This window comes from Podarcis filfolensis, assembly GCF_964270895.1.
Source record: "Podarcis filfolensis genome assembly, chromosome: 10".
In the NCBI taxonomy this organism is placed as follows: domain Eukaryota; kingdom Metazoa; phylum Chordata; class Lepidosauria; order Squamata; family Lacertidae; genus Podarcis; species Podarcis filfolensis.
In genome coordinates, this window is record NC_139612.1 from 1,419,756 (window position 1) to 1,996,471 (window position 576,716).

General features: G+C 43.7%; 8 protein-coding genes and 2 long non-coding RNA genes across 22 annotated transcripts; 5 read left to right on the forward strand and 5 right to left on the reverse strand.

The window, feature by feature from the left end:
* The first annotated feature begins 1,684 nt into the window (after positions 1-1,684).
* On the forward strand, positions 1,685-255,690 carry CAMK1D (calcium/calmodulin dependent protein kinase ID). 2 transcript variants are annotated; one of them, XM_083575315.1, is made up of 12 exons: positions 1,778-2,122; positions 123,811-123,942; positions 169,843-169,917; positions 217,336-217,474; positions 221,281-221,407; positions 230,853-230,928; positions 234,760-234,872; positions 235,648-235,726; positions 241,929-242,016; positions 243,199-243,337; positions 245,874-250,985; positions 252,118-255,690. In XM_083575315.1, exons 1-11 carry the CDS (start codon positions 2,031-2,033, stop codon positions 245,990-245,992), a joined length of 1,179 nt encoding a protein of 392 aa, XP_083431441.1. In that variant the 5' UTR covers positions 1,778-2,030; the 3' UTR covers positions 245,993-250,985; positions 252,118-255,690. The 2 variants fall into 2 exon arrangements, with proteins under 2 accessions (XP_083431442.1, XP_083431441.1); XM_083575316.1 differs by lacking the exon at positions 252,118-255,690 and having other exon boundaries at positions 1,685-2,122; positions 245,874-250,931.
* On the forward strand, positions 51,441-61,006 carry LOC310744294. Its single transcript, XR_014539504.1, has 2 exons — positions 51,441-53,867; positions 60,496-61,006. It is a non-coding gene; the product is annotated as an uncharacterized lncRNA (long non-coding RNA).
* Positions 255,691-291,940: 36,250 nt separating the features above from the next.
* CCDC3 (coiled-coil domain containing 3) lies at positions 291,941-374,363 on the reverse strand. Its single transcript, XM_083575358.1, has 4 exons — positions 374,266-374,363; positions 371,664-372,087; positions 363,519-363,693; positions 291,941-293,552 (listed from the first exon to the last, which is right to left on the reverse strand). The coding sequence occupies exons 1-4, from the start codon at positions 374,324-374,326 to the stop codon at positions 293,277-293,279; spliced, it is 936 nt and encodes a 311-aa protein (XP_083431484.1). The 5' UTR covers positions 374,327-374,363; the 3' UTR covers positions 291,941-293,276.
* Positions 374,364-392,831: 18,468 nt separating this feature from the next.
* Positions 392,832-415,038, forward strand: OPTN (optineurin). Of its 2 annotated transcripts, none has more exons than XM_083575216.1 (14): positions 392,832-393,287; positions 394,049-394,225; positions 400,477-400,679; positions 401,653-401,817; positions 402,064-402,140; positions 402,290-402,424; positions 403,037-403,118; positions 403,778-403,893; positions 404,041-404,193; positions 406,676-406,769; positions 407,497-407,655; positions 408,897-409,027; positions 409,239-409,312; positions 413,826-415,038. In XM_083575216.1, the coding sequence occupies exons 2-14, from the start codon at positions 394,060-394,062 to the stop codon at positions 413,948-413,950; spliced, it is 1,680 nt and encodes a 559-aa protein (XP_083431342.1). In that variant the 5' UTR covers positions 392,832-393,287; positions 394,049-394,059; the 3' UTR covers positions 413,951-415,038. The 2 variants fall into 2 exon arrangements, with proteins under 2 accessions (XP_083431342.1, XP_083431343.1); XM_083575217.1 differs by having other exon boundaries at positions 393,204-393,287; positions 394,058-394,225.
* A 205-nt stretch (positions 415,039-415,243) lies between these two features.
* MCM10 (minichromosome maintenance 10 replication initiation factor) lies at positions 415,244-451,980 on the forward strand. Of its 6 annotated transcripts, none has more exons than XM_083575044.1 (20): positions 415,244-415,588; positions 416,462-416,508; positions 416,942-417,259; positions 418,018-418,122; positions 418,960-419,088; positions 425,150-425,321; positions 425,979-426,144; positions 426,696-426,863; positions 428,753-428,869; positions 429,825-430,024; positions 431,709-431,809; positions 434,221-434,331; positions 434,417-434,534; positions 437,742-437,970; positions 439,134-439,272; positions 440,610-440,728; positions 444,975-445,088; positions 448,884-449,029; positions 449,741-449,783; positions 450,554-451,980. In XM_083575044.1, the coding sequence occupies exons 2-20, from the start codon at positions 416,502-416,504 to the stop codon at positions 450,635-450,637; spliced, it is 2,586 nt and encodes an 861-aa protein (XP_083431170.1). In that variant the 5' UTR covers positions 415,244-415,588; positions 416,462-416,501; the 3' UTR covers positions 450,638-451,980. The 6 variants fall into 6 exon arrangements, with proteins under 6 accessions (XP_083431170.1, XP_083431169.1, XP_083431172.1 ...); XM_083575043.1 differs by having other exon boundaries at positions 415,509-415,580; XM_083575046.1 differs by having other exon boundaries at positions 415,509-415,580; positions 418,960-419,055.
* A 3,232-nt stretch (positions 451,981-455,212) lies between these two features.
* UCMA (upper zone of growth plate and cartilage matrix associated) lies at positions 455,213-468,101 on the reverse strand. The gene is made up of 5 exons (XM_083573672.1): positions 466,987-468,101; positions 466,549-466,617; positions 466,298-466,393; positions 459,948-460,046; positions 455,213-456,315 (listed from the first exon to the last, which is right to left on the reverse strand). Exons 1-5 carry the CDS (start codon positions 467,042-467,044, stop codon positions 456,218-456,220), a joined length of 420 nt encoding a protein of 139 aa, XP_083429798.1. The 5' UTR covers positions 467,045-468,101; the 3' UTR covers positions 455,213-456,217.
* A 3,701-nt stretch (positions 468,102-471,802) lies between these two features.
* LOC310744219 (phytanoyl-CoA dioxygenase, peroxisomal-like) lies at positions 471,803-503,266 on the reverse strand. Of its 3 annotated transcripts, XM_083575356.1 has the most exons (11): positions 502,242-503,266; positions 500,915-501,049; positions 498,882-498,937; positions 498,264-498,374; positions 497,468-497,636; positions 495,416-495,497; positions 479,796-479,977; positions 478,284-478,433; positions 477,906-478,040; positions 473,451-473,676; positions 471,803-472,861 (listed from the first exon to the last, which is right to left on the reverse strand). In XM_083575356.1, the coding sequence occupies exons 2-10, from the start codon at positions 500,993-500,995 to the stop codon at positions 473,623-473,625; spliced, it is 1,020 nt and encodes a 339-aa protein (XP_083431482.1). In that variant the 5' UTR covers positions 500,996-501,049; positions 502,242-503,266; the 3' UTR covers positions 471,803-472,861; positions 473,451-473,622. The 3 variants fall into 3 exon arrangements, with proteins under 3 accessions (XP_083431482.1, XP_083431481.1, XP_083431483.1); XM_083575355.1 differs by lacking the exon at positions 502,242-503,266 and having other exon boundaries at positions 500,915-501,160; XM_083575357.1 differs by lacking the exons at positions 498,882-498,937; positions 500,915-501,049.
* Positions 503,267-513,920: 10,654 nt separating this feature from the next.
* LOC310744218 (phytanoyl-CoA dioxygenase, peroxisomal-like) lies at positions 513,921-536,292 on the reverse strand. Its single transcript, XM_083575354.1, has 9 exons — positions 535,983-536,292; positions 525,270-525,325; positions 524,165-524,275; positions 523,037-523,205; positions 522,395-522,476; positions 518,674-518,855; positions 516,452-516,601; positions 516,084-516,218; positions 513,921-515,105 (listed from the first exon to the last, which is right to left on the reverse strand). Exons 1-9 carry the CDS (start codon positions 536,091-536,093, stop codon positions 515,052-515,054), a joined length of 1,050 nt encoding a protein of 349 aa, XP_083431480.1. The 5' UTR covers positions 536,094-536,292; the 3' UTR covers positions 513,921-515,051.
* Positions 536,293-537,039: 747 nt separating this feature from the next.
* Positions 537,040-542,066, forward strand: LOC310744283. The gene is made up of 2 exons (XR_014539492.1): positions 537,040-537,308; positions 540,521-542,066. It is a non-coding gene; the product is annotated as an uncharacterized lncRNA (long non-coding RNA).
* Positions 538,976-565,490, reverse strand: SEPHS1 (selenophosphate synthetase 1). Of its 4 annotated transcripts, none has more exons than XM_083575313.1 (9): positions 565,312-565,490; positions 562,280-562,548; positions 555,782-555,885; positions 554,429-554,536; positions 553,058-553,212; positions 551,519-551,609; positions 549,774-549,873; positions 545,221-545,433; positions 538,976-540,257 (listed from the first exon to the last, which is right to left on the reverse strand). In XM_083575313.1, the coding sequence occupies exons 2-9, from the start codon at positions 562,470-562,472 to the stop codon at positions 540,043-540,045; spliced, it is 1,179 nt and encodes a 392-aa protein (XP_083431439.1). In that variant the 5' UTR covers positions 562,473-562,548; positions 565,312-565,490; the 3' UTR covers positions 538,976-540,042. The 4 variants fall into 4 exon arrangements, with proteins under 4 accessions (XP_083431439.1, XP_083431437.1, XP_083431438.1 ...); XM_083575311.1 differs by having other exon boundaries at positions 565,206-565,414; XM_083575312.1 differs by lacking the exon at positions 565,312-565,490 and adding an exon at positions 564,034-564,987.
* Between the last annotated feature and the right edge of the window lie 11,226 nt (positions 565,491-576,716).

The following is a 576,716-nucleotide window of genomic DNA, read 5'->3' on the forward strand; positions in this document are numbered from 1 at the left end:
CTGATTGAGAGCTAAGCACTGGTTGACCAACCTTGCTTGAAACTCCTCCATTTTTAGCAAAGTAGCAGGTTCCGAAATGTTGGCCAGGGAGGGGCTTGGGATGCTGGTGAAAGAGGCCGGAGCAGACCCTGGAGGGTCAGGGAGGGAGCCACGTTAGACTTGGGGGGTCATGTGTGGAAGCCGGCAGCCAAACGTGCGAGGTCTCTGCTGGGATTTAGGCTTCAATCCTATATTTACCCGGGAGAAAGTCCTGCTGAACTCTATAGGGCTTACTACTCATGAAAAAGGACGGCTTTCTTGCAGGCATCTCAGCTCCCCATATGACTTACCTGCCAGAAAGGCAGAGGGCACATTCCCAGCACACCCCCCCATCTTTTCATGGGTCCTACACGTTTCCACCCCTTTTGTGTATGTTGGTGTACACACCAGGGAGGTGTTGACCACAATGATGTTTTTTCACACCTTTGTTAGAGACAAACAGCTTAGGGATACAGATTGATGTGAAGCTGGTGTGAGAAGCAACTCATCCAACAGTAATATCTTATAACAAGGTGTGTATGTATTTTGGATAACGGTCATGTGAACACAAAAACTCAACAGTGTACATTAACATTACAGTGTACATTAACCAGGAATGTGAACACAGCCATATAGGAGCTGGACAAAATGAATAATTTGTTCTTAGGGTATTATAGCATCCTAAATGAAAACAACAACATTAATAGCCTATAGAAATTATTAATCCGAATAATAAATTCTTAGCTAGGATGGGGATAATGATACTTGGAAGTCAGGGTGAGAATTGTGCTGAAGAAAAAAGACAAGCGCAGGGAGTTCTATTCAGAGTAGGCTCATTTAAGTTAATGCGGCACAACGGGTCGCTGTGTCTGGCTGTTAAGCAGGCTGGTGGTTGGAGCCCAGCCAGGGATGGCTTTGGGCAGAATTCCTGCATTGCGCGGGGTTGGGCTAGATGACCCTCGAGGTCCCTCCATTCTGCGATGAACAGGCTTCTTCCTTCCGTGGGTCCTTAGTTGCAGACCACCCGCATTCATCTGTACCGGGTCAATACTGCATTTCAGGAAATGGTGAGCTCTTTCAAGTTTTCTAACTGCCTCGATTCTGCAATGGCAATGGAACGCCTCCTTGCTCTCTCTCTCGTTCCGGACGGAGAAAAAGGCTGCAGCTGAAAGCGAAAAGGCGGCGTCCCTGTTTGCACGGCTGACGCTGCTCGGCGAAGCCCCGGCTCGGCTCCGAATCTGCCCCGCGGAGAGAGGCCGGAGCCGGGGGTCGCTGAGCGGCGCCGGCGCCCAGGTTTCGAGGCCGCTCGGCGAGGCCCCTTTCCGGCGCCGGGCGCCCCGCGGCTCCGGCTGGGGCTGGCCATGCAGGGCTCCGCGTCGGACGCGGGGAGAAAGGGGAGCCGAGAAAGGGGCGCGCGGGTCACCGGCGGGCCGCCGTGTCTACACACACACACACACACACACACATATATATAGAATCCTTTTGCTGCAATGCGAATTTGTCTCGAGTCCTTCCGAAGGCGGCGGCGGCGGGAAGGGAAGCCTGGGGGAGGCGCGCGGGGGGCGGCGGCTTGGCTGGCTGGCTGGCTTCCCGCCCGGCCATTTCCATAACAACCAAGCGCAGCCCAATGTGCCGCCCAAACGCCGCGCCTGAGGCGAGCCGAGTCCGCGCTGCGCTGCGTCCCTCGGGCTGCAAAGTTCCTTCTGGGCTGCGAAAGAGCCGCCAAGCGGGGGGGGGGGGCCGAGGCGAAGGCGGACCTGGGGAGGCGGGAGCTGGCCTGTCGCTGCTCGGCCCGCTTTCTGGTCGGGCGGGGAGGCTGCCGAAAAGGGGCCGGCAGGGAGAGCGGAAAGGCGGCGCGGAGGAGGAGAAGCCGCGGCGGCAGCAGCAGCAGCAGCAGCAGCAGCAGGAAGTGGGCGCGCGAGGCATCGGCGGCGGCGGCGGCGAGCCGAGCGGAGGAGCCGCCGAAGAGAAAGCAAAAGCCGCCCGGGCTGCTGCTCCTCCTGCGCCCAGCCATGGCCCGCGAGAACGGCGAGGACGGCTGCTCGTGGAAGAAGCAAGCCGACGACATCAGCAAGATCTTCGAGTTCAAGGAGACCCTGGGCACGTAAGTGGCCGCGCCAGGCAGCGTCCGGGCTGGGCACCGGCGGGGCGGGCGAGGGGGCTCCGGCCCGGCAGCGGCGAAAGGGGGGGCGGGAGTCGGACAGATGCGCAGCTCCCTGCCTTGGGACCAGGAGAGCGCTCCCTTCTCCTCCCTCGGGGCAGAGTCCCCCCTCGCTCCCGTCTATGTGGAGCGGGAATGCCAGGTTTGCCTGGGACCCCCCCCCCCGTCCCCGTCCAGGAGCCCCGGGGCCCCTTCGGGCCGGCCCGGCAGGCAGAGCTCGCTCCCGCCCGCCAGGTGCCGGGGCTCAGCGCCGAAGTCCGGGCTGAGCGCGAGAGAGCAAGGAGACGGGGTGCTGCCGGGCATGGGGTGGGCATGCGGACAGGGCACATGTGCTGCGGCATTTGGGGGCCGTGCTGGCATGCGCGTGTTTCAGTTTTCAGAGGCGCCGTGGACATAATTTGACACTTGGGCAGATCCCGTGTTTGCATGTCCGTGCATCCTTGGAGGCTGCTGCATTATAGCCGTGCGAGAGGGAACTTGGGCTGGGCAGCTCTCCCTGGGGAACATAGTTCAGCCAGAGGGTATGAAGCAAAGCAGTGCAGTATTTTAATGTTCACATTTGCAAATGCCAGTATATGAGAAGGCAGGTGTGCTGGTGAAAGTGTGCGCGCATGTGTCGTCTGCTATTGAGATTTTTAAGGTCTTATGAATCCTTGAAAAGGCGCTGTTCAAATACGCCGTGCTTGTTGCATTGCGTAGATCACAAGCTACTTTGAAACAGTGGCAATGATAACTGCCCTTTTCTTTTGGGGGCAAAATGCATGCTGTCATATAGGAATCAGGAGAGTCAGCTGTACATATTAATAGCAATGGAATTTAAAAGGACAGCGTAAATATGGTTTGACTTTTATGCTTTCTTCTAAAGCTGACTGCAGAGTCTATTCATAGAAAGAAGAGCAGAATAATCAGAGTGGATTGGCTGTGGGGTTTTCCCAGTTCATTGGTGTAGCTTAACTGTTGTTGCTAGAGTATGCCCTCCCCCCTCTTTATTTATAGTGCTTGGATACACAGATTAGCAAAACAGATTTAAAAAAAATTTTTTTTTTGTCTGAATCAACATACTCAAATAGTTTAAAGGAACAAGGTGTGATAGGAAAATAGTTTTCAGTTTAGCAGTTGTTTTTTAAATAAGATGTTCTAGGTGCAGATGGCTGTGTATTGTAGGAAAGGTCAATAGACGGACTGCTATGTAGTTGTTGATTTTAGGTTTGTATACACATCTGGCTCTGCTGTAAGTGCAGCTGCATTTTTAATGCTATGCCTCTTTAGGATAGCTTAGGTGATAATTATTATGGCAGTATTAACTTGTACTACACTTGCTGCACCCTGCCCGTACAATAAAAATCTCACGCTAGCATTGTCGTCATATTTCTGTTTCGCTGTATTTCATGGGGGAAGTTTGTTGAAAATGTTACTATCCTGATATTCTGAACGTGAGTGCAGCAATCAGACATTTAACATGGAGGTGGTTTATGCAGGTTGGTATTGATTAGGCATTCATAATAGGTAGCAAAACATATATTTCACTTTATGTGTGTGCTGCTCTATGGATATTAGCACTATTTTTTTGTCCCTGGGTGTTTGCTAATAACTTGTACTATCAAGACTTTGTATAATAGAAACAAGCCTTTTCTTGTCATGTAATAATTAATATTAGCTAAACTGTGTGGAAGAGCACAGAGTCATCATAAGAGACTCATTTAAGAAGCAGTATAGCAATTATAAAATTTTACCTCTATGCCTATTTAGAAATGCACTCTGCACGAGTTTGGATGCTTGAGATGGTGTAAAAGGTATTTGACTTTGGGGACAATTCCAGCGCTGCCACTGACTAGAATGCCTATCAGTAAATACTGCATAGTGGCGTCATCTTGCCCTGAAGGTGATGCATTGATTCAAATGGTTTCCTGTAGCTTGTGCCAAAGAAAATAATTACGTTTACTACTAGATCACTTGTGCCATTGACTTTTAATTGGTTAGTGTTGTAATTTATGATCTATGACCACAAAGCTATATTTAACTATATAGTTGTCAACTTGGAGGTTTTGTGGTTTTCTTTATTATAAAACACCTGGACTTAATTTTATGCATGAAAGTTAGGACCAGGAAAAGTTTGGTTAAGAATACAACAGGGTTGCCAACATTTTCGCCAATTTCTATTTTAAGCCATTTCATTATGCCCTGGGTTGTGTGCGCTCGTAAAAAACCCCAAAACCAAATTCTGCTCAACACAGTCTAACTGCTGTATCAAGGAAAACTGGATTCTGTGACTTGTATAACTTACGCAATTTAAACTTAATTTATTTTACAAGGAATAATGGATTCTGCAATTCCTCCTATTTTGCCTGTTGCACTCTGACTTGGTTTGCCACAGGAAGGAATAAGGAGGTCTTCAGGGAACTGGAATCCTTCCCTGCCATTGGAAGACTTATTCATCCATCCATCTGGCTTATGAGATTTCACCACACTTTTCCTACATGCTTTCAAATATATGCTCACTACTATGAGGGTTAGAGCCTGGTTTTTAAAATGAGAACTGTGACTCTCAGGTTAGATTCTGCACCTAACAAACCCTGTACCTTGGCTGTGCTCCTTGGAATTGTGACACATACACAGGACACCACATTACAATTAAGGCTGCAATCCTTCTCTTACCTAGAAGTTGTTGTTGTTTAGTCATTTAGTCGTGTCCGACTCTTCGTGATCCCATGGACCAGAGCACGCCAGGCACTCCTGTCTTCCACTGCCTCCCGCAGTTTGGTCAAACTCATATTAGTAGCTTCGAGAACACTGTCCAACCATCTCGCCCTCTGTCGTCCGCTTCTCCTTGTGCCCTCCATCTTTCCCAACATCAGGGTCTTTTCCAGGGAGTCAAGTCTTCTCATGAGGTGGCCAAAGTATTGGAGCCTCAGCTTCAGGATCTGTCCTTCCAGTGAGCACTCAGGGTTGATTTCCTTCAGAATGGATAGGTTTGATCTTCTTGCAGCCGATGGGACTCTCAAGAGTCTCCTCCAGCACCAGAATTCAAAAGATTCAATTCTTCGGCGATCAGCCTTCCTTATGGTCCAGCTCTCACTTCCATACATCACCACTGGGAAAACCATAGCTTTAACTATACGGACCTTTGTTGGCAAGCTGATGTCTCTGCTTTTTAAGATGCTGCCTAGGTTTGTCATTGCTTTTCTCCCAAGAAGCAGGCGTCTTTTAATTTCGTGGCTGCTGTCACCATCTGCAGTGATCATGGAGCCCAAGAAAGTAAAATCTCTCATTGCCTCCATTTCTTCCCCTTCTATTTGCCAGGAGGTGATGGGACCAGTGGCCATGATCTTCGTTTTTTTGATGTTGAGCTTCAAACCATATTTTGCGCTCTCCTCTTTCACCCTCTTTAAAAGGTTCTTTAATTCCTCCTCACTTTCTGCCATCAAGGTTGTGTCATCTGCATATCTGAGGTTGTTGATATTTCTTCCGGCAATCTTAATTCCGGCTTGGAATTCATCCAGCCCAGCCCTGCACAGCATAGTTCATAGCTTCTCTGAGTTATTCAAGCCCCTTCGCCACGGCAAGGCAGTGATCCATGAAGGGGCTTACCTAGAAGTAAGCCCCATTTAATTCTGTGGGATTTACTTCTGAGTAGACATGGTTGGGATTGCACTGTAAGATAGCAATCCCATGCATATTCAGCCCGGATGTGCTTCTGAATAAATATGCATAGCTGTAAAAGCCTGGCTTAGCATTATGGTCCAAACCAGAGGTTGTGGTTTGTTTCACGCCAGACAAACCATGATGATAAGTCAAGGTTTGTTCTTGGCTTGTTAGTAACAGTTTGTTTGAACAAAGCAAACCATGATCCCTTGGTTGGATGTAATACTAACCTAGGATTTTGGCTAATTTCCTTTGCATGCTAGCAGAGAGCAGCCAAACTGCCCAGACAGGTAGGTGCACGGGAAATCATTAATGATAGCATACCATGGCATGAGAAGCGAGCCATTGTCTACCTTTCCCATCTTTATTAATTTTCCAAAATGCTTATGGAATGGGTCAAGTCTGTGTTATTTTTTTCATGTAGTCCTGAGTCATAAGCAGTGTAAAGCTGGATTGATTTACAGTCAGCTGAAATGGTGACTTCATTCTTATGCAGTCATATAAGCTACATGGAAAAAAATTGAATTCCTTGGAGCAGCGGCGGAGGAAGCCACTCGGGCATCTAGGATGGCACGCCATAGGGATGGGGCGAGCCTCCCATACGCAGAGCCTCTGGAGTCTGCCTGCCTCCTCCCACTCAGCCGCCCTACAGCTGTGGGGAGGCAGTGGGCAGACAGTTTGGGCAGCGCAGAGCCACCCAAGCCACCGTGTCTCCCAGGAAAGACATTGCAGGCCCCGTAGTGAGTGCCGCCTGGCATCACCACAGTGGTGACACCCGGGGCGGACCACCCCCACCGCCCCCCTTCCTCCACCCCTGCCTTGGAGACCTGAACACTTACGTTCTGCTTCCAATTCTCCTGGCTCATATAGAGGAGATAGATAGGCTTTTAAGTGAAAAATAACATGTGTAAGGCCTAGGAGAATGGTTTGATTGAATGCTTTTCAACTGGTGGTACTCGTAAAACCTGACATACTTTGAAGTACTACTGGTTGAAAAGCACTGGTCACGGGAGCTGCTGTAGACATTGTGAGGAAAATGAGCCATGAATGAGTGAGTGAGGCTGAAATTTCATTGGCTTTTGCTGTTCTAAAAGGGCCCTTAGGTTACCAAGACATGCATTTGTGCACAGTGTGTAGCTTGGGCCTGAATGAGAGTATGTGTGTGCCAGAAGCAGCAAAGGTTCCCTGATGTTTCTCCCCACACAACCACTTGAAGCTGGATCTTTTACATCAGGGATGGGGAACCTGTTGCTAAAATACAGCTACAATAATCCCTGACCATTGGCCATGCTGGCTGGAGTCAAACAACATCTGGAGGGCTACAAGTCTTTCAGTTCTATGTCTATTTTTGCTTAGAAAAGTAAGTGCTATTTAATTCAGAGGTTTAGTCCCAAGTAAATATCCAGAGGATTGCAGCCTTGTTGCATACACTTACTTAGGAGTAAGTTCTAGTGAACTTTCAGCCTAATCTTATGCAGAGCTGCACATGCCTAAGCCCACTGATGTAAAAATTCACAAAACAAGTTCCACTACCAAAAGACCTCTATTTGTCATATATTCTGTCATCGTAGCCAATACCAGTACTGATTTCTGACTGCTTATAGCTTCTGATAGCAGAATGCCAAACTGAAATAATTATATATTCTAATCTTGTTTCTGCTGCACCTTTTAAAAGGCTTTGAGCATGTATGTTTTATAGTAGCTACTTTTATAGAATTTACTCAAGGGAGTGCAGGGCTGGCCTCTTTCCCCACCAAATGTTAGAAGTGTGGCATTCACTATAACAACTTCATGGTGAGTACCAGAACTTTTTGGCTGAGGAGGGGAAAGCACCAGAGGAGTGCTGGAAATAGTGTGTGCGCATGCGCACGGGTGCTCCTCCGACCCGGGAGAACGCGTGCGTGCACACACTCTGGCCCATCCTCCGATGGACGGAGAGTCAACCGGCCCATCCTCCGATTAAGGTTGCCGACCTCTGAGTTAGACAAACTGTTGCATCCTCTTGAAAATCTTCAAGGCCTTCTTCAATTTCAAACTGACACAAACATATTTTGGCAGTGGTTTTTATTTTTTATTTTGTACTAAGCTTACATATTGTAAGGGAGCTTAAGCAAGATGCTCACCAGATAGACATTGAAAAGTAGAGTCTATCATTTCTCTCTCTCTCTCTCTCTCTCTCTCTCTCTCTCTCTCTCTCTCTGTTCTTGCATTCCATTGTATCTATTATCTTCTCATAATTAAAAATGTAATCCCTATTTTATAACTTACATAGAATGTATTTATTTTAAACATTTCAAGGCCATGCTCACTTACATTAACAATCATAAACTGCAATAGCACAGCTCAATAAAACCCTCTCATTTAAAACAGTTGTCTAAAACAATTCACAGGCCAGCAGCACATCATAATAAGCTAGAACTTTAAAAAATGATTGACATAATAACCAAAGAAAATTAAAGGAATTACAGGCCCCTGCAGAGTATATGCTTTCTCAGTTAGGATGTATGAACATCATGGTAGTATATTTTAAAACAGATTTTGATTACAGTTATATTACTCAGAAACAGAAAAAAGATATATGTTTGCTAATTATTATTACTGTTGTAATGTTGTTAAAAGGTAAAGGTAAAGGTATCCCAGTCGTGACCGACTCTGGGGTTGCGTGCTCATCTCGCTTAAGAGGCCGGGAGCCAGCGCTGTCCGAAGACACTTCTGGGTCACGTGGCCAGCGTGACGAAGCTGCTCTGGCGAGCCAGCACCAGCACAGCGCACGGAAACTTCGTTTACCTTCCCGCTATAAAGCGGTACCTATTTATCTACTTGCACTTGGGGGTGCTTTCGAACTGCTAGGTGGGCAGGAGCTGGGACCGAGCGACGGGAGCTCACCCCGCCGCGGGGATTCGAACTGCCGACCATGCGATCGGCAAGTCCTAGGCGCTGAGGTTTTACCCACAGCGCCACCCGCGTCCCTTTGTAATGTTGTTAATTGTTGCTTTTACTGTATCACTGATGCACAAATCAGTCTGCAAAGCGATAAACATGACAGATGCAGCTCAGGAGATTCTTTTCAAGTCTCCCTTGCTTCATTAAGCTGTTGCGAATAATAACTTTTCAGTTCATGCTTGTTTTCATACTCTTGAAAATGAGTGTAAAATTAGGTCCTATTAAGTAGGTCCTCTTAAGTATTGACTATGACTCTTGGATATGTGAACACCATTACTGGTGGTAAGTTGAGAACCATATTATCTAAGTTTGTAACAACCAGGCAAGCCCAAATGAAACAATTATGATCTCTTGCTTATACATCATTTTCAAGGACAGTGGTAGCAATGTAAACATGCCCCAGATCCACAGCTCTGTGGTGTGTTCTGTGTCATACAAATAAATGCCCAAAGCCAGTGATTTTTTCTAGGAAAAATGGTGTAGGTACTGCGGACTGTTGAGTACCGCCAGAAAAAAAGCACTGATCCCAAGGTTTGGGACACCAACTGTGCAAATGATGGTGCCTCTTTTCAAAAGGAGAGTCCAGGGAGCATGTCAGTTGCTGGGTCAAGGTCACAGCTGATGCCTAGCCTTGTATCGTAGGGTCTGCTGTGGCTTATAATCTTGGAACCTGTAGCCTGCTGTATGCTGGAACACTATATTGATTTTTGGAATAAACCATTTAAACCTAATAACTGTGACAATAGCTCAAGCCCTGAGTCTGAAAGTGGGAGCTGGAACAATATGTGCTTTTTGCCTTGTTCGAAAGGATGGTTTTATTCTTACGCATTTCTGTGCAAATTTAATCAGTCAGTTGAATGATAATTGACAATGCAATCATTCATGTGCTTACTCAGAAGTAATTTCTACTGTGTTCAGTGGGGCTTTCTCTGGAAAAGTGTGCATAGATTTGCAGTCTGAGACTCGTACAAGTTTTGTTCTCGTTCCCTTCTCACACGCCACTCGCCCTCGTGGGACAGGGAGCACTGCAGTGTGGCCCTGTCCTGCCATCCAGGTGCATACATGATTATTCAGGCAGGGCGGATCACGTGGCTCTTTTCAACAGACTTCTCACTCCCCTCTCTGGTCAGGGAGTTCCAAGATTGCTACCATAGAAACACAATACTTTCATTTGGCCAGTAATGTAAAGGGAAGATGTAACAGCTGAATAGAGATTCTGACTAGCTTGTTCTCACTATCATTTCTGTCCATCCTCCTAGGAGTGGAAAAACCTTGATTATATTAGGAAATGTGTGTGCATTTGAAAACCAAGGAAAATGTCATTATATTTGAAGTGGAAAATTTATTTAGAATGCAGTGCTGTGCTGGTGGGGGGAGTTAAATGTTTCTGAGGGTGCAGTGGCTTGGATCTAAAAGCTACTTTCAGCTGTGCTGTGGGTCATTTGTCCTTTTCCACTTCTCTATGTGCAGCCCCCCCCCCCGAAGAGCTGCTTTGGAGGATCCCTTAACCCCCCGCCCCTGGAGCCAGTGTTGGCCGGGGAAGCAGAGATGGGAAAGGTATCCCTCCTCTGCTGCAAGAGGGGCACCTGCCTTTGGATCCAAACCTTTATATTCCCAGTGAAGTTATGAGCTACAAAATGTGTTCTTCCCTTCTACTTTAGTCAAAATAGTTTTTGAGTAGAAAAGTAAAAGAACTCTAAGTAGCCTCTATCTCTGAGAGGCTTAAAGCAGTTTTCACACATCTTTAACATCCTCTTTACTGTTTGTGGCTTTCCTGATCAACTGACTTGAACATATGCCAACATCTACTGCTGCGTTTGCTTGGTGCTGCTGTTGTGGTTTCTTTTTAATTATAGCCCAGGGAAAGTGATGCTCCTTTGATGGATTTAGTGAGGTGGTGAATATGATATGAAGCACTCTTGTTCATGTATTTACATCTGTGAGCTTTTCTCCAGGGTAGGGAAGAACCAGACACTTGCCTTTTTGTTGCACAGGTGTGGTGCAAGCCAGGTAAGGTGGTTGCTGGCCTAATAGTGGTTTCTCGTAATTAGCACCTTTCTGAAGAGCAGAGCCATTGGCCTGGACACCTGCTATGGTTGCCCAGGGCAACCCCAAGATTCCCTTGGGGAGCTGGCAGTTCAACCCACATTTACCCCTGCAATTGATTTGGCTCAGTGCCTCCAGCACCTGCAGTGACAGGACTGCGGCAGAAGTGAAGAAAAAACACACAATTAAAGTACATCTACTATCATTACTATGAAGAAGGCAAAACTCTGCATAGCAAAGACCGGTTGCAAATGCAGGTCACTGCTGCAACAAGGACATGAATCGGGGTGATGGCAATGGGCAAGCTCCACTAGCAGACTAGAGGAGAAAGGTTCCCTCTCAGGTCCACCCCAAAGCCAGTTGCTTCAGCCTGATGGTTCCAGGGATCTGCCTCTCCTCCTGCCATGCAGCGTGGCTGAATGGCAACCAAAAGAGCCAGTCGGCCAGCCCCAGAAAACAAGAGGGGGGGGGGAAGACTCCAGATGCGTCTTAGGCTGCTCCCCCAACCAATGGGTTCAAAGGAGGATCTCAGTAAGTGGGAAACCGGGGGATTTTGCTAAACTGTACCTTACTTGAGACTTCACTATATCAGATGGCTGCAGTGCATTTTTAAGCTTCACCCTCCTGTGGTAATAATTGTTCCATTGCTGAGACAATCATTCTTGGTAGGACTCCTGGGGTTCTTTGCTTTGTCTTGTGAATAATGTCTTCATTATGCATACAAACCAGAAAGCAAAGCAAGTTAAGATATCAAGCTTTTATGTAAACAGACCAAATTATGTTAAGATGAAGTAAATACAGTAACAGAGGAGAGAGAAGGGCTGCATGAATTTTCCATTACATGATCAGTTCATTCTTGCCATTAAAATGCCGCTTCTGAAGGTTTCTTTTTCTGTTTCTTTTTGAGTAAGACTACTGTTGCTCAGTATAGCCAATAAGACAAAGAAGAAAAGCCACTGAAATATCTCAAATTTGTACATAAATAATTCAACATTTCCGTAGTTGAGACAAAATCAACACCATCACTCAAAAGCTTTACAAAACTAGTTCAAAGTATGAGGTGAACCAAAATGTTAATGTTCTTTCCATAAAATACTTTCAAATCCATGTTGGTTTGCTCTATTTCCCACCACCATCAGAGTCCAGCTGGCTAGGACATGATTCAGGGCCTTCTCATTTGTGGCACCTGGAGTATGGCATTCCCTACCATGGGAGGCCTGATTTCTTCCCTTCTCCCCCTTTAAAGGATTTTCAAAGAATTGTGAAGACTTTTTTGATTCATCAATATTTATTCTAATTTTGTTCCCTTCCTGCTGGAAGAGCAACACTAAAACGAATGAGTAGGAAGCTTACAAGCAATGCCACCCTCTAGACAGAGGCAGGTGGTGGATGGTATGGCAGCGACCCATTTGCTGCAAAGGGGAGGCTCCAGTGCTGGAGAGGCACCAAAGGGAGCCCTGGTCGCAGTAAATTCTACCCTCTCAGTCTGGTACATCAGCTGCAGGAATGGCAGGACATCGCTTTGGTCACTCATGCTCTGGCCATCTCCATACTTGACTATTGCAATGCACTTCATGTGGGGCTGGCACTGAAGATGGTTTGGAAATACCAATAGTGCAAAATGCAGCAGCCAGGATGCCAGCTGGGGTCAGATGCTACTTTTGTGCCAGCTGCATCTGCTACTGCACCTGTGTATGTTCCAGTTTGTAATCTAAGATCTGCATCTGAGGCCCTACTTGTGTGCCTGCCAGTGAAATTGGTTAGGTTGGTGAGCACATGAAAGAGGACCTCCTTGGTGGTGGTCCTGCAATTGTGGAACTCTCTGTTCATTCAGTTCTGGCATTCAAGAAGCCCTTTAAAATCCTATTTTTGCTATTGCCTTAGGATAATTTTGGTTAGGTTCAGTTTCTATCTGTGTATTGTTTTATGAGGTCTTGGTGCTAAGACGTGAGTATTCTAAAACTCAAATAAGTAAACTGACTTGTTGATGTTATGTACTTATTTACACTCCACCTTTTTCCCTGACAGGGATTCAAGGGGGCTTACAGATAAAAATAAAAACAGCTAAAAATGTAGGGGGGGAATCATTAAAACCAATGAAACACTGATAGAATTAAAACTATATGCGTATACTCACAATAAAAACAGCACAATGTCAATCCCCCCATTATAAGCAGTCGGTTGGCAGGAATAAGAAGTGGGTGGCATAAAAGCTCAGCAACATGGATTTGGTGCAACTAAGGTTTGGGTGTGGAACTGGACAAAATGTGTAAAGCCCTACACATACACTTAGTATTTATATAATGCTTTAAAAATCCAAGGCACTTTGCATGAATAGTTTGTAACCTACACAGCAGGCCCGTAAGTTAGGCCAGTGGCGGAGCTTCATGCTCTGGCACCAGGGGCAGAGAGCAGGCGGGGGTGGGGCTGGCGCATGTTCTGGGGGCGTGACATGCTGCCTGCAGGGGCGGGGTGCGCATTCTGGGGGTGGGGCGGCAGCCGCGACGGAACCCCACTGGGATTGTGCTGCCGGGGGCTGGGTGCTCCCCCGCCCCCCTCTTCCTCGCCAGTGAGTTAGGCCTTATCCCTTGATTGCAGGTGGGGAGGAAAGCTAAGACTGAGCGAGAAGAGTGCCCAAGGTCGCGCAGTGAGTTTGTGGCAGCAGCAGGAGGTGAACCAAGGACTTCCTCATTGAGAGCTTTGTCCGGCCCTCTTCAAGCACCCTCACTTCCCATTCCTTTCATGAGTTTGAGGTAATATCTGAAGAAGGCTGCTTCTCTTAGCCACCATGGTATACCAGGGAGCTCTCAGATATAGAGAGGTTCACACAGATGGCTGAACTTGCTATTCACATCTATTTATTTATTTTAAGAATTTTCATACCACTTAATAATGCCATTTCTGAGCAGAGTATAATAGGGATACAGGAAGACTACCAAAGAGATATAGCACAACATCAGTTAAACTAAGACATTAAATAAGAAAAACATGTTCTGGGATTTTTAAATGAAGTCTTCATCAAGTGCCAGAAGTTTAACAGGGAGGGGACCTGTCTCCTCTTAGCAAAGGTTTGAACACACTTGGATACCAGCTGTGTGTCTGGCCACTAACAGGTCTGAAAACCTCAATAATTGAGCAGGGATATAAAGCATCAAGTAGTCCTTAAGATATATTGGACCCAAGTTGTTAAGGGCCTTGTAAATTAATATAAGAGCCTTGAACCTGGCATGCAGCACATGAGCACCAGTTCAAGCATTTAAGCACTGTGTTATGTGCTGGCATTAGCTTCTCCCAACCTACAGTCTAACTGCAGCATTTTGCACCAGCTGAAGCTTCTGGACCATGTGCAATGGGAGCCCCACAAATTGCAGTAGTAGACTTGAGGTTACCACAGCCTGAATCACCATGGCCAGGCTGCCCCTGTCCAAGAATGGGCATTGTTGGTGTACCAGACATAGCTGTTCAAAGACACTCCTAGTCACTGAGGCTATTTGAGCCTGTAGTGACAAAGATGGATCTAGGAGCACCCCCAAACTTTCCACCCGTTCCTTCAGAGGGAGTACAACCCCATCCAGAACAAGCAACTGGCCAGTCTTCCAGACATGGGAAACAACTACCACCAGTGCCTCCATCTTCCCAAGGTTCCAGCACAGTTTATTGGCCCTCATCCAGTCTACCACTGTGCCCAGGCAATATTCCAGAACTTGCACAGCTTCTCCTGACCCAGATGTTATGGAGAAACAGAGCTGTGTGTCATCAGCATGACACTTTGCTCCAAATCTCATCATAACAGCTCCCAACAGCTCAATAGAGATTTAATTTTAATTTTTTTAAAATAATATTTATTAAGTTTTCCAGTTTAACAATCCAGTAAAGGCCACATTAAAGACATTTCAAATTATAAAATAATCAAACAGTCCAAATATTAAGCCAAATCATAAAACTTTGTTTGACTTCCCATGCTCTGAGGTCGGAGGATTGCCATCATCTCTCATTTGGACTGCTTTCTTAATTAGTCCAGGTGGTTCCCATAAATCAATTCATTCATTTTCACAGCCTCTGAGCCTCTGAGTTCGTCCAGCAAGTGAGTTATATCAAAACAGTATATTTCTGTGTGGGTGTTTATTTTCTTCCGTGTCTTTCACTTTCACTTCTTCCTGCCAGTAGTTATCCAATACAACATGTCCCAAAATGGAGGAAATCTGGCTTTCTGCCAGATTTTCCAGCAGATGTCCAAACCTCTTCGTTTCATCTCATACCAGAACAGATAAGCCTGAACTTTGGCTGGAAGCCTCAATTCCCATCTTCCGATCTTAACAGTCCATCAGAATTAATTGCAAATTTGTAAATCTTTCCCACACAGTTAATAATTAGATCAAAATTATGTCAATATTACAGTATAGTACAGTCTCGCTTGCGTATATAATCAATCGGTATTCAGACTTCCCAGGTGGATTTGCCAAGTAAAGTGGCAAACACGCAGTATATAAAAAAGAAACAAAGGAGGCTCCCCCCCTTCCGTTCTGACATGCCAGTTCCATAGTCTCTCTTCCACTCGAATCCTTTAGCTCCTCAATGGCTGAATCAGTTCGCAGAGTAGTTTATCTCCCCTTACTCAGAACATGTCTGTTAATTAAGTCCGAATTACCATATTAAAAAACAGGAGTTTGTTGGCTCATGGCTGCAACTTTGGAGAGTTGCCAAAGAGATGCACAGTGTTTTCTACCCAGCGCCCCCTGGCCCTTCATTCCTACCAGCCCGGGGGGGGGGGGGTTGATTACTCCCATCTCATCCTCAAAATATCCCATGTGAATGTAATCAACAGCCTCCGCCATGTCAAGCTAAACCGGAAGTGCTCGATATAGATTTTAAACAGCATTCAAGACAAGTTCATGCGCTGCAACACACCATAATGCAAGGACCATGTGACTGAAACACAATTTCCCAGGACTGTTCTCTGGATACAACCTGCTGGTAGTAATGAAGAGCTGGTCCAGAAGGGTTCCATGCTCAATCATAGTAAAAGATGTGATTGTAGGACTTTTTCTTTTTCCTTATTATGTCATCAAAACCTCAAATCTCTGCAAGTTATTATTCTCATCCTATACTGTGTGCTGTAAGGAGGAGATTGCTTTTTAATGGAGTTGTGTAAAGATACGCCAAGGCTCTTCAAGATGAAAAAATACCATGTCGTGCAACTGTAATTTTGAAGCGCTGGCCATTAATTTTAATTAACTAGCCCCCATATTTATGTCATCATAAACTGTACTGAACAGCAGTTCTCTTGCTGAAAGCTATACAAAGGCTCCATCATATAAACACAAATGATAGGAACTTGGAAGAGAGCAGGAATAGTAGATAGACTGTTTAGAAGGACAAAGTGGATCTTACATACCATCACCATGTATCTAATGCTCTCTGTTTAATGACCCAGAGTATAACACGAAGTTTTATGCACTTCGCATAATCCCATTTGCTGCTATCGTGGCTATCAGCACAATCCCATATATTTTTTTGCTCAGTTCTGTGTTCAGTTGAGCTTACTCTCTCGTAGATAAGTTTAAGATTGCCATCTTAATGAATTTTGAGTACTATTCTCTCCCCCCCCCCAATTCAGTTCATTCTGTGGAATCAGTGGAGCTCTTTGCTGGATTTCTACATGTCGTTAACATAAAATCAGAAATACTTCTGATTTTCACCAGCTGCAATATAGACTAGCACTGGAATAGCCAGCATGATGCTGTTCAGATGTTGTGAACTGCAGCTGCTCACCAGCATAGCCAATGGTCAGGGATGATGGGAGTTATAGTCCACAACATCTGGAGAGCGCCACATTGCCTACCTAACTTGGCAGTTCCTTTTGTCTCACGACTCAGACGTAGGGACATAGGAAGCTGCCCTTTAATGAGTTGGATCCACTGGTTTATCAAGCTCAGTGTTGTCCACAATGTTGTCTCCTGTACTGAAACAGTCCAGGTTTCCCTGAATGGCCATGAAGAGATGCTTGGTAAATAGTTATATCCTGCTGGATAACTAAAGTAGTGGGACAGTTTCCCTAATTGTCAGTGAAGCTGACCATGTCTGTGTTTATCATAAAAGAGCTGGAGATTATAAATCTTCCAGTTTCAAGCTTGCATCAGCATGGCTTTCCTGCTTGTTTTTGGTTCTTCCAAGGATTGCCTCTCTGAAGGATCTGCCTGCAGTACTGCTTTCCTATATTCCGCCAAAATGACAGAATTCTGCTAACGCTTTGTGAGAGAAGTCTGGATGAAGAGGGAGGAGGGTCAAAGCAATTCCAGTGCAATTCCACTAGTGTGCACTTCATTTACTACTCACATATTATGCTTGAACATTTCTCCTTTATGCTGTCACCTCCTGTGCTTTTATAACACTAACAAGTTCACTTAGTAATCAAGTGTGACACTAAGTTTTATTTCCAAAATAAAGTTTGCTTATATCTAAAACAGAATTCCCATAAAAATAAAATGTGAAAGACAGTCATCTTCTCCTTTGGTATTTCTATGGTCTGATCTACAAATGCACATTGTTTCCTTGATGTCTGTAGCATTAAATGATAAGTAGCATGTATGACTTGCTCATTACAGATATAATACCACATATATAATATTAATTTAAAAGGGAGTCCTCCCAAATAATATGGCTCAGTTCAGATGTCATGAACCTAAGTCTCTAAAATGTAGTTAGAAGGTTTTGGAATGTTCCATATGTACTTCCTCCCCATTTATCCTCTCCTTTTGTGTACAGCTTTCCTCTTTCTGTGTTTAGTTAATTTATCTATCTGTGTACCATTTTTATAGACTATTTAATGTGCAAATAAACAATGTATCATAAAGACACTGCAGTCTCCACTGTGCCTCATTCCCAAAAGGAAACATGGACCCTTGGCTGAGCCCTGGAACACCTGGCATCTCCGCACCACTTGGAGATTGGGGAGGCAGGCAGCGATATTTTCATCATCGACAAAGTCAGTTTAAACTTTCAGCTGCCAGGCATCAGGTGTGGAGAAAACAACCAATGAACTTGCATGTTTTTAGGGAGCCAATTGTCCATATTTTGGGATCTTACAGATGGTTGACAAACATCTGCTTTAATTATTGCAATTCCCAGTTTGGGTGCAAAGGCAGGACATTTATTGAGCCCTTGGGCCCCCACATGCATAGCTGAGAACAAAGAAGTGCATGGCAACTGTTAAATCTGACACATCTCTATCATTGTGTCTTAAGCAATTACTCAACTCATTCTCTCATTTGACAAGGGAACCGTGACAAAATCAAAAACTAATTTGCAGAGCAGATAATATAAATACTCTATTTCATTTCCACTGAGTGTCACTTTAATAAAAACCTGACACTTTTAATCACTGGCAATCACAGTTGAATCATTTACTTTCAGTAATATTGCTCATATAAGTCTTATAACAGAGAATAATGCTCTCATTACTAACCCTTTTGTCATTTATCTGTCCCTAGCCAAACGATAATGCAGTTTGGTCCTGAATGATTTATTTGTTCAATACCCATGGTTTCCATTTCACCCCCTGATGTATTGGTTTTCGGCCTTTTCTATAAAATATTTTCCTCCCTTTATATTCCGCAAAGTTCTGGGGAGTGTTCTAGGCAGCACATATCCTGCAGGAATGACTGAGTGTGCCCTAGAACACACCCAGAACCCTCCTCTATAGTTGTATGGGAAGATTATAATTGTTGGCATTTGTGTAGCACTTTAGAGTGTTTCACAGACATTATCCTGTAATGGTGAAAAGACAAAAATCCTATAAGGCAGGTGAATGTTATTTTCCCTGTATGACAGATGGGGTGGGTGCTGAGGTTGAGAGACAGAGAGAGACTAGGTTGCCTAAGGCCTTCTAGTCACCCCTTCACAATAGAGGTGACAAAGGTCTGTATAGCTAAAGCTATGGTTTTCCCAGTAGTGATGTATGGAAGTGAGAGCTGGACCATAAAGAAGGCTGATTGCCGAAGAATAGATGCTTTTGAATTCTGGTGCTGGAGGAGACTCTTGAGAGTCCCATGGACTGCAAGAAGATCAAACCTCTCCATTCTGAAGGAAATCAACCCTGAGTGCTCACTGGAAGGACAGATCGTGAAGCTGAGGCTCTAGTACTTTGGCCACCTCATGAGAAGAGAAGACTCCCTGGAAAAGACCCTGATGCTGGGAAAGATGGAGGGCACAAGGAGAAGGGGATGGCAGAGGACGAGATGGTTGGGTAGTGTTCTCGAAGCTAGCAGTATGAGTTTGACCAAACTGCGGGAGGCAGTGGAAGACAGGAGTGCGTGGTGTGCTCTGGTCCAGGGGGTCACGAAGAGTCGGACACGACTAAACAACAACAACAGAGGTGACATTTGAACCTGAGGCACTTTATACTGTATGTGTTATAAAATTGTGACACGAGATGGCGTTGTGGAGTCCCGTTTTTCACCAACGGGATTTCCCTGTATGAAGTTTACAGTGTGTTTAACTGAATCACTTATTTGATGGGTCTAGATCCAGACCAGATATCGTAGCTAATTCTCAACACAATCTTACTTAGGAGGCATGCAAGATAGCAGATGGGTAAGCTGAGCTTGTGGGCAAGTTTGCCCATCATTACAGAGCTTCTGACTGAGGAGACCATGAAAGGCTTTGGGGGAACCCCAAGTTTCCCTGGGACACAACTGGAATTTTTTTGCTCTGGTGTGTTATTTATCGTTCTCTAGGTGAGCATGAACCTTTCGTTCATGAAACCTAAGAACTAATTTTGGAAGAACAACTATGCCAGCCTGTTGTAACTAATAAAGACAGAGCATCAAGCAAAACCTTAAAGGCTATCTAATGTATTGCTGTTTGAGCTTTCAAAGGGAGAGCCTATTCCAATATGGCATAATGTTACCAGTTTTTTTCCCCAAGAATTAGGGGACACTTTTTTTTTGAAAAAAAAATTAAGAAGTAGTATCTTCTCTTTTGTGGTCTCTGTCAAGCGGCCTTCATCTGGGCCCTGGCCGACTCTCTTGGAGCGCTAGCCGCCATGGAGTAGGCTCGGGTTGGACCTGGGCTCGGCCACGTGTCCTTGCCCTCCCGGTGCTCTCCTACCTCTCCTCCTCAGTGGCAGCAGCAGCAGCGACGCGGCAAGGTCGGGGCTCCCCTCTTTTTTCTCCTTCCTCTTTCTCTCTCTTCCTTCTCCTCTTCTTCTCCCTGCATCGGCTCTGGGGTTTTCCTGGCCCCGGAAACGCCGCTGGGCAGTCAGCCAGGTAGCTGGGTGCTCTCACTCCCGGCTTGATTTGGGTCACAGGGGGAGGATGTCAGCAGTTCCCCCAGTTGATGCACCGGGCGTCCCCAATTCCCCCTCGGCAGTGGCAGTGGCAGCGGCAGTCTCAGCAGTCCGGAGCCAGCTTGGTAGCGCAGTTGGCTCTGGCTGGCTTCAGGAGCTGCTTGCTGCTGTTGCGCCCGCCATTTTGCTTCACCGGAAGTCCCCAGATGATGTGTTTTGTGCCGTTGAACCAATCACACAATATTCATTCCCTACTAATAAATCTACAACACTTAAGATATAAATCCGGGGACATTAAATGAAATCCGGGGACATTCCAGGGACGGACTTTGTCCAGGGACAGATTTGTAAATCCGTCCCCAGGAAACAGGGACATCTGGTAACCATAAATATGGGTACATGGGCCTCCAATCCACTCCACAGGAAGAATGAACTTGCCTGCAAAAAATTCATGCTGCGATGCATTAATTAGTCTTTAAAAGTACCTCAGTACTCTTTCCAAGAAAATGTAAAGAGCTGCACAGAATTAGACCAATAGTACAGTCTCACAATGGTGTGTCGTACAGCAGATGCTTCTGAAGCTTCCCACGTGGGACACAGCATCACTCCTTTTCTTCAAAGTGCTGATCACGGCCATGGAAAGCTGGTAAGAGGCCCAGGCCAGATGGAAATGTATGCCCCATTTCAGTAATCTTTACCAAAGGGTCCATCTTTGCCTCTACGTACTGGGAGACTTGGAGTAAGCAACCTCAAAATCGCATGCCCATGCCCATGCCCACCTGCTCCCCACTCTCTTCTGGCCTGGGGCTGGTTCACATATTCATGTTCACTAGTTGATTTGTGACTGGACTCATAGCTAACTGCAGTCCAATGAGAAGTTTTAATATCAGGTGATATGAAACTTTCGTCTTGAGATGGCACATTCACACCTGAAAGTGTTCTCTTGATGCTACAATTAACAAGTGAGGAACGTGCAAAGCATTCTCAAGTTCAGTGGTTTTCAAACTTTTTTCTCTGGGCCATATTTCCAGAATAAAAAATTACTGATAAAAAATAGATTGGGGATTTTTTTTTGAGAGATGTATGGTGAAGTTGACATATTTAATTAGATAAAAATAATTGTTGATTGGAAACTCCTTGGGTATTTTTGCATGAAAAAGAGCCAATGTTTTGAATTATTTTTATGTATAGCTGACAGATGAATAATCGGAAGCCCTACCTCCTTTTCTCCCCTTTTTCTTTCTTCTTCCTTTGTTTTTGTTTTTATTTAGATTCGTTTTTTCATATTTTTGTATTAAAGGAAATATACTTTGTAGTTGATCTTTGCATTTCTTTTAAGCTTTAATTTATTTATTTTTAAAAAGGAAAACAAGAAGAAACAACCCCAGCAGTGCTTGATTTATAACATAGAACACAACTATTTTGTCATATGATCATGGGGCATCCAGAAAGTATAAAGCAATGCAGCTACATGAGAAAATGAATAATTCCCAAAATATAATATTGATTGTCTGTGAATCTTCCCACCACACCTGCCACCCCTCCTGTCACACCAGTGCCACACCTTTTGAGAGCCACTGCCTCCGTGAAAAGGAAGTAAGTGGAGAAAACACAGGGAAATTAAGGTTGCTCCCTCTCGCTGCTTCTCAGGCCCCCTTTCCCCTTTGCCCCTTGTCCTTCTCACCTCTCTCAGTCCTGGAAGGGCCTCCTTGAAGTGCTATATTGAAATACTGTCCCTTTTGTTAAGTGGCTCAGAACTGTGTTAAGTTTGAACAGTTTCACAGGTGGAGGTTTATGCTGTTTACTGGAAAGTGGTTGGAATCTAGTAGGTGAGACACTTTGCTCCAGAATTGTGGGCGGTGATCAGTTTGGAAACAAGGAAACATTAGGGGAAGCAAAGTGGATCAAGCGGCAGTGTTTCAATCCCTTTTGGCTACTGGAAGTAATTTTGTAATGTGAAAGAGAAAAACTCATTCTGTGAAAAGGTCTTCAGTTTTTCAAGCTGTCAGTCATTTTGAATAGTGCTGGCAAAGAACTTTTAGGGTGAGGAAAAAAGCAGTGTGAATTCGGTGAGGTAAGTATTGTGTGCTGCTAGGAAATCATTCTGCCATGGCAACCAGTTTGCTTCAGGTCAGATCAGCTGCAAATGTGTAGGTGTTGGTTGTCTTTACTTGTTCTTTTCTGTAACAGACTCCAGAATCCACACCCCATATGCTTTTGGCTGCAGCAGTGTTTAAAATACTCCTATCAACAAGTAACCTATCAAACAACTTTTCATCTCTCTCAGATACTTTATCTGTTCTCTACTAGTCTCTACAGGTATCCAACTGCTCCTCCTATCATCCAGCACTAAAAACAGCTCTCAAGACATACGTTTTGGCAGCTCAGGTGTTTGTGTTACTCAGTTATCAGTGCAAGCGCAAAGCATTATTTAATGTATGCTCCAAAGCTTCTGTTTTATTTCAGTAGGGAATTTTTAATTCTTGCTTTACCGCTTTGGTTTTATTACATTTATATCCCATATTTCTTCTAGGGGGCTCAATGTGGAATACCCATTTCATCTTCACTACAACCCTGAGTGGTTGGTGAGACTGAGATGCTCACCCAGCAAAGTGAGCGTCATTGTTGAGTTTAGATTTGAACTCGGGTCTCCCAAGCTGAGTTGCATTTTAAACTCAGGCCCAACACCCTAAGCACCACTGACTTACTAGTTGGGTAGGGACTCTACATTTCCTTGGATTCCCCCTCCCCCTGCAAAACCCCCAAACTTCCTCAGAATTGGAAACCTCACGGTTGAGGCAAAGCTGCTCTGTGAGAGATCTGACCACAGGCCCAAATCTTTGTTTATCCCAATGTTTTCCTTGCCATAGGGTAGAGCAGGAACACTGCCCCTCTTCTTCCCTGTTTCTATAATGTAGCATATTACATAATGACTTAAAGGCGCAGTGTATGTGACTGTTCCTTCTCAGGAAACAGCTGAGGGTTGGGAGATTGCATGAATTCAGCTGAATACCCTTCTTGGGTATGTGGCACAGGGGTATACGTCTGGCGAAGTAGAGGAGTCCACCAAAGGAAGAGTGTGTAAGAAAGTGAACCAGCCCCTTGTTTAGTTGCCCATAGACTTGTGGCGATGCCTAGTGCCCAGCCATTGTTTCTGGGGCGCAGTGAGGCTCAGCTGTCTTGCCTCTACAGAGGCAAAGGAAGTGTTGTTGTTGTTGTAACCTGTGCCTGGTGGGGCTTTTGCTTTTTCACCAAGGAGCAGCAGCGGGTGCAGGGCATGTGTGCACGTGTGTTTGTAGCCACCCCTCCCACGCAGCCCATGACTGTGATGCTGCACAGCCTGCAGGCACAAGAGGCAATCAGTCACAAGTCTCTTGAAGAGTGTCTCTGGTGGCTACTGGTGTTAAATGTACACCTGTCAATGGTGATTGCATTTGTGAGCTCCTGGATCTGTGACTGAGCTCCAGGTTCCATTTTCCTCAGACGTAAGTAGTTTGCTCAGTTTGCTTTCCTCTGTCTTTATTTACCTACTTAATTTATCTCATAGCAGAAATGCTCTGGGAAGCCAGCGTGGTGTAGTGATTAGCATGTCAGACTAGGACCTGGGAGATCAGGGTTCAAATCCCCATTCAGTCATGAAGCTTACTGGGTGACCTTGGGCCAGTTGCAGCCTCTCTAGCTACCTCTTTACCTAATGTAGTGTTGGAAGGGGCACCAAGGGTCATCTAGTCCAACCCCCTGTAATGCCTAATCCCTTTCCTGATACAGCTCAGGCACATGCATCCTCTGCTGGCTGAAAAACCAGCCAAGAGGCTCATGTTTGTACTTAAACAGAGGTAGCTGCCAGCAGGCCTGATTGTTCTCTGCCTTTGAGTCAGGCCCACTGCTAAGATATGGGGATTTAACCCTGTTATTCTGATGCACCTTCTCTTGAAAGAATATTAATGCAGCTGACCATATAGGCAAGTGTAGGGGGCAGAATCTGTGTTACAATGTGCTAGGAATTTTCAGCAGCTTTATGTTTATTAAGGTATGTTTAGAAAGTGGTAAGATAAAGAGAGATGGAGAATGAGAGTTGCTTTTAAAAGAAAGAAAGAAAAGGCACAAAATGACTGGTTAGTGCTTACTTAACGCAAGTCCTAAAGGAACTGTTTCAGTGTATGTAGCAGAGTATTCTCTCAGGCAATGCCTGGGCCCCATTGCGGGAAGAGGAAAAATGCAAGTATTTCAGGCTAGTAAAGATGGAGACAACCTGTTTCTCAAATTCAGCTATTTTTATGTTGTTTGCAAGGAAGGTTTGGCAGAGATTAGCAGGATTCAGCCAGTCAGGGGGAGGTAAATCCTGTGACCCATCACTTACACAGGGGATCATCAGTTTTAACCCAGTGTGTTGTGAGATGAGATAATAGGTGTTAATTTTAGTACCCTTTTCAGGGTTTCTTCCAAGAAAGAAGAAAATACCTGCATATTTGGAAGAGAAAAACACACATACACAGTGGCTATGTGTCAGCCACTATGTGTCAGTGGATTATGACTGAGGAGGTTGTCTTTGAGCAGAAAAGGTGCATTCTGAAGAACGACAGGGAGTTTCAGTTTCATTTGCACTAGTTATTATTATGACTAGTAGGTTAACCAAAGTGTGTTTGTCATCTAAGTTCTCTCTTTCTCTGGTTCTTAGGTAGTCAAACACGTGTTTCCTTCATGCTCGGCAGCCTAATGCCTCAGTATAATTCTTATCTTCCTGTATTGCAAAAGACACATGGATTTGAGATAGTGGAAACTGGGTTGAAGCTGAATGCAGATAATCTGTCTTGCTGCATGAAACATGAGTACTGCAGTTCTGTGAGGACTGCTATAAGATAAAATAATGATATGTGTGTAAGATTTTCAAGTCCCTTAGAGAACAAATACTTTGAAAAGTTGCACTAAAGCTCTATTGGAAGCAAAAATAGCAGGTGACATCTTCAGTCCAATATTCTGTCTGGAAGATCTGCATTTTAACTTCCAAAACATAGACCTACCTCAAGAAGGGATTCCACAGTTGAAAAAATGGTTTTCTTGGGAAGCAAATGTCTGCCTTCTCATTTTTTTTGCATGACCGTGTCTTTGAAGGGGAGAGAGGAATGATTAACCTCCAGTACTTGCCAGTTGTTCCCACTCAAGAGGAACAGTTTCATCTGTTGTTGCTTGTCATAGCTAGCTGATAATGCATGATTTAGAAATGCCCATAATTAGTGCAGCATGTAAAAATCTAATATCAGGGGCTTTAATGATTCAATAATTTAATTTAAATTTTAGAAATTCTACCCTGCCTTGCTTTCAAGGAACTCAAGGTGGCCTGGCAGGGGGACACCAAAGGGGGTGGCCCTTTAGGGGTGAGACAAGGGCGAGGGCCAGCCCCCCCCCGTGGTAATGTTATTAAGTAATTATTTAAATGCTTTTAGGTGTTTTAAATAGTTTTTAATCAGTGGTGTTTTGAATTTTGGCTTTTTTCTCTTTCTTTTTCTTTTTCTTTTCTTGGGGGTGGGATGGACGTTTAGTTGGGGCTGGGGATCGGTTTAATTTTAGTATGATTGTAAATTATTATTATTCGGGGGGGTTGTTTCCACTTTTTTTTGGTTTGTTGTATGATTTGTGTTCTGTTCTAAAGGGGAGAGGGTCAGGGCTGCCTGGGAGTGGGCCCCACCCAACAGAATGACTGGGGCAGGTTCCATGGGGGGGGGGTGTTCACTGGGACACCTGATTTCAGTGATCATGGATAGGAGGAGGAGTTACGCTAAAACCAGACCATTTCATTACCGAGGAGGCAGGTTTAGTCATTATTTGAGGACTATCCCTACCTCTGGGTCTGGTCTTGACCAGACGGATACTGGAATCAGCAAGGGAGACCCACATGACCTGAAGGTGCTGCTGTGCAATGCCAGGTCAATGATTCACAAGACCACTGCCATCCATGACTTGATCATGGATGGAGGACTTGACCTGGCATGTGTAACAGAGACTTTGTTGGATGAAGCAGATGGGCCTGTTCTTACCGCTGCTTGTCTACCAGGTTTCTCTTATGCACAGCAACCCAGGCCGTGTGGGTGGGTGGGGGGTTTGGTGTACCGACCTCCCTGCTGCACCAAGGATTCCCTGCCCAAGCTGCTTCAGGTCATGGCAGATGTTCTCCTGGAGACACCTAGTTTGGTTGTCCTAAGGGATTATAACATCCATGCCAACACAACCTTACAAGGGGCTGCTCAGGACTTCGTGGAAAGGATGGCCTCCATGGGGCTGTCCTTGAATAGGTTTAGCCCAACTCATAGCCGTGGACATGCCTTAGACCTGGTGTTCACCTCTATGGATGTGGGTGGTCTGACACTAAGTAAAGGTGAAACAAAATAAGTGCCATGATTGGAGCACTTCCTGGTGCAACTAGACTTCACCGTGACCCTTCTCCTCTGCAGGGAATTGGGGCTGATTCGGATGGCCGCCCCCCCCTTAATGGATCAAATGGTTTCCGCTGGAATGCAGAGTTAACCAGGGCTATTGACTGTCTGGCTCTGAAGTGCCCTCTCCGATTGCATGCAGCCCGGACAGCCCCATGGTTTTCTCCAGGGCTGAGGGTGATGAAACAATTGCTGAGATGGCTAGAGTGCCGGTGGTGGAAAACTCATTTTGAATCGAACTGGACACTGGTTAGAGCTCAGTGTCGAGCCTACCAAGTAGTAATAGCCTTCCCAGACCCACTGGCTGTTATTAAACTGCTTCTTTAAAAAAACTTCTTTGGACCTGGCCAATATGGCCAACTATTGCTCAGCCTCAAATCTTCCATTCTTGGGCAAGGTGATTGAGCAGGTCGTTGCTGGACAACTCCAGACATGCCAGGAGGATGCAAATCATTTGGATTCCTTCTAGTCAGTATTCAGGCCTCATCATGGGACTAAAACTACCTTGGTCACGCTGGTCGATGATCTCCAGCAGGCTAGGTGAAAGCTAGGGTGCAAGCTGTTTCCTAGTTCTGCTGGATCTCTCAGTGGCCTTTGATACCATCAACCATGACATCCTTCTGGACTGCCTAGAGGAGCTGGGAGTTGGGGGCACTGTTATACAGTGGTTCCACTCCTTTCTCCTGGGCCGTGTTCAGAAAGTGGTGGTGGGGGATGAGTGTTCAGACCCCTGGGCTCTCACTTGTGGGGTGCCTCAGGGTCCTGTCCTCTCGTCCATGCTTTTCAACATCTATATGAAGTCACTGGGAGAGATCATCAGGTGATTTGGGTTGGGTGTTCATCAGTATGCGAATGATACCCAGCTCTACCTCTCTGTCAAATTAGAACCAGTGAAGGCAGTGAATTGTCCTGTGTGAGTGTCTGGAGGTGGTTGGAGGATGGATGGTGGCTAACAGATTGAGGTTGAATCCTGACAAGACAGAAGTACTGTTTTGGGGGGACAGGGGGCAGGCAGGTATGGAGGACTCCCTGGTCCTGAATGGAGTAACTGTGCCCCTGAAGGACCAAGTGCACAGCCAGAGAGTCATTTTGGACTCACAGCTATCCATGGAGGCGCAGGTCAATTCTGTGTCCAGGGCAGCTATCTACCAGCTCCATCTGGTATGCAGGCTGAGACCCTCCCTGCCTGCGGGCTGTCTTGCTAGAGTGCTCCATGCTCTAGTTATCTCCCGCCTGGACTACTGCAATGCACTCTATGTGGGGCTACATTTGAAGGAGAACCGGAAACTACAACTAATCCAGAATGCGGCAGCTAGACTGGTAACTGGGAGTGGCCACCGAGACCACATAGCACCGGTCCTGAAAACCTACATTGGCTCCCAGTACGTTTCCGAGCACAATTCAAAGTGTTGGTGCTGACCTTTAAAGCCCTAAATGGCCTTGGCCCAATAGACCTGAAGGCGTGTCTCCACCCCCATCGTTCAGCCCGGACATTGAGATCCAGCTCTGAGGGTCTTCTGGCAGTTCCCTCCGTGCGAGAAGTGAGGTTATAGGGCCTTCTCGGTGGTGGCACCCACCCTTCGGATGTCAAGGAAATAAACAACTACAGTGGTACCTCGGGTTACAGACGCTTCAGGTTACAGACTCCGCTAACCCAGAAATAGTACCTCGGGTTAAGAACTTTGCTTCAGGATGAGAACAGAAATCACGCAGTGGCGACGCGACGGCAGCAGGAGGCCCCATTAGCTAAAGTGATGCTTCAGGTTAAGAATGGACCTCCAGAACAAATTAAGTTCTCAACCCGAGGTACCATTGTATCTGACTTTTAGAAGACATCTGAAGGCAGCCCTGTTTAGGAAAGTTTTTAATGTTTGATGTTTTATCGCTTTATTATTATTATTATTATTATTATTATTATTATTACTTATATTCTGTTTGGAGCCACCCAGAGTGGCTGGAGAAACCCAGTCAGATGAGCAGGGTATAAATAAATTATTATTATTATTATTATTATTATTATTATTATTATTATTATTATTATTATTATTTGATTGATTATAATGGCACATAACAAGACAGATAATATTCTAGACTAATTCCAGTACAATAAAACAGAAATTCAGCAGTCATTAAAACACAATCTAACCTAGCACAGACATTTTTAAATCAGCCAAAAGCCTTATTAAAAATTCCTTCACCAGACATCTTGTGCATATGACTTTAAAGTCTTTTCCTGGGAGATCTCTATTTTTTTTTTTTATAATATTTTTATTCAAGAATTTTTTCCATATAAACATAACATACATGAACATACAAAGACATAAACAAAACAAAAAACATGTACCCTTTCATATCCTAATTTCTTATACCTTTCTTCCCTGACTTCCTCATGCCTCCCTTTTCTGTATTCCAAATTCTTATCGATTACTCAGCAAATCTTCCCTTATTTTAATTTAGATTTAAACTAATCTTCCTTATTCTCCTTGTCTTAACCATTGCTAATAGTAACCATTTACTTTCCAGTCCAACATCATTCTAACTTTCATTAACTTTGTGATATTTCTTTAAATAGTCCTTGAATTTTTTCCATTCTTCTTGCGCTGCTTCTCTTCCCTGGTTTCGGATTCTGCTCGTCATTTCTGCCAAGCCCATGTAGTCTATCACCTTCATCTGCCATTCTTCCAGTGTGGGTAGCTCTTGCGTCTTCCAGTACTTCGCAATGAGTATTCTAGCTGCTGTTGTAGCATACATAAAGAAAGTTATATCCGTCTTTAACACCCCTTGGCCGACAATACCCAAGAGAAAGGCCTCTGGTTTCTTGGGGAAAGTATATTTAAATACCTTTTTAAGTTCATTATAGATCGTTTCCCAGAATGCCTTAATCTTCGGGCAAGTCCACCAAAGATGAAAAAATGTACCTTCAGTTTCTTTACATTTCCAACATTTATTATCAGGCAAATGGTAAATCTTTGCAAGCTTGACTTTCCTGGGAGATCTCTAAATGAGGCTCTTGGATGATCATAGAATTGTAGAGTTGGAGGGGACCATGAGGGTCATCTAGTCCAACCCCCTGTAATGCAGGAATTTTTTTGCCCAACTTGGGGCTCAAGCACACAACCTTGAGATTAAGAGTCTCATGAGCTATCCTGGAGGCTGAAGGAATACAGTTAAGGGCCCCGGCAGACTTAATTTGCAGAGCATTGCATAAGGTGAATGCCACAACAAGGAGCTTTAGAAGTAGGGGCAAAACAGGAATTACTTTAGTGCTTTGATTATTTTTCTTTGGAAGATCATGCTAACCAGAGGGTATGTTCAGAGCATAGCAGTTCCCTTTAAAAAGGCTTCTGAATGATTTATCCCAAATAATGCTATAGTGCTTCTCTTGTAATATACATGTGACATCACTTTCCTGCCCTTCCCTTTGTTAAGCTCAAAGTAGCTTTCATGACGATCCTAACAGTTCCATGCCCTGGGTTCAAAACGCTGTCAAACCATTCTTTAATAGACATAGGATGCCATCCTGTGCACATTTGGTTGGATAGAAGTTCTAATGAAATCAGAAGCGGATCCTTCTGAGCATGCATTCACTGGATCAGAATATTTAAGAATGCCTGGCCAACATGCAGTCAGCTGTGTGGCTGCTGAAGTATTATCATTTGAAAACAAGCAGTTAAACTTCCAGAATGAGACTGAACAGGATTCCCCAGGTTTTCAAATGTGAATTCCACATAGTCCAGCTTGCCTTTTCCCAGTCTCAAGACCCAAATCACCCTTGTGGTATAAAATGAGTTTGAAGGTTAATATTAATGTAGCAGCATCAATGTGTGAAGTGGTTTACAGAGTAACTGAAGCACTCCTTTGCCTTAAAAAAGTCAGGTCCCTGCCCCAAAGAGCTTACAATCAAAATCTTAACAGTAGTGGGAGACAACAGAAAGATGGGAGGGTCTGTTTGGGAGCTGTTATTATAAACCAAGGATTTCCAGATGTGGCCACCTGAAAAGTAAAGCATACAAGGCATTTTGAGCTTTTTTATTTTTAAGAAACCAAACAAGTGTTCTATATTTATTGGAAAACGCACTCCTGCTCTTGCTTGTCAAGTCAGAGAGTACCTGTCTATTTTTATTCCTCATCTCATTTTGTGCCTGTCTCTCAGCTTGTCAGATTGCAGCAGTTCTTTCCCAGCTTGGAGGTGAAGAAGCTGCTTTAGAACTTGGATGGCTGAGGGAAGGCCGTTGCACATCGAATTTGTAATGTGGAACTTTGTTCAAGGGATGCTGGCGATGAATGATTCTGGACCTGTCTTTTTCTCCTTTTATGATTCATGGGATTCTCCTCATCAGAATAACCTTTTGGAGATTTTAATCCAAAGCTTCTTCAGTGGCAAAACAGTCTTTCATCATGCAAAAAGAGGATGAAATATCCCAGAACACTCAGCAAAGAAAATGTATGCAGAATGTTTCATAAAGCCCTGAATAAAGCTGCCTTCTTCTTCGTCGTCTTCTTCTTCTTTTGTTAGTGCTGCAGGCAGATGGCTGCAGAGAAAAGATACTGTCATGTCAAGTTGAGCTTTATGTCCTCAGTTCACCCCTTCTGTTAGCCAGCCTCTCTAGCGCCCAGTCAGCATTTTCTTCTGGTTTCATGGCAGTTTTCATGTCTATGCCTGGCTTGTGAAAATAAATGGAGAGTGTAGTTTCCCATCATTATCAGTCACAAGTGCAAATATATGTGTTGCTGTGGTTTAAAGTGTGAGTTCAGAAACACTCAGCACTGGTCTAGTTTGGAAGTCAATGCAATTTGTGGTGTTGGCTTTAGCAGATAGGAATGGTGTGTAATACTTCATATCACAATAGCAATGGAGGTGGCATTATTTTTCTTAACTTGCATAAACATACCTCCTGACTACATTGGCAAAATTATAGTCTTTATTTGCTAGGAAAGCTTTGTGGCTTCTCTGGCATTAGAATGAGAGGTTTTGAGCAGTGCAGGTGCTGTCAGCGGAAGTGACGGAGGAGGAAGGGAAAAGAATTTCTTCAAGGAAGGAAGTTACAGAAAGTAAGTGCAAGAATTTACAAGATGCTGGATGCTTGTGGTGAGTAAGAGTTTCCCTTTAAGGGATCCAGCAAGGAAGCATTTATAAATTGGAAAATAGTTCAGTTTTTCTTTGAAGCTTCCCCCATATGCTACATAGCTTCATTGAAATAAATGAAATGAAATTCATGGGAAATTTATGGGAGCATTGACATGCAGGTGACGGACTCTCCCTCCTTGGAGGTTTTTAAGCAGAGGTTGGATAGCCATCTGTCATGTATGATCTAGCTGAGGGTTCCCTTCCATCTACAGTTCTATGATTCTACAAAGCGGAAATAGTAAAGCACACCCTTTTCCTCTGGCTGCTCCTCAGCTCTAAACTTTCTGAAGCTGCTTCAGTCTCTTAAAAATGGCTCTGGGGCCATGCATAAGGCTCCAGGACATGGCCTGAAGCCACAGGATGCAGCATGTTTGCTGAGTCTAAACCAGGCTTCCTCAACCTCAGCCCTCCAGATGTCTGGAGGCTACAATTCCCATCATCCCTGACCACTGGTCCTGCTAGCTAGGGATCATGGGAGTTGTAGGCCAAAAACAACTTGAGGAAGCCTGGTCTAGACAGATCTGGGTTTTGTTAATCCCTGGTTGAGAGGCCAATTTGGAACCCTGTGTACCTTGTCTTTATTTCCATGATGGAAGAGGGGCAGGATATAAATATAATAGTGTAAATGACCACGTAACATATAATTAGCCCTTCAGTTTGCCATTATCTAAATATCTGTAAGTTACATAGATAAAAGAATATGCAGATCATGAGATAATAATGATTGCACCATGGGAAGTCCATGAGTTGCAGAATTAATGGGATTGCACTCCCTCATATATCTCCAGGAGTCATATTATTTCTAGACTTCAGACTCTGCTGTAGAGAGAAAGTATTATTTTTAATGTGTATTACTATGGGAGGAAGTCAACATTTTCAATTGGAATTGCAGAGTTAATTCTTTTCCCCCTTTGGCATTAAAGCTCTGCGATTAATATCTGCCTCTGAGCTTGCCACATTAGAGCATTCAGCATCCATCAAGAAAAAATCTCCAAGTCTAAACAGTTTCATTATGCATACTTATCTGCTTGGAAGGTAAAAGTGGTTTATCTCTTTCCTCTTTGAAGCACGGTGCTGGGCTGACAGATTGTCCTTTGATTTCTTATGAACTGGCAAGAAAAAGAGAATGACTTTGAGCCTTCTCTGGCAATGCACAATAACTACTCAAAACGCTTTTGTATTCTGCAGGATCAGGTAATCAAGGTTGGATAAGCCATGACGCTGAGCATCCACGCACACATTCAGTAAGGACTCCTGGAACAATCCTTCTGTGGCCACTATGCCACTTCAGAATACCAATGCATTCCATTGTTTTTATAAAGATTTCTGTACCCTGCCCTGAGATCTATATGATGCAAGGTGGGCTATGGATATGTTTAAATATAAGTAGGGTAATTGCATGACTAAATGCTTTTAACGCCAAAACTTCCCTGCCTATGGAAAGCTAGTATGCCAGAGGTATGTCCTGATGTCCTAGATTTATAGGTGCTACATGTTTTTTTATATGGAGAGATTCACTCACATTGTTTTTACAGTTGCCCAAGAAAAGCTGTACCACATGCTTTTACTGAACATGTACATTGGCTTTGAGTACTCTACAGGGTAGGACCACAGCCAACTGAGTCCCCAACTTTGATGCAATTATCTGTTTCTTTTCTTTCTTTTTTGGTTTCCATTTTTATTGTAAATTTCTGTGCTACATAGAGACATGGTAGGTCAAGCCCTAAATGCAGCAAACAACAAAAATGCATGTTTCAAACGGAAATGAGAGGCGGAAGGAAAAGCCTGTCACATAAGACAGGCAAATCTTACAACAAAGTACAGGATTACATATACATTTTGGATTACCTCAGTCATGTCAACACAGTTTAACAACTCAGCACTGGAAGGTAGAAAAGCTTCCTATCCAGGAATGTATAGAGGTGTGTTTTAGGGTGCACATTAACACCCACATGAGCTGAATGGAAGTCTTAGCAGGTGCAGGGATTTCATGAAAGACAGGTTGATATGGGAAGAGTTCCATAACAGTAGGAAGTTTTAAAAAAACTGCTGTAGGGTGATGCTCCCTTGACTACTAACACAAAGATAAAGCACCACGCTATCTACAGGGTGGCAGGGATGTAGAGGCGCCCCTGGGTTATGAAACTCATCTGTGCAAAAATAATTCTTAGCGTTTTGTTCTGAGTCAGTGTTTTGCACACTCTGGACATTTTCTGTCCATTGATAAAGTGAAGACTGGCATTTAAGTAAAGGTCTTTTGCCAAAAGGCACTTGAGAATACAAGAAAACTCCACAGGAAATAGGGGGAAATATGCATTACTTAACACTGCAAATCCTACAGTAATAACGTTTAGTCGACTGAAGGACCTGCAGGGTTTATGCCCTTTGAGAATGAACCCACTGTTATCCTCAGATTACATAAGAAAAACTCAAGCAGGAAACTTGTGATCAGATTCACCCAGCCATAACCTCATTATAGCAACTGCATGCTGTAGGGAAAAGCCAATGAAACTTGGTTACTCACATATTTTAATAAAGGTGTATTTTGGGACCTAGACAGCATCTTAAAAAGCAGAGACATCACCTTCTCGACAAAAGTCCGTATAGTTAAAGCTATGGTTTTCCCAGGAGTGATGTATGGAAGTGAGAGCTGGACCATAAAGAAGGCTGATCGCCGAAGAATTGATGCTTTTGAATTCTGGTGCTGGAGGAGACTCTTGAGAGTCCCATGGACTGCAAGAAGATCAAACGTATCCATTCTTAAGGAAATCAGCCCTGAGTGCTCACTGGAAGGACAGATCGTGAAGCTGAGGCTCTAGTACTTTGGCCACCTCATGAGAAGAGAAGACTCCCTGGAAAAGACCCTGATGCTGGGAAAGATGGAGGGCACAAGGAGAAGGGGACGACAGAGGACGAGATGGTTGGATAGTGTTCTCGAAGCTAGCAGCATGAGTTTGACCAAACTGCGGGAGGCAGTGGAAGACAGGAGTGCCTGGCGTGCTCTGGTCCATTGGGTCACGAGGAGTTGGACACAACTAAATGACTAAACAACAACAACATCATTTTGGGATAGGGTCTGGGGGAGAGAGAGGATCCGTAATCCTAATAAAGTTGCAGTGTTGTGCACTTACTTAGAAGTACGTATTGCTGAATTCAGTGGATCTGACTTTGAGGGTCACCGGAGTCTATAGTTGTAATTGCTAATTGTCTTGGAAGTGGGATTACCAATTTTAGCAACTTAATTTGCCTGCTTGAATTCAGTCTAGGGACATCGTCCATGGTGTGTTAGAATTACATTTCCTTTGGTGATTTCCTTTCAGCTAGCTAGTTGCTATTAGGGTAGTAGACCAGAGCTGCAAATTCTCTCTTTTTTTAATATAATTTTTATTAAAATTTTTCATTATATCAATTCCAACATCAAACAAATTTTCACAAATTTCCGTTTTTGGACTTCCATCAGCTTCTCTGTCAAACATCCATATTTTCCCATTTTTACACATTTTCTAAGTTTAATATTGCATTTTAATTTTACTTTTTAAATCCTCTTTCTGTTTAACAAATATTCCTCTACCTTTCACAAAGCCTCTTTAAATCCCACTAGTGTTGTTTGTTCATCACATGTACTTTTCAGATATTCAGTAAATTTTCCCCAGTCCTCGATGAACTTGTGTTCTCGTTGATATCTAATCTTCCCAGTTAGTTTGTCCAGTTCGGCATAGTCCATAAGTTTCATTCTCCATTCTTCAAGTGTCGGTATTTCTTCCTGTTTCCATTTTTGGGCCATTAATATTCTTGCTGCTGTTACTGCGTATTGAAAGAGTTTATTGTCCCTTCTATATATTTCACTTCCTATTATTCCTAACAGATATGCTTCTGGTTTTTTTTACAAATGTATATTTCAACATTTTCTTCAATTCATTATATATCATTTCCCAGAAACATTTCACTTTCTTACACTCCCACCACATATGAAAAAGGTTCCTTCTTTTTCTTTACATTTCCAACACTTATTACATGTCTTATACATTTTTGCTAGTTTAACCGGTGTGATATACCATCTATATACCATTTTCATAATGTTCTCTTTTAACGCAGTACATGCTGTAAATTTTATATTTACATTCCATACTTTTCCCCACTCATTCAATTGTATATTGTATCCAAAATCTTTGGCCCAATGTATCATCACCGTCTTTACTTCTTCATCCATCGTTTGCCATTCTAACAACATTTTATACATTTTTGACAATATCTTATAATCACTGTTAATTATCTCTGTTTGAAATTTCGATTCTTTTTCTGCATATCCGCTCTCTTTACAATCCTTTTTAAACATTTCATTTACCTGAAAATAATGCAACCAATCAAACACAAATTCTTTTACTTGTTCGTATGGCTTCATTTTCTACTTTCCTCCTTCTTTAATTATTAATTCTCCATATGTAATCCAATTCCCTCTCATATTGATTTTCTTTACGCTCATAACCTCTAATGGGGACAACCAGTGTGGAACTTTAGGTTCTAATATATTTTTATACCTATCCCATATCTCCGGAAAATATGATTCTCAAAACCCTTGTGGCTTTTCTTCTTCTCCAACCATAGATAAGCGTGCCATCCAAATCTGTTATCAAATCCTTCTAAATCTAAAAGTTTGTTATTTTTTAATTTTATCCATGCTTTTAACCAACAGAGACAGGACGCTTCGTAATATAATTTCAAGTCTGGCAGGGCAAAGCCTCCTCTTTCTTTCGCATCTGTTAATAACTTAAATTGTATTCTTGGCTTTTTACCCTGCCAAATATATCTTGAAATTACTCTTTGCCACTCTTTAAAAATCACAGTCCCTTTGATTATAGGAATCATTTGAAATAAAAATAACATCTTTGGAAGCACACTCATTTTAATCGTTGAGATTCTACCCCAAAAAGAGAGTTTCATCCTTTGCCATACCTCCAAGTTTTTTTAATTCCTTTCCACACTGGTACGTAATTATTTTGAAATAAATCAATATTTTTGGAAGTTAACCATATTCCCAAGTATTTCACCTTCTTCGCCACTTCAATCCCCCCCTTTTTTTTGCATTATTTTTGTTACATTATGGTCCACATTTTTTATAATTACTTTCGTTTTTTTCTTATTTAGTATAAACCCGGCTACCTTACCAAATTGGTCAATCTCCTCCAGTACCTCATTTAGACTTTTTAATGGATCTTCTATCGTTATTACCAAATCATCGGCAAAGGCTTTAACTTTATATTTGTTCTGACCTACTGTCACCCCTTTTATTAGTTCATTTTGTCTAATCGAATTCAAAAGAACTTCCAGGACCATTATAAATAACAATGGCGAAAGAGGACATCCCTGTCTTGTACCCTTTGATATCTTCACTTCTTCCGTAATCACATTGTTAACAATCAGTTTTGCTTTCTGTTCTGTATAAATCGCCCTTATTCCATTATAAAAATCTTTTCCAACCTCCATATACTCCAAATTTTTTAACATAAATTCCCATGATATATTATCAAAGGCCTTTTCTGCATCTACAAACATTAGTATAGCTTGTTTCTCATTCCTGGCAGTCAGATATTCCAAAATATTGATTATATTTCTAACATTGTCTGCCTGGAAGAAAACCAGCTTGATCTTCATGGATGAGTTCTTGCAGAACCTTTTTTAATCTTTTTGCTAATATTCCAGAAAAAAAATTGTAATCTGTATTCAACAAAGAGATTGGCCTATAATTCTTAACTTGTAATAAATCAGAGTCTTGCTTGGGAATAAGTGTAATGAAGGCTTCTTTCCAAGATTCCAGGATATCTTTTTCCTTCAAAATGTTATTCATAACTTCTTTCAGTGGTACCATCAGGATATGTCTCAGTTCTTTATAATAACAAGATGTAAAACCATCTGGTCCTGGAGCTTTCCCTCTTTTTAATTCTTTTATGATCTCTATTATTTCCTCATTCACAATTGGGGCGTTCAGTCTGTCTTTTCTGTCGGGATCTTCTGCACCTTTTTATCTTTTAAGTATCTTTCTATTTTCTTCATATTATTCTTTTCTCTGTTTCTGTACAAATGACTATAAAAATCCAAGAATCCTTTCCTGATACCTTTCGGATTTTCTATTTCTTCTCCATCCACAACAATTTTATTAATTGTGTTTTGTTCCTTTCTTTTCTTAATTTGCCACGCGAGCCATTTGCCCGACTTGTTAGCAAACTCAAAGTTCTTTTGTCTTAACTTTTTGATGTTCCATTCCACCTCTTTATTTATTATCATAGCAAATTGCGTTTGCAGAACTTTAATGTTTTGTTTTATCTTTGAATTATTGGGTTTCTTGATTAATTTTTGTTCATTCTCCATTATTTGTTTTAAAATTTCCTTCTTTCCTCTCTATATTTATTTTTAATTGCATTTTGCTGAATGAAGAATCCTCTCATTACTGCCTTACTTGCATCCCAAACTGTGCTCATCTTTGTGCCTTTATTACAGTTGTCCGTGAAATAATCCATCAACTTCTTTTGTGCCTCTTGTATGATATTTTGATCTTCTAAGAGATAATCGTTGATTCTCCATCTGAATGATCTTTCTTCATAACCTTTTATCTCCAATTTTATTGGGCTGTGATCCGAAATTACTCTAGGTTGAATTTCAATTTGAAGAATTCTTGGAGTTAATTCATTTGAGACCCAAATTTGAACTATTCTTGACATTGACTGATTTGGATCTGAGTAGAATGTAAACTGTTTTTCTAATGGATGTCTAAGTCTCCAAATGTCAATTAGGTTACAATTCTTCGTCATCGAAAAAAAAAAGTCTTAGGTAGTTTCCCCTCTTTGCTAACATCTTTGTCTCTTAATCTGTCCATTTCCATTGAAACTACTCCATTCATATCTCCCACGACTATAATTTTTTGGTCCATATATTCAAACAGTCTTTCTTCCAAATTTTTATAAAAATCAGGCTTATTTCCATTAGGTGCATAGATCCCGACAATTATTAATTTTTCGCCTTGCCATTTGATCTGGATAGCAATAATTCTTCCTTCTTCATCCTTAAAAATTTGTTCAGCTTCAATTTTTTTCTTTACCTATAGTACAATCCCTCTTTTTTCCCCTTTGTCAGAAGATATGAATTCGTTTCCTAATCTGTTGTTAATCAAAATATTTCTATGTTTCCTTGCCACATGTGTCTCTTGTAGACAAATAATGTCCAAATTTTTCTTTTTTAAATAATATTCAATTTTATTTCGGTTTTTTATCATTCATTCCATTGATATTCCAACTCCACAATTTCAGTGCCATGATGACTTCCTGATTAAAATTAAATTAAATAATCCTTATGATAAGTCTATATCTTGTTCTTCTTCCTCTTCCTGTTCCTTGTCCGAATTCTCTCCGTTCTCTCCCCTTCTCTCTTTCAAATGCTTCCCTCCCATAGGATCTACTCCTCCAGCTGCTCCCTTCTCCTCCTCCTCTTCTGCTGCCAATTCCTTGTATCTTCTCTGGAATTTGCCCGTTTCCTCTGGGTTGGTAAGTCTGTGCTTCTTACTTTTATAAACAAAGGAAATCCCCTCCGGAAATTCCCACTTAAATTCAATCTTATTCTTCTTTAAGATTTGAACCAGTGGTTTATATGGGTCTCTTCGTTTCAACAATCTAATTGGTATGTCTTTAAAAATAATTATATAACTTCCATCGATATTTAATCTTTTTTCTCTATTTCTTTGAAGTATCAAAGTACTTTCCAATATTATGATCTATATGTTCCTAATTTAGCCTTTTATATATTCCTTCAAGTCCCACTTTCACTGTCTTGGTATCTTCAGCCCAGTTGGATCTTTAAGCTTAAAATACTGTGAGAAAAGGAAACACAGATTCAATGTCCAAATTCTTCTTGCCACCGATTAGGCTAATCCTTTTAAGATATACAAAAACCCAATTGTAATCCAATTTATAATCCAATTTGTGATCCAATTTCGTTCATGTTATATCACCAAAAAAAATTTACTTTCCCTCAAAAAATAATCCAAAGTTCGAAATCTTCTGCCACCAATTAGGCTAATCCTTTCCAAACCTTTATAAACCAATTATGATTTAAATTGTAATCCAATTTTGATAATTGTGCCAAAATAAGTGTTCCGATTAAAAATTGGTATAGCCCTAAAATTAAACCCAGTAAAAAAACATCCAAGTAGATACTTCACAAAAACTCATTATTGAGGAAAAAGGAAAAAACCAGAGATATCCAACCCCTATTATCAGCAAAAAAGGAAGAGAAAGCAAAAAAAAACAGCAAAACAAAATAACGCCAGGGAGAACAAAGAAAATCCAGCAAAAAAACCCAAGTTGTAATTCCTTTTCTGTCCACCGGGGGCCTGAGTTCCCAAAACAAAAGTTTTTGAGGGAAGTCTAAAAGTCCAGCTTTATTTAAAGATTCCCTTATTTAAAAAATCAAAATTCAAATACAAATGGTAATAGTGGCCAGTAAAAGTAAATAAAATCACTTCAAAATTAATCCTCAAGCGAATCGAAATGCCCAAGATCCAATGAATTTATGTCCTTTCCGCGATTGCAAAAGACAGACAAAGAACAATGGAGTCGGAAGCTCCTCTTCCGTTGCGCAGTTTTTTTAAAGAAGTGAAACTGGGAATGTTCTTATGTCTTTTTTCTCCCACAGTTACACCGAGGACCTTCAGATTCTAAAATTAATCCCTCCGTCCCCCCTTTTAACTTAGTTTCGCCTTAAATTACTCTGTTTCTTTTCAAAGAGATATTTCTCAAGTAGTCAAAAGGGGGAAAGAAACAGTAGCCGCGAGTGGTAACTCACTTCCCTTTTCTCCGGCTTGCTTGTAGAATGCGTTAAAACTGATTGCAGATGACAGCTGATCTCCGTGTTTATCAATTTTGAATCCGGATCCTTCCTGATGTTAAATCCGCATCCTTATAATCAATTTAGGACCGAATTTCTTAGAATCGAGAATTAAGCGCTTCCCCTGCAAGCTTGGGGCTTCGTTTTCTGGAGGTAGCTATGGCTTCCCTTCAGCCCGCTTCTCCCCCCCCCCCCCGCTGCACTCTTCGCTCCTGTCGGGAGTTACCTGGCGGCCGGACGGTCTGCGTTTCGGCTGTCGTGGGAACCTGAGTATCTGGACACCCTCCAGGTACTACTACTTCTGGGGGCCACTGCGCCCTGTGGCACCCCTAAATCCTCCGAAAAACCTGGGATTCTCCACTGGGAAGAAATCCCCGCTTACGACGGGATCACGCTAAACCGGAAGTGCAGAGCTGCAAATTCTCAGTAGCATATTTTTCTTTCCAGTAGCACCTTAAAGACCAACTAAGTTAGTTCTTGGTATGAGCTTTCGTGTGCATGCACACTTCTTCAGATACAGGATCTGGCAACTTCTGTTTCAGTGTATCTGAAGAAGTGTGCATGCACACGAAAGCTCATACCAAGAACTAACTTAGTTGGTCTTTAAGGTGCTACTGGAAAGAAAAAAATTTTTTTTTTGTTTTGACTATGGCAGACCAACACGGCTACCTATCTGTAATCAGTAGCATATGTAAGTGGAGCAAAACCTAGAATAAGTTTTAAAACATTCTCTTGCTTGGGGCTCATTTTGTTCTCCTTATTCTTTCTCTTTCTCTTGCCAGATTTTCAAATATTGCTGGGAATTTAAAATGACCTCTCAATTTCCAGTGAATGTAGTAGCAAGTGCTATATTTCTCTGTGTGTATTTCAGCTTGCATAAGCAGTGCATTCTTCTAAGGGTGATCACTTTCAAATATTTTTTAAAGCTTCAGACACTGCACACATCAGTTAGAGCAGATTCCATGAAGAAATATTTATTCTGAGGATTTTTAAAAATAACACCATTACAATCAACCCTACATATTTTTATGTAGAAGTGAGTCCCACTATATTCAGTGGAAAAGTGTGTTTAGGATTCCAGCCTGTTTCTCAATGGAAAAGTTAGTTTGACCTAAGACCTCAGCATAAAGAAACGTTCAAGAATTTGCATCTTACTTGCCTTCCAAGGGCTATAAAAGCAGAAAGCTTGCTACAGACTAAGCAAAGTTGTTGTTGTTGTTGTTTAGTCATTTAGTCGTGTCCGACTCTTCGTGACCCCCTGGACCAGGGCACGCCAGGCACTCCTGTCTTCCACTGCCTCCCGCAGTTTGGTCAAACTCATGCTGCTAGCTTCAAGAACACTATCCAACCATCTCGTCCTCTGTCGTCCCCTTCTCCTTGTGCCCTCCATCTTTGACAGCATCAGGGTCTTTTCCAGGGAGTCTTCTCTTCTCATGAGGTGGCCAAAGTATTGGAGCCTCAGCAAAATAAACCTTTCATAATACTCATCATTAAATTTGTGGGGCAAAAGAAGTCTGGCCTGCATGTTAAAACATTTATTCAGTGGGACTTTGGCAGGAGTGGGAAAGCAGCAGCAGCTCGTTAGGACCCCAAGGATTTCTATTGCCTGGTGTCCAAAGCACTTATTGGTCAATCACATCTCCGACTTCACTCATTGGGTAAAAGCACGGCCAGATAGGAGCTGCCAGGCTATCTCATCTCATAGGAATCACTTGGAATATAGTGCCTGCACATTTTGCTTTATAACTTCTTTCTATGAGGGCTAGAGACTTCCTTAAAAAGAACAGAACAGAAAACTCATCGTCTGGGGTCCCTGCTGGCTGTGGGCCTGGTACATTAATACCCCTTGTACCCACTTCTCAGTGTGCCTGCAGACAGCTGCTGTACTTGTTCAGCTCAGAAGTCTTCATATATTCTTTAAAAAGAAACAAACACCAACAAATAAGGCTCCACCTTTTTATGCTCATTTTGGTTTTTAGAAAATAATTAAATAAGATTAATCAGTTATTGGATGGCTTTGCATACCTCTTTTGCCATAGTGATGAAAATGGCAATTGCCCTCTTGACAGGGGCGGAGGAAGGGATGTGTGGTAGGTGTGGGCCGCCCCAGGTGTCTCCACTGGGGTGTGTGTGACAAAATGCCGGGCGGCACTCACTACGGGGCCTGCAGTGTGCCTGAGCCACGCCTCTCTCCTGGGAGAGACACAGTGGCTTGGGGGCGCGCAGGCTCCACGCTGCCCAAACGGTCTGCTTGCTGCCTCCCCCCCAGCTGTAGGGCGGCTGAGTGGGAGGAGGCAGGCAGACTCCTCGGAGGCTCTGCGGTGCGCCCCACCCCTATGGGCGGCTCACCCCAGGCGCCCGAGCGGCTTCCTCCACCGCTGCCTCTCAAATAAATGATATGTTTCTCCCATCACAGGAAGACAATCTCTCTTTTGCCATTACTAGGAATAAATATCCTCATTTTATTTTTGCCCATAAAACGTCCTTCTATGAAACAAGAAAGAAACGTCATCAGCTACATGTGCGTCACAGGCTTCTTCTTCTTCTTCAGCCTTGTATTATATTTGGCTTTCAGGAAGCAGCTGTTTCGCAAACCAGGCAACCATTCTAGCCATGGCAAATTGGGCTATTTAGCAGCGCAAGATTACTTAATTTTTGGATTCTGCTATTGGAAATCCAGGTACAAAATGGTCTCATCTTGTCTGGTTTAAAACATGCCAGTAAAATAAAATAAAATAAGCTTCTCCACTGTTCTAATTTCTAAACTGATTGGCTAGTAGGTTTAGTCATTGGATTATATAGTCCAAGCTTTTTTTCTGCACAGGCTCAGGGTTTTCCATCTGTTGTCATGCCCATATCGCACAGCCAGATCTCATTCATTGATATTGATGCTTTAAATAACTCAATTATATACTTTTAATTAAGAAGAAAAGATGCTGAACTTGATTGTGTCCCCCCCCAAAAAAAATTAGTCACCCCTTCTCTCTTATCCCTAGGTATTAGAGAGACTTCTGAATTCGACTTTTGCTTACTCTCTTTGCAACACTCATTTGAATATTTCACAAAGGCTCTGCAGGTTGATAAGTAAATTTAATTGGGATCTTTTCCATGTACAAACAACACACACACATACCTTTGTTTCAAATACAAAGAAACATTTGTTCTAAGTAACAAGAAGGGTCATTTCAGCTGTTTCTTGACGCTATAAAAGCAGCAGCAGAAACCAAAAGTACAAATGAAAACAAAACAGAGAAGGGAAGGGAGAAAGAGAAGGTAAATGGATTCTGCCACTCGCTCCACAGCCTAAAGGAATTAATCTTGCACCTGAAGCCCTGAGTTCCTTGACTAAGCACTTCTCCAGCGTAGCAAAAATTGCATACAGAAGAGAAATTTTGCAGCCCCTCCATCTGGGTGCATGCCTGATGATACATGGGGCACGGGCGGGGGGGGGGGGGGGCAGATCCCTGGATTCTAGCCAGTGTGCTCATGAGGCCCTCAATACTTCTTCCATCACAAACACTGCAGATCTATTATTTTGCAAGGGAAATGTTAGAGGTTGCAGTCAGTTGGTGCCACATTAGTCTAGGCATTTTGAAAAGCTATCTTCTACATTGTAATATAGGGACGCGGGTGGCGCTGTGGGTAATACCTCAGCGCGTAGGACTTGCCGATCGTCAGGTCGGCGGTTCGAATCCCCGCGGCGGGGTGCGCTCCCGTTGCTCGGTCCCAGCGCCTGCCAACCCAGCAGTTCGAAAGCACCCCCGGGTGCAAGTAGATAAATAGGGACCGCTTACTAGCGGGAAGGTAAACGGCGTTTCCGTGTGCTGCGCTGGTTCGCCAGATGCAGCTTGTCACGCTGGCCATGTGACCCGGAAGTGTCTTCGGACAGCGCTGGCCCCCGGCCTCTTAAGTGAGATGGGCACACAACCCTAGAGTCGGACACGACTGGCCCGTACGGGCAGGGGTACCTTTACCTTTACCTTACATTGTAATATGTATAGCATCAACCCAAAAACAAGTAGAATGTATTTCTGTTCAGGTCCCCCTTATCTAGTAAGGCAAAAGTTAGCATTCCTATGTTAGAGTTGCATGAGCAACTTCTGAAAATTATTATTTATAGAATAAAAAATAAATGCAAAGTACTGTTGAATTCTAAACCATATCTTTTTTCAAAAGAATTGTGGATGCTGTGTTTTCAGTAATGCAATTTAGACACAGACAATCTAACAGGATTACAAAAATGTTGCAAAGGCATTTGGGTTACAATGTTGACCTAATAAAATGGGGAAGAATATGGAACAAGTTGCCTATTAAACCAACTTCAGCAAGGATTCAAGAATCCACTCGTAGGCTAATGTTTAAAATCACCACTGTGCACTGGTGATTTTTATCATACATTAGCCCCAGTTACTCCTCAAAATGCTGCTGCTGTGAAAGACAGAGAGCCACACATCCCCATTTCTGGTGGGAGTGTTCCCAGTGGCAGCTTTTGTGGAGATGGTGTTTGTATAAATTAATTTAATCACAAAACAAAAATTGATACTATTCCCTTAATTAGCATTTTTAAGGATATGGGATGGGCTGAATGAAGATGGTTTGGATAAATAATTGATTCTATATTTATTGTCCGCTGCTAGGATGCATATTATAAGAAAATGGAAATGGAGGATTAAATAAGTATTTATGGTTTAGTCAAATCTGGTCCATAGCCATTGCTGAAAAATTGAAAAATTCTAGGGAATAAACAAAGCAAGATTCAGTTTCAGCTGTGAGACAAACATTTATTTTGTATATAAATGATGATAACAATGTTCAAATGCCTCCTGCAAAATATGATACTATTTGGAATTATTTGTAACTTTTCAGCTTCAAATTACATTATCATAAGACTTCAAGGACAATATCCTGCTTTTTTTTTTTAAAAAAGAATATGTTACTACCTTCCAGCATCAAGAATAATAGTTATTTTTGCTGGGGATTGTGAATCAAATTACCCAAATTTTTATATATTTTGTGATGTGTGCATGTTTAATTTTAATTTTAGTTCAGTTGTATGTTTTCTTTATTTTTGTATGTTATTGAATTGTATATTCTTGATTAAACAAATAAAAACATTAAGAAAGCAATGAAATTTATAGTGCTGCATTATTATTCAGCGAATATGCTTCCCAGTAAAAAACCTTAAGCTAAGCTTCAGCAATTAAAATGAGATATTTAGCAGCTTTATTTTAGTATTTGTTTAAACATCCTATTATGAAAGATAAATTCATGGTCTGCACCTAACATTGACCTGAAAACGTCATCTAGTCCAGCCGCCTGCAATGCAGGAATCTCTGACCTGGGGGTCGAACGAATGTCCCTGTGATCAAGAGTCTGATGCTGTCCTGCCTGAGCTGCCCACAAGATTGCTTGGTATTGACACCTGAGTTCATTGTTCCTACATGCCATTTACCGTATTTTTCGCCCTATAGGATGCACTTTTTCCCCTCCAAAAATGAAGGGGAAATGTGTGTGCGTCTTACGGGGCGAATACAGGCTTTTGCTGAAGCCTGGTGAGCGATAGGGGTCGGTGCGCACTGACCCCTCTCCCTCTCCAGGCTTCAGAAAGCTCTGTGCAGCCCTAGGGAGCCCGGCGTGAAGCTGTGCCGGGCTCCCGAAGGTTGCGCAGAGCTGCCTGTGCTCCCGGGCTCAGGGCAACTCTGTGCAACCCCCTGGAGCCCGGCGCGAAGCCGCGCCGAGCTCCCGAAAGTTGCGCAAGCTCCCAGAGCGATGCCGAAGCTGCGCACAGCTTCGGCATTGCTCTGGGACCCGTTCTGGGGGCTGGGGTCGGGGGAAGCTCGGGCTTCCCCCGCCCCCAGCCGCGCAAGCTCCCAAAGCGATGCCGAAGCTGCGCTCAGCTTCGGCATCGCTCTGGGACCCGTTCTGGGGCCTGGGGTTGGGGGAAGCTCGGGCTTCCCCCGCCCCAGCCCCGCGCCTGGGTGTGTGTGGGGGAAATAAATTTTTCCCCTTTATCCCCCCCCCCCAATCTACGTACGTCCTATGGGCCGATGCGTCCTATAGGGCGAAAAATACAGTAATTTAAAAAAGAAAGGTTTTATTTTTCTCTCTCTGAGTGTGCAAAAGTAAGCTTTGCAGGATCAAGTTACTTACTTGTGTGCGCAGAAGGGAGGATTCTTAGGGCAACTGGTTCCTTCCAATTGACTAGATAGGCATGCTACACAGATGTGCCTTTCTTCAATTCCAGTAAATCCTCAAGAGGGTAATGAGTGAAAACATATGAATGACAATTGTAACAATACATAGTAAATATAGGCAGTTCTTTATTCTTACTGATAAGATGGCACGGCTTTTATTTGTGAGCTTCCTCACCTTTGCCAGAATTTAAATATACATGCTTCTGGGATGAGTCGTCTGGACACAAACACTGTGGTTCGAGGTTTATTGAGTGGATTGGTTAAGGCAGGGGAGGCTAACCAGATATTGGACTCCAACTTCCCTCAGCCCCGTTTAGCAAGGACTGTAGTTAGCAAAAGTCCACTAGGGAAACTTTGGTGGGAACTTCCAAAGCCATCGGTAGGCAAACTAAGGCTCGGGCGCCGGATGTGGCCCAATCGCCTTCTAAATCCGGTCCGCGGACGGTGCGGGAATCGGCATGTTTTTACATGAGTAGAATGTGTGCTTTTATTTAAAATGCACCTCTGGGTTATTTGTGGGGAATAGGAATTTCTTCATCCCCCCCCCAGTATAGTCCGGCCCCCCAGAAGGTCTGAGGGACAATGGTGAAAAAGTTTGCTGACCCCCTGCTGAAAACGTTTGCTGACCCCTGAGCCAACAACATGGCCAACCTTGTGCTCAGTGGCAGAATCTCCCCCCTTTCCATGAGAAACCAGATGGCAGTTCAGCCTGAGATCCAGCTTCCCCACTTCCTGTCACCTCTTGCAGGACAGCTATTTGCCATCTGCCCAACAGCACAGCTCAAGAAAGAATCTCGGGTTTCACATCTGAAGAGGTTTGTTACAAATGTCAAGAATGCTCAGAAGTTTGCATGTTTTGTTACATTTCACATAAGATGGACTGCACTGGCATGCGTGAAATCATCCCCTGTTGTGGGATCCTTGCCATAAGTCCATGGACCTAGAAGGAAACAAGTATTTGTGTTGAAAGCTATTCTGCATTGTTACATTGTACTGACGTAAAAAGCCTGACACTAGGAATCATCAGCTTGGTCAGAGACAATGATGTTACCTGAGAGATGGAGCTAGCATTTCAAATCTAGTTTACAACAGTCAATTATGTATCACAGCTGCTGTAACTTCATGATTTAACACCCATACAAACTCGCCCATGTTTACTTGAAATTAAAGTGAATTCAGTGCGATTTATTCCAACCTGGTGCCTGTAGGACTGTAGCCTTTTTAGTTAAGTGGAAGCTGCATAAGATGATTTTGATGACAAGGGAATTGTGAGAGACCTGTGTCTTGCTGTCAGATAAACTTAATGTGATTTAACTTAGAAACTATGCTGTGGTTGGTTTGCCCCCCCCCTTTTTACTATATTGATTATGTTGTGACTTTCATCAGGGAAAGATTGGAAATGGGCCATGACTTCACGTACTCCTCCTCCCACTCCTCTCACAGAGGGGAGGGAATTCATGACTGAATGGCCCTTGAGCTGCAGTTGTCTGAATGCAGATGGCTACTTCCCTGATGGGGAGAAATCAGCTCTTTAAATTGGGCATGGTTGGGGCTGAATCAGTATTCCAATAACCACTGAGTCTCCCATTTCGTTTTTCATTTCTCTGTCAGGGGAGAGAAGGAAGGCGTGTGTCAGCTTGCAGTCCAGGCCCAGTCTCTCCCCAGGGTCAATTCTGGAATGAAAGCATTGTCCAAACAATTCCTCAGTATCTCAAGGGATTAATTTTGCTTTGCCTCTGAAATATAATTCCTAGTAAACCTTCATGAAGCTCTTCTTCAGGCTTGAAACTCAAATCAAAAGACTTGATGAACACACATTCTTGCTTGGCGTATAATGCCCTCTAGCATGTGTTTACTGATTTGGCCAGAAAACTGAAAGGTATGTATGTATGTATGTATGTATGTATGTACCATATTCCCCCAGGTTCCAAACTGCCCACAAACCCTTCAGTTTCTGCTTCTTCCCCTGCCGAAGGGTTTGATCCTTTTGAAACAGTCAAAATGATAAACATAACCCCTAAAGATGCAGGTTTCCTTCCCCTGATAGCATGTTGTAGATGGGTTAAGTTGGCTGCCATCTTGAATTCTACCTGTACTGACTGGCAGCTAAGATCAGTATGTGTGTGATAATGTTATATAGTACAAGGGAGGCTGAGGAGAATAGATCTGAAAACATTATACAAGAGCTTGTGGCATGACATCAGTTTCTTTTCTTTTTTTATATACATGGTTTTGGAATAAGATAGGAGTCCATGTTTATCTGAAAATCTGACTTGTGATCTACGTAACTGAGCTCTATTCCTGGTATAGGGTATATTTTGAGACTAAATGTTATAGATACAACACATCCACAGAAGGCAGAGTAACACTTCTCTGGTGTGAATACATATACAGAGAGAAAGACAACACAACAATATTTGCAGAATCTTCCAGATCAGAATTCCAAATCCAGCTAGGAAAATCCTCCTGGTTGCCTTTTTGATGTTGGAAGTTTCAACTACTTGGATTCCAATGGCATGTGAGCTGGCAAGTTTTTGTGGAACGCTAATCTTGTATTAGAAGGTACTGAAAGGCTAAACTATATTTGTCTCATGATTCTCCAGTGGCAAGCATTGCAGACCTCCTATTGGCTGTAGTGGCCATTTGTAAGCTTGAAGTGTGACTAAGATTGAAATGTTCACCAGGAAGTAGCCCATAAAAAACCCTCAGCCATGAATTCATTAGGTGCTCTTAGATAAGCCAATGCCTCTCAGAATCACTCAAATATTCAAAACTCAAATATGCAAAACTGACCTACCATACTTAGTTGTTGTAAGGATTAGAAAGGTAATAAATATTAAGCACATGGATTATTAAAAAAGAATTGTACAAATGCTAAATATTATTGTAACACAATGAGCCAGTTCACAAACATGAGCTTGCAGGCCTGTGCTGTTGTGAACAAAGCTATGGTTTGACTAAGTGTTTCACCATGGGACAAAGATACCACTGCTCTAGTAGCTTCTTTTGTAGCTTCCCAACGAACCATCCCTTCGGGAAATAGACTGGGCATAGCAGAACATCTAAGTGCACACGACCACAGTGCAACCCTATAACCCTTGACAGCTTCACCTTGTCCTTTTAATTATCCCAGTGATTTGAAACATTTTATATTGTGATGCCAATAAAGGTATTTGATTTGATTTTAAGTGTTTCACCAAGCTGATGGTTTGTATCACTTCAGACAACCACAAGCCAAGGTTTGTTCTATGTCTGGAGGAGACACACCATGAACTTGGGTTCAGATGACAACACTAAGTCAACTGTGGGTTAGTTTGCAGCAGCACAGCAGAACCAAAGGGGGTACAAAGCTGCCACAATCTCCTCTGCAGGAGTCCAGACACTCTAAGCCCATGGTATGGCTTAGAGCTACTTGCTGACTGAGCCAGCCAGTCTTGCATGATTAACATTAATACCAAAATAAGGAGCATAGAGAAAGTGCTGCATCCACTTTAATGGTGCCATGGAGCTGTAGTGTTCAGAAGAAAATGGGTTTCTGTGATGGCCTAGTTCTCACTGAAATAGTAAACCTGTATCTGTACTGCACCACTTCAAACTATTGTGGAGACTCATATAATGTTCCTCCATACATACAAACAAATCACTCCACATTGGTAGTTGACAAATTTTGGCAGGGCTTGATGGTTAACCAAACTTTGTTGTCACTTGGATCTCATCAAGGGGCAGGGTCCTGACCCCAATCTCATGTGCATGACTCAAACACAATGCACAGGCCTCGCTCATTCCTTTAGAATACGAGATGAGCGAGAGGGATTCTGCAGAGTGCAAAAACAAGTCTCTGGCCACTTCAGGTCCTTCTCACCTTCTAGTTCTTGCTCACCAGAGCTTGGGTGACTCCTTACCATGGGTTACTTGTGAGGAGAGCAAGTAAGATCATTGATCCGAGCTCCCCACAGAACATTAGGATGTTGGGGGAAAGCGTTCTGACCCTAATCCTGACATTCTACATTTCTGGTTGTAGGAATACATCTCCGCCCACCTCCACAGGGGGAGAATATTCCATAAACTCCAAGGTGCAGAAGTTCAACCACAACACTAGTTATTACCTAAGTGAGATTGAGGTCCATATAGTATGGCACCATGAATTATACTGAATTAAAATGGGGCATTTGTCAATTTTTTAAGACAAGCAACTTAGATGATTCAAAGACCTAGAGCAGCCCTTTGCAAACTCACTAATAACAGCAGATAAGTTTCCCTGAAAAACAGTTTGGCTGTCATTACTGACCTTGCCCTGTCAGGGTCATCAGCAGATACAGTGGTACCTCGGGTTACAGACACTTCAGGTTACAGACGCTTCAGGTTACACACTCCGCTAACCCTGAAATAGGTTAAGAACTTTGCTTCAGGCTGAGAACAGAAATCGTGCTCCGGCGGCAGTGGGAGGCCCCATTAGCCAAAGTGGTACCTCAGGTTAAGAACAGTTTCAGGTCAAGAACGGACCTCCAGAACGAATTAAGTTCTTAACCCGAGGTACCACTGTATAATTATTGTGTCACACTCTCAATACTGGTGTGTTCTGGGACACATGGACACTCCTCACCCCCACAGGACACTGGTGAGACCATATAGGTCTGGATAGCACACATCTTCCAATGAAGTCAGTGTAGGTTTTTAGCTCCCACAAGTCCCCCCATATACCTGGGCAACTTTCTTACAGTTTATGAAAGCTTCATTTCTGGAAGGGATTCTTACTTGCTCCAGACTGCCTGATGCACAAGCGCACCAGTACAAGCGCCAGTGAACCTCTGGTGCACCTCTAGAATGCATATTAGAATCCTTGACAGTGGAAATAGGTTTCTTGGTAGATGTGCAGAGGGCAGGGGCCATTGACTGATTAGAAAGCTTGGGAAGTTTCAAAACCACTGTGTTAGAATATCATAAACTAGGCACTGTCCCTTTCAGTAGCAATTTTAAGGCGCCATTTGCTTTGAAAACTCCATAAGCTTCACATCTGGACTCGGGGCTCAGTTTAGCTTCTTGACCTTAATATTCCCTTCCTCCTTCTCCTTCGATTGTAACTGATTGTACAGTTAAAATTTCTTGTAACTGAGAGAGGCATTTGGCTCCTAGCCATTCATTAGTTAGGACATTGTGTTGACAAACATGACAAGTACAGGAAGATCAAGTGGCAAGATCGACCAAGCCTAATTGGACTTTGGTTTCATAAGACCTTTCTGCAAAGCCAGCACCACACAACTGGATTTGGTTCAAGTACTATTCTAATGGACCACTCTGACAGCTTCAACCTCAGCATGTCTTACAGACTTACCTCCTAATTATGGTTAGAATTGCAGCTGTTATCAGATGCACTTGACTCTGTTCAGATGGAACGCCATCTCTGAATGGAAAGTACAGTACTTGCCCTGTGAGAGTCACCTTTTTCCACAGTGTGTTGTGATGCTATGTAATGCCACACATTTTGAGCTGACAGGATATATGGTACTGTCAGGTGCTAAATGATAAGACACACACAGATACTCCATTCAACATGATAATGGCTGAAGCAAAAGAAACAGTTGTCATCTGTGTGCAGATATATAAGCTGTGACTGTCTCCATCTCATTCTTTTTTTCAAATGCTAGAAGCACTTTCTGCTTAACTGGAAACAACAAGTCTAAGGAAATATAATATTCATTCCTAATGTCATATTTTCCTGTACTTGCCAAACCAAGAGAGGTTCAAAGAGAAAGTCCTGAATATGCAAGGAAGGGAACCTGGAGTATGTGTACATTGTGAAATCCAGAGCTTCAGCAATTTGCTCTGGAGGCAGGGACCCGAACCCAGGGCTTCAAGTTACAAGTGAGGAGAATAACTTTCTGTCTGTAAGGGCTGTTCAACAGAGGTCTCCCTCGGGAGGCTGTGGACTCTCCTTCCTTGGAGGTTTTCAAGCAGAAGTTGGAGGGCAATCTGTCAGGTATGACTGCATCGCAAGAGGTCAGACTAGACGACCCTCAGAGTGCCTTCCAACTTTCCAATTCTATGAGACTCTGATTCTGTGATCTGGCATTCACCCTTATAACCCTACATGGATTAGGGCCAGGTTAGCAGGAGAGTCATCTCCTCAGTCCTGCCTGGAGCTTTTCCAGGTCCTCGCACTTAAAGAGGTGAGATGAGTGGGAACTAAGGAGAGGACTTGGTGCAGTACTGCCACCATTGTTAGTGTTGCACCAATTATGGAATGCCCTCCTCATTAAGACTCACTTGACAATTGCATTAAGATCTTTTCTGCATCATGTGAAGTCCTTTGTCTTCTTCCACACCTTTTGGAACTATGTTTTTTATCCTGGAACTGATTCTTTTTCCTGGGTTTTAAATGTTTTAACACAAAATTATGGTGCTATGCTGGTTTTTATGTGGGAAATAGAATTGATATTAATGTTTTCCTTTTTGATGGTATATTTTATTGTATAAACTCTGAATTCCCCAGAGGGGAATTGATTAAGTGGTCAATAATGTCCTAAATTAAATAAACAACAATCCTTAAAGAGTGCTGCAAGATAGGTCAGCTATTATCAGCATGTTTTAGATTTAGGTGGGTGGGGAGGCTGAGAAAGTTAGAGTGGCTTGTCTCCTGCCACCTTGTGTGTTCATGGCCGAGATGAAGCAGGGGCTGCGTAGGGTAAGCCCAGAGATAATGCAGATTTGCCCAAGTTCACCCAGCTTGCTTCCTAGCCAAGCAGAGACTTGGGTCACTCTGAGCATCACACCCCACTGGCCACTATCTCAATGGAAGAGCAGCAGACTAGCTTTTCAGAAACTTTGGTGGAGCATTTTGTAAGAAATATAAATGACTTGAGTGATAATATCTATAGTGAGGGAACCCTATAGCAAATAAGATGGTAAAATATTTAGGGGTAAGGATAACTAAAAATGTGAAGAAAATATTTGAATATAATTATTAAAAAACTTGGAGCAGTATTCAGTCAAAGTTGAAAATATGGGAGAAAAGGAAGGAATCAATCAGTACAAGAATTGCATTAGCTAAAATGTTTTTGTTACCCAGATTAATGTATCTTTTTTATGTATTACCCTGGCACATATCGGAACGGATATTGAAAGGGTGGCAAGGGAAAATTGATAGGTTTTTTTTTTAATAAAATATTTATTGAGATTTTCCAAAAAGACAAAGGTTTACAGAGTAAAAAGAAAACATATAAAAAGAAAGAAATAAAAAAACATACAAAAATACATAAAATAGAAGAAATAAAAAATAAAAATACAAAATACAAAAAAACCGAATAAATAAGAAAAAATTAAAAACAAATCCATTTTTTTTGTATCTTTAAACTCATTAGCTTGTTTCCTTGACCTCCTCACACCTCCCCTTTTTGTATTCCCATTTAAATAATTAAATCAACAAATCCTTACCCTCTTTCATTTATCTTAACTCTATATCTTAACATATTATAACTCTATATTTTCATCCATTATCAATCCATTTTTGCATATTCTTATTAACTTTGTTGCTAATGCCACTTATTTTCAATCCAACATCATTTTAACATTCATTAATTTTACAGTGTTTCTGCAAATAGTCTTTAAATTTCTTCCAATTTTCTTCCACCAACTCTTCTCCCAGGTCGCGGATTCTGCCAGTCATTTCCGCCAATTCCATATAATCCATCACCTTCATCTGCCACTCTTCCAGGGTGGGTAAATCTTGTGTCTTCCAATACTTTGCAATAAGTATTCTTGCTGCTGTTGTTGCATAAATGAAGAAAGTTCTATCCTTCTTTGGCACCAATTGGCCGACTATGCCCAAGAGAAAGGCCTCTTGTTTCTTCAGAAAGGTATATTTAAATACCCTTTTCATTTCATTATAGATCATCTCCCAGAAAGCCTTAATCCTTGGGCACGTCCACCAAAGGTGAAAGAATGTACCTTCATTTTCTTTACATTTCCAACATTTGTTATCGGGCAAATGATATATTTTTGCAAGCTTGACTGGTGTCACGTACCACCTGTATATCATTTTCATAATATTCTCTCTTAAGGCATTACATGCTGTAAATTTCATACCTGTGGTCCACAACTGTTCCCAGTCAGCAAACATAATGTTATGTCCAACATCTTGTGCCCATTTAATCATAGCAGATTTAACCGTTTCATCCTGCGTATTCCATTTTAACAGCAAGTTATACATTCTTGAAAGTATCTTAGTTTTGGGATCTAACAGTTCTGTTTCCAATTTTGATTTTTCCACCTGGAAGCCAATTTTTTTGTCCAAATTATAGGCCTCTCTTATTTGATAATAATGAAGCCAGTCTCGCACTTTATCTTTTAATTTCTCAAAACTCTGCAATTTCAATTTGTCTCCTTCTTGTTCCAAAATTTCCCAATATTTTGGCTATTTGGCCTCCATATTGAGCTTTTTCTGAGCCTTTGCTTCCATTGCTGACAACCACCTTGGGACAGATAGGTAGCCGTGTTGGTCTGCCATAGTCAAAACAAAAAAAAAATTTTTTTTTCCTGCCAGTAGCACCTTAAAGACCAACTAAGTTAGTTCTTGGTATGAGCTTTCGTGTGCATGCACACTTCTTCAGATCTCATTATACATGACAAAGCCATTTTTCACCTTCTCACCCCTTGCTTTTTCCTGTAAGACCTATTGCAGTCGTTAAGAGTCGTCAACAGGCTCATCTCAGCTATCTGCCAACCACCCATTCCCACCACCCTTCTGAGTAATACCCCTCCCCACCTTCTCACTATATAGAAGGATCTGGCAACTTCTGTTTCAGTGTATCTGAAGAAGTGTGCATGCACACGAAAGCTCATACCAAGAACTAACTTAGTTGGTCTTTAAGGTGCTACTGGCAGGAAAAATTTTTTTTTGTTTGTTTTAACCACCTTGAGGTTTTATTTTCAAGTAAGTTTTTATATCTTATCCAGACATTAAACAATGCTTTCCTGACAATATGGTTTTTAAATGCTTTATGTGCTTTAACCTTGTCGTACCACAAATATGCATGCCACCCAAAAACATTATTAAAGCCTTCTAAGTCCAAAATGTCTGTGTTCTCAAGAAGCAGCCAATCTTTCAACCAGCAGAATGCTGCTGATTCATAATAAAGTTTAAGGTCTGGCAGGGCAAATTCGCCTCTTTCCTTTGCGTCAGTTAACATTTTAAATTTTATTCTGGGCTTCTTGCCCTGCCAGACAAATCTGGAAATGTCTCTCTGCCACTTCTTGAAACAATCCATCTTGTCCAAAATTTGCAATGATTGAAACAAAAATAACATTTTTGGCAATACATTCATCTTTATAGCTGCAATTCGACCCAACAAGGAAAGCTTCAAATTTGACCATATTTCTAAGTCTTTTTTCACTTCTGTCCAACATTTCTCACAGTTATCTTTAAATAAGTTTAAGTTCTTAGCAGTCATATTAACCCCCAGATATTTTACTTTCTTAACTAATGTTAAACCTGTCTCCTTCTGAAACCTCTCTTTCTCAATCGGTGTTAAGTTTTTCTCAAGAACTTTAGTTTTTGACTTGTTCAGCTTAAATCCTGCCACATGACCAAATTCTTGAATCAGTTCTAATACTCTTTTCGCACTAGATTCTGGCTCCTGTAACGTCAAAACTAGGTCATCTGCAAAAGCTTTCAATTTGTATTGTTTGGCTCCGACCTGAATACCTTTAATCAGACGGTCCCTTCTAATCATATTTAACAAAACCTCCAGGACCGAAATAAAAAGCAATGGGGAAATTGGGCAGCCTTGTCGTGTCCCTTTCTCTATCTTAAATTCCTCTGTCATCACATTATTAACTATTAGCTTAGCCTTTTGTTCTGAGTAAATTGCACTTATACCATTTTCAAACCCTTGACCCACCCCCATCCCTTGAAGATTTTTCTTCATAAAATTCCAAGAAATATTGTCAAAGGCCTTCGCCGCACCTATGAAAATTAAAACTGCTTTGGTATTAATGTTCACTTGCAACTTCTCCAGAATGTTAATTATATTCCTCGTGTTGTCAGACAAGTGTCTACCTGGGAGAAAGCCAGCTTGGTCCTTATGTATCTCTTCCACTAATACTTTTTTTAATCTATTAGCCAAAATATCAGCAAATATTTTGTAATCCACATTGAGCAGGGATATGGGGTGGTAGTTCTTAAGTTGTGTCTTTTCAGACTCAGTTTTCGGTATAAGCGTAATATAAGCTTCCTTCCACGACTCTGGCACTTCCCCCCCCTCCAAAATTTCATTACAGACTTCCTTTAGTGGTTGAATTAACCAATCTTTCAAAGATCTATAGTACTTTGAGGTTAAGCCATCCGGCCCTGGAGATTTACTCAACTGCATATTCTGAATGGCACCTTCTACCTCCTGTTCTGTAATTTTGTGGTTCAGCATTATCTTGTTTTCTTGAGAGATTTTTTGTAATCCATTTGTTTTTAAAAATTGGTCTATATCAAACTCTTTCTGTGGCCCTTGTGTATATAACTGTTTAAAATACCTCTGGAAGCATTTTCTAATTTCCACTGGATTCTGAATGTTCTTTCCTTCCACTTCCAAATTAGTAATAGTATTGAGCTTTTGTCTTTTTTTCATTTGCCAAGCTAACAATTTTCCACATTTGTTAGCCGATTCAAATGTCTTTTGTCTCATCTGCTTAATTTTCCATTCAATTTCCTGATTCATCATCTTCATATATTGCACTTGATATAACTTTATGTCTCTCAGAATCTCTTGTGACTTTGGTTTCGCTCTTAGTTTCTTCTCGCCCTCTTTTATTTTTTCCAAAATTTTATCTTTTTTCTCATTTTGGGCTCTCTTCTTTATTGTATTCTGTTGGATCAGAAACCCCCTCATAACTGCTTTACTTGCGTCCCAGATTATTCTTTTTTCAGTAATAGTATTCAAGTTTATCTCAAAATAGTCTCTCAATGTTTTTTGGGCCTTCTTGATAACCTCTTGATCTCTAAACAAGGTGTCATTCATCCTCCATCTGAAGGAACCGATTGATGTTAGTTTCATCTCCATTTTCACAGCATTATGGTCGGAGCAAGTTTTTGGGCAAATTTCCACTTTTCGAATCTTAGGTGCCAGTCCTCTAGTTATCCATATTTGGTCAATTCTTGTCCATGTCGTTTTGGCTTCAGAGAAGAATGTTCCCTCTCTTCCTAAGGGGTTCTTAATTCTCCAAATGTCAATCAAGTCCATATTGTCAGTCAGTTCAAAAAAGGTTTTTGGTAGTCTGCCATCTTTAGTTACAACCTGTCTCTGCGACTTGTTCATATTTGTAGATACCACTCCATTCATATCTCCCATCATAATAATGTTGTAATCCATATAGTCTAACAATGTCTCATGCAATTTCTTAAAAAAATCAGATTTCCCCTCATTTGGTGCATAAACTCCTACTATTAAAAATTTTTCTCCTTGTGATTGAATTTCGATTGCCACAAATCTTCCTTGGTCATCTTTAAAAACGAATTTCGGTGATAGGCTCTCTTTGGCATAAATAACAACTCCTTTCTTTTTAACCTTATCCGATGAAATAAACTCTTGACCCAATCTTTTATTAATCAATACTTTCCTGTGCAGCCTTATCACATGTGTTTCCTGTAAGCAAATTAAGTCCAATTGTTCCTTTTTCAATAAATGAAAAACTTTCCTCCTCTTCTCCGGGGAGTTAAATCCATGAATGTTCCAACTTAATAATTGCAGAGACATAGTGTATTTATTCTACTTTCCTCCAACTGCTCCCAATAATTCCTCTTGTTCTGACGGTGGTATCACTTTTTCTAACTTGTCCAATCCTAAAGGTGGTGGTACTATATCTAGTACTTCTGGTTTTAAAGCTCTTAGCTCTTCTACAACTTCTTTTTGCAGGTCTTCTTTGTGTTCTCTCAAGAATTTTTCTTTATCTTCCACTGATCTTATTTTAAACTTTTTCCCTTTAAAGGTAAAGGATAGGCCTTGGGGGAATTCCCACCTAAAAATGGTTCTATTTCCTCTCAACAGGGCCACCAAATCTCCGTAGTTAGACCTAAGGTCCAAAAGATATTTCGGAATGTCCTTGAATATCTCCACTCTTGAATCGTTTATTTCCAAGGTCTTCTGGAAGTGCAGACTCAGTATTTTGTCTCTCTCCTCTTTTGATCGGAGGGTAATCAAACAGTCTCTCGACCTGTTCTTTCTCCCTCCTCTTCCAAGTCTAAAAGCACTTACTATCTTAAAGTCTTGCTTGTCATCCAAGTTCCAAAAGCCTGCAAATTCCTGTGTAAGAAAATCACTTAGGCTGTCTTTTTCAAGTTCAGGGACTGCCCTGATCCTCAGATTAGTCTGTTTCTCCCTCAGTTCAATCATGGACAAAAGCGACTGATGGTCCCCCAGCTGTTTGCATATCGGTGTTATTTTTTCCTCTACAGCCGCTGCTTTTTCCCTTGCTTCCTCTGCTGTCTTTCGATTAGAAGTAGATTCTTGCAGCAGTTTTTCAATAGATTCTGTATTGGAGTTCACCTTCTGCCCCAAATTGTTAATGCTAGAAGTGTTCTGGTCAATTTTAGTTGTCACTTCAGTAACCTGTTTACTTAATTTTTCCAATGTTTCATAAATTTTGTTTAATACTGAAGTAAATCCCTCTTCAGAGGCCATTCCTTTTGATCCAGCTTGTACAGAATCTTCCCCCTGTGGTGCAGGAGGGCCGGAAGCAGATGCTCTACGCTGCTGGGGTACTGCACTGGTCTGCTGTAATCTGACCTTACCCGATCTTGTTGTTTTTTCATCCATCACACTTTGTCTGAGAATCAAGGACAGTCCCACGGCCAAAGCTTGTTTTGCAGTGGAAATTCCCAAGCTAGTTGAGAGTGGAAAATTCCCCAAGTAGTTGCAACAATTTCAGTGTTCCTCTAGGGGGACACAGTAACAGTCAATAATATTGCAATAGAATATCTTTTCCAAGTTTTCCAAAGTCCCCCTTCAGCAAAATAGGCAACAGTTTCAAGTCCAAAGAAGCCCTTTAACAAGGGCTCCCTTGCAGAGCTAGCTGTCAAAAAGTTACATTGTCCATAAATAGTGCGACTCTCAATACAACAGTTCTAACGATCCTGGCAATCCGTTCCCATGGATTAAGTGGTGGTCTTTATTCCCTTTTCTCTCCTTCTTGTCTTTTTTTTTTTGCAGGCAAATAAATTACTTTCCCCTCTTCCCTCCCCTCTCCTGCAATTCAGGGAGGGAATTCTTTTGCTTTGACGTTAGGATTTGAGACTTTTAAACGCAACTCTCCAGGTCTTAGCTTAAACAGTCTTTGCTTTGATCTGTATACAGAAAGCGGAAGGCAGACTTCCTGTTTACACCTTCCCGCTTCAGTGCCAAATTAGTCCCTTTTTTTCTTTGATCCCAATCTTTGAAACTTCACCTACTCACGGGTAGTTGTTTAGTAGCCGAATTGTCACAGGAAAAAGGTCAGCGCTCTCCGGCAACAGCTGCGCGGCTTCACTCCACAGAAAGAGCAATTGACTCTCAGCACCGCGCCGATCTCCCCGCTACGCTCCGGACCCCCTTGCAGGGTTCCCTCGCGATTTGGGGGGGCGCTAAAGGTGCCCGCCGAGTCCCACGGTCACAGGCTTCACCCGCCTGTGATTTCCGAAAGGGTCCCCGCTTCGCCGTAGCGGCAAAACCCGATTTCCGTGGAGCTTCTCCCTCCGGACTAGAGGGAATCCGCCATTGCCAATGGCGCCGCCTCCGGAAGTCCATTGATAGGTTTGTTTTTGCATCCAAGAAACCAAGGACGGCAGGATGATATCGGTATCATAGGATCCAAGATGGAGGGTGGGGGATTCCCAACTTGGTTTTATATTACGAAGCCTACCAACTGAGACATCTTCTGATTTGGTTGGAGGGAGAACAGGGGGATGATTTGGGGTGTATTGAGTGGGAGAATTTGGAAGTAGTAGGAGGGAAAATAAGAATATTTGATAGGAGGAAAAGGGAAGTAGATAAACTATCAACATTTACGGGGTCCATCTGGGTATGGGAGAAGTGGAGAAGGGAGCTTTTTCCTGACTTCTCTCCCCTTACCAAAATGTGGTATTATGATAAAATGGCCCCGTTAAGGAAGCTCATCCCAAAGGAGGTAGGGGATAAATTAAAGGAGATCTCAATTGAGGAGATGGAGAATAGTTGGGGAATAGAAGGTACAATGGAACAGGAAAGTGGTATTTGGAATAAAATTAATTGGTTACTGAAAAGACAAATTTCCTCTCTGCTAAAGGAAGAAGAAGTTTAAAAATGTAGTAAAAGAATTATTACACCCTTTGAAGAATTAGTGAAAGGAGATAGGACAGATAGGGCCAAAATAGTTTCAAAATTGTATAAGGTGATCTTAAACAAGGGGAAATCACCAAAGGAAAGTTTGAAAGAATACTGGAGGTTAGATACTCAGGAACAGATTTTAGATGAAGATTGGGAAATAATCTTTCGACAACCACCCTTTGTTGCGACCTCTAGGATAATCCAGGAACAGGGGTTGAAGCTGGTACAAAAATGGTATTATACACCAGTAAGGTTATATCATATTACAAAATCTGGAAGTAAGAATTGCTGGAGGAAATGGGGAGTGATGGGAACGTACAGTCATATGTGGTGGGATTGTCCGTTAGTTAATGAATTTTGGAAACAGATTGGTATAGAAATATCGGGAATTGTGGGAAGGAATGTGGAAATAACTAAATTAATGGTTTTTATTACCCTGAGTTAAAAACAAACGAGGACTGCAAATGGGTAAAATTGATGGTAATTGCAGCCAGACAGGTTATAGCAAGTAATTGGAAAAATGCAGAAGAGCTAGGGGTGGACCAATGGAGGAAAAAACTGAATAATATTATAATTTTAGAATACCTAACTGTGAAGATACATAGAATGAAAGGGTTTAAGGTCAGTGAGAAAGAGGAGGATTGGTTTGAGAAGATACTGAATTATTTTGAGTAGGTTTGAACAATTTGGGGCAATTAAAATGTTAAAAGTTAAATAAACCTTGTGGAAGGAATAGTGTTAAGGTATATAGAAGTGTACATATGGTTGATTTGAATATGTTATTATTTAATATCATTGAATATATATATTACTGAATAGTGTATTCCCAATGTATCAGCCGCCTGGAGGGCTTCACTGTTCGTGTTTTGGTGGTTGGTAAAAAATAAAACTTAATAAATAAATAAATACTCTATAGTGAGGGAATATTTTATTTAAATTGTAGTTTTCTCTTGCCTTTGTTTTATGCGGATATTATTTTATAGATTTGGAAGACAGAATTATAGTCATCTGATCTTCTTTTCGATTTTGAGCAGAGGATAATATAGAATATCTCCAAAATTCTTATAACTCAGAACCAGATAGCATAAAATGGGGAACAGTACACATAAGGCCGAGAATTTTATGATCCTTTAATTTTTATTCTGAAGCATAAGATGCTGATCCAGCACATACGTGCTGCCAAAGACAATGTTTAAGGATGTGCATTTTTCTAGGCATGGAAAATGCATGCATTTGTGTGTGTGTGTGTGTGTGTGTGTGTAATGTGAACGGAGGTTGACCGTGAGCCCTGCACATCTAAATGTGGCTCCCATTCCACATACACATTTGGATTTACACAGCTACAGCACACAGTTCCCAATCCGGGGAAACAGTTTCCACATGTGATTCTCTCTGGGAAAAGACTTTCATTAGTTGCAAGTAAAGTAAATACAGTGGTACCTCGATTCTCAAACTTAATCCGTTCCAGAAGTCTGTTCCAAAACCAAAGCGTTCCAAAACCAAAGCACACTTTCCCATAGAAAGTAATGCAAAACGGATTAACCCATTCCAGACTTTTAAAAGCAACCCCTAAAACAGCAATTTAACATGAATTTTACTATCTAACGAGGCCATTAAAATGAAAGCAATAATCAGTGTACTGTACTATAAAATAAATAAAACAGTATTGTAGATCATAAAAATTAAATTTTCTTCTTACCTGCACTGATGATAGTCATTGTTTGGATGGGGGGCTTTTATCCATTTCCACAGTCACACAATCAGTCAATCCATCAGTAGCTGAACTGGGTTCCGGTCACCCAAAAAATTAACTGAAAAAGCTTCGAAAACAAAAATGCAAAATAAATAGCAAAAACAAAAGTGCAAAATTTAATCTGTTTTGGAAGTCCATTTGACTTCTCAAATGTTCGAAAACCAACGTGCAGTTTCTGCTTGGTGCAGGTGCCCCGGAAACAATAGCTGATAGCTGCATCGGACGTTTGGCTTCTGAAAAACATTCGAAAAACGGAACACTTACTTACGGGTTTTTATCGTTTGAGGATCAAGGCATTTTGAGTACCAAGGCGTTTAAGAACCAAGGTACCACTGTACCAGATTTCATAGAGTCATAGAATCATAGAGTTGGAAGAGACCACAAGGGCCATCGAGTCCAACCCCCTGCCAAGCAGGAAACACCATCAGAACACTCCTGACATATGGTTGTCAAGCCTCTGCTTAAAGACCTCCAAAGAAGGAGACTCCACCACACTCCTTGGCAGCAAATTCCACTGTCAAACAGCTCTTACTGTCAGGAAGTTCTTCCTAATGTTTAGGTGGAATCTTCTTTCTTGTAGTTTGGATCCATTGCTCCGTGTCCGCTTCTCTGGAGCAGCAGAAAACAACCTTTCTCCCTCCTCTATGTGACATCCTTTTATATATTTGAACATGGCTATCATATCACCCCTTAACCTCCTCTTCTCCAGGCTAAACATGCCCAGTTCCCTTAGCCGTTCCTCATAAGGCATCGTTTCCAGGCCTTTGACCATTTTGGTTGCCCTCCTCTGGACACGTTCCAGTTTGTCAGTGTCCTTCTTGAACTGTGGTGCCCAGAACTGGACACAGTACTCCAGGTGAGGTCTGACCAGAGCAGAATACAGTGGCACTATTACTTCCCTTGATCTAGATGCTATACTCCTATTGATGCAGCCCAGAATTGCATTGGCTTTTTTAGCTGCTGCGTCACACTGTTGGCTCATGTCAAGTTTGTGGTCAACCAAGACTCCTAGATCCTTTTCATTTGATAATACAAAAATACTGTGGTACACAACATCTGGAAAAAGCAAGATGTTAGAAGTTGGTGGTCATTCATATAAGTTGCAAGACATTAGCATGGTTTTGCGGGGTTGCCAGGACACAGCATGTGGTCTGATACCAGTCAGCCAGAGAAATGGCTCCTTCTCACTAGAGTCAAGTACATTTTATCCCCCTTGGGCTGCAATGTCATGGCTGAATTGAAATGAGAATCCATTTTCAGGAAGTAGCAGATAAGTAAAAATAAAAAGACACCCAAATGAATCCCCCCTCGCTCCCCAATACTGTGATTTGAGCCTATTTAATAAAATTTGAGGAACCTAATGAAATGGTTGTTATCAGTATGTGTGAGCAAGGCTGAAATTCACAGAGAATGGGGGGGCCACCAGGTGGCGCATCGGAAGATGGCTGACAATAACATCTCTCCGACCCACACGAGGTAATTTGGAGGCTATGATGGGGGTAATTAGCCTCCTTAACCCCCCCCCCCCGGATTGTGGGGGGGGACGGCCCTTGCCTGCTGTGCCCTATACCACCCCCGAATTTGTGGGGGTGGGGGCACTAGGCACAAAGCCCTCCTGTGGGATTCCAGCACTCCTGGACGCCGTCCCTGATTCGCGCCGCTAGTTGCAAGCATCTTCAAAAGAAACAATTTGGACGAGATAAATTGCACTTCAAGGAAAAAGGGGAGTAAAGACTGCTGACAGAAGAGATCTCTGATAACAAGACAAGAATAAAATATGAGAAGATACGTCAAGATACGGTACGACAAATGACTGAGGGGGGGAAAAACCTGCCTTCCTTTTTCTTATGTGATTTAACAAGAATCCCCTCCCCTAATGAGTCAGAAATTAAGGACTTAAGCTGTGGATTTAAGGCTGTGTGGAGATAAACTTTCAAACCAAAGCAATGTTTCAAGATGAAGCTGGAAAGCTAAGAGTTTTGGAATGACGCAGTTAAAAATGCCGTCGCCATTTTGGGAGGCATTGTTGGAGCTCTTGGGTCTGGGAGGAGAAAGAGAGAACTAGAGTTGTTTACATATCGTGGATCAACTCCTCGGTGGGACTTAAGAGCGACAAATGCAAAATTCATGATGGAAAGAGCGATGCTATCTACGAAGGAGATATATGGAAACCATCTGGACTTGGTGGACGAAAGGGAAATCCACACAGGATTATTATTTTGCTTATCGGCTTAAGGAGACTAACAGAAGAGATCGTAAAGGAAAAATAGAAATTATATGAACAAGATATGATGTGGAAACACCAAGATAAGACTGGATAGAATTATGAACTCTGTCTGGACTGATTGGGACTGATTTGGACATTAACACAGTAATAAGAAGATGATTTGAATCCCCCTTTGGATCTTGAAGTATGGGTTCCCCCAACAAAATTTAAAAATTTGGCTTTGTAATTTGGAATTATGTGATGTGATTTAATTTGATGTGATTGGCCAGTTAATAAAAATTATTAAAAAAAAAAAGAAATTCACAGAGAATGCATTGTTACTGTCCAAAGCTTGGCCCCCACATGCCAATCGGACTGCAGAGTACTTAAGTATACAAATTAGTTCCATTCGTCTGGCTATATGCTTCAACCTTGGCTGACAATATGGAACAATTTTTTGGCCCTTAGAAAAGAGGAACATTTTGGAAGGGATATAAATTCCATTTATTTAGATTTAAAGCATCTTTCAGTTGTCAGGGCAGATCCTTAAGAGAAATATGTGCCCCTGGGGAGGTCTGACACTCGTGGGCTCCTCATGACTACTCTCTCCCCCAAACCGGAACATGCAGGCAGGATAGTATGACTACATACCTCTTTCCTCTAGGAAAAACAGCTGCATGTGTTTGTTTTCCAGTTCTTAAAAGGCCAAAAGAGAGAATCACACACACTGAAGCCACAAAAACGGCCCTCAAAGGTTCTGAGCTAGAAGCACTAGGAAGAGGCATGGTTGGAAAAGTACGGAAGCAAATCTCATAGCAGAAGTGGAATTTGTGTTGAACAGAAATATGGCAGTTTTCATGAGCTGGAAGCTGCATAATTTCAAAAGAGCTATATCTATGAAGCATGGCTACATAGAAAATGGAATATAAGGCATAAAGAGTTAACTAAATTAATTAGACCTGTTAATTTCTTCCTTTGAAAGCAATCAACAGTGCAGATCAACATCAAAGTGAATCAATTTAAAGCAGCCCTTGTATGGTGTAATTAAATAATTGTAGAACAACCCAATGCTTTCCTTTTGCAAAAAAGGTGTATTTGTGCCGGGCTGCATAGCTCCAAGGACCACTTTTACATCTGTATAAATTACAACTGCTGCCCTCTCATTTAAAGAAACTTTGCAGTAGACTCCTAACCAAGCCTACTCAGAAATAAGTTCTATTGAATTTAATAGGGTTCCCAGGTAAATTAGTTTAGGATTGCCACCTTAATTGGATATTGCAGGTGTTTCTGGATGAGACTGATTACCTAGACAAAATTACTTAAAATGTGTTGCCTGATTAATCTGGTACAACTTTTAAACTATTCAAAGGGTTTAAAATCCATAAATCTAAGCAATTAATAAATTTAGACACCAATCCATTTACATGGATACAAGCCTCACTGAAATAAATGACTTTACTTCTGTGTAAACATGTATAGGGTTACACTGTAAATTTTGCAGACTGAAGTAACTCATTGGCTACACTGTTTTAACAACAACAACAACAACAGCAACAATTCTATAACTGCCCTTCATCTGAAGATCACAGGGTGGTTTACAATATAAAAACACATACGGTGGTACCTTGGTTCTCAAACTTAATCCATTCCGAGAGTCCTTTTGACTCCCAAAACAGTTCGAAAACCAAGGCACGGCTTCCAGTTGGCTGCAGGAGCTTCCTGCACTCAAACGGAAGCCGTGCTGGACGCTTCCGAAAAACATTCGCAAACCGGAACACTCACTTCTGGGTTTGCGGCATTTGGGAGCCGATTTGTTCAGTCTGCAAGCATTGCCCTCTGGAAACCACCGTCCAAAGGTGGTTTGCTGCCTACCCCAGAAGGATACCATGGCTGATTGTATTGACAGTCGCTGAGACAAATACACATTTCCCTTGTCTCTCTTCCAAGAGGAGTCATCATACAGGGCGACCAAATAAGTTTCTATGCCAAAACCAGGCTTAAAGTCTGATTGAAATAGATCTAGAAAATCAGTTTTCTCTAAGAGCTCCTGGATCTGGTCGGCACTCACCTGCTCAAGAACTTTGGCCAAGAAGGGGAGATCAGCAACTGGCTGATAATTACTTATTTTTACTGAATCCAGAAGGGCTTTCTTGAGGATTGGTTTTACCGCTGCTTCCTTCAAGCCAGCAGGGACCACCCCGTCTCACAGGGAGGCACTAACCACCTCCCTGGGCCAGCCAGGGGCCCTCAGCCTGCTAGTTTTCGTCAGCCAAGAGGGGCAACGGTCCAGAGTGCAAGAGGTTGCCCTGACCGTCCACATCCCCGAGCCTGATATTAACTGGAAAGCCATTTTGTTACCACTGTAATTGTTTTCATTTAAACCCATTATGTTTTTGCAAGCTGCATTCCCTAGCATATTCTCTCTTTTGTTGTGCAGAACTACAGGGTTTCTGAATTCTTTCTTTGCTATGCTCCTTTTCGTTTCTGTGACACAGTAAGAGGCATTCTTTTTCTTTTCTTTCTCTCTTGGTGCACCACTGTGGTGGATCTGTACCCTCATCTTCATTCACCCATTTTTCTCTTTTACTATCCCACAAATATTTCTGTAGCCTGAACTCTCAGGCCCCCTCCAGTTCTCTTCTCTTTGCTCCTTGCCCTCCTCTCTGCAGGGGTTGAGGCAGTATTACTTGAGGCTTTTGCTCTCTCAGCTTTTCCTCTCCACTGATGGAGCCTTTGATGCAGGTGGGCAGTGCAATGTCTGCTTCCACCAGAAACCTCTGGCTGCAGAACAGGCAGGGCGTTGCAGAAATACTGCCACAGGCGTTCTTTTCTCTTTGGGGTTGCCAGCTTTTGAATCAGCGCTTGTAGCTCTCCCTTTAACAGTAGGTTGTTCAGCAGCAATTGGAAAGTGAAAAATGTCCAGCTCCATACAATTAAAAGCTTCATCTGTTGACATTTTCACATTGTGCCTCCCTTGGAAGGCAACAAGAAGCAGGCCAGTCAACTTTTTTCCTTGCCAGTTTGCAACTTTAATTTCTGCCACCACTTTTGATGGACTTGGGAAAGCCTTTACAATAAGAAGTGGGGAAGAGCTGTGATAGTGGGTGTGCAAGTACAGGGGGGTTGCAATGAGTCCCCAGGCCTTATGCTGCGGGGAACTTTTGTAAACACAGAGAGAGCAGAAAACTCTATGGTAGTTCCTTCAAATTATGCATGTACCCCAAGCACTTAATTTTTATTTGTTGTTCAGAGCAGAATTGAATGGATCTTTTATTCTTCTGTGCAGTTTTTTTTTTAAAAAATGCCTTGTTTATATGCTTCCTGAGGATTAGGCAGTGAATTAAAAATGAGCAGTTTACAGACGCACAAATTCCCTTCTACTGTGGGAAAAATTGAAAGAAGCAAATGAACACATTCCCCTTTTATTGGTGGTAGATATACATTCCCCTTCTTCACTCCCACCCCAATGTTAAATTATAAACATTTCTTAGCACAGTTCACAAACGGGAGCCTTTCACAATTGGTACTCTGATACAAGATCAGCTGTGTTGATTTACTTACTTAGCACACTTTAGTTACCCAGTCATCAGGGTCACAGTTTTATCTTCAGCTGCGTAAAAGGTTTAGAGCAAGACATGTTTTCTGTGGCTCTTTCACTATTTTTAGCTAATCTCTGTGGCCACCCTACAGATTTGTTCAGCCTAACACAGCTTAGGCTAATAGGGGGAGACAGTTGATGGGGACTCTGTGGACTTGCCTGTAGAGTAATGCCACTCACTGGCTACGTCCGCTGTCAGGATTTTTCTCCTCCCCTCTACAATTACTGTATCCTTTTTCTTGGGATCTCTGCAGAGAATCTTGTTTAAGTTACATGTGTACTCTATGAAATGGTATATTTGCCACAGTCTTTTGTTGTTCCTGTCTTCCGTCTTGCAAGTGCTTTGCATAGGCACTTGTTCATAGGAGCTGGGAAAAGTGATTTGTTGTGGCTTCTGTGAACCTCAGAGAAGCCTTGGGTCAGCAGGCACATATCCCATACTTGGGTCTAACCATTCATTTTTGGACTGCTTAAATAGATGCTGAGCTGGACAAGCATATTGACAAGGCAGCTACGGCAATGGCTCACCACTCTAAAAGGTTATGGGAGAATGTGATGCTAATGTCCAATACTCAGATGAAGATCTATCAGGCTTGCGTGTTGAGCACGCTGCTTTATGGAAGTGAGTCTTAGGCAACTTACAACTGCCAGGAGTGATGCTTCCAACGTGCACTGTGTCAGGAAGATTTGGGGCGTCACAAGGCAGGACAGAGTCTCAGAGAAAGATGTGCTCTCCCAAGTCCACATTCCCAGCATGTTGGCACTCCAGTCATGTCCGCAGAATGGAAGATGGCAGGATCCCCAAGGACATGATCTACAGGAAACTGGCTTCAGGCACCAGGCCCATCGGCAGATCAGTTCTGCGTTAGAAAGAGACATGAAGGCTGCGTTGCAGGTGAGACATGAAGGCTGGCTACATTAACCCTGTTATATGGGAATCCCTTGCAGATGAGCACAGTGCCTGGAGACAGACAGGTGGTGCATCTATAACTGTGACCAGAGGAGGAATGGCCGCTGAGAGGAGCACAGAGAAGAAACGCCATGGTGCACCTGCAGCAGCACAACCGGACACCTTCATCTGCCACACCTGCAACAAAACATGTCTCTCCCATATTGACCTCTACAGCCATAGCAGGCTCTGCAAACTTCCAGCAGTTTGACTTCACCCCCAAAGGCGCGTTCCTCCATTGTCTCCTGAGACAGACAGATGCAAAAATTTAAAATGTTAGCTAGGGAAATCTAATATGGTAATTATTTTAGCACACCAAGGGAACTAAAATTGAAATCCTGTCCAACTGACCTGACAGTAATTCCATCCAACTCAGCATTTCTGAGTAGACATGTTTGGGATTTTATAGTAAGCCACTCTGTTTCTCAGTTCCATATGTTAACCTCCACACGGAAGCATATCCAGAAAGGAAGGGATCATTCCCAACAGTCTGGAGAACTGTGCCCTTCAAGACAAAATATTTTCACTCAAGTCTCAGTATGGAACTATGTTTGCCAGTTAATATTGGTTGGATCCAGACCTACTCATACTTGGAGCAGAGACACTAAAATTAATGGGTCTTTATTTTGCTCAAAGTCTGGATCCAGCCCTGTGAAAGCAGGAGGCAGGGTTGGGTATTTCTGCAGGGAGAATTAGTGGAGAGAAGAGAGGGTTGTCCTTTGCTGGCTGATTCTCCCCTAAAACAGACACTGGGCTCCCCACCCCATGCTTCTTCTGGCCTCTGGCCAACTGAGCCCAGTTGGAGGAAAGCAATAAAAGCACTCTGGAGGGGGGGATTTGTAAGGGAGAGTTGGCAGGCATGGGAAGGATTAAGCACCACTCTCAATGGCTGATACTCCTCTGCAAATCTCTGTACAGTATCTCATACTGTGTGATCGTGCCTTTGTCAGGACTTCTGAAATAGAATGATTTGCTCCAATATGAGTGATGCATTTATGCTACTATTTCTCTCAGATTTTAGTCAACAATTTAAGAGAGAAAATGCTGCAAGTTTTGGAAAGCTTACACATGACCTGTTTCAAACATATGCTGAAAGCATTCCAAATTTTGGGTGTTCTCACAAAATGATGCTTAAATTGGTTTTTGCATAATTTTAAAGTGAAACATGCATGGTTTTATATTTGATTTTTTAAAAAGGACTTTTTCTCCTGGGTTACCAACATTCACAAATGTGTAAAATAGTACAAGAGATGTTCGAAGGCACTTTTAGCAACAAGTGTGAAAAAGAGGGCTGATGCCAAATGCCTCTAAAAGCAGAAATTGGCTCAGAATTTGAGGTTCTGTAGAGTTGAATCCAGTGTCTTGCACAGGAGATTCAAGGCATGTTTTAGTTTTGGTAACCCACACCATGCCTAGAGGATTCTGTGCAGACAGCACACTAAACAACAAAGAGCAGACATTCTCCAGGGCTGTCACCACGTTTGACTTCTTGGCAGTGGAAAACAGATCCCAACACACAATACACCGTCTGCAGCTTGCACAGAGACTTCCAGGCACAGGCACAGATGCATGTTGTTTCATACCTTCAAGCCATTTGAACCATTAGTTCACAGGTGTTCAGCTTTAAAAGTTGTATGACAGACAAAATATTACCCCCATCCCATCACCTCATTGTCAGCAAAACCTGTATCATGTCCTGCATGGAGACCTTAAGTCCACATTTGTTGCAGTCCTGATCAAAGTGTCTGATGCCTTATCCTGTGATTATATTGTGGGATCGCCTTCAGCTTAAGCAGCCTGATGATGCTGATAAGGTGCTTGCAGATTTACATCCAAGCCTGGCCCTCTTGACCCTGACCCTTCTTGGCTTATTGAATTTAGCAGAGAGGGTTTGATTGGTTGGGTCTGGAGTGTGGCTGGCGCTTCAATATGTGAGGGGGTGGTCCATACGGCCTTGAAAGAGGCAATGGTGGGCCATTTCTAAAGAAGCCAGCTCCAGACCAGTTGGCTTGGATGAAGAAGCACATCCTTTTTAGGGAACAAACACCCCCCCCCCCTTTTAGGGAAGTGGGCTACTGCAGGCATTCTTGGATGATATGAATTATCTAGACCCATTTCAGTCTGGGTTCAGTCCTGGTCATGGGACTGAATCGGCCTTAGTCCCGTTATAGAGGACCTTTATCAAAAGCAGGACAAGGGGAGTTCCACTTTGCTCCTTCCTCTCACTGTTTTTGTTTGGAGCAGCTCTGTAGGATGGATATTGGGGGCAGTGTTCTTACAGGACTTCAGTTCCTCTGGCAGAGTCCAGAGAACAGTGCTGGGAGAGTGCTTGATGGTTGTGCTGTGGCTATGGGGGGCTGCAGGGCCTGAGTCTATCTACATGAAGCCATTGGGAATAGTCCTTAGGGGATTTGGGGTAAGTGCTCAATATGCTGATGACACTCATTTCTATTCTCTGTGATATCTGTATCAGGAGCAGAGCTGTAGCATGGGTGGGGCAAGGGGAGCCGTTGCCCCGGACACATTTGCAGGGCGCATTTTGCTCCTCACGCCGCCCCGCCAGCCCTGTGCTGCTTTGTGAGTCTGATCCCACATCCCAGGCTCACAAAGCAGCACAGGGCTAGCAAGGCATCAGGAAGACACAACAGGCAGGCACCCTTCAAACCAATCCAACCCAGACTGATTGGAAGGGCAAGTGCCTGCCCTACTGTGTCTTCCTCATGTCGCCCCCACGGCACAAAGGCACGCTCTGCCACTGATCAGGAGGAGCCCCGCAGGCCCTCAGCCTGTGTCTGGAAGCAGCAGTGGGCTGTGGGGTTTGTTGCTCTGGGCTTGTTTGGGAGGAAGGGGAGGATATTAACTAACTAACTAACTAACTAACTAACTAACTAACTAACTAACTAACTAACTGAATAATGTATCCCTTGTGGCTTAAATGCCTGTCTGAAAAATGGTGACTATAGTTGAGTGTGATAGTATTTGCTGCTGCAACTTCTTTTCCAGATATGAAATGAACATGAAGTTATTCTGAGTTTGTGGCTCTCAGTGTTTCAAGGAGGCAATTGATGTTAATTGTTTGAGCTTGGGAGAGCGTTTTCTACATTCATGACTTCCTATGTAGGATTTAAAATCCTCTTGGGGCTAATACCTTTCCAGATTTTAGGTTTTTTGTTATAGTTCCCATATTAAACATTCTTTCTCCAATATGGTGGGCATTTGTGACAACGTCTGAAAATGTATTAGTAACTAAGACACAATGCAACGCTTTAGAAGATTTTCTTTGCCAGCTGTATCCTGTCCTTCCTCCAAGGAGCTCATGATGGCTATCCAGGTTTTTTTTTATGGGTTACACTGAGAGAAGCCAGGAAGCTTTATGATTCTGAGGATTTAAATCCAGTTCTATCTTGTCAAAGGCTGTGGCTGTTCGTGCCCTGCTCATCTCCTGGCTGGCTTGCATTGTGGTGTTTTAGATTTAGGATTGCCTGTGGAAATGGGTTGAAAGTACTCTTACTTTCTACTCTGCCTCACTTATTTAAATATATAGAGACAGTTGTAGAGCTGGTAGTAGTCTAGTTCTGAGGCACGTCTTCTGGAAGAGATGCATTATTCTGTCATGTACACTTCCTGTACTTCCTATCTTGCAGCTTGCACCAACTTTGCCTTTTCATTCCATGCAAACTGTAGGGAAGGAAGTGCTATTTCAATATGCTACAAGACACTCCCATATTTATTAAATAAATATTGGGAAAAGTGTCACCACTGAAAATGGGTAATGTATTTTTGTTATGCTCAGTTTAAGTCTCCCATTAAGGCAGAAATCGTTTCCTGATAACTCCCTTGCTCTGGTTTTCATGAGCATTTTTACTGGTCAGGGGACCAGCAGTCAGGAGAGTTTCCTATAGAGTTGGAAGGGACTTGGGAGGCCATCTGATCCTACACGTTGCTCAGAGCAGGATCTTCAGTGTAGGATACATCTCTGCCAGATGACTGTCCAGCCTCTGCTTTAATACCTCTAGCAAAGGAGAGCCTACCAACTCTTGACAGTCTGTTCCACCAGACTGTGGACTTTTCCTAATGTTTATCTGAAGTCTAGCACCCTGCACTTTCCACCCAGTTGTTCTAGTCCTGCTTTTCGGAGCAACAGAGAACAAGCCTTCTCCGCATCTTCTGAATGTTTGTGTCCCTATTCCATTCAGCCAATCACCAAGAGGGCAATTTCTTATTCTTAATACATCCTCTACTTTTCAGTCAGCTGTGCTTGTCATCTTAAATTAAGGATTTCTAGGACTTTACACCTATCTTTTCACCCTTTCCCCAGCTTTCTAGATCGCCATCAGGTCATTCCAGCCACACTGAAAATGTGTTGTCTAACTTCTCACTAATAAGCATTTTTATTAGACTCACATTAGTTTTGGCTGAGTAGCTGAGTAGACAAATGTTGCATTCTCCTTCCAGCCTGGACTGAGAGACCCCTGGGCATGCGAAACTCTTAAATAAATAAATGCTTAGAAGTCAGTTCTTAGAAATCTGGTTGTTTCCACTGTTTTAATAACAGTATACGAGGGGACAAGCAGGCATGTCATCTTGACATCCTCTATAAGCTGTGTGAAGCTGGCAGGAATTACACAGTTGATCTTTGACTGAGCCCCCGACCACCACTACTTGCTAACCTGTCAGAGAAGGTTATTCTTTTAAGAACAGACTCATTGTGAGGCAAGTTGTCATTTTAAATCTGCACATATTGAAATAAATTAACTTTTGCAAATTGAACAATAGCCAGCACTCCTGCAGCTGCAATTCTGGGTGCTCAATGACACATCTCCTCAATGACACATAGATTTTGTATGAAATCTAGTACTTTGGCTAATGAGACATGCAAATGGAGTGCCCTGCCAGGTCTAGGTGAGTTGATTACAGAAGCAAACTTCATTTCCATGTCTTCCAAGGTGACTTGGTGTTAGGAGGCTTTCAGATTAAATCCATCTGTCTCTGTCCCAGCTAGTATTCTGTTATATCTAAACTTCCGAGCCGAAAACAGGCTGGATGCCAACAATGCAGGTCACTGAGCAAGTCTGCAAATCTCTAGTTCACTGGTTGACTGTGGCAAGAAAGAATTGCTTCCAATTGACCAGCCAAATAAGCTTTTGTAAACCAGAAAGCCATCAACGTGCGCCAGTAGAGTAATGTTACCATATTTTTTTCAAAGAATCCAGGGACATTTTTTTTAAAAGAGAGAGAGAGAGAAAGTTATTTTTAAAAGTTGTTGTTTTTTTTTAAATTGAGAAGTAGTATCTTCTCTTTTGTGGTCTCCTCTGTCAAGCGGCCTTCATCTGGGCCCTGGCCTGCTCTCTTGGAGCGCTAGCCACCATGGAGTAGGCTTAGGTCGGACCTGGGCTCGGCCACGTGTCCTTGCCCTCCTGGTGCTCTCCTACCTCTCCTCCTCAGTGGCAGCAGCAGCAGCAGCGACGCGGCAAGGTCGGGGCTCCCCTCTTTTTTCTCCTTCCTCTTTCTCTCTCTTCCTTCTCCTTCTCCTCTCCTTCTCCCTGCATCGGCTCTGGGGTTTTCCTGGCCCCGGAGCGCCACTGGGCAGTTGGTCGAGTGGCCAGGTGCTCTCGCTCCCAGCTTGATTTGGGTCGCAGGGGGAGGGTGTCAGCAGTTTCCCCCTCTGACGCGCTGGGCGTCCCCAGTTCCCCTTTGACAGTGGTGGCAGCAGTAGCAGTCTCAGCAGCCCGGAGCCAGCCTGGTAGCGCAGTTGGCTCTGGCTGCCTTCAGGAGCTGCTCGCTGCTGTGGCACCCACCATTTTGCTTCGCCTGAAGTCCCCATATGATGTGTTGTGTGTCATTGAACCAATGACACAGCATTCATTCCCTACTAATAAATCTACAACACTTAAAATATAAATCTAGGGACATTAAATGAAATGCAGGAACATTCCAAGGATGGATTTTGTCCAGGGAGAGATTTGTAAATCCGGGACTGTCCCTGGGAAATGGGGACATCTGGTAACCATACAGTAGAGGTATGTGTTGAATGGTGGGCTGCATAAGACCAAGGCTTCTCTAGTTCAGTATCCTGCTTCCAATAATGACCAACTAGGTGATTCAAAGAATGCCACATTCAAGATCTCACAGCATCTTAGACTGTGTATAGAGGCTGTTTTTGCACAGTGCCCTTTTATATACAGCAGTTTTCAGTAGTGCACACCTTCATGTGATGATGCCTTCTAGAGCAACAGCCCCTATCTGTGCTGTCTGTGTTTATGTAGTTTTATGTAGTTTTGTGGTAGTTTTATGTAGTTTTTCAATATTATTGTTCCGCAAGGGACAATGACAATAAAGATATCATAATCGTAATCGTAATCGTTATTGTCTGTACACACAGGTGGGTATGTCTTCAAATTCTGTGCGATGATGTTATCTACTTCCCACTGCTCAATTGCTGTTTCCAAACGCTTCTCTTTAAATAAAAAAATCACAGTCTTTCAAAAGAGGGACTAGAAACTGATGTGTTGATATGCTGAGCTATAGAGGATATATATATATATATATATATATATATATATATATATATATATGGAAGACAATCTTACTTGGACACGAGTGATCGCCAAAGAAATTTTATATATTTCATGTCTTCCATGAAAACGGTCTGAACAGTGAGTTTGTAAGTCTATGTAGAGGCTATTAAGTTACTGTGCTTCTTCTTCTTCTTCCTCTTTTGCTTATTTTATTCATTGACAAGCCCTGCAACATCAACAGGCCTGTCCAAGTAGGAGAAAACACTCTCTTCTTCGGCAACAAGTGCCTAAGAAGTGCATTCTTGGCACAAAATGGATTGGAATGTGTTTTAGATAGATAGTGTGGGGACCGGACGACATGGGGGTGACGTTGTATTTACAGCAGCCCCCAAATGCGCCTGCATCCAGCACCAAATGCATATTGTCATGCAATGTGTACACATTCATAGATGCCTCCATTCTTTGCTACCCCCCTCCCCCATTCAGAGACATGCCTGCCCTGAACATGAAAGGTTGTTTAGCTATTGTGGCTACTAGTTTGGTTTTTGGTAGACCTGTCCCTTTTAAAAGGCACCTCATCATTTTGTGTATGCCAGATCAATGGGTGAAAATTCAGCACTCACAAGTAACCTGCGTGATTAACCTGCATATGTTCTGTGCATATTAGACAATGTATAGGCTGTGCAGACTACGATGTTCCCCTATGTCATGACTTGGCATATATGGGTCAATCTCTGCGTCACAGGTAAATGACACTCTTTGGGGAAATGCTCCTTTTCCTGTGACAGAAATAGCACAAGGACCCAGCGTGAAAGAACTCATTGCCAACTGTGGTATTTTGGGACACGGTGATACAAAACTGGTTTTATTTATGTTCAGCAGTGATTGGCTACTCTCTTGCTCTTGCTCTCTCTTGCTCAGAGGATTAAGACCTTGTGAAGAACAGCTCCAGATTCAGTCAAAAGGTGGGTGGTGGGTGGAGAATGAAACTTGCTATGTTCTATCAATGTCCTCTCCTAAAGCCCAGCCAGATAAATGACTCAGCCCTGCTGCTGCTGCTGCTGCTGCTGCTTTAGAATCCCAGGGACATGTTTCAGGAGCACTCCCTAATTCCACGATGCCTATACAGGACATCAGGAAAATATCACACATATTCTTAATCTATTTTTAATGATGGATTTGGGGTTGCTCTTTTAAAGATTTTGTCGCCTTGCTGTTATTTATATGTATTTTTTGTTTATTTGTTTTCTATACCGCCTTTCATCAAAGGATCAAAGGGAGGTTTACAATATAAAAACACAAAAATACATACCATAGTAACGAACAAAAACAATACCCCCCCCAGTTTAAAAGCCAAATTGAATTTGCCAAATTGAATAAGCCAAAGGCCTGAGAGGAGAGGAATGTTGTTGCCTGGTATGTAATGTTATGTAATGAAGGTGTCAGGCAAGCCTCCCGGGGGAGAGCACTCCACAAGTGGGGAGCCACCGCAGATAAGGCCTGTTCACAAAGGAGGCACACAAAGAAGGACCTCAGGTGCTGAGTGCAGAGTGTGGGTTGGTTCATATATGGAGAGGCAGTTAGATGGTTTTCAATGATAATTGGTTGTTGTTGTTTTTGCCTTGAAATTCTAGGAGATGCAGGAAAAAACTCATTTTTGGGAGAAGTAAACAGGAATTATTTATGGATCCTTTTCATGTTCTCTCATCTTTATGTAGCTAGTTTTCATATGTCACTCAAATGCAGTTACTTCAGAAGTAAATGAAGGCTTCTGTTTAAAATTGTGAGCCAATTAACAGAAGAGATGTTGACATTCCCAGGAAAAAACATAAATCATAAGTTAGCAGAATGCATATGTAGGGTGGCTGGGTGCAAATGAGGAAGGGCTCCTTTATATTAATTTATATTAATAACTGTGCAGCAGAGGAAACTTTCTAAATTAGTTACTCACCAGAACTAAACACATACTCCAAGTTTCTTAGCACAGTGACTGAGATGGATCTGAATTATGTGATTCACCTATATGAGTACATCAGAAAGGTGGGATTAGCTGCCAACCAATTTAACTCAACTCAAGCTTCTTTTGGAATCCTGTGAGAAAATAAACATGTGCATGCTCTACACTTAGAAGACTATTTCAGGAATGTCTTGGGAGACCAGAGGAGTTGCTTGAAGAAACAATTATTTAAGTGCTGACTGCAAGCCCCCCCCTCCCCGCAAGTTGCTGCTTTTCTCTCTAAGATAAAACAGAAGCAGTCCTTTCACCAGCCCAAAGTCTGGACCAGCTGCAGTTTCTCCAGCCCTGCTGATACGGCAAAGCCTTTGCCGGACTGAATCCCTGCAGTAAAGTGAGTGTTTTCTTTACGGGTCTTCACATGACCCCACCATATGTTCCGTGAGCCAGGGGGGTGGGAATGAGTGGATTTGTGCCTGCTAGCCATGCCTCCCAATACCTCCACACCTCCTGGCCATACACTCTTGCATGGCCGGCATTTAGTTGGAAAACACCTGCGCATGCATACAGCAACAAGGATTACTGTCTGATCTTTGCCACGTGTTTCTGAAGGCTTGACCATTTGCTTTCTGTATGCCTTATTCACATAGTCTATAATTACATGTCTTGCTAGTTTTAAGATAGAGAGGTGACTTATTCTGGGTAAAGATACACTAGAAGAAACATAAATGCCCTACAGTGGCTAACAGCAGTTCAAAACATACCTCACCAGCTGCACTATGTAATCTGGCAAGCAATGCATGGCATAATGTTTTAGGGTTTGTGCATATGCATGGATGCTAAAGATTATGTGCCCACTTTTCCCACCCTGTTTTTTAACTTCTACAGACCCTGCTGAATAATGGCAACTCTTTCAACTTTCGTTAAAAGTTGTCGCCCAAATAGGAACAAACTTGGGACTGTGCTTTACTCAGGGACGGGTATATGAAAAAGAGAATCTGCCTCTGTGAAATAGTTGGAGCATGGAACGGAATCATTTAGCAGAACTTTGATATAATCATTTTGCTTCTGCTAAAAACCCATTTGGTGGTCTTCAACACTGAGCTATTGCAAACGCTTGGCAGGTCATGCCCCCCATATTGTTTGGGGTTTCTTATGATCCCCTGAGCCACACTGGGGAGTACATGGGTGGAGGGGTGGAACCCCATGGTGCAAGTGGAAGCCCCTGTGCAGATACTTTCTCCATGCATGATTTTGTCTTTGTTTGTTACTGTAAAATGGAATGGGCTGCGTTTCAAATCTGGAGTTTGTTTGATCTGTCTCATTTGCTTGTTCAGTTTTGAAATTATAGGGAAAGATTAGTCAAGCAGACCTCAGAGGCTCTTCTTGTCCCTTGATATCTTTGTATCCCATTTTAACATAATAAGAGTCGCTTGTTTTAACAGTGGGGGGTTAGTTAATGAGCTGTAGTACATAATCCAGTTAGGCGTCTGCTCTCAATTACTTTTAAAAACTTCATGTTCTAATGACTTCAATATACAATGTGCCAATAAATAGTTGAGGCGGCGGTAGTGTGTTTGCAGCTGCCACCTTTGGCCTATTGACTATGTTGGTGGTCAAAATGAGTAGGATATCAAGGTATCTATTGCAACCACACTGGTATCGTTTGTGTCATGCAGTACAGTCCTATGCACATTTGCTCTGAAGAAGCCAGCAATGAATTCAGTGGAGCCTACTCTGAAGAATATGTACAGAGGATAGAAGCTTGTGTCACATATGGTGGTATACAACTTATGTTTTACTCAGAGTAAATCCACTGAAATGAATGAACATGACTAAGGGTTCATCCAGAGCATGGGCCCAAGAGGTTTTCTCCTTGCCACATGGTTTTCTAGGCACTGGTCTGAGCAGTTTTTCGCTTGTCCTGATGCTTCTCCCCAGGAAAACATGCTGTATACCAGTACTGAACTGGAGCAGCTGTCAGTCTGCAGAAAAACCAGTTGACATTTGGTCCAGTTTAGTGGTAAGCTGCAAGTTTCCCAGGGGGAAAGCAGCGGGGCAAGTGGAGTTGTGGATGCATCTTAAGTTAGGTTCATTAAGTTCAATAGATGTACTCTGAGGTAAATGTAGCTGAATGGTACCCACGGTGTCAGGTGTTTTAAATGCTAAATTCAGGGATGAAAAACAGGTTACTGAAAACTAACTGCTATTATAGTCCCTTACTTATCATGGTGCTAAGGCATGTCCACAGTGAGGAATTAACCCTTGATTGTTGAACGTACACTTACAAGTTACAAAAAGGCATATCCTTTAGTCCTAGACTCTCAGGCAGTAGCTGTCATAGAGAGGCCCTGCCCCTACCTCAATCAACATGATACATAATTTGCAACTCACAAATTACTTGTTTTTTGGGAGAAATTATTCACAACAATATTTATTTCATTTCATAAAATTGATATACTGCTCAATTTTTTTTTACAAAACAAAACAAAAAACTCAAAAAAATAAAACACAGGCAGATGCAGCCCATAATAACTTTTCTATTTAATAGGGTGCCATGGTATTGAAAACATGGTCAGTAGTGCAATGCTTTTAAAAAATCTTAAGAGGCGCTATGAACTGCTTGCAAACCAGGCAAAAGGTCACAGTGCCAGCTGTGTATAATCTGTAGGTTGCCCCCCAAAACAATCTCCCTCTGTGATGTATGGGACCCTCACTAAATCAGCTTGTGTTTGTGCAGGACCTTTGCTGTGAGCACACAGTGCATGTTTAAATCATTGCATGAGGAATTCCTCAGGCAGCCACTGCACGTTTGGCCAAGGTAAATAGCTAACCCACGGCATGGATATTTGGGCCCCTTCACACACAATAGATTTTCTAGACAGGTATGACTTCTGCTTTTAAAAAACAAATGAAAATCTTGTGGATAGTCCTGTGCCTATTCTTTAATTTATGGCACACATGCACACACATATCTCTGGTTTGGCCATTGTGTGATCTGAAATCTCACTTGGCGGTAGGTTCCTGCATGGTGGAAGTGAGCATGGAGCACTCAGTACGCGGGATTCTTGTTGTTTGCTGCGCAGAAGTGATACCCATGCGTGTAATTAACATGTTAAATTAAGCTTACCGTCATTTAAGCTCATGTACTGTTTGGGGGCAGCTACTCACAGCACTAAAATCTTGGAAATCATAAATGGGAAAATCCTTGCTATGTCATTTTTTCCTTCTCTGTCCCAGGTTGTTCCTCTGAAGTGCTGTACAGTGGTACCTCAGGTTACATACGCTTCTGTCAGGGACTCAGGAGCAGGAGCACTGGGGAGAGAGGAAATGGAGAGCGAAGGGGAAGAATCCGAGGGCAGCGTAGGGGAGTATGACAGTGGCCCGAGAGATTCCATGAGCTTCTCCAGCGAATCAGAAGATTCCCAGAAGGGGGTGCCGATGGTCAGGGCAAGGGGGGGTCCCAGGGGGGACGCACCAGAAACAAGGAGCCAGAGGGGAACCCCAAAGCAGCAGTGGGGGATCGGGACCAGTTTCCCCACCAGAGCGTAGTGGGGGGGGGAAGAGTCACATGTGTCAGGGCCAGCGTCTCCTCCAGCGGGGAGAGAGAGTGAGTCAGGGCTGACCACGCCTCCAACGGAGGGGAGGTCAGTTGCAGCTAGCCCCCCCAGAGGGGGAAGCAGTGACAGCAGCAGCAGTGAAACGGTCAGGAGAAAAGTTACCGGCTGGGCGCGCGCGCCAAGTTCAAATGTACAGGCGCGGGGAACAGCAGGAGACCCGGATGGGGAACCAGCTCCTAAAGCCCGCCGGAGGGAGGGGGAAGGCTCAGGGGACTCAGCGTCAGAAGAGTCTAGAAAGGGCGAGACCCCAACGGCCAGGCGGAACCAGAGGCGGAAGGAACAGAGGAAGAGGTGGAGTAAGGCTAGAATCTTAAATTGGTGTCAGGGGGGAGGAGACACAGACGGAGCATCAGTGGTCTGACAGTTGAGACGTAGAGCTGCGCGCTGCGGCTCTGGAAGTGAAACTGAACTTCAATAAAGACTTTTGTACTTAACAACGAAGCAGCGTTGGTCCTTTGTGAGCTGGGACCTTGGGCAGCTCTGACAGCTTCAAACTCCGCTAACCCAGAAATAGTACCTCAGGTTAAGAACTTTGCTTCAGGATGAGAACAGAAATCGTGTGGCGGCAGCAGGAGGCCCCATTAGCTAAAGTGGTACCTCTAGTTAAGAACAGTTTCAGGTTAAGAACGGACCTCCAGAACAAATTAAGTTCTTAACCTGAGGTATTCTTCACAGCTTTGTCTTAATTGAACGCTAAGATTTTTCACTGTATTCAGTGGGATTGCTATAAATCTTGCAAGTTTATTTCATAGAATCATAGAATCATAGAATCATAGAGTTGGAAGAGACCACAAGGGCCATCGAGTCCAACCCCCTGCCAAGCAGGAAACACCATCAGAGCACTCCTGACATATGGTTGTCAAGCCTCTGCTTAAAGACCTCCAAAGAAGGAGACTCCACCACACTCCTTGGCAGCAAATTCCACTGTCGAACAGCTCTTACTGTCAGGAAGTTCTTCCTAATGTTTAGGTGGAATCTTCTTTCTTGTAGTTTGGATCCATTGCTCCGTGTCCGCTTCTCTGGAGCAGCAGAAAACAACCTTTCTCCCTCCTCTATGTGACATCCTTTTATATATTTGAACATGGCTATCATATCACCCCTTAACCTCCTCTTCTCCAGGCTAAACATGCCCAGCTCCCTTAGCCGTTCCTCATAAGGCATCGTTTCCAGGCCTTTGACCATTTTGGTTGCCCTCCTCTGGACACGTTCCAGTTTGTCAGTGTCCTTCTTGAACTGTGGTGCCCAGAACTGGACACAGTACTCCAGGTGAGGTCTGACCAGAGCAGAATACAGTGGCACTATTACTTCCCTTGATCTAGATGCTATACTCCTATTGATGCAGCCCAGAATTGCATTGGCTTTTTTAGCTGCCGCGTCACACTGTTGGCTCATGTCAAGTTTGTGGTCAACCAAGACTCCTAGATCCTTTTCACATGTACTGCTCTCAAGCCAGGTGTCACCCATCTTGTATTTGTGCCTCTCATTTTTTTTGCCCAGGTGCAATACTTTACATTTCTCCCTGTTAAAATTCATCTTGTTTGTTTTGGCCCAGTTCTCTAATCTGTCAAGGTCGTTTTGAAGTGTGATCCTGTCCTCTGGGGTGTTAGCCACCCCTCCCAGTTTGGTGTCATCTGCAAATTTGATCAGGATGCCCTTGAGTCCATCATCCAAGTCGTTGATAAAGATGTTGAATAAGACCGGGCCCAAGACAGAACCCTGTGGCACCCCACTAGTCACTCTTCTCCAGGATGAAGAGGAACCATTGATGAGCACCCTTTGGGTTCGGTCAGTCAGCCAGTTACAAATCCACTGAGTGGTAGCATAGTCAAGACCGCATTTTACCAGCTTCTTTACAAGAATATCATGGGGCACCTTGTCAAATGCCTTGCTGAAATCAAGGTAGGCTACATCCACTGCGTTCCCTTCATCTACCAGGCTTGTAATTCTGTCAAAAAACGAGATCAGGTTCGTCTGACATGACTTATTTTTCAGAAATCCATGCTGACTATTGGTGATCACAGCATTCCTTTCTAGGTGCTCACAGACTGTTTGCTTAATGATCTGCTCCAGAATCTTCCCTGGTATTGATGTCAGACTGACTGGGCGGTAATTATTTGGGTCCTCTCTTTTCCCCTTTTTGAAAATAGGGACAACATTTGCCCTCCTCCAGTCTGCCGTGACTTTGCCTGTTCTCCAGGAATTCTCAAAGATGACTGCCAGTGGTTCTGAAATCACATCTGCCAGTTCTTTTAATACTCTTGGATGCAGTTCATCTGGCCCTGGAGACTTGAATACATCTAAACTAGCCAAGTATTCTTGTACTATCTCCTTAGTTATTCTGGGCTGTGTTTCCTCTGCTGAATCATTTGCTCCAAATTCTTCAGGTCGGGCATTGTTTTCTTTATCGGAGAAGACTGAGGCAAAGAAGGCATTGAGGAGTTCAGCCCTTTCTGTGTCCCCTGTTTGCATTTCACCATCTTCTCCTCTGAGTGACCCCACTGTTTCTTTGTTCTTCCTTTTGCTACGAACATACCCATAAAAGCCTTTTTTGTTGCTTTTAACCTCTCTAGCAAGCCTGAGTTCATTCTGTGCTTTAGCTTTTCTGACTTTGTGTCTACACGTGCTGGCTATTTGTTTGAATTCCTCTTTGGTGGTTTCCCCCCTTTTCCATTTTTTGTACACATCCTTTTTTAATCTTAACTCAGTTAAAAGTTCTTTAGATAGCCACCCTGGCTTCTTTAGGCACCTTCCATGTTTCCGTCTCATTGGTATTGCCTGAAGTTGTGCTTTTACTATCTCCCTCTTAACAAACTCCCAGCCATCATGAACTCCCTTTCCTTTTAGTATTACTGTCCATGGGATCTCACCCAGCACTTCCCTAAGTTTTATGAAGTCGGCTTTCTTAAAGTCGAGAAATTGTGTCCTAGTATGCTTGGCTGCTCCTTTCCGCTGTATAGTAAACTTCAGAAGAGCATGATCACTCGCGCCTAATGATCCTTCCACTTCTACCCCACTAACCAGGTCATCAACATTGGTTAGGACCAGATCTAAAATGGCTGTTCCTCTTGTTGCTTCTCCCACTTTCTGGACAATGAAGTTGTCTGCAAGGCCAGTGAGGAATCTGTTTGACCTTATGCTCTTGGCTGAGTTTGACATCCAACAAATATCCGGGTAATTGAAGTCCCCCATTACTACTATCTCCCTTCCTTTTGCATACTTGGCCATCTGTTCCAGGAAGGCATCATCTATGTCCTCCGTTTGGCTTGGGGATCTATAGTAAACTCCCACAATGAGGTCTCTGTTATTCTTCTCTCCCTTAATTTTGACCCAAATGCTCTCACTTTGGCTTTGAGGTTCTAAATCTTGGATCTCTTCACAGGTATACACATCCCTGATATACACATTTAATTTTCCTCCGCTCCCTCCCCCCTGAAAGATTACGTTGACTCAGTGTACAGCCCTGGTTATTACTGTAATTGCTACAACATTAGAGTTTTTGCAGAAATATCCCCAGTGGCCTTTATTTGATATAAAGCAAACTGCAAGCAGAATTGAATGGAAAGTATTTCAAAATTATCTCTTGCTCTCAGGCCAAGATCCTAAATGCCAAGTTTCAGCCTGAAGCCCAAGCTGTACATCTGTTATATCGCCCCATGATTCTAGGATTGTGAATGGAAACCCTGAGACGCTTAATTCTGATGGCGCCAGGCTAGTTCAGCCAGTTCTGAACTATGGCTAGTTCAGCCAGTTCTGTCTACTAGGAGGAAATTGCTCATACGGTTTTATACACCGCAGAGGAACTCCCTGCAGTGCAGGAGGGGCAACTCATGATGAATAGGCTCAGCAGGGAGTGTCTCGTCTCATCAAGGTCATTTCTACATCTTGCAATTTTAGGTGTACTCCCAAACTTGTTTTGTGCTCCTGAGATGTAAAAGTGTGTAGGCAACAAGCCTCTGTCACTGAGGTGGCCCCAGTGGCTAGAGGGCCTTTTACCAGCCACAGCTGGTGCAATAGTTACTGCTGGGCCTGGACTGGGAGAGCTTGACCACTGTAGCTCAGGCACTGGTGACTTGGATTACTGCAATTGGATTACTGCACTCTATGGGGGATTCCATTGTACTTGAGCCGGAAGCTGCGGTTAGTGCGGAACATTGCAGCACAGCTGCTGACAGGAGTGAGTTCCTGTCTGGGGTGGCAAAGGAAGGCTCTCCAGCACCCGGTGCGGGGTGTCGAGGGGCAGGGCAAACTGCCCACAGGGGCGAGGCAAACCACCCGGTGGCGCATGTGCGGCGCGAATACAGACGGCGCTCAAGCGACACCCATACTGATGGCGCCTGCGCTCCCTCGGCCACCCTACAAATGAGTGTAGCGCTCAGCCGGCCGCCATTTTGTCACCCCCCCCTCAGAGTGACACCCCACCCCCCTTCCTGCGCCCTTGCCTGTCTGTATACAGCACCTCTACTGTACATACAGCAGACCAACACTGGTTGACCATTTGCTGCTAAACCAAGGTGTTTGTATATAAAGCCCTTCACAGTTTGGGACCCGTGTACTTGCAGGATCACTTTAAGCCATATGTGTCTACTCAACTTCACTTCAATTTGCAGAACTTGCACGGTTTCACATGCACATAACGCCCGCTTCACATTTGTAAAAAAATCAGTTGTTTAGCATGGCTGTACCTCCACTTTGGAGCTCCTTGCCTATTATGCATCAGGCAGGCACCTTCGCTTTATCATTTTGGGCACTTGTGGAAAACATTTTTGTTCAGGCAAGCCTCTCCAGATAGGTAGAAGCTACATGTGTTTAATCTCTTTTTAACTATTGTTGATTTTAATCATATTTTGAATTTGTAAATATCTATTTGTCAGCATTTTAATGTTTTAGTTTATTTTTTTATAAGCTGCTTAGAGGTGTTTTTTTATAATCAAGCAGTATATACATTTTGTTAAGTAAAGGTAATACATATAATGTATATCCTATTTAAAACAAAAAAACCCAGCAATGCCATAGTGGATTCAGCATTCAGCATTAAAAATGTATTGTAACTATCAGTGGGTTAAACTGTAACCTTATTTGTATAACCAATTTTTTGGATTCAGATATTTTATAATATCTGCTTTTTAGATTGTGGCTTTAGAACACATATAAATTGTCATCTGTTGATGTTCCCAACCTCTTGTGTCTTTTCATTTGAGGGCAACTGCCATGCTTGTGGCCTTCCATCGTTAGTTCTGCAGGTGTAGTAAGCTTTTGTCATTTTGAGTTTCAGGTGCATCTTTCTTTACACCTTTGCTGCACAATTACTTAGGTATGGCTGTGGACCCATGATAATTTTATCAGGCAAATAAAGAGAAGTGTGATAGCTGAGCACTAAAAAAGGTGCCTGTTTATATGATATCAAAATGGCAGACCACTTTGTTCATTTGGATGGACAGTTTTTTACTGAGGAATGACAAGTGCAATGAGAAATACACACCAAAGTAATGGCAGAGGCAACAGTACAAACATGCTGGGCTGTAATTTAAAAGTTGCAGGTTGACATGGAGCATTGCTCAGACATTCTTGAACTATAACCTTATGACAGAATTCATAAGGAATTCAAGAATTAGTGAGCTTCCAGAAGTATATCAAGAACATGTAAGGTGCAAAGATCAAATCCATGTTAGGGCTGCTATACATCCGGGATTTCAAAGGCGGAATTGAAAGGCTCAACAACTTTCAGGGTGTCCTGGTTTTTACTTTTACCAATTCATTTAATTGAAGAAAGTGGAAAGGCAAAATTCTGTAGCTCTATTACAGTTTTGTTTTATGTGTTTGTAGTATTCATAGCCTTCCTTTCGCCATTTAAGTGGCTACGAGACAGGTCACAAACCCACCATTAAAATGAATGACAACCATAAAATCAGAAGTATCCATAAAAATGAATTAAAAAAGCAGAACCACTCAGGCTCATTTTCAGACTCTCCAAAGGCCTGCTGAAGTTAAAAAACATTTTTGCACGTCTGCCAAGAACTGCTAAACAATTGAACAAAGCATCTTCCTAAGGCAGAAAGATTGTGCCAATTCTGAGGAGACCTTGAACCTTGCTTCCAGGGGTGGTGGTTCATGAAGTCACACCTGGTGTTTTCTTATGTATGCAGTTCTGGAATCCAGTTAAGTCAAAACCAGCACCTTTAACTGAATCCAGAAGCAAGAACCAACTAACCAGCCATTTAAACTCTTTTAACAGTAGGGTGATACGTAGAATACTAAACCATGGACAGGCTGATCATTACCTGCCTGGGGGCTTCTCTGCTCTGACCATGCTGTGATATTCATTCAGCCTGATGTTTAAGGAAGTGGAAACCTGTGAATAGGATTATTTTGGTGGCATTGATATGTTGTCAGTGTAGTGACGGAATTTGTCACTAGTTGTCAGATTTTCCTTTGGGTAGAAAAATCTGGTGCTGTGACATGCTAATTCTGACCTTGCTGCCAGATTTTGAAATTCCCACCACTTGCCCAGTGACTGCACATAATTCAGTAGTTGCAGAATCTGGCAGAAGACAGGCATTCTATTGAAATTTGTTACCTACATGCTCCAGGGATGTAAAAACCTCTCACCTATCCTGGTTGCGTTGCCAAAAGCATCCTGTAGATATGGTGAGCACCGTCTGTTGCAAGAAGACTCGACTGCAGGAGCCTTTGGAAGGGGGGGCGGTGTCCCTGGCCTACCACTGTCCACTTCAGTTTCAGAGTTGACCTTTATCAAAAACAAGCGGCTGTTGTGCATTGCAAATTTTAAAATAGGATATCCTGCTGAAAGCGGTACAAATGGCTAACTGTCACAGATGCTTTAGTTGAGATTCCTGCATTGCAGGGGGTTGGACTAGATGATCCTTGGGATCCCTTCCAACTCTATGATTCTATGGAATTTTCAATTCTGTCAGCAAAGTTTCTTGGTTTTGTTATCATTCAGTTATTATTCAGAGATGCTTTAACACAGGTCTGATTATGGAGAACGTCCTGAGGTGTGCCCAAGAGCTTCAGCACGCCCCATGGCAATATCAGCTTCTTTTGGTTAAGTAGTGGCTCCAATGACAATGTCTCATAACCTGTGCTGGAAGTTTGGGTGAAACTCTGCGTGCAGAAGAGGGGATTTGCACGGGTTAAGACAGAGTTAGGGCCCTCCAGGTTTCCAGATGATCAACTTCTCTCTGTTTTAATTAGACTGATATGCATAGGTTGCATCCTGCTTACAGCTTCCCCCTCCTTCTCACTCTTCTCTCTCGGACCTCAAGAGGAGAGGTCATCTTCAACTATCCTCTGAGACAACAAAGGAGCAAGCATGGCTGCTTTGTTCTTCTCTAAACTACTTAGTTAGACAGGAACCAGAAACTTTTTCTGTTCAAATTATGCATTTCCTACAATAGTAAACAGGTAATGACCTTCCAGTGTGACTAGCTTTGGGGTCTAGTCATTCCCTGATACCTTCCTCACGTATTGTTTTCATTTAATATCAAAACCTCCTAGTAGTATGACTTGACCCCCCCTTTTGAGTCATTAGCACAGCCTTATCTCTACTATTACATCATTGTGAAATGTGTTTTTGTCATGTTTGCTCATTTTAATCCACTCCTGGTGTCTTGCTTGTGAAGTGCCTCACCCCCCTTCATTTTAATTGCATTCTAAATTGTTGCAATGACAGTCTAACTGACCCTATACTATTTTAATTAAATCAAATAAAAACAAAAAAGACACACATGCAGCAGGGGGGAGGGGGCTCAAACACTCCTTTCTTGTAGAAGATTACATGGAATATGAATTGGCACGGATGGGGAGAGATATACAGATTTTTTTTATAACCCCCAAATGCTGTGTGGCTAAAAAGGTTGAATGATTGGTGCAAGAAGCAGGAGCTGAAAGAGAGAAAAAACACACACACATACATATTTTGCCACTGGAACTGTATTAGAACAGTTGGCAGTAGGAGAGCTTTTATCTGCCCCCCCCCAAGTTCCTTCCTAAATCTAAGGCTAATTTTATTGTGAGTGTCTGAGTCACCATCTTATCACACAGCAACGGACACTTCATAAAGCTTGAATTAAATGAATCAATATCTAAATAAAAAATTTGATAACAAGATCACCTTTGTGATACCAAATCTTAACAAAAAATGTTCAGAAAAAAGCAAACAACTGTTTTGCATGACCTCGATAAACACAATTTTAATTGCAACCTTGATGGAAACCTCCAGAAGCAGGAAATACAGCAGAAGGAAATTGCGAATACAGCCCCAGGGAAGACACTTAGGCACCACACAACAACCCCCCCTCCCATATTGCTGCTTCTTCCCTCCGTGATGTTGTCCAGAGTCCAACATTTCTGCTTGTGGTGATGCTCATAGAAGCCATTGTGGTTTGCTACATAAGCTGAACATTAGGCACATTACAACCCACAAGTTCTGTATTGCTCCTGGGTAGCTAGGACAGATGGATTCACAAGAACTATTTCCCCCCCTGAAAAGATTAGGAAATTTCCCTACCTTTAACTGAGATGGGTTTTAAACAACAATTGTAAGTGAATTCATTGCAGCAAAGAAAGTTGAAAACAATGTTAAAATGCATCTTTGGGCTATTTGTGGGGCATAGGAATTTGTTCATATTTTCCCCCCAAAATATAGTCTGGCCCACCACATGGTCTGAGGGACGGTGGACTGGCCCACGGCTGAAAAAGGTTGCTGACTCCTGCTTTAAAGGAAGCACTGGGATCTTATTCAACATTTGTGTAATCTGATTCCGGCTGAACTGGTACCTGCAAAACTGCTGTCTGGCTGTCTGGAGCTGGTTCTGCTTGTGCAGCAAACAGGCCACCAAGGTCCTCTTGCCAAAGCCCACCACAAAAGTGTAGAGAGCAAGGGGTCTGGGTCTTCCTGTAAGGCTCTTGCTGCCTTGTTGTTGTTTAGTCATTTAGTCGTGCCCGACTCTTCGTGACCCCATGGACCAGAGCACGCCAGGCACTCCTGTCTTCCACTGTCTTCTGCAGTTTGGTCAGACTCATGTTTGTAGCTTTGAGAACACTGTCCAACCATCTCATCCTCTGTCGTCCCCTTCTCCTTGTGCCCTCCATCTTTCCCAACATCAGGGTCTTTTCCAGGGAGTCTTCTCTTCTCATCAGGTGGCCAAAGTATTGGCGCCTCAGCTTCACGATCTGTCCTTCCAGTGAGCACTCAGGGCTGATTTCCTTAAGAATGGATACGTTTGATCTTCTTGCAGTCCATGGGACTCTCAAGAGTCTCCTCCAGCACCATAATTCAAAAGCATCAATTCTTCGGCGATCAGCCTTCTTTATGGTCCAGCTCTCACTTCCATACATCACTACTGGGAAAACCATGGCTTTAACTATATGGACCTTTGTTGGCAAGGTGATGTCTCTGCTTTTTAAGATGCTGTCTAGGTTTGCCATCGCCTTTCTCCCAAGGAGCAGGCGTCTTTTAATTTCGTGACTTGCTGCCTTACAAATCTCTTAATTGTGGAAATACAATTTTGTGCCCACAAAAGTATTACTCCCCCCCCCACAAAAGTATTACTTGCATGCAGTGCTATTTTTTCTAGAAAAAGAGGTGCTGGAACTCACCATGAACACCTGCCTTATTCTCTGAGAATGGCAATAGTGCCCACCCGAGAGGTGCCAGAACTGAGTTCCAGTGAGTTCCTGCTGAAAAAAGCCCTGCTTGCACATATGATTTACTAGCAAAACGTTAGGTGAATTTAGTTTGGCTTATGGTTTCCAGGGGTTGGCTGTGTGCACTTCACTAATGAGTAAAATTTTTAGAAGGCAATGTAGAACACGAATAATAAATAAACACAAGTAGTTTTTGAAACATTTATGCTGCACCATAGTTGCTTTGTAAGTTAGATCACTGGACAGAAATATAGTTGGTTAAATCTGTTATGTACTGAAGTTCTCACCCTGGGCCAGCAGGGGTGTAGATAGTTTTTACTCAGGTCCACATATGCAAATAAGGGATTGAAAGTGACGTTCAGTGATTGGATAGTTTTAGAAAGTTGCTACAGTTACGTTGTACTGGAGCTCTATATAAGCAGGCTGGCTGAACCCTTCAGTTCAGTTCTGTTCTGACCTGTGAATAAACAAGAGCTGTTTGGAGAATTGCTGTGCCGTCTGATATGTTCACCCACAACTTAACAAAATCAATAACAGTTCACTCCTTCATGCATAGATGCATAGATGGTTTTTTGTTACTGTTCATACACCATAATTCATAGTGTTGTGTCAGTAAATTCTGTTCCTTTCCAGCAGGCCTCTTCAGTGACAGATGAATGTGATGTGAGGAAGTACAGAGAAAATTATAAGTTGGTTTTTAATTTCTCTCTCTCTTTGAGGAAGCAAAATTTATCCAGGCTAATTGGCTAATTGAACTTTCAATTATGCAGCATTCTACCTTCTTAACTGTTCTTAACCTGAAGTACCACTTTAGCTAATGGGGCCACGCAATTTCTGTTCTCATCCTGAAGCAAAGTTCTTAACCCGAGGTACTGTTCCTGGGTTAGCGGAGTTTGTAATCTGAAGCATCAATAACCTCTGAAGTGTCTGTAACCCAAGGTACCACTGTAGTGAGACTTTTTGCAGTTTGGGGAACAACTTTAATTGATTCTGCTACTGCATCAGGTCTTTTCTTGGACCGGCATCTTGTCTACTTATAATATTTCCAGTGATCAATTAATGGCTTGTTAATGCTTTTCTTTAACATCTTCAATCTTGCAAAGACCTGTCACTTTTATTCTGTTAAAAACGTCATTTCATTTTAGCAACAGAAAGTGGGAGCTAGTGAGGTGAGGAGTAAGACATATTTTTCTTCTATGAATATTGTTCTCCATAAATTAGTAAAAAGAAAAAAAATATATAATGGAGTGTTATTATAATTAAAGATAAAATCCTCATTTGTTTAGGAATTAACTACATGTTGAGTTACATTTACCAGCAGCTCATTGTTGTTGAATATTATATTGATGCCCCACTCGTATTTCACAAAGCTCTTCCTGGGCTTTACAATATTACATGGGGCTCCCAGGGATCTTTGGTCCAGGAGCTGATGAGATCCATCCTTTTTTAGCTTCAAGCTGTGCTACAGAATTGGTGCTACCTGGTCAATAAGAGGCTTGGAGAACATACAGGGCAATAAGCTGCTGCTGCTGCTGCTGCTGCTGCAAGTTTCTTGCCTCTTTCTCTGCCAGGCAACATTAGAAAGTTAATTTCAAAAGGGCCTTTTCTCTTAAAAATAGAAAAAACTTATTTTGATATTTAACCGTCCCAACCTTGAAAGCATTTGGCCCCAGTGCCAAATGTAAATGCTTTTGTGGCTTGCCTAGGTTCAATACCACTGCTTTGCTGATTTCAGTGAAGTAAAACCTGATGTTTAATATGTTGGTTTAAAGAGGATGGATCTTCTTATTTCACATTTGTTGATGATGTAGAATCGTAGAAAATAAAATGTACTCTACACTTCCAGGCTAGCATATTGGATTCCCATAAGGTGATGTGCTGGGAGAAGCATCATGTGACACTATCCGTTAATCATAGATAGTTCTCGTATTTGTTCATATTATAAAATGCTACTTAATATGACTGGTTTTCATGCTCCAGAGTCAAACCTTGCATCTTACTCACTTTGCTAGTCACTTTTAGTGTTGCATCTCCCTCCTCTAATAATGGCAAAAATGGAGATAGAGTTAAAGTATGACTTGGAACCTCCTTCTGAAGGAAGTCTATGCTAGTGTTTCAGAGGAGCAAAAGGGGATATTATCCAAACTACAATAACCAGAATTCCTGGGAAAGTTAGTGGTGCAAAACCCATGTATGTTTTAGGGTAGATTTGTCATTGTCTTTCAAAAATGTAAAGTTCTAACTAAACAAACATTGTAATGCTGTTGAATATGATTCTGTGTCTTTCCTGTTGAGCAACTGGATTTTCAAAAACAGCATAATTTCTTGAGTACAGTGGAGGATCAAGAATCCAGAAGTATATGCAGTATGTACATAGAAACCAGGACGTCAGTACAAAATGGCAGCAGTGTTAGATTTAGCATGCAGCCATGCTTTTCTTGTTAAGGAGTTAACAGTTCTAGAATAACCTAACTAAGCTGAAGCTACCAGACCCTTAAAACCTATTGAACAACCAATTTTAAATTCTACACACAAATTAAAAAATTATTCTCAAATATAAGTAAGATTATCTGTGATGTGGTGACAGGGAATCTAATCTCATTAAAATCCTTATGGGAATCCAATCTACTCTGTGAAATTGAAATTGCAGTCTGGCAAAAAGCTTTTTTTAGGTATGTGGGGCGAAGCCTTTTAAGTTAGTGTCAGCTAAAACATTTCACAGATGGGGCCACACACCTGTGGAATGCCGCAGGTGAAGCTCTCACGCAAGTCTTTTGCTTTGGAAAGGATGTCAGTAATTAGGTTCCTATATCCATTTGTGGTGAGAATGAAAACCTGTACAATTATTTGGAAATTAGTCTTTGAGGAGTTTTTTCTATTACAGGGCGGGAGATCCAACCTGATCCAAGGCAAGCTTTATTAAATCTGTTTATAGATGACAATAAGAATTTATTATTTAAAGGCCTAGTAAACTTTTTCATGTCTGCAGATAGAAATATAATTACAGAATATTGAAAAGCAGCTACTATCTTAACTCTGGAGGCATGGTGGGATAGAATATGGAATACGGAACCCAGCCCTTTTGAAGAAACACAAAGCTCAGGAATTCAAAGACCAAAATCAATTTTGAAGCTGTATGGTGCATGTTTATTCAGTACAGTGGAAAGTATAATGTTGTCCCCCTCACTAGCATCTCCCCATGGCAAACTCTGGGACAATCTGTGAAGATGGAAAGAAGATGATACTTAAGTACTATAATCAGTGTTAAACTATTGTACAAATCTGCGTAATGTTTGACTATAACAGTTTCTCTAAATATACACGCTTGCGTCCAGTTTTCCCTAAAATACTTATTTTTGCAAAGCAGTTTCCTCTAAAATGCCGTTTTGTATGCCATTTCCACCAATATATACATTTCTGTATACATTTTATTCCAATATGTGCATTTTTGTGCACATTGCATGGTTGAAGAAAGGCATTGCAAAATTCAGAGACATGAATTTCAAAGCATGGCTGTATTTTGGTTCACATAGTGCTGTGAAAAGAGTGAATTGTGTAGGTTCCCCTTTGAAGGTGAACGGAATTGAAAAAAATATTTCATTTATTGCATTTAATTCATATCTTGCTTTTCCTCCCAAAGGAGAACCCAACATATTAGGTTTTGATAGGCCAGTTAATTAATATTCTGTGGGCTCATAAAGACAGGCCAATGGGCTGGCAGATATTACGGTGGTAGAAGGTAACTGATTTTAGGGCCCTGATGACGTGAGTATAAAAGGGCAACCCCAACAAGGTCAGTGGAAACAGTTTTCCCAGTATGGCCAGTTTGGACAGGGAAGAGCCTGAGGATTGTCAACAGAGCCCAAGCAAGAGATTGAAGAAGATGAATGACTGGAATCACTGCCAGCAGAAGCTGCTGAGTAAATCTTCATATGCACCTTTTCAGGTTTCTCCTTCCTCTTGTTCTTTGTCTTTGTTCCTCCTTTTTCCATCTTGCTGTGAGCGAGTGCATGTGGTGGTTCTGTGGGTGGAATATCCCCCAGATTCTGCTGCAGAATTAAGGTATTTTCTTTCCCCAGTGTGCAGTGGTTTCTTGGCATACAAATTAGTATAAGATTGCTCCTCTGAAGAGAGGAACTTTGAAAACTGCTGCATTGGAAAATGACAAAGGGATGATAGAGATGGAAGAGAGAGGCTGTGCCTTTCTGCCTTGTTATCAACAAGCTTGTCTCTGCTGCAGGATTATTTACTCTAGAAGCTTACTGGGGCTCTCTCTCCTGTGCCAGAGCTTTCAGCACTCAGTTAGAACTGGTCGTGTGTGAAGTCTTTTGGAACAGATGAATTTCTAGGTCTAAATACCTGACCTGAACCTCTGCTCAAAACACATGCTTGGGCTATTTGATTGTGTGGTATCGTGTTTGATAGCATCTGAGATGGTATCATCTAAACTGGAAGTGTAAGTAAATGTTTCATTGTTGCAAAATTAACTGCAGTGAGATAAGTGTCTTGCAACATAAGCTTTGAGCCTCAAGCTGTCATCGTGTTCCTTACAATCATCTAACACGCCTGTTGCTTTCTGGTATCTCTTGGGGAAGTCTTGCTCAGCAAAGTGAACTCCACGGCTCTTCTTGTTTGGTCACTGTGTTGTGATCCCCTGTTTCAAAGCATTTAGATAATTTTGACTTACGTAATAAGGTACAGACCCTCTGTTGCCCGGAGCAAGAAGGTGTAGAGTAAAACCGGGGCTGCCAACTCAGCGGGCACCATGGCACCTGCGAAGGCTTCCACTGGTGTCCCAGACGCTGAACTTCCTTTTTTAAGAAGCCTCCAGCCCCCCTAGAAAGATAGTTATGGGGCAACATGTGCAGGAACCTTCTAAGTGAGTGCTGTGAAATGAGAGTGAGTGTGGCATGACCACCTTGTAGACTTTTTCCTGGTTCTATTCTCTGCTGCTGATAGGTAGCAAGTGTGTGTGAAGTCAATATTGTGTGATGTCCACAATCAAGGCCATCGGGACACAGCTAGCTTCCCATTGCAAGCATAAGGTTTTCAGGGGTGGCTGTCTCGCTGATTTTGTGTTATGCCATGCCTCTCCATGGCAGCTATTTTGTGGCAGGGACCTCCAGCAGTCTCCCAAAATGTGAGTGTTGAATAGGACAAGGGAAACCCAGGTTACAATCTCTATATTGTTATCATTTTGCTCATGCCAGCCAATAAGTAGTCCAAATAACATTCAAAGGTCCTTCCTGGGTGTTTTAATAGGGTGGTAAAAATAACTTCTCTCATCATTGTGGAAGTTACTTACACAAGAAAGCACAGATTCATTTGTTATACAGAGTGCCCCCAAACTGGCTGGCATTTACAAAAAAAAGAGGAACAGTTAAATGTAGCCCTATACAAGATCAGCTGATATATGGGAACAGTCAGGTTATAAGAATACTTGGCATGACCCTCAGAAAAGTCAAAATAAATTTAGCAAAGATAAATTGGAGGGCAGGTTTTATGAGCAACTGGTATGGAATACTGTGCATCAGTGTCCTTAATCCTAAAATTAATAATATATTTTGCTTGTCTTGAGTAGTCTCATGCTTTTGCTTCATGTCCAAACTTAAATGCCTGAGATATTACTATAGGAAAGTAACCTTTGCATTTGCCTCTGTGGCCTCATGCAACTGTCAAGCGTTCTGCTGAAAGCCTGCAATCCTGATAATCCTGCTTGGTGGAATTGCTGCAGATTCCCTTTCCACTGCCCTGTCTGATTCCCCAGGATGATAGAGAGGAACTTGTAATAACTGGAGATTAGCTTAAACTACAGATGTTTGTAGGCTTCTTTTCTGTGACTGATAGTTTCTCTGCCTCCAGCTGCTTGATAATCAGGTGAAGACAGCAGGTGGTATTTATAGTGAGTGAACACTTCTGCCTTATCAGGTGTGGCAAAAAATTGTATCTCCAGAGAAGGCAGCTTTTTAGGGGGTTTCCCCCAAATCACTTAAAAAAATCTATTTGCCTTTACAGAACTTCAGTATTCTTTCCTATAACATTATGCTGAATCCAACTGAGCCTGTTACTAATGGATGCTTCACTGCCCAATGAGAAGTTAAGGACTTCAGGTAGCAGATCATTTGAGACATTTTTCTGGGGTGTTAAAACTGAGTCGAGTAACAGTAATGACAAGCTCACTTGTGGTTTCAACTGCAGTGGTCCCTCTACTCTGCCCTCTCTTGGTTTGGCTCCCCCTCCTCTTCCTGTGCTCCAGGGATCATGTACTGTTGCTGCTCTGCTGTGGCTCCCATCTCATCTCTGTCAAAGGGACTTGGAGGAGGTGAGCAGCAGCAGAGCAAATTCACTGGCCAGTGAGAATGAAAGAGACACCGTGTGTCCTAGGACTGCCTTGCCCATCCACATGATGGGTCAGTTGTTTGTCCCATATGGTGGGGTGCGCCTCCACAGCGGCAATGTAAGAAGGAGCAGCAGCAGGAGGAGGCTTAGCCAGGTTTGCAATGGGGGTGAAGAGGAGGTGTGTGTGTGTGTGTGTGTGTGTGCGCGCGCGCAGTGCAGTGCTCTGCAAGTCTTCTCAGAAGTAAATCTCATGGAGTTTATGGAACTTGCTTCCAAGTAAATGTGCATTAGGATTACAGCCTTGGAAAGAAACATGATGATAAATGACAACAGCTTTTTATTAAGCTGTTTGCCCTAGAACTGGGGGGAGGGGAGCATTTGCGCTCTGCTTCAGGCAACAAAATGTCTTGGACTTGCTGCTGTTGCTTGGTTTAGAGCTGAGGTGGTTGGCCTAAAAACAGAGATGGAAAGTGCAGTTAAACACACACACAGATGGATTTCTAGAATATAGAGAATAGTGGCTTTTGATGTTGGGACCACTGACAGAGAGGTTTCTTAAATTCAAACTTTCCTGGCTTGAAATACAAAATTACTTGTCTTGTAATTCCATAAAACTGTAATTGATTAATTGATTTGATGGATTGTTTATATTGCATGTCTATATTTTTGATTTTTCAGGAAGATTATCAGACTTTGGGTTTATCCAACTCATGACCAGAGCATTTGCTGTAGGAATTACTGACATTCACCAGGCAATTCAGATGGATAGAGCGATATTCTGAACTCTGAGGGTGTATTCTAAAGTCTGTGAAAGACTGTGTACCATATTCAGAGTACATCAAGCTCCAAGGCCTTCTCTTCTTTTGTCAGTTTAGGATTTTTATTTTTTGGCTCCAGATCCAATTAGATATGTAGTGAGTTTTCTTGAAAAACAGAACAAGACCAGCTGTCAGTACCATTCATCTGTTAGCATTTTGCAGAACTGCAGGACCAAATTTTGAAGCTCTGGAGTGGAGCCATACCTTTGCGCTGACAAGTGAGTGGTAGCCATTCTGTGTGGTGCTGAGATACTTTTGAATGCTTCCCACTTGTTGAAAAAACTGTAAACCAGTGCACAGGGGAGAGGGGTCTATCAAAGCCACCCCCCTGATGTGTTTATTCACTACATGGAGGAAGATTTTTCCAGAAGTAAGGATTGAAAAATATGACCCCTCCTACCTCAAGTGTCTTCCAGTAATTCTACCACCCCCATTTTACATAATGTGCAAATCAGTTCTGCTGGAAGAACCAAGTTTCCCAGGAGAGGCGCACTGGGGCTCAGCTCCACCCCTAGCAACACCCCTGGGCATTTCTCCTCCTCCTGAGGAATTCATACACATGGAGTCTCTTCCTTCCTTTGCTGTATTTTGTACCCCTCTGCCCTCTCATTTTCTCATCTGATCATTTCTAATGAGCCTGTCTCCATGGCTGCTGGGGGCCACGTACAAGGTGAAGGGAGTTCATAAGTTACCGACGAGACAGCACCCCTCTCTCGTTTCCCTGTTTGGCTCAGATTTGCTGTTCTACAAATGAGCAGTGGCAATGCTTGCATATGGCAGTAAGCTTTTTTGGAGTGAGGTATTTCAAACATTGCAAACATGTTGCCTAAGTTACATCAGCTCTTATTTCTTAGGAACAGAACAAGAAACCACCATTTTCATTAGTAAATGGGCAGGTGTGACATCCAGGTCATTTTATGGCTGCTGAGAAGTGATGAATTCTGCTGTTGAATACAAATAAATAAATAAAAATTAATTAGTGACTGGTAAGGAGATGATGAGGTATATAACCCTTTAGCCTTCTCCACTTTGTAGCAACAGATTCATTTTATTCCAGGGTGACACTAAGTGATAAACTGATTAAAAATATACAACTTAAACTGATAATACCCTACCTCCCACATTTCCAGTTTTAACTGAGAAATAAGAATAAGAGTAATTCTGAAATAGTTTGGAAATTGCAGCTCTCAAAAGGTCTGAACGACACATGGAGGTTGTGTAGCCATAATATTTGGTGAACGTTGCCCTTGGAGTGCAAACGGCCAACTTCTCTCCCTGCACAATTTTACAATAAAATGAGCATTTCAGACACATTGCATTCTGTGGAGTGGAGAAGAATGGTGATATTTCTTCTGTCATGGTTAAAAATGGAGAATTGCATGGCAGGTTATGAAAAGTGAATGTTTAAATTATGAAACAGCTGTCCATGGAAGAAAAATAAGATTTCATGTCAGGGTCCCTTCCAACTCCACAATTCTATTATTCTTTGAAAATAGTTTTACACAGAATGAGTGGGTTGGCACATATAATAAAAGTTGCCGACACATGTAAAGTGCATTAAAGTAACGTAGAGAAATGGTTCACATCCATGAAGACCATTGAATTACTTAGCACTGTATAACTCAGAATGTGTGAATGCTCTGAACTGAAAAGCTTTGTGACTGAGGTGATTTGAACTTCTCTCTGTGGTGTTTGACCCATATCACCATCATCATCATCATCATCATCATCATTACTTCAGCTCACTCATACATGCAAGTGACAGGCATTTTGATTTTCATTTAAGTTTGTGTGGAAACTATCCCCAGAGTGAAAATAATGTTCTTTTTTTGCTCAGATTCTTTTTCTTATTAGTACAGCGGATGTGCAACTTACACACATTTAACTTGTGCGCATTCAAATTTATGTGCTTGGCCAAAAAATAGAAATGGGGCAGAAAGGCGGGGCAGGGTCCGGGGGGGGGGGAAACCTTGGCGCCTGGCATTGAACCCAATGTGTTTTGACCATTTGCAGGTTTGACTTTAGGTGCGATCCCTGGAATCTGACCCCCGCGTAAGTTCTGGGTCTCTTGTATTTGTTTAGATTTATAGCACACCTGTCACTATCCTGAACATACTTTATTGTTTCCTATTTGTATTTCATTGTTAAATTTATAGACTACTTTTAGCTACAAGTGCTCCCAGGCCAGATCTAAACTCATTATAGAGTTGATTAGCAAATTACCATTAGTTTTCTGTACTTGATGAACACAGAAATTGAAGTGCTTGCATATGCCTTTGTAGAAACACAATGTATTGGGAAAGCTTAGAGAAAGCTTTCATAGTATTACTGGGCTGACTGAAAATATACAATTTTTTTTTAAATTGTCCAGTAGCACCTTAGAGACCACCTAAGTTTGTTCTGGGTATAAGCTTTCGTGTGCATATCTGAAGAAGTGTACATGCACACAAAAGCTTATACCCAGAACAAACTCAGGTGGTCTCTAAGGTGCTACTGGAAATTTTTTTTTGTGTATTTCGACTGTGTCAGACCAACATGGCTACCTACCTGAATCTGAAAATATACAGTCCAGAAAGCAGAGATCATAAGGTTATGAAAAAACTATATTCAAAGAAACATGTTAGTTCTGGGTTCTAGAGATGCATGGCTAAGCCAGCAGGGAGAAAAGTCTTGCACAGCTAGCATTCCTTTGTGATCTAGGTGTGCAAAAAAGTGATAGAACTGAATATCTTCTCTGTTCAGTTGTTGGGTAAGCACTCTATACTGTGTCACAGCTTGACTTAACATGGTTTGTCATGGTGACACTACAGTCATAAAGATATTTGGTGGAAATTAGGTTTTGGGTTTGAGATGACAATCTAGACAAAGCCTAAATCTTAAATTATATGTGATCACTCCAATCCAATAATACATTGTTTGTGTTGTCATGTACATATGCAAGGCCTTTGTCTTATCACAAGTGAAGCTCCATTAATTTCAGTGGAGGAAGAAGAACTTTTAACACATTAGCTTTTCACATGTGATATCAGGATATCTAGCAGAATTCATGGTAGTTCTGTACAGCTGCATAAAGCTGACTCCTTATGAAAGCCCGAGGGGGCTAGATATGCTGCATCACATTGTATCTGCTAATATAAGGGTGGCCACATTTTTCTTTGCAAGGACCTGGAGTTCTCCATCAGGCAGGAGGGTGGAATTGGCAGGGATTCTGGCTAAACGAAACTCCTCTGACTGATTGCTGTCAGATAGTGGGACAGACTGCCTCTGGAGGTGATGGTCTCTCCTTCACTGGAGGTATTTTAAGCAGAGGCTGGATGACTATCTGTTACGGATGCTGTCATTGATCCAGGGATATCGCACTGATCCTGAAAGTGGCTGAGACCTGGGTATATGTTATGGTTGCTGCTTTATGTCCTCCTAAGTGGACTTCTCTGCCCTTGAGTTGAACTTCGACTTGGACCAAGTCCTGACAATTCCTGTCCTCCCAACAATATTTAATTAGTTTCTGATAAATTGGTCCAGTGAGTGCTGCCAGGTATCCAGATCACATTTTATACTCAGTTAAAAAGCTAATACTTTGATTGTGCCTTTATCTATGTGACACGGAAAAGCATCATCATCTATCTGAGCAAAGTGGATTTGGGAGACATAGATACGAAAATGAACAAAAATGTTTAGAATTAAACAGACAAAGCAGTGCACATGAGTAGTTTTAATGGCAAAGAGCAATACTGGTTGTATGAGGTTTGAAAAAGTTAGTTTGATGCTGCACTATATTAGAAATGGCTAACAGTGCAGTTCTGTACACACTTACGTAGGGCTAAGTTTTAAGGGACTTCTATCCGTGCTGTGAATACTGACTGCTTTTTACAATATGTTTTGTACTCAGTTATTCCTGTGTACAATTCCTGACTACAAAATATACGTGGATCACATCAGTTGTGAACTGGCAAAACTGTGTGGATTATGGCTTTTAAAATATAGATGTAAGTGGCAACTAGGAGAGGTTTGGCCTCTACCCTTCCTGTATTTTGGTGGAAATATAGATGGACGCACACTTCATAATGGATGTGATGCACTATGTGCTGCATTTAGGTATTCATAAGAATATGCTTTTAGAGTTTTATATCAGCCTTTATTTGACAAAGAACACAAAACCGTGATCTTTTCAAAGAGAAGAGAAATTTGTGGGGATAAATTCAAAGTCCTAAATGGATGGCTGCATGCATGTCAGAAATCCCTTGAGATGTTTTATTAATATACTGCCTTTTACACAAAACATTTCCCGTAACAGCATTTTATAGAGGAAAACAAATGATCCTATTTTCCTTTCCTGGTTCTGTTTGCCATATCCTGTCATGAGCTTCAATGTTTCAGATCAGTTAGAGGCAAAGCACAGAAGAGATTGCCAAGATAGAAGAACTGAGATTACTTTTTTATTTTACTTTATGCGTAGTCTCTTGGCATTTCATAGCAAAGTACCTGTAAATAAATATATGGTACCTTCATATCATAGCCTAGAAGTTCAATTCCTAACATACCTGGGGAATAAGCAATCACAGTTGTTGCAAAAAATGTGGTTTTTGAAAGCCTGACTTAATTAGTGATGTAGTGCCAAACATAAGACAATAAAATATTTCCCTGGAATAATTAAGGTTGTTTCCTCCAGGGGGAAAAGAATCTTGCTGGACACCATAGCTCAAAAATGTTGTTCCTGCATAAAGGAGATCTCTGGCTGCAGTTCAACAGCCAGATGGGTGCAAAAAAGACAAGCAAGAGGAGACAAGAGGCGCATAAAATGATGCCTGGTGTTTAGAAATTGGATAGAGAAAAGTCGTTCTCCTTCCCTCATAACATTAGAACTTGGGGACATCTAACAAAACTGAATGTTGGAAGAATCAAGACAGACAAAGGGAAGTACTTCTTCACGTGGTTATGGAATTTGCTCCCATAAGAAGTAGTGATGTCCACCAAACTGGATGGCTTTAAAATGGATAAGACTGCAAGGGCTATTATGGTCTGTCCTCTGTTGGAGGCAGTAAGCCCTGAATACCAAGGGGGAATCACAAGGGGGAATAGTGCTTTTGTGCTTCTTGTGAACTTCCTATGGACATCTAGTTGGCCACTGTAAGAACGGGATGCTGAACTAGATGAGTCATGAGACTGATCCACCAGCTCTTATGCTCTTACAGACAAAGAACCTGGCCAATGTGACAGATCTGGCCTGGTACAGGTCCCAATTTGGCCCAAAATGCAGGTTTCCCCAAACCATCATATGCAACATCAGGTGTAGGGCAGTCAGAGGGCAGGGTGGATTGTCTGCACAACCCCTTTGGCCATGGGGAATTTGGTCATTCATCCAATTCCCGCAGAAAACAGGGTTGAAGTTGCCGCACATCAGCTGATTGGCTGCAATAGCATAGCATAACAGGTAAGTCTCTAAGATGGAAGACCAGGCAGTGCCAAACTTACATATGGGCTGCAGGGGCTCATAATCTAGAGGGGCCTCGGCCTCTTGCAAAAAATAAAATAAAAAACAGATTTTACTATCTAGGTCCAGTTGCTTAGTAACGTTAAACACCGGACGTAGGAGTCTATGACTGTATAACACTTACACAAGTGTGTACTTATTGTTTAGTAAAGTCCATGGAGGCCTTAAAGCTACTCAGAATCAAATGAAAAATAAGCAGTGTTCTACTTTCATTGAACAGATAAAGAAGAGAATGAGGTTTTGCTTCTCATGATCAGATGCTACTAAGTTTGGGCCTCCCAAGGTCTCCCAGCCCATGGCTTTCAGTTGCTTTAATCGGGGCCTGGGACCAGGGCTGTGTAAAACAGATACAGAGGGTTGTTGTTGTTGTTTAGTCATTTAGTCATGTCCGCCTCTTGTGACCTTCTGGACCAGAGCACGCCAGGCACTTCTATCTTCCACTGCCTCCCGCAGTTTTGTCAAACTCATATTAGTAGCTTCGAGAACACTGTCCCACCATCTCGTCCTCTGTCGTCTCCTTCTCCTTGTGCCCTCCATCTTTCCCAACATCAGGGTCTTTTCCAGGGAGTCTTCTCTTCTCATGAGGTGGCCAAAGTACTAGAGCCTCAGCTTCACGATCTGTCCTTCCAGTGAGCACTCAGGGCTGATTACCTTAAGAATGGAGAGGTTTGATCTTCTTGCAGTCCATGGGACTCTCAAGAGTCTCCTCCAGCACCAGAATTCAAAAGCATCAATTCTTTGGCGATCAGCCTTCTTTATGGTCCAGCTCTCACTTCCATACATCACTACTGGGAAAACCATAGCTTTAACTTTACAGACCTTTGTTGGCAAGGTGATGTCTCTGCTTTTTAAGATGCTGTCTAGGTTTGTCATACAGAGGGTATGTCTCCTCATTTGTTGGGGGGAGGGGTCTGACAGCTGTGCTGCTACTAAAGGCAATGGAAAGACACACCTTCACATTTGACATGGAAGCAAAGCTTCTCTCATCCCAGAAAGTGGAGATTTGGCCACTTCCCTTCTGACAGCCCCAGCAGCCTAGCATGGCGAGGGTCTCCCTTCCTCACCTGTCCCTGACTGAACCCATCATAATGAGAAATATTTAGCTTGCATTAAAGAGAATCTCTTCCCTTACAGTATTTTTTTTAAAAAAATATTTTGTATCATATCTTGATGATAATAATAATAATAATAATAATAATAATAATAATAATAATAATTTATTATTTATACCCCGCCCATCTGGCTGGGCCTCCCCAGCCACTCTGGGCGGCTTCCATAAAAACCAAAAATACAGTAAAATATCACACGTTAAAAACTTCCCTGAACAGGGCTGCCTTAAGATGTCTTCTGAATGTCAGGTAGTTGTTTATCGCTTTGACATCTGCTGGAAGGGCGTTCCACAGGGCGGGCGCCACTACCGAGAAGGCCCTCTGCCTGGTTCCCTGTAGCTTTGCTTCTCGCAATGAGGGAACTGCCAGAAGGCCCTCGGCGCTGGACCTCAGCGTCCGGGCAGAATGATGGGGGTGGAGACGCTCCTTCAGGTATACTGGACCGAGGCCGTTTAGGGCTTTAAAGGTCAGCACCAACACTTTGAGTTGTGCTCGGAAACGTACTGGGAGCCAATGTAGGTCTTTCAAGACCGGTGTTATGTGGTCTCAGCGGCCGCTCCCAGTCACCAGTCTAGCTGCCGCGTTCTGGATTAGTTGTAGTTTCCGGGTCACCTTCAAAGGTAGCCCCATGTAGAGCGCATGGCAGGAGTCCAAGCGGGAGATAACCAGAGCATGCACCACTCTGGCGAGACAGTCTGCAGGCAGATAGGGTCTCAGCCTACGTACCAGATGGAGCTGGTAAACAGCTGCCCTGGACACAGATTTGACCTGTGCCTCCATGGACAGCTGTGAGTCCAAAATGACTCCCAGGCTGCGCACCTGGTCCTTCAGGGCCACAGTTACCCCATTCAGGACCAGGGAATCCTCCACACCTGCCCGCCTCCTGTCCCCCCAAAACAGTACTTCTGTCTTGTCAGGATTCAACCTCAATCTGTTAGCTGCCATCCATCCTCCATCCGCCTCCAGACACTCACACAGGACCTTCACCGCCTTCACTGGTTCTGCTTTAAAAGAGAGGTAGAGCTGGGTATCATCCGCATACTGATGAACACCCAGCCCAAACCTCCTGATGATCTCTCCCAGTGGCTGCATGTAAATGTTGAAAAGCATGGGGGAGAGGACAGAACCCTGAGGCACCCCACAAGTGGGAGCCCAGGGGTCTGAACACTCATCCCCCACCACCACTTTCTGAACACGGCCCAGGAGAAAGGAGCGGAACCACTGTATGACAGTGCCTCCAGCTCCCAGCCCCTCAAGACGGTCCAGAAGGATGTTATGGTCGATGTTCAGATTGAACAAGTAGTGTAAGAAAAACTCTATCATATTAATCAGATATGGATGAATCACACTCAGTGGGTGATAGCCAACATATTATTTTCATTTTTCGGCTTGGTTCCCATGAAAGTGCCCCGTGTTACAAGTGACAATCCATGTTGGCAACATGTGTTAACGTCACTAATAGTTTCACATGTAAACTGATAATTGCAACTCTTGTGCGAGTTGTATAATATGTGAGCTCTCTCTTGCTTGTGCTGGTAGCATTCAATTAAACATAGAAGGAGCTTCTAGGAATCCAGGCCTCACTCAGGTAGAGAAACAGAGACCTCAACCCTTTCGACCCTCACAATGACAAATACAGATAAAAATTGTGATGTTAACTGTCATTCTATGTTAATTTGCTAGAATGTGATAGACTGAATATGGCAGAACAGCTACTAGAATGGTCATCTTGTAACCATATCCAGAGGGATGGTTTATGTTGGTCAAACAATCTTATGGCACCTTAACAATGAACACATTTGTTATGGCATAAGCTTTTGTGGAGGATTGTTCTCTTCATTGGATTCATAAAGTGTTATCTTTGGTTGCGAGTAGATACATGCCTGGGGTGGGAGATTGTAAGCAGTGAGGTCAGAGGGGAAATTACGTACAAAGAGTACAGACAGTTAAAAATCAGGCCACTTTTCAGGCTGAGGGAGCCAGTGTTTGTCCACAGACAGCTATCCGGGTCATGTGGCCAGCATGACTAAACCACTTCTGGCACAGCGGGACACCGTGATGGAAACCAGAGCGCACAGAAACACTGTTTACCTTCCCGCCACAATGGTACCTATTTATCTCCTTGTGCTGCTGTGCTTTTGAACTGCTAGGTAGGCAGGAGCTGGGACAGAGCAATGGGAGCTCACCCCATGGCGGGGATTCGAACTGCCGACCTTCCCATCAGCACTTGACCAGTAGAAGAGAGTGATATGAGCAGATACTCATTTCCTGGGTCTGTGTGACTGGGGAAATTGTGCCTTGTATTAAAAGTGTAAAGGTAGCCAACATGGTGCTGTCCAGATGTGGTTGACCTCCAACTCCCACCAGCACCTGCCAGCATGGCCAGTTGTCAGGGGTGATGGGAGTTGTAGTCCAGCAATATCTGGAAGGCACCCAATACAAGTAGTGTCATGTTTACAAAATTGCACAGGGGACTCTGATGGTGCCATTTACTTGGTTGTCACATTTGATCCCACCCTTCCTGAAAGGAACTTGTGTACATATATTTTATATTCACAACAGCTCTAGGGTCAAGTAGTGACTGATAGGCCATTCAGTAGGCTTTGTGGCTAAGCAGGGATTTTAAATGCTGATCTTCCAGCAAATCTTGTGACCTACCCGCTACAGTCTATTGACAATGATCAGATTAATAAGCATGCTCCATGCCTCAAATTTCAAAGAAGACAGCAAACAATGGAATTTAAGAGAAATTATTTTCCTGTGTGTATTGCTAAGGCTAGGCATTTATCAGATTTAAAAGAGCAGTGTGTATTTGTGTGACTTACGGGAATATGCAAAATCTTTGTAGTTGCCAGAAAGTGTACTAGTATAAAGTTTTAAATATTAAATAAACCCATAGTAGACTTAACTCCCAGAAGGAATGGCACAGGAAGGAGTAGTTCTACTCCTTCATTCTAAGCATGTGGTCACAAGCTATAGTCGTGCAATATTGAGGAAATGCCTTCTGTACATGCTCAGAGGTACTTTTCTTTTCTTTTCTTTTCTTTTCTTATCCCATATTACTTAACCTAGTGGCATGGCCACAACATTTGCAGAAGTTACACTAAATGCGCCTGGCTAAAGGAGGTGGAATGGAATGATAAGACCAACTATCCCCCCCCCCCCAACTATCTAAGTAACCCTATTGCTTTTTCTGCAGGGTTGTTTCATTTTGGTCTAGTCTGCTTTCGTACATCCTTATGTAGCTTTTTATCACTAGTGAGAATCAAACTGGAATATCAGAAGCTCTTTCAACTCTGTTTAACTATGTAACTCAGAAACAATCTAAACAAAACCATTTGGTCTTTCATCTTCTTATACCGCAGTGATCTCATTTTCATCTTAGAAAAAGAACCCCCTGCCCCTCAATGCATCTAATGTGAACCATATTGAATCCAATTTTAAGCCCTTGAGGATAGAAAGAGATGCTGCTGATACTGGCTTCTCTCGCCTTCCTTCCCTGCTTCTCAGATGAGCGTAGAACTTGTTGAAAATAAAAACTGGAATGCTAATGATGGCCGTTTAAGCCTCCTTATTTGTCCAGAAAATAAGTACATTCCGGGTGGTATGGAAAGTGCTAACATTTTCTCTCTGGCTTTTTACTATGTCTAAGCAGTGACTTAGTTGGTGAGATATTGTTGTACATACACTGTTAGTTGTACCAAGTGAACTGAGACCCTGGCTTGCTTAGCTTGCTATTTGATGATGACAACAGGCATTTCCATAATTGTCCATTACTAAAGTCTTTATTTAAACAGCCTATGGTGGAAGGCATAGGCATATCAACTTGCAGCAGATGATGTTGGATTCCCAACTCCCACCAGCCCCAGCCAGCTTGGCCAGTGGTCAGGGATGATGGAAGTTGTCGTTCAACAACGTCTGGGTGGCACCGTGTTCGCCACCTCTACCGTACAGGGTGGGAGCGGAAAAAAGCAACGTATTGTTATCACTTTGGGGGCTCAGATGGGTAGGCTGTAATTCCTATGCCTCCTTCTAACTCCTGGATCCAGCATGCATTCAGTTCCTGGAACAGCCAGGCTAGCTTTCTGGTAAAGTAAGGAAGGTAACAAAGGAAGTGGGTCTGTGCCAGACAGCAAATGGGTGGGCCTCCCTCCCTTTATTCACTGGCTGTTTTTCATTTTTATTTAGTAATTTTTATACCACCCTTTATCTGTAGATCTGAAGGCAGTTCCCAGCATAAAAATGCAAGGTAAAAACACAAAATACATAATAAAAACAAGAACAGAAACAACAGAGTTAGGAGGAGAAAGGGCAGAGTTGGGAGTTGAGTTAAGTGAACTAGAAGGTAGAAGCAAGCCTGCAGGCTGGGAAGCCAGGAGTCAGAGCCATGCCTGGATTTGCTGGAATCCCAGGCTGTGGCTCTGGGAGAACCAAGACCCTCTTGGGGTGTGAATACTGGGAACCCCTCCGTTCTAGGCTCAGGTTGTATATATGCATAAATAAACCTAAAGCCTAAAGATTCAGCAGTCTCCACTGTTCCTCATTCTGAGGAAACGTGAACCCTGGGCAAGTGCCTGGGATCCCTGGAATGTCGCACCGCTTGGAGAATGGGGTGGCGTTCAACAGTATGTAGTTCTGCCAGAAATGAAAGCAGTTCTGGGTTAGGGAGCTGGTGACCTAGGACATCTCCCCCCCCCCCCCCCCGGTTGGGCCTTCGTAGTTTTACAGTGTAATCCTATGCATATCTGCTTAGAAGAAATATCCATTGAGTTAAATGGGCCTTACTCCCAGATAATGGGGTATCAGATTACAGCCTCAGCCACATGAACACAAAATTGTATTCTATTTCAGAATGCTGCTCACAATCTAATTGGAAACAAGGAGAAGCGTGACAGGCGTTGCTATTACTGTTCTGCATTTGCAGTATGCATAAAACAAGCAAATGAGAAGCATTCATAGAAGGCTTCCTTTCTTGAAATAGTTTGTGTATGTCACATGGATCTCCTAGGAGACCCATATTCCTGTTTTGGGAACACTGAAATTGCACATGAGATAAAATTAAACCGTAGTTACTATCAAAGTTTCTACCAGTGCTGCTTTCTTTCCTCAGTGGAAACATTTCCTAAAGTGTCATAGCTAATAGGTTTCCTGAAAGGCCTGGTGAACCTACTTCGGCTAAGCAAAAGGATGCAGTCCAGACCTGCACTCCAGGCTCAGGTCTGCAGGGCTTCAGCCTCGAATGCCATCCCAAGCCTTCATTTAGCCATAGCGTGACCAGGGCAGATGGCAAACAGTTGTCTGCTGAAAGGGGGAAGCTTGATAGGGTCCCGAATATAGGACCCCTGGGCTCCATGACACCCTCAGCCAGCCAAAAAAAATTACTTTAAAAATTGAAGGATTTAAGCCTCATCATCATCAATCTTTATTACGGTCCAGAGACCCAACAAATCGTTACAAAGCAATACACAATTCATACAGCCTACCTCCAGGTTAAACAAGCATTTTGTTCAGAATATAGGGATCATTGGTTCTTGCAACCACCGATAAAAACTTTGCCACTGCTAGTGTTCTAGCGTTTGTCCGGTCTTCCAATAGGAATCTGACATAGTGAGCCTCTGATTTTCCTGGGAAAGGTACCAGCAAGGGTAGTATCAGTTCAGCCCTGGCTTGCTCATATTCAAAATATGTTTTATGGAATCGATGTCTTGAGCACACGAGCAAAGTCTGTCTTGGTAGGGAACTCCTCTCAACCTGCCATCCAACACTGCAGAAGGATGAGTGACAGACCAATAGAGGTGGCTTTTTTAGCCATGGTTTTCTGCCATTTGCTGACGAATTCCTCATTGGTCAGGTGCTGGTACAAACCCTTCCCTAGATCAAACACTGAAATCCTGAGCCAATGTTTTAGGGCAGCCCACCATGCTTTAGTTGAAATTGGGCATTCACCAGCTTCTAACAGAAGTACGGAGTTGGGGGCACAGTTGGGTACCTGCAGCAGAGATCGTAGAAATTTTGCCTGAAAGCCATCTAGCTTTGGCAGGTCCCCATTATGCCAGATTTAAGCTTTTATTCCTGTGGAGCAGCCTGGTTATATAATGTCACATGGTTGCTACCTCTTTGGGAGTGGAGATTGGTTCTGGGGTGGAGCCTTTGGATAGCTAGGAAGAGACAGAGCAATGCACACCCAGGAAAATGGGAAAATAATAATAATAAATTGTTATTGTTATTGCTATTATCATCAAAAGCCTGAAAGGCAGGGCCTTTAAATTAGGGGATATGGAGGACATTGTGTTCTGTGGTGGTTAATTTTTTCTTCGTTTGGTAATTTTTGTTTTAACAAGAAGTTGTGATTATGAGTGGGTGGGGGATACAAAAAATAAATGAACATTTTGAGTACAAATATTTAAGACAAATAATTGCACCCAGTTGGATAGGTCTTAAACGGAATGTGAACAAGCCAATTAGCATTCTCTGACCATGCGAAGAAGACGAGTGTTTCAAAAATAAAATAAAAATTGTACCTCTCAAGTAGTTAATGAGACACAGCAGTTCTGTATATTTTCCTTGGGTTATGCAGTCATACAGCCTTTAATTAGGAGAATTTGCCTGACTACTGGGGTTACTATTTGAAGGTGTGTGTGTGTGTGTGTGTGTGTGTGAGAGAGAGAGAGAGAGAGAGAGAGAGAGAGAGAGAACAGGATCCTAGCCTCTCAAACATGCAGCACGATTAAGTATTCAGAACTTCTTCTTTAGACAAAGAGAAACTTTGGGTTGGGAGAAGGTTTATTTATTAAATTTATGGCTCGCCTATCAGTTGGGGGCAAAACTGGATGCAATGTGTGGCTTGGATGACCCATTTTAACATATTTGCTTAATTTACTGCAACAGCCCGATACACACACCTACTAGGAGTGACAGGATTTTTCTTCGGAGGAAACTTGCATAGCATTGCTGTGTGTACACACTTAATAAAGGTAAAGGGACCCCTGACCATTAGGTCCAGTCAAAGACGACTCTGGGGTTGCGGCGCTCATCTCGCTTTATTGGCCGAGGGAGCCGGCGTACAGCTTCCGGGTCATGTGGCCAGCATGACTAAACCGCTTATGGTGAACCAGAGCAGCGCACGGAAGCGCCGTTTACCTGCCTGCCGGAACAGTACCTATTTATCTACTTGCACTTTCATGAGCTTTAGAACTGCTAGGTTGGCAGGAGCAGGGTCCGAACAACAGGAGCTCACCCCGTCGCAGGGATTCAAACTGCCGACCTTCTGATCAGCAAGCCCAAGAGGCTCAGTGGTTTAGACCACAGCACCACCTATGTCCCACGTACACACTTATTAAGCAACAATAATTTAATATTATGTGCCATGGGAATGCGTACTCTGAGTAAATATACATTGGTCTGTTAATTTCCTTCTAAAATTGCTCGCTTTCCTTTGGTGTCTTACCAGATTGCTGACCTTTCTTTCACTTGCCTGAATCAGAGGTCAAAAAAAGCAGAATATTTTAAAGTATATAATCTGCTTTGCATGATTGCACAGAATTGCCAGAAAGCAGGTGTGCTCTAGTTGATGTACTTACTTGGAAGGGAGCTCTGGGAAAGAGTAAAGCTGCTGGCCAGTTGACACCTCTTACAAGTATCAGGCTTGGCATTCCCTTTCCCTTAAGCATTCATTTCAAATGAATCAGAAGATATTTTAAAAGCTCCATAGGTTCAGGGCTGACCCAAAACATTGTCGCCATCTTGTGATTGCATCCCAACCACCAGGGAAGTGCAATATTGCAAGAAATAATGGAACACACTGCTTCATTGTGGCATCTCTTGTGGGCAGTCCAGCAGGCAGTTTTAAGAGAGTTTGTTAAGAGCAAGAGGAAAAGTAAAAAGGCAGAATAATGCATGAAAGGAGAAAAAGAACTACTTTTAGAAGACACCTGAAGGGAGCCCTTCGGGTAGTGTTTAATGCCTGACTACTATGTTTTTATATGTACTGGAAGCCATCCAGAGTGGCCGGGGAAACGCAGCCTGATGGGTAGGGTATAAATAATAAAATTATTAGCCGAGATGTATTGCGGTCTGTCAAGTGCATGACAACCTTCCTCTCATTGCAGCCACAGGGAAGCAGCAAAATCACTTCTTGTGTCTTGGCTCCCACTTGTACTGAGACTTTCAGCTCAATTATTATTAAAGGCTTTATTGCAAAAATCACTACAGCAGCCCAACATAGATCAGGTTAAACCATTTTGAGCTCTAGAATACATGGCTAGGCGGAAGCTATGACATTGTCCCAATGTCTAGGTTGAAGGGCACCAGGTGCCCTTACACTAATGCGCAAAGCATGGGAAATAAACAAGATGAGCTTGAGCTCTTGGTACAGCAAACTAAATATGACATAATAGGATCACTGAAACCTGATGGGATAAGTCCCACGATTGGAATGTAATAATGGAGGGATACAATCTATTTCAGAGAAACAGACCAGACAAGAAAGGAGGAAGAGTGGCGTTATATGTCAGGGATGTGTATACCTGTGAAGAGATCCAAGATTTAGAACCTCAAAGCCAAAGTGAGAGCATTTGGGTCAAAATTAAGGGAGAGAAGAATAACAGTGACCTCATTGTGGGAGTTTACTATAGATCCCCAAGCCAAACGGAGGTCATAGATGATGCCTTCCTGGAACAGATGGCCAAGCATGCAAAAGGAAGGGAGATAGTAGTAATGGGGGACTTCAATTACCCGGATATTTGTTGGATGTCAAACTCAGCCAAGAGCATAAGGTCAAACAGATTCCTCACTGGCCTTGCAGACAACTTCATTGTCCAGAAAGTGGGAGAAGCAACAAGAGGAACAGCCATTTTAGATCTGGTCCTAACCAATGTTGATGACCTGGTTAGTGGGGTAGAAGTGGAAGGATCATTAGGCGCGAGTGATCATGCTCTTCTGAAGTTTACTATACAGCGGAAAGGAGCAGCCAAGCATACTAGGACTCAATTTCTTGACTTTAAGAAAGCCGGCTTCATAAAACTTAGGGAAGTGCTGGGTGAGATCCCATGGACAGTAATACTAAAAGGAAAGGGAGTTCATGATGGCTGGGAGTTTGTTAAGAGGGAGATAGTAAAAGCACAACTTCAGGCAATACCAATGAGACAGAAACATGGAAGGTGCCTAAAGAAGCCAGGGTGGCTATCTAAAGAACTTTTAACTGAGTTAAGATTAAAAAAGGATGTGTACAAAAAATGGAAAAGGAAGCAAAAGGAAAAGGAAGCAAAATGGAAAAGGAAGCAAAAGGAAGAAGAAAGAAACAGTGGGGTCACTCAGAGGAGAAGATGGTGAAATGCAAACAGGGGACACAGAAAGGGCTGAACTCCTCAATGCCTTCTTTGCCTCAGTCTTCTCCGATAAAGAAAACAATGCCCGACCTGAAGAATTTGGAGCAAATGATTCAGCAGAGGAAACACAGCCCAGAATAACTAAGGAGATAGTACAAGAATACTTGGCTAGTTTAGATGTATTCAAGTCACCAGGGCCAGATGTACTGCATCCAAGAGTATTAAAAGAACTGGCAGATGTGATTTCAGAACCACTGGCAGTCATCTTTGAGAATTCCTGGAGAACAGGCGAAGTCCCGGCAGGCTGGAGGAGGGCAAATGTTGTCCCTATTTTCAAAAAGGGGAAAAGAGAGGACCGAAATAATTACCGCCCAGTCAGTCTGACATCAATACCAGGGAAGATTCTGGAGCAGATCATTAAGCAAACAGTCTGTGAACACCTAGAAAGGAATGCTGTGATCACCAATAGTCAGCATGGATTTCTGAAAAATAAGTCATGTCAGACGAACCTGATCTCGTTTTTTGACAGAATTACAAGCCTGGTAGATGAAGGGAATGCAGTGGATGTAGCCTACCTTGATTTCAGCAAGGCATTTGACAAGGTGCCCCATGATATTCTTGTAAAGAAGCTGGTAAAATGCGGTCTTGACTATGCTACCACTCAGTGGATTTGTAACTGGCTGACTGACCGAACCCAAAGGGTGCTCATCAATGGTTTCTCTTCATCCTGGAGAAGAGTGACTAGTGGGGTGCCACAGGGTTCTGTCTTGGGCCCGGTCTTATTCAACATCTTTATCAATGACTTGGATGATGGACTCAAGGGCATCCTGATCAAATTTGCAGATGACACCAAACTGGGAGGGGTGGCTAACACCCCAGAGGACAGGATCACACTTCAAAACGACCTTGACAGATTAGAGAACTGGGCCAAAACAAACAAGATGAATTTTAACAGGGAGAAATGTAAAGTATTGCACTTGGGCAAAAAAAAAATGAGAGGCACAAATACAAGATGGGTGACACCTGGCTTGAGAGCAGTACATGTGAAAAGGATCTAGGAGTCTTGGTTGACCACAAACTTGACATGAGCCAACAGTGTGACGCGGCAGCTAAAAAAGCCAATGCAATTCTGGGCTGCATCAATAGGAGTATAGCATCTAGATCAAGGGAAGTAATAGTGCCACTGTATTCTGCTCTGGTCAGACCTCACCTGGAGTACTGTGTCCAGTTCTGGGCACCACAGTTCAAGAAGGACACTGACAAACTGGAACGTGTCCAGAGGAGGGCAACCAAAATGGTCAAAGGCCTGGAAACGATGCCTTATGAGGAACGGCTAAGGGAGCTGGGCATGTTTAGCCTGGAGAAGAGGAGGTTAAGGGGTGATATGATAGCCATGTTCAAATATATAAAAGGATGTCACATAGAGGAGGGAGAAAGGTTGTTTTCTGCTGCTCCAGAGAAGCGGACACGGAGCAATGGATCCAAACTACAAGAAAGAAGATTCCACCTAAACATTAGGAAGAACTTCCTGACAGTAAGAGCTGTTTGACAGTGGAATTTGCTGCCAAGGAGTATGGTGGAGTCTCCTTCTTTGGAGGTCTTTAAGCAGAGGCTTGACAACCATATGTCAGGAGTGCTCTGATGGTGTTTCCTGCTTGGCAGGGGGTTGGACTCGATGGCCCTTGTGGTCTCTTCCAACTCTATAATTCTATGATTCTAGGTGGTCCTCAGTTGCCAATACAGAGGCGAGAGAGGAAGTGGCGATTGTTGAAACAGGTCTTGCTTAAAATCTGTGTATGTGAAAGGCTGTTTTGTGGGGAAGAAAACCCAGCATTGCTTCCCCAGTGATGTACTTGCATTGCCAAACTGATGGTTGGCACTGTCATGTGCAGATGCATGGATTGCACTTTGGGGTCAAGTGAGATGGTTCCAGGCAGCTTTCCATTTTCTCTTCCCTGATCATAAGAACAAGAGATATACCAGGAATTTATCCTGTGTCTGTAAATGGGTGCAGAAATCAGCAGTTGACGGTTTTTCCTGATGGGAATGTTTCACCTGCTTCACCTTTCAGGAGGTACATATTAATCCTGCTAAAATGAGAGGTTTTATCAGTGCTGACTCAGCATCAGTGATGCATATGATTTCTGGATGATGCCCAGAAGGAGCAGTGGCAGACAGTGAGGGGGCGACTTTGACAGCTGGAGGTTGAGGTGTGAATGCTGTCGATGGCTCTCCTCAAGTGCAGGGTTGCTTAGTGGGATAACACTTGTCTGATGTCACACCCGTGCAGCTCTACTTCTACTTTGTGGCACTGAAAGGGTGAGAACTCATTTCCCTCGATTGCACACAACACTTGCACCAGTTTTGCCCAGCAAGCTATCTCAGTACGGTGGTGCCTCGCAAGACGAAATTAATTCGTTCCGCAAGTTTTTTCTTCTTGTGAGTTTTTCGTCTTGCGAAGCACGGTTTCCCATAGGAATGCATTGAAAATCAATTAATGCGTTCCTATGGAGACCGCTTGCCAGGCTGGCGGTGCGGAGAAGGGCTTTTCTCCCCACCGCAAGCCTTCAGGACAGGTACGGGAACAGAGGGGAAGGCGCGCAGCGCTTCTCCTCTGTTCCTGGGGCTTGCGGTGGGAGGAGGGTTTTTCCTCCCCACCGCCAACATTCAGAACAGCATTCTGAATGTTGGCGGTGGGAAGGAAAACCCTCCTCCCACCGCAAGTCTTCAGGACAGCCATCCGAAGGCTGGCGCAGGGAGAAGGTCTCTCCGCCCCACCGCCAGCCTTCGGAGCAGCCTTCCGAAGGCTGGCGGCGGGAGGAGGTGTCTCCGCCCCACCGCCAGCCTTCGGAGCAGCCTTCTGAAGGCTGGCGGCGGGAGGAGGTCTCTCCGCCCCACCGCCAGCCTTCGGAGGAGGTCCGAGGACAGTGGGGAAGACGCGCTGCGCTTCCCCGCTGTCCTGGAGATTTCCCTATGGGCTTTCGTCTTGCCAAGGAAGCCCATAGGGAAATTCGTCTTGCGAAGCGCATCGAAAAACGGAAAACCCTTTCGTCTAGCGGGTTTTTCGTCTTGCGAGGCGTTCGTCTTGCGGGGCACCACTGTACTGTACTGCCCTTAAGAGCACAATTGAGAGAAAGGCTCTCCGTGAAGCGCTTGTCTTCATTTGATTTCAGTGGAACTAAGGCAGGCCTCCCATGTAGGATTGTGTCCACAGACATCTATTTTTAACACAAACTCCAGCTTTAATTAGTGTTCTGGAACATATTTTCAAATCACAGGAGACAAGGTAAAGTCACAAACTAATTTAGGGCCTGAAATTTCTGACTGCCTGTGACAAAAACAAGCACAACACTAATATGATACTGTAACTGGTAAGACAGCTACAAAAGGAGTTAGTTGTACATTTAAAAATAAATTACTACTAAATATATGTAAACAGCCTCTGGTTTGGTACTCTTACATGTTATTGCTGTCAAGAGAATGTATTGCAGAGGGGATTAAAAATCAAAATCAGGGAATCTTAACAATGGGTTTGGAAGTTAGTGGGAAGGCGCATGCTGTCTGTGTGTTCCTAGCGCTTCCAGTTCGAAAAGATCTTGGTTGCAGGGCTGCCAGAGACTTGGACAGCTGCAGCCATGAGGAGTGGGCTATACAGTGGTATCTCATCGAGCATCCGGGATCCATTTCAGAGCCTGGGACGCTCGACAAAAAAGACGCTCGATAGAGTGTCACTCTGCGTGTGCGCGTGGAGCGGTTTTGCGCTTCTGCCCATGCGTGAGGCGGCAAACCCAGAAGTAACCCGTTCTGGTACTTCCGGGTATGCTGTGGACGTCCGTCGAAATGGACAATCGAGGAGGCGGACATTCACGGAGGTATGACTGTCCGGCTAGAGGCACTTGTGGTTTGACTCATCACAAAGCAGCTTTGTGTGGTTTCTGATGACACTGTGGCTTCTGAAATATTCACAACCTCATTCTCTGAATACTGATCTTTATGTAGCCTAATAAGCATTATCCAAGCACATGAGGAGGGAGCTGTGTGTGTCTATGCTCAAGCCACTGGTTCCCAAAAGCCGCCCCCTCTTTTGCACCCTCCCCTCCATGCCCACCACAGCTACAAGGCTCTGTGTGAGTGTGCAGCATTGGTGCGCTCAGTCTTTCAATATGTAGGCAGTGATGACATTCTGAGAGAGCAAGGGTGCACTGGAATTCCCTCATTGATTCTGGACAACAGCTGACAGGCAGGTGTGAGGGAATCCCAGAACCATCGCAGCTTCCTAGAATGGAGGGCAACTGCGAGGCTGCCTGAACTTGCAAAAAGAATGCCTGTCCAGTGTTTTAAGGGTTGATATGCAAAGGTGAGGTGTAAGTATCAGTATCACCTGTAAGTTTTTCATTTTTTCTTCCATCAACGCCAGTGGCCTGCATGACTCACCTGCATTGCACCACCCAACTTCAGCTGTCCATGATTCATCCACACACTGAATAATAGCATACACAACTAGCAAGACTTCTCTGAACTGCAATCTGAGAAAACATTTTAAAATGTATAATATTTTTAATATTTCTGAAATGAGTAATTTTTTTAAATAATTTAAGCCTAATTTGATGTACTCATATTTGTATATAATACTCAATTTTTAATTTTTTTGAATATTTTTTTTGCTAGGTCTTTTTTCCTTACATGTCAGCATTTAATGTTCTACTGAATGTAAATTCTTTTTTTTATTATGCTCAATAGCCAATTTTCATAACTTCAAATTCAAATATCCCAAAATTAAAACAAGTCTGCACTTTTGGAAAAACCTCTATAATAACCAATATTATTTTAATTTTTAAGATGAACAACTTTGTTTCATTAATTTTTTCTATTACACCTAAGGATTGTAGGAAAGTTGTACAAAATGGCTACCCTGTAGCCATTTCTCCCCCATGATGTTCAAAACACATAAAATTTTCGTTACAAGAAATAAAAACCCATAAATTTCATTCTTTGTTGAGAAAGAGCATGTCTTTGCAATAATTTTCAACATCAAAAATTTTTGGTTACATCATGCCCACATGCTGTAAATTCAGGTTTTCTAAACCTAGTTTTTCCTCCCAAAAAACTAGGCTACAAGTGCATTTATTAAAAAAATTAGGCATTTATAAAATATTTTGAGTGCTGGTGTATTTTTTTCTGAAATCCTCATCATTTTATTGAGCTCTGTGTAAAATTTGTAAGAGATCTGATCATTGGTAGTGGAGAAAATAAATAACATGTACACAAGGGTATCTTGTCCCGAGGGTCTCAAGAGGGACAGACAATGGAGTTTTAACGGAATTTTGAAGTCTATAAAATTAAAACCGTTTGAGATAGAGGGGGGAAATTTAAGGGGATTTCTTTCAACCGTAAGGGAAGGGTGTGCACCAAATTTCATCAACATTCGAGATGGAGTGTGGCATGACCTCGTTGAAATGACGTGGAATAACCCTGTCGCATTCTGGATTAGTTGTAGTTTCCGGGTCACCTTCAAAGGTAGCCCCACATAGAGAGCATTGCAGTAGTCCAAGCAGGAGATAACTAGAGCATGCACCCCTCTGGCCAGACAGTGAGTGGGCAGCGAGGGTCTCTTATTTGTGGAGTGCCAAATAATAAGGTTCCATTTCCAGGATTTTGTATACCTGGCATTTCAAGACGTTGGCTGTTGACTACTAGCTAATGAACATATCCAAGTTGCTTGGGCAGTGAGTGGGTGGAAACAGTTGGAATATATCTAGAAAAGATGAACAAATCCTGACTGAGGAAGCTTCCTGGGAAATCTGAAGGGATTATATGATGGAGGAATAAATTAAGTCTGCTTTATAGTCTATCACAATCTATCGGTGTGCTTGCCAATGCCCCCATGTTTAACTTAGCTGATTAGCTGCTCTCCCCATGCAAAGGTCAGAGGGGGCAGGGTTTCTGTTGAGGCAGGTGATTAGCTGTGGGAGGAGCTTATCACAGCTTGCAGGGCACAGGTGAGGACCCTTCAGGCTCAGGCCCCAGCCCTGGCTCAGCTGGTCCTGGAGGCAGGGACTCCTGTGCAGGCTGGGATTCCTCAGGTTCAGCCTCTGAATCTGATTCCCAGGCCATCACACCTATGCACACTTAATCAGAAATCTCACTGAACTCAGTAGGACTTTTTGCTAAGTCAAACTGTGTATAGGTTGCAGTCCTAAGCCCCCTTGCTAGAGACTTTGTCCCACTGAACTTAGCTTACTTCTGAAGAAACATCCTTGACTGACAGAAAAGGTGGAAAATGTTGCTGGCTATTTAATTGTACAATCTTACTGATATGCAGTTATAATGTATGTGATGTGTTGTGACGTATTCCTGATACTAGAAACAAATAATCTGAACTACAGTTCCTGCTGGTGTGAAGGGAAGAGTTATTTACTTAATCACCACTCTTCTTATTTTCTTCTTTGATTCAGTCAGGCACTCGCTCACTGGGTGATTCATTCAAGCCAACACTTCCAAGGAAGCAATTGTGAAAGTGCAACCTTTGATTGTGTCACTAACTCTGCTAACTCAGAAGGGGGAAGCTCTGTCAAGAAAGGAAAATCCCTTAGAAACTGTCACACACACAAATAGGTTTTAAGAAAAGGGTGTAAAAAAGTTGTTTGCTAAATAACGAGATAGAGAAAAAACATTAAGTTGGTGTGGGGTTTTTTTAGTTAAAAAAAGGCTTCAGTGCAATATATCACTTTCACACAAATAACTACCATATTTTTTGCTCTATAAGACACACTTTTCCCCTCCTAAAAAGTAAGGGGAAATCTGTGTGCGTCTTATGGAGCAAATGCAGGCGGGAGGCTCTGCTCAGCGCTCCCTTTAAAGAGCCGTGTGGAACATGTGTGTGGTTCTTGGGGGCTTTTCCCCGAGGAGGGAGAAGGGCTGCCCTAGCTGCACGCAGCCTCTCCTTAGCCGTGCGCGCACGGGGGAGGGGGAGCCTTAGCTGCGCGCAGCCTCTCCCGGGCAGGGGGATGAAGGCTCCCCCTGCCCGGGACAGGCTGCGTGCGGCTATGCCATAAGCCAGGACAGCAAACGGGATCGCTGAGCTGTGATCCCTCTTGCTGTCCTGGCTTCTGGGATTCAGAATATTTTTTTTTCTTGTTTTCCTCTTCCCAAAATTAGGTGCATCTTATGGTCTGGTGCGTCTTATAGAGCAAAAAATACGGCAATTAATGGCAATTAATGGTAATAATAATGTATTAATGGCAATGATTTTAATCAGTTTGTGCAACTGCAGGTTGAATTGTGCACCTGAGAGTCATGGACTCTGATAGGAGTCATGTAAGAGTAAGAGAAACTGTTGTTAAGTGAAAAGACAGACATTTCTTTACTTCGTATGTGGTTCAAATCACTGATGCTGGTATATAAGGCTGGGCCTGAGCCAGGACAACAGGCTTAGTCCAGGAGTGCCAAAAAGTCCCAGACAGTGATATGCCTTATATAAGGTGGTTTGGCAGTGTTCACTAGCATTGTAAATGTGCTGTAGTGCTGAACAAGACTTGAATAAATTCCCATGTAAAGGTGTGCTAACTGTCTCTCTCACGCTCTGCTTCTGCACCTAAGTGTTAATCAGAAGAAAATGGGAATATGTGAGGTTCTAGAATACACTTCTGAATGACATACTGCACCAAATGTAATATACTGTAAATTTGCTGCAGAATGTCATGTTTGGGTTCTGCTTCATGGCTGCAATTTAGGAACACTTATTTGTGAGTAAGGCCCACTGAATTTCCAAGTAAAAATGGAACAGGGGTAAAACTGCACATGCAGCAAAGTGTTGGGAGAGGATAATTTCAAGTGGAACAGCAGGACCAGTGTGGTGGGGGCTGAAGCCTTCCTTCCCCACTGCTTTCCACTCTCCAATCCATATTGGGAAACCCAGCCAGATGGGTGGGGTATGAATGAATGAATGAATGAAATTTTATCTAGACCATGTGGGCTTATTTCTGGTTTTGAGTCCAATGGGGAGAAAAGGGGCCTGGGGGGGGGGATGGTTGCAGCAGATGCATAAAGTGTTTGCCATCTCCCCCCTCCCTCCACCTTCCATGCATCAACCACTATGTTATGTAGTTTCATCCTGGCTCACATTGAGTTCATTTGGACTTCTGTATACACTGTTAAGGCTCCCTGATAGATATATTTATTTTACCCTCGCTCTGTAGCTCGAAAATGCTCCTAGAGCAGCTTTCAAATAATCAGACTGTTATAGATGTATGATACATAAGGGATTGAGAGAGAGGAAGGGATAGACTACAAGGCTTTCCATGCTGCTGGTCACTTTGATTAATATTCCCTCTGAATATCAGTTGTTGGCTCTCATGAGCAGAAGACTGTTACTGCTCTCATGCTCTGCATGTTGGCTTCCTGTGGATATTGCCTGGTCGCTGTGGGAACAGAACGCTCCTTGGTCTGATCCACACAGCCTCTTCTTGATAGACTCCTGTAATAACCAGCTGGAATGGAAAGAGTTCAAGGAGAGGAGGAGCCAAAGCTTCCTGGCCTGTCACCTGCAGTCAAGGCTCTGCACTCCCACCTTGCCCTCTGCTATAGCCTGGTAGAATGGCTGCCTCTACTGTAGGTGAGGCAGGAACCTGGTGAATGGAGCTAAAATGTGCTTAACCTTTTTTGATTTTGTTCTTCATAAACGAAAACTTAAGCATCACTTCTGAGGGAAGTGAAAACTACAGTTAGAAGCTAAGGCTATTGTACTCGAATTGGTAGTGGTCTAAGTTTGTCCGTATTCTTTTCCTGAGTGGTGTCCTGTGGTCTCCTTTGGGCAGGGGGTCTCCTGATCTTGAGGTTTTGCAGTATTGCATGAAGGGCCCTTGATCCTGTAGGCAGAGTTGCACAGCCACATTCGTCCCCAGCCATATTCCATTTGCAGTCACAACAGATTCATACAATGCCTTGTATGGGAGACCAGTGAAACATCTCAGGTGTGTACTGCACTGGTGCAACATGAAAACTCATATTGCTGCACTGCTTTGAGAGCCTTTGTACAGTGGTACCTCAGGTTACAGACGCTTCAGGTTACAGACTCCGCTAACCCAGAAATATTACCTCGGGTTAAGAACTTTGCTTCAGGATGAGTAGTGTGGTGGCGGTGGCGTGACAGCAGCGGGAAGCCCCATTATCTAAAGCGGTGTCTCAGGTTAAGAGCAGTTTCAGGTTAAGAACGGATCTCCGGAACAAATTAAGTACATAACCAGAGGTACCACTGTATTTGGTCCCATCCATTTAAAGAAAAGGAAAAAGGCATAAAGAAAAAAGGGTATGAAAGTTGTTGTTTTTTAAATAGTAATTGCCATTTATTTCCATTGCAATATAGTACCTCCCAAGAGAAAACAAATCTGAAATGCATATTTTATTTTATTTTTCAGTGGTGCATTCTCTGAAGTAGTTTTGGCTGAAAACAGGACTACTGGAAAACTATTTGCAGTCAAGTGCATCCCAAAGAAAGCCCTGAAAGGGAAGGAAAGCAGCATTGAGAATGAAATTGCAGTTCTGAGAAAGTAAGTATGAAACGTGTTCTTCCATTATGGTTGCCAGAACAGACATCTGGGATTGTCCTCTGGGCCACTTTATTGGATCAAGATGGGGCAGCATGCCAGGATTCAGTTCAGATTTGCAATTGATTCAGAATAAACTGAGCTGTTTTCCAACTTATTTATTTTTTTGGAAAATAGCTTGTTTTGCTGAGCCCAGTTTCAGGTCAAAGTGGGTCACCATGGCTTGTCCACCACTAGTTCAGATCATGTAATTTGCAGTTTTCCAACAATGCCTAAATAAAACCCAGCCAGATGGGCAGGGTATAAATAATAAAATTATTATGGTTGTTGTTTTTATTATGTGAAGCCATGGCATAAAGGTAAAGGGACCCCTGACCATTAGGTGCAGTTGTGACTGACTTTGGGGTTGCAGTGCTCATCTTGCTTTATTGGCCGAGGGAGCCAGCGTACAGCTTCCGGGTCATGTGGCCAGCATGACTAAGCTGCTTATGGCGAACAGGAGCAGCGCACGGAAATGCCGTTTACCTTCCCGCCGGAGTGGTACCTATTTATCTACTTGCACTTTGACGTGCTTTCGAACTGCTAGGTTGGCAGGAGCTGGGACCGAGCAATGGGAGCTCACCCCGTCGTGGGAATTCGAACCGCCGACCTTCTGATTCACAAGCCCTAGGCTCTGTGGTTTAAGCCACAGCGCCACCCGCGTCCCGTGACACATGTGTGTGTGTAAAAGCCACCATTGTGAATTACCAAATGTATTTAGTTACTTTTTTGCACTCACAGCAAGATTATGTCTTAGCCTGCTTGAACAATAAATATACATTTTGGAATATAATATAAAGGATCATATGTGCCTAATAATGAATAATGCCAACACCTGTGCAAAGTGCCACAATGGTGAAGCTCCACTGAAATGTAGGGTTTTTTTGTCATGTTCTTAAGGGCCCTTTGGCCAATGGCTGTAAAGATCTTCAGATTTATAACAATTTCTTGAACTTCTTTTCCCAAAGTGTGACTCGGTAGAGGAGTACATAGAGATATGATAGAGGAGCAGGCCACCGTCCTCCATCACCTCTTCAGACTAGCCCTCTCCTAAAATTAGTTGTTGAGTGCACCAGCATTTATTGCTGCCCTATTATTTCCTTTTCCCCCACACGCCTTCTGCAATGTTTTCCTACAGCTAAGAGCTAGACATACAGGTGCCAGGCCTGTCTGCCTAGCAGAAGCACTTTTCAACATGTGTTGCTAAATTTGTACACATAGGTATGTAGGTATCTTCCTGTTTTCGTAGGATTGCACATTGCCTACAATGTTCAGCTACACTGGCAGGCTGAGCATTGCACTAAATGCCTCATTTCTAAATAAAAACTCTTTAACTCCTGCCTGGGCAATGTGAATGATTAGATTTTTATTATTCTAGAAGTATGTGACTGCATACAGTGCTGAATGCTGGCAGGCATTTGTAACATACATTTCGCTGAGCCTCAAGTCTCTAATTTCAGATCAGAATCTGTGCTATTGTAATTTAAGTAGGTCGGTTACTTAAATGGAAAATATGAGATGCTATGCCCTACAATGGAGATGGGGAGAAAAACTTTGAAGCAGCCGATCTGTATCTAGGGCTGCATGCATGCATGCTCTAGTTGCATGCTCATCTGTGAGCAAGAGCGCTACATAATTTGCAGTGTAGCTTGAGTCAGTGGTAAGATGTTGAGTGTGCCGCCGCTCCATGTGTTCTGTGCTACAGATATGTGCTGGTGCAGTCAGAGCATCAGTCGATAAGGGGGATTTCCCAGGATGGCATTCTCTAAGGGCTTGTCCACACCTACCTTTTGCAGTCTGCTTTCCAGGAACAGGTCTGTGCTTTAAAGCGCTCTTTTTTCCGCCTTGGAGGTTTCCTCGTGAAAACCTGCTCTTTAAAGCTGAAGTACAACAGATGGCAATTGGGGTTTCCATTTGCTCTGATTCTGGGAATGTGATGGTAGATCTAGGCTATTGTCTTCTTGTATTGTTTTCCAGTTGTTTTCTTTGGTGTTTTTAATTTGCATGCATTGATTTGTTGTAAGATGCCTTGGCTCAATATATTGGATCCACAAGGTATTTCTGTTATTAATTTTAAGTCTTTGTGCATTTTTAATTCTTAATAGAGTTGGACAGCCCCCACCCTGTATCACTTTTCTGAATCTTATTACACCATAAATAATCCAGTTTCACCTGTTTCCACAGAGAAACTGAAGTGAGTCTGTTGAAATTAAAAGGGACATTCATCAGATAAAGTAATAGAAAGCCGCTTCAGGCTCTTTTAGTCCAATATGAAACTAGACAGGAGTAATAAATAAACCATGTTTAAGACAACAGAGATATACATGATACTTAATATTGTGGAGACCTGAGAAGTGTGTATGCAAATACTAAACGCTCAAATAGGAAGGAAGCAGCTGGAGCCCACTATGCCTGTCAGTCACAAGGCTTTGTGCAACACCTTGCTATACTGATCTTTTCTCCTATTAACTTAACAATGAATTTACTTCCCAATGAATTTACTTCCCAACATTTACTTCCCAACTTAATGTGGGTTACTGAAAATATAAATAAATTATTGTAATGTGTATGTGTTTGTTTAAATATTATCACAAGCAAGATCCAAGGGTTCAAATCCATACTTCAATTTATTTTGGGAGAGGGATTGTGTGTACCTGATAATATCAGGCTGATATCCAAACCCTGATATTTCAAATAATAATAATAATAATAATTTAATATTTTTTTATTTATACCCCACCCATCTGGCTGGGTTTCCCCAGCTGCTCTGGGCGGCTTTCAACAGAACATTAAAATCAAATCAAATAAGAATCCCCATGCATAATAACTGTGCACGGGTAGGGCTTCTTCGTGTGATTGGGAGCCCTACATTTTCAGTGGTCCTTATCACAGTGAACCCTGTGTGCCTGGGATGGAGAATCTGTGGCCTCCTGTTCCCTCAGCCCCAGCCCACTAGAGCCAATGGTCAGGGATGATCTGGAGGGCCACAGGTTCCCTTCCCCTATTATATGTTTGCCTCCCTTGCCAAGAATGCACAAGCAATCCCAGCAGACTCTGCCCACTCATAGGTGTGCCCACTTGCTTGTCCAGTCCTGTGGCTTAGGAAGGTAAAAGGTAAAGGTAAAGGACCCCTGGACGGTTAAGTCCACTCAAAGGCGACTATGGGGTTGTGGCGCTCATCTCGCTTTCAGGCCGAGGGAGCCGGCATTTGTCCACAGACAGCTTTCCAGGTCATGTGGCCAGCATGACTAAACTGCTTCTGGCGCACAGAGGTCCGTGACAATTGCCAGAGCACACAGAAATGCTGTTTACCTTCCTGCCACAGCAGTATCTATTTATCTACTTGCACTGGCATGCTTTCAAACTGGTTGGCAGGAGCTGGGACAGAGCAGTGGGAGCTCACCCCATCGCAGGGATTCGAACTGCCAACCTTCTGATCAGCAAGCCCAAGAGGCTCAGTGGTTTAGACCACAGCGCCATCCGCTTAGGAAGACCATCATACAAATGACTGTGCCTGCCCTGCTCTTTGAAAAGGAAGCTTGGGGACATGTCAAGTATTGGGACGATGGTTTAGCTTCTGCCTAGCCATGTATTCTAGAGCTCTGCTGTGATTTCTGAATGGTGTAACCTGATCTGTGTTGGGGTGCTGTAGTGATTTTTGCAATAAAGCCTTTAATAATAATTGAGCTGAAAGTTTCAGTACAAGTGGGAGCCAAGACACAAGAAGTGATTGACAAAAACTTCTGGTTTTGCTGCTTCCCTGTGGCTGCAATGAGAGGAAGGCACTTGATGGACCACAATACATCTTGGCTGGTCACAAATCGTTTTGTTTGGGTCAGCTGTGGACAAAGGAATCCTGAAGCTGTTTACAGTCTATAATTATGCCATTTACAAGCACACTGAGGATAAAACTCCTTGTCAAGAAACTCTGAGACTGTTGTATTGACTAATGGTTTACCTGGAAGCTTGCTAAAACTTGGCTGGATTGCAGAGCCTGCTCAGTCAATTGCATTCCAGGGATAGTTTTTGGCTTTCTATGAGTCTCGGATGCATGTGTAGACTCCTTCCTCTTAGTGGAGAGAAAGAATTGGAATGTACTGTGTATTTGAAACAAATAGAATCTTTCATTAGCTCTAGTTGCCTGAACGACTTATATGGGTGTTTTGTGTATGGGTGGTAAGGTAAAGGTAAAGGACCCCTGACAGTTAAGTCCAGTCACGAACCACTCTGGGGTTGCGGCGCTCATCTTGCTTTACTGGCTGAGGGAGCCGACATTTGTCTGCAGACAGTTTTCCCGGGTCATGTGGCCAGCATGACTAAGTCGCTTCTGATGAAACCAGAGCAGCATACGGAAATGCCGTTTACCTTCCTGCTGGAGTGATACCTATTTCATAGAATCATAGAATCATAGAGTTGGAAGAGACCACAAGGGCCATCGAGCCCAACCCCCTGCCAAGCAGGAAACACCATCAGAGCACTCCTGACATATGGTTGTCAAGCCTCTGCTTAAAGACCTCCAAAGAAGGAGACTCCACCACACTCCTTGGCAGCAAATTCCACTGTTGAACAGCTCTTACTGTCAGGAAGTTCTTCCTAATGTTTAGGTGGAATCTTCTTTCTTGTAGTTTGGATCCATTGCTCCGTGTCCGCTTCTCTGGAGCAGCAGAAAACAACCTTTCTCCCTCCTCTATGTGACATCCTTTTATATATTTGAACATGGCTATCATATCACCCCTTAACCTCCTCTTCTCCAGGCTAAACATGCCCAGCTCCCTTAGCCGTTCCTCATAAGGCATCGTTTCCAGGCCTTTGACCATTTTGGTTGCCCTCCTCTGGACACGTTCCAGTTTGTCAGTGTCCTTCTTGAACTGTGGTGCCCAGAACTGGACACAGTACTCCAGGTGAGGTCTGACCAGAGCAGAATACAGTGGCACTATTACTTCCCTTGATCTAGATGCTATACTCCTATTGATGCAGCCCAGAATTGCATTGGCTTTTTTAGCTGCCGCGTCACACTGTTGGCTCATGTCAAGTTTGTGGTCAACCAAGACTCCTGGATCCTTTTCACATGTACTGCTCTCAAGCCAGGTGTCACCCATCTTGTATTTGTGCCTCTCATTTTTTTTGCCCAAGTGCAATACTTTACATTTCTCCCTGTTAAAATTCATCTTGTTTGTTTTGGCCCAGTTCTCTAATCTGTCAAGGTCGTTTTGAAGTGTGATCCTGTCCTCTGGGGTGTTAGCCACCCCTCCCAGTTTAGTGTCATCTGCAAATTTGATCAGGATGCCCTTGAGTCCATCATCCAAGTCGTTGATAAAGATGTTGAATAAGACTGGGCCCAATCTGCATGCACTTTCGAACTACTGCATGCACTTATCTGCATGCACTTTCGAACTACTAGGTTGGCAGGAACTGAGACCGAGCAACGGGAGCTCACCCCTTCGCGGGGATTCGAACCACCGACCTTCCAATTGGCAAGCCCTAGGCTCAGTGGTTTAGACCACAGCACCACCTGCGTCCCTGTATGGGTGGTAGTGCACTGCATATCTATTTTCTTTGCATTGTGGAATGAAGTTCCCATATGCTTTATACAGTACACAGGATCATTAAATAGAAACAGGAAGCTGACCAAATCCCCTAGAATGCAAGGCTTTCCATTTCTTTTGTAATTTTTCCATAGTGTAAGATGAAAAGCAAGATGGGTACCAGACCCCATAGTTGAATTTGACTGGACTTAATCTTCCAGGGGTCATTTACCTTTTCCTTTACATTAGCTAGGTAGTTTACTGACCAAGATTTGTGCATTCTATGAGTTTTGCATACCTTTTGAATTCTCTGACTAAATGTTATGTAGCATTCCAGATGTGTATGAACATCTCACAAGCTGTATGTTTCCATGACAACATCTACTGTATTCACCGAACAGAGGTTCCTATCTATGCTTTTGTGAAGGGAAGGAGAGTCCCATTCATTTTATAAATAACTGGCAACTACTTTGTCAAACAATAAGGATCACCATCTCTCCCCCCCTCTCTCTCTCCCTCTCTCTCTCTCCCTCTCTCTCCCTCCCTCCCTCTCTCTCCCTCTCTCCCTCCCTCTCTCCCTCTCTCTGGCGAAAAAGGGTTTACCCTGTTTCTTTGCCAGGCTGGTGTGGGAGTGTTTTTCCCCTAAGGGAAATGAGCAAAACAACTTCCATGGAATTTGTTTCTCAGAATGATGGTGAGTGAGGAAACATTGGTTGAATGTTTGACGTTGCCAAGTAACTTACTAGTGTTAGGGTGCAGCTGTCAGATTGAGTTTAGAGTTCCAAGTTATAAGAAGCTGACGTTGTGTCGTCGTTGCCTCCAGCTTCACTGTTGAACAAACTGCTTAAGTACTGATCTGTAATTGGATTGTTACAACGGTTGCAAATTTCACCTGGACAACAATGACTACAATTCAAGGACAGGAAAATTGGCTTCCAGGTGGAGAGGTCAAAATTAGAAACAGAGCTTTTGGAACCCAATACTAAGAATCTGTCAAGAATGTATAACTTGCTGTTGAAATGGAATACACAGGATGAGACGGTCAAATCAGCTATGATTAAATGGGCACAAGACATTGGTCATAACATTATGTTTGCTGACTGGGAACAGTTATGGACCACCGGCATAAAGTTTACGGCATGTAATGCCTTAAGAGAGAACATTATGAAAATGATCTGCATGTGGTACATGACCCCAGTCAAGCTTGCAAAAATCTACCATATGCCCAATAATAAATGTTGGAAATGTAAGGAAACGGAAGGTACTTTCTACCACCTTTGGTGGACGTGCCCAAGGATCAAGGTCTTCTGGGAAATGATTTATAATGAAATGAAAAAGGTGCTTAAATGCACTTTCGTGAAGAAACCAGAGGCCTTTCTCCTGGGCATGGTAGGCCAATTGGTGTCAAGGAAAGATAGGACGTTTTTTATGTATGCGACAACAGCAGCAAGAGTTCTTTTAGCAAAGTATTGGAAGACTCAAGAGCTACCCACGCTGGAAGAATGGCAGACAAAGGTGATTGACTATATGGGACTGGCTGAGATGACTGGCAGAATCCGTGACCAAGGGAAAGAGACGGTGGAAGAAGATTGGAAGAAATTTAAAGTGTACCTTAAGAATTGTTGTAAAATTAATGAGTGCTAAAATGTCATGGGTAAGGTAAAACAGAATTGCAGTGACAAATAATTGGGTAAGAGAAAAAGGATTAAATAATTGGGTAAGAGAAAAAGGATTAAAGAAAGTGAATTATAAGTAAGTAAAGTGATAAGTAATTGGATAAGAGGAAAAAGATCAGAAATTGTATTATAAGTATTCAAATTAGGGGTTGCTGGGAAAATTTAAAACAGGGATGCAGAAAAGGGAGGTATGGGGAAGTCGTTGAAACAAGGTTTAATAAAAAGAGGTTAAGAAATTATACATGTTTATATGTTTGTTTGTTTATGTATTGTCTTGTATTGTTTTTTTAATATATGTTGGAAAATCAATAAAAAATTTATATAAAAAAAACAATGACTACAATTCAGCTGGAAGTTAAGCACTCTTAACCTTTTATTTCACTCTCATTTGAATTATGGTTGATGCCTATACAACTAATAATATTCAGAGCCCAAAGGGGTGGGGTAGAGCTGCTGTGTCTCCTAGACAAAAATATATGAACCCCCAACTCACTTTGAGGACTCCTGCTTGGAAGAAACATTTGAGAAATGTTGGAAGGATCTAAATCGTAAGTATAGTGACATTTCTCAAGTGGGACCCTTCACATCCCCTTCCTGGTACCCAGAGAAAATAGTAAAGCAGCCTGTTGGAGATGTTGTGGGCGTCAGCTGCACATTTGGTCGTGGCATTTCACCTTTCCAGAATGGGCAGGATACCAACATTTATATGACATATACATGGAAGGTGCTTCTTTTCCTTCCAAATGAAAGTATGAGCAGTATGAGTTTACTTAAACCCTGATTAGCATTTGGCAGGACTAGTGGGAGCCACATAAAGTTGCTCAGACACCGGAGCCGTCTTGCACCCCCCCCCCTCACCTGGCTCTTCAGATGCCACTCTGCAGCTGACAGCAGCCGTCAATGGGAAGCAAAGGCAGACGGCTTCCTGATGGCGAGTGTCCCTTCTGCTTCCCAAGAGGGAGAGCGGGAAGGTGTGGGGAGTTCAGCGTGGTGCGGAGTGGGGGCAGGAGCATCAGACTGGCTCCCCCACTGCACCTGCACCACATTCAGCTGCCCTTGCCTTGGCCCTCCCTCTCTGGGTAAGAGGCAGGAAGCCAGGTGTGCAACACAGCACAGCCTTCACCCCACCCACCCCAGACCACTGCCAGGGAATGGCACATTACAAATGTCAGAAAGAAGCCATTTTCTGTCTTAGCCCATTTGACAACATTCCCAACAACAGCCCCTGGTGCACTTCTTAGGATGTATCACTTAAGACATTTAAGCCCTGGAGTCTAAATTAAAAACGTTCTAGGGAACTGACCATAGAGATGAACCGTTCTAACATTTTAAGATTTAATGGTAGATGGAAACATTGTTCCAACATGTTGCCTAAGTCTGATCTATACAGCTCCCAGTCAGCATAAAGTGAAAGTTAAAAGTACCATTAAGCATCAGTATGGAATTGTGTCAACCCTCAGCAGGTAAGTGGATGGCCATGCCAGGCTCCAGATTTCTGAATTAAAAAAGGAATGAGTTACAAAGATTGAACAGTATGTAGGCAGCGAGCACAGTGTTGTGCGTGTTTTTATTTACCGTATTTTTTGCTCTGTAGGACTCACTTTTTCTCTCCTAAAAAGTAAGGGGGAATGTGTGTGCGTCTTATGGAGCGAATGCAGGCTGCGCAGCTATCCCAGAAGCCAGAACAGCAAGAGGGATTGCTGCTTTCACTGCGCAGCGATCCCTCTTGCTGTTCTGGCTTCTGAGATTCAGAATATTTTTTTTCTTGTTTTCCTCCTCCAAAAATTAGGTGCGTCTTGTGGACTGGTGTGTCTTATAGAGCGACAAATACGGTATTTAGCAAGACAAGCTCAGCATTTAACTATTTGGTTTAATTGATATTATTATTGATCAGGAAATTATATATAATGAAGGTGAAACTTACTGGGGGTGGGAGAAGAGTCAAGAGATGGTTTTCAAACTAAAATGGAGATGAACTGAGCCTGGTATCAACACAAGAAATTACCTTTTCTTCTTTACATTTTTGAAGGCCTGTATGTAGCTATGAATTCATGTGTTTAGGCAAACTATGCTTATAGCATTCCTATAGCATTCACTTAGGAGGGCATGCCTTCATCTGTACCTTTCAAACACCTTTTTGAGACCAGACACATGTGAAGTTGTTTCCTCCACCAAGACTCACCGTCCTTTTCTGAATGCTTCGTGTGTGTTACCATCTAGTGTCGAAAAGGCACAATTGTTGTTCAGCAAGTAAGACTGAGCACGTTCTTTCAACTGGGCCTTCACCAAGATGGATGGCAGCCCAATGTGAGCTGAAGTTCAAAACAAAAACCTTATTTCTAATCCAGCCTCCATACTTTACTTTATTGTAGCCTTGTCTTGCTTTACTGTATCAAATTTACTATTTATAATACTTTGCTCTGCCTTGTGCATTGCAGGAATTCATACTTTCTGTTGTGTGAAGAGCTTCGCAGGAAGGCACACTTCTGACATATTTTTCTAAAGACAGAGATGCAAACATGTTTGGAAATGTGAATCTTATCTAAATCTTCTAGAAACCAGTTTACAGAGTTTTGTTGCCAACTTGATCAATTGCATGGTTTTCAGTTTTGTTCTTTTATTGGTGATCCAAGTGCCTCTTTTTACAGATGTTGCTTTATAGTGGCTTATTGCTACTTGTAAGACACTTAAATTATTGCTGCTAGAAAGCAGGTTAGATTTTTGTAACTTTTAATTCTTGCTGAATGTTATGGCTCATTTTTTTGTTTTTTTGTTGCTGCTCTATTTAGTTTGCTTTTTATTTGCAATTATGTTGCTTTAATCTTGTGCATTGTCATCCGGTAAGAAAGGGAAGAGAATAGGAAGGAAGGAAGGAAGGAAGGAAGGAAGGAAGGAAGGAAGGATCTTCAACATAAATAAACTAATAAAAGCAAAAAATTTGGTAGGGTGGAACAGAGAGTTGATCTTTTGTTTTTGTATTATGCAACTCAAAGTAGAACCTGGTAGTTTTGGGTTATTCTAGTGATGAAGACCAGTATGAAAACTGCCTATTTACTTACGGTATGCAGCTTCAACTACAAGAACAACAAAATTCCACTTTGGAAGGAGAATACAAGGAGCCACATTGTCTCAGACCGAATGATGATCTAGTCCAGCATTCTGTTACCACAGCTGGTGACCAGTTGCCCACAAGCAGGACTCGAGTGCAACACCACTTGCTCCCATTTGTTCCCAAGCCACTGCTGTACCAAGGTATCCTTCCTCTGATACTGGAGGTAGTGCATAGCCATCAGGTCCGCTAGCCTTACCTTCCATGGATTTGTCTAATCCTCTGCCTACGTTTCCAACCATCGTTACATCTTGTGATAGCAAATTCCATTGTTTAGCAACCTGTTGTGTGAAGAAATACTTTCAGCTTCATTTGATGATTCTGGATTCTAGTATTTAGAGAGGGAGAAAGACTTCTTTCTGTCCACTGACTTGGCACAATGCACAATTTATAGACCTCTGTCTTGTCTTCACTTATTCACTTTTTTCTAAGCTAAAAAGAGCCACAACGTTGTAGCCTTTCATCACCTGAGACTTGCTTCACTCCCCCAATCATTTTTGTTGTCCTTTCTTAATCTTTTCAGTGCTGCAGACTTCCGGGGTGGCGCCACCGGCAATGGCGGACTCCCTCTGAACTGGAGGGGAAAGCTCCACGGGAAACGGGTCTTATCCGCTACGGCGAAGCGGGGACCCTTTCAAAAATCACAGGCGGATGAAGCCTGTGAACATGGGACTCGGCGGGCACCTTTAGCGCCCCCCCAACTCGCTAAGGAACCCGCTAACGGGCTCCGAAGTGAAGAGGGGGAAGTGGCGCAGTGCTGAGAGTCAACGGCTATTTCCGTGGAGCGAAGCCGCATAGCCGTTGCCGGAGAGCGCTGCCTCTTTCCTGGGACAATTTGGACTTTAAAATAAGCACCCGTGAGTACTTAGATTTTGAACAATTGGACATCAAATAAGGACTAGCAAGCAGAAAAGAATTGGATCTTAAAATACCTATTTTAATTTGGTACGGAATGGGAAGGTCTAAACAGGAAGTCAGCCTTCCGTTCTTTTGTAAACAGAATAAAGCAAAGACAACATAAACTAGAGCTAAGAAAATCGTCTCTAAAGGACTGGATTCCATCATTTATAATTGTGGAACCCCCTTTTGACAGCAGGAGAAGGGGGAGGATCATTTTTAGACTGTTTAAAGTGAGTTTAAAGTAAAGTAACTTTCCTCCGTCCTGATACTGGAGCGGGGGTGTCAGGACCGACGTTTGAAGTTCACTGACCAGAAATAAGTGATTTTGACAGATAGTGAAAAGAAGAGAAACATAGTGATTCCACTGTTCCTTTTCGCATTTGAAAGGAATAAATATTGACAAAGTATCTTAAAAGGGGAAACTCTGTTGCAAGAACAAATAGAAGTTTTCCCCCTAGAGGGAGACTGTGAAACTGTAACCAGCTCCAGGGAGTCGGCAGCTGTTATAGATTACAATCGTGGGAACAGACATTTGACCTTGCAGGACAATGTACTCAGAAACCTTGTTGTGTGTCTTTTATAAAACAAATGCCCTACTGGAACAATTACACGAAAAGGTGAATTGGATGGCGACCTCGGCTAGAAATTTGGAACAGGCAGTGGGAAACTTTGAACAGGCAGTGGGGAAATATGTGGAGCCCACTCAGGAATTAAATCAGGAGTGTGTCTTGACAGAACAGGCCCAACAGGAATATGAGTTTTTGGATTTGACAAATGAACTTGGAAAAAGCCACATCTGGAAAGAAAAAGTTTGGTTTGGCTTGGAAATGGGAGGCTGGATTGACCCCCCTATGTTGAGATGCATGGACTTTTCAAATATGGCAATGGGCCGTGAGATGTTTGGGATTGTGGGGGCTCCTAATCTTGGAGGGTTTTTGAAACATGCTGTTAAATACCATATGGAATTTAGTGTTGAATATGGAAAAGGGGCTGATCTGTCGAGAAGGGCTAAAAATATTGTCAAGCTGGAGCTATTACGAGCAGGAGACAAAGGAAAATACAGTTACAAATATGAAGAAGAGCTGCGGAAGGGACATGGAAGAGACTTGAGGGCCTCGGATATAAGGTTGCCAGGTTAATGAGCTAGATTGACGTGATAATAAGGACTGACAAAACCCGGAACCAGGAGGAAGGGACGATGAAGATTGGACTTGTTTGTATTTCTTTTTTCTACCATTAGAACTGTTTTATAAAATTGATGAACATTAGAAAAATGTTGGAATGAAATTACTTGGCTTTAGCAAAATTGTTTAAAGAATTATGAAAGAATGTTATGGTTATGAGAAGCTGGTAAGGAGAAGATTTAAGTTCTAAGCTTTAAGATTTATCTTATTATAGAAAGATAAGACTAAAACAGTTTAGGGTAATGTAATGACAGAATATTATGAAATATGGAAAGGATTTGCTGGGATAATTAATAACTAGGATACAAAGAAAGGGAGGAGGAGGAGGTCTAAGAAAGAAGGTAATGACAGTTGAGGATTTGGAAATAATGAATTTGTTTTTTAAATGTTTTTAATTGTTTGCGATGTATTGTTGTATTTTTTTTCTCTTTTTTTCTTTTTTGTTTGAATCTGTATTTTTTTTATTTGTCTTTATTTTGTAACATTTTGAAAATTCCAATAAATATCATTTAAAAAAAAAATCTTTTCAGTGCTGCAGTATTCTTTTTGTGGCATAGCAACCAGAACCATACACAATATTCTGAGTGTGGTTGCACCATAGATTTGAGAAGCAGGGCTTACCTCCTGTATTTCTTACAATTGGTGTGAAAGGGTGCCCTTTCCCCAAAATCCAGGTGGTTAGAAACAAAAAGGAGAGAGATTCAGGTATGCCAGCCAGTGATGTGTGTTTTCTGGGAATTTTAAACTGGGCGAAAAAATCCAATTAGGGTAATTTGAGTGGATTTCTCCCCCTGATGCTCAAGAGTTACCTAATTTAGCAAATTAATTTTACTCTTTTTATTTCACTTGTATTTAGTTCACAATATTGAACCCGCCTCACTTTCCTACTACTGTATTTGCAGTTGGCACCTGTTCATTGTTACTAATTAACTTATGAAAAGGGAAGATGTCTGAAAAAATAAAGCACTGGGAAATTTTTCACCTCACATCACTAATGCCACTAATAAAGCAATACTTTTCTATTCTAGTTGCCCTCCATCAGTGCCTTTCCTAGCAACTTGAAACTTCGCAAGCGAGCTTTTCCTGAAGCAGAGATAAAGTAATGGTAAAAGCATCACCTTACAAATCCCTGCTTTTAGATGAAATTTTCAAAAGTTGTTCCCACTGGTGCATTCCTTTGTATCCACCATCTCCCTCTCCTTTTTTCCAAGTAGCCCCTAATTTCTTAAATGAAAGACCTGGGACTGAGACCAATAAAACCACCAAGAAACCATAGCTTGTGTCTGGCAACTTCTGAGTCACTTAGTTTCCAGACTGGAAGCTCTTGGAGACTATTTCCACAAGTGACCTTGGGGCAACCATCAGTTCTCTCTGCCTCATCTACTTCACAGTGTTGATGCAAGGATAAAACGCAATAACTCCATGTGCCTTAGAGGTAGGACAGAAAGTGATTCTTAATACTTGTTCCTTGGTGGAAGAAATGAACTCTGCATTGACAACCATATGTCAGGAGTGCTCTGATGGTGTTTCCTGCTTGGCAGGGGGTTGGACTCGATGGCCCTTGTGGTGTCTTCCAACTCTATGATTCTATGATTATATGATTTGCTCACAGCTATAGTTTCCGTGTGCTGCACTGGTGCTGACTCGCCAGAGCAGCTTCGTCATGCTGGCCACGTGACCCGGAAGTGTCTCCGGACAGCGCTGGCCCCCGGCCTCTTAAGCGAGATGGGCGCTGTCAGGGAATCAGGAGCAGGAGCACTGGGGAGAGAGGATTGGGAGAGCGAAGGGGAAGAATCCGAGGGCAGCGTAGGGGAGTATGACAGTGGCCCGAGAGATTCCATGAGCTTCTCCAGCGAATCAGAAGATTCCCAGAAGGGGGCGCCGATGGTCAGGGCAAGGGGGGTCCCAGGGGGGACGCACCAGAAACAAGGAGCCAGAGGGGAACCCCAAAGCAGCAGTGGAGGATCAGGACCAGTTTCCCCACCAGAGCGTAGTGGGGGGGAGGAGTCACATGTGTCAGGAGCAGTGTCTCCTCCAGAGAGGGAGTCAGGGCTGACCACGCCTCCAACGGAGGGGAGGTCAGTTGCAGCTAGCCCCCCCGATGGGGGAAGCAGTGACAGCAGCAGTGGAACGGTCAGGAGGAAAGTTGCTGGCTGGGCGCGCGCGCCAAGTTCAAATGTGCAGGCGCGCGGAACAGCAGGAGACCCGGATGGGGAACCAGCTCCTAAAGCCCGCCGGAGGGAGGGAGAAGGCTCAGGGGAATCAGCGGGAGAAGAGGCTAGAAAGGGCGGAACCCCGGCGGGCAGGCGGACCCAGAGGAGGAAGGAGCAGCGGAGAAGGTGGAGCAAGGCTAGACTCTTAAATTGGTGTCAAGGGGGAGGAGACTCAGACGGAGCATCAGTGGTCTGACACTTTAGACGTGGGGCTGCGCGCTGCGGCTCTGGAAGTGAAACTGAACTTCAATAAAGGCTTTTATACTTAACAACGAAGCAGCGTTGGTCCTTTGTGAGCTGGGACCTAGGGTAGCCCTGACAGTATGCTCCGTCTCTCATAAAAACCTCGCAGCGTGAGTTGGTGCAGCGAGGGGCAAGACTTGGTGTTTTGCGAGCTCACGAAGATAGGCAAAGATGACTACAGAGAGCCAGGTGAAAGAACTGCAAGAAGCAGTCACGACGCTTTACGCGGAAGTAGCAGCATCCAGGAAAAGAGAAGAAGAAGCAGTAGCGCTCTGCCGGGATCTGCAAGCCAGGTGGGACCGTTGGGGGAAAGAGGGGCTGCCAGGACCCAAACCGGAGGGAGTTGGCCTCGGGAAGAGGGGGGGCAGCCTGGTGGCGCACTTTGATGGGAACCTGCAGCAATACCCTAACTTCAGAGCTGACGTGGTTTACGCGCTCAATTTGCTTCGGAAAGACTTTAGAGATGAGGAAGAGAAGGTGGGCTTCATAATCACTCATTTGCATGGGGAAGCAAAAGCGTGGCTGCGGAATTTGTGGCGCGAAAAAGACCCTGCCCTCAGAGATTCCGATGCATTTATCAAAGCTATGGACGCTTGCTTTAAATCTACGGTAGATGTAGATATTGCTCGGAGGGAAATGCATGGACTACAGCAAGGGAAAGCGACGGTGAGGCAGTATCACTCGCGCTTTTTTGCCTTACTGAACGTGCTGGGCTGGGAGAAGGACTCCATTGCTGTCAGAGACCTGTTCTGGGAGGGGCTAAGTGGAGAGGTGAAAGATGAACTGGCAAGAGGAGAAAGACCCCAAAATACCCAAGAAGTTGCCCAAAGAGCGTTGGCAATTGGTGTGCGCCTGGAAGGACGTAAGGGAAGCACCCCAGCCAGGACAACCCCTTTCTTTCCCAGAGAGGCGGGGCGGGCGCTGTCCATGCCTCCTTTGGGAAGGGGAGAAGAGCCGATGGAGATTGGTGGTGCAAGGGCTCAGACTGCCAGCAGAGCCCAAACACCGGGAGCAGTCAAGGGGAAGGCTCCTAGAGGGACCAGGAAGTGTTACATCTGCGACAGTGCACAGCACATGGCCAAAGAGTGTCCCCAGAGGCTCCAGAAGCACACTGCAGCCTCAGCAACAGTAAAGGGAACAGGTGAGCAGCTGAAACAGCTGCAGGGGGAAGAAGAAGCCTGGTTGGAAACAGAGCCACTGGGGCCCAACCAGGCAAGTCAGTGAAGCAGTCCCCAGAGATTTTACAGCCCACAGACCCCCTCCCACCCAAACCAGTGGTGCAACTCACCGCATCGCTCCAGTTGCCCAATGGGCACACCATGCAAGTACCAATAACCATTGACTCTGGGAGCAACGCAGACTTTATTGGAGTGGACTTTATCAAGCAACATCGCATAGCACTCATGCCAGCCACGATGCCCCTAAACGTCGTCACGGTCGATGGCAGGAAGCTACTGGGAGGAGAGGTGGTACAGCAAACACCACCGATGGTGATGCAAATTGGAAACCACCGCGAAGTCATCAGCTTCAACGTCACCCACCTGTCGGACACGCCCATAGTGTTGGGTATGAGTTGGCTGGATAGGCACAGCCCGGCATTGGCATGGTACCAGCGGCAGTTGACCTTCTGTTCCTCCTACTGCGCAGAACACTGCATCCAGACCCGCCAGGAGGAGGAGGGGCAAGAGGATGAACCGCAGCTACACCTAGGCATGGTGCAAGCGGTACCCAACAAGTACAAGGAGTTTTTGGAGGTCTTCTGCGAGAGGGAAGCGGATAAGCTGCCTCCCCACAGGCCTTACGACTGCAAGATTGACCTCCTGCCGGGAGCGACGCTGCCGACTGGGAAACTGTATTCCATGTCTGAAGATGAACTGCAAGAACTCAGGGAGTTCATAGATCACAACTTGAAGCGGGGGTTCATCCAAGAATCTAAAGCAGTGGGGGGCAGTCCCGTGTTTTTCGTGAAGAAGAAGGACACGCCCCAACGGAGACTCATAGTTGATTTTAGGACCATAAATTCCAAAACAAAGCCCGCAGCATTCCCCATGCCCAAGATCGACGACCTGCTCGCGACGGTGAGGAAGGGACGGATCTTCACCAAGTTGGATCTACGAGGGGCGTACAACCTTATACGCATGCGGGAGGGCGATGAGTGGAAGACAGCCATGTTTACACCTTTAGGCACCTATGAATATCGCGTAATGCCTTTTGGTCTGCAAAATGGCTCCCATACCTTCCAAGCTTTCATGCATCACGTGTTAGCGGGACTCCTCTACAAGAAGTGCGTCTGCTTCCTGGACGATATCCTGATCTTCTCGGAATCGCAGGAGGCTCACGAGAGGGACGTCAAGGAGGTCCTGCAGAGGCTACGGGAGCACAGACTTTACGCCAAATTAGAGAAGTGCCAGTTCGACATGACGGAGGTGGATTTTCTGGGCTACAAGCTGTCCGACAAGGGACTCGCCATGGACAGCGCCAAGGTCCGCGCGGTGTTGGACTGGAAGAGCCCGCGCAATCGGAAGGAGGTCCAGAGGTTCGTCGGCTTCGCCAACTTTTATCGCAAGTTCATCAAAGGGTTCGCGAAGGAGACGGCGGCCATCACGGACACCCTCAGCTCCAAGAAGAAGAAGTTCACCTGGACGGACCAGGCGGAGCAGTCCTTTCGGAGACTCAAGCGTCTCTTCGCGTCCGAAGAACAGCTGCTACATGTAAACCCCAGCAGACCAATGAGGGTTGAGACGGACGCCTCAGACAGAGCAGTGGGGGCCGTCCTGTTGCAGCAAGATCCGCAAGGGGAATGGAGGCCGTGCGCATTCTACTCCAGGAAACTCAGCAAGGCGGAACAGAACTACACCATCTGGGACAGGGAGTTGCTGGCCATTCATGCAGCTTTCAGGGCGTGGCGGCACTTCCTCGTTGGAGCCAGACACACAGTGCAAGTCCGCACGGACCATAAGAACCTGGAGTACTGGCGCACGGCGCGGTTCCTGAACCAGAGACACATCCGCTGGGCGGAGTTCTTTGCGGATTTCGATTTCCGGATAGAATACATCCCGGGAGACAACAACGTCATGGCGGATGCACTATCCAGGAAGCCGCAGTATCTCGAGGAAGCGGCGCCGGTGGCGGCCAAGCACATTTTCGCACCGAAAGCGTGGGCGTGCGCTTCAGCTGCCGTGGACCTGGACGCGGTGCGTCGAGCGCTGCAGACGGATTCGTTCGCACAATCCAAGATGGAGGAGGTGCGAAGAGGCACAGCGAAGGACGACGAGTTCCAGATACGAGACGGACTGCTCATCCGCAAAGGGGCTCTCTACGTGCCCGGAGACGACCTCCGCGCGAAAGTCTTGCAGCAGCTACACGACGCGCCCAGCGCTGGGCACTTCGGCAAGGACAAAACGGCGGAATTAGTAACCAGAGACTTTTGGTGGCCCAAGGTGAGGGGAGAAGTCGCGGATTACGTCTCCAGGTGTGACACCTGCCAAAGGGCCAAGCCAGTACACAGGAAGCCAGCGGGTCTACTAGAACCCCTACAGACGCCGCTCGAACCGTGGGAGAGAGTGGCCCTGGACTTTGTCACAGATCTGCCCAGCTCGCGAGGCAAAACAGCGGTGCTCGTGGTCGTAGACATGTTCACCAAGATGGCACACTTTATTCCGTGCGCGAAGGTGGCCACAGCGGAACAGACCGCCAAGCTGTTCATAGACCACGTGTTCAAAGCTCACGGCTTGCCGCGGTCCATCCTGTCCGACCGGGGTCGCCAATTCGTCTCGAGCTTCTGGCAGAAGCTGCTGGGCATCCTGAACGTCAAGATCAACTTAGCGTCGGCACGACACCCGCAGACCAACGGACAAGCGGAGAGGGTCAACGCCATCATGCAGCAGTACCTGCGATGCTACGCCAATCAACAACCCTCGACCTGGGTGGACTACCTACCGCTGGCCGAGTTTGCCTACAACAACACGAAGCACGGGTCTACGGGAGTGACACCGTTCTTCGCCAATAATGGGCGGCATCCCAGAACTTTCCCAGGGTTAGAGACGAAGGGGGAGGGGGAGCCAAGGGGAGCAGAGCACTTAGCAGCAGAGTTACAGGAGGTCCACGAGCAACTCCGCAGGCAATTGGAACTGGCGAAACACGCCTACAAAATGCAGGCAGACAAGCACAGGAGGGTCGGGGAGGACATCCAGGTGGGGGACTGGGTCTGGTTAGCAGCCCAGGCAGTGCCGGCCAGGACGCTAGCTAAGAGGAAGCTCAAGCACAAGCAGCTGGGACCTTACCAGGTCGCGGCGCAAATCAATCCAGTGGCCTTCCGGTTGACACTCCCGGAGGGCTCCAGAATGCACCCAGTCTTTCATAGGTCAGTGCTCACACCCTACAGGGAACCCCACAGGTTTCAGGCGACAGGGAACGCGCCAGACACACTTAGTGAATCTCCGAAGAGGGAGGGGTCACGGAGGGCGACGCCACTCAACGAGGTCACGGAGATTTTGGACTCGAGGTGGGGGGAAGAGGGGGTGGAATACCTCCTCGCCAGGGAAGGTACCCCAGCCAGTGCCAACAGGTGGGTACCGTGCTATGCCGTGGAGGAGCACTATCTTAAAGACGAGTTCCATGCACTCTTCCCACACAGACCTATGCCGGCAGAGTATTTCGACGACTGGCTCTTCACGCCCACACTGTCAGCCAGTACGTTCCAGGGTTTTTCATCAGCTGAAGAGACGACGCCAGACACTAGCTCCTCGGAGGGGTCTCTCTCGGGGTTTGCCACAGACCGCTCCTATTGGTGGGACACTCAACCGGAGGTGGGGTGGCGCAGGGAGCTGCTGCGGGGACCTTTGCAAGCTGTCTCACCAGAGGTACCCGGGGGAGGGGAGGACATGGACGTGTTGGGGGAGGATCCTGGATTCGAGCACATCAGCAGAGAGATGGAAGCAGAGGAAATCGACGTCGACGAGCCCGTTGCGGTTGGGCCGGATCCAGTGGACCGGCTACACACCAGGGGGGAAGAATGGTATCCCGCACTCACACCCACTGGACTGGAGCACCCGGAACCCACACCCGAAGAGGGGGAGGGGGGAAGGGGGGGCTTCGAGGGGGGGATGGATGTCAGGGAATCAGGAGCAGGAGCACTGGGGAGAGAGGATTGGGAGAGCGAAGGGGAAGAATCCGAGGGCAGCGTAGGGGAGTATGACAGTGGCCCGAGAGATTCCATGAGCTTCTCCAGCGAATCAGAAGATTCCCAGAAGGGGGCGCCGATGGTCAGGGCAAGGGGGGTCCCAGGGGGGACGCACCAGAAACAAGGAGCCAGAGGGGAACCCCAAAGCAGCAGTGGAGGATCAGGACCAGTTTCCCCACCAGAGCGTAGTGGGGGGGAGGAGTCACATGTGTCAGGAGCAGTGTCTCCTCCAGAGAGGGAGTCAGGGCTGACCACGCCTCCAACGGAGGGGAGGTCAGTTGCAGCTAGCCCCCCCGATGGGGGAAGCAGTGACAGCAGCAGTGGAACGGTCAGGAGGAAAGTTGCTGGCTGGGCGCGCGCGCCAAGTTCAAATGTGCAGGCGCGCGGAACAGCAGGAGACCCGGATGGGGAACCAGCTCCTAAAGCCCGCCGGAGGGAGGGAGAAGGCTCAGGGGAATCAGCGGGAGAAGAGGCTAGAAAGGGCGGAACCCCGGCGGGCAGGCGGACCCAGAGGAGGAAGGAGCAGCGGAGAAGGTGGAGCAAGGCTAGACTCTTAAATTGGTGTCAAGGGGGAGGAGACTCAGACGGAGCATCAGTGGTCTGACACTTTAGACGTGGGGCTGCGCGCTGCGGCTCTGGAAGTGAAACTGAACTTCAATAAAGGCTTTTATACTTAACAACGAAGCAGCGTTGGTCCTTTGTGAGCTGGGACCTAGGGTAGCCCTGACAGGCGCGCAACCCTAGAGTTGGACACGACTGGCCCGAACGGGCAGGGGTACCTTTACCTTTATAGTTATTGTAGACTGTCACCTTGACATTTAAAACTGGCAGGCCCTGACTCCGATTAAGCCCTGTATGCTGAGAAGGCTATTGAAGAGAGTTCCAAGAAGGAGGAAATGGACTCTGAGAAAAAACCAAAGCTGCAGCATGAGAAAATGTAGGAGCGCACACTTCGAGCCCAGCTGGGCAGTTGAAGAGCATCCTCAGAAAGTGGAAAGGAAGCTTAAGAGAGAATTTAATGAAAATGATTTACAGGTGGTACATGACACCAGTCAAGCTTGCAAAAATTTATAAATTACCTGACAATAAATGTTGGAAATGTAACTAGACTGAAGGTACATTCTTTCACCTTTGGTGGACGTGCCCAAGGATTAAGACATTCTGGGAGATGATCTATAACGAAATGAAAAAGGTATTTAAATATACCTTCCTGAAGAAACCAGAGGCCTTTCTCCTGGGCATGGTCGGCCAATTGGTGACAAAGAAGGATAGAACTTTCTTTATGTATGCTACAACAGCAGCAAGAATACTCATCGCAAAGTATTGGAAGACACAAGATTTACCCACCCGGGAAGAATGGCAGATGAAGTTGATGGATTATATGGAACTGGCGGAAATGACTGGCAGAATCCGAGACCAGGGAGAAGAGTCGGTGGAAGAAGATTGGAAAAAATTTAAAGACTATTTACAGAAACACTGTAAAATTAATGAATCTTAGAAGGATGTTGGAATGAAGTTATATGGCTTTAGCAGAAATTTTATAAAGAATTAAGTAAAAATAGATTGTTAATGGGCCAAAGGGGGAAAAATAAGGTTAGATTGGGTTAAGATAAATTATAGGACAAAAACTGAGAAAGATGGAAAGGATTTGCTGAAATAGCTAACTGAACTGGAATACAAAAAAGGGAGGTGTGAGGAGGTCGTTGAAACAAGTAAATGAAAGACAAGTTATGGAAATCTTGGATGTGTTTTCAATTGTTTCTGTTTTTGTTTTTGCTTTTGTTTTGTTAAGATAAGCAGTGTTTTGTTTTTCTTGCATTGTATTGTATTGTTTTGCTTTGTTTAACTCTTTTTCTTCTTTTTGTAATCTTTAAACTCTTAATAAATATTACTTTAGCAGAACCACCTGCTACATCGGGGCCCAGTATGGGCCACATGATCTCCTGCAATGATTTTGCAAAGTTTTTTACAGATAAAGTCGCTCAGATTCGGGAAGAGGTAGACACCACCGTGGGAGCAGGGCCGAGGCGAGAGAGTGCCAGAGTCCTGTCTAGTCAAATTGCGTGGGATCAGTTCCAATCTGTTACCTCCGAGGATGTGGACAGGCTGCTTGGACGTCTCCTTGATCCTTGCCCATCCTGGCTCATAAAAGCTAGCCGGGAAGGGCTGGGCGATGGGCTTCGTGGAGTGGTGAATGCTTCCCTCTGTGAGGGAGCCTTCCCAGACCCGCTGAAAGAAGCGGTTATGAAACCGCTTCTTAAAAAACCATCTTTAGATGCGGCCACGATGGCCAACTATCGCCCAGTCTCAAATCTTCCATTCTTGGGCAAGGTGATTGAGCGAGTGGTTGCTGAACAACTCCAGGCACGCCTGGAAGAAGCGGACCATTTGGATCCCTTCCAGTCGAGATTCAGGCCTCATCATGGGACTGAAACTGCCTTGGTCGCACTGGTTGATGATCTCCGGCGGGCTAGGGACAAAGGTGAGAGCTGTTTCCTAGTTCTGCTGGATCTCTCAGCGGCATTTGATACCATCGACCATAACATTCTTCTGGACCGTCTTGAGGGGCTGGGAGCTGGAGGCACTGTCATACAGTGGTTCCGCTCCTTTCTCCTGGGCCGTGTTCAGAAAGTGGTGGTGGGGGATGAGTGTTCAGACCCCTGGGCTCTCACTTGCGGGGTGCCTCAGGGTTTTGTCCTCTCCCCCATGCTTTTCAACATCTATATGCAGCCGCTGGGAGAGATCATCAGGGGGTTTGGGCTGCGTGTTCATCAGTATGCGGATGATACCCAGCTCTACCTCTCTTTCAAATCAGAACCAGTGAAGGCGGTGAAGGTCCTGTGTGAGTGCCTGGAGGCGGTTGGAGGTTGGATGGCGGCTAACAGATTGAGGTTGAATCCTGACAAGACAGAAGTACTGTTCTTGGGGGACAGGAGGTGGGCAGGTGTGGAGGATTCCCTGGTCCTGAATGGGTTAACTGTGCCCCTGAAGGACCAGGTGCGCAGCCTGGGAGTCATTGTGGACTCGCAGCTGTCCATGGAGGCACAGGTTAAATCTGTGTCCAGGGCAGCTGTTTACCAGCTCCATCTGGTACGTAGGCTGAGACCCTATCTGCCTGCGGACTGTCTTGCCAGAGTGGTGCATGCTCTGGTTATCTCCCGCTTGGACTCCTGCCATGCGCTCTACGTGGGGCTACCTTTGAAGGTGACCCGGAAACTACAACTAATCCAGAACGCGGCAGCTAGACTGGTGACTGGGAGCGGCCGCTGAGACCACATAACACCGGTCTTAAAAGACCTACATTGGCTCCCAGTACGTTTCCGAGCACAATTCAAAGTGTTGGTGCTGACCTTTAAAGCCCTAAATGACCTAAGCCCAGTATACCTAAAGGAGCGTCTCCACCCCCATCGTTCTGCCCGGACACTGAGATCCAGCGCCGAGGGCCTTCTGGCAGTTCCCTCATTGCGAGAAGCCAAGTTACAGGGAACCAGGCAGAGGGCCTTCTCGGTAGTGGCGCCCTCCCTGTGGAACGCCCTCCCACCAGATGTCAAAGAGAACAACAACTATCAGACTTTTAGAAGACATCTGAAGGCAGCCCTATTTAGGGAAGCTTTTAATGTTTGATGTATTAGAGGATTTTAATATTTTTTTGGAAGCCGCCCAGAGTGGCTGGGGAAGCCCAGCCAGATGGGCGGGGTACAAATAAATTATTATTATTATTATTATTATTATTATTATTATTATTATTATTATTACTTTAAAAAAAAAGAAGGTGGAAAGGAAGCTCTCAGGCAATTGCCAGGCTTTCTCACACGTCAGCTGAGATGGGTGGAGCTGCACTAAAGACATTGCAGATGGAATTTGTGTCATAACTTGGATTTTGTGACTGGGTGGGAACAGAAATTAATTGACCAGGGAAGGGGAGAGTTAGCTGGGGAAAATTTCCTTGGCTTGCATAAGGAGCTGGAAGCTGCCCAGAGTGGCTGGGGCAACCCAATCAGATGGGTAGCATATTATTACTAATAACTATTATTTTTATTATTATTTTTTATTAGACACTTCAGGGTGCCGGTACTCTCTCCTCACAAAGAAACTGACCTTTAAAGCTTACCCTGAAACTTACAGAGGGTGTGTGTGTGTGTGTGATGCTGCAAACACTCTCAGGCTTTCCCTTCCCTCCATCATCGTTTGGTGGGGACAGAATGATTCATTCCGAGTGCCACACACAGTGGGCATTCTCCACCAGAGATCCTTGTTGTCATGAGAAAAGCTGAAACAGGATTTTGGATGTGAAAGTCCACTTAAAAGCAGGGCTCTTTTCTTCCTCCTCTCATGCTGATCAAGCTGTTCTCAGGCTCCACAGGTATCTCATTGACCTTCACAGTGTTTTGGAGGTACTTCCACATGTCTGAACAAATTATATTGTGCAAGATATTTACAGTGTAAGAAAATCTCTCCCTCTCTCTCTCTGTATTTATCTTAGGTCTTCTTTTCCCATTCTGAGGACTAGGGATGGTTTGCAAGATGGGGCAACTCTCTTATTCAGATGGTGGTCTGGAAGTACATTTTACCACACTCCTGTTGTGGGTGATCAGTTTCTATCATGTTCCCAACTTACAGCAGTAAATTAATAACACATACCTTAAAACCAGCATAAAACAAAACAGTGAAAAAACCTAAAACACCTGCATATTTTTAAAAGGCAGGATTTAAACATCCGCCCACTGAAGGAGGCCACAGATAAGCAGAAGCAAAAAGCCTGGCAGAAGAGGAATGTTTTTCCTGGCTGCCTGGGGAGAGCATTCCACAAGTGGGGAGCCACCACTGGAAAGGCCTGTTCTCCTGTTGCCACCCTCCAGAGAAGGGCCTCAGATGACAATCACAGGGTCTGGGTCAGTTCATTTGGGAAGAGGTGGTCCTTGAAGAAAGGGGATCCCAAAAATTCTGTAAACGAATAATATAAATACTCTTCAGTAACATGTATAGAGATGCTGCGTCTGGTTGTGGCCAAGTTGTGGTGACATACTGTGCTGTGGAAACACAATTCATTGCAATGAGTGTCCCCTGTTCTGCACATCATCTCTGCTTGTGGGGCAGCCTCTCCACTTCACTTCATCCAGTTAGGTTTCTAATAGGGATTGGGAAATGGAACTAGTTCCTCCTAAACTCATAAAACACCATGTTCATTCTGTGCCCAGTTTGGGCCCAGTTTGAGCCCATTCTGACCCCACTGTCATTAGGAGGGCAACAGGGGCTGATGTTTCATGCTTATTCTTCAGCTTTCAGTCTGCTCTGTGTGACCTGAAAAATAATCTATATTCAGTTTATGACACTGTGTACTTCTTTTATTCCATACCGCTTTCTTCACAACACAATTATTCTTCCCAGTTCAATTCAGTCAGTTTTAGTTTTGTGTTACAGGTAACCTGCAGTTTAGGCAAGGTTTGGTTCCAGGGGTCTGCGTGCAAAATCACGCAGGAACCTCCCAAACTGCAAGGTGGAGGACTGCTTTCTGGGCTTCCATGCTGCCCCACCCCAACATTCCCAGACGCTTGAGGAAACATCTTCCTCACCAGCCTCTGGGACACTCCCAGAGCCCCTCACATCCTTCCCAAAACCTGGTAAGCGAGGGGCGGAGTGGTAAGCTTTGTGGCTTGCCATATTATTGTTTCAAAGTTTCAGTTATATATTTCCTAAGATAATTAACACAGATCATTCTCAAATGCTTATATGGTTGCAACCTTTGAAACTGCAACATCATGGCATTATAAGAGGTGGTGATTCAGAAATCCAAAGGTTCGGAAGGTGCATGTAGGAAATGCAAATTAAGCAGCTCTCTGTGCCCTCACTATGTTGAGCAGCAGGCAATAAAATTCTCACTGTTGCCCAATGTGCTTACTTCCAGCTAAGTGTGATTAGAATACCAGCCTTTATTTTACTCTTCTAAGGGGAAATGTGAATTAAAATATTATTGAGACAGATCAAAAGAACTTTTCATAAATTTTGAAGATTTTCTGTTTTGCTGTTCTCACTTGCACAACAAACTGTATTAAAATATATTTATCTTTGAACTATTTTGAACTTTAATCATGATGAAGGCTGCTTGGCTAAAAAGCCCATGAGTACTGCTGAGCCGTGGATTCTTTGATTTTGGTAACTTTGCTTCTGTTGTTTCTAATTAATGAAAGTCTGGAGCTGTTCAATATTGACATTGCACGGTAGGAATGCTAACATTGACATCTGTTGCCTAAAGACCACAAGACCAGATCTTACCTTTGATTTTCTCTGTGCATTTCCATCTCTTTCAGAGAAGGCTGACTTATCAATATACTCTGTTAAACATGCCTCCATTATTTACCTAGAAAACTCACCAGAATGCCCTCCAGAGAAGGGCCTCAGATGACAATCACAGGGCCTGGGTCAGTTCATTTGGGAAGAGGTGGTTCTTGAAGAATTGGGATCCCAAAAATTCTGTAAACAAATAATATAAATACTCTTCAGTAACATGTATAGAGATGCTGCGTCTGGTTGTGGCCAAGTTGTGGTGACATACTGTGCTGTGGAAACACAGTTCATTGCAGTGAGTGTCCCCTGTTCTGCACATCATCTCTGCTTGTGGGGCAGCCTCTCCACCTCAGTTTGAAGCAAAAGCCTTTTGCATATGCAGACTCATTCTTGTCCATGTACTTATTTGAAGATTTTACCTTTCAGCTTCACACATGCCTCCTATCAATATGAGTTCATGGTGAAGGTCTGCACATTGGTTTTCTACTGGTTAAACTACAACATAGTTTGGGGACTCAGTGATCAAACATTTCATTTATGAACTTATTCACACATACATTTGGTTATTTGATTTATTTATTTTTTAAAATGTTTTACTATAAACATACCAAAAAATATGAGCAGATATATACAAAGCATTAAAAAAATGCACTGGAATACATTAAAACCTTTCAAAATACAGAATTCAAGAGTACCTTTCTCCCTAAAAGTAAATAATTGTTATTTATTATAAAAAGATTTACTCAATTCGTAATTTGACAATTATTTGTTCTTTAAGTTCAATAGCTTCATTTCCATTAAGTTAATATAATGACTATGAGCAGCCACAAGAGGAATAGAAATTGTCACTGGAGTCCATATTTCACAAATGTTTTGATCGTTGTTTTCTCTCTCTCTTAGATTTTTATTATTATTATTATTATTATTATTATTATTATTATTAAAGATTTCTTAGTTTACAAAAATATGTGCATTGTCCCTTTTTCAAGTTGTGTTTTCTACAGATCAGTTTCATTTGTTGTGAGACGTTAGTGTTGCATACAGTGTTAGGTTAGGAAGAAAAGAGGGGGATTTAGACCACATTTTAGTCCATTGGGTGGGGTTTATTTCATAGCCTATGGCGTCCTCCCATTGTTTTTTGATTACGTCAAGGGGGTTTGTGGGATTTGGGAGCAGTATTTTGTATATTGTGGATGCCACCCACTTGCTGTGTCCCTCTGTGGTGAGGAGGAGGTTTCCGAAGGTTGTCAAGGGCATGGTTGCTGCTGGTTTTACTAGTGGATTGTTTAAGAAGGCATGTAACTGGCAGTGTGTTAGCCAGGGCATTTGGGTGTCCCTTGTTTGTCTTGTATTTCTTGTGTCAATGTGGGTTTGCTATTTTTGTAGAAGTCTGCTAGGTGGGATAAGCCTTTAGCTTGTCAGGTTTTTACCTGGATGTTTTGTGCTGTGTGGTGGCATAGTGGGTGGTGAGCCAGGGGGTTTAGTGGGGATGGGGTTGGGGACAGTTTGGCTGCTTCTTCCTTCCACGCTTTAAGCATGGTCTGTGTGAACCTGTTTGTGAGGATTTTCCTTAGTTTGTTTGGGAGGAATGGGTATCCTGTGGTGGGGGTATTTTCAATTGTGTCTCTCTCCAGGTGTACCCATTGTTTTGTCTCATCTTCTAGAATGTATGAATGGGATTATATGGTGCACTTTGTTGGCGATGGAGTATAGTTCTATATTGGGGATTCTGAGGAGGGGAGGCGTAGGTATTTGGGGCTTATTCTTGGCTTTTTGCGTGAGAAGATGTTGTCAGCATTTTGATAAATAGTTAATTAATGTTTTAAAACTCCACATTTTCCTTAGTGCAATTTCTTGGGTCTGTTGGAAGAGTTCCAAAACTAAATGCAGCATTTGTATACAGTTTTTATATACAGTGAATGAAATATACTCAGAGTCGCAAAGTGATTTCATGCTCTTTATTCAGCTCATAGTGGTAAGGAGGAATGAATGAAAGTCCCCTCAAAGTATCTGCTTTATATACATTACTTACACAGTGGGCTGCACATGATTGGCTAATTCCGGAATTCTACTGTAAGCCAATCAGGTTGTGGATTCACTTCTATCTGGAGCATGATTGGGTAGTTCCTGCCAACCAATCATACTGCTGCATTGTTCTAGGACCAATCAGACTGCTGCATTCTGAATCCTATTGTTCTAGGACCAATCAGACTGCTGCCTTTTGGATCCTATTGTTCTAGGACCAATCAGACTGCTGCAGTTTGGATCCTATTCAACTCAGTATATAACAGTGAATTACAAGGTTGTTTGGAAGATAAACAAGTTATACATGTGAGTTCTCCTCCGGTGTTACTCTACTGAATGTGTGAGCTATTTCCATGGAGGGGGGAAAATACTGTGATAGATTTGTTATCAGGGAAATCCTTTCTGTGGTGGTGAATATCTGTGGGCTCATTTTTACATACCACTTTTTCATTAGAAATAAGCTCCAAATATATGACTGTACAATATTAAACTCAGAGCCCTGTATCAAAAAAGCATCCGTAAGTCTCAGGAGCGGAAGAGCTTCCTCAGTGTGTGAAACAAGACACCTTCCCCACTTGCCTTTCAGGAGAGACATGGCCAGAATGGCTTCCAGAATGGCTTTTTCTATTTTATTGATATTGATGCTGCATTTTATGGTTAACTCTGCAAAGGAGATACTTGTTGAAGGTCTTCCCTGGACTTGAAACTGTTGCTTGTTTTTTTTTAGGGGACTTAAGAAAGTTGGAAAAGATTCTTTATTGTAACTTTAATGACTGCTACAGTGTCCCCCTAGAGGAACATTGAAGCTGTACACCCAGCTGGGGGATTTTTCCACTCTGGACTTTGGGGATTTTCCACGGCAAGATTTGACCGTGGGACCGACCTTGATTCATAGACAAAAGTGTGATGACGGATAGGACAACAAGATCGGGCAAGGCCAGAGTGCAGCAGCCCAGTATAGTTTCCCAGCAATGCAGATCATCTGTTCCCGGCCCTCCTGTGACACGAGGGGAAGATTTTGCACAAGCTGAGTCAAAAGGAATGGCTTCAGAAGGGGATTTTACTTCTGTGTTAAATAAAATTTATGAAAAATTGGAAGGCCTAAGCAAACAAGTTACGGAACAATCAACCAAAATAGATAATCTGGGACAGAAGGTGAACTCCAATACAGAATCTATTGGAAAATTGCTGGAAGAATCTGCGTCTAATCGAAAAATAGCTGAGGAAGCAAAAGAAAAAGCAGTGGCTGTAGAGGAAGAAATAAAACCTATGTGCAAACAGATTAGGGATCATCAGTCACTTCTGTCTATGATTGAACTGAGGGAGAAACAGACCAATCTGAGGATCAGGGCAGTACCGGAACTTGAAAAAGATAACCTAATTGACTTTCTTACGCAGGAATTTGGAAAATTTTGGAATTTGGAGCTGGAGAAAGACTTCAAGATAGTAAGTGCATTCAGACTTGGAAGAGGAGGGAGAAAAAACAGGGTGAGAGACTGTTTGGTTACCCTCCGAACGAAAGAAGAGAGAGATAAAATACTGAGTGCGCACTTCCAGAAGACTTTGGAGATCAACGACTCGAGAGTGGAAATTTTTAAGGATATACTGAAACATCTATTGGATCTTAGAACCAACTACGGAGATCTGGTGGCCCTACTGAGAAGAAACAGAATTGTTTTTAGGTGGGAATTCCCCCAGGCACTATCTTTTACCTTTAAAGGGAAAAAGTTCAAAATAAGATCAGTGGAAGATAAGGAAAAAATTTTGAGAGACCACGAGGAAGACCTGCAAAAAGAAGTACTAGAAGAGCTAAGAGCTGTAAGATCAGGAGTACTAGACATAGCACCACCACCTTTGGGACTGGACAAACAAAAAAAAGTGATACCACCGTCAGAACAAGAAGAACTTTTGGGAGCAGTTGGAGGAAAATAGAATAACCACATCATGTCTCTGCAATTATTAAGTTGGAATATTCATGGATTTAATTCCCCGGAGAAGAGGAAGAAAGTCTTTCATTTATTGAAAAAGGAACAATCGGACTTAATTTGTTTACAGGAAACTCATGTGATAAGGCTGCACAGGAAAGTACTGATTAATAAAAGATTGGGTCAAGAGTTTATTTCATCGGACAAGGTTAAAAAGAGAGGAGTTGCTATTTATGCCAAAGAGAGCCTATCACCGAAATTTGTTTTTAAAGATGAACAAGGAAGATTTGTGGCAATTGAGATTCAATCACAAGGAGAAAAATTTTTGATTGTAGGAGTTTATGCACCAAATGAGGGGAAATCTGAATTCTTCAGGAAATTGCATGAGACATTGCTTGACTACATGGACTATAACATTATTTTGATGGGAGATATGAATGGAGTGGTATCTACAAATATGGATAAGTTGCAGAGACAGGTTGTAACTAAAGATGGCAGACTACCAAAAACCTTTTTTGAACTGACTGACAATATGGACTTGATTGACATTTGGAGAACCAAGAACCCCCTTGGAAGAGAGGGAACATTCTTCTCTGAAGCCAACATGACATGGACAAGAATTGACCAAATATGGATAACTAGAGGACTGGCACCTAAAGATTCGAAAAGTGGAAATTTGCCCAAAAACTTGCTCCGACCATAATGCGGTGAAGATGGAGATGAAACTAACACCAATCGGTTCCTTCAGATGGAGGATGAATGACACCTTATTTAGAGATCAAGAGGTTACCAAGAAGGCCCAAAAAATCTTGAGAGATTACTTTGAGATAAATTTGAATACCACGGTTGAAAAAAGAGTAATCTGGGACACAAGCAAAGCGGTCATGAGAGGGTTTCTGATTCAACAGAACGCAATAAAGAAGAGAATTCAAAATGAGAAAAAAGATAAAATCTTGGAAAAAATAAAAGAAGGAGAGAAGAAATTAAGAGCGAAACCAAAGTCGCAAGAGATTCTGAGAGAAATAAAGCTATATCAAGTACAATATATGAAAATGATAAATCAGGAAGTAGAATGGAAAATTAAGCAGATGAGACAAAAGACATTTGAATCGGCTAATAAATGCGGGAAACTGCTAGCCTGGCAGATGAAAAAAAGACAAAAATTAAACACCATTACAAATTTGGATGTGGAAGGAAAGAACATACAGAATACATTGGAGATTAGAAAGTGCTTCCAGAGATACTTTAAACAACTATACACACAAGGGCCACAGAAAGAGACTGATTTAGACCAATTTTTAAGAACAAATGGATTAACAAAAAATCTCTCAAGAAAATAAGATAATGTTGAATCACAAAATTACAGAACAGGAGGTTGAAGGTGCTATCCAGAACATGCAGTTGGGTAAATCTCCAGGGCCGGATGGTCTTACCTCCAAATACTATAGATCTCTGAAAGACTGGTTAATTCGGCCACTAAAGGAGGTCTGTAATGAAATTTTGGAGGGGAAAAAGGCGCCAGAGTCGTGGAAGGAAGCTTACATTACACTTATACCGAAAACTGAGTCTGAAAAGACACAACTCAAGAACTACCGCCCCATATCCCTGCTTAATGTGGATTACAAAATTTTTGCTGATATCTTGGCTAATAGATTAAAAACGGTATTAGTTGAAGAGATACATAAAGATCAAGCCGGCTTTCTCCCAGGTAGACGTATGTCTGACAATACGAGGAATATAATTAACATTCTGGAGAAGCTGCAAGTGAACATCAATACCAAAGCAGTTTTAATTTTTATAGATGCGGAAAAAGCTTTTGATAATATTTCTTGGAATTTTATGAAGAAAAATCTTCAGGGAATGGGGGTGGGCCAAGGGTTTGAAAATGGTATAAGTGCAATTTACTCAGAACAAAAGGCTAAGTTAATAGTCAATAATGTGATGACAGAGGAATTTAAGATAGAGAAAGGGACACGACAAGGCTGCTCAATTTCCCCATTGCTTTTTATTTCGGTTCTGGAGGTTTTGCTGAATATGATTAGAAGGGACCGTCTAATTCAAGGTATTCAGGTCGGAGCCAAACAATATAAATTGAAAGCTTTTGCAGATGACCTAGTTTTGACGTTACAGGAGCCAGAATCTAGTACGAAAAGAGTATTAGAATTGATTCAAGAATTTGGTCATGTGGCAGGATTTAAGCTGAAGAAGTCAAAAACTAAAGTTCTTGAGAAAAACTTAACACCGATTGAGAAAGAGAGGTTTCAGAAGGAGACAGGTTTAACATTAGTTAAGAAAGTAAAATATTTGGGGGTTAATATGACTGCTAAGAAGTTAAATTTATTTAAAGATAACTATGAGAAATGTTGGATAGAAGTGAAAAAAGATTTGGAAATAGGGTCAAATTTGAAGCTTTCCCTGTTGGGTCGAATTGCAGCTATAAAGATGAATGTATTGCCAGAAATGTTATTTCTGTTTCAATCATTGCAAATTTTGGACAAGATGGACTGTTTCAAGAAGTGGCAGAGAGACATTTCCAGATTTGTCTGGCAGGGCAAGAAGCCTAGAATAAAATTTAAAATATTAACTGACGTAAAGGAAAGAGGTGGATTTGCCCTGCCAGACCTTAAACTTTACTATGAATCAGCAGCATTCTGCTGGTTGAAAGACTGGCTGCTTCTTGAGAACACAGACATTTTGGACCTAGAAGGTTTTAACAACGTTTTTGGATGGCATGCATATTTGTGGTACGACAAGGTTAAAGCACATAAAGCATTTAAAAACCATATTGTCAGGAAAGCATTGTTCAATGTCTGGATAAGATACAAAGATTTACTGGAAAATAAAACCCCAAGGTGGTTGTCACCAATGGAAGCGAAGGCTCAGAAAACGCTCAATATGGAGGCCAAATGGCCGAAATATTGGGAAATATTGGAACAAGAAGGAGACAAATTGAAATTGCAGAGTTTTGAGAAATTAAAAGATAAAGTGCGAGACTGGCTTCATTATTATCAAATAAGAGAGGCCTATAATTTGGATAAAAAAATTGGCTTCCAGGTGGAAAAATCAAAATTGGAAACAGAACTGTTAGATCCCAAAACTAAGATACTTTCAAGAATGTATAACTTGCTGTTAAAATGGAATACGCAGGATGAAACGGTTAAATCTGCTATGATCAAATGGGCACAAGATATTGGTCACAACATTATGTTTGCTGACTGGGAATAGTTGTGGACCACCGGTATGAAATTTACAGCATGTAATGCCTTAAGAGAGAATATTATGAAAATGATTTACAGGTGGTACATGACACCAGTCAAGCTTGCAAAAATATATCATTTGCCCGATAATAAATGTTGGAAATGTAAAGAAACTGAAGGTACATTCTTTCACCTTTGGTGGACGTGCCCAAAGATTAAGGCTTTCTGGGAGATGATCTATAATGAAATGAAAAAGGTATTTAAATATACCTTCCTGAAGAAACCAGAGGCCTTTCTCCTGGGCATAGTCGGCCAATTGGTGCCAAAGAAGGACAGAACTTTCTTTATGTATGCAACAACAGCAGCAAGAATACTTATTGCAAAGTATTGGAAGACACAAGAGTTACCCACCCTGGAAGAGTGGCAGATGAAGGTGATGGATTATATGGAATTGGCGGAAATGACTGGCAGAATCCGAGACCTGGGAGAAGAGTTGGTGGAAGAAGACTGGAAGAAATTTAAAGACTATCTGCAGAAACACTGTAAAATTAATGAATGTTAAAATGATGTTTGATTGAAAATAAGTGGCATTAGCAACAAAGTTAATAAGAATATGGAAAAATAAATTGATAATGGATGAAAATATAGAGTTATAATATGTTAAGATATAGAGTTAAGATAAATGAAAGAGGGTAAGGATTTGCTGATTTGATTATTTAAATGGGAATACAAAAAGGGGAGGTGTGAGGAGGCCAAGGAAACAAGCTAATGAGTTTAAAGTTACAAAAAACGGATTTGTTTTTAATTCTTTTTTATCTATTTGTTTTTTGTATTTCGTATTTTTATTCTTCTTTTTTCTTTTTTATGTATGCTCTCGTTTTTGTATCTTTTTCTTTCTATATGACTTTTTTCTATTTTGTAAACCTATGTTTTTGTAAAACCTCAATAAATATCTTTTTTTTAAAAAAAAAAGATATTGATGCTGCATTTTATGTTCTACTTTATGCTGTTTTATGCTGTTTTTAAGTCACATTTTAATCAATGTTTTATATTTGCTGTTAGCTGCCCTGAGCCTGGTTTTTAAACCGGGAAGGGTGGGGTATAAATAATTTCTTAAAAACTTATTATTATTATTCCTAGGACATGGTGCCAGTTAGGCATCAGACAGCAGATGCAGAACTTCATGAACAACCTTCCTCAATCAATCTTAACCACAGAGATTCATGGAGGAAGTGTTATGTCAAAAGAGACAGAACACTTCTTTTAAGTGGACTTTCACTCCAAAATCCTGTTTCAGCTTTTCTCATGACAACAAGGACCCCAACCTGGTGCCCTCCAGATGTTCTGGACTCCCATCACCCCACGACCATTGGCCCTGCTGACTGGGGCTGATGGGAGTTGGAGTCCAACATCAGCTGGAGGGAGGGCACCTGGTTGGACAAGGCTGGGCTAGGGGATCAGTAGTTTAAGGCTACAAGGCAGCTTCAGATACTCAGCCAATGCAAAAATTTTTCATTGTGGAAAGTACAAAATAGAGACAGTCCTCTAGTTGGGATGCCCTGTCTAATTTTACCTCTCTATAGCCACAGACTATAGAATATGTTGAATATTTGTTATCTTGTTTATTTGCCTTTGAAAAGTCAGGTATAGCTTTGTGCTGGTTTAACAGAAACAGGTAGCCTAGGAACAAGGTTGTGTTCTGCTTTGCATACTCAAAAACAAACACACCTCTAATTATTTCTTGATTGATTTATTTCACATGTAGGGATGCAGAAGCAAATAATTGCATTGGGTGCCACACCCAAACCAGAAGATGACAGAAGAAAAATGTTTCCTAGTGTATCATCTAATAACCTGGCTGTTGTACCTAGCCACCTTTGATAGCATGGGATTATTTTTCTTAGCACTCTTTTTATTTATCCAGAATCATTACTCATGTGCCACCTAAGCAAGTTTTCTCCCTCTTTGATTTCATAGTTCTTTTCTTCTGTTTTCATTTTATTTTCTTGCAGGGCTGTGGGTTGGCATCTTAAAGATGTCTGTAGAAATGGATGTATATATTTCACAAATAGATACTCTGCGCCATCCAGGCCACGTTGCACTTTTAAGGCTTCAATGCTGCCTTCAGTTGAGCTTTGCCCATTCCATCACGGAGTCATCTAGGGCCCAGTTTACAAAAATGGTGATTTCAAGAAGAATACTGTGGCCTAGGTCTCATCCTTCCAGGGATTATATATCAGTGGTAGGCATGGCCAGAGGTAAAAATGGACTGGTCAACAGATGTGATTCTTGGGCTATATTCAAGCCATGCAGAATTCAGATATTGCTACAGACACATCTCTCCATCCTGGCAAGTAAGAGGCATTATCACAGGTCAAGGACATATTCCAGCCAGGTAGAAGCACTCAAGGAACAGGTGTACCAGGGCCAATGAGGAACATGGCATGAGATGGGCCTGGGAAGAGCTCGAGGGCTAGGCTGAGAGACCTGAGTGTCTGATAGAGAGGTCTGAGGGGTTGAGGTTCCCCACTCCTCTTGTAAAGGCATGCGCTAAAGCCTCAGGATCCAAATGTTTATCTCTTTATTCCTCATGTGCATCTCCCAAAGATATATCCAGTGTTTTAATAACAATATTTGTGACTGAAATTACAATCTCATAATCTTATACTCTCATCTGAAATGCCAGTGTGCATAAAGGTATGAGAGAATAAATATCACCCCGTAGACATAATAGCCAACAAATAAACACTGAAAAAAAATCTTTGAAATTCCTCTTGGGAATCTTGTCCCAGGGGATGTAATTATTAGTTTATACCTCATTTTGAGGGTGATTCAAGTCATTTTGAATTACTGCTGCTGCTGCTGCTTTTTCTTTTATAGTTCCGGTGAAACGGATTGCCCAAACCATAATATCTCCTGAAATTGAATCAATCAAAATCATGTCATGTGATTTAGTATGGATTTTTTTTTAAAAAACCCAGCACCGCTTCACACATTCCTCTCTCATCCTGCCATGTTTTAATTACAGTCATTGGTTCCAGGAGATTCGCCATAGCCATTGAGCCAATTCAAATGTGCAGGAATAGCACAAGGTGCAGCAATTCTACATTGACTGCATCACTTCCAAAATATGGTAGAACGATTATTGCATGCTTGAATGCTTCCCCATTGAAATAACTAGGAAAGCTAGGAGGCCGGGGAGAAAGCTAAGCTCCAGCATACTATGTTTCCATGTGCAGAGTGTGTTTCTTAAAATGGGGAAACATTCAATGCACATTTCCACCATCTGTGCTGTGAAAAGGTCGACTTCAGAAGGGGATTTGTCCGTTGCTCTTTTTCACTTGTTCCTTAGTATTGTTTATGGAGATTTGCACTCTTCTGGGGCGGATCTAGACAGACACATGATGTCCTACTTTTTACGTTCATAATGTGTTATTACCTTGTCTTTTATATCAGTTACTTTTTAATCGTTTTATGTTGCTGTATCAGTGGAACACTGCTCATATGTCCCTATGTAGCATTTTACCTTTTTTGTTACGGCATTCAAACTCCACACACACACACACACACACACACACACACACACACACCGTGGTATTTGAGGGGAGGTGAAAGACTGACATGCACAGATGACAAAGGGCAAGGAGGGAAGAAGAATTAAAATGTGAAACCCGAGGGCGGAGCAGAGCAACCAGTGACCCGCAGGGAAAGAAACAGCATTTTGGAAAATGGTGTGACTAGGTATGACTTACATTTGATGGGGAAAAAACAAGGTAAAATGTTTTAATTAACAATTATGCCCTGTGATGTTTTAGAATAGCATTTCTAATAGGGGAAATAACATTAAACAGGTCAGTGTAGATCCAGCCCTGGTCATCATGCCAAATGTGTTTCTTCCTTTTGGGCAGTTCGCCTTTGTTCTGATCTCCAGGCCCCTTAGCCTGCTTGTTTGAAAGTTTTGTATACTGTGTCAGATTTGTACTACAAAAATGAGAGAGAGAAAGAGAGAGAGAGAAAGGGATGGGGGAAACATTTTACATTCATAATAAGTTTTTACTCTGTGCAATAGAAAGGCTTGCGGAGGAATGATCTCTGACCTATCAGTTAAAAATGTTTTAAAATTTCCTCAGGCTGGACTGTTATTTTATGTTTTTAATGTGTTCAAAGGCAGTAATAGTTTCCAGTGGATGTACTACATCTCTTGCAGTTGCCTTTGGTGCCTTTGTTTCTACAACAACATGAAACCCGAAGAATTCAAGTTCTTGGAGAAACCTTTTCATTAAACCTCTCACTGTGCTACCAACTTCTTTCAGTTTCCCTCAAAATTCCTTGATGTTTTGCTTGAGGAGGAACCTCCAAATTGGCTTCAGATCCCACTTTAGGCAGTATTTCACGGGCAGCTTTACTCAGGCTCAAGGAAACCCCAAGGTGTAGAGAAGTCAAACAAATACCCTACTACCCTCAGTGCCGGTTATTGAGGGATGACAAACTGGAACAGTGAACAGAGGCACTCCACACTGCAACCTTGGGTTGCAGCAGAACAGTAGGTTTAAAAGCATTGGCTGGTTCTGGCTAAAGGCATTTCTGCACTTTTTATAATATGAATCCTAGTTGTCAGTGTGCAAAAAATGAGTTAAGAAGCAGAATCAAAAGGAGACGGTGCCTGGAGACAGTGATTTGGTAAGCCTCTAGTTGTCTTAATCACACATTTCAGCCAATTTGTCATCTCAGCAAGAGCAGTTTTCTTTTTCCATTTAGCCCGTGTGCCTAATATTTCAGGGTCCACTGCACAGACCCCTCTAACTCCCCTGAGCAAGTGCTCGCAAATGGAAATTTAAAGGCATTTCTTGACAAGCCACAATTACAGAGAGCTGGAACAAAATAAGAATTTTGGAGATTAGCAGCCTTCATGACAGGGGATTGTGTCAGGTGGCAAGAAATAGTATTCCGTATAAAAGTGGTGGAGAATATTTAATAAAAGCCAACTCACAAAGGGAGAGAAATCCACAGCCAAAGCTGGATAAACAAAACCCCCTCCCAAATGTAGCAGATGAAATAAAATGTGCTGAGTCACAATTAGATGGGTGAAGGATTTGCTTAATTTAAGAGTATTTTAACAGCTTGTGCCAAAATATGCAATGTTGCCAAATCTAAAATCTCTTTCATTATTATCTTAGAAGTGTGTTTTTATGTCAAAATAATGAATGCTTCCCTCAAATTCTGTACTGAATATGTAAATCATAGTTCTGCACCTTCATTTTTCACCAGAGCAATAAAGCGGATCACATTTATATTGGTCACATGCCTGACTGGTCTAGTGCTAATTGTGTTTCTTTCTTCACGCCCTCAAACCCTCTCTCTGGTGGAGAGGAATGGGTCTTTTGCTTTTTTGTTTTTGCTTTTGCTATGAATATATTTTACCTATGCTGAAATAAAAGATTCCACAAATTTGAAAACTTGGCAAACTGATTTTATTCAACCCCCCTCCGCTCTGTGGTTTGCCGGAGGTGGCACTCGAGCGCCATATGGACGGCGGTGGGATCTCTCTGCCGCCGGGGGGGTGTTGCCCCGCCCCCAGCACCCCGCCCCGGGTGCTGGTTAGCCTTCCTTCGCCCCTGCTTCTGTGCCCCCTAAATCTGCTCTGGATTTCTGAATCTTCCCACATTCAGCTTCACTGGGTGTCCACAAATTCTTGTGTTCTGAGAGAGGGAGGGGGACGTGCATGCAGCCAGTCTACAAGAGGGTAGCTGAAGTTTCCCATTACCGCAACATTTCTTATTTGGATGCAGCCTTGCTTCCATTCCTCATCTCCCTGAGCATTTTGATGAGGGAGACAAGAGCAAGTACTAAATGGCTCTTGAGGACTGGTATCACCACTGACAATGATTCTGTGGAGGACATTGTGGGATGGGTGCTCCTCATGCACACAAATGTTGTATCAAAATGCCAGCCTGTACCTCTTCCCATCATTTAATCCAGATTTATCCTTTCTGGGGGAAGTCTGCTAATTATTATTTTTTAAACCAAAAACCTGTTGTCAGTGACCCTGAAATATTTGCCACCTTTTAACTCCATCCTTAACCTTGCCATGCAGCCCTTGCAGGGTATTGTTAACATGTCTTTGTCTTTGTAGTCGGTTGATGATGAACATCTTGCATGTCCAACGATCCATCAGCCTGTCTTATTTCATTAAGAGAGAGATAGAAATTACATAGTTTATTAATACAACATCCATTCTTAGTTATAGCATGATTTCTTGGCTCACCAAAGGGGGAGATGATTTTATCAAAGGACCCTCTGCGCACCAGTTCCAGTGCAGAGTGCAGCACTTGCTTATTTTGGGCTTCCTTTAATAACTACCTTTCATTCTCAATACCTTAAACTAATGAGATGCAATGGTTAGGAAAAAATGAGTCACTATGCGTGAATTACAAGTGTGACTTAGATGCATAAAATATAGCAAAGCTCCAGAACCGTGTTCTGCATTTTTGACCAATAGCTGAAAAAGTCACTGATAGGATGGGAAATTCATTCTTTGCTAGGTAAACCACTGAGCGTCTTGGGCTTGCTGATCAGAAGGCTGATGGTTCAATTTCTTTACTTTCTTCACTGCCACTCCTTCCTACTTCTCATGAACAGAATCTAGATCTCAAAGGTTCAAGTAAGGCCACCATTCTCCTTTCTTTAAAATATACTTCTGCTTCATTGCCGTCAAATAACACCTGCTTCCACCAAAGTGAGCCTAATTGCCAAAAGAGTTAATACTGTCCTGCTGGTTATAACGCTGATTATTTCACATGATAAATGCTTTGTTGTTTTACATAATGTCTTGTTCATTATTAAATAAATAAATAAGGCAAATGCCTCCATAAAACAGCTTAAAATATAGCCAAACTAATATCAATGCATTGTAAACAAACATCATAAAAGCAATGTAAAAATATATACCACATTGGAATAATGTAGCATAACAGCTGCATTTGAAAGAAGAGATGGATAAACATCGTTTTAGTATTGTGAGAGGCTGAGAAGAAGGGAGAAAGGGCAGAATCATCTGAGGGAGCAGGACACCTGCTTTGTCTTACGTAATGGATCATCATAAAAATCAAGTGCAGTGGTACCTCAGGTTAAGTACTTAATTCGTTCCGGAGGTCCGTTCTTAACCTGAAACTGTTCTTAACCTGAAGCACCACTTTAGCTAATGGGGCCTCCCGCTGCCGCTGCGCCGCCAGAGCACGATTTCTGTTCTCATCCTGAAGCAAAGTTCTTAACCTGAAGCACTATTTCTGCGTTAGCGGAGTCTGTAACCTGAAGCGTATGTAACCTGAAGTGTATGTAACCTGAGTTACCACTGTAAACTCAGAGTAAATAATGAATGCAATCAAAGTATTGCAGAGCTGGAAACCTCTATGCTTGCACAGCCCATGAGAAGTTGGGGCATCCATATTTTTTTTACCAGGAGCTAATTGTGGCTTGCTTTCGCACAGTATTATTTCTTGGGGCCTTAAAGAATGCTGTGAGCATATTATACACTTCTGTTACTGTGCTTACCTGAAATTAAAATAGCTTATTTCTAGATTTTCTGATTGCAACGTTCTGAATAAGTTCAACAAATCTGACTTGGCAAAGCCTGCCTGCTTCTGTATACAGTGGTAGCTCGGGTTACATACGCTTCAGGTTACATACGCTTCAGGTTACAGACTCCACTAACGCAGAAATAGTGCTTCAGGTTAAGAACTTTGCTTCAGGATGAGAACAGAAATCATCCAGAGGCAACGCAGCAGCAGCAGCAGGAGGCCCCATTAGCTAAAGTGGTCCTTCAGGTTAAGAACAGTTTCAGGTTAAGAACGGACCTCTGGAACGAATTAAGTACTTAGCCTGAGGTACCACTGTACAGAAAGGGAAGTGAATCATGTCTGTCCTGACACATTGTTGTTCTCTGGGGTTTGTTTATTATTCTTTTCAGCTGAGATGAACAGCATTTTGTGGAGCAGTTAGTGATTATCAATGTTAGGAAAATACATAGTGTGATGCCTGCATTTGGAAATACAGTTCTATTCCATCTTTTAGTATTGTGTCGTGAAGATCAATGTGGCTGGATTTCATTTTCACAGTTTCATTAAAAATTTTGCGCATATATAACAGTGGAACTGCCATAGTTCTCCACAGCGATTCATGTTCAAGTCAAGAAGGTATGAGTCAACTAGCTTTGGGGAATCTTGTGAATGCTGGGCGTCAGATAAGTCTACTGTATATTGTTTAGAAAAGAAAATCTACTTGATATGTTTATGAAACACTTCACTTCTCCTCTTCCTATTAGCTTCAAGTGAATCAGTTATAGTGTAGTAAGTAGGTATGTGAAATTTGTCTCTAAGATGCTGTGCTGTTTCCCCTGCACTGTCATCATTTGCTTGTTTCCCCCCAATTCACTTGCAGTCTTTATAGTCAGCATCAGGCAAGATATATTTTGATATGTCTTCAAATCTTTTGAAATAATTCCTCAGAGGTGTAAGTCATTGGTTGTCCACCAATGTGCCGTGGCACCCTAGGGTGACTTGAACATCCAGGGGAGCCGGCAGCAGGCCATTATCTTCCGGCATCTCTCTCTCCTGCCCACCCCTCAGCGGCCACCCTTCTTCCTCCTCCTCCTTCCGCATCTCTCTCCCCCCTCCCCACCACTCTCCATTTCTTACGTAGAGGCTCCTTCAGGTAAGCGAGCAATTTCTGATGTCATTTTATTTTTGATACTTTCTTTTTGGAGTGGTTAATTGCTTCCATTTTTCAAAAGGCCACAAAAGACACCTGAAATAAAACAGCAAAAAAAAAAAAGGTAGGAAAACACTTTTGCAAGACTGTTTATCTTCTTAAAATCTTTGCCCCCCACACAAACAAAAATCCTTCCCAGCCTCAATAACTAACAGTTCCTTAGTTTTACATGGAGGGATTGAGAAATGGAAGAAAATAGCAAAGCAGCTTGATGGGGGATGTAAAAATAACCCTGAAAGTGGGGAGTGTCTTCTGTGTTTCCCTCCCCCCACTTCTGCTCTACTCCCCCCCCCCCAGGCAACCCCCTCAACACTCACCTGGCTTTATGGAGTCAGGGAGAATGTTGCAGAAAGGACCGTGTCTGCATGTGTCTCCTGTGCTGTGTGTTTCTTGCTTTCCTTCCCCACAGTAACAAAATATTTCTGCTTCTGATCTTAATCTTGTTTTGCCCTCTCCACCCCCATGTGCTGCCATGAGGAATGTGCCAGCTTGGTCCTGCAGAGCTGTGGCGTTGCTTGAGTTCCCGTTAGCATGTGCGGTCCCACTTACTGTTGTTATCAGGCCCAGACCGGGGGGGGGGGGCATTTGGGCCACTTGGCCCGGGCCTCCGATTCTAAAGGGGGCCTCAGTCAGCATATTCACAGCATTTTAAAATGTAAATACTTAAAATAATCCCTTTCCCTATGTATTTTTAAAAAGCACTATTGTATATCTATATTTTCCATTTTCTCTTTATATGCAGATACGGTTAACTTATACTTAACTTATTTATAAGACTTCAGTTATCCCCAGGGTAAAAAAAGGGGGGGAGCACATTATCTACCTGGGCTGGGCCTCTGTCTGGCTCTGCAAGGCCCTGGTTGTTGTTGTTTAGTCGTTTAGTCGTGTCCGACTCTTCGTGACTCCATGGACCAGAGCACGCCAGGCACTCCTGTCTTCCACTGCCTCCCGCAGTTTGGTCAAACTCATGATGGTAGCTTCCAGAACACTGTCCCACCATCTCGTCCTCTGTCATCCCCTTCTCCTTGTGCCCTCCATCTTTCCCAACATCAGGGTCTTTTCCAGGGAGACGTGCACGTGTTTTCAAATCCAGTTCTTTTTTTCCTTTCCTTTTTTTTTGAGAGGGAGAGTGAGAGCTTGAGTTTTGCAGAGAAGGTGTTGTAAAATTTCATTCTATTTTCTACAGCTACACTTTCTAATGCATCCACAATCTTTGAGTAGGACTCCAGAATTGCACTTGTTTCCTCTGCACATGCTTCCCAGAAAGTATTATAAAGATATTTCAATATATGGTCATTGCTAAAATATGGTTTTCCCTATGATGACTAATGCTTTTTTTTAAAAAAACCAGTTGTCAGATTCAAAAATTCAAAGCTGCCTGTTGGGTAATCCAGCAGTGTGCTGACCCCAAGCATGAAATTAAAGCAGTTTTCAGGTTATCCTTAGTTAGTGTTCAGCTCACTAGTTACAGAAGGCCAACCAAACTTTAGGAATTCCCTATTATTTGATTTTGTCTATTATTTACAGTGGAATTGGCATGTTTTAACTTTTTTACACTTAATTGTTCAGTATCTCTCTCTTAAGGGACGCGGGTGGCGCTGTGGGTTAAAGCCTCAGCGCCTAGGACTTGCCGATCGAAAGGTCGGCGGTTCGAATCCCCGCGGCGGGGTGCGCTCCCGTCGCTCGGTCCCAGCGCCTGCCAACCTAGCAGTTCGAAAGCACCCTTGGGTGCAAGTAGATAAATAGGGACCGCTTACTAGCGGGAAGGTAAACAGCGTTCCGTGTGCTGCGCTGGCTCGCCAGATGCAGCTTGTCACGCTGGCCACGTGACCCGGAAATGTCTCCGGACAGCGCTGGCTCCCGGCCTATAGAGTGAGATGAGCGCACAACCCTAGAGTCTGTCAAGACTGGCCCGTACGGGCAGGGGTACCTTTACTTTATCTCTCTCTTACTCAGTTTCTCCAGTTTGTCTTAATTAACATTCTGTTGTTTACAGCTAAATGGTTTCTCGCTTTGGGGTTAATGCAAATTAATTGTGCACACTGGAAATTGTTTGGAATTGCTTAAGCAGTAATCCCAGAGAGGATTTGCATTTGAGGAGCTAATTAGATGGCGGTTTGTGGTTTCTCTCTTTTAAAAAGTCATCACCTAAACAGCAAGGACTCTTGAACCATGTGGATCTGTTCTAGTGGTTACCTATATGCTTGTTCAAGCTGTTAAAATGTTTTAAAATGTGGCTTCTTTATTAAGATAATGAGACCATTTACAAGTTCATTTAAATGACATTTTAAAAGAAGTGTTTAATTTCCTCCACACATTTGTATGCTGCAAAGAATGGTTACTTCATGTTTACAAAGTGACATATGCAAACTGCTGTGTTATATAATATTCTATTCTGTACAATCCTATATGTTATTTCTGACACTGGCCAATACCAGCCAGCAGAAGCACAAGATCCTAATTCTGTTGCCTGCCATATTTTCCATCCACTGACCAATTAGATGTTGTCATTCATAGCTTCTATGAATGTTTTTAGCTTGTTTCTAAACTTATTTCATTTCATGTATTTATTTTTATTGCATGTATACTCCAGCTTTTTCTCCAATGAGCTCAAGGTGGCATACGTGCTTTCCTCCTCTCTGATGTAGCTCAGGCTGAATGGCAGCGACTAGCCCAAGGTCACCCAGTAAGCTCCATGGCTGAATGGGGCTTTGAAACCTGGGTTCCTAGATCCTCGTCTGACATAACAACTACACCACACTGGCTTGCCCCCTTGGTTATAATACTGTTTCCCATTAATTCTGATTGAATATATTTCCACAGCACAGACATATGCACTATAAAAATAGGCATAGGTATAGATATATCCAGCTAAAGCGAAATATTTTTAAGATTTCTGCAAGAGCTGGTTAACAATAACTTTCCCGCTGATAAAAATGCTTGATTTTGGCTTGATCATACTTTTTTTATTTTTGCCTTGCTTGAAAAAACAGCCCTTGTTACTCATGAATAAGCTAAAGCTTGGAACCCTGCGCATAGAAAATGAGCAAAGAGATAGGATCACAGCAATATGATGCTCAGGATAATTAAAGTGACAATCTTGCAGCAAAGGCTGGATCACACCCAGCTCTGTTGTAGCTTCATCCACGATGATGGAGCAGTGGTTTGTGAGGGGAGGTTGAAGGGGGGGGAGGAAAGGAGAGGACCTGGGGGTGGCAGAGACTGCCCCAGCCCTGTGCCACTCTGTGAAGTGCTATTGCAACAAGGAGGATGCAGTGGGTCCCCCCCCCCCAAGCCATTGCTGCCATCATGCATCATGTAATTGTGCTGTTGAATTTGTCTGGAGTTTGGTGTGGATGTGCACACTTGCAACAAAGGGGAAATGCATTTTATCCCAGTATAAATATACTGCCCTTATCCAAAGGGCTGTTCACAACATTTAACTCCTTCAAATGTGCATCTGTCATCACTGGAAGAGGCTCTAGTCTACACAGACTTCATTTTAATTGAATTATCCTGAGACCATAAAGACTCTTGATGGTTTATGGCAATCTGGGCATTATTCTCATTATGTGACAGATTTCTCTTGGGTGCTTAACTTACCTTGTGGTGTTGCTTTTTATGTAACCTTCAGGATCAAGCATGAAAATATTGTTGCCCTGGAAGACATCTATGAGAGTCCAAACCACTTGTACCTGGTCATGCAACTGTAAGTACTACTTATACTGCTTTTGTTTCTGTTAACCAAACAGAAATAGAAGGAGGACATCGAATTCCAGGAAATTGGGTCAAGTGTGCAAATTGTGCTAGTATTAGGAGCATGTTGAAATCTTATGGTGTCTCTTGCAATGTTGTAAATATGTTTTTATTGCTGTATCACTTCTTGTTTGCTGCCCTGGGCTCCTTTAGGAGGAAGAGTGGGATATACATTTAATTAATAAACAAATAACATTTTAGAAATCACTACACCTCCACTATAATTTCCTTGACCTGGGGAATAAAGTTAAATTCATTAAACAATTACATACTCATCCAAGTTTAACTTCCTTAAATGAACCTTCCTTAGCTTTTGGAGCAGTAGAAGAATTCTTGCTTCTTGTGCCTTCTCTGGTGCTACCTGGAGTGGATATCTGCACTGATATCCCCAAAGCGTTGGAGCTCCCTGCACAGTTGTTGCCAGTGAATTGAAAATTATATTTCACCTAGCTGTTAGTTTCCTTGTGTTGTGAATTATATTTTTAAATAATCTTCCCCCAATGGCCTGTGTGGTGTGCTTGTGTTAGGCCACAATACCACAATGACAAGTGCGGTAATCCCTTGCAAGAGACAGAAAGTGGGCTCTCTGAAGCTAATCCTTCCCTTTCTCCAGCATCAGTTTGAATAGGCAACCAGCCCCCCCACCACCACACAAACAGAGCTTCATGGCCTGATGGGAATGATAGGGCCTTGGGGCTGGGAAGATCTTTTTACAGGGTGTGGTCTGGTTGGCCTTTGATTAGGCAATAGTTGTTTATTTATCTGTTGATTTCCTTGGGCTCTGGCTGTCAATTTGCATCCTTTTTGTCACAACTTGGCAGGTGGCCAGTGGGCAAGGAGCAGCCATACAGATAAGACAGGTTGTTTGGGAGGTAGCCCCTGAATTCAGAGGCAGCTGGAGAGGTTAGGGCAGTCACTAGGCTGTTGGGGACTTGGGGATGGGCTGGGCTCCTGCTATGGTATCAGTTTCTGGGCAGCTTCCGCACCTGACTGGCACTGAGCTCACTTGAAGAGAGATGGGCAAGCTGGTCCTGCTCAGGACAGCTGAGTGCTGAGCTCACCCCTGAGACAGCCAGGCCAGGCCTTGGGCCTTAAGGGAATCATCTCAGTCATTGGCTGAAGTGGTTCTTAAAGTTCAGTATCACAACATCAAATAAAGTTGGTGCCTGTTTTATTCCACATCACTTCTTTCGACTCTACAGTAGTACCTCGGATTAAGAACTTAATTTGTTCTGGAGGTCCGTTCTTAACCTGAAACTGTTCTAAACCTGAAGCACCACTTTAGCTAACGGGGCCTCCTGCTGCCGCCGTGTGATTTCTGTTCTCATCCTGAAGCAAAGTTCTTAACCCGAGGTACCACTGTATTGCCATATACAATAACTACCTCTTTCACATACCCAGAGCTAAGAAATTCCTGGGACTGAAGTATAGTCTGTATTCTGAAACCTCCTCAAAAGTTCTCATTTAGGAAATGCTGCTGTCAGCCTAATAACTATAATCAATTAAACATGCACCATTTCCTCAATTCAATCTAGGACAAAGTGTTCATGTGTAATTTCTTGTTTCCTTGGAAACCATGACCTGTTGACACAAAAGTCATATGATGCTAGAGCTGGATACCTACTTTATTGCCTCACTGCCCAATTTGCCATTACGGTTCCTTTGCTTTGTTGTAGCTCATGAATTTTATTTGCCATTTCCATGCTGCACAAAGCAAACATGGAATTTTTCACTTATATTTAAGATACCACTTGTTTTTAGGTAGGTGCCTGCAAATTTGATTCAAAATGCAGGGCATATAATACAAAGCTATTGTCTAAGGTTTATTTGCTGGGGGTGGGTTTGAATGAAGATCTTAATACCTTTATACTTAGGCTTGTTTCACATAGTTTCCCCTGCACATGGTCTCTGCTTGCAGTGCTTACTCCAGTATTTTGGAAGGAGGCAGGGCTCAGGGAAGTCTCTTCCAATGAACCCCACCTAATGAAGGGTGGGGAGGGCTCTCGTGGTGCTTCAGGCCCAGCAAGTCTCCTTTGCCTGAAGCCAACAATCCACCACCATCCCTTGGTCCATGTGCACTCATGATCGCACCAGGAAAGCTTAGTGTGAGTTTAACTGTGCATAGATTCAGCTGGCAGCAGTTTTCACAGAACTGTCTCCAACCCGAATGTTGGAAGCCTCACAAAGTAATAATAAATAATAAACTTTTATTTATATCCTGCCCTCCCCAGCTGAAGCCAGGCTCAGAGTGGCTAACAACAGTAAAATAATACAACATTCTAAAATCATTTCATTATAAAATCAGTTCAAATCAAATTAATGGCAACCATTGGGCTAGAGTTCTGTGAATTACCGAAGGAGGGAGTCAGACTGTGCCTTGGTCAAAGGCCTGGTGGAACAGCTCTGTCTTGCAGGCCCTGCGGAAAGATGTCAAGTCCCACAGGGCCCTAGTCTCTTGGGACAGAGCGTTCCACAAGATTGGAGCCACAGCCGACAAAGCCCTGGCTCTGGTTGAGGCCAGCTTAACCTCTCTGTGGCCTGGGACCTCCAAGATGTTTTTGTTTGAAGACCGTAAGGAGAGGCGGTCCCGTAGGTACGAGGGTCGTAGACCGTATAGGGCTTTAAAGGTTAAAACCAGACCTTAAACCTGATCCTGTACTCCACCGGGAGCCAGTGCAGCTGGTACAAAAGCCACTGGGGTTTGATGACTGCAAAGTCCAGTGGGTTTTTGTGGCCCAAGCTCTATCCATTCATACTATGTTCCTGTCTTGTACTAAGTCAGAACATTGGCCCGTCTAGCCCAATGCTGCTGACTTTGACTTGTAGCTGCTCTCCAAGGTATCAGAAGCTTTACCAGCATCTGTTATCAAAAACCTTTTATTGTAGTTGATTGACTTTCAAAAAGGGACTTCATGCATGTAAAAGTGTATTCTCTGCCACTGAACTATTGCCCCCACCCAATTGCTAAGAGAAAGTTGCTCACTAGCAACACACTGCCACTCAAGCCTGATCTGATGTCATGGACCAGTTGGACACAGCCAAATGGCGGGAGGAGCCAGCTGGGGAACCCTGAGGGAAAGAAGGCCCAGAACCCAGGGAGTGGTGGTGGGACAACCATGAGTGGTCAGAGGGAGGAAGTGTCAGAAGCTGAAGAGGTAACAGGGCTCAGTGAGAAGGGAGAGTCTGTGGCAGAGAGAAGTCCAGACTCAGAGGCAGAAGCTGAAGCCGGGGAGGAGGATGAAGGCGGCCAAGAGGCAGAGATGGGTCAGGGTGGTGAAGAGGCACAGGTGTCTCTCCCTCCTGCTGTGACCAGCTCCCCTCTGCCCTGGTTTCCAAGGCCAGGAAAGGCATGAAGCAGGAGGAGCAAGGACAGGAACACAGGCACAGTCTCTGCCCTGGAGAGGAGACATAGGCAACAGTGGGAGGCAGGGACCTTCAGTCTTCGCAACTGCCTCATAGGAGCAAGGTCTACCAAGAAGACCTGCTGTGCTCATTAGGCCTTGCACCCCTGTGCAAATCCACTTTTCTTATAAAGAATTAACTTCACTTACTCCATGTGATTTACTGCTGGCTTGCTCCTGACATCCTGATATTGCACTGTCTTTCCCAGCCCTATAGCAAGAGAGCCGTCATCTACACTGGGACTACTAGGGACTGCAATCACGCAGAGCACACATTGTATGAGAGAGCTAGGTTCATAAGCAAAATGCATTCTTTTCTGACTCCTGGAAGGACACTCTCCTTTAGGGTCCTGGCTTTTCTACACAAAACACATTAGATTTCATCATATCAAATGCTTTAGCTATATAGTGTAATGCTGACAATAACAAGACATGTTGCTATTCTTTTTATAGCTGTATCAAAATGTGTAGTTTTATCAAAATCATGTTATTAAAGCAATTCTTCATGTTCAAATTTTAATAATAAGGATCCTTCCAAGAGAGCAATTTTTGAAGGTTAAAATCAAGTCTTGTTTTTACAAGGATGTGGATAGCACACACTCAGCTCCAACTCCCCAGGAGGCTTATGTCAAGAAAAAACTCAGGACACATAATGAAAAGAGAACCCAGCAAAAGCACCATAGAAGATTTAGGATAGCATTTTCCCCACACTAGTATAATTCTGTGTTTTTTCCTCCCCCCCAAATGCAAATGATGCATACTAGGCTAAGAAACACACTGCTGTGTTCATAATGTTGACACAGTGTAATAACATTACAAACGAAGCAACAGGCTACCTGCTGAGAGTGAAGGCAAATGATACACAAGGCATTTTGTTCCTTCCTCTGAGTTCTCCCTTTACTTTGAGTACTTTACAGATTGGGAGAAAAGCAATGTTCCACCAAAAATCATTGTGACTTTTGCCTCAATTATAGGATTTGCTTATGAGGAATCATTTGTTTTCTGGGTTTCAATGCAAATTATGTGCTGCAGCTCACTAATCATGTACTCTGGGAATGTCTCATAGGCTGCAGAGGCCACAGGCTCACACAGAGCAGTGTGTTTAAGCCCCTTGATTTCACTGAGTCCACATTGGATTGTGGTTAGTGAATCTATACATTCCAACGCTGGAGGGCGGGGGGAGAGGTAGGGTCAGGAAGGAGCGCACAACTATCCTGCAATTTAGGGATGGGGTGATCTGGTAATATGAAAATGGAGTCACATTTTTTAAAGGCTGAAATATAGCTAGCCTCGTTTTTCATATGCTTGTTTCATTTTCCTCCCTTTGTTTCATTTTGATGTGTTGGGAGCCCCCAAACTGGTTAGCTACTGAAAAACAGGAAAGATTCTAGACATACACAAAGTAACAACTAAAAGAAAATATTAAAACTGTATTTGTAAAGACTAACCAGTAAAGCAGTACTGAAATGTGCTTGTCTCTTAGTGTTGTAATGAGTTACACATGGGGCTGTCTTTGAATACAGTTTAGAAAATTCTTTTAGTTCAGGATACAGGGGCAAGATGGCTAACTGGCACAAGTCATCATGGTCACCACTGCTTTGCCATCTCCTTGGCTCCCAGTTCATTTCCAGACCTTTAAGTTCTTGGGCCCAGTTTACTTGATGGATCACCTGTGGTCACATGTGCTTCAATGTAACCCATACACCGTGATTTACATCACAGTCACTCCATTATCTAAGGCAGGGATGGGCAAGTTTTTTTCTGGCCAGCAGGCCAAATCTTAATCTCCCCACCATAGGTGAGCCAATTGCCTGATGTCAGGTGGTGCCGCAACAGGCTAGTTTCACACGCACACGCACCCCCACCCCCATCCTCTATCCACACAAGCAAGAGGCATTATCAGAATTCAAGGACACATTTTAGACAGGCAAGAGCCCCCAAGAAGCACTGAAAGTGGGACCAGTGGGGGGTGTGGCAGGGAGGTGTCCAGAAAGTCAGATAGAAAGTCCTGGAGGACTGAGGTTCACCACCCCTCGTCTAAGGGCAAGAGGGGGTTAATATGGAGAGAATAATACTCCATGGGGTATCCTGGGTAATTAAAAGGAAAGAGCCAGCGTGTTGAATCGAGTCCAGAAAGTAACTGTTCATCTTGGCTCCTTGCTTCTCTGAGCACTGGCATTTTGGACCACTTGTAGTTTCCAAGGACAGCCCCATGTAGAATGCTGCCCATCAAAAGAACTAAAGTTATTTATTTCCACAGTTTAAACATTAGCAGCTTAAAGATGTGAAAAACTTGGCTCTTGATTTTGGGTTTTGGATTATAAAGGCTGCTTTATGCATTACATTTTTGGGTGTTCACCTCAAATGATAAGAGTGCACTTAAAAATGTAAATGTGACTGCATCATACATGTTTGCAAATACTGTACAGGCACCACAGAGGTAATTTTCACGGGACTACTTGATTGGTCCATGCATAATGTGTGAAATGACCCTAAGTAACATGGAGACTTGCTTCCAGCCTTTCTTTGGTGTTTACTAAGATCAGAACCATGAGCTGAGAAATAGGCAAACACTGCAGTTCATTACTCTTTACAAAAGCATATTGACAAAATGATTGCATCTGTGAGATAACCACCTAAACCAAAGGAGTTAATTGTATGGCAGCTCAATGCCTAAATATCAGAACACAGGAAATTCTGGAGGGGTCTTGCTCTATGTTTAGAGGAGCTATTTTGGGTGAATGTAATTTTATTTGAAGACAGAAAGGGGATATTTGGGATTATGCATTTATTTACATGCATCTCTTATGGGCGTGCATAAAATATTGCGTGTAATTACCAAAAATTGCATAACAATGTCACGACATCAAGCCATGTAGTAAACTTCACTAGAAATTGGATGGAAAGAGGGAGAGAAGTAGACCACCATTTTGGGCATCAGTCCTGTATCTGCTGTGAGATCTCCTGCTGCTCTGAGTGGCTGCCGGTGCGATGGGACTGGCTGCGACTTTGTTATAAAATGTAGTAAGTGGTAGTGCGAGCCGGAGGGGAATGGCGAGAGGAAGAGAGCAGATGTGGCTGAGGTGTCACTGAAGATTTAAAGAAAGAGCATTGCCTACATGCTGATCTGTTCCTATCTGCATTTCTCTGTGGTGACTGAGGGAATCTTTAAGAAATCCTTGGCTGATGTTGCTTGCCACAGAGCAGTGGCGTAGCGTGGGGGGTGCAGGGGGGGCCGGCCGCACCGGGCGCAACATCTGGGGTTAGGGCAAATCCACGGGTTTGGGGGCGCAAATCCACGGGTTAGGGGGCGCAAATTACTTGCCTTGCCCCGGGTGCTGACAACCCACGCTACGCCACTGCCACAGAGTGACCGTTTTGACAAACAGCTTTCTTGTCAAATGAAGACTGTCTGCCAGATGTTGTTTATTCTGATGGTGGTGGTGCTGGGTTTTCTCTCTTTCTGCCTCTGTCAGTAAAATAGCTAACCTAGCTTTAACTGACTTGCATTGTCATTTTATCACCCAACTCCCCAAAAGCATGGTTTTCTGTCATTGAACCTTTTGGAGGCACTTTAAAAAGACAGCACGCAGATGTTACAGAATAGGTTTTTTTACATATAAACAACATAACCTGGAAATTAATTCCTTCTTTCATATTGTTGTTGCACCACACATTATACCCCTAAAGATGTTTTAGTTGTCAGCAAGATGACTGTAATTTGGTTGACTGGGTAGAGAAACAGAGGACAAGAGATATAGGCCGCTTGCACACTACCTTTAAAGCACATTCTCAATACTTTCCCCCCTCAAAGAATTCTGGTTACTGTAGTTCACCTCTCACAGAGTTACAATTCCCAGAAACCCCTACCAAACTACAACACCCATGAAGTTTTGAGGGGGGAAATGTTCATTGAATGTGCTTTAAAGTATGGTGGGTACCCAGCCATAGGTGGAATTGGGCTGTAGACTACTGGTTCTCAGACAGTGTTGCACACCACTCTGGTGTGGCAGGAGAGGATGGCGGGAAGATTCAAGGACAATCAATATAATATTTGGGGAATGATTCATTCGTGTTCTTGCGTAGCTACATAGTTTTATACACCAGTTGGAATCATAGAGTTGGAAGGGATCCTGAGGATCATCTAGTCCAATCCCCTGCAATGCAGTTGTCCCGTATAGGAATCGAACCTGCAACCTTCGTGTTGACAGCACCATGCTGTAACCAGCAGGGCAATCCAGTGGCCGTGCTAACTTCCTGCCTAGGCCCAATGTACAGTTCTGGTTTTAAAGTCCTTCACAATCTAGGGCCTTCAAAGTCATTCACTTGGAGGAGCAGCCTGTGGACTACCTGAGGTAAAGCAGGGACTGCTTAGGGAGAGCCCCCAGTTATGGAAGGCACCTGTCTACCAGGCACCTGCTCTCTTGTCCTTTCAGGGCCTGGCAAATAATTTTTTGGGGACATATTTTTTTTGTCCAGCTGGTTGTTTTTAGCATCTTGCAGCCTGGGGGTTCCTGCATTTGTTCTAATTTGTAATATTTACATTTTAATTGCTTTTGTATTTTCTTTTATGTAAGTTGACTCACCTTGTAATTTTCTTTTAATGGAAGGGCAGTATGAAAATATTTATCATACATACATACGTACATACATACATAGGCTGAGAGCCAAATAAGTCCTACTCGGAGCAGGTGCATTAAAAGCAATAAACCTATGTACACCAATTTCAGTGGGTTTGCTCTGAGTATGTCTTTGTTGGCTATTGCCCATAAACCTAATTTTCACACTATAAAGGTGTCAAAGAAATTTCTACATTCCTCTGTATGAGTTATTTTGCCATACAAGGCAGCAGGAATTTGATTTATACCTTTGAGTGCTCATGTGGAATCTTTATTTGCAGTGTTCTGCTGTAATTATTTTACAGACTTTCAATAAATGTGTTTATACTTGTCTAACTTTACTTGCTGTGAATCTGGGTACTCAGTATTCTGTCTCCATCCATTCATGGTTGCATGCAGCTGCTATTTTACAACTACTAGAACTGACTAATGAAGGGACGTGGGTGGCGCTGTGGGTAAAACCTCAGTGCCTAGGACTTGCTGATTGTATAGTCAGCGGTTTGAATCCCCGCGGCGGGGTGAGCTCCCGTCGTTCGGTCCCAGCTCCTGCCCACCTAGCAGTTCGAAAGCACCCCTAAGTGCAAGTAGATAAATAGGTATCGCTTTATAGCGGGAAGGTAAATGGTGTTTCCGTGCGCTGCGCTGGTGCTGGCTCGCCAGAGCAGCTTCGTCACGCTGGCCATGTGACCCGGAAGTGTCTTCGGACAGCGTTGGCTCCCGGCCTCTTAAGCGAGATGAGCACGCAACCCCAGAGTCGGTCACGACTGGCCCATACGGGCAGGGGTACCTTTACCTTTACCTTTATAGAACTGACTAATATCTTGGAGACTAAATAGTAAAAGCCGCAGTCCGACCATACAGTGCAGTAAATGGTACAGGATGGTTAGAAGAGTAATATCTCAATAATAGGTGCTTTAGTCTTGCACTTACGAAATGAAATACTCTACCATCACGGTTCTGAACATGGAATATTAGAAGCTGCCACTTGATGACCAAAACATGGGAGGAGGGAGGTCTTGATAGCCAGCACAAATCTTTTACTTTCCTTCTATGGTAAGAGACATTTGCAATATTATAGCACCATCAATTTACTTGTAACCAAGAGGTGAGCAAGGAAGCCTCAGCCCCAAGGAGCTTACAGTGTAAAGCAACCAACCTGGTGCCCTCCAGAGTTCTGCTGGCTGGGGCTGATAAGAGGCGAGTTCACAACATCTGGAGGGCAGCAGGTTGGCACACGCTGGCCAAAAGTTTGATTGGGGAAATTGGGGCAGGTGAGAGAAGGAAGTTCTGCCTCTTTAGCTGGAGGTGGGGAGACGGCTGCTGTGCTCGGGTTCTACATACGGGCTTCCCTTAGCCATCTGGTTTGCCTCTGTGAGAATGGCGTGCTGGATTGGCCTGATCCAGAAGGGCGCTTCTCATGTTCATTTGCTTTGTACGGTTGGGAGGGGGGGTGATTTAGGTGGGGAGAGGTATTTTGATTGTTTGGATTTGTTTTGAGGTATACTGGGCGCCTCCCTACTGAGTCCAGGAAAGCAAGATAGGAATGTTAATTGAAAACAAATAAATTTATTTCAGTCTCAGTCCCACCTCCTAAAATTTAAGGATAAAACATGGATCTGCCTCGTGGAGCTGTTGTAGGAATTCACCTTAATGGAAAGGATGAAATGGAGAGGACAACTGTAGCTAGGTTTTGCTTTAGTACTTCATTCTTCATAGGATGTTACAACTGGAACACACTGTTCTGTTTTGGAGCTTCATTAAGACCATTTTCTTCCTTGTATTTTTGGCACCATGGCAATTAATTCTTTCTGGAGATAAGAAACCAGCTGCATGTATTAGCACCAACTTAACTTCAAGTAATATGAAAACTGTCTCTTTACGTTTCATCATTTTCATGTATGCAAGGCTGTCGATTTCGCTTACAAAGTAGCCCTAGATGGGGGAAACCCCAATGGGACTCTCCGGGGTCACAAAATACCACCAGAGCTTCTTTCTTATGCCCACATCACTGGGTCATTTGCAATGTAATTACAATATTTCCATTCCAGCATAGGGCAGAGCTGAGTCTGGCCCACATGCCAAATAATGTTAAATTTACTTTCCTCTACCCAACTGTTAGGGTATTTTAATATATTAAATCATTTGGATGGCATTTATGTCCTGTCAATGGTTTCAAGAAGCCTTGTGCAAAGCACAAAATCGCACATGTTGGGTTTTACACAGCAATGAATAGATATGATAATTTATTTTAATCTGAAGATGGAAGCACCTTTTAGAACATGTAGGACTTGCCTGTAGGACTTGTAGGACTTGCCTGCTCCTACATAATCAAGTTTTCGTTGGTTTTCATTGCTGCCTCCTGTATAATGTTGTGAGCCTCCATCCATAGTTCTTCAGGCACTCTGTCCAGCAAATCTAAATCCTTAAACCTGTTCCTCACTTCCTTATGAATACACAGTGGAAGTGAGGAACAGGTTTAAGGATTAGATTTGCTGGACAGAGTGCAAAAAGCGAGGGAGATAGTGAAAGATACAGGAAATTGAATGCAGATTTCCAAAAAATAGCAAGGAGAGACAAAAAGGCCTTCTTAAATGAGCAATGCAAAGAAATAGAAGAAAACAGCAGAATGGGAAGAACCAGAGATCTGTTCAAGAAAATTGGAGATATGAAACGAACATTTCGTACAAAGATTACCGTAATAAAGGACAAAAGTGGTAAGGACCTAACAGAAGCAGAAGACATCAAGAAGAGGTGGCAAGAAAGAAGATTCCACCTAAACATTAGGAAGAACTTCCTGACAGTAAGAGCTGTTCGACAGTGGAATTTGCTGCCAAGGAGTGTGGTGGAGTCTCCTTCTTTGCAGGTCTTTAAGCAGAGGCTCGACAACCATATGTCAGGAGTGCTCTGATGGTGTTTCCTGCTTGGCAGGGGGTTGGACTCGATGGCTCTTGTGGTCTCTTCCAACTCTATGATTCTATGATTCTATGATTCTAAGAATACACAGATGAATTATACCAGAAAGATATGGATGGCTCGCACACCCCAGGTAGTGTGGTTGCTGACCTTGAGCCAGACTTCATGGAGAGTGAAGTCAAATGGGCCTTAGGAAGCCCTGCTAATAACAAGGCCAGTGGAAGTGATGATATTCCAGCCAAACTATTTAAAATTTTAAAAGATGATGCTGTTAAGGTGCTACACTCAATATGCCAGCAAGTTTGGAAAACTCAGCAGTGGCCAGAGGATTGGAGAAGATCAATCTACATCCCAATCCCAAAGAAGGGCAGTGCCAAAGAATGCTCCAACTACCGCACAATTGCACTCATTTCACACGCTAGCAAGGTTATGCTTAAAATTCTACAAGGCAGGCTTAAGCAGTATGTGGACCGAGAACTCCCATTTCATTGTATGTTGGGATATGACTACTGTGCAGCTGCAAACAAGTAGCTCAATGTTTACATCACATGATGTGGCTAGTCCTGGGAAATGATATTCCAGGCAGTTCACAGGATTTACAAGGCTTTGTTCTGTGTGTAATATGAGACCTTCCTGTTGCGCATGTAAAGGAAGTCTGAGCCACTTGCTTGGAGGAGACTGAACTGAATGGTCATGTTTCTGTACAGCTGTAAAGTCAGAAATAAACTGTAGAGATATAGACCTTCTGGCTATCTTCTTTCTCCTGCTGGTATGCAAAGGGGGAGAAGGGGGTGTGCATCTTCCACACTGGGAGATGTCGCCTATATCACGATCTTCCTGGATTTGCGGGGATGCCAGCCAGGGCAGATCACCGGCAAACAAGCCCCGGGAGCCTGGGAGAGTTGTCAACCTCTCCCGAGGGGGCGAGTTTTCCAACAAGTGGTAGCACATGGATGGTGAAGGCTAAGGACGGCTAGAGCACCCAGTGGAGACGTTTTTGCTGATTTACGACGTTCCACGGACCCCTGATGTTTGCTGATTGATGGCTGCATGAAGAACGCGGATTGAAAGTTCTCTGGTTCACTGAAGTAGCTGCTGTTTTTGGGTTAAAACAAGCAGGGAAAGCCACATTCCACGCATTCCAGGGGGAGCTGATAAAACTGCCGTTGCCTGCCAAGGAATCGTGAGTACTTTTGAGCTATTTTATGAGCTAGTTAGCTTCAAAGGCAAAGAGAGAAAAGCAGGCCAGAGCGAAAGCAAGGCTCAGAGGCTGAAAATAGCTATTGGAATTTTTCAGCGTAGCTTGCTACTCACAGACTGTTGGAAGGGACTTTCCAAGCGGAGCTTGCTGCCAGGTGCTTGCAGCTTGTAAACAGCTCATAGATTTTTGGATTTTTCAGCTCGTAGCTGAAAGCTGTAACTTGGAATCAAGATGGATGCCAAGAAAGGGGCAAGTTTGCCTTATCCACCCCCTCTGACAAATGACAATTATTCATCATGGTCTGTGAAAATGAAAGCCCTGCTTCAGAGTCAGAGGATATTTGGAGTGATTGAAAATCCCATCCCAGTAGCACCCACAAGAGCTTGGGAAGCTCAGAATGTAAGGGCCAGGTCGGCTATCATCTTATGTGTTTCTGACCATCAACTTGTGCATATAGCAGATTTGCAATTTGCACGTGAGGTTTGGCAAACGTTACAACGAATTCATCAGAGAGATGCCGCAGGCACAGCGCTGCTGCATTTTGAGAAGCTCACAAACATGAGACTGGCGCCTGATGGAGATGTGCAGGTGCATTTGACAGAGATGAAAAATCTACACCAGCAGATGGCGCAAAGAAACTTTCCTCTTCAGGAATAAATATTCTGTTTTATGATTATCAACAGCTTGAACCGGACTTACAAAACGGTTGCGAGACAGCTTGGTTCTCTACCTGCCGCGGATCTTACCGTAGAGAGAATTTGTTCTGTGGTTCTGAATGAGAGAGACCGCCTTACTGCAATAGCTGTTGCTGATGGGGGGAGTGAAGCTTGGAGTTCAAGCACCCCTAATGTTATTGCTGGAGGAGAGCAAGCTGTAGCTCTGAACGTTGTTCGTTGTTTTAATTGTGGCCAACCTGGGCATGTTCAGAAGAACTGTAAGAAGCCACGTCAACTTAAAGGAGCCAAAAGGGGTTCTGCAAAGCCTGAGGCTTCAGGCAAAGGTCGTGCCAAGTCGCAGGCAAGACCAGCAAAGGCTTTGATATCGCCGAAAGCTTCTTCATTGATTGAAAACACGTTTATTCTGGACACGGGCGCCACCCAACACCTCATGTCACGCAGGGAATTGTTTTCTACGTTTGAGAAGCAACGCTTCACTGTGAAACAGGCCAATGGTCAAGAGATCGATGCGACCGGGATCGGGACTGTCTACTTAGAAAGCCTGAACTTGACTATAAATAATGTTTATTTTGTTCCTGATTTGAAGTTCAATTTGCTGAGTGTTTCTCAGATGACAAAGAAAGGACTGGTGTTGTCCTATGATAAGGAGAGTTGCAAAATCTTTAAAGATGGAGAGCTGTATCTTTCTGCCAGAGAGAAAGACGGACTGTATCTCTTGATTTTTGATGAGTCTGATTACAAAAGTTGCACTGCATGTGAATCTAAACTGCTTTCTCTTGCAGATGTATCGAGAGAAGCCACGGGAAAAAAGGCAACAAAGATTAACAGAGTTTTTCAGCAAGTGTATGCTGATGTAATTGGTCCTCTAGCACCATCTAGAGGCAATGCAAAATACTATCTTGTATTTGTTGATCACTATTCTCAATATGGGCCTTAGAAAGCACTGCAAATAACACGGCCAGTGGAAGTGATGGTATTCCAGCTGAACTATTTAAAATTTTAAAAGATGATGCTGTTAAGGTGTTACACTCAATATGCCAGCAAGTTTGGAAAACTCAGCAGTGGCCAGAGGATTGGAGAAGATCAGTCTACATCCCAATCCCAAAGAAAGGCAGTGCCAAAGAATGCTCCAACTACCGCACAATTGCACTCATTTCACACACTAGCAAGGTTATGCTTAAAATTCTACAAGGAAGGCTCAAGCAGTATGTGGACTGAGAACTCCTAGAAGTGCAAGCTGGATTTAGAAGAGGCAGAGGAACCAGAGACCAAATTGCAAACATGCGCTGGATTATGGAGAAAGCTAGAGAGTTCCAGAAAGACATCTACTTCTGTTTCATTGACTATGCAAAAGCCTTTGACTGTGTCGACCACAGCAAACTATGGCAAGTTCTTAAAGAAATGGGAGTGCCTGATCACCTCATCTGTCTCCTGAGAAATCTCTATGTGGGACAAGAAGCTACAGTTAGAACTGGATATGGAACAACTGATTGGTTCAAAATTGGGAAAGGAGTACGACAAGGCTGTATATTGTCTCCCTGTTTATTTAACTTATATGCAGAATTCATCATGAGAAAGGCTGGGCTGGATGAATCCCAAGCCGGAATTAAGATCGCCGGAAGAAATATCAACAACCTCAGATATGCAGATGACACAACCTTGATGGCAGAAAGTGAGGAGGAATTAAAGAACCTTTTATTGAGGGTGAAAGAGGAGAGTGCAAAATATGGTCTGAAGCTCAACATCAAAAAAACGAAGATCATGGCCACTGGTCCCATCACCTCCTGGCAAATAGAAGGGGAAGAAATGGAGGCAGTGAGAGATTTTACTTTCTTGGGCTCCATGATCACTGCAGATGGTGACAGCAGCCACAAAATTAAAAGACGCCTGCTTCTTGGGAGAAAAGCAATGACAAACCTAGACAGCATCTTAAAAAGTAGAGACATCACCTTGCCAACGAAGGTCTGTATAGTAAAAGCTATGGTTTTCCCAGTAGTGATGTATGGAAGTGAAAGCTGGACCATAAAGAAGGCTGATCGCCGAAGAATGGATGCTTTTGAATTATGGTGCTGGAGGAGACTCTTGAGAGTCCCATGGACTGCAAGAAGATCAAACCTATCCATTCTTAAGGAAATCAGCCCTGAGTGCTCACTGGAAGGACAGATCCTGAAGCTGAGGCTCCAATACTTTGGCCACCTGATGAGAAGAGAAGACTCCCTGGAAAAGACCCTGATGTTGGGAAAGATGGAGGGCACAAGGAGAAGGGGACAACAGAGGACGAGATGGTTGGACGGTGTTCTCGAAGCTACCAGCATGAGTTTGACCAAACTGCGGGAGGCAGTGGAAGACAGGAGTGCCTGGCGTGCTCTGGTCCAGGGGGTCACGAAGAGGTGGACACGACTAAACAACATCAACATGTATTTCTAAAGACACATGTTTGGATTTACAGTGAGAATGACTGCATGGAAGAAGCAGATGGTGGAATTTATAAGCTGAATCACCCAAAGCGCTGAGTTTTTCCTTGACTCCCTCACTTTCTGAGTTTGAAAATAGACACCATTGTTATTATAAGCCTTTGTGGCATCTTTATACCTAGCACAGCAATCTCTGCTTTTTTTCAACACTTTTTCTTCATCAGGCAAACAGATTCTTTTGCGCTGAACCTAAATGCAGTGAGCAATCTTAATGAACTCTTCCTTTCAATTTGTTCATTATTTCCGCATGATTTCTATTCCCAGATTGCAGTTCCATCCTTTTAGATGCAGGAGGTAGTTTCAAAAACAAGCTACTGACTTAAGGCAGCCAACCTTGCATGCCAGCTTTCAGAAATATGCACTATGTATGGTCCATTTTCCCCCCTGTATTAAAAAGCCGGCCACCCTTTGCCCTACTGTTCAGAATGGCAATTGCTTACTTTTTCAGATATAATCCCATTAAGATAGGAATGAAAATTCATATTTTGAACTCTGCAGAAAGATACACCTGTAAGGCATACAGTGTTTGCTTGTCCAGTGTGGGGTTGCATCTGTTTCCAAAACAATTTTTTTTTGGGGGGGGGCAGAAATCATTACACTCCTATTCATTCCTGTAATAAATGAATGAACATAGAGAAACAAAGGAAATCTTTTTTTCTTTCGTTCCTCGCATTTGTTTCACATAGGAGAGATTCCTGAAACTGACAAGAGGCATTGCATTGCATTGTTTTTCAAATTGATAAAAACCGATTCATATAGTAAACATTCTGTAAGGACAGGGTATCCTGGAATTCTCTGAAAGTGACAAGACATGAAAACTGTCCAACTGGAAGCACAAAGCAATGGGAAGCTTACAGGAATGTCGCCGTCCCCTTCCTTTATTGCTTGTAAAATGGGAAACTTAACATTGTCAGAGAGGTCTGTGGGGAATTCTTCCCATTTTCTGTATGTAGGATTGGTCGGGCAGGGGCTGGGGCTGCAAAGTGACCTAGGTAGGTGAGACTGGCTGGATGCCATTGTCAAAGAGGTTGCTGAGGTCACAACTGTTGTTGACATGCTTCATACATTAATGACCTTTTCATCTATCCGTTAATGGAGAAGTAGATAACATGCGGCCGTCCAGATGTTGTTAGACTCCAACTTGCATCATTCCCAGGCAGCATTGCCAGTGGTTAAGTGTGATGGAAGTGTGATGTAGTCCAGTAACACCTGGAAGGCCACAGGTTAGCCACCCTGCATTAAAGCTAATGTTTGATGTGCATGTGCTTTGTAGCTCTGTGTAGCTGCAAGAAACATTTTCAAAACTTTGATTGGTACAGGCAATGTGGTGTATTTTATGATAATGCATACATTGCTAAATAGCAACGCATTTCCACCAAAACATTATCATTTAAGTGGGTGTACAACATGAAGTATACAACTGTACCCTTTGAAATAAAAAATGTATATTTAGCTTACCATGCAGTTTCGAGAGGTTACCATCAGTAGTGGGTTTTCTCAGCTAACTTAATGTCATTTTGAACTGTTAAGTTGTCAGTCTGGGGCAAATTCTAGCAGCTGATAAGTAGGTGTTAATGCAAAGTCAACATAAGTCTGAAGGGCCATTCTAAGGCAGGGGAAAGAGGAGGAGAATGCGTTGGAAGAAATTGCTAAGATGAGGGTCTTACATAGTTGTGACTCAGAGCTTGTGGGGTAGCTGTGAGGCCCAGGTGCTTTTTGATGGGGAGGGTGGCGGGAAAGCCCACACTGAATGAAAAGCCTGAAACTCTTTTAACATTAAGAAAAAACATTAAAACACATGTCACACATAGCATGTGCAAGTGACAATTCTAATACTGAAAGTGCAATCTGTCAAAATGGACCTCCAGCTGTGAAGACTGTTAAGTGATCTGTCTCAAAGTAAACATAACTTGGCAGAGACTGAGTATTAATAGGCAGTTTAATGGTGTCATCAAAGTTCTATGGGTTGTGTGCTTCTGACATAACATGTTATACGGCATACCTGCAGTGTTTTGTTTCAGTATACTGAGTCTCCAATAGAAGATTGTCACTTTAGCATTTATCTGGTGGTACAGGGTTGTAATGTCTGAAAATGGATATTACACATGGAAGCTGTTTCCTCTGCTATAGATTGCACAATTTCCCAACTGCCTCTTGCAGGCCTGGTGCTGTCTCATGTTCAGTTGACCACATGGGATGGTCATGTCCAAAATGGTCTGAGACAGTTCCTCTGAAATCTGAAGCTGCTTCCATATTTTAAGCATATTTGGGGCTTCTTTCAAAGACATTTGTGTAGTAACCCTCATGTTACCCTTTCACATGTCTTTCAACAAGCCTTGTGGCTCGTGGTTGTGCAAGTCATAACCAGCTAATCTGCATGATGTAAGTGGTTTAGTAAAGGAGGTCTGAGTGCCATGCTCCTCCGGGTAATTCAGCATGGAATCATAGTTGGAAGGGACCCCCAAGGGTCATCTAGTCTAACCCCCAGCAATGATGGAATCCCATGGTGATTCAAACAACCACCATTGGAGGGTTGGCTCATCTAGAGGTAATCTCTTGCTAACATAAATAAAGATAGCCATGGCAAGGCTTAGAACAGTGGGGGACAAGGGAGCAGAACAATCTGTAAGGATTGCATTATAAGGATGAATGGCCCAAATGGTGTATATGTTTTTCTGCCCAGTCCTTTCAAAGGGCCTGGAACAGCCATAGTAATTTGGTAAATCAGGTGTTCTCAAACGTTCTATCCACATTCTCAACATGTCTACCTGTAGTCATGGCTTCCCCCAAAGGATCCTGTTAGAGATCCTTAGTCCATCCTGAACAGAACAACAATTTCTAGGGCTTCCCAAAAAGTGATTGTGCAGTCCTTTGCATGGCTACACAGAAGTAAATCTTATTGCATTGGATAGGCATTTCAACAAGGGAAGTGTGTACACGGTTGCAGCCTGGATGTTAACATAGTATAGAAATGCCCTGCATGATTTAACACGTAAAGTTACTAGTTGGCATCTGTCTGTCTGTCTCAGAAGACAATGGAAGAGTGTGCCTTTTGGGGTGAAGTCAGACCACTGGAGATGATCAGCGCCTGCTGTGGCTGTAGAGACCAATATAGGAGACACCTCTTTTGTTGCAGCTGGGGCAGGTGAAGGTGTTCGGTTGTGCTGCTGCGGGTGCACCAGGGCGTTTCTCCTCTCTGTGCTCCTCCCAGCGGTCATTTCTCCCCTGGTCACTGCTGTGGATATATGATCTGACTGTCTCCAGACACTGGGGTCATCTGCAAGGGATTCCCACATGGGGCAGTTAATATTGCCAGCCTTTGTGTTACATTTTCAGACATCTCTGTAACATAGAGTTGGTCTGCCAAAAGATTAGGAATTACCCGCTATGTCTTGTTTTGATTCTGTTCTGAGAAGCTCCTGACATTTGGAAAACTTAGCTTTACCTGATTTTACAGATAGGTTAACTAGCTTTTGCTTATATTTAAATTTGTTACCTTAAATGTATACATCAATATAATATAGTATAGTATGTTAGAAGTTAAAAAGAAATATATATTTGTTGAGTAGCTAAGTAGCCAGGAGCTATTTAGGCTAAAAATTTAATAGCCAACTAAATTAGCACACCGTAGGATTCCTATTAACTTACTTTTTCATCCCTGAAAGGTTTAGAGCTGCTCCCTGCTTTCCCCTATAGTTTCAGTTTCTCTCTCATTAGGCATATTAATAATTAAACAGCTGAGACATAGATTTGTTTCTCCTTATGCAATTTATCTTCTAATTAAGCAGCCCCAGAACACAGCTGACAGATCCACTGCATTTGTTGAAGGTACCAGCAGTTTTCCCAGCTGGGAATGAATGTGCCTGATTATTAGTTGTATGATGTTGGTGCACTAAAAGTTTTCAGTGAAATTGTTACGAAAGTGCAATTTCATTCTGAAGGGCACTGTGCGCCTTTGTAGAGATTCAGCTGTGCTGAATTCAGTTAGAGACTGAGAGGCAGTTCATGTTATGTACTGAAGTTCTCACCCTGGGCCAGTAGGGGGATACTGTAGATAGTTATGCAAATGAAGGATCAAAAGCGACGTTCAGTGATTGGATAGTTTGTATGCAAATGAAGGATCAAAAGTGACGTTCAGTGATTGGATAGTTTTAGAAAGTTGCAACAATTACGATTTTTCTGGAGCTCTATATAAGCAGGCTGACTGAGCTCCTCAGTTCAGTTCTGTTCCAGCTTACAAATAAAGAGCTGCTTTGGAAGAATCGCTGTGTCGTCTGATATGTTCGCCCACAACTTAACACTGGCAACGAAGGTGGGATCGATGGACATCACAGCACAGCCAGATGCGGCCCTCCTCTGAACTGAGCTGAATCACTGAGCTGAATCACTGAGCGAAATCACTGAGCGAAAACACTGGACAGAACCAATTCAGAGCTGACTGTTCTGGCTAGAGCACTGTGTTCCATCCATCGCCCTTCACGCCGGCATCGGAATCATGGCTTCACTTTTGCCTCTACCGCCGTTTGCGCCAGCCTCTGAATCATGGGACTCCTACCTCGCTCGGTTCGACTGCTACCTCCAAGTCAACGAGCTGACAGCAGTATCAAAGGAATGGAAGCGGGGCCTATTCCTCAGCCTCTGTGGGCCTGAGGTGTTTGAGATGGCACGAGCATTGGTTGCGCCTGAAGCAGTCCAGGCAACACCGTGGGACACGATCCAAGAGAAGCTCCGCAACCACTACATGCCAAAGCCGTCCAAGATTGCTGCCCGCCATGTGTTTTACCACCGGAACCAGGCAGAGGGAGAGTCAATCAACAACTACACCACCGCCCTCTGACAGGCTGCAATGCACTGTGAGTTCCAAGACTTAGATGATGCCCTGATGGATCGAATCGTCTGCGGGGTCCGGGACATCCATCTGCAACGGCGTCTCCTCGCCAAGCCAGACCTCACGCTGCAGAAAGCCATTGAGGAGGCTGTGGCCTCGGAAGCTGCCCAGGAGATCCGCAAGGCCAGCAGCCCGCATCTTGCTAGGAAGCCAGTTCCAGTGCATCATGAAGAGGCCAGCAGTGATGAGGCATCCTCCAGTGAAGACGATGACGTGCACCAGACAAAGCGGGAGCGCAGGAAATTCCAACAGAAGTCCAAGGGCCAACCGGAATGTGCCGGCTGCGGAGGCAACCATTCCCGTGCCAAGTGTCGATTCAGAGATGCCATCTGTCGGACGTGTTCCAGATCGCTAAGGTCTGCTGATTGGCTCCGTCTGACACCCCCCCTTCACCGACTCGCAAGTCCAAGTCTTCACTCTAGTCTGCCAAGGAAAGCTGTTTCGCTCTCACCAACTGCCGCTGCCCGTCTGGAACCACGATTGGCCAAACCGACTCGCCTACGCAACGCAAGCTGAACGTCACCGTGCTCATTGAAGGAGCTCCATGTGACATGGAGATCGACACCGAGTCTGCCCTGTCCATCGTGTCTTGGAGCACCATGAAAAGACTGGTACCCAGAGTGTCCAAAAGGCAACTCGACTCTCACCGCGTACACCTGAGAAACAACATTCCCGTGGTAGGTGTTGGCTGGTTCCAGATTGCCTTCAAGGATTTTTCGGGCCTGCACCGACTGGTGGTGGTCGAAGGTCAGCGGCCAAGCCTCCTAGGGCTAGACTGGTTTGATGCCCTCGGCCTGGAAGTCACCGGCATCAATTGCATCTCTAACGCAGAGACTGAGGGTCTGGCCAAAGACTTTGCCGAGGTTTTTGACGGCACTTTGGGGCAATATACAGGTATGCCCATCTCCTTTAGCCTTGATCCACAAGTCGCCCCCATCAAACTAAAGCCACGCCGGGTTCTCTTTGCTCTCAAGGCTAAGGTGGACGAACAACTGGACAAGCTGATCGCCCAAGGAGTTTTGGAGCCGGTTGACCACGCCAAGTGGGAAACCCCCATCGTCACACCTGTCAAGCCAGACGGGTTGGTGAGAATCTGCGCTGACTACAAGTGCACGATCAACAAGGCACTTCAGCAGCACGCTTACCCGGTTCCTGTTGTTCAACACCTGCTGCATTCCTTGGGTGAGGGTAAGGTCTTTGCTAAGCTGGACCTTGCCCAAGCCTATCAACAACTGCCCGTCGATGGTGCCACTGCTGAAGCCCAGACGATCGTCACCCACCGAGAGGCATTCCGTTGCCGCTGTTTGCAGTTCGGGGTGAGTGTGGCTCCTGGCATCTTCCAAAGCCTTATGGAGCGTCTCCTGCAAGGGCTTCTGGGCGTGGTACCGTATTTTGATGACATCTTGGTGTCCGCAGACTCAAACCAGCAGCTGTTTGAGCGCCTCCGCGCTGTGCTGATCAGGTTCCAGGAGGCCGGGCTCAAGGTAAAGAGGGAGAAGTGCCAGATCGCCGTTCCATAGGTGGAGTTCCTGGGCTATCTTATCGACGCCTCTGGCCTTCACCTGACCACGTCCAAGATCCGTGCTATCCAGCAGGCCCCCATCCCAAAGAACAAGACGGAGTTGCCGGGACTGCTGAACTTTTATGACATGTTCCTGCCCCACAAAGCCACAGTGGCTGAGCCTCTTCACTGACTCCTCAGCATAAAGACACCTTGGTCCTGGGGTCATCAGGAGACGGCGGCCTTCAACGCGGTCAAGGCTCTCCTTTCATCGGACCGTGTGCTGGTACAGTACAGTGAAGCCAGGCCGCTGGTCCTTCCCTGCGACGCCTCACCTTTTGGCATCGGCGCTGTCCTTAGTCACCGTTTTCCAGACGGAAGAGAAGCACCGCTCGCCTACTTTTCCAGGACGCTATCTCCAACGGAACGGAATTACAGCCAGCTCGACAAGGAGGCACTGGCACTTGTGGCTGGAGTGAAGAGGTTCCATGAATACCTCTATGGCAGGACTTTCGACCTCATCACCGACCACAAGCCGCTCCTGGGCCTCCTCGCCAGTGATCGACCAAACTCCACCGGTCCTCTCACCGCGCATGCTGCGATGGACTGTTTTCCTGGCTGCCTACCACTACTGTCCATCGCCCAGGGAAATCAATGGGCCATGCCGACGCCCTCAGCTGTTGCCCTCTTCCAGCGTTTGTGGAAGACCCGGCTCCTGCTTCATCGCTCCTCCTGATTGAGGATCTTCCGGCAGCACTTGTATCGGCTGCCACTGTGGCCTCCGCATCTGCCCAGGATCGCACCATCAGCCGTATGCTCAACTGGGTGTGGAGGGGGTGGCCACAAGGGCCTTTTGCATCGGAGTTCCAGCCGTTCGCAACCAGACAACATGAACTCTCAGCTCATCGCGGCTGTCTGCTGTGGGGAGACCGCGTCATGATTCCCCAAAGACTCCGTCAACGTGTCCTGGAGACTCTGCACATTGGCCACCCAGGAATCGTCAAAATGAAGGCGTTGGCTCGGTGTTACTTCTGGTGGCCTAACATGAACGATGCCATCACTGCCTGGGTTTCCGCCTGTCAAGCGTGCCAAGAATTGAGGCCTGCGCCACCGGCAGCTAAGGGACACACCTGGGAGACGCCCAACACACCCTGGTCGAGGGTGCACATTGATCTGGCCGGCCCCTTTCACGGCCGGACCTTTATGGTAGTGGTGGACGCCTATTCCAAATGGCTAGAGGTGGCCCTGAAAGTAAAATATTTGGGGGTTAATATGACTGCTAAGAAGTTAAATTTATTTAAAGATAACTATGAGAAATGTTGGATAGAAGTGAAAAAAGATTTGGAAATAGGGTCAAATTTGAAGCTTTCCCTGTTGGGTCGAATTGCAGCTATAAAGATGAATGTATTGCCAGAAATGTTATTTCTGTTTCAATCATTGCAAATTTTGGACAAGATGGACTGTTTCAAGAAGTGGCAGAGAGACATTTCCAGATTTGTCTGGCAGGGCAAGAAGCCTAGAATAAAATTTAAAATATTAACTGACGTAAAGGAAAGAGGTGGATTTGCCCTGCCAGACCTTAAACTTTACTATGAATCAGCAGCATTCTGCTGGTTGAAAGACTGGCTGCTTCTTGAGAACACAGACATTTTGGACCTAGAAGGTTTTAACAACGTTTTTGGATGGCATGCATATTTGTGGTACGACAAGGTTAAAGCACATAAAGCATTTAAAAACCATATTGTCAGGAAAGCATTGTTCAATGTCTGGATAAGATACAAAGATTTACTGGAAAATAAAACCCCAAGGTGGTTGTCACCAATGGAAGCGAAGGCTCAGAAAACGCTCAATATGGAGGCCAAATGGCCGAAATATTGGGAAATATTGGAACAAGAAGGAGACAAATTGAAATTGCAGAGTTTTGAGAAATTAAAAGATAAAGTGCGAGACTGGCTTCATTATTATCAAATAAGAGAGGCCTATAATTTGGATAAAAAAATTGGCTTCCAGGTGGAAAAATCAAAATTGGAAACAGAACTGTTAGATCCCAAAACTAAGATACTTTCAAGAATGTATAACTTGCTGTTAAAATGGAATACGCAGGATGAAACGGTTAAATCTGCTATGATCAAATGGGCACAAGATATTGGTCACAACATTATGTTTGCTGACTGGGAATAGTTGTGGACCACCGGTATGAAATTTACAGCATGTAATGCCTTAAGAGAGAATATTATGAAAATGATTTACAGGTGGTACATGACACCAGTCAAGCTTGCAAAAATATATCATTTGCCCGATAATAAATGTTGGAAATGTAAAGAAACTGAAGGTACATTCTTTCACCTTTGGTGGACGTGCCCAAAGATTAAGGCTTTCTGGGAGATGATCTATAATGAAATGAAAAAGGTATTTAAATATACCTTCCTGAAGAAACCAGAGGCCTTTCTCCTGGGCATAGTCGGCCAATTGGTGCCAAAGAAGGACAGAACTTTCTTTATGTATGCAACAACAGCAGCAAGAATACTTATTGCAAAGTATTGGAAGACACAAGAGTTACCCACCCTGGAAGAGTGGCAGATGAAGGTGATGGATTATATGGAATTGGCAGAAATGACTGGCAGAATCCGAGACCTGGGAGAAGAGTTGGTGGAAGAAGACTGGAAGAAATTCAAAGACTATCTTTAGAAATATTATAAAATTAATGAGTGTTAAAAATGTGCTTGGATGGGCAATAAGTGGTAATTAGTGATAAAAGTTATTAAGATTATGCAAAAAAGGTATTGATAATTGGTTGAAAAATAGGGATATAGTATATGTTATGGCACAAAGTTTAAACATTTGATAAAGGGTAAGAATTTGCTGAATTAAATATTTGAATGGGAATACAAAAAGGGGAAGGTGCGAGGAGGTCAAGAACATAAGCATATGAAATTGAGGTTATTGGAAAAATGGAATGGTTTTATTTTTTCTTTGTTCAAATGTAATTTTTCTTAATTAGTTGTGTTTTTCTTTCTGTATTTTTTTCTTTTTTTTCTCTTTTGTGTGTTTCTTTTTTCTGTAATTTATGGTTTTTTATTCTGTGAATTTCTATTTTTCTTTTTTGTAAAACTTTAATAAAAATCTTTAAAAAAAAAAAAATAGAGGTGGCCCTGATGCCCTCCACCACTACCGAGGCCATCATCCGGGTGCTGCGAGGCCTCTTTGCGACGCATGGGTGTCCTGATGTCCTTGTCTCCAACAACGGACCACAGTTCACTTTTGAGCGGTATCTTCTGGGACTGGGCATCCGCCATGCCCTAACGGCATCATTTCATCCATCCAGCAACGGGCAAGCAGAGAGAATGGTGCGCTCGGCAAAAGAGGCACTGGCGTGCCTGGACCGGGGAGACTGGCACGAGCGGGTCGGCGAATACTTGTTCGTACAACACATCACCCCTCATGTGGCCACAGGGCGGAGTCCTGCTGAACTGCTTATGGGCCGCCGCCTCAGGTCCCTGCTCGACCGGCTGCACCTAGACTTTGCCGTGGCTGAACCCCCAGGCTGTGCCAATGCGCCACGGTCATTTGTTCCAGGAAACCAGGTCTTTGCCCGGAACTATGTGGGGGACATTCCTTGGGTGCCAGCCACAGTAGTGGGAGTCACTGGACTTCGCTCGTACCAGGTGGCACTCGAAGACGGACGCTTGTGGCGCCGGCACATAGACCAGCTTAGGCACAGGGTTGGGGACTTGGACACTACCGTGGTGCCCCCAACTGCGCTCGTAGCTCCGGAACAGACACTTACAGATGGTGAGGCTCCACCTACACCTCTCTCGCAAACTGCCAGCGTGGAGCCGAACCAAGCTGCTTCAGAGGGTCTGCCAGACTTACCACAGACTCAGACCACTGCCGTGCCTGACATTCTGCCAACTCCACTTGCGGAGGTTCCACCCACAGCAGCGGATCCAGGGGACTTGGTTCCAACGCCACCTAGGGTCGTGCCACAGCCTCAGCAAGAATTGGGCGGCCCCCCGGACTTGGCTACCAGTCCCCGGCGGTATGGCAGAGTTTCCAAGCGCCCAACTTATTTAAAGGACTATGTTGTTGGACATGTATCACTGTTGGTCTAAGTATGTGAAATGTAACCGATATGCTTTTGTGCCTAATTGAACCATTACGTGTAGTGCTGTATATAAGGAAACCATTACGATTGTAACTAACGCCTTATCTCGGTGGGGAGGGGTGTTATGTACTGAAGTTCTCACCCTGGGCCAGCAGGGGGATACTGTAGATAGTTATGCAAATGAAGGATCGAAAGTGACGTTCAGTGATTGGATAGTTTGTATGCAAATGAAGGATCGAAAGTGGCGTTCAGTGATTGGCTAGTTACAGAAAATGGTTACTGTTGCATTCTAGTGGAGCTCTATATAAGCAGGCTGACTGAGCTCCTCAGTTCAGTTCTGTTCCAGCTTACAAATAAAGAGCTGCTTTGGAAGAATCGCTGTGTCATCTGATATGTTCGCCCCCAACTTAACAGTCCAGGTATTTCTACAACTGATTGCCAAACGTCTCCCTCTGCTTTTCTTTGGACCACATCAGCAAGGCTGAGAGGGGGGCCTTGCCATCTGGGCAGCCCAGGACCTCCACACACACTGCCCAGGCCTGAGCCTTGGGGAGGTCACTTCAATGCTGCTAATGCAGCTGTCTGACTTCACCTCCAGAAGCACACTCCATTGTCTTCATTGGCCAACAACAAGCCACAGCAACTCTCAGGAGCCAAACTGCACATGACTGCATGGCTCCGCCTTTGAGTGCAGGTTCTCCCCCCCCCCCCATGCAGTCCCAAGTGTGGATCAGGATTGCATTGCAAGAAACAATAGCACACCATTCTTTTCAGTTGGACTTCATCTTTTGCCATATAAATTCCAAGTGTGGGTCCCCAATCTGACCCCAATTGGGGCCACAGTGAGAGACAATAAGCTAAAGTGCCATAGCCCTCATATGAGTTTTTCAATCTTAATTTGTGGGTAGGGGGGAATGTATTGGCAATTTGTGCAAAATCAAAACACCCCACACTCTCAGAGCAGAACTACGCAGTCAAGGTCAAGTGTATTTTAACCCTCTAAAAGGAAGAAGCTGGCAAGAGTACCCCATGTACCTTGAGCTTGCTGCAACTTTATCCAAATCATTTGTGGCCTCAATCTGAATAGTCAAGAGGATGTAGTTATCTGCCCACATATTCATGGGTACAGAAACTTCTTCCACGTGTAAGTTTGCATGAGCATAACAAACATTTTCCAAATGCAGAGCTTGCTCAAGGTACACCTCTGTTGCTTGCTTGCTTGTGAAATTACTAAAATTGCTAGACACTGTGCAAAATTTATAAATAACACTGGCTCTGCCCTCAGGCTTCCAGGCTACAGGTACCGTTACAGAGGAAAGGAGAGGAAAGGGAAAAGAGAACCAATTGGGAGCAGAAAGGATGAATAGCTGTCAGAACAGATCTGTGACAGGGTCTCTTTCTGCGTCCGTTGAAAGGAAAGTCACTGGCTGCTAGTGGAAGGATTGAGTGTCCGTGGCTAAACAGATGGGTGGAGAGTGTCTTGTTCTCTCTCCACATCTAGAGAGAACTGTGTGGGGTCAATGGGGCAAAAGGAAAGGGATCTGACTTTGCTCCCACAGTAACTGTGACTTCTCTGTGCAGAGCCTGAAGCTTTGTCTCTAGCTGCTCAAAGCCACTGCAAGGGCAGGAGACATTCCTAGCAAGGACTCAGAGGCACTGGAGCAGTGATTTGGCTCCTTTAAGATCCTTCCAACTGACAGCTGAGATGTAAGGCTGATCTGTGACTCAGTGATCTCATGCAAAGTAGCAGCTTCAGGTACAACCATCCATCCAGATCAAGACCATCTGCATTTTTTCTTCTGCAACTCAAGCTCAGCTTCCTTTTACCTTCACAACTTATGCAATACTTGCATTGCCTAGTGAATCATGGGCTGGTTCAGCACTTTGTCTTACTTTTCCTGTGCTGCAGTTGGGATGCCTGCCTTTTGCACCCTAGCACCATATGTGCATTTGGCCAGTTATTTACACCCACTAAATTATTAGCTTTTAAGGTTGAAAAAGTCCTTCAGGGAGAAAGGGGAGAGTGGGTTAGTTACTTCACCAGTTCCCAGCCGATTAGTTCTCTACACAGCAGCTTCTCCTACAGTTATGCAAAACAACTTTCCCTAGAGCTTAATTGGGGGCACGGGGGTGGGGGTGGGGAGAAGATAGTTCATATAACCCAAATGCAGTGTGTTCGCTTCCACCCTAAAATTATGAAGATCTGGTTCCCTAATGTAATGTTACTTCCACCTAATTATTACTTCCTGTATTGACTGTTTTCACAGTGTTCCTAGGTCACAGCATACCTTGTGCTATTTGTGGCCTCCATCTTAACCGTCATGGGGATGCTGTTATGTGCCTGCCTATCTATGAATACAGGAACTTGTTAAACACGTTTTCCACCTGCATAGGTGGCCCCAGCACCACTGTGATTGCTGGAGTGCTCAGGATTCTTTACGTTGTACAGTTTACACACTTTGAATGTGTCACTGGCCCATGTCGTCCATGAACCATGGTCCAGAAGCACCATAGTCAGAATGTCAGATGTTCTTCTTGGGCAGCCTGCTGACTAGTCTTAAGCTAATTAGACATAAAGGTAGAGAGAAATAAGATGCTGAGAAAAGAGGTAAGTATATAGCTAAATTCTGTTTCACAGAAGTAGCTCTGGTAAGCTGTTATCATGTAGTTAATGTTAACTGTCTCACATTCAATGATCTGCTCTTTAAAATAAAAATTGCAATACAGTATATCCAAGAATTTCTAATGAATAGAGAGATTCATATCTCTGTGTTGTGCAGTTTATACATTATTTTTTAATAGATGTTAACTTAGCAAGTCATAATCTATAGAACATGGATCTCTCTGTGGATAAGATCTCAGATGAACTTCTGTAAACATGGGGAGACCTGATTAAAAGTTTTAAGATGTACAGCTAGAAGCTGAAAATATACGAAGGATGCAAACTTCAGTTATCTGCAAGGAAAATAAAATGTATTGGCGGAAATGGATAAAATCATAAGGAGAATTGTGGAGTGTCTTTTATCACAAGATCTTCTGTTGATATTGGTCATTATCTGCGAGTTTTCCTGTGCAAACTCTTATCACCTTTAATCAACATTAATGGAAACTGCATTAACAACATACTCAAAAATTGAAGACCTGACACACAAGCATATTGTTCAAGGATATTTGGTTCTCAATTCATAGAGTTATGTTTTCAGATGGAATCTAAATATCTCTTTCTTTCAATATGTGTGTGTGTGTGTGGAAAATTCCTGAAAACAATATTTTTTCCTAAATTGGGAAGCACTTTATTTTAGAGTTAAACTTGTAACTATTATTTGATGGCTGGTGGCTGAAAACAACAATACTAGACACAAGGTAGATTTCTCCTTAAAGATCTCAAATATTAAGCACAGAAGATTACAGCAGTGTTTTGGCTCCTCCTATGGGAAACTGTTGAGAAGTACAAATACATTTTTCATTTTTGAATGGGACTAATTAAAAGAGCAGATAGGGGCGTATCACTTCATATATCAACTAAAGCTCTAAAATGTCACCTTAATTTATTAGAATAATAATAGTATGAATAACAGTAGTTGGCTTTATACCTGTAAATGTCCTGCTTTGATATTTAACCTGTCTGTGGGTGACTTATGGCCTTCTATCTGAATGGCACGCAGCAAATGTTCTGTATCTTATGGAACTGGGTTTCTCACTAGTGTTTCTGTATGTCAAGACTAGTTATGTGACATGGAATGAAAAGAATGCACTGATTTGCAAATGCCCACTAAAGAGGTAATGGTCTCTTTGGGGAGTTACAGAAATAGTTATGGAATGTACTTACCTGGGGAAAGAGCAAAATGCAAAGCCCTTTTGGTGAGGCTTGGGGGGGAAATCCTAGGAGCTGTATTCTCTTCCTGTGCTAAAAGACAGCCTGTGACAGACTGTGGCAGACTTCATTTCTCATGTAGTCATCAGCCTCAGTTATGGAGAAAGCTAGTCTCGTATTTTCAGGCAGCATCCCTCTTGCGTAAGATTGACATACTCTTAATATCTAGGAGTCAAGATAACATCTTCCTTGGAGTGGTTCTAGTTGTGCTAGTTTTCATAAGGACCCAGGTATGCAAACATGTCAGGTGCTCAGGTGCAAGAGGTGGTGAATACCTGGAGCTGACAGGTAGGCGAGAGGCAGGCTGGAAGTACAGAGGAATAAAGTGGCCTCATTCCATGGCAGACTGAGGGAGTACAGCAGGTGCCCTGGGAACTTTATAGCAGCCAAGCACACACAAAAATGGCTCTTCAATCGCCTAATTCCCATGACTAAAATTAATCTTGAGTCAAAATGTCCTCTTCTGATTAGCCCTTCAGCTCCCTGTGTCAGAAGCAAGGAACCATTGCGAAGCCCCCGCGCCAGGCCCAGTAGCAGCTGACCATACATCTCGATGCACACATGCATAACACTTTCAAACTGCTTAGCATCTTGCATGGGAAATCTTTCAAACTTTAGTTAGGAGCTGACCACAAAATCCAACTTATGCGAAGTCATAGTTCCAACTCTGTGCATTTTCTTTTCATGCTGTGTGTGAAACAATAGTTAATTCCTTCCTCGCTATGCTTTGTAATGTTAAATTTATTAGCAACATCACAATGTAGGTACAATGAGTTGGGAACCCAGTGGACAGATTTTAATTAGAAGGGAATCAAGCCACCAGATGGCTCCCTGTTGTTTTAAATCTCTACTTGGGTGAAGTTAATTGATTCGCCACCCCCAGCCCTTGAAACCATTTTTGGAGCAAGTCTTTTTAACAGTCTTTTAAAGGGGACCAAAGAAAAAAACCTAAACATAGTTGCATACTTGTAAATTTAACACATTAACCCCCAAGGTGTTATTTTACAAAGTTTGGCTAATGATGGGGGGAAAGTCATTGGTACTTAAAAACCATACTAAAAGCATTGATGGATTAATTGGGGTCATAAATTAATCAAAACATTAAAGATACATTCAAAATTATGTTTTATGCAAAGCTGTGGTAACAGTTTGCTCATTTATTCATTCATAGTTTTAATAGCCCACTTTCCTCCAGATCAGAGCACAGGGTAGCATTCAAAACACAGGATGCAATATAAAATAAAACAAAATAAAACCATAGATCCATTGCCAAAAATTGTAACACCAAATCTAAACCCCAAACAGCATCAACATCACCAGGTTCCAAATCAATACATTGCCAAAATGTATATAAAATGGAGGACTGCCACATCTCAGTTGGGCGTGCATAGATAGTGTAGCACCACAGAGAATGCAGCCTCATGTCACCAGCTTGCCTGGCTGGTGGCTTTCTGGCTTCTGGCTGGTGGGACCATGAGCAGCAACTCACTGGAAGATCTTAAGCCTTGTGGAGGTAGGTATCAGGAAAGGTGTTCTGTCCAGGTCCCAGGTCATCAAGGACTTTAATGTCAACCCTTTTAATGGGGCCATGTAGCTTATAAGCTAAGGTTCCCTGAATTATTTGGGTGCGCATGCTTCAAATGTGCTTCAGACTTCTGGTGTGTATGCAACATGCACAGGATTACACTGCAAAGGATTTCACCATTAGTTGGGAATTAGGCAACATTTTGCATTTCTGTTTTCTTAACATCTTGATACTGAACCAGAAAGGATTCCTCTTAATTCAGCTTTTAAAATGTTAATGCAATCAATGGAGAGATACTCATTTGCCATGTACTTTCTTTAGCCTGGCCTGTAAAACCGGACTGATGACATTTTTAATGTTGCATGGGGAATACCAGGGCCAAACAGAAACCAGACATCTTTGGTGCAACAGCATTTAAAATAGATTAATACTTGCTTTAGGAATAATGCTAGGGACTGGAGAATTAGATACTAAGATTCAGGGCAGCATAAATAACATGGCAGGAGCAGCAGACTATTTTCATTACCATCTGTAAATGCTCTTACATTTTCCACAATGTATTGCCGCAGTGATCTCTACAAACACTTCTTAAATCATCATTACCTGCCCTCCCCAAGCAACTTCCCTAACTGAATTGCAACAAATAACTCCTGCAAATTGTCCCCTTTGCCTAAGAAATGCACGTGGATCTCACTATAAACACAGATGGGCACACATGTTCTCACAATGAACTAGCATCTCTGTTTATTCTAGCACCAGTTACATATCTGTAAAAACAAAATACTGCTGATCCCGTCATTGTAATTACCATACAAATATTGAAATACCAATATGATTTTAAAGTCAGATTCTAATGGCAATCAATGTTATAAACCCATCAACAAAAAATATTAGGAAAGTGTATTGTGTCCATTGTATTGATAGATCAGAATTTCAAACTAGTAGTATCAGATGAGGGAATTCCTGTGTGAAGGCAGTTGATTTCTGAAGCTATGAAAGTTCTGATTCAGCCCCTGCAAGAGATTCCTGCTGTTCCCACTCCCAGATCCAGCACATGCTCCCTGTCCTCACCTTAGAAGCCCTCAATGGCTTTGCCACTCTTATCTCTGGGCACTTAGGACTCATCCACAATTCCGATTGCCCTGGGGAATCTCGAGATTTAGCACTGAATTGGAGCAAATGTCAATTGGGTTTTCTCTGGATTGACGTTTCCTCTGATTTAGCATTAAAGAGCACTAGAAGCAGCAGGGCAAAGGCAAAAATTGCTTGGGCACATGCTTTTTGGCACAGGACAAGGGGAAGTCTGGATGAGGCCTTCGATGGATCCATGCTGCCTGTGATCTTCGCTGCTCAGGATCTACTATCCAGTGCTAGCTGAAGGTCTCCTGCTCCCTCAGGAACTAATCTTTCTCTCAGAACACATGTATGGTACTGCCTTGTATTTCTCCCAAATCCCATAGAATTATAGAGTTGGAAGGTACACCAAGGGTCATCTAGTCCAACCCCCTGCACTGCAGGAATCTCAACTAGACCATACAGCTTCCAAGGAAGGAGAGGGCACCACCTCCCAAGGGAGTCTGTTCCCCTGCCAAACAGCTCTTCTCAACGCCACCACCCCCAAAGCCCCCTGTCCTGGCGTGACTCATTCTGTTGCTAGGCATAAGCACATGTAACTGGAATAACCACATATGGTATTGCTTCCATGTTTATCCCTTTCCTCTGTTGATTGCTCCATGATGAATTTCAGCCTGTTTTCCTGTAAAGCAGCATGCATGATGATGGACGTATAAAAATAGCTTTGGGGACAGAGAATGCTTAGCCTTAAGAGAGTGCAGTGGGTGTGGGGAGAGCAGAAAGTAAAGGCAGCCGCACCCGTCTGGTGAAAGTGGCTTGGAAGAGATGTGGCAAATAGGTCTCCAAACTGCTGCCGCCACATGTGTGTTGGTCGTCCCCCTCAGACTTGCCAATGCTATTAAGCATTTGGCTTCCAGCCAATCCCAGGCTTGTCCAGCAACATTTATTTACTTATTGCATTTATATTCCACCTTTTCTCCAAGGAGCTCAAGGGTGGTGTAAAGGGAATTGGGGGTTGCTCGTGCGTAAGGGGGCTGCTGCTCTAGGCAACGTTGTCTGGCTAAACCTTTCCCTGGCTGGACAGCCCTTTCTCCGTGGCTGTGTCAGTCACTGGCAGAATCCGTCAGTGGGCGTTTCCTGAACTTCTTCCAACATAAAAGCTCTTTGACGCCAAGTCTCCGCCTAGCCTCCCTGCGCGGAAGTCTTCTGCGCAGAGTGGGCGTGGCCAGCGGAGGTCCTGGGCTCTCCCCGCTGGTCTCTGTGGAAGAGTCTTGGAGCCATCTCTCCGAAGTCCTTCCCTGCTCCCCTTTCTTCCTGGTGTCACGCCGATTTCCTTCCCCAAAGGAAGTGTTCTCTCTCTCCCTGCTGGTCCCTTCTCCTGCATCGTTGGGGAGCCTTATGTTACGAAAAAGGAGCAATGCTGCTGAGTGCTCCAGATGGCTGGAAAGCCAAACAGGATGTTTATGTTATGGGACTGTACCGTGGGAACCAGGGACAGTCTATTATGTGCTCTGAGCACCGGATGTTAGCTCAGAGTGTCACATGACCCTGTACTGGAAGTACATGGGTGGAGCTTTTCTCTCTCTGCAGCTGGGTATCAGAGAGTGCAGACATGTTGTTCTCTGCACTGAGGAAAGACAGAAATAAAGGCATGTAAATACATTTCTGTCTGTCTCTTTCCCCTCCCTGGGGATGGCAGGGAGTGAGGGAAGAGGAGTGGCTGTGTTCTTCTTTCACGTTTGAAGAAGGATCGGCCGATAAAGACCTCGCCTTGTCTTGCCGGGAGTCGTTGACGGGGGGGTCAACATGGAATCAAGCCGGGCACCTGGAGAGTGGCCAAATTCCTCTGAAGATATGGCTTGATATCAACATATGGTAGCAAACGCTGCTGGTTATCTGATCCATGGGAATCAGCATGAGAGGTGAGAGGTTGATGGATCGTGTGCCATCCTCTGCACCAAGGAAAGAAGATAACGTCTGCATTGCAGCCAGAAGCTGAACAGACGGAAGGACACCAAGAGGGGGTGTTTTCCAAGCAACGGAGCCCCAAAAAGGTATGCTGAATATCGGGCTAAAAGTGTGAATGCAGAATGATTTATTCTCTGGTTCACGAGAGAGCTGCGTTTGGAAAAACAAGCTCTGAAAGAAAGGCTTGCATACCAGAAATTCCTGTGGTGAGATAAGGATTCCCGTCCCGGGGAAGGTTGCTAAGCAACGACAGTCGGCCAGTGGAAAACTACTGACACCTGGGGCTGGCTCAGTCAGAGCCGGGAAAGCGAAAGTTGTTTTGACTTTCAGACAGCTTGGAGATTGCCTGCCTGAGAGGCAGAAAAACAGCTCAAAGGAGCTTTTGGATTTTAACTAGCTCGAGTGGAGAGCTGGGACTTGAGTTCAGCATGGATGCCAAGAAGGGGGGAGTGCCCCTGAGTGCCGTGGTTCAGGATGAACACAGCCGGCATGCTGCACTGGAAGTAAAGGACAGGGGGAGGGAGGAACGGAGTTCTAATTCCCCCACCGATGAGGCTACTGGAAAGGATGCTGTAGCCTTGAACGTTGTACAGTGCTACAATTGTGGACAGGCTGGGCATCTTCAGCGGAGCTGCAAGAAGCCACGCCAGCTGAAAGGAGCGAAGGGCCGCTCAGCAAAGCCTGAGGCGTCAGGCAAAGGTCATACCAAGCCTATGGTGGAACCTGCAAGGGCTTTGATGGCGAAAGGAACCACGCCAGATGTTGGGAACGCGTTTATTATCGACACTGCAGCGACGGTTCATATGTCCCCACACAGAGGACTCTTTTCAACGTTTAAGAAGCAAAGCTTCGCTGTGGAACAAGCCAACGGTCAGAAGCTGGAGGCGACCGGGGTTGGATCTGTGTATCTTAAGAGTCTGAACTTGACAATACACAATGTTTACTTGGTTCCTGAACTGAAGTTCAATCTGCTGAGTGTTTCGCAGATTGCAAAGAAAGGACTGAGACTGTCCTATGATGATAAGAGCTGCGAGATCTTCAAAGATGGAGAGTTATATCTTTCTGCCAGACAGAAAGGTGGACTGTATTTGTTGGACTTTGAACAAAGTGATTACATGGAATGTAATTCTGAGTCTAACTTGATTTCTCTTGCAGGTGTGACCAAAACGAGCGCCAAGAAGGTGGCCAGGGTCGACAGAGCGTTTCAGCGGGTGTATGCTGATGTGATTGGTCCTCTAGAACCATCTAGAGGCAATGCAAGATTTTATCTTGTGTGTGTGGATCATTTCTCTAACTTTGTCTGGGTTTATGTGTTAAAGAGGCCACAGGAAGCCTTAGAAAGGTTTCAGGAGTTTTGTGACAAAGTTAAAGATATGCATGATGCTAACATTGATTGTCTTTTGACAGATGAGAAGCAGATTTTTCTTTTACAGGATTTCCAGAGGTTCCTGCAGAAGAAGGGGATCAGACACAAGATTGCTGTTTCAGCGGAAGCGTGGAACAGGGGTGTCTGTGTAAAAGTGAACAAAGAATTGCAAAAGGGAATGAATGCGCAATTGCTTAGTTCACATCTGCCACATGAGTTCTGGGCGGAGTCACTCATGTCGTTTTGTCATGCATGGGTGAGAAAGGTTTCGAAAGAGTTGGGAAGTTCTCCTTTTGAGAAACTGTTCCAGAGAAAACCTTCTGTTGCCCATTTCAAGGTTTTTGGGTCTCATGTGAGGACAGAAGCTCCAGGTGGAGTAAAGAATGCCAGAGGCATTTTTGTGGGATATGAAAAGGGTCTCTACAGAGTAATTTTGTCTGAATCTGGTCAGGTGATTCTTACAAAATTTCTAGAGAGTGCTCCTGAAAAGGAGAGAGTGATAGCACACACAATTCCCACAGAGGACGATTCAGATGATGATGATGATTTCAGAGAGTACAGTGGTACTGAGAGTGACAGTGATAGCTCAGAGAGCTCAGTTGTCACAGTCATTGAGAGGAAATCTCACACAATGGATAGACCTTCACAGGTGAAGGATGAGCCACTGTTTGCTGTTGGAACTGGTTCTCCTAAGAGTCCTGAGACAGAACCAGTGAGCAGAGAGGATCAGCACCTCATACGCAGGTCTGAGAGAGTCACAAAGGGTGAACCACCCAAAAGGTACTCAGAAGAGTATGCTAATTTAGCTGTTGCATGTGTTGCTGTTGTAAACAACCGAGGACAGGTTGGAGCTGTGTCTAAGTCAGAGACAAAGACACAACAGAGAGTTGCTAGCCAAGGTAATGCAGATGCACTCATTCCTTGGAAGCCAGACAACCAGAGAGGTACACTGGGGAAACCAGTGGCGGGGAGTTCCAAGGGTGGAACTGAAACAACAGGGGAGTGTTATGTGTATAACAACTGTTTGTTTTCTTCTCTGGATCACGCTATGCCTGCCGCAACATGCATTGATTCTTTTGGGGGAGGTTGTTACGAAAAAGGAGCAATGCTGCTGAGTGCTCCAGATGGCTGGAAAGCCAAACAGGATGTTTATGTTATGGGACTGTACCGTGGGAACCAGGGACAGTCTATTATGTGCTCTGAGCACCGGATGTTAGCTCAGAGTGTCACATGACCCTGTACTGGAAGTACATGGGTGGAGCTTTTCTCTCTCTGCAGCTGGGTATCAGAGAGTGCAGACATGTTGTTCTCTGCACTGAGGAAAGACAGAAATAAAGGCATGTAAATACATTTCTGTCTGTCTCTTTCCCCTCCCTGGGGATGGCAGGGAGTGAGGGAAGAGGAGTGGCTGTGTTCTTCTTTCACGTTTGAAGAAGGATCGGCCGATAAAGACCTCGCCTTGTCTTGCCGGGAGTCGTTGACGGGGGGGTCAACATGGAATCAAGCCGGGCACCTGGAGAGTGGCCAAATTCCTCTGAAGATATGGCTTGATATCAACACCTTACCTCCACTCTTGGCTCCGATGGCAGTTCCCTGACATCCACCTCCCCCCCAGGACCCCCCTCACCTCCGTCCCGTTCCTTTGGCCTAAATTCCTCCCTTTCCTCTGACGGTGATGCGGGGAATCCCCGGAAGGAGCTATCCCCATCCTCTGAAGATTCAAACATTGCTCTCCACCTGCTGCTATCTCTTCGCACAGGGTAATCTTCCCAGTCCGATTCCTCTCCCTCGGATACCTCTCCTCCCTTCTCTTCGGAGGCCGGAAACCCCATAAAATCTTCTTCCTCATCTGTGGTGCCAAATTGCTTCTCCCAGAACCTCACTGTTGGTTTGGGCTTCCTTGGGAACCTGCTGTGAAACTCCCCCCGGAGATACTCATCCCTGATGGTTTCCGCAGGAACCCACGTGTTTTCCGACTCGGGTTCCCCCTCCCAAGCCACCAAATACTCCACCTGTCCCCCTCGCCATCTTGAATCGAGTATTTCCGTGGCTTGACTACTAAGTTCCCTCTCCTCTACGTGTGGGTGTGTGGGGACCTCTCTCTCTCGCCCTGGAAATTCCAGTCCCTCCCTATATGGTGAGAGTAAAGACCTATGGAACACCGGGTGTAGTTTCATGCTGGTCGGCAACTTGAGCCTAAAGGCCACTGGATTAACCTGCTGTGTCACCTCGAAAGGTCCCAGCCGCCTTGGCCGCAACTTCTTGCAACCTCCCTTGAACGGTAACCCTTGGGTTGACAACCACACCCGGTCCCCAACCCGTATGGTTTCCCCTTCCCTACGGTGCTTGTCTGCCTGCCTCTTGTACACTTCCTTGGCCCGTTCCAAGTTCATCTTAAGTTGTTGGTGTAAGGCCTCCATTTCTTCCACAAACTGCTCCGCTGCCGGTACACTCCACCTCTCCTCCCCTTCCCCTGGGAAGGCCCTGGGGTGACACCCATAATTGGCCATGAACGGGCTCATTCCCGTGGACACTTGTTCCGCGTTATTGTACGCAAATTCAGCCAGCGCTAGTTTCTCCACCCAATCGTTCTGCCTCTCGCTGACATAGCAGCGTAGGTATTGTTGGAGTATACTGTTCGCTCTTTCCGCTTGCCCGTTGGTCTCCGGCTGTCTGGCCGTCGAGAAGCTCACCTCGACTTGCAGCAAGCTCATGAGCTTCCTCCAGAACCTGGAAGTAAATTGCTTCCCTCGGTTGGACAAAACCCTCAAGGGGGCGCCATGCAGCCTGAAGATGTGATCCACAAACAGCCTGGCAGTTTCCTCTGCCGTCACCGCATGCGAGCAAGCGATAAAATGGCACATTTTTGTAAACAGGTCAACAACCACCATGACGGCTGTTTTGCCCCTTGACTTGGGCAAATCGGTCATAAAATCTATGGATACTACCTCCCATGGTCTTCCCGGTGTGGGTAAGGGTTCCAGTAACCCCGCGGGCGCCGCCCTCTCCCCCTTCGCTCTCTGGCAGCAGTCGCACCCTCGTACATACTCCCGTACATCTTCCCTCACTCTTGGCCACCAGAACTGCCTGGTGGCAAGCAACATGGTTTTGTGTTGACCGAAATGCCCCGCCGTCGGGTTATCATGGAGTTGTTTGAGTACCCTTCTCCTCAAGTCATCCCCTGGTACGTACAGTGCTCCCCTGTAATACAGTACCCCTTCTTTCTCCTCAAAACCCCCATGGTTTTCCCCCGTGCCCCTGAGTTCCCTGATTTTGGTTTGGGCGAACTCATCGTCCCTCGTCAGCCCGGTTAGTTCTCGTCTCCCTACTAATACTCCCCCACACACCCATCGGTCCTCGGGGATCACATGTTGGACTTCTGGTGGTCCTTCTCCTTCCATGTACTCCGGCTTCCGGGAGAGGGCGTCTGCTCTGACGTTTTCCTCTCCCGGCACGTACCGAATCTCGAAGAAAAACTTGGAGAACTCCTGAGCCCATCGCACCTGTCGCTGGTTGAGTACTCGTGCAGTCCTCCAGTATTCCAGGTTCTTATGGTCCGTGCACACCTGGATCTTGTGCTGCGCCCCTATTAACAAATGTCTCCAGCGTCGAAAGGCTTCATAAATTGCAAGCAGTTCCCGGTCATACACCGTGTAGTTTTGCTCCGACTTGCTCAGCTTCCTCGAGAAGAACGCGCACGGCCTCCAGCTGGACTGGTCTCCCGGCTGGAGCAGCACCGCCCCTACGGCTCGGTCTGACGCGTCTGTCTCCAGCCTCATTGGCTTCTGCAGATCCACGTGCAAGAGCTGCTCTTCCGAAGCGAACGCCCTCTTTAGCCTTTCAAAAGATTGCTGTGCCTCTTCTGTCCAGACGAACTTCTTTTTGCTACTGAGACAATCTGTGATGGGTGCGGTTAAGTGGGCGAAGTTCTTGATGAACTTCCGATAGAAGTTCCCAAACCCCAGGAACCTCTGCACATCCTTCCGGGTCTTGGGGGTCTTCCATTCCAGCACCGCCTGCACCTTGCCTGGGTCCATCGCTAGGCCCTTGTCCGACAACCTGTATCCCAGGAACTCGACTTCTCGGGCGTGGAATTGGCACTTCTCCAGTTTGACCCACAACTGGTGTTCCTGTAGCCTCTTTAGCACTTCCCGGACGTCTCTGACATGCTGCTCCTCGTTGTCCGAATAGATTAACACGTCATCTAAAAAGGCCACGCAATTCTTGTACAGCAGGGATCCCAACACGTGGTGCATGAAAGATTGAAAACAGGTGGAGCCTGATTGTAATCCAAAAGGCATAACGAGGTACTCAAAGGCCCCCAGAGGCGTGAACATGGTGGTTTTCCATTCATCCCCCTCCCTCATCCTAATCAAATTGTACGCTCCCCGAAGGTCCAGCTTGGTAAAAAAATTCCCCTTCCTCACCCTGGTTAAAATATCGTCAATCCTGGGCATTGGGAAGGTCACGGGTTCCGATACAAGGTTCAATGCCCTGAAATCTACGACCAATCTGGGCTGTTTAGTGTCTTTTTTGTCCACAAAGAACACCGGACTGCCTCCCACCGCCCTTGATTCTCTTATGAAACCTCTTTTCAGGTTCTTGTCAATAAACTCCTGCAACCACTGCATCTCCCTGTCTGACATGGCATACAGTTTACCCACTGGTAGCTGAGCTCCTGGGAGTAGGTTGATTTGACAGTCAAAGGGCCTATGGGGGGGTAGTTTATCCGCTTCCTTCTCGCTGAAGACATCCTGCAGGTCAGCGTATTGTGACGGTACCTTCCCCTTTTCCCCCACCGCCATCCCTGCCACCCTGGCTACGGCCATCCTCGGGGCTTCCCCCCCGTGACAGTGTTCCAAGCAGTGAGCTGACCCAAAAGCAACTGTCCGCTGGTGCCATGCCACTACTGGATCATGTAGTGCCAGCCAGCTCATTCCCAGTATGGTTGGTGGTCCTGCCAGTGTGGCTACGTGAAAGGCAATGGTTTCTGTGTGTCTGGAAGATCCTCATTCTCATGGGGGGAGTCTGGTGCGTCACTTCCCCTCCCAGGAGTTCTCTGCCATCAATGGTCGTTACTTGTAAGGGACACTCTAGAGGCAGGAGGTGTAGCTGGTGCTCCAGCGTGAAATCCTTGCTGAAAAAATTGCAGGAACTGCCTGAATCCAGCAGTGCCTTAACCTTGATTGGGTGCCCATTAGGGAGTTCTAGCACCACCTCTATGGCTATGGCTGCTTAGGGGGGGTCTGGCTTGGGCACTTTTACTGGTTGCTGGCCTGGCTGCTGTGCCCGCTGATCGGCAGCCAAGCGTTGGCTTTTCCCTGCTCCTTATCTCCCCCCTCCTCACAGCCAGCAGCCCCCACCATTCCTTGCCATGCCTTCCTTTGAGGGCAGACCCTGGCAAAATGTCCTGGCTGTTGGCAGAGGAAACACTTCTTGACTGTTTTCCCCTTCTTTCGAACTTCGCTGGAGTTTGAAACCCCGCGCGCGCGCGCTCCCCCAATCTCCATTGGTTCCACTGGCTGGGAAGATTGCTTCGGTATTTCAGGAATGCGGTTGTCATGCCAACGCTCTCCTCTCCCCTCCCGCTTCTCTAGAGCGTGCGCTTCTTGGCATATTCCTATCGCAAGCACAGCCTTAGTCAGCTGATCCATCGATTGAGGGCGGGGCGCGCGGGAAAGTTCGTCCTTCACTGAGGGGGATAAGCCTTCCTCAAAAAGCATTTGCACTGGTTCCGAGCCCAGTTCCCAACCAAGTCTATGGATAAGCATCGCAAAACACGACCAGTACTCTCTAACTGACTGGCCCCCTTGCTTGCACGCCATCAGTTCCCTGCGAGTCACACTCTGCTCCACTTGACTTGAGAACATGGCATCCATGGCGCCAAAAAATTTCCTAAGGTCCTTTAGGGCAGCATTCTGCGTTGCCATTAATGGCCGGATCCATTCCCTGGCAGCGTCCTGAAGATGCCCGATAACATAAGCGGCCCTCTCCCCATCGTCAGCAAAGTCATCATACTGCAGTTCCAGCGCGTACTGTACCTCCGTCCTGAATGCATTGTAATCTCTGGGGTTTCCCCCAAACTTGTGCACCACTCCAGGGAACCTTCCTTGCGATGGGGGTGGGCTTCCCCTGGGCATCCTGAGTCTGCCCTTCATCTAGCCGCGCCGCTAACAGAGCCACCTGCTGTCCCAAATCTCAGTTTCTCTTCTCCAGATTTGGCGTTGCCGCTGCTCCCTCTCCGGCGCCTGCTCCTCAGGTTTGACTCATGATGCTGCCTGTCCTGTCGTTGTGCACAAGCAACATCAAAGACTGACAGACTGCTGTAAAGGGAATTGGGGGTTGCTCGTGCGTAAGGGGGCTGCTGCTCTAGGCAACGTTGTCTGGCTAAACCTTTCCCTGGCTGGACAGCCCTTTCTCCGTGGCTGTGTCAGTCACTGGCAGAATCCGTCAGTGGGCATTTCCTGAACTTCTTCCAACATAAAAGCTCTTTGACGCCAAGTCTCCGCCTAGCCTCCCTGCGCGGAAGTCTTCTGCGCAGAGTGGGCGTGGCCAGCGGAGGTCCTGGGCTCTCCCCGCTGGTCTCTGTGGAAGAGTCTTGGAGCCATCTCTCCGAAGTCCTTCCCTGCTCCCCTTTCTTCCTGGTGTCATGCCGATTTCCTTCCCCAAAGGAAGTGTTTTCTCTCTCTCCCTATGGAGGTCTTTAAGCAGAGGCTTGACAACCATATGTCAGGAGTGCTCTGATGGTGTTTCCTGCTTGGCAGGGGGTTGGACTCGATGGCCCTTGTGGTCTCTTCCAACTCTATGATTCTATGATTCCCTGCTGGTCCCTTCTCCTGCATCATTGGGGAGCCTTACCTCCACTCTTGGCTCCAATGGCAGTTCCCTGACAGGTGGTGTACATGGTTTCCCCCATTATATCCTCACATCAGCCCTGTGAGGTAGGTTAGGCTGAGAGACCATGAATGGCCCAAGAACACCAGTCTGTTCCATGGCTTAGTGGGAATTTGGACTCTGCTCTCCCAAGTCCTACAAGCCAGCTGCTGAACTACACTGGCTCACTCATCTCACCCTGAAGAGGAAATGGTCACAAAATAATAATAATAATAATAATAATAATAATAATAATAATAATAATAATAATTATTTATTATTTATACCCCGCCCATCTGGCTGGGCTTCCCCAGCCACTCTGGGCGGCTTCCAAAAGAATATTAAAATACTGTGATACACCAAACATTAAAAGCTTCCAAGAAGCTTTCCAGGAAGGATGGGAAACACAGAACACACTAGAATGGTCAGGTTCTTGCTGTGTAGCCCTGCTGGGCACCTTCTCCACTTACAGACCTTTTTGTGAGGAAATTGCTGAAAGGAAATGCTGAAATGACTTAAAGGAGAATCCTGAAACTAAATTCTTCCATGTGGTTTATATGAGTGTACAACTGCATAAGGAAAACCTACAGTGTGTTGCAGTGAACAGGCAACCTTTTTTATGACTGATGGGGAAAGTGCAGTTGGAAATAGGGATATTATTTATTAAAAGTATCGAACATTTTACCTTGTGATCATGTACTGTGCAGACCCTACTGAAGAAGAACCAAATCAAGACAAATAAAAATCACATATACTTTTGTTTAGCAATCCCCAGCAATAATAATAACAATTTAAAGAATCCTTGTTCTCTCCTTCTCCTCCTCCTCTTCTTCTTCTTAGCAGATTTTGGAAATCTTTGAAGAAGTCATGCTCACCTGGTACCATTATAATATTTGTGTTTCTGCTGGTGATTTTATTTCCTAGTCCAAGGACGACGATGATGATATTTGCTGCTGGGCTTCAGTCTGTTCTCATGCATGTTCTCATGTTTCAAATCTCACAAACCTTTGAAATTGGAGACAAGAGAGGTGCCTTTGCATTAACAAAATGTAGAAACAGCTTTCCTTGTCTACCTTTCAAAAGGAAGTGAATGCGTACTGGCCAGCTTTCCATTACATTTGTCTCACATTATTTTAAGGATATAGAAGGATTATGCCCAGCTGCCCTATGAACAGGGAAGAAATATGGAATGGGATTCTCCCCCCCCCCATGCTGAATTTCAAAGACAGATGAATGACATATTTCCTTTTAAAGCAAGAAGAAATATTTGTACTCTAAAAGTGAATGCAGTAAAAAGAAAAAAAATAAAGGAAGTTCAATTTCAGCACTTCTGCTAATTAAAGGTACTGTAAGACCTTGACTGAAAGTAACCAGCCATTCATAGATGCTCAGGAAGGCCTCTTCTGGGTTTAATCTGCCAACTCTTGTGGCTGCAACTGGGCAACCTTCTAGGTAGAATGAATGATAACAGGGAGCAAAGCTTGGAAAAACACAGAGTAGATGCCAAGTGAGAGGTTATTCAGGTCACTGAAGCCTTAACTTGGAAGTATTTTTATCCAGGATTAGTCTGGAGGCACCAGTGAGCTATCTCTGGGAGAGAGTTGTGCTAGGTGCTGCACAAGCCATTCTGCTTCACCCTTCCCCCCCCCAGGGCACCCCCAAGCCAGTGGCTCACTGCCAACAGCACCCCCAGCCTCCCAGTTTGAATCACAGTAGATCTGGAAACAGAAACCACAGTATTAAAAGCCAGGTCCCTTCCCTGAGAAGCTTACAATTTACATTTAAGCAGGGGATGAAAACAGCAAAAGGAAGGGGAAAGAAGCAAGAGATGATTGTGACCAAATGCAGTTACACCTACTGAGACTTGGTTTCATTTGAAGGTAAAGAATGCTAGATTAAGCCAAAGACATTGTGTAAAAAAAGGCTTTTTATGCAAAATTCGAAAGAAAAGGAGTGGTGGCACCAGAAAGAAGTTCTGGGAGGGAATTTCAGACAGATGAAGTGATGACAGTAACATTTATTTATTTTTAAATGATGTTGACTTATACAATTTGATATCTAGATTATCTTGGTATCAGTCAGCAGCTGCATTCCCTGTCTCTTCTACTCTCTGGAGTGCAGCCTGCCTTTAGGAGAGAAACAGGTCTTGTTGCCTAGACGATACCTGTGGTGTATCCAGAGACTAGATCTGGGGAAGGCGGCCCGTGGCAACTTGTTCTGCCCAGGGCTCCTCCACGTCTGTGAAAACTGAATATCCACAGAGCCCAAAAGATATGTGCCCACCTCAATCCAAAGTTAGGTAAAGGTAAAGGGGTAAAGGGACCCCTGACCATTAGGTCCAGTCGTGACCGACTCTGGGGTTGCGGCGCTCATCTCGCTTTATTGGCCGAGGGAGCCGGCGTACAGCTTCCGGGTCATGTGGCCAGCAGGACTAAGCATGGCGAACCAGAGCAGTGAACGGAAACGCTGTTTACCTTCCCGCCGGAGCGGTACCTATTCATCTACTTGCACTTTGACGTGCTTTCGAACTGCTAGGTTAGCAGTCGCTGGGATTCGAACCGCTGACCTTCTGATCGGCAAGTCCTAGGCTCTGTGGTTTAACCCACAGCGCCACCCGCGTCCCTAAATCCAAAGTTACTATCTTTTTAAACATTACTCCAGTCACTAGCATAGCACCAGAGTCACTGCTAGCTTGAACTTCTTTCAAGTAATCACTCTCAGCTTAATTACATTCTGTTTTAACTCACAAAGGTAAAAAAAAATCCAGACTGCTTGATAAGTGAATGTCCATTCAGATTTGATAGCAACAACAGCTGCAAGGCGGATACTGTCTACAAGGAGATGCTCTTATTGCTGCAATAAAGAGAAAAGCTTTCTTCCATTTCTTACTGGGCAGGAAACCACATTTCCTGTCTTCAGTGAAAGAGCATTCAAGTCCATTTTCTTCACCTTGAGCTCCCTGTGGCTGGTCATAACACCACGGTAGTGAAGTAAAGGTAAATCATTCTGCCAGAAGCATTTCATCCCACAAACAGGAACTCAAATCTCTAGCTAATTGTAACATATCCCTGGTTCTTACCTGCATTCTATTTCTGGCTTTTGTTATAGGAATTGGATTAGGAAGTAATGAGCAAGACCAATTGAACGCATACAGAACAGGGTAGAATAGTGCAGACACCAACTACTGAACTAGTCAAACCAACCAAATTCACAAATCACATGTGACTAGACAGCGATAGGTGTCCAGTCTCAGAGATCACCTGGCAACACCACTTGCCATATTGAGACAAAAATGATGAACAGAAGAGATCCTACATGTACAGAAGTAATCCTCAAACATTTCACCAGCATATTTTGGAGTAATTACAAGCTGTTTAGCCAGATGTTAAGAGAAATAATTTACTTCTTTTATATCACCCATGCTGAATCTTTGGAGTATAACGAAATAAATATTTTAATATGTATATTTCTCCATTCTACCCATATTTATATATATACATTTCTCCATTCTACCCTCCTGAATCTTTGTGGAGTACAGCATTTAATTTAAATAAATAAATAAATAACACAAGGTGTGCAAAGTTGGCCCCCAGATATGACAACTCAGCAACTAATCAGTCATTATTGTGGTTCAGAGAATTATATCCAGTATCAAATTATTTACACAGAGAGAGTCTGGTGCCACAGTTTCACATACAGTGGTACCTTGGGTTAAGAACCTGAAACTGTTCTTAACCCAAGGTACTATTTCTGGGTTAGTGGAGTCTGTAACCTGAAGCATCTGTAACCCGAGGTACCACTGTATTGGTGCTTAAAAGGCCTGCCTGTTCCACTCAGTCTTTTATCACAAAGGCTCACCAACATCCCTCACATACAAAACGGATTGCCTTATGCCTGCTGGCTTTCCTGCAGGGAAGCTTAACTGATTGAGAGGAAAGTGCCTCAGGAAAACCCACTTTCTGCTTCTGCTGCTGCTGCATCGAGTTTTGTTTGCAATTCTGCTGAGGGCTGCTAAGGGCTAATAATATATATAAAAAACATTTCAATCATGGAAGGCACTTTCAGGCAAGAACTCACATGGAGTTCACATGTGTTCTGTGTCGTTTGCTGGTTGTACATGGTTGTATTTTTCTCTGTGTGCTCATGTTGTACAGCACATACAGAGCAAAAAAACCTGGCTAAATGGACTTTGAAAAGATACCATCATGTATGAACCAGCCTCAAACACAACTTCTCTTCTGGAACTAGAAATCTACAATCTCTGCTTCTTCCCAATCCCTTCATTGTGTTTCTAATTCACCAATCTTCAGTGAGTTTAAGCAAAAATGTGAGCATCTTCCTTGATTTGCTGAAATGTGATTTGGACTTTTAATACATTATTTAAGTTCTCTCTAAGTATCAGGTGAACATATCAATCCATTATTAGTAGTATCAGTTGTGAAAAATTTCAGATGAATCATTTTAATGCAAAACACTTTTCATATTTTGAAGCAGTGTGTGTGAATTTTGCTGTTATCTTCTGACCTTTTCATTCCCATTGTTTCCCCATTGTAATAGATAGAAATCAGCATCAATTTGAATGCATGTACTGTATTTTCTAGGAAATCATAGAATCATAGAATTATAGGGCTGGAAGGAATCCAAAGGGTCATCTAGTCCAACCCCCTGCAATCACAGTTAAAGAATCAATATGAAAGCAATGTAGAACAAACAAGGAAGAATAATAGAAAAGGTCATTCGTTTTAGTAAATGGGGAAATTCCAGTTCTCAGCTCTGTTTTATAATCCTAATCTAGATCAACATGAATGTATGCATAAGAAATGGCTAAAGAAAGGATTCTATTTCTTTTAACTTTCCTGCCATGGTTTGTCTAACCTATATTAACATTACCATGCCTTATGGTTTTTTCCAGTGTGTCCGGAGGTGAACTATTTGACCGCATCGTAGAGAAAGGATTTTACACTGAGAAAGATGCCAGCACTCTGATACGGCAGGTGTTAGATGCTGTGTATTATCTTCACAGAATGGGCATTGTTCACAGAGACCTCAAGGTAAGGTAATTTGCTAACAGGACAGATCTATATTATACGATCAGAAACAGCTGTTGACACTATAAGCCTTATTCTTTCTCAATTTCTTGTTTCAAAGTTTTCCATGTCTTTGAGAATCAGGTGTTCCAAAAGGCTGTCACCAAAAAGAACAAGACCATGTCTAGTTCTCCCAATCCTCTAATAACATCTGATGAAATTCAGACTTCCATTTCTTGCCACAGACATAGAAGTAGCTGCCCTGAGGCTCTCTGGAGCCCCGGGGAGGCCTGGTTGGCAGGAAGGGGGGAGAGGAGGCTAATCTGGGGAGTTTGGGGGGGATGATGTGAACCTGCGGACACCGTATGAAGCCTGGAGGTGGAAATCTTTGCTGGAGGCACGACTCCATGCCAGAGAAAAGCCTCAGACACCGGTTGCGTGAGTGACCGATCCCCTTTTATTTCGGATAATTGGTTAAAAGTTTAAAAGGCACCCTTATCGATATGGTGTTGAAAAAGGTTTCAGGAACAATCCTGTCGTGTGTTAGTGAAGTTTGAAGGATGTTTACTGCTTCATTTGGAGCTGGGTCTGTTTAGTCTGGAAAAGAGGAGACTGAGAGGAGATATGATAGCCATCTTCAAATGTCTCGAGGGCTGTCACATGGAAGAGGGAGCAAGCTTGTTTTCTCCTGCTCTGGAGGGTAGGACTCAAACCAATGGCTTCAGGTTACAAGGCAGGAGATTCCAACTCAACGTTCAGAAAAACTATCTGACAGTCAGAGCTGTTTGGCAGTGGAACAAATCCCACAAGAGGTGGTGGACTCTCCTTCCTTAGGGGTTTTAAAGCAGAAGTTGATGGTCATCTGTCATGGATGCTTTAGCTGAGATTCCCTCATTGCAGAAGGTTGGACTAGATGACCCCGGGGTCCCTTCCAACTCTACCATTCTATGATTCTATGACTGGATTTATCAAAAATATGTTATAGTTAAATAATAGTACTAGCAGTAACTGAAATATGAACAACTTATGGGAAAGGGTAAAGGAAAAAATAATGATAAAATGTTAAACTATTTTAAGTAAAGGATTGGGAAGCAGAACAAAGTATGTGCTATGATGCAGCATGAAGGGAGGGGTGTTGTTGTTTTAGTTTTTTGTGTAACTGCAATTTAAATGTTTAAGTAAGCACTTTGGGAGCTAAAGCATACAATAATGCGTCTGCTGAATGAATGAAATAATATTATGGAGCGGGTTGGGGCGAACTAAGCACGACCCAGTGTCATACATAATGTGAAACTCTGCAGAAGGCTCTCTCTTATTTGCACATGGGTCTCGTGTCTCATCAGCAATACCTCTGCAGCTGCAGATGCAGGCAACTTTAAGAGACTTTTAGCATTTCCCTGGATGTTCATGGGGAAACCTTCCCATCCTCCATCATGACCTTCCATGGTTATTTATGATTGTAGCTGTTTGTGCCATTGCATGTGGTACTATAAAAAATTGGGACACTGTATTGGCAGGAGTTCATGCCTGTTGGGAATAAAAGGAGTGTGAGGAGAAGATGGGCTGTTAGTAATTTTACATGTCCTGTTTGTTAGACTGTTAGTTCAATTCAGCTCAAGAATTAGTTGCTTAGTATCTTCTTTGCAAACCCAGGCTTATCCTAAAATAATGTGATTTGCAGGAAATAGCTTATAAGAATTATTCCTGACACAGAAGCTCTGAAGAGCAAACTCAAGTAATTCAGACAATGGTCTGGATAAGCTATTTTAAATCTTCTACACTTTGTACCTAAAGGAATTCCTTGCTATGTTTTTTAAACAGCTTAAGCTTATTAGCAGCACATGCCAAAGAGAACTATGAAATGTAACTCAAAGAAGGAGCATGAAAAGGAATTAATTTGCAAATGACTTGGGAGTTTATATAACGACCCAATAATTCTGAAAAGTCTGTGGCTGCATCCACAGACACCTGAATCCACATGCTAGAAATGCCTGCCTGACTTAGGCTGCAAGGCAAAGTTTTGAATTCTATCATAATATGATGATGACGCCTTAAATGGTGGTGCAACACTTTACATCAGCTTTGGGTTTTGACCAGGGAATGCAGCAGTATTAAATCATTCCATCTGTTTCTTGTCATTTCTTGGAATCTCCTGGCTGGAATATATATTGGGTTTATAAAAGGAATATGTAAAATTATGGTAGGAATTTGTACCACTTTCTTGGTAACTCTCTCCCTAATGTTATGGGAAATGCTGGCCACCTCTCTGTGCATGAATTGAAATATGTTCCAAGGCCTAATCCTGCAAGGTAGCTTCCAGGAACACACTAAGTTCATTAAACAGAGGCTGCACAGTATCTGACCAAAGAAAAGGACCCCAAACAGTGGTGATGTAGCAGACCCAGAAGGAAAATCAAAATTCTCCAAAGTGTTTGTGTTAAGGAAATGTTTCATTGGATGTTAATGAATTATTAAAAGAAAGTGTAGCAGGTTACACACTTCATAGCAGATCAGCCTTTGGGGGGTTTGATGTTGATCTGAAGCCAGATTTGCATGAATATAACTGCCTGGCAATTTAATGGGAGGCTATACTTCATGCCAGGAGAGAGAGAGAGAATACAGCACCTCTGCTCTACCAAACACTTTCAGTCCCCATTTTTATTATTTCAGGTACTCAGCATCATTTTCAATCACTTGAACACAAATGAATATAGGGATACAATTTTACTGAATACAACAGATTGTTTTTGCTTCATTAGCCATACCTTTGCCTCCATGGGTGTTTCTGCCTGTATAAATGTTTCTCTCAAGTAGTTTGTCTGTGTTTCTATAGCTTGCTACTGAACCCTGCCTCTGTATGATGCCTCAAGAGGCTGCACAGAACCATCTTGAGATGAATTCAGTGTTTGTGAAGTGTACCTGGGTACCTTTTTAAGCCAGAGGTTTGGCCGCAACTCACCACTTACAGTTGTCCCCAGCCTTCAGTCTGGTCCTGAAAGGGGGGGGGCAATGTTGTGTATGACACTGTTGTAACATGAAGAACTTGCTTCCTTTCAACCGGACCTAGAAGTTTTCTCTATAGGAGTCCTTGGTGAAACTTCATTGCAATTGCAGTATTGCTGCTGTTTGTGCCTCAGAAGGGCTGCAACAAACACACACCTGCCATGTGGTGCTATCTGTGCCAGATGTTCCTGAAACATATTAGGTAAAAAAGGAGGTGCAGGTGCATCTTTGCTTGAAAGTGAATAGATGACCAAATGCCGCCAAACTTTAGCCTTTTTTCCGACCAAATTACTGAATCTTTCATGCTTGTGTGATGGGCAGAAATCCATAGTCTTTGATGTGGAGAACACTCCTTCTGTTGAATGTCTGCTTCACTGCAGCTGTTAGAAGCAAAGGAGTCTGGTCAGAAAAAGATGACAGCCCACCTTACCTAGGATGACTTAAATGCAAAAGAGTATGAGGCTCCTCTACCTTTTATAATTATATGGAGAGGGGAATATCATCAGCTACTGTTCAAATCAGTAGCACCTGAAAAAAATCCCACCTTCTGTATTGCTGTTAAAGGTAAAAAACAAAACAAAAAAACTACAAGAGACACGACTAAGAGTTCAAGAGCCTGATCCCCAGTTGCATCTGCTCACACTACTCAGTTACATCTTGTGTCTTAGTAAGTTGTCACAATACATTTTCATGCTAAACCATACATCTGGCAAGCAGAGATTTTAAATAATTATTATATTAAGAAACTGGATGGCATATGAAATAGAGAGATACATTATTTAACCCAATATTCATGTCTCAGGTTTGTTTTCTTAATATCCCTGCAGCCTGAAAACCTGTTGTACTACAGCCAAGATGAAGAATCTAAAATAATGATAAGTGATTTTGGACTGTCAAAAATGGAAGGTAAAGGCGACGTCATGTCCACAGCATGTGGCACCCCAGGATATGTCGGTAAGCATGCTACAGCATAATTTTCAGGACTAGTTTCATGTGAATTTTCCACCGATATCCCTGGCATTTTCTGCACTGGTTCAGACTAGAACAATTGTTTATGGTAAGTCACCAAGCCACATGCAGTCCAACAGCCATATATTGTTGCCTCAGGGAACCTATTTAAGACTTTTGCTTTTGTTGCCTTCCTGGAAGTAAAGAAACAGGGGGAGGGGTATCAGGCACCTAGCAAGCCACAATTCATGGTTGATGGGTAACGTTTGGCCTTGGCTGGTCAAGGCTGTAAAGGCCTCTGGTACCAAGAGTAGTTTCTAGGAGATGATTTGCTCTGGGTTTATGACACAGGAGGAAAGGGTTGGGGAAAAGCCTTCCCCACATGTTCTGGTCCCAATCCTGTTGCCCCTACAGCTTTTATCTAAATGTTCACTCATCTAATGTACCATTTAGTTTCACTCTTAGATGTTGAAGATAATTGGCTAGATTTGAGAGGTGTCTGAAACTTGAAGTTACCATCTCCTAATGCACATCTTTGCATCTGCCAGTTCAGTTGTAGCATTTGAACAAAGTTACAAAGATGCATATACAGTTTATATATCCTGCATCACATTTTGAATTAACTATAAAAAGTCATATATATTGTATCTATAATATATGAGATGCATTTATTTTGAGGTTTCCAATTAATTTTTCTCTACTTGTAGTTAATTGTCTTTAAAAGGCCTGTGATTTTGTCTGGGTCAAGGCTAGCTAATGTGTTGCCCTCCAGATGTTAAATTATAGCTCCCGTCATTCTCAACCATTGCCCATGCTGGCTGGGACTGATGGGAGGGAGTTCATAAACTCTGGAGTGTGAAAATGTAGGCTATCCCTGATCTAAGCTACAAATAAGCTCCCTGAATCCTTGAGAGCTCAGGAAATGTAGTCAGGATATAATATTGGCCTCAGAAGTCAGCACCCTAAAAATCTCAGTTTGCTTTTTGGGGCGGGTTGATGGGCCTCATTTTTATTATTTGCTTCCATGCGTGGTGCCATCAATGTGCAGCATAACAATGAGAAAACCGGTCCCTGCCCCGAGGAGAACCTGCAGTCTAAAAGCCAAGAGAGGGAGAGGATAAAATGGAGAAGGGCTGAATAGAGGAGGGATGTACATCTGTTCTGTTACTCATCCTTAGGCTTTGCTTCCATGGGCAAGGAGAGCTATGGACTTGTGTAAAAGGCTTCATGAGTGGGTTTTGCCATGGCTGCAACATTGCATAATAAAGGGCTCCGCCACACTTGTGCCACGGTTTCTAGCCACAGTCCATGATTTGTAGGCACAGACTCAAGTGGTGTTTTTTTCCTTCCGCTTTCCCTTAGAAAACCCACTGTTTATTGTTGAATCAGAACAAAGTAATGTCAAGCTGAGGAAAACCCAACTGAGGGGTGAACAGCAGGTTTTCCCAGAAAAAATGGTGGGAGGAAAATAAACATGCCTACAATCACAGATCTGTGCATTGAAATCATGGCAGAAATGGGAGGATGGATGGGCCCAAGCAATGCATTATTTATAAAAGTCACAAAATTCAGCTTTTGTTGTCATAGAATTTGGGGCGCCTACATGTATTATATTTACATTTAGTGTTGCAGAGTGCATACAGTACTATAAAAGTCCTCCAGCAATGTCAGATCCAAGAGTTCCAAATATCACCTAGTCAAGGCTACACAAAGAGGAAGTGCATGCTTAGCTCAAGCCTGTTAGGATTTTATCCTGCCATTTATTTAAAACTGCTAAAGAAAGTCAGATAAGGACTTCCGGTCAGCGCCAGCAACGGTAATGGCGGATTTCCTCCGATCTTCGGAGGAAATCTGCTTCGTGGAGCTAGGGTTCTACCGCTACGGCGAAGCGGGGACCCGAAAAAAATCACAGGCGGGGAAGCCTGTGAACTGAAGGCTCGGCGGGCTCCATTTGCGTCGTCCCCCCCGCTGCAAAGGAGCCTTTTTAAAGGCTCCGGAACATACCGGGGGTGAGTGGCGCGGAGCTGAGAGCTGTTTACCCGTCTCCGCGAAGCAAAGCCACATGCCATGGTTGGAGAGCGCTGACTTCTTCCTTTGAAATTTGGACTAAAAGTAACAACCCGTGAGTATTACAGAAATTGGATATTAAAAATTTCCTTTTTTGATTCGGCACGAGCGGGGAAGGCGCAAAGAGGAAGCCCGTCTCCCCCTCTTGTAAACATTTTAAAGCAAGGACTAGATAACTAAGGTTGAAAAGAACATCTTCTTCGTGAGAAGTTAAAAGTAACTAATTTCACGTTTTGGCAGTATAAGTGAATGTGCTGGAGGATAAGAGTTAATTTTGAGAGTGGAATTGCTACCCCCCCCCCCAGGACCCGGGAGCGATCCGCGAGGGAGCCTGTTGGAGAGATTTAAAAGACTTTGACAGCTGTCAAACTAGCTGTCAAAGCTGAGAGGGAAAAAAGAGAGAGAGAACTTTGTTTCTATTGCCTCGGCTGGTCATGTTTGTTACATTTAGGTAACAAATTGTCGAAAATTAAGGAAAATAAAGGACTTTTGGATTTATAACTGGAAGGAACACTAAGTAACCAGTACTCCCCTAGAGGGGGCTCTGGGACATTACAGAATGGCTGTAAGTGGAAAAATACAGACTGCACTTGAGAAGATCTTTCGTAGCCTGGGAAAACTTCAAGAACAAAGCATTGTTTTGGCTAGAAATGTTACAATATTGAATGAAAAAGCAAACAAACCTGCGGAAATTGGAAGGGACTTGACTCAAGTCTTTGTACCAGAACAAAAAGACTGTGCTTTTGAACTAAAAACTCTTGCAGCTGAACAAGAAAAGAAATTTGAGAAACTTGAAGAAGCTACACATGACAATTTAGAGGGAAAGGAAGGAGGAGCTATAATGCAGCAGAGGATTAAAGAAAGAAGCAAAAAACAAGATTTGGATTACAATTTTAAATATGGAGACCTGGCAGGCCAAAGGCCTGTAAAGATGGATATAAAGGAAAAGACAAATCTGATTAAAGTGGAAGCAGGAGTTTTTGGGACATTTGGACTTAAAAGAAGTAAAAAACAAGATCTGGATTACAATTTTAAATATGGAGGCCTGGCAGTAAGAAGTATGGATCTTATGGGGACAGAGCTTCTCCGAGATTTGGCGTTTATCATAAAGGACTATCAAAAAAACCGGCAGAGAGGAAAGGAGAGAGACTTAAGGGCCTCGGATGTGAGGTCACCAGGCTGATACCAGATGGATTGATGGACATTGGTTGGAGATTGAAACCGGGAAAAGCAGGGAGTGGGGTTTTGGGTATCCAAAGGCGGTATAAATATATTCTGTTTTTTCTTTTAAATAATTTGTTTTGCTATTTTAGATTAAAATGGGGAAATCGTGAAATGGAATTGGGGTTGACTTTAGAAAAAGGTATTAAGAATAAGTTTTGATGTATAAAGATTGAGATTTATGTTAAAATTAATTAAGCAAAAGGATTTAAATATAATAAGGTAAAATTTGGGGATAGGAACTTGTTGAATTAAAAATTGAATTGGAATACAAGAAAGGGAGATGCGGGGAAGTCAAGGAAAAATGTCACTGAAAGTTATATGTTTGTTTTTGGTTTTTCCTTTTTTGTGTGTGTGTGTTTTGTTTTTCTTTAAATTTTTTGAAAACTTCAATAAATATTCTATAAAAAAAAGAAAGTCAGATAGGCATGTGATAGTACTTTCACTGGACCAATCAAAATTGAAAAATGGGACTTCCGGGGTGGCGCCTTCGGCAATGGCTGCCTCCCTCTGAACTGGAGGGACCAGTTCCGCGCAAAACGGGTCGGATCCGCTGCGGCGAAGCGGGGACCCACTCAAAAATCACAGGCAGATGAAGCCTGTGACCATGGGACTCGGCGGGCACCATTAGCGCCCCCCCCAACTCACTAAGGAACCCACCAACGGGCTCCGAAGTGAAGAGGGGGAAGCGGCGCGGTGCTGAGAGTCATCAGCTATTTACGTGGAGCGAAGCCGCATTGCTGTTGCTGGAGAGCGCTGCCTTTTCCTGGAACAATTGGGACTTTAAAACAACAACCCGTGAGTAGTACGGAAATATTTAAATATTTTTAAATTCGGCACTGATCGGGGAAGGTAAAACCAGGAAGTCTGCCTCCCCTTTCTGTAAATATTTTGAAGCAAAGAACCTCCAACTAAGGTCGTGAAGAACTCTACTTTTTATAAAAGATTTTAATTCTACCGATTGAAATTACAAGGAAATTTACTTGGAAGCAGGGGGACCTGCGGGAGAAGAACTAAATTTAAAAACCGATGTGCCACCCCCCCTGGACCCGGGAGTGGTCCGTGAGAGCCGGTTGAGGAGTAACTGAATAATTTGACAGCTGTCAAGTTAGCTGTCAAGATACAAAAAGAGGTTTTTGTCTCTGCTGCTTATATTGGCTACAATGTAAGTATTGGTTACATTTTTATGTTTTAAAAGAAGGAAGGACTGCTACAATTTAACGTATGGAACTTTTGGTTTTGTGCTGAAAGGAGTAAAAAGAAATTTAAATCCCCCTAGAAGGAGTTTTGGGACATTGCAAGAATGGCCGTGGGTAAAGAAATACAGTCTGAATTGAACAAGATTTTCTTTCTCTTGGGAAAGTTGCAAGATCAAATAGATGTTTTGACTACAAATGTTATAACCTTGGGCACAAGAGCCAGTTCTAACAACGAACCTGATAAGAACTTGGTACAGGATTTTCACTTAACTGAACAAACAGAGGAAACCGAGAAGGAGAATAATGCTGCCATTGAAGAGAAAAAAGGGGGTGACCCAACCCTGCAGATGCAAAAGGTGAGCGGTAACCTGAGGCCTGACACGATGGTAATAAGAAGAAACAAACCTTTGAAGATGGAAGCCTGGCCTGAATTGGAAAATGAAAAATGGAGAGATCTCCTTATCTGGAGATCATATGACACTTGGATTATAAATTTGATTCAGTTGGAAGTTGGAGCTATAGGGACATTTGGAATTTTAAGGAGAATGAAACAAGATGTGGAATACCTTACAGGACTTACTTTCAAGTATGTAGGCCTGGCTGGAAGAAACTTGGACGCTGCAGGGCGGGAGTCCCATCGAGATTTGGTTTTGAATATAAAAGACTATCAAAGAGACTTGCAGAGGGGTCTGGAGAGAGACTTAAGAGCCTCGGATATAAGGTCACCGGGTTGATGGTTTTATTTTGAGATTTGTTGGGACTGAAACCGGGAAGGGGGGTGGGTGGAATGAAAAATGGGAAGGGTACATGATATAAGTTGCTTTTCTGTTCAATTTTTTTTTCTTGTCTTATTTCTAGGAGAACTGGAAATTTGTGGAAGGGAACCTTCTTTCGACCTTAGGGAAATGTTTTAAGAATAAGCACTGTTATATAGGTTTGGATGAGAATTAAGCTTGGATAAAGTTAAAAAGCGGGTTATATAAAGAAAAATATGGTAAAACTAAGGTCTTGGTGATAAGGACTTGATGAATCAACAATTTGAACTGGAACATAAGGATTTGTTGAATTAAAAAGAAGCAGGTTAAAATTTATTGATAAGGATTTGTTGAATTAACAATTTGAATTGGAATACAAAAAAGGGAGGTAGGAGGAGGTCTGGGAAATAAGTTAATGGAAAATAAGTTATGGAAATTTTATGTGTTTTTAATTATTTTTATTTTTGTATTATTGTTATTTTTCTTATTTTTCTTTTTGATTTTTTCTTATTATATTGAAAAGTTTAATAAATATCTTATAAAAAAAATTGAAAAATGGAACAAACTTCTTAATTTCACAGAACTCTTCAGAGGGCAAAAACTAGAATAAAAAGGAGGCAAATAATCTTGTGGTGGGAGAGAGAGACAGAGACATAGCCAAAAATCTTGAACTAGGCATCCTGGAACATGCCAGTGCAACTGCTCAGCCAATGTTACATGGTCTTGGACCATGTCACATGCATCCTCCTGGCAAATTCTGGGAATTGGCTAGGAATTTACCACAAGTGTACAATCTGTCAGGCATAAGACTGCACACAGACATGCATGTGCACATGGTAACTGTTTTTCTTGGTAATCTTGAAACATAGAGCAGATTTGATATTCCTCAAAATTCTGTGTAAGGATCATACCAACACATGTGATATTATTTTGTGAAATAGTGTACAGCTTGTACCAGATTAGATTTTGGAGTTAGTTTGGTTTTGTGAAATTCAACTAGAAACCTTCTTTCTGAAGTTCAATCTATGAGTTGCATGAGAGCTAAGAAAGCTCATTTGAACAGTTCATATTGCTTGCTTATCTTTCTTAATTAAAATGTGTTGGGGATCATTGATCAGAAACAATATGTCTCTAACAAGCATCTCTCTCTCCTCCCCCACTTCATTCTCTTGATTGAAAAGTGACGGAGGATGAGAGCTTTTGACTTCTATTTTCAGAAAATAATCCCATTATATTTTCTAAAACAGTAGTTGATGTGAGAAGGAAACAATGTTTTGTGGAAATAGGGAGCTGCTGAGAGGATTATTTGGAGTCATGTCAACTGATGATTTGAAGTGATGCTGACTGAGTCTCCCTGTATTATTGACAACAAAAATAGATACGTGAAAGCCCTATGAAAAACTCATTTTGCTTCCCTTGGAATTTTTCTGATGTTTGACTCCATTTTCCGCTCCTTTCTCTCTTGTCTCCTTTGTTTCTGTCTCTCAGTTTGTAAGCCTGTTGAGGCAAGAAGTGGTTATCTCACACAACATTCATGGATGACAAAATATGAAGCAACAATAACAATAGCAGATAAGTGCCATAAATGTGCAGTGGCAGCATGCAGGAAGGCACAAGTTCCCTACCCCAATCCTTAGTTTGTAGACAACTTTTGCTTGGCGTTAATTCCTGTCACTTTGTGACAGACGGCTAGCCCTGCTTCTGACAGCCAAGGCAGATCATTAGTCAGCTTGCTAGAGGGGCAGTGACAGCTGTCTCTCTCAGATCCCTTTGCAGGAGAGGAAGCATATCATGGTGACACACTGCACTAGATTGTTGTCTTGTCCCAAATCTTCCATTTGGCAGCACACTGCTGCAGAACTGTCAGGATTTCTTAGTGATCAGTGTGAATCAAAGCTGTTGTGAAACGTGTCTTTTTCAAGTTTCCAAAAGTTTTGTGTTTTGTTTTTTCTTGGCAGGAAATTGATGGCCTTCCACCCCTTTTTTTCTCCTTCTTGTTTTTATTTACCATCCTCTGATCTGATCTGTCAGATGCTGCTCATGAGTATGATTCACAGTTTAAAAATAAAAACTCTTTAAAATCTTAGCATTTCAAATGGTGGACGTGGGGCTCATGCCAGGAAGGTGACAATCAGGAGTGGCTCATATCCATTAGCAGGTGGAACACAGGACTAACTTCCCTCATCCATCTGTCAGCTGTTGGCTCAGAAATGCTTGAGATGGGAGGAGAGGATTTTGCCACTCCTTTGCAGAAGCAAGCATTTTCTTCCTTGTCTAAGCCTCAAAATATATACATAAATAAGAAATATAAAGTTTATTTCTCAAATGTTTCTGACCGAGGACATGAAAACATAAAATGGAACCAAGTGATTATGGTGGCACAATGGGTCAGTGTGTCTGACTGTTAACCAGAAGGTTGGTGGTTCAAGTCCACCCAGGAATGGCTGTGAGCAGGTTTTCTGCATTGCAGGGGGTTGGACTAGATGACCCTCGGGTTCCCCTTCAGTTCTACGATTCTATGATATAACTTGGCTGCAATATGAAGTAGTGCTTGCAGAAAGTGACACTGTGATAACAGTAATTTCCACCAACCATATTTCATCTTACATTTCTAAAATGTGCAGCCCTTCTCCTTACTACTCTGTTTGGCTGTCCACCACTAATGCCTTAGCTAAAAACCTGCATTAAGGGAAAGGCTGCAGTAGCAAGGCAGAGCATCTGCTCTGTGTGCAGCAGAGCATCTCAGGTCAGTCCCTGGCATCTCCAAGCAGGGCTGGAAAGGATGGACTCTCTGGAGAGCTGCTGTCAATCAGAGTAGACAGTGCTAAGCTAGCGTGGTCTGACCTGGTATAAAGCAACAATCCTAAACATGCTCACTAGAGAGCAAGTGCAAGGAAACTTGAGAGGGACTGACTGCTGAGTAACTATGCATAGGATAGTGCATTTTCCAATGCACCATTTCCAGTGTTTGATTTCAGTGCATTTCAGCCGGTTGTGCACATCATACAAGTGTGGAAGCAAAAGAACACAGAGAATAGAAAAGCAGAGTGCATAGTGGATAATGTGTGGATCTATGCAAGTTGAAGAGCCCTCCAGTCCAACTTCTGCTTGCCTGCAAGAGAAATTGTCTTGAAGATTCCAATGACAGATTGTCTATCCAACATGAGATAAAGAGACCTGAATTTACCAGTCTGTCAAACACATATGCATAGCTTCATGTGAGACTTCACTCTCAAAAATAACCGTCTCTGCAAGTGGCCTGTTCATGTATTAGTGCAGTGCTAGAAGATGAAACTCGTATGAAACTGCAATTCCTCATCATTAACTGATAGTTCTGTAATGTTTTTATATGTAAAATGGGAAGTATGATTTTAGGGGGTTCCTTTCTGTGATATTATGAGAACAACACTGTAGAACATCTTCCATTTGCACATATTTCTGAGCAAGAAAAATTTATCTGCACTGCAAACTTATATCAGTTTGTAATTGTTTAACTGTCATGACTTCCCTCAAAAAAATATTGAATTGTAGTTTTTGTCAAGGTGCTGAAAAAAATATTAGCGATTCCTTGATCCTTTCACAAAACTATAGCTCCTAAGGTTCCCCGAGGAAAGGGAATTACTATTAAACCAGTTTAACTCAGTACTGTAATTAGTGTAGATACGCTCATAGTATCATAGCTACCTTAATTTAGATCGTAAAGCATCTTGGGGCAGAAAGCTGACTTTTTACTTAGGTTTTTCTGTGACGCACACTGTGTTTATCAGAGATGGATAATGTGGTGCCCTTCAGAGGTTGCAGCTATTGACCTTGCTGGATGGGGCTGATGTGAATTGTATTCTGAAACATCTGGTGGGGGCCATGTTGGCTACATTGATGGCACCCCCACACATGTTGAATGGAATTCAACATAGGGGTATGCATGTGGAGAATGAAGCCCACTCATGCAACATGGCTTTACCCTGTTGTCTCTCCCCATGTGCCCCCCTAACCTTCTTTGGGGGTTCCAGCAACCCATCAGAGCAGATTTTGGAGTTGCTGGAGGAAGATATTTGAGAAAATCCCAAAATGTGAGTGGACCTTGTTCCACATGCTCAGCAACTTATTAACTTCAGTGAACAACTGTTGAGTTCTGTGTTTGGATTTTGGCTCATTCATTGGCTTTTGTGACATTTATGGATTTTCCTTCCCTCTCCCTCCTTCTTTCAGCTCCTGAAGTTCTTGCCCAGAAACCCTACAGCAAAGCAGTAGACTGTTGGTCCATTGGAGTTATTGCATATATTCTGTAAGTAGTATCAAATGAGGTTACACTAGTGATTTCATTATTAATCTCAAATACTTTCAAACACAGTGTGCCACGTAATAATAATTAATAGTGGGTTGTTTGCTCAGTGACCACCATTTTCAATCAGACCCATGATCAGATCTCATGTATCATTCCGTTTTTCTAAAAATCAGTTTTCCTGAATGGGATGAACAGCAGCTTGAGGGGGGAGGCAATTTTCATTGTGAAAATGGTGCAGGAGGAAAGGCTTAATCCTGCTTCCCATTCTGTCCCACAGCCAAGTGACCCCAATGAGGTGGAAGTTCTGGTCAGAGATCCCATCTGATCAGATTTGGCCCTGAGTCTCTGAAGTATTTTAAGATGTTGCCTCACACTGCTATGCTTTTAAGCAACTGATATGTTAATGTTTTTATTATGATCATTTTATTGTAGCAGACATCTTCACTGATTAGAAGCTGCCATGAGAATCTGAACTGGCTGGTTTAGCAGAGTAATATTCATAAATAAATAAATAAATAAATAAATACATACCATATGTCCCCTGATAGAACTGGACACAGAGCAATGGGGAAAGAAGCTAATTCTGGCTTAGTGCTGTTTTTTTATGCACGGTTGAGTATATTGTAGATTACAAGTTCAAAAAATGTTAAAAACCTCAAACAAATAAGATGTGATAAGAAATACTAAGGTTGCTTCAGTGCCAGCCCTGAATGCTTCATTTTAATCATATCCAGTTCTCAGCAGCTTTATGATCAGACTTTTAAAAAAACAGAAAATTCATATTGTATGCTTTCAGCAGCTTGAAACTTCCTGTTATTCCATATGTCACATTCATTTTATTTTATTTTAAAGCAACTACATTGAAGGGCCCAGATTTTTTTCCTGTTACAATTTGTATATTTAAAATAGGAAGATTCAGCCCATTGCAGGTGTGGATCCTGGGATTCCCACAGGGTATAACAGAGCCCTGTTCCCTGCCCTGCACCCATCATATGCCAGGCTGTGTCAGAGAAGGGACCGCCTTCTCAGTGGTTCCTTGCATCTAGCCATCTTGCATCCACTCACTCAAGACGTGTGAACTGTGCTCCTTGACCACACAGAAGGGAAGGCTAGCAGAGTACCTACTCTCTGTATGCACCTCAAGAGTAGTAAGATGAGAGGGATCTGTTACGCTCTATGACAAGAGTTCCCAGTTGGTAGCCTGCAGACCCCAGGGGGTTCACGTAACCCACCCAGGGGGCCATGGCACCATTCATATAAGAAAAAGAGATACCCAAATTTTCAAAAGTAGGGGGTCCATGGCTTGGCTTCTGAAAAACTGGGGGTCTGCAGTACTTTGCCAACTGGGAACCACTGCTCTACGAGATCTCTGCACTTGGGGGTTTACCTACTCAAAACTATGTTGTTTATTCTGTTCACATACAAATGTACGCAGAACAATTTTGAGCTTGTCATATATATTTTCCCCCAGCATCAATGTGTGAATATTAATCCACCACATAGTTAATCTATTACCAAAATCTGAGGCCATTACCTAAACTATCCAATTGGTAATATACCTCTGAAAACTAGTGGCTGGAGCAAGCACCAGAGAAATGGTGACTATCTTTAGGTCTGCTTATAAGCTTCAGCAGGCTGGTCTGAAGTGATAGCCTACCTTGGATTATTGTCTTTTTTATATATATAAATAATATTTATTATTTTCCAATACAAATATACAGTTCTGTCAAATTTTCACAAATTTTCACAAATTTGATTCTTTTTAGACTTCCTTCGACTTCTCTGACAATCATCCATAATTACTTCTCAGTTTACGCATTCCTCTGTTTATATTGCCATTAAACTTCCCTCCCACTCCTATTTGTTTTTAACAATATATCTCTGCTTTCACAGTGCTTCTTGAAATCCCACCAGTGTTGTTTGCACATCACATGTTCTTTTCAGATAAGAAAAGAACCTTGGATTATTGTCTCAGCCAAATTTTGTAAGGGAAAGTGGTGATTATATGGTTATAGTGCTACAAAGATCAAGTAAAAAGCTGGTTGTTGGTTGCATAATATTATTGACAGAAAACTGTCACCCTCAATTATACACTGAGAGCAGATTTATTGATTGCTCCAGCCCACAACACAACTGCCAGGGGATCAAGAGATAATCACCCAACGATCCTACATGAAGATGTCACATGTTGGATGAATGAAACACTCCTTGGGGGGAACAAGGAAGGGAAGCAACATTGGGGAGGGGGAGAAATGCTCAAACCATGTCATTTAAAAGTCATTTCCTCTTCACTAAGAATCCTGAAAATTATAGTTTATGGAGTTAGGGAAGTTAGGGCATCTCTTCAAGTTACAATTCTTAGGGGGGAAGCTGTGACAGTTAAAGTGGTAGAAAGCCATGATGGGTTTGTGGTGTTGAAAAACCATGGCATCCTCCAGAATACTCCATATGATCCCACCCTCCTTGCAGCACCCACCCTGTTTTGCCTCTCTAGCCTTTTCTTTCCCCTTTGCCTTCTTTGCCCGGTTCTTCTCCAGCTCCACCACATCCCTTCTGCCTGGGGGGGACTGCCCTGGAATCTGGACAGTGTGGTTTTTAACATGCTGAGCAGCAACTATTTCGTTACAGATCTCAAATCAGTGTGCTACACAAGTGATGCTTATTTGAAAAATGGAACTCAGAGAAGCAGTCTTCTTGTCTTCCAGATTAATGTTTTTCGATTAATGCCCTTTATCTAGAACTGAGGGAGGAGGCTGAAGGCAAGCAGAGAAAGCATCACAGCTCCCAAGAAATCCTGTCAAGGCTGATTTTTACTAAGTGGTCCCTTGGCAAAAATATTGTGAAGAATGACTGTCACTTTGTTTTGTACATGACAATTCTTGAGCTGACTCTCAATGGAAATATTAGCATTTGCTGTAGGAGAGAGAGAGTTGTGTATTGTTCATTTAGGGCTTATCCCTGTGTACCTTTTGCCCCACTCTTTCTGGGCAGAGCTTCAGTGCTCATAGCTGTCAACGTTTCCCTTTTTAAAAGGGAAATTCCCTTATTCCAAATAGGATTCCTCATAAGAAAAGGGAAAAGTTGACAGCTATGTCAATGCTCCTTGTCCAAGTGGTTTTTTGTTTTTTGCCCCAAACTTTCACAGCAAACTTGGGTTTTCCACAGATTGATGGCTGCTCAGATCACTGGCACCAGGCATAGGGGGTGCAAGGGGTTCTAGCCTCCTCAATATTTTGAATTGTGGGCCCAGCTCCCCCCCAATATTGAGGGGCCGACATCCCCCGCCACTGCCAGTGCACCCCAGCCTCCATCCAGGAGTTGGGAGGGGGCTGGGACCAGCGAGGGCGAAGATTGCTCTCCATGAGTCCCACCCCTGCTGGCCGCATGCTGAGGAGAGGACGGGGAAAAGGGGGGCATGTCAGCACCCCTGGCTCAGCTTCAGCTTTTAAGAGTGTTTTTGTGGGGAAAGCTCTGGAGCAAAGAAAGGGGGGCACTCAGACACAAGGAAAGGTAAGTGTGGTTGGGCCCTTATTCTATGGGATCTTAAAAAGTGTATATTTACTTAAAATAGAGTCAGTTCTGAATTAGTGATGCCCTAATTCAGAGCTTCACATATGGTGTAACTTTCCACTCCTACGGCCCACTTGAGACAGCTCAAAATTATTGTGGCCTGTGAATCACAAAATGGTGAAATACTCGGGGGGGGGGGGCGGGTTGCTGACATTCCATTTGGAAGCCCAAAGTTAAGTGTGAAAAACTGAAGTTCTACTTCAATCACTTGTTGTCATGTGACTCAAAATGTCCTGCTTTTTAAAAAATTGTGTGTATTAGGCTCTGTGGGTATCCTCCCTTCTATGATGAAAATGACTCCAAGCTTTTTGAGCAGATCCTTAAAGCAGAATATGAATTTGACTCTCCATATTGGGATGATATCTCTGACTCTGGTAAGGAGCAAGTAGAATCACAAATTAAGTACTTATTCATATCAGTATCCTTTGTTGTTAGTGAACATACTTTTTCTGCATCATACATTGTTTTAAATACTGCCTTCCCCTCTCTTCCCAACAGTACATACTCATCTCTTCTTCTGAATCCTGGCACTTCTTGTATTCCACTTTTCCTCCAGCTCCCACATTGTAAGCATAATGTGGGAATAAGAGGACTCGTCCACACTTGCTTATTTTAAAATAATTTATACAGATTGCAGAATTTAGCATTTCTTGGTGCAGAATTTATATGACCTGGTCATAGACATTTTTTAGAAGGCATAGACCTAGCCTATGATTCATTCACTGTGATGGAAGTTGACTTTTTTCAGTTCACGCTTCATATGAGCAAATTCCTGGTCCCCAAAATATTCAGCTACCATCACGTATGAGAAATCTAGTAATAATAATTCGGTAAGGAAGATGTGGCTTTATGAATAAAAATGGCAGTCTGAGGAGACACATAAATGTAGAATTGAATTACATTATGTATGATCGTTCACTTGATTGACTTATGACTGCTTTAACACCTTATATGTGTATAAAATGCTCCTTACTTTAATCTACTACCAGAACCTGCACCCTAACCCCATATCTCCCAGTGTTATGTCTCCCAGTGGGACACCATCATATTGTTTCAGAGGATTAGATGACTGCAATGTGCAAATTAAGATGAGCCTTTAATACCACTGTGTGCTTTTCTTGTACTTCCTCCTTCCTTCTCTGAAAACAGCCAAAGATTTTATTCGGAATTTGATGGAGAAAGACCCAAACAAAAGATATACCTGTGAGCAGGCAGCCCGACATCCCTGGTAAGCAGTTACTCAGTTCATTGCCATGTCCAGAAATTGTCAACACCATTTGTCTCCATCATTAATCAGTGATTATCAAACTCTTCACTCAAGGGGTAAATACCAAGGAAGCACAAAAGAGAGCAATTACCTTGAAAAATCCTTGCTTAATGGCTCCCACCTAGCATCATAGCCAGCAATGGCATAACAGTCAACAGCTTTGAGCTGTGATTGCAATCACATTACAGAGAAAGGTTTGAGACTCACACTTTGCAGGCAAGGAGGAGGTGTCAATGGAGAACAAAAGCAGAGAAAAACAGAAACCTCACTCACAATAAAATAAGAGCAAATCACTATTCACACATGGCCAGCTGTGTTCAATGAATTCAGAGGGGAGGGGTATATTCAGTGTCATGGCCGTCCTACCCCATCCTTAATGCATACGTGCACATGCCCAACGAACCTCAAATCAGGGTGAGGTGTGCGCATGATAATGCATGCTGGACCTACGTACACACATGTGCTATTTGTTACAACGGAAGCAGGTGAGTGGCTGTGATCCCATTGTCCCACCAAATCTTCACTTTGCTATATTGTCAGTGTAAAACAGAAATGCAACAAGAACGTAGGAAGAGCAGCACTAAATCAGACCCTGGGCCCTTCAAGTCCAGCATCGTGTTTCCACAGCGGCCAACCAGGTCCCTATGGGAAACCTACAGGACATGGGGCAAGAGCCCTCTCCTGCTCTTCTTTCCCAGAAACTGGTCTTCCTAGGTGTCCTGCCTCTGATCCTGAGGGTAGAAGAGAGCTATCCACAGTAGTCTGAACTTGTCTACTTTCTCTTTAAAGTTGGCAGCCAGCACCACATAGGAAATCCCGTAGTTTAACTATGGACTCTTTGAAGAAGTTCTTCAATTTTTCTCTCCCAAATCTCCACCATTCAGTTTCACTGGACGGCCCTGAATTCTAACTGGAAAATGTCAGCGTGAATCGGAAGTTTGTAGGCCACAGAATCTAGCATTGAAGTGCTCTTCACATCTGTTCAGAACCATTTCCAACAAAAAGGACGTGTGAGAAACCTTTAACCATTGGTCAAAAACTTCACAAAGAGAAGGAAATAGTGTATATTTGAATGACATCATTCCATCACAGGCCTCAGGAAATTAAATAAGTCATAAAAATGATATCTCAAACACAGATCAAATGATCAGGAACATACCTACCAGCAGAAAAGTAGGTCACCTTTTTATATTTTTGAATGGAAAAGAATTTTCCAAGATGTTTTATCCAACATACACAGCTTATTGGCCTGGATGATCATTTCTGTTAGTTACTGGAATAAAATATAATACACACATTTGAAGAACTCCTAACACAATTTTTCTTTTCATTTAACCATTTGATTCCCAATCAGCAATTGAATGCTGTTGCTAAAGGCCTGACAACATTTTTCTCCCAACCTTTTATCCATAATTCAGGCTTTGAATATAGGCCATCAGTTACAAAGACTGTTCACCATGTTAGTATTGTAATGCCCCCTTCTTGCACACAGTGCTCTGGAGTTACTAGTGCTTATGTCTTGTTGAAATCAATACCATGCATTGACAGAAGTCCTACAGATATCAATTTAAGTGTGCTTAAGCCTTCAATTTTGAAGCCTACAGTGAAATACTGTGAGTCTGGCACCCCAGTACTGAATAAAAAATAGCTCACATTGGGCTGTGCTATATCATCATCATCATCATCATCATCATCATTTCAATTTATATACTACACTTCATCCATAGATCTCAAGGTGGTTCACAACATAACAATACAATAAAACAGACAAAATACATAATAAAAATAAGAACAAAACCAAACCAATAATCCCCCCTTCCACAACACATTTAAAAGGGTATTGGATGTTAATCAGCCAAAGACCTGGTCAAAGAGGAATGTTTTCGCCTGGCACCTAAAGGTGTACATAAGGAAAGTATTTGTCTACTCAGTGAAAACTATTTCAATGCCTTGCAGTACAACTGGAGTCCTGATTATTACAGCATGCAAGTCTTATTAGAAAGATAACAGGATGGGAAAGAGGGATGGCAGGCAAGTAGGTTAAAAGTTGAGGGAGATCTTAAAGTTGTAACCTGACACCCCTAATAGTTCACCACCTGCTTATAGCTTTGTGTAGACCCTACGTTTCTACGTTTTTCCAAATCTGGCATATATAAAAGCAAAGGATCCATGCTGAGCCACAAAAGCAGGCCAGTGGGGAAGCCCTGTTGTAACAGGCAATGTTATTTGAAATAATCCACACATTTATATGGGTTGGTTTAACCTAAGAGGCAGGTGATTGTGGTCCCATCTGCAGGGATTATTTGTCAAGCAAACCTCTTTCTTAAGGCTTTTAGTGCATCTCAGGGCAGAAGGTCTGGTCAAGCTACATTGCTTTGACATAGAACTTGGGGTAAACAGAGACAGGCAGTAATTTTCTGGGGCCTGATAAGTGTTTCAATTTTTTTCTTTCATGCAACATCTGTGATAATAAATGACAGCAATTACCCTGAATGAGTACATCTTGTCAAGGCAGAATCCTGATCCTGTACTAAACCACAGAGTTCAGTTTTTAATGACTCAAAGGGAAAAGATGAATGCACAGAATTGTCAGCTCAAGGGCTAGCCATAATTTTTCTTTTTAAAAAATTGTAAGATCAGAGAGTGGAGGAAAAACCTATTTCATTCAAAGACGCTTAGGAAAAAATATAGGGACAAATCATGGCCTTATTTAATAAGGCTCATTTAATTTCTTTCAGAGTCCTTCAATTGTTTGTTAGAGCAAGGCCCAATAGTACAATTGCATCATTAAAAACAGTTTATGTAAAAGGATTATATTGTCACTCTGTGAAAAAGATGATTTACAGAGGAGTTGGTTCCCAGGCAATCCTATTTAAAGTGTGAAATGGCTCCCTGAGGAGAATAAGTGATGTTTATAACCTTCATTTAAACTCTTCTCTGGCCTCTCCCAGTGCTCTGTTTATTTTGGAATCTGATCGGTACTGGATGTGTATATGTTTCAGGAGTTATGCTCCTGCACCATTATCTGCTACACAAACTTTGCGCTTCCATCATCTGGGTGATTGTTTCCAATGAGGCTTTGGCCAGAGTGGCTTTCAATAAGTATATACAGCAGATTCTGAAAAGAGTGGAATTGAGAACTTGCCCAGTGTTCCATATCTAGGCATATTGAGAACAAAGCTAAACCCTCCCAGAAACAAATCCAGGATGCCCCCTGCCAAGCAACAGGTATTGCATTTTATCCTGTGTCCTAAAATTGTTGTCTTGTGCATTTCACCATTGCTGTTTCACATCATAGACTGCTGCTTGTGAGATCAGGGAACTGCACAGCATGACAACATCAGTATACAAGCTAAGCTGTTGTAGAGAAGGAGGGAGAGATTCAACATATGGCTACTATGGGGGGGGGGGCAAACGTATTATTTTTTGTAACGTTGGGTTCCATCCTCAGGAAAATGAATCCTCCCCCAATGCGTGTGTGTGTGTATGTGTGCACGCACGCACGCACGCAGACACACACACACACCACACAAGACCAGGAAGATAAGAGATTGCACAACAATATAGGTTTGGAATTGGAAGGATCATCCCTAGAAAGCAAAGCATATTAGTAACACAAGATGACTCCCATTACTATTACATATAACCCAAGGTTAAGATGCTGCAGTATCACCTGCAATCTATGCTAGAGAACAGTGGAAAAACAAGGCGGAGGAAGAGAAAAGCTATCAACAGCCCCTCATCTTGAAACCGCTGCTCACCTGCAGCCAACTGACAAGACATGGGTAGCAAAGCACGTAACTCCTCAGTAAACCCAAGAGCCAGTTGCACTCTTTAATTACCCAGTGTTAATTAAACCATTGTTAGTATGCTAGTGCATACTTGGAGGCAAAAGCAGTGTGTACCCAGGTATTACATGATGTGTAAACCATGTCTGATATATCCAAAACAAAACAAAAAATAGTAATATTAATTACTTCCCCTCTCATTTATGTACACAAACACACAGAGATCAATATGCAAAGGATGCAGGTAATCTTTATCTAGGATTTCAGCCTAAGCAGGGCATTTCATAGGCAATTGCTTCTTTCGTCTTACGCTGGCATTTCTCCAGCCCTCCCACCCTGTGCAGGCCACCTCTGCCCCCTTCTCAGAGTATTGCTGATTCCCATCCTGCCATGGCACTGACTTCACACTATGGGTGTAGTGGAACATTTCAGGAGTCCTGCTGATGTTTCTGTACGGACAGAAGGAGGGATGCTCACTTGTCAGCAGCAAGATTGCTTCTGATACTTGAATCTGTGGCTGCCTCCTCAGTCTCCCAGACAGGCATCAACATGTATTGTGGATGGGAATTCCTCCTGGTCAGTTAAATCTATTGTGCTTATTCATCCTAGTTAAACTGTCAGGAAAGATGCCAATTAGTGTCACTAGTTTTGTAGTTATCTCTGCATTGATAATAGTACCAAATACTTTCTTGATCCCCAGTTAATCCTGTATTTGTCACCTGGGCAGCCAGGATAGGTTAAAGTCAATGACCCAGCGATGAAAAAGGAATCGGGTCTCTGACCCTGAACCAATCACAGTTAGCTCTCTCTGTGTGTGTGCGCGTGTGTGCGTGTCATCAAGCCATAGCTGAACAGGGTTTACCATAACTTTATTTTGGATATATATGCCATGATTTATACCTCACATTTCAGGCAAATAGTGCAAGAGATTTACAAAAGACTCAAAACATTAACAGCACAATGGCACAATGCTATTTTTCTGCTCCAAAGTGAGCCCCATTGAATTCAATGCAGCCTGCTCACAGGCGATGCTAAACACCCTTAAGAGGAAGTGTGAACACAGTCCTATACATGCCTGCCCCAATGCAAGTCCCATTGCACTCCATGGGGCTTATTCTCGCTCAGGTAAATGGTATAGGATTGCTTCCTGAATCGCACTGAATGCAAGTTTCTGGCCACTTGCCTGCTGACTGGCACCACCTGCTTCCTTCACACCCAGCTCTTTTCCACTGGTTTCAGCCAGTGTTTACTTGTTTTAGGGTTCCATTATGGCTGCATGAAACTTCTTAAATTTCATTGATTTGTACATTGCTGCACAAGACTTTTAATATTTCCCTTGGTAGTAATTAAATGATTGATATGGGAACGAGAATGTTGTTAAGAGGGCATCACTTCATTCAGAGTCTTGCACAGTCTGTGCTTTTTTGCTAAGATTTTGGGTATGAAAAACCTCACGATCAGATTTGATTTAAAACTATGTGGTGTTAGTTCATTGCTTAGGGGCTATCCACAACACAATAGACCTTGAGTGCTTTTAGAAACAGCTGCATATCCTGAGGCAGGAAAAAAATAGCAAGCAAGCCAGTTAAAGCTTAGAAGTTATGTCTAGAGAAAAACATTGAATTTCAAGAAAGGTCTTGCAGCATTTTCCTTTGGCTTTAAGGGAGGGGTGACTGGGAGGGATGCAGATGTGGGGCTTTGGACTGATCTACTGATTTGCACCATCCTGCAGCTGCTAAAGGTACCACAATTAATGGGAGAGGAGCTTCTGATGAGCAGCAAGTAGCAATGGTGGACATAGCTATTCCCTATTCCCTGTTGCCATCTAAAACAAAGCCCAAATGTCTGTATCTGTGTTTGCACACTTGTATACTTCTTCCTGCTCCTGCCTCTCCCATTTCTCCATTCTCCACCCTTCGTTTCCACTCTTGCCTTCTCTCACTGTCAAAATATAGATTATAAACTCCTCAGGGTAGGGACCTGTCATGTAATAATGCTGCTATATTTATGATGATTTATTGTTGTTATTTTGCCACTGGCCAGTGCAGATGTCAAACAGGCCTGGGAGCAGAGCACACATGCCTGGTGACTGGAGCTGGTCTGGCCTGCTTCGGATTTATACCACACGTATGTTCAGCAGAGGGAGGGCTTAGTTGAGCTCCACCAGTGGGAAATGATGGACTTTTTTCTGTGTTTCACTGAAAAGTATCAATGCTGCAGCCCATTTTTCAATGAAGTCTATGGCCAAAATGTCAACTCATTTTAAGAGCACTAGATTGCATCCTATTCTTTGTAGAGTGAAGAACAGAGAGGAGAGCATTGTAAAACAATATTCTGAACCAAACATTCCAAATGTCTCATTTATCTTTTTTCAGGATTGCTGGTGACACAGCCCTCAATAAAAATATTCACGAGTCCGTCAGTGCACAGATTCGCAAGAACTTTGCAAAAAGCAAATGGAGAGTAAGCTATCATGTTCTCAGTTGCTTGTACTGTTGGGAAGAAATGATTTTAGCTTTATAAGGGAGTCTGCTACAGAGCAAAACATGGAAATTTTCCCAATTTTCAAAAGAATGCTTCTGATTTTCAATGGGAAAGTTTAGCTTGGCGTAGAGGTGCAATTCTTTTGTGAAGAAGTTCAGCTGAACTGGGCCCTGGGAGAGGTCCTCTGAGATAATGGACCCATGTTTTCCTTTTTCCTTCTCCTTCTGCTTTATAAAGGAGAAAGTTGGGAAGAGGGGGGGATAGTATGCTCCGGCCATATCCTCCATAGCACCCCAAACAATTCCAGTCTTGCAAGTCCAAAACATACATGCCCTCCACCTATATTTATTTAAGTACTAAAATGCCTTTTTAGCAGTAGCCCTGGCCCAGCAAGTCAAGTTTAAAAACTGATGGCATCAATGTCATTTATGCAGATTTAAATTATCAGGCACCATTGATTTCAGTGGAACTTAAGCATAGCTAACTTTCTTGGAAGTGGTGATAACAATTAACTGGTTTCCAATTTCTAAACTACTAATTGGTATCTAATATTTAGATTTCACTTTACTTCTCTGTCTTCTTGCAGTATTGCTATATATAACTAGCAGTGCAATGGTCATAACTGTCTAGTCTTGTCCCTTTCCGAGGGTGGGAGTGGTGCTTTGGATTGGTCTAGTGATGGAAGGGAAAGGGCATGAGAGATAGGGTATGTGCCATGTTCAAAATGGTATGTGGTGATGTTCTTTGTTCTTGGGTCACACGTCCCAGACACCGTCCAATCACAGGTGACATGGCACCATCTGCCCTACGTAGCTACTGCTCATCACAGCTTTGGTTGTATGTCCTTAAACCCTCAACACTTCAGCACTGGGGAGTGAAACAATATATTTGCTGAATGTGAATGTTTTCTCTTAGTATTGTGTGGAAATAATATTTTTGGAAGTAACTGTTAAAAACATACGCACAAAAGCCACACACACACAAGCACATCACCAAATGATACAGTAAGACAACAGAACATCCTATCTGATTAAAGAAATGTCTTCCTTTGAAGTCTGTGGTGCTTTGTGCAAGGGCCACTTTTTTCCTTCACCAGGTTCCAGAAGCCAGGAAAATACCCAAGAGCAGCTTGTTCACTTATTTCTGTGTTGTTTTTTCCAGCAAGCATTTAATGCCACAGCAGTTGTGAGACACATGAGAAGGTTACATCTTGGCAGCAGTTTGGACAGTTCAAATGTAAGCATGTCAAGCTCCCTCAGCCTGGCGAAGCCACTACCTGATGGAACAGCCAGGAAAGATTGTGAGTACATGACCCCAGCCTAGCAAAGCTTGCCAGATCTGAGACTAGGTATCAGCAGGCACTTAGAGGTCATCTGTGCCACCTCTCGCTCCCTGCTCTGCCTAGTGCACACCTCGCTCAAGCTGATGCTGCAATGACACCTGGGCGGAGATGGTGGTGTCTTGGGCTGGCTGCTTCTCTGCCTGCTTGCTTGGGCAACAGCCTTTCGTCATGGCACTGTCAGTTGCAGGTTGGGAGAAGGAACAAGACAGCTAGACAGCAGGCAGCTCAGGAGGATGGCACTGGGCAGCAGCAAGAGGGTGGCAGGGAGGGCCTGCCTCCTTGCTCTGTTTAATTATAAAGTCAGACCTGAATCATTGCATTGGAGAATAGGAAGCAGCCTTGTGCTTTCAGACTGTTACGAGCTCAGTATTGTCTTGACTGGCATAAAAGACATTTTCACCACCTGCTCTGCGAACTAGAGATGAATGAGGATTGGGCCTGGAGCCTTCTGCATGCACTGAGTGGTGGCCCCTCCCAGCATAACACATTAAAGACGTTGTTTTTGGCCTGTATTTCCTGAAACACAGGGATCTTACCTAGTGCTGAATCATCTTTCTCCCAAAAGCACAGCATGTCTCCCAGTTGGTTCACTTGGACAGCACAACTGTCATTTATATTTGAATAAATGGGATGCCTCTTATCTGCAACTGCTGTTTTCTCTCTGGAGATCAAACATTTGCACATTGGTATATTGTCAACAACTCAGTTCTGCACGGGCATTTTTGCCATGAATATCCAAAGAGTTTATAATCCAGTTTATAATACAGGATCTGAGTATCATGTCCAGAAAAGAGCTTTCCTTTTCCCCCTCCTTTTGAACAATTTGATGAGGGGAAGTGAAGAAACCAAGAATGATACTGTTTGGCAAATGAAAGGGCTGGGGAGAGTGAGACAAAAAGTGAACACATTTCACACATTTGCAGAGCCCAGATAGACTAAGGATCAGACCTGCTGTTGAGCCAAGTGAGGCAGCCACCATAGGCAACAGATTTGGCATAGCACAAAAGGACAGCAAATTGTTGGGTATTTAGTTTTTATTTTTGAAACATAATACATAGGTTTTTTTTTTAATTTGTTACTGCCAGTAAATTAAATAATTGTTGAAAGGAATGCTCCCAAGCAATGTTAGAAGAAGGAGCCCAAAGAAGTTGCTTTTCAAAGTGGTTAGGATTCCTCCTTCTTCAAATTGCTGTTACTCAGAAGTCTTCAAACAGGGCTCCAGGAAAGTTTATCAGGATTCCTCAATGAAAAGATTAGTGAGAGAACAAACTTCCCTACAGCTAAATGACATTGTAAGGTAAATTATCAAAGTACGGTACATTGAAGGGGCTGCGTGGACTGCAGGGATCAGGTATCTGCATGCATGTGTCAGAGCCTCAGACTAATCACTAGTAGAAACTGTTATTGCAAACCTTAATTTAAGCTACAGACTTAGCTATTTAAACGAATTAAAGACTTCAGTGGCCTGTATGCAATAGATCTGCATCCCACAATGCAAAAGGCAGTGAGTTTCCATTACGAGGCATGAAAAACATTTGCTTCATGAACCCAGGGCTGGTTTCTTCTTCTAAAATGACAACAAAAATTCATTGTGGGTATCTTTATTATAAAAGATGAACCCAAAGCCTCTTCCTGAAAGAACTGTGCTTCTGTCATCTGTTTGTTCTATGAGGAACGCATGAATTCCCCCAATCTCAAGGGGAAGCTGCTTGTGGCCCAGGTGGATAGACCATGCCCCACTGAACCCACAGCTGCTGCAAAGATGAGAAAGGCATGTGGACTGTCATTCCAATTGCTTTTTGCATTCACTGTAGAGACAGTGCCCCTGAGGAATGACGGGCTAGAAACTTCTCTACAAACTTGTTTCTGTCTCTGGAAAGAGCAGTTCCCTGCAGGATAACAGGAATGTTGGCATCATCATAACTCATAATCACAATTTCATTCCACCACCCCCTCCAAGGAACTCTCAAGGTAGCAGATGCAGAGTATTCCCATTTTAACTTCATCGTTGAGTTTGCCTGGTAGATTAGGCTGAGAAAGTCACTGGCCCACTGAGCTTCATGGCTGAGAACAGAACTAAACTATATTATGTATTTGGGAGCTATCCCTGGAAATGGCAGCCCTGTGTCAAAATCTCCCACTCCCCATCTGTAACATCTAGTACAACTTTCCCAGTCCCTTGAAATTATTGCACTGTGCATTTTCCCATCCCCAGTCCACATCACTGGATCGTGGGAGACAAGGAAATTCACAGGGTAATTAATGGCTTCAGAATGTGAGGTAAGTTATGCTAGACATTACAGAGCAGGGATGGCAAAACTGTAACACAGGCATTTTGGGCAGTAGCCCTGTGTTCATCATAAAATTTAGTTTCTCCCTGAGTGGGAGTGTAAATCTGGGTTTCCTTGTCTCTGCCCAACACTCAGACAACTACACCACACTAGCTCTTTGTTTTTTCCGCTGGTGGCTTCTGACTTTTGTCGCTCTCTTTCAGGTATGTCCCCATCCACCCCCTGTAGTTTTGCATCATCGGCTTCATCTGCGGTTTCTGCCGTAGGAGAGCGGAGACCGAGGCAGACCACAGTGACAACAGTGCATACAGGGACCAAGTGATCCAGACTGCTGCTGCCCCCGCCCTCTCGAAGAGGTCAGAGGTGGGGGGAGTGCCCAGGCAGGCGTGGAGATGCAGGCAAGCCTTCTCCCGGGTGATTTCATCCTGCATTGCAAGCTCAGTGAAGGACTGGAAAGAAGGATTTTTTTAAATGGCCATATTTTATACTGCAATTCTGAAATGTTGCATTTATCACCAACTGCAATGACTCTGGGAGGGTGGGAAGGGTCAGATCTAACAGTATCTGGTGCTGAGTTAATGAATCTAGGAATGTTCTAATGGACACTCATGCTAGTTCCTCAATGATTTACTCTATTTTCAGTGTAGGTAACAGTATATGCTTTTTCATTAACTAAAGGTCTCAACTGGATTATTTAAATAGAGGTGATTTCTGAGCATTATCATTTTCTTCTTTTATTCTTCTCCATATTTCTATCTGTGTTGGTTTTGTTCAGGGGTAGAAAGCATACACAATTTTGCATTAACCGTTCAGATCAAAAGGGTTTCAAATGCATATTATTCTTTATCTTAGTTCCTAACATTGGACTGCAAACTAGTCTGGATCTTTCAGTGATGTGAAAACTAACTGCTTTCTTCCACCTCATTTTGAGAAAAGGTTGGTTCCCTTCCCATCACATGGATGCTTACTCAGCAATGGTCTAATTCTGAGTTGGTGCTTATGAACCTGCAGCCAAGGCTGACATTTGAATATGAGAAAAAACAAAATGCCACTAGCCTGCCACTTCCTACTGGATTCTGACAGTCACATAAAAGTTCCACCCAAGCAGTCCTACTTTACAGTATTGCTCTCTCTCTCTTGGTATATCTGCCTATGCCACCCCTGATTGGGTTGTTTTGTTTTTGAGAGGGACAGGATCAGCGAGGAAGTACAAACAGCCATGTGCATAATACCCACATGACAGTATACACAAATGTACATATTTGTTTTCCTATACCCATGTATGCATATATATGTAAAGTAGCTCTTAGTGTGGTGAACAAAGCCCATTTGGGATGCCTGGGTGAGTTGGAGCCGTCTCGCCTACCTTTTGTTTCTAGCTGTGCTGAGAGTTTTGAACTCTTGTGTGGCTGACAGGATGATGATGCTATCACAGGTTGTCTCTCCTGGTGTAGTGAACGGTCTTGTGAATGCCCAGGCACTTCTGTAACATGTCTGGTAGAGATTTTGGCTCAGTGTCTCCTATAAAATCTTACCTAGGAAATGGTGAGTTACAATTCCTGATGTATGCTGGAGCATACACAAGACCAGTTACTGCATATGAATTCTCATGCTGTGGCAGAACAGTTGTGCGAATTAGCCTTCACTACTGTAGCTTGCCACAAAGGAGGCTTGCCAAAGCATTCTGAAAGGCTTCTGAAGGGAAGTGGTACTGTGGCTAGTCAATAGCACTGGGCATCAGCAATTCTCATTGAATTTGCTGTACTACTTGAAATAATGTGTTGTGTTTTGCAGTGTTTTGCACACTGAGAGCTTCTTTAGCTAATTCAGAGAAGTAGCAAAAGTTTGAGTAGCTTCCTTTCCCCACAGTTTCAAGTTTCATCTGAAGGCAATGTGATGTGCCTGTTATTTTCAGAAATGTGTATGTGTTCTGAATGTGTAACTCCTTCCTTATGTGGGGAGCAGAAGCCCAACAAATTTATGCTTCCTCTCTTTCCACGTGTCTGGAATGTCCAGTGCAACTTTTAAAATATAAGTGCACCAAAATATCGGGAACGGCCTTTGAAAGTTCTCCATTTTAAACATCTGTGGTTATCCGTCATGTGACAAAAGCACACTGTGAAATGGAGGGCTGCCTATGTGTATGTGGTTATTGTTAATGCATACTGCACCAAGGGCTGTAATTTGTGATTACAAGGAAGGAAAGGGCTGAGCTGAATGAGCAAGATCCCTTGGTAGGCAGGCGTTCACCCCAGCTGGTCATAACAAGAAAACTTGGTTTCCTGATTTAAAATCCCCAGTGAAGCTATTGTCCAAAGTACATTTTACAAATGCAGGCATCTGATCTGCTACAAACAAATAGAGCCACTCTTTCTTCTCTGCTATGGGATATACTTACTACTTCCCTGTGTGTATAAGATATACAGATTTTTAAACACCTGCCCAATTCTGAGTGCATTAGGCTTCATTGGAAAATACCTTATAAATTCATTCTATGCTTCTCTGGTGACCCTCCTGCCACGTTTGTGTCAATTGCAGTTCAGTGGCAGAAGAGATGCTTTGAAACCATCATGCTTCAGGTCCTGTGCTTGGCATCTGGTTAAAGGATCTTCCAGAGAGCAGGACCACTGCACCAAGGCCTTTGGGCAGCTGCTGCCAGTCAGTGCAGAGGCCATTACTAGGCCAGAGGGACCAATGGTCCACCTTGGTTTAAGAGAGTTTCCTATGCCAGATACCAGCCTGGTCTTCCTTGTACAGAACAGCAAGACGTAGTTACCTAAGAATTGTCATGCTGCTCACAGCAAGCATTCAGCTTGTTAAGCATTCAAATTCTAATATCAGCCAGCCAGCTGCCATGGGTGCTCACAGACAGAGCGTGAAGATGGAAACCTTGCTGGTACTTAGTGATGCTCTGCATCAGAACAGAGGAAGTTCTTAGAAGACCTCTGAATGTATTCAACAGCAAATAAATATGTTGCAAAAGACTTTGACATATTCCCCCCCACCTGAAACTTTGAAGATGTCATTTTAGATCAGACTCCCTAAACAAGGAAGTCTAATAGAGTCCGCACAGACACCATATCACTTGAGCCCTATAAAGTTATTACCCATGACAGATTTCAGTACTGGTTGTGTTCATAATTTGGAGTGAGACATGGAGCCATTCCTGAACCAGTTTTCCCTACAGAAAAAATCAGCAACCACCATATTGTATTCTACTGTACACAGAAACATGATCTGTTGACCTTACAGGAGTTTTCTAAAATTCACAAAAGAACATCTGACTTTTCCATTGTGGCTACTTAATACTCAAGATATATCACTTAGTAAATCCAACCACAGATAACACCAGCTGGCCTATAGCATCTTGGGAATCTGGTTCTTGATCAAGTCCCTTTTGCTCGAAGTGTAGGGTTGGGATTAAGGGAGAGAGAAAATTGCTTCCCCATATGCTGCATTGACCATACACAGTCCCAGTGTAAGAATTAAACTCAACAACAAACGCTCTATAGGCATTTCAGCTAAATACAGACAGTAGTACCACCTCCACTCTCTACTGTCTCAGTCTTTACCACCTAAAACCCAAAGCCATGTATTACGGATTTAGAGCAAAGCAGGAGTGCAAAAGCCTGTGTGGTGTATCTGCTGCTGAGCTTAGAGTATTCTAGACTGCTGGTAGGGACTGGATGTTTGAACGCTTCTTTGCATAAAAACTTTCCCTGCATATACAAAATGAGTCTGTCCAGGAGATGGTTCAAGGGTATTCTTCAGGGCAGACTATGAATGGAAATAAAGAAATATTGACATCCCTTCTACCCAGAATACCCAGCACGCTCTTGATCAGTGCACATGATATTGATGCTAATGATACAAGGGAAAGAGAAGGATGTTTGCCATGCTAGGAGTGGTGGCCTGATTCAAAAGGTACTTCAGTAAAACTTTCTAGATGGCATAAGCAAGTGAACCAGTATCAGGGTGCAATTCAGCCAGAGTTAAACACGGTTAAACCCCATGTATGTCAATGGGGAAATTGTGCAGGTACTTAAGTCTCTCCTATTGACATCAGTGGGACTGACATGTACTTAACTTTGGCTGCATCATTTTGTAGACCTTTTCTCTCCCCTGCTTATTTGCATTCAGAAAAGTAAAGGCTGTCCATATTTCCTTATAATCTGAGTAATGCATACAACCCTTTTTGTCCGAGTTACAGAACAAGTTTCTCTTACACTTTGAAATCTTGTGGCAACTAAGTGGCTTGCTTGTTTATTTTATCTAGAGAGAAACCTCATTGATGTTTCTGTTTTCTGTAGGTCAAAGCTAATTCAATTAAGGTTAAATCTTTATGGCACCAATTCTAAGTATCAGGATTCAAGCAGCTGAAATGTATTCCCTTTCTTTGTTTTGTCTTAGGATGCATACCTATGCAACAGAGTGATTTCATCCTTCACCTCCCAGGTTTTTAAAAAATAATCTAGTTTTAAAAGTTTTCTGGAAATGGACAGTGTGAAAGCGTATGTTTACCAGCTCTATTTATGTCATTTATGTCATGGACACTAGCCAATATGTGCCCACAACAGCCGTACATTTATATGTGCTGAATGTGCATTTATCATTTATCCTTTTTCTGCTGGGAGGAGAAATAAATCTTTCCCCCCTGGCAAAACATGTTGAAAGCCAGTTTGGCCAGAGCCCACAATAACAGTGGGGTGGGAGGGATGTACATTTGTCTTGTGGGCTGTGATGAATGTATCTGTCTCCAGCTCTCAGAAAATGCTAGATTTAGTCACAGCCACACACAAGTTTTGTTTTGGGTTTTATTTTAATTTTTCCCTAATAGAAAACATCTCCAAATGTTGGTAGGATGATCTCTGCTGGATAGACAGTGACACCAAAATGAAACTGCTTGAAACTGCTTTGCATGTTTTCAACTGAATGCTGTTTTTATGCTTCCCTTCCAAAGGTTTGCCTCTATGTTAATACACATTCCAAAGTCCTAGGCTTCTATGTCTAAAATGCTATTTTGTAAAAACAATCTGGCTCCATAGCTCATTAACCATAACTTACTCCAGCTAAATGCAAAAGCTAATCTGTGAACGAAGCATGGCAATGGCAAATAAGGTAATTTTTTTCCCTCCTGTTTTGAACACTGTGGTTTCTAAAACAAGATCAGCTCTATAGAAAGACCTCAATCTATGCATTGGTCCATTGTGCCTGCAGAGTTGAGATGTCAGAAACAGAGTCCATCAAATACGTTATTAAAACAAGAAGTAGCAGGAAATCTCATCTGCAAATTACAGCCACAGAATGTCACAAAAGTTCCATCACTCTGACTTTGCAAGTAGAAAGATACTCTGCCACATGATCCTCAAAGTGGTAGTCTCTTATTTGCGCTTGGGTCCTTGATTAAGGATCAGTAAAAGCAAATAAGTCGGCCAAAACACGTTTTGTCTGCTATTACCACTCTTCACTTGCAGTGCTCAAAAAAGAGATTATTTTATCGTTCTCCATCAAGTTTGTGCAGCTGGATCCTTAGGTTCAGCAGGCCAGGCCTAACACAAACTGCATCTCTTCCTTGGTTGGTGCATTTCTAAAACCCCCTGCAAGAAGCAGAGATGCCAAAGCCAACAGACAGGGGAATCTTCAGCAGATATGGAAGGATTATCCCCAGGGTAGGAAGTTTGAAAGCTATGCAGGTGGCGCTGTGGGTAAAACCTCAGAGCCTAGGACTTGCCGATCGCATGGTCGGCGGTTCGAATCCCCGCGGTGGGGTGCGCTCCCATCGTTTGGTCCCAGCGCCTGCCAACCTAGCAGTTCGAAAGCACCCCCGGGTGCAAGTAGATAAATAGGGACCGCTTTCTAGCGGGAAGGTAAAACGGCGTTCCGTGTGCTGCGCTGGCTCGCCAGATGCAGCTTGTCACGCTGGCCACGTGACCCGGAAGTGTCTGCGGACAGCGCTGGCTCCCGGCCTATAGAGTGAGATGAGCGTACAACCCTAGAGTCTGGCAAGACTGGCCCGTACGGGCAGGGGTACCTTTACCTTTATTCAAGACTGAGATGTACATAGAGTGATGCCATGCACACTTTGAATCCTTTCTCCAGGGAGCACTTGGCCTCCAAGGCTTGCACTTACTTAGCAGAATGTCTTATAACTCTGGGACCAGGCTGCTGCAAGAATTTCATAGAATCATAGAATCATAGAGTTGGAAGAGACCACAAGGGCCATCGAGTCCAACCCCCTGCCAAGCAGGAAACACCATCAGAGCACTCCTGACATATGGTTGTCAAGCCTCTGCTTAAAGACCTCCAAAGAAGGAGACTCCACCACACTCCTTGGCAGCAAATTCCACTGTCGAACAGCTCTTACTGTCAGGAAGTTCTTCCTAATGTTTAGGTGGAATCTTCTTTCTTGTAGTTTGGATCCATTGCTCCGTGTCCGCTTCTCTGGAGCAGCAGAAATTTGCATGCATGGAATAGTTATGCACAGTGAACAAAGGACTGGGCTGTTTTGCAAAGCATCAAAGATCAGAATGTGTTTTCAATTAAGTGATTTCTGTTGCACTCTATGATATCTGGCTCATGTTTGTCCACAAAAGGCTCTCCAACATTTTCTCAGCTACAAGATTAACTCTTTGTCTCATATTTTGCCCACTGGAGTTCCACTTGTGTCATTTCTCTCTCATTACTGTCTTCTTTTTTGAGGCAAGTAAAATGAGCAACAACTTTGTGGTAATCCAGTCTGTGACTGTTGAAAATTTATAATTCATTTTAACCCTTTGGTATCCATCTTTGGATCTAAAAGGTGGAGTGTAATTGAAAATACATAGAAAGAGCTGTATTACTACTCAGGTCTGGCTTACGCTCTTGAAAAGTGCAGTTTCAACCACCACTAAGGCTCCAATCACATGTCACTCTGGGAAATATTAATAGATATTATGGTTTTCTGTCACACTGGCAACATGTGTCCTAATGTGATGGGCCTTATCAGCTTGGCACATAAACACAGACTCAACCCAAGACAGGAGGGTGGGCGAAATGTCTGATACCTGGAGCTAAAGTAAGACAACCTTTAGAGTTGGCAGAAATCACAGCGTTCCAGGTCATGTGAAAAGTGGGCCCACCTCATAGTTTTAATAGTAGCCAGTGCACTAAGCTGCTCACTTAAGGATTTAAAGCAAAAGGATGGTTCTGCTTAAAAATGTGCTTCAGATTTCTTTGGAGAATTAAAACTGACGGGAGTCGGGGCTGTGCATCCATTTGACAGATCCACCATAAACAGCCATAATCTACTATACATGTTTTAAAATCTCAGTGGAAAACTAAGGGCTGAATTGCTTGTTCTGATTTGGGGCAAAGCTGTACTACAAACTGTAACAAAATCTCAAAGCTAGGTTAACTAGCATGGCATCCCACAGAGAACTCTGGGAATTGTAGTCTTGTGAGAATCTGTGGATCTTATTTCTTTCATTGGCATGTAGCACCCATAATTAATATTGGAAAGTGAAATAACTGGAAGTGGGATGTCTGGTCATGATGGTTCCACAGATTTTAAACTGGTTTATATTCGCAATATAGACAGGCCCCAAAGGTTGATTCTCTGGACCACTCCGTATGTGACTGGCTGATTTGATTTTCCATCCTGCACTGGATATGGATATACTATGGATATACAAAACCTTATTTCTTTTTGCAGTTATGCCTTTCCCAATAGCAATGTGTTATATTCAAAAATGCTTACTAGCTAAGCAGGTACGTGATTTTGTGTTGATACAGTTTTTTTATCATTCCCAAATTGCACATCATTGTGAATGTACACAACTGGCTTAAATATACATTGTTCCCAGTCCAAATATATGCAGACTTCTGGGGTTTATGCAGGGTGACAGGCTGCCAGTGTGATAAGAATAATCTGCTAATCTTGTTGATCTGCAGAAGTCAGGAATATTCACAGCATACCTACATCACAGAGAAGCTGGTGAAACTGTTTCTCACAAGCATGAACTGCAAACTCTTCACCACCACCTTTTAAAATATGGGCTAAGTGGCAACCTGCTCAAATTTATTATTTCTTTGTGAGCTTTTTTAGCTGAAGCTTTCAAAGTAGTGCACAGTAAAACTGATTAAAATAACATAAAAGTAAGAACGGATTTCAAATAAAGACAGTCCATGTGCAAAATTAGAAGTCAGCAGTGGCAGCCAATTCCCCAAAAACTAAGGGCTAACACTAAAAGATGCAAATTTTTGCCTGTGGAACTTGAGATGCAGCCAATATAAGAACATTTCAGTGCTTTGAAGTGGCAATTCAGAAGGCCAATCTGCCTCTGAATAACTTGGAACTTTAAAGCATGGGCTCCCTGGCTGTTCTTCAGTTTGGGGGGTTGGCGGGGTCTCATAGGGGGGCTTGTGATGTGTGCTTGTGAAAAAGGATTGAAGTAACTGAAGTCAAAACATGCATATTGCATTGCAATCTGATCTTGGGGGGCGGGGTGAGGTGGGCTGAATAACCTCTATACACAGTTGGTCATGTGCATTGACCTTAAGAACTCCTTTAGGACTAGGTGGAAGTATTTTGGAAAGCTCCCAGCAGTGTTATCATCACATATCAACATAGCCTCACAAACCATGATATTGTGCAGTTTGACACCAGTGTTGCTGGCAAATAACATGATTGCTGATTTCAACTGGTCATTAGGTTACATCTAGGGATGTACTTTAATCATTAGACATGTTAGTAAACTCAGTGGAGTAAGAGATAATTCATTCAATACTTTAAAGAAAGGAACAGTATTAGTTTACAACATTTCTTTTTTCTCTGCCCTCTCCTACTGTTCTTACAACATGTAATCCTAACTCGGTACCTGGGAGTAAGCCTCACTGAGTTCAACAGGGCTTACTTCTGAGTAGACATGGTTAGGATTGCAGCCTTCATTAAGAGAGCCTTCTCAAGGGACTCGTTTTTGTGGGGCATTAGTATAAATAGTTTGTACAATCCAGCCAAACAGAGCATTTTCAAGCCCCACTATTTTCAGCTGAAAGCATTTAAGAATGTATTTAAATCCTCCATTGAGATTAATGAGATTTTAAAGTGCTTTGCTTTGGATAGATCATGCTGAATATCCAGGTTTGGGGCCGCAGTCTGACACTGCATGAAGTAGCATGTCCTGTGCTTTAAGTGAACTTGCAGCAGAATCCCATGCATGTGAACCAAACTTAACAAAATTAAATTCATGGAACTTACTCCCCCATGTGTGTGTACAGGGTTACAGCCTTAAACATGCTGGACTTTGTCGGATGACAGCATTTTTGTCCTGATCTGGCAAGAGATGTCCACATGTGGAAGTTGCCTTGTACACATGGGTGATATGAAGATGTGCATCGCTGTTGCAATGCACCTCCAAGCCCTGCCCAGCTGCTTGGGTGCTTCTCCTAATGTGCATAAGAATGCACCTCTCCATAGCTACTCACTGTAACACATGACTCATTGTTTGCAACTGGAGCTGGATTAGGAATAGTGTTTCTAATTGGGAATCAGCATTTCATGCAAAGTAGTCGTTCGTTTTAGCTTTTTAAAAGCTCAGTTTAATCAGAGGAAAAAACCTGGAAATATTCCTCAAGCAGCACTTATGGCAAAACATCTCTTTATTAATATTAATTTTTTAAAGAAAAAAACAAAGATGCAAGCATGTTTTATAAAATAAAATTTTAATAAAGCATAACAATTTAATCCAGGAATGTCAGTGTGCCTAATATAATAAGTCTTGTGATTGGTTCAATTTCATAACACCGTCCTTGTTCCAAGAGAAGGAGAATTGTGTATTTACTCAATGCATGTAAGAAGACATTGCAAAATGTTAAACCTGCGTAAGGAGTTTGCAATGCTGCAAATTGTTAATGGGGCTACTGTTGCAAATTATTCTCTGCCTTGACAATCATGTATACATATCAAGATTTCTATAATAATGATAATTTAAGAGATATTAAGAATGGTTTCCTCCAATAAATCAAATTTAAACCACTTTATAATGAGACATTTATTTCTGGATTTACTATGCATGTGTGTGAGACAGAGAAGATGGGGAGGACTTGTTGACTGGTTTGGTGAATGTTTATCCTGCTTTTTGCCAGTCAAAGCCTTCAGAGTATATCACAGCATTATAAAATAGGCAAATAAAAATGTAAGAAACATGCCTTACAAAAGCAGGAGATTACTAACTTTCACTCACCCCTGCAATTTACAGCTCAAGGACTTGGCTGAAGAAATATAGTATGGATGACCATCTGAAGCATCAACTGAGGGCTTGTCCCACTGCTTTCCCCCAGGAAAAAAAAAACACTCTGCAGCACTGGATCAGCAAAAGCAGCAATTGGCTTTTCTGCAGATTGCTGTTTCTCCGATTTAGAACTAAACAGCAGATTTTCCCAAAAGCTTCTCCACTGCAATTTCTTCCCGCTAACCCAGCTTAAATAGAAGTTGACACTGGGTTGAAGAGGAATTATCATTCTGTCCTCATTATAAAAATCTGAGCCAGTTACTACTCACTAGGTTTGGGTGCAACAATATCAATCCCACAATTTTAAGGTGGCTTGGTTATATTGCTGTACCCACACCTTGAACCAAAATATGTCTGAAGTGATTCTTTGACTGAACAGGAATCATTTTATTCTCTTGAGCCATTTGGCTTCATGCCTCACATTTTACTCGCTGTACCAGCCAAATCTTTCTTAATTTTTGTCTTAATTATGCTTGGGGAGGCTCAAATTATTTGGAAAACATGAAAATGGTGTCTTGTCTCTGACAGCAGGTGACCTGGAATTCCTGTGAGGACATTTGTGTTTTTAAGGCAATAACAACTGTTCCTCAAGACACTACTATGTTACTACTATTAAGGCTACAAGCCTAAATCATTGGACTGATCAGTTCTGTCAGAAGTAACCACTGAATCCAGTCAGACTAGCTACCAAGTGCCTGTGTGTAGGATTGCAACCTCAATTATTTTGTGAGCCTACTTGCACTTAGAAGCTTGACTGGAAACATTAAATACCTCTCTAATAAAGGAAGAACATACAAGAGTACATAATAAAAATAAATTGAATAAATGGTAACAGAAGTGGCATAATTTAGGGTTGCCAAGTACAATGGAGGACTGTTGTTGCAACCCCATGTTTAACTGCTTCTCCCAGGTGCCTGGGAGAGAAATGATTTCAGTGTACTCCAGCAAGACAAGTCTTATGTTCTGTCTTTTGCCAGATCGTTTTTATTGATTTTCCAAATTTTAACAAATCAGACACAAATTAAAACAAATTTAATACAATTTTTCCAAAAATTGAATTCTTGCCCCCCATCCTCAATATGTTCACAATTTCCTCTTGCTACATTACTTTCCCTGTTTTTTCTAATTCACATTCCATTCCCTAGAATTAACCTTATATTACTTTTTTTTTACTTATCCTTCTATCCATTTGCCCATTCCTGCATTTTAACATTTCCATTATCTACATGAGGTGCTCATCAAATTGTCAATACACAATTGATCAATAATTATTGTTTCTAAAATAAATTTCCTTTCCTTCCTTCTGTGTGTATAAAAACCTAATAGTTCACTTTCTTTAGATGTTTTCTCTTTATTTCTTAAATGCACAGTCCACTTTGCCCAAGATTCTTCCTGTCCAAATCCTCTTTAATTGTCAGTCCACGTATCTCCTCTCACCGCTTATAACCTATTGTCCAATTTAAAATGGGAGTTTCAAGGATGACCATCTGGCTCAAGGTGTTTCCCCCATAACAACTAGCCCATCATGTCAGGGAAAGGCAGACTGTATTTCCTTGAGAACTTCGCCCCTTAAACCAAGTAAACTCTCACTGATGTATCCTGCCATTGAAATTTCCAAGGTTGCCTCTATATGGATAAATCTTCTTCCTAGCCCGTTTGCCATTCTTGTTCTTCTTGTTCCTGATGTTACAATAAATCCTTTTGAGCTGAATCTTGGTTTTGGGTCATGCCAGAACCCATCTACATTTCCAATGTCATGTCATGAATAAGTGAACCTGCAAAACCTTTACTGCTATTTAAAAAGAATGGAATTCATATGGAATACTCTCACTGTTTGGGTGCATATATGTGTTTCTGTGTAAGAACAATGCCATATTGTCCATTGTTCTGCCCCTTACATGTATATAATGAAGTTTAAATAATTCTGTCAGCTTTTCCGACTTATTGTCCCTAAACAACTGTGGAACAATTTTGGGCTCTTGTGGCAACACATGAACAAAAGGCTCTGTACAGAATCAAGGGCCAAAGAGAGAGGGCTGCTTGCAGTCCCTGACCACAGTGCAATCTGTGATTGATATCAGTTTTACCAGTTAATTAGACAGCAAACCTGCCAGTCTGATATTTCAGTTTCCCCAGGACAAGCTGCATTTTTCCAATCACAGCCTTAAAAAGAACTCAAAGTTCTATCCCACAACTGGCAAGTGTAAGCTTTTGTGGTCAGTGGATAGTCCTTATTCAAACAGAGTGAAAATGGTTCCCCACAAACCACAGTTTCCTGCATATTGGAAAGAGAAGTCTTCTTGAAGAAGAGAAAGACAAAATGAGACAAACTGATGCTCCAGGTAAGCACACTGTGCCTCATTCAACCACAGCAGATGGACATTATTTTCTATCTTTACATTATGAGCAAACCAGATGCCTAGAGGCACAGGGCCTTCTCGGCAGTGGCACCTCCCTGTGGAACGCCCTACCATCAGATGTCAAGGAGATAAAGAACTACAGAACATTTCATATTTACTGTAAGCTGCCCAGAGTGGCTGGGGAACCCCAGCTAGATGGGCAGGGAATAATAATAATAATAATAATAATAATAATAATAATAATAATAATAATAATGGTGGTGGTGGTCAGAGTTTTCAGCATTCTGTTCTGTAGCAGTTTCTTTACTTTTGTCCTAATGAATCAGATTCTGCAACCATGGCAGCCAAACTCTGTGTCAAAGTGACTTCTATAAATGGAAAATAAATTGTTGTGCTTTTCCATCACTTTACATTATTTGCTTCAGTTTGCATAGTTTCACTATTTGTGTTTTGATAGGGGCAAGTTTTGGAGAGTATTTGTGGGTTTTTTATGGTGAAAAAACTGGGACAGAAGAGTTGGAAATGGGAAGGGATATTCAATGAGGGGAGTGTTTGATAGTTTTGCTATGCATTACTCATCCTTCCAACTTATTATTTTCAATGAAAGCTGCCCAGATGCTTACAAGTTTTTTGAAGAAACAGAGCAGGCTAGGAAAACCATTGTTCTCAGGGGTCAGCATTAGCATATTCATATTTAGCTAGATAACTGGGACCCCTGGGCAGAAGAAAGATGGGGTGAATTAATAATGCAGAGTTTTAGAGAATAAGAGCTTTACTCAGGTAAAATAAACTTCTTCATAAACAACATGCTTCCAAATAGTTTGACTGAGATTCCATACTGACTCTGCTCACAACTGAGGCAGACGGACTCTGAAATCTTACAGAGAACAGAGAGGAAATGGCTGCCAAGTCCCATGCCAGAGGGACTCCCCAGTTAGCAGTCAGGCCTGGATAACTTGACTAGGCCCAAATGACTGTGCGGTCCCAGCACTTCCCAGCCTGCTTCTGTCACAAGACAGTGAAGGAGAAGCCGCAGGAAGGCAATGAAGGACAAATGACAGCGGCAACCATCAGATAAGAGTTTGAGACTCAGAGGAAAGTTCCAAGTGAGTCTGTATTTTCTCAGAAGAGTCGTTTTCTGAGGGTCTAGGACAGGATGCCCAACTCTTCCCTAACCCATTAGCCAGTGTCTATAGGTGAGGATTTTGGTGAAAAAACGCTGAATAGCTCATTAGTTTGCACAAACGTTGTGTACCAGATGCACGGTGGTGTGGCAGACTTAGAGGGCACACCAGTCAAGAGGCTGGACAAGATTTTATTTTCTCTCTTCAGCAAGAACAGAACAGCTACAGGAAACACTTGATTCCACCCAGATAAAATCAAGTTCAGGGCTACCCAGTGACTAGACTGTACAGCCAGCTCCCCATTTACACATGTTCGAGTCATGCGCAACCAAACACATGCACATCCTCTCAAACCCCGAAGTGGCAAGAAAATGGCAAAAACTGCATGAAGACAGCAATCCCATGAGCCTTTGCACTGACCTTTAAGGCCTGCGGAGAGTTGGGGTTTGAGCAAGGAAGTTTGGAAGGAGCAATTGTGGCAGAATTGGGTAGATTTTGGGCATAGCTTTGTTGGACAAATTTGCCCCAGGGATCTTCCCCAGAGGGAATCAACACCAAGATCAGACAAAACCACAAGCTGTTTATTCACGAAACTGCGCTGGACGGACACTCCCCAGCTCATGCTGCAAAGAGGGAGGGCCCCGTCCTGTTTATGTCATAGATACTTTATACCAGTGGCACTCGGAGCCCTGCCTGGGCACGCACACCGTCGCCCCAGCACAGAGCCGGCAGACGGCGAGGGCTCAGCTCAACTTGGGCAGCTGAGCAGCCGCCTGAGGCTTTACACACCCTCCGGCCGGGGCCAATGGGAGGCGTCGGGCAGGGCAGAGGAGGATGGCATTGCTGGCGAGCTTCAAGAAGCCCCTTTGTTCCAGCGCCGGGTAGCCAGGCAGGGCCGCCTCCGCCCCGTCCTCGTTGCCCCTCACCCAGCACCGGGGCTCCAGGCCCCACTGGCCGTGGCATGATCGCCTCCCACTTGCTGGCGTCAAGTGCCCGGGGCCACAACGGGCATGGGGCCACAACGGGCACGGGGCCACAACGGGCACCCTGCGCAGGGGCCGGTTAGAGCTGGGCAAGGGAGCTGGGAAAACACTGTTGGAATTCACTTTCTCTGAAAGCAGCTCTAGCTGCTGCAGAAACAAGTATTTTAGCCTAACGGAGAAGATGAGTATCTCATAGAGAAGACAAACCCAGTCTTGTGGTGGTGATGTCCAAACGTATTAACTACACTTACCTTCATGAAGGCAGACAACGGTGCTGAGAATGGGTAATTGTTAGGTTAATGAACAGCAAAAAGATCTCTATGCATCTTCTCTTTCAATGCAAACACTGAGAGAGCTTGCCTAGACTTCACACAAATTCCCCAGATGCAATGCAAAATGGTAACCAGGTACTTCTTTCTTTAGGGCTAAATAGGAGTCAGAGTAGTGGCAGCTACTGCAGATTATGCACCAATTCAGCTTAAATTGCCGTCTTGGCACTTTGCAATAAATAAGTGGGTTTTGGGTTGCAGTTTGGGCACTTGGTCTCTAAAAGGTTTGCCATCGCTGCTTTATACCCTAAAGCCCGTCCGAATTTCCCTCCTTCCATCTCCTATTGGTTAGGAAATTGCAGTTTACAGACTTCCACCTATTTCATATTCTTCCCTTGATATGTACCCCCACCATTACATACATCACATCTGGTATCTCCACCAGGGGTGGTTTGCCTACTAGTTATAGCCCTTTTAAGCATGCACAATAGCTCTCTTAACTGCTCTCCTCCATTTTTCCTCGTGATTCTGAGTCACCCACAAGCTGTAGGCTGCTCTCAGCGAATTCTATATTTGTTACCACAAGTTTCCTCTGTCCTTGCAAAGCAAGCAGTCTCTCAAGCCATTACCACAGCAAAGTGAGACCTGGTCATTTCTTCAGAACGCAAGCAGATACAACAGCAGAGCGAGGCATGCTAAGCTTTTTCTTACCCATTTATCCCACAAGCTTGGAGGAGATTTTGGAGTTTTTGAGAATAATTTATTTAGGAGTGAGAAGTAAAAGTTCTGTTGTGTGTTTTCAGGTGGTGTGGGTCCCATCTGTTTTGTGTGTGAGCTCTTCAAAATCAAAAGTATTCTGTGCTCCAGCTTGTATATTCTTGCTGCCTGCACACCCAAACCCAGATGAGGTTGCATCTTGCTGCAAAGACAGATGTCCGTCTTAATCATCATCGTCGTCGTCGTCATTTTTTATTTTTATGCCGACCTTTCCACAGTTAAAAAAACAATGCTCAAGGCGACTTACTGCATAACAAGATTTACGTAATTACAAAAGTCATAAACAATAAATAAACCACATTTTTAAAAAATGCACAACCAAATGGGGAGCAATTTCCACATAAATCTAAAATTAAGAATACAGAATTAATACCACAGTTTAAAATGACATAGGTAAAAAATAACAGCAATTTAAACAAAACAAAACGGAGCCCTCTCTGCCCAGCAGCAGCAGCAGCAGCAGCCCTTTATAGAGCCCATCAGGCCCCGCCCTGGCCAGGTGGTGAGTGGCAGGACTGGGGCCCTTGGGCGCTGAGCAGGGGGTCTTCATGTGCTTATGTTTATTTTCTGCATGTAACTAAGACTGCAACAGGGTTAAAGAAGGAGTATTGTTAGAAAAATATGAAACCAAAGGAAAATCTCCAGTTAATTAAAATGAAAAGAGATTATCATGCACTGAGGACAAAACAGGATTCCAGTCTCAGAGATTTACAGCATAAAAGGTCATCTGATTATTATTATTATTATTATTATTATTATTATTATTATTATTATTATTTTGGAAAATTCCTACCCACAGTAGTTTTATGTGTGTAAGACACTCAGTGTAATTTGATGGGAAATTCCCAATAACCTCATGTTATATGATCTGAATTCTGTCAGTTGAACAAGGTACTAAGTACCTGCTTAACCTGAAATGCTTGCTTTTCTTGATTAAGTTAATTAATTAAGTTGACTAAGTTTTCTTGATTAAGTTAAGTGCATGTTCTAAATAGAAGTCATCTTTCAAATTTCTGACCTTATAGCCTCTTTCAGGGATCAGGAACCATCAATATGCTTTCTTTTGGTTTTGTGACCCAAATCAAATAAGAACTGCAGCTTTTCTTCAGTATAAACATGCAATTTATGTCATTTTTACTATCATATTTTCATTGCATGTTTTTTTTTGTGTGTGTGTGTGTGTGAGAGAGAGAGAGAGAGAGTGCTCTGTGGCACAGCTCTATCAATCTCCTTACTACTACATTTTAGCTCTTAAAAGCCTATCTTGGCATTAAACAGTAGATAGATTATTTTACAATGATGATGATGATGATACAGTGCAAGCCAAAAAACCCAAAATAAATTAAGACAGGCCCTTCCCCAAGGAACCTACTGTCTACAGTGGGAACAAAAAGGAAAGAAAAAAATTGTATTGGCTTTCCAGATTGCATATATGTTTTCAAAGCCACTTTTGCCAATTTAGAACATCTGGGAGTCTTTATCCTTAGACCTTGTTGCAGTTGGGATGAAGACTGGATGGCATATAGATCAAAGACTGCATCAAACAGGTGGGTTTTGAGAAAGCATTTAGTAGAATCCTAGAACTGTAGTGTTGTAAGGGTCATTTAGTCAAACCCCCTGCAGAGCAGGACCACAGCTAAAGAAATCCTGACAGATGACCATCCAGCCTCTCTTGAGGAAATTGCTGGCATGTGGGGCGGGAAGGGGGGAAAAGGTAGAGTCATTTTAAGAGACCAGTTAAGGCAGTGGCTGGAAGGGATGCAGGTGGTGCTGTGGTCTAAACGAGGCATCCCCAACCTGTGGCCCTCCAGATGTTTTGGCCTACAACTCCCATGATCCCTAGCTAATAGGACCAGTGGTCAGGGATGATGGGAATTGTAGTCAAAAACATCTGGAGGGCCAAAGGTTGGGAATGCCTGGTCTAAACCACTGAGCCTCTTGGGCTTGCTGATCAGAAGGTTGGTGGTTCAAATCCCTGTGACGGGATGAGCTTCCGTTGCTCAGTCCCTGTTCCTGCCAACATAGCAGTTCAAAAGCACGTCAACGTGCAAGTAGATAAAAAGGTACCGCTTTGGCAGGAAGGTAAACGGTATTTCTGTGCACTGCTCTGGTTTCGCCAGAAGCAGCTTAGTCATGCTGGTCACATGACCCGGAAGCTGTACGCTGGCTCCCTCGGCAAGTAAAGCGAGATAAGCGCCGCAACCCCAGAGTCGTCCACAACTGGATTTAATGGTCAGGGATCCCTTTATGTAACCCAAAAATCTTTACTAAAAACAATTTTTAAAAATTACCCCTTAAAAAAAAATTACCAGTGGTAAAATTGGAGGACCACTGGACAGTTAAGTCCAGTCAAACTTGACTATGGGGGTTGCGGCGCTCATCTCGCTTTCAGGCCAAGGGAGCTGGCGTTTGTCCACAGACAGCTTTCCGGGTCATGTGGCCAGCATGACTAAACCGCTTCTGGCACAAGAGAACACCATGATGGAAACCAGAGCACATGGAAACGCCGGTTACCTTCCCGCTGGAGCGGTACCTATTTATCTACTTGCACTGCTGTGTTTTTTAACCGCTAGGTTGGCAGGAGCTGGGACAGAGCAATGGGAGCTCACCCCATCATGTGGATTTGAACCACTGACCTTCTGATTGGCAAGCCCAAGGGGCTCAGTGGCTTAGACCACAGCGCCATCTGCTCCCATTTAAACGTCCAGGGGTCCTTTACCTTCACCTAGTCATCAATGACCCTACACAAGCAACAAGTCAAACAGAGATGAATAGTTGTTATTTATATTATGAGACAAAGAATATGAGTTTCATCTAGTTTTGTTCATCTTATCCCCATCATAGCAGTTGTTTCAAAAGGTCAGTCAAGATGCCATTAGGGATTATTTATAATTCCTCAAGTTTCAAAAATAATTCACCTGATTCCCAGAATTTGCTTTTGGGTGCCAAATCTGATTGTCCACAAATAAAAGATCTTCAATGAGACATCAGTACTTACCTTCCAGTGCAAGGCAATCTCAGCAGCAGGCTCAGTTTACAGGATTATGCCTCATGCTAGAAGTCCCATTGATTTCCATGGAATCTGTGTGAGTAAATCTGCAGAGGATTATAATTTTCCTGTTCTCTCACACACTGGAAGTGAAAGTACATAATACTTCTGGGACCAGAACTGCAGGAAATACCAAAGAGGGCAGGATCCCTTACCACTTTTAGGCTGACATGCCATATTACCAGAGTAGCATTGCTGTTTTCACTTAGCTGGATTCCACACAACTGCAGGAATTTTGAACAGCTGAGTCATGTGGGAACACGGTGAGAACAGGAGGCTTAACTCGATGGGCGCTTGGCCTGATCCAGCGGGGAATGTGTGAATGTGTCACCTGTTAAGTATCTGCCATTCTGCTGTTAAAGAGGAGTACTGTCAGAATAAATATGGCAGCTCTAGTGAATCACTGGATCCCAGTTTAAACACAGTTTAAACAGGAACACAGGAAACATTTTTATGATCTGACATGCCAGCACCGGAGGAGAAAAAAATTTGAACACGTAGCGAAGTTCCAAAAAATAGACCAGAGGCAATTGTACTTCATCCAGCAGAGCTTTTACTGGTGCTGAAGGCAAATGAGCATAATGGTCACAAATCCAATACATTCAGGAACACTAGAACAAAAAGAGATAGAAAACAGAAAGTGAGAAAAACCCAGGCTCCTCCTGGTCTTATTATAGTAAGTATGACCTTGACAAAAAGATAACAGAAGCTGTTTAAACCAGCTGTACTCAGCTTTCCAGAAGAAATAATCCAAACATCAGAAACCTTCTTCCTTTTGTACTGTTTTATTGTTGTTAGCCGCCCTGAGCCCGGCTTCGGCTGGGGAGGGCGGGATATAAATAAAAATTATTATTATTATTATTATTATTATTATTATTATTATTATTCCTGCTTCTTTCACATAGAAAGAAAACTTTCTAGAACCATCTTGAACTAAGCAGAACAGGAAAGATCTCTACACATCAGATCAATTCTGTCTGTATTAAGAAATGCAAACTGACAAGATCACCATCTCATAGCTTAGTCCTGCCTCTACCTGTGGGAAAATCTGCAGCCAAAATGACAATTATGTTTGCTAAATAAGCATATGAAGGGGTTAAGACTTCACAGAGTTCCTGCTTCCTAGAGAAGATGTAGAGGGTATGACATTACACATGTCTACTCTCTGCGGTGGGAAATAGGACAGCGGATCTTAGTCTCTTCTCCTTCCTTCTTGCCTCACTGTCTGCCTTTCTTTCAAGCCAGCAATGTGAGCAGATATACATGGCTGGGCTCTGCTTAGAACCCAGACTCCATTTTTTAAACTACTTTTGTATTTTGTAAGAAACATTTTCACCTAAATACTACTTAGAAGTACTTAGCAGTAAAATGTAAGTGAACCTTTTAATTTTTACTAAAGCATGTGGTTTATTCTTAGCAATGGGTACAAACAAGGGAAAGGTCAGCAGACCACAAACAAATAAACAGGGATAAAAGGTGTTCTTGCCTAATTCTTAGCTTCCAGTATGCTGCAAAAGTGCCCAAGTGATTCCACTCTGCTAAAAAGGGCTTCACAGCCTGATAACTCTTGTATTTCTCCCACACACTTGGGACAGGAGGTTTAAATGTTAATTGACAGGTTTAATCCTCCATCCATTGCCATCCTCATACTGACTGGTGGAAACTCTCCAAGGTTCACGATGGAAGACCTTCCCTTCTGGAGGTTGAACCTGGACCTTCTGCATGCAAAATTGGTGCTCTACCACTGAGCCACAACACTCTCCAAGGTCAGTGAGATTTTTACACTCTCACATTCATCTCTTCATTTTAACAAGCACAGGCATTGTACTAGACTCCAGCAGGTCTTTTGGATAAGTCAGATCAGCCTACAGGAGCAATCATCTGAAGGAGATTCCTAGAGCCACTTTGTACACAGGGTTGGTTGCCTTTAGCGTTTCACATAGATCCGGAAGGTTGAAGTCAAGAAGAGATGACTGTGAAATGTTTTGCAATGGGACCACAGTAATTAGATTCATATATCCTGCAGTTATTGCCTTAACTTGCAGACGCTTGTCATTTGGTTAATTAGTATGATTCACTAGAATATCTAAGGAAGCATGAACCGAAGTGATTCAGCAGGAGGGAATTTTGTGGCATGACATTTACTTCAGGAATGCATTCTATGGAGTAGCACAGACATAACAGAGGGAAGTTTATTTTTCAAGCTCACAAATCAACTCTAAATGCATCCAGGGTAGAAAGTGGAAAATCAGCATTAGCCATAAGTAGTACAAAAATGTCTGAGGAGCAATGCAGATTATGTGGAGCTGCCACAATGTGTTTGGCCAAGACTTCTAGTTTCTGGAGCAGAGCCAATCAGATGTAATAAGAGATCCCATGGGAAAGGTTGAAGATGGACTTTTTCTATCCATACCTTAGCTTATATTTCCTGCCCCCATGTGCTATTGTGTCCCTACAATGTAGGCCTACCTCACAGAGAGAAGCCACATGCAAAAGTGTCCGCTTTCTAAGCAGAAGGATTCAATGTTGTGGGATGCTAAACACCTTTGCCCTCCACCCCAGGATTCCCTGAAATGCTGGCACAAAATAATGTACTGCACATAGCAGGAAATGTTGACAGACAATTATTTTTGAAAACAAAAATGACAGCAAGATGGAAAAGAGATCCACAAAATGCCAGGTAGAAAGCATTGTACTTCTGAAACATGTGAACCAAGCTGCAGATCTTTTTCAAAAGTTTCTCAATTTTGCAGTGCAGTTCTCCAACCCAAATATTATTATTATTATTATTATTATTATTATTAATAATAATAATAATATTTTTTTAATTATACCCCGCCCTTCTCGGTTCAGGAAACCGGGCTCAGGGCGGCTAACAACAAATTTAAAACACTTAATTGATGCTACAAAAAAACCCATAAAATACGGTATAAAGCATAAATAACAATAAAATAAAAAATCAATTTAGGGGGAGAAAGTGTGCATGCAAAATATGTGTGTATGCATATAAAAATGTGTATACTACAGAATTTGCTTAGGGATTTTATTTTTTAAAAAAAACTCAAAGAAATGTGGTGAAATGTGGTGAACTGAATTTAAAACAGGTGCAATTAGGAACTGAGAGAAACCAAAATCCACAGATTTGTCTACCACAATTAGCTACTGAGCAAGACTCTTCAGTCCAGCGAAGGCATCTGTGACTGGGAAGAGGAAGTCTCCCACTTCTGCCTCTTCTGCTCCAGCTGGTTGGGAAACTCTTTGGAACAGGAGAGGTACAGGAGGGCTGGAGAAGAAGGGGGCATTTGGGAAAAGCACCTCCCTCACACTTCCATTTACAGAAGGCTCCACTGGAGCAATGAATAGATTTTGGTCAATAAATCAACAATTTATTGAGGAGCACATTCAGGACTCAGCTATACAGCTGCAAATAAAACATTTTGAATGTGTTGTAAAATGCAATATACAATTGTGACATTAGATGGTGACTGTGAGCTATAGCAAATTCAATGCATTTTCCATATTTGTTTATGTTTTATGGTCTAAAGTTGGGGTGAAATCAATTACCTGTACAAAATTACTTTACTCTTTTCTTCTGCCAAAGATATGAGACACGGCAGCAGAGGTTAGAGTCAGAGTTTTCTTTCTAGATGAGCTACCTTCCCAAGTTGCTGAGCCCCATCTGCCCCTCACTTCCCTCATGTGCAGAAACCGCCTTCTTGATATAATAAAGGTAAAGGTACCCCTGCCCGAACGGGCCAGTCTTGCCAGACTCTAGGGTTGTGCGCTCATCTCACTCTATAGGCCGGGAGCCAGCGCTGTCCGCAGACACTTCTGGGTCACGTGGCCAGCGTGACAAGCTGCATCTGGCGAGCCAGCGCAGCACACGGAAACGCCGTTTACCTTCCCGCTGGTAAGCGGTCCCTATTTATCTACTTGCACCCGGGGTGCTTTCGAACTGATAGGTTGGCAGGCGCTGGGACCGAGCGACGGGAGCACACCCCGCCGCGGGGATTCGAACCGCCGACCATGCGATCGGCAAGTCCTAGGCGCTGAGGTTTTACCCACAGCGCCACCCGCGTCCCTCTTGATATAATAGTCATACCTATATTTTCCAGTGAAGTCCATTTGCGCATCTAGTCCGATGCCACCAATGCAGAGCAATGAATAGGTATGGACCAGCCCAGGGAGTTATGCAGAATGAGAGCTCATCCTTTTTCTTTTCTTTTTTTTCATCCAGTGCAGTCATATGGGCCACCTTCCCACACTCCCAAAAACCTCCAACACTGAAACATATAACAATCACAACAAACGCAACAAAAATGGAGCTCTTTAAATATGGAGAACGAATTAGTCCTTGAAATCCTACTAAATTCCACCAACTCTCTCAACAGATGGCCTGGGCAAATGAAGCTTTCTGTATGTTGTTGAACTGGGACAGAGAAGTCAGGAAACCTGGAGAGTGTGGTAAGGAATGAATTGCATGGTAGCCTAGCAATATTGGAAAGTCAATGGTAGGAGAAGTGCTATTAACAAAGATTCAGACAAGAAGCATATGGCACAAGTGTGCTCCGTTATGTTGGGGGGACGTGCAACAGATTTTCACCAGAGCCTCATGTCTTTACTCTGAAAAAAGTGGCCTCAGGCACAAAGGGAAATAGCTTTGGTCCTTTGTTATCCAAGAAACCTCTCCTGGGAGCTTCAGGAAGGAAAACAACTTGGTACCTGTAGAATAATAATGAAATGCGTAACATTTCTCTGAGGCTTGAAAACCATACCTTCCAACATATTATTATTTATAGCCTGCTCCTCTGATTGAGCCATGATCCTCCCCCTGTACTGCTACTAGTGAAATTGGGGTTTTAGTTTATACAAAACTGACTTATATTGGAGCGTCATATGAAAAAGGCTTGAAAATGTATGTGACCCCTCACCCCTATCTATTGGGAAGAATAATTCTTCTCATTGTCTTCTCTTGATTTTAAACTAGTGAGGAGTGCCCGGCGCAGCCCAGGATTTTTTAGAAACAAATATATATATATATTGTGATTTTTAAATGGATAGTGCATATTGGGAGTTTGGATCCATAACACCAAAAACTGGTATGAGCTTTCGTGTGCATGCACACACGAAAGCTCATACCAATAACAAACTTAGTTGGTCTCTAAGGTGCTACTGGAAGGATTTTTTCCCCTATTTTGTTTTGACTACGACAGACCAACACGGCTACCTACCTGTAACCAAAAACTGGGTGAAGTTACCCCAAAGTCATGTTTTGGTCCATCACCTTGATTCAACATGGCAGCCAGCATCAAAATTTCATTGACAACTGCTGCCCCCAGCTCAGGAACTCATTTGGCGGTGATCTCTGGAGAGGTGGCAGAACCTATGGAGAACAGGTGGGCAGACAAACAGATAAATGATTTTCACACACTCCCACACACACACACACACACACACACACACACACACACACACACAATTATTGGCTGGGCAGTTCCTCATCCTAGTCTTACATCTGGCAGTATCAATTTATATATAACTATCTCCCTACTATTGAAGTCTCTTTCCTTATTTTTTGCTGAAGTCTTCCAACTCTATGATTCTATGATTCTACTTCTTTTAATTATTTTGCAATATTTAATGCTTTGTGCCTGTCATCCATTCAGACAACTCATAGAATCATAGAATCATAGAGTTGGAAGAGACCACGAGGGCCATCGAGTCCAACCCCCTGCCAAGCAGGAAACACCATCAGAGCACTCCTGACACATGGTTGTCAAGCCTCTGCTTAAAGACCTCCATAGAAGGAGACTCCACCACACTCCTTGGCAGCAAATTCCACTGTCGAACAGCTCTTACTGTCAGGAAGTTCTTCCTAATGTTTAGGTGGAATCTTCTTTCTTGTAGTTTGGATCCATTGCTCCGTGTCTGCTTCTCTGGAGCAGCAGAAAAAAACCTTTCTCCCTCCTCTATGTGACATCCTTTTATATATTTGAACATGGCTATCATATCACCCCTTAACCTCCTCTTCTCCAGGCTAAACATGCCCAGCTCCCTGAGCCGTTCCTCATAAGGCATCATTTCCAGGCCTTTGACCATTTTGGTTGCCCTCCTCTGGACACGTTCCAGTTTGTCAGTGTCCTTCTTGAACTGTGGTGCCCAGAACTGGACACAGTACTCCATTTTTTTTGCCCAAGTGCAATACTTTACATTTCTCCCTGTTAAAATTCATCTTGTTTGTTTTGGCCCAGTTCTCTAATCTGTCAAGGTCGTTTTGAAGTGTGATCCTGTCCTCTGAGGTTTTAGCCACCCCTCCCAGTTTGGTGTCATCTGCAAATTTGATCAGGATGCCCTTGAGTCCATCATCCAAGTCGTTGATAAAGATGTTGAATAAGACCGGGCCCAAGACAGAACCCTGTGGCACCCCACTAGTCACTCTTCTCCAGGATGAAGAGGAACCATTGATGAGCACCCTTTGGGTTCGGTCAGTCAGCCAGTTACAAATCCACTGAGTGGTAGCATAGTCAAGACCGCATTTTACCAGCTTCTTTACAAGAATATCATGGGGCACCTTGTCAAATGCCTTGCTGAAATCAAGGTAGGCTACATCCACTGCGTTCCCTTCATCTACCAGGCTTGTAATTCTGTCAAAAAACGAGATCAGGTTAGTCTGACATGACTTATTTTTCAGAAATCCATGCTGACTATTGGTGATCACAGCATTCCTTTCTAGGTGCTCACAGACTGTTTGCTTAATGATCTGCTCCAGAATCTTCCCTGGTATTGATGTCAGACTGACTGGGCGGTAATTATTTGGGTCCTCTCTTTTCCCCTTTTTGAAAATAGGGACAACATTTGCCCTCCTCCAGTCTGCTGGGACTTCACCTGTTCTCCAGGAATTCTCAAAGATGACTGCCAGTGGTTCTGAGATCACATCTGCCAGTTCTTTTAATACTCTTGGATGCAGTTCATCTGGCCCTGGAGACTTGAATACATCTAAACTAGCCAAGTATTCTTGTACTATCTCCTTAGTTATTCTGGGCTGTGTTTCCTCTGCTGAATCATTTGCTCCAAATTCTTCAGGTTGGGCATTGTTTTCTTTATCGGAGAAGACTGAGGCAAAGAAGGCATTGAGGAGTTCAGCCCTTTCTGTGTCCCCTGTTTGCATTTCACCATCTTCTCCTCTGAGTGACCCCACTGTTTCTTTGTCCTTCCTTTTGCTACGAACATACCCATAAAAGCCTTTTTTGTTGCTTTTAACCTCTCTAGCAAGCCTGAGTTCATTCTGTGCTTTAGCTTTTCTGACTTTGTGTCTACACGTGCTGGCTATTTGTTTGAATTCCTCTTTGGTGGTTTCCCCCCTTTTCCATTTTTTGTACACATCCTTTTTTAATCTTAACTCAGTTAAAAGTTCTTTAGATAGCCACCCTGGCTTCTTTAGGCACCTTCCATGTTTCCGTCTCATTGGTATTGCCTGAAGTTGTGCTTTTACTATCTCCCTCTTAACAAACTCCCAGCCATCATGAACTCCCTTTCCTTTTAGTATTACTGTCCATGGGATCTCACCCAGCACTTCCCTAAGTTTTATGAAGTCGGCTTTCTTAAAGTCAAGAAATTGAGTCCTAGTATGCTTGGCTGCTCCTTTCCACTGGATAGTAAACTTCAGAAGAGCATGATCACTCGCGCCTAATGATCCTTCCACTTCTACCCCACTAACCAGGTCATCAACATTGGTTAGGACCAGATCTAAAATGGCTGTTCCTCTTGTTGCTTCTCCCACTTTCTGGACAATGAAGTTGTCTGCAAGGCCAGTGAGGAATCTGTTTGACCTTATGCTCTTGGCTGAGTTTGACATCCAGCAAATATCCGGGTAATTGAAGTCCCCCATTACTACTATCTCCCTTCCTTTTGCATGCTTGGCCATCTGTTCCAGGAAGGCATCATCTATGTCCTCCGTTTGGCTTGGGGATCTATAGTAAACTCCCACAATGAGGTCACTGTTATTCTTCTCTCCCTTAATTTTGACCCAAATGCTCTCACTTTGGCTTTGAGGTTCTAAATCTTGGATCTCTTCACAGGTATACACATCCCTGACATATAACGCCACTCCTCCTTCTTTCTTGTCTGGTCTGTTTCTCTGAAATAGATTGTATCCCTCCATTATTACATTCCAGTCGTGGGACTTATCCCACCAGGTTTCAGTGATGCCCATTGTGTCATATTTAGTTTGCTGTACCAAGAGCTCAAGCTCATCTTGTTTATTTCCCATGCTTTGCGCATTAGTGTACAGACATTGAAGTCCATTAATCATTCCCCCGTGTCTCTTATTTAAGGATTTTTTCCTCCCACCCCTAGGTCTACGTGCTGTTTGCTCCATTTGGTCTATGACATTTGGATGATCATCTTCATCAATTGATAGACTCCTACCTTCAGGAGCACTGTCTCCCTCCCCCACATTAGTCAGTTTAAAGCCCTCCTGATGAGGTTTCTGAGATTTTTGGCAAAAACATTCCTCCCAACTGTTGTGAGGTGCAGCCCATCGCTTGCCAGAAGTCCATCTTCAAGAAACTGCAGTCCGTGATCTAAGAATCCAAACCGTTCCTGTTTACACCATTTGCAAAGCCAGCTGTTCACTTCCGCTATTTTTCCCTCTCTCCCTGGGCCACGTCATTCAACTGGGAGGACAGATGAGATGACAATTTGTGCATTTAATTGCTTCAATTTCCTGCCCAGAGCCTTGTAGTCTCTTTTGATCTTCTGGAGGCTATTGCTTGCAGTGTCATTGGTTCCCGCATGAACCAAGAGGAAGGGGTATTTGTCAGTGGGTTTTATGATTCCTTGCAGTCGTTCAGTTACATCTTGGATCTTAGCCCCGGGGAGACAGCACACTTCCCGAGACATCTTGTCAGGCCCACAGATCACTGCTTCTGTTCCCCTCAGTAGGGAATCCCCTATCACCACTACACGCCTCCTCTTAGGTTTGGTCGGGGTTCTTCCGTGAGCTGTCCGTTCCAAGGTCGCCTGCACATTCCCTGAGGACTGACTTTGCTGCTCGTCTTCATATACCTGATCGACTGTAATGAGGGAGAGATCCTCAAATGGAGTCTGCTCTTCGTCTTCCATGCTAGGGGAGAGGACCTCAAAGTGATTGTGCATTTCTAAGCAATCAGAGCGAACCCTGGGCCTCCTAATTCTTTGAGTCACGTTTCTCCATATATCTGGCTCCTGTGATGGTGAACTAGCCTCCTTCTCAGGGGAGTCCCCTGTCTCCTCCTTGGTGGAGACGGTGTGCTCTGTTGCTTCCAAGAAGAGCTCCAGCTCTCTAATTCTTTGGAGCGTAGCTACACGTTCCTCCAGTTGCTGGACTTTGTCTTCTAAGAGGGCAATCAACATGCAATTGCTGCAGGTAAAGCTGCCTGCAACCTTTGGCAAGATGGCAAACATTGCACAGGAACCGCAGGCGACTGCAGCTGTTCCCTCCCCCTCCATCTTGAGAACGTGTCGTTGGGGGTGGCTACAGCAGTCCTCCATCATAAAAAGCGTGAAGACAGGACAAATAACTCCCCCCCCAAAAAAACCTAGGTCTCCCCCAACAAACTTTTGAGACTAGCTCCCCTAAATCTAAAAGATGGATCAAACTGCATGCGTCGCTAGGAGCGTGCTGCTGCCCTGCAAGCTCTGATAAGCTCCTCCCACAGCTAATCACCTGCCTCAACAGAAACCCTGCCCCCTCTGACCTTTGCACAGGGAGAGCAGCTAATCAGCCACAAAGAAACACACACACGAGAAACTGAGGGACTTCATTCTTGTGCACTTCCAGGTGACCTGTTTATTGAGTATTCATCCTATTTTCTTTGCAAGGAGATTAGAAAACACTGGCTTTTTAATGAATATTCATTTTTATTTGTTTGTGGGGAATCCCATATGATGTTGCAGCAAAGCAACTGCTATCCCACTTTCCAGTGCATTTTCCTGTCACTACATTATCTGATCTTTGGAGAAGTAGGGTTCTTGTGCATGACAGGAAACCTGAAAGCTCATTCACAGCAGGCCTACACCTCAGGGCTAGCGCATGTGACTTACATGCAGAACGTCCCCGGTTCAATCCCTGGCATCTCCAGGTAGGGCCGGGATCACCCCTGCCTGGAAACCTGGAGAGGTGCTGCCAGTCAGAGTAGGCCAGTGTTCTTCCCCCTTGGGTCTCCAGATATTGCTACGGGCTTAGCCAATATTCAGGGATGAGGGGAATTGTAGTCCAGCAACATCTGGGGACCCAAGACTGAAGCACACTGGGGTAGATAATATTGAGTCTTCTGACCCGGTATAAGGAAGCTTCCTATGTTCCTAACTTCTCTTTTTAAAAAAAAATAATAATATTTATTGCTTTTAAGCATTACAAAAAAGAAAAAAGGAAAGAAAAGAGAAGAGAAAAAAAGAAAAACAATACAATACAATGTATAAACAACACACAACACAACATTAACACAACAAACTAAACAAAACAAAGCAAAAACAATTTAAAACACACATTATACCGTTTCAATATCATATCTTACATTCACTTGTTTCAACGACCTCCTCACACCTCCCTTTTTGTATTCCACTTCTATTAATTGTTTCAGCAATTCCTTTCCATCTTCCTCTATAATCTGTCATATAATTATCTTAACATATTTTAACCTTATTTTCCCTTTAATACTCCAATAATCTATTTGTACTTAATTCCTTATAACATTTCTACTAAAGCCGTATAACTTCATTCCAACATTTTTCTAACACTCATTAATTTTACAATATTTCTATAAATTTTTTCCAATCTTCTTCCACCGTCTCTTCTCCCTGGTTTCGGATTCTGCCAGTCGTTTCCGCCAGTTCCATATAGTCCATCAACCTGGTGATCTTCTGTCCGAGGCTCTTAACTCTTTTCCAAGTCCCAGTCCCTTCTGCAAGTCTTCTTCGTATTTATACATGCACTTTACTTTGTCTTCTGCTGATCTTATTTTTGTTTTCCTTCCTTTGAGACTGAAGAGTAGATCTCGGGGAAACTCCCACCTGGAGATGATTTTATTCCTTCTCGACAGGGCAACCAAGTCTCCGTAGTTAAAACTGAGATCCAAAAGATATTTCAGGACGTCTTTCAAGATTTCTCCAAGTCTGAAGACCCTCACAATTTTAATCTCTTCTTGACCCAAGTCCAGGTCCCAAAAATCAGCAAATTCCTGTGTGAGGGGATCTATCAAACTTTCCTTCTCCAATTCAGGTAGGGCTCTGATCCTCAAAATCTGATTTTCTTTAAATTCAATCATAGAAGGCATCAACTTATGGTCATCAGATTGCATCTGTAAGGCTGGGGCTCTCTCTCTCTCCAATTGTGTTACTTTAGGTTCAACGGCAGCAACTTTCTCCCTAGCCTTCTCCGCAGTTTGCCATGTCAAAGTGGATTCCTGTATCAATTTCTGAATAGTTTCTGTATTGATGTTCACTTTTTGTCCCAAATTATCGATTTTGGTAGTTACCACATCCACCTTCTTGTTGAGCTGTTCCAGTGAGTCATTTATCTTACTTAATGCAGCCACTAAGGCCTCTTCTGTCGACATTCTTAACCAATTCAAGGTCAGTCCCAGAGTCTCACAGCTTTTTATCTTGCAGCTGGAAATTCCCCCAGCTCAGCTCTTGTAACAGTTTCAATGGCTGCCTCTACAGGGAAACAGTTTCTATTTGTATTGGTCCTTTTAAACACAGTTCAAACAATAAAGTTAGTTTCAATTTTCAGTTACTTTTACTCCTTTTTAAACACAGACGGAGACAATGGAAACAATATATTTCTCTTATTTAACTAGCTGTCAGTGAACGTTCTAATCACGGTCAATGAGCATTCTAAAGCACGTCAGTCCTGCTGGCAGCCCGTTTCCAGGATCGGAGTGGTGGTATTTTAATTCTGTTCGCTCTCTCCTGCAGGTATATTCAGTCCAAAGCTTCCCCCCCTCTTCTCCTGCCACCAAGGGGGTTTAGTATTTTTTACCGATGGAAATTTAGTCCTTTACAATGGGCTTTCTGCGACTTCAGTTTGCATCCTCATTGCTTCAGTCTATTTACAGAAGGGGAAGGTGGACTTCCTGTTTTGGACCTCCCCGTTTTGACACCAAATTAAGACGTTTAAAAATCCAATTCTCTGCTCTACTCACGGGTAGTTACTTTAAGATCGAATTGTCCACAGGAAAAAGTCAGCGCTCTCTGGCAACAGCTATGCGGCTTCGCTCCATGGAAGAAGCAGTCAATTCGAAGCACTCACCCCACGTCGCTCCGGATCCCCGAAACCGGGTTTCCCCGTGAGTAGGGGAGGCGCAAAAGGTGCCAGCCGAATCCCACGTTCATAGGCTTCACCCGCCTGTGATTTGTAGTGGGTCTCCGCCTTCGCCGTGGCGGCCAGACCTGAATTTCCACGAGGCAAATTCCTCCCGATCAGAGGAATTCAGCCATTACCGGAGGCGCCAACCCGGAAGTCCTCCCTATGTTCCTAACTTCTCAGCTTGAATTTTCCTGAAGAATTATGCCCCAGTATCACTATTCAACATGAGTTTGACCAAACTGCGGGAGGCAGTGGAAGACAGGAGTGCCTGGCGTGCTCTGGTCCAGGGGGTCACGAAGAGTCGGACACGACTAAACAACTAAACAACAACAAATCACCATTCAAATTCACAAATACTGAGAATGACAGGCCAATCATCTGATTCAGTATCAGGGAGCTTTCTATTTTCCTAAGACCTCCCAGTCAACTATAATTGTGCAACCTGAATTTGTCTTCAGATTGAATCCCACCTGAAAATAGTGGTAGTCTGAAAGCACCTATTGTAGAAGATGCTACTGATGAGGTCCCATTTCATCGGGAATGTGATACAATTATGACTGTTGTCATCTGTTCTTTCTGATGCCTCAGATCTGGTCTACTGGGACCAGGTAGATTTACTCCTACCTACATGCCGTTTATTCCCACACACAATTCCTTCCTCTGGGTAGAGGCAGGCATGAAGTTTCCTAGAAATAACTTGGTGGATGGGCTCTGCTTATGTACGGCAGCTGACTGAGCACCATAAGCAGAGGTGGGAAGGAACTTCTCCATGTCAGATTAGCAGTGACCTGAGCGGGGAGTCACCTAATTTTGCAGTGTGTCACATCTTGCTTTGTTAACTTGGGGGTGAAGACAGTTTGTAGTCAGCACATGGAGCTGCAAAACCAGAATCTCTTGATTTTACAGACCAAGAAGCCAAACTTGATAGGGACACAGCACACACACACACACACACACACACACACACACACACACCATCTTGGTGCTAGATCACTGTCTGGTCATCTGCAGAGAGGTAAGAGCAAGTGAATAGACACTGATGGTTAAGGGTACCTAAGAGGTTATTCATCATCCTTAATGCTGCTGCTATACGGAACAAGAAACAATAAGAAAGCAGAAACTGAAAATGGAAACTCCTAATTAAAAGTACAGTAGCTCAAGACTTCAGTAGTGTTGTCAGTCCACCTGGATACCCTGTTGCTATACTTGGGCTTTACAGTTTTTGAGAATATCACCACAAATTAAATCAGAGTGGGGGAGAAAAATGAGGATAGCACAGAAAACTCTGGAATGCAACAGGTCAGCACACACATCATCTTGGTTCTCTACAAGTGTGTGTGTGTGTGTGTGTGTGTGTGTGTGTTAGTTAAAGGAAATGAACAGCTCCAGACTGAGTTGCTAGTGTTGAAGCAACCAGAGTGCCTGATAGTTGGATAATCAAAAGTCTCTCTGGTTCTTTTTTCCCAACTACAATAACAAGTTAGGGATTATTTGTACTAGCGCAGTCTTTGCAGTCGCTTAAGAGTGAGTCTGACTTCAGTGCTATTTTCCAATATGCTTCCCCCTATCAACAAGGTGGTTTCAAGGGTCTTCCACTCCCAAGCGTAGTACAGGGGAGGGGCATTTATTTCTTGCAGAAAGGAAGATTTAGATGGTGGCAATGAAAGGGTGTGCAGTAAAGTTGATGAACACATAACTCCTTAGTAAAGATGCAGCTTGTCTGGAAGCATTGAATTATTGACAGAAGGCAAATATTTGGCTTCCACACATCACTTATGAAATGCATCTGCCTTTCGTATGCCATTTCCTGATGGAAATTTGTATCCACAGAACAGCTGTGTGTCTAATGAGCAACAAAGGCTGTAAATGTGCAAATGTAAAAGCAGGTTTTGTGTTGCCAGGGGGGTCACAGAAAAGAAAGAGAATCTTGATCCCATAGATGATGTCTCACTGAAGGAGCTTAGCATGAAAAGTTCCAACAATGCCAAAACTTTCTATCAGAACTCATGAAGCATTAGGAAAAGAGTGGAGGAGCAGAGCAAATGATGTAACAAAAACTTGCTTGGCTTGAGCAGAAGGATTTGATTTACTCTTGTAAAAATTAGTGTTCAGATTATTACATATCCTGAAGAATGTGGGGGGGGGGGGTTAAAAAGGAAACGGAGGGGGAGAAATTCTTGTTATTTAACCTCTGGGGGAAACACCTGGAGAAAGAAGCCTTTGTGGTTCACCTGTCTGTGCTAAGCATCATGGGAAGAGCAATGCTCTAAACAAGTCAGCTTTGGAAGCAGGCATGTAATCCTGTGAATTCAGTTTGAATAGCTCACAAGCTTAAACCATTACCAAACACATTTTTATGTTTCGGTATGGAGACACAACCAAATGTAAAAAATGTATTTGCTTCTCTAAGCATTCCTTGGATCTAGATTTAGGTAGGTAGCAGTGTTGGTCTGACTTAGTCGAAATATATAAAAAATTTAAAAAATGTCCAGTAGCACCTTTGTTGTTGTTGTTTAGTCGCTTAGTCGTGTCCGACTCTTCGTGACCCCATGGACCAGAGCACACCACGCACTCCTGTCTTCCACTGCCTCCCGCAGTTTGCTCAGACTCATGTTTGTAGCTTCGAGAACAGTGTCTAACCATCTCGTCCTCTGTCGTCCCCTTCTCCTTGTGCCCTCCATCTTTCCCAACATCAGGGTCTTTTCCAGGGAGTCTTCTCTTCTCATGAGGTGGCCAAAGTATTGGCGCCTCAGCTTCACGATCTGTCCTTCCAGTGAGCACTCAGGGCTGATTTCCTTAAGAATGGATAGGTTTGATCTTCTTGCAGTCCATGGGACTCTCAAGAGTCTCCTCCAGCACCATAATTCAAAAGCATCAATTCTTCGGCGATCAGCCTTCTTGATGGTCCAGCTCTCACTTCCATACATCACTACTGGAAAAACCATGGCTTTAACTATACGGACCTTTGTTGGCAAGGTGATGTCTCTGCTTTTTAAGATGCTGTCTAGGTTTGCCATCGCCTTTCTCCCATGGAGCAGGCGTCTTTTAATTTCGTGACTGCTGTCACCATCTGCAGTGATCATGGAGCCCAAGAAAGTAAAATCTCTCACTGCCTCCATTTCTTCCCCTTCTATTTGCCAGGAGGTGATGGGCCCAGTGGCCATGATCTTCGTTTTTTTGATGTTGAGCTTCAGACCATATTTTGCGCTCTCCTCTTTCACCCTCATTAAAGGTTCTTTAATTCCTCCTCACTTTCTGCCATCAAGGTTGTGTCATCTGCGTATCTGAGGTTGTTAATATTTCTTCCGGCAATCTTAATTCCGGCTAGGGATTCATCCAGCCCAGCCTTTCGCATGATGAATTCTGCATATAAGTTAAATAAGCAGGGAGACAATATACAGCCTTGTCGTACTCCTTTCCCAATTTTGAACCAATCAGTTGTTCCATATCCAGTTCTAACTGTAGCTTCTTGTCCCACATAGAGATTTCTCAGGAGACAGATGAGGTGATCAGGCACTCCCATTTCTTTAAGAACTTGTCATAGTTTGCTATGGTCGACACAGTCAAAGGCTTTTGCATAGTCAATGAAGCAGAAGTAGATGTCTTTCTGGAACTCTCTAGCTTTCTCCATAATCCAGCGCATGTTTGCCATTTGGTCTCTGGTTCCTCTGCCTCTTCTAAATCCAGCTTGCACTTCTGGGAGTTCTCAGTCCACATACTGCTTGAGCCTTCCTTGTAGAATTTTAAGCATAACCTTGCTAGCGTGTGGAATGAGTGCAATTGTGCGGTAGTTGGAGCATTCTTTGGCACTGCCCTTCTTTGGGATTGGGATCTAGACTGATCTTCTCCAATCCTCTGGCCACTGCTGAGTTTTCCAAATTTGCTGGCATATTGAGTGTAGCACCTTAACAGCATCATCTTTTATATTTTTAAATAGTTCAGCTGGAATATCATCACTTCCACTGGCCTTGTTATTAGCAGTGCTTTCTAAGGCCCATTGGCCTCACTCTCCAGGATGTCTGGCTCAAGGTCAGCAACCACACTACCTGGGGTATACGAGACATCCATTTCTTTCTGGTATAATTCCTCTGTGTATTCTTGCCACCTCTTCTTGATGTCTTCTGCTTCTGTTAGGTCCTTTCCACTTTTGTCTTTTATTACGGCAATCTTTGTACGAAATGTTCCTTTCATATCTCCAATTTTCTTGAACAGATCTCTGGTTTTTCCCATTCTATTGTTTTCCTCTATTTCTTTGCATTGCTCGTTTAAGAAGGCCTTCTTGTCTCTCCTTGCTATTTTTTGGAAATCTGCATTCAATTTCCTGTATCTTTCACTATCTCCCTCGCATTTTGCTTGCCTTCTCTCCCCCGCTATTTCATAGAATCATAGAATCATAGAGTTGTAAGAGACCACAAGGGCCATCGAGTCCAACCCCCTGCCAAGCAGGAAACACCATCAGAGCACTCCTGACATATGGTTGTCAAGCCTCTGCTTAATTTGTAAGGCCTCGTTGCTTTGTAAGGCCCAGCCACTTTGCTTTCTTGCATTTCCTTTTCATTGGGATGGTTTTAGTTGCTGCCTCCTGTATAATGCTACGAGCCTCCATCCATAGTTCTTCAGGCACTCTGTCCACCAAATCTAAATCCTTAAACCTGTTCCTCACTTCCACTGCGTATTCATAAGGGATTTGACTTAGATTGTATCTTACCGGCCCAGTGGTTTTTCCTACTTTCTTCAGTTTAAGCTTGAATTTTGCTATAAGAAGCTGATGATCTGAGCCACAGTCAGCTCCAGGTCTTGTTTTTGCTGACTGTATAGAACTTCTCCATCTTTGGCTGCAGAGAATATAATCAATCTGATTTCGATGCTGCCCATCTGGTGATGTCAATGTGTAGAGTCGTCTCTTGTGTTGTTGGAAAAGAGTGTTTGTGATGACCAGCTTGTTCTCTTGGCAGAACTCTATTAGCCTTTGCCCTGCTTCGTTTTGAACTCTAAGGCCAAACTTGCCAGTTGTTCCTTTTATCTCTTGACTCCCTACTTTAGCATTCCAATCCCCTATAATGAGAAGAACATCCTTCTTTGGTGTCATTTCTATAAGGTGTTGTAAGTCTTCATAGAACTGGTCAATTTCAGTTTCTTCAGCACCAGTGGTTGGTGCATAAACTTGGATTACTGTGATGTTAAAAGGTCTGCCTTGGATTCGTATCGAGATCATTCTATCATTTTTGAGATTGCATCCCAGTACAGCTTTTGCCACTCTTTTGTTGACTATGAGGGCCACTCCATTTCTTTTACGGGATTCTTGCCCACAGTAGTAGATATGATGGTCATCCGAACTGAATTCGCCCATTCCTGTCCATTTTAGTTCACTGATGCCCAGGATGTCAATACAGTGGTGCCTCGCAAGACGAAAAGAATCCGTTCCGCGAGTCTCTTCGTCTTGCGGTTTTTTCGTCTTGCGAAGCAAGCCCATTAGCGGCTTAGCGGATTAGCGCTATTAGCGGCTTAGCGGGCTTAGCGGATCAGCTGATAAGCGGCTTAGCGGATCAGCTGATTAGCGGCTTAGCGGCTTAGCGGATCAGCTGTTAAGCGGCTTAGCGGATCAGCTGTTAAGCGGCTTAGCAATCAGCTGTTAAGCGGCTTAGCAGCTTAGCGGATCAGCTGTTAAGCGGCTTAGCCGCTTAGCGGATCAGCTGATAAGCGGCTTAGTGGCTTGGGAAAAGGGGGGGGAGGAAAAAACCCCCGCAGGAACTCGCAAGACATTTTTGTCTTGCGAAGCAAGCCCATAGGAAATTCGTTTTGCGAAGCTCCTCCAAAACGGAAAACCCTTTCGTCTAGCGGGTTTTCCGTCTTGCGAGGCATTCGTCTTGCGGGGCACCACTGTATTTCGTATCTGAAGCAGTGTGCATGCACATGAAAGCTCATACCAGAACAAACTTAGTTGGTCTCTAAGGTGCTACTGGACAATTTTTTATTTATTTTTATTTTTTATTTATATATATTTCATTCCTTGGATGTATTATATGAGTTTCAGGTCTCTGGATTCAGGTAAATGATTTTGCCTGAAGTATTGCTTGTTGCAAATCAGGGATTCTTTCTTTTAAACTCATTTAGCAAAATGTATAGACCAAATAATAATATGTCTAAGCAGTTTACAGAAAATAGTGTCTCATCATTATCAAGTTCATTTGGATATGTATTTGGACATGTGCACAATTTACCTTAATATTTATATATGTTTAGATTAGGATTGATGCATTATTCTTATCTTTCTTGATGGGTTGTGCTCATTGTTAATGGGAGCTAGTGTCAGATCTTCAAACTACTGAATAATGTTTGTCCTTCCAAACCTGGAATTTATGCCTCTTTTTTGTCCACCTGTTAGTCCCCTCACCTAATGTGCACAAACATCTGCAAATATCAATAATTTTTTCATAACAAAGTTAACTTTGACCAGAAGAGACACCCCATGGATACCCCCATACTCAGTGGGGCATTATGAACATTGCATCATCTGAACTAGCCAATTCCTTCCTATGCTATGGAGTCCAATTTATGCAAAACTCCATTTTAAAAATCCAAATCTAATGCCTATCTCTATTATGAATTTTATTGATGCATCCAGCAGGCACACGGAACTCCTGTCTCATTTTCATTGGATTCATCAGCTAAACCTGAAATGTTCTTTGCCATATGATACTGTGTCTGATTAATTAAAAATCTACTCCCCCACCGCAACCTCCTTTGAGGACTTGTTTGAAATCAATACATGGATCTGCAATCATGGAACAGCACACTCCTCCACCGCAAGTAGGAGAGACATGATGGGCTGTCACGCTTGCTGTGGATTAAGCTCCATTGATTAATGAGATGAGATGTCAAGGATGAGGCTGCTGTTTCAGGGGTGCAATATCCAGTCATTTTCATCCTCTCTCCTGCTGATGTCATTGAAACTTCCCTGAGGAACCGGAATAACAGCAGGCTCTTGAATACAGCCAGTGGCTCTTTTGGTGTGGATTGATGCAGTTAGAAAAATCCTTGCAGGATAATAGAAGGTAAGGCTTGAAATCACAACCATTCCCTTAGTGTGCCCACCGCATCCAACCCAGTATCTAACTGTTCTCCCTGGCACTGCCTGTTAATTACTTTTGGGACAGCGAATGTTGCTGATGGATTATACATCACCCAGACAACAATCCAATTTTGCTGCACACCAGATTGGAACATTGCTTTGTGTGACTTGAAAGTGAATGCCAGGAGGAAGGGAGAGCAATAAAAGTATGGAAATACTTTCTAGATAGGGAGAATTATGAGCAAAAGGGAGGAAATCCTTATATTGCCCCATTTAGTAGCTTGCTCATTGCTTTATTAGTTGGCATCTGTGTGTCTCAAGCGACACAGAAGAATGTGCCATTGGGGGTGAAGTCAGATTGCTGAAGAGTTAGAGCGCCTGCTATGGCTTTAGAGACCAATATAGGAGAGACACGTTTAATTGCAGCTGGAGCAGACGAAGGTGCCCAGTTTCACTGTTACAGATGCACCCCAGTGTTTCTTCTCTCTGTGCTCCTCCGTCGGCTCTTCCTTGCTAAGAAACGCTCCTTCATTTGCTGCACCCCGCTGCAGGTGTCCAACTCTCTCTCCTTACACATTTGGGGCATCAGGACATAGTACCAGTGTGGCAAAGTGCTTAGAGTGTCAGGCTAGGAGCTGGGAGTTCAAATCCCCTCTCAGCCATAGAATCATAGAATCATAGAGTTGGAAGAGACCACAAGGGCCATCGAGTCCAACCCCCTGCCATGCAGGAACACCATCAGAGCACTCCTGACACATGGTTGTCAAGCCTCTGCTTAAAGACCTCCAAAGAAGGAGACTCCACCACACTCCTTGGCAGCAAATTCCACTGTCGAACAGCTCTTACTGTCAGGAAGTTCTTCCTAATGTTTAGGTGGAATCTTCTTTCTTGTAGTTTGGATCCATTGCTCCGTGTCCGTTTCTCTGGAGCAGCAGAAAACAACCTTTCTCCCTCCTCTATGTGACATCCTTTTATATATTTGAACATGGCTATCATATCACCCCTTAACCTCCTCTTCTCCAAGCTAAACATGCCCAGCTCCCTTAGCCGTTCCTCATAAGGCATCGTTTCCAGGCCTTTGACCATTTTGGTTGCCCTCCTCTGGACACGTTCCAGTTTGTCAGTGTCCTTCTTGAACTGTGGTGCCCAGAACTGGACACAGTACTCCAGGTGAGGTCTGACCAGAGCAGAATACAGTGGCACTATTACTTCCCTTGATCTAGATGCTATACTCCTATTGATGCAGCCCAGAACTGCATTGGCTTTTTTAGCTGCCGCGTCACACTGTTGGCTCATGTCAAGTTTGTGGTCAACCAAGACTCCTAGATCCTTTTCACATGTACTGCTCTCAAGCCAGGTGTCACCCATCTTGTATTTGTGCCTCTCATTTTTTTTGCCCAAGTGCAATACTTTACATTTCTCCCTGTTAAAATTCATCTTGTTTGTTTTGGCCCAGTTCTCTAATCTGTCAAGGTCGTTTTGAAGTGTGATCCTGACCTCTGGGGTGTTAGCCACCCCTCCCAGTTTGGTGTCATCTGCAAATTTGATCAGGATGCCCTTGAGTCCATCATCCAAGTCGTTGATAATGATGTTGAATAAGACCGGGCCCAAGACAGAACCCTGTGGCACCCCACTAGTCACTCTTCTCCAGGATGAAGAGGAACCATTGATGAGCACCCTTTGGGTTCGGTCAGTCAGCCAGTTACAAATCCACTGAGTGGTAGCATAGTCAAGACCGCATTTTACCAGCTTCTTTACAAGAATATCAACTACCAGGCTTGTAATTCTGTCAAAAAACGAGATCAGGTTAGTCTGACATGACTTATTTTTCAGAAATCCATGCTGACTATTGGTGATCACAGCATTCCTTTCTAGGTGCTCACAGACTGTGTATCAACACAGGTTGATACAAGTTATAAGTTCAGCCTGGTTGACAAAAGGTACAACCACTACAGGTTGCCTTTGTTGGTGGGAGACTCTACTGTGTACAGTCAGGTGGTGTATCTACAGAGGAGGGAGGACTGCAGAGAGAAGAAATGCCATAGTGCACCTGCAGTAGCACAACTGGATGCCTTCATCTGCCCCAGCTGCAACAAAACATGTCTTTCCTGTATCCATAGCAGCCAACACCCAGGGCCCAAGGTCCCTTCAGCCCCCCCAATAAAATTTGAGGGGCTCATCCTTCCCCAAAGTTGATGACCATTGCCATTCAAATGGTGTCCATGCACCATGTCTTGTGATAGTTTATGAGGGGCGGGGCTCACCTGCCTCCCTAATATCTTATTCAAGTTGGCGCCCCTGCCTGTATCAGTCTCTGCAGCCACAGCAGGCACAGTAACTCTCCAAGAGTTTGACTTCACTCCCCAAGGTGCACTCTTGTCTCCTGAGACAGACAGAAACACTCGCACCCCCACATCACCATTGCTCCAGTCAAGTGTGCTGCCCCAACAGCTGCCTTATGTCCGACCCCAGAGGTCAAATCACAGAAGTCCCACCTAAAATGCCATTTGGCCCCCAGCCTTCCTTGTCTTTTCTCAATTAAAGGCAAAACTAATTTTCTTGTCTGTTTTCTTATTCTGGGACTCAAAGGCAGAATATTGCCTGGTAGTTGTGCCTTCTCTTCTTGGCTCCAGGAACATCCGTTTGCTCATAGGCAAACACCTTCAGCTTGACAACTACCTGGAGAAAAGATGATCTCTTCACTTTGCAGGGCTCCTTAGCCATATGCATGGTCCAGTAGACTGGCTCTGATAGCCTGGAGCAGGAAGATTTCCAAACTAAAAGAACAGATGGACAAATGATGGCCAATAAGATAGATCCAGCCCCGAAAGTAACTTTTTTTGTCTTGCACACTGCTGGCTGTTAAATTGGAATAGTAATGTGGCAAGGGTTGCTCAAATTCACTTAAAATAAATTCATCAATAGGACTCTGTGGGTACTTCCAGACTGTCACTATCTTACAGGCAAGATTCAATCACAAGCCAACAAATTCATGTTGCACAATTATAGTTGTTTGGAAGGTCTTGTGTAACGAACACTCTTTGCCTGAAGATTGGACTTTTTAGTGATAGGTAAAGTAATGGAAAAGTGAACTGGAAAGTATGGGATAACACTTGTCATTTAATATCACAAACAATTCAGAATTTAATGGTCATTAAATATCCAACATTGTCTAATCTCCTGCAAACCAATCAGAATAAATGCTGTAATAAGCCAGTCATTTGGAGCCCCACTTCTATTTTGTTTCATGTAAATTGTATTCCATTGCTATTTCATGAGCGTTCAGGAAAGGAAAGGCGGATGTTGCCAGTCTACTTCTTAGGAAGATCTTTTGGAGAACAAAAGCCACCCGCGTCCCTTTGGTTAAATATGGCAAATCTCATATGCTGGAGATGAAAGTTTGTCCAGAAATCTGGACGTTCCTCTCCCTCCAGTAAACTGGATTGTGTATATATCTCTTCCCTCTAAATAAACCTCATGTTCAATGTAAGCTTTAAAAAAGGTGACAGACAGAGATCTGTGAGCTGGTGCATCTCACCTTCAGCTGCAGTCTCTCAGCTGCTAACTGCAGTGAATGTTTAACAATTAACAAATATTTTAAAGGCAGAAGTAGTTGGCCTGCACAGTAGAATACTTAAAGCACTTGGTTCATATGTGGATAGTGCCAATTTATAATTTAATCACTAGTTTGATCACTTATTTGTAAAAGGTAAAGGTAGGTCAGGTAAAGGACCCCTGGATGGTGAAGTCCAGTCAAAGGTGACTGTGGAGTGTGGCGCTCATCTCACTTTCAGGCCAAGGGAGCCGGTGTTTGTCAACACACAGCTTTCACAGGTGGCTCTGTGGTCTAAATCACTGAACCTCTTGGGCTTGCTGATCCGAAAGTCGGCGGTTCGAATCCCTGCGATGGGGTGAGCTCCCACTGCTCTGTCCCAGCTTCTGCCAACCTAGCAGTTCAAAAGCACACCAGTGCAAGTAGATAAATAGGTACTTAGTTGTAGCTGGGTGGAGTCAGGCATTCCCTGTTACTGTTTATTGTCTCTCACCAACAAAAACAAAAGGTTTTGCTTAGTTTTCTGACTGGTGTATCCTCTAAGCCTGCCATGACAACTCTAAAACTTGTTTAGTCTTACTGAAGAGAATCATATTTGAATTGTTGCTATTAAATTCTAGCAACTCCTGTTGGTACTTAATGTAAGCATTATTAGCTCCCATTGACAGAAGACTTGTAAAAAAAGAGGGTTTTTTGTAAATGTAAGGACTGCACAAACTGTTTCACAGTACAATTCCATGTGCCATCAGAGCTGACCTTACTGGGAACGGATGATTGGTTAGATGTGGACACAAAGCTCAAGTTGTGCAAACAGCTGACCAGCCACCCAAAGCTCCCATGTTCCAGACAGGCAGGAACACAAAATACTGCTGGCATGTATTTTAAAAAACAAATGTTCAGTGGACAACACAGAAAACATTTAAAGAGAGACTGGAAAGGACATGACAGAAAGTATTAATGTTTATTTCTTTAAATAAGGAGCACAGAAAAGAAGTTTATTTTATAGCATTTGATAAACATAAGTACCAAATATGGCAGTGGTTTTCTGTGAATTATATTTACAGATAGGTAGCCGTGTTGGTCTGCCATAGTCAAAACAAAAAAATTTTTTCCTTCCAGTAGCACCTTAAAGACCAACTAAGTTAGTTCTTGGTGTGAGCTTTCGTGAAGAAGTGTGCATGCACACGAAAGCTCACACCAAGAACTAACTTAGTTGGTCTTTAAGGTGCTACTGGAAGGAAAAAATTTTTTTGTTGTGAATTATATTGTTGTTGAGGTGAAAACTATTTACAGGTTTCAAGTTGAGGCAACATCAAGTCAATACTCCCAGGAATTAAAGTTTCAACTCAAGTTGTGCTAGATAAGGGAGAAGCAATTTTGATGCTTGTGATGAAAATGAATTGCAGTGTTTATATTCCAGAATTAGTCAATTGTGAAAGCTTTGTACTCTAAAATAAGTCAGTGTCTAACACTGAAATTCAGAATATACTGCAACAAACTGCTGCTGATTCATACTAGGGCTGTGTACACACTAACCAGTTTGTAGCACAAAATGATGTTTTTCTCAATCTGGATTCATTCATGCTCATTCTCAACATGCTGCTTTCAATCTAGATTAATTCTAGATCTTGCCGTCCTCAAGGGTGGATGGGGTTACCTGGTAGGCATTTGAACCCACATGCCCAGGTTGGGTTATCCTTGTCTTTTCTTCCCTGCCCAAGCCAAAGGAGAATGAAGAACGAAGTGGCAATCACAATCTTAGTATGCACCCACCTAGAATGCCATTGGGCAGGTGTGGATACACCTCACCCTGCTGGGAATACCTACAGCTGTTTCAAATGGGAACACTGCGGGGTAATGCAGAATCCATCTGCAATGAGCTTTTATTTTTGAAAGTTTTTAAAGAAGTGGCAAAAAATATGCAGTAGCTTGTGTGTGGTCTATGTATGAAAAAGCCAAGTATTCAGTCTCCACTGATTCTCGCATAGCAGCCTAAGTGTTGTCCATGAGGCCCATGAGGGTCTCACTCTGGTCTATGTAAAGCTGCAGATTTTGGGCTAGATTCACACACACTTCAGACTGGTCATCTTCTGTGCAAGCAGTCCATTAGGATTGAAGGCATGCAAATTACACACAAAACCAGTGGTGAAGTTCAGTAATTTCAGACTCTGGCTAGAACTACAATGATCTTCTATAACGTTTAATGGTAGTTTCCTTTTGCCTCACTGCTCTGCAGTGCCCTCACATGTCAATAGGAGTATAGCATCTAGATCAAGGGAAGTAATAGTGCCACTGTATTCTGCTCTGGTCAGACCTCACCTGGAGTACTGTGTCCAGTTCTGGGCACCACAGTTCAAGAAGGACACTGACAAACTGGAACGTGTCCAGAGGAGGGCAACCAAAATGGTCAAAGGCCTGGAAACGATGCCTTATGAGGAACGGCTAAGGGAGCTGGGCATGTTTAGCCTGGAGAAGAGGAGGTTAAGGGGTGATATGATAGCCATGTTCAAATATATAAAAGGATGTCACATAGAGGAGGGAGAAAGGTTGTTTTCTGCTGCTCCAGAGAAACGGACACGGAGCAATGGATCCAAACTACAAGAAAGAAGATTCCACCTAAACATTAGGAAGAACTTCCTGACAGTAAGAGCTGTTCGACAGTGGAATTTGCTGCCAAGGAGTGTGGTGGAGTCTCCTTCTTTGGAGGTCTTTAAGCAGAGGCTTGACAACCATATGTCAGGAGTGCTCTGATGGTGTTTCCTGCTTGGCAGGGGGTTGGACTTGATGGCCCTTGTAGTCTCTTCCAACTCTATGATTCTATGATTCTATGATTCTACATTGTAATAATGCATCTTAATGTTATAAACCACGAGTGTAGATCCGCCCTTTGTCTTAAGGAGGTATCCCCTTTAAATGGTAATATGTATTACTTCACTTACTTCAAAATGTGGTAAGCCATCTGTGCTGTGTTTGAGAGCCCTCCTGCTCACTGAGTGGGCCTTGGACTTCTGCCTCGAAGGAACCACTCTCTAGTGCTGGGCACACAATGCCTATTTCTCATTATAATTGCCTCTCAATATGCTGGAGCTGAGTGTTGGGGAATTGTCTTTATTCATTGCAATTCTGTGTAGAAGGATAGCTGGAAATTGCTCATGCAATGCAAGTCCTGTCAAACAGTTATCAAAGTTATCGTCAGCTGGACCAGCTCTGCAAGCTTTTGACCTAAATATGGCATAAACACTGGATTGTGTAACCAAATATGCATTAAATATCTTTTCCAGTGGGGAAAACATTCAGAGCATCTTCTTCTGCTTTCTTTCCTACTTGCTCATGGCATCTGCTCTTACACAGGTCAATTTAACCGCCAATGAGTTCACTGTGCTTTGAAGTAACATACAGAAAGCTGGCATTCTTGTCAGCCATCAGGAATGCTACCTTAACCCAAACCCATATAGGTAATAACACAATTTCTAATCCATGTCAGTTGCCCGATGAAGAAAAATGGAATTGCCTAGTCAAGAAAGCACATAGAAATGTTCACAAATTTAATTTAAAAAAATCAAAGCCCACTTCATATTTTGTGGAATTAAGACTATAGGAAATATGTAATAAAAATACTTTCTATAGGATTTAAAAATATGTACATATATAAACCACCTTAAATTTAATGCCCTTATGATACGGGTATCAAGTGTACAGAACATAATGGAGCTTTCATGGCCTTGCCACAGCCTGGATAGAAGTCACTTGTCAGCAGCCTGAAAGGTTTGCCAAACTGCAACCTAGACATACCCCACCAATTCTCCTCCTGTGGAACAAACCTGCAAATTTATACATCAGACATGCTACAGCAGGTAGGAGAAGGTGGGTGAAGGGACCAGTGGACAAATTGGACAAGACAGGAGTTACAGCCTTTGCATCCTTTCCCACTGCCTCAGCCAAAAGCATCTCCAAGTGGCTGTCTGGATATGCATTGATCCATTCATTCAATCAAACCTCCTCCAGTTCATTGCTCTTCTGGCTGGAAGGGACCCAGCCAGCACAGAGCTATCCCAAAATCAGAACTATATAGCATTCTAGCTGACAAAGAATAGACCTGTGTATTCTCTTCTGCACACAGTGATGAGCTTTGAAGCCTCTACATCCCAACGTGGAATGTTCTTGTTTGAGCCAAATGATCTGGTACAGCTTGAAAAGGATCAGATCCAGATGGCCTATAGTGTTTTGAGATTTATTTCATTTGCAACTGAGGTCTCTCCTAACCAGACTGAATTATAATTAATCAATTGGCATGCTTAGAACAGATTTGCAGAATGACTCTCACAGCTCAAGAGTCTGCTGGTAGAAGTTTGAGAGCACCTTAAGTGTAGCTGGCAGAGGCTGCCCAGCAGCCTCATGGTGGCAGAACCGCAAGCAGAGCCATGTTTGAAAAAGAGGAGTGACCCTCCTTGCAGTGGAGAAGGAAATCACAGACTCAGTTGCACGTTTATTTAAACATTTAAACAGCTTGTCTATATTGATTAGCATTGAAGGTAAGCTTTGCAGAAATAACTGGGAGGGGAAAACCCACCCCACCCTTAAAGCATTCAGGGGGGCCAACTAGAATAAAATATTTGGAGGGGGGACAGGTAATCCCTGTCCCACATAATCAATCACATGACACAGTACACATACACCATTTGAATGGCAATGCCCATTAGCTGGGGGTGGGGCTCAAATATTGGGGGCAAAGACCTCTCAGCCCCTAGGAGTTGGCTCCTATGAAAACTATTAAGGCCCCCCCCCTTAATTTTAAGGTGTTAAAGGTAAAAGTGGATGGCTTCTAAGGTGAATGGGAAAAAATGGGTAGCCTTTATCATTGGTTTCATGGTGTATCAGTCAATTAGATTTAAGTGTAATAATAACAAACTTTAAGAGACACAGATTCAGGTAGGGAGCCGTGTTGGTCTGACGCAGTCGAAATAAATATAAAAATATAAAAAAATGTCCAGTAGCACCTTAGAGACCAACTAAGTTTGTTCTGGTATAAGCTTTCATGTGCATGCACACGAAAGGTATCTGAAGAAGTGTGCATGCACACAAAAGCTTATACCAGAACAAACTTAGTTGGTCTATAAGGTGCTACTGGACAATTATTATTGTTATTGTTGTTATTATTATTTTTTTTATTATTATTATGAGATAAAGATATTCTGATTGCCAGCATATATTTAAGTAAAGTTGGATTGCATTCTGGAAATGTTGGAAGAGGATTAGAAAGTTTGCATTTTAATTTTACATTAGAATCCCTTATCTTTGTCTGGAAACCAGAGTTTGCCACATGCCACAAGGTCTTACTGAAATCACTGTGTTCATGCTGAGACTTCTGTCTGCATGGCCAAGACAGAGCGCACATGTTTTTCTATATCTTGCTCTTCCTTGGGAAGCTCAGACTGGCTTCCATGCAGCTCTCTGGTGGTCTCCCAAGCCCCAGCCTAAAGCAACAAATGCTAACTGACAATGTTGGGGGTCCAGTGTCCAGATCATTCATTGGGCCCAGACTCAAGCAGCTTTCATATCCGCTCAATTTGTCTCAACTGGATTTTTTTTTTATTACCCTCAGAGGAACATGGCATATGGACCATCATGTTTATGCAGACTTTAAATGCATAAACATAGAACAGTCAATGATGTTCTTGAACTCATAATGTCCCTTCTGGGCTGTAAGAGAAAAGAGGAGAGGAGAGGAAAGGAGAGGAGAGGAAAGGAGAGGTGTATGCTGTGAAGTCACCAGCATCACTGCCTGGAGCACTAAACCTGGCTTTATACTTTAAGGTAGGTAGCATGAGAGTTTGCTTGCTTTAAGGAGTTAGCATATGGGATCTGGCCTCCTACAGAGGACAGCTTCTCACTGAGCTTTCGGTTGATCAGCTCTATGTGTCTGGTGTTCTTCCTGGATTGCCTGAGCGACCGCTTGACTTTCTTGACTCGGTCTCGCAGCTGCTTGTTGCGCTTCTCCAGGCTGGCCACCTTTTGCTGGAGCTGCTTCACGTGTTCTTCTTCGTCAAACAAGGCTTTTTGGACTGAAGAGCACATGAGCTGAAATGACATGCACAGAATGACTGCTTTTAAGAAACAATTCCAGAAATCAGTTGATGGGGGACCAATGGGCATATCCTGGCAACCCTGTTCTTTTACAAAGGGGTTCTTTTATTGTATTTGCTATACTTCTGTAGCCAGCTCCCAGTAGATTCCCATCTGTTTTAGTGATGAAAAGGTGGTAGTGGCATTTTTGAATGGGAGCCAAGCTCCACTCCAACCCACAGTAGCCACTCGACATTTTAATTTACCCAAAATGTCATGCTCCAGCCCAGAGATCTATGAAAGCTATAGATTTTATAACTCTACAGGCAGGTCTCAGACGAAGGTGTGCTCTACCAACCCACGTTCCCAGCATGTTCACACTCCTGTCTCAGCAACATCTATGCTGACTTGGTCATGAACACAGAATGGAAGATGGCAGGATCCCCAAGGATGTGCTCTAGAGGTGTGAAGGGAATCCGCTGTACAGGAGTCCCTTGAAGGCAGCAGCAGTGCCTGGAGACAGGCAGGTAGGTCATGTAGCAGGTCAGGTCAGCTGTGACCAGAGGAGGAATAACTGCTGGGAGGAGCACAGAGAGAAGAAATGCCATGGTACACCTGCATCAGCATAACCAGATGCCTTCAGCTGCCCCACCTGCAGATAAAACATGTCTTTCCCGCATCAGTCTCGTCAGCCACAGCAGGTGCTGAGAAGGTGCACTCTTCCATTGTCGCCCAAGACCGACAGGGTGCCAACAACATAAGGCATGTCATAGACATTTTTGCTGTGTCTGCCATGACAGCAGCAGTAGCAGCAGCAGCCAGGGGGAATAAATGTGTAGCCACACGGGCATTGGCAGCCTTGTGCAGGGGGCCCCTAAAGTCTGGCACCAGGCTTGCCTAAAGTTACTGATCAGCTCTGCGCCACACTTGGCTTCCTCAGCGTGGCAGCCTCAGGGGCTCTCAGTTCATTCACTAAGGAGAAAGAGGAAGAAGAGGAAGGAAATGAATGGTGAAGAAGGGAACCCAAGAGGCCACAGCCCAATGTTTAGAGGCTTGGAAAGCGCAGGGACCCCTGGAGGGAAATCAGGCCAGGAGCCAACAAAGTATTTCAAACTACACCGTAAGGAGAGGTTCTGAGAGCAACTTGCAAGTGAAATAGGGAGTATTAATAGCCAAAAAATTAAACAAATGCTCCAACAGTGTCTCAAGCACAAAGCAACCACCTCTGCAGCCACCTACTGCTGTGACTCATTCTGTTCTGTATTACTTTTCTCTATAATTGCCATATGATTCATTTCTTTCTCTGTTTTTATTTTGCACTCCTCTGGCATGCTCTCAGGGAGTTTCCTGTTAAATATGTATGTGTACACACACACACACACACACACACACACAATTAAATAGTAGTGCAATTCAAGGTGGAAATGCATGTTACAAGGAACATGTGGCTGCTGCTGTAAACAGCACCCCAGAGTTAAATTCTGGTGGTCAGTTGCAAAGGGGACTCTGAGATCTAATTACACATTTTATTTGAGAATTATTTTTTATTCTGTGTAATAAGAAAATTTTGGTGGATTTGATCATGGTTTTAGTGCATATGTAGCAACTGCTTTCCCCCTTCTCCTTCTTTGGATAATGCCATCGTCTTTGGGTAGCACAACAAAAGTTTATCTGAGTTAAATTCTCCCCCTCCTGCCCAGCAACATATAGAAAGAAAATCGCCCTGTGTTTTGACGCCATCAATCAGAGGGGGCAGTTCCACACCCCAGCCCCTCCCCCGCAGCAAAAGCTGCCAGGGTGGGCAACAGCCATAGGAGCCAACTCCTAGGGGCTGAGGGGACTTTGGCCCCCCCAATAAAATATTGGGCCAGCCTCCCAAGTTGATGAGCATTGCCATTCAAAGGGTGTGTGTGCACTATATCGTGTGATTGATTATGCAGGCTGGGACTCACCTGGCCCCTTAAATATTTTATTCAAGTTGGCACCCCTGATCACCCTCCTGCCCCCATCTGACAGGCCTGCACTCGCCCGTTTGTGGTGGGTGACAATCACTCCCCACTCCTCTCCCTCTGCGTCCGCTACTGTTGACAGGCAAGCGCTGGCCATGGGGCATGGAGGGTGACTTTCATCCTCCACACTCCCTGCCATTGACGGGCGAGGGCAGGTGCGCCAGGTGGAGGTGGAACAGGTCACGTGGCGCCCTCAATTGGGGGGGGCAAGTCAGCACCCCTAGTTTGGGGAGTTTCATTTCAAGGTAAGGGGACAGGCAAGTGCCAGACTGCAAAATTACCCTGGTGATTCCCTTTAATAGTTTGAGATGTACCGTTCTATGAACTCATCATTATTAATTGTTCTCATTATAACCAGATTAATCTGGGAGAGAATTGTTCTGGAAAAGTGTGTGTGTGAAAAACAGAAAGTCACACTTAGTATATTAAGCTGTATTGGCCATGTGACATTTAATCAACTGTTGTATAGGTGTGAAAAATTACTGCTGGTGGTGCTTTAGTCAGTTTTATACTTCATGCTACAGTTTAATCTCCCCCCCTGCCCCCCACTTACTGCCTGCCTTCCTACCAATTTCTCAGCAATTCAGATAGGCACCCTTTGGCTAAGAGATTGTGCCAACCCAAATCTCTTGCTGTGATGATGAATAATTGCATGTTATCCTGCCTATTTTTTCATTCATTGTTTTGTAATATTTTCTTACAAGCTGAATGGGTTGGGAAGGGCAAGATATTTGTTTGCCTTGAAAAAGAACCATCAGCTAACAATCCTCTTGTATGAAAAGACTGGCCAGAACTGCCATCCACAGTTGACGGCTTCAATTTGAGTCCCTATTACTAATCTGTTCTGAGTGCTCTGCATAAATAAAGCATTTCGTCCACTACTTCCAGCCGCTGCCTTTGAAGGCAAGACCCAAGGACATGGTGTTTCACGTGTGTGTGTGTGCGCGCGCGTGTGTGTGCGCAAGAGTATCTGTCAAATATTTTCTAACAATGCATGCCCATTTCAAGGAAAATCTGACTCAGACAAGGTTAATTTGCCCCCTCTAAACCCGCTGCATAAAACATATGTTCTCTCCCTATAAAGCTATTTTTTTAAGAATTGCCATAAACATTTATTTGCAAAAACTTCTATACTACCAACGTACATTAAAATGGCATGATTGTGAATAGCATAAAATCAACAATAAATTGCATCAATAAATAAATAAGTCACAGATCAGCAGATCAGTTTAATACATCAACATATCTGGATTGCCCCTCAGAGAAAGCTTGTGTCAGCAGATTTTAAGCAGGCTCCTAAATTCCAGACTTCGGCTGCTGGGGAAGGAACTCCGGAGGAAGTCCATTCCACTGTCAAACAGAATGTTCCTCCTGATGTTTAGTCTCAGTCTCCCTTCTTGTAACCTGATGCCATGGGTTCGAGATCCACCCTCCCTTGGGAGGTTCCTCCCCTAGTTCCTTCCCCCGCAGCCTGAGGCTCCACCGCCTTGCCTCTCATGGCTCTGCATGTTCTCAGAGAGCGCTGGTTTTGGGTGGCTCTCTGCCCCAGCCTCTTCCTGCTCACTACACCCTGTTGCCTCTTCCGCTCCCCCCCCCAGCCTGCTCCCCTTTCTGCTTCTGACTGCTCCTTCTTGTCCCACCCCCATCTGGGTGGCGCCTCCCTCTGCATCCAGCCAGTCCCTGACCGGCAATCTCTCTCTGTCTCTTTCTCTCAGATCATATTCCTTTAGGATGATTTATATCTGCATCAAGTTCAAAGGCAACTGGAAGCTTTTGGATCTTTTTGTGGGTTATATATAAAAAATTAATAATCGGTTCCATATATTTATAAGGATGGTGCTTTCTATAAGATTGTAATGAAGGGAACATTTGAGAGTTGTTCTCATTTTCCTGGGTTTCTCTGGCTGGAGGATTCCCAATAATTTTCTGCTTCTGTGTATATTGCTGGAAAATGTGAGTATCATTTGCAAGTTTTGGCTAGCATGCCTATTGGCTTACCAAGATTCACTGACTCAGCAGAAAAGAAAAATTGTGGGGTGGAGAAACTCTCCCTTCATCTCTCTCCTCTGTTCATAAAAACTTGCTAGAAACTCTTTTTTAAATTATCTAAAAAGCACTGTGTTCAGCAGGCTTTGGGTTTTTTGGTGTGGTTTTTTAAAAACCTCTCTAGAAAAAGAACTAATTCATTTAAAAGTATGATATTTGCTTCACTCGAATATTTCAGTGCCTGGTGAGTTTGAGTTCAATGCAGAAGAAGTATTAAAATGGTCCAAGGCCATAATTTCAAATGGGGAGCAGGGTTAGTAAGACTAAATGCAAAGAAGCTGAAAGACCCACTGCATACATTCAAGATTTAATTTGGGGGGGGGAGGTTCTGAATTTCTTCTCGTAATTTTTCTGTTTTCATAGAAATATTGTCAAGAGACATTAAATAGTTTAAACACAAAGGGGTCATGTGTCATTTGTTTTTCCAAGGCTACTCCAGTCAGAATCGCACTTAGGCTGCGATCTTACTCAGTCTTTTCATCGGAGGAAGCCCCATCAAACAGAGTGACGCTTATTTTCAAGTAAGGATTAGGATTGCCTCATAAGAAAATCTGCAGAGGGGTAGTCATATTCTCTTGAGGAAACACAGCACAATAATCTTGTAGCATATTAACAAGATTAATTGTAATATAAACATTGGATGAAGTGGACTCAGTCCACAAAAGTTTTCAATCAGCTGGTTTTTGAGATGTCTCAAGACTCTTCTTCTCTTAACAACTGTCATTTCTCAGCTTTGCTGCAGTGTTGCAAGTCTGAGAGACTTTAGTGATTGGGATACAGTGGGCCAGGCATGAGAAAGGATGTTTCTGTGCATCTGCTTAGGCCTGAAGCTAAATGGTTGATGCCTTTCATTATATGTATATCTATTTGTTGAGACATGTAATCCTAGAATTTCCTTGGGAAATAAATTGTGTTTGTGTGTGTGTGCACAATGAAAGGTTTGGGATACAGTTTATGAACAATTAGATTGTGGCATATATATTCCACGCTCTCACACATACAGAGCTACCTTCTCTGTTGCACTGTGCAGTTTGAGTCGAATGGAACAGACGTTCTGCAACCAGCAGCTACTGCTGCCACTCTTGGTAAGCCACAGGCTAGACTGTAGCATTACCTTCAGATTGTATGTCACCAAAACCTTTAAGTCTGCTTAAAAGGCATACTGTAGAATGTTCTTGAGGTGTATTTGTGTGTGAGAGAGAAACCTGTCCCAGTTCACTTTTTGAACCAAGACAGGAAAAGATATACTACATTATCTCTTTGACTTCATGCCCAGGTTTGGGGACCAGGGAGTACAGATCTTCATGTGACTCTCTCTGGGGATCTCTCCCAGGCTGTCTCTCCCTCAGAAAAAGGAGTCATAAACCAGATATTTATCTCCCCACTTTACAGGGTTGAATTTCTCATTCCTAGGCTGTGCTCATGCTCCCATTTACTCTGAATCCAGTGTGCTCCAACTGCTGCTTTGGAAAGCAGTGTACTGTACACATGAGATAAACATAATCCATATTTTTCTGTATCTATCCTTTCATGTTTTAAATGAAATACTATGTTTTGATTCATTTTTCCCAACCTAGCTTTGGTCCAAATTGGAAAAAAGAATAACCTTGTAGTGCTTTAAGCCAGTGAATTATACACAGCTGTGTTGTGGAGACACCTTATAATAAATACCACCATCAGAATGGCATTGGAAAAGCCAGTTTGTCTTTGCCTCTGCCCAGATCCTGGCAGAAGGGGAGACCAGACACAAGTTTGGTGAGTTTTAACAATAGCCCTATGCTCAGGCAAGGTGAGGAGGAAGAGGGTTGTGAGCCCTGCTCCAGTGACCACCACACACATGGCCAGCAAATGAAAGGGTTCTAGGCATGCCCAGTTCTTTTGCCTGGTGGGGGGTGCTCTGAATGAGCCCGTCATCCTCCCTCATGGGGATGGGTGTCACATGCTTAGAGCACATTAACAAAGCACACAGATGGCAGAAAGTGTACATGAATGCTGCAAGGGGGGGGTTGGCCTGCATGGTTCCATAGTCCCCTCAAGCTTGCTTTCAGTGTGTGCATGGGCATGCAGGGTATTTCTGATAACCCCCCCCCCCCCATTATATGTTGCTACTGTTGTCTTCAGAATGCTGGAGAGTTCTCCAAGAGGTATATTCTCTGGGTGAACTCTTGTTCTTAAAAATGCTTTCAAAAAGAAATAAGCACCTTTGTACAGAGTGAAATGATACACCATTTAAAGCACAATATTAGAAGATTACCCTCCGCTTTTAAAATCCAGTTTATAGTTCAGGAGCCATGTGAAAGGAAGCAAGTACAGTGGTACCTCGGGTTAAGAACTTAATTCGTTCTGGAGGTCTGTTCTTAACCTGAATCTGTTCTTAACCTGAAGGACCACTTTAGCTAATGGGGCCTCCTGCTGCCACACGATTTTTGTTCTCTTCCTGAAGCAAAGTTCTTAACCCGAGGTACTATTTCTGGGTTAGCGGAGTCTGTAACCTGAAGCGCCTGTAAACTGAAGTGTCTGTAACTCGAGGTACCACTGTAATCTGATTTGCACAGAGCCCAACTGGATTCCCTTTGAGCCTATTTTGAATTTGTGCTAGGTTAATCTCAAGTTGGTAGAACATAGTTTCCCGGCCTCACCATTTCACAGAGCAAATTTCATCCCTAAAAGCCTTTTCAAGTACTTTATTAGTTTAATTTGCTACAGGTACAAAGCACATACTTTCCCCCAGGTGGCTGCCATGGCCCTTTGAGCATATATGGTTTACGACATGTAAAGCTGCCTTGAGAGCAGGCTGGCACTTGTGTATGCTTTATCTTCTGCTTAGGATGATTGCTGTGCACCACTTGTGCATGTTTTTGCAATTATCACATCATGAAGAAACCTGGAGAGAGGGAAAGAGAGGCTTTACCAGGAGTTTCAACAACCCATTAGCATGCTGCAGTCCTGAATTTTGTTTATGCAATCAATATCTGAAGGCAGGAACACAAGGAAAAGTGATTATCAGGACAGAAAGATCTCTAGGAATTAAAATGAAGGGAAGTGTGCCACTTTTTCATTGGCTGCACACAGACAAGCAGCCCCATGGCAGTTCATATTTCATAGTTTGGCACCAAATTCTCCCATGTCATTCACTGTAAAAGGAGGGAGGGATGCACACCATAGTTTCTTCCTGTCACTTTACGGGAGGAGGAGTTCACTTAGCTCAATAAAGATAAACCTCAGTAGAGAACTGTTTACACTAATGATAGTTGGTGTGGTTTTCCATGTGACTGCCCTGACTTATCAGAAACATGGGAGTTCCTTCATTCACCTTTCCAAGGGCATTCTGTACCAGGGGCTGCACCCCACAAGCCCACCAACTCCCCTTACCAAACTCCCTCCTCCCTTTACACCTCACCAAAACCATCTCCTCCCCTTAGAGCTAACCCCTCCCCTTCCTTCTTGCCAAAACTGCTGCTCCTTCCCGGCTTAGACCTTGCTAAAGCTCTGCAGCTTCTCTGGGACGCCTGCTTCCTTGCTCACCTGCCCAGCCCTCTCCCCCTCTGGGCTTCCCAAGCACCTGCTGCCACTGAGGTCAGCCTGAAAAGGAAGCCTAGAAAGAATACTAATGTTATTTTCTACAGATATCTATCCAACTTTGGAAATTCTTTGCCACAGCCTTTTCCTTGTGTCAAGGAGTTCCAGCCAGATGAGCAGGGTATATTGTTATTGTTATTATGCTTAAAGCTTAAGCAAAAGCCTTATCCAAAAGGTGGGTTTTGAGAAGGGATTTGAAGATGCACGTTCAAGGGATGAGTTCCATGCAAAGAGGTCAAAGATGTCGAGCAAAGGACTTGTGGCATTTAGGGTGGTACCATGAGAAAGGCAGGAGTCATGGGCAGGTATAGAATGAGAGTCCAAGACAGAAAGACTGGCTGCAGTGTGGAGGGCTTTGCAAGGGAAGGACAAAAGTCTTGTGCTGGGAATAGGTAGTAATTGCTTGCTTTCGCTGAGGATCTAACAAACAAGCACAGTTAACAAAAACCCATTTCACTTTACTGAAATTGAGTCGCATACTGTTTATTCTAGTGGTGTTAGATGTATACAATACTTAGAAAATTTATCAGTAAAGAAATAGATGTCTATGATGCTGTGCTTGGAAATCAGAAATACGTAAGCCCCAAACCAGAAAAATCCTTGCGGAGAAGCCCCATCTGTTAGATAGTTGCTAAAGGGCTCAAAGGTGCAACGGACATGCTGTGGATTGAGGTCACAGTCATACAGTAAGAGCGCTGGAGGAAGCTTGGAACAGAAAGGTCTGTGCCTGGAAACCTTTCTCTGCAACAGAACATCATTTCAGCCTGACAACAGGAAAGAAGGCAATGCACTGAAAAGGAGACCTTGTGAGTTAGAAATAGGCTTGCTTGGCAAAGTGGAATTCCCACCTTGTTCACAGCAGACTGAAACTGGTGGACTTGATAACATCCCATCAAAGCAACAGCTTGCAAATGAGAATTCTCTCAGCCTTACCGACAAAGATTCAGGGCACAAACGCATCACAATTGCTTACGCAACATATATTAGTTTAAAAGTCATTCCTGCTCCTCCAAGTGGTTCTTGAATGGAAGTCTCAGCACCTGAGCAGAGCTACAGTCCCAAGGGTGGCTTTAATACTTATTGTATTGTGTTTATTGTTTTTACACATTACCCTTCAGTACGGAAATTATCAGGGCATCTTACAGAATTAAAATTTAAAGAAGTAAAAATAAAACACGCTTCAGTGAAACAATGCAAAGATAAAGCAGGGGATGAAAAGAGCTTTGTTTCCAGATGTGTGACTGTAGGAAAGTTACCTTTCCAGTGCAATCCTATTTATCACAGACTTGTAGAGTTAGAAGGGACCCCAGGGGTCATTTAGCTCAACCCCCTGCAATGCAGGAGGATGTCCAACCTCTACTGAATTCAATGAAACATTTTCCCAGCAGTCAGGGCAGTGCTTGGGAAATTCATTTTAAATTGGAATTAGGGCAAGTTCAAGTTCATCCTGCCAAAAATAAACTAGTTCCAGTTCATACCTGCTTTTCTACATAACATTCAGGTTCAATTCAAGTTCACCCAGCTGAAACTTTTAATTCCTCAAAAGTTCATCCTTTGGGGGGGAGTAAAATAAATTTAAATATTCAGAATGTTACAAGCTGCTGTGCTAAAGTGTAGGGACCAAAAGTAAATCAGGGCCCCCATACTCATAATACGATATATGACCCACAGAATGTCAATGGGTGACATTCTGTTTCCATGCAATGTCTATTAAAAGGACAAAGCCTCCTTCACTTTGCTTCTGTACTGCTCCTGTTGGGAGAGAGCAAATCTCTTCAGCAGGGAAGATATAGGAAATGTCTCACATCCGTTCCTTGTGACTGCTTGGGAACAGTGATTAAATGACTAAGTGGCCACAGCAACAGCAGCTCCTCTGCATCTGCTCAATAAGCCTTAGAATGCTGTCTCCATGTTTCGTATTCTAACTTTCTTTGTAGATGTTCCATTAATGTACTTTTAAAAAGAAAGAAACTGGTGCTGGATTCAACTAACACATTCACTAGTGGAAACCACCTAATTTGACTCTTTAGTATAGAAGTAACCCCAGAGGGAATTTGAGAATGACGAGACTGTTTCTCAGAGAAGCCTCTGGCTTGTTCCAAATCCAGTGGGAGTCATTGGCTTACATGGTGATGTCTCTGCTTATTTTGGTTTATAAAAACAATTTTGGAATATTCTATTTATTTTACATTTTAAAAAATGTTTTTGAAAAGTGACTTTTATAAATGTTGTGTGTGTGTTCTTTTAAAGAAAAAGTGGTCCCTGTTGTCTTATGGATGGACAAATAGGTGACAATGAAATTCCTCTCGTGTTTCCTGGACTCTCCAACTCAGTGATCTAAAGTCCTTTAGCCCACAAGAGGCACTTCCTTGATTCCCCACCTGCAGTCACATTCCTTGCTCTAGCAGCGACCAGCTGCCTCAGCAGCTGAGCAATTTGCTGTGCTGCTGCATTCAGGGGTTATGGACAGCCTGACCATTCTTCTTTAACCACACCAGGTGCTTAGATGCCTGCACTTATCTTGCAACCATTCAGTGGAAACAACGGTGGGAATCTGAGGAAGCAAAACATGTTTGCTGACCAGTGAATATTGCTCTTAATTGCAAAACTAATAATAATAATAATAATAATAATAATAATAATAATAATAATAATAAATTTTACTTAAAAACACAATCCCAGAATGCTTTCAGGAGGGGCAAGATTCTTTCTCACACACTTACACTAGCCCTGTTGGTAGAGCATGAGTCTTAGTTTCAGGGTCATGAGTTTGAGCCCCACCTTGGGCAAAGGATTCCTGCATTGCAGGGGGTTGGACTAGATAACCCTTGTGGTCCCTTGCAACAATTCTATGATTCTACACCCACAAACTCCATTCCCAGGGCTCAAACTCAGAATCCTACTTAGAATCATAGAGTTGGAAGAGACCACAAGGGCCATCGAGTCCAACCCCCTGCCAAGCAGGAAACACCATCAGAGCACTCCTGACATATGGTTGTCAAGCCTCTGCTTAAAGACCTCCAAAGAAGGAGACTCCACCACACTCCTTGGCAGCAAATTCCACTGTCGAACAGCTCTTACTGTCAGGAAGTTCTTCCTAATGTTTAGGTGGAATCTTCTTTCTTGTAGTTTGGATCCATTGCTCCGTGTCCGCTTCTCTGGAGCAGCAGAAAACAACCTTTCTCCCTCCTCTATGTGACATCCTTTTATATATTTGAACATGGCTATCATATCACCCCTTAACCTCCTCTTCTCCAGGCTAAACATGCCCAGCTCCCTTAGCCGTTCCTCATAAGGCATCGTTTCCAGGCCTTTGACCATTCTGGTTGCGCTCCTCTGGACACGTTCCAGTTTGTCAGTGTCCTTCTTGAACTGTGGTGCCCAGAACTGGACACAGTACTCCAGGTGAGGTCTGACCAGAGCAGAATACAGTGGCACTATTACTTCCCTTGATCTAGATGCTATACTCCTATTGATGCAGCCCAGAATTGCATTGGCTTTTTTAGCTGCCGCATCACACTGTTGGCTCATGTCAAGTTTGTGGTCAACCAAGACTCCTAGATCCTTTTCACATGTGCTGCTCTCAAGCCAGGTGTCACCCATCTTGTATTTGTGCCTCTCATTTTTTTTGCCCAAGTGCAATACTTTACATTTCTCCCTGTTAAAATTCATCTTGCTTGTTTTGGCCCAGTTCTCTAATCTGTCAAGGTCATTTTGAAGTGTGATCCTGTCCTCTGGGGTGTTAGCCACCCTTCCCAGTTTGGTGTCATCTGCAAATTTGATCAGGATGCCCTTGAGTCCATCATCCAAGTCGTTGATAAAGATGTTGAATAAGACTGGGCCCAAGACAGAACCCTGTGGCACCCCACTAGTCACTCTTCTCCAGGATGAAGAGGAACCATTGATGAGCACCCTTTGGGTTCGGTCAGTCAGCCAGTTACAAATCCACTGAGTGGTAGCATAGTCAAGACCGCATTTTACCAGCTTCTTTACAAGAATATCATGGGGCACCTTGTCAAATGCCTTGCTGAAATCAAGGTAGGCTACATCCACTGCATTCCCTTCATCTACCAGGCTTGTAATTCTGTCAAAAAACGAGATCAGGTTAGTCTGACATGACTTATTTTTCAGAAATCCATGCTGACTATTGGTGATCACAGCATTCCTTTCTAGGTGCTCACAGACTGTTTGCTTAATGATCTGCTCCAGAATCTTCCCTGGTATTGATGTCAGACTGACTGGGCGGTAATTATTTGGGTCCTCTCTTTTTCCCTTTTTGAAAATAGGGACAACATTTGCCCTCCTCCAGTCTGCCGGGACTTCGCCTGTTCTCCAGGAATTCTCAAAGATGACTGCCAGTGGTTCTTGTACCTATTGTTTACCATTCTGCTGTATGGTCCAAAGGCACATGAGGCCACCAACTTGCTGAAGCTAAGCACATCTGGGACTGGTCAGTACCTTATTGGGAGAACATCTGGGAACCATGGGTACACCCAGTAGGGGATGGCGTGACATGCCTGCACCACACACTGACCTTTGTGTGGCTGGTTCGTGGTAGCACCCTGGGATGGAGAGGGCTGAATTGGTGGAGAAATACAAACACCGCAGCAGGATCATGAATTGGTTCTGCTGGCATGTTTGCACCATGCCAACCTCACTGCTGCCATGCCCCTCTCCGCCACAATACATGTCAGGGTGGGTGTATTTAACCATACAGTGGAATAATGTGGAATCCATTAAGAAAATTTGGCGATGGGTTAGTATTGTCTTTGACAGGTGCTAATGCAAGACAGATTTTCAAGATGTGTCTCCTCTTGCAACTTGCATTGGCCACAGCACAGTTAAAAGTGTCATAATGCTTTAAAATATCATACTCACATTGTAAATAAATAGCATTTCTGGTTGGGTTCTGCTCAGTCTTGTGTGTAAAAGAGTGCTTCTTGGCTCTGATTAAAAGCAAAATAGGCAGGTTCCTGGAATCCAATGTTTACGCACCATAAGGACTATTGCAATATACGATAGTAGTCATGGCCAGTAATATAATCAGGGTTGTTTGTATCCTGCAATTTCAGCAAGTGTTGGGCTGTGTATGTGCAAAATGTGATAAAGAACAGAGAATTTAAACTTCCAGAGAATCTTTCCTTTGGGCTGCAATTCTCTACACATTTTTCTCAGAGTAGACATGTATAGTGGCGTTGAGTGCCTTACATAGGCTTCAGCTGGAAAGGGATAGCCTAACTTCTGTTGTCTTTGCTTGAGTAACCTCTACGTTAGATTACTGCAGCACATTATATGTGGGGCATCTGAAGACAGCTTGAAACTTCAGCTTGTGCAAAATTCAGGGGCCTCATTGCTCACCAGGGCAAGACAGGTTAAGCATCAATCCTGGCCTGACTGCACTAGCTGCCAATTAGTTTCCAGGCCCAATTCAAAGTGCTGCTTTTGACCTATAAAGCATTAAATGGCTCAGGACAGCAATACCTCAAGGACTGTCTTTCCCCATATGAACTGACCCATCATTCTCTGAGGCCCTTCTTTGTGTCCCTCCTCCATAAGAAACCTGGAGGGCAGCAACGTGAGAGCAGGCTTTTTTCATTCTTTTATTTAAAAAAGTTTGTTATCTTGATTTCCTATTTTTCTGGCAAGTTTTTGCCATTTCTGCATATTCCCTTAATTTTTGCATCCATTCTTCTTTTGCTGGGACTTCTTCTTCTTTCCCTTTTTGGGCAATGAAGTTGCCCATCCAACAGATAGCAGCACCTGGTCAGCAGACAAAGCTGACCCACAAGCCAGATGGTGCATTCTCAACTATGGTGAAATGCACTGTATTTCTACTATACTGATTTGTGCTGGACTGGATGAGCTCCAGTAAACAGTTATTGAATCCCAAGAAGATGAAGGCTCTTTGAGTGGGTGGCGACTGTGTCCAGGAGATAGGAAAGCTACCTGTTCTGGATGGCATCACATTCTCTCTGAAGTAGCAGGTGTGCAGCTGTCATGGACTTGCTGGATGCAGAGGAGTGGTGGGAGGCTGGGGAACCCCCAAAGGAAGACAGCTCAGAGCCAGGGGAGTGGTGGTGGGATGACCATGAATGGTTGGAGGGAGCAGAGGAGGAGGTAATGGTAGCTGAAGAGGTAACAGCGCTTAGTGAACTGGTGCAGTCTGTGGCAGAGAGCAGTTCAGAATCAGGCAGAAGAGAGGCTGGAGAGGAGGGGGCCAAGAGACAGAGATAAGGCAGGTTGCCGAAGAAGCCAGGGGTCTCTCCCTCCTGCTGCAACCAGTCCCCTTCCCAACTGGTCTCCCAGAATGAAAAGGGGACGAAGCAAAGACAGGCAAGGCGACGAAGTCTCAGGTTGCTTGGAAAGGACTCTGTGGGGAGATGTGGGGAGACGAGGACCTTCAGTCCTCATAGCTGCCTCATTGGAGCAAGATCTACTGGGAAGATCTACTGGCCTCCCAAGTTATCTTATTTCTTTGAATAAAGATCTAACTTCATTAATGCTATGTAAGTTATTGCTGACCTGCTCCTCACACAGTAGTTTGGGGCAATTCCTGGATACATCTTTGTCACTAGAGGCCCGTGTCCTCTGCGGCTAGGAGGGCCTTTTGCCCAGCACGTTTTTTCTAAAAAAAAAAAAAAGGTTAGGGGTACTTTCATTTTCCTACTCATCTTGAAATACTGCCCTTCAATGAGGCCAAACCTAGATTCACAAAATGTTATGGGGTATGTATTGAGAGAGTCAGAACTTACAGGGTTAAGAAGTTCTGAGTGACGCTTCACATTCTTGGAGGTGTGTTTAGAACACGGAAGTGGGAGTGGTCAGTATCTCTGAGAGAGAGAGAGAGAGAGAGAGAGAGAGACACGCAGTGTGAGTCTAGCCAGATCCGGGAGAGGGTCAAGATGAGTGCGCTGTCACCGGGATTAACGATCTGTTGATCTGTACGAGATTAAAGCTACTTGTAAGATAAGGAAGACACCGAGCGTCTGCCTGATTTATTGCTGCATAGAATCATAGAATCATAGAATCATAGAGTTGGAAGAGACCACAAGGGTCATCGAGTCCAACCCCCTGCCAAGCAGGAAACACCATCAGAGCACTCCTGACATATGGTTGTCAAGCCTCTGCTTAAAGACCTCCAAAGAAGGAGACTCCACCACACTCCTTGGCAGCAAATTCCACTGTCGAACAGCTCTTACTGTCAGGAAGTTCTTCCTAATGTTTAGGTGGAATCTTCTTTCTTGTAGTTTGGATCCATTGCTCCGTGTCCACTTCTCTGGAGCAGCAGAAAACAACCTTTCTCCCTCCTCTATGTGACATCCTTTTATATATTTGAACATGGCTATCATATCACCCCTTAACCTCCTCTTCTCCAGGCTAAACATGCCCAGCTCCCTTAGCCGTTCCTCATAAGGCATCGTTTCCAGGCCTTTGACCATTTTGGTTGCCCTCCTCTGGACACGTTCCAGTTTGTCAGTGTCCTTCTTGAACTGTGGTGCCCAGAACTGGACACAGTACTCCAGGTGAGGTCTGACCAGAGCAGAATACAGTGGCACTATTACTTCCCTTGATCTAGATGCTATACTCCTATTGATGCAGCCCAGAATTGCATTAGCTTTTTTAGCTGCCGTGTCACACTGTTGGCTCATGTCAAGTTTGTGGTCAACCAAGACTCCTAGATCCTTTTCACATGTACTGCTCTCAAGCCAGGTGTCACCCATCTTGTATTTGTGCCTCTCATTTTTTTTGCCCAAGTGCAATACTTTACATTTCTCCCTGTTAAAATTCATCTTGTTTGTTTTGGCCCAGTTCTCTAATCTGTCAAGGTCATTTTGAAGTGTGATCCTGTCCTCTGGGGTGTTAGCCACCCCTCCCAGTTTGGTGTCATCTGCAAATTTGATCAGGATGCCCTTGAGTCCATCATCCAAGTCGTTGATAAAGATGTTGAATAAGACCGGGCCCAAGACAGAACCCTGTGGCACCCCACTAGTCACTCTTCTCCAGGATGAAGAGGAACCATTGATGAGCACCCTTTGGGTTCGGTCAGTCAGCCAGTTACAAATCCACTGAGTGGTAGCATAGTCAAGACCGCATTTTACCAGCTTCTTTACAAGAATATCATGGGGCACCTTGTCAAATGCCTTGCTGAAATCAAGGTAGGCTACATCCACTGCGTTCCCTTCATCTACCAGGCTTGTAATTCTGTCAAAAAACGAGATCAGGTTAGTCTGACATGACTTATTTTTCAGAAATCCATGCTGAGTATTGGTGATCACAGCATTCCTTTCTAGGTGCTCACAGACTGTTTGCTTAATGATCTGCTCCAGAATCTTCCCTGGTATTGATGTCAGACTGACTGGGCGGTAATTATTTGGGTCCTCTCTTTTCCCCTTTTTGAAAATAGGGACAACATTTGCCCTCCTCCAGTCTGCCGGGACTTCGCCTGTTCTCCAGGAATTCTCAAAGATGACTGCCAGTGGTTCTGAAATCACATCTGCCAGTTCTTTTAATACTCTTGGATGCAGTTCATCTGGCCCTGGAGACTTGAATACATCTAGACTAGCCAAGTATTCTTGTACTATCTCCTTAGTTATTCTGGGCTGTGTTTCCTCTGCTGAATCATTTGCTCCAAATTCTTCAGGTCGGGCATTGTTTTCTTTATCGGAGAAGACTGAGGCAAAGAAGGCATTGAGGAGTTCAGCCCTTTCTGTGTCCCCTGTTTGCATTTCACCATCTTCTCCTCTGAGTGACCCCACTGTTTCTTTGTTCTTCCTTTTGCTACGAACATACCCATAAAAGCCTTTTTTGTTGCTTTTAACCTCTCTAGCAAGCCTGAGTTCATTCTGTGCTTTAGCTTTTCTGACCTTGTGTCTACACGTGCTGGCTATTTGTTTGAATTCCTCTTTGGTGGTTTCCCCCCTTTTCCATTTTTTGTACACATCCTTTTTTAATCTTAACTCAGTTAAAAGTTCTTTAGATAGCCACCCTGGCTTCTTTAGGCACCTTCCATGTTTCCGTCTCATTGGTATTGCCTGAAGTTGTGCTTTTACTATCTCCCTCTTAACAAACTCCCAGCCATCATGAACTCCCTTTCCTTTTAGTATTACTGTCCATGGGATCTCACCCAGCACTTCCCTAAGTTTTATGAAGTCGGCTTTCTTAAAGTCGAGAAATTGTGTCCTAGTATGCTTGGCTGCTCCTTTCTGCTGTATAGTAAACTTCAGAAGAGCATGATCACTCGCGCCTAATGATCCTTCCACTTCTACCCCACTAACCAGGTCATCAACATTGGTTAGGACCAGATCTAAAATGGCTGTTCCTCTTGTTGCTTCTCCCACTTTCTGGACAATGAAGTTGTCTGCAAGGCCAGTGAGGAATCTGTTTGACCTTATGCTCTTGGCTGAGTTTGACATCCAACAAATATCCGGGTAATTGAAGTCCCCCATTACTACTATCTCCCTTCCTTTTGCATGCTTGGCCATCTGTTCCAGGAAGGCGTCGTCTATGTCCTCCGTTTGGCTTGGGGATCTATAGTAAACTCCCACAATGAGGTCACTGTTATTCTTCTCTCCCTTAATTTTGACCCAAATGCTCTCACTTTGGCTTTGAGGTTCTAAATCTTGGATCTCTTCACAGGTATACACATCCCTGACATATAACGCCACTCCTCCTCCTTTCTTGTCTGGTCTGTTTCTCTGAAATAGATTGTATCCCTCCATTATTACATTCCAATCGTGGAATGCACACAAGGCTTACTTCTGACGCTATGCTTAATCTCTGCTAACTGGAGCTGGAAGCCCGGAGGGAGCAAAGACACGCGCAGCGGAAACGTGTGGGCTCCAAATGGGGCAAGGAAGCTGCCAGAAAAGTTCTCCAAAGGTTATGGAAGGTCAGCTGACGCTGTGAAGCAAGCCAGGTCCGTGCCGGTGTGTGTGCTGGATCTCCTGCCAGGGAGGGGCAGTGGAGAAAAGCTGAAAGCCGAGACGCAGAGAGAAACGCTGAAGCCAGCTGGAGCTAGCTGGGGAGCTGTGCCTTTGATCGTGAGGCAAGGAGCTCGCTGGGAAGCAGCTGTGCTGGTACCGGGTGCCGGGAGGAGCTACTACTGGTCGTAAGTAAGCTGGGCCCCGGGGGAGAAGATGGCAGACAGCCATGAATCGCGTGCAGTCCCTTTTGAAGAGGTGGACGGGAAGGAGCCCTGGGTCGCGTGGCAGGCACTGAAGGTTGCAGTGGGAGCCACACCAGAGGGGGCCAGATGCTGCACAGACGCTGCAGAAGCTGAGGGACGCCCAGGAAGCCCAAGGGGGGCTGGAGCCGTGTCTGGAAGCTGCTGCGATGCTTTGACACGCCAACGTGATGGGCAGCCGTGTGCTGGAAAGCTGCTGAGAGCTGGGAAGAGGAAAGCAGTGGCAAGCTGTTCCTCTGGAGGCTGTGCACCCAGTGTTGGGGGTGCAGGCCAGAAAGGCCAGTCTAAGGGTCTTGAAAGTCCCAAGGCTGTTTGGCAGGAGCTGGAGAAGGTTTGCAGAGAAACCACAGAGCTGGAAGCCAAAGGCCACGTCCCCTGTTGCAGAAAAGCCTCAAGGAGAGCTGCTGGCAAGAGTGGGGGGGCACAGAAGTCCAAAGGCCACGTTGTAAAGTTTTCCGCTCGTTGCTGTTTTGTTTGCGATTCCCCTGAACACCTGCGCAGAAGCTGTCCACAGAGAGAGAAAGGGCAGGAAAGTCCCAAGGACATTTCCCATGGGAACCAGCCCGGGAGAAGAGGCCAGCGTGGAAAGTCCCAGGGACGGCCGGAAGGGGAAGGAGGTGCTTATCAGCTGTTTGCGTCAATGGCTGTTTTGAAAGACACCTGTAAAGGCCCTAAGGAGGGGGGCAGAAGGAACTCTGTTGCTAAGGCAACGAAGGACAATGTGCTACGTTGGGTCATTGACTCTGCTGCAAATAGACATCTCGTGCCTGAGTCACCTGGTGTCCAGATAAAGAACTGCAGAGCTGTTTCAGCTGGGAAAACAGTGTGTTTTGCTAATGGGTCACAAAGGCTTGTAAAAAAGTCTGGGAATATTTATCTTTCTTTCCTGAAGGCGCAGCTGGAAGTCTACGTGGCGCCGGGACTGAATTGTTGTCTTTTGTCTGTACCGTGTCTTTTACAGGAGGGGTACATGGTTTGTTTTGAGAACAATGTCTGTACAATTTCCAGAGGGGGGAAGCAACTGGTACGTGTTGAGAAAAATCAGGACAACCTCTTTGTTCTGAAAACAACTCCACTGGAGGAAAAGGGAGTGGGGAATGTTGGGAAAATTGGGAAAGCAAACATTCACACTCATGTTTCATGTGCATGCGTGTGGCACAAGAGGATTGCACATGGGTCTTGTGATGACTTGCAGATGTTATCAGAATGCACCAAAGGGTGCAAGGTAAGAGAATGTGGTGAAACCCTAAATTGCAGGGCTTGCAGGAAAGCCAAGAGCAAGGGATACAGTTATCCCAGGGTGGAGAGGGTAACCACAAAGCCTTTTGAGCTTGTGCACGCAGACCTGTTTGGGCCTATGCCTCAGCCAAGTCTGGGCAAAGCCAGGTATCTGCTGATTTTGATCGATGATTTTACTCGGAACTCCTGGGCTTTTTCGCTGACAACGCAGGAGGTAGCAACGCAACTGATCAAAGATTGGGTTGCGGAGGTGGAACAGAGGCTCTCCACCAAGGTGCAAGGTTTCCAGTTTGACCGTGGTTCAGAGGTCACTGGGTCTGCTCTAAAGAGTTTCTTTCGCCAGAGGGGGATACGTCACAAGGTGACTTTGCCTCAGGAGAGTGGCGTGGCAGAGCTGAGGAGTAAGGCTCTGGTTCAAGTTTCAGAGGTCCTATTGGGTGACTCTGGGTTGCCTCACAGTTTCTGGGGGGAGGCAGTAAAAACGGCCAATTTCACGATGAACAGGTGCTACAATGCAGTGGTAGGTGACACCCCATATTTCTTGCTCAACGGACAGAAGCCGCAGGTGCATTTCTTCCGTTCGTTTGGTTGCAGAGCCATGGTGCCTGTACCAAAGTGGTTGCAGCAAGAGGGTGGTCCAAGGTACCAGGAAATGATCTTCTGTGGGTATGAACCCGCGACCAAGGGGTGGAGATTTGCGTACCCAGAAGGTGATCAGACCAAGCTTCTGGTCAGTAAGCATGCTGAGTTCAAAGAGCAGCAGGGAAGTAGGTCAAGGCGCACAGTCAGCCATGACATTGTCTCAGATTGTTTGTCCGAATCTGAGGAGGAGGGAGAGCCAGGTAATGGTGATCTGGTTGATGATCAGGATCAGCACCAGGGGGAGGCGTCTCCACAGGTTGTGAAAGGAGTGTCCAAGAGTGAGCCCTCATCTCCTGTTAGAGTGATGGAGAAAGCTCACTCTTGGACTCGTCTCCCTGGCCCCCCCCCCCCCCAGAAAAAAAGCACTGCTTTTACCAGTTTTGTCTGGTTCGCTAGCTATGGGTGTTTCTGGACAGGGATTGCCTGGCCGCTGTAGTCCAGGCACTGGTAACCTCGAGGCTGGATTACTGCAATGCGCTCTATGTGGGGCTGCCTCTGGGTCTGGTTCAGAAGCTAAAGCAGGTGCAGAATGTGGCAGCCGGACTGCCAATGGTGGCACCATTGTTTGAAAATCTGCACTGCCTACTTATCTACTGCTGACCCAGCTTCAAAGTCCTTGTATTAATTTACATAGCCCTGAGCAACTTTGGTCCAGGATATTACAGGTAGCATTACTGAGATCACCTGAAGGAGTGTCATTGGACATGGAGAAGAAACAGAGGCTTTAGTGTGACCACCCCAGTCCTCCTCTGGTATACTCTGCCAATAGAGATTCAGTGTGCACCTTCTTTTCAACCATTAAACGCCTAATGAAAACTTGGACTACTGCAACGCGCTCTACGTGGGGCTACCTTTGAAGGTGACCGAGAAACTACAAGTAATCCAGAATGCGGCAGCTAGACTGGTGACTGGGAGTGGCTGCTGAAACCACATAACACCAGTCCTGAGAGATCTGCATTGGCTCCCAGTACGTTTCCGAGCACAATTCAAAGTGTTGGTGCTGACCTTTAAAGCCCTAAACGGCCTCGGTCCAGTATATCTGAAGGAGCGTCTCCACCCCCATCGTTCAGCCCGGACACTGGGATCCAGCGCTGAGGGCCTTCTGGCAGTTCCCTCATTGCGAGAAGTGAGGTTACAGGGAACCAGACAGAGGGCCTTCTCAGTAGTGGCGCCCGCCCTGTAGAATGCCCTACCACCAGATGTGAAGGAAATAAGCAGCTATCCTATCTTTAAAAGACATCTGAAGGCTGTTCAGGGAAGTTTTTAATATCTAACACTGTAGACTTGATTGGAAGCCGCCCAGAGTAGCTGGGGAAACTCAGCCAGATGGGCGGGGTATAAATAAATTATTATTATTATTATTATTATTATTATTATTATTATTATTATTATTTGCTGTTCCACCAAGCTTATGCAAGCAATTAAGAATACGTATTTCCATAACAGTTAGTTGATGGTCTAATTTTACATTTTATGTGTTTTATTATATTATTGTAAACTGCTTTGTGCTGTTATAATGTAGTGGTATATAAATGTGTCTCCCCAAAAAGGTACCACCACTCCCCAGTTTGTCCACCCTTCATTCCCAGGCTGCACTCAGCTCTCACCTGTGGCTCCTAGAAGCCATCAGCCGGCAACCCCAGGAACGGCTTCCACTGGCCGGCTAAGCCAGGTGAGGGGAGCTGATGGGTCTCAAACCCCCAGTGAGTTAGGGGCTTCCCCTGCGTGGGAAGATAGCCTCCAGCGGATTGAGCGGATGAGATCAATAGTAGGTCCTGTCAGGTATGATGGCGTTTCTGAGGTACAGAGACCATAGAGTGTACAGAAGCTAACAGGAGTATTCTGGTGTATTCTAGCGTGTTTGGAAAGTTCCCAAGGGAACAGAAATGCAGCTGCAATGAGATCACTTTCTTATCGGCTTCCCTCAAGGCCAAACTGCCCCAGGACTGTCTATAATTGCAGTCCAACTCATGTTATTCTCTCTCCCCCAGTTCTTTCTCTCTCTCATTCTGTACTGATTTTTACTTGCTCAGTGTATATAGTATGTTTAAGTTTTATTTTACTGTTGTATTTTGCTGCAACTGGATTATTAAGAAACTGCCAATCCAGAGATCTGGTATTGAACTGTTAAGTTTATTTTTGCCTTAGTAAATCTTTACTAGTGTCCTGAGTCCTCTTTGGAGCAACACATCTTTTTGGAGCTGCTACTCTGCTAACAACCGAGCAGGCATGTCCCAGGGGTCCTTGGGGCATGAACTGTGCCAGGCCCAACGGTCAAAAGGAGGTTTCTGCATGTGCTTTGGAGGGAAGTGAGAGGCAGGTGAGGCTCATCAACCTGTGAAGGGAGCCCATCTAGGAGAAGGAAAACTCTTTGGCAGAAGAAAAAGCTAAGGAGTAAACCTTAAATAAATCCAGAGCAGAATCCATAAGATGGTTGGGTGGCACCCTGTCCACCTCCTTCTGGCAACTCTTGCAGCCAAGCGTCCTGCTCTGCTTTTCTTGGGGCCATGTCAGCAAGGCCATGTTGTCTGAGCAGCCCAGAAGCTCCAGACACCCTGCCCAGGCTTTTGCCCCAAGGAGGTCACTTCACCCCCAGAGGGTAATCTGGTCCTAACCAATGTTGATGACCTGGTTAGTGGGGTAGAAGTGGAAGGATCATTAGGCGCGAGTGATCATGCTCTTCTGAAGTTTACTATACAGCGGAAAGGAGCAGCCAAGCATACTAGGACTCAATTTCTCGACTTTAAGAAAGCCGACTTCATAAAACTTAGGGAAGTGCTGGGTGAGATCCCATGGACAGTAATACTAAAAGGAAAGGGAGTTCATGATGGCTGGGAGTTTGTTAAGAGGGAGATAGTAAAAGCACAACTTCAGGCAATACCAATGAGACGGAAACATGGAAGGTGCCTAAAGAAGCCAGGGTGGCTATCTAAAGAACTTTTAACTGAGTTAAGATTAAAAAAGGATGTGTACAAAAAATGGAAAAGGGGGGAAACCACCAAAGAGGAATTCAAACAAATAGCCAGCACGTGTAGACACAAAGTCAGAAAAGCTAAAGCACAGAATGAACTCAGGCTTGCTAGAGAGGTTAAAAGCAACAAAAAAGGCTTTTATGGGTATGTTCGTAGCAAAAGGAAGAACAAAGAAACAGTGGGGTCACTCAGAGGAGAAGATGGTGAAATGCAAACAGGGGACACAGAAAGGGCTGAACTCCTCAATGCCTTCTTTGCCTCAGTCTTCTCCGATAAAAAAACAATGCCCGACCTAAAGAATTTGGAGCAATGATTCAGCAGAGGAAACACAGCCCAGAATAACTAAGGAGATAGTACAAGAATACTTGGCTAGTCTAGATGTATTCAAGTCTCCAGGGCCAGATGAACTGCATCCAAGAGTATTAAAAGAACTGGCAGATGTGATCTCAGAACCACTGGCAGTCATCTTTGAGAATTCCTGGAGAACAGGCGAAGTCCCGGCAGACTGGAGGAGGGCAAATGTTGTCCCTATTTTCAAAAAGGGGGAAAGAGAGGACCCAAATAATTACCGCCCAGTCAGTCTGACATCAATACCAGGGAAGATTCTGGAGCAGATCATTAAGCAAACAGTCTGTGAGCACCTAGAAAGGAATGCTGTGATCACCAATAGTCAGCATGGATTTCTGAAAAATAAGTCATGTCAGACTAACCTGATCTCGTTTTTTGACAGAATTACAAGCCTGGTAGATGAAGGGAACGCAGTGGATGTAGCCTACCTTGATTTCAGCAAGGCATTTGACAAGGTGCCCCATGATATTCTTGTAAAGAAGCTGGTAAAATGCGGTCTTGACTATGCTACCACTCAGTGGATTTGTAACTGGCTGACTGACCGAACCCAAAGGGTGCTCATCAATGGTTCCCCCTCATCCTGGAGAAGAGTGACTAGTGGGGTGCCACAGGGTTCTGTCTTGGGCCCGGTTTTATTCAACATCTTTATCAACGACTTGGATGATGGACTCAAGGGCATCCTGATCAAATTTGCAGATGACACCAAACTGGGAGGGGTGGCTAACACCCCAGAGGACAGGATCACACTTCAAAACGACCTTGACAGATTAGAGAACTGGGCCAAAACAAGCAAGATGAATTTTAACAGGGAGAAATGTAAATATTGCACTTGGGCAAAAAAAATGAGAGGCACAAATACAAGATGGGTGACACCTGGCTTGAGAGCAGTACATGTGAAAAGGATCTAGGAGTCTTGGTTGACCACAAACTTGACATGAGCCAACAGTGTGACGCGGCAGCTAAAAAAGCCAATGCAATTCTGGGCTGCATCAATAGGAGTATAGCATCTAGATCAAGGGAAGTAATAGTGCCACTGTATTCTGCTCTGGTCAGACCTCACCTGGAGTACTGTGTCCAGTTCTGGGCACCACAGTTCAAGAAGGACACTGACAAACTGGAACGTGTCCAGAGGAGGGCAACCAGAATGGTCAAAGGCCAGGAAACGATGCCTTATGAGGAACGGCTAAGGGAGCTGGGCATGTTTAGCTTGGAGAAGAGGAGGTTAAGGGGTGATATGATAGCCATGTTCAAATATATAAAAGGATGTCACATAGAGGAGGGAGAAAGGTTGTTTTCTGCTGCTCCAGAGAAGCGGACACGGAGCAATGGATCCAAACTACAAGAAAGAAGATTCCACCTAAACATTAGGAAGAACTTCCTGACAGTAAGAGCTGTTCGACAGTGGAATTTGCTGCCAAGGAGTGTGGTGGAGTCTCCTTCTTTGGAGGTCTTTAAGCAGAGGCTTGACAACCATATGTCAGGAGTACTCTGATGGTGTTTCCTGCTTGGCAGGGGGTTGGACTCGATGGCCCTTGTGGTCTCTTCCAACTCTATGATTCTATGATTCTATGATTCTATGATTCTATGATTCTAGGTGCACTCCATTGTATCTCGAGACAAGCAGATGCCAACAACGTATATAAATATTAAATCAATAAATAAAACCACCACATGCATAAAAATTGGGGTTCTGTTGTGTTTGGATGCCGTGATCAGGGTTCGTACCAGATAAACTTCTATAGGTGATAATGGCCTCCACCCCTAAAGAGGAAACAGATGTGTGTTTCTCTTTCCTTGGCTCTCCTTTCTACGCTCCCTCCAGGCTGTCACAGAGGTCAGTTTCCGCCTTTGATATTGAAGTTTAATTGCACCTCGCTCCTCTACTACTCTTGTTCTTGAGTGGAAATAAATTACCCTTTGGTGCTGGAAGTGCAAAAGAGGGTAAGCTGAGGGTTTTTTCTCCTTTATGGCACCCTGTAATGTAATGTACTAATATTCCAAACTAGAGAAGGAACCAGCAGTAAGTGTCTGTAGCCCAGGAAATGCTTATCTCTGTCTCCTCCTGATGCACATACACCAGCGTAACTGGGTGTCTTCATGCCTACCTTTTAAAAATAGAAGTATCACTGTAAGAGGAGTCCTGCTGGATCAGACTAAAAGGACAATCCAGATCCCAGCCAGGACAAGCCAGGAAGCAGCAAGGTGGAGGCGCAGAGCTCTTCCACAATAGTCTTGGCCAATCAGTGAATACTTATTTGATTTATTACAACTATAGGCCACCCTTATCTTCCAAGGAGCTCAAGGACCGCCTGGCTCTCCTCCCCATTTCATCCTCACAGCAACCCTGTGAGGTGGGGTAGGCTAAGAGATAGTGATAGGTCTAAGGTCGCCCAGTGAGTTTCTTGGCTGAGTGAGAATTCAAACCCTGGACTCCCAGGTCCAGCACTCTAACCATTGTGTCATGCTGGTTATGCCATACTGCCTTCTTTCTTCCTTTAGAAGTACAGCCATTGCGGGCTCCAGCTTTAGAGAGAGTTCCAAGCAAAGAACCAAATAGAATGGGACAGTCAAAAATGAGGACCATAAAGTGGAAGAGTATTGTTTGAGGGAGGGACAGCCTTGCCAATGTTCTCTTTTGAAGGACTGCATGAGCCAGCCTGCGCTCTTGGGGATTATAGTTAGGGAAAATTATAGTCTCTGAAGATAGAATATTATAGATGATAGATGATAGATAGGTAGATAGGTAGATAGATAGATAGATAGATAGATAGATAGATAGATAGATAGATGATAGATGATAGATAGATAGATAGATAGATAGATAGATAGATAGATAGATAGACAGAACACTCACTGGTGCAATTGGAGCACACAGGATGTATTTTCCAGCAACAAAAGTTACCAGCAGGCAATATTTTGCAGAGTGTAGGGAGGCAACACCTGAAATCTATGGCATTTTATAACATTGCTCATAAAAAATGCAAGGTAGTTGTTGCTGGCATTTGCCTTGAGAGACAATGGAGTACACCCCCAGGGATGAAGTCCAACTGGTGTATGAGCAGCACCGAAGTGACCTTCCCAGGGAACAAGCCTAGGCAGTGTGGATGCAGGTCCTGGGCTGCCCAAATGACAAGGGCCCCCTCTTGGCCTCACTGATGTGGTCCAAAGGAAAGCAGAGCAATACCACTAGCCACTAGCTTGGCTGCAGGAGTTGCCGGAAGGAGGCAGACAAGGTGCCATCCAACTGTCTTAGGGACTCCACTCTAGATGTGTAGAGGGTTTACTCCTGAGTCTTTTCTTCTTCTCCCCAAATATATCCTGCAAGGCAGCAGAGGGTTATCAGAGTTTTCCTTCTCCCAGATGGGCTCCCTTCCCAGGTTGACGAGACCCATCTGCCCCTCACTTCCATCTACAGCACGTGCAGAAACCGCCTTCTTGACTGTTGGACCCATTCTTGGTCTCGCCCACTCCATCTGCCAGAGCCTATGTTCGCATGCAGGAGAAGCCCCTAACTCACTGGGGTTTGAGCCTCATTGGCTACCCTCACCTGGTTTAGCCAGCCAGTCGAAACCATTCCTGGGGTGTGGCTGCTGTCACATGCTGACAGCTTCTAGGAGCTACAGGTGAGTGCAGTATTGGGACAAAGGTGGACAAACTACCCCAGAAGGAGCACAACTTGTACCAGAGGTACTCCTCCTCCCTTAACACCCTATAAACCCCACATGGAGTGAGAGTCATATAATGGCATCCATTCCATCCCCCAGCAGCAGCATAAGACAGTTCAGCAAGCCAAGACTGTCGTTTGCCATCCAGTGGCTAAACTCAGTGTGCTTCTCTTGCAGTCTCAAAACAAACTGCGCAGTTCAGCTGCCAGCCAGGCGGACTAGACGAGGTATATGCCGCAAATGTCGTAGCTGGCTGGTAGCACCCACCATTAAGCAAGCACCTTCAGACAGCAAATTATGCAGATGCTTTGAAAGCAGGTAATTTTGCATATCCAAAGAGCAAGCTGGCAAAAATATTATGTCTTTAAATGCTGGTGAAATCTGATCTACCCAACTCTAGAAGCATTTTCTCAAAGGAAAACATCTGTATCACCTGGGATAACTAAAATAACAACTGCACATTTATCATACAAAATGGCCTTGAGATACATTTTCCCTTTAGCTTAAGGGGGGAGGGCGGAGTAAATGCCAAATTGGGTCCTTAGCCTGCTTTCTGCAAGTGGAATTTATGAGGCATAATTTTGATGGCTCACCTCACTCGGCAAGTGCATTTGTTTTCAATTGCAAACCCAGCAAAAGACAATGTGCTCCAAGAATATATTGGAGACATGCTCTCTCTCTCTCTCTGCTCCAGTGAGCAAGTCTATTTTCCCCAGTCCTTCTGAACTTGAATGACCTTTTAAGTTTATGCTTACTTCTCCTTTACAATTGTGATCTGGATGTGTCATATATGATCCCCCCTCCACAAATAATACGAATGGGTGAAGCTGACTTAAAGGTAAAGGTACCCCTGACTGTTAGGTCCAGTCGCAGACAACTCTGGGGCTGCGGCGCTCATCTCACTTTACTGGCCGAGGGAGCAGACATACAGCTTCCAGGTCATGTGGCCAACAGGACTAAGCGGCTTCTGGCAAACCAGAGCAGTGCACGGAAACGCCGTTTACCTTCCCGCCAGAGTGGTACCTGTTTATCTACTTGCACTTGATGTGCTTTTAAACTGCTAGGTGGGCAGGAGCAGGGACCGAGCAATGGGCGCTCATCCTGTTGCAGGGATTCGAACTGCCAACCTTCTGATTGGCAAGCTCTAGGCTTTGTGGTTTAGACCACAGCGGCACCCATGTCCCTTGAAGCTGACTTACATTGAGTTAGATCAGGGATTGGGAACCTGTATCCCTCCAGATGTGGCTGGAATTTATCAGTCTCAGCCAGCATGACCAATGGTCGTGGATGATGGGTGTTGGCTTCCAACAACATATGTAGTGACACAGGTACTCCACCCTGCAGACCACTGCTGCATTTAGCCCAGTATCGACCACTCCCTAGCTAGAAAGGCCAGGCATCAGAGGTGATGGGAGCTGGAGCTCAACAACATCCAGGGGCCCAAGGCTGACTACCAATGGATCTGTGTCTAGGAATAGGTTTTTCCCATCATCTGCTACCCAAAATCATTTAATGTAGTGTAGCCAACATTTGAAAGTGTGACTTTCTGCATGCAAACCAGGTGCTATAGCATTGGGGTACATCCCCCTCCACAATAAAAATGAGCATCTGGAAACATACAATATCCTTCTTGCAGTGGGACAGAGTAGTTTTGTTAAACTCAACCCCCCACTTCCCATGATGTACAACTTTATTAGTTAGACCTAAAATAAGTTATAGCATATCACTCTTGCCTTGTGTATTTTTTTTTTCTTTTCATATTCTATGTTCCTCCAGGAGAAGCTTATTCCATTTGGAGGCTTCTTTGCAAAACATTTTTCTAGAAAAAATGAATATTGTCTCTCAGAATGGTGGTGTTTTCTGCATGTTAATGTTGGTAATATTCACTTTTGAATGCTTTTAAAAATCTGAGGGGTTTTTAAAAGCAATTTTACAGCATTTCCTATATCTTGCTCCAAAGGACCACTACAGCTTGTTCTCAGAAAATATGTGAAGTTAAGATGTTTGCAAACAGAAAAATAACAGTTTTGCAATAATTCTGACAACTGAATGTGCTGCCTTTGTAGAATGGAAGATTTGTTTGGTCTTGTATATATTAGGTTGTGTTCGCTCTCCTGCTTGGTTTTAAACTGTTGGATTAGGTCATTTTATTTCTAATATTTTATATAAAGTTGTATGGATTTATATTCTTGTCGTCTTTTAACACATTGACACTTTGGTTATTTGTAATTGTAATGGTTAAGACTATGTTTTTGAATTGTTGTATGTCATAGTCAGCCTTGAAAGCACTTTCCAGCTTTAATAAATATACAGTGGTACCTCGGGTTAAGAACTTAATTCGTTCTGGAGGTCCGTTCTTAACCTGAAACTGTCCTTAACCTGAGGTACCACTTTAGCTAATGGGGCCTCCATTGCTGCTGCCATGCAATATCTGTTCTCATCCTGAAGCAAAGTTCTTAACCCGAGGTACTATTTATGGGTTAGCGGAGTCTGTAACCTGAAGCGTCTGTAACCTGAAGCATCTGTAACCTGAGGTACCACTGTAATATATATTTAAAAGTATGTTCAAAATTTCTGATGCTGTTATTCAGGATTTGCAGCTTTCTTTTGAGAGTAACCTTTTTGTCTTTGAAGTCACTTTTAGATAGAAAATCCCTAAAGCAAGATGACCTAAATGTGGGATAATCAGACTTATATAAACAACATTCTTAAGTCTAATCAATGCATGAAGGGGTTAAGGCCATAGAGCAAGCTGTCCTGCCAGGACTGAGGATTCAAGCCTTTCTTCCCTTTTCTTTTTTTAAAAGATATTTATTGAGATTTTACAAAAACATGAGTTTACAAAATAGAAAAAAGTCACATAGAAAGAAAAAGATACAAAAAAGAAGACATAGAAAAATACATAAAAGAGAAAAAAGAAGAATAAAAATACAAAATACAAAAAACAAATAGATAAAAAAAATTAAAAAACAAATCCGTTTTTAGTAACTTTAAACTCATTAGCTTGTTTCCTTGGCCTCCTCACACCTCCCCTTTTTGTATTCCCATTTAAATAATCAAATCAGCAAATCCTTACCCTCTTTCGTTTATCTTAACTCTATATCTTAACATATTATAACTCTATATTTTCATCCATTTATCAATTCATCTTTGCATATTCTTATTAACTTTGTTGCTAATGCCACATTTTCAGTCCAACATCATTTTAACATTCATTAATTTTACAGTATTTCTGAAGGTAGTCTTTAAATTTCTTCCAGTCTTCTTCCACCAACTCTTCTCCCAGGTCTCGGATTCTGCCAGTCATTTCCTCCAATTCCATATACTCCATCACCTTCATCTGCCATTCTTCCAGGGTGGGTAACTCTTGTGTCTTCCAATACTTTGCAATAAATATTCTTGCTGCTGTTGTTGCATACATAAAGAAAGTTCTATCCTTCTTTGGCACCAATTGGCCGACTATGCCCAGGAGAAAGACCTCTGGTTTCTTCAGGAAGGTATATTTAAATACCTTTTTCATTTCATTATATATCATCTCCCAGAAAGCCTTAATCTTTGGGCACGTCCACCAAAGGTGAAAGAATGTACCTTCATTTTCTTTACATTTCCAACATTTATTATCGGGCAAATGATATATTTTTGCAAGCTTGACTGGTGTCATGTACCACCTGTAAATCATTTTCATAATATTCTCTCTTAAGGCATTACATGCCGTAAATTTCATACCGGTGGGCCACAACTGTTCCCAGTCAGCAAACATAATGTTGTGACCAATATCTTGTGCCCATTTGATCATAGCAGAATTAACCGTTTCATCCTGCGTATTTTAACAGCAAGTTATACATTCTTGAAAGTATCTTAGTTTTTGGATCTAACAGTTCTGTTTCCAATTTTGATTTTTCCACCTGGAAGCCAATTTTTTTATCCAAATTATAGGCCTCTCTTATTTGATAATAATGAAGCCAGTCTCGCACTTTATCTTTTAATTTCTCAAAACTCTGCAATTTCAATTTGTCTCCTTCTTGTTCCAATATTTCCCAATATTTTGGCCATTTGGCCTCCATATTGAGCTTTTTCTGAGCCTTCGCTTCCATTGGTGACAACCACCTTGGGGTTTTATTTTCCAGTAAATCTTTGTATCTTATCCAGACATTGAACAATGCTTTCCTGACAATATGGTTTTTAAATGCTTTATGTGCTTTAACCTTGTCGTACCACAAATATGCATGCCATCCAAAAACGTTGTTAAAACCTTCTAGGTCCAAAATGTCTGTGTTCTCAGGAAGCAGCCAGTCTTTCAACCAGCAGAATGCTGCTGATTCATAGTAAAGCTTAAGGTCTGGCAGGGCAAATCCGCCTCTTTCCTTTGCGTCAGTTAACATTTTAAATTTTATTCTGGGCTTCTTGCCCTGCCAGACAAATCTGGAAATGTCTCTCTGCCACTTCTTGAAACAATCCATCTTGTCCAAAATTTGCAATGATTGAAACAGAAATAACATTTTTGGCAATACATTCATCTTTATAGCTGCAATTCGACCCAACAAGGAAAGCTTCAAATTTGACCATGTTTCCAAATCTTTTTTCACTTCTATCCAACATTTCTCATAGTTATCTTTAAATAAATTTAACTTCTTAGCAGTCATTTTAACCCCCAAATATTTTACTTTCTTAACTAATGTTAAACCTGTCTCCTTCTGAAACCTCTCTTTCTCAATTGGTGTAAAATTTTTCTCAAGCACTTTTGTTCTTGACTTGTTCAACTTAAATCCTGCCACATGACCAAATTCTTGAATCAATTCTAATACTCTTTTCGTACTAGATTCTGGCTCCTGTAACGTCAAAACTAGGTCATCTGCAAAAGCTTTCAATTTATATTGTTTGGCTCCGACCTGAATACCTTGAATTAGACGGTCTCTTCTAATCATATTCAGCAAAACCTCCAGAACCGAAATAAAAAGCAATGGGGAAATTGGGCAGCCTTGTCGTGTCCCTTTCTCTATCTTAAATTCCTCTGTCATCACATTATTAACTGTTAACCTAGCCTTTTGTTCTGAGTAAATTGCACTTATACCATTTTCAAACCCTTGGCCCACCCCCATTCCCTGAAGATTTTTCTTCATAAAATTCCAAGAAATATTATCAAAAGCTTTTTCCGCATCTAGAAAAATTAAAACTGCTTTGGTATTGATGTTCACTTGCAGCTTCTCCAAAATGTTAATTATATTCCTCGTATTGTCAGACAGATGTCTACCTGGGAGAAAGCCGGCTTGATCTTTATGTATCTCTTCAACTAGTACCTTTTTTAATCTATTAGCCAAGATATCAGCAAAAATTTTGTAATTCACATTAAGCAGGGATATGGGGCGGTAGTTCTTAAGTTGTGTCTTTTCAGACTCAGTTTTTGGTATAAGTGTAATATAAGCTTCCTTCCACGACTCTGGCGCCTTTTTCCCCTCCAAAATTTCATTACAGACCTCCTTTAGTGGCTGAATTAACCAATCTTTCAAAGATCTATAGTATTTGGAGGTTAGACCATCCGGCCCTGGAGATTTACCCAACTGCATGTTCTGAATGGCACCTTCAACCTCCTGTTCTGTAATTTTGTGATTCAACATTATGTTATTTTCTTGAGAGATTTTTTGTAATCCATTTGTTTTTAAAAATTGGTCTAAATCAGTCTCTTTCTGTGGCCCTTGTGTATATAATTGTTTAAAATATCTCTGGAAGCACTTTCTAATCTCCAATGGATTCTGTATGTTCTTTCCTTCCACTTCCAAATTTGTAATGGTGTTTAATTTTTGTCTTTTTTTCATCTGCCAGGCTAGCAGTTTCCCGCATTTATTAGCCGATTCAAATGTCTTTTGTCTCATCTGCTTAATTTTCCATTCTACTTCCTGATTTATCATTTTCATGTATTGTACTTGATATAGCTTTATTTCTCTCAGAATCTCTTGCGACTTTGGTTTCGCTCTTAATTTCTTCTCTCCTTCTTTTATTTTTTCCAAGATTTTATCTTTTTTCTCATTTTGAGTTCTCTTCTTTATTGCGTTCTGTTGAATGAGAAACCCTCTCATGACCGCTTTGCTTGCGTCCCAGATTACTCTTTTTTCAACCGTGGTATTCAAATTTATCTCAAAATAATCTCTCAAGATTTTTTGGGCCTTCTTGGTAACCTCTTGATCTCTAAATAAGGTGTCATTCATCCTCCATCTGAAGGAACCAATTGGTGTTAGTTTCATCTCCATCTTCACCGCATTATGGTCGGAGCAAGTTTTTGGGCAAATTTCCACTTTTCGAGTCTTAGGTGCCAGTCCTCTAGTTATCCATATTTGGTCAATTCTTGTCCATGTCATTTTGGCTTCAGAGAAGAATGTTCCCTCTCTTCCAAGGGGGTTCTTAGTTCTCCAGATGTCAATCAAGTCCATATTGTCAGTCAGTTCAAAAAAGGTTTTTGGTAGTCTGCCATCTTTAGTTACAACCTGTCTCTGCAACTTATCCATATTTGTAGATACCACTCCATTCATATCTCCCATCATAATAATGTTGTAATCCATGTAGTCAAGCAATGTCTCATGCAATTTCTTGAAGAATTCAGATTTCCCCTCATTTGGTGCATAAACTCCTACAATCAAAAATTTTTCTCCTTGTGATTGAATCTCAATTGCCACAAATCTTCCTTGTTCATCTTTAAAAACAAATTTCAGTGATAGGCTCTCTTTGGCATAAATAGCAACTCCTCTCTTTTTAACCTTGTCCGATGAAATAAACTCTTGACCCAATCTTTTATTAATCAGTACTTTCCTGTGAAGCCTTATCACATGAGTTTCCTGTAAACAAATTAAGTCCAATTGTTCCTTTTTCAATAAAAGAAAGACTTTCTTCCTCTTCTCCGGGGAATTAAATCCATGAATGTTCCAACTTAATAATTGCAGAGACATGGTGTGGTTATTCTATTCTCCTCCAACTGCTCCCAAAAGTTCTTCTTGTTCTGACGGTGGTATCGCTTTTTTAAGTTTGTCCAGTCCCAAAGGTGGTGGTACTATGTCTAGTACTCCTGATCTTAAAGCTCTTAGCTCTTCTAGTACTTCTTTTTGCAGGTCTTCTTCGTGGTCTCTCAAAAAATTTTCCTTATCTTCCACTGATCTTATTTTGAACTTTTTTCCCTTTAAAGGTAAAAGATAGTCCCTGAGGGAATTCCCACCTAAAAACAATTCTGTTTCTTCTCAATAGGGCCACCAGATCTCCGTAGTTGGTTCTAAGATCCAATAGATGTTTCGGTATATCCTTAAAAATCTCCACTCTCGAGTCGTTGATCTCCAAAGTCTTCTGGAAGTGCGCACTCAGTATTTTCTCTCTCTCTTCCTTCGTTCGGAGGGTAACCAAACAGTCTCTCACCCTGTTTTTTCTCCCTCCTCTTCCAAGTCTGAACGCACTTACTATCTTAAAGTCTTTCTCCAGCTCCAAATTCCAAAATTTTCCAAATTCCTGCGTAAGGTAGTCACTTAGGTTATCTTTTTCAAGTTCCGGTACTGCCCTGATCCTCAGATTGGTCTGTTTCTCCCTCAGTTCAATCATAGACAGAAGTGACTGATGATCCCCAATCTGTTTGCACATAGGTTTTATTTCTTCCTCTACAGCCACTGCTTTTTCTTTTGCTTCCTCAGCTATTTTTCGATTGGACGCAGATTCTTCCAGCAATTTTTCAATAGATTCTGTATTGGAATTCACCTTCTGTCCCAGATTATTAATGCTGGCAGTATTCCTGTCTATTTTAGTTGATTGTTCCGTAACTTGTTTACTTAGGCCTTCCAATTTTTCGTAAATTTTATTTAACACAGAAGTAAAATCCCCTTCTGAAGCCATTCCTTTTGACCCAGCTTGTGCAAAATCTTCCCCCTGTGTCACAGGAGGGCCGGGAACAGATGATCTACGTTGCTGGGAAACTGTGCTGGGCTGCTGCACTCTAGCCTTGCCCGATCTTGTTGTCCTATCAGTCATCACACTTTTGTCTATGAGTCAAGGTCGATCCCACGGTCAAGACTTGCCGTGGAAAATCCCCAAAGTCCAGAATGGAAAAATCCCCCAGCTGGATGTACAGCTTCAATGTTCCTCTAGGGGGACACTGTAGCAGTCATTAAAGTTACAATAAAGAATCTTTTCCAACTTTCCTAAGTCCCCCTCAAGAAAACAAGCAACAGTTTCAAGTCCAGAGAAGACCTTCAACAAGTATCTCCTTTGCAGAGTTGACCATTAAAAAGTTACATTGTCTATAAATAGTGTGACTCTGAGTGCAACAGTTCTAGTGAACCTGGCAGTCCGTTCCCAGGAGTTAAATAATTGTCTCTATTTTTTCCAGAAGTAAAAAAGTCACTTTCCCCTCTCCCCCCCCCTCTCCGCTAGCCTGGGGGGGGGAGTTCTTTCACTTTGATGTTCGGATTTGGAGCTTTTAAAACACCGCTCTCCAGGTCTTAGCTTAAAAAGGTCTTTGCTTTGATCTGTGTACAGAAACGGAAGGCGGACTTCCTGTTTACACCTTCCCACTTCAGTGCCAAATTAATCCCTTTTTTCTCCTTTTAGTCCCAATTCCTTAAGCTTCACCTACTCACGGGTAGTTGTTTAGCAGCCGAATTGTCACAGGAAAAAGGTCAGCGCTCTCCGGCAACAGCTGTGCGGCTTCACCCCACGGAAAGAGCAATTGACTCTCAGCACCGCGCCAAGCTCCCGTTACGCTCCGGAGCCCCTTGCGGGGTTCCTTCGCAAATCCGGGGGGCGCTAAGGGTGCCCGCCGAGTCCCACGTTCACAGGCTTCTCCTGCCTGTGATTTTCGAAAGGGTCTCCACTTCGCCGTAGCGGACAGACCCAATTTCCGCGGAGCTTCTCCCTCCAGACTAGAAGGAGACCGCCATTGACTTCCGGAGGCGGCGCCAACGGCAATGGCGGTCTCCTTCTGAGTAGGAGGAGAAGCCCTGTAGAAAGTGGGTCTGTTCCGCTACGGCGAAGCGGGGACCCGATCTGAAATCGCAGGCAGAAAGAGCCTGCGAGCGTGGGACCCAGCAGGCACCTTTTGCGCCCCCCGTTTTTGCGAGGGAGCCCCGAAAGGGGTTCCGGTGTGCAGCGGGAGCGGCGCGGTGCTACGGGTCGATTGCTGCGTCTACAGAGCGAAGCCGCGTAGCTGTTGCCGGAGAGCGCTGACCTTTTTCCTGTGAAATTCGGCTCTAAAAGAGAACACCCGTGAGTAGGGGGACTTAAGAAATTTGGATTTGAGAACAAAAAGGACTGAATTTGGGCTCCGAAGCGGAAAGGTGTAAACAGGAAGTCCGCCTTTCCGCTTTGTAAAAGATCAAAGCAAAGACCTTTCTGTGCTATTACTTTAATGTGGATCGTTCAACTTTAACTCTAAGCACCAAAAGAGAGAACTCCCCTGCAGGGGAAGTTGAGAAAGTGACTGTATTTCTTCTGGGGATCTTCTGGGAATTTTAAAAGACTTTTTATTTGAACTCTCATGGGAACGGTCTGTCAGATTAATGAGGTTTGCTACATTTGAGCTCGCATTGACTGTGGATACAGTAAATATTTGATCTAACTCTGCAAGAAGATACATTTCTGAGTTTTACTGATCTGAATACTTAGTTTCAATTAAAGAGGGGATACGGAAAGCTACAAAAAGATTTGTTTGTCTGGCTATTGAGAATTTTATGGCAGCCACTGTATCCCCCTAGAGGACTATTGAAGTTAATACCTGACTGGAGGAATTTTCCACTGTCAACTTTGGGGACTTTCCACTACAAGGCTTGCCTGTGGGAATTGACCTTGACTGAAGATAAAGGGGAATGACTGAACAAAGAGCAACAAGATCCAAGGTCAAAGTCCAACAATCTACTTCAATCTCCCAGCAACGTAGGGCATCTGTGCCTGGCCTCCCTGTGACTCAGGAGGAAGACCCAGGGCAAATTGAGCCAAAAGGAATGGCCTCAGAAGGGGAATTTACATCTGTGTTGAATAAAATTTACGAAAAATTGGAAGGCCTAAGTAAACAGGTCTCAGATCAGTCAGCTGAAATTAAAGGGAACACAGCCAGTATTAATTTAAATACCAAAGCTATAGAAAAACTGTTGGAGGAATCTGCGACTACTAGGAAAATAGCCGAGGAGGCAAAAGAAAAAGCTGTGGCTGTGGAGGAAGAAATCAAACCAATACGTAAACAGATTGGGGACCACCAGGCCTTATTGTCTATGGTTGAATTGAGAGAGAGACAGACAAACCTGAGGATCAGGGCGGTGCCAGAACTTGAGAGAGATAATTTGAATGACTATCTTTCACAGGAATTTCAGAAATTCTGGAACTTGGAGCTGGATAAAGATTTTAAGATAGTGAGCGCCTTCAGACTTGGAAGAGGAGGGAGGAAAAACAGGGTGAGAGACTGTCTGGTGACCCTCCGATCGAAAGAGGAACGAGACAAAATATTGAGTGCTCACTTCCAGAAGACCCTAGAGATTAATGAGACCAGAGCGGAGATTTTTAAAGATATTCCGAAACACCTTTTGGATTTGAGAACTAACTACGGAGACTTGGTGGCCTTGTTGAGAAAGAATACTATTGTTTTCAGATGGGAGTTCCCCCAGGGACTGTCCTTTACATTTAAGGGGAAAAAGTTCAGAATCAGATCAGTGGAAGATAAGGAAAAATTTCTGAGAGATTTTGAAGAAGATCTACAAAAGGAAGCGACAGATCTGCCAAAAGCCTTGAGACCAGGAGCTGGCATAGCACCACCACCTTTGGAATTTGACAAATCAAAAAAGAAGATACCACCGCAAGAACTTGACGAGCTCTTGGGAGCGGCTGGAGGAAATTAAAATAAACACACCATGTCTCTGCAATTATTAAGCTGGAACATTCGCGGTTTTAACTCGCCGGAGAAGAGGAGGAAAGTATTTCATATATTGAAAAAGGACCAATTGGATCTAATTTGTTTGCAGGAAACTCATGTGGTAAGGCTCCACAGGAAAGTTCTCATTAATAAAAGACTGGGTCAAGAATTTATTTCATCGGACAAAGTCAAAAAGAAAGGAGTTGTTATATACGCTAAAGAGAGCCTATCACCGAAATTTGTTTTTAAAGATGAACAAGGAAGGTTTATTGCAATTGAGATTCAACTACAAGGTGAAAAATATTTGATTTTAGGAGTATATGCACCAAATGAGGGGAAATCTGAATTTTTTAAGAAATTGCACGAGACATTGTTGGACTATATGGACTATAACATCATTTTGATGGGAGACATGAATGGAGTGGTATCTACTAACATGGATAAGTCACAAAGACAGGTGGTAACTAAAGATGGAAGACTACCTAAAACTTTCTTTGAATTGACTGACAATATGGATTTGATTGACACTTGGAGAACTAAGAACCCCCTTGGAAGAGAGGGAACATTCTTCTCTGAAGCCAATATGACATGGACAAGAATTGATCAAATATGGATAACTAGAGGACTGGCACCCAAGATTCGAAAAGTGGAAATCTGCCCCGCTCCGACCACAATGCAATAAAGATGGAGATGAAACTAATGCCAATCGGCTCCTTCAGATGGAGGATGAATGACGCCCTGTTTAGAAACCAGGAGGTGATTAAGAAGGCCCAAAAAACATTGAGAGACTACTTTGAGATAAATTTAAACACTACGGTGGAAAAAAGAACAGTCTGGGACGCAAGCAAAGCGGTCATGCGAGGGTTTTTGATTCAACAGAATGCAATAAAGAAGAGAACTCAAAATGAGAAAAAAGATAAAATTTTGGAAAAAATAAAAGAAGGAGAGAAAAGATTAAGAGCGAAACCAAAATCCCAAGAGATTCTGAGAGAAATTAAGTTATATCAAGTACAATATATGAGAATGATAAATCAGGAAGTGGAATGGAAAATCAAACAGATGAGACAAAAGTCTTTTGAATCGGCTAACAAATGTGGGAAACTGCTTGCATGGCAGATGAAGAAAAGACAGAAACTAAACACCATAACAAATTTGGAAGTAAATGGAAAGATTATACAGAACCCATTGGAAATTAGAAACTGCTTCCAGAGATTTTTCAAACAACTTTATACACAAGGGCCACAGAAAGAGGTCGAATTAGACCAATTTCTGAGGAAAAACGGATTACAAAAAATCTCTCAAGAAAAGAGGATAATGTTGAGTAACAAAATTACAGAACAGGAAGTGGAGGGTGCCATTCGGAACATGCAGTTGGGCAAATCTCCAGGACCAGACGGCTTAACCTCCAAATACTATAGAGTTTTGAAAGATTGGTTAATTCGACCACTAATGGAGGTATGCAATGAGATACTAGAGGGGAAAAAGGCGCCGGAGTCGTGGCAGGAAGCTTATATTACACTTATACCAAAAACTGAGTCTGAAAAGACGCAACTTAAGAACTACCGCCCCATATCCCTTCTTAATGTGGATTACAAAATATTTGCGGACATTTTGGCAAATAGATTAAAGAAAGTACTACTGGAAGAGATTCATAAGGACCAAGCGGGCTTTCTCCCGGGTAGACACTTGTCGGACAATACAAGGAACATAATCAACATCTTGGAGAAGTTGCAAGTGAATATAAACACCAAAGCAGTTTTAATCTTTATAGATGCGGAGAAAGCCTTTGACAACATCTCTTGGAGTTTTATGAAGAAAAATCTTCAGGGGATGGGGGTGGGTCAAGGGTTTGAAAATGGTATAAGTGCAATTTACTCAGAACAAAAGGCTAAATTAATTGTGAATAATATGGTGACAGAGGGATTTAAGATAGAGAAAGGTACACGACAAGGCTGCCCAATTTCCCCATTGTTATTCATCACAGTCCTGGAGGTATTATTGAACATGATTAGAAGGGACCGTTTGATAAAAGGCATTCAGGTCGGAGCTAAGCAATATAAATTGAAAGCTTTTGCAGATGACTTAGTTTTAACATTACAGGAGCCAGAATCTAGTTCGAAAAGAGTTTTGGAAGTGATCCAAGAATTTGGGCAGATGGCTGGTTTTAAGCTGAATAAATCTAAAACAAAAGTTCTTGAGAAAAATTTAACACTGATTGAGAAAGACAGGTTTCAGAAGGAGACAGGCCTAACAATAGTAAAGAAGGTTAAATATTTGGGGGTTAATATGACTGCTAAGAATTTAAACTTGTTTAAAGATAACTATGAGAAATGTTGGCTAGAAGTGAAGAAAGATCTAGAGATATGGTCAAACTTGAAGCTTTCCTTGTTGGGAAGAATTGCGGCTATAAAGATGAATGTATTGCCAAGGATGTTATTTTTGTTTCAATCTTTGCAAATTGTGGACAAGATGGACTGTTTCAAGAAGTGGCAGAAGGATATTTCTAGATTTGTCTGGCAGGGCAAGAAGCCTAGAATAAAATTTAAAATACTAACCGATGTAAGAGAAAGAGGTGGCTTCGCCCTGCCAGACCTGAAACTCTATTATGAATCGGCCACATTTTGCTGGCTGAAAGAATGGCTGCTTCTTGAAAACACTGACATTTTGGATTTAGAAGGTTTTAATAATGTCTTTGGGTGGCATGCATATCTGTGGTACGACAAGGTCAAAGCTCATAAAGCATTTAAAAATCATATTGTCAGGAAAGCATTGTTTAATGTCTGGTCAAGATATAAAGACTTATTGGAGAACAAAACCCCAAGGTGGTTGTCACCAATGGAGGCAAAGGCACTTAAAAAGTCCAATATGGAGGCCAAATGGCCGAAATATTGGGAAATACTGGAACAAGAAGGGGATAAATTGAAATTGCAGAGTTTTGAGAAATTAAAAGATAAGGTGCGAGATTGGCTGCACTATTTTCAAATAAGAGAAGCCTATAACATGGATAAAAAAATAGGTTTCCAGGTGGAAAAATCAAAATTGGAAACTGAGTTGTTAGAACCCAAAACTAAAATACTTTCAAGAATGTATAACTTGCTGCTAAAATGGAATACGCAGGATGAAACAGTTAAATCTGCTATGATTAAATGGGCACAAGATGTTGGTCATAACATCATGTTTGCTGACTGGGAACGGTTGTGGACCACAGGTATGAAATTTACGGCATGTAATGCCCTAAGAGAGAATATTATGAAAATGATATACAGGTGGTACATGACACCAGTCAAGCTTGCAAAAATCTACCATTTGCCTGACAATAAATGTTGGAAGTGTAAAGAAAGTGAAGGAACATTCTTTCACCTTTGGTGGACATGCCCAAAGATTAAGGCTTTCTGGGAGATGATATATAACGAAATGAAAAAAATCTTCAGATATACATTCCTTAAGAAGCCAGAGGCCTTTCTCTTGGGCATGGTGGGCCAATTGGTGCCAAAGAAAGATAGAAATTTCTTTATGTATGCAACAACAGCAGCAAGAATTCTCATCGCAAAGTATTGGAAGACACAAGAGCTACCCACCCTGGAAGAATGGCAGATGAAGCTGATAGACTATATGGAATTGGCGGAAATGACTGACAGAATCCGAGACCTGGGAGAAGAGTTGGTGGAAGAAGACTGGAAGAAATTTAAAGACTATCTTCAGAAATATTATAAAATCAATGAGTGTTAAAAATGTGCTTGGATGGGTAATAAGTGGTAATTAGTGATAAAAGTTATTAAGACTATGCAAAAAAGGTATTGATAATTGGTTGAAAAATAGGGATATAGTATATGTTATGGTACAAAGTTTAAACATTTGACAAAGGGTAAGAATTTGCTGAATTAAATATTTGAATGGGAATACAAAAAGGGGAAGGTGCGAGGAGGTCAAGAACATAAGCATATGAAATTGAGGCTATTGGAAAAATGGAATGGTTTTATTTTTTCTTTGTTTAAATGTAATTTTTCTTAATTAGTTGTGCTTTTCTTTCTGTATTTTTTTTCCTTTTTTTCTTTTTTGTGTGTTTCTTTTTTCTGTAATTTATGGTTTTTTATTCTGTGAATTTCTATTTTTCTTTTTTTGGAAAACTTTAATAAAAATCTTTAAAAAAAAAAAATAGAAGGAGACCGCCATTGCCGTTGGCGCCGCCTCCGGAAGCCCTTCCCTTTTCAATCTACCTGCGAAGCTCAGCATATGAAGAGCCTTGACCTGGTTGCTCCAGCTCTAGCACATGGCTCTTACAAGCCACTCTTGAGTTTCTAAACCAAGTACGGTAACTAAGCCAAGTTTTACTGCCTGTGCAACTTTTTTGCATGCTGTACAGAAAAGTTGGATGTGACCTTTGGAGACTTTGTAAGAAAACCAATGTGTAAGAGGGAATTTTTAGAATGTACAGGGCCATATTTTAAAGATCTAACAGCCTATATTTCCATGCTTTACTTTGCTGCATGATTTGTGGTTTTAAATCTCTGCTAGGTTTTGGCTTCCAGAAATTCTCCTTTTATATACATACCTGTATTTTCATTGCCACAAATGCTAAAAGTGGCATTCACCACCTACAAGGAGGGAAATAACCGTGTCTAAACATGCTGTGTCCCACACGTTTCTATCCAATAAGCATAGGAAATGCCATGGGTTTCATGGTAAAGTTGCTTTTTAGAGGTCCCACTTTTGGATGAATATATACCTCCAATCCATCTATCTGCTTGGATGAATGTAGATTAAGATAAAGTAGTTGGCAGCAGGGGTGCTCACCCCATTTCCCCAAGCAGTGGGGTACTCCTTCCCTTCCAAAGGGCTTGTTTCCTTGCGAGGAAAAAGCACTAGGACTTAGGGGGGCCTCTGTATATCTGTGTCTACCAGCTGAGCATAGAAAAGCAGGCACACCACCAGGTAGCATTAGTCAGGGAAGGGGCATTTCCAGAGCAGACAGCATGCCTTTGGAAACCCTCCAGTACCAAAGTTCTTACTTTTAAGTCAGCTGCAGTCCTGCTGGCTTATGTTCCAGCTGCGGTGGATGGGGGTGGGAACCTACTTTCCCCTGATACATAGGAGATCTGAGACCCCATTTAGGAAGCTTCCCCCACCTATTATGTCCTGTTGAGAAAACATCAGCCAGTCTTTTTTTATTTATCCTTAGCGAGATCACCACCAAAAAACAACTAGTATTAGATTCTCTACTATAGAGTTGCCATATCTTGAAGAGCAAAAAAGAGGGCACCCCGAGTCGCTGCCAGCCTGAGCTGGGGAAAGAGGCATGTGGGGGCGCAGGGCTGCTGCCGTGCCCATGTGCCTTTCCCCCTGCACAGGCTGTTCACTCACTCCAATGGAAACATGAAGGTGCTGCATTCTGACACTATTGTCTCCTGACACAATGCCTTCCTCCCCTGACTTGCTGACACAGTTCCCATAAGGAAATAAAGTGTGTTTTCATCTCAGGCGCTAGTCAGATGTGCAGACACGCAGCCTGTCATATTAATGGCAGGCATTTTGCTAGTTAGAAAGTGAGTTGTGTTTGAAAAAGCTAAAGCAGAAATCATCTTTGCAGAGCCGTAAGAATGCCTTGGGGGATTTTTCTATAACTATCTTGAGTACAGTGGTGGAGGGTACTTTACTTCTTCATCTCCTTCACATCTGTTAAGTGTTTTCAAAAGCAGAGATAATTTATAATGGGGGAGATGCATTCCGGTGGCGAAAGACTGCCACTGACTTGGACAGAATGAAGGCTTGACATGTTCATATGTCAGCAGTTTAGTTTAATATAGAAGGGCTTTTGTTAGGGAGCATTACTTTGAATATTTTTAAAAGCAGGAAAGAGTGAATATAAAACTCTGTTCGGTGGATATATCTAATATCTAGCCCCAGTCTTGAAATGTAGCAAAGCATGAAGAAAAAGTATATTTTTTCTTTATGGAAAAACATCCTGTAACCACGTGCTCTGCGGTTTTAAGTATAATCTTCAAGTCTAATGGAAGGGGAGCAAAGCATAATTATAGGAGGGGCAGGAAGATACCCCTCCCACTTCCCCTCAACTTCAGAAGCGGGGATATAATTAATATAACCTTCCCTTCCAAGTACAAACTCATTTGGCCTGAAGCCAGTTTGCATGGAGTGATAAGTTATGGTTCATTCTATTAGCAGGATTGGGGAGCTTGCTGATGCGCATGGCTCAGCCACTCCCTTCCCTCCCATTTCATTCTCCCCCAGTGCAGTTGGATCAACAAGTCTCGGTTGGTAGAGCATGAGACTCTTAATCTCAGGGTTGTGGGTTTGAGCCCACCTTGGGCAAAGAATTCCTGCACTGCAGGGGTGGGACTAGATGACCCTCGGGGTCCCTTCCCACTCTCTAAGCCATGATGCCCAGCATTGTTGTTATGTCCAAACTGAGATTGTGGTTTATTTCTCTCTAACGAAACATCCTCAGCAAGTCAACATTATTGTTATGGTTCATTGCAACATGAAAACAACGAGTGCATAGGAGGTGGATAACTAACTATATGTCAATAACTTTTTTGGCTTTAAGATGGCAGCCTGGAAGGATGACCGTATTGTTTCATAACCATTTTTCTTGTGTTACAAAAGCTATCCAAAGCAGGGAAGTAGTCTGCCTAATCTCATTTCAATTTTGTACTTTCCATTGTAAGTGATTTCCTTCACCCTTTTAAGACTACTAAAAGGACAAGTTGGTCAGCACATAACTATGCAATGTAGTTGAGCTACATAGTCAGCCATGTCCACAGAATCATGAAATCTTATGGCATTGAAGATCTAGGACTCAGCTACGCTCAGTCAATTATATCGGTATAACTGCGTTAAAAACATCCGACACCAGATAGCACTGTAGAGCACAAAACTATGCAATTTTACAATAAGGTGTTTTTTCTTTTGTTATAACAATTTTATTTATAAATTATTTATAGTGTTTTTTCCTGTGTGTAAATCCAGCCACAGACCACCCCTGTACAAATATATCTGCCAAATATATCAGAAGTGAATCTTCAGGAAAAATAGCTTAGGAATTTCTAAGAACCTAAGTGTCAAAACTTTTAAGTAACATATGGGAAATTTCTTAGTCAGGTTTTGATCCACTATTCTCCAGCATGTGTCTTCCATGTTCAGAAGGAAAAGGGATTTACACTCTTATGGTGGCCATGCCTGGGTTTTTTTGAGCTGTGCATGAGACACTGAAAAAGATGCAAATGCTCTTCTCTAAATTTCCTTTACTCTCTAGTCAGCAGGTTCTGCGGAATTTTGAAGGGACTCTAAAAAGCTGTAAAAACTATTTTATCTAGGACCACTGTGGGTTCTTTATAGAAAAGGGAAAAAATGTGTATAAAATACATGCACAACAATGTACAACTAGAGTAACAATAGATCCACCATGCTAACTTTAAAAGTCTGAGAAACTGGTGCATGTACACAGCTTTAATATAAGAAGTGCAAGGATCTTGTTTAAAACGGCTATGGAGATAAGGTGTTTCTTGTGCCTATGGGAAACCCAGAGGAAGGACTTAAGCACAACAGCCTTCTCCCCACTTGTGATCCTAGCAGCTGGTATTCAGAGGCACTTTTGTTGGCATCCGTCTGCCTCAAGAGACAGAGTGCACTTCCAAACCACTGGAGAATCATCACACCTGCTGTGGATGCAGAGACTGGTGACGCCCACTTGCTGCCTCCGGCCTTGTTTTTGCTTGCAGTGTGTGGAGGTCCTGGGCTGCCCAGATGACAAGACCTTGCTGATGAGGTCCAAAGGGAAAGAGAGCAATAAATCTGGCAGCAGCTTGGCTGCAGGAGTTGCCAGAAGGAGGTGTACAAGACACCATCCAACTGCCTTAGGGACTCCACTCTAGATTTGTGTTAGGGTTTACTCCTTAACCTTTTCTTCTCCCAAAGACGTCCTGCAAGGGAGCAGGTATAGATTTTTCCACAGGATTTACTCCCGAAGCCTTTCGCACAAATGGGTTTAGCTGCAAGCTAGCAGAGGTTTTGGATCAGAGTTTTCCTTCTTCTAGATTGACTACCCTCCCAGGTTTATGAGCCCCATCAGCCCTTCAGTATTGGAGGTAGTACACAATCACAGATAGCATTATCATCCATGAATTTGCCTAATCATTTTAAAAGACTTTTAAGGCCATCCAGGTCGGTGCCATTACTGCATCTTGTGGTAGTTTTGACTAAGCACAGTATGAAGAAGTACTTCTTTTAGTCTGTCATGATTCTTCCAATACTCGGCCCACTGTGTGAGCCCATTGTGTCTTCTGAGAGAGGGAGAAAAGGTTCTCAATATCTACTTTATCCACCCTTGGCATCATAATATACATCTCTATCATGTCCCCCCCCCAGCCTTACTTGCCTTTTTTTCTAAGTAAAAAGCCCCAAAGGTCTCAGTGACATGGCAAAGTATGCTTTCCTATGCACAAATGTTGATGCTTAATTCTTGCGGTTACTGTCCTTCAGTTCAAGTATTTGTTTTGTCCTTTCTGCCTGCATCACAGCATCTGGTGAAGCACACGAGAACCAGCAGGACACTGTGTCTCTGAAAACTACTGAAATCCTGCCAGTTGCTGGTAAACAAGACCTGCAGTGTCGCCTGTAACCCAATCATTTTCTTGTGGCTTCAGGGAGATGCAATCTCTCAACCCCAGACATATTTTATCCTGCTCTATGTATTTTGACATTTATATAAACCTCTCGCAATCCAGTTTGGCAAACATGTGAAATGGCTAATGGAAGATACAGACGGAACCTCTTAAAAACCTGGAGCACACTTCACTGGAGGACAATGGTTCCAAATTCACCCAAAGTAATTTCCTTTTCCTAATGTCCTCAGATAGAAGCAAGGCGCATAACTCCATGATCTTGGCGCATTCTTTGCGTCTCCAAATTCTCGGCACATTAAAAAGGGCAAAGCAAATCATGGAAAAATATGACAAAGTAGGACAGAAGGCAGTGTGGTAATTGGGATTTTAAGTCTAGTGGAATCCCAGTTTATTTTCACATCTGGAATAATGGGATATGTGTGTTTCTGTTTGCCTCTTGCGCCAATCTTGTTTTTCAAGATGTCTATTATTTCCTAACAATCTGTTAAAAGAATAAATAAGCACGTTCTTTTCTTTAAATAGCCATATCATGAGGAGCTTCTTCTTCTTACATAAATCTATGCGAAACTACCGTATTTTTCGCTCTATAGGACGCACTTTTTCCCCTTCAAAAATGAAGGGGAAATGTGTGTGCGTCCTATGGAGCGAAGACGCCATAGCCCTGCGACCCTCTCCCGGCTGGAGAGGTGACCCGCGGCTGTGGCAGGAGCCTCCATACCCGCGCGTCAGCTCTCCACCCGGGAGAGAGCGCGCGGGGCTAAAGCAGCCCCCCGCGACCCTCTCCCGGCTGCAGAGGTGACGCGCGCCTATGGCAGGAGCCTCCATAGGCGCGCGTCACCTCTCCACCCGGGAGAGCGCGCGCGGGGCTAAAGCAGCCCCCCGCGACCCTCTCCCGGCTGCAGAGGTGACGCGCGCCTATGGCAGGAGCCTCCATAGGCGCGCGTCACCTCTCCACCCGGGAGAGCGCGCGCGGGGCTAAAGCAGCCCCCCGCGACCCTCTCCCGGCTGGAGAGGCGACGCGCGCCTATGGCAGGAGCCTCCATAGGCGCGCGTCACCTCCCCACCCGGGAGAGCGCGCGCGGGGCTAAAGCAGCCCCCCGCGACCCTCTCCCGGCTGGAGAGGCGACGCGCCTATGGCAGGAGCCTTCATAGGCGCGCGTCACCTCTCCACCCGGGAGAGCGCGCGCGGGGCTAAAGCAGCCCCCCGCGACCCTCTCCCGGCTGGAGAGGTGACGCACGCCTATTGCAGGAGCCTCCATAGGCGTGCGTCACCTCTCCACCCGGGAGAGCGCGCGCGGGGCTAAAGCAGCCCCCCGCGACCCTCTCCCGGCTGGAGAGGTGACGCGCGCCCATGGCAGGAACCTCCATAGGCGCGCGTCACCTCTCCACCCGGGAGAGCGCGCGCGGGGCTAAAGCAGCCCCCCGCGACCCTCTCCCGGCTGGAGAGGCGACGCGCCTATGGCAGGAGCCTTCATAGGCGCGCGTCACCTCTCCACCCGGGAGAGCGCGCGCGGGGCTAAAGAAGCCATAGCCCCGCGACCCTCTCCCGGCTGGAGAGGTGACGCGCGCCTATGGCAGCAGCCTCTCTGCTGCGCCTTTCCGCTGCTCCCTGACCTGCTCTTTGGGGCTGGTGGTGGGCTTCCGCCAGCCCCAAAGAGCAGGTCGAAAGGAACCTGAAGCCTGGAGAGCGAGAGGGGTCGGTGCGCACCGACCCCTCTCGCTCTCCAGGCTTCCAAGGTAGCCGCCTGAACGCACCTTAAACAGCACCTTGTTTTAGAGCGGGAAAACAAGAGGGGGAAAATTCTCCCACTCTCTGCGCAGCGCCTCCTGCCACTTCGCTGAAGGGGCGCTGGGCAGAGAGCGGAATAATTTTTTCCCTTGTTCTCCCCCCTCTAAAACAAGGTGCGTCCTATTGTCCGGTGCGTCCTATGGTGCGAAAAATACGGTATACAAAATAAAATGAGAACCAGGCTTGTATAAGTTTGACTGAACCTATGGCTGGATCACGCAATTCACATTTCCATAGCCCAGTGCCAAAATGGATGCTTGTCCAATCAGCACAGTCTGAGTGGTGGCCTCCTGCCCTGTATCCTTCTGGTAATGTGGAATACAGTCTGTGGTTTCAGGCACGGAGGCACCACCACAACCAGGTCTGTTTACAGACCCTCCAAGTGTCCCTGTTTTCTAGGGACAGTCCTGGATTTACAGAAGCCATTTCAGTTTCTGATTTGATCCCAGAATGTCCCTATTTCATTGGAGAAATGGTGGATGGTATGGAGTTCTGCAACCCCTGAGCCAAGGAGATAAGTAACTATGCAACCTTTAGAAGACATCTGAAGGCAGCCCTGGATAGGGAAGTTTTTTAATGTTTCATTATGTGTTTATGTATGTGTTTAAGCCAATACAGATTTCCCTTGCTCCAATAGTCTGCATCAAGTGAGAATGGAGGGGTGCTTCACATTTTCTAAGAAGTGGTAACAGAAGAAGCATGACTGACTTCTGCTTCTTCTCCTACATGGCTGGGATGGAGGAGGAGATGTGTAGATATGTGTGGCCTCTCAACATGGGGCAAGGCAGGCATCTTTCCACATTCACATAAGAACCAGAAACAACAGGAAAGGAAGCAGTTGCTACTCATGTCGGATGTTTGAGGCCCAGGACTCTTGTCACCCTAGTGCAGGCTTCCTCAACCTCAGCCCTCCAGATGTTTTGAGACTACAATTCCCATCATCCCTGACCACTGGTCCTGCTAGCTAGGGATCATGGGAGTTGTAGGCCAAAAACATCTGGAGGGCCGATGTTGAGGAAGCCTGCCCTAGTGGCACGCAGGGTGTTTGGTTGCCTGAGGTGAAAGACGAGGTGGCACCCCTGTTGTAGATATAAATATTGCACAGTTTGAAGCAACTGGAAGCGTAAGAACTGACTCCTTTTGGAATAAATCATCGTCTAAACACGTAACAATATTATTCAAACTTTTACTGGCAGAACTCTTTAAAATAAAGCAGAATACAGCAAATGAAAGGTCTCTCTCTCTCTCCACGGAGCTGGTGAAAGGTGTGGCCAAGGGAGAGTCTCAAGGGCTGGATAAAGAAGATTGAGAGGTGGCCTTGGCCCCGGATCTGAGGTTCCCTGCTTTAGCTTGCCAGCTTCCCTGGTTTATCTGGTTGGCTACTGTTGGAGAAAGTGTTGGGCTGGAAGAACTTTTGGTCTCTCTTTAAATCTGGGGTGATAAGTAATGTTTAGAAACTAAAATATGAACATCCTGGAACAACACATCACTCCCTTGTCATCTGCAGCTTAGCTACCCCAACTATTGTGCTTGTGAAAAGGAAGCCTGCTCTGTGTGACTGAGATACGCAAGCCCTGGTGGCATCGCTAAAGCCTTCTGGGGAGATCAGACACAGGAGATCCTTGGGTGACATAGTGCGCATTTGGCAGGATGTGTTTAAACTGCAGCTCTGTATAATTACCAGCAGCCTTAAGCAAAAAGGCAGAGTGTCTCCCCCCTCCCCCCCCCCCCGGCTTATGAAAGAGTTCCCAGTTAACCCTTTGGAGGCCTAACATTTGTACAATGTTATCTCCTTGGGTCTGCAAATTGCACACATTCCAGAAGCGAAGCATTGTTTAGTGTGCTGTGCCTGCAGGCTAACTTCTAAGGAGGCTGCAGATTTTTTTGCTCAGCCACATTCGAGAAGTGGGTAGCAGTGATCTTATTTTTTTTTTTTTTAAATAATATTTATTGAAGTTTCCAAAATACAGAAAGAGAAGAAAAGAAATTATGAAGATACATTCAGAACCTTATTTTCAAACATCCACTTTCTGGGACTCCCCCCTTCCCCCACCCCTACCGTATTCCCCTTTCATATTGTTGTTTCCACAAGTTCTGTTTCTGATTTAAAGCACAATTTATATACCCCATTGTTCAAATTTAAATTTATACAAACCTTATGCAACACCCTTGATAAAAAAAAGCAAAAGATCTCTCCCCATAGCCCGCCCCCTTTTCTTTCCACAATGTCCCCCTTTTTTCCCATTAAAGTAAAAGCACACAGAATAAAAGTATAAAAAAAATAAGAAATATATTAGAAAAAAGAAAACCAATTCAGAAAATAGTTGCAAGCCTTTGGATTCTAATTCTCCCTCCCCTTCCCCGGTTTAATTTCCCTTATCCTCCAATCTATGTTTCCAGCCTGGAAGTCTTAAGTCCATCAATCCCATTTTTCCCCCAACTCCTTGCAGAATTATTTCCCATTTTTAGGATTACTTTTTAAAAATTAATTCCTAAATCTTTAAAAATGTCAAATTATAAAATTCCCCCCATTGTTCTTTCAAGGTTATAGTCCAGCTTCCTCTTGTTCCGCTGCTAAAACTTTCTTATTCAGAAGTTTAGTAACTCTACATGGGTTGTTGTTATTCAGGAACAAAAACTTGCGTTCAGTCCCTTCCTTCTTCAGTAAAGTATTCTGTTGTCTCCTTTTAGTCTAAACACCCTGTAGACGAGATTCAGTTTCAGTTTTGCAGCTTTCCCAGGAGATAACCAGTTCTGTGAAATTCCGAAGTGTTGTATTTTTCCCGGCTTACGCCCATCTTTGTAATGTCCCGAAGCTCCTCTAGGGGGGTTGTTGTAACTTTGTTTCCAAAAATCCGATTGTTCTCCGTATTTTCGCCATTTTGTATTCAAGTCTTAACAAATTATATCAAGTTGTAACAAATTTGACCAGCAAGGTCCTTGTAATAAAATCCTCTTTAAAATTCCGACTTTGACAGCTACTTTGACAGCTGTCAAAATCACCGGCTCTTTTCACCAGGCTCACTCCTCAATCGCCCCGGTTCCCAGGGAGGGGGGTGCATTTTCCTTCTCCTTCAATTCTTCCTCCAGCACAATTCTTGTACTTTCCCATCATGGAATTCTTGATTTTAGCAAAGATACCGTTCTTTTTGGGCCTTGGCTTCCCAATCCTTGTTTTAAAATGTCTACAATAGGGAGGGGGACTGACTTCCTTTTTAGATCCCCCCCCGCTCGTCTCAAATCCAAAAAATTTTTCTTCTTTTAAACCCGATTTCCAATTTACTCACGGGTTGTTGTTAAAAGTCCAAATTCTCAATGGAAGAAGTCAGCGCTCTCCGCCGGATGGCATGCGGCTTCGCTCGGCAGGGGTGGCAGAGGACTCAAAGCACCACGCTTCTCCCCGGCACCCGATCCGTAGCCTTTAAAAAGGCTCCTTCACGAGTCGGGAGGGCGCTAGCGGTGCTAGCCGAGTCTCCAAGTCCACGGCCCCCGTGGCCGTGGTTTCTAAGGGTCCCCGCATCGCCGGTGCGGTAAAACCCAGCCCCTGCCGAGCCGGCTCCCTCCGGAGCTCGGAGGGAGTCCGCCATTCGGCGATGGCGCCAACCCGGAAGTCCGGGTAGCAGTGATCTTAGTGCCTTTCACTTAAGAAACATTTTTTTAAAAATCCAAATTGCATTTACTTTAGCTTCTCACAAACCTGTTTGAGATCTCTGAGAGTGACAAGAGGCATATAAGTAAGAGGTGGTCTGGTTGACTGTGATCTGACTGCCTTGCATTTTGAAGTCCAGGATACAGGAAGCACATCCCAACACTGAATAAACAGCTACTATATTTGCACAATATCATTATCCATATATTTATATTTCAGGAATAATATAGCACTACTTGCAACCATGTTGGTTGAACCATGAGGAATGAAGGGCACAAATTGGAAATCCCAGCGTTCCAGTTCCTCAGTTAGCTTGTTGCTGCCAGATGCCACTTGAGTCTGGTTGGCATTGCAAATGTAAGGAGTGGTGGCGAAAATGAACATGATTAATATCTGACAACCATTAATAATTAGTTTTCCTGTCTGAGGCTGTGTACACATTAGTGGCTTGCAGTGCAGTGAGTTTGTCCACCCCACCAGTACATTTCAAGTCGCTTTCTTACACCAGAGAATGGAAGAGGATGTTTGCAGCCAATGCCCATTACCTGATTTGCTTCCCAGCCCTGAACTCCAATTCACTGATGCTGCCATCTGCACATGCTCAACAACTGCCTGAAATGTACACACTTCAGCTGTTAAGTTGTGGGTGAACATAGCAGACGACACAGCGATTCTTCAAACAGCTCTTGTTTATTCACAGGCCAGAACAGAACTGAACTGAAGGGTTCAGCCAGCCTGCTTATATAGAGCTCCACTAGAACGCAACAGTAACCATTTTCTGTAGCTATCCAATCACTGAACGTCACTTTCAATCCCTTATTTGCATATGTGGACCTAAGTGAAAACTATCTACAGTATCCCCCTGCTGGCCCAGGGTGAGAACTTCAATACATAACATCAGCTTAACCGTGGCTTCTGTTTTCCAATTGGATTGAGGGGAAGTGCCTCCAGAAGCTACAGGATGCAAGTGGGTACAGGCCAATGTCACGTGTGCTTGGCTTCAAACACCTGCAGCAAGAGTCCACTGGAGGCAGAGCAAGTGGTAATATGGAGACAGCCTGAGTATTGTCACACACAAAGGTGCATTTGAGCTTCTGTTGTACTATTTATATAACTGTCTGGTCACAGTTCATGTCAAGGTGACATGGTAGATAAGGAGACAGATGGATAGGTTTGAATCCCAACTTGACCATGAAACTGATTGAAATGGCACCGCACCCATCCCTCCCCAACCTGGTCTCCTCCATATTTGTTTGGACTACAATTCCCATCAGCGCCACAGCCAGCACAGAGAGGAGAAGGTTGGGAAAGGCTAGCCAGCCCTATCTCACTGAACTGCTGGGAGGATAGAGTGGTACGACTGTCATACAGGCCATTCTGAGCATCTCCTTGGAGGAAAAAGTGGGATGCAATTCTAATTAATAATACACGAACACATGCAGGATAGAAAGTGTGCGGAAGGCATTTGTAATGCAAATTAGCATTCTGGTCAACAGAGGCTTTGCATTTGTATTACAAGGTGACGAGAGCACTTCAAAGCCTTCCCTGAAAACAGCAACATTGTGTGGGAAGAATCAGCTCAGGCAATCCCATAAATTTTAATTATCTCCATCTGTGAATGCACATATAAATAAATGCTGCATCCACAAAAGGGAACATCCAACTATAAAACTCGGTCTACTTTGGAGGTTGATGCAGATTCCAAACATTCATCAGAAGGCATCCATTTTTGCTAATGTTAAGTGGATATATTTCTAAAGTTAAGCATAGCTCATGATAAGCAGGTTATTTTAATTATGGAAGAAAGGGCAAGCACACTCCAGTAATATAATACATTTACACAACCAGTTTAAAGGGATCTTGTGTCATCCTAACTTTCATGGGTTCCCTGGGAATTACATGGTGTTTGTTTGTTTTTTTTAATAAAATATTTATTGAGATTTTCCAAAAAAACAAAGGTTTACAGAGTAAAAAGAAAACATATAAAAAGAAATAAATAAAAAAAACATACAAAAATACATAAAATAGAAAAAATAAAAATACAAAATACAAAAAAATGAATAAATAAGAAAAAATTAAAAACAAATCCACTTTTTTTTTATCTTTAAACTCATTAGCTTGTTTCCTTGACCTCCTCACACCTCCCCTTTTTGTATTCCCATTTACATAATTAAATCAACAAATCCTTACCCTCTTTCATTTATCTTAACTCTATATCTTAACATATTATAACTCTATATTTTCATGCATTATCAATCCATTTTTGCATATTCTTATTAACTTTGTTGCTAATGCCACTTATTTTCAATCCAACATCATTTTAACATTCATTAATTTTACATTGTTTCTGCAAATAGTCTTTAAATTTCTTCCAATCTTCTTCCACCAATTCTTCTCCCAGGTCTCGGATTCTGCCAGTCATTTCCGCCAATTCCATATAATCCATCACCTTCATCTGCCACTCTTCCAGGGTGGGTAAATCTTGTGTCTTCCAATACTTTGCAATAAGTATTCTTGCTGCTGTTGTTGCATAAATGAAGAAAGTTCTATCCTTCTTTGGCACCAATTGGCCGACTATGCCCAATAGAAAGGCCTCTGGTTTCTTCAGAAAGGTATATTTAAATACCTTTTTCATTTCATTATAGATCATCTCCCAGAAAGCCTTAATCCTTGGGCACGTCCACCAAAGGTGAAAGAATGTACCTTCATTTTCTTTACATTTCCAGCATTTGTTATCGGGCAAATGATATATTTTTGCAAGCTTAACTGGTGTCATGTACAACCTGTATGTCATTTTCGTAATATTCTCTCTTAAGGCATTACATGCCGTAAATTTCATACCGGTGGTCCACAACTGTTCCCAGTCAGCAAACATAATGTTATGTCCAACATCTTGTGCCCATTTAATCAAAGCAGATTTAACCGTTTCATCCTGCGTATTCCATTTTAACAGCAAGTTATACATTCTTGAAAGTATCTTAGTTTTGGGATCTAACAGTTCTGTTTCCAATTTTGATTTTTCCACCTGGAAGCCAATTTTTTTGTCCAAATTATAGGCCTCTCTTATTTGATAATAATGAAGCCAGTCTCGCACTTTATCTTTTAATTTCTCAAAACTCTGCAATTTCAATTTGTCTCCTTCTTGTTCCAAAATTTCCCTATATTTCGGCCATTTGGCCTCCATATTGAGCTTTTTCTGAGCCTTTGCTTCCATTGGTGACAACCACCTTGGGGTTTTATTTTCAAGTAAGTCTTTATATCTTATCCAGACATTAAACAATGCTTTCCTGACAATATGGTTTTTAAATGCTTTATGTGCTTTAACCTTGTCGTACCACAAATATGCATGCCACCCAAAAACATTATTAAAGCCTTCTAAGTCCAAAATGTCTGTGTTCTCAAGAAGCAGCCGATCTTTCAACCAGCAGAATGCTGCTGATTCATAGTAAAGCTTAAGGTCTGGCAGGGCAAATCCGCCTCTTTCCTTTGCGTCAGTTAACATTTTAAATTTTATTCTGGGCTTCTTGCCCTGCCAGACAAATCTAGAAATATCTCTCTGCCACTTCTTGAAACAGTCCATCTTGTCCAAAATTTGCAATGATTGAAACAAAAATAACATTTTTGGCAATACATTCATCTTTATAGCTGCAATTCGACCCAACAAGGAAAGCTTCAAATTTGACCATATTTCTAAGTCTTTTTTCACTTCTGTCCAACATTTCTCATAGTTATCTTTAAATAAGTTTAAGTTCTTAGCAGTCATATTAACCCCCAGATATTTTACTTTCTTAACTAATGTTAAACCTGTCTCCTTCTGAAACCTCTCTTTCTCAATCGGTGTTAAGTTTTTCTCAAGAACTTTAGTTTTTGACTTGTTCAGCTTAAATCCTGCCACATGACCAAATTCTTGAATCAGTTCTAATACTCTTTTCGTACTAGATTCTGGCTCCTGTAACGTCAAAACTAGGTCATCTGCAAAAGCTTTCAATTTATATTGTTTGGCTCCGACCTGAATACCTTTAATCAGACGGTCCCTTCTAATCATATTCAGCAAAACCTCCAGAACCGAAATAAAAAGCAATGGGGAAATTGGGCAGCCTTGTCGTGTCCCTTTCTCTATCTTAAATTCCTCTGTCATCACATTATTAACTATTAGCTTAGCCTTTTGTTCTGAGTAAATTGCACTTATACCATTTTCAAACCCTTGACCCACCCCCATCCCTTGAAGATTTTTCTTCATAAAATTCCAAGAAATATTGTCAAAGGCTTTCTCCGCATCTATGAAAATTAAAACTGCTTTGGTATTAATGTTCACTTGCAACTTCTCCAGAATGTTAATTATATTCCTCGTGTTGTCAGACAAGTGTCTACCTGGGAGAAAGCCAGCTTGGTCCTTATGTATCTCTTCCACTAATACTTTTTTTAATCTATTAGCCAAAATATCAGCAAATATTTTGTAATCCACATTGAGCAGGGATATGGGGCGGTAGTTCTTAAGTTGTGTCTTTTCAGACTCAGTTTTCGGTATAAGCGTAATATAAGCTTCCTTCCACGACTCTGGCGCTTTTTTCCCCTCCAAAATTTCATTACAGACCTCCTTTAGTGGTTGAATTAACCAATCTTTCAAAGATCTATAGTACTTTGAGGTTAAGCCATCTGGCCCTGGAGATTTACCCAACTGCATATTCTGAATGGCACCTTCTACCTCCTGTTCTGTAATTTTGTGGTTCAGCATTATCTTGTTTTCTTGAGAGATTTTTTGTAATCCATTTGTTTTTAAAAAATTGGTCTATATCAAACTCTTTCTGTGGCCCTTGTGTATATAACTGTTTAAAATACCTCTGGAAGCATTTTTAATTTCCACTGGATTCTGAATGTTCTTTCCTTCCACTTCCAAATTAGTAATAGTACTGAGCTTTTGTCTTTTTTTCATTTGCCAAGCTAACAGTTTTCCACATTTGTTAGCCGATTCAAATGTCCTTTGTCTCATTTGTTTGATTTTCCATTCAATTTCCTGATTCATCATCTTCATATATTGCACTTGATATAACTTTATGTCTCTCAGAATCTCTTGTGACTTTGGTTTCGCTCTTAGTTTCTTCTCGCCCTCTTTTATTTTTTCCAGAATTTTATCTTTTTTCTCATTTTGGGCTCTCTTCTTTATTGTATTCTGTTGGATCAGAAACCCCCTCATAACTGCTTTACTTGCGTCCCAGATTATTCTTTTTTCAGTAATAGTATTCAAATTTATCTCAAAATAGTCTCTCAAGGTTTTTTGGGCCTTCTTGATAACCTCTTGATCTCTAAACAAGGTGTCATTCATCCTCCATCTGAAGGAACCGATTGATGTTAGTTTCATCTCCATTTTCACAGCATTATGGTCGGAGCAAGTTTTTGGGCAAATTTCCACTTTTCGAATCTTAGGTGCCAGTCCTCTAGTTATCCATATTTGGTCAATTCTTGTCCATGTCGTTTTGGCTTCAGAGAAGAATGTTCCCTCTCTTCCTAAGGGGTTCTTAATTCTCCAAATGTCAATCAAGTCCATATTGTCAGTCAGTTCAAAAAAGGTTTTTGGTAGTCTGCCATCTTTAGTTACAACCTGTCTCTGCGACTTGTTCATATTTGTAGATACCACTCCATTCATATCTCCCATCATAATAATGTTGTAATCCATATAGTCTAACAATGTCTCATGCAATTTCTTAAAAAAATCAGATTCCCCCTCATTTGGTGCATAAACTCCTACTATTAAAAATTTTTCTCCTTGTGATTGAATTTCGATTGCCACAAATCTTCCTTGGTCATCTTTAAAAACGAATTTCGGTGATAGGCTCTCTTTGGCATAAATAACAACTCCTCTCTTTTTAACCTTATCCGATGAAATAAACTCTTGACCCAATCTTTTATTAATCAATACTTTCCTGTGCAGCCTTATCACATGTGTTTCCTGTAAGCAAATTAAGTCCAATTGTTCCTTTTTCAATAAATGAAAAACTTTCCTCCTCTTCTCCGGGGAGTTAAATCCATGAATGTTCCAATTTAATAATTGCAGAGACATGGTGTATTTATTCTACTTTCCTCCAACTGCTCCCAATAATTCCTGTTGTTCTGACGGTGGTATCACTTTTTCTAACTTGTCCAATCCCAAAGGTGGTGGTACTATATCTAGTACTCCTGGTTTTAAAGCTCTTAGCTCTTCTACAACTTCTTTTTGCAGGTCTTCTTTGTGTTCTCTCAAGAATTTTTCTTTATCTTCCACTGATCTTATTTTAAACTTTTTCCCTTTAAAGGTAAAGGATAGGCCTTGGGGGAATTCCCACCTAAAAATGGTTCTATTTCCTCTCAACAGGGCCACCAAATCTCCGTAGTTAGACCTAAGGTCCAAAAGATATTTCGGAATGTCCTTGAATCTCCACTCTTGAATCGTTTATTTCCAAGGTCTTCTGGAAGTGCAGACTCAGTATTTTGTCTCTCTCCTCTTTTGATCGGAGGGTAATCAAACAGCCTCTTGACCTGTTCTTTCTCCCTCCTCTTCCAAGTCTAAAAGCACATACTATCTTAAAGTCTTGCTTGTCATCCAAGTTCCAAAAGCCTGCAAATTCCTGTGTAAGAAAATCACTTAGGCTGTCTTCTTCAAGTTCAGGGACCGCCCTGATCCTCAGATTAGTCTGTTTCTCCCTCAGTTCAATCATGGACAAAAGCGACTGATGGTCCCCCAGCTGTTTGCATATCGGTGTTATTTTTTCCTCTACAGCCGCTGCTTTTTCCCTTGCTTCCTCTGCTGTCTATCGATTAGAAGTAGATTCTTGCAGCAGTTTTTCAATGGATTCTGTATTGGAGTTCACCTTCTGCCCCAAATTGTTAATGCTAGAAGTGTTCTGGTCAATTTTAGTTGTCACTTCAGTAACCTGTTTACTTAATTTTTCCAATGTTTCATAAATTTTGTTTAATACTGAAGTAAATCCCTCTTCAGAGGCCATTCCTTTTGATCCAGCTTGTACAGGATCTTCCCCCTGTGGTGCAGGAGGGCCGGAAGCAGATGCTCTACGCTGCCGGGGTACTGCACTGGTCTGCTGTAATCTGACCTTACCCGATCTTGTTGTTTTTTCATCCATCACACTTTGTCTGAGAATCAAGGACAGTCCCACGGCCAAAGCTTGTTTTGCAGTGGAAATTCCCAAGCTAGTTGAGAGTGGAAAATTCCCCAAGTAGTTGCAACAATTTCAGTGTTCCTCTAGGGGGACACAGTAACAGTCAATAATATTGCAATAGAATATCTTTTCCAAGTTTTCCAAAGTCCCCCTTCAGCAAAATAGGCAACAGTTTCAAGTCCAAAGAAGCCCTTTAACAAGGGCTCCCTTGCAGAGCTAGCTGTCAAAAAGTTACATTGTCCATAAATAGTGCGACTCTCAATACAACAGTTCTAACGATCCTGGCAATCCGTTCCCAGGGATTAAGTGGTGGTCTTTATTCCCTTTTCTCTCCTTCTTGTCTTTTTTTTGCAGGCAAATAAATTACTTTCCCCTCTTCCCTCCCCTCTCCTGCAATTCAGGGAGGGAATTCTTTTGCTTTGACGTTAGGATTTGAGACTTTTAAACGCAACTCTCCAGGTCTTAGCTTAAACAGTCTTTGCTTTGATCTGTATACAGAAAGCGGAAGGCGGACTTCCTGTTTACACCTTCCCGCTTCAGTGCCAAATTAGTCCCTTTTTTTCTTTGATCCCAATCTTTGAAACTTCACCTACTCACGGGTAGTTGTTTAGTAGCCGAATTGTCACAGGAAAAAGGTCAGCGCTCTCCGGCAACAGCTGCGCGGCTTCACTCCACGGAAAGAGCAATTGACTCTCAGCACAGCGCCGATCTCCCTGCTACACTCCGGACCCCCTTGCAGGGTTCCCTCGCGATTTGGGGGGGCGCTAAAGGTGCCCGCCGAGTTCCACGGTCACAGGCTTCACCCGCCTGTGATTTCCGAAAGGGTCCCCGCTTCACCGTAGCGGCAAGACCCGATTTCCGCGGAGCTTCTCCCTCCGGACTAGAGGGAATCCGCCATCGCCGATGGCGCCGCCTCCGGAAGTCTCGGAATTACATGGTGTTTGTTTGGGGTGCTTTTGGGAATTCTGTGTAAGTGATCCACAGTACCCTCAGGGAATCGAAGAGGTTCTAAGCAGAATTTGGCAATGTAAAACAGGATTTTTTTGCAGTCTTGCAACTAAAAATGTATTATGCTATTAACAATCATGTAATTACATATCTTAGCACCAAACTAATAAACAAAACATAGGTGTATGTATCCATAAATGAAGAGCAGGAAAGGCACTGGATCCTGGTGCTGCAAGAGATCATATCTTATATAGCCCTTGGCTCCTCTTCTGCGCCACAACATGTAATTTGCACACACAATTTGAGTTAAAGAGGAATAAAATGAAAATAGTAACCTTTAAGATCTAGAACAGAAATTATTGCAGAATAATGCACATAATCCCAGACCTTTAAATAAAAAAGAAGGAAATAGAATTAGGACATGTGGCATTTTATTTTCTGAGGAGGAGGCAATCATCTCCGTAATCTCTTCCTCTACTGGTGTTGCCACTTCTTAAGGGTTCAGATTGATGGTGGTGGTTTTGAAAGCATAACAAGCTTTAAAATGTAATAAATGTGAGGAGCCTTTATTTGCCTTGTGGTTTCTGAGCCTTCTGGAAGACACTAACATCGTGTATTCTCCTTATTCTTTATACTCATGCCAGATTTGATTCTGGCTATCCATTTACACAAAATCTACTACCTTGCCACTGGCTTTTCGATCACTGTCCTTTGTCCCTTCCTTGCATTCCAAAGTTGGTTTTCAATACATCTAAGAACTTCCTCACCAAATTATTCGGCTGTCAGTAATTATGGCTTTCACAATATAAAAGGTCCCTTGTCTACTGCATCTCCACCAATTATCAGTACCCATATGTGAGAAGATGTGTAATGAATGAGCAAACATATGTCAAGGAGAATGTGGGGCAGAACTGAAGGATCTAGCTATGAAAGAGAGCTCCTGCCTTCAGGCCCTGCTTTCGGCTTCCCATGGGCATCTGCTAGGCCACTGGACCAGACAGGTCTTTGATTCCATTCAATAGGGCTCTTCTTATATGGTTAGATTCTCCAAACATTTCTGCCAAAGGTTTTCTGGGGTCCTATGCAGAGCTAACCCTGTTCACATGTTGAAGACATGGAATAATCATCTCATGCAGCAGGAGACTGTAGCTGCACACCCACTGTCATGTCCCCATATGCCATGGGCTGGTTGGATGCAGAGGAATGGTGGGAAGAAGGCTAAGAGCCCAGGGAGTGAAAGCTCTCCAAGTGCCCCTGTTTTCCAGGGACGTCCCTGATTTAGAGAAGCCATCCCAGGTTCTGATTTGATCCCGGAATGTCTCACTTTTCCTTAAGATGTCCCTATTTTCATCTGAGAAATGTTGGAGAGTATGGGAGTGGTGGTGGGAAAACAATGAGTGGTCAGAGGGAGAAGACTGGGAAGAGGAGGTATTAGAAGCTGAAGGGGAAAGAGGACTTAGTGGAGAGGGAGTCTGTGGCAGAGAGGTCCAGAATCAGAGGCAGAAGCTGAATCAGGCAAGTGGGAGGAGGGAGGCCAAGAGAAAGAGATGAGTCAGGCTGGTGAAGAGTCATGAGTGTATTTTAGGAGTGTATTTTAGGAGAATGTATTCCCGTCCCCAGTGCTTGATTGCTGAGTACATGCAAGGCAAGAATGATCCATGTAGACCAGAGGTGGGAGGCTTTTTTCAGCCCAAGAGCTGCTCTACCCCCCCCCCCCGTCTCCCAGAGCCAGAAGAGGCATGAAAAGGGCAGAGGAGAGGTTGAGTTGTCAGTAAGCTCCACTGCTACAGACATGGTCCCTAACTGCCACTGAACCCCGGGGGGGACGGATGTATATGAGCCAAACATACACGTCCCACCTCTCCTATGCCATTCAATCATTGTTTTCCCCTTTTCCCTTTTTGAGTTTCAAACTTCTGAGCATATTAGGAATGTGCAAGCAACTGCAGCATCCTGGTGCTGTGGTGAATCCTGGACGGATCAGCTGCACAGACCCCCCTCCCAGGCATCCTGCCCTGGGACTCCCCTTCACCCAGATGCACAAAATGGGGAGACTCTTCCGATTTCAGAAGGCATCACCAATTCATCTCATTGGCTCTTCCCCATCCATGTGAGAATCCAGATAGGAAGGGGCTTTGCAGGGAGTTGTTTTTGCTCCGGTGGACCCCTCCCCATCTCTCCAAATCCACTTCATCTCTAGGAGTCTAGTCTGGTTCATTTTAAGCCACAGAGAGAGCCAAGCTTTGGGATAATACCTCTCTGCATCTCTTTCAAAGCAGGAGCCAAAGAGGAAATGCCTGCTCCACACACAGGTGGCAGTGAAGAGCAAGGCAGCAAGGCAAAGAAACTTGGCAGGAACCGAAGAGGTTTGGACACAGAGCAGACCCAAATGCTGGCATAGCCCAATCAACAGGGGTAGCACAACATTTCTGTGTTATGCAACAGTATATCTGGCAATCTTTTATATCATTGCAAATGTTAACTTAGGCTGCATACTTCTATCATACTTCCACGGGAGCAAGTCCCATTGAACTGTTAAAGAGACACGTACAGGATGGCACGCTTAGGCAATGCCAACTTACCTGATAGGAAGCCTCATTGAACTCACTGAGACTTACTTCTGCAAAATCATGCACAGGATTTTGTTGCCTGATATCTCACTGATAGGTGGGTCTATGCAGCCACAGTGTTGAAGTCTCATTCATGCTAAAGAATGCATGGAGAGAAGCTTCTTGAAAGGGTGAATTGCATGGACAAGGTAATGATTGCTTTTAGTTAATACATAGACTATCTAACCAAAATTAAATGAAGGGGATGTTTCTTACTGAAAAATACAAGAGAAGCATTTTGGATACTGCATCAAGTCCAAGTCATAGCATAGGAATAATGGCAGGAGACACAGAGCTAATGCCAGCAATTTTGCTAATACTACATCATTGTGGTGCTTTTGGCTTTCCAAGCTAGCTGTTTTTATTTCTGTGAAAGCTGAGGTCTCCCTAGAACTGCCGCATGAATGCACTGGCCCTTGATCTTTTGCACAGCACATATGCCAAGTTTGTTTAGTTAAGAAGACAAAAGAACATCAGTAAGACCATTAGCATATTTATGAAATGGGCTTAGCTCTCAGCATGTCTGCTATGAACAGAGTGAAAAAGGTTTCCAGGTTTGCCTGGTGGTTTGGCCAACAGGGTATTGCCCAAGCATCTGGAAAGACCAAGCCTAGCCTCTGCACTTTAGAGATGCCCTCTCTTTCCATTCAGAACAACATCTTACAGAGCAATCCCAACCCCAGCTGGTCAGGAGGGGGGTGTAGTGGAGCAGCACATCCACCCCCATATCTGCTCACACCAGTCGGGTCAAAAGTTGGGGGGCGGGGAGCAGGGGACAGGCAAAACCAGACTGATCCCCTCAAATAATGACCGCAACTCTCCTGAAGAGAACCACAACTAAATGGACAAAGAGGTCTTCAATCAGAATCAATTGCATGAGGAAGTCTATAAAAGAACAGCTGATTATGGACAAATCCAGTTTCAAAAGCCCAGCAGCACACCTATCTTAAAAAGAAAAAAACACAACCCACTGTTCACACAAATAAGGGTTTGCTTGTTTTTTAAGGATTGGGCATTCATTGCTATATAGTCTTTACAAATAATAAGCAGCCACTGTGTAGCTGTAGTTCTTGACAGGAGATGTGAAAGTGGAACTAGCATAAAAAACACAGGAAGTTGCTAGAGAAAACATAAAGGCCCTCACATTTCCACACTCTCCCTCCCTGGTTGGGTCAGAATATCTCCTGACCTTTCAATCAGCATAAGCAGCTGTTTGACGACATAACTTGACTGACAGTGCTAAAAACCAATGGAGCAATCCTGTATTTTTAATTGATTGCTTAGTGCCCTGGCGTGTCTTCCTTGAGACCCTTAAAGAATGCTGCAGGGGCCAACTGGCCTTAATCTCTCTTGTGATCTCTCTGCCTCCAGGGCTGGGAGAAAGTGTGCGCTAAAATTAGCTGTGTGTTTTCATTAGCTTTGGGAAAATTTGTCCACATGTCTTTGGGCATACCATAAACCCCAACCCATGTAACTGCTGCAGCCTCTTGAAAAGTGCTGAGAAATAGCATCCACTTTAATTACTACAACTTCCCACTGTGGAATCTTTTATATATTCTGCAGAACTATAATTCCCAAGGCTCCCCAGCAGAAAGCCATAGGAGTTGAAGAATATTAAAGGAGTTAAACTGGCTGAAGTTTCTATGTTTTTTTTAACAGTTTGTTTTTATTGCTTTACTTCTTACAGGATAAACAACATTTATACATCAAAAGAAACTTGCCACCCCATAGCTATGATACAACACAGATTAAAGCCATGTAATACAGCAGATTCTCTAATACAATAAAATAAAAACAGCACAACATCTGGAATCAAACCAATCAAAAGATTTTATATTCTATAGAAAGATTGCCTGAAGTTTCTAGCATAGAGATAAATGCTATTTGTTTTGTCTGGCTTCCAGGCTGCAGTGTGTGTGCGTGTGTGTGTGTGTGTGTGTGTGTGTGTGTAAGGAAAAAAATTACAATACCCAGCAATGTGGGGAAAATGTGCTTCAAATGTGCTTTAAAGCATAGTGTGTACACAGCCTGTGATTAAGAGCCAATTGGCCCATGCAGCAAAATCACATGCTACCACTTCAGCCTGCCAGAAAGGAGTGTGATGTTTGTGTGCCCTTGAGGGTGTGTAGTCCGCATGGACCTACAGTGGTACCTCTGGATGCAAATGGGATCTGTTCTGGAGCCCCATTCGCATCCTGAGCAGAATGCAACCCACGTCTGCTCATGCACGGGTCATGATTCGCCGCTTCTGGGCATGCGCGTGACGTCATTTTGAGCATCTGCACATGCGCGAGCGGCGAAACCCAGAAGTAACCCATTCCATTACTTCCGGGTCGCCACGGAACACAACCTGAAAACGCTCAACCTGAAGTGTCTTTAACCGGAGGTATGACTGTACTAGTATGGAGTAACTGCCTCTCAGTCTAACCTGCCTCCCAGAGTTGTTATGAGGATAAAATGGGGGGAAGAATCTCCTTGAAAGAAAAGTGGGACATGAACGTAATAATGGCATATCCGTCAACTGTCCCGATTTGAGCAGGACATACTGGAATTACAGAAGCCATCCTGGTTTCTGACTGGATCCCAGGATGTCCCATTTTGGCTCCCATGACAGCATGGCCCTGAAAGATGGGCGTCCCAGTTTTCCTCTGCAGCATGTTGGAGGGTATGAAGACTAGCCCGGGTAGCCAGTTGCTATGTCCAGGACAGAAATATTAGCAGCAATCAAATACAGGGCTCCCCAGCACTGCAGCCAAATGAAACTGTCCAGAAAAAACAAAAATCCTGCAACACGTTATTTTGATGCATGCTTTGATTGACGCTTATGGACACCCCTTAGATCCCCTTTTACCCTGACAGCTGCATACGAGATGATGGATTAATTTTGCCCTCTAACTTGATTGCTCAAAAAGAGCACAACTGCTAACACTTAAGGTGTTTACTAGGCAGTGACGGATGACTACCATCCATGCCTCAGGAGAACAACAGGGTCCCTAAAATATCTAGCCAACAAGCTCCCAACCAGCAAACTCATTCCAAAAAGAGGTTTTTGTTATATTGACTTATTTTAAAATACTTGCCACCTACCCTTCATTGTTACAGGCAATCTCAGAACAAACTACCAAACTTAAAATGAAACAGGTTCTAATTTCCGCCAAGCTCATTGCAAAACACAAAAAAAGGAAAGTGCTCATTTGTGATGATTCCTTCCAGAGGCATAAATTTGTGGAACCACAGAAGCAGCTTTTTCCTTAGTCTTTTCCATGGTGTGATGGTGCTGTTAGGAAGAGGATAGTCTTGTGGTGTTTGTGCTTGCTGCTGCTGCTGCTTTCTTTCACAGGCAACATGAATATTCATACTGTATAGTAAGGAAATGCTTACTATAAGGAAACTCAAATGTTTAGCAAAACCTTTGTTTAACAAAACATTTGCTGCTATACTCCATGGAAGGAGTCTTGCTTTTTTAAAAAATCATGTTTTTAAAATTAAAGAATATACACATACCTCCTCCCCCGCCCCTTGCAGTCTGACAAGGGACAGCCCAGAAGTCAGCTATATCTTCCTACATAGCAATGAGCCCTGGGAGCTGTAGTCCAAACCATCTGGAGGAAGTCAGGTTGACTATATTCCAATACTGAACTGGGCTTTCTGAGTGTCATGGCTTATGTATCAAAAACAGCAGCACCATGCGCAAAAAGGAGGTATCAGCCACCTTGAGGGGAACCCCAAAGTTTGCAGTACTGCAAAAAGATGTTTAGGTTTCTCACCCTAAGGGGGGAAGGGGTACCAAAAGCATCCACCATGAGGACTGATCATGCTCAGATGCTGACTGACAGTTTATAGGTTGCAGAAAACAAGGGGCAGATGGAATGGACTATCCAGGAAGAAGGTTTGGCTGGCTGAGTGGCTGGAACATAAAAAGAAACACTCCACACTGCAGCATTTTGTTGCAAGTCCCGTGTGTGTGTGTGTGTGTGTGTGTGTGTGTGTGTGTGTGTGTTACAATTGTAAGTAATTCTTACAATAGCCTTGCAAAGTACAATTATTCCTAATACTGCAGATGGAATGCTTTGGCTAAAAAAATTATTGCCTCTCTGATGAAGTTGCTTTGTGGATGACAGGAGTTTTGGGCTGGGAACCATACATTGGAAGCCCATTTCTCCTCTGCTGAAAAAGGAATCCTTGGAACTGTAGTTTACCCCCCACAGAGCTACAGTTCCCAGCACCCTTAAATTACTGTTCTCAGTGTGCTACCAACCCTACCCTGGAATCTGCCCCTGGGAAATATGATGTAGGTACTTCTTATGGTAAGTCATACACTGAATCCACTTTTTAAATGTCTGCGCAAAAATATTCTTGAGTGCAGGACATAACACGTTTAGAAATGAGCACTAAAATCTATCCAATGTTTTCATTATTCAAGGAAAATATTTGCAAAAGGAAGAAAGGAGCATGGCCAATGTGCTTTAAGAACTACAAATATGTGCCTCAAAGCCACTATTTAAATATCAATTCAAGCAGCCGTTTCCCTGCTCTATAATCTGCTCGCAGCTGCAAGAGGTCAGGGAGCAAGACAGCTGCGATTCAGCTTGTAACACATTTGTTACTCAGTTTCCAAGGTTGCCATTGGAGGTTTTGACATGTGTTCTTCCATTAGGAGAGTTAGTGTGCCTGATTCATTTCTAGTACAGAGCCATAGCACCTTATGGTACGATTCCCCCAGGAGAGCTTTGGAGGACAGCAGATGACAAATAATGAGCAGACCTGGATTTATTAATTCTGGATTCATTATAAATTGGGAAGGCGGACGATGTTCTCTTCTTCCTCTCCACACACCTTGTCTAAATGTTTAGACTGCAAGGAACCTCACATGTCTTTTTTGCTGCTGTACTACATAAAGTGCCTACATAAAGTACTACATAAATAAGCAGACCACAACAGTTCTTTCACTGAGTTCCAAGCGTTTCTCCCTATTTCTCCGAACCCTTGGTTTCCCTGATTTAGGGGGAGAAGGGAGTATATTGAAATCAGATGGCATAAACATTCCCACAACTGGTATCTGTTCCAAAAACATGTTGATGAAAAAATACGTCAGATGTCTGCAACCCTCAAGGTTGCAGCATGCGGTAGCAGCCACAATAAGGGGGAGATGATAAAAGGGAAGATGGACCCTTTGCCATTCACTGTGGCCCTATCTGCACAACACATGTTAAAGCAGAATTAGTCTCCATTTTCTTTTCTCATCATTGTTGTTTTTTTTTTTTTTTACAGAGTGTTTTTACTGTTTAAAAGGAAGGCTTGACAATGAGGCAGTGTATATTGAAATCTCACAAACCAGAGAAGTGGCTACATACGCTTTCTTGCTGCTGAGCATAGTCCTACATAACTCCTTGCCCCTTCCCAGCCATGACAAGCAAAAACAGAAACTTCATAAATTGTGTTTTTATTTTGTATTTTTATCTTGTGAACCACCCTGAGATCTACAGATGAAGGGCACTATACAAAGTTAATAAATACAACAACAACAAATGTAACAAACAAAATAAATGATGCAGAATTAGTGATCAAAGTAAGGCAGCCTTGAAGGAAATCCAAAAGCGCCACCTCTTCCCAAGTCATGTCCCCCCACGCATTCTGAAAGTAGGAGCTATGGCCGCTGTAACAATAGGATGATGTAGTGGTTAGACTGAGGTGCTACCCAGAGGCGGAGCTAGCTGCTCTGGCGCCCGGAGCAGCACACATGCTGTGCACCCAGGGGCAGGGCGAGCCACCCGTGGGGGTGGGGCGAGCGTCCCAGGGGGCAGGGGGATGTCACCCCCCCCCGGATGACAGCCTGGGCGGGCCACACCTACCGCGTCCCCCTTCCTCCGCCAGTGGCGCCACCTGCACTCTACGTTTCAACCAGTACCCTACCATGTGGCTTCCCCCAAAGACACCTGGGAACTGCAGTTTGTTAAGCTGCTGAGGGTTGTTAGGAGAAGACACCATTCCCCTCACAGAGCTACAATTCTCAATTCCTTTTCCCAGGTAAATTGTAGCTCTGTGAGGGGAGGGGTGTCTCAGCAAATTTAACAAACTACACTTCCCATGATGCTTTGGGGAAAGCCATGGCTGGGAGTTTGTTAAGAGGGAGATAGTAAAAGCACAACTTCAGGCAATACCAATGAGACGGAAACATGGAAGGTGCCTAAAGAAGCCAGGGTGGCTATCTAAAGAACTTTTAACTGAGTTAAGATTAAAAAAGGAAGGATGTGTACAAAAAATGGAAAAGGGGGGAAACCACCAAAGAGGAATTCAAACAAATAGCCAGCACGTGTAGACACAAAGTCAGAAAAGCTAAAGCACAGAATGAACTCAGGCTTGCTAGAGAGGTTAAAAGCAACAAAAAGGCTTTTATGGGTATGTTCGTAGCAAAAGGAAGAAGAAAGAAACAGTGGGGTCACTCAGAGGAGAAGATGGTGAAATGCAAACAGGGGACACAGAAAGGCCTGAACTCCTCAATGCCTTCTTTGCCTCAGTCTTCTCCGATAAAGAAAACAATGCCCGACCTGAAGAATTTGGAGCAAATGAGTCAGCAGAGGAAACACAGCCCAAAATAACTAAGGAGATAGTACAAGAATACTTAGCTAGTCTAGATGTATTCAAGTCTCCAGGGCCAGATGAACTGCATCCAAGAGTATTAAAAGAACTGGCAGATGTGATCTCAGAACCACTGGCAGTCATCTTTGAGAATTCCTGGAGAACAGGCAAAGTCCCGGCAGACTGGAGGAGGGCAAATGCTGTGAAAATGATCTAGGAGTCTTGGTTGACCACAAACTTGACATGAGCCAACAGTGTGACGCGGCAGCTAAAAAAGCCAATGCAATTCTGGGCTGCATCAATAGGAGTATAGCATCTAGATCAAGGGAAGTAATAGTGCCACTGTATTCTGCTCTGGTCAGACCTCACCTGGAGTACTGTGTCCAGATCTGGGCACCACAGTTCAAGAAGGACACTGACAAACTGGAACGTGTCCAGAGGAGGGCAACCAAAATGGTCAAAGGCCTGGAAACGATGCCTTATGAGGAACGGCTAAGGGAGCTGGGCATGTTTAGCCTGGAGAAGAGGAGGTTAAGGGGTGATATGATAGCCATGTTCAAATATATAAAAGGATGTCACATAGAGGAGGGAGAAAGGTTGTTTTCTGCTGCTCCAGAGAAGCGGACACGGAGCAATGGATCCAAACTACAAGAAAGAAGATTCCACCTAAACATTAGGAAGAACTTCCTGACAGTAAGAGCTGTTTGACAGTGGAATTTGCTGCCAAGGAGTGTGGTGGAGTCTCCTTCTTTGGAGGTCTTTAAGCAGAGGCTTGACAACCATATGTCAGGAGTGCTCTGATGGTGTTTCCTGCTTGGCAGGGGGTTGGACTCGATGGCCCTTGTGGTCTCTTCCAACTCTTCTATGATTCTATGATTCTAGTTTGAAGTGGTATGACACTGCCTAAAATGCATGGTGTACGTGGGGCCAGTGTTGAAGCTCCCTGTCATAAGATAGTGTGGAATTTGACTAATAAGATGTTCCTCTCAAACACAGGACTAAAAGCAAAGCCAGCTCAACTGATCATAGTCACCTCCTGGGAGAACACAACACCCAAAGTGCCTTACCCTGCTGTCCTCTTGTATCTCCCAGTCACTAGAGAAGGCCATGGAATGCTGTCCTTGAGTGCAGTTGGAAAACTGGAAAAGGCTCGAAAACATCCGTCTGTTTTCTTGGGTATCTGGAAATATTGCATCCTGAAAATTTACTCCATGTGGAAGGAGGTTATAATTCTCATCCATTCTGAAAAAGAAAACCAGGGATAAACATTAAGTAACTTGCAGCACAACTCATCCATCTCTATATAGTGTAATGAGATTGACTTTCAGCAAGGCACACACTGCCCTGGTTGACACATCATGATAAGCCATTATGACTGAAACCATGGTTTATTGTGAATGTCCTGCAGGCTCTGGACAGCTCAAATGAGCCATACCATGGTCTGCTGTGTCACCCAACCCAAATTGTATTCTTCCTGATTTATTTCTGTTTTGCACCCGGTGGTTTGCTTGGACTAACACAACATGGTCCAGGTTCAGGTGAGAAGTGGGAGAACCCACACAACTATGGTTCAGCAGGACATGCCCCCCCTTTCTATCTTGCACTTAAATACCATTTCTGTACCAGGTAAAGTAATTTTTAGCCCCCCGATCCCCCGACCTGTCCCATATTTTGCCTGACTTGTCCTTTCTTTTGCCCGACCAAAGGTGGCAACCCTAGTTCATACGGAATGGGGAGAGGCAGTCCTTGAGGTATTGAGGTCCTGAGCTGTTTAAGGCTTTATAGGTAATTAAAGATGGCATCAGGTTGGTTTCCCTTAGCTACAATAGTACTTCCTAGACTGGCATCAGTAGTCACATGGGAAGGACAGTGCTAACAGAGGGGTGTTTGCTCACAATTCCTATGTTTAGCAAGGCAATGAAGGGCTGGTCCATTGGGGGGGCACAAGGAAAACAGCTTGCATATTGCCCATTTTGCTCCATTGACACATTCTGAGAAACCCGCTGAAAGGTTCTGTGCCATTTGAACTCTTTCCCAACAGGTGAGAATATTAATGCTAGTTGTGTTTCTATGTCCTAGATGGGCCTGGCGTTGGTAGATCAGAGTGAGTGATATGAAGAATAATCACATGGGGAGAGAGAGGCATATGGGCCCATTGGGAAGAGAAAAAGGGGCCTGACCCATATTTGTGGCTTTAACAACAGCTTGGAATGCTTATTTTCACTGTTGGGAAATAAGCAGTGTCACCTGTTAATATCTGCACGTAAAAACTACTCCCATCTTTGTCTCAACATTTATTCCCTCTTGCCCTTATATTTCTGTTTTCAGCCCTTGAAAATGGCAAATAACATAGCGGATCCCACCTCTCTGGCTACCAGTTGTGGCGGATCCCACCTTCATATAATAATAATAATTATTATTATTATTATTATTATTATTATTATTATTATTATTATTTATTTGTGCCCCGCCCATCTGGCTGGGTTTCCCCAGCCACTCTGGGCAGCTTCCAACAAAGATTAAAATATATTCTAATTATAGCCACTATGGGTTATCTGATGGTTTTTGTGTGAAGGTAAAACTAGATACTTGAAGATTCAAAGAAGTTGGACAAATAAGAAAGATTTATTTTAGAGAACAAAGTTGGTAAAACAAAGGATGTGTCAAGAGATAATGTGTTTTCAGGAAACAGTTAACTTATTAATAATAATTATTATTATAATTACCGTGGCTACCGTACGGTTAGCACTCTGGACTCTGAATCCAGAGATGCGAGTTCAAATCTCAGTGGAATGTAACTTTTCATCAACTGTGTGGATAGCTCAGTTGGTTACAGTGTAGTGCTATTGCGGATTTGATTCCATATGGGACACTTGCATATTCCTGCATTGCAGGGGGTTGGACTAGATGATCCTCAGGGTCCCTTCCAACTCTACAGTTCTATGATTCTATACTAAACTCTAGCGGGTGTTTCAGGCTTCTAAACAAGGTAGTAAACATGGAGCTTCTTTTCAACTTCAGCAGCTTATTTTCAGTTAATACTCTTCAGTTTGATGTTACAGGTTTCCAGCCTAGATGGTCGATGCTCAGCTTCTCTCCAGTTATTTCACTTCAGTTCCTTCACTTAGTGGTTGTGTAGGTGTTTCAGCTTAACACTTTGGCTCCTAAACAAGGGGGGACTTTCCATCAGTTTCCCAACCTTTCCTCACTCCCACTTCTGAGGTACTTCCATCCCAGGGGATCCCCACACCCCTCTTAGCTGGTCTGGGAGCTTCTCTGTCTAGAGGATCCCTCCCCTCCTGACTGACAGGAGACCCAAGGAGACTTTATCCTCACAGACTCTACTTCTCCTTGTTCAAATTCAGCCTTCCCTTTCCTTCTGTCTGAATACTCTCCCAAGATACTACACTCGGTCTTCGTATCTAAGCTCAGGGACTCTTTTCTCTAGCTGTGGATATTCTGCTCCTCAGAGTGGATGTTCCACACACAGACCAGAACCAACTCTCCAATTCTCCCTCCAGTTCTTTCCCTTGGGGGCATTAGACTCCTTGAAGGTTGTGTTTGCTTCACAACCCATCCATCGGCAACCAGACTCGGCACGGCTGTTTGTGGTGGAAACCGATGACTCGGATGTTGCGGTAGGGGCCGTGCTGCTGCAGGCCGACCCACAGTCTTTGGTGCTCTTTCCCTGTGGGTACTACTCCTGAAAATGTCAACCGGCAGAGCAGAATTATGGCATTTGGGACAAGGAAGTATTGGCTATCCAAGTAGCATTTGAGTCGTGGCATTTGAGTCGTGCTGGAGCGGGCCCGTTATCCAGTTTGGATGGACAGTCGGAACCTAGGACATCTCCTGTCAGCCAAGAAGCTGAATCAGCGCCAGATCTAATGGTCCCAGTTCTTCTCCCACTTTGATTTCAAGGTTACCTATATTCCCAGCAGCCTGAACCAGCGAGCTGATGCCCTTTCTTGGAAGCCAGAGTATGAGAGGTCTGGCGATGCGTCACGTACACCCATGATATTGCCTCCTGCCAGTTTTGCTACGGCCCAGATTCCTAGGGACTTTTTGTGGGAGCTGCGGGAGCAGCAACAGTGGGACGCCTATGTGCAGCACTGGTGGCAAGAATTGGCTGACCAGGCTAGACACGCTCCTCACCAACAGGACTTGCTGCAGTTTGGGGGCCATTATTATGTGCTTCCTGGTCCACAGCGGGGAACTGTTCTGCGGTTATGCCATGACAGGCTTCCGGCAAGGCATTTCAGACACTTCAAAACTCTTCATTTGGTGGCCAGGGACTTTTGGTGGCCTTGTCTTTGGGACGAGGTGGAGCAATATGTGGCTTCCTGCCCAGTCTGTCATTGGGCTAAAGACATCCCTGGCAAGCCGATAGGACACCTTCTACCCCTACCAATGCCTGAATGGCCCTGGCAGACCGTGTCACTGGACTTTATCATGGACCTGCCTTCATCCCAAGGGGTGACTACCATTTTGGTAGTGGTGGATACCTTGACCAAGATAGCACATTTTCTCCCTTGCACTGGCCTCTCCTCAGCCCAAACAAGTGCAGACCTCTTCTTGAGAGAGGTGTTCTGCCTGCATGGTGGCCTGCTGCAGCATGTGGCATCTGATAATAATAATAATAATAATAATAATAATAATAATAATAATAATAATATATTTATTATTTATACCCCGCCCATCTGGCTGGGCCTCCCCAGCCACTCTGGGCGGCTTCCATAGAAACCAAAAATACACTAAAATATCACACATTAAAAACTTCCCTGAACAGGGCTGCCTTAAGATGTCTTCTGAATGTCAGGTAGTTGTTTATCGCTTTGACATCTGCTGGAAGGGCGTTCCACAGGGCGGGCGCCACTACCGAGAAGGCCCTCTGCCTGGTTCCCTGTAGCTTTGCTTCTCGCAATGAGGGAACCGCCAGAAGGCCCTCGGCGCTGGACCTCAGCATCCAGGCAGAACGATGGGGGTGGAGACGCTCCTTCAGGTATACTGGACCGAGGCCGTTTAGGGCTTTAAAGGTCAGCGCCAACACTTTGAATTGTGCTCGGAAACGTACTGGGAGCCAATGTAGGTCTTTCAAGACCGGTGTTATATGGTCTCGGCGGCCGCTCCCAGTCACCAGTCTAGCTGCCGCATTCTGGATTACTTGTAGTTTCCAAGTCACCTTCAAAGGTAGCCCCACGTAGAGCGCATTGCAGTAGTCCAAGCGGGAGATAACCAGAGCATGCACCACTCTGGCGAGACAGTCCACAGGCAGATAAGGTCTCAGCCTACGTACCAGATGGAGCTGGTAAACAGCCGTCCTGGACACAGAATTGACCTGTGCCTACATGGACAGCTGTGAGTCCAAAATGACTCCCAGGCTGCGCACCTGGTCCTTCAGGGGCACAGTTACCCCATTCAGGACCAGGGACTCCTCCACACCTGCCCGCCTCCTGTCCCCCAAAAACAGTACTTCTGTCTTGTCAGGATTCAACCTGATGATAGGGGACCGCAATTTACTGCTCACTTTTGGCAGGCCCTTTGACGGGTTTGAGGGTGCAGCTCCATCTCTCCTCTGCCTACCACCCGCAATCGGATGGGCAAACAGAACATGCCAATAGGATCCTGGAACAGTACCTGTGGTGCTTTGTCGGTTTCCATCAGAACAACTGACTCTCACTCCTGGCGGCTGCTGAATTCTCTTATAACAGTGCTCTCCACACTTCGACATGCCTCTCCCCATTCTTTGCCAGCTATGGGTTCCCCCGCTTCTTTTCCCTGCTTTCATCTCCTTCCATGCTTCCGGCAGCAGACCAGTTTTTGCAGGAGCTCCGCAAGCAGCTCCAATGGGCAAAGGAGGATTACAAGCATTTTGCTGACTGACATCAGCAAGCCGGGGGCCCCCTGGCAGTGGGGGACTTGGTCTGGCTCTCCACCCAGCATCTGCCAGTCCAGAACCCTTCACGGAAACTGGGACCCCAATTCCTCAGTCTCTTTCCTGCTGGCAAGATCAACCCAGTGGCCTGCCAGGTCAAGCTCCTGGCTTCCTACAAGGTACACCCGGTCTTTCACCATGCCTTGCTCATCCCTGCAGTCCCTGCCAGTATGCACCAACCGGAGGTTCCCTCTCTGTCACCCGTCTTTGTGGAAGGGGAGCCAGAATTTGAAGTGGCACAAATTTTGGACTCCTGCCAATCGCAACGTCTCTTGCAGTATTTGGTGGACTGGAAGGGCTACGGCCCTGAGGAACGTTCATGGGAAGATGCTTTGTATGTCCATGCTCCCCGGTTGGCCTGACAGTTCCACCGTCGGTTCCCCCATAAGCTGACACGCAGCCGGCGGGTCGGGGGAGCACCTTGGGGAGGAGGATAGTGTCATGGGCCAGGAGTCAGCTTCAGCTGCTGAGCAGCAGCCTGAAGGAGCAGAAGGTAAAGTAACTCCACCTGCTGCTGACCAGCTGCAGCCTTCTTGCTCCTGATGAGGACCAGCTGGCCTCAGCTTTCTTAAGCAGGGTTTCTAGCCTTGGTCAGTTGCTGGAAACAACTTTTGTCCTTCCTGGCCAGACCTTGCTGCTTCTTGCTTCTCGTAACCTTGGACCCTCGGCTTTCTTGACCCCCGGATCGTCTGACGACATGAACTGAGATGCTCCTGACCTTTGGACTGGACTGGACCTTGCATATGGACTCTGCCACCAGGCAAGTCCCTCCCTGAGACTACAACACCCACAAACAGAGTGAATGCTTATTCATTAGCCAACATGAATCTTTCCGCAAAGAAATCTGTCATGTATTGTCTAGTTAAGATTCCTCCATCGCAGTAGTTGGACTAGATGACCCTCAGAGGTCCCTTCTAAGTCTACAATTCTATGATTATATGAAATAAGGATGATGGTCCAATAAACAGGCAGTCTGGGATCAGCCAGTGGAGGCTTACTGTTTTCAGATGCACAGTTGCAAAACTCTGTCATGGAACTTCTCAAACTACAATTAAAGAACACATTCATCATCTCAGATAATCTTTAAAATGAAATGCCGCTGTTGAGTCACCAGACTTCACAAACACTTAAACACAGAATTCCATGTGTAAGCAAGAGAGCCACATGCAAAGCTGGTTTACATGGATAACCATCCAGTTTCTGTCTCTTCCTTTCACTGCGGTCGATAAGAATATCAGGAATTGTGTTTTTGTCCACTGATCAGTTGGCTAACTGCAAAACGGGGCTCTTGCAACAGTTGCATAGGAGAGAGGTTTGGACAGATGAAGCTCAGCAGGTGAAAAAAGAAAAGAAAACCAACCAGCACCTGCTTAAATCTATCCTTTTACACAACCATCAAAGAGACGGGAGTCCTGTCTTCCTTTGCAGCTGATCACCACAGTAGGAATTGTTTGGTAGGAAGTTGCTATTCACGTCTCTTGCTGAAGGACAAGCCCAGCCATGGAGTCCTACATTCCTTTCCAAACCAATAAAAAACCTGCATGCGTTGACCAGTTGTGACATAACATCTGCCACGTGCTGGCAGACACAGAACCATTTCCCAGAGTCATCTTATGTATTGAAATACTGCATCTCAACTGGCCCATTAATAAACACAGGATAAGGAAATTAAAATTAGCAAGATTTGCCACCTTGGGCTCCTTTGGGAGGAAGGGTGGCTTATAATAAATTTAATGAATACATAATAAATACACAAGAATCTGAATTTTAACCAGAACTGGTTCTAAGTATACAATCTTCCTAGGAGAACAAGAAATATACTGAGCTTAAGTTTGAAGTGAAATATATGACGAATAAAACAACTTTTTGAGAGAGACTGACCATTTTTAAATGTTTCCCAGACACAAAAAACTACAACTGTACTAAACAAACTTTAATAAGTTGTATTTATTAAATACTCTCTCACCCAATGATAACATTGAAATGAATTTATAACAGGAGAAGTCTTGTGTCCCAAGCCTTAAGCTCTGGAAATCCTTATTGTAAGGGTGTGGAACTACGATGGTGGTTTCCTTTGCAGCTGATCGCCTCATTTGAAACAGTTTCATAAAACAATTATTGTTATTCCCTGGTGACAGAAAAACACTCGGCACATGTTCAAAGGCACACTGCACCTGCTCAAAGACACCCATTTACTCACACTAAGTCTAAGGCAAGCGGAAGTGACTTGCCTAGACTGGTCCTGACAGCCAAATCTTCCTAATCTTCTGACCTATTTTTTTATTCTTTCTATAGGCAAGTTAGGTAAGGAGAGCAAAATGATGAATTCTTGTGGATCTCATTTATATCCTATAACTTTTGCAGTATAAATCTTTAATCCCATTTTATCCTCCCCAAAAGCCAGGGAGTTAGGTAAGGCTGAGAGTAAGCAAGTGCCATGCAAGAGTTGTGGGTCAAGCAGTGGGCACACCCAGGGTTCCTCTTGCCCCCCTCGCCCGGGAAGCCCACCAGGTAAACATGAGCCAGACACAATATCGCAGCCTGGCCCATCTCACAGGGTTGCTGTGGCCATTTAAGAAGAGGGGATGATGCCACCTTGATCTCTTTGGAGGAAAAGTGGGGTATCTGTATTCATATGTAAGTACATCCATAAATAAACAAAATGGTGGCTGGACATGGAGAGCCATGGAGAGATCAGCTCTGAATCTCACACGGCATGAGATGCAGACTAAAGTGGTAACAGCAGAGTCTGTCACACAAGAAGACAGTTGTGCATATCCTATTTTTGAACGCTCCATTATGTTGGGGGAGGGGAACCATCAGTACCTGTAGTAAAACTTGAACCTCGAGGAGAAAGACAGAGCTCTCCCTGGTATGTTGCTTTATTACACACAAAGAGCTGTTTACACATAGAAATGTTTAAAAATTGCAACTTCCCAACACACACCTGCAGCTTGAAGTGGCCCAGTCCATCATTCTATCACCTTGCCCTGTGCAATATGTTCATAGTTCTAACTCACCATGCATCTGTCCTCCCCCGCCCCCATCAAGCCACTCTCTCAGCCTCCCATCTCCAACGCGGAGATGATATTGACCGGCCTTACCTGAAACAAGGTATGTGAAGTGTTTTTAACATTCTAGAGTGCTACCAAAATGCCCAGCATTAGTAATATTAAATCCATGTGTCATTTAGCAACATTAGGCAACAGTATCTTTTTAACATTATTATTACTATTAATTATTATTAGGTATTGGTGAGTTTTGTAGAGGTACTCACCTGAGGAAGAAGAAGTAGGAGTAATCCTGCATGACTGTGTGAGAGTGGCAGGAGAAATACCCCAGTCCCGTCAGGTTGAGCCGGGATCCCGCAGGGACTTCCAGCATGCTTCCCCAGGCCTGATCACAGAGCATCTCAATCTCGGCTGAGTAAAAGAGCCCCCCTTCTGGGGCTTCATAGTGCCAGGGCAAATAGTTGAACATGCTGTACATATCCTGATGCAGTGCCAAGACTTTGGCATAGACGATGATTTCTGCCAGCTCAGCCCTGCAGCTTTCGCTCAGGGGTCTCCACTCTGACGGCAGCTGACAGCCCCGGCTGGGACTGAGCTGATTCCCAAAGCACAGGAGCAGGAGCAGCCGGATTGGCAGCATGATGGAGGATGCAGGCTTCGCACACTGGATGCTAAAAGTTTCCCCAGTGCCTTTAAAAAAACCACACAGCACACTCACAAAACCTGAGGCTAGGTTTGTGAAACAAGATCCCTATGAAATGAATCAACTGATTGGCTGGGGCCTAAGGCTCATCAGTGGCTCAGCTTTTGCCCAATAGGAGCAGTTCTTCAAAGGGAGGGAGGAGCAGTAACCAGAGAAAGGAGAGTTCTGCTGTATACACACTCTCACTTGAACTGCAAACTGTTGCAGTAGCTGCAGCAGAGCCAGAGGCGCAGGGCATCTGTAAACTCCCAGAGCCATGGGCTGGGGAAGAATTCTGCCCTGCTTGTGCAGTTGAAAAGAAAGAGAAGCTTCAAACAGCAGAAGAGCATCTTAAGCTGCTTGTTGGGTGCTGTGTTTCTTCATCACCATCCCATTTATATATTCATCACCATCTTGTAGCACTTAAGCTCTAAGCACCTTACAACAGTGAAAAGAAGTCAGGACCTGCTGACAGCCTGTCAGAGTGAAGGGGATGGATGAAAAGCAGAAAGAGAAAGCCTTTGCACAAAGATGCTGTTTCAGACACTGCTTTAAAAACAGAAGAGGCAGGGTGGTGATGCACAGTTAGGAGCCAGCAAGGGAGACGGAATTAAATTGATGCCCAACCATGTCACAAATTTCATGAGCAAAACGTTGACGGAATTGGGGATGGGTGGAATCCAAGGTTTGATGGTTCAGTGATTCCCTTCAGATTTTTTTTTGAATTACAACAGCTGTCAGTCCTAACCACTGGCCATGCTGGCTAGCTGGAACTGTCAGTGGGTTGCAACTATTTAAAAATACAATATTAAAAACAGTTACAACAGGTTACAATCAAGAGAATAAGGTTGGTCCTAAAATATATATTTCAGATGCCAAAGGTCCAGCAGCATCTGGCAACGTGGTGGGCTAATTTTTACATGTATTGCAGGGGTATGTAATAAAAAAATGATCTCTCTCCTCCCCCCCCCAAAAAAAAAGCAAAGCTGAAACAAGTGCAAAATCAGCATTTTTCTTTCACAAGTGTGTGAATGCAGAGATGTCCCAGAAGGGCAACCGTATTATTCTCAAGCAAAGCAAAACCTAAAAGTATTGTGGGATGAAGTTTTGTTCACAAGATTATAAAATGGAATCTTCATCCTCAAAACACATTTGTTTCTCCTTAAGATGGCCCCAGAACTCTTTGATATCTACAGAGCTATCTCTGAAGCACATACTCCCTATAAAGCACACCATACTGTTTCTTCCCCTGACCCCCCATGTTAGCCATCTTCACACCAGGGGTCCTGGGCTTTGAGAAGAGCCCTGCTGCATTAGACCAAAGGTCATTTGGCCCAGCATCCTGTTCCCAGTTGGCTGCCCTCCCCTAAGGCATGTGCAGAAGCCAATTGGATTGGCAGCTGATTCTTGCTCCATTACTGTTGAAAGGAAAGTTATCTTCCATTCTGTTTCTATCAGCAGCCAGCAAGATGCCTCTGTGCACTAGCCAGCAACACAGGGATGTGACTGCCTCCTCTGGCTTGTCCCTTGCATCTGGCATTCAAAAGTAAGTTGTGTTCAGGCGTGGAGGTTCCATGTGCACATCCTAGGCATCCACTTTCCTCCCTTAGTCAAGGCACTGAAATGTAAAAAGCTCTCCAGGTTCTGAACTGGATTCTGCACATAAGAAGAGCCTATTGAAACAGACTAATGGCCCCTCTAGTCCAGCATCCCATTCTCACAGTGGCCAGTCTAATAAACAATAATAACAATAATAACAATAATTTATACCCCACCCATCCAGCTGGGTTTCCCCAGCCACTCTTGTGGGAAGCCCAGAAGCAGGAGCTGAGCACCACAGCACTCCCCCCGCCCTTGTGGTTCCCAGAAAGTGCCCTTCGGAGGCGCAGTGACTCCAACAGCAGAGGCAGAGCAGAACATCCTGGCCAGAAGCCACGGAAACCCTTATCCTGAATGAACTGGTCTGATCCTCTTTTGAAGTCCTGCTTGCTGATGGCCAAGGTTACTTCCTGTGGGAGTGAATTCTGTGGTTTGTGCACTTTGCAAAGTGAGGAGAAGAACTGCTGTCTGCCCTTAATCCACCAGCATTCAGCCTCATTGGATTCTTTTCACTGTCTCCTAACTCTGGACAACAAGGTATCAGTAATATAAAGTGGTGGTTTTAAAAACCCAGCTGAGAAGCTCACATTTTTCAAATCCTGTGTTTGCTATTTCTTCACAGGGGACCTGAAGGTTGATCTGAAACATTCTTCTGAGTAGTTTGCATAAAATCCTTCCCCCACATCTGAACTCAGCATGGATCTGACAAAGCAGCTGTAGCCAAAACTAGCTAATCAGAATAAACTCAATAGAGCCCATTACTGCTGGGCCCATGCTCTTAACCATTCATGCATGTGGTCCACACACACACACACCCCGCCTTGACTTCCTATTCTCAGATAAGTGGGAAATAGACCTCCCCACCCCCAAACCCTCAGGCATGAACCATCTTTCACTTCCACTTCTTGACATTTCCTTCCCTGTTTCTATAGTAATGCAGGTGATTTCAGAATGTGAATGCCACTTTGCCTGTGATGCCTTCATGATGTTGACCACTAGGACCAGGTACCAAGCAAAAGAAGTACAGTATTCAGGAACTGGTTGATGGGCATAGGTGACCTGAAACTGTGATCCAGCTGTCTTTTATTTCCATATCCGCACCCATCCCTTTGTTCCATATCTGGGGCACAAGATATCAAGCACAAATTTCCCCACCCCAACAGCTTTAAATCTGAGAATCTACAAAGCTAGATAAGAAAGCAATTTTTTTAGAAGTCATCTCCTAATATTTTTGTTGCATGTACTTCAATATTCTCATATTATCCATTTCTGGTGGTACTTCTTTATTGGAGCAAACAGCCCCTTCTTGTAAAGAGTTCTTTACTTTGAGAAAACATACAAATGACCTCAGATATGAGGATATGAGGATATGAATCAGGATATGAATAGTATCTTACAACTCTCAAGTGTGATTTATAAGGGTGCAAGCCTGTTCTCCAGAAACCCCAAATTGGATAGGGCTGTTTCAGGGCCCCTCACCATAAGGAGCAACCTGACCACTGACACAGAGGGGGGGGTCATTTGAGCTGGAAGGGACAGTGGCACAGACTGGACATGCTCTGGACAAATCCAGCTGCTATAACCTCCCAAGACTGCAACCCCGCCAAAGTCTCACAATGATCAGGGTTCATACATGAGTGCAGATCACATACCCAGTGAGAACTAGCCGATGTCTAATGGAATCCTGTTTTAAGTTCTACTCTTCAGAAAAGGGGTGGAGTTTATGACATAGGTAAGAACTCAGATGAAACTAGTTGTTGGAACAAGTTGTCTGCTCTGTGAGATCTGTCCAGGGTTCTGAAAGACCTGTCTCCTGATTGCCCTTGTTTCCTGATTTCTTGACCCACAACTGAACATTGCTGGTCAGTAGCCTCCCCAGATAACTTGTGAAATTGTGTTCTTCCAACACCTCTGTGGGCTCAGCTTCTTCAGGATTTGGCACAAGTGTCATACAGCACAGTCAGCACAAAATAAGGGCTTTGATGCTGTCAGCACAAAGGTTCTGGGCTACACAATTGTGCTGGCTGTAAAACCCAAAGCACAGAAGTGAGTGATGAAAGGGGAAGAGGAGTCGTGAAGTGAGCTGCAGTCCTAACCACTCTCATATGGCCAGCCCTCTCCCCCTTGCATTGATGTAGCATTCAGCACAGAGAACACAAGTGCAAATCATGCTGGAGTTACCAAAGGAAACCCCGCCCCCCATATTATGTGTCTTGAGACAATGAAGGTTGGAGGATGTAAAATCAGACAGGTCTTAATTTTTGCCTTTGGCAAAGTATCCATGTCTAAGACCTTTTGCCACCTAGCAAGCAATATTATTTATTTCACAGTACTTTAGGAACAGGGAGCACTGTCAACTTTTTGTCTGCCATGTTATGAGTTTGGCTGTCTTGATGATTGTGAATGGGCCTATCACAATGGTTTTGCCTGGCTAATTTGATGGGAGATATTAAAAAAGGTCAGTGAGCCTAACAAAATGAACTTAATGGTCTGAGATCTCTTTCCAGTTCTTGGGATATCATACCCATCAGAGTTTGCAGGAGTGACGGAGAATCAGCTGGAGGGACTTTGCACTCTCAGTTTGGTCAGAATTTTAGCTCAAAATTGGCTAAAATTGGGGTGCCCTCAGAGTGCAGTTCTTTAGGAATGTGATTCAGGATTGCTAGTTGTGCTACTTGCTGTAGAGCCTACTTATTGACAAGTATGCAAGCAGAGAAAAGTGGGGACAAAGGAAGACATCATGAGTCTCCAGGGCTGGCTTTAATCCAAAACAAACTAAGTTCCCCAGAACTTCTTGCCATTCAAAAAACTTGGGAATGCACGGTAACTGTACTAATGAAACAACTGTTGTGTTAATAGAAGCAAAGTGATAAATACTTACCTTGTGGTGTTGTTCATCATCCACAGGAAGCTAAATCTAATTAATTTCCCTTTGATAACCTCTGCAGTGAAATATGTGTTCCTTTGCCAAGGACCCACAGGGCAGCAACCCCAACCCCAGGGAGATAAGTAGAGCATTCTATACGTGCAACTTTCTAACATCCTGTTTTTCTTGGCAGAAGCATAACAAACTTGATTTTTTAACATTCCCAAATATGTGTAAACTAGCAATTCTGAACTTGTGAATTCATAGACTTAAGGTCTTTATTGAAACAGAATATAGTTCCATCTGAATGTTCCCTGCTCTGTGGTAGTGCAATTGAGACCAGGATAGGTGTGCCATCTATGTGACGAGCCAGTTATCTCCTTGTGCATTGTGGCAGGGAATTGTTAAACACTGTAAAGAAGTGTTGATTAAAGGCAGTTTTGGCAGAACTTGCACTCTGTATGACTGAACAAGAAATGTGCTCAGGTTTCACAACCAGATCTTCGTTTGATTCTCTTTTATGTCCCTTTACACTTGTCTGGCTCCCTGCTGAAACTAGAATTACCAGTCCTCCCAACATGCTTATGGAATTACTGCACCTTTCAGTGAACAAAAAAAGTATGTTCACTTGTCTTACTTCAGGATTATGTTTACAGCCAACACCTTGCTTCTTCAGCTCTACCAAATAACCCGTCAAAGCACCATGTAGAAAAGGACTGCCCAGCTTGTGACCCACTAGACTGAACAGACTCCACCAGTCAAGTATGGAAGCTCACCATCGCCTGCTACAGGTGCCCATCTGGAATGGATGTGACAGAGGTCATCAAGCACTGGACAGGCCACAGCACAGGAGTGGCGGACTGTGCTCAGGTTGGTGGGTTGCAAGTAGGGATGTCAGAGAATTCTGGCAAAAACAGAAACAGGAGTGGAAATTGTCAGTGCTCACTACTTCAGCCCTTGTCTAGAAAATCCAGCCACCAAATCTTGCATTATAGTTTAATGTATGCCAACTCAGCCACATGGTCTGTCTTATTACAGAGAATGAGAATCCACAGTGGATGAAAATGGAGAATTTTGACCTAAGCAACAGTCCTTTAAGTGCCCTTTCCTTTTCCTTTTATAAATATAAATTCTACTCTCTGTGCTGCTTGGAAAATTGTTTTTCATTACTTTCAATATTTTGTTGAAATATTGGCTGGGGAAGCCCAGTCAGATGAGTGGGGTATAAATAATAATAATAATAATAATAATAATAATAATAATAATAATAATGCGAAATCTGGATTAAATGGGTGGCAATCCTGGCACCTGGGATGTTCTTGTTTTCAAAAACAAGAATATGTCATGCAAAGTTGAGCATAATCTGTTTTGCCTACTTGATTTTTATAAAAATAATGCTCCTCTGGCTATGGAGGCCACAAACTCCTTGGTGCCAGGGTCCGCAATGCCCCTTGACCAACAGACAAAGTCTCAGTCTCTGAAGGCAGATTTTGTTGCCAAGTCTGTCCCTCAGAAGATGCCATTGTATATGTATGACAGCAGCCCAAGAGACTTGGATCTTTTAGGTCTCTGGTAATGAGAACATGAATAATGAGAAATAAATGTCTGGGTCCCCCACCCCTTCTTTCTACACTGAGGTAACTGAAAATCTTAAGAAAAACTTCAGAGACTTGGGAAAGATTGTAAGCCAGTGAATTTTGAAAACAGTGGAAAAAAGTTCACTTTTTCTTTTTACTCTACAAGACCACCCTACTGTCAGGAAGGCGAAAGGAGGTATGTTGTATAACAAGAGGAGAGTTTATTATATACCACTCCAACAGACAAGGAAGAGCTATGGAGCAGAGGCAGAGGACACCTTTGCAGAAAGAGGCCCTGGTTCCAGCCTTCACAAGACTAGTGTTCTTCAGCCATTCAAAGATCTGATGTTCAAAGCAGACAGGATGTTAAGCACATATTTGCATTTTACATGTAGAGGTTTCTTAAATATAGTGGAGTGGAGTGGAGTGATGATTATTGGAATTGCAATGTACTTTTTTCTGTCTTTTAACTGCATGCTACATGCAAATACATATTTAATGGCACATCTCATTTAGCCCAAAGGTAAACTTCCCCCCTTAATTTAAATAGTCACTTGAAGCCTGAGCCCATAGGCATCAAAATATTGGGTAGATTTTTTGAAAAATTATAGAATAAAATGTAAATGCCCCATCCAAGCTGCCCTGCTTGCCCTTTTGAACTTGTAGGGTGTTCAGATGGCCATTTTCCGAACTGAGGAATGTTTTATGTGGATGCTGGCTACAGTGAGAGCTTCTATGACTCAGAAATGGAAGAACTGACTGGACTTGATACTCTTGTACACGAATATATGGTCTCTGGCTATTGCAGAAAAAATAGCTCACAGCTTACACATTTCTAAGGGTAGGAGAAACCAGAAACATTTCTGCACTGTTTGGTTTGGTGGGATTTCATTTCTTATGTGTCAAATTCAGATATACAAAACTCTTTCCCCACCAAATCATGAAGTTTGGTTTTCACGATGTGTTTTGCTGCTTTTATTCTTCTATATTACCTGCTCTGCATTTATTTGGAAAATACAACCTCTGTACTGCTCCTGTGTTTTGTATCACTTGGAGAAAAGTTGCTAATAAAAATGGACAGCCCTTGTTTGATGTAGCTTTTGTGGCATGCCTGCTATATTGTCAGTTATTTATCACAAGTTCCATCAATAAAAAGTGTTTTCTTCTCTCTCTCCCAGAGATGATGCTGTGGGCAAGGCCACACCAAGAAATGTTTTCACTAGTTGATCTTGATCCCTGAACAGTCAGTCTAGTCTTCTGAATCCCACTCACTGTTTCTCTTCTCAGAGCAAAGTGTTGCATGTTGTAGGAGAAAACAGTGAAATTAACATACCCCACACACCCTTTTGCCTTTGAGTTACTAAATGTGGGATGGGAAGCATTTGATAAAAGTGCTGCCCAGGGTCACATAGTCCTCTAAACTACAACTCTGTATAAATCTGTCATTTTGATTCCCCAATAACTACAAGAAACCTGAAAAATAGCATACTTGGGCAATTGCAGGTGCACTCTCCCCCCCCCCCCCGCCCCCTTTTCAAAATCTGTTCAGCATCGCCCTGGGTACATGGCCACTTTGGGCTTCATTAATCCTGGCATGTCAGAGGCAAGCTTTGGTTAATACACGACAGAAGCAACATCATCAGAGAGCAAATTGTACATAGGGTGTGGCTGCTATGTTTTAAAACTTTCATGGCAGCCTTCCTAAGGGCACATCAACACCATTGGCTCTGACTGACTTAACAGTTCTCTGCTCTCTCTCAGGAATCCTGGAAACCATAGCTTGGTCAGAGAAGGTAAGGGTATCTAACAGAGAGTCCTTAGAATCCTTATTAAATGACAATTCCCAGAAATCTTTAGGGGAATAATTCATGGCTGTTGAACCTATATAAAGTGGATACAAAATGCAGCTATGCCATGAATATAAAAGCATCCATGGGTGGCTGTTGTTTTTTCGAAAAAGGAGGCTCAGTGGTATTTTTCTGTCTTATCTGCCCACCTCTGCCCACCACCTCCCACTGCCTTACCTCTGGCTCTCTGGCCCTGTGGCGGCAACTGGGCTGGGGCCTCCACCTCCACCGCAGGGCCTCTGTTGGGGCCAGCTGCGGCCACGGACGTGCACCCCTGTTCCGCAGCCCCACCCCCACTGCTGCAGAAGCATGGAAGCAGCACCAGCGACCAGTGGCGGCAGCACAAGCCGCTGTGGCATCATGACATCACTTCATGTGCGTGTGCCACTGGGCACCCACGGTCTGAGGCCAAGTCAGCGCCTCTGCGTCAGTGAGATACTTTCCCCCCCTTAAGCAATTGACTCTGCAATTCAGAATAATATGATCCAAAAAAAAAGGAAGAAAGGGGAGTATCTACCATAAGGAATTTACCATCTAAATTTCAACAGAGAGAATGGGAGGCGGCAGGCAGAAGGGATGGGAGGAAATATTTGAGTACTATTTGATTTTTTTAAAAACCTGCAAATGCTCATTGACTAAAGGCGATAGTGGAAATTTAAGGCCTTTCCCCTTCCTAACTATTGCTGCTTCGTCCCAGATTAGTCACATGAATGTTTCCCACCAGTCATGGCCTTGGTAACTGGACAACATTACTGATGGCAAATGAAGTCTATTCAGGGAGACAATGAACACATTTGGAACTGATAATTAAAAATGGCAGAGTAACTAGCGAAAATATTCATGAAATCAGTCAGTCCTTTTGGCTCAGCCCTGGAAGGGCATGGAAAGGATGGGCTGCATGTTCTACTTTTCTTTTTGGATGTATTCAGGTTGTATTTTAACAAAGAGCAACTGTTTAAAATAAGCAAATGTTATGGGTAGAAAGAAGAGGAAGTAAACTTTACCACAGCACTCACAGGGCAAATATAGGATTCGAGCCAGCAGGGCCAACTGAGAGCTTTATCCCTTCCTTCCTTGTTCCAGATGTAGATCTTCCCTGGCAGGGGGGGCATCATTTGGTGGTTTGCCTCAGGTGCCAAAGTGCAAAGCCAGCTTTTAGCTGGTCTGGGTAAAAGAGAGAGAGGGAGAGAGAGAGAGAGAGAGAGGGAGAGAGAGAGAGGGGGAGAGGGGAGTGGAGCTCACCTCCATCAATGTGAATGACATACCTCTGTATAAAAAGGCTGCCAAGCAACCAATATATTGACATCAGGCACTGTAAACCTCCAAAATATATTGGCTGTTTGGCAGCCTCTTTATACAGAAACTTCTATCTCAGACTCCAGAATATGCCAACAATCTTTTTTCTTGATCAAGATGAAGAATGTTCTCATGTTTATATATAGAAATAATAAGACTGCAGAAGTAGTCTGGCCCAGAAGGTCATCTTCCCTCTTACCTCCAAGTTGCTTAAGTAAGGAATATACGAGGGAAGAGCTAAAAGGCCAAAGCTCAAAGAGAAGTCAAGTTAGATAATTAGCATGGGAAATTCATAGAACTCCCTATAAATGAATGGGTTAAATCACATTCTTGAAGATAGTCCAAAGCTGAGGAGTATCTCATGCACAGTACCCCTGAAACTGCAATGCTGCGTATATACACTTCAGGATTTCCCATGAGCAGTTAGGGCTGTAAACATTTTTCTGTCCAAACATTCTGGCACCCTTGAGTTAAATGCATCTCACACAAGGGACCAGTTGTCCATCTGTCTGTTACATCCTTGCCTCCTCCAACTCTGAGAGGCATGGTGGGAGGAACCAGCTGGGGAACCCCCAAGGGAAGAAGGCTCAGAGCCAGGGGACTCGGGGTGGGACAACAATGAGTGGTCAGAGGGAGAAGAACTGGAAGGAGGGGGAGTTGGAAGCTGAGGAGGTAACGGGGCTCAGTGAGAAGGGAGAAGTCCAGAATCAGAGGGGGAAGCTGAAGCAGAAGAGGCAGATGAAGGAGGCCAAGAGGCAGAGATGGGTCAGGCAGGTGAAGAGGCAAATGTGTCTCTCCCCCCTGCTGTGGCAAGTTCCCCTCCCCCCTGGTCTCCTAGGACCAGGAGAGGCATGAAACAGGAGGAGCAAAGGCAGACATACAGGCACAGTCTCCGATTGCTTTGGAAAAAACCCTGGAGAGGAGGGGACATAGGCAATTGTGGGGAGGCCGGAACTTCATAGGGACAAGGCCCACCAAAGAAGAGTTGCTGTGCTCATTAGGCCCAGCTTCCTTGTGCATGTCCTGTTTTTATAATAAAGAGTTAACCTACCTTACTCTGTGTGATTTACTGTGGGCTCACTCCTGACAACCATTCTGGAAACCTTTTACTATTACAAATGGTGTGACACAGGACGCCTTCCTATGTGACATAAGGGCATGTATAAGAAATGGAATACAGTCATACCTCGTGTTGCGTTAGGTTCATGTTGCGTCTTTTCGGCTTGCAAACGCAGCAAACCTGGAAGTGTAGAATTGTATAGACCAGCTGGAATATGCCACAGCTCTGTTATTAGGTATGCTATTAGAATAAGAAATATTCCTGATATTCTCAAACTAATGCTCAGTATGCTGACTTTTTTTTAGTTGTCACATAAAAGGAAATCGATATGGTTGCCTTCCTTTTGTCAGGTATAAAAGCTTTTTTAAAATCTTCTTTAATTTGACAAAATTTAACTCCCACATCTCCCAGGGGGATCCTGTTACCTCTCTGCAAGAGACAAACCATTCCCACTAAAGCTTTCAGAATCTTGCTTTCTGTCCCCCGCTGTGACACCCTTCATTACGCACAAGGCTCCCCATATGCTGCCCTGTCTTTCCAGAACATTAATGCATTCCAGCTCACCAGTGGCTCGGTTAACTCAGTTTCCTACTGCTTTGAAAACCCTCCTGCATGCTGGGCCACTGAGAGCCTGCAAATTCAAAAGTGGCGTGTATTGCAGCATGTAAGCAAGCAGCGTGTGCAGTGAGGGGTTGACAGCAGGGCTGTCCAAGGAAGGAGCCAAGAGGGCACATTCACAACGCTAGACATTTTAGTGTGAAACACAGCGCCAGGTCCCAGGGGCCAAGAACGCCGTGGCTCCCACAACATTTTGAATGAGGGGGCAGGGCATCCACAAAGTATGGCCCCGGGCACCCGCAGTGACGGGGGCAACCTGGTGCCACTGTTGTGAAAGATCCTTTCGTGGGGTCAACCACAATCTGTGGTACTAGAATCGTGGCCAATAACACCTGCCCACAGATATTGGTGAAAGTTGTTTGACTGGGCATGCTCATATATTGGAATCCAGTCTAGGAATATGAAGGTCAGCAAGCAAGTATTTCTGTAAACAGTTGCTTGCCAGGTCATCCATGGTGAGCAAACGGCACACACAGGTAATCAGGAAGGGAAATCTTTGAAAATGGGGAGAATTGGCTGGATTTTTTCACCTTCTTTCAGACCATGAATGTATCATAAAAGACATGACAAATGCCTATGAAGCAGTGTTGTGGTTCTGGACTGTCAGGAGTTAACACTCCAGGAGCGTTCTTATCAACTGGGTGCACTGCCCACAGGATCCTTGGTTGTTTTCCTTTGATCTGTGCTCTGTGGGGGCTGAGCTCTCTCTGGGGAGCAGTCTGTCTGAAAACGTTAGCAAGGTCCTTTCAGTTTTTGTTAAGAGGCAGAAAGCTGCGAACATGCAGCTAGATTCTGTAGGTTTTCTTTTCTGTTTTGAATGCTACTAAACAGAGAGTTTTAGATTAGAAGCCTGGTGTCGAGCTGAGTTATTGAGGACACCATGTCGACACAGACAAGCCATTTTACGCTGTGTGTGAAACTCTGCTATTATCCGGCAACTGAGGAGAGTGGCACCGCGTGGAATGGAAGCGTGTGGGTATCACTGGAAGTTTGTCGGAGTGGCAATAAATCAAATTTATGGCAGGGCTGTTGCAGCAGACTCAGTGGGTCAAAAGATATACAACCCAACAAACTTTAACAAGCAGGGCAATGAGCGTCTTAATGGGTGGGTAATTTTCACATTGGATTTGATTAATATGGTCCCTGTTTGCCCAGCCCACTGCAAGTGTTGCAACAACCCCATGTCAAGAACCCCATGAAACAGTCCAAACTGCACTTGATTTCCTGAACACCACACAAGTGCCCCAGCTACTTTTCCCCAATATACAGTGCCTCTGATGCATGCAGTGCACAGCAAAAACTGTGGCGCTGAAATACCATAGCAACATCTGCTCTTTTATTTCATGTACTTAAATGAGGGACGAGGGACTTGTGGCCCTCAAGATTTTGTTAAATCTGCAGCTCCTGTCACCCTTGGCCATTGGGTGTGGTGGCTGGTGGGAGTTGGAAAGCAGCAATTCTGGTTTCTTAATCCATGGCTTGCTGTCTTGTTCCATGGTGCTTCATGTTCTGGGGTTCTGCCACCAGTTAATTTTGTTGGTGGCACTTGCAAAGTGTTAGAGAGGGATGTGTCTGCCTACTCTCTTTGCACCAGTCATTATTTTATAAAGCATTTCCATAACCTGCATCTCTTTTCATGTGTTCATGTTTACTTGGAATAAAGTCCCACTGAGTATATAGGGCGGCAATCTTAAGAAGCAACCCTGAGTCCCAAGCAGGAGCAACAGGACTGAAGCCATGGCAGAAAGCTTGGAGGGGGCACTTCTGTCTTGGAGGGGGCACTTGGAGGGGGCACTTCTGTCTTCTGTTTGCATCCACTTCAGGCTACCTCAGCAGAAAAACCTAGATCAGGTCCATCCCCCGTAGCTGAGTCATCTTAGGATCCAGCAGATCCTTGCCCACAGCAGCTTCACCCCCCCCCCAAATATCTCATAGTGAGGGGTGGAGATCTGCTGGCAGTAATACCACCAGCATTGGTTTCCACCTGTGGTATTGGCAGGTACAGCAGGGATCTCAACAGCAATGGACCCAGTGAAGCTTGTCAGAATTGGGCAGAGGGGCACCTCAGCCACAAAAGCCCACCCGAGGCAGGGGACTGCGAGAGCTGGATTGATCCTTTTCTAAGTGAAATAGGCGCACAGCCACACACCATATACAGTCCAAAGTCCATTTTGGGGGGCCTAATCCGGCCCGCCGGTCAATTTAATCCGGCCCCCATGGCAGTATATGTCCTGGGGCAACTTTGGGGTAAAATCCTAAACTTAAATCCTAAAAAAAGCTGAACAACTTTGGTCAGCTCTCACGCATGTTCACTTTATCAAATCTAGCCCTCTTTGAAAAAAGTTTGGGCACCCCTGCCATAGAACATGTGGTGCCAGAATCATCCACTGTTAGGAGCACACACACACAAAAACTTTATTGTAGTCTATAGACCCAAAATACACAGTAGAACAATTGTAAATATCAAGAGTTATCATTGAGGTGCAAGATCAACCTTGCTAGCCAACAGAGGAACTTTAGCCCGTACATACTGATTTCTGATTTTTACTGCTTCCGAGAGGAATTTTGCTACAGCCAGTGTAATAGTATCAAAATTATCCTCAACATATATCCTCAACTTATACCTTGACATAAAAAGAGTCAGCAATTCCAGGTTGTTCTGTTAGCATTGGATTGATTAGATGCCATCTAGCCTTTTTATACAGACTACAGTGAAATGTGTTTCTCACATTCAGCATCCTGGGACCACGGGCACAGCCTATCTTGGTATGGGACACGGCTGGAAGCTGTTGTTGCAAATCACAGCAGAGGGGAGGCTGTGGCACTCAGGGGCTGCTTGCGGGCTTCCCATAGGCATCTGATTTGGCTCTTCGTATGTGGAATCTGCCATGCACAAACTTCCGGTTGTTCTCAGGCACCAGCATTGAATTTGTTCCATTTAAATGCTGTTTGTCTCATCCTGAGAAAATGGCATGCAGCTGGTGTTGTCTTTCCATCCGCTTTTATTTTTTTAACCAAAAGCAGCACTGAAAGGATGAGAAGGATGGCATACGAAGAGCTGGGCTGCTGCTTCACCTTTTTCCTTCCACCCAAACCCGTACCTTAAAAATATCCCCCATCTGGTTTTTACTCCTGGAGGGAAAGAGACAAAAAAATTCCTTCTGGTCCCCCAACCCAAACAAACATGTTTATTTGCAAGCATTTAAATGCATTTAATATCTGTATTTGAAGAGTTGTACTGCCATGCATTTAGCAAGCCTAATATAGCCCAGCATTTGTCCTTGGGCCCATCTCCAGGGGGAGGAAGGACCCAAGAGCCCCCACATCTTTAATTGTTAGGAATGAGCTCTTGACAAAACCCAAAAATGTGGTCTGAAAGGAAAGGACTCCAGCCCTATTAGTACCACTATGTGCTAAACCAAATACAGTGGTACCTCAGGTTACATACGCTTCAGGTTACATACGCTTCAGGTTACAGACTCCGCTAACCCAGAAATAGTACCTCGGGTTAAGAACTTTGCTTCAGGATGAGAACAGAAATCGTGCTCCGGCGGCGCGGCAGCAGCAGGAGGCCCCATTAGCTAAAGTGGTGCTTCAGGTTAAGAACAGTTTCAGGTTAAGTACGGACCTCCGGAACCAATTAAGTACTTAACCCGAGGTACCACTGTATGAAAATTATTTTTTCTTTTTATAATTAGATTAATCCTATTATCCACAGGAAGAAATGTTCCTTTTTAAGTACTGTAGTAATTTCAGACCAGCAGCATTGGTCTGAACCTAGTGGAATGGACACCCACACACACACTTAAATCAGACAAACTAATAAAAATCATTAATAATTATAAACTTGAAAATCATTATTCAATTTATGAGTTTCCTAATCAAACTATTCTCCCAGCTACAGTAAAACAGGCAATATTAAAACAGTTCATATAACTTAATAAAACCAACCCCAAATTCTGCTATAAAATGCAACATAAGCAGACAGAAAACCTCAGCAAGCAATCCAAAAAAGCTCAGCCCAGCTACAAAAGCTAAAAGCCAGCCAAACTGCCATTATTCTGCCATTTATATATGAAACACTGATATGTGATGCTCCTATCACATAAGAGCAATTATAAGTACTGGTCAGAATGGCCTACAGACCTCTGGGAAAGAATTGCCAGCCAGGTTCTACAAATCTGTTTCACCTGCAGCAGCACATAGGATATTTCAAGGCACTAAAGAGGCATCCTGTGCCTGGCAAGGTATAGCAGTCTTACTTATAATGCCATCAGTTACAACTGTGGAATACACGGTGGAATAGGCATGGAAATGAGAGCAGAAAAAAGCACTGATCACCCATCAGTACCCTAAAGTCCTCCCCCAATGCATATCCCACCCAGATTCCAAACTGTATCTGTCCTCCTCCCCCGCATGCCTACACTGCTGGTAAAACTAGCCCCAGCCCCTGGCACTTGGGGGCAACTCAAGTTCCTGATGCTTCAAATAGCCAGCTGCTCCTTAGTACTTATTGCCTGCTCTCAATGGCCAAGCATAGGAAGAGGCAAAACAAGGAGACAACTGCAAACTACATTTAACTGAATCTGCCAGCTAAACTCGAGAAAGCATCAAAGGAATAAGGGACCATAAAGTGATGTTGTGAAAAGTGTTGCCTCTAATCTGCAGGAGGATGAATGAGTTTTGACTAGGTCACGTCATGCTGTCATCAGGAATGGGCAGCTAGAAAGGAGCATCAGCATCACGGCTCAGGGCAACTGACAAAGCAGCTCTGCGGCTCTAAAGCAGCCTTTGCTCTTTCGTCTTCTTCGCTTAACCTGTGTGGCTTCTTTAATGTTAGTTTTACTGAGTCCTGCTTTCAAACATCAAACTGTTTCTCCTATATTTATTTATTCTTAAGCATGTATCTGAGAGGTTCAAACAACACGCAACACAGAACTGTGATCAGATGCCCATTATGTTGTTGTTTTGATTTACTTTAAAGCATCACTGGGTCAGTGAGGAGGGGGGGTGATTTTAATTGGAACTGCTGTGCTGTGTGGGGGAAGATTGAATCATTTCCCCCTTAATTTAAACTGACCCCTTCTCTCTCTCGCTATTAGCTCCACTAGGGTACATATCATGCATGTATTTCCTGCCCAACAGGCTTAATAAATAGCAGCTTAGGGTGGAAGTAACCTTAGAAAGAGGGAACCACTTTCCTTCAGCACCACTGCTCTCATCAAAGCCAGAGTCTCACCAATTAGATGTTTTAGAATTGGAGAATTGTAAAGCTGTAGAGATGGAGGGAACCCCAAGGGTCATCTAGTCCAACCCCCTGCAATTCAGGAATCTCATCTAGATCATCCATGACAGACCGCCATCCAATCTCTGCTCAAACACCTCCAAGGAAGGAGAGTCCACCATCTCCCAAGGGAGACTGTTCCACTGAGGAACAGGTCTGTCAGAAAGTTTTTTTCATATGTCTAGTCGGAATCTCCCTTCCTGTAACTTGAAGCCATTGGTTCAAATCCTACCTTCCAGAGCAGGAGAAAACTAGCTTGCTCCATCCTCCACGTGACAGCCCTTGAGATATTTGATGATGGCTATCATATCTCCTGTTTCCTGTTTGCCAGGCTAAACATATCAAATTCTCTCAACAGTTCCTCATAAGCTTCGGTTTTAAAGTTGTTGCTGCTGTTTAGATTACAGGCTAGCCTGTCACATACCTCTCACTATATGGGTTGTTTGTTCCTTAGCTTGGACTGTTCAATTTAGAGAATTTTCACACATCCAAGGGCCTTAACAGAAAACTGAAATCTGTGCTAAGATCATTTCTTTGAATGTTCAGAAATAGCAGCCACAGAAGTGGGCAATTCAGATGAGATCTAGAGAACAGTTTTCCCATTGAATTTGCCCCATTAGGGAGAACCTGGAAGGGTATTACATACTGTATCAAATAGAGCAAACTGTAGATTTGGCTGGAAAATTCTGCTGGGACCAACACACATAAAGTATATTAACTTAATGATGGCAACTGCTCCAGCTGATCTATATTGTCTAATGCAGCCTTTGCCAGTCTGGTGCCCTCCAAACGTTTTGAACAGCCTTGAACAAGTCATCTTGATACGGTGGTACCTTGGTTTAAGAACAGCTTAGTTTATGAACAACTTGGATTAAGAACACTGCAAACCCAGAAGTAGGTGATTTGGTTTGTGAATTTTGCCTTGGGATAAGAAAGTTTTGCTTCCTTTTGAGTGTGTTCCATTTGTAAATTGACTCCCCCACTGCTATTGGAAAGGACACCTTGGTTTAAGAACACTTTGGTTTAAGAACGGACTTCCGGAATGGATTAAGTTCGTAAACCAAGGTACCACTGTACATTCAATACAGTGTTACCACAGGATGTACCTTAAAGACCAACTAAGTTAGTTCTTGGTATGAGCTTTCGTGTGCATGCACACTTCTTCAGATACACTAAAACAGAAGTTGCCAGATCCTTCTATATAGTGAGAAGGTGGGGAGGGGTATTACTCAGAAGGGTGGTGGGAATGGGTGATAGGCAGATAGCTGTGATGAGCCTGTTGACGACTCTTAACGACTGCAATAGGTCTTACAGGAAAAGGCAAGGGGTGAGAAGGTGAAAAATGGCTTTGTCATGTATAATGAGATAAGAATCCAATGTCTTCAGCTCTCAAAGGACACTTCAGCTCTCTATATTGGACAAACAGGCCAAACCTTACGCCAAAGAATAAACGGACATAAATCGGACATCAAGAATCACAAGACAGAGAAACCAGTAGGAGAACACTTCAATCTCCCAGGACATTCTATACAAGATCTCAAAGTAGCTGTATTACTACAAAGGAATTTCAGAAATAGACTGGAAAGAGAAGCTGCTGAATTGCAACTCATTACCAAACTTAAAACCATGGAGAGACCTGGTCTGAACAAAGACATTGGATTCTTATCTCATTATACATGACAAAGCCATTTTTCACCTTCTCACCCCTTGCATTTTCCTGTAAGACCTATTGCAGTCGTTAAGAGTCGTCAACAGGCTCATCACAGCTATCTGCCTATCACCCATTCCCACCACCCTTCTGAGTAATACCCCTCCCCACCTTCTCACTATATAGAAGGATCTGGCAACTTCTGTTTCAGTGTATCTGAAGAAGTGTGCATGCACACGAAAGCTCATACCAAGAACTAACTTAGTTGGTCTTTAAGGTGCTACTGGAAGGAAAAAAAATTTTTTTGTTTTGACTATGGCAGACCAACACGGCTACCTATCTGTAACCACAGGATGTGAACGGGATCCGTTCCAGAGCCCCGTTCGCATCCCGAACAGAACGTAAGACACAACAGCGCGTCCGCATGTGCCTCGTTTCGCCGCTTCCGCACATGCACGTGATGTCATTTTGAGCGTCTGCACATGGGCAAGCGGCGAAACCCGGAAGTAACGTGCTCCATTACTTCCGGGTCGCCGCGGAGCACAACCCGAAAGCGTTCAACCTGAAGCGTATTTATCTCGAGGTATGACTGTATTATCAACCTGTGCAATCCAACCTGCCTGCTTGATCTAGCTAGATTATCAGTGCCATCTGCTGGAGACATGCAAACATGACTTGAAGTTCTTTAATTGTCATGATAATTGAAATATTTTGCATATGATGCTATTCCTGGGATGGAGTCTGCTACCTTCTGCACACAAGCTAATCGGCCCTCCCTCCGTTTTCCTTATTTTCACAGAATACTAATTTGCCTTACCACTTGAAGACAAATGAAATGGGTCATTTGCAAACAGACTGGATGCTCATTGGCAGCCTTCATGTACTGCCTGAATGTTGAGACATAGCCTCCAACACTCTGCTGATGATTTCTTTTTTTAAAAAAAGAAGTTAAAATTTGTGTAGTTATCAGCTCAGTAAGGATCACTGGCTAATGTACATACAATCAACAGCAACTGCTGTATTCCTTTATTTTACAAGAGCCTCTCCTGCAGTGATGTAAGCAAACAGAGTACAGTGTCTATTCTTCTAGGCAAAAATAAATGGGAAAGCACAGTGCCCTGCAGGAAAATGCTGCAGCTGAAGTGCTCATCAGGCATTTCCAGTCTGGTGTTATTTGGCAGGTGGGATTCAATCACATCTTGGCAAATTGAGATTGCAGAGTTTAAAGTGGAATAACAAATTATTAGGAAGGAATGCTCAATAAACAGCCAGCATTTTTGAACCTTCCCACAAACTTTGTGTGAATATATCAGGATGAATCCTCAATAAACAGGCTAGTTTGGAAGTGACCCTATTCAAGATTCTGGCCCAAGAACCATACCTTTCTCCAGTCTTTTTCCTCTTCCTTGTGGCTTATTGCCATCCCCAACATTCATTCAGCATTCCATTAGCACTGAGCATGTTCAGTCATCACCAGGCTGTTTTTGAGTCCTGTCCCCACTCCCAGATTCTCCCCCCTAAAGTGTTTTTGTACTTATGCCAGTCTTGGGATTCTGAGCTATGGTCCTTCCCCATGGTCAATGAACAGATATATCTTTTTTTAAAAAAAATCCTAACATTTAGACTTGTCCTTTAAAAACCAAAGAATAGGTCCTAGCTCATTCCACTAGCTGAACAGCAGTTGACAATGATTTTTAAAAATGCATTAATTATGCCACCACTCCATATGATGTAGTGACATTCATTCTGTGATACTGCTGGGAAAAGCACCCAACTTTCAAAATTATACTTAAATTTGGAAGGGTCAGCTCTTCGTGGTGCTTTAAGTTCCCTGCTGCTTGGGAGAAAAGCTCAGACAGTCTGAATGCATAGCATACTCTTACCTTGGCAAGAAGGCAAAGATATTTAACTGTGCCCGTTTCTCTGCAGTTCCCTATCTGCTCTTTATATAGGCTGCTAGAAAAGCAATGCATTTCTCAGAAATTGTTAAAACTAATTTGCAATTTACTGCAGCACTGATGTTGACAATTAGAGGTCATGGCACTGGACCAAAAATTAGAAGTAGCAGAGGAAGACTGCAGCTGAGATAAATAATGGCCTTAAGTAAAGGCTCCCAAAAAGTGTGTGACAGCTCCCTGTCTCAAACAAAGAATCATAGCACTGCAGAGCTGGAAGGGATTGTGTAAGCCGGATGACATTCAGTTTGCAGCAAGGAAACATCCTCCATGTTATACAATTCCTAACAGATTGTTCCATTTTAATAGAAGAACAGAGCTAATAATCACACAGCTCTGCCTTCACCAACCTGGTGCCCTCCAGTGTTATGGACTAGTGGCCGAGACGGATGGGCGTTGTGGTCCAAAACACGGTTGGTGGAGGCCAAGACAGATGCAGAGCTAAGTCCGCCCAAGTATAAGGCTAGTCGTGCCTTCCAGCTGGGGCTGCAGGTGGCATGATGAAGCACTTGCCACAAAATTAGTTTCTGATTTCTTTTTTAACAGCATGTTTTTACTGTTTAAAATGTAGGCTTGACAATGGAGCGATGCCTGCTGAAATTGCAGAAGCCACCAGAGAAATGGCTGCATAACCTCAAGAGGAAAACAGAGAGTTTTGCATTGCAAAGGCTTGAAGGGAGGCAGGACCCCTAACAAGAGAGACCAAATAGGCTTGGTTGGGGGTCATGAAGAGTCTGACAGGGCTAAAGAACAACAACTTTTTCTCATCTCCCCCCTGCTCTGGGCATCATCAGAGGCTGTCTTGGCTGAAGGGTACCAGAAGGGGAAGAGGTGCCTATTGCTTTGCAGAGTGCTCAAATTACAGGGCCCCTTTGCCCGTTTCTTATACGCATTTGTACCCCACCTTCCTTCCAAGGCCCTCAGGCTGCCACAGTCCGGGCGGTGCAGCCCGGCTCCCCAGGAGGCCAGAATCCTCCTCCCTCGGACTTGGCCGCTCCAGCCACTCTGGCCGGATGCCAACATATATAAAGACATAATAAAGCATTAAACATTTTTTTAAAGCCTTGCCTAGCTCCTTGGCTCGGGGCTCGCGTAACTTCCCCGGATTCTTTGGGGGAACGAGACGGGCTTTAAGCAGCCCGACTCCCCCTCAGTGGAGCTAGGAATGGTGAGGGGGCGCCGAGGGGGCGCGCTGGGCGAAGGAAGATCGCGGCCCGGAGCCCCGGCGCGGGGCCTTGAAACGGAGCCGCCCTCGGGCGCTGCGATGCGCGGGACGCGGAGGAGAAAGGCCCCGACAGGCGCCGGAGCGAGGAGCCGCCGCTTCCGTCAGCTGACCGGCCCGAGGGGCAAGGCCGGCCTCCCGCCCGGCGCCTCTTCCGCGTCGCCGCCCGAGGAGGAGGAGGAGGAGCGCCGCCAGCTGCGGAACTCGGGCCAGAGGAGCTGCGGGGCCGCGGCCTGGTGAGGGGGGCCCGGGGCAGAGCCTGCGCGGCGGCGCGGGGAGAGGCGAGCCGGAGCCCCGGCCCAGGGCGGGGAGACGGGGCGCCAGGGGAGCGGGCCAGGAGGCGCAGCCCCGCCGTGACGCGGCCGGGAGGGCATGGGGGGTCGGGCGGGGGCGCAGATGCGGGAGAACCCCAGAGGAAACCCAGACAGAGCCCGGCGGGGTCCCTGAGGCGGTTGGAGGGCGCCTTGCGCGCCGCCCTTGGCCGCTCCTGCAGCCCCGCTGGTGCCAAGAGGAGGGCGATCTTGTCGCCAGGACCTCCAGGCAGTGAGATCCCTTCGGTGCTGCTAACAGTGGCTAGCCGTCCCCCCCGGAGGCACACTCCATTGCCGGCTGTGCCTCTCCAGTGGGTGGGTGTACAACGTTAATGAGAAATCTTCCCTGCAGTTGCAAAGCCGGGGCCCATCAGGGCTCCCAGCTGCAGTCAAAAAACACCCAGTACGCAGCCCTTTCTCACTAACATCCAATACCTGCCTTGGTGGGGCATGGGCAGTTGGTGTGATCCTGCTCTGCCCCCTCCCCTTGGCACACCTGTCCAGAAACTTCTGAACATCGTTCTGACCAATGTCTACAGAAGGGCTGATGAGAACTATGTGTACTAATTAGTAAAATGTTTTCATTCATCAAAATTTCATAGCCCAAATAACTCCTCGTGTATATAAACCACAGCCCAATGGAAGGTGTATTGTTATAATTATCTTTTTTTTCTTTCTCTGCAAAGTAACTGTAGCAATGTCCAAGAAGCCATTAAATTGTCTTGCTGATAATGGGCGGTGTAGCAAGACTGAGGTGGAAAATGGGCATCCAAGTGTGCCGCCTCCCCCACTTGGCACATCCACGGTTGAGGAGATGGTCCAGCAAATGAAAGAGCTCATTACCGAGAACAATGAGCTTAAAGGTGAACAACTGACATTGCATGCACTTCCACATGGCTTCACGGAGATGGCCTTGAAGTAAACTTGTTTGGCCTTGAATGCTCAGCTTGCTTGAGCCAATTGCCCTCTGACTGAGTGCTGAGTGCTCAGCTTGGGGCAGGAGGTACATGAGGCAGCTACTTCGGTGAAGCTAAGCAGATCTGGGTCTAGTCAGTGGAGACTGCCTGCTTCTATGGTGGCATAACTGGAGAGGTGCATGGGATGAATGTTACTATATGTGGGACTTAAGGTGGCCTGAACAACGTGCTTTCTTCCCACCTCACAAACAGCCCATCTTTATAAATGACTTGGATGATGGTATTGAGGGGGTGCTCATCAAATTTGCAGATGACACCAAACTGGGAGGGGTAGCCAGTGCTGCAGAAGACAGAATCAGGGTTGCAGAACTGGGCCAAAACTAACAATATGTATTTCAGTAGGGTCAGGTGTAAGGTTCTACACTTAGGCAGGAAGATGGGGGACACTTGACTTGCTAGTTGTACATGTGAAAAGGATCTAGGGGTCTTAGTTTATGAGTCTATGTTCCCTTAGTTCTTGATGCTAAGACCATCAGCTGTAGTTACTCACTAGCAAAGCACTGTGTGAGTGCTCAGAGGCACTCTCTTTCCCAATTCCAGTTGTCCTCCCCACCTGCTGAGTTCTACAAAGCCATCACTGAGACTCAGGGTAGGAGCTGACAGGCAGTGCCAGCCCCTGGATAGGTTGTAAGTAAGAAAGCAGGCAGATGGGGCTGGCCAAAGGCAGTCTGAGGTTGGCAGAGCAGTGCCCCTTTCGCCCTAGTGGGCCAGGCAGCACTGCAACAAGTGCAGTTTCATCCATGAAACTTTCCAGGGCCGGCCCACCCATTAAAAAAAAATAAAAATGTTTTTATATATTTTAAAGTGTTTTAAAGGTGTTTTTACTTTTTACTTTGTTGTACCACCGTGAACAGTGGTTTTTATCCCCATCCCGAGGGACGAGGGTAGGGTGAGCAAGGATTACTCACCTCCGTCACTGGTGCTCTGCAATGCCAGGTCTATAGGCAACAAAACCGCCACCCTGCGAGATTTCTTTACCTCGCAGGGTGTCGACCTGGCTTGTGTGACGGAGACCTGGGTGCGCGAAGGGGAAACTGTTACCCTACGAGAGATGGCGCCCCCGGGTTTCTCCGTCGTCCACCAGTCACGGACTGTGGGCCGGGGGGAGGGGTGGCATTATTAATCCGGGAAGATTGTTCTTTCAAGGCTCTACCATCGCCATCGATCCCCGGCATTGAATGTGTTGGCCTAGTGTGGGGCTCTGAGGTGAGCTTGGCTGTCTGGCTGGTGTACCGGCCTCCTAGCGCACCAGCAGCCACCCTGTCAGGCCTGCTGGAGGCGGGGGCCGGCTGGGCCTTGGAGTTCCCTAACCTATTGGTATTGGGGGACTTCAACATCCACGCTGATGCCACTCCCTCCTCACAGGCTCTGGATCTGTTGTCTTCCATGGCGACACTAGGGCTCTCCCAGTTTGTTTCGGGCCCCACACATCAAGCAGGCCACACACTGGATTTGATCTTTGGCGCCGGTATAGATGTGATCATGTCTCCTTCGATGAAGGTGCCATGGTCTGATCACTATGCTCTGAAAGCCAGGATTGACTTTCCACCCCCACCCTGCTTAGGTGGCGAGCCGATTTGGGCTCGCCCGCAGAGGCTGATGGACCCTGATAGATTCCGTCAAGCTTGCGGGACCTTGCTCCCCCTGGCGACTCATTGACCGAGCTTGTTGAGGGCTGGAATACCCAGCTCCTGGCGCCCTCTGCGACCCTGCAGAAGCCGGGCTCCCTGGTTTACCGAGGAGCTTCGGAAAATGAAGCGGGACCTCAGACAGCTAGAGCGAGTATGGCGGGGTGCCCATGACGGAGCCTCAAGAACATCTTATAGGGTTTTTATGAAAACCTATGAGATGGCAGTGAAGGCCGCTAAGAAGTCTTACTTCTCGGCCTCCATTGCATCTGCTAGCTCTCGCCCGGCGCAATTATTTAGTATAATTAGGTCTTTAACGTCCCTTGAAGGACAGCCAAATTTAAATAACAATCTGACACACAGCTGTGAGGCATTTGCGAGCTTTTTTGCGGAGAAGGTCCTGTTGCTCCGCCATGACCTCCCTGCCAATTTGGATACAATAAAGGAACTGGAGGACCCTCGACTGTCCTCGGGTCCAGTATTGGACCACTTTGACCGGATATCCCCAGCCGATGTGGACAGACTCCTCCGAGCTGGAAAGCCTACCACCTGTCCTCTTGACCCGTGCCCGTCTTGGCTGATTAGAGCGTGTCCAGACGAGGTGCGTGCCCCCCTAGGGGATATCATCAATTTGTCCCTTGGCACCGGGATATTCCCAAGGGAACTGAAGGAGGCAGTGGTGCGTCCGCTCTTAAAGAAAACATCATTAGATCCCTTAGATCTATCCAATTACCACCCGGTTTCGATTCTTCCATTCCTGGGTAAGGTGATTGAGAGAGCGGTTGCTGAACAGCTTGGTAGGTTTCTGGATGAAACATTGGCTCTGGATCCATTCCAGTCCGGCTTCCGCGCTGGTCATGGGACTGAGACGGCTCTGGTCGCCCTAACAGATGATCTCCGCAGGCATTATGGTATTGGAGGTAATCACGAACAAAATAAGAGTAACACCAGAGATTCGAGGGATCAAAGAATACAAACTAAAAGCGTACTCAGATGATTTGATGTTATCCTTAGAAGAGCCGCAAAAAAGTGTTAGTAAGGCTTTGGAAATACTAGAAGAGTATGGCAAACTATCCGGTTTTAAGTTAAATAAATTAAAGACAAAAATGTTGACCAAAAATTTGGGAAAAGATGAAAGAGAAAAATTAGAGATACAGAATGGAATCAAGGTGGTTAAAAAAATAAAATATTTGGGAACTTGGCTAACTACAAAAAACATAAATTTAATTCAGGACAATTATTTTACAACATGGAAGGAAATAAAAAAAGATCTAGATACGTGGAACAGAGTAAAACTTTCGTGGTCGGGAAGGATGGCGGCAATAAAAATGAACATACTCCCAAAAATGTTATTTCTATTCCAAAACATTCCAGTGATTAGAGGTTCCACAATGTTTAAAGATTGGCAAAAAACTTTCAAAATTTATATGGCAAGGGAAAAGACCGAGAATTAGTTTCAAATTACTCACAGATCGGAAAGAAAGAGGGGGATTCTTGGTGCCAAACCTGAAATTATATTTCGAAGCCTCCTGCCTTTGCTGGATCAAGGATTGGATTAATTTGGAAAACACTGACCTGCTAGACCTAGAAGGCTTCAACAACCGATTCGGTAGGCATGCCTATTTGTGGCTAAATAAAGAAAAGGTACATAAAGGTTTTTAAAACCATATTATCAGAGGGCCACTATATGAAGTTTGGGAGAAAAATTAAAAACTCTTGGAATGGAAAACACCCTGGTGGCTATCACCAATTGACATACTAACAACCAAAAAAGCAAACATGGAAGGAGAAAGACTGACCTATGAAGACCTACTGATAAGATCAGAAAGCGGCTGGAAATTGAGAACATATGAGGAGTTGAAAGATAAACTAACAGGCTGGCTGCAATTTCATCAAATAAATGCAGTATGGAAGGAAGACAAAAAAGTAGGGATAAATGAGAAAAAAATCTAAATTTCAGATAGAAATAATTGAAGGCAAAACCAAGTTACTATCTAAAATGTATAACATATTATTAGAATGGGACACTAAAGATGAAGAAATAAAGGAGGTCATGACAAAATGGGCAATGGACTTGGGATACAATATAGAATATGATAAGTGGTTGAAATTATGGAGCAGTGGAATGAAATTCACGGCATGCATCACGCTCAGAGAAAATTTGGAAAAAATGATGTATAGGTGGTACATCACACCGGCAAAACTAGGGAAAATGTACAAAACAGGAAATAAGGCTTGCTGGAAGTGTAAAATCAAAGAAGGCAATTTCTACCATATGTGGTGGACCTGTGAAGAAATGAAGAAGTTCTGGGAACTTATTTATAATGAGTTAAAAAAAATATTTAAATACACCTTCCCTAAAAGACCAGAAGCCTTCTTATTAGGTATAATTGGGGATGAAATTAAAAAAGAAGATAAGACACTATTCCAATATGCAACAGTAGCGGCTAGAATATTAATAGCACAAAATTGGAAAAGCCCAAACACCCCAACTATCAGAGATTGGCAAACAAAATTATTTGAATATGTTGAACTAGCAAAAATGACGCAAAAAATTAGAAACCAAAAAAATACAAAGTTTATTAGTGACTGGAATAAATTTATGGTATACATTGAAGGAAACTATAGAAACTTAAAAACTACAGCAGGTTTGATATAAATCTTACGATGCGCAAACCATTAACAATTAATAGCTGCAGAAAAAAGAAAGAAGTTTTATTAAGAAGCCCGAAATCGGGAGGGAAGGAGGTCAATAGGTGTGTAGTGGAAAGATTTAAAGATATAAAGATTTAAAGAAGAAGACAAAGAACTGTAATGGAAACTGATGCTACTTTTGTGTTATGTATGGATATTTCTTTTGAAATTGTTGATTTGTTTTTTGTTTTTTCTTTTGGTTATTTAAGTGAAATTCAATAAAAAGAAATTTAAAAAATGGTCAGACATGGTCGATCACGAACTCCTGGACCACCGCCTTGCTGACGTGGGGATCCAGGGCACAGTCCTTCAATGGCTGCGCTCGTTTCTCTCTGGTCGGGGACAGAGGGTGGCGCTTGGGGGGGAATTGTCATCGCGCCACTCCTTGGTGTGTGGAGTGCCTCAGGGTGCGATACTCTCCCCGATGCTTTTTAACATCTTTATGTGCCCCCTCACCCAGCTGGTCCGGAGTTTTGGGCTGGGTTGCCATCAGTATGCCGATGACACCCAACTCTTATCTGTTGATGGATGGCCATCCTGACTTGGCCCCAGACACACTGACCAGATGTTTGGAAGCTGTGGCTGGATGGTTACGTGGGAGCCGGTTGAAGTTAAATCCTGCGAAGACAGAGGTCCTCTGGCTGGGACGGGACGATATGGGATTGAGGGGGCAACTCCCATCTCTTACGGGGGTGCAATTAGTGCCAGCACCGTCCGTTAAGAGTTTGGGTGTAATCTTTGACCTCCCTCTCTATGGAGGCACAGATTGCAGCTATAACAAAGGCGGCATTTTTTCATCTCCGCCAAGCTAAGCAGTTGGCCCCTTATCTCTCTCGCCCTGACCTAGCCACTGTGATCCATGCGACGGTCACCTCCAGACTGGATTATTGTAACTCGCTCTACGTGGGGCTGCCCTTGAGACTGACCCAGAAACTCCAGCGGGTGCAGAATGCCGCGGCGAGACTCCTTACGGGGTCTTCGCTGCGAGATCACATTCATCCGGTGCTATACCAGCTGCACTGGCTCCCGGTGGAGTACAGGATCAGGTTTAAGGTGCTGGTTTTAACCTTTAAAGCCCTATACGGCCTAGGACCCTCGTACCTACGGGACCGCCTCTCCTGGTATGCCCCACAGAGGAACCTACGATCTGCAAATAAAAACATCCTGAAGGTCCCAAGCCACAGAGAGATTAGGCTGGCCTCAACTAGAGCCAGGGCTTTCTCGGCTGCGGCTCCAATCTGGTGGAACGCTCTGTCACAAGAGACTAGGGCCCTGCGGGACTTGACATCTTTCCGCAGGGCCTGCAAGACAGAGTTGTTCCACCAGGCCTTTGGTCAGGGCGCAGCCTGACTCCCTCCTCTGGCAACCTGCACAGAATTTTGCTTAACGGTTGCCATTAATTTGATTTTAATTAATTTTTATAATGAAATGTTTAGAATGCTGGATTATTTGATTGTTTGATTATTTGATTTTTGTTAGCCGCCCTGAGCCCGGCTTCGGCTGGGGAGGGCAGGATATAAATAAAATTTATTGTTATTATTATTAGGTGTGGTGAGGCAACCACATCAGGTGGCAGGATCCACAGGGGCAGCAGATCCCGACGTAGAGCTTCATTCCCCACTTGTTCACCCTCTCCTGCTTCCCTGGTGGGGAGAAGGGGAGCCTGTTTGTGTTTTGCCTCAGGTGGCAAAGTGTCTCGGGCGAGCCCTGCCCTCTTCAGTGAATTTTGCCTATATCCAGGTTCAGATTTGGGGAGGGAGAGTAGCTGGAGTATATTGATACATGCTAATGCACTATTTTGGCATGTCCCAACAGAAGCCATGAGGCAGCGTAATCAAGCTATGAAGGATCGCTTTGAGGAGCTTTCCACATGGAGAGAGAAGCTGAAAGAAGAGCGGGAGTTCTATGAAACTAAATTCAAGGAAGCCAGGCAGTGCTTGGCAACCAAATGTGTAGAGAATGAAGCCCTGAAAGAGCAACTCCAGACTCTGGAAGAGAGAGAGGAAGGGTCCACAAAGGTAAATAAAACTATGAGCGTGTGTGCATGCATGGGGCACAGCTATAAAAACTGGCACAGCTAGAGAAACTTTTTTTTATTGCCAGACAAACAACAACAGCAGAGACACTGTGAATAGCTAACTGTCCAAGGCTGCAGTTGTAAGTGCAGTTCATATTCTTTATTACATTGATTTGTCACTAACTACATAAAATGCTTCCAAATGACTTGCACTTTTGTTTTGTGTGTGTGTGTGTAGACACACACACACGCACACACACATATATATATACACACAGTTGTACCTTGGTTCTTGAACGTAATCCGTTCTGGAAGTCTGTTTGACTTCCGAAACATTCAGAAGCCAAGGCGCAGCTTCCAATTGACTGCAGGAGCTTCCTGCGCTCAACTGGAAGCTGCGTCGGATGTTCGGCTTCTGAAAAAAAGTCGTAAACTGGAACACTTACTTCCGGGTTTTCAGTGTTCAGGAGCCAAAACGTACGAGCGCCAAGGCATTTGAGAACCAAGGCACAACTGTATATGCCAAAAGTTTAAAACAGATCAAAGGAATAAAACAATAAGATTTACAATCTGCAATATTATAAAAGGGGAAGATAAACACATAGGCACTAGATGGCTGGAATAGAAATTTTAATACAAAGAAATAAGGCGGCAGGGGCAGAGAGCTTGGGCTTATATGAACTCAATGTCCAGTTATTATTGTTATTATTGTTTATTGCATTTATATAGTGCCCTATACCCGGTGGTCTCAGGGCAGCTCACAGAACAAAATCAAAATATAAAACCACAATATATATAATCAAAAGAAAAACAACAATATATATAATCAAAAGAAAAACAACAACCCAATAACAACCCCCCCAAAAAAGAACCACATTTTAAAAGGACCTAGTTAATATGTGGCACGTCCTTCACACCCTCCTTCTGTATCTCCTGGCTTCTCTAACCCTCTCCGTCTAAACTGCTTCTCCTAGGAATGCACAGTTTCCAAAAAGGAGATGGCCCAGGAGCTAGAGCAGCTGAGGATGCAAGTGGTGAAGCTGCAGGCTGAGAAGGCCGATCTGGTTGCCATCATTTCAGAGCTGCAGCTTAAACTCAACATTGGAACTGATGACTCATTTGTGGAGATCAGGATGCACGTAAGCGAGAGCTGTCCCTTCCCCCAGAGAAAAAAATGCATGGCAGGTGCTGTCGGTTGGTCTTTCTCATGATGAGGTGGGCCTGGAGCCAGTTGTGCAGTTAGGTAATCTCTGGGCTTCATTGACCTAGTGTCTTCCGTGTGTATTTTCTTAGATGATGTTAGAGGGAGATTAATGCAATGCATCACATAACTGCAACATGTCAGATTCAGAGTTGTCATGTTCTCCCCTTCCAATTTTCCACAGGAAGGAGAATTAAACGGAGGTGTGAAAGAAATTCAAGACCTTCGTGGCAAAACAACGAGGGATGCAGCTGCCTATGTGTAAGTAGAATTCCTGGGCTGCTCCTAATGGTAGATTTTGATTTGTGCTACCCTTCCTAGTCTTCTGTTAGAGAAAGGGATTTAAAACAAGAAGAGTGAAGTGCAACACTCCAGCTACTGCTCTGCTCTCTTCTATTTTGTCAAAACAGGAGCAGATCTCTGGATGAAGCAAAAAAAAAGTTGGAAACCGAAGAGTTGACTGTCAGCCAGCTTCTTCATTCCCTCAGGAGCGAGACCCAGAAGAGAGAAGCCTTGGAAAAGGAGCTCCAGGAGCAGAAGGAAAGGTGGCAGCCATCTATAGCTTATAATTATTGGGTTGAATCCAACATTAGTCATACTCAGAGGAGACCTATTGAAGTTAATGGACCTCAGGTGATCATGTCCATTAATTTCAATGGGTCTAAGCACTGTTAACGTTGAATGCAATCCATTTTCAGTGTTTTGATGTATAGACATGATCTCAAACAATTACAGTCATACCTCAGGTTAAATGTGCTTCATGTTGAGCGTTTTCAGGTTATGCTCCGCGGCAACCTGGAAGTAACGGAGTGCAAACAGGGCTCCAGAACGGATCCCGTTCGCATCCAGAGGTACCACTGTATTGCTCTTAGTTCACTGGCAACTGTTTGTTCTACTCTGCAAGAGAGAATGCCCTGTAGCTGGAGTGGTTTTGACCTGTGCTACCTACACATTCCCCCAAATGCAGCAATCTTGTATTCTTGTGTTGACAGTGAACAGATTCCACAATGAATCCCACTTGCTTTAGGAGTGGAGAAGGGCTTCTGGAAAATATCATTGACTGTCGCATGTTCTCATGACCTTTCCCATCATGTCTATAGCAATATGACTTACATACTAATATGTTTAAATTGGGATTGGATTCTTGTGTTTCACAGACTTCTGTTAGAAAATAAAACTGCAGAGAAAGGCACTCAGATGGAACATGAGGAGGAGGAAGTAAAAGAGAGAGCAGAAAGTGTAAGTGTGGCTCATTTATTAATGCACCATGCCAGACATGCTTGTTTGTTGGTAGCTTTTGGGTAGACTTGTCCTTCCTACGGATGGGCTCTAGAATGCTCGTCACCCAATGGGCAGAGTGAACTTTTGAAAGTTCTCATGCCTTCATTTGCACGCAGCTGCCCACTAATGCAAATGCTGATCTGGACCATTGTGTCTCAGAATATCTCACACATTCTGGGTGATGCTGTAAACTTGCCTCTGGGAAACTTGACAGGCAGAGTTCCAGGGCCTCATTGAGGCCTTACCCATGTAGACACCAAATGAGGGAGGTCAGGGGAGTCGGTGTGGCTTCCTCAAAGAGATTCATCTTCCCTCAAGCTAGGAACAATTGTTTGCTTGGTAGAAGCAGTTGGGAATGCAAATTGGTTTTGCAGAAGCTGCTTGCCCCATTATAGAAATGGCTCTTGTGCCTATCTTGCCTCTGCTGCAGACAAGAGGCTCTTTCTTATGTTTATATTCAGAATATTTAAACTCAAATCTGCTACTAGTGACATGCTTTTCTGACTAATTATGCAAAAAACTAGAAGCATAATAGCAGGGCTGTATTGTTAATTCAGTCTGCAGTAAGTGTATGGACTCAACCTGTGTTTTTAGGTGGATTTGCGTGTTTCTTGCAGGTGGGTGATGAAGTAGAGACTCTAAACCTACAAGTGTCTGCCCTGTTCAAAGAACTTCAGGAGACACATGCTAAATTAAAAGATGCTGAGATAATCCAGAAGAAGCTGCAAGAGAAGTAAGAGTGCTGTTGAATTACATATCAGAACAGGCATTTATATTTTCTTGAGGCAGAGCATCCCTCAAGGGATCAACCAGTTTCTGGCAGAGCATTTCTCTCCCTCCATTCACTCCTTGGTGAAGTCCCCCCTGATCTCCTTCCCAGGTGCCAGGCTCTTGAGAGACAGCAACATGGTGAAAGTGCTGGAGACCTGGATGAGAAGCAGCAGCTGCTGTACACCATTAAGAAGCTGGAGCTTCAAGTGGAGAGCATGCAGTCAGAAATCAAGCTGGAGGAAGCCAGAGCAAACGAAGAGCAGTGAGTATGGGCTCAGGAGCAGGTGGTGAGAAAGTGAGACTCGAAATGTGGCTGCGATGCACACCTTCTATTTCCGCCGCCATGATTGTCACTGCTGATCAGCTAAACTGAGCTGGCAAAGAAGAATCTGACAAAAACAAAAAAATCCTTCTCTTTAGGGAAACCCGTGGTGCTGGTTAGGTTTCCAACTGAAATTGCCCTACCTTGGTTATTCATTGTGTGAAGAAAAGGTATAGGACCTCTTCTTGCATTGCATTTTACAAGTATACATTCAGTCTCTCCCCTCTCCCCCAATATATGTAGAGAAAATGTGAATATGATAAAATGATACACTTGTCAGAGGATTTGCTGTAGATCCCTGTCCTGGTGTACATTCTGTGGCAAGCCCTGGTTTGTTGAAGTGCAATATGTGAAAGGGTCCTAAGGCTGCCACACAGTCTACATGTATTTTGTTGTTGAAATTTAATACACCGAGAAATTTTTTTTTTGAAATAATTTTTATTAATTTACATCAAAAACAATAAATACATTAATTCACATCAATTGTTTCACATCTTACTCTTATTCTAGACTTCCTTCAGTTATTCCGTAAATCATTCGTAGCTATCAAATAAATTACGCATTTCTTAGTTTTATATTGACATTCTTTATATCTTTCTATTTGTTCCCTTTAGCCAATATCCCTTGATTTTTCACAGTGCTTCTTTAAATCCCCTTAGCGTTATCTGAGCATTACTTATACATTCCAGATATTCCACGAATTTCCCCCGGTCCTCGATGAAATTTTGGTCTCTTAAGTATCTGATCTTTCCTGTCAATTTATCCAACTCAGCATAATCTAACAATTTTGTTCTCCATTCTTCTACAGTCGGTAATTCCTGTTGCTTCCACTTCTGAGCCATTAACACTCTTGCCGCCGTCACCGCATATTGAAAAAGCTTATGATCTTTTCTTTTTACCTCATTTCCTAATATTCCTAATAAGAAAACTTCTGGTTTCTTTTTAAATGTGTATTTTAAAATCTTCTTAAGTTCGTTATATATTTTTTCCCAGAAGTCTTTCACTTTTCTACATTCCCACCACATATGGTAGAAAGAGCCCTGTCTATCTTTGCACTTCCAACACTTATTGCTTATCTTATACATTTTTGCTAATTTTGTAGGTGTCATATACCATCTAAAAAACATTTTCATGACGTTTTCTTTCAATTGCATACATGCGGTGAAGTTTAACCCCTCTTTCCATAGCTTTTCCCAGTCCTCAAATTGTATATTGTGACCGACATCTCTAGCCCAGTGTGTCATTACCGACTTTACCTCTTCATCTTTTAAGTTCCACTCTAGTAACAACTTATACATTTTGGATAAGGTTTTTCCATCATTATCTATGATTTCCCTCTGAAATTTAGAATCCTTGTCCGCATACCCATATTCTTTACACTCTTTTCTAAACATTTCATTGATTTGGAAGTAATGTAGCCAGTCATATACATATTCTTTAACCTGTTCATATGGTTTTACTTTCCATTTTCCTCCTTCCATAAGTAATAATTGGCTGTATGTTACCCATCTGCCTCTCATATTTAGTTTCTTTACCGCCATGACTTCTAGAGGAGATAACCAGTGTGGGATTCTAGGTTCTAATAGGTTTTTATACCTCTCCCATATTTGAATTAGGGGACCTCGGAAGATGTGGTTCTCAAAACCCTTGTGCACTTTCCTTTTTTCATACCATAGATAGGCATGCCATCCGAATCTGTTGTCGAACCCCTCTAAATCAAGAAGTTCTTTATTTTCTAATTTGATCCACTCTTTCACCCAGCAAAGGCATGCTGCCTCGTAATATAATTTCAAATCCGGCAGGGCAAAACCTCCCCTTTCTCTTATATCTGTCAACAGTTTAAATTGAATTCTAGGTTTTTTGCCCTGCCAAATATATCTTGATATCGCTCTTTGCCATTCTTTAAAAGTCTTATTTCCCTTGATTATGGGGATGGTCTGAAATAAAAATAGCAATTTCGGTAGCACGCTCATCTTCATTGTAGAGATCCTTCCCCAGAATGACAATCTCATTCTTCCCCACACTTCCAGATCCTTTCTTATTTCTTTCCACACTGGCTCGTAGTTGTTCCTATACAATTCCATGTTTTTGGAGGTTAACCATATTCCCAGGTATTTAACCTTTTTAACCACCTCTATTTGTGTCTGTTGCTGTATTAGTTCTATTACACTTTGATCCATATTTTTCGCAATCATTTTTTTTTTCTGTTTAATTTGAACCCTGCCACATCTCCAAATTGGTCCATTTCTTCCATTACCTCTTTTACTGTGTTTATTGGCTCTTCAATCATACACCGAGAAATTATCTCTGTTTTATTGAGGAACTGTGAAATCATTGAAGGACACAAAGCAGAAAGTCATCAAATAAGCCTTTCTTCCTAAAATTGCGTATTTTCATATCTGTCTTACTTGTCTTCCAACAGACAGAAATTTAACACATTGCAGGATGCTTATAGCAAGCTTGTACCTGAACTGACCAAAGCAAAGCAGACAGTTGAAGAACTAAAAGACAAAGAGGTAAGCCTTGCTCTAAAGAATAGTCCCAGTGCTATGTAAGGAAGTGGAATGAACAGCATTTCCACCCCCTTTGTGAAAGTTCCTTCGGGGTTCAATAGGGTCAGAACACGCAGGAGGTGCCCACATCTCCCAGTTGCTCTGCTTGGTTTCAGCTGTGTTGCGCAAAGTGCTTTCTTCCATTTGTATTCTTAATAATAAAATGCAACAGCAAAAATGACTAAAAATAGCAACATTAGACAGTACTGAGGTTTAGCCCAGCGTTAATAAAGACTTCCCTGATTTAAGTAGTGTAGAAGAGAAAAAAGAAAGAAGACTAAAGAAGAAGTGCAATTGATAAAAGATAACTGTGGGAGAGGTAAGTTATGACATGTGCATTTATGCTTTAGAGCATTTATTGGTATGGGAGCAGAAAATGGGGAGGGATGACGGCACTTAGGATGATGACATCCTAAGGAGAGTTCATGGTCTCCTTCACCTGCAACAGTGGTGGAGCCATACTTTTCCATTTAGTACACTTTAGTACACTGTTTTCCAGACAGGAGTAGTAGAACTGGATGCAGAGCCCCACATAACCAAGCTGTGACCACAGTGTTTTCCCCTCCTGATTTTTGCATTGGGAGCAGCTGCTTGCACTGCGATGCAGCTCATTCACGGGTTTAGACTGCCAGGCCACCAGAAGCCATAAGATGTTTCTGATTGCGCTGTGTTCTGATTAAACCTGCTGCAGGCTGAAAGGCTCAATAAGGCCACAGCTGAGGAACTCATTCACAGACTGGATATGGCAGAGGAAGCCCTAGCTGCCAAACAGTTCCAGATAGATGAAATGAAGCAGACCATTGCCAGGCAGGAGGAAGAACTGGAAACTGTGACTATCCTCCGAGCTCAGGTATGGTAAGGACACCTGTCATGTGGTAGGTGGGTGAAATCCTGCTCCACTCTTAAGCAGAGAGAATGAAATCAATTGACTTAAAATACTTGAGCCCATTCATTTGAGCGGGTCTACTCTTAAGTATGACTAACATTGAAGATAATCCGTTTATTTTGTAAGCTGCCCAGAGTGGCTGGGGAAACCTAGCCAGATGGGCAGGGTATAAATAATAAAATTATTATTATTTATTTTTTTCCCTTTAAAAAGTTTTATTTATTATAACAGGCAAACAAGAATTGATCTTAGAAACTTTAGATATATAGACAAGCTTAAATAAATAAATGCTAATATAAACTCATATGCATGTGTGTATGTGTGCCACTTAACAAAATAATTCAGTACATAAGGATGGACACCCTTGGCGTATATCACTTTGTAAATTAAATTGGGAGGAGAGTGAGCCATTTACATAGACTGTTGTTTGAGGGTTTGTACTACATTAAAGTAATCCAGTTTTTAAACTGTGATCCTATATTATACTTATCAAGGCAATGATTCAAGAGTATTATATAAGAAATACCATTTTACATGGTCAAAAGCTTTTTACACGTTGGGGAAAATAACTGCTTATTGTTCTTGGTTTGACTGTAATATTTTTATGCAATTAATTAGGCATTTGATGTTGATTGCAATTTTCTGCTTTTTAATAAATCCAACTGATTAGTGCTAAGATTATTCAGTCTTTCGGCTATGATTGTAATCCAAATTCTGAAGTCTTGATTGTGTAAAGAAATGAGTTGTTGTTGTTGTTAATTTTCATTTCTATACTGCTTTATTTTTTAAGAAAAAAATCTCAAACCAGTTTACAACCTAGATTAAAGGATCAAATAAAACAATACTGAAGACAGACAAGTATACATTCAAGGCTACATAATTAACAAGAAACTAAAATATTATCTTAAAAGATTTCAAGAGAAAACATTACTAGAGGAAGTCGAATATAAAATGCAAACTTAAAACAGCACAACTAGCAAGAGAATAAAATATTATCATAAGCATAGAACATACCTGCAGCTGTTGCTGCCAATGGTGGTTCATGGCGGATGATGGCTGAGGAAGCTCGGTGAGGCAGAATCCTTTAGCTAGTACAGCCACCCTTGATTTGGAACAGGATTAGGGCAGCATATTAACTCAGATTGACTCATTTATCTCTTTTTAAAGCACGTTGTGATCTTTATTCCTGTTTGTTCCCTGATTAGATGGAGCTCTATTGTTCTGACTTCCACGCTGAACGAGCAGCACGGGAGAAGATCCACGAGGAAAAGGAGCAACTGGCTGCCCAGCTAGCGTACTTGCTGACAGAGAAGCAAGACCATGGAGATCTCGGAAGGTGAGAAATGGATCAGAGGAAATGTTTAGCTACTGAAACGTTTTCAATATTTTGTGAGAGGAGAGAACAGTGGGACTATTTTTTAAAAAATAAGTTTATTGGGCTGCATCTTTTCTCTCCATTTTCAGTTCTTCACTGCCATGCTGATTTGGGGGGGGAGCCATAGAAAATGAGGGTATGGCATTAGCAATCTCTTTTTTTCTCTCTCTAGGAATATGCTGGCAGAAATGCAAACTCGGCACAGACTTCCATCAGATCAAGGCCAGTCTCACTTTTCTCAAGGAGGTAAAATTAAAAGGGCAAACTGAGAAACTTGCCACACCACAGCTCTTGGTTCACACAGCCAACTCAGGGTGGCATCAAAATAACTTTTACTCCAAGTTGTTGTTGTTGTTTAGTCGTGTCCGACTCTTCGTGACCCCATGGACCAGAGCACGCCAGGCACTCCTGTCTTCCACTGCCTCCCACAGTTTGGTCAAACTTACATTAGTAGCTTCAAGAACACTGTCCAACCATCCAGTCCTCTGTCATCCCCTTCCCCTTGTGCCCTCAATCTTTCCCAACATCAGGGTCTTTTCCAGGGATTACTCTAAGTAGTAGACCCATTGAAATAAAGGACTGTGACCAGACCATTTCATTACCAAGGAGGCAGGTTTAGTTGTTATTTGAGGACTATCCCTACCTCTGAGTCTGGTCTTGACCGGACGGATACTGGAATCAGCAAGGGAGACCCACATGACCTGAAGGTGCTGCTGTGCAATGCCAGGTCAATGATTCACAAGACCACTGCCATCCATGACTTGATCATGGATGGAGGACTTGACCTGGCATGTGTAACAGAGACTTGGTTGGATGAAGCAGATGGGCCTGTCCTTGCCGCTGCTTGTCCACCAGGTTTCTCTTACGCACAGCAACCCAGGCCTTGTGAGCAGGGAGGGGGGGTTGCAGTGATTTTTAGGAAGTCATTAGCTTGCACCAGGCATCCTATTGGGAAGACCCAGTTCTCTGAGCACATGTTTTGTAAGTTGGGCAATAGGGGCAATACAGGATTCCTTTTGGTGTACCAGCCTCCCCGCTGCACCAAGGATTCCCTGCCCGAGCTGCTTCAGGTCGTGGCGGATGTTCTCCTGGAGACATCTTGTTTGGTTGTCCTAGGGGATTTTAACATCCACACTGACACAGCCTTACAAGGGGCCGCTCGGGACTTCGTGGAAAGCATGACCTCCATGGGGCTGTCCCTGAATAAGTCTGGCCCAACTCATAGCTGCGGACATGCCTTAGACCTGGTGTTCACCTTTATGGATGTTGGAGATCTGACACTAAGTAAAAGTGAAACTAAAGAAGTGCCATGGTCAGATCATTTCCTGGTGCAACTGGACTTCTCCGTGACCCTTCCCCTCTGCAGGGAGGTGGGACCAATTTGGATGGTCCGCCCCCACCACTTAATGGATCCAAATGGTTTCCAGAGAGTGGTAGGGGATGTTTTCTCCCATGTTGATGGCCTTTCAGCTGATTCCCTGGTGGCCCACTGGAATGCGGAGTTAACCAGGGCTATTGACTGTCTGGCTCCGAAGCGCACTCTCCGATTGCATGGAACCCAGACAGCCCCGTGGTTTTACCTTGAGCTGAGGGCGATGAAACAATCGTTGAGACGGCTAGAGCGCCGGTGGCGGAAAACTCATTCCGAATCTGACCGGACACAGGCTACAGCTCAACGTCAAGCCTACCAAGTGGCAATGGCGATGGCAAAGAGGGCCGCCTTCACCACCTCTATTGCATCTGCAGAAAACAGCAGCAGGAGATTTGCAATCTGTCGGAACCACCTGAGTCACAAGAGCCTGGCAGGGACCCAAGATCTCCTGCAATGCTTTTGCAAAGTTTTTTGCAGATAAAGTCGCTCAGATTCAGAAGGAGGTAGACTCCACCGTGGGAGCAGGACCAGGGTGGGAGAGTGCTAGAGTCCTGTCTAGTCTTGTTACATGGGATCAATTCCAATCTGTTACCTCCGAGGATGTGGACAGGCTGCTTGGACAAGTGAAACCGACCACCTGTCTCCTTGATCCTTGCCCATCCTGGCTGATAAAAGCGAGCTGGGAAGGGCTGGGCAATGGGATCTGCGGGGTGGTGAATGCGTCCCTCTGTGAGGGAGCCTTCCCAGACCCGCTGGAAGAGGCGGTCATTAAACCGCTTCTTAAAAAAACATCTGTAGACCCGGCCAATATGGCCAACTATCGCCCAGTCTCAAATCCACCATTCTTGGGCAAGGTGATTGAGCAGGTGGTTGCTGAACAACTCCAGGCACACCTGGAAGAAGCGGACCATTTGGATCCCTTCCAGTCAGAATTCAGGCCTCATCATGGGACTGAAACTGCCTTGGTTGCACTGGTCGATGATCTCCCATGGGCTAGGGACAAAGGTGAGAGCTGTTTCCTAGTTCTGCTGGATCTTTCAACGGCTTTTGACACCATCGATCATAACATCCTTCTAGACCGACTAGAGGGGTTGGGAGCTGGGGGCACTGTTATATAGTGGTTCCGCTCCTTCCTCCTGGGCTGTGTTCAGAAAGTGGTGGAGGATGAGTGTTCAGACCCCTGGGCTCTCACTTGTGGGGTGCCTCAGGGTTCTGTCCTCTCCCCCATGCTTTTCAACATCTACATGCAGCCGCTGGGAGAGATCATCAGGGGGTTTGGGCTGGGTGTTCATCAGTATGCAGATGACACCCAGCTCTACCTCTCCTTTAAATCAGAACCAGTGAAGGCGGTGAAGGTCCTGTGTGAGTGCCTGGAGGCGGTTGGAGGATGGATGGCAGCTAACAGATTGAGGCTGAATCCTGACAAGACAGAAGTACTGTTTTGGGGGGACAGGGGGCGGGTGGGTGTGGGGGATTCCCTGGTCCTGAATGGGGTAACTATACCCCTGAAGGACCAGGTGCGCAGCCTGGGAGTCATTTTGGACTCACAGTTGTCCATGGAGGCACAGGTTAATTCTGTGTCCAGGGCAGCTGTCTACCAGCTCCACCTTGTACTCAGGCTAAGACCCTACCTGCCCGCGGACTGTCTCACCAGAGTGGTGCATGCTCTGGTTATCTCCCGCTTGGACTACTGCAATGCGCTCTGTGTGGGGCTACCTTTGAAGGTGACCCGGAAACTGCAATTAATCCAGAATGCAGCAGCTAGACTGGTGACTGGGAGTCGCCGCCGGGACCACATAACACCGGTTCTGAGAGATCTGCATTGGCTCCCAGTACGTTTCCGAGCACAATTCAAAGTGTTGGTGCTGACCTTTAAAGCCCTAAACGGCCTCGGTCCAGTATACCTGAAGGAGCGTCTCCACCCCCATTGTTCTAACCGGACACTGAGGTCCAGTGCTGAGGGCCTTCTGGCGGTTCCCTCACTGCGAGAAGCCAAGTTACAGGGAACCAGGCAGAGGGCCTTTTTGATAGTGGCTCCCGCCCTGTGGAACGCCCTCCCACTAGATGTCAAAGAGGGGAAAAACTACCAGACTTTTAGAAGACATCTGAAGGCAGCCTTGTTTAGGGAAGTTTTTAATGTTTAATAGACTATTGTATTTTAATATTCTGTTGGAAGCTGCCCAGAGTGGCTGGGGAAACCCAGCCAGATGGGTGGGGTATAAATATTATTATTATTGTTGTTGTTGTTGTTGTTGTTGTTGTTGTTGTTGTTAATTTATTTAGGTTCATTAACTTCAGTGGATAACCTCTGAGTAAAACTCAATTGAATGCCACCCTCAGATTTTTGCCATCAGAACTTACTTTTTGCAAACTTATCTATTCCAGCAGCTGTGGATAGACTGTAATTGCTCATTGACTATGCTCCTTGCAGGAGGTCAGAGGACTACCATGTGGATTATTAGACACATCCAAAAAATAGTTCCTCATGTCGCATAACTGTTGAGATTCCCGTAAGTCCAGTTCTCACACAACAGTTTAAGACAGGCTTCCTTAACCTTGGCCCTCCAGATGTTTTTGGCCTACAACTCCCATGATCCCTAGCTAGCAGGACCAGTGGTCAGGGATGATGGGAATTGTAGCCTCAAAACATCTGGAGGGCCGAGTTTGAGGAAGCCCGGTTTAAGAGATAAATCTACTCCTGGGCTGTGTGGCTTCAAAATACATACGCAAGGACTTTTGTATGGTACAGCATTTGAGTCCCATCTGCACTATGCATTTAAAGTAGCATCATACAACTCTAAGCAGTTATGGGCTCCCTCCCCCCCAAGGATCCTGGGAACTGTAGTTTGTTAAGGGAGCTGCAGTTGTTAGATGGCCCACATTTTCTCTTAGGAACTGTCTCCAGAACTCCAAGGGCATAGGGATTGGCTTTGAAATCCACCTGTGAACCCACTTATTTATCTACAAATGTCTTCTGCAATTTGTTGGTTGCTTTATTGTCATGGGGGGCGGGGAATCATGAGGACTCATGCCATAGGTCACTGTTATTGTGGTAGTTTTTTTTGGCGGGGGAGATATGATGTAAAATCATGCAAGTTCAAGAGGATCCATTTCAATTCTATTGGATCTGACTTTTACTGAGTCCCAGTGGGAAAAAGCAAAGTGTGTGTGTTCTCTCATTATTTCTGTGGAAGTGACTTGCGGGAGAGAGGAGAAAAGTTACCTGAGGGGTTGGTGCCCACAGCTGTCTCTCAAAATTCCCTATGTGCCCACGAGTGCAAAAAGATGAGCAACACTGACTTTTCAACAAGAGGACCTGACCATCTTGATGTTTGTTAATATTATATCTCTTCCTTTCATTCTCAAAAATGAAATTTGTCTCTGCAGGAACAGAAGATCGGGTTTGGCAGCAGCAGCAAAGGAGTGTCCAAATACATTCTTGTCCAAAGTGTGGAATGATTCTTCCTGATATGGACACACTTCAGATTCATGTCATGGACTGTATCATCTAAGCACTGGCCTCAAAAATTCTCAAAGATGAGAAATGCACTTTTTAAACAGAATATGTCCTTAGCAAAGAGCCTGATTTTTGAAATTTAATAGTCTTTTTTCTATTTATTTCCACAGGAATTTTTAGGTTTTCATTTTATGTCTTGTGGGGAAATGGTTTCCCCCTTTAACAAGCCAGTTAGCCTCTTTTTTTCTAAGCTGGCTAAAGCTGAGGATGCCAACACCGTAATGATTATCTGAACTAAAATATTTATAAGAGGTAGAATATAAACTCCTTTGGGTAGTTTTATTGTTTGAGAATCGAAAGGATGTGCATTTATGTATGTGCCTGAACATGTGTGTGTGCCCATTTTAGCAGTCTTCTGGGCATCTGTAAGTGCAACTGAGCCTATGCAGCTGTTTGTCTGTCTGCATGAGCTCAGGTGCTTCAGGAGAGTCCATGTTCTCTGCCTATACATATCTGTGCTTATATACATACAGAATGTGGATGAAAGTGATGGGTTTTTCTTCTCACAGTTGGGAAGAAAGATGGGTCTAGAGAACTTGGTTCTTGAGTTCAGAGGCTATGAAGGTCCCATTTATAAAACTCATGCTTGCTACATGCTCAAATGTGGCTGTTCTTGGTCTGGCCCCTAGGCAGCACATGCCCAGAACTTTTCAAGAGGATAAAGGCGATGGCCTGTGTAGCTTTGGAATGGAATTGAGAACTGTGTTAGGAAGTATCAAGGAGGCAAAAGTGCATCTGACTTCATTTGCCGTTTCACTTAATTCTATTCGGGGGAAACTAAATTGTGGGTTTAATAATACAGTATATTTTAGTAACTGAATACTTGAAGAGGAAATCCTGTAGTCCCTCCAAAGGCACCTTAATGATAAAATTGCTCTTTTAAACTATAGACTAAGATTAATTGGTCCTAAAAACATTGTCATGTTGGTATGTTGATAAACCCAGTTTAATATAAAAATAAATGTTTGTTTTTTTAAATTCACCTAACTTTGAAAAAGAGGCAATTTTATGCTTGAAGAAGAGATACTCAATTAGTTCTCATAATTAACAGCAATCCATCAAAAATAAAATTACGTTGCAAAACCTGGTTTGTATGGGCGTTTTTCCATTACATTTGCCAGCAGGAACATTGATGCAAGAGACTCTGGAGAGTCAGAGCAGGTTTCTCGAAGCAAGTTGTTACAGCGAGTGCCACACTTTTAACATTTGGGGGGAAAGAGAAGCTGATATTGCGTGCCCTTGAGGAGCGCCAGAAAAGAAGCGCTGCCTGTGACTCCATTGCAGGGCTGTCCTGACAGTCTTTCCGGCGCAGGCTCAGCTCTTCTCCCTCGCTGTGTGTGAGACACGCTCTGTCAAAATCCTGGGCTTCTCCATTGTTCTCGTGGGCACTTCCGCCATGGGGAGCACTGGTTTGGCAAATCATGACCCTACTGTTATTTTGCAATGCTCCCGAAGGAGCCCGGAAGCTTTCTCTCTAGCAGCCTGCAGAGCGCCTCTTCCCATTCCGCCCCTTTCTAGCTCTAGGATTCCGCGGCCTCCCTTCCGGGGCATGCGCGAGGGGGCGGGGCCTCGGCTGGGAATTCTGGCGGGAGCGCGGCGCCGGGAAGGTGAGGCGGAGGCCGCGCGCGGGAAGGCCGGGGGCGCCTCGGCTTGGGGGCGCCTCGCTGGCCGGCAGGCGGGCCCCGGGGGGGGGTCCCCTTCAGATCCCAAAGCGGCTCACAAATGGCTGCAAGACGAAGCAGCGTCGCAAATACAGATGCCCGGACTAGCCCCCCCCCCGCCGGGTCTGGCGCAGCGAGGGCCCCGCGGCCTCCGGGTCAGGGCAGGAATGCCGCTTGCCGCGGATCCCGAGGCTGGGCTAGATGACCCTGGGGGTCCCTTCCGGCCCTAGGATTCTACGACCCGCTGGAATATGAAAGGCAAGGGGAAGAGCCCTGTCCCAGCCGCCAAGCAGATGCCTCTCATGGGAAACCCAGGAGCAGGATCCGAGCACAAGAGCATCTCTCCCCTCCTGAGGTTTCCAGCAGCTGGAATTCAGAAGCATTGCTGCCTCCAGCTGGGAAGGCAGAGAACTGTAGTTTTCGTCTATAAGACACCCCCTATTTTTGGGGACTCCAAGAAAATGGGGGGAGATGTATCCGTGTATAAGACACCCCTAATTTTTGGCATTTTTTAGGAAAAAACCTAGCCTTATACACGGAAAAATACAGTACATATTTATACTTTCTGTGAATAAGTAACACTGGGGATTGGACTGTTGGGGTGTATTCTGCTGGAAAGGGTTGTTATCTTGGACCATGCAAGGCTTGATGAGCCCCAGCAGTTATTGAATATATACCACTCAGCTTCTCCACTCAGGTCTTAGTTTTACATGGCTTCTCTGCCGCTTTGAATGTTAGTGATACATTAACCTTCTGCTAGCCTTTTAATTTTATGGCACTCCACAGAAATTAGCTTCATTTATTAGGCATTACATGTTTATATTGTTGTTCTTATGTGTCTCTAGGGTACGTGAATTCTTCAGTAAAGTCTCTGCTGGAAAAAATATGGATGGTGAGTTTTGAATTTGTCTAATCTTCTAAAGCCATTCAGTTTCTTCCAGACTTGAAAATGTTGTCACTGCTCCATATGCAAGGTGGAACAAAGCAGCCAGGAAGAGAAGGTTGTTGCCAGTTGATTTGGAGGCAGTCCCATTCTGTTCTTTTCAGCCAGATAAATGGCAGTGCTGTGGCACGTGGAGGGATGCTTGAAGAACTTGAACTTTGTGAATTCCTGTGCAGAATTATTTGATGTGCTCTGCTGCTGAACTGCATCCCCATTTGTTTTCGGAACATCATTTCTGAGCTGGCTTGAATACTGGAACTAGATTAAGCACTGTCTGTTTTCTAATCAGGGCTCTCATTAGATGCACACTTGCATTGTATTGGGGCTGGGGGTTGTGTGTCATCTGAGCCCTGGTAAGTTGCTCCTTTTTATTTTTTTCCAGGTGATGATAACTTGGACCTGCTAGCCTCCCTGTTAGAAGAGAATGAGGCAGCTGTGGGGCTGGAGTGTGAGGAGAATGGTGTTAATGTGGCTACAGATGGAGAGCCGGATGAATATAATGAGCTATTTGATGCAGAAGATGATGAATCCTATACCGAGGAAGTGGAAGCTGACGAGGGAGAGTCCAGTAGCGGCAAAGAAAATGTGTCTGAGTTGTTTGGAGATGTGGGGGACCTGTCTGAGGAAGAGGAGGAGAAAACTGTGCAGGAAACATCTCATTCTCTAGCCGAAAAGGAGAAGACCAATCAACATCTGCAAGGTAAAAATCATTATTTCATTTTGGATGGTTTAAAGTTGCTCACCTTGCAAACTTGAGGCTTTTGTCTTAACCATACCTATTAATACAAAAGATTTTCAATGCATAATCCGCCCTCGGCACATGAGCCAAGTCCGCCCTCATGTGAAGGACCTTTGTGCTGTGCTCTAGGCTCCTCTGTTCTTGGAAGATATCCTTCTGTGCCTTCTAGCTTTTTGATTTGAAAGCAAGTGGGAGGATAGGGAAATAATCAAGGGCCTCAAGACTCAAACATCCCTGTGTTCTGTCATGGCACAAATTAGGAAGGATAGACCTAGGGAAAGAGTAGTGGTTGTGATAACACTTGTTAAGCCAGGCATTTCCAAAGTCCCTTTCCGGCCCAATCCGTCCCCCGTGGCAGTTTATTGGCCCTCATGGCCCTTCACTTCATCAAATCTGGCCCTCTTTGAAAAAAGTTTGGACACCACTGTGTTAAGCATTTCACATTGTTCAAGGCGGCAGAAATGATGGTTTGGGATCAGAGAGAAATCCCGTATGGTGCGCTGTTAAATGGAGTTTATTATATCACAGGCGATCTCTCCTATCAAAGCCTCGCTCTTGGGGAGTGAGAGCTGGGCACTTTACAGGGAACACGGTGAAAATTTGACTTTTGGTTATGCACTTTACTCTAAGTTATTTTTATTGATGACAAATGGCTGTTTAATTAACCATGTATTTAAATAAGATACTTTTTAAATGTCCATTTATTGTTTTCAACTTAGATGAACTGAGGAAATTGCGGGAGCAGATGAAGACACTCCAGGAGCAACTGCAAAAGACAGCAATAGGGCAGCCTGCTAACATGGCCCCTAGCAAGAAAAGTTCTGGTAACTGGATTATTTGTTTTATGGAGCTGTTCAGCATCTAAACTCAAGCTTATTGCTAGGTTATTGTGGTAATCCTTAGTGATATCTCTTTGGAGCCTTTAATATCAAAGCATTCTATTGGATTGTGTGGATTTTTATAAAAGCCAGCCTGAGCAAGCTGTTAAATTCACTACATTAGAGCCTTGCTGGTGCACTCCTGAGATTATCAAGATAATAACCAGACTTCCATATTACCCATGAACTTAAAGGTTGGTGCATTGATGGCCCAAAAAATCCCAATTGAAAAATATGGAAACATATGCTTCTTGTCTCTCAAAATGTACCATCTCCATTTGGGAGTAAACATAATCTTTTTGTACGCCAGCAAATATTGCATGCTAATCCCTCCACTGCTGCTTTGGCTGCATAAGGAGTAGAACTGAGTTTGCTAGTAATATACAGGATGTTTTATTTAAGAGGCTTGTTTCTTCTCTGTTGCTCTAGCTCAGATGCCTGGGGAACGTGAGGCTGTGTCTAACTCAATCATGAGGTCTTTCAGATGTTGCTGGACACCAGCTACCATCATCCCTGACCATTGATCATGCTGGCTGGGAGTGGAGTGATGGAAGTTGGAGTCCAACAAACTGCTGGAAGGCCACCGGCTGCCCACCCCAGACCCTAACTTGAGTTAGCACACTCCGTTTCACCATCTGGGTCAGTTCATAATTTATTATCCAGGAAGCCATTAGGGCTGCAGTCTTTAAATTCACTTAACTAGGGAGTAACCCCATTACGTATTGTAAATAGGTGGAAGAGTGCACTGTAAGGCTTTTAAATATTCTTTCATTTCTTAACCAGGTAAGTCTCCCGCTGCCCCCTTAAAGCAAAGGAAGCTTCACGAGTCACCTTGCTTCTCAGCCCAGCTCAGCTGTCCTGCATTGGCCGCAAACACAGGTCAGGGCCAGAAGATGAAACCTTCACTGTCTGGTATAGTAGTCAATATTTGTTCTCAGTCACGTCAGTTGATGCACGATGTTTTGAATTTCATTTTCACAGAAATGATAGATATTACTTTGCTTGTTTTCCAAAATTAATATTGCTGAATATTTTTGATGCTGCCAATGTAGGTATGTTGTCAAAAGAATTGATCTTATGTCTTGGCAGCATGACTAGTAATTGCAACTGAGTGGAAAACAACCCTGAATCTTACACTGGGTGTTTAGTACCACTTACTCTGGAATAGAGCTATAATGGAGAAGGTCACACATAATCCCAGATCACCCCTAAAGAAAAGGGGCTTACTACCTTGTGAATACGATTGGAATGTAATAATGGAGGGATACAATCTATTTCAGAGAAACAGACCAGACAAGAAAGGAGGAGGAGTGGCGTTATATGTCAGGGATGTGTATACCTGTGAAGAGATCCAAGATTTAGAACCTCAAAGCCAAAGTGAGAGCATTTGGGTCAAAATTAAGGGAGAGAAGAATAACAGTGACCTCATTGTGGGAGTTTACTATAGATCCCCAAGCCAAACGGAGGACATAGATGATGCCTTCCTGGAACAGATGGCCAAGCATGCAAAAGGAAGGGAGATAGTAGTAATGGGGGACTTCAATTACCCGGATATTTGTTGGATGTCAAACTCAGCCAAGAGCATAAGGTCAAACAGATTCCTCACTGGCCTTGCAGACAACTTCATTGTCCAGAAAGTGGGAGAAGCAACAAGAGGAACAGCCATTTTAGATCTGGTCCTAACCAATGTTGATGACCTGGTTAGTGGGGTAGAAGTGGAAGGATCATTAGGCGCGAGTGATCATGCTCTTCTGAAGTTTACTATACAGCGGAAAGGAGCAGCCAAGCATACTAGGACTCAATTTCTCGACTTTAAGAAAGCCGACTTCATAAAACTTAGGGAAGTGCTTGGTGAGATCCCATGGACAGTAATACTAAAAGGAAAGGGAGTTCATGATGGCTGGGAGTTTGTTAAGAGGGAGATAGTAAAAGCACAACTTCAGGCAATACCAATGAGACGGAAACATGGAAGGTGCCTAAAGAAGCCAGGGTGGCTATCTAAAGAACTTTTAACTGAGTTAAGATTAAAAAAGGATGTGTACAAAAAATGGAAAAGGGGGGAAACCACCAAAGAGGAATTCAAACAAATAGCCAGCACGTGTAGACACAAAGTCAGAAAAGCTAAAGCACAGAATGAACTCAGGCTTGCTAGAGAGGTTAAAAGCAACAAAAAAGGCTTTTATGGGTATGTTCGTAGCAAAAGGAAGAAGAAAGAAACAGTGGGGTCACTCAGAGGAGAAGATGGTGAAATGCAAACAGGGGACACAGAAAGGGCTGAACTCCTCAATGCCTTCTTTGCCTCAGTCTTCTCCGATAAAGAAAACAATGCCCGACCTGAAGAATTTGGAGCAAATGATTCAGCAGAGGAAACACAGCCCAGAATAACTAAGGAGATAGTACAAGAATACTTGGCTAGTCTAGATGTATTCAAGTCTCCAGGGCCAGATGAACTGCATCCAAGAGTATTAAAAGAACTGGCAGATGTGATTTCAGAACCACTGGCAGTCATCTTTGAGAATTCCTGGAGAACAGGCGAAGTCCCGGCAGACTGGAGGAGGGCAAATGTTGTCCCTATTTTCAAAAAGGGGAAAAGAGAGGACCCAAATAATTACCGCCCAGTCAGTCTGACATCAATACCAGGGAAGATTCTGGAGCAGATCATTAAGCAAACAGTCTGTGAGCACCTAGAAAGGAATGCTGTGATCACCAATAGTCAGCATGGATTTCTGAAAAATAAGTCATGTCAGACTAACCTGATCTCGTTTTTTGACAGAATTACAAGCCTGGTAGATGAAGGGAACGCAGTGGATGTAGCCTACCTTGATTTCAGCAAGGCATTTGACAAGGTGCCCCATGATATTCTTGTAAAGAAGCTGGTAAAATGCGGTCTTGACTATGCTACCACTCAGTGGATTTGTAACTGGCTGACTGACCGAACCCAAAGGGTGCTCATCAATGGTTCCTCTTCATCCTGGAGAAGAGTGACTAGTGGGGTGCCACAGGGTTCTGTCTTGGGCCCGGTCTTATTCAACATCTTTATCAACGACTTGGATGATGGACTCAAGGGCATCCTGATCAAATTTGCAGATGACACCGAACTGGGAGGGGTGGCTAACACCCCAGAGGACAGGATCACACTTCAAAACGACCTTAACAGATTAGAGAACTGGGCCAAAACAAACAAGATGAATTTTAACAGGGAGAAATGTAAAGTATTGCACTTGGGCAAAAAAAATGAGAGGCACAAATACAAGATGGGTGACACCTGGCTTGAGAGCACTACATGTGAAAAGGATCTAGGAGTCTTGGTTGACCACAAACTTGACATGAGCCAACAGTGTGACGCGGCAGCTAAAAAAGCCAATGCAATTCTGGGCTGCATCAATAGGAGTATAGCATCTAGATCAAGGGAAGTAATAGTGCCACTGTATTCTGCTCTGGTCAGACCTCACCTGGAGTACTGTGTCCAGTTCTGGGCACCACAGTTCAAGAAGGACATTGACAAACTGGAACGTGTCCAGAGGAGGGCAACCAAAATGGTCAAAGGCCTGGAAACGATGCCTTATGAGGAACGGCTAAGGGAGCTGGGCATGTTTAGCCTGGAGAAGAGGAGGTTAAGGGGTGATATGATAGCCATGTTCAAATATATAAAAGGATGTCACATAGAGGAGGGAGAAAGGTTGTTTTCTGCTGCTCCAGAGAAGCGGACACGGAGCAATGGATCCAAACTACAAGAAAGAAGATTCCACCTAAACATTAGGAAGAACTTCCTGACAGTAAGAGCTGTTCGACAGTGGAATTTGCTGCCAAGGAGTGTGGTGGAGTCTCCTTCTTTGGAGGTCTTTAAGCAGAGGCTTGACAACCATATGTCAGGAGTGCTCTGATGGTGTTTCCAGCTTGGCAGGGGGTTGGACTCGATGGCCCTTGTGGTCTCTTCCAACTCTATGATTCTATGATTCTATGATTCTATGAATTCTGCAGCAAGAATGTACCAGGCAGGCTGGATATAATTCTGCCTGCAGAGTTTGAAATGTGTTGAGCATGGGAAGCCTGTACATGTGTGAATTACACGCGTGTCTGCTGAAGAGGGACTGATGCTGAGGGAGATGGTGTTTACACCGGAGAGCCCTGCTGGATCAGACTCCGGCCCAACTAGTCCAGCATCCAGTTCTCACCACCTGGGTACCTGTGGAAAATTGCACAGAGGAGATGAGCACAGCAGCCCTCCCTTCTTTTTTTTTTTTAAGAAATATTTATTAAGATTTTACAAAGACAAATATACAAAAACACATAATAATAAAAGAGAAAAAAATAAAAAGATAAATAAAGCATACAGAGACAACAAGAAAAATTAAAAACAATTATTTTTCATAACATAAAACTCGTTTGCTTGTTTCTTTGACTTCCTCACACCTCCCCTTCTTGTATTCCCATTTAAGTAATCAAATCAGCAAATCCTTACCCTCTTTCATTTATCTTGTCTCTATAGCTTAACATTTTATAACTCAATATTTTCATACATTATCAATTCATTTTTGCATATTCTTATTAACTTTGTTGCCAATACCACTTATTTCCAATCCATCACCATTTTAGTTATTTTTTTTTTACCTAATTGTACCCTTCTTCCATATTCTTAAAGCATTACAGCTGGAAACCACTTAATTTCTATCCAACATCATTCTAACATTCATTAATTTTGCAATATTTCTGTAAATAGTCTTTAAATTTCTTCCAATCTTCTTCCACCGCCTCTTCTCCCTGGTCCCGGATTCTGCCAGTCATTTCTGCCAGTCCCATATAGTCCATCATCTTCATCTGCTATTCTTCCAAAGTGGGTAAATCTTGTGTCTTCCAATACTTTGCAATAAGTATTCTTGCTGCTGTTGTAGCGTACATAAAAAAAGTTCTGTCCTTCTTTGGCACTAATTGGCCGACAATGCCCAGAAGAAAGGCCTCTGGTTTCTTCAGGAAGGTATATTTAAATACCTTTTTCATTTCATTATAAATCATTTCCCAGAAAGCCTTAATCCTTGGGCACGTCCACCAAAGGTGAAAGAATGTACCTTCAGTTTCTTTACATTTCCAACATTTATTATCGGGCAGGTGATATATTTTTGCAAGCTTGACTGGGGTCATGTACCACCTGTATATCATTTTCATAATATTCTCTCTTAAGGCATTACATGCCGTAAATTTCATACCGGTGGTCCACAACTGTTCCCAGTCAGCAAACATAATGTCATGTCCAACATCTTGTGCCCATTTAATCATAGCAGATTTCACCGTTTCATCCTGAGTGTTCCATTTCAACAGCAAGTTATACATCCTTGACAAAATCTTAGTTTTGGGATCTAACAGTTCTGTTTCTAATTTTGATTTTTCCACCTGGAAGCCAATTTTCTTGTCCAAATTATATGCCTCCATTATCTGATAGTAATGAAGCCAATCTCACACTTTTTAGTTTCTCAAAACTCTGCAATTTTAGTCTATCTCCCTCTTGTTCCAAGATTTCCCAATATTTCGGCCATTTGGCCTCCATATTGAGCTTTTTCTGAGCTTTTGCTTCCATTGGTGACAGCCACCTTGGTGTTTTATTTTCCAATAAATCCTTATATCTTATCCAAACATTGAACAAAGCTTTCCTGACAATATGATTCTTAAATGCTTTATGTGCTTTAACCTTGTCGTACCACAAATATGCATGCCACCCAAAAACATTGTTAAAACCTTCTAAATCCAAAATGTCTGTGTTCTCAAGAAGTAGCCAGTCTTTCAGCCAGCAAAATGCTGCTGATTCATAGTAAAGTTTAAAGTCTGGCAGGGCAAATCCACCCCTTTCCTTTGCATCAGTCAATATCTTAAATTTTATTCTGGGCTTCTTGCCCTGCTAGACAAATTTAGAGATATCTTTCTGCCACTTCTTGAAACAATCCATCTTGTCCACAATTTGCAATGTTTCAAACAAAAACAGCATTCTAGGCAATACATTCATCTTTATAACTGCAATTCGACCCAACAAGGAAAGCTTCAAATTTGACCAAATTTCTAAGTCTTTTTTCACTTCCGTCCAACATTTTTCATAATTATCTTTAAATAAGTTCCCATTTTTTGCTGTCATATTAATCCCCAAGTATTTCACTTTCTTAACCACAGTCAAACCTGTCTCATTCTGAAACCTCTCTCTTTCAGTCAATGTTAAATTTTTCTCTAAAACCTTAGTTTTTGACTTGTTCAATTTAAATCCTGCCACTTGACCAAATTCTTGAATTAGTTCTAAAACCCTTTTAGTACTAGATTCTGGCTCCTGTAACGTTAATACTAAATCATCTGCAAATGCTCTCAATTTGTACTGTTTGGCTCCGACCTGTATACCTTTAACCAACCGGTCCCTTCTAATCATATTCAGCAGAACCTCCAGGACCGAAATAAAAAGCAATGGGGAAATTGGGCACCCCTGTCGTGTCCCTTTTTCTATCTTAAATTCTTCCGTCACCACATTATTTACAATTAATTTAGCCTTTTGTTCAGAATATATTGCACCTATACCATTTTCAAAACCTTGGCCTACCCCCATCCCCTGTAGGTTCTTTTTCATAAAACTCCAAGAGATATTGTCAAAGGCTTTCTCCACGTCCACAAATATCAGAACTGCTTTAGTGTTTATATTCACTTCTAATTTTTCCAAAATATCAATTATGTTCCTCAAATTATCAGACAAATGTCTTCCCGGGAGAAAGCCCGCTTGGTCTCTATGAATCTCTTCCAAGCTAGAGCTTGTCCTCTGTTGCTCAAAATGGCTAGCTTTTGGCAGCAGATGGGAAGGTGAAAACATTTTAATGCAGAATTAGTTGTCTGTCTTGGCTCTGTGACATGATGGACAGCTTTTGCCAAAGATTATTTTTCTGAAAAAAGTTCAACTGTGCTTTTCACAAGGTATGACTTTTCCGTTTTTCCCCTGTTCCTCTTACAGAGAATAAAAGACATGCTTCAAAACCAGTTTCAGGTTTGTCGCCTCAGCCTCTGAAGTCCATGACTGGGAACAGACCTGATTTGGGCACCAGTCAGAGATCCCAAGGGCCAAAGAATGCCGGTGTGAATAGTCAAGAAGTCTCCTTTGAAACCTTCTCTGGACTGAGGCTAAGGTCAGCAAGCTTATGGGGGAAATGTTGGGTTTGTTCCTTGAGTATAGTTTGTGGCCTAAAACTGTTTAGATACCTTGCTAATATTATTATTTTTTAAAATCAGCACCACAGATTTATGGATTTTGACTTCTGCATGAAAGCTGCAAATTAAGTGCATCATTTCTTTTGATTTTTTTTAAAAAAATACTTTATTGAATTCAAACTTAAACAGGATTACATAATAGCAACAGCAAATGAAACTCGTTCCCACCCTCCCTTTTATGTCTTTTTATCATGGCAAAGGACTGTGCAAAGCACCAGATTTCAGCCATTGAAAAGCTGACAAGTTAGTTTCTGAGACTGAATTGTCTTCATGCATATATATTTTAGCCTTAATAACTAGAAACATGTCTTTGTGTCCTTTTTTTAAAAAAATGAAAGTACAGATGCTCAGGAAGCTGATTTTTGCATCCCATACCCAATTCTGAGCTCTCTGTGTATTTTTGAAACTCCACACTCCTCCTTTCCCTGGGCTGGAAATGTTTACACAGACTAGTGATGAAGCCCCTCTTGTTGCCCTGAGTGCAGGGTATTTAGTGGAGCTCCACAGAGGGGATTTGATGGAAGTTTCCCTATCCCTTTGTCATTCTAATAGTTTCCTCCTTGTTTTCATTGCAGAAAACCCCGTGTATCCTCTGTTGAGATGGAAAGAAAAATGACAGGCCGAAAGTTTATTAGACTTTCTCAATTGCAAGACAAGCTTGCTTCATTAAACCTTGAGGAAACAGACTGGGTAACGTTCGGAGTCATCATAAAGAAAGTCACGCCTCAGAGCTCCAATAACGTAAATGGTTTTATGATGTTATGTCCTCTCAAGTACGACATTTTGTTGAAGTAAAAAATTGGTTACCATCTTAAAATTCTTGTTTATGAATAAGCCTACAGTCCTCTTCGGCATCTGGAATGTTGCCCTCTGCCCTATTGCAGTACTGGTGCTGTAAACACCATCACAGGTAGGGCTGTCCTCTCCACATTCCTGGTGAAGCTGAACGTTGGCAGATAAAAGAAAGTACTTACTCATGCAGCACATAGTCAGTATATGGAGTATAGACAGTGCTTGGCTGAAAACAAACCACAGTGGCTGCTACGGTTAAAGCATTCAAAGTAGCTGCTTCCCCAAGCAGGTCATCGTAAGCATGCTTACTAGGAAGCAAGCTCCCTTGAACACAGTGGGACTTCTGCGTAAATATGCATAGGATTGTGCTATTAAACACCTTTACAGCAGACATCTTGCTGTGTATGTAACGTTCTCTGGTGATGGTAATTATTTTAAGGCTGACTCAAAGGATTGTAGTTATTTTGTTCTTTTTATTTGCTCCCACTCTGCATATCCAGGGTAGAACCTTCAGCATCTGGCGCTTGAATGACCTGCATAACTTCAGCCGCTGTGTCTCATTGTTTCTGTTTGGTGATGTTCACAAAGATCACTGGAAGACAGAGCAAGGCATGGTCATAGGACTACTCAATGCTAATCTCATGAAACCAAGAGAAGGATCAGACGAGGTGTGTGTAGATCTGTCTCTATATAAAATATATACAGTGGTACCTTGGGCTACATACGCTTCAGGTTACAGACTCCGCTAACCCAGAAATAGTGCTTCAGGTTAAGAACTTTGCTTCAGAATGAGAACAGAAATCGTGCTTCGGCGGCGTGGCGGCAGCAGGAGGCCCCATTAGCTAAAGTGGTCTTCAGGTTAAGAACAGTTTCAGGTTAAGTACGGACCTCTAGAACGAATTAAGTACTTAACCCGAGATACCACTGTATTTAAAAACAGGTGATTTTGGTTTTTTGACATACAGTTTATTGATTTCTCCATAGGGAACTCTCAACCATATTGTATAATGCTTTGCATAGACATCAGTGTAGAAAAGATGAGGAAATCCTTTGTTTTCTCTGTCTCCCCATATAAATATTCCTTCTCCTTGGCCACAGTTGCGTCTGTCACACAGGAAGTCTTTGAAGTCTTCTCTTTAACTACGTCTTGAAGTAGCAGCCCCTTGCCTCTCTTGATGGCTGCTCAGTCCCTGGAGGGTCTTTGACTACGAGGGAAGCAAGGGCTCGGCCTTTGTATCCCCTTTGCGGAGGGTGCATAGCACTGTGGAAACCTCTGTAAAGGCAAATAGCATAGCTGAACAGTGCAGCTCTGATCATACTGGCTGGCTTCAAGTTATTGTTCGGGAGATGAGGCCTGGTGGCAGTTAGCTGCGGGAAGCAGCTCGTGAGATTGACTAAGAGAAAATAGAGCTGTAACAAGTTTGCAGAAGGCTTTGATTTGCAAACAAGTATCCTATAAAGCAGTTCTTTTTACTTGCAAATGCCTCGCCCTACAGATCCAGTGGTCGCTTTCACTCTCTGCTTTTTATTGGATCTCTCACTCACCTGACCTGACCTGATCCAGCCTCATTGCTGAGGTTTTTGTTAAGCAGGGTATGGGGTTTGTTGGGAAATGGCAATTGCCCTGACCATGATGTGTAGCAATGAGGCAGTGGGTGGGAGGCAGATGTCATAGACCCACAGAGGAAGGATTATGCACATGTGTGTGGAAAATCCTCCCACCACTTCTCAAGTTTTTAAGGAAGAAGTGGCACAACCCTTGGCATAGCATGATGTTAACTTGAGCCCTGGACTGAATCCTCGGCTATTTTCAGTTCAAAAGAATGCTGTGTATGAAAAGGATAACATTGATGAAAAAGAAAAAATGGTGTTTGTCCTCGGACTAAATCTCAAATAGTTACTGGCAGGGCATCCCAGTCACATCCGGGTGCCCAGTTGAATGAGATCTTACTCAAGGCTGAGGAAATGCTGCATTCTTTTCACCTGATGGCAGCTATCAAGCCATGGGTGAAAGGCGTGGAGGTGGAGAAAATGCAAGTGCCTGCCAGTATATATTGGAGTAATATTGTGTTTTTTGACTGAAATATTTTTTAGAAACCCTTGCTGGCAATGAAAAGAAGCAGAGAGTCCCTGTTTCAAAATAGCACCAGGCGGCATCTTGGCTGGGACTCCGTCATGACTTGAAGAGGGGATGCATTGCTACAAATATACACAGCCTATCTACCATTCTCCCTCTATCTATCTATCTATCTATCTTTTTTTTTAATTAAAAAAAACACAACTTTGCTGGGGAGCAAACAAAAGGAACACACATTTTCCTGTATCTTTTCAGAGCAGGAAATGGGAAAGCTTGCTAGCTAGAAACAACTTGATGCTTGCTAGAAACAACTGGTGACCGAGCAGAGTCAAAATTTGTGGACCCCTACTGACTTCTCACAGCGACACAATTTTTCCCTTGCTAATGGCACTTAAAGCACTACCTCCAGTGAAAGCTAGTGCCCCTGGCTGAGACGAGTCCCTTCATCTCTCTGAAGCTTGTTGTACTTCTTCTGGTTAGGTGTGTGTGTCTGTCGATCATCCCCAGAAGATCTTACTTCTGGGTGAGGCTATGGACTTGGGAACCTGTAAAGCAAGGAAGAAAAATGGCGAGCCCTGTGCACAGATGGTTAACCTGGTATGTATAGCTCATCTGACATTACACTGTGCTTGGTGTGAGCTTGTGCAGATGTCACCTGAGGGCTTACAGTTTAGTTTTGTGATTGTGCTAGTCACAATTTATAGCAGAGGTTGCTGACTTTTGGGGCTGATGGGCACATTTGCAAGCTGGTGTGGGCACCACAACCTACTGTGTTGCATAGAGTCTAATGCTACTTCCAAGCTTGATTTCAGAGTGGGGAGGGGACCCTGTGGTCACCAGGAAAGGCTCTGTTGGCACACACCGTACGTGCCCACAGCCACCATATTGGTAGCCCTTTATATCAGAGCAGAGATGGTGACCTCACATGTGTTGGAGGGCCAAACTGTCCACCCAACATATGGCCAAAAGTCACACCTGTTATTTTTCTCTCCAATGAGAATTTACCAGGTTTTGATGGGAAAGGGCAGAGGAAGACACTAATAGGATTTCTAAAACTAATCTTCCCTGCTCAGTCCTAATGTGTCCCCTTCCATATTTTTCCTGCCCAAATCCCTTGATCAATACCACTCCTCCCAGTTGCAGGTTCTTCTCTTTTTCCATTTGCATGTACAAATACCTGTGCTACCGGGAACCTGAGAGACTGCAGAAAGTAGCTACAGGTTTGGAGCAGCACACACTAGAGATGACTGACTTAAATTTGATCAAAGCTTTTCTCATGGAGGAGATTTAAGCCACCTTGTGTACTCTTGCCTGCCATAAACGGCTATAGTTCTTTGTCTTTTAATTATAATGATTTTTGTTAGTTGTTTTCCGCAAGGCATCTCAGAGACAACTGGCACCTTACTTTTTCAAGCTTAGTGTTTGCCCGTAGCTTCTGATTTCCACTAGAGCCCAATGCGTCTGCAAACAGAAGCATGTTTCCTTTTCTCATATTTTGCTCTGTTGTGACAAGTACACAAGGACGAACTCCCTCGTCTTTCTCTTTCTTCAGAATGAATGTGAATATTGCCAGTACCATGTCCAGTCCCAGTACCGGCGGCTCAGTTCAAAGCGGGCGGACCTGCAGTCGACCTTCTCAGATTCCCGAGCTCCGAAGAGAGCAGCAAAGAAGAGCCTTGGCTTGAAAGAGAGGCTTTGTCAGGATGGCTTTTACTACGGCGGGGTTTCCTCAGCTGCTTATGCAGCTTCAGCGTAAGAGAAACTACATCTCAGTGTCCTTCTGTGGAAGTTCCCTTCCGGATGAATGTGAACATTGTTCACTTGCATTTTTTCCTGAATTTAACTTTATTAGATCAGTTTAAAACAGGGGCGGGGGACCTTTTCAGCCAGAGAACCACATTCTCACTTGGGCAACCTTCTGGGGCCACAGATTGGCGATGAGCAAGGCCAGAGGCAAAAGTAAATTTTCCCTTTGTATGGAAGACTCCATGGACTTCATGGCAGCGGCAGTTTGATCCATCTTTTAGATTTAGGGAAGCTAGTCTCAAACGTTTGTTGGGGGAGACCTAGGTTTTTTGGGGAGGAGTTATTTGTCCTGTCTTCACGCTTTTTATGATGGAGGACCGCTGTAGCCACCCCCAACGACACATTCTCAAGATGGAGGGGGAGGGAACAGCTGCAGTCGCCTGCGGTTCCTGCGAAATGTTTGCCATCTTGCCAAAGGTTGCAGGCAGCTTTACCTGCAGCAATTGCATGTTGATTGCCCTCTTAGAAGACAAAGTCCAGCAACTGGAGGGCATCCTGATCAAATTTGCAGATGACACCAAACTGGGAGGGGTGGCTAACACCCCAGAGGACAGGATCACACTTCAAAACGACCTTGACAGATTAGAGAACTGGGCCAAAACAAACAAGATGAATTTTAACAGGGAGAAATGTAAAGTATTGCACTTGGGCAAAAAAAATGAGAGGCACAAATACAAGATGGGTGACACCTGGCTTGAGAGCAGTACATGTGAAAAGGATCCAGGAGTCTTGGTTGACCACAAACTTGACATGAGCCAACAGTGTGACGCGGCAGCTAAAAAAGCCAATGTAATTCTGGGCTGCATCAATAGGAGTATAGCATCTAGATCAAGGGAAGTAATAGTGCCACTGTATCCTGCTCTGGTCAGACCTCACCTGGAGTACTGTGTCCAGTTCTGGGCACCACAGTTCAAGAAGGACACTGACAAACTGGAACGTGTCCAGAGGAGGGCAACCAAAATGGTCAAAGGCCTGGAAACGATGCCTTATGAGGAACGGCTAAGGGAGCTGGGCATGTTTAGCCTGGAGAAGAGGAGGTTAAGGGGTGATATGATAGCCATGTTCAAATATATAAAAGGATGTCACATAGAGGAGGGAGAAAGGTTGTTTTCTGCTGCTCCAGAGAAGCGGACACGGAGCAATGGATCCAAACTACAAGAAAGAAGATTCCACCTAAACATTAGGAAGAACTTCCTGACAGTAAGAGCTGTTTGACAGTGGAATTTGCTGCCAAGGAGTGTGGTGGAGTCTCCTTCTTTGGAGGTCTTTAAGCAGAGGCTTGACAACCATATGTCAGGAGTGCTCTGATGGTGTTTCCTGCTTGGCAGGGGGTTGGACTCGATGGCCCTTGTGGTCTCTTCCAACTCTATGATTCTATGACTTGTGCTGGTGCAAAATGTTTAACTGCTGCTCCACATTGTGTTAAATGTTTTGTGTTGCTGGAGTTTTTAGTGGTTGGTTTATTGGTCTCTACATGCTGTGAATGGCCCACAGAATGCAACTGGATAGTAAAAAACAGATAATTAGGCACAGTTTTTGACTACCCTACTATAATCACAACCACGGTGATTCCACTTATATGGGTGGTGTCATTCCCTCTGTTGAGTTGCGCTCTGCTTTACTTCTTCAGTGCAGCAGCTGCCGCCCCAAAGAAGAAAATCCAAACAACTCTGTCCAATTTGGTTGTAAGAGGAGTTGATGCAATTCTACAGGAGACCAAGCAGAAACTGGGTAACACGTTCTCTTCTGTTTTCTTAAAATGTCCCCTTGCTGTAAAATGTCTTTAACATCCGTCAAACGTGGATAGCTCAGTCGGTTGCGCAGGAGACTCTGTAAACCATGGTTTGCAGTTGGGAGCCAGCCTTGGGAATGTATAATCTTTCACCCTCTCCCTTTCTCTGTCAGGTTTTTGTGTTACTTGAAGACTGGCACAAGCCATGGCCAGCCCTAACCATGTTTCCTCAAAACCTGTTTCAAATTGTGGCTCATGAATGAAACTTGGCTGGTGTTCATGAGGGTTACTTTTGGTTCACAGGTAGCAAGATACCATGGTTAATACTTCAAAGGGAAGAGAGAGGGAGGAGATGTTCCAGAGACTAACTAAGGAAGAACAAGTATATTTCCAAGGCAGGCTCCCCATTTGAAAAGTATGCCTAGGCCAGTGGTGGCCAACCTTTTAGAGATCAAGTGCCCAAACTGCAACCCAAATCCACTTATTCATCACAAAGTGCCAAGACGGCAATTTAACCTGTATACAGTGGTACCTCTACTTACGAACGCGATCCGTTCCAGGGTGCCGTTCACACCCTGAAAAGTCCGTAAGTAGAGCGCCGCTACTGCACATGCGCAAAGTGCGTAGATTGCTTCTGCACAAAGCGCAGGCAAACCCGGAAGTAAACATTTCTGGGTTTGCCGCGTTCATGACCTGAAAGTTGCGTAACCAGAGCGGTACGTAACTAGAGGTATGACTGTATCTCATTTTTTCTGTGTGTTTCATGTTTCTTCTTTATGACTGCTGGTGTAATAAATAATCCTTCATAAAAGTTATTACATAACATTCTTCATTAAGTTATCTTTCCATTCATATATAATTTTATGACCTAACAGTGCTTTTTTTCCTTTAAAAATGATTAGGAGTACTCTAATTTTGACTCAAGAAAATCAGTTCAAATTGGGAAAAATAAATACAGTGAATTTCTTCTCCTATTAAATTCACAAAATGTATAGGGGTATGTGTCCCCATGTAAAAAAGCACTGGTATTATTCAAAAAAAAATTGGTGTTATGAGCCATCAAACCTCTGAAATACACTTTTCCCAGAAGGTTCCACACTAGTGTACACCACTAGTGTACACTGGAGGGCTATACTAAGAGCCACCCTCTCCCAGTTGTTAATTTGGGATAATAATAATTGTCTGTGTACGCACATACAAATATGTGTGTGTATATATAATTAATATATATATTCCCCCCAATGAAAGAAGGCTTGAGCTTCATTATGAGCCCTGTCTTTGCATCAGATGTCAAAGAAATAAACAACTGTTTGACTTTTAGAAGACATCTGAAGGCAGCCCTGTTCAGGAAAGTATTTTGCATTTGAAGTCCCCCCCCCCCCCTGTTTTTAACATTCTGTTGGAAGCCACCCCGAGTGGCTGGGGACACCCAGCCAGACTGGCGGGTTAAAAATAATGTATAATAATAATAATAATAATAATAATAATAATAATAATAATAATAATATTTTTGCCACTTCTTCAGCTGCCATTTGATCGCAGCCTCTACGGAATGAATTCCTTTGTTGGCTTCTGTGGGACAGCCCAGTGAACATATAAACCTAGCAGTCCCTTCTTAGGTTGCTATCTTTATATGCTTGCTGACTGACCTGGGAGTTAAACCCTGTTGAACTCAAGGCAACTTACTCCTGAGTAGAAACAAACTGGAGAGAAGCCATGGAGCATCAAAAGTCACACCTGTTCCGCACCTCACTCGCACGCCAGTGTCGCGTGGCTCTAAACGCACCCAAGAGCAGAGCAGGAAGGCGGGTTGGGCACAACCAGACTTGATGGCGGGGAGGCGGAGCCAGTCCAGAGGCAGGTGCCCTGCAAGCCCTCCTCCTCCTCCCACCCCCACAGAACAGCTGGTCGTAGGCTTGACAGCGTTCCTGCATCACAGGAGCCTTCCTCTACTCCTCCCTCCCCCCCCCCAAGGGGAAGTGGCCAGGAGCTCCTAGGTGACCACACACATGCCCACAGAGAGGGCGCTGAGTGCCCTCTCTTACACATGTGCCATAGGTTCGCCACCACTGGCCTAGGCTGTTCTTAATCTGTGTGCTGCTTTCATCCCAGGTTTAGGCTTCTTTGTGTGTGCTTCGAGTAGTATAATTTTGACTAGTCACAACACACGAGTTGTGTTCCTTGAGGCTGCATTGCCTTAGAGTTGCCAGCCAGTGGTGATCTATTTAGCTATCTCACAGGCTTCTGCAGTTTTAGTAGGAATGGTTCACTTGTCCAGTTTTAAATATCTCCTAAGGGCTAGAAATTTGTTTTGGATTTTCTTTGAAGGGCAAGCAGGACTCAGCGTCATCAACCACCTGTGACTAGTCTGTGAGTCTGCTGCATTGTTACATTGCATGTTCTGTTTCAGGTTTGCCAAAACAACCTTTGCCATGTTCAGAGGAATTCAAAGAACTATTGTCAGTGCCCTCTTTTGGAGCAAGAAACCTGAATAAACACCTAGCCAAAGCCAGTGCGCCAGGTATGTCTGCGGGGGGAAAGCAACCTATTTGACTCCTGCTGAGCAACATCTGACTCACCTACAACTTTATTTATGTCCTCCCCAGTATCTGTTGGGAAGCAAAATCCAGCATTCCAGTCCATCTCTGCTTCAGCACTGATTAAGCAACAGAAGCAGCAAATGCTGGAAGCCAGGAAAAGGAGGTCTGAAGAGATGCAGAAGAGGTAACACCATGATGGTCATGTGAGGACATGGTTCAGTAGTAGCCCAAACTGCTTCTTTTTCAGTGTTATTCGCTGTAGATGTGATACACTCAGTAACTTAGAATCATAGAACTGTAGAGTTGGAAGGGACCATGTGAGCCATCTAGTCCAACTCTCTGCAATGCAGGAATCTTTTCCCCAACGTGGGGCTTGAATGCACAGCCCTGACATTTAAGAGACTCATGCTCTACCAACTAAGCTATCCAGCATCTATTAATTTAAGTGAGTCAGCTCTGAGTAAGACTTAGTTGGATCTCACCCCATGCTATTTCAAATCCAATATTAAATATCTAGCATATATAATACATTTTTATTTATTTCTACTGTTTACTCAACTTGTTGGTCCCTTTATGCAGGTGTCTCAAGATGACTCACAGAATAAAATCCAATCCAATTTTTTAAAAAACCAGCGCAGAAGCTCATAAAACCATTAAAAAATATCCTTCCATTTTCCAAACTAACTAAGCATACCAAGGAAAGTTGAAGTTGGCATATCATAAACAAAAGGGGGGAAAGCCTCCAGTAAAATCAAAACTGGGTCATAGGAATCTGCCTTCTATCAAGCCAGATCTGTTGTCCATCTGGCCCTTTATTGTGTATCACAAGGATTGGGGTTAATGAGACCCAACACGTGTCCCAGTTTGGCCTGCAAGGCCGTTTACCCAAACCATGCCCTCCTGCCCCACACCTGTCATCACATGTAGCCTGGGAGGTGGGGCAGGTAAGGGAGCCTTAAGATGTGCTCTCAGGGGCTCTTTGGCAAGGGAGCCTTGCTGGCGCCACCAATCGGCTGATTGGCTCTGATCTCAAGGCCTCTGGGCCACAGCGCAGGCTCCCCATGGAGACCTCCGTGGCGCAGCTGCACCTGCAGACTGCAGGGCTTGGGAGTCAGCGCTGATGAGCTGATGGTCAATAACTTCAGGACCCGCCTAGTTGGGCACATGGCAATGGAAAGATGGGTCACCTGATGATCTAATGGTGTTGCAGGTGGGAAACGCAGGATCCAGCTGAGCAGCCACATTCAGTTCCCTACCCCAGTCTACAACTGCTCTTGTGAATTTCCACATTTGAGACGTGTGGCCCAAGATCCAACATTTTGGAGAGAGGCCTCAGATGGGACAAGCTGACATCCCATGGCTGCTCTGAGTCTTTTCCATCCCTACCTGAATATGATATAAACTTGCGGTGCTGAGAAAAATGCCTAATCAGGATCCCTGCTGCTGCTTCCTAAAGTGATTATGTTACTTCCATTTACATTTCACACTGGCATCAAGCAAAGTCATACAGTGGTACCTCAGGTTACATACGCTTCAGGTTACAGACTCCGCTAACCCAGAAATAGTGCTTCAGGTTAAGAACTTTGCTTCAGGATGAGTACAGAAATCGTGCTCCGGTGGCGCGGTAGCAGCAGGAGTTCCCATTAGCTAAAGTGGTGATTCAGGTTAAGTACGGACCTCCAGAACGAATTAAGTACTTAACCTGAGGTACCACTGTGCTTGGAGTCAACCCAGTGAAATCAATAGACTTAGCTGGAGATCACTCTGGCAAACTCAGGTTTGGGTGTGGAAGGGGGTGGGCTTACAAGTGGCACTTGGGGGCACTTGGCGCACTGCCAGGCCCATTCCACAGCCATCCAAACATGATCTGGGCTTTTTCTTTCTTTTTTTTTTTTAAATAATTTTTATTAACTGGCCAATCACATCAAATTAAATCACATCACATAAATTCCAAATTACAAAGCCAAATTTTTAAATTTTGTTGGGGGAACCCATACTTCAAGATCCAAAGGGGGATTCAAATCATCTTCTTATTACTGCGTTAGTGTCCAAATCAGTCCCAATCAGTCCAGACAAAGTTCATAATTCTATCCAGTCTTATCTTGGTGTTTCCACATCATATCTTGTTCATATAATTTCTCTTTTTCTTTTACGATCTCTTCTGTTAGTCTCCTTAAGCCGATAAGCAAATATAATAATCCTGTGTGAATTTCCCGTTCTTCCAATCTAAGTCCAGATGGTTTCCATATATCTCCTTCGTAGATAACATCACTCTTTCCATCATAAATCAGGCATTTTTCGCTCTTAAATCCCACAGAGGAGTTAATCCACGATATGTAAACAGCACTATTTCTCTCTTTCTCCTCCCAGACCCAAGAGCTCCAACAATGCCTCCCAAGATGGCGACGGCATTTTTAACTGCGTCATTCCAAAACTCTTAACTTTCCAGCTTCGTCTTGAAACATTGCTTTGGTTCGAAAGTTTATCTCCACACAGCCTTAAATCACAGCTTAAGTCCTTAAAGTTCTGACTCATTAGGGGAGGGGATTCTTGTTAAATGATCTGGGCTTTTTCTTAATCCAGGATGGGCGAGCTTGCCAACCACTAATTATGTTTTTACTACCCTGCTAGCTCCAGCAGACTTGTGTAGCTAAACATAATTGGGGGGGGGGCGAGGATCAGGACCCTAAGCTATGGAAAAGCTTCCCTACTTAAAGTCGGTTGTTAATCCTTGCAGATGAAATTCTTTGGAAAGAGGAGTGTGCAGTTGGTGGTGGAGGTGGAAAGGCCTGTTTCTCACCATGCCGTCTTTGGCTCAGGAAGCAGGCAGGGTGTCTTGTCGTTTTCTGCCTACATGCCATGAACCTAGAAGCTGGCCTGAGGCTTATGCGCTACTTGGTTGACACTCCCCACCCCCCGTAGACATGTGTTGGGAGAAGGCTAAGCCAAAAGATTCCTTGGCTGTATGAAAGCAAGATGTCTCCTGACCTTGAGTATTTAAACCTCTTCCTCTAGCATTGTAGTTTCCAAACTTTCTACCTTTAGTGAACCTTTCTACATCCTGCTCACCTTCCATGAAACCTCCATGCATTGCAAAGCACTCAGCAGCACGTGTGAATTGAAAGAGTGTGGCCTCCAAACTCGGCACGCCTAATTGTGCAGATGCACCTTGCGCAGGTGGCCCAGCTGTCTTTCAGGAAAGCTTGGCTGTCATTACTGGTTTTCTCACTGAGAAACCCTGATGAGCTTCTGAAGGGCTCCCAGTTTCACCACAACAGTCTGAAAAGCCCCTTCTCTACAGAGTCTTAACAGGATTTTGGGTCAGAGAATCCTGTTTTCCTACACTACCTCCCCAAGCAAGATGATAATGGATTTTGTCCTTTTGTTTAAGGTTTCTTCAAAATACAAGTCATGCAACTGTGGCAGCAATGCCACCTTCCTCAGGACCAGCGGTGCTACGCTCTCCAACTCCCGCTGCAGAGTTTCCCAAAGCTGCCAAACTGTCAAGCCCCGAAACTCCTAGACTTGGCACAGGCTTCTCTGAAGGAGACGATGTTCTCTTCTTTGATAGTTTGCCTCCTCCGGTGCCCAAACTGAATGGCTTGGCAGAAGCTAAAAAGGTATCAGCTCCTCAAATTCTCCCTAACTGCTGCCCCATGGGTACAGAGTCATAGTACAAGGATCAGTCAAGCTGCTAATAGCTTGTAACTTCGTCATTCCAGGTGGGCTTGGAGACCAACCATTGGGTTGTCAAAGATTTGTGATAAGGTTGCCAGCTTTTTAGCCCAGCACAAAGGACTGTGGGAGTTTTCAGGACTGGACATACACTGTGCTAAAATACAATAATAGGATGGGTTTTATTATTTTAAAATGATTATTTCGATTGTAGCTTTTGCCTTGTATGTTCAGTTGTAATAGACTTTTAGCCAATTTAGTTGATAAACAGGAAAGTAATTATGTGAGTTTTGTAACTTATCACAGCAGCCTTCACAAACTACAGTTCCCAGGATTGGGGGGGGGGGTGTCTGATCTGTGCAATGGGGTGTTTGTGGGTGGGTGATATTTGTGTGTGATGGAGAACAAGCATTGGCCTAGTTTCCACAAGCACATTAGAGCTGTGAGAAGGGGTTATATGGTCTTCAGTGACATTTAAAGTCTACTCAGTATTGATCCAGAGCAGATTCCAGTGTATAGTGAGCACAGTAAAAACTTAAACACATTGCCGGGTTCCCAAGAAATAGACAGAGGTAATTGTCTTTCTTCCAGCAGAGCTTTACTGCTACTGAAGGCAAATGATCATAATGGTCACAAATCCAATACATTCAGGATTGGAACTGTCCATAAGAAATCCAGTTGCAGCAGACTTAACTTAAGCTTACAGTATAATAAGACTAAACCTTAACACGAAGCGTACTATGTGCAGAACGCTGCACCAGAAGGAAAAGAGATAGAAAGAGAAAGTGGAAACCAGGCTCCTTCTGGCCTATTATTATAGTCAGCATGACTTTGAGAGAAAGATAATAGGACCAGTTTAAAGCAGCTGTACTCAGCTTCTCTGAAGGAATAACCCAAACATCATGAACCTTATGCTTGCTTGTTTCACACAGAGAAGCTCCCAGAGGCTCCCAGAACCCTCTTCAATTAATTACACATCAGATCAATACTTTCTACACTAAGAAATGCAAACTGACATTCAGCTCCAGTGATCCTTGCTGGCTTTTCATACTGGTTTTAATTGCTGACTTTTGCTACATGTCTTGAGTCTTTCTTTTGTTGTTTTTAGATGGCAGCTATAAATAAACTACGTGCAAAAGGCTGGGTCCTCGCCAAAGTGGACCCAAACAGCATAAAAAGGAAACGATCCAGTCTAGACATTCCGGAGATTTCTGAGAGAGCTGAGAAAAACATCCCTCTGTCCCAAGGTATGGAAAGTCTAGAAACTTTTTACAAAGATAGCCACAGACTTGCATCGGAATTAAGTCGCTTGGGTCCAGCCCAGTATTTCAACCAGCTGGTGTCAAGCTGAATGGTTTGACTTGAAGTTGCTCCCTGAGACATTGGGCAGAAAACAGCGCAGACTACAGGCAGCGGGCTTCCATCTTTCCTTTCTCGCTTAAATGTCTGGTTACGGGCTACATGCCTGCTCTGTGGAAATCCCTGAGATTTCTGTGCTGGAAATCACTGGTTTCTATGCGAACAGAATTGAGGTAGCAAAAGAGGACAGCTCTCCTGACTTCTAACTTGATTCATAACATTTGTATAAAGTCCCTCAACATAATTTGCTGCCTTCCGTGGCTTCAGTATTCCTGCCAGTAGATATTTATACAAATTTTGAATTCTCTCTTCCTCATCCATTTTTAGAAATTCATTTCCCACCACTGGCTGACAGACCCATTTACCTCTGAGCAGATCTCATTCCCTTTTCCTCTGTTGTCAGTCACTGGCTGTCAAGTGGCTGTCAAGTGGCCTCTTGAGTTTACCCTGAGAGTTGCAGCTGAGATGCATGACCAAAAATACCCCCACAGCAGCAAGAGTTTGCTCCTTGGAATGACTGGGGAAATGAAGGATCTTGGCAGGTTATGTAATAGGTTCACTGTATATTGTTGAAATAATTTCCCTGTTGGATCCAACCAAAGGCCCATCTGGGGTATCCCTTGTCTCCAGAAGTTTCCAGCCGGATGACCCTGAGGAATCTGGTAAGTAGGGCATGGTGGAGAAAGGCGTGCCCTTTTTTTTTGTCTGGGGTGACCCAAGCAAATCAAAATTCTGCATATTAGAGAGGCACAGGTAAAAGATCTCTGTTTGTATGGCACACTATCTATGCAACACCTACTGTCAGCGGAATGCATTACCTTAGTTTCTGTTGCAGCAGAATACAGTGGTGCCTCGCAAGACGAAATTAATCCGTTCCGCGAGTCTCTTCGTCTTGCGGTTTTTTCATCTTGCGAAGCACGGCTATTAGCGGCTTAGCAGCTCTTAGCGGCTTAGCGGCTATTAACGGCTTAGCGGCTTTAAGAAAAAGGAAACAAACTCACAAGAACTCGCAAGACGTTTCGTCTTGCGAAGCAAGCCCATAGGGAAAATCGTCTTGCGAAGCAAGCCCATAGGGAAAATCGTCTTGCGAAGCGACGCAAAAACCGAAAAACCCTTTCGTCTTGCGCGTTTTCCGTTTTGCGAGGCATTCGTCTTGCGGGGCACCACTGTATCCTTTGGAAATAATGGCTAAGCACGTGTATATGTTTCTCTTCTGTTTCTGTAGATGTTGATGCAGCAGAACCTGCTGGAAAGAAACTACGCCAGCAGCTTGCGTACTTGGAGTCTGATGAATTTCAAGAGATCTTGAATGCTAGATCCAAACACATGGGTGTCCTTAAGGAGGTAAGCCCCTCCCGCATACAAGGGAACTGGCTGGGAATGCCTGCATGTGGGTGCTATTGGGAGCGTGTAAAGAGGAAAGGATCCTGCCCAGCAGCAGAAAATAGGACTGTGTCATCTTGAAGAGACATGCCTAACAGTTTTGCAAGAGAGGCATTACTCTCATCTGATCTGCTGGCCTGCATTGTGTCAGAATTCACTACCAGAAATTCAGCATTGACCATTTTCAGTGCAGGAGAAGAGACTGCAGTGGGCTTCACATCTGACCCCTCAACTGCGTTTCCCAGAAGTCTGCTTTAAGAATGTGGCAAATATTGAAAGGCCAAGCAGACTTCTGGGAAATGTAGTTGCTGACCAAAGAAGAATCTGAAGGCAGAGAAACATTTTTCTGACAAAGGCAAAAATATGAGTTCTTCATAAGTCTGCAAAGCAGGGGTGGGGGCCTCAGACCCAGGGGGCCAAATGAGGGCCCCTGGGCTCTCTGTCTGGCCCTTGGGACCCTTCCCAGACTATACCCCTCAGTGGCCCTGCTCTTTCCCCTCCTCGAGTGGCTTTGCCTGGCTGGAATGTGTCCTTAAGCTGCGACCATGTCTCTTGTTGGCGAGGTGGGCGTGACTTGCCTGTTGCTGCACTTTTACCTCTGGCCTGGGCAAGTGTGCCTGTGAGGGAGAATGGCCCACAGGCTGAAAAGGGTTCCCCACCCCCACTGTCACATGATTACACAACTTCATTTTTTGTTATCAGACGTTTGTCTTATTTGTTGATGTTTGCAGTGGGAGGAGCGGGTGCCTGGTTTATTTTATTTTTTGTTTTATTCAGCTTTGAGTACCATTAAATATCCCAATATATGCTTTTTGTCTTTAACAACTGACCCTTGTCTTTTCACAAGGCCTCTGGCTTTGCTGTTTGCTCAGTAGATGGCACTCTTCCTCTGAATCAGCGCTGAATCAGTTCCCTTCTGTTGTTTTGGAAATGCATGCTGCCTTAGGCATCATCCAGCAGACCCTGCAGTTTTCCTTTTTAAGTGTATATGAATGCAGTTGCCTTTATCAGGAAATTCTCTGCGGGCTTTTGTGTGTCCGCGCCCTTTTTGTACCCATGCATGTTGAACACTTACATGTTGAACACTGCCTCCAAATGAGACGTTGCATAGTAGATACCACAGTTAGAGCTTTTGGATTTCCTCAGGTGCAATGCCTTTTGAGGGAGAATGGTTCAGTTACAAATTGTCAGATGTTGGGCTTTTGAGTGATGAAAGATCAAGTGGTTTTACATAATATATTCGAACTGGCTCTAAGAATGACTGCATTTCAGGGATGAAAATGTTTCCAAGCAGGACTTCCGGGTTAGCGTGATCGGCTAATGGCGGATTCCCTCCGAGCTCCGGAGGGAATCGGCTGCGCAGGAGCTGGGTCTGGCCGACGCAGGGACCCTCAGAAATCACAGGCGCTGAAGCCTGTGAACCTGGTGACTCGGCGGGCACCATTTGCACCCCCCCCCGACCTGCGAAGGAGCCTTTTTAAAGGCATCGGAACGGGGGACGGGGTGAGCGGCGCGGTGCTGAGAGTTGACTGCTCCTCCTGCGGAGTGAAGCCGCATGGCATGGTCGGAGAGCGCTGACTTCTTCTTGTGAACAATTGGACTCTAAAAGTAACAACCCGTGAGTAGTACGGAAATTGGACTTGTAAAGGAATTTTTTTTGTTGAATTTGGCACGATCGGGGAAGGTGCAAACAGGAAGTCCGCCTCCCCGTCTTGTAAATAATTTAAAGCAAGGACTAGTTAACTAAGGTCGAGAGAATTTCTTTTTCTTCATTGGCTAAAAGATATTAATTTCACGATTTGGCAGTATAAGCATAAATAACTTTACCGGAGGATAAGAGCTAATTTTGAGAGCTGAAGTGCCACCCCCCCCCCCCGGACCCGGGAGTGATCCGTGAGAGAGCCCGTTGAGGAGATATAGAAGAGTTTGACAGCTGTCAAAATTAGCTGTCAAGAAGGAAAAAGAGAACTTTGTTTCTGCTGTCTCTGCTGGAAATATTTGTTGCAATTTGGTTATATTTTGTTGAAAACAAGGAAGAACTGATACAAACTAACTTGACTTTTGGATTTGAACTGGAAAGAATACAGTGGTGCCTCGCAAGACGAAATTAATTCGTTCCGCAAGTTTTTTCTTCTTGCGAGTTTTTTGTCTTGCGAAGCACGGTTTCCCATAGGAATGCATTGAAAATCAATTAATGCGTTCCTGTGGAGACCGCTTGCCAGGCTGGGGTGCGGAGAAGGGCTTTTCTCCCCACCGCAAGCCTTCAGGACAGGTACGGGAACAGAGGGGAAGGCGCGCAGCGCTTCTCCTCTGTTCCCAGGGTTTGCGGTGGGAGGAGGGTTTTTCCTCCCCACCGCCAACATTCAGAACAGCATTCTGAATGTTGGCGGTGGGAAGGAAAACCCTCCTCCCACCGCAAGTCTTCAGGACAGCCATCCGAAGGCTGGCGTGGGGAGAAGGTCTCTCCGCCCCACCGCCAGCCTTCGGAGGAGCCTTCCGAAGGCTGGCGGCGGGAGGAGGTCTCTCCGCCCCACCGCCAGCCTTCGGAGGAGCCTTCCGAAGGCTGGCGGCGGGAGGAGGTCTCTCCGCCCCACCGCCAGCCTTCGGAGGAGGTCCGAGGACAGTGGGGAAGACGCACTGCGCTTCCCCGCTGTCCTGGAGATTTCCCTATGGGCTTTCGTCTTGCAAAGGAAGCCCATAGGGAAATTCGTCTTGCGAAGCGCATCGAAAAACGGAAAACCCTTTCGTCTAGCGGGTTTTTCGTCTTGCGAGGCGTTCGTCTTGCGGGGCACCACTGTACTAAGTTACCAAAATCCCTCTAGAGGGGGATTTGGGACATTACAAGAATGGCTGGAGGAGGGAAAATTCAAGCTGGGTTGGACAGAGCCTTTGTTCTCTTGGGAAAGTTACAAGGCCAAATGGATGTTTTGGCTACAAATGTTGCAACTCTGAACTTAACAGTAAATAATATTATTGAATTTGATAAGGATTTGACTCAGGAAGCCCATGCAGCTGGACAAAAAGAGAAACTTGAGAATTTTGAGAGTGCGGAGAAGGAGACATACGTTGTTTCTGAAGAAAAGGAAGGAGGAGCTGTAATTTTGCAGATGACAAAGGAGAGCCAGAGGCCTGACATGATGGTTACAAAGGAAAATAAGTATTGGATGATGAAAATCTGGTTTGAATTGGAGATTGAAGAATGGAGAGATCTCCTTATGTGGAGATCTGAAGACCTATGGATTACTAATTTGATTAAGGTGGAAGTTGGAGCTTTCGGGACAATTGGACTTAAAAGGAGTAAGAAACAAGATTGAGGCTCCGCTTTTAAGTATGGAGGTCTGGCTGGAAGAAACATGGACCTTACGGGGACAGAGCTTCTCCGAGACCTGGTGTTTAATACTAAAGACTATCAAAAAAACCGGCAGAGAGGAATTGAGAGAGAATTAAGAGCCTCGGATGTGAGGTCTCCAGGCTGATAGTAGATTAAGACTGATGGACGTCTGTTGGGGATCGAAACCGGGAAAGGAAGTGGTGGGGTTTGGGAATCCAAAGGGTGTATAATTATAATCTGGTTTTTTTTTATTTTGTTTTGTTATTAGTAAGAAAATTGGGGAATTCGTGGAAGGGAATTTGGGTTGACTTTAGAAAAAGGTTTTAAGAATGAGTATTGATGTATAAATATGGATGTTTATAAGTGAAAATTGGTTTGCTTGTTTTTTAAATGAACTAAATATAAAAAGGTTAAAAATTGGGGATAAGAACTTGTTGAACTAACAATTTGAATTGGAATATAAGAAGGGGAGGTGCGGGGAAGTCAGGGAAATATGTCATTGAAAATACGGAAAATATGTGTTTTTTAAATCTTTTTTTGTTCTTTTTTTATTTTTGATTTTTTTACTAAGATGGAAAATTTTAATAAACATTTATTTAAAAAAAAGAAAAAAGAAAATGTTTCCAAGCAGCCCATCAGAATCTGATAGTTCAAGAAGGGGTCTGAACAAGCGAAAAAAATACAACTGTGTGTGTGATTTTTTATATATATATATAATTTCAGGATGAGGATTCAATTGAAATTAATTGCTTATTGTTTCTGAAAATCCTTTTTTCAGCTATGTGGGGTTTTTTAAGTTTCATTTACAGTGTTAACAAGTTTTATATTAGCTGTTTACACATCTAGATTAAAGTTTCATCTCTCCTCCTGCCATAGTTTGAGGCTGAGCTGCAGGAACGCTATTTTGAGCCCCTGGTGAAGAAGGAGCAAATGGAAGATAAAATGCGGAGCATCCGAGAAGTGAAATGCCGTGTTGCAACGTGCAAATCGGTGAGTGAAGCAGACCCTTGAAGTGCAGCTTGATCAGCGTTGGATGAAAAATTCATTTTGACCCTCAGGAACCTTTCCTCCAGAAATCTGCTCAGGAGGGGATCCAGGGCTGCCTTTTTCCTTTCACGATTACAGCTGCTTAGAACAGCTCCATGGCTGCACAGAAAAAAGGTTGCTTTGAAATGACTGCATCAAACATGCAGTCCCTTTCCTGGAAATTGTGCAGTCAAAAAGATGGCAGTGTCCCTTGTAGACTTAGAAGCATTTTAAAACCACTTCTTCCCTTCCCTTCCCCCCCCCCTTCTGTCACAGCCGCGGAGGAGGTAGTTGCACTCTTTACAGCTTCAACATGTTTAAAGAAAGGAGAAGCAAGTCTTCTGGCCATCTCATAAGTACAGTGTGGACCAGGGATGAGGAACCTGTGGCTCTCCAGATATTATTGGACGACATTTACTCCCATCCTCCCCACCATTGGCCATGCTTGCCGGGGCTGATGGGAGTTGTATTTCAGCAGCATCTGAAGGGTCACAGGTATGGATGCATGCATGAATCGGTTCATCGATTATGTGGCTTAACCTGAAGATCTATATTCTGATCCATGCATGGGTCTGATGGGCAGGCAAAATAGGTAGGTATGTTCCAAAATATGAAGTGAACTGCAATCCTCCCATCCTTAACCCCAATAAGGCATGTCAAGGACTCCACGCTCCGCACTGCATGTACTCACGCTCCTGCAAAAACACAGCGCATCCTGCTAGGGGCTTAAACTGCATCTCCCAAGCATATCAGGATGTGACCTGAGTTTTGAAGGCAGCCCCAGGTCAGTGGAAAGTGATCCTCCCGTGAGGTGCCATAGCATTTGAAAAAATAATAGCATTAGCGGAGTGGGTTGGTGCCAAGAAACAAGCTATAGCTTTCCTGTGCCTCTCATAGCACATGTAGTCCCAGGGAGGTAGAATGTCCTTGTTGGATCCACCTTGGTTTGTGGCCTCATGCACAGGTCAGTTTGCTCTCCCAAAAGGAATATTCACCGTTAAAAGCCCACTCTTACTTATTTCTTATTACATTTTCACCCCATCTTTCCTCCATTTTAGCCTCACACCCACCCTGTGAGAGAGGGTAGGCAGAGCCATAGTTCCTGGCCCAGGGCATGGCAGAGTGGGCTTTGAACCTCGCTCTCCTAGGTCCTAGTCCAGCATTTGCAGTCTCATAACCATCTAAAGCTTTGTAGCCAAGTCCTGTTGAATACAATGATAAGCAGATCCAGGTTGTATTTTTCACACTGGTATCCTGTCTTTCCGAATAACCCAGAATAGTGAAACCTTTTGAGGTAGGCTAGAGTGAGAGAGCAAACTTTTCTGTGGCCAACTCATCCCTGTCCAAGTGTTGCATGTTGTTGTTATTTATTAAATTTGCATATCACCCTTCATCTGTAGCTCCCCAGGTCAGTTCACAGCATAAAAACACATTATTATTATTATTATTATTATTATTATTATTATTATTATTAATTTATTTATTATTTATACATACATACCCACCCCGCCCATCTGGCTGGGCTTCCCCAGCCACTCTGGACGGCTTCCAACAAAATATTAAAATACAGTTACAGATAGGTAGCCGTGTTGGTCTGCCATAGTCAAAACAAAAAAAATTTTTTTCTTCCAGTAGCACCTTAAAGACCAACTAAGTTAGTTCTTGGTATGAGTTTTCGTGTGCATGCACACTTCTTCAGATACACTGAAACAGAAGTTGCCAGATCCTTCTATATAGTGAGAAGGTGGGGAGGGGTATTACTCAGAAGGGTGGTGGGAATGGGTGGTTGGCAGATAGCTGTGATGAGCCTGTTGACTACTCTTAACGACTGCAATAGGTCTTACAGGAAAAAGCAAGGGGTGAGAAGGTGAAAAATGGCTTTGTCATGTATAATGAGATAAGAATCCAATGTCTTTGTTCAGACCAGGTCTCTCCATGGTTTTAAGTTTGGTAATGAGTTGCAATTCAGCAGCTTCTCTTTCCAGTCTATTTCTGAAATTCCTTTGTAGTAATACAGCTACTTTGAGATCCTGTATAGAAATACATTTTTTGGACACTACTATAAAAATACAGGATGGACGCATAGACACCACCTTATACCGTAAACCAACTGACCGACAAACATATCTACATGCCTCTAGCTACCATCCCAAACATACCAAACAGTCCATTGTATATAGCCAGGCACTACGTTACAGCCGTATCTGTTCCAATTCTACAGACAGAGACTCTCACCTAAGAGATCTACAGCAAACCTTTTTAGAACTAAAATACCCAGCAGATGAAGTTAGACAACAGATCAACAGAGCCAGACAGATACCCAGAGAGAACTTGCTGCAAGACAGACCCAAAAAAGAAAATAACAGAACACCTCTAGTCATCACATACAGCTCCCAAGTTAAAACAGTACAACGCATCATCAGAGATCTACAACCTCTCCTGGACAATGACAGTTCTCTTTCTCAAGCTCTGGGAGGAAGACCTTTCATTGCCTACAGACAGCCACCTAATCTTAAACAACTCCTAACCCACAATAATACTACAACCAGATGTAACACGGACACTGGCACCAGAGCCTGCAATAAACCCAGGTGCCAACTTTGCTGCCACATACACCCGGACAACACCATTACTGGCCCCAACCACATCACACATACCATCTCGGGACTATTTAATTGCTCATCGTCTAACATTGTATATGCCATCAAATGCCAACAGTGTCCCTCAGCTCTCTATATTGGACAAACAGGCCAAACCTTACGCCAAAGAATAAACGGACATAAATCGGACATCAAGAATAACAAGACAGAGAAACCAGTAGGAGAACACTTCAATCTCCCAGGACATTCTATACAGGATCTCAAAGTAGCTGTATTACTACAAAGGAATTTCAGAAATAGACTGGAAAGAGAAGCTGCTGAATTGCAACTCATTACCAAACTTAAAACCATGGAGAGACCTGGTCTGAACAAAGACATTGGATTCTTATCTCATTATACATGACAAAGCCATTTTTCACCTTCTCACCCCTTGCTTTTTCCTGTAAGACCTATTGCAGTCGTTAAGAGTAGTCAACAGGCTCATCACAGCTATCTGCCAACCACCCATTCCCACCACCCTTCTGAGTAATACCCCTCCCCACCTTCTCACTATATAGAAGGATCTGGCAACTTCTGTTTCAGTGTATCTGAAGAAGTGTGCATGCACACGAAAACTCATACCAAGAACTAACTTAGTTGGTCTTTAAGGTGCTACTGGAAGAAAAAAATTTTTTTTGTATTAAAATACAGTCATCCATCCAACATTAAAAGCTTCCCTAAACAGGGCTGCCATAAGAACAAGAACAAACCCATCACACAGCATTTCATTGTATTAATTGCTGGTGATGTGGCTGCATATTTGTATTTAAGACTTGCAGAAGATGGACCTCTTTTCCATCATTAAAATGCCCTGATCCTTTGGTGAGTTTCACCATTGATGCAGATAGCTATTGTGCGATCTGCATTTTGCCAGGATTTACACTGTGGCGACAGAGGTGGTCTTAAAGAGGAAGAGGGACCAGTGTTGGGGGAGCAGAAGCAAAGAGTTCAAATGGGATGTCCTCTCAGGTGTACAATATAGCTGTTTCCCTCTGGTTCGCAGAGTAATTTGCTCTTCTGGTACAGCAGAGGACTGGGTTTTCACTACGACAGTGACTTTGAAGAAGTTGGAGAAAGTGTGTGTGACTCTTTATTTCCCTCTCTCTTCCTTTTACATAAGTGCAAGTATACCTATTTCAAGCTCCTGGATTCATGTGTGGAACAAAATCATGACTATCACTGGCATGATGGTGTAAAACGATTTTTCAAGTGTCAGTGTGGAAATAGAGCCATATCTCTTGACAAGCTGCCAAAAAAACACTGCAGGTAAGAGGAGCTGCATTCTCCCCTTCTCAAGCAGACCGTTGCGCAATCTCTCAACCCTACTGCATTCTATCTGCAAAGGTTTGTCAACGTGCATCTCTCATCCCTGGCTGTAGACTGAAAAGACTTGCTAAATAATAGTGGTCTGGTTTATTCATTTTGTTTGGTGGGCAAGAGCTCACTTCACCATTTGTCTAGACCAGTGGCCCTCAAAGGGTGCAGAATGCCACCCTGGTGTGGCAGGCGAGGATGGCAAGAGTGGCTGGAAGATTCAAGGACAATCAAGCATTTAAACATTTCAGTGCCGTATAGTATAGTGTAGTATCAAAATAATTTTTTAATATGCAGAATATGGATAGATATCCTTTTAAAATGAGAGCAAGAGCCTCAAGTGATACTGTGGTCAATCCTAGTTGTGTTTTCCAACTGTCTTTCTTGTCAATAAAACATTGGATGTGATGCAAGCAGATTTTATTCTGCAAGTGTGGCCCAGAGAGAAAAGTTTGAGACCAGTGGTCTAGGCAGTCCTTTCCAATGAGAAATGGCTATGAAGAGGCATGAAGATAACGCCCAGAGCAGTGGAATTGGGGGGGGGAGGGTTGGACACTTAAATGGCAACGTTCATGTAGGAAATGAAACCTTAAAACAGTTTGGTGCAGCACTGCTACCAACAGCTACTGAAGCAACCCTGATTTTTCTGTCTTCCCTTTTCAGCAATTGTGGTCTCTTTAAATGGGAACGCGATGGAATGCTCAAGGTAAGAGGAAGCCCAAGACTGTCTACCTACATTAAGAAGCTGGGGAAGCTGTGGTTTATTTTATTTTTTTTCATTTAGTCCCACTTTGTCCCTTTTATCAGCCCAAGGGTCCCTCATTAGGAACATACTTAGGGGTGGCATGCCAGGGGCGGGTGAGGCTGGAGCCAGACAGTCACACACACACACCCCTCTCACACACACACACACAACCATCCGTTCCATTTTCCTTTCCCCTCCCCTCCTTCCCTCATCTGTTTCTTCTTCCCGCTCCTGCCCCAGAGCAACTGAGCTTTTAGAAAAACCTCCTGGGACCCAATGATGCTTCTGAGAGCTCAACTTTACAAGCCTGATTGGCGCTGGGGGAAATCCTAATTGCAGCTGAGGAGGGAAGGATTAGGCCTCCCTGTGTCCTGGGACCCTCCCAAAAATAGCCCCATACACTTCAGTATGAGTGAGGGAAGAGCTGAGTAGTCCTCTCCATTGGGCCTAGGCTGGGAGCTGAGCTGAGGAAGGGGGAGGGGCGTTCCATCTTTGGAATTGTCCTCCTATACTAGTTGGTTTATATCTATAATCCCCTGGGGTGTTCTCCTGTGTGAGCCTCACTGAAATGAATGAGGATTGCATAGCAGGTGAACTTTCTGGTGAGTTTTACCTGAAGAAGATTGTATCCCTGTGTTTTGCTTCTTGATAATTTATTGAGAATTATTTATTGAGCTGGCTTTTATTCTACCATATTGGACACAACCTCATTGTACGTTTCTCCTTTCTAGGAAAAGAAAGGTCCCAAGATTGGTGCAGAAACTCTTTTACCAAGAGGGGAAGAACAACCGCGATTCCTCAGCAGTATAAAATAGCTATGAAAAGTTCTTTCTCTCCTTTACACTTTTAAATTTGTCTCTCATGTCTGGTAAGGTGCAAGTAGCTCTGTGTTTCAGAATGACTGAGGAGTTCCTTCTGAAAGACACAGACTGCAGTAGCAACCCCACTTACCTGACAGTAAGCCCCATCCAATTCAGTGAGGTAGATGTCGCTAGAGACCCCCAACCATCTTTCCTTCATGAAGTCTGAATGATCCTTTGCTTTGGGCTGACTTTGCTCAGTCTGTAATGTTGAATGGGTGAACCCGGTCATTCTTTAGGATTTGCTTGTCACTTGATGAGAGCTATTTTCCTAGACTGTGTGTTGTATGTTTTCCAAGCAATTAGAGGGTGCCTCTTTGAAACTGCAGTTTCTGCTAATGTAACTGTAGCCAAATTCAGCTGTATTATCTGACACTACTTCAGAAGTGCCACAAGAAATATTGACCAGACTAGGCCCATGTCTAGAGAGTGATATCAGCATTAAATAGTCCTTTTTATTTCTAGAACTTACAGCAAACTGTGTGACTGTTTATATATTTGTAATATGCTCTCTACATTAATGTATTTCCCCAAATACCCACCTAGAATAATTTTCCTATTGAAGGGGAAAGTAGTTTGTGATTTTTAGTGAGGCAAGTTACCTTGTTTTTATTGCCTTTGCTTTTAAGACTTTTTTTATCTAGCTTAACGTTTAAAAATTCTTCTAAATTTGGGTCTGGAATCTTTTATCAATAGTTTAGAGGATACAGGCTGTTTCAGACTGTGAACGGTCTGCTGCAAAAACATGATCTTCTGTGGAAGCAGTCAGAAAAACCTGTATTTCTTCTCTCCAAACGGCTATAAGGTTTCTTATTAAACACAGCCAGAAACAATGGAATCCCCAAAATTAGAACATACGGCTGTGTGAAATGGAGCTAAAACCTCATAAAACAAAGGACTTTTTTCTGAATGTATGCCACGTTGGCTCTTCTGTCTTCCCTTGTGACATTATGTAGAGAGGGACTTTGAGATGTGGCTTAGAAACGTTCTTATCTATTCATCAGTTATCACTAATTAATTTGCTTCCCTTTCAGTTGTGCCCATATGTACTGCGAATATCAAAAGTGTTTCCTTCAATCACTAGTGTATTTTGTTCTGTGAACCAGTGGCGTACAATTTCTTGGCATCTTATTGTTACTGGAATCTCTTGAAAACTGTAAATATCTTAACCACAGTGCTGTGATTGAAAATGTCACCAGGTTGTATTGGAGCCTGGTGTATATGCAGCATTGTAAAATGTACAAAGGGGGCCTAAACAGCCCAACATATATTGTTTACAATAAACACTCATAAAAATCTGTGTTGAGGTGCTTTGAGTTTCTTACTTCCCCTTCCTCTTTCTTTTGGAAGTTTTGAACGAGGCAAAATGACTTGCTTTGCCCTCAAGTACCATAATTATGAGGGACGCGGGTGGCGCTGTGGGTAAAAGCCTCAGCGCCTAGGACTTGCCGATCGAAAGGTCGGCGGTTCGAATCCCCGCAGCGGGGTGCGCTCCTGTCGCTCGGTCCCAGCGCCTGCCAACCTAGCAGTTCGGAAGCACCCCCGGGTGCAAGTAGATAAATAGGGACCGCTTACTAGCGGGAAGGTAAACGTGTTCCGTGTGCTGCGCTGGCTCGCCAGATGCAGCTTGTCACGCTGGCCACGTGACCCAGAAGTGTCTGCGGACAGCGCTGGCTCCCGGCCTCTATAGAGTGAGATGAGCGCAGAACCCTAGAGTCTGTCAAGACTGGCCCGTTCGGGCAGGGGTACCTTTACCTTTACCTTTTACCATAATTATGGTGGCGCTGTGGTCTAAACCACTGAGCCTCTTGGGCTTGCCGATCAGAAGGTCGGCGGTTCAAATCCCCGCGATGGGGTGAGCTCCCGTTGCTCAGTCCCTGCTCCTGCCAACCTAGCAGTTCAAAAGCACGTCAGAGTGCAAGTAGATAAATAGGTGCCACTCCGGCAGGAAGGTAAACAGCGTTTCCATTCTCTGGTTCACCAGAAGCGGCTTAGTCATGCTGGCCACATGACCTGGAAGCTGTACGCTGGCTCCTTTGGCCAGTAAAGCGAGATAAGCGCCGCAACCCCAGAGTCGGCCACGACTGGACCTAACGGTCAGGGTCCCTTTACCTTTATCATAATTGGCTGAAGACTGGGGTGGGGTTTTTTGTCTATGGCTGATAGTTTGACATTTGACTGCCCAAGAATTTAATAATATCATCCTTCTTAACAGGCTTAAAAAAATGCAGCAAGTCTTCAACAAACGTGAAGAGGCGAAAGGAGGAATGGCCCTGGTTTTATGTTGTTTTATGGGCAATGTACATCAGCAGTCATAATGCATTCACTGTTTAGAGGTGATACCACAGCTGAATGATTTCAGCTGAGAAGTTTCCCACTAGCATCATTTTATTGACTATGTCAGATCTCTTTTGGTGGAATCTCTGAGCAAATCTTCTGAAATCTGCAACACTCATTTGAAAGGGCTTTCTCCAAGATACAACATCATCTTACAGTGAGGAGGCATTAAAGCAACTGCTGGTTTGTGTCTAACCTCAGGAGGAGGAAAGAAGAAAGGCATTCCCTTCCATGCACACACCTAAGATACAGAGATGAAAAAGAGCCTCTTCCTATACTTTACAAACCCATTTTATAAAAACCTCCTGAATTAGCCCTGGGAGATGGCTGATTTTAAAATCGCTCTCCAGCCTGTCTAGTCATGCACTTTGCAGGATATTCAGCACTAGCCATTGATTCTGATTTTCTTCTTGTGTTTGCAATTGCCTGAGGGATGTTGCTGCAGAAGACACTGGGATTAAGAGGATTGTGAGTGGAGATCATGAAAAACAAGGTGCTGAGATGAATTGCAGGTGGAGATCCTCAAGCCTGGGGGAATTCTTCTAGTGAAGGAAGAGCAATGTGCCTGCTTTGGAGAGTAATATAAAGGCCTTTGAAGTTTCTGGCTTGGCATTTCTTTCAAACCATTAGGATAAACGTGACTGGACTTTGATGCAGCATGTTAAAAATGTGCTTTCTAAGGGGCTGCGTTGTTTTCTTGCTGGAAGAAGTAGCAGGCCAGCTACTAATGGAATTCCTAGGTAAGAAATGTTTGCTTATCCACTGGGTTATTTTCCAGACGCCAACTGTCAAGCTCCCATATGGAAAGCAAAGATGAATCCTAACCCTTCCATTAACAAGTTTGTTTTTATTTGGTGCTCCACAGTTGCCCTGGATTTGAGGATTTCTTTCTGTTGCTCTTGGAACACCTAACAGTCTTAACTTTTCACACACTTGCTTTGTCTCATTAAGTGTTAAATAATAATAAAAAGTCTCTTGAAAATGTAGGTATGTGCATAGACAGCATCTAAAAGCACCTGTAGCAAAACTAACACCGTGTGTGAAAACCATGCCAGATTTGATTACTAACTGAAGTTGGACCTTCGTGGTGCAGCTACTGAAGCATTCAAGCATTCATAATGGTGGACAAATGAAAATTCATAGGACGCTTCTATATCCCAGTGAATAGTGCCTAATTCTGTGTGCTTGGCTGGCGCTGTTGTTGGTGAGTCATGTTGATGGGACGCTTGGCAGGAGACACTGCGAAATCACTCACGTTGGGGCCCACGCATGGATGTCGTCAGCAGTTCCACTGCAGCAGTTTGCTTAATCAAAGGCTGCCTTCATAAATAAATGGAAATGCTGCTGTGTGTGCTTGCTTGAAATGGTGCAGCCATCTTAAAGTCAGGTGCTTTTTTGGTTCTCATTTTTCAAAGAGCCCTGGCTGAAGACGGGGTGGGATAGCTGGGAGCAACTTTTGTTGGGGGCCTGAGCAGCTTGTTCCCAGGCCTAGGTAGGCATTGGTGTACTCTGCAATGCTCCCCAAAAGCCACAGAAGTTGATTGTTATTAGCTGTAGAAAGTCATTAAGCTGAGAGTTTTTGTGTTTGATTTGGTATAAATGACATTTCCAGCCCTTAGAATAGCAAACACAGGCTTTCCCATGTGCCCTGCGAAAACTTCAAAGCTGCCCTGAGCTCATCTGGTGGGCTGTGGGACTGCAGGGACTTGCAAAGAAGGAGGACATAAATTATGCATCTGAAAACAAATCTATTTTGCATAACAGAAAGATAACTGCTTTTACATTTTTCTTTCTGCAGAACCATGATGCAGGTTAAAGAATGCACCTCCATCCAGAGAACCTCACTGCATATAGAAAATGAGGATGTCAGGGAGAAGGCTAGGCTAGAGTTTGTAGGAGAAGTAATAAAGGTAAAGGGACCCCTGAGGTTGTGGCACTCATCTTGCTTTAAAGGCCGAGGGAGCCGGCGTTTGTCCGCAGACAGTTTTTCCGGGTCATGTGGCCAGCATGACTAAGTGAAACCATGACTCTGGTGAAACCAGAGCAGCACACAGAAACGCTGTTTACCTTCCCGCCAGAGTGGTACCTATTTATCTACTTGCACTTTGACGTGCTTTCGAACTGCTAAGTGGGCAGGAGCTGGGACTGAACAACGGGTGCTCACCCTGTCGCAGGGATTTGAACCGCCGACCTTTTGATCGGCAAGCCCAAGCGGCACCCATGTCCTCTAGGAGAAGTGATAAGTCACTTTAAATACTTCATTTGAATCCTAAGTTAATCTTGCCACCAGTAAGTCAAGTGCAAAACTAAAGATTCCTCACACCCTGAATCGTAAAATCTTTAACTGGCAGCAACCCTAGTGGTGTAGTTGGAGTGCTGGACCTGGGAAAATCCTGGGGAACCATGGAATTTAGCCTACCTGTGAAGATAAGATGGGGAGGAACCATGCAGGCCACCTTGAGGAAAGGCAGGAAATAAATGTAATAGTAAATATATAGACTAAGAAAAGTGATTGCAAGAGGCTAATATATTTTTAATAAACAAATACAATGTTCTTTGCTCCATATTCTAAAATCATTTGAAACAGATACAGCACAAGCTGGCATTGGGGTTTTTTTTCCAATGCCCCTATCAAAATACAGTGCTTATTTTATGCATTTGCTCTAATATAAAGTTTGGTCGACCTTTTTTGGCCCAAGACCACATGCAGCCTTGACCAGCCCAGGGCTGCAAGCAACAGTGCCCCCTCCACATGCCAGGCACACACTTGCAGGACACACACCCAAACCAGCACAAAGCAGATCAGCAAGGGAGGAGGGGTTAGCGTCAGGCTGATGACTGAGGAGGTGGTTAGTCTTCCTGCCAGGGGGCTGGACTAAGCAGGGGTTTCGCTTCCCTTTGCTCCCTTGTTCAGATATGCACAGGTCTAAAAGATCCCGTTTTGCCCGCAGCGATTTGGCCTTTGCTCCAAGGACTGGAGGTGGCGGCGTACCGGCGCTTCATGATACAAAGCAAAGCAGCACCTATGAGCCAACTCGATACTAGCTGAAGCCCTGGTGAAACAGGTTCCATGGAGAGGGGATCAGTCATGTTTCCATGACTTCATCTGTATTGCCTTGCTGGCAGTCCTGCCAATCGCACGCTCAGCAGGGATTTCCCATTTTCATTGTTTTGTGTTCCCCGCTCTTCCTCTCTGCTCTAGACAATGTGCCGGTTATATAGGTACGGTGGGTAGAGACCATCATAATGGTACTGGCGCCATTGCTCAATCTGCTCTCGGCTTCTCTCATCCTGCTCTGTAGAGGGAAGAGAAGTAAAATTAAATCATTGGTGGTGAACATGACCCACGTTCTGGCTTGGTTTGGTTTGCTTGTTGCTTGTTCACCTCAGGGGGAAACTCCTTTTGTATATTCATAAAACCGTCTACAAGAGAGGATCCATGACAATTCAATGGGGGGGTGTAGAGAGGGGAAGTTAGGAGTCGGTGGGGGGATGGAACAGTTGGGGATCCGTGAAAAGTTCCGGCAGAATGGAGGTCACAAAGCCTGCTGCCTCCGATGCTAATGGTGCCTCTTAGCAGACATTGTCTGGATTTTATCTAGGACCTTTTTATTGTAAACCCCCATACAGGGTCTACAAAGATGTAGTTTGTTTTCCAACAGAGATAGACCTAATCTTTATTCTAACTGAAATGGAATTTCTGATCTCTAATATTTAGCACCCTTGCAGTACTCATCATGTAAAAAAATAACTCCTAATAGGTCCTAAGATATTTTGTAGGTCAATTAAAGTGTCATAGGTTCCGAATCTATTAATATTTGTGATTCTATAAATTAAATATCTAACATTTTCAGTATTTCTGTATGACTGGGTAGGGTTACAATAAAAGATTAAAAGTTATTTCTTACTCCTTACAGAAATATATTAATTAGAAAAGAAAAAAGATACAAAATATTGCCAGTGGTACGTTTTGTTTTGTTTTGTTTTGTTTTTTCTAAATGAAATCTTGCAGCTTTTTAACATACCGTATTTTTCGCCCCATAGGGTGCACCGGCCTATAGGGCGCACCTAGGTTTTTTTTGGGGGGGGGGAATAAAGAAAAAAAAATTATTTCCCCTCCAGGCACGGGGCTGGGGCGGGGGAAGCCCGAGAACAGGCTGCTATCTGCAAGCCTAGGGAGCCCGGCGGGAGTTGGCTTGCAAGGCTTGCGGAGAGCTTCCTGAAGCCTGGAGAGCGAGAGGGGTCCGTGCGCACCGACCCCTCTCGCTCTCCAGGCTTCAGCGAAAGCCTGCATTCGCCCCATAGGACACACGCACATTTCCCCTTCATTTTTGGAGGAGAAAAAGTGCGTCCTATAGGGCGAAAAATACGGTACATTATTTGTAGGCCTTCAAACCAATGAGGCTCTTGATTATTTATGATTTCCTGGTCTTCCAATTTTGAGATTTTACATTATCTTTAACTATTGTATACCAAGTTAAAACTATCCTTTTCAATAAGGACAGCAGACATTACAATTTGATGTACATGCTTTCATGTTCTAAGGTTTGCATATCCAATTCCTGCCCTACTGAACTAAGTGGAGCTTACATCTGAGGAGACAAGCATAGGAATGTGCCGTTTAAGAAGTAAAAACTGAGGGTAAGATGAATCTCCCCTTTTCCAGCTTCAGAATATCTAGAAATCTGGCAGTATCAGCGTATGTCAAGAGTATCCACCATTACAGGGAAAGGGCACCTCTGGAAAAATATCTGGATGTATTGACACACCAGGCAGACACACTGGATGCAAAGAGCAGCATTCAGTTGGGGCTGCACTTGGAATTCCAGAGAACAAAATTTGATGGAAAACTTCCTCCCATATTTGCATTCCCTGCCGAATGTGGAAATGGTAGGAAATGATGTGGTGGTATGGTTAAAAGCAACATGATTTACTAGGTAGGAAAAAATATGTATAGGAAGAAGTACTTTCATTTGTGGCTGAGGAGCAAGCAAAGCACAAGGCAACAATTCAGACTGATTTTTTTACTCTCTCCAGGGTTTCTGAAGCCCCTCCATGTTATGCCAGAACCCATGATGTAACTTGTATTTCTTGAGGAACTGTTACTACAGTAAATTAAATCAGAATCCAAAAAACCACACAGCCCTGCTTAGTTCTTGCAATGAAGAAGGTTTGGACTAAGTTCCTCAACATGCTGCACAACATATTACCGTACTTTTGAAACAGAGGGAAGTTTCCAAAGCAGATAATGGGACCGGGGAGTTTAAAGGAAGTCAGCCAAAAATCATGCTTGGGAATGATATGTTGGACTTGAGTTAAAAAGAGTGAGTCGGCTGAATTTAATTCTCCCATTTTAATGAGAAGCTTAAATGTATCTGGCTACTCAGCTTCATCCAAGTGGCAGTTGTCCACCCACCACCCTCTCAATCAACTTGCTGCCCCCCCCAATTGAGAGCTAGTTATCTACTATCCCCTGGGCTCAGAGAGGGCTTGCCTCCCTCAAAGAAGTGGGATCCCCTCTCACAACAAAACTCCGGTCAAGAGGACTGTGGTTAAGCTGTGTCCTGTCCACATCCTCAAACCCATCTCAAAAGGTGGAACTAAATGGTGCGTTGGGGATTTCACCAGGATTTGTTTTAGCTACACAGACATCTCTGGCTTGTTGAATACCTCGCCTTTTGGGGGTTTTGCTTTCCTGCTAGGTTTCCTATGCATTTAAAAACAACTGTGAGGCCTTCAGTCAGTGCTGAGCACCAGCCAAGATGGAACTGATAGCATGATTTTTATCATACCCTCCAACGTTTCTCAGATGAAAATAGGGACATTCTGTTCTACATCAGAACCACTGCCTGAGCATTTTCTCCTGGTCAAGTACAAAAGTTATTAGAGGAAACACACAAGACTGCAGCATTTTAAGCACAGAAATATTTGAACTTATGAAGTGCATTTAGGGAAGCCTGAGGGGGAAAAGGAAACCCCAAATCAATAAATACAACTAACTAGCAGTTGTACTGATGTAGAATAGAATGTCCTTATTTTCATCAGGGGAATGTTGGAGGGCTTGTGCTAGGCTGGGGCAGGGGGGGGCAGGAAATGCAAAGCATTTTGTTATGGGGCCTGAAAAAGGGCTACATTCAGATGACAGTATTGGAAAATTCCATCCAAATACTTGTTTTGAAAGGGAATTGGATCAGAGCTGCCACACCTGCCTGGCTGACAAAGTGGCTACCAGCCTCTGCACAGGATCTGGGGACCCAACGGCTCTTGAGCAGCGTGTGCCATAGTTTAGAAAGTTCATTTCCATATTTAGTACACGTTTACGTTTCCCAAACTGTTTCTGCCTCCCTCTGAATATGCTTTCAGGGTTTGTTTTTTTAAAAAAATATTCAATACATGATTGTCCTCCGCTGAACGACGCTCGCAAAATCAGAACAATTGGCAACCTGAGACAAGAAGGAGTTTGTTGTGTGTGTCCTAGCGGTATTAAGTAACTCACATGTTAAGAACAATTCTCTTCAAAACTACAGATAGGATCTCATGAAATGGAGACTTTTGCAACATTATCCTGAAAGCAAAGAAAGTTCTCTTTCTTAACATCACTTGCATTTCACAAGAAACCTTCTGTCGCCACTGCAAGCCAGAATTCACAAGCTAAGGAAGACTCCATGAGGTTTTTATTTAGGGCACAGGTGGTTAAACTGCAGCCGTCCAGACTTGGCCAGAGGTTCATCACCTCTGCTTTAAAAGGTTCAGTAGCACTTCCCCAAACCTTGCTGTTCTTCATTGTCCCCCGCAGATTGCGAGGATATCAGCACATGCATTTTTCTGCATTGTGGAGTGTGGCGCTTGCAATGATCAAGTGTGCACCCAAAGCATGGAAAACACATGACACCCCTTTTGCTTCTGTTGCTGAACCCTGTGGTCTTACCATCACGCTCTTCCTCAACAAAGTTCTCAAACTCGTTCCTCTGCTCCTCATAGTATTCCCTCCTTTGTTCGTCAGCAGCCAGCATCTGGCGGGTCTCGGCTGTATTGAAAGATGAGCAGAGTATTAGCCAGCAGGCCTGAAAAGGGACTGAGGGATGCTTTGCTCTTGTTGCACCGAGCCACTTCAATCTAAATGTCCTATAAATCTCCCTTGACTGTAAGCCTTCGAGTGCTTAACTATAGAGCAAGAATGGAAAGCCTCCAGCTCACATGCCACCTGCAAGTCTTGAAATGCTTTTCTATTTTAAAACAGAAAAATAACATTTATTAATGCTATCCAATTATTGGATTAACCCCAACTATTTAAGAGTTAATCCAGCTAAAAAGGAGTGCAAAAGCCCACTCCTTGAAGTAGCAAGAATTAACGTGTTTTTTAGACCAAATAGGCAAAAAGAATCCAAACTGATGATGTTTTATAGCCTCAAAATTAGTCACCTTATTTTGCTTGCAGCAAGCAGCTAGTTTGCATTATTCACTTTCATCCTCATGAGGTTCTTGGTCTGCAAAATCTTCTGTACACTTGTGCTCTGTTATCAACATAATTTGCTCTGGGCTGTGGGGGGGGGTAATCTGAGTGAGTTCAGGGTGTGAGTGGTTCCACTCTGAGTCAGGGACTTAGCACTGGGTGGCCTTTTGGTGCCTCTGATGGTGATTCTGTGAGTTTGGAATACCTGCACTTGAGGAAATCTACCCATCCCCTTCATCTCCCCAGCTGATCATTAACAGAAAGTGCAATTAACAACAGAAAGGTTCACTGCTGTTCGATATTCTAAGGTCTTTGTTTATTTGGCTGCCTGCTGCCCCACAGAAAATACCTCATGTGAGAAAAGTAGCATCTCAGGGAGAAAAGTTCAGCCTAACCTTCTCCCCGAGTCCCTGATAATGCTGGGTGCTGTTGTGCTTTTAAGTAAAAAGGGTGGGGAGTAATAAACACGCAAACCCACAACTGTATTCTGCAGTAGTGCAGTCCAGAAAAAGCTTTACCCCTGGATTCTGTAGATTGCATAAGATGCCCAACGGAGAGACTCACCTCTGCTCTGAGTGAGGTTCTCAGAAGAGGGAATGGAAACTTTCCTCTCTTGCTAGCCTGCACTATCTTGTAGGAAGATCCTACTAGATGAGGATTTCTGGCCTGTCCAAGGCACTGCACCCAGCTGCACCACTCAGCTGCTCTTAATCAAGGAGCATCGCTCTGTGAAGTCAAAAGTATTCAAAAGGAGAACGAACACTGTTTCAGGGATCCTGTGTAAGACGGTTGGATGGCGCCTAGTTTGCCTCCTTCCAGCAACTCCTGCAGCCCAGCTGGTGCCAGAAGACTTGCTCTGTTTTCCTTTGGACCCCACCAGAGAGGCTGAAAGGGGGGTTTTGTCGACTGGGCAGCCCAGGACCTCCATACACACAGCCCAAGCTTGCGCCCCAGAAAGGTCACTTGGGTGTTGCAAATGCAGCAAAAAGAATGTGGGAGGCAGCAGGTACAAGTCATCTGCCTCTGCAGCCACAGAGGGTGCTGTAATTCTCCAGCAGTTTGGTTTCGGCCCTGGAGGCACACTCCATTAACTCTTGATGGGTGCCAAGAAGCAAGGATCCTGTGTATTTTTTGTTGTTCAGTTTAAGTATTATGGGTTGTTGAGTTGAGGGTAGCAAGCAGTGGCGGAGGGATGCCAGTAAAGGAATTCTGACTTTGGAAAGACATGCGACACATTGGATCAACCACGTTTTGCTTTTGTTTCCTGCATTTTAAGTGCTCCATCAATGTGATTCACAAGGAAAGAGATAGTATTGTCTTTATTATTGTCTCAGTCAAGTTCTATGTTGAGAGGGGTCATGTTTGGTGGTCACTTCCAGCTGTTAAATGTCCTGGGAGTGGTGAGAAAGTGAAATGCAGGAGGGGCCGTCCGGCCTGCGTGTGTCTCAGAGTGGGTGCCAACTCTACCCTGGGAAAGTGCTGCACACAACTCCCTTTGTGTTATTAAGCTAATGACAAAAACTGCAGGAGTCAGGGATGCAAAATGCTGCCTGCCCAGGGGTGACAAAAGAGTCTGAGCCAGCCCTGGTTGCTAGGAGGCAAGATCAATCGCTGACAGTACTGCTTCCAGTGTACACTACAGATAAAAAATTATATTAATATTTAAATAATTACTTTAAATGAAGTCAGGTGTGCATTTCTATGAATGTTGTTCAGGGTTCTACCAAGGAGGGCTGGAACTGGTCTTGCAGGGCCTGCCCACCCCAGAGTTTCCGGTGTGCTTGCAGCTGTGTTACCATTTAATTTGCATAGTCCACATGACTATCAAACAGCACCAATCTCAGTGCTTTCCCCCCTCTGTAAAATCAGGTTTTCCCAAAACAGAGATAATCTAGTAAATTGGGGTGAACTGGGCTCCAAACCACTCCACTCATGTTTGCAGATGTTTGTTCTGTATTCCTGAGTGGGTAGATCAATCATCATTTCCTGTCACTCCCCTTTCCACACCCACTACTTCTGAATGTGCATGTAACTATTTCCTGCACACTCCTGAATGATGGAGTCTAGTTATAGACATATTGGTTCTGCACATTTTTGCAGAACCAGGAAAGTGCACAAGAAAATTTTCAATTGCCTGGTGCCTGGCTGCATGCTTTTGCATACGACTTGGGTCAGATTTTTTCTTAAGAATGCAAGGGGCATGCAAAGCTGTCTGCGCACACCCTGTCAGTACTCAACTGGCGTAATAGATTAGAAGGCAACAGATTAAAAGGCAGGGACAAACACAAAAAGGCCAAAGTTGCTCCCCATATACAAATACAAATTCAAATACTTTTATCTGTGGACTGCTCTGGTCTAATTCCAGTGAGGGCAAAGAGGATTAACAGCTAAATAACGTCTGAACGTGGCCAAGCCTGTGCTTGTTCAGCTTCTTCCCTAAACTGCAGAAGGAGACAGAGCAGGTCTCTGCATTGCACTCAGGTATCTTGAGTTCACCAGGATGCCCTGCACCTCCCACTCTGTCCTCCTAATCACTGCCTGGACCACCATGTGGTTTAAACTAATTAAGAAACATCTCATACTTTCAAATACATTTCAGTTTCCAAAGCAACAACTTAGCTAATTTAGAAATGCAGCCAATAAATATGCGTATTAAGAAATTAAATGAAAACCCCAGCTACAAAGAGTTTTTCAAGTACTGACTTACACAAGCAAACTTTCTTATTTTTTCTTCCTGCTGCCTTCTACTATCACTCCTCCCCACCCATGTGCCAGTCTTTGACATCCCACTGCCTATTACTCTAGAGTAGTCGTATTCAATCAGATAAATGGATAGTGGCGACCACTGCATACATGTGTTATCAACATAATTTGCTCTGGGCTGTGGGGGGGGGGGTAATCTGAGTGAGTTCAGGGTGTGAGTGGTTCCACTCTGAGTCAGGGACTTAGCACTGGGTGGCCTTTTGGTGCCTCTGATGGTGATTCTGTGAGTTTGGAATACCTGCACTTGAGGAAATCTACCCATCCCCTTCATCTCCCCAGCTGATCATTAACAGAAAGTGCAATTAACAACAGAAAGGTTCACTGCTGTTCGATATTCTAAGGTCTTTGTTTATTTGGCTGCCTGCTGCCCCACAGAAAATACCTCATGTGAGAAAAGTAGCATCTCAGGGAGAAAAGTTCAGCCTAACCTTCTCCCCGAGTCCCTGATAATGCTGGGTGCTGTTGTGCTTTTAAGTAAAAAGGGTGGGGAGTAATAAACACGCAAACCCACAACTGTATTCTGCAGTAGTGCAGTCCAGAAAAAGCTTTACCCCTGGATTCTGTAGATTGCATAAGATGCCCAACGGAGAGACTCACCTCTGCTCTGAGTGAGGTTCTCAGAAGAGGGAATGGAAACTTTCCTCTCTTGCTAGCCTGCACTATCTTGTAGGAAGATCCTACTAGATGAGGATTTCTGGCCTGTCCAAGGCACTGCACCCAGCTGCACCACTCAGCTGCTCTTAATCAAGGAGCATCGCTCTGTGAAGTCAAAAGTATTCAAAAGGAGAACGAACACTGTTTCAGGGATCCTGTGTAAGACGGTTGGATGGCGCCTAGTTTGCCTCCTTCCAGCAACTCCTGCAGCCCAGCTGGTGCCAGAAGACTTGCTCTGTTTTCCTTTGGACCCCACCAGAGAGGCTGAAAGGGGGGTTTTGTCGACTGGGCAGCCCAGGACCTCCATACACACAGCCCAAGCTTGCGCCCCAGAAAGGTCACTTGGGTGTTGCAAATGCAGCAAAAAGAATGTGGGAGGCAGCAGGTACAAGTCATCTGCCTCTGCAGCCACAGAGGGTGCTGTAATTCTCCAGCAGTTTGGTTTCGGCCCTGGAGGCACACTCCATTAACTCTTGATGGGTGCCAAGAAGCAAGGATCCTGTGTATTTTTTGTTGTTCAGTTTAAGTATTATGGGTTGTTGAGTTGAGGGTAGCAAGCAGTGGCGGAGGGATGCCAGTAAAGGAATTCTGACTTTGGAAAGACATGCGACACATTGGATCAACCACGTTTTGCTTTTGTTTCCTGCATTTTAAGTGCTCCATCAATGTGATTCACAAGGAAAGAGATAGTATTGTCTTTATTATTGTCTCAGTCAAGTTCTATGTTGAGAGGGGTCATGTCTGGTGGTCACTTCCAGCTGTTAAATGTCCTGGGAGTGGTGAGAAAGTGAAATGCAGGAGGGGCCGTCCGGCCTGCGTGTGTCTCAGAGTGGGTGCCAACTCTACCCTGGGAAAGTGCTGCACACAACTCCCTTTGTGTTATTAAGCTAATGACAAAAACTGCAGGAGTCAGGGATGCAAAATGCTGCCTGCCCAGGGGTGACAAAAGAGTCTGAGCCAGCCCTGGTTGCTAGGAGGCAAGATCAATCGCTGACAGTACTGCTTCCAGTGTACACTACAGATAAAAAATTATATTAATATTTAAATAATTACTTTAAATGAAGTCAGGTGTGCATTTCTATGAATGTTGTTCAGGGTTCTACCAAGGAGGGCTGGAACTGGTCTTGCAGGGCCTGCCCACCCCAGAGTTTCCGGTGTGCTTGCAGCTGTGTTACCATTTAATTTGCATAGTCCACATGACTATCAAACAGCACCAATCTCAGTGCTTTCCCCCCTCTGTAAAATCAGGTTTTCCCAAAACAGAGATAATCTAGTAAATTGGGGTGAACTGGGCTCCAAACCACTCCACTCATGTTTGCAGATGTTTGTTCTGTATTCCTGAGTGGGTAGATCAATCATCATTTCCTGTCACTCCCCTTTCCACACCCACTACTTCTGAATGTGCATGTAACTATTTCCTGCACACTCCTGAATGATGGAGTCTAGTTATAGACATATTGGTTCTGCACATTTTTGCAGAACCAGGAAAGTGCACAAGAAAATTTTCAATTGCCTGGTGCCTGGCTGCATGCTTTTGCATACGACTTGGGTCAGATTTTTTCTTAAGAATGCAAGGGGCATGCAAAGCTGTCTGCGCACACCCTGTCAGTACTCAACTGGCGTAATAGATTAGAAGGCAACAGATTAAAAGGCAGGGACAAACACAAAAAGGCCAAAGTTGCTCCCCATATACAAATACAAATTCAAATACTTTTATCTGTGGACTGCTCTGGTCTAATTCCAGTGAGGGCAAAGAGGATTAACAGCTAAATAACGTCTGAACGTGGCCAAGCCTGTGCTTGTTCAGCTTCTTCCCTAAACTGCAGAAGGAGACAGAGCAGGTCTCTGCATTGCACTCAGGTATCTTGAGTTCACCAGGATGCCCTGCACCTCCCACTCTGTCCTCCTAATCACTGCCTGGACCACCATGTGGTTTAAACTAATTAAGAAACATCTCATACTTTCAAATACATTTCAGTTTCCAAAGCAACAACTTAGCTAATTTAGAAATGCAGCCAATAAATATGCGTATTAAGAAATTAAATGAAAACCCCAGCTACAAAGAGTTTTTCAAGTACTGACTTACACAAGCAAACTTTCTTATTTTTTCTTCCTGCTGCCTTCTACTATCACTCCTCCCCACCCATGTGCCAGTCTTTGACATCCCACTGCCTATTACTCTAGAGTAGTCGTATTCAATCAGATAAATGGATAGTGGCGACCACTGCATACATGTGTGTTTCAATATGAAAATCAGAAGAGTAAGAAGCCTGTTCTAATCTTCACTGATCAGTTAATAAATATTTCACAGCGTGGCAGACAATTTAGGAATGTGCCCAAAAAACAAGAGATTAAAGGAACATTAAATAAATCACAGCTTTCCGTAAACAGCTTCCAAACAGTCTCACCATTGAGCTCGTCTCTGGACTTGGTAGATCTTTTGCCTCTTTTCTTGAAAAAGTTAGAGGCATCTGATTCCTTCATGAAGACTCTCTTTTTAACACCTGGAAGTAGAAAAATAAGGGAGCCTGACTACTGGTGAGAAATGGGTGGGGGTTATTTATTTTCAAAAATGTTTAAAGTAAATATGTGTCTTGTTGATATTGTCTTATCCCTTTCCAAAGCCAGTTAATTAATAAAATTGAATCTCCCCACTTACTTTCCTTGCTGAGTTCTCCAGCTGCTGCTTTCTTGGACTCCACAGCCACGGCACCACCTTCTTCAAGAACTAGAGAAGGTGAAGTATAAACCCAGTTTTGGATTTAGTGAGAGTAAGTACAGAATCTTGGAGAAAATTACAGGTGATTTTTTAAAACTGTTACATGCTATATTATAACATGGCAAAGATAATTGTTCTTCTTAACATGCCTTGGATAGCAAATGCACTAAGGTCTAGTCTATATCCTGGACATAGCTTAAAAGCAGTATTGCTGGTGTAGTAGCTAGAAACTGAATATCTTTTAGCATTTGGTGATTTGATGGGAAAACTACAGTCTCTCTCATCCCATTAAACTGACAAATGCTGCCATTTGTTGCCCTATTATTCCTTGCTGAAATTCAGCCTTTCCTTGTAGTTATTATTGCAAATCATACATACCAATCAGAAGCACTAAAGCCATGAGGCAGGAACGAAAAAGCACTTGCTTCCACTTCATCTCTGCCGTGTTCCAGCCGGCACAGTAATGAATGTCACAGCGACTTTTGCACACAGAAAAAAGAATAAAAAGAGTCCTGTTCTCTTTCTAGGAAATGAAGCAGAAAGTGATGCTCTTCCCTGAGGGTGGGGGGGGGGGAGAGAGGAGGAACCCTGGATGGCACTTGACTTGGGAGCTCCCGCCTTGGCTGCAGAGACAGGTTCAATGGAGCATGGAAAACTCAGCATAGGAACAAGTGTGTAGCAAACATGCTGGCTCTGAGACACACACCCAGCGGGGAATGAGTTGTGAACAGCGAGGCAAAGTGGGGAGACTCATGAAAACCAGACATATTATTTGCAAAAATGGTGACAGGGAAGTACAGATGTAAGCAAGAAACAGTCTGACTGCTGAAGGGCACCTGGGTGGCGAGGGTAGTAGCAGCTGCAACTTTAGGGTGGTGGCAGAGCTAATATATGTGCCTGATTGCATCTAGTTTTCAGTTGCAACTGAATTCACTATGTGAGGAACCTTGTGCATCAGACCAAAGGACCACCAAATCCAGTACTCTGCTTCCAACTGTTTCCAGTAGTGACCAGCAGGGCATGAAGGTAACATCTTTCCCTCTCCTTCACCCCATCACATCTCTGAACTTGTGCCTAAGGCAAAAGGTAGGTACTAGGCACAGTTGCTGAAAAAAACACATCTGGTGAATGGAAAAGTAAGTTACTGAGTTTCATGAGCTCACTATTTTCAGGAAGAAGGTGGACAGGATAGAGCCTTACCACAATTTAGTACAATCAGGATGCACTTTCTTGGAGGAGGCAAACAACAGAGGCTGGGCGTAAATGTCTGTCCCATATGGACAATGCTGATGATGCTTTGCTAATGATTCTTTATGAAGACCTGATTCCTTTTTTGATGGAGTAATGTAGATGGTGCTGGAGGAGACTCTTGAGAGTCCCATGGACTGCAAGAAGATCAAACCTATCCATTCTTAAGGAAATCAGCCCTGAGTGCTCCCTGGAAGGACAGATTCTGAAGCTTAGGCTCCAGTACTTTGGCCACCTCATGAGAAGAGAAGACTCCCTGGAAAAGACCCTGATGTTGGGAAAGATGGAGGGGACGACAGAGGACGAGATGGCTGGACAGTGTTCTCAAAGCTACTAATATGAGTTTGACCAAACTGCAAGAGGCAGTGGACAACAGGAGTGCCTGGTGTGCTCTGGTCCATGGGGTCACGAAGACTTGGAAATGACTAAATGACTAAATAACAACAACAAAATCACATTGTGATGTTAGTGCACTCTACCAATGCCATTTATTGAATGTTTCTTATTAAAATCTCCTCAACAGCTGACTTACTGGTATCCAGGGTAACAGGCTCTTTGAATCAGGGCTGCCAACTTGAATAAATGATTTGGGTGGCAGGTATGCCCTGCCTCACATAATTAATCCCATGACACAGCACACACACACCATTTGAATGGCAATGCCCATCAACCCTGGGAGACCCCTCAAATATTTTGGGGGGGGGCAAAGGGACCTTGACCCCTAGGAATTGGCTCCTATGCTTTAAATACCAGAAAGCCCACATGATGGGCTGCATTTATAGCTAACAGTTTCTTTGTCAAAAATGAATGTTGAGCTAACAGTTAAGTATCTTAACAGGAACAAGTGAGGTTGATGATGTTTCACTTGGACTAGAGAAACTTGTGTCCACTTGGACACTTTGCTCTCAGACAACTTGAGGGGGAAGACCTAAGCTCCATTTTCGGTGCCCTGAAAACAAAGCAGCAAATATTTGTTCAAACCACATCTGTGGTGGTGAGAGTAAAAAATGACAGAGAGTAAAAGATGAGAGTAAAAGATGATAGACTGACAGACAGATGATGATAGATACAGATAGATGATAGATAGATGATAGATGATAGATGATAGATAGATAGATGATAGATAGATAGATGATAGATGATAGATGATAGATAGATAGATAGATAGATAGATAGATAGATGATAGATAGATATAGATGATAGATAGATATAGATGATAGACAGATAGATATTCCCTCCATGCAAGCTGTGGAATGAGCAACATTAAGTAATGAAATAAGCTAAACAATCAATGATAAAGTAGCAGAGAAGCCAAACTGGAGGGGGGGGGAGAGAGACAGAGAGACAGAGAGAGATCTAAGGAAATAAAAAATATCTTCACCTGGTGCCAAAAATACATCCAACAGTGTTCCATGCAGGTCCCCTGGGGGAGCATTCAATAAGTGGGACACATAACAAAAAAGAATGCTGGATTTGATGAGGCTTTTAATCCATAAAGTAATTCAAGTGAAGATGAGAGTCTAATTCAGTGTCATCCATCCAAGTTTACTGTTTTAACAGAAAATAACCAAAAACTAGGGGAAAGAGATTGGAGAAGGACTAGAACAGAAAGGCAGTCTAAAAGAGAAGATGTATCTGAATGCTGCAGAACTGAGGTGTAAACATTCATGCTCAAAGCTACCACTTCAGTCCTGAAATGCTGCACTGGCAGCACTCAAGTTACGGAATGTACAGAAGTGCTTGAAAGTAAACAGAGTTTGCCTGTGAATCGGATGAATGGGGGTTTATGCCCTGAATATGTCTTTGCCACTTCTGATGCTTCTACCACAAACAGCACATGATGTTCCTTCATGTACCACACAGGATACCATTAAGCTACTGAATGTGTAAGTGTCTAAGGATATTTTCCCCACACTGAACAAAAATTGACACACCTTCACAGCATTGTTGAGTTGGAAGGGACTCTGAGGATCGTCTAGTCATTAACCTTATTCCTCCTCTACTTGAGCGGCTCTTGGAACTATGTTGACTGTGTGGATCAGGATGGTTTTGCTTTCCTCGGAACAAATAAGGAAGCTATTCATCATGTTTTCATACCATATGGCCACTAAGTGGAAGAGCATTTGAGAGGCTTCTGATTAAAGCTGAAGTTGTCTTAGCGGCTGTGTTGCAACAACACACTGTACTCATGCATGAGGGAGAACCACACACCGCACCAAGGTTTTCATTGCAGCTGCTTGTCCCACTTGAAGAGGAAAGCAACTCTTCATTTTAAGCTTTAATTTAAAATGCTAAACAGCATTGCTTTCTCACCCTGTGATGGAGATTTAAAAGGCTCTTCTGCCTCGTCAGTATTTTTCTCTGTTATTTTTGTTGTGGTCTGTTGTGTCATCTTAAAGTGCACATGGGTCCCCTGGTGATTCCCAAACCAGAGTTTACAGAGTTTATGCTGTAATGTGTGTCATCTTCCAAATTATTCTACACTTACAAACCTATGAAGAATTGGGAGAACACAAGTGACCAAGCATCCAATGCTATGTATCTTACTTTAGCAGGAGCTACACCGGTCTTCAGTGAAGGATTCTGAAAGAAGATTTTATAGACACAATGGAAGAATGCTTTTGCAACCTAAGGATGTTATTTTTCTCATGATCTTAGCCAAAGTTCATATATTAATTATTCCCTCACATGGAGCAGCTCCATTGCTTCAGCCACATGGCAAGAGGAAATGAAGCATCAACCAGCAGACCATTCAGTTAGGACTTATTATTTTTATCATCATTAGTAGTAGTATACCGCCCTTCATCTGTAGATCTTATGGTGTTTATTTACTTGGTTGTGCAATTAAACTTGATGGCCTCATAATTTGTTCTAGTCTTTGAACTCATAGTAATTTAAATGGGAACAAATAAGGAAGTTACTGGGGGTTCTTATTGGTAAAACAGGATATGAAGATCTGTCTGTTTGTTGATAATGTGACACTTGCATAAACCCACCTGAAAAAAATCATTTTCAATACTTTTTCAAATTTTCTCTCTCAATTCAGCTTAATTTCCAGTTACAAGACAAGTTACAAGACAAGACAAAACCATTTTGAATGGATGTTAATATAGAAAAACCTGTGGTAAATAGTATTTTTAAAGAATACTCTGCCTCAAATAATCTTTAGGCTGTAATTTTGTACCATCTTACCTGAAAAGGAGCCCTACTGAATCCAGTGGAGCTTACTTCTGAGTGAACGTGTATAGAATTGCACTGTAAACCAACTCAATAACTTGGGATTCAGCTCCATAATAATTTAGATCTCATAGTACAGGGAGGGTAATAATCCAAATTTATTATTTGGGAGCAGCTGGTAATTTTAGGAAAGCTGGGCAAATTTGCCCTTTTCCTGGCTAAGTAAAATTGGCATGCTCAAGATGAAGTTGTTCATTCTCTTAACTTTGCCACTAAAACATGACAGAGGTATATTGGACACATGGAAGGAAACTGTTCCATATAAATTTTTAAACACGTTTTTCTGCCATAAGAAACCACTAAGGCTCAGACCTCAGTCTCAGCACCCAAAGGATTAATCATAAAACTCTGGAGGTGGCAGGGGCACGGATACACAAGCAAGCCTTGCCCCAGCTATGCTGGCTTCTCCTCATGGTGGCTTTAGCATGCCTGTCTGGTGAGGATTCCTCAGGACATTCTGCTGAAGGCACTCGGAAGCTTTGCCTCCCTGGAGAGCCCTGTCTTGCCAAGGTTCCTCATTGTGGAGAGGTCTGAAGAGCAGCCTGAGCAGCCAGGGGCTGTTCTAGAATTGATTTCTAGTGGGGATTGGAACTGGAGTATAGCAATTCCTCAAAAATATTACATCCTCTTAATTTCAATGAAAATTCTTATGTAGATGGTACCTTACATGGACTCTGTTGTTATGGAGGGTCTGGGAGCAGGACACTCTTTGGAACAGATATTTAATTGCGTGTTCTTCAATAATATATATTTTCACATACAGTTTCAAATGACACAGTTCATAATGCTGGTTTTCTCTTTTTGCATGATAGTAATTACATTCTTGTTTAGTCATTTCTCTTTCTTAATAATCTATGTAAATTGAACTTCTTTTTAATTTCACCGCGGTTTCCAAATGAGATTACATCCACCAGTCATTTCTTACAAAAGCTTACAAAGCTGACTGCAATAGCCTCTTGACAGTCAAGTACAACGCTTTTAGGCCGGGTTTTATAAGGCTGAGCACCAAAGCACAGAATCATAGAATTGTAGAATTGGAAGGAACCTCAAGGGTCATCTAGTCCAGCCCCCTGCAAGGCAGGAATCTCAACTAGATCATACATGAGAGATGGCCATCCCACCTCTGCTTAAAAACCTCTGTGGAAGGAGAGTCCACCACCTCCCAAGGGGGTCCATTCCGCTGCAGAGCCTGTGTATGTCATTGGTGCATTCCATTGGTGCAGAAGCCTGTTTTCTTGACTGGTTCAATATGCTGCTGGAGGCTGAGCCAAGCTCTGTTCAGAGGAGAACATGAGAGGAGACCACACAAGACGGCCTTCTGGCCATTGGGGGGGGGGCTTTTCTACACTGCTCCCAACTCTGCCACAGCCTTTTGAGATGGGGCAATCGGAAATGGAGAGCCCTTTCCTGATTAGTCAGAAGTCCACCAGCATACGTGAAGTTCCTATTTAGTTATTTTTGCCCCAAAGTATATTCCTTTAACTTACAAGGAACTGCATTTGCCATTTTGTTCATTTATTCACCCAGTTTGGAGAAAATAATGCTACGCTACTAAGAATACAGGATATGGCTTGAACATTCTGAATCACTGCATAAAGGCAGCTGTTTCAGTGCCTTGTTGAATCATACAGCTGTCTACCATTCAATACTGGATAAAGTAGATCATGAAGTGCATCAATTAAAATAGTTAAAACTGTTCTTGAACTTAAGAATATTGTTTACTCAGAACAGTAGGCGTGTCCAAGGAGGTGTGCCTAGAATTCTCACCTCTGCTAGAAAAATGCAACCTGTGCTGCTGATAGAAATAGTACGACTCGTGCAACACGTTGGCGACTAATATACGGACAATAATTAATAAAATGATTATACATTCTCTATCAATCTTCTGAGAAAAATACAAAACCTTGTACAAAGCCACAGAGACTTGCGAACTACCCAACCTAAGATGAACTTAATGTCTGATTTCAATGGATTTTTCAGGTACTTAACTCAGTCTTTAGGTAAGTTCATGAAGATACCAACAAAAGGTAAGTTCGGTGTTGTTCACAATACTGAGAGATGCTACTGGAGTTGTAGATGGATGTTAATTAAGTTGTAGACAGGGTGCTGGCGTTTTGCACCTGTTTCACCCTGGCAGTCCAAGTGATCAAGAGGCCGTTGTTTGCCCCCGATGAGGCCCTTTTTCTGGGGCTTGCAGGTAGCACACTCCCAAGGTAGTTTTCCGGGCTTCTTCAGTGGTCTAATCTCAAAGCCTTGATATGTATATTGATATTCAGTTTCATAGAGAATACTATTTCTTGGCTTAAGCTTAAGAGACTACTACTACTACTACTACTACTACTACTAGAATTCTCACTTAAGCATCATTATCAAATATAAATACACCTCAGAACTGTTTTACTGCATAGTAATTGAAAAATATTCAGTGCAAGAAAAATTCTGAACACATCCAACCAAAGGATCATGGTCGCTCTCAGTTCAGGAAGGCAGCACATCATTTTCTAAGTCTGTGGCATCTGGATAAGATTCTATAGATTTATTCGCTCTCCTTTAACAAGACGACTTCGCATGATCCAAATATCCTAAGGACAGAAAAGAACCTTGTTTTGTGCGCAAGTTCATTCCCGCTGCACATACAAGCAGTTGCATATGGAAGGAAGCAAACCCCACCCAGATGTTTTGGTTCTGCATGAAGCTTTGCTTCTGAACTGAGGGCTCATCCACACTTTTGCTCCAGATTTCTAGCCACAGGCCTGAGCTTTCCAGGTCTGACAACTTTTTCCCCATTTTCTTACCACTTTCCCTATGAAAACACACTCTTTACTGCTGAACTGAAGGAAATGGCAATGCGCAGAAAACCCTCAGTTCACTGCCAGCAACACAAATCACTCAGCATGCCTAGTGCTTGTCCCCCAATGGTGTGGTGTGGTAGAAAGAATTGTAATATGCTATGTAGAAGCTGGGAGAAAGATCAGGATCAGACCTGCTCAACACCAAAGTACATGACTGAGTAGGCTACCACCAATGGAATAATTCCCAATACCACTATGTCAGACATATGCCGTGAAAAGTTTTTGATGCAGGATGTTCACAAACAATTTTTTTTTAGGAAACTGCTTGACCTTTATACAACTTAGAATAATATTGATGAAATACTCCCCCCCAAAATTTGTCTTATCTGTTATTGCAGCATTTCCTTTTTGCCACTTCAATATCACTTTCCTCTCTTTCTCTTTCCACAGTTTATGCACCAAACATTTCCCCAGTTTGCAAGTAAATTCAATTTATTTTTGGTTTAGCATAATTCAGTTTCATTTCCTTCTTCTGCATTGTTAGCATAGACAACTGTCTTTGCAGCATGTTGATTTGCCTAGTAGTATTTATTTCAGTTGGAGATCATTCGAACTATTTTTCTTTTAGTCTAATCTTGGACAGTTTTCTGTAGTTTTCTCTGCCCAGTCTCTTTCTTAGGATTAAAAAATTATGTTGTATGAAATAACCTCTGATGAAAGCTTTATTGGCACCCCAAACCATTTATATTTCTGTCCTTGTCTAAGTTATTCTCAAACAATTGTTTCAGCTTATGCTTGTAGCCTTCCACAACTGTTTCTTCTTGTGGTAGCGTTTCATTAAGCCTCTGGCTAAAGAAACCAGTTTTCTTTTTAAAAGTCATAATTACTGAATTGTGATCTAAGGAAGTCTTTGGTAATATGTCTATGGAGTTGCCAGTGTCTTAGTTAACCAAATCATATTTTTCTTGAGAAGCATCTGTGTCTTTCAGAGAAATATTTATATTTTTAGATGTCAAAAAGTTCCAAATTATCCATCATTTCAAAGAAAACCTTAGGTACTTTATCCTGGGAAGTTTTAATATTTTTCTTTGAAGTTCTGTCCTGCATTGGAAAGACCACTCCATCCCAGTCAGTTTTCATATGAAAAGTCCATCAACCACAAGCCCACAAGTCCTATATAAAATGTTGATTACTTTTTTTACAGCCTTGGATAGTAACTTCCACCCCAACATATCTACATTGTTCATCAGAGATTATCAGTTTTGGGCAAAAGAACTCCATTTCCCCCCCCCCCAATCCTGCAGAGATCAATTCCTCACCAAATTCTTTTTTTGTCAACTATTTTATATCATTTTCCCTAATATGTGTTTCTTGTAAACAAATTAGATTTTTTAAAAAAGAAATATATTTTTTCTCTTTTGAGCAATATTTGCTCCATTTATATTCCATGTTAAGTACTTGTAATCCATAGCTGAGAGGGTTATTTTGTCATATCTACAGCTCCCATTTCTGTTTCTTCAGTCTCATCCATTTGTATTTCTTCCATTTCAAATTTAAATTTCTCCACAAAGTCTCTTGCTTTCTGTACTGAATCAAGTTGAAATCTTTGTTGTTTAAAGATAAAAATCACTCCCTCCTGTATGTCCCATCTTGATTGAATTCTTTTCTGCTAAAGTTATTTGTCAAAAAATAGTAGCCTTTTTCTTTTTTGCAGTACCCTCAGTGGAATTTCTTTCAATTCAATCACATCTATATCATCAATTTTCAACTTGGTCTCAAAATATTACTGTAAGACTTCGTCTCTAGTTTTCCTTCTAGCAAATTGGACCAAAACATCTCTTGGAACCTTTCTTAATTTTGCAAAACGTGTACAGTGGTACCTCGGGTTACCTACACTTCAGGTTACAGACGCTTCAGGTTACAGACTCCGCTAACCCAGAAATAGTGCTTCAGGTTAAGAACTTTGCTTCAGGATGAGAACAGAAATCGTGCTCCAGCGGTGCGGCGGCAGCAGGAGGCCCCATTAGCTAAAGTGGTGCTTCACGTTAAGAACAGTTTCAGGTTAAGAACGGACCTCCAGAATTAATTAAGCTCTTAACCTGAGGTACCACTGTATTAATTTTGTAGATTTTGTCCATTTCTGCCTCCATATCAAGCACATCCTTTTTCAAAAAGTATGCCAGGGAATTACGGTAATGATTTTATCCCTAATATCTTCACCCTCCTCTTCTGGAATCTCTCTGAATTGTAGGCAGATCTCTTTGTCTCTCAACTCCATTAATGCCAAATTCTCCAAATATCTTTCCATCTGTTTGTAGCTTCACTTCTACTTTCCAGATGTGAGATATGCTGGCAGGTACAGGAGTTTCCCTTTCTCTCTGGAAGCTTCCGATAAGAATCAACGAGCCTCTGACAGGTTTATAGTCCATTTTATTTACACAGAGGCATGGAGCCACCCTCCTTCAGGATCTCAGTTGGTCCCTCTGCATCCCCACCCCTTCCACTGCCCCGCTCTCCCACCCCGGTGCTTCTGTTGAGACTTCACCCTTTCAGACCTCCTAGTGCAAGGGGAGGGAAGGAGGTCCCCACCGCTCTCAAAGGAAGAGTCTCCCAAGCGGTGGCTCCCTCCTGGTTGCCTAGCTTCTGACTCAGAGTTATCTAGCTCTTCCCCCGACTGTGCCGTCTTTCAATCGGCTGCTGGGAAAGTTGAAGGAAGAGGGGGGCAAACTCTCCCCTTCTTCTTCTGTCAGAGGCTGCTCTGTCCGTGTCTGCATTCCTTCATCTTCAGAGTCAGAGCAGTCTCTGGCATATGAGTCAGACCAGCCCCTGACACCAAAGTCTACACTTTATTTCTACAGACAACTGTGTATAGGATTCTTCTATTTTATTAAGTGTTCCTTCTAAATCTTGCCAGCTTTTCATCTATTTGTATTCAAATGGTCCATATTGTTTTTAATTTCATTCATTTCTAATTTAAGAGATTTTGTTTGCTCTGCCATCATCTGCTGAAAAATGTCAAAAGGGTCAAAAGGTATCAAAATATGTTTTTATTTCCTCTGCTGCCTTTTTCTTGCTGCCTGGCGTGCTGAGTATTCAGAGTATAAAAACAAACGGTCTTTCTTTTAAAGCCAGCTTCTATTTTCACCAGCTGTTTCTGCTTCACTTATTAAGAATGTCAGCCCTTTCTGTCTCTTTACTGCTCTCATAAAAACTTCAGCAACAGGACAGCTTCCCCAGATATCTTGTTCTGGCTGCAGCATCAATAAATGTAGCCCATTTAAAATAAACCAATTCCATTCTCACAGAGGAAATTTCAACTGGCAAAATAGCTTTTATATTCTTAGGCACACTTTTGTCAAGAAAATAAATAAATAAATAAAAATAATCCACTTAGAACTTAACACAGAAACTCCTTTGTCTGATTAAATCTTTCTTATGTCAGACCATAAATCAAGCCTTTTGTCTTCACTCAGCAGCTTAAACAGCAGTCCTCCTCCCTTCTAAATTGTAGAAAGTAGATGGCTCACTGGATGTAAGTTTTCACTGGCAGATGAAGAAACTCACTTAAGTTGTAAATTATTTTATTCCAAAAATAATTAAGAAAGAGAGGTGTTTTGTGGATCCAGTGTCCATATTGGCTGTTGTATCATTTGGGCAAGGTGAAATTTCCTCAAAGTCAGGGCCTCCAAGAAGACTTCTCTCTGCCAATCTCACCAGCTCCTTTTCTGAAGGAAAGCTGAAAGCCAATATTGGTGTCTATCATCAAACACCACACAACTACCACAGACAGCTGAGCTGATGGAGATAGTCCATTGGCCACCATCGCTCCCCTGGAAGTTTCTCCTTTGTTTATTTTTTCTTTCCTCTTTTTTCTTTCTCTTTCTCTCATTTTTCTTTTCCTCTTTTTCTTTGTGTTTTTAGTTTATCTTTTATATTCCAAAAATATATTGGGTATTTGATATTAACTTTATATATCTTTTCCCAAACTTTAATAGGGCAGGGGAAACAATAATACATACCATCAAGGTGATAGGTGAGTCTGTACCATGCTTGGCTCTTGCAACATCTACTGCTTCTTTCTCCATGTTCTCTTGAATTGTACCTTTCATGTCAATATAGTGGCACTCAGAACTTGCGTAATGACAGGAAATTGTCTGCATAAAAAGACCAATATAACTTATTTATTTTCATTTGTAAATGCATTTCTGCAAAGGCATGCATCCCATATGAAGGATAGGTTTTACCCCTCACCTCCAGCCCTCCAACAAAGAAACATAGAAATAATAAGGCACAACTTCAGGTTTTGATATTAATAGCTCAAACATGGGAAAGACTTGACATGAACTGAAGGGGGGGGGTTAGGTGTTTAATACCTGCAACCTCAAATAGCATCTTACCTTACGAAACCCTTCAGTCTTGTTCATTCCAGAGCCATGGATTAGCAAGGGATGGAAGAACACTGTGTCTCCTTTCTCCACAGCAAGGTGAACCCTTGGAATAGTTTTATCATAATCACGCACTCCATGGTACATCTTGTTTACACCACCCTGGAAGTTCAATGCATTGAATTATCTTCTTTATCCTAAAGAACTTAATCTTTTGAAACCTCCACACTTCAAAAACTTTTAGAACTGATTTATAAATATTAGGTCTATTTTGTTGGGTGAGACCAAGGCCTGATCCAGCTGAACAGTGGACAGTGGACAGCAATGTCCCTTCAGAAGCTCACATGCTGAATGTGAAGCTGATGGCCCTCCTGCCTCCTTTCCCCCTTACATCTTGTGTGGAGATGCCTGCTGCAACCAAACATGGATGTTCTGGCTTCCATTTGAGAAGCCTATTGCCCAGGATCATGTCTAATTAGTTTTGTCTAAGCCATTTGAGTCCATGGCCCTCCCCACAACTGGTGGCACTGAAATAGAGAACGTTTATTTGGTGAAATAAATAAGATGCTAAAAGAAAATATTGTATTGTCCCCCACTTTGGTATCTTTTTCTAAGGAAGAGAATAAAAAGATAAAATGAAAAGATTCGCTACATTACCTTCTTATTGTTGCATGTATATTGACTGCCCAAAGATGGAGAACATTGTCTCTATGATGGAGTAGTATATGGGAAATTGCATTACATGAAAATCTTACCTGCAGCCCCCTGCCTCCTCTGTCACAGCCCCCTGCTGCTGCTGCTGCTGCTGCTGCTGCCACCTCCTTCTCCACAGGCCCCTGCTCCTAATCTTGAAGGTGGCAGGGAAGTAAAAGGAGGCTGGAGATCTACCAACTGAGGAACTGCTTCATCTCACCTCATGGGTGGGCTGGTCTGTTCTTGTTCTGATTTCTTATGAGGGTAAAGGTAAAGGTAAAGGGACCCCTGACTATTAGGTCCAGTCGCAGACGACTCTGGGGTTGCAGCGCTCATCTCGCTCTATAGGCCGAGGGAGCTGGCGTTTGTCTGCAGACAGCTTCCAGGTCATGTGGCCAGCAGGACTAAGCCACTTCTGGTGAACCAGAGCAGCACACAGAAACGCCGTTTACCTTCCCGCCAGAGTGGTACCTATATATCTACTTGCACTTTAACATGCTTTCAAACTTCTAGGTGGGCAGGAGCAGGGACTGAGCACCAGGAGCTCACCCCATTGTGGGGATTTGAACCGCCGACCTTCTGATCAGCAAGCCCTAGACTCTGTGGTTAAGACTACAGCGCCACCTGCTGGTAAAGGTAAAGGTACCCCTGCCCGTACGGGCTAGTCGTGTCCGACTCTAGGGTTGCGTGCTCATCTCGCTCTAGAGGCCGTGAGCTGGCGCCGTCCGAAGACACTTCCGGGTCACGTGGGTACTGTACTGCTGGTACTCTCCACTTATTTGTCACAAAAATCCTCCATCCCTCCCTGTGATGAAGTCATAAAGAAATTACCTCCCACTCAGGATAATCATGCTGTTTCAGAGACCCCTTATGACTTCCTGGCCAAACTGCCAGGCATCCATTTCTGCGATCAATCTTCTCCATGGCAGTCCAGGCACAAACAATGCGATCTGCAGGCCGGAATGAGAAGTAGTGCAAATCCTGGTGCATCGGTTGGCGAGAGGTCTTCTTTCCTGCAAAAATTATTTGTATTAGCTTTCATAGTACAGATGCAGAATTAGTTAAGTAAATACAAGCACAATCTTCCAATACTTCTCATGTAGAGGTGGTGCAGTTTTGGCTACACCTTCACTGGCACTCAGAGAGTAGAACCAGGACTAGTATTTCTGGATTTAAGCTGGCAATGGCTGTACACACCCATCTCATAGAATAGAATCATAGAATCATAGAGTTGGAAGAGACGACAAGGGCCATCGAGTCCAACCCCCTGCCAAGCTGGAAACACCATCAGAGCACTCCTGACATATGGTTGTCAAGCCTCTGCTTAAACACCTCCAAAGAAGGAGACTCCACCACACTCCTTGGCAGCAAATTCCACTGTCAAACAGCTCTTACTGTCAGGAAGTTCTTCCTAATGTTTAGGTGGAATCTTCTTTCTTGTAGTTTGGAACCGTTGCTCCGTGTCCGCTTCTCTGGAGCAGCAGAAAACAACCTTTCTCCCTCCTCTATGTGACATCCTTTTATATATTTGAACATGGCTATCATATCACCCCTTAACCTCCTCTTCTCCAGGCTAAACATGCCCTTCCTCATAAGGCCTTTGACCATTTTGGTTGCCCTCCTCTGGACACGTTCCAGTTTGTCAGTGTCCTTCTTGAACTGTGGTGCCCAGAACGGGACACAGTACTCCAGGTGAGGTCTGACCAGAGCAGAATACAGTGGCACTATTACTTCCCTTGATCTAGATGCTATGCTCCTATTGATGCAGCCCAGAATTGCATTGGCTTTTTTAGCTGCCGCGTCACACTGTTGGCTCATGTCAAGTTTGTGGTCAACCAAGACTCCTAGATCCTTTTCACATGTACTGCTCTCAAGCCAGGTGTCACCCATCTTGTATTTGTGCCTCTCATTTTTTTTGCCCAAGTGCAATACTTTACATTTCTCCCTGTTAAAATTCATCTTGTTTGTTTTGGCCCAGTTCTCTAATCTGTCAAGGTCGTTTTGAAGTGTGATCCTGTCCTCTGGGGTGTTAGCCACCCCTCCCAGTTTGGTGTCATCTGCAAATTTGATCAGGATGCCCCTGAGTCCATCATCCAAGTCGTTGATAAAGATGTTGAATAAGACCGGGCCCAAGACAGAACCCTGTGGCACCCCACTAGTCACTCTTCTCCAGGATGAAGAGGAACCATTGAGGAACCGAACCCTTTGGGTTCGGTCAGTCAGCCAGTTACAAATCCACTGAGTGGTAGCATAGTCAAGACCGCATTTTACCAGCTTCTTTACAAGAATATCATGGGGCACCTTGTCAAATGCCTTGCTGAAATCAAGGTAGGCTACATCCACTGCGTTCCCTTCATCTACCAGGCTTGTAATTCTGTCAAAAAACGAGATCAGGTTAGCCTGACATGACTTATTTTTCAGAAATCCATGCTGACTATTGGTGATCACAGCATTCCTTTCTATTTTTTTAAAAATAATATTTATTACTTTTAAAGATTACAAAAAAGGAAAAGAAAAGAAAAGAAGACAAGAGAGGGAAAAAACAAAAGAGAAAAAAAGCAATACAATACAATATATAAACAATACAAAACACAACCTAAACACATTAAACTAAGCACATTAAACTAAACTAAAGAAAATCCTAACCCTAACCCTAACCCTAAATAAAACAAAACAAAAACAATTTAAAAACATACATCACACCTTTTCCATACTCTATCTTTCATTCCCTTGTTTCCTCGACCTCCTCTCACCTCCCTTTTTGTATTCCACTTCTATTAATTGTTTCAGCAAATCCTTTCCATCTTTCTCTATTTTCTAGCATATTATAAATATCTCAACATATTTTTAACCTTATTTTCCATTAAGACTAAAATACTTATATATGCTTAACTCCTTATAACATTTCTGCTAAGGCCGTAAAATTTCATTCCACCATTTTTCTATCACTCATTAATTTTACAGTATTTCTATATATAAACTTTAAATTTTCCAATCTTCTTCCACCATCTCCTCTCCCTGGTTTCGGATTCTGCCAGTCCTTTCCGTCAATTCCATATAGACCATCAACCTGGAGATCTTATGTCTGAGGCTCTTAACTCTTTTCCAGGTCCCTTCTGCAGGTCTTCTTCATATTCTTTAATGCTAAAGAACAGATCTTGGGAAGACTCCAACCTAACAGTACTTTTATTCCTTCTGGACAGGTCAGCCAAATTTCCATAGTTGAAGCTAAGATCCATAAAGTGTTTCAGGACATGTTTCAAGATTCCTCCAAATCCAAAGGCCCCCAGAACTTCAATCTCCTCCAGACCCAAGTCCCTGTCCCAGAAGTCAGTTAATCCCTGCATAGAGGGATCTTTCCAACTTTCCTTCTTCAGTCCAGGCCGGGATCCGATCCTCAGAATCTGACTTTTTCTAGATTTGATCATAAAAGGCCTCAACTTGTAGTCCTCAATTTTCTTCTGTAAGACTGAGGATCCCGCTTGTATTACTTTAGATTCTACAACAACAGCTTTCTCCTTCTCCTCCACAATTTGTCCTGCCAAAGTAGATTCCTGTACCAAGTCCTGAATTATATCTGTGTTGGTGCTCACTTTTTGTTTCATATTAGTCACTTTTTGTCCCAAGTTGTCAATTTTAAAAGCCATGTCATCCGTCTTCTTATGAAGCTGTTCCAGCGAATAGCTTATCTTGCATTATACAGTCACTATGGCTTCTCCTGTCAACATTTTTAAATGGTCCAAGGTCAATCTCTGGTTCTCACAATTTCTTATCTTGCAGCTGGAGATTCCCCAGTTACACTCCTGTAACAGTTTCAAAAGCTCCCTTAGAGGGAAACAGTCTCCACTTGTATCAATCCTTTCAAACACAACTCAAGCCATAAAAGATAGTTTCAGTTTTCAGTTACTTTTCCTCCTTTTTAAACGTAGAAGAGGACAATGGAAACAGTATCTTTCTCTTATTTAGCTAGCTGTCAAATACTTTCTGTTCACAGTCAATGAACTCTCCCAAAACATCACTCTTTCTGGCAGCCCTTTTCCAGGTTCAGAGCAGTGGTAATTTGATTTTTCACTCTCTCCTGCAGGCTCGCTAGGTTCAAAATTTCCCCCCTCTTCTCCTGCTTCCAAGGGGGGTTTTGTAATTTTAACCGATGGAAATTTAATCCTTTGCCAAAGGCTTTCCAAGACTTTAGCTTGTAACGTCTTTGCTTCAATCTATTTACAAAGAGGAAAGCGGACTTCCTGTTTAAGACCTTCCCGTTTCGGTGCCAAATTAAGGTATTTAAGGATCCAATTTTCCGTTCTACTCACGGGTAGTTGTTTAAAGTCCAATTGTCCACAGGAAAAAGTCAGCGCTCTCCGGCAACAGCAATGCGGCTTCACTCCGTGAAAGAAGCAGTCAATTCAAAGCACCGCGCCACTCACCCCACGTCGCTCCAGACCCCCAAAACAGGGTTTTCCCCGGGAGTAGGGGAGGCGCAAAAGGTGCCAGCCGAATCCCAGGTTCACAAGCTTCTCCCGCTTATGATTTCAATGGGTCTCCGCCTTCGCCGTGGCGGTCAGACCCTGCTTTCTACGGAGCAAGTTCCTCCCGATCGGAGGAGCTCCGCCATTGCCGGAGGCGCCAACGTGGAAGTCCTCACAGCATTCCTTTCTAAGGTGCTCACAGACTGTTTGCGTAATGATCTGCTCCAGAATCTTCCCTGGTATTGATGTCAGACTGACTGGGCGGTAATTATTTGGATCCTCTCTTTTCCCCTTTTTGAAAATAGGGACAACATTTGCCCTCCTCCAGTCTGCCGGGACTTTGCCTGTTTGTAATTCTGTCAAAAAACGAGATCAGGTTAGTCTGACATGACTTATTTTTCAGAAATCCATGCTGACTATTGGTGATCACAGCATTCCTTTCTAGGTGCTCACAGACTGTTTGCTTAATGATCTGCTCCAGAATCTTCCCTGGTATTGATGTCAGACTGACTGGGCGGTAATTATTTGGGTCCTCTCTTTCCCCCTTTTTGAAAATAGGGACAACATTTGCCCTCCTCCAGTCTGCCGGGACTTCGCCTGTTCTCCAGGAATTCTCAAGTGGTTCTGAGATCACGTCTGCCAGTGGTTCTGAGATCACGTCTGCCAGTTCTTTTAATACTCTTGGATGCAGTTCATCTGGGCCTGGAGACTTGAATACATCTAGACTAGCCAAGTATTCTTGTACTATCTCCTTAGTTATTCTGGGCTGTGTTTCCTCTGCTGAATCATTTGCTCCAAATTCTTCAGGTCGGGCATTGTTTTCTTTATTGGAGAAGACTGAGGCAAAGAAGGCATTGAGGAGTTCAGCCCTTTCTGTGTCCCCTGTTTGCATTTCACCATCTCCTCTGAGTGACCCCACTGTTTCTTTGTTCTTCCTTTTGCTACGAACATACCCATAAAAGCCTTTTTTGTTGCTTTTAACCTCTCTAGCAAGCCTGAGTTCATTCTGTGCTTTAGCTTTTCTGACTTTGTGTCTACACGTGCTGGCTATTTGTTTGAATTCCTCTTTGGTGGTTTCCCCCCTTTTCCATTTTTTGTACACATCTTTTTAATCTTAACTCAGTTAAAAGTTCTTTAGATAGCCACCCTGGCTTCTTTAGGCACCTTCCATGTTTCCGTCTCATTGGTATTGCCTGAAGTTGTGCTTTTACTATCTCCCTCTTAACAATCTCCCAGCCATCATGAACTCCCTTTCCTTTTAGTATTACTGTCCATGGGATCTCACTCAGCACTTCCCTAAGTTTTATGAAGTCGGCTTTCTTAAAGTCAAGAAATTGAGTCCTAGTATGCTTGGCTGCTCCTTTCCGCTGTATAGTAAACTTCAGAAGAGCATGATCACTCGCGCCTAATGATCCTTCCACTTCTATCCCACTAACCAGGTCATCAACATTGGTTAGGACCAGATCTAAAATGGCTGTTCCTCTTGTTGCTTCTCCCACTTTCTGGACAATGAAGTTGTCTGCAAGGCCAGTGAGGAATCTGTTTGACCTTATGCTCTTGGCTGAGTTTGACATCCAACAGATATCTGGGTAATTGAAGTCCCCCATTACTACTATCTCCCTTCCTTTTGCATGCTTGGCCATCTGTTCCAGGAAGGCATCATCTATGACCTCCGTTTGGCTTGGGGACCTATAGTAAACTCCCACAATGAGGTCACTGTTATTCTTCTCTCCCTTAATTTTGACCCAAATGCTCTCACTTTGGCTTTGAGGTTCTAAACCTTGGATCTCTTCACAGGTATACACATCCCTGACATATAACGCCACTCCTCCTCCTTTCTTGTCTGGTCTGTTTCTCTTTTTTTTAAAAAAAAAAAAATATTTATTAAAGGTTTAAAGATTACAGAAAAAAGAAGAAAGAAAAAATGAAAAATTAAATAGAACAAATCAATACCTTACAATACATAGGAAAGAAAAAAAACAAAAAACAATACAGTAAAACAAAGAGAAAAACAAAAACAATTAAAAGCACATCCAATATTTCCATATCTTTGTCTTTCATTTACTTGTTTCATCGACCTCCTCACACCTCCCTTTTTTGTATTCTAATTCAATTAGCTGTTTCAGCAAATCCTTTCCATCTTACTCAGTTTTTGTTCTACAATTTATCTTAACACAATCTAACCTTAAATTTTCCACTTTGACCCATTAACAATCTATTTTTACTTAATTCTTTATAACATTTCTGCTAAAGCCATGTAACTTCATTCCAGCATCCTTCTAACATTCATTAATTTTACAGTATTTCTGTAAATAGACTTTAATTTTTTTCCAATCTTCTTCCGCCAACTCTTCTCCCTGGTCTCGGATTCTGCCAGTCATTTCCGCCAGTTCCATGTAGTCCATCAACTTCATCTGCCATTCTTCCCGGGTGGGTAAATCTTGTGTCTTCCAGTGCTTTGCGATAAGTATTCTTGCTGCTGTTGTAGCATACATAAAGAAAGTTCTATCCTTCTTTGGCACCAATTGGCCGACCATGCCCAGGAGAAAGGCCTCTGGTTTCTTCAAGAAGGTATATTTAAATACCTTTTTCATTTCATTATAAATCATCTCCCAGAAAGTCTTAATCCTTGGGCATGTCCACCAAAGGTGAAAGAATGTACCTTCAGTCTCATTACATTTCCAGCATTTATTATCGGGCAAATGGTAGATTTTTGCAAGCTTGACTGGTGTTATGTACCACCTGTAGATCATTTTCATTAGATTCTCTTTTAAGGCATTACATGCCGTAAACTTCATACCTGTGGTCCATAACTGTTCCCAGTCTGGTCTGTTTCTCTGAAATAGATTGTATCCCTCCATTATTACATTCCAATCGTGGGACTTATCCCACCAGGTTTCAGTGATGCCTATTATGTCATATTTAGTTTGCTGTACCAAGAGCTCAAGCTCATCTTGTTTATTTCCCATGCTTTGCGCATTAGTGTACAGACATTGAAGTCCATTAATCATTCCCCCGTGTCTCTTATTTAAGGATTTTTTTCCTCCCACCACTAGGTCTGCGTGCTGTTTGCTCCATTTGGTCTATGACATTTGGATGATCATCTTCATCAGTTGATAGACTCCTACCTTCAGGAGCACTGTCTCCCTCCCCCACATTAGTCAGTTTAAAGCCCTCCTGATGAGGTTTCTGAGATTTTTGGCAAAAACATTCCTCCCAACCGTTGTGAGGTGCAGCCCATCGCTTGCCAGAAGTCCATCTTCAAGAAACTGCAGTCCGTGATCTAAGAATCCAAACCGTTCCTGTTTACACCATTTGCGAAGCCAGCTGTTCACTTCCACTATTTTTCCCTCTCTCCCTGGGCCACGTCGTTCAACTGGGAGGACAGATGAGATGACAATTTGTGCATTTAATTGCTTCAATTTCCTGCCCAGAGCCTCGTAGTCTCTTTTGATCTTCTGGAGGCTATTGCTTGCAGTGTCATTGGTTCCCACATGAACCAAGAGGAAGGGGTATTTGTCAGTGGGTTTTATGATTCCTTGCAGTCATTCAGTTACATCTTGGATCTTAGCCCCGGGGAGACAGCACACTTCCCGAGACATCTTGTCAGGCCCACAGATCACTGCTTCTGTTCCCCTCAGTAGGGAATCCCCTATCACCACTACACGCCTCCTCTTAGGTTTGGTCGGGGTTCTTCCGTGAGCTGTCCGTTCCAAGGTCGCCTGCACATTCCCTGAGGACTGACTTTGCTGCTCGTCTTCATATACCTGATCGACTGTAATGAGGGAGAGATCCTCAAATGGAGTCTGCTCTTCGTCTTCCATGCTAGGGGAGAGGACCTCAAAGTGATTGTGTATTTCTAAACAATCAGAGCGAACCCTGGGCCTCCTACTTCTTTGAGTCACGTTTCTCCATATATCTGGCTCCTGTGTTGGTGAACTAGCCTCCTTCTCAGGGGAGTCCCCTGTCTCCTCCCTGGTGGAGACAGTGTGCTCTGTTGCTTCCAAGAAGAGCTCCAGCTCTCTAATTCTTTGGAGCGTAGCTACACGTTCCTCCAGTTGCTGGACTTTGTCTTCTAAGAGGGCAATCAACATGCAATTGCTGCACATAAAGCTGCCTGCAACCTTTGGCAAGATGGCAAACATTGCGCAGGAACCGCAGGCGACTGCAGCTGTTCCCTCCCCCTCCATCTTGAGAACGTGTCATTGGGGGTGGCTACAGCGGTCCTCCATCATAAAAAGCGTGAAGACAGGACAAATAACTCCCCCCCCAAAAAAAACCTAGGTCTCCCCCAACAAACGTTTGAGACTAGCTCCCCTAAATCTAAAAGATGGATCAAACTTGCAGCCGCTGCCCTGCAAGCTCTGATAAGCTCCTCCCACAGCTAATCACCTGCCTCAACAGAAAGCCTGCCCCCTCTGACCTTTGCACAGGGAGAGCAGCTAATCAGCCACAAAGAAGCACACACACAAGAAAACCCTTTTTGCTCCTTCTTCAGCTGCTGCCCTGCAATCTATTGTAGTGATGGCATGGCAGGAATGACCTATAAATTTTGGATTTAATTTCAAGTGGACAATACAATGTACCACAAATACCTAGGAATTCATGCTGGTGAAATTACATTATAGTGACAATGCAGAATGTTTTGCCAGGAGCATAATTCCACTGAAACGCTATGTAAAATCCCTCTTATTGTTTAGGGTGTTGAATTACTTGTCTGTATATAAGTGCAGGCATTTATACTGAGGCTGCAGCTTCTGGACAGAAATTCTGTTCTCTCCTTTTAGCATTAGACAAAGACCTGCCCTTCCAACAGCAGTCAGCGTTGTCACTTATGAATGGGAGGGAAGACAGTCATGAGAAACCAACCTCACATTCAACAGCAAGGCTAGCAGTTTGAAGGTAATTTAGGAAGACACAATTAAGCCCTTCATGCTTGCTTTGTTACTGTAAGGCAGGATACTTTATTCAGAATATTTCTATCTCATATTTGCATCACAAAATATAAGATTAATTTCACATTTAAGAGATTATTATTATGAAGGGATATCCTAGGAGACAGCCATCATAAGGGTTGGGTTTCAAATAGCTACATGCAATTCCTAGTCCCAACCATGTTCCACCCTCCCTCTGCTCTCTTTACCAGAGTTACTCTAGCCCAGGCATGTCCAAAGTCCGTTTCAGGGGCCTAATTCGGCCCGCCGGTTGGCTTAATCCGGGCCCTGTGGCAGTTTATTTCCTGGGGTAAAATCTTAAAAAAGCTCAACAACTTCAATCCTAAAAAAAGTTTGGTCGGCCCTCACACATGTTCACCTCATCAAATCTGCCCCTCTTTGAAAAAAGTTTAGACACCCCTGCTCTAGTCGCTGCCAAGTGCCAAAACCCAGGAAACTGGAACACCTGGTAGCAACAACTGAAGAGTTCTATTCCTAATAGCAGCCCTGAAAGTGGCCCAGATGAGATGGGACTCAGGGATTCCTTACTTTTCCATATACCGGTACTTTACTATCTTAATAATTTAATTTAAATTTTATATCCCACTTTTCACCGTCTAGGCCTCAAAGCAGCCCACAATGATAAAAACACACATTTTCTCATTCTGCAAGGTTCCTCCTGCCAGGTAACGCAAGTGCCCCATGAGAGTGTCCCACTTATCTTGATGCCCTGACTTCAAAAGATCTATATCCCACTTCAGGGAGTTCTTCCTCCCCACACAAACCTCTACTATGGAGAGGAATGACACCAAAATCCCTGGAACTGAACTGATACGGCTGACGAGGGCCTGAAGCAAAAAGAGCTGCAGGGTCCTTCCTATACATGTGGTTTTGTAAAGAGGTTTAACCTTTTAGGTGGCGCTGTGGGTAAAACCTCAGCGCCTAGGACTTGCCAATTGCATGGTCGGCGGTTCGAATCCCCGCGGCGGGGTGAGCTCCCGTCGTTTGGTCCCAGCTCCTGCCCACCTAGCAGTTCAAAAGCACCCTTAAGTGCAAGTAGATAAATAGGTACCGCTTTATAGCGGGAAGGTAAACGGCGTTCCGTGTGCTGCTCTGGTGCCGGTTCGCTGGAGCAGCTTCGTCACGCTGGCCACGTGACCCGGAAGTGTCTTCGGACAGCGCTGGCCCCCGGCCTCTTAAGTGAGATGAGCGCACAACCCTAGAGTCTGTCAAGACTGGCCCGTACGGGCAGGGGTACCTTTACCTTTTTTTAACCTTTTTGGTCTTCAGTTTTTGGAGAACTGAGTTTAATGTTCAAAGTGGACCTACAAATCTCTCCCAAACTTGCATTACTTGGGATTCTGAACACTTCTAACTCTCAAAAGGAACAGTTAGCATTTGTCCTATTAGTGGTGTGTATAGAAATTTCAAATTGCTATGCAATAGCATTCTGCAGTTTCTGTAAACATTGAAGCCTGGTATTCCCGGATATGGACAATAGCCTTTGCTGAAAAACTAACCTACCAAATTCATGCAAATAAAGAAAAACCGAGTCCTTACCTTTTCTACAACACTTAGCAAATGTTTCTTGAATATATGCAACAACATTGTAATAGGAACCCACCACAATCCAAATAGTAGAGAGACTATTTGGACTAACTCTCAGGAATAAGATCTGATCTTCTGTGACACTGTGGTTGGTATGTTGCGACATGTGCTGTACATGTGATATTCAGTGGAAAATGAATAAAACCTTTTAAAGAATGAAATCAGGCAGAGGACTGCAAGAAAGGGGGGGAATGAGGAAGAGAGGATGCCAAGGGAGAAAAGTGTGGCACAGTCACTTTTGGCTCTGTCCATGCTCACAGATTATACCCAGAAGGAATAAAGCAGCAAACAGGAAAAAGAAAGGTCCCACCTCTGATTTAGAGAGTGTTGTGTATTGAGTCAAAGGATTTTATATCTGTATTATTATTGTCTGTATTTGCATTAGGGTAAAGTAACTGCCTTTTGGTTCCAGAGGGTACAGCTACTATTGGTTCATTTAAGCTGCTGTATTTGGATCCTCTGTCTTATTGGTTTCCTCCAAAAGGCAGGACTGTGATTGCCTGATATTGTTCCCTCCAAAATGTATCCTTTCTAGCTAGTTCCCTGTCCCTATAAATGTAGCTCTCCCCTCCTCAGTTCTCAGTCTTGTTTGCTGTAATAAAGAAGCGTTACTACAGAACTGTCTCCAGCATATTATGTCAAGAGAGCTGAAATCACAAACCCCACGTCACAACAACTGGCGACGAGGATGGGATCCGGAATGCTGAGGAGCGGTTAAACGCAGCCCTGCCTCAGAGTCCGGATTGTAGCTAAGAACAAGACTCACTGGCCGGCTGAGAAGACGACCCTGCCCACAGGACAATGGAGAGTCCAAGGGTATTGGAGCCCTTCCAGCCATCAGAGCCCCACACGTGGGAAGACTACGTCGAACGCTTTGAGTTCTTCGCAGTGGCTCAAGGGATCACCGATGCCAGCAAAAGAAGGGCCACATTCCTGAGCTACTGTGGGCCTGAGACCTTCAAGCTGGCCAAGGCATTGCTTGCTCCAGCGAAGCTAAGTGAGACACCTTTCAAAGATATTCTTGCCTGCCTGACAAGCCATTTGGCGCCTACTGAGACCAAGATGGCCCGGCGGTTGGAGTTTCATAAGAGGCAGCAGCGTGCTGGGGAGTCTGTATCTGCATTCCTAGCTGAACTGCGGAAGCTCGCTCAGCACTGCAACTTCCAAGATCTGGAAGAGACTCTCCTGGATCGGTTTATCGGTGGTCTGAGCAGCAACAAAGCCAGAAGACGCATCGTGGCTAAAGAAGAGGTTACCCTTGCTTCAGCCTTGAAGGAGGCCACCGCCACGGAGAATTATGAAAGAGAGGAGCTTGATGCCAGTCGCAAGGCCCCTAAGATAGAAGTTGTGCATGCCATGGACGAGCTAGAGGCTACTCCGAGCCAAAGCCCAGTCCGTGGGGTCGAGTCAGTGCGTCAGGCCTGCACAGTGCACAAAGATCACCGAGGCAGGTGCCCTGGTTGTGGCGGAAACCATGAGCGGAAGAGTTGTCGTTTCCGGGATGCTATGTGCCGGACGTGCGGGAAGACAGGTCACATCGCCAGGGTCTGTAGATCGGCGGCGTTGTGAGCGACAGGAGCAACTAGACTGGAGCATCGCAGACCGTCCACGGCAAACCATGTTCTAAAGGACTGCCACTATGTAACGGAGATCAACGGGAGGGTCGTGCAGTTTCCAGTGCAAGGCAAGGCACACGTCAAGGTGAAGATTGAGGGTCAGCTGTGCGACATGGAGGTGGACTCCGGATCTGGATTCACTATCGTGTCGGACCAGACCGCGAGGACATTCTTCCCCAGGGGTAAGTTGCCCCCTCTGGAGCCCTTCCTGGCAACCTTACAGTCATACTCAGCGGGCCGCATCCATGTCATGGGAATGTGTGCCGTGAGAGTACAGTTCCGGGACAAACAGGCGGTACTCAAACTGGTGATTGCGAAGGGCAGTCGCCCCAGTCTCCTGGGCACTGACTGGTTCCCCGCCCTGGGACTGAGTATATCAGGGCTTAATTCAATCCAAACCTGCCCTGAGATGAGCGAGGCATTATGCAAAGAATTTGCTGGTCTCTTTAATGGAAAACTGGGTTGTTATAAAGGGCCCCCAGTTGACTTCGAATTGGACCCTGGGGTGGCCCCAATCCGACTCAAACCAAGGCGAGTGCCATTTGCACTGCAACCCAAGATCGAAGCAGAGCTGGATAAATTGGTCAAGCAGGGAGTTCTCTCACCCATGGACTCTGCTAAGTGGGAGACTCCAATCGTCACGCCCCTTAAAGCAAATGGGGAAGTCAGGATCTGTGCAGATTACAAATGTACTATCAATAAGGCACTCAGGGGAAACTCATACCCCATTCCAGTCGTATCACATCTGTTGGCTAAACTGGCTGGGGGCAAGGTGTTCGCCAAAATTGACCTGGCACAAGCTTACCAACAGCTGCCAGTAACCCCACAATCAGCGGAAGCACAGACTATTGTCACACATAAAGGGGCGTTCAGAGTTAACAGATTACAATTTGGAGTTTGTGTGGCCCCAGGGATTTTTCAAGGGCTCATGGAACGCCTGTTAAGAGGTCTGCCGGGGGTCTTGCCATTTTTTTATGACGTTTTGATTGCTGGAAAAGACCCACAGGAACTGGTTGCGCGTGTCCGTGCAGTGTTGCTCAAGTTCAAGGAGGTGGGGTTGCAACTGAAAAAGGAAAAATGCAGTTTTGGGGTGCCAACTGTGGATTTCTTGGGGTTTAAAATTGATGCATCAGGCATCCACCCCACAGATGCTAAGATTAAGGCCATCATCGAGGCACCACGACCACAGAACAAGACGCAGTTGCAGTCATTCCTGGGACTTATTAACTTTTATCATTCGTTCTTACCCCAGAAAGCTTCGGTAGCTGAACCATTACATCGACTGTTGCAGAAAAAGAACGTGTGGCGATGGGGGCAGGGGCAGCAGAAGGCTTTTGACTCCTTGCGAGGAATGCTGAGTAGCAGGAGCGTCCTTGCTCATTATGATGAGTCGAAGCCGCTGGTCCTGGCATGTGATGCCTCTCAATACGGCCTGGGGGCGGTGCTGAGTCATAGGGAACCGGATGGGTCGGAAAAGCCCATCTCTTTCTATTCCCGTACGTTGTCGCCCACGGAGCGCAACTATGCTCAAATTGACAAAGAGGCGCTTGCAATTGTGGCAGGAATCAAAAAGTTCCATGGTCGCCATTTCTCCATTGAAACGGACCACAAACCACTGTTAGGGTTGTTCAACCCGAACAAACAAACCCCACAAATTCTCTCCCCCAGAATGTTGCGTTGGTCTATATTCCTGAACGGGTTCCAGTACACCTTGACCCATGTGCCGGGGAAACGGTTGTGCCACGCTGATGCGCTGAGTCGATTGCCTCTTCCTGGCGGGAACAATGTGGATCCTGCTCCAGCAGAGCACATAATGATGCTGGAAACACTTCCGGGGGCTCCTGTAACAGCTACTGATATAGCTGAGAAAACGAGGAAAGATGTTGTTCTCTCCCGTGTGCTCACTTGGGTGGGGAGGGGGTGGCCAGGTGGTCCGCATGAAGACAAATTCCGGCCTTATGCGACAAGGCAGCACGAGTTGTCCATGCATAAGGGTTGTCTCCTGTGGGGAGATAGGGTGATCATCCCAGCACCACTGAGAAACAGGGTTCTTGAGACGCTTCACATGGGACACCCGGGAATGGTCAGGATGAAGTCGCTAGCCCGATGTTATGTGTGGTGGCCTGGAATGGACCAGAACATAGAACAATGGGTACGAACATGCAAGGCATGCCAAGAGGTGCGGCCAGAAGTGGCCAGAGCACCAGTTCACTGGTGGGAGCAGTCCAGATCTCCCTGGAGCCGGCTGCACTTAGATTTTGCTGGGCCATTCCAGGGGAAGGTCTTTTTGGTTATCGTCGATGCATATTCCAAATGGTTAGAAGTGGCGATGGTCCCTAGCATGGCATCAGCTGCCGTAATCAAGGTGTTGAGGCAGCTGTTTGCAACCCACGGGTTACCTGAGACCATTGTATCAGATAATGGGGCAGCTTTTGTATCCCAAGAATTCAGGGCATTCTTGGCTGATAACTTCATAAGAGGGGTCACATCCGCGCCCTTTCACCCATCCTCCAATGGGCAGGCTGAGCGCATGGTAAGAACAGCCAAAGAATCCATTGCGCGCTTAATGGAGGGTAACTGGTCAGCTCGCATCGCGCGAATGTTATTTTTGCAGCATGCGACGCCGTGTACTGCGACGGGCAAGTCGCCAGCTGAGCTGCTCTTGGGTAGAAGACTGGTAACGGTGCTGGATTATGTCCACCCCGATAAAATGCCAAACCGTAATTCAAGAGCAACCCCCCAGGCTGAGGCTGACACAACAAGGTATCTCGCCCCTGAAGATCTGGTCTGGGTGAGGAACTATTCACGAGGTCCGCGGTGGGTGGCTGGTGTGGTCACCCGGACTAGTGGACCAGTGTCCTACTATGTGACCTTGGAAAATGGGCAAGTTTGGAAGAGACATATAGATCAGCTGAGGCGCCGGGCGCTCAGCAGGGAGGGGTCAGATAATTCATCCCTGGCTAACGACGCAGAGCTGCAAGACCAGAGTGAAAATGGCCCAGAGGTGCAGTCACCAGGGGCTTCAGCAAATGAACCAGGGTCTGCTAGTCCTCAGGAGGACGAGGTACAGGTAGGGGACCCTGCGATGTCTGGGACTCCATCTGTTCCTGACGAAACCCCTATAGCACCCCCCCTACCACAGGTAACATCCAATCCAGAACCGGCAACACCTGTTGTCAGGAGATCAAGTAGAAGTTGTAGGCCCCCACAGTACCTGAGAGATTACGTCTGCGGTGCTCACTAGGGGGGGAGGGGTGTTGTGTATTGAGTCAAAGGATTTTATATCTGTATTATTGTTGTCTGTATTTGCATTAGGGTAAAGTAACTGCCTTTTGGTTCCAGAGGGTACAGCTACTATTGGTTCATTTAAGCTGCTGTATTTGGATCCTCTGTCTTATTGGTTTCCTCCAAAAGGCAGGACTGTGATTGCCTGATATTGTTCCCTCCAAAATGTATCCTTTCTAGCTAGTTCCCTGTCCCTATAAATGTAGCTCTCCCCTCCTCAGTTCTCAGTCTTGTTTGCTTTAATAAAGAAGTGTTACTACAGAACTGTCTCCAGCGTATTATGTCAAGAGAGCTGAAATCACAAACCCCACGTCACAACAGAGAGTACCAATACAAAATCTGAGAGTTCAAGACGTGTATCAGAATGAACCATGTTGTATACAACTATACATCTTCGTTTAGACTTGCATCACAGTAGCTAATTCTCTAGGTATACCTACAGGACCTTGCAAAAAAAGGGGGGCAAGTCCAACAATATTTACATACATGCTAGCATTCTTGAACAGAGTATTTTATTTTTCATCCATTCAATTATTTCTTACCAGAATCCGGAGGCTTATTTATCAACATGGCATGCATAGCCATGATGTTTGGTCCCGTGAAGCATTCAACATATTTCAATACCTAAGGTGAAGAAAGTTTCTCATGAGATGCATATTTAAACACGCTAAAAATATATTACCCCTTATATTTCATGGGCAAGACTCAAGTGAATACGCATGATCAATACACCAGTGTTGAAACAGCAACCAGTGCTATGCACTGCTGAGAGACATCTATAGATATCCCATTGAAACGAACAGGAATTAAACTCCCATCCAGCAGTAAACTGTCTGGAGCTACCTATTCCTATAGCACAGAGATTAATTAAAAAAAATTAAATCCCTTTATGTTGATTTATACTTAACATGACAATTAATAGCATGTCAACATAGAGCTAAGGTGAATGTTTCATTAGAGCAAGGGTTTTTCCTTGATCAGGAAGTGCCCTCTGCACTTCCCCAAAACGTGTTCTGGGTTTCCCCCCCAGATTTGGAGGTGGAAAGGATACATGTGGGGGGGAGGGGGGAATTCCCTTGGGCTAATGCTAATGCTTGAGCTAGCACCAAAAGTTGGTTAAATATCACACACAGTGATCACCACTGCAGAGATGTCTGATTTCACTAGACATTGGGTACAATCTGCAAAAGTTATACTCTGCTTAAAGCATCTATTGAACGAGACAAAATAGCAGATCAAATCTACTGCAGTATTGCTTCCTTAATTTAAAAGCAGCCATATGGAAGTGAGGAGGACGTATTTTGAATAGGACTGCAGCACCATGTGATGGATGTCATACTTTGCTCCTTCCCAGGCCATATTCCCAGTGTAAATCTCTTATTCAGTTTAAGGAGGTGAGGGAAATACGGAAAGACTCTGGTACCAGGAGGAAGTTGCTTGTTTTTTTCAATTCACACTCTGGCTGCTTTCAACTTTTATAAAAAAATATGGAGCCATGGGACATCCTGTTCCCGCATCTCTGGCATCATTTCACTGTTGGTGTCACTTAACCTTTGTTATATTGTGCTGTTCCTGATAGAAAATGACTGCCTTACTATGCTAGCAAGTTACCATATTTTTTGCACCATAACACTCACTTTTTTCCTCCTAGAAAGTAAGGGAAAATGTCTGTGCGTGTTATGGAGGGAATGCCTACGGGTGGCAGGGGGATCTGCTGCAGTCGTGAGCAGAGGATCCATGGTTCCCCTTCCTTCCCTCCTCCGTGGCTCGCTTTGAAACAGCAAAGCGGGAGAAGAGCTGCTGAGTGGGGAGGAGAGAGGGACAGAGAGACTGCTTTTTTAAAGGAGCAAAGCGGGAGAGGAGAGGAGCCGCTTACACGAGTGTAAGCGGCTCCTGTCCGGTTGGTTCCTTTAAAGCAAGCAGGCTCTCTGTCCCTCTCTCCTCCCCACTCAGCTCGCTACATAGCAGCAAAGTTGTTCAGCTCGCTAAGCCGGGGATGAGCGGGGAGGAGGGAGAAAAGCAGAGCCTGCTTCTTTAAAGAAGCAAAGTGGGAGAGGAGAGGAGCCTTTTCCCTTATACCCCTCTTCATTATTAGCAGCATCCTTCTCCACACACCCCACGCGTGCTCCTTGTCCCTTGAGTGCTTTTCCTTCCCTCCCCACTTAAAACGTGGTTACAAAGCACGGATCCACATGGATGCTCAGGATCTTTGCAATGGGTCACCCCAAATTCACCATCAGACCACATAGCATGTCCATGGCTACATCTTGCACCAAAAAAATCACGCACCCACTGTTGCCTGGGGCTGCAGTGGTGCAAAAACGTGGTTACAAAGCATGGATCCACATGGATCCTCAGGATTTTTGCATTGGGCTACCCCAAACTCACTGTCAGATCACATGTCTGTGGCCACAGCATGAACCACAAAACTCATACATCCACTGTTTTGTTTAGAATATTTTTTTCCTTGTTTTCCTCCTCTAAAAACTACGTGCGTGTTATGGTCGGGTGCGTGTTATAGAGCGAAAAATACGGTAATTAATGAAGTTTCCTATTTCGTACAGGTCTTCCCCGTGGCTGCTCCCTTTTTTAACCTGAGGCAATCTACAATATCTGAAGAGCTTCTCATGTTGCTGGAAATCCTGTATTTTGGAAACTGTTTTATGATCTAGAACAAACTCCGACTTGGAAGCTGAAACATCTCTCATGACCGTCAGACCAGGGACAATCACTTCCTGTCTGCAGATCTTCATGAACTCATTTCTGAGGAGAGAATTCAAAAAAAGTTATTCATGGCAAAGTTTGCTATGCTGTTTAACCATGGTTATTGCCTTTGTAAATTAAATTAAATCAAATCAAACTGGATACTTCTACTGTGCAAAATCATGGGTAATAACTTTTTTTTAATTTATTAAATTTGTATACCACCCATCATCCATAGATTTAGAGATCCACATAACTCATTCTCTGTGAGGCTTTGAGTGCATATTTATAAGCGAGAAGTGAATTATGCCTCGTATCAAATGGCTGGATGTTCTTGTAAATCCAGAGGGAATTTTCATTTGGAGTGGGGCCCTTCTTGTGGCCTTCAGGTCTTGCTTGGCAAACACAAGCTCTTGGGCACACCTCAAGAGAGACCTCTGGACTGCAACCAGTGTGCTTTAAACCACTGGGGGTGGGGTCAAGTACCACGGGGGGGGGGGTCAAGACTGACCCAAGGGGGGTTGGAACAGGAGCACCACCACCCTGCAAAGATATGGAAAAAGAGATTAAGAAATGGGTCCTGAATGCATGTTTGGGTGAAAAGTGAGTTCTGCGTCTGAAAAGGCTGAAGATACTTGTTTTAGACAATCTCACTATATGTGATTAGGACACATGGCTACAGTTTACCTGAAACGTTCAACATCCTCATCCGAGACCAGATTTTTTATGACGAGATAGCCGTTCTCCTCATAGAAATCCCTTTGCTCTGGGCTTAGAACATTATTATCTAAGGTGTAACTGCAGAGATAGGAACATACAGTGGGTAAGTTCACAGGGCAAGGATGAAGTCTAGGAAATAAGCGCTCCCTGGGAACTCTTATGCAACCTACAACACACCCCGGGGTCTCCTGCAGCACAGAGGAGCTCTAGGGAAAACAGGCAGGTCCATGTGGGAGGGGGTCCCTGAAGTTCAAAATCTGCAGTACCATGAAGGTATTTATTTCCATGAAGTCAGCACAAAAGTTAGTTTGCTGTTTGCTTCTTGAGTGTAGAGGCACAAAAGTTTCTACTAATCCACAAATACACAGATGCAACCATGCCCATAAGCTTACTGCTTCAGAATAGCAAATTCCGCAGGACTCTGGTGAGGCAGCAATTTGATGGTTAATGCACTTCAAATTATCAAAGGTTCGCCACATCCAAGGATGGAATTCTAAGGAAATTAAACATGGTTTCCTTTCATTGCCACCATCAACATAACATATCTATTTTTTAATAGAAGAAATAATTTAAGTCGTCACCTACTGGTATTGAGTTCGGTATTTCACTGTAGTAAATTGGGCTGAAGTAGGAAATCGTGTCTGGAGCACATGTTAAGGAACTTACATTTGTTTTATTTAGATTATTATATATTATTGTGCGATATAAAAACTCAGAATTGATTCTGAATCATAATAACTATTGATATGGTGGAGGAAATATACTATATTAAGCTTAAATTATTATTCATATTTATATCCAAGCTTTTGTATCAATGGTTCCCTCCTCCGATGCAAGTTAACCGCATAGGAAGGGGGCATTTTAATGTAACTCATAGACTGCATTCTAAACTCTGTATAATGAATATTAGAGTTAAAACAATCAATGTTTTTTATCAAAACTCTGTTAAGTTTTTATTAAACTCCAAAGGTCACCCAGGTGGCAACTTATAATGGCAAATGGAAAACTATTTGAGGAAAGCAAATATTTTTACAATAGTGCCTTCCATATTGGCACTTTCTAAATATCAGCAGAAACACCAGATGGAAAACAATTGCCAAACACAAAGTGGTGTCTTCCAAGAAAATTAATAAAAAATACCAGTGTTATAACACTGAAATGAAAAATCTACAAAACAAAAATGGAAACTGCTGGAAGCCACAAATACTGGCAAAACTGCCTCTGTGTGATGCATTAAATACCCTTCTGTATAAATGAGTTTATTTGTATTAATATAAAAAACTTTTTTAAAAAGAATGTCAAAGTCAAATGGCATGTTTATAATATTACAGTCAAGAGCATCATAGCCTTGGAATGGACCACCAGGGCTTAATCACATCATTAATTATTTCAACAAAACTCACAACAACTAGATTCTGGAGAACTTGGGACTCTGACCTTATGGAAGTCTGGTATTGGCAACTTTGGGACTTGGCAGTCATGGAACCTGTAAACTTTGAGCTTGTAGAAAGACGCAGACAATTCTTTAAGCTATTTAGACAGGTTTTATTTCTTATACAGCAACGACAGAACCAGATATAGACCACCGTGCTTCATGGAAACCTTTGACAAGACACTTTTCAAAGAGAGACATGGCTGATGTAATTGTTTTACTGGAACAGACCAAAGCTCCGCTCTTCCCTTTTCCCTTGTATTGGGTTGTACTGCATTATTTGATACTTGAAATGTAGATATATAGATATATAGATATACGGCCACAATGGCATCTGAGGACTTTCTGGGGCAAAGAAAGTATCCAGTAAACGCAACCTGGAGAGCTGGGAACCTGGTGCTTATTAACGCGTGTGGAAATGGCAATGCAAGAAGAGAAGAGCGACAGGCTTGTGCTTGTCGTGTGCCGAGAAATCATGGGGCTGAGCAGTTTCCTGCTTGTTCCAAGCTTTTTAGGCACAGGGCTGAGCAGTTTGCCCTTGTCCTGTCACTTTCATTAGGAAAAGCCACTTTCTAGTGATAAATCAGAGCAAACCTGATTGCTGTTTGCTCCAATTCAGCTGTAAAGATCAGGTTTTCCTGGGGGGAAGCTGTGGGGCAAAGGCAAGTCTGAGGGCTTATCCACACCTCTGTCTGCCCTGCCACTTTTCACCAGGAAACTTGATATTTTGGGCTGAATCGGGCTGAATTTGGTTTTCTGCAGATTGCAGTCTGTTCCAATTTGTTGCCAAAGAGCAAGTTTACCGGGGAAAGCAGTGAGGCAAAGGCAAAACCGCTCAGACCTTGGCTAGAAAGCGCAGGACAAGCACAGAACCACTCGCCCCCCCCCCCCGGGCGGAAGCGAAGCATCAGGAGGCAGACTCTACCTTGGCTCCCCCACTGCCTCTCTGGCTTGTAAACCCGCTTCTAACTTATCTCCCCAATGTATAAAATATCTAGGATGGCATTCTGCATGGCCAACCACGGAAGGCATAATACTATACACAAAGCTAAAGGGAGTTGCTAAAGCTGGATTCCAACGGCAAGAAATTTCAGCCAACCTTGCCCGCCCGCCCGCCCGCCCGCCCTCCCTGCCGGACTGGACGAGGAGCTTCTCCTCCCGGCTGCCCGCGCGGCCCAAAGGATACGGGGCGCGGCGAGGAGGCGCAGGAGCGCAGGACGGGGCGCAGCAGGGCGCGCAGGCGGAGCGAGGCGGGGGCGCCGGCCATGGCGAGGAGAGCGGGCGGCGCGGCTCTGGCGGCTCCCTCCTTCTCGGCGCGGCTCTGCGGGAGAGAAGAGAGGCGTCGCCGGGCGAAAGGAGAGCAGCGGCGCCGGAAGAAGCAGCAGTTTCGGAGAGAGGAGCCCGAGGCGAGGCTGCGGCCTGGGGGGCTGAGACAGTCGAGCGCAAGACCCCCCAAGGGCCAGGCAGGGGCGCCTGCTCAGGTGGCGGCGGCGGCGGCGGCATCCCGGAAAATGGGTTCCAGACCAGTACTGACACTGTTTAATTATTACTGCTACACAAGGAACTAAAATACTCTTTTAAAAACCTCTGGGTTTAACACGCGCAGGGGGGCCAACAAATAAAGGGGGGCAGGTGAACCCCGCCCCGCATCATCAGCCACAAGATGCGGCACAAGATGCACACCATTTGAAGGGCAATGGCCATCAACTTGGGAGGCCGCAGCCCCTTCAAATATGTTATTAGGGGGGCCAAAGGGACCTCAGCCTCCCCCTTGGCTCCCATGAACATGTGTAAAGTCCGGCTTCTCTCAAGCTGCAACACACCAGGAAGTTAAAGGCATGGAATTTTGTGAATATGAGGCTACGTGCAATTTATCTTATGTCTAATTAAGTTTCCAATTTGTTAAGTGAAAAATAAAGAACCAAGCTCTGATGAAGATGCTGAAGAGTCCACGCCTCAAAGCAGAGCTTTCCAAACTGTGTGTCAGACGTGTTGGTGTGTCGGCCGCAGTGTGCAGGTGTGTCACTTGAATGCTCCCTGCACTCATCCTGGGGCTGGAAAGGGGTTAGTTGAGCCTCCTGCTTGCTAGTAAAACTGAATTACTGTGTCGCAAAACGATGCATGTCTAAAAAGTGTGTCACCAACATGAAAAGTTTGGAAAGCTCTGCCTTAAAGTCTGAAGTGTCTTATTTTTGATTTCTCCTTCTCTCTCTCCATCACGGAAAGCATAACTGAAGGGGCTGAGCACATCCCTATTATCATAGTGGTGGTTAGGGTTTGTCCTCCATGACAAAATGGTCATGGCCAATTTTAAAGTTCTTTTTAGTATCTTCTGTTACAGTACATATATTAGAGGCTAATCGAGTCTCTACACAAAATGGCTGCTCAAAAATGTGTTCTGCGTGCATAGTTGTTCTCTATAATAAGGAACTGTTTATGAATTTACAATAGTGTCTGTCTAGAAGAAGGTTGAGAGCACAATCCAAGTAGTAATAGTAATAATATCAAAATACCTGAGTGTTTCGATTGGAGGCCTTGATCTGACGAAGCCTTGTCCGAGTCCAGAAGCCTCACTGAGATCTCGCCTCCTGAAGAGCCTATGAGGAACTGAGCCGCCTTTCATGAGTCGAATCATAAGACATGACCCCCCCCACTTCCTGGTTGTATTGTCAGAATGAGATTCATTATATATTCATTATATGCATCACATACGGCAAAGCTCCGCCCCTACTTCATTCTAACATTATCAATGTCAAATGTTTATTTAATTAATCTTCTAATCTACTTTTGCCCCTGCCAGCTTGTTGCTTGTATGTTGTTCTGCTTCTCTCTCTGTACAGTGAAAAATACTGAAATGGCTTATGTTATAAAAAGGCCTGGGGAAAGTTTGCTAAGAGTTTTGAGAATTAACCACAAGAGTGGTGAAAGCTGAAATTTTACCAAAGACACTGTCAGATCATAATGCCACTGTAATGGAATGGAAGAGTAAAGATTTAACAACGCGAAGGTGGAGAATGAATGACAGCTTGCTAGACAATACAGAGATACTAGATAAAAAACACTTAAACACATATTTTGAATTAAATTTAAATAAAGGTACTGATATTAATGTTAGTTTGGGATGCAAGCGAAGCTGTTATGCGAGGATTCTTCCTGCAACAAAACTGTATTCTTAAGAGGAAAAAGGAAAAGAACAAAGAAGAAATATTAAATAAAATAAAAGACATAGAAAAACAGATGGTTAGGGAGCCAGAAGACCCAAAATTAAAACAAGCACTTAAATTGTTGCAAACGCAACTATCTATGATTATAAATCAAGAAGTGGAATGGAAAGTTAAACGATTAAAACAACAAAATTTTGAATCAGCAAACAAAACGGGAAAATGGCTGGCCTGGCAATTAAAGAAAAAACAAGGGCAGAACTTCATAAATACAATGAAAGATAGTAATCAAATAATAGATAATCCCAAAGAAATAAGGAAAGTTTTCTATAAATTTTATAAAGAATTATACAAAACACCCAAAGAAAATGAGGAAAAAATAAGAACTTACCTAGAGGAACATAAATTAAAGGCAATCTTGCAAGAAAGAAGAGAACAACTAGAAAGACTGATTTCAGAGGAAGAAATTATGGAAACAATTACACAAGAGAAAATGGAAAGGCACCAGGGCCTGATGGTATACCAATTAAATATTATAAGAAATTAAGCCAACAACTAATTCCTTCATTAAAGGAAGTAATGAAGAAGTATAATGAAGAAAGGGCAGATTCCGATGACGTGGGAAGAAGCGTTTATTACATTAATACCTAAACAAGGAACGGATCTTACAAATGTAAAAAATTTTAGACCAATATCACTGCTTAGTAACGATTATAAATTGTTCGCAAATGTATTAGCACAGAGGCTAAAAAAGATTATGGGACTACAAATACATCCAGACCAAGCGGACTTTGTACCAAGATGGCATTTAAAAGATAATTTACAAAACATAGTAAATATAATTGAATACTTAGAAATTAAAATAAATAAACAAGCCACATTGGTTTTTATAGACATGGAAAAGGTGTTTGATAATGTGTCTTGGTCCTTTATGAAAAAGAATCTAGAAATAATGGGCCTGGGTACAAATTTTCTAAGGAGTATAGAGGCAATTTACAAAGAACAAATTGCGAAACTCATAATAAATAGCGGACTGACAGAGAGTCTTCAAATCACAAAGGGCACTATTTATATCAGTACTGGAAGTATTACTTCAAAATATAAGAGAGACAGAAAGAATTACAGGGATGAAGTGTGAAGAAAAATAATACAAGGTCAAAGCCTTTGCTGACGATATAGTTCTGACATTACAGGAACCACAAATCTTGACAGCAGAAGCATTAAAAGTAATTGAAGAATTTGGTTTGTTGGCAGGACTGAAAATTAACAAGGGTAAAACAAAAATGATGGTAAAAAATATGAATGGGGAACAAATAGATCAAAGCAAAACGGAAACAACAGTGGTAAAGAAAATAAAATATTTGGGTGTCTGGCTCTCCCCGAAAAATACAAACCTATTTAAGGACAATTATAAAACAACATGGAAAGAAGTAAAAACAAATTTGGAAATTTGGGATAGACTGAAACTATCCTTCTGGGGAAGGATAGCAGTTATAAAGATGAGTGTCCTACCTAAGTTGCTCTTTTTATTCCAAACTATCCCGATTGTTACTGGATTAGGTCAATTCAAGGAGTGGCAAAAAACAATTTCTAGGTTTGTATGGCAGGGGAAGAAGCCTAGAATAAAATTTAAACTTCTAACGGATAAAAGGGAAAGAGGCAGCTTTTCACTACCAGATCTTAAAATACATTACGAAGCTGCTTGCGTAACATGGTTAAAAGAATGGTTTAGCTTGAACAACACAGATATATTAGATCTGGAGGGGTTTGGAAACAGATATGGGTGGCATGCATACCTTTGATCACTTTATGAAGTTTGGAAGAGATATAAAGAGTGGTTTGAAAGGAAAACACCATGGTGGCTGTCACCCCAATAAGCCTTCTCAGTGAAAAAAATAAACATGAAAGGAGAATGGCTAACGTATAGAGACATACTGTTGGAAGAAAATAACGTAATTAAGATCAGGCCTTATGAGGAACTAAAAGATAAACTATCAAGCTGGATGGAATACCACCAAATGAATGACATTTTCTCAAAAGACAAAAAGCAAGAGGTTTTGAACAAACAAGATCAATATTAGAAATTGCAGTATTACAGAATAATGCAAAATACTGTCCAAAGTTTATGAGTTTTTAATAGAATGGCACACAAAAGATGAGGAAATCAAGAGTGTTATGATTAAATGGGCAATGGATGTTGGCCATAACATTGAATATGAGAAGTGGATAAAATTATGGAACACAGGGCTAAAATTTACAGCATGTACCTTGTTAGAAGAAAATCTGTTAAAAATGATGTACAGATGGTACCTCACGCCAATTAAATTGACAAGGATGTATAAAACAGGAAACAAGAATTGCTGGAAATGTGGGGTGAAAGAAGGTAGTTTCTTTCACATGTGGTGGTCTTGTGATAAGGAAAAAACGTATTGGGAAAATATATATAATGAATTAAATAAGATATTTAGATACACGTTTTTGAAAAAGCCAGGGCATTCTTGTTGGGAATGGTAGGAGAAGACATTACTAAGAATGACCAGAAATTGTTCTCATATGCACTAACAGTGGCAAGGTTATTGTTAGCCCACAGCAACAGCAAGTACCAACAGTAGAAGAATGGCAACAGAAGGTAATGGAATATGCAGAAATAGCTAGATTAACAGGGAAAATTTGACCACAGGGTGATGAAACATTTCAAAAAGAATGGGAAAATTTTATGTCATACATAGGAAGGATAAGGTGAAATAGTGAAACCAGTAGAACTGAAATAAACCTCATAATGTGAAATATTTATGGATAACGATAACGATAACTTTATTGTCATTGTCCCTTGCGGAACAATGAAATTGAAAAACTACATAAAACTACATAAAAACTACATAAGACTACCACAAAACTACATAAAACTACATAAAAACTACATAAAAACCACATAAAACATTCAAAACCCCTAATAACTCTTAAACCCCATTTTAAAATACACTATACTACAGAGACCTCTTATGCTGCGTTTAGAACCTGTTAGGCACGTTGGCACAGCCTGGGGGTTCGGCCACGGCAAAGTCCGGGTGCAGCCAGTCGAGTGGTGACCTGAGGCGGCGGCCCATAAGCAGTTCAGCAGGACTCTGCCCTGTGGCCGCATGAGGGGTGATGTGTTGCACGAACAAGTATTCGGTGACCCGCTCATGCCAGTCTCCCCGGTCCAGGCGCACCAGTGCCTCTTTTGCCGAGCGCACCATTCTCTCCGCTTGCCCATTGCTGGATGGATGAAATGGTGCCGTTAGGGCATGGCGGATGCCCAGTCCCAAAAGATACCGCTCAAAAGTGCCTGACGTGAACTGCGGTCCGTTGTCGGAGACAAGGACATCAGGACACCCATGCGTCGCAAACAGGCCTCGCAGCACCCGGAGGACGGCCTCGGTAGGGGTGGAGGGCATCAGGGCCACCTCCAGCCATTTGGAATAGGCGTCCACCACTACCATAAAGGTCCAGCCGTGAAAGGGGCCAGCCAGATCGATGTGCACCCTCGACCAGGGTGTCTTGGGCGTCTCCCAGGTGTGTCCCTTAGCTGCTGGTGGTGCAGGCCTCAATAATTGGCACGCTTGACAGGCGGACACCCAGGCAGTGATGGCATCGTCCATGTTAGCCACCAGACGTAACACCAAGCCAACGCCTTCATTTTGACGATTCCCGGGTGGCCAATGTGCAGAGCCTCCAGGACGCATTGACGGAGTCTTTGGGGAATCACGACACGATCTCCCCACAGCAGACAGCCGCGATGAGCCGAGAGTTCATGTTGTCTGGTTGCGAACGGTTGGAACTCTGATGCAAAAGGCCCTTGTGGCCGCCCCCTCCACACCCAGTTGAGCACACGGCTGATGGCGCGATCCTGGGCAGATGCGGAGGCCACAGTGGCAGCCGATACAGGCGCTGCCAGAAGATCCTCAATCAGGAGGAGCGATGAAGCTGGAGCCGGGTCTTCCACAAACGCTGGAAGAGGGCAACGGCTGAGGGCGTTGGCATGGCCCATCAATTTCCCTGGGCGATGGACGAGCTGGTAGTGGTAGACAGCCAGGAAAACAGTCCATCGCAGCATGCGCGGCGAGAGGACCGGTGGAGTTTGGTCTAATATCCACCTGCACAAACATGGTGGAAGTCCCAGGTCTAATAATTTAGGCACCAATCTATGTGGAAGAATAGTATTAAATGCAGAACTAAAGTCTACAAATAACAGTCTCGCGTAGTTCCCTTGCTTCTCCAAATCAGTCAGGACAGCATGTAAAGCCATTGCCACAGCATCCTCTGTGGATCTCTTTGCCTTGTACGCAAACTGGTAAGGGTCAAGTCCCACTGGCAGACAAGATAAGATGCGCTTCCTCACCAGTTTTTCGGAACATTTCATTATAATGGGTGTCAACGCCACAGGGCGAAAAGCATTCAGACTGTCTATCTTTGATGTTTTTGGCAGGGGTATAATGGTAGCGGATTTCAGACAGGGTGAAACAGTGGCTTGGGCTAGAGACTGGTTAAAAATCTTCATAAAGATTCCTGCCAGTTGGTCCGAACAATCTCTTAGCACCCTGCCAACCACCCCATCTGGGCCCATAGCCTTCCTCGTGTTTACCTCCTTTAATATTCGCCTCACTTCTCCCTCTTCCACCCTGGCAGCATTTCCTGTAGGTAGTGACGCCAATAGCTCTGGCATCCCTGTTGGAGTCACTGTTGGTGTCACCTCATAGAATCATAGAAGAGTTGGAAGAGACCACAAGGGCCATCGAGTCCAACCCCCTGCCAAGCAGGAAACACCATCAGAGCACTCTTGACATATGGTTGTCAAGCCTCTGCTTAAAGACCTCCAAAGAAGGAGACTCCACCACACTCCTTGGCAGCAAATTCCACTGTCGAACAGCTCTTACTGTCAGGAAGTTCTTCCTAATGTTTAGGTGGAATCTTCTTTCTTGTAGTTTGGATCCATTGCTCCGTGTCCGCTTCTCTGGAGCAGCAGAAAACAACCTTTCTCCCTCCTCTATGTGACATCCTTTTATATATTTGAACATGGCTATCATATCACCCCTTAACCTCCTCTTCTCCAGGCTAAACATGCCCAGCTCCCTTGGCCGTTCCTCATAAGGCATCGTTTCCAGGCCTTTGACCATTTTGGTTGCCCTCCTCTGGACACGTTCCAGTTTGTCAATGTCCTTCTTGAACTGTGGTGCCCAGAACTGGACACAGTACTCCAGGTGAGGTCTGACCAGAGCAGAATACAGTGGCACTATTACTTCCCTTGATCTAGATGCTATACTCCTATTGATGCAGCCCAGAATTGCATTGGCTTTTTTAGCTGCCGCGTCACACTGTTGGCTCATGTCAAGTTTGTGGTCAACCAAGACTCCTAGATCCTTTTCACATGTACTGCTCTCAAGCCAGGTGTCACCCATCTTGTATTTGTGCCTCTCATTTTTTTTGCCCAAGTGCAATACTTTACATTTCTCCCTGTTAAAATTCATCTTGCTTGTTTTGGCCCAGTTCTCTAATCTGTCAAGGTCGTTTTGAAGTGTGATCCTGTCCTCTGGGGTGTTAGCCACCCCTCCCTGTTTGGTGTCATCTGCAAATTTGATCAGGATGCCCTTGAGTCCATCATCCAAGTCGTTGATAAAGATGTTGAATAAGACCGGGCCCAAGACAGAACCCTGTGGCACCCCACTAGTCACTCTTATCCAGGATGAAGAGGAACCATTGATGAGCACCCTTTGGGCTCGGTCAGTCAGCCAGTTACAAAGCCACTGAGTGGTACCATAGTCAAGACCACATTTTACCAGCTTCTTTACAAGAATACCATGGGGCACCTTGTCAAATGCCTTGCTGAAATCAAGGTAGGCTACATCCACTGCGTTCCCTTCATCTACCAGGCTTGTAATTCTGTCAAAAAACGAGATCAGGTTAGTCTGACATGACTTATTTTTCAGAAATCCATGCTGACTATTGGTGATCACAGCATTCCTTTCTAGGTGCTCACAGACTGTTTGCTTAATGATCTGCTCCAGAATCTTCCCTGGTATTGATGTCAGACTGACTGGGCGGTAATTATTTGGGTCCTCTCTTTCCCCCTTTTTGAAAATAGGGACAACATTTGCCCTCCTCCAGTCTGCCGGGACTTCGCCTGTTCTCCAGGAATTCTCAAAGATGACTGCCAGTGGTTCTGAGATCACACCTGCCAGTTCTTTTAATATTCTTGGATGCAGTTCATCTGGCCCTGGAGACTTGAATACATCTAAACTAGCCAAGTATTCTTGTACTATCTCCTTAGTTATTCTGGGCTGTGTTTCCTCTGCTGAATCATTTGCTCCAAATTCTTCAGGTCGGGCATTGTTTTATTTATTGGAGAAGACTGAGGCAAAGAAGGCATTGAGGAGTTCAGCCCTTTCTGTGTCCCCTGTTTGCATTTCACCATCTTCTCCTCTGAGTGACCCCACTGTTTCTTTGTTCTTCCTTTTGCTACGAACATACCCATAAAAGCCTTTTTTGTTGCTTTTAACCTCTCTAGCAAGCCTGAGTTCATTCTGTGCTTTAGCTTTTCTGACTTTGTGTCTACACGTGCTGGCTATTTGTTTGAATTCCTCTTTGGTGGTTTCCCTCCTTTTCCATTTTTTGTACACATCCTTTTTTAATCTTAACTCAGTTAAAAATCAAATCGGGCAAAGAAGGTATTCAACTCTCCCACCAAGGAAGCAGTACTCTCTACCACTGATGAATTCCTTGATTTATAACCAGTCAGATGTTGTGCTCCCTGCCACATTTGTCTAGTATCATGATTTCTCAGATGGTCCTCAATTTTTCCTCTGTACTCCGCTTTTGCTTTCCTGATACCCCTCTTCAAGTTCGCTCCTTCTATGCCATACAATACCTGGTCCCCAGTTCTAAAATCAGAATTTCTGGCCTTCAATAATCTCCTAACCTCTCCTGTCATCCAGGGCTTCCTATTCGGATACAACTTAACATACTTTTCCCTGGTGACATTTGCTGTGCAGAATCTAATATAATCCAGGACCGTTGATGTATAAGTTTCTAGATCTTGATGGTCGAAGATATTCCAGTCGGTCTCCTGGAAACAGTCCTGCAGTTGCTGAGAGGCTCCCTCAGGCCACACCGTAACCATCCCTGTTTGTATCTGGCCTTGTTTCCTGAGGGGTGTGTATACTGGTGTCAGAAGCAGGGTAAAGAAAATTTATGGATAAAGAAAATAACAAAAAGTGATTAATGTAACCAATGGTAGTTGTAAATGGATATAGACAGACAATAAGAATTGTATATACAGGAGGATTTATTTGACTATGAACAAATATGAAAGAAGAAAAATAATATACAAAACGGATGAAGACAATGTGAAAAAGTTAGATGTGATATAAAAGGCCAGAAGAGGGAAGGAGGGAAGTCAGCTCTGGGGAGCAGGTGTGAAATGTAATACAGTATGTGTATGTGGAGTGTGCAAATGAAAACCAATAAAGAATATTAGGGGGGGGGGAGGAAAACAGCTATGGAAAAAATGGATTCTGAATAAGAGAGACCTTTGCTTATAGGTCTGTTTGGATTATTTCATATTTTCTAAGAAGCTAAGCCTGTGCTGGACATATTTTTGAGGTACCTTTGATGTTTTAATTATTATTATTTTTTTAAAATAATTTTTATTAACCAGCCAATCAAATCAAATTAAATCACATCACATAAATTCCGAATTACAAAGCCGAATTTTAAATTTTGTTGGGGGGACCCATATTTCAAGATCCGAAGGGGGATTCTGATCATCTTCTTGCTACTGTGTTAATGTCCAAATCAATCCAAATCAGTCCAAACAGAGTTCATAATTCTATCCAGTCTTATCTTGCTGTTTCCACATCACATCTTGTTCATATATTTTCTCTTTTTTCTTTATGATCTCTTCTGATAGTCTCCTTAAGCCGATAAACACCAATAATAATCCTGTGTGAATTTTTCCGTTCTTCCAATCCTCAAATCGAGATGGTTTCCATATATCATCACCTTCATAGATAACATCGCTCTTTCCATCATTAATCTCGCAAAACTGTCGCTCTTAAGTCCCTCTGAGGAGTTTCACCCACAATATATAAACAGCTCTATTTCTCTATTTCTCCTCCCAGACTCAAGACCTCCGACAGAACTTCCCAATATGGCGACGGCATTTTTAACTGCGTCATTCCAAAGCTCTTATACATTCCACGCTCTTCTTAAAACATGCTTTGGTTCGAAAGTTTATCTCCACACAGCCTTAAATCCACAGCTTAAGTCCTTAAAACGACATTTCTGACTCGTGAGGGGAGGGGATTCTTGTTTAATCACATAAGTACCTAATTGTGCATGCTACCCTTTATTAACTTACTCTGATGTGTGAATTATGTTACATCAAACCATACTTAAAATAAACTATGGTTTAATGTGAATGCCCAGTGTACCTTTGCAGACTGCTGAAATTCTGGCCACTTTGCTTCTCCCCGGCTGCCAAGAAGGCAAGTCTGGCTTGTTGTGTTGTCTGAATGGCCCAGCCTGACGAGGAAAGAAACCAGGAGCCCATGTTCAGCCCGCACAACAAGCCTGAGTATGGCTTCTTTCCTGGAAGCGCAACAGCAGCAGGGGAACAGTGAAGCACAATTTCGGCAGTGTGCAACAGCACGCTGCTTGTTCACAATAGTGTTCGCATTAGCGTTACTTTAAGGATGTTTAATGTGACCATGTGAACCAGGCCAACATGAGAAACCAACCCTTAGGAGTGCGTACTCAGAAATGTTACTCCATTAAGATTTTTTTTCTCCCTACATAATACTGCTTTCTTGCCCTTCTGTGTAATTTGCAAAACACACACCTGGTCTAGAGCCACGATGTTGTGGACATTGGGAGACTATTCCAGACTAGAACTTGCACTAAACACACAGCAGCAGTGGCTAATTGGGCTCTCTGGGAAAAGAGCACCATCTACTGACCTCTGGAAGAAGTTCTTTAAGCAATGCTTGTGCAAAATGCAGTGTTTGTATGCCAACGGGGTAACGCCATCTTGTGCTGCCCAGTACTGCCAGGCGTGCTCTTCTCAACGGTTCTTTGCTGCAGAATTAAACCTTGGTGGACTGGGCATCTTGCAGTCTGAAGTCAGGACTTCCAAGCACCATCCATGCGGCATGCAGGGGTGTTCTCCACAGGGAAGCTGCTCCCACACCCGATCTAGCATGCCTCGGCTCTATTGCCCATCAGCTTATGGGCAATAGAGCCAAAGCTGCTTTCACTTGCCAGTGCATGACCAGGAGTGCCCCACTGTGCCCAAGGCTCCACCTGATGTCACATATGATGGCAGGTGGGCAGGGCTTGAAGAAAACAGCCTCGCAGGCCAAGTTTGACCCACCTCTGGCACAACAGTATTGCTAAACTGCAAACACGATCCTTTGGGAGAGTGTAACTCAGTCTAGAGCAGACTGAACATCATGTCCTTGAGCAACTAAAGTAGTGATAGAACCTCATTTGTCAGGAGTCTGATTCAGTTTATTGGCCTGCATTCTGGAAAATGGTTCTGCACTTCCGCTACCTCAACCCACAGAGGAGAGAAAAAATATATTCAGAACTATAATGTGCATTAGCCACAGAGACTGGACCTGTGATGTTTGCCTGAAATTTAGATTCTTTGTGGTGATTTTTTTTTAAAAAAAGCAATATTCAGAGGTCATATTTAAAAAAAACCACTTTGGGGTAATCCCATAAAATGCAATTGTTTAGGTAATATAGATAATTCCTGTGGCATTAATTTGTGTCCGAGCATTGTTCACAATATGTTTAAAGTGCTTGCTGATAAGAAATAGCCTTCTGTAGGTGGGTAGATGTTGATATCATGGCCTCAACAGTCTAAATCAAAATCACAACAGCTTGAGAAAGGATGTTTGGGTGAACTTAATTTGGTTTAAACATTATATATCTCATTGATCCACTCTTTATCAGCTGTAAAGGGAGGACTGCATGTTTATTAATGGATTAGAAATTGCTCCCCTCTAAGCAACCGGCCCTTCATTTATCCCTATTCCAAGAATACGTCATGCATTACATCCAGATTTGCTGAGGAACAGAACAGTTATGCATCACAGATACAGAAGCAGCAAGGGCCATGGATTTGCCAGTAGTTTGAACCATTTGTGTGCCCTGCAGCATGAACAATGACTTCCTCTTGTACAACAGGTGAGGCCATCTACAAAATGTTCAGAATAAATCAAGGAAATGGAAAAAGTGGGGTGGAGACTTCTGCAACTTCCATCTTACCCCTAGAACCCCTTGTTCACCCCCACCTCCCAAAAGTCTGCACCTGGGGGGTGGCTGACCCTCCAGGACAACACGAGAGGGGGTATAGGAGAATGAATGGGGAAATGACAAAAAACATGGCTCCCCCTCCTTCTGTTTTTGGAACCCTCACTAGACTGAAGCCCCTTGCCATGAATGGAAGGGTTCCATTCTACTGAATCTAATGCTCTTTAGGAAAAAGCACACAGCAGGACAGCACTACAATGTTGAGGTGTAGTACTAGCATGAAGTTTATTCTATCATCTTTGGGGGTGGACAGACCCTTGTCCCCAAAAAGGCTTTCAAGAGATCTTCCCCCAGATTGATCAGAATTTACTTAAACAAAATCTACAGCCTCCAACAGGAGAGATAACGAGAGGCATCAAGCTTTAGATGATTTAGTTCATATTTTCTGGCCCTGAGCTAAATACTATAATTTTGGGAAAGGGGTACTTGCAGTTATAAAAGATATATCTAGGACCAATATCCCTCCAACTCTTCTTGTGTACTTGAAAAAGATTGCTAATAAGAAAGATTTAGAACTGGAATTGACTACTCTTTAACTCAGAGCAATAAGACAAATAGCTTTCCAATGGAAAACTTCAAAGTCTATTTCCCTTGAACTGGTATGAACATGTCTGGGTAGTAGTGTATTTAACTAAGCTTACATATTATAAATGAAGGAAAGGAGAAGCACTAGAAATATTAATTGAAGCACGACGTTTATTTATTAACTCTGAGAACACATAAAACCCCAAGAAAGCATACAATCTTATATATTATTTTCACACATAACTCCAAATGATAAGGGTGGTTTTCTTTTTCATTATTGTAATTACTTTCTAGTTTAGTCATTTGTCTTTCTTAATTTTCTATTTAAGTTGAATCTCTTTTTAGTTGATTTTTTAAAATGTGCCTGTCATATGGGTAACACTGCACTTTCCAAATGAGATTAAATCCACTGGTCATTTTTTTAAAAAGCTGATGAAGCTGACTGCAATAGGCTTTTGACAGTCTAATACACAGCTTTTAGTTTGAGCTTTGTATAGCTTAGGTAAGAAATGTAGCCCCTATGCAGAACCTGAGTATGTCATTGGTGCATTCCATTGGTGCAGAAGCCTGTTTTCTTGACTGGTTCAATATGCTGCTGGAGGCTGAGCCAAGCTCTGTTCAGAGGAGAACATGAGAGGAGACCACACAAGACGGCCTTCTGGCCATTGGGGGGGGGCGCCTTTTCTACACTGCTCCCAACTCTGCCACAGCCTTTTGAGATGGGGCAATCGGAAATGGAGAGCCCTTTCCTGATTAGTCAGAAGTCCACCAGCATACGTGAAGTTCCTATTTAGTTATTTTTGCCCCAAAGTATATTCCTTTAACTTACAAGGAACTGCATTTGCCATTTTGTTCATTTATTCACCCAGTTTGGAGAAAATAATGCTACGCTACTAAGAATACAGGATATGGCTTGAACATTCTGAATCACTGCATAAAGGCAGCTGTTTCAGTGCCTTGTTGAATCATACAGCTGTCTACCATTCAATACTGGATAAAGTAGATCATGAAGTGCATCAATTAAAATAGTTAAAACTGTTCTTGAACTTAAGAATATTGTTTACTCAGAACAGTAGGCGTGTCCAAGGAGGTGTGCCTAGAATTCTCACCTAAGCATCATTATCAAATATAAATACACCTCAGAACTGTTTTACTGCATAGTAATTGAAAAATATTCAGTGCAAGAAAAATTCTGAACACATCCAACCAAAGGATCATGGTTTCTCCCAGTTGGAAAATGATATGCTGGGTTCATGAACTAAGCCTTGGCATCCAGATAGCATTCTACAGACTTCTCCTCTCTCCTTTAACAAGACGACTTCGCACCATCCAAACATCCTAAAGACCAAAAAATGAAATAAAGTTATGGTGTGGGACAGGAAAAACCTTGTTTTGTGCACAAGATTATTCCTGTTGTACACAGAAACAGCTGTATATGGAAGAAACCCCCCACTAGACCCAGTAGTTCTGGTTCTGTACAAGGCTTTGCAAGATCTCAGTGAAAAGCAGCAGCAGCAGCAAACAGGCTGACTGTGGCACGGCTGGAGCCTCCTGCTCTGCCCAAGCTGCTGCTCCTCTCTTAAACAGGGGAAAGGAGAGCTTCAGTGAAGAGAGAACCAGAGTATTTTGGTTACATTGCAATTTCCTAATTTCTGTACCGTGGCTGAGATATGGTTTCAAAGAAGGTGCGCAGTGCATGCTCAAAACTTAGAAGCCAAAGAGGCAGCTGAATAAAATTTTCCATATTGGGGGGTTGTGGTGATTTAATCCCCTACACGGCTTTCTTCAGTTACTATGTAATTCCATGTACAACCAGTATTACAGGTTGATACGACTGCAGAAATTTCTATGCCAGCCATCAGTAAAAATATATTGGGGCAGTTGCAAAGAGAACTAGAGAGTAGCAATATTCATTACAGAATGCCATTTTAAAGCATGTTTTCCACCGTCTTGATTATGGATCCAGTAGGAACCTTCATGCAGAACGATAAATGTCTATTCTTGGCACGGAGTGCAGCAGAAGTTATTGAGAGGAGGAACATCTTATGCTCTAGCTACATGTCTTTGTATTCATCCAATAATCTCTCTGAGCAAGGCAACACCTCAGTTCGCTGCCAGCAACACAAATCACACAACATGCCGAGTGCTTGTCCCCCAATGGTGTGGTGTGGTAGTGAGAATTGTAATATGTTGACCTGCTCAACACCAAAGTACATGACTGAGTAGGCTACCACCAATGGAATAATTATTCCCAATACCATTATGTCAGACGTATGACATGAAAAGTTTTTGATGAAGGACATTCACAAACAATACCTTCAGGGGAATAGGTGAGTCTATACCATACTTTGTTCTTGCAATTTCCACAACTTCTTTCTCAATGTTCTCTTGAATTGTACCTTTCACATCAATATAGTGGCAGTCAGAACTTGCGTAATGACAAGAAATTGCCTGTAAAAAGACCCACATTATTTACTTTTTTCTCTTTGTAAGCACTTCACTACTTTTTTATACCAGCTTTAAACTAAAAATATGTAGGTCTAAGTCACTCTCGAAAACAAATTAAACAGGAGGATTAAGAAACATCAAATGTTAATTAAGAAAATGGGGAAGCTTTGACTTGACTTTGCTTAAGCAGCATAATCCAGGTGTTCCAACACCGGCAATCTTAAATGGCATCTTACCTTACGAAACCCTTCAGTCCTGTTCATTCCAGAGCCATGGATTAGCAAGGGATGGAAGAACACTGTGTCTCCTTTCTCCATAGCAAGGTGAACCCTTGGAATAGTTTTATCATAATCACGCACTCCATGGTACATCTTGTTTACACCACCCTGGAAGTTCAATGTATAAAATTAACTTATTTTTCCTAAAAAGCTTAATGTTTTCAATCATCCAAGCTTCAAAAACTTTTAGAACTTATTTTCATACAAAAGGTTTATATAGCTAGATGAGAGCAAGGCCTATGTAGCCCAGGATTCAATTTCCAACAAAGGACAGGGTAGTCTTTGAGAAATTCACAAGCTGAATGTGAAGCTGATGGCCCTCCTGCCTCTTTTCTCCCTTGCATCTTGGAGATGCATCCTGCAACCAAACATGGATGTTCTAGCTTCCTATCACAGCATTTGAGAAGCCTGTCTAATTCGTTTTGTCTAAGCCCTTTGAGCTCGTGGCCCTTCCCACACCTGGTGGGACATTCCAAACCTTGCTGGTTTTCCCAAACATGGAAGTTAATTTTTCTTGCCTTTGCTTTTCCTACTCCTGATGTCCAGAATGTAACTCAAATCCTTGCAGAGTTTAGAAAAGATGAGAGACAAAGTGCGAGACTGGTTACACTATGCTCAGATTAAAGAAGTGTTTAAAAATGACAAAAAGCTAGGATTCCAAGTGGAAAAGTCAAAGTTAGAAACTGAACTGTTAGAACCTAAGACTAAGGTACTTTCAAGAATGTATAACTTGCTGCTGAAATGGAACACACATGACGAAATGGTAAAATCAACAATGATAAAATGGGCGCAGGATATTGGGTATAATATTATGTTTGAAGATTGGGAAAGGTTGTGGACCTCTGGGCTGAACTTCACTGCATGTAATGCGTTGAAGGAAAATGTGATGAAAATGATGTATAGATGGTACATGACCCCTGTTAAACTGGCTAAAATATACCATTCGTCTGATAGCAAATGTTGGAAATGTAAGGAAAATGAAGGAACATTTTTTCACCTCTGGTGGACCTGCCCTAGAGTGAAGGCCTTTTGGGAGAAGATATATAATGAATTAAAAAAGGTGTTTAAATACACCTTTACTAAGAAATCAGAGGCCTTTCTCCTGGGTATTGTCGGCCAGAGTGTGTTAAAAGAGGACAGAACATTCTTTTTGTACGCAACAACAGCAGCAAGAATATTAATTGCCAAGAATTGGAAAACTCAGGAGCTACCCACTGTGGAAGAATGGCAGATGCAACTGATGGACTATATGCAATTAGCCGAGATGACCGGCAGAATTCGAGACCAGGGAGAAGAAAGGATGGAAGAAGACTGGAGGAAATTTAAGATTTATTTACAAAAATATTGTAACTTGGCTGAGTGCTGAATCGGATGCCAGTGCAGACAATTGTCTACCATTAAATTAGATTTAAGGCTGAATTATATGTCAAACCAAATTAAGATTATTAATTAAGATGAGTTAAATGATAATTTGTTTGAAATTAATTTAATAATGATGTAAGTGTATGCGGGAGGTGTGGGGGAGTCCCATGTAACAATTGAGAGATGTTAAATGGACAATGATAAGTGCTTATCTAATATATGCTTTAATTTGAAAACTTTAATAAATATATTATAAAAAAAAAACAGAATGTAACTCAAATCCACTGGCTCCCCATTCATCTCAATTTAATGCCCTCTTTTTAATTATAGCCCGGGACGCGGGTGGCGCTGTAGGTAAAACCTCAGTGCCTAGGACTTGCCGATCGTATGGTCGGCGGTTCGAATCCCCGCGGCGGGGTGAGCTCCTGTCTTTTGGTCCCAGCTCCTGCCCACCTAGCAGTTCGAAAGCACCCCTAAGTGCAAGTAGATAAATAGGTACCGCTTTATAGCGGGAAGGTAAACGGCGTTTCCGTGTGCTCCGCTGGTGCTGGCTCACCAGAGCAGCTTCGTCACGCTGGCCACGTGACCCGGAAGTGTCTGCGGACAGCGCTGGCCCCCGGCCTCTTAAGTGAGATGGGCGCACAACCCTAGAGTCGGACACGACTGGCCCGTACGGGCAGGGGTACCTTTACCTTACCTTTTAATTATAAGGACACTGAAAATACTACTCAGTTAGCAAAACTGCTATTGGCTACCTCCAAATTTGCAGATACTTCCATCCTCCATCCCTCCCTGTGATGAAGTCATAAAGAAATTACCTCCCACTCAGGATAATCATGCTGTTTCAGAGACCCCTTATGACTTCCTGGCAAAACTACCAGGCATCCATTTCTGCGATCAATCTTCTCCATGGCAGTCCAGGCACAAACAATGCGATCTGCAGGCCGGAATGGGAAATAGTGCAAATCCTGGTGCATTGGATGGCGAGAGGTCTTCTTTCCTGCAACAATTATTTGTATTAGCTTTCATAGTACAGATGCAGAATTAGTTATTTTTCGCTCCATAGGACACACTTTTTCCCTCTTAAAAACTAAGGGTGAAGGTCTATGCGTCCTATGGAGTGAATGCAGGGGGGAGGCAGGCAGGAAAAGTCCCCAAGAGCTGCACAAAAGCTTCGCGCAGCTCTTGCGGGCTTTTTCCCCAGGAGGGAGAAGGGACCGCCGCTCCCCGACCTGTTCTGGGGGCTGGGGCCGGGGGAAGCTTGGGCTTCCCCTGCCCCAGCCCTGCGGCTAAAAAGGAGAAGCCTGAAGCTCCCGGAGCGCAGCGCAAACTGCCGCTGCGCTCCGGGGGTTTCAGGCAGCTATCCGCAAGCCTTCAGAGAGCAGTGGGAGTTCTCGCTGCGCTCAGAAGGCTTGCGGATAGCCGCCTGAAGCCTGGAGAGCGGGAGGGGTCGGTGTACACTTCGCTTCACCGGAGAGGCGCTGCACAGTTTTCCCTCTCTGCGCAGCGCCCCTTCAGTGAAGTGGGAGGAGAAATGGAAGGGGCTCCGTTTCTCCTGCCGCTTCGCTGAAGCGGCGCTGAGCAGAGAGGGGGAGATTTTTTTTCCCTGTTCCCCCCCTCCTATGGTCCTGTGTGTCCTATGGTCCAGTGCATCCTATAGAGCAAAAAATATGGTAAGTAAATACAAGCACAATGAGACAACAAGATGTCACAGTGTGGCCTTGCTGTGTGTGTTTTACCTGAGTCTGTAGCTGGGGGTTTACAGATCAAAGGTTAGCACCCAAAACAGAACATGGTGCACTAACTTGTTTTTCTTTGTGTGCCATTTAAAAACAAAAACAAAAAAACAAACATCTAGTTTACCTGCAAGTCAATGAAATGTGAAGTTGATGCTCGCAGCTGAGCTCTGGATTTTGCCTAGGATCAGACTGAAGTAGCCCTGCCTCTGGCCTTCAATATTAACAATGGACTATGTGGCAGGACTGCTGTTAAACTACTCACAGCACAGTCCTCATGTCTGCAATAGGGTTCTAACAGTGAACTACACTGCAGTGCAGCTGTGCGTAACTCTCTTCGCTTAATCCACAAAGTGGAGGATAAAACAATGGATTAACATGGCATGATTGTTGTAAGATGCTCAACTGGCTACACCACAAAGCTGCTATAATGCATTATCCATCCAACCAGCAATATGGGAAAAGTGAACTACATCTGTTTGGGATTTGCAATAGCACTGTTGTGTGTGGGCGTGTTTTAAACCACACTCAATTAGACGATTGCTACATTTCGGCTTGTTTTTGTGGGCAGGTGTGGAATAAGTTACATTAAATGATTTACAAGGTGTGACTAGAAAGTTCGGTGAATGGTCACAGAAATTGGACAGCGAGAAATATTCGAACATACAATCGGCATTGGAAACCCACAAAATGGTCACAATTGTGTACGGAGATGAAGCTGTAACTCGAAAGACAGTGCATGAGTAGTTTAAGCCTTTCCGTGAAGGGCGGCAAACCATCAAAGATGACCCTTGGTCTAGCAGATGTGGGATCAGCGTGTCTGTCCGAATGATGGTGGAATGACTGCATATTTCGTGTGAAATCGTTACTAAGGTTACTGAGTTGTCCCACCCTCCATATTCTCCCAATCTGGCCTCACCGAATTTCTTTCTTTTTCCAAAACTGAAATCTGCACTGAAAGGGCACCGATTTTCCAACATTTCACACGTCCAAGCTGCTGTGACGAGGGAACTGAAAGCCGTACGAAAAGAGGACTTCTCCAGAAGTTTCCAACAGTTCTATGAACGTTGTCAATGATGCATTGTATCAGAGGGGGGGGGGGGCTACTTTGAAGGCCTGTAAGGTATGTATGTTTGAGTATTTCTTGCTGTCGGATTTCTGCGATCATTCACCAAACTTTCCGGTCACACCTTGTACTTTCTCCACAATGTCCATGGGTAGCTCTAACTTCCATCCCTCAGGACATTTAAAAATAGATTCTCAGTGTGATGCAGAAGTGACCAATACAGAATGAGATTATCTGTATACCTGAGTCCAACTGTTCCGCTCCTACCTGGTTATCATTTTTTCTCCCATTCGGGCAGCCAACATTCCTTGCCACTGAATTATTTTTTAGTTTTTGCCCCCCTCATCCCACCTTCCACCAATTTCTTTTAAAGTCTCTGAAACCCTCTGTTCTCCAGAGTCTACCAATACCTCTCATGCAGTTTTGGCTACACCTCCAGTGGCATTCAAAGACTCGAACCAGGACTGGTATTTCTGGATTTAAGCTGGCAATGGCTATACACGTCGATCTATCGTAGTGATGGCATGGTAGGAGCTATGCATAGATTTCCTCATCCAGTTAATCTACCCCTCTTTACCTGAGTCACCTTACTAGCATAAGTTGCCACTGCTTAGAGCTAAAACCCAGGAGCACATTTTGTGGGCGACTGGGACATCTGAAAGCCAAGATGTTCCCTCCTGACAGCAGCCCTGAAAGTGACCCAGATGAGATTGCATCCAGGGGCTCCTTGCCAGCTTCCATGTCCTTTAATATTTTATTTATTTATTTATTTACAAATGTTTATATCCCACTTTTCACCAGGCCTCAAAGCAGCTCACAATGACAAAAATATACAATATATACATTTTCTCCTTCTGCAAGTAGATCCTCCTCCCAATAGTGTCCAACCTATTTTCGTTCTTTCCTTCAAAAGATCTATAGCCCATTTCAGTGGGGCTCTTCCTCCCCCCACAAACCCCTAATGTAGTGGCGCCTGCCCTGTGGAACGCCCACCCACCAGATGTCAAAGAAATAAACAACTAGAAGACATCTGAAGGCAGCCCTGTATAGGGAAGCTTTTAATGTTTGATGAATTATTGTATTTTAATAATTTGCTGGGAGCCGCCCAGAGCGGCTGGGAAAACCCATCCAGATGGGCAGGGTATAAATAATAAATGTTGTTGTTGTTGTTGATGATGATGATGCACCCTCCTTGGCCCTCCATATCGCTAAATTTTGTGAACTAGTGTTTATTGCCTACAGAGTATGCTTCTGCATACACTTTGAGAAAACAAAGACACCAGAATCCTTGGCACTGAACTGAAATGGCTGACAAGTCCCTAAGGCACCAAAGGATTGCAAACCAATGACTTAGAGAAGGATATGCAACATGCCATTTAATGAAATCAAGCTATGGGGAGAGACATGGGGAAGAGGAAGATGGCAGCAAGAGAGAAAATCGTGCCACTTCCACTTTTAGGTTTGTCCCTGCTCACAGATTATCTTGAGGCAACAAAGCCATAAACAGGAAAAAAGGTCTCATTGTTTAGAGTGTATCAATACCAAACCTGATGTATATTAACCATGTTAGTGGTATATATTTTCATTTAGACTTGCATCACAGCAGCTAACTCACTAATGATACCTACAGGACCTTGCAGAAGAAAAAGAAAAAAGTGCAAGTCTGATAATATTTAAATACACACTTGCATTCTTGAACAGAGTATTTTATTTCTCCTCTGTTCAATTATTTCTTACCGGAATCCGGAGGCTTATTTATCAACATGGTGTGCATAGCCATGATGTTTGGTCCTGTGAAGCATTCGACATATTTCAATATCTAAGGTGAAGAGAGATGCATATTTAAACATGCTAAAAATATATTACACCTTATATTTCACGGGCAAGACTCAAGTGAATACGCATTATCGATATACCAGAGTTGAAGAAGCAACCAGTTTTATGCAAATCGTTGCCCTGTGCAAAAACTGCCATCATCCAAGTTACTGACAGAATCCACCAACAATGTCTCCCTATGCATATCCCATTGAAATGGACAGGAACTAAGCAATCATTATGAAAAAGTCACGGGCCTCTGGCATCATGTGTCATTTCATCCTAAGGGTCTCTTAACTTTTGATAGATGGTGCTATTCAATGCCATACTATGCTAGTAACCTAAATAATGAAGGTGTCTATTTAGTGCAGACTTTGCCTGTGGCTAAAGAGCTGGGCAGCAATTTTCTAGAGCAGCATAGTGCAACATCCTTAGATCAATCTATGTAGACTGTATATAGAGATTACAAGTTTCTTCCGAATTAATATAATGTGAAGGACCACATATAAAAAAATGCAGATTATTTGTGGTCTTCAGGATATTCTTTTTTTAAAAAAAATTAACCTGAGACAATGTGCAATATCTGAAGAGCTCTTCATGATGCTGGAAATCCTGTAGCTTTGAAACTGCTTTTTGATTAGGAATAAATTCAGACTTGGCAATTGACACATCTCTCATGACCACCAGTCCAGGGACGATCACTTCCTGTCTGCAGATCTTCACGAACTCATTTCTGAAGAGGGAATTTTAAAAATTTACTTCAGCAAAGTTTACTAGGCTATTTAACCATGTTATTGCCCTTGCTAAATGAACTGGATACTTCTATTGCGCCAAACAAGGCTGTTCAAAGCGTAGCCTGAGGGCCACAAGCAGTCCTTAAGGCTCTTTTGGGCAGCCCTTGGACTGCCTTTCCAAACTCAGGTAAGAGAGGCCTTGGGCTGTGGGAAGAAGGTGTAAGGGTTCAGACAGGGTCCTAAAGTCCTCCCACCTCGTTCCCAAAGCCTAGTTAGCACATTCCCAGCTTTGGAAAAGAAGTGGGAAAGCTCTATACCTCTGCCAGAGGCTTGTGCCTCCTTCCTGAAGTCCAGCACCTAGCTTATCTGGGGGGTGTGAATGTGTGTGAAATTTTGGCCTTGCTTCCCTGCCCCCCATGACAAAGCAGTGTGTGGGCAGAGGGTACTCTTGCAGCCGACTTGGTATGAAGTTGGGACACCTTGGTGCAAAATTATGGGTAATAACTCGGAACTAGAGATCCACATAACTCATTCTCTGTGAGGCTTTGAGTGTATATTTATAAGCGAGAAGTGAATTATGCCTCGTATCAAATGGCTGGATGTTCTTGTAAATCCAGAGGGAATTTTCATTTGGAGTGGGGCCCTTCTTGTGGCCTTCAGGTCTTGCTTGGCAAACACAAGCTCTTGGGCACACCTCAAGAGAGACCTCTGGACTGCAACCAGTGTGCTTTAAACCACGGGGGGTGGGGTCAAGTACCACGGGGGGGGGGGTCAAGACTGACCCAAGGGGGGTTGGAACAGGAGCACCACCACCCTGCAAAGATATGGAAAAAGAGATTAAGAAATGGGTCCTGAATGCATGTTTGGGTGAAAAGTGAGTTCTGCGTCTGAAAAGGCTGAAGATACTTGTTTTAGACAATCTCACTATATGTGATTAGGACACATGGCTACAGTTTACCTGAAACGTTCAACATCCTCATCCGAGACCAGATTTTTTATGACGAGATAGCCGTTCTCCTCATAGAAATCCCTTTGCTCTGGGCTTAGAACATTATTATCTAAGGTGTAACTGCAGAGATAGGAACATACAGTGGGTAAGTTCACAGGGCAAGGATGAAGTCTAGGAAATAAGCGCTCCCTGGGAACTCTTATGCAACCTACAACACACCCCGGGGTCTCCTGCAGCACAGAGGAGCTCTAGGGAAAACAGGCAGGTCCATGTGGGAGGGGGTCCCTGAAGTTCAAAATCTGCAGTACCATGAAGGTATTTATTTCCATGAAGTCAGCACAAAAGTTAGTTTGCTGTTTGCTTCTTGAGTGTAGAGGCACAAAAGTTTCTACTAATCCACAAATACACAGATGCAACCATGCCCAGAAACAGCATGCCATTACAATCAATCAATCAATCAACGACATATTTACAAAATAATAAATGTATATATTTTTTTTAAAAAATTGGATTAAGTTTCAGGTGTTGCAATTGCTAGCTGTAACCTGCCCCCCCAAGTAGGTAAGAAACAACCACATCAGCAAAATATGTTTGTATTTCATGTTTTATGCCCCTTTTGAGTGCTTCTGAGATAGAATTTGGCATATAAACAAAAAGGGGGTCTTTGCATGAAATAAACTATTTAGGTTGCAATCCAAATCTCTTTAGCATGGATTAAGAGATAATGAATGCAAAGGGACTTGCTACAAGACTGAACTGTGCTATTAAGTTATTTAGTTTATACTATGTGCCCTATCTTTACTTCACGCACAGATGCTGCAGGGAGCTATTGGGAGAGCAGGAGCTAAAGAACAAAAATTAGACAGCAAAATACTGGTAAACAGAGGGCAATGGTTGCTACATCCTGCATCCCAACATTTGCTACTCTACTATTTCAGAACTGCAAAATCTGCAGGAATTCAGAGCAATGTGATGGTTAATCCACCCCAAATTATCAAAACTTCACCAAATTCAAGCTTGGAATTCTAGCCAAAAATAAATATATGGTTTCCTTTCATTGCCATGATCACCATAACACATTTAATTTTCATAAAGAAAAAGAAAAATTACCTACCGGTACTGAATTGGATATTTCACCGTAGTTACTTGGGCTGAAGTTGGAAATTGTGTCTTGAGCACAAGTTAAGGAATCTAAATATGGTTTTGAATAGATATTATATCCTTTGGGGTGAAATAAAAACTCAGAACTCATTTTGAATCATAGGAACTATTAACATGGAGGAGGAAATATAATGTACATTAGTTTTATTCTGATGTACACCACTAATCTCCCAAGTTTTCCTAATAATTTAAAGCCACATGCAGCAGAACTGGAAGATAGCCATTCTACATTATAATTATTTATTTTAAGCAACAGTTAAAGAAGGTAGATTAAAAAAAAAAAATAGTAAGACATGGGGATTTTCATGCAACCCAAAATCAAACACCTAAGCATTTATCTCCCCTCCTGACATAAAACAAAAACATTCCAAGTTAATCATAAGACAATTATGAAAACTGCCACTTTTTCTTTTTGACAAAATAATAATCATAAATAAAAAAGAATAAAAATATGCACCCCATCACCAAGACCATTCCACTGTAACTATCCAACCTCCCAGAATTTCAACACCTCTTGCGATGGTTTGACCCCTTTCCGTTTTAACAGTACAAATTCTACAAACACCATTCATATCTCCTCAAAATCATTTCTCCTGCATATTCTCTGTCTTACCTTAATGACACGTTAATTTATCATTAATAGCTATATCCCACTTCTTCCATTTTATATTCTGCTTACGCCTTCCACTTCCTATCTATAAAAACTTGTGCAGCTGTCAATAAATTTGTGAGCAAGCCCTTCCTAGCCCGCGAACCTTCCACCCCATCGTAAATTGATAATAAAGCCACCTCTGGACTTTTGGTCAGCTTTAACCCAGTGATTTCTGTTATCTCCTTAAACACCCTTTGCCAAAAAAATTGTACATATTTATACGTGAATATAATTCCCTGTTTCCTGGCACACTGCCATTCTCACAAGTTTCCCGGAGAGGAAAGACTGCAGTTTTGAAAATGAATGTTTTATGAATATTCCCTCCCCCACCCAAAAAAATATGCCAGTTCTCTTTTCTAAAGAAAACTGAGGAAAGGATTCTACAAACAACTTTAATTTGAAACAAGATGCATCTATTAAAAAGTTTATGATCTTTGTGTGTTCTCTCACAAATAGTTTTGGATTATTATGCCCCTTCAATTAAACAGTGTATAGCCTGATTAAAACAGAAACGAAAAAACCCCGCTGGTTAAAAACAGAAAAGAAGATGAGCAATCCTATTGAAATACTTACTATGATATTAAAAAGGAGGGGAGGGCAAATAAGGAATATTGGATTATATGATACATTCCAATGTTGCAGTGACATAACAGGAGCTCCCTGCACACCCTCAATCTACTGTGGAGGGTTCTCTCTCTTTGGGGCAGATTTTGAGTGATCATGGGGCACTGCCAGAAAGAGAGGAGAAGAGGGAAAGTTTACTTCCAGTAGAAATCTGCTGTGCTAGCAGAATAATAGCAGCATTGGATATGGCTCCTTCTGCTGAAATAAGAATTACAGTTTGAATACATTTTGCAAATTATTAAGCCTGGGACACAGTATGGATATAGGAAGATACAATAGAACGCATGTATGGATCCACTCAACAAATCGTAACAAAAGAAGTGATTCTCCTCACACACACACTCCCCACTGTTTTCACTCTTTTTAAACTGAGTTATACAATCTATCATCTTGTGCAATGCACAGGATTGGAGCCAAAGGTTCCCTTCCCTGATGCAAGTTAACTGCATAGGAAGGGGACATTTTAATGTAACCCATAGACAGCATAATGAATATTACAGTTCACAGAGTTTGGATAATAAACATTGATTGTTTTAAGTTTTTATTTGTCACCTTGGTGGCAACTTCTAATGACAAATGGGAAACTATTTGGGGAAAGCAATTTTTTTTTTTTACAATAGTGTCTTCTATATTTGTACTTTCTAAATATTAACAAAAACACCAGATGGAAAGCAATTGCCAAACACAAAGTGGTGTCTTCCAAGAAAATTAAGAAAAGATACCAGTGATATAACATTTTGTCAGAAAAATCTACAAAATAAAAAAGGAAACTGTTGGAAACAACTGTAGGAATAACACTGTTCCAAAATGAAGGTTTGTTGGATGGAAATATAGAAATAAGAAATAATTCAATGAAGAAATAAGTTGAACTGGATATGCATTTCCACTAAATCACAGAGCAATTATAGTTGGAAAGAGCAGGAAGTATTCCCTTAAGAGCAAGATTCCAATGCTTTCCAAATGGATATCAGACTTCTTCCATACTCAAGGAGTGCAATTAGTTTCACTGAAGGCCGTATCTTAAGTTACAGCTTTGGTACAGGCAAATAAAAGCAAATAAGTCTTTCATGGCAACTGGAGATATATTTTAGAATGGAAATGCAATTTATGTAATTCCGAAAATACATTTGCTGCAAATGCCGTAATAGCAGGGGAAGAACACTGGGGTTTCCCCCCTTTTTTTCTTTAAACTTTGTTAAATTATTAATCAATTCCAAGACTATGATGCTCATGAATGTAATATTGTAAATATGCCTTTTGACTTTGACATTCTTTTTTTATTCTTTAAGTACTTAATTCATTCCGGAGGTCCGTACTTAACCTGAAACTGTCCTTAACCTGAAGCACCACTTTAGCTAATGGGGCCACCGTGCCGCTGGAGCACGATTTCTGTTCTCATCCTGAAGCAAAGTTCTTAACCTGAAGCACTATTTCTGGGTTAGCGGAGTCTGTAACCTGAAGCGTATGTAACCTGAAGCGTATGTAACCTGAGGTACCACTGTAAAGTGTTTTAGATTAATACAAGTAAGCTCATTTATCCAATAGGGCATTTCACACATTACACACAGGCAGTTTTGGTAGTATGTATATTTTGGTAACTGTGGACAACCATAGCTTACTGATAAACCCATTTGTGATATTAACTCTATTCAGTTTTTAAAAGTATTTTTGCAACAACATTAAAAGCTTTGTGCCACACATTCCAATCCACAAAAATTACAAAAATATGAGTCAAAAGACCAAGGCATACATGCTACTCTTTCAATCTATTTTTTTCCATAATTGGTGCCCAGTATGAAAAGACAAAGGAACGCGGGTGGCGCTGTGGGTTAAACCACAGAGCCTAGGACTTGCCGATCAGAAGGTTGGCGGTTCGAATCCCCGCGACGGGGTGAGCTCCCATTGCTTGGTCCCTGCTCCTGCCCACCTAGCACTTCGAAAGCACATCAAAGTGTAAGTACCTTCCAGCGGGAAGGTAAACAGCGTTTCCGTGTGCTGCTCTGGTTCGCCATGCTGGCCACATGACCCGGAAGCTGTACGCCGGCTCCCTCGGCCAATAAAGCAAGATGAGCACTGCAACCCTTGAGTCAGACACAACTGGACCTAACGGCCAGGGGTCCCTTTACCTTTACCTTATGAAAGGACAATCATGGTTCATTTCTTTCACAGAGAATTCAGTCTAGAATTATCATCAATAGAAACTTCTAACAGGGAAACATCCATTGTTGTTGCTATCAATATTCTGATAATTTTTAGTATTTTTTCCAAAGTAGAAGAAAAGGGCCAGGACAGGTGCTGATGCAACTGTCCCTGGTTTGTATATATCATGAAGTCATAACACAGTGCATAAACATCCAGCAGAAAAACATACTAAGGGTATGCCTGAGATACCTTATTTGTGAAGATAATTCAGTAGACATTAGTTTCAGTGAAACTGCATCCAAGGTCTTTTATCATAGAATCATATATCGTTGGTGTATGTATCCTTTCTCTTTGAATAAAATTACAAAAAGACTACGCACTACAAACTGCTGGAGATATGGTAGCAGCTTTGGCTCATTTTTTCACCTCTGGTTGTACTGCCCTAGTCAAACAAGTTTGGTTACAGGTCTTTCGCAAAGTTGAGTGAATAACCAAATAGGTCATCCAAAAATTATCTCCCTCTCTCTTTTTGATTTGGGTCACCACATAATTAAATATTGCAAAAAAGCTCACAGCAGCTAGATTCTGGAGAACTTGCGACACCGACCTTATGGAAGTCTGGTATCAGAAACTTTGGAACTTGGCAGTCATGGACAAATAAAGCTGTCAACCTTTGACTGTGTAGAAAAATTCAAGAGGCAGAAAAATCTTTATGCTATTTAGACAAATTTTATTTCTTATGCAGTAACTAAAAAACATGGGCTCTCTCTCACTGGAAGCTTTAACATGACACTTTTCAAAGATAGAAATGACTGACGTAATTGTTTCATTAGAACAGACCAAAGCTCCTCTCCTCCTTTTTCCTTTGTATTGGGCTGCACTGTATTGACTGATATTTGATATATAGAAAAATAGAAAACAGCGAGATAGATGATAGATATACAGATATTCATACAGTCACAGTGGCGTTCTGATGACCTGAAGGGGCAAAGAAACTTTCCAGTAAATGCAACTTTGAGAGGTGGATACCTGGTACTTGCAAGATGGCCTTGAGGTAAGACGCTCCTGTTAGAGCTCCTCAATTAGATGTTGGGGGCTCCTACTCCTTTTAACTTTTTCAACATTTTAACTTTTTAATCTTTTAACCCTCTTCTTATCAAAAGTTTGGCAACCTGGGGTTTTATATCAGAGAACTTGTGAAGTTGGCGCTGTAAATTAGATCTAATGAAGTCAAACAGCTTAACAGCCGCTGCCCAGCTTATTTCAAGGACTCGTAACTCTAAACAATTTAATTAATCTCCTGAACTTTTTCCAAACTGACTCTGACTCAGGCTTTGACTCGGCGTTTTAAATGAACTAAGGGAGGTGAAGCTGTGTTGCAGGAGTGTTCCGTTTGTGCTTGCCTCTGCCCTCCTGGCTTGTGGGTCCAACTCTGCTGTGTGCCTGCTCTGTCTTCCCAGTTGTGGGTCCAGCTGCCCTGCATGCCAGCAGTGCTCCTGGACTGAGACAGACTGGTCGAGTACTCGGCATGGAGCCTGGGTCAAGATATAGTACTCTGCAGATGACTCAATTGAAAGGCACCTAGGGAAGCCAGAGAGGGGGGCTCCACCCTCAAGACGCCAGAGACCCTTAAGCCACAGGGCTGGCAGCTGGTTGTAGCAGAGGAGAGGTATGATTCTGTGGCCCTGAGAACACCAGCAGTGGGGGAAAGCAGAGGACTCCTGATGCCAAGAGGAACACTTTCTCTGCCACTACAAGTTGGCAACAGCAACAGCAACAGCAAGAGGAGGGCCCCCTGAGACCATCGGGCACGGCATTGACATCGAACAGGGCATTTACTGAGCCTGCCCTGCCTTCCTCTGGCCACCCCCCGCTGTCGCCTGGTTGTTCAGGTTGGCAGATTCAGAGATCATTCGAGCAGACTCGAGCTGGCGCGTGATGCTACAAGAACTTCGTCTGCTACAATAACTTTTTTCTTTCCTTTTCACCCTTCCCCCTTCCTTTGCCATTTGTTTTAGTTTTTTATAGTTCATTGTTTCATGATAATATTTAAGTTTTGCTTGCTTACTGTTAGGTGTTTGCTTGCTTACTGTTAGGTGTTTGATGCTATTTAGGTGTTTTTCCCCCCTTAATGTATGTTATATGGTAGTTTTGTTTAGCTATAGAATGTTTTGGGGTTTATTTTTCAATTTCTTAATTTAATTAATTGGTTTGCCTAATATTATAATAGTAGGCTGACAAAGAATATAATAGTTTCATACAATCAGAGAGGTAGCTGATGTGTAGCTGGTTTGTTCTACTCGACTAATTAGAGTTATCGAGTTGCTGATACTATAAGCAGAATAACTAGGCTGGGAAAGAATAACATCAATTGCCATCAATGGAGGCTAGTATGAGGCTTGGGACTGCTACCGTGGAGGGGCGAGGGAGGTATGGCGGTGGGGGCAGACGTTATAGGCGAAGGGGATCGAGATACGGATATGCTCGTACCCCTTCCAATCTGCACCCCATCCCAAGGGACGAGGGTAGGGTGAGCAAGGATTACTCACCTCCGTCACTGGTGCTGTGCAATGCCAGGTCTATAGGCAACAAAACCGCCACCCTGCGAGATTTCTTTACCTCACAGGGTGTCGACCTGGCTTGTGTGACGGAGACCTGGGTGCGCGAAGGGGAAACTGTTACCCTACGAGAGATGGCGCCCCCGGGTTTCTCCGTCCTCCACCAGTCGTGGACTGTGGACCGGGGGGGAGGGGTGGCATTATTAATCCGGGAAGATTGTTCTTTCAGGGCTCTACCATCGCCATCGATCCCCGGCATTGAATGTGTTGGCCTAGTGTGGGGCTCTGAGGTGAGCTTGGCTCTCTGGCTGGTGTACCGGCCACCTAGCGCACCAGCAGCCACCCTGTCAGGCCTGCTGGAGGCGGGGACCGGCTGGGCCTTGGAGTTCCCTAACCTATTGGTATTGGGGGACTTCAACATCCATGCTGATGCCACTCCCTCCTCACAGGCTCTGGACCTGGTGTCTTCCATGGCGACACTAGGGCTCTCCCAGTTTGTTTCGGGCCCCACACATCAAGCAGGCCACACGCTGGATTTGATCTTTGGGCGTAGGTATAGATGTGATCATGTCTCCTTCGATGAAGGTGCCATGGTCTGATCACTATGCTCTGAAAGCCAGGATTGACTTTCCACCCCCACCCTGCTTAGGTGGCGAGCCGATTTGGGCTCGCCCGCAGAGGCTGATGGACCCTGATAGATTCCGCCAAGGCTTGCGGGACCTTGCTCCCCCTGGCGACTCATTGACCGAGCTTGTTGAGGGCTAGAATACCCAGCTCCTGGCAGCCATCGATGAGATCGCACCTAAGTGCCCTCTGCGACCCTGCAGAAACCAGGCTCCCTGGTTTACCGAAAATGAAGCGGGACCTCAGACGGCTAGAGCGAGTATGGCAGTATGGAGCCTCAAGAACATCTTATAGGGTTTTTATGAAAACCTACGAGATGGCAGTGAAGGCCGCTAAGAAGTCTTACTTCTCAGCCTCCATTGCATCCGCTAGCTCTCGCCCGGCGCAATTATTTAGTATAATTAGGTCTTTAACGTCCCTTGAAGGACAGCCAAATTTAAATAACAATTTGACACACAGCTGTGAGGCATTTGCGAGCTTTTTTGCGGAGAAGGTCCTGTTGCTCCGCCATGACCTCCCTGCCAATTTGGATACAATAAAGGAACTGGAGGCCCCTCGACTGTCCTCGGGTCCAGTATTGGACCACTTTGACCGGATATCCCCAGCCGATGTGGACAGACTCCTCCGAGCTGGAAAGCCCACCACCTGTCCTCTTGACACGTGCCCGTCTTGGCTGATTAGAGCGTGTCCAGACGAGGTGCGGGCCCCCCTAGGGGATATCATCAATGTGTCCCTTGGCACCGGGACATTCCCAGGGGAACTGAAGGAGGCAGTGGTGCGCCTGCTCTTAAAGAAAACATCATTAGATCCCTTAGATCTATCCAATTACCTCCCAGTTTCGAATCTTCCGTTCCTGGGTAAGGTGATTGAGAGAGCGGTTGGTGGGTTTCTGGATGAAACATCAGCTCTGGATCCATTCCAGTCCGGCTTCCGCGCTGGTCATGGGACCGAGACGGCCCTGGTCGCCCTAACAGACGATCTCCGCAGGCAGCTGGATCGAGGCAGGTCGGGGCTGCTGATTCTTCTAGACCTGTCAGCAGCCTTCGACATGGTCGATCACGAACTCCTGGACCACCTTGCTGACGTGGGGATCCAGGGCACAGTCCTTCAATGGCTGCGCTCGTTTCTCTCTGGGACAGAGGGTGGCGCTTGGGGGGGGGGAATTGTCATCCCGCCACTCCTTGGTGTGTGGAGTGCCCCAGGGTGCGATACTCTCCCCGATGCTTTTTAACATCTTTATGCGCCCCCTCGCCCAGCTTGTCTGGAGTTTTGGGCTGGGCTGCCATCAGTATGCTGATGACACCCAACTCTATCTGTTGATGGAAGGCCATCCTGACTCGGCCCCAGACACACTGATCAGATGTCTGGAAGCTGTGGCTGGATGGTTACGTGGGAGCCGGTTGAAGTTAAATCCTTCAAAGACAGAGGTCCCTTGGCTGGGTCGGGACGATATGGGATTGGGAGGCAACTCCCATCTCTTGCGGGGGCGCAATTAGTGCCAGCACCGTCCGTTAAGAGTTTGGGTGTAATCTTTGACACCTCCCTTTCCATGGAGGCGCAGATTGCAGCTATAACAAAGGCGGCATTTTTTCATCTCTGCCAAGCTAAGCAGTTGGTTCCTTACCTCTCTCGCCCTGACCTAGCCACTGTGATCCACGCGACGGTCACCTCCAGACTGGATTATTGTAACTCGCTCTATGTGGGACTGCCCTTGAGACTGACCCAGAAACTCCAGCGGGTGCAGAATGCCGCGGCGAGACTCCTTACAGGGTCCTCGCTGCAAGATCACATTCACCCGGTGCTATACCAGCTGCACTGGCTCCCGGTGGAGTACAAGATCAGGTTTAAGGTGCTGGTTTTAGCCTTTAAAGCCCTATATGGCCAAGGACCCTCATACCTAGGGGACCGCCTCTCCTGGTATGTCCCACAGAGGAACTTACAGTCTTCAAACAAAAACATCTTGAAGGTCCCAGGCCACAGGGAGGTTAGGCTGGCCTCAACCAGAACCAGGGCTCTGTCACAAGAGACTAGGGCCCTGCGGGACTTGACATCTTTCCGCAGGGCCTGCAAGACAGAGCTGTTCCACCAGGCCTTTGGCCAGGGCACAGCCTGACTCCCTCCTTTGGCAATTCTCACAGAACTCTAGCCCAATGGATGCCATTAATCTGATTTGAATTGATTTTATAATGAAATTATTTTAGAATGCTGTATTATTTTATTGTTGTTAGCCGCCCTGAGCCCAGCTTCAGCTGGGGAGGGCGGGATATAAATAAATTTTATTATTGTTATTATTATTATTATTATTATTATTATTATTATTATTAACGTATGCTGAGCTGGCAGTAGGAGGGGGAGAAGAGAAGCAGGAGGAGAGATAACTACAACCTGCACTCCCCACTGCCTATCTTGCTTGCAAACCCACCTCCAACTTATCTCCCCAATGCATAAAATATCTAGGATGGCATTTTGCATGTCCAACCACTGGATGCATAATACTATACACATAACTAGTGACAGACCTAAAGGGACTTGCTAAATCTGTATTCAACAGAGAGGAAATTTCAGGAAACCTTGAAAATGCTCAGACCTCTCTATTGTTCCTCATCTTGAAACACATTAGTAATAAATAGTGGGGGAGAGGGGAAGAGAATCAAGGAAAAAGTATTAGAAAAAGTATTAGATAATCACATATACCTTATGTAACAGTACCAAGTACATAGGTCAAAAGCAAGATTGCTAGTTCAAAAATAATAATAAATAAAAAGGTTAGCAGCAATCAGAGCTGTAGATCTAATATGCAATATAAAGAAATGTTTCTTCCATCAAAATATATCCCTGCAAAGCTGTGAATAACAATGGATAGACAACAGAAATTGGATTGATACATGTCCAAATCATCAGGATATTGGGGGGGGGAGGGGCGCAAAGGCCACTGCAGGTATTTTCCTATCCCTGCAGAATTCTTTGTGCTGTGCATAATTTTGCTTAAACACACTTGCAGTTATTTGCCACCCACTGACAGAATTATATAAACACAGAATTGTACAGTTGGAAGGAATCCTGGGGTCATCTAGTCCAACCCCCTGCAATGCTTCAAACGTTTAGTTTCAGCTTCACTGGGGCCAAAGTCTGTACAACCCTTGCTCAAACATATGCAATCTTGACTAGATACAAGATAATTTGATTTATAATTAAAAGGGCTGCTTTGCATTTAAACTGAAGAGGCCAGCATAATAGACACACAGCCATTCAAGTGGCCCATCAAGTTATATAAGAATTACATAGCTCTCTAGTCAGTATACAAACCAAACCCAAGAAGTGGTGAAGCCTGAGAAGGGACCTGGTCTGGGAATTAGAATTAGGTCCCAGCTCAGCCATGACCCATGTCTGGGAGAGGCAGTTACCAGGGTCCTCTCTGCCCTCTCCCCACAGAAGGTTTATGCACTTCTAACAAGCCTCAGAAAAGCAGCAATTTGACAGGTGAAGCTTTTTCCCACTGCCAATTTGAATGTTATGAAAAGATGCGTGTTTTTAAAGTTCTGCTGCTATGCAGGTCCAACGTGCTCAAGACCTCTTCCAGAGACTGTGTCCAGCCCGAGTTTCAAAGGCTCTGTTTCTCTGCAGACTTTCTTACAAGTCTGTTCCAACTTAATGATGCAGAAGGAAGACGCAGGTTAAGCTGCCTGGAAGGGACTGAGCCCAGAAAGGCGAAGGAGAGAGAGAGAGATGCCTGTGCCTGGAGGCGGCCTTGCAGGGCCGGACTGGATGCCTCTCGGGCCCCTTCCAAGTCCCTCGACCGTAGGAGGGTCCGAGGGAGTTAGGGAGCTGGTCCGAGAAAGGACCGCCACGAGAAAGAGGAGGGCGCGTCTCTGGCTCCGAGGGTCGCGGCTTCCCGCCCTGCCTCGGGGCCCCTTCCAACGCCACCATTGAATCCCACGGCTCCCGGACCAGGACGAGGAGCCAGGCCGGGCCGGGCCTCCCCTCCTCGTCCTCCCTCGTCCCCAAGGAGGAGCTTCTCCTGCCGGCCGCGGCTCCTTCCCGGCTGCCCGCTGGGTCCAAAGGATACGGGGCGCCCGGCCCCCGGCCCCCGGGCGGGCAGGAGGTGGCGCAGCAGGGCGCGCAGCCGGAGCGAGGCGGCGGAAGCGGCGCTGTCGGCGTGGCTCGGTCCCTCGGCCATGGCGCCCCCAGTGCGGACTCCTCCTCGGCCTCGGCGCCTCTGAGGCAGCGCCGCCCAGGGCCGGAAAGAGGCCGGGCCCTGCGGGGCTCCTCCTGCCGGGGGCCGCACCCCTCCGCCCTCCTCTCCACGGAAGGACCGGACGAGCCAGCGGGCCGCGGAGGTTGGAGGGCGTCACGTGTGAAAAGCTCGCTCCGTCGCAGACGCGGGGCAAACCACTGGAGCCTCGCGGCACCTGCCAGCAGCACCCAGGCGACCTCTCTGGGGCGCAGGGCCCGGGCTGGCCAGACGGCTGGCACCCGCTTGGCCCACCAGGCACCAGCCGACCGCCTTCGGGACTTGCGCAGGGTTTCCTCCCGAGCCTTTTCTCCTCTCCAAGACATCTCGCAGGGTAACCGCCCTACCACAAACACATGCAAAAGGCCGCAGATTGCTTAATCAGCCATTAATTCCATTATTTGGATTATTAATATCATGTGACAACAAATCTGCTTTAAACCTGCTCACAGTACTGATGACTGGTCCTGAAACACAGACATGCACGACCACGTTCTGGAATAAGGAGCAGGCTTGATTCAAGGCCAGTGGACAAAGTTACATTGCTCAGAGTTTACTGGCAGATTCTGCTTGCAGGTTAAGAGGGATGGGGAACCGGTGACCCTTCAGATGTTGGTGAACTGCAGCGCCCATCATCCCAGGCCACTGGCTATGCTAAAGCCCAGCCAATTTGGGGAGGGCCACAGGCTCCCCGGCATTAGAACATTTCTAGCCTACGGTTACCAGATTTTTTTCAATGAATCCAGGGAATTTTCAACTTCAGTTGAAGGGGATGGATTTTGTCGGGACTGATTTGTAAATCTGGGGACAGTCCTCAGGAAATGGGGATGTCTGGTAACCTTTTTGTAGCCTTCCTCTTAGCCAAAAACACAGATTTGGGACCAACTCACCTTGAACTCAGTGGGATTTCCTTTTTCCGTAACCAGAAAATGAGCAGTGGTAGAGCACATGCCATTCCTTCCTATGGGGAAAAGTAAACCAACACACTTAGGCAGCATTTCTCAAAACACTGGCCCCCTCAAGACTACAGCTTGCCCAGTGGCCTCCTCACTTGCCTGACCTGCCCCTTAGCCATCCATTGCACAGATAGACCACTGCCAGCACCAGTAACCAGTCTTGCAGGAGACAGAGGGGTTGGTAAAGAAAATTAGAAAGTGAAAGGTTAGTGTCATTATTAATAAACAAATGAAAACTGGGAATTGGAAGGAGTAAGAGTGGAAAGCTGCTAGAGGAGGAAGTGAGCTTAAAGGAACCCAAGAGACAGGAAACTCTCAGTTGGGGAGGATAAGCTACAGGTTGGGCATTGAAGAAGCTACAGGAGATGGGTAAACATACTTTTGAGGGGCACAAAGGAGTGGGAACTAGAAAATTAGAGCAGGCACGTCCAAAGCTCAAGAACATCAATCGTAAGAAAAGGTCAACAACTCTGGTCGGCCCTCATGCATGTTCGCTTCATCAATGTTTGGGCACCTGACTTAGAGCCTCTGCATCAGGGCAGGCAGTCACAATACCTCCAGGGCAAATGACTGCACTTGGCTTGAAGAAAGCTAGGTAACAGAACGCTTTACCACACTGTAGCAAATCACTGAACCATTTCCAGAATTGGGATTAGATACAAGTAGAAAATAATGTATTTGCCAGCTCCCTGCCACTATCTGCTGCCATTTTGTGACTGGTGGGCCTCAGTGAGTTTTGGCCATTCCCAGTGGGCCCTGGGGGTAGAAAGGTTAAGAACCTCCGGACTTTGAGACAAATATCTGATACGGGTGGGCCCAAACTTCAGTGACAGGGATCCTGAAAAGGGGTCACTCCCACCCCATGTTCTTGCAATATACAAGGTTTCTCCATCTCAATGGTTATGCACATATGAACAGTTGCCCAACATGCTGCAGTTATGGTAAATGAACTTACGTTTAATTTTCCTCAATGAGGTAAGTACTGTAACACTTTGGTGGCTGTGGTTAGGAAAGGGGAGCAGAATTAAGTTTTGCATTTTGCAAATGTTTTTATGAGAAGCTGATGTGGCTAACAAACTAGGACCTTTGCAACCTAATTCACTAAAGCCAGCTGCAATACATGAGTGACCTTTGGATAGGCTATCTTGGAAATAAAAATCATGCAACTGTATGATGGGGGGAGGGTGCTAGGGTACAGGAAAAACAATAAAATTAAAGCCTCCACTGGGACTTGGGTCTTAGGAAATACTTTCCAACACCATTTTGTGGCTTTTCTTTTAGCTGTTCTGTATATGGTATTTAATATAGAATATTTTTAAAACATTGGTTACTTACCTGTCTTTCCACAAGAGCTGCATGCCAGTAGTGAGTGGGATAAACCACACTCACATGCATTTTCACATAGGCACAAATTACCCTCAGACTTATCTCTCCTTTGAAATCAGTTCATTTTTCCAACCATAAGCTATAGAACTTACTGTCCACCCTCCCTCTTTATAATGGCAGGATGTAATTTAGCCAACTCACCCATAACTGTATGCAGCCCTATAGCTTCCACATTCATTCTCTTGAAAAGAAATAAAGCCCCCTTAGATGCTGCATTCTAGAATTTATAATCCAATGCATGTCTATTTCTGAATATACAGTAAGTCCCATTGAGCTCACTGGAGCTCCCAGGTAAACGAGTATAGGATTGCACTTTTACAGGTAATTTAACCCCAAAATAGCCATTGGATATAACTGCTTTCATTTTTCACGGATTATAAATGTCCATACCATAATTCTAAATGGCATAGTAACCTACTTGCCACCTTTCACCCACAATAAGCTTAGGCATAAAATTAAAAAAGTCATCCATTTGTACAAGAGCAATAAAAAAATTAAATATTTATTCAAATAATAAGCTTAAGTTCAGGCTGAAATGTTGGCAATGCAGATATTAAACACATCACAAAAGCGTGCACAAAAATGAATTTTGAGCAGAGAACAAAAATACTAGGCATTATACTAGACAGCTGATTTAAGAAAACAAAAAAGATTTATAATAATCACTATACAAAATATAAAATGTATTAAACACTACCATCCACAAAACAGTTTTTTAAATTGGTTATATTTAAAAATTATTCGTGTAGTTAATCATATAGTGAATTGTAAATGATTATACAATAACCTGTTTGGCTGGCAATACCTTGTTGCTCTATAGCACACCCAATCACATTGCAAAACTGAGCATCATCATTTATGCTATCAATAAAAGAAACAATTATTGATAATACAAGTAAATATTGTCTGATCTACAAAGAAGAAAATTATTTTTTCCCTTCAACTCTGAAGTGCTTCCATGCAAAGTCAGCACTTGCTTGTTTTTAGCAGAATGTATTACCAAGCAATGTCCAGGGTTTTAGATGCTCACGGATAAGACTTTTACAAATCAAAGATTGACTGTAGACATGCAACCCTCTTGGCTAATGGATAAAAGCACTGTGCATCACTTTATCAAATTTATTGCCTTCCTGGAATTTCATTCAAGGCATCTGAAATTAGACCTAATGATAAATATACACATAGTGAAAAAGGACATAAACTGCTATTTGACACCACTATTGGTAATGTCTGTGCTACGTGAAAGCACCCTTTTAAAAAAGAGCCTATGCGGCGAGAGATAAGTGTCTAAAGATTCAAAATGAATCAACAGTATTGGATAACAATATAATTCTCAACTCAGAAGCTGCCTCAAGATTAGGTGCATCTTCAGTTAATGTAACAGGAAAAAAGGCAATGGGTTTTATTTTATTAAACGCATCCACTCAAACTGACCTAAGGCCACCAGATTTGCAGACACAACGTGTTTCTTTTTCTCTTTTTACAGTTCTTTAGGCTGTAAAATGATAAAGGAATAGATCTATTTAAAAAAAAAAAAAGCTATTTCATCTAGATTAAGAAGTTGCTCCAGGCGTTGGGTTCACGTTCTGAGTAGCCACTTGTGGTGCTACCTCAATGATTCGAGGTTTGTCTATAATCCTGGCAGTGCGGTTGCCCTTTTCTACAATCCCAATAATCCATGCTTGGTGACCTTCACCATATTTCGGAGACTTGATTTCAGCACAGAAACGTGCTGCCTGTTCACGTGGTAAACAAATAAGGAGTCCTCCTGAAAGGAAGAAGAGTTGACAGTTCAGATCAGAAGTCACTACAAACCTTCTCAATTACTCCAATCTAAATCCCACCATTCTTAAAATGGAAGTTGGTAAAAGTTATTTCAGCTACAAAGTCTGGGCATCCTTGTTGACTGATGATGCTAAGGTACAATTGAATAGGCTTGCATTTTCCATGAGATTTTGCTTCCCTCCATCTATGTCTTGTGGATCTTTAAACACTCTTCCATGTAATTCTGATTGTTTCCTTTTATTTCAGTATTCCTTCTAACAGACCTAAGCCACCAGCAATTTTTCTCTGCATCAAGCTAGGAGAAGCCCGGCATTTTATCTTATTTTTATTTGGGGAGGCTCACCATGCAAACTTTGGCCACCTCATGAGAAGACTCGCTGGAAAAGACCCTGATGTTGGGAAAGATTGAGGGTACAAGGAGAAGGGGACGACAGAGGACGAGATGGTGGGACAGTGTTCTCGAAGCTACCAGCATGAGTTTGACCAAACGGGAGGCAGTGGAAGACAGGAGTGCCTGGCATGCTCTGGTCCAGGGGCTCATGAAGAGTCGGACACGACTAAACGACTAACAACAACCATGCAAACCATTTGAGAACTCCTGTAACAGTTTTTCAACCAAGTTCTCATCAGACTTAGTTATATATATCCACCAGTGATATTACGTATTTTTAAAAATACATAAATGAATAAAGGACACACAATGGCATCAAAGATGCTGGTCCTTATACTGTATCATTAACTCCAGAACGAAAAACAGCTTCTTTGGTGTGAGTAGCATGCCAAATCAACAGACATTGCTATATAATACATGGTTATCAGTCAGCAAAAGCTTTTGAACTAAAAATTATTTATATTTATCAGCATCCTTCCTACCAAGACTTAGCATGAACTTCTTTGGTGAAGAAAATAAAGATAACAAATATGGTGCTTGGAGACAGAGCAGGCCTTAAAAATTCTACAAGGATGCTTTCCGTGGGGATTCATCCACATGCAGGTTTTCTCGCCTACATGTACTGCTAGCATGTAATCATATTTTATTTGGTCACCTTCCTGCCCTTCTGCCCCCACCATTCCAGGAAAATGGAGAGGAGAGAACCACAATCCAGCCTACTACTGAAGCATAACAACAGTCAAGCCATTCACTGTGTGCAGATGTAAAGGCGTAGAGCTGTGTGCCACAAGGGCATTGCTGACAACGCCCTCAACCTCCAGATAACCCCACTGAGCAGTTTCATGTAGCTGTTAAACAGCATAGGGAATAAGATCCAACCCTGAGGAACCCAACATTGAAGGGCACTCCCCAAGCACCACCATCCAGCAATGTCTATCCAAGTAGAACTGCAACCACCGCAAAGTGATGCCACCCACCCCTAACTTGGACAGGCGCTCCAGAAGGTGGATGGTATCAAACTGGTATCCAATTCGGTTTCCAAAAGGATCTTCAGAAAGTTCCTTAGCCAGTGTTTGAAAAGTAGACTGCAGTTTTTTGTACCAACTTTTCAAATGTGAACTACAAAGCTGGGAGTCTGTCTCTGAATAAAACCCAATCTGAGTAACTTGGCTGCTTTTGAACATGGAAAATGGAGGCTAATTTGTGCAGGTTATTTACACACTACAGAGAGACGTACAAAGCATGAGCTAAAAGAACTCCAGGTAAACGGCTAAGTTTAATATTGATGAATATGTACACAAATAGTACCTAATTGTGCATGCTACCCTTTATTAACTTACTCTGATGTGTGAATTATGTTACATCAAACCATACTTAAAATAAACTATGGTTTAATGTGAATGCCCAGTGTACCTTTGCAGACTGCTGAAATTCTGGCCACTTTGCTTCTCCCCGGCTGCCAAGAAGGCAAGTCTGGCTTGTTGTGTTGTCTGAACGGCCCAGCCTGACGAGGAAAGAAACCAGGAGCCCATGTTCAGCCCGCACAACAAGCCTGAGTATGGCTTCTTCCCTGGAAGCGCAACAGCAGCAGGGGAACAGTGAAGCACAATTTCGGCAGTGTGCAACAGCACGCTGCTTGTTCACAATAGTGTTCGCATTAGCGTTACTTTAAGGATGTTTAATGTGACCATGTGAACCAGGCCAACATGAGAAACCAACCCTTAGGAGTGCGTACTCAGAAATGTTACTCCATTAAGATTTTTTTTCTCCCTACATAATACTGCTTTCTTGCCCTTCTGTGTAATTTGCAAAACACACACCTGGTCTAGAGCCACGATGTTGTGGACATTGGGAGACTATTCCAGACTAGAACTTGCACTAAACACACAGCAGCAGCGGCTAACTGGGCTCTCTGGGAAAAGAGCACCATCTACTGACCTCTGGAAGAAGTTCTTTAAGCAATGCTTGTGCAAAATGCAGTGTTTGTATGCCAACGGGGTAACGCCATCTTGTGCTGCCCAGTACTGCCAGGCGTGCTCTTCTCAACGGTTCTTTGCTGCAAAATTAAACCTTGGTGGACTGGGCATCTTGCGGTCTGAAGTCAGGACTTCCAAGCACCATCCATGCGGCATGCAGGGGTGTTCTCCACAGGGAAGCTGCTCCCACACCCGATCTAGCATGCCTCGGCTCTATTGCCCATCAGCTTATGGGCAATAGAGCCAAAGCTGCTTTCACTTGCCAGTGCATGACCAGGAGTGCCCCACTGTGCCCAAGGCTCCACCTGATGTCACATATGATGGCAGGTGGGCAGGGCTTGAAGAAAACAGCCTCGCAGGCCAAGTTTGACCCACCTCTGGCACAACAGTATTGCTAAACTGCAAACACGATCCTTTGGGAGAGTGTAACTCAGTCTACAGCAGACTGAACATCATGTCCTTGAGCAACTAAAGTAGTGATAGAACCTCATTTGTCAGGAGTCTGATTCAGTTTATTGGCCTGCATTCTGGAAAATGGTTCTGCACTTCCGCTACCTCAACCCACAGAGGAGAGAGAGAAGAGAGAGAGAGAGAGAGAGAGAGAGAGAGAGAGAGAGAGAGAGCGCGCGCGAGAGAGAGCGCTGAGTGTAATCACCATATTCATGGTACCCACTCTAAATTCCCAGGTGACTTCTCTCAGCATTTTTGTGCACGTGGCAAGATGCACAGGAGACAAGTTTGGATGACTGCAATGCACTGTGTGCGACTGCTCAAGGCTACCCAGAAGCTGAAAGCTGGTGCAAAATGCAACAGCTGGACAGCTCCATGAGGCAGAATATTACCATCCTAATATGCTGCTGAAAGAATGGCACTTGTTGCTGGTTTGCTACTGATTGCTGGTATTGGTGTACATTACCAGTAATCAGTAGCAAAGCGGCAGCTAATGCACTTTTTCAGCAGCTGCATATTAGGATGGTGATATTTTATAATTGGTGTCTGTCTTGATACTAGTCATTGATCATAAGAAAATGATTTGACTTGGTGTACCCTAAAAAGCTTGGGATCAGGATCCTGTCTTTCCCCCTATATACCCAACTATGCAGGACAGGGTATCTTGCAGACACCATTTTATCAGGTGGACCATTCCACACACTGTCAGAATCATACCATAAGTGTAGCACTAAAGTCTCTTTATAGGACGCGGGTGGCGCTGTGATCTAAACCACAGAGCCTAGGGCTTGCTGATCAGAAGGTTGGGGTGAGCTCCCGTTGCTTGGTCCCTGCTCCTGCCCACCTAGCAGTTCGAAAGCACGTCAAATTGCAAGTAGATAAATAGGTACCGCTCCAGCGGGAAGGTAAACGGCTTTTCCGTGTGCTGTTCTGGTTCGCCAGAAGTGGCTTAGTCATGCTGGCCACATGACCCGGAAAAACTGTCTGCGGATGAACGCCGGCTCCCTCAGCCTATAGAGCGAGATGAGTGCCACAACCCCCAGAGTCGTTCGCGACTGGACCTAACAGTCAGGGTTACCTTTATCTTTACTTAAAGTCTCTTTGGAACTCCCTCCTACTGCATATCAGACAGGCACCTTCTCCACTGTCTTTCAACAACAGGGGAAAACATTCCTCTTTCAACAAGCCATCCAGAATCTTTATCCCAACTGATATTTGTCTTTGTTTTGAATTAATTTCACATATGTGCTGCTGCTGTTTTAAAATTCTTATTTTTAAAAAATGTTTTATATATAGGTTATGATATTGTAAACCTCTTCAGGGTGCCTCACGGAAAGCAATTGATGATGATAATAATATAGTGGAACACCTCAACATAAAGGTTATCGGGCAAAGTAGTAATCCCTCAGGTAGGCCACCTTCTGAATCAGTGCTCCAAAGAAGAGAACCACCAAAAGCCAAGCCTCCTACTACCAACCCAACCAACCTCTCCAGAAGGATGCCATGATCAATGGTATCTTATGTAGCCCAAGAGAATTAGCAAGGTCAAACACTTAACTTGCCTTCTCTAGCTATTAGTCCATTAGACTAACCAAGGGAGTTTCTTGAAAGCTACATGCTAGCAAAAGAATTGACATCTTTATAATTTGCTTTTTGAATGTGTGGTGCATCCTTCAATGTAGGAAGTGTTCATAATATTTACTTAAATTTACTGGTCTGCCCAAATAAGTTCTTACTGCTTTGTCCAGTCAATATGGCAAGCCTTCCTTTTTACTTGTCTCACTGAAGGCTATTTGCAATTGCAGAAATGCAACATCTCACGCACTGCAACCTACCTAGAATTGATTCCCAGTCCCAACTGTAATGCAGGCTGCACTTCAAAAATATACAAATGCCATTTAATTCTATAAAGATAAATCTCAGCAATATGCATCCTGCTCTCCATGAAATGATTCAAATATTGTTAAAAATGCAGTGCACAAAGTTTGGAAATTTGCCCAGTCACATGAAGTAAGCATTTGCCTGGCCAAGACACTGCTGACACAGATTCATATTAAATTTCCTGCTATAGATATGGTACGTTATGACATTCATAGGAGAAAAACCTTATTTTAAAAAGGGAGATTTACCTGAAGTCTCAGGACACGTCCCATGCATAAGGCCAAACATGTTGCCACACGCCTTGCTGACTGCAGCCATTTTGGCAAGAACAGGAAGATTGTGTATAACAAAAGAAACCTCATTGCGTTGCTGCTTGGCTAAATTTTGTGCATGCCCCAGGATTCCAAAGCCTGTGATGTCTGTGGCTGCATGTGCATTGAATGTGTGCATCAGTCCTGCAGCTGGAAATGGAAAACAGGAGAAAACATTACGATGAATTCTGGAGTTTCTTTTCCACCACTTTGTGAACCAGTTTAAGTTATGTACTGTGAAGTTTCAAGACCCATCACTTTACTCTGAACTTTGACACAAGAGATGTGGTTTCAGGACCCACCCTGTTCCTGTGACTGTAATTTATATGAACTGTTTTCCATATTGAATTTGAAACTGTTGTAATTCACCCATGGACCACATAGTGAAGGGCAGGTAATGAACTGAAATAGTACCAGTAGTAGTAGCAGTAATTCTGAACTAGGTTTTATTAAAATACTCAGAAATGTTGCAGAAAGAGTAAAAATGAAGTTGCATCATCATCACCACCATCATTTATTACTTATACACTGTCCATCCAGCTGGATTTCCCCAGCCACTCTAGGCTGCTTCCAGAAGGAGACTAAAAATACATTGAAACATCAGTCATTAATAATAATAATAATAATAATAATAATAATAATAATAATAATTTATTATTTGTACCCCGCCCATCTGGCTGGGTTTCCCCAGCCATGCTGGGCGGCTTCCACAGAGACAAAAAATACACTAAAATGTCACCCATTAAAAACTTCCCTGAACAGGGCTGCCTTCAGATGTCTTCTGAATGTCAGGTAGTTGTTTATCGCTTTGACATCTGATGGGAGGGCGTTCCACAGGGCAGGCGCCACTACCAAGAAGGCCCTCTGCCTGGTTCCCTGTAACTTTGCTTCTCACAGTGAGGGAACTGCCAGAAGGCCCTTGGCGCTGGACCTCAGTGTCCGGGCAGAATGATGGGGGTGGAGACACTCCTTCAGGTATACTGGGCGAGGCCATTTAGGGCTTTCAAGGCAGCACCAACACTTTTAATTGTGCTCCGAAACGTGCGGGGAGCCAATGTAGGTCTTTCAAGACCAGTGTTATGTGGTCTCAACGGCCGCTCCAAGTCACCAGTCTAGCTGTCACATTCTGGATTAGTTGTAGTTTCTGAGTCACCTTCAAAGGTAGCCCCATGTAGAGTGCATTGCAGTAGTCCAAGCGGGAGATAACTAGAGCATGCACCACTCTAGTGAGACAGTCCATGGGCAGACAGGGCCTCAGCCTGCGTACCAGATGAAGCTGGTAGACAGCTGCCCCAGACACAGAATTGACATGTGCCTCCATGGACAGCTGTGAGTCCAAAATGACTTCCAGGCTGCGCTCCTGGTCCTTCAGGGGCACAGTTACCCCATTCAGGACCAGGGGGTCCTCCACACCCACCTGCCCCCTTTCCCCCCAAAATAGTACTTCTGCCTTATCAGGATTCAGCCTCAATCTGTTAGCCGCCATCCATCCTCCAACTGCCTCCAGGCACTCACTGCCTTCACTGGTTCCGATTTGAAAGAGGTAGAGCTGGATATCCGCATACTGATGAACACCCAGCCCAAACCCCCTGATAATCTCTCCCAGCAGCTTTGTATAGATGTTAAAAAGCATGGGGGAGAGGACAGAACCCTGAGGCAACACAAGTGAGAGCCCAGGGGTCTGAACACTCATCCTCCACCACCATTTTCTGGACACGACCCAGGAGGGAGGAGTGGAACCACTGTATAACAGTGCCCCCAGCTCCCAGCTCCTCTAGACGGTCATGATTGATGGTATCAAAGGCCTCAGAAATCCAGCAGAACTAGGAAACAGTTTTCACCTTTGTTCCTAGCCTGCTGGAGATCATCAACCAGCACGACCAAGAAAGTTTCAGTCCCATGGGGCGGCCTGAATCCTGACTGGAAGGGATCCAAATGGTCCGCATCCTCCTGGAGTGCCTGGAGTTGTTCAGCAACCACCCGCTCAATCACCTAGACAAAAATGGAAGATTTGAGGCTGGGTGATATTTGGCCATATTGGCCGGGTCCAAAGATGTTTTTTTAAGAAGCGGTTTAATGACCGCCTCTTTCAATGGGTCTGGGAATGCTCCCTCACAGAGGGAAGCATTCACCACCCCGCAGAGCCCATCACCCAGCCCTTCCTTGCTCGCATGTATGAGCCAGGATGGGCAAGGATCAAGGAGACAGGTGGTTGGTTTCACTCGTCCAAGCAGCCTGTCCACATCCTCGGAGGTAACAGATTGGAATTGATTCCATGCAACTCTACTAGACAGGACTCTAGCACTCTCCTGCCCCGGCCCTGCTCCCACGGTGGAGTCTACTTCCTTCCGAATCTGAGCGACTTTATCTGCAAAAATCGTTGCAAAATCATTGCAGGAGATCTTGGGGTTAACAGAACCCCAATGGTGGTTCCGTTAAATTATGAACCACCTGAAAATGTCTCCTGCTATTTTCTGCAGATGCAATAGAAGCGGTAAGCAGGTAAGAGGATGTGAGCAGGTAAGTCATCAAATGCAGTAATGATTAGTATACATTACAGGTGGCACATTCTAGGGTGCTGTTCAATGTAGCTTTCAAAGCATGAGGAGTTTGGAAAGTATTGTTCTTAGTTAGAAGAAGGAAGTGTCATGTAAATATATTTTACAACTTTGAAAGAACAGTTCCAGGTTAAGTTCAACTTTGTTTTATTTAAGTGGCTACATATGCTCCCTACATACTAATAAGTTTAATTACATGACCAGTGAGTAGGAAAACCTAATTTCAAACGAACTGAAGTCTAAGCTTCTTTCATTCTCTATGTATAATAGATTGGGATATTCAGACCTGAAACGCATGTGCGCGCACACACGCCACTTAAAAGATATTTTCCTTTTAGGGGAATTATATTTAGATGATGCTCCTGCGGAAAGATAGTTAGAACAGCTTTATAAACTATCAGGTAAGCAGTTTCTCAAACAAAATAAGCCAGCATCATAGGTTATTTCCACAAACATTGAAAGAAACATTAATCACTGACTAGCAGCAGTTTTTATAGGACATACTAAAAAGTGTCTGTATGGACCTGGGGCCACCCACAATTGCAGAAAGTTTTAACATGTTTGAAAAGCCCTTCTGTAGGACCAAATACAGTGGTACCTCGGTTTACGAACTTAATCCGTTCCAGAAGTCCATTCTTAAACTATGCTTTCCCATAGCAGTGGGGGACTCAAATTATAAATGGAACACACACAACAGGAAGCGAAACATGTTCTGCTTCCAAGGCAAAGTTCACAAATCAAAACACCTACTTCCGGGTTTGCAGCGTTCTTAATCCAAGTTGTTCATAAACTAAGCTGTTCTTAAACCAAGGTAGTTGAAGCAAAGTGGTAAGGAAAATTGGTCTCTCTGAGGCCACTTCAAACACACACACAGTTAAAGTGTTCCCTTGTTCCTACACCTTATACTCCCTATCAAGAAAAAAGGAAGACTCCCGTGTTCCCCTGCATTGCTCAAGCTGGAGACGGGCTGCATAGTCTGCTACACAGGCAACTCTGAATAGGTTATGGGTTCCAGAATGTTCTGCCAAACGCTGTGTTGGGAGTGAAATTGAAGAATGTTTAACAATTCCCAATGATGTATAGATGGGTCCCTGTCATAACGGCTTTCAAATCTGATCATACAAAAGGTGCAGGAGGGACAGAGAACCAGAACTTCTGCTTTTATTTAAAATCAAGTTCACATCACCTGTCAGAAGCACTACAATGCCATTCTCCATACCGTTCCAACCTTGAAACCTCAATAAACATGGAATGCTCTGGCAGATTACAACAAGCATTAGTTTATTCATCTACAGTAGTACAGTGGTACCTCGGGTTAAGTACTTAATTCGTTCCGGAGGTCTGTACTTAACTGAAACTGTTCTTAACCTGAAGGACCACTTTAGCTTATGGGGCCTCCTGCTGCTGCCACGCTGCCGGAGCACAATTTCTGTTCTCATCCTGAAGCAAAGTTCTTAACCTGAAGAAATATTTCTGGGTTAGCGGAGTCTGTAACCTGAAGCGTATGTAACCTGATGTACCACTGTATTTGCAAAGAATGCAGAAATTCTACGACCAAAGTTTGATTTAAAAAACCATCTGCCCAGAGAGAAAGGGAGTACTAGGTATGAAGCCATGGCAAGGATAGCAAGAGTAACCATTCTTGTCATTTCAATCAAAGGCAGAGAAAATGTTCTGATGTCCTCTGATCCTACTTTTAAAAAGGAAGCCAAGATCTTCCATTTTGATTTTCAGAACATTGCAAAGGCCTCTATATTCTGAGGGCTTTGGAAATCTGATTTATTTCTGATTTATTGCAACACTAATATTTTTCCAGCTCTAATACAAACGGTGTACATGCTTTTCAAAAACTGTTTGCCTCTTGGTGACTTATTTAGCCATATTTAACTCCAAAAAGTTTCATCATGAAGCATGTATACCCCATTCTCATACCTGTTCTGTTGAGTCTTGCCATATTCATCATTGCCTCTTGATAGGCTAGCTCCACATCTTCTTGTGTAACCACCAACTTGATTTTGTTCCATTTTTCTGGCTAGTATGTTGAAGAAAAAACAAGATCAAACTATCTGTGTTTTAACTACATAAATTCTGCATGTGATGCAATTACTTTGTTTAAAGTGCAGTAGACTAAAGGTCTTATATAGTCCAGCATCTTGCTTCCAACAGGAGTCAAGTATTATTACTGTTGTCATTTATTTGTTGCCTTCCAAACATATCTCAAGGCAAATTCCTTTCTAAAGTCACCTAAGCTAGTGGAGATGATGAAGATGGGATTTTTTCTCCCAATGTGCATCACTTTACATTTACTTTCACTGAACTGCATTTGCAATAATGTTATCCATTCACCCACATTAAAGAGCTGCTTTTGGAACTCTTTACAGTTTGCTTGGCTTTCTACCATCCTCAATAATGGTCTAGTGTGTATATTAACTTAGAAGAAAGTTCTGCTGTATTCAGTGGGGCTTACTATCAGGTAAGTGTGTAGGGTTGCAGCCTTAATGTCAAAAATATGAACACACAATACATAATTCACACATAATTACACACATAACTCACACTTAATTACGGATGCAACCTGGGAAACCAGGTGCAACAATGAATCAAGAAGCATTTCAAGTCTGCCTAACAGTGTGGGGCAGAGGACAGTAAATCTGTCTGATGAATGCCCCAATCCACCTCAAAGCAAAGGGTCTCTAAACAATCTGTATTCATTTTCAATTAGGTTGTGAGTACTTGAATACTCAAATGGGACTGCAAGATCTGAAAAGGAATATCCCACATTCAAAAAACTATGGAATCTCCTGAATTGTTCTTTCATGTCTCCTCATCCTAAGATGGTAAGAAGTGTGCCAAGAAAACTCCTGGCCTTTGCATGTAACATACGTGATAGCCGAACTTGCTTTTATTTATACTTTACCTTTCTTAAAATGATGACACGCTTTAAAAAACTGTCAATATATACTGTTTACTAGTGGTTTACTAACCCTGCAACTACCATCTAAGGCCCTTCTTTGTGTGGCACCTCCACAAGAGGCAACAACATGAGAATGGGGCTTTTCTGCAGTGGCTCCCCATTGTGGAACGGTCACCCCAGGAAAGCTCACCTAGTGCCTTCATCACGCATCTTTAAACCATTGACTGATTGAACAGTCTACGGCCTTTTAAATGTGTTTGTGGGAGGGGGTTATTGGTTTCTTTTTGGTTTATTATGTATTCTGTCTTCTCATTTTGTATTTTTATGTTGTGAATTGCCCTGCAATCTTTGCATGAATTTAAATTCATAAAATCATCATCATCATCATCACCACCATCTGAGTATTCATCAAGCACAATGAAAATAACATTATCAAAATAGATGCCCTATATCAATATACATAGAGATGTGCTTTTACAGTGAAAAGTTTCAATACTACCACTAATACTGCATTTCAGAGATTTTTTTTTTTAATTTCTAGATAATTAACTGATCTATACTTGCAGAGCAAAACCCCAGTTTCAAAGATTTCAATAGCAAATTGCTAGCAGTTTATGTAAATAGGTTTAAGCCTATTCACTGGTTCAAATACTGATTAAACAGGTGTATATTTTCAAGGTTAAGATAACTACCTCAGATAAAGAGCTACACAGATTATTTCTCTGATCCTTTACTCTGACCCCATTCAGACGCATTTACTTACAATATCTAGCCACTGGTGGACAGCTACAGCAACCTGCGTTCCCAAGGGTTTAGTTAACACAAGCACGTCTCCTGGCACTGCATTGTCTGGCCTGCAAACAAGACACCCATATATGTAAAAAGACACATATGATGTGACTATTTCCCAGTCAGCATTCCACAGAATATATACAACAATGCTCAACCACCAAAAGAGCTTACTCTAAAACTGAGGACTATGAGAAGTGAAATGCCAGAGGACAATTTTATGAACTTTGCATCTCAAACTGAGTAGCAGTAGCCCTCTGTCCAGCTACAGAAGGCTATGGAAAGATACTACAGGTAACCAATGAAAAAACATCTTCAGAACTATACTGTGAATCAGTCAGATACTAGACCTTTGGTGCGTGTGCGGTTGTTGTTTTTTTAAAAAGAATATAATCACAAAGACAAAGTAAAAGAAAAGGTCAAAGATTTTATTTAAATAACAAAAATACTTTTTGAAATCCCATGAAATGTGCTTGTTTAGGTGGCTTAAATAATTCGTTTGACATTTATTCATGTTTCAGAGGATTGTTTTTAAAGTGCTTAATGATGAGAAATAGCCACTCACGCTACCTATAATAGATCTTATTTATGTCTAGCTTCCGTAGCAGGATTCTGGTCTCAGTTCTGTATGTAGAAGGAAATCTAATTCCTCCTACTTCAAAAGCTTAGGATTTCAGCGTAAGTTATTGTATCAAGGAGAAACAAAGTAAGCAGACTTCAAAGCCAACAACTGCAATCATGGAAGGATTTACAGCCACATAGTGCTCCAAGGATGTTCATTCTACATTGTAGGGTACAATGTAACAGGTAGCCAGTACAGTCATACCTCGGGTTGCGATCGCTGTGGGTTGCACGTTTTCAGGTTACGAACGCGCTGAACCCAGAAGTACTGGAATGTGTTACTTCCGGGTTTCGGCGCTCGCGCATAAGTGCTAAATAACGCTTTGCACATAAGTGCCAAATTGGGTCACACGCATGTGCAGACGTGGCGCTGCAGGTTGCGAACGTGCCTCCCGCATGGATCACGTTCACAACCCGAGGTTCCACTGTATGCTGAATACAGTGGCAACTATTAATATGATTTCCTGGGTATGTTTATACATGTTATTCAAGGACCTTTAAAAAAATTGGTAATGGTCACATTCAATTAACATTCTAATCTAGAATGTGACACCAGAGTTCTTTGAAGAACAGAAGCTTAACTTTCATTCTTGATACATGCTTCTTCAAATGAAAAGGGTAACTCATTTTAAAGGTTTCTGAGGCTGCCATTCTAAACACACTTACTAGAGAGTAAGCCTCATTGAACACAGCAAGACTTATGTCCAAGAAAATATTTATAGGATTCTGCAGTTAGACATGTATGATTAATATCCAAGAACCCAAAGGCCAAAATATCATCAATTTTCTTACAGATAACATTACAGAAAGGAAATATCCAGAATTTTAACAGTACCTACCCCTTTTAATATTTTACAACCCCTTTTGCATAGGATTAAATGCTTCAACTCACATTATAAACTCATTAGGCTGGCAGACTGTTGTGGCCACTCCTCCTAAAACAATCCAAGGGTTTAATACTGTCTGACCACCAGTCACTGATGTTCCTGCCTCTTCTGCGGCATCTTTGAAACCTTGGATAATTAGAGGCATTACTTTGTCCCTTTCCTAGAGATCAGAAACAACACAAGCAGAAAAACTCTATAATCAATGAAAAAAAATCCAGTCTGGAGGTGCAAACCAGTACATGCTGAATCCATTTTTAACTTACAAACCATCCATAGGAGCTACTGGTCAAACCAAAACCAGAGCAGAATGTTTCACAGTTTCTTTTAAAATCTTTGAGACACATTTTCCAAAAACTTAAAGTACAAGTACAATTAAGAACAAGTTCTTGGATTCAAAACCTATGCTTAAACAGGTTACATGTAGAGATGTGAGTACTCTACTCGTGAATGTGGGTGCTTTCAACTGCCATTAATGGAGAGGGGAAGAGATTTCTGCAACTTTTCTCTTTCCCCTCATTCTACCCCACCTCTAAAATGTTTGCACTTGGGAGCTGCTTGACCTTTCAGGACAGCCTCCTCCTTTTGTTTGTGGAAGCCCCCACTCGACTGAAGCCCATCTCTGTACCACTGAATCCAAAACTTTTAATAAAAAGCATACAGCAAGGTATGTACAGGGGAACACAAAACAATACAAATGTACATTGTGAAAAACAGAACACTTCTCTGCATGGTACAAGTCATGCCAAGCAAAAAAGCACCCCTCCCACACATTGTGCCATTCCATAATGAGATGAAAATGCAAAACAAAGATTGGGCAAGTAGATATCCCATATTTGTGAGTTCCAGATTAAACAGAAGTTATATATTGCTTGATATTATGCACTCACCAAAGTGTTGTGTGAGAAAAAACATTCCAACTACCTTCAAGCACCTTGCTGTACCCCAATAGTGGTATGAACCGCAAAAGCCTGTGTGCATGTTTTAGTCTGACTACAAAAATAGTCTGGTCTCACCTGGCCCTGGTAACTGCAGACTGGCCCAGTTCACACAACACTCAGCCAACCTCTGATCTCCCCTATTTTAAAATGGGAAGGGGAGAACCGTGTGTCCCGCCTTGAACTCCTTGGAGGAAAAGGTGGTATATAAATGTAATTCTTTCTTTTTTTCTTTGAGCATGAATCATAACGGAAGCTGGGAAAAAATGTTTTTGTTATCCTAGGATAACTGATAGATGTTCAACAACAAACATGGGATTCTCTTGTGGATGCTTGGAATAAAGGTTGCATTGTTCTCTATGAAAGCTGGTGTTCATTTTCAGGGACACAAGGCAATATGTTAGCATGATGCATTCCTATAGCAGTATTTACAGTACTTACCCTATCTGTCATTTTATTACTTATTCCAAGCAGCATCAACATGTTGTCACACTCAGTGACTCCCATAGCATAAAGATCACTAAGAACATTGGCACAGGCTATACGTCCCTAAAAACACACCAAAAAAATTTATTTAATTTACAAAGCATCATCAATTCATGTGCTGCTTTACAAAATAAGATAGGGGAAAAAGATACATCCTTCTCCCAAACTTTTCAACAATGGAAAGGCAGAGATAATGAACTAAAGATTTTTATACTCTGTTTCAAAGGGAACATTTTTTTTTTACAACTATATTAAAACATGCTTCTAGTGTACTGCATTGCCAATAATGTCCAGAATTCTGTAATATATGTGGCACCACCTCCAGGCAGAAATATACATTTGCAGTCAGGTCTACTACAATTAGAATTCCTTTGTTTTAATAAACATTTTAATATTGCATTGGTGAATGATTATCTATTTCTTCCTTTAAGAGACACAGCAGACAGCTCTGGAAGATATTTAACCAGTGTCAACATTTCAGAGTTAGGCTGAAGTGGCAAATTGTCAATGTATCAGAGTTAAGTGAAAGTGGCCAGTGGTCCCCTCCTCCTCCCTTTTAAAAGAATATGACAATTGCTCACAAACCAGGACTTTTAAATTGTCCCAGGCATAGTTGGACACAAATTGCTTGTTACTGGTAATTTTCAAGCTACACACATCTGCAAAAAACCTAGCCCCCACAAAGCAGAACAGAACACATGAAACCTTGTCTGCAATATAAAGAAACAACAGGCATGTGTGACACATAACTGCACATACAGCTGGAGTTTCATTTGATGTCAGCATCCAGCAGTTTCCATTATCAGCAAGATATAATGATATTCATTTAAATGATATTCAATTAAAAAGCAACTCGTCTTTTCAGTAATAGGAACAGCTGTAGCACAAACACCATACACGCTTGTGATTGTACCTGCAGTTATATTCCATATGTATATACTGATTCTTTGGATTGCAGCACCCAGTTGCAGACTTCATACTTGCTATTCTGAATGTGTTTGTATCAATACAGTAGGTTGGAGTACCTTGGGCAATAAATTTCATGGAGAGCAGGTATTTAGTTAAGAGTCCAAGAGTGATCCTAATACAGTACAGTTCTGATTCAAAGTATCCCAAGACAACTGGAGTACAAAGCTCAGATCTAGAGCTCTGCCTCTAACAGGAGAAAAACTTCACAAAACTGGCAGGTCAACTGTCCAATCACAACAGAGAAAGTCTAGAACTGCCCAAAACAATGCTCGCCAATCACAATTTAGGTAGCTAACAGGCACCTTTCCCCCGCCCCATACATATGTTTAGGCAACTCACCATCATATAAGGATCATCCACAATAGGATAAATGTAATCTGTTGTCTGGACCAAAGATAGGCCCCCATGTCTTAAAGGAATAACACAAGTGTCCATTCCAATTCCTGTAAAGACAGTGGCAGTTAATTACCAATTAATAAAAGTCATTTCCTTGAATTTCTCAAAGTATATTCTATCCTTGCCCACCCCACTCACCCAAAGACTCCTTACACACCAATGAAATTCAAAAGGAAGCAACAGCTAGTGAGGTTTGGGGAGATACATCAGTCTGTTTCTCCTCATTAAACATCAGCCCGACAACCCTAGTCTTTAAAACTGGGGTCAGCAATGTTTTTTGAGGCCGGTCCAGTCCACTCACTGGCAGACCTCTCGGGTGGGCCGGAGCATGCACGCCCGTGCGTGTGCTCAAGCTAATTCCAGTGCACTTCTGGGGGGGAGGAGTGCCCGTGTGCATAGGCTATTTCCAGCACGCTTCCGACCCGGAAGTCGGTCACCGTGGCGAGAAAAAAAATGGTGCTGCGGGGAAAAAAGCACAGAATCCCCATGCCGATCCACAGAACAGCCGTGGGCCGGTTCCAGGAAGCTCATGGGCTAGAACCAGCCCATGGGCCTTAGGTTGCTGACCTCTGCTTTAAAACATGTCTGCCCACAGAAAACAACTGACAGACACACAAACTGATTAGGACAAAATAATGATAGCAGATCTGCACATTAGCCAGCAGCCATTCATGAGGTTCAGTCTCCTCCTGTGGTGTGCAGACTTATGAAAACTGCCTGACCATCCAATTGCTGCAGAACCTAAGAGCTTTTTACCATCTCTCTTGCAAAAATACAGCGGCCTTCTCTGACGGATAAGAACCTGGTAGAAGAAAAGCTGCCATCTATACTTTTGACTTAACGAAGGGAGGGAGGGAGAGAGCGAGAGAGCAATGTGCGCTGCATGAGATTGGCCCTTTGAATTTAGACATTAAGAGCTTTCATAGAAACTTGTAGTTGAACTTGTAGTCAGGAACAAATGACATGGGTGCTCTGGTACTTCCTTGGCTTCAACCATATAATTTAGGGTGAATCTCCCACAGAACTTATAGATTCCCCCATGACCTCCAAGATAAAGCACTCTCAATATGCATTTATTAGACCCTTGATTAGCAAATAGTTTTATAAGAAGACCACTTTGAAGCAAAGGAAATGGGAGGTAGTAGACCAAGTCTCCTGCACTGTTCAGAAAGGTTTTCCATACATCTCTCAGCTTTAAAGACCAAATGATACCAGGACTTGGGACCTCTTTCTAACCCCTATGTTCCATTTTCCCCTTGATCTTTCTTAAAGCTTAGAGATACTTTTGCAGTGTTCTGAGCAAAAGAGTCTTTTCAGATTGCCATCCACTGGGCTCACAAACAAGTTTATGGCAAGATTTGATAAGACTGATCATCTGTTCTGGGAAGAAGGAAAACAGGGTAGTTTTTGTTATATTTGTTGAAAATCAAAATTTCTATAAAATTTCACAGAAATGCACAATGCCACGCATGAATCAGGTTCTGCTGTACCTACACCATCAATGGGGTACTTGGAAAAAAGTTAAACCTGGTGCCACACACTCCCAGCTTAACTCTCTTTGTAGACCAAAAGAGCAGTGGCACAAAGATATGCCTGACTCCTCACCCAAGTCATAGAAACATAGAACTGCAGGAGTTGGAAGGGTCCCCAGGGTAATCAAGTCTGACTCCCTGCAACGCAGGAATCTCTACTAATGACAGATGGCCATTCCAGTTCATAGCTAGGAGGGAAATTTGTGAACAACTATGCTATTTTTTTCTGGCCAGTACCACTCTTGGGCTTGCCTCATCATGCCCTGCTTGCAGCAGAGTAACAGAACAAAGTGCATCAAGCCAAGCATTCTGCTTCTGCAATAGCGAAATCAGGCGTTCGAAGAAAACCCACAAGCATGAAGGTAATAACTCTCTCCTGCTGTTGAAACTGAGATTAAGCAACATAATCCTTAGGAATATAGTGGTACCTCCAGTTACGAACTTAATGCGTTCCGGAGGTCCGTTCTTAACCCGAAACCGTTCTTAACATGAGGCACACTTTCGCTAATGGGGCCTCCCGCTGCCGCCGTGTGACTTCCGCTCACAAAGTTTGGAAGCAGGAGCATCTACTTCCGGGCTAACGGAGCTCGTTAACTGAAGCGTTCATAAGGAGTACGGTACGTAACCTGAGGTTCCACTGTACTTGGTATTCCTTTATTCAGCACATAAACCATGACCATCCAAATAATCCACCAGCCACACATGGACGGCTATGGATTGTCCTTCTAACATTACCTATGAACTGGAAAAAGAAATATGATACGATACCAAAAAAAGTAAAACAACAGACAAGCAAACAACAATATGTCTGTGTTGATTACCTGACATGTTTAGGGAGGGTTAACAGGTTCTTATTACTCTTCTTCATGTCAAAAATGTAATGTACAAGTACAATACGTTGGAATCCAAGGTATGCAATATATGCTTGCATTTTGGAAAATCATGATTTAAAAAACAACAATATATTGCTATAGATTCAGGTAGGTAGCCGTGTTGGTCTGATGCAGCAGAAATAAAATAAAATAAAAAACTGTCCAGTAGCACCTTAGAGACCAACTAAGTTTGCTCTTGGTATGAGCTTTTGTGTGCATGGACACTTCTTCAGATACTTAGTTGGTCTCTAAGGTGCTACTGGACAATTTTTTAATTTTTTAATATATTGCTATATAACCCATGACTAAAAATCATGAGTTTATCTTATCCCCTTTCAGAGTTAACTATTCTAGTAATCATCACATCTTGCAGCATCAAATTTCATAAATTAATTGTGCACTGTGTAAAGTATCTTCTATCCTGAATCTCCTAAAGATCAGTTTCACCGAATGGCCCCAAATTCTATTTTTATGTCAGGGTTTTCAGTGAGCTGTCCACATCAATACAAATATCTCTTTTCTGATTGGTTACTACTAGTTCATATCCCATCAGTGTGCATGTAAATTTAGGAGTTTTTGTTCCAATGTGCAAGACTTTACAGTTATTTATACTGAACTGCATTTGCCATTTTGCTGCTCCTTCACCCAATTTGGAGACACTCTTTTGATTTCGTCCATCCTTGGTCACCTCACTGCTCATGCTTAACACCAGATCATTTATGAACACGCGAAAAAGAATCAGTTTCAATATAGATCCTTGGGGAACCAAGTTATGTGCCCCCCTTGTGAAAACTATATTCATTCCTGTGGTCTACCTTCTCTTTTTTAGCTAGTTACAAATTCGTAAGATGCCGGCCCTCTAATCCCATTGTGCCAAATTTATTTAAATTCCCTCAACAAAGGCTTTTATCAATAGCTTTTCAAACATTCAAGTATATAGATTACTGGATCACTCTTATCCACATACCTGTTGACACTCTCAAAGAACTCTAAAACATGAGGTGCTTTCTTAGTAAGAAGCAAGGCTTGGAATCCCTGAGTGATCCAGCCATGTAAAGTATTGAATGCCCCCCAAACCTATTTGGGAGGGGGTGGGGTAAGGGGTTTGCTTTGTTTTTATTATGTATTTTGTGTAAAAACACAAAATCTTATATTTTATGCTGTGAACAACCCTGAGATCTACAGATGAAGTGTGTTATAAAAATTTAATAAATAACAACAACAACTGGCCTCTGAGCATTCTGTGTGGTGGTAGCAGTAGTAAGTGCACCAGCGAAGTAGGAAAGAATAGTACAGGCTTGGTACAACGTGGAACTATTTGTAGGCCCTCCTTTCAGCATCACTCAGATAGGGTGGGTTCGGGGGGGGGGAAATCTAGAAGTGAGCAGGGGCCAGTTGTGCCCCAGACGCTGCCAGTTGGCCATTGCTACAACAGGATTATGGCTATAGTCCAGTTAACCCAAAGGACAATGGTGATATTTGTTGATTCAAATCATTAGCTTTCCAAATTTGCTTTTGTATGTATACTTAAATCTCAGTCAATGAAAATGTTGGTGCTCCCATTCTGAAATTTATCACATAACATGACCATGTTCTGAAAATTAAATACTCAGGAACCAAAGATTAAAAAGAATATAAAACGTACTCTTTGGCAGAAAAAGCACACATTTTTGTTTTTGTAGTCTACCATCCTTTTTTCACCAACTTAGAAGCATTATGAGGAGCTGCAGAAGGGGATCATACTACATGGAAGTGAAGCATGAAACCCAAGTCACAGGGCCCTCTCTAGATCTGAGCTGCAAAATGGGGCTAGGACTTGTTTTGGCCATGTAGTTCCAAAGCACTCTGAGCACCTCAGAAATGCTGAGCCAAGCTGATAAGTCGCCAACTCCCCTCCTTTCATCCTGGAGCTGTAGTAGTAGTCTGAGGCTTGTAATTATGGCACAACACATTTGTCGACTTTGTGGGGAAACCAGTCTTTAAAAATCAAGAAAGAACTGGTCATGTGGAAGAGGTGGATGAATTTGGGTACATTAACGTTAGACCAGTTGATAAACGAAGAGAATGAATTTTATACATATTCCATCTTAAGAGACAAATACAGATTGCCTACAAATTCTCACTGGCAATATCGCCAGACAAAACACTTGCTAACTACCATCGACAGACCAGGAGCTTTTACAGCCTCAGAGACCCCAGAAATATTGAAGCAGCTGATTAATTCTTACACAACAACAAAAACGGCCATCAACATATATAAATATTTGCTATCAGCAAACCTTTTTGATATACAGGTATTGAGGGAGGGTTGGAATAAAGAATTAGAGATATCCATTTCAACCACACAGTGGGAAACTGTTTTAACTGGTATAACAAGGGTGTCTCTGGATCTTAAATTGAGGCTCACAGAACAAAAAATAATATTTAGAATATACTGTAGCCCATTACGTTTGTTTAAAAGAAGGGCTGTTAGAGATGCAATAGGGATAATGCTTCTCTAAAACATATGTTTTTTCACTGTCCTACATTGAAAGGTTTTTAGCAGAAGGTAACAAACCATCAACAGAAATGTATGGAACAACCTTACATTAACAGAGCAAAATATCCTATTGAATTATATACCCAGCACATGGAACCTTACAAAAGGACTATTTGAGTGGACTCTCCATGCCCTTACCACAGAAAAAGACTGATGGCGGGGAAATGTGGCTCCCTTCTACGAGTGGATTGAAGACTTATACAAACTCGCAACATATAAATGCAGACTTGCCACTGTAATAAGAATTTTAAGGTCCTACATATGTAATAAATGTTCATAAATGTACCAAGAAAAATGTACAAACCACATGTCTGAAGCAGCACAGGAAGACAGCCCTCAAACGTTTCAGGTTACAGACTCCACTAACCCAGAAATAGTGCTTCAGGTTAAGAACTTTGCTTCAGGATAAGAACAGAAATCATGCTCCGGTGGCGCAGCGGCAGCAGGAGGCCCCATTAGCTAAAGTGGTGCTTCAGGTTAAGAACAGTTTCAGGTTAAGAACAGACCTCCAGAACGAATTAAGTACGTAACCAGAGGTACCACTGTACTGTAATAGGTTAAGATCTGGTGAAGTACAATAACAACCTAGGTAAAATACGGTGGTACCTCGGTTTTCGAACATAATCCGTTCTGGAAGACCATATGAGTTCCAAAACATTCGAAAACTCAAAACAGAAGCCTCAAAACGGAAAACTCAATATGGAAGCCACATTTCCGGTTCAAATTCTGAGACGAGTTTGAAAACCAAAGCATTTACTTCCGGGTTTACAGCATTCGAGTTCCCAAAATGTTCATCAATGGAGATGTTCGGAAACCGAGGTACCACTGTATATAGTTTTGGGTCCCCCTTCCCCCCTTTGTTTTCCCTTCTACACAGGTTGTTTCTCTTTCTTGTTTGTGTCTCACCATGTCTGGTGCACATACTTATGTACTTTTTGAACTTTCAATAAAGATTTTTTAAATAAATAAATGGCAAAACACCATAATTATTCTGGAGTTACAGGATAAGAATCAGTAATAGTCTTGATTTTATTTTTAAAATTATGCTCTGCCTTCACTCACATACCTCTAAGGGAAGTTATATACAAAACTTAAAGAATAAGAATAAATGTAAAAACCCTTTAAACAACTTGTATTTCACAGTTTGAGCATCTCTGCTTCAAGTTTTATTTGTGTTTCTGTTTTTTAATTAATGTGTTATAATTTTCATTCTTTTGTACTGTATTTTAATGTTGCTGCTGTTGTTTTGCATTGGGAGCAGCCCAGAAAATTTGTCATGGGGCAACTGTGATGGGGTGACTATACAGATGCAGTAAATAAATACACCATTAACTAATATCTGACTGGTCAGAATTGACCAAACATTTTTGATTGGTGAAATAACCAACCTTGTTGTTGGTGAAATAAACAACCTTGTACACACACACAGTACAATATTTTTCCTTATTCTCCAACACATGATACAACCATTAAATATCATTGAAGAACTACTGCTTACCCAATCTAGGCATAACAGCTCCCAAAAACTGTTCATCTTCCTGGAAGTGATTTTCTTGTAGAGATTCAAGCAATTTCTGTAAAATGTCCTGAGGCACTTTACAGCCAGTGCCTTTAAGTTCAGTGAATCTTGTTAGCCGAAAGCTCTTGTCAAGTTCATAACTTTCTGGGTTAAAGGACTCCCGGACAGACATGATTCTCACACAATAAGTACCAGAAGCTTTTTCTCTTCTTCAGGATATTTGTTGGTATGTTTTCGTGGTAATTATCCTAGTTTGCAGAAAGAAGTATTAATACAATATAGACTTTCTCAGCTTGTTATGCAGAATAGTTTTATATCTATCTATCATCTATCTATCTATCATCTATCTATATCTATCTATCTATCTTTTCCCTTCTATCTAAAAATCTGAGCTGCAACCATACATTGCAAGAACAGACGCCTCCTTCACTAAGGCTACCAGCTCTTGACATTTTTTTAAAAATAGGCAACATTCATTTTTGCATATAAAGCCCCTGCACAATTACTTCCTTGCAAGTTCTGTAGCAGGGGATGGATCTAAAACTACCCACCCTCCTTAGGTCACTTTGACAAGTAGCAAGCGAACATCTACCATGGTTGAATTCAATTTATGTCTCTAATGACATGCCAAACATGAGTTTGGAAGTGCTGTGCCGAGCCAACTGGACCGAATTCAGTGCATAATAGTAGCATATATGTGATCTTGCTACAGGCTTACAGAAAACCAGGTCTTTAAAGGTCGGCTATGTTTATAGCAAATTGACCTGTGTAAGCAGCCCAAGATGTCCCACTTTGCTCCACCCTTAGGTGCATACGCTCCAACATTTCCCAAGAAGAAATTGGGACATCCCCACACACCATCCTGCTGCTGCTGCCTGCTCACTCTCCCCACTGCTGCCTAGGCGTCCACCTGCTGCCACACAGAGAAGGGCCACAGTGACAATACTTCCAGAAGTGGCGCCATTCTTCCAGAAGCTGTGGCCCACCTCGTATGTGTGTGGCAAGTGGTAGCCAGCGAAGGTGCGGAACCAAGAGCATGAAACAAAAAGACACACATATTTTGATTCTGCGCTCTTTGGGTCACCCAGGAAAAAAATGGGACATTTGTGCGGTATGCAGTGGAGGAGATAAACATTGGCTGGATCTAGACACATCAAAAAAGTGATTCAGTTAAACCTGCTGTAAACTTCATAAAGGGAAAGTCTGCTAGTGAAAGATGGGACTCCACAGTGTCATAGTGTTATAATGCATATAAAGCATTTTTTCTTTACTTATGTAGCTGAGTTCATTATGTCTGAAGCAGTCCAAGCAAAGTTAAGCACCCATGACACTATGAAACTGAAACAGTAACATCAACAAATCAGTTTCAGTGGGAACTGTGCCCACGGTATTTAATAGGCAGTAAAAAGTTATGGATTCCTCTACATTTCCTATTAACAATTGAACTTTAACACACAAAACAGTAGCTTTCTCCTCATTCTGTTCCCCCAAACAGGTGTCAATCTCCTGAAGCAGGGCTGGGGAGCCTGTGGCCCTCCAGATGTTGGTGGACAACAAACTTCCACAATCCCTGGCCACGCTAGTTGGGGTTGTTGGGAGTCCAACAATGCTGGGGGAGAAGGCATAGGGAGCTCTCCACCCACCCATTGTTTGAATGACAGACACCTATTTTCCCCATGGAAAACTAAGCCTTATAAGCCATACAAAGAGTCGAGAGTACTTAATGCAGCTACCTATACAATTAAAAGCTGCAACATTCTGTATCTTGACTGAACGGTTTTCTCCTGTTATCTGAAATGAGGAAAGAAGACTGCAGAGCTGTCCCAAACAACTACAGTGTTCACGACACCATACTTTATCCACTTTAGAACAATGTCTTGGAAGTTTGTTTTGTAACTTTGAGAACACACGAGTTAGAATTAAAGTGCTGCATGAAGTCTGTCCGCAGTTGCACTGGAAAAGACCCAGTTTCCATTAGTTCAAAAAGCAACACTGCTCCGAGAATTTAACCTTTGCTTCACCGTAGATCTGGCAAACGAGCACAGCAGGTAAAGCAGGGGTCTCAGTCTGAGGGTCGTGGGTTCAAGCCCCACGTTGAGCAAGAGACTCCTGCCCCGCCAGGGCTCGGGCCAGGGGACTCTGCCCCCCTCCGAGATTCTGCGCGGGGACATCATACATTGTAGGCCGACACGCCTATCCGGAAGGAAACCCGGCCACGTGCGGAAAGGGCTGGCAACCATGCCTGGCCCGGGGAGCCCAGAGGGCGACTCTGCCCCCCCCCCGGCGCCCGCCTGCCCTTCGCGACGGGCCGCTTCCCGCCTCCCTCTCTGCCCGAAGCGGCCCCTTGGCGAACAGAACCGGGGGGGGGGTCCTCTGGGAGGGCCCCTCCGCCATGCGCCGCGCATCGAGAGGGGGCAGTTGGAAGAAGTGGAGGGGAGGCGGGCGTCGGGCGCGCGCCTCGAGGAAGAGGAGCCTTAACCCTTTCGCGGGTGGCTTTAAAGGCATTTCGGAGGCGGGGGAGGCGCGGCGGGAAGCGAAGGCAGCGGGCTGGGGGGCGCCGGGGGGGCTTCTCCGAAGGGAAGGGAGGCGACGGGGCTCCACGGGCCGGCGGGCCGGACAGCGCGGCCCCCTCTTTCTCCTCTCAGGGAAAAATGTCGGCGGGTGGAAAGTTTAACCCCTTCGCCGCCCTCGCGCAGCTCCCCTCCTCCGCCTCCGCCGCAGACTCCGCTCTGGCCCACAGCGGCCCCAAGCCAGCCGCCGCCGCCCGCCCGGCCCTCTCCGCCTCGGCCGCCGCCGCGCCCCTCCGGCCGGCGGAGCGGCCTCTCCTTCCTGCGCAGCCCCTGCAGCCTGGCGGCTGAGGGCAGGGCCGCGTTCCCCTTTAAGCCCGCCCAGGCCGCCCTCTTACCGCGTCTCCCCGGCTGCTCCTCGCTCGCCCGCCCGCCGCCCGCGAACGGGACTCCCCTCCGCCGCCTCCTCGCCCCCCAGCCCAGCCAGCCAGTCCCACAATGCACCGGGCGTCTGGCCGGCCCGGCTCGCGCGCTCGCTCGCTCGCTCTCGGGCAGACGACTCCGCCGCGGCAGCGAGAGGGTTAAGCCACCCCCCTTTTCCCGCGTTTCCTCTCGGCTCCTTCAACGGCCGCTCCGGCCCCGCCCGCCAGGACCCGGAGGGAGGGGCGAGCAGCCGGGGCCGCTACCTGCCTTTAAGGGGAGGGAGCCTGGCGCTCCGCCTGCGCCGGGGGGGGGGGAGGGGGCGGGGAGAAGCCGGAGGCAGGCCCCGCCCCTCGGAGCCCCCCCTCGCGGCTGAGGGGAGCTGGAGGGGCGGCCCCCCCCCAGTTCACCCCAAAGTGCGCGAAGAGGGCGAGGGGCTCTGGGGAGGAAGGGCTTTGTGGGCCGGGCGTATTGCCTGTCCCCCCCCCTTTCCCAAGGATGCCTCTCTCCAGCCTCACTGTGGACAGACATTAGAGTCCTGTATATTCTCCAAAGACACCCAGAGAGCAAGGGCTGTACATCTGTGAGGTGTATCTGGAGAGGTAGGGATGCCATTTGTTCTCTTTTAGCCCTGCAGACTAGGTGTGTCTTAGAATCTTGGGCAAAGCTTTTAAATCGCCTCTGAACATGGGCAAAGTGTATAATATACAATATATACTATAATGTCTTAAAAAAAACATGTATAATTTTTATGCATTCTGAAGATATGTTCTTTGTATTACTAGAAGATATTGAAATAATGTTTCGTCTGCATTCAGAAGGTATTGATTAGATGCTAATGTGTGTGCATGTAAAATGTATTTTGCATGAGGACCCACAAAGTATGGACACCACTTAAGAGGAGTTGCTGCTAGTGGGACTGATTTCCCCCCCTTTCAGTTGTGGATTTATTGAGCAATAACTTGGAGTGACTACTGTTTTACTTTCCTCACAAACTGCTTCGAAATTCCTTTTACAATGTTTTATACCAGTTGCAGAACAAAAAGAAACTTAATTTAAGATATTTTAGTCATAAGAGAAACCAGTTTATATAAAATAAAATTATGGAAACGTTGGAAAAGGTCTAAAGACATATTTTACTTTCTCTCTTTCCTTAGGCTGTTGGTTTTTTTATTTAATGAAAGTCCAAATTTTTTATTTAATGAAAGTCCAAATTTGGCCTTTAACTTTTATATAAGGGAAACTTTAGTCTTGTCAACACAAACTGAAGTATTACTTTGTAAGAACTGTTGGCAGGTGGCTGGTCTAGACAAGAAGGTGGAGTTCATAGAATCATAGAATCATAGAGTTGGAAGAGACCACGAGGGCCATCGAGTCCAACCCCCTGCCAAGCAGAAAACACCATCAGAGTACTCCTGACATATGGTTGTCAAGCCTCTGCTTAAAGACCTCCAAAGAAGGAGACTCCACCACACTCCTTGGCAGCAAATTCCACTGTCGAACAGCTCTTACTGTCAGGAAGTTCTTCCTAATGTTTAGGTGGAATCTTCTTTCTTGTAGTTTGGATCCATTGCTCCGTGTCCGCTTCTCTGGAGCAGCAGAAAACAACCTTTCTCCCTCCTCTATGTGACATCCTTTTATATATTTGAACATGGCTATCATATCACCCCTTAACCTCCTCTTCTCCAAGCTAAACATGCCCAGCTCCCTTAGCCGTTCCTCATAAGGCATCGTTTCCAGGCCTTTGACCATTTTGGTTGCCCTCCTCTGGACACGTTCCAGTTTGTCAGTGTCCTTCTGTTCAATCTGTTGTGGATGAGATTGCACTGGCCTTGAGCGATCAAGGTGCATTTAGATCCACCTTTGGCCCTCAAGGTGCAAGTGGTGACAGGGTCTTCCTTGGCTAATGCTTATGTTCCGGCTGCCTAAATGCAGTTATCCATGCTCTGGTAACATCCAGGTTAGACTATGGGTTTTCCTTTGAATGCTGCTCAGAAGCTTCAGCTGCAAGGCTGTTGATTGGGATCAATAGGTGGGAACACATCTCACTGAATCTTAAGTACAGTGGTACCTTGGGTTACATACGCTTCAGGTTACAGACTCCGCCATAGCTGTCAACTTACAGATTTGAAAATAAGGGACCAGCAGCCTTGAAAATAAGGGACCAGCAGCCAAAATAAGGGACCTGCAGCCTCACCTGTTCCAGGCACTCCAGACTTCCTGTCCTCCTGCAGTCTGGTCAAACTCATGCTGGTAGCTTCGAGAACTCTGTCCAGCCAACTTTGTAACCAGAGGTTCAACTGAATAAAATCTGAATCACATGCACCACAAGGCCTATGCAGCCTCAACTTAAGATGGCTCCCCGGCCTGGCTTTGCACTGCTAAGTTTGCAGCAGCACGTGCAACAAAATGGCATCCAGCATTCAAAAACCCCCTCAGCTTGCATTAACTAGCCACACACAAGGCATGCAATCTCCACCCTCCAGTCGTTCTTAGACTTCTTATTGGGTGAGCAACACAGCCAAGCAACACAGTTGGAGCCTCCCTCCTCCCTGGCCGGCAGGGAGGGAGGGAGAGGAGCTGCTTCCTTTGAAATTTAAGGGACATCATTTAAGGGACATCCATCAATAAGGGACAGCAGCGGGACATGGCCCTGGAATAAGGGACTGTCCCTTCAAATAAGGGACACTTGACAGCTATGGACTCCGCTAACCCAGAAATAGTACCTCGGGTTAAGAACTTTGCTTCAGGGTGAGAACAGAAATTGTGCAGTTTCAGGTTAAGAACGGACCTCCGGAATGAATTAAGTACGTAACCAGAGGTACCACTGTAGTGGCATTAGTTGCTATTCTCTTTTTGAACATGTTCTTAGCTTGGGATCAAAATGCCTGAAGGAATGCCTGCCTCCAAAGCAGCCTGTGCTTGCTTAGTTCATCATCGGAGGCCCATCTCCAAGTTCCCCCACTATTGGAAGTGAAGTGGGTGGGGACTGAAGAGAGGGTCTTTTAAATTGTAGCACCACATTTTTGGAATTTTCTCCTTGAGGAATCTTGCCTGGTGCCTCCTTGGCTATCTTTTCAATACCAGGGGACACCTTTTTAAATTTTTTCCTAGTGTATAATTGTTAAACTGTGATTATTGTATCACTACAGTTTTAAAAGACTGTAATATATATTTATTGTATTGTTGAAATAAATGTTTTACTACATATTACTTATGCCACTGTGATAATATTTATATTGTTGGGTGACACAGAAGCAGAGGAGCGCTGCTTCTGATGGTGGGGTGTCTGTTCCAACAGGGATCTGAACAGGTGGTAAGCAGACCTCTCTCTTGTAGTCAACAGAAAGTCCTGAAGTAGTGTGTTGCAGGTATCGGGTCAGGGCACCAGTCAACACTCTGCATATCACCCAACTGCCCCAATCTTTGGGCCCTCCACCTTCTGCCCTGCCCTTTTAGGATTGCTCTACCTATCAGCATTTCCCCTATGCACAAGCAATCAAGTGGTGCTAGCACATTTGCAAAGTTAAGAAGGGTCCTGTATGCTTTCAATCCTGAACATTGCTAACAACCTAATGAACAACCTAACCTGTGAGCCAGACACTTGTGTGAACATCAGTTTTACTGCAGCAACCATGGAAATATTTTTGGGGTGCTTCTCTTGGCTTATATTTTCCAACTACTGTGATTCAAAGCAATACCTTTTACTGGACCCAAGTTGTTCCTGAGTTTGGAATAAGGAAAAATCAGGCAAGGATTCCACTATTCGACTATTGCCATTTATTTTATTAAGAAGTTCCCTTCCCAGCTATTGATATTTTACACCAGGGCTGATATTTTACACCAGTGTATACAAACACTTGGTTGCCAGCTGAAAGACTTAAGTTATATTGGTTGCTTATTACTTTATGAGAAGGCTCAGTTTTTTAGCAGCTTGTTCAATAGTTCCTGAATCAGATTGCTCACTGAAGAGTTCACTGTTTGACTTTTCTTTCACTCAGTCTGTATAGAGTTCTGTACCAGAATATTTTCTTTCTCTGAAATTGGTCGGCAAGAGTTCCTGCTCCGACCTTTGTTTAGAAGGGAGGAACTTTAGTTGTACCACCAGGTCTGCTGATACCTGATCTGTGGCCTAGCTTTCTTGAGGATTCAAGTCCAGCATTAGCTTCCTGAATTACCATATCAAGTAGCAAGGAAGGGACAGAACTAAAGCAGGTGTCATATTGCAGTCACTGACAGCCATTAAAACATCTGCCTTGCTCTTGTTTTGTACTTTTTTATATAATCACACACAGTTCCCTGCAAACTGCTTGAGAATCTATCTAGTGTTCCTGTAAGCTTAAACCACCTGCTTCAAATGACATTTTAGCAAGTTTTAGTCATTATTTTCTCAGTCTTTCTTCACTGTCAAAAATAAAAACAACTCCCCCCTAAACTAACCTGAACAGAAACCTAGGACTTTTAAAAATAAAAGCAAATAGTCCCCTCCCCTCTTAAAGGATTTGAGAATGTTGAATCCATTTTCCAAATATGCTAAGATGCTTAACATTTATGAGGGTGGGGTAAGAGAGATTGTTTGGAAATATTACTGCATGATATTATGTTCTAAAACATAATATGTAACAAATTCTTATTTAGGCATTTTCTGACATGATTTTTTTTTTTTTAGGTCTAGCTATTGTTATGACTGTTGACCAATAGTTCTTTTGTTAGGCAGATTGCTGGCTAACAATAAAAGATGGCTGTTGATGTTTCATCAATGGGTGCTAATAGTTAGGAGATGGCCTCCTGATATTTGAAGCAACCTCTCTGGGATTTTTTTGAATGACATACCCCCAACAGAGGGGACGTGGGTGGCGCTGTGGTCTAAACCACAGAGCCTAGGGCTTGCCGATCAGATTTGAATCCCTGAGATGGGGTGAGCCCCCGTTGCTCAGTCCCTCCTCCTGCCAACCTAGCAGTTCGAAAGCACACACACACACAAAAAGTGCAAGTAGATAAATAGGTACCGCTCCGGCGGGAAGGTAAACGGCGTTTCCATGTGCTGCTCTGGTTTGCCAGAAGTGGCTTAGTCATGCTGGCCACATGACCCGGAAGCTGTACGCCGGCTCCCTCGGCCAATAAAGAGAGATGAGCGCCGCAACCCCAGAGTCGTCCACGACTGGACCTAATGGTCAGGGGTCCCTTTACCTTTACCCCCAACAGACCTTGCAGAAGGTGTCACCCCTCACAAGGGCTAAGGTTGTGGGTGGGTGGGTGTGAGAGAAAGAGAGAGAACAAGCAGTATCTGCCTTGTAGGACTTCTCTTTCACATTCATTTATGCTCTGCTTTTAGCTTTGCACATCAAGCAAATGTTACAAAGGTACCATAAGTATTCAGTGCTCTATTATCCAAAAGAAATTAAACCAATATTGTTGCCCCTGGAACTTTTTACAGCTCAAAAATTATGAGACATGCAATAGTTTTATGCTATTACCTTAATTTGTGAAAAGATTTAAACTGAAACTAAGAGCAACATATTGTAAAAAAAAATAATACTTATTCAGAAAGCATATGCTTAAAAATGGGATTCATTACCTTGCAGTTGTGTTCCTTACAACTTTTGTATAAGGTTTAGTACTGTTAACCTGAATTTTTGTGAAATACAAAAAAGATTAAAAGTCTAGAATCAGAAATGGAGTAGGAAAAAGGTGTGGCCTTGACTGAGGGGCAGGGAGAAAGCTTCGGAAAGAACAGGGATGTTCCTATGCCATCAAATGGAAGGACCTGTGTTTAGGAAGGGTTAGGAAAAAGTGGAGGTGTCTGTAACAGTGGGTGGAAGCAAGCTACTGCCAGAAGGCTTTCCAGCAGGCTCTGCTTAATGTTGTTAATCCTGTACTGTACTCTCTTACCTGGGATTAGTTACTCTTATTAGTTGTTTTGCTTATCAGGGGCCCGGTGTTTCTGTGTTATCAACACATATCCTCCTATATGAGTAAATATGTTTCTGTAATATGATCTGTTACTTCAGAAGCATTTTTATTTGCATGCAGCACACTTTAAAAAGACACACAGATGTCCTGACTAGAGGCAGTGTGACTCTAAAAGTTAAGGAACATAAGCAAAAGCTACTTAGCACCCCCAACACACACTAACATTTTAAGCTGTTTGTAACAACTTAAATAAACTTCCTTGATTGGATTTATGCTAATGGATCTCCTGTAGGCATTTCTAATTCATTTACATTTAATTTTAAGGTTGCCTCTGTGTGTGTTTCCAATTCAAACTAATACCATTAACAGATAAAATGAAAGTGTGTAACAGGTCAGAAGCCACAAGATGGCAATAGTTGAAGAGCAATTTGCTTCAAGAAGGAGTTGGATTGTGAGATTACTCCTACTACAGTGAGATTACTCCTACTATGTTATTTATATAGTGCCCATCATCTGTAGCTAGAAAGGCACTTTCTGTAATTAAATGTAATTTTATTTTCTGTACTGATGGGAAAAGGAGGAAATGGAGGTGAAGGGATCTATCAAAGGTGTGTGGCAGAGCAATGCATAGCACACACATCTCCTTGCAGAGAAGAATATTGGACCAAATATGGTGGACTGAGAAACCCAAATTTTAGGTCCCTTCATGTCCCTATTTTGAACACAAAGTTACTCCTATGTCAGTTCCAAGAAGTACAAAACAGGAAATGGGTATCTAGTGGATGTTTGTATGTTAAAAAGTCTTTAAGGGGCCATCAAATGGATGTTTAGATACTATCTCCAGTCCAAGGGCCAGTCTTAAAGTATGGAATGGAATGCAAAACAGTTACTGAAATGCACTTTACCTTGGGGTGCCTTTGAAAAGTGTTTCAACATTACAGCAATATCAGAATGAAATGGACAAACTGTTAATAAAATGTGTCTTATAGAATGAATAACACTCAGAAGCAGTTGCTTTGAAGGTTGTTGTTTTACAATCAAGCAGTATATAAATTTTATGAAATAAATACAAATAATCTAGTTTTCCATTCTCCTTTCACACTTTCCCACCACCAACCCCTGGGTGCTGGTTTCTTTTATTCCTCCTCCCTTGTCCCTTGACATTATCTCCTTCCTCCTATAACAACTTTCCTGTCTTATCCCCCTTTTGAGTAGCTGCTAGGACTTGAATAGCAGCTAGGGCTTCCTACTCAGGCAAGACTAAGGTTCCATGTAATTCTCACTGAAATAAGGAGGGAACCCCCCAGAGATGGGAGGGAAGACTAGGCATGGGCAATGCAAAAAATATGCACACATGGATGCATTGAACTGCTGTGCATTCACACAGTAAGAGCAACTAATCCCTGGAAGCAGCTGTCCTTCACCCCAACCAAATTTGGATCTGATCATGTCCATGCCAGAAGGGACATTAAAAATATGTATATTTTGTTTTATTTTTCTAAACAACAAAACAGATAATACACACATAAAGAAAAACATGTCTTAACAACAAAATAATATACTACCCAAGGAGCTTTTGATGATAAAGTAAAAAGAAATATCTAAAATCAGGAGTAAATTAACTGGGTACAATTATGAAATTGTAAAATTATAAATGGGATATAAGAAAACAACTTACATTATACAATGTTATATATAATGTGGTGGAGTTGTGCTGAAGTCCATATATTTTGGAAACTAGTGATTACAGAGAGCTGTACACTTAGAAGTATAAATGTGATTGTGGACCCTAAACTATGTATTTTGTCATTTTCTTTGGAAACAGTTAATTATATATATTCTGGTAGCTGCACAATTAATAATCACTCAGTGCTGGAAAGGCACTTCATGTTGTACCCTTGATAACTGTTTCAAGGAAGTTATGCTCATTGCTATCTCAAAGAATTGACATGTAACACTGGTCAACAACAAATTTGTTGTCTGCGTTTTTTCAGTTGATTTAGGACGAATCTGATGTGCTGAATCCAAAAATCACATTGGTTTTGCTCAATCAGGTCAAGTTTTTGAGCTATGGCCACATGTCTTTTTTTACGTTTTTGTTCACATGTACGCTTGTGTGGAGCATTTTAGAAGAAGTTGGTGGTGGTAAAATGCCATGTCGAATAATTGTTTTGATTGGAAATGATTATTTTAATGACAACAAGTGTCAGGGCTACCCTAGGTCCCAGCTCACAAAGGACCAACACTGCTTCGTTGTTAAGTATAAAAGCCTTTATTGAAGTTCAGTTTCACTTCCAGAGCCGCAGCGCGCAGCCCCACGTCTAAAGTGTCAGACCACTGATGCTCCGTCTGAGTCTCCTCCCCCTTGACACCAATTTAAGAGTCTAGCCTTGCTCCACCTTCTCCGCTGCTCCTTCCTCCTCTGGGTCCGCCTGCCCGCCGGGGTTCCGCCCTTTCTAGCCTCTTCTCCCGCTGATTCCCCTGAGCCTTCTCCCTCCCTCCGGCGGGCTTTAGGAGCTGGTTCCCCATCCGGGTCTCCTGCTGTTCCGCGCGCCTGCACATTTGAACTTGGCGCGCGCGCCCAGCCAGCAACTTTCCTCCTAACCGTTCCACTGCTGCTGTCACTGCTTCCCCCATCGGGGGGGCTAGCTGCAACTGACCTCCCCTCCGTTGGAGGCGTGGTCAGCCCTGACTCCCTCTCTGGAGGAGACACTGCTCCTGACACATGTGACTCCTCCCCCCCACTACGCTCTGGTGGGGAAACTGGTCCTGATCCTCCACTGCTGCTTTGGGGTTCCCCTCTGGCTCCTTGTTTCTGGTGCGTCCCCCCTGGGACCCCCCTTGCCCTGACCATCGGCGCCCCCTTCTGGGAATCTTCTGATTCGCTGGAGAAGCTCATGGAATCTCTCGGGCCACTGTCATACTCCCCTACGCTGCCCTCGGATTCTTCCCCTTCGCTCTCCCAATCCTCTCTCCCCAGTGCTCCTGCTCCTGATTCCCTGACATCCATCCCCCCCTCGAAGCCCCCCCTTCCCCCCTCCCCCTCTTCGGGTGTGGGTTCCGGGTGCTCCAGTCCAGTGGGTGTGAGTGCGGGATACCATTCTTCCCCCCTGGTGTGTAGCCGGTCCACTGGATCCGGCCCAACCGCAACGGGCTCGTCGACGTCGATTTCCTCTGCTTCCATCTCTCTGCTGATGTGCTCGAATCCAGGATCCTCCCCCAACACGTCCATGTCCTCCCCTCCCCCGGGTACCTCTGGTGAGACAGCTTGCAAAGGTCCCCGCAGCAGCTCCCTGCGCCACCCCACCTCCGGTTGAGTGTCCCACCAATAGGAGCGGTCTGTGGCAAACCCCGAGAGAGACCCCTCCGAGGAGCTAGTGTCTGGCGTCGTCTCTTCAGCTGATGAAAAACCCTGGAACGTACTGGCTGACAGTGTGGGCGTGAAGAGCCAGTCGTCGAAATACTCTGCCGGCATAGGTCTGTGTGGGAAGAGTGCATGGAACTCGTCTTTAAGATAGTGCTCCTCCACGGCATAGCACGGTACCCACCTGTTGGCACTGGCTGGGGTACCTTCCCTGGCGAGGAGGTATTCCACCCCCTCTTCCCCCCACCTCGAGTCCAAAATCTCCGTGACCTCGTTGAGTGGCGTCGCCCTCCGTGACCCCTCCCTCTTCGGAGATTCACTAAGTGTGTCTGGCGCGTTCCCTGTCGCCTGAAACCTGTGGGGTTCCCTGTAGGGTGTGAGCACTGACCTATGAAAGACTGGGTGCATTCTGGAGCCCTCCGGGAGTGTCAACCGGAAGGCCACTGGATTGATTTGCGCCGCGACCTGGTAAGGTCCCAGCTGCTTGTGCTTGAGCTTCCTCTTAGCTAGCGTCCTGGCCGGCACTGCCTGGGCTGCTAACCAGACCCAGTCCCCCACCTGGATGTCCTCCCCGACCCTCCTGTGCTTGTCTGCCTGCATCTTGTAGGCGTGTTTCGCCAGTTCCAATTGCCTTCGGAGTTGCTCGTGGACCTCCTGTAACTCTGCTGCTAAGTGCTCTGCTCCCCTTGGCTCCCCCTCCCCCGTCGTCTCTAACCCCGGGAAAGTTCTGGGATGCCGCCCATTATTGGCGAAGAACGGTGTCACTCCCGTAGACCCGTGCTTCGTGTTGTTGTAGGCAAACTCGGCCAGCGGTAGGTAGTCCACCCAGGTCGAGGGTTGTTGATTGGCTTAGCATCGCAGGTACTGCTGCATGATGGCGTTGACCCTCTCCGCTTGTCCGTTGGTCTGCGGGTGTCGTGCCGACGCTAAGTTGATCTTGACGTTCAGGATGCCCAGCAGCTTCTGCCAGAAGCTCGAGACGAATTGGCGACCCCGGTCGGACAGGATGGACCGCGGCAAGCCGTGAGCTTTGAACACGTGGTCTATGAACAGCTTGGCGGTCTGTTCCGCTGTGGCCACCTTCGCGCACGGAATAAAGTGTGCCATCTTGGTGAACATGTCTACGACCACGAGCACCGCTGTTTTGCCTCGCGAGCTGGGCAGATCTGTGACAAAGTCCAGGGCCACTCTCTCCCACGGTTCGAGCGGCGTCTGTAGGGGTTCTAGTAGACCCGCCGGCTTCCTGTGTACTGGCTTGGCCCTTTGGCAGGTGTCACACCTGGAGACGTAATCCGCGACTTCTCCCCTCACCTTGGGCCACCAAAAGTCTCTGGTTACTAATTCCGCCGTTTTGTCCTTGCCGAAGTGCCCAGCGCTGGGCGCGTCGTGTAGCTGCTGCAAGACTTTCGCGCGGAGGTCGTCTCCGGGCACGTAGAGAGCCCCTTTGCGGATGAGCAGTCCGTCTCGTATCTGGAACTCGTCGTCCTTCGCTGTGCCTCTTCGCACCTCCTCCATCTTGGATTGTGCGAACGAATCCGTCTGCAGCGCTCGACGCACCGCGTCCAGGTCCACGGCAGCTGAAGCGCACGCCCACGCTTTCGGTGCGAAAATGTGCTTGGCCGCCACCGGCGCCGCTTCCTCGAGATACTGCGGCTTCCTGGATAGTGCATCCGCCATGACGTTGTTGTCTCCCGGGATGTATTCTATCCGGAAATCGAAATCCGCAAAGAACTCCGCCCAGCGGATGTGTCTCTGGTTCAGGAACCGCGCCGTGCGCCAGTACTCCAGGTTCTTATGGTCCGTGCGGACTTGCACTGTGTGTCTGGCTCCAACGAGGAAGTGCCGCCACGCCCTGAAAGCTGCATGAATGGCCAGCAACTCCCTGTCCCAGATGGTGTAGTTCTGTTCCGCCTTGCTGAGTTTCCTGGAGTAGAATGCGCACGGCCTCCATTCCCCTTGCGGATCTTGCTGCAACAGGACGGCCCCCACTGCTCTGTCTGAGGCGTCCGTCTCAACCCTCATTGGTCTGCTGGGGTTTACATGTAGCAGCTGTTCTTCGGACGCGAAGAGACGCTTGAGTCTCCGAAAGGACTGCTCCGCCTGGTCCGTCCAGGTGAACTTCTTCTTCTTGGAGCTGAGGGTGTCCGTGATGGCCGCCGTCTCCTTCGCGAACCCTTTGATGAACTTGCGATAAAAGTTGGCGAAGCCGACG

Bases quoted from the DNA above. Each gene is read 5' to 3' on its own strand.
- CAMK1D (XM_083575316.1), top strand. From the start codon at position 2,031: ATGGCCCGCGAGAACGGCGAGGACGGCTGCTCGTGGAAGAAGCAAGCC. The intron at 230,929-234,759 runs GTAAGTAGTATC...TGTGTGTATTAG, and splicing joins GGAGTTATTGCATATATTCT to GCTCTGTGGGTATCCTCCCT. The intron at 242,017-243,198 runs GTAAGCTATCAT...TGTTTTTTCCAG, and splicing joins TTGCAAAAAGCAAATGGAGA to CAAGCATTTAATGCCACAGC.
- CCDC3 (XM_083575358.1), bottom strand. From the start codon at position 374,326: ATGTTTCAGATCAACCTTCAGGTCCCCTGTGAAGAAATAGCAAACACA. The intron at 363,694-371,663 runs GTGAGTACCTCT...TTTCTTTTTCAG, and splicing joins TCCTACTTCTTCTTCCTCAG to AATGGATGAGAATTATAACC. The intron at 293,553-363,518 runs GTAAGGCACTTT...ATGTCATTTCAG, and splicing joins AGATACAAGAGGACAGCAGG to CTCATGTGCTCTTCAGTCCA.
- OPTN (XM_083575216.1), top strand. From the start codon at position 394,060: ATGTCCAAGAAGCCATTAAATTGTCTTGCTGATAATGGGCGGTGTAGC. The intron at 402,425-403,036 runs GTGGCAGCCATC...TGTGTTTCACAG, and splicing joins CTCCAGGAGCAGAAGGAAAG to ACTTCTGTTAGAAAATAAAA. The intron at 403,119-403,777 runs GTAAGTGTGGCT...TGTTTCTTGCAG, and splicing joins TAAAAGAGAGAGCAGAAAGT to GTGGGTGATGAAGTAGAGAC.
- MCM10 (XM_083575041.1), top strand. From the start codon at position 416,430: ATGTTTATATTGTTGTTCTTATGTGTCTCTAGGGTACGTGAATTCTTC. The intron at 431,810-434,220 runs GTAACACGTTCT...GTTCTGTTTCAG, and splicing joins GGAGACCAAGCAGAAACTGG to GTTTGCCAAAACAACCTTTG. The intron at 439,273-440,609 runs GTATGGAAAGTC...CTGTTTCTGTAG, and splicing joins AAACATCCCTCTGTCCCAAG to ATGTTGATGCAGCAGAACCT.
- UCMA (XM_083573672.1), bottom strand. From the start codon at position 467,044: ATGAAGTGGAAGCAAGTGCTTTTTCGTTCCTGCCTCATGGCTTTAGTG. The intron at 466,394-466,548 runs GTAAGTGGGGAG...TTCTACTTCCAG, and splicing joins TGGAGAACTCAGCAAGGAAA to GTGTTAAAAAGAGAGTCTTC. The intron at 460,047-466,297 runs GTGAGACTGTTT...CTTTCAATACAG, and splicing joins GTCCAGAGACGAGCTCAATG to CCGAGACCCGCCAGATGCTG.
- LOC310744219 (XM_083575356.1), bottom strand. From the start codon at position 500,995: ATGGCCGGCGCCCCCGCCTCGCTCCGCCTGCGCGCCCTGCTGCGCCCC. The intron at 498,938-500,914 runs GTATCCTTTGGG...CATGTGCTCCAG, and splicing joins GCGCCTCCTCGCCGCGCCCC to ACACGATTTCCTACTTCAGC. The intron at 495,498-497,467 runs GTTAAAAAAGGG...TCTTCACCTTAG, and splicing joins GATATTGTAGATTGCCTCAG to GTATTGAAATATGTTGAATG.
- LOC310744218 (XM_083575354.1), bottom strand. From the start codon at position 536,093: ATGGCCGAGGGACCGAGCCACGCCGACAGCGCCGCTTCCGCCGCCTCG. The intron at 523,206-524,164 runs GTAAACTGTAGC...TTCCCTCTTCAG, and splicing joins GAGGATGTTGAACGTTTCAG to AAATGAGTTCGTGAAGATCT. The intron at 522,477-523,036 runs GTTAATTTTTTT...TCTTCACCTTAG, and splicing joins GATATTGCACATTGTCTCAG to ATATTGAAATATGTCGAATG.
- SEPHS1 (XM_083575313.1), bottom strand. From the start codon at position 562,472: ATGTCTGTCCGGGAGTCCTTTAACCCAGAAAGTTATGAACTTGACAAG. The intron at 551,610-553,057 runs GTGAGTTGAAGC...TCTTGTTTGCAG, and splicing joins CAGCCTAATGAGTTTATAAT to GCCAGACAATGCAGTGCCAG. The intron at 545,434-549,773 runs GTATGAGAATGG...TTCCATTTCCAG, and splicing joins GGCAAGACTCAACAGAACAG to CTGCAGGACTGATGCACACA.